Source organism: Lonchura striata, chromosome 6 (assembly GCF_050655825.1).
Source record: "Lonchura striata isolate lonStrDom1 chromosome 6, ASM5065582v1, whole genome shotgun sequence".
Lineage (NCBI taxonomy): Eukaryota > Metazoa > Chordata > Aves > Passeriformes > Estrildidae > Lonchura > Lonchura striata.
The window spans coordinates 29,524,026-30,100,741 of NC_140708.1; the positions used below are offsets into that span (position 1 = coordinate 29,524,026).

Below are 576,716 nucleotides of genomic sequence, written 5' to 3' on the forward strand. Positions count from 1 at the left end.
GGTTCATGGATTTCATGGTAACTGAGACACTGGGAGTCTTGGAGCTTTTCTGGAGGAAAAGTAGACTGATCTTTTTCCTGTAACATGTTCTGCTCTGGCACAGTAACTCTGAGGTGGTGCATGCTTGTATAACTTTAAGTAGGAAAGAGATTTGATGAGAAAAAAACAATGGGCAGGAGCTTGGTCTGTCAGCCTGTGGCTATTGGAGGGGCTTCTTTATGCTCTTACTAGCTTTAGATCAAACTATGCAGCTTTTCCCCTCCTGTTTATCTTTGTGACTTTTAAATACATCTGGCACTACTTAGAAAAATAATAATTATGCTGCTGTTCCTTCCAGAATATTGTAGTTTTTAAAAAAATTTCCAGTTGGGATGTGATGCTACACATGTTTCGTAGATTGTCAGAGGACCCAGAGGAAGCCAAGATCTGTGAAATGTTGTCAGGATGTGGATCTGGGCCCCTTCATTAGATGAAAGCAGGGTTTGAGCTTTATAAAACCAATGTCTCTGAAGTAATGTTGGTGGGATCTAAGTGGCAAACTTCCAAGAATTAACTGCAGAACATTTTGGTTTTATTAGCAGCTCTGCTTTGTGCAGGGCTTGTTAAAAGCTGTTAGGATAGTGCTAGAAATATATTACAGTTTGCTCCGACTGTAGTGGGAGATTTGACATTAGGGAGACCCAGTAATAGGTTAAGAGCAGAGATCAAAATCCAAAAACTGAACTGGTTCCAGCCAGACCACAGTAACCCAGAGACTGTGTTATCTGAACAGAAAGAAGTGCTCTCCCCATCTTTATTTAGTGACTGTAGTGTACCATTATAAATGTGCTATTTCAGCAAAAAAAAAGTAAAATGAAATATTCTGCCTTATAATTTACTATTAAATATCTGTGTTCTAAATCCCCAAGCAGACAGCTGGGGTCTTGAACTCATTACAGCACAGCAAGAAATGCAGGCCTCAGGCAAAGTGTTTTTAATGTGGTAATGAATATGCAATACTGGCCCAGTCTTGAAAGGAAAAAAACAAGTTATGTGGAATGGACTGGCTCTCTCCTTTCAGGGTGGATGGGTGTAAAGAAGACATTTGCATTTTCAGCCTTGGTCAGCAGAAGAGAAGGATGGAAGTTGGTAAGGAAAGGATCAAGTTGAGCAGCTCTCCCCTGTGGTCAGAGCTCTCCTTAAAACCTGTGGATCAGGTAGTACAGTAAGGAGGTTTTGCCTTCTGCTCCATGTTTTGCCCTTGAAAATTGTTAGTGTTCTTGCTTTGAAAAAGAGGGTGCTTATGTGTTTGTTTTCTGGTTTTGTGCCACCAAATATAACTGCTACTGCTACTATGTTAAAAAAGATAGATTCAGTGTCAAGCAAACAAGGACAGAGTCTGTCTTACAAGAAAAGATGAGTTTGGTAGCATAATAGATACTTTGGATAGCAAGGCACTGGGCCTTGTTCTGTCCTGCATATGTAGCATGTGCCTGTATCTTTATTGACATCCTTGAGATGGTTGCTACCCTTATACAAGATATTGTCTAGTGTTTGTTCATTATAATTTTAGGATCCCTTATATTGGAGCTAAGAGAAAGGTTGAGGGGAGCCAAGACAGGAGGAAGGAATGGGAATCCCGGGTTCTCACATCTGGGAAGTTTTGCTGAGTTTTGAGTACGTTGAGTGGGAACCTGGGTGAATAGGACTGCAGCTATAACAGAAGGCCCTTGCTTGGGGAAATTGTTGAGAAGTTTCTGTCTAGGGAGGTAGTAAAAGGGCCAGTGTTTCTTGCACTGAAAGTGGTTGTAACTGGATGTATTGGTTTGAAAAGTTTCAAAAATAATGTACTACAGACACATGGAACACTTGTTTCAACTCCACGCAGATGCCTATGGATTTGTTGTTTTTCCTACTCAATCAAAAAGGAAGAGAAAAGGCAATCTGAACTTTTTGCTGCTTCACTTAATCTCAGATTCTTGCTTCATTTAGCAGCTTTCTGTCCTGCTCACCAGACAGGCATGGCTGTGAGTGCATGTGTTGGCCATGTGGTGTTGGCACAATGTTACATGTCCTGGCACTGCTCTGCCCTGTTTTCCACTGTCATGGCATCTGTAATGTTCCCCTGCATTAGCAGGGTTTGAGAACTGGCTGTGTTATCCTTTCTCCTGTCTTTACTAGTAGCCTGATTATTTCACCATGGTTCCTTGGACACAGATTTCACTTGGGAATGACTTGTGAAAATGCAGTCTCTCTAAAGTTGTGAGGTCAGGGGCAATTTTGTTAAATCACTTCATTTTCTGTAAGATAGAAACAGTCTTTTCTACTGCTGGTCCAAAGCCAACAGGGATGGCAGTTGCTGATTCATCTGAGTTGAATCAGCAAAGTGAAGATGCCACATGATGTCATTAGTATTTTTCCCCTTCTACAACACTTGAATTTACTAAAACAGGAGTTACAAAACTCGTCAGTGAGATGCAACTGTGCTTGGGGTGGAGTGTGACAGCTGTTTAGCAGTCTGCAATAACACTGTATCTGAGTCTAGGAGGGAGTGAGAATGCAGCTGGCATGAAGGGGCTGATGCATGGAGCCTGTACTGTGCCTCTCAGTGTGTTCTGGTGAGCAGGAAACAGTTTGTGAGAACTGCAGCACGTGCTGCAGGTTTGTGTCTTAGAACCACCACCCTTGGCAGAGCTGATGGAAAAAGCCATGTCTCCAGGGGAAAGGGAGCCAGGAATAGGGGCACTGAACAGCCACAAGCTGGGTAGGGAACAGTGTTTCCTGTAAGCTGCAAACCATTTGCATGAGTCACCTATGTGACTGCACAGCAAAAGCATAGGAGGGCTGAGAAAAAAGGAGGAAAACTGTCAGCTTCAGACTGTCTGAAGAATGAATGAGGATCAATGGAGACATTATGAATTAATACTGTCCTTCCTGCAGCTCTCTGCAGCATTCCTGCTACCCCAAAGGATGTGTTTGTGCCTTTCCTTCTGTCACTCAAACCATCCTCAGAAGGGAGCTCTCAACAAGAATCTGCTTTGGGCCAAGCCACAGGTTGGAGTGTGAATGTTTTTTTCCCCTATGCATTCATCACAGAGCACTTTTCTGTGCCTGTTGAGGCTTGGAAGCAGAGTTTGTCTCTTCTTACTTGTAGTAATTAAGGCATGGTGATTAATCAGCTGTTTGTCTTTGAGGGAAGGCAGCTCTGATATAATCTGTGCATTCAAGCCCACAGTTTAGGTGCCTCAATTCCTCTCCATATGCTTTATGTGTCTTGGCTGTTCTCTGCTGGTCTATCTCTGCTCTGGATCAAACCTTTCACTTCCAAAGCTTTGCCAGGTGTGGCTCTGGCAGGGGAGTCAGTGTGAGGCTATGGTAGACAGCTGCATGTGGACAAGCCTTGCTTTTATCTAGTTTTGCATGAGGTTTGTAACACTGACGTGATGCGACAGCCCTGAAGGTGAACTGAACTAGCAGGAATATCCTGTTGAGAGTGCAGAACACCTCTGTTCTCTGGGAACACCCAGGTGATGGAGGCCAGGAGGGGCTGCTCTGGATCATCTGTGCTTACAGGAACTGCCTTACAGGCACAGGGCTGCCCTGCCTGGTGAGAGCAGGCAGGGATGAGATCTGGAACATGTTCATAAGCTACATACCATCTCCCTGAGCATTTGGGAAATCCCTCTGTGCTGTCTGATTCCCAGTAGAGGACTATGAGAGCAAGACTGAAGGTTGGGAGCCGGGGAATGGATTCTTGTTGCACCTGGGGAGGTGAAGTGACTGATAAGTCAGGCTATGCACTGTGTTACTGATGCCAGACCTGCCTAGCTCTGCCCCATGGGCCTGTATTGCACTGTGTTGGATCCTGAATGTTAGATGGTCTGCACAAAGGTGCCTAATTGGACTTCCAATGGCATAATAAGTGCATGGCTCCTCTGCAAAGTAGGACAATACAGACAGAAACTTAATCTTGTCTCCTTACATGATTAAATCTTTGAGTTGAGACTGTTAATGGCTGTGGCCACACCAATGGGTTTGAAGATAGTTTCACATCTAAAATAGACTCCTTTTCCTGCTGAGTGCCTTAGACACCCTTAGAACTTCAATTGTTTTATTTTTATTTTTGGGCACAATTTTTAACATAGTGCCACAGTCAGAGGTTTTACAGGCACTCAAATATCTGAACAGGCTGTATTTAAATGTTTCACCTCAGCACTTTCTGTGCTTCCCCCTCAGAGCAGATCAATAAAGCTAATACCTTTTTTTTTTCTCCCTCCTCTAACATTCTGGGTGAGCTCTGGTTTTAGCTAGACAGATTTATAATTACTTCTAAACTCAGAGCCTTTATTTGCAGAGTTGCTGCCTTTGAATAATGACTGAGAAGCTTTGTTCTCTGCCTCTGCAGCCAGAGATTTTACTGCCAGCACTAGAGGAGTCTCAGATGACACTCTTAAATGTAACATAACTGGAAAATGAAGTTTCTTTTGAAAAACATTGTAACATTAATTGATCCACAGCAGGGGCTTGCTCAGATTTCCGTTTTGATACCAGAGTAGTCCAATAGATATGATGGGAATAACTGCTTGCATTCATCTTCCCTCAAGGCTCTGCTGCATAGTTGGGTGGATCATTTTGAGAGCGGCAGAAGCAGGAACACAATTTTGCTTTTTCTCACAGCTTAGTTCTTCAGGTCAAAGACGACATGAGTACCTACTGCCTTCTACTGCACTGGGAACATTTAAGATACCTCTTTTGTGCTTTTGAAGCATTATGAGAGTCTTTGTCTCCTGTCCATTTGCCTGCTTGCTTAAAGATTATCAGAGGTTTTTCTGAGCTCTGTCAAATTGACTGTGAGTTGTTTGATGGATTCAGAAGCTACTTGGAAGGAGATGAAAGCACAGGCCTTCTTTCCCCCTGGCCCAGATGTGTGAACACACCGACTGCTAAAAATAACATAGTTTATGTTGCCATAAGGAATTTATTATTCCAGAAAAAGACAGGACTGCCTGGAACTTTACTTGGAAGGGATGCAACAGCTCACATGTTTGTTTGAACCCCATGACCCAACACCTTGAGACATCCTTTTCCCAAACAAATAGAATCCAGTTAAATACAAGTCAAAATCTGATCCTGTGCCAGTGGCACTTGGGGACAGACCTGTGTTAGCTTCTTGTCCTGCATGCAACAAACCATGATGCAGAGTTGAACAGACTGGATGGAACCTGTTCAGTATGTGGGCAATTCCTGAGCAGCATCCCATTCTGAGAACAGTGTTGCCAGTTTGACCCCTACTGGCTGGCACTTTACTGAATTCATGTTAGCATGCTTGTGAGTTGCCATATCTTCTGAGGTTGCTTTGCTAGATTTTCTTTTTTTTTATAGCACAGGTATTTCTGCCTGCTTGAAATAAAGAAGATTGTGTCTTTGCTTACAGCTACCCCATGAGTGGTAAAAAGTCATTAGATAATTTTTTAAGCTAAAAAACAATCTCTAGTGGGTGACTTTCTCTTTCTGCTCTGCTTACTCTATGAGAGATAATACTGCAATAATGGTCATGGCATGGTTCAAAAATCTGCCAATTGCCGTTCTGAAAAAGGATTATTTTAGGGATGTTACCCTTTATATTCCACAGCAACACTGAAACAGTAAATTGAGGCAAAGAAAAAAAAGTCTTCTAGAAAATCAGGAGTTCAATGGAGAAAATGTTGCTGAGCTAGTCAGATAGCTTTGAAGCAGGATGGGTTTATTTTCACTTGGGTTTTGTTTTGTTTTGTTTTTTTGCCATAACAAAGCTGCACCAAACCAAAACTGCTGATGATCCTGGAGTAGAGACTTCCCTTTCCAGCAGCGTGTGGTTGACCCTGGGAAATTCTAACTTCTGGCTAAGTAGATTCGAAGCAGCTCTTAAGCCAGCTGCTTCTCAGACCTACACAGTGCTGATTCAGCCCCAGTGAGCCCTGGTAGGCAGAGTTATTAAAGGTGTGCAGGGCATTCTGTGGGGCTGGAAGACATTTTACCAAGGAAACAGTAGTGCTCTTATTATATGAATTAATAACTAGCTCTGGGTATACTTCCAGAGCCAGAGTATATTAGAATATTAACAAAGAGGTGCCATTCCCTTAAACCAGGCAAAGGAGTTAAGCAGGGGGTGGGTGGTTACTGAACTTGGCTGTGGATACCCATAAAATAAGCAGGTAAAGAGGTGAAATGGAAATTCAGGAGATTTCTTGTTCAGCCCATAAGGGCAAAATCTATCACCATTATTTAGAGCTTGCCACAAAAGTGTGTTTTTGAGCAGACACATTCAGAATAACTACTTTGATTTCCTGTGGATTTATATTCTCAAGAAGAATGACATCCCTTGGCATTATTCTGGGATAGCTATCCCACTTTATGTTCGTGTTGCAGTCTCCTTCCTTCTACTGTCTTAGGAATATTTTGCAGGGGAACTAGAAACAAAACAGACTTCATGTTCATTTAGATTTTGTACAAGACTTCCTTTATTATAAATAAAGCTGCATGAGAAGATCTATACAAATAGAACAGTGTCCTGCTATAGAAGCAGCAATTTAAATACAGCATTGTCAATCAAGGAAGACCTTAGTCTGGAGAGTTCTGGTGTTACTGCCCATCTTGGCTGCATTGCCAAGATCATCTCTGTACTACAGTTTTGCTTCTGAGCTAACATGTTACACAGAGCCCCCCCACCCAGTTCTAAAAAAAAGACAAGTAATAAATAAAGCTGTTTACCAGGTAGGGTCCTATGAGAGACAATTCCTCACTAAGCAGCAGCAAAGCTGTTACAGGTGCCTAAAGTCTCACTTCTTCACCACAGAGAAAACACTGCAAAGACTTTGAATCAAAAATGGCTGGTGAACAAAAACCAAATCCTGCTGCTTGAATACTGGATAATACTTTAGATCATTTTGCTAAACTACATTTTTATACCCCTGTATATACCTGTATACAGAGCAACTTGGAAAGAGAGAAACTCTTTTCTGTGCCTGCTTAACAGTGAACACCCAACACCTCCCCTCAGAAGACATTTAGCTCCTGTACAGCAGTAATAACCTTAGACCAAGACATTTTCTAAAGGCAAATGGCTCCTGAGGCTATGCTGTAGATCAGTGGCTGCTATCAACTCACCACTAATTCCATTGCTTTGACAGAGCCTCTAATAAAATATTAAAACCACAAGCTGAGGGCTCAGGGAGTGGCTGGAAACCAGTGGAAGGCACTTGGAGTTCATCTGTTGAATTCGCCTGGTTAACAAATGGCAAGAACAGCATTGAGAGTCCAGGACAGGCTGTTTACTTTTCTTTAGGATGTCTCACAGAGATCCAGGCATTGCCAAAGAGATTTTTGTTACTCAGGTGCCATATGCAGTATGGTTTTAAAAGAACATTTTTTACTTTAAACCACAAAATCTCACTTCTAATCCCATCCTTTAAAGCTGCTTCATATGATTACCCACTCAGATTTCAATCAAGGCAGAACTGCTCATGGGCAACACTAAAATGTCTTAAGACATTTTTTTTTTACTGGCTGGCAGCTGATGGAGCTGAATTGTCTTATAACCCTTATTTTGTGAAATGTGAGCATGGGATTTTACTAATAGGCTAGTATTTGGTGGGCAAAGATTTGATCCAGGAGAGACAAGGGAGTCCAAGGAATGATGTGCTTCACATCATGGTCTCCTTGTACCATGGCAGAGGTGTGGTCCAAGGAAACAGTGTGTCACACCAGCATCTCCTCTGATGGGACATGTCTGTACCTTTGTTTGCAAGGAGGATCTCCACTCTGAGGCTGACTGGAGCACAGCTTATAATCACAGATAACATTTCCCCCAACAGGTTTAAGTGGGTCTCCTCACAGATCATTTTAAAGGTGCTCAGGGCAAAATGAGCATATTGCATGTAGGAAAACCAAGCCAAATAATTTGCTTTCAGTAGAATTAAATCCATAAATTACTTGATTCAGCTCCAGCTTCTGTTCAGCTAAACCCCATGGGAATACTTCAGGGTCAGTTTGGGCAAAGAGAGAACAGGCATACAAGTACAAAAAACAAAGAACAAAAGACTCGATCCACTTATCAGTTCAGGTTCCCTTTGAGCAGCAGTGCTTGGGGCTGTGTAAAGACTAGTTTGGGCACGTTTACAAGCCTGTTGCAACTGGTGTTGCAAAGCTTTGTTCTGACATTTTAATAGGGGAGTTACCTTATTCTATTCAACAGCCTTTTCTTCTCATGCTCCTCCTGCTCAACCTTATATAAAAGTTATTTTTCAACTCTGAATGTCATTTCCTGAGAGACCTGGGTCACAAATTTTTTTCTGTTCTTTGGACAGTCTAAATTTAGACTCCTGACAGGAAATGGCAGTGAAATTCTAATTTATCTCTGGCTGGGCTGGGAGCACATTTAGAAGCAACTTCAACCATAACTGCTCCAGTGTGACCTGTTTGCCAGCAGTCCATGTAAAGCTGGGTCTGCTATGGGCACTTTGCAGTAAATCTGGGCAGGTAAAAATGGCAAATCACCTGGGTTTGCAAATGACTTACACAGCTTCTGAGGCAGCCTCCAGGCTGCAGTACTGACCCACCCTCCCTATACCTCTGCTTGTCACTACCTGCTTGCCATGGCCCTTGAGATTGCTCCTGCTCTTTCCTACTGGGGAAAGCCTTCTTGGCTGTACTAAGGAAAGCCAGGGATTTACAGCACTCGTTAGCGTCAGCAATTAGTCCTGCCCTGTTGCTCTCCTGGCAATCTCCCAGGCACTTATCACCAAGGATGCTGAAGCAAGCACTGATGATCCAAGACTCTTTCTTACTGGCATTACCCACCAGCCTCTTCTCCCCCATTCCTACCTACCCTTACTTTCTGTTCAGAGATCCTACTTAACTACCTGTGGTAATAAAAGCCAAGGGAGGCAGCACTTTGGGCATAGCTCTGTCACCATCTGTGCCTTCTTATAAACCAGATGTGGAGACAGCAGTTACAGCTTTCTCTGCCTCTGTGTGTGATGTGTCCCTCAGTGGTGGCAGGACAGAGAAGAGCAGACACCAATGAGGTGGTAAAACAGTTTTTACCTGGAAAAGGGAAGAGAGGACATGTCTATGGAGAGTTTGCTGATAACTGTTGATAACTGGCTAAGGCTGGATAACAAGCTTCATGCTGTATGTTGTCTCCAGCAGTGATACAGGATTGAATTGTCTCTCGGATGTGAGAGGATTGATAAAAAGGGACATATGGAGTGATGGTAAAAACATCCCTGACGGGTCTTACCTCACAGAACAACCACCCTCTTGTAAACAGGATTAAGTGAAGCCCTAGTGTAAAACTTTGCAGGAAATTTTAGTGTGAGAAAATGGTAGGAAAGGCCCCCTAGCACTGGAGGCCAGGCTTCTGGGACTAGCATAAAGGAATTATGCACTGGGGCCCTGGCCTGGACCCTGCACTCAGGAGGGTGAGGATCTCCTGAGTCCTCTCCTTCAGCAAAGACACCTTGCTGGGGCTGGGCAGCCCACTGGCACAGCACTAACATGCTTCCTGTGGGATTTCAGGCATTTCCATTTCTGCAATGTTTTGGTTTTGTTTTATCACATGCCTCAAGATTCTCCCCTGGCCTGAAAGCCTGCAGCAGCTCTCCTCCTTTGCACTCCCAGCTCAGCAGATTACAGTCTACTAGTACAGCTCCTCAGAGCAGCAGTCTTTAAAAAGACTGAGGAGAATGTAAAAAGTAGCTTTTGCCTGCATATGTGGAGCAGAAGGGATGCAACACGGATCATAAGGCAGCTCCAAGCAGCACTGCCCAGATCTACTACATCTGCATCTTTTTCATCCCTTCCTTCTCCCTGCTGGCCTTGGCCTAATTAAAACCTCTCATTTGGAGGGTATTGTTCACTCCTGCTACCAGACTGCTGAGATTGGCTTCATTACAGGATAATTTTGGAGAACTGCTTCTTTTAGGAAAGCAAAACTTACAGCAGTCATAAAATCATAATAGTTTAGGCTGGAACTGAAAACAGACAACCCAAAATGTCAGAACAGAGCAGTGGTGTTTCTGTTATCTAAGATAATAAATAAAGGTTCCTGTTCATTGATCCATACAAAATGGACAGGAATATAAACCACTAGCCATGTTACCATGGAAGACTTGAATGAAATAATCTGATGACACAGACCCTGCTCTGCTACATCCTCCCACAGGAGAAAAATTGTGCAGGGGTATTTCTGAAGGACAGGACAAGTCATTTAAGTGACTGTTGCAAGTCCAATTCAGAAAGCTTTTTCTTCTGCTTTTTTTTTGTTTTTTTTTTTTTCTTTTTTTTCCTTTTTTTGTTTTAACTACAGTTCCCTTTTGAAGCTGTGCTTTATTTAAGGATCTCCATCCAGTCCAGATCTTTTGCATGACCCTCCTCCTCCCCACACCAGCATGTAGACTTATGCTGCACTTCCCATTGGTGAAAGAGCTCCTGCTGTCTACAAGCAGACAGGCTCCTTTGATCCAAAGATCCTGTCTCTGATTCCTCCACCCTGTTCTTATCTCCCCCTTCTGAAGGAAATGAAGTATTTGGCCACCATCACACCCCCATCCCCATTTGCATTGCAGGCATCTGAATAAATTACTTATATTTGTTGCTCACCACTGCTGTAGCATGAGGCACAATAGAAAAAATATATTCTTAGCTGCATAAAACCAAGCACAGCAGTGGAAGAGAAACCTAGTTCAACAGCACATCTTCCAGTTTCTCCCTATTCTCCCCCCATAGCCTCTTCCTTTCAGCAGGAACCACGGCCCAGAACTGGTTCAGCTCCAGACAAGAAGCTCTATTGGCAAAATCAGTTGTCTCTAGAAGGCTTCAGAGAGTTGGCCTCTGGACCTGTGCTTAGATTTTGGCTTTGGCTAAAGGGGTTCCTTACGGATCCCATTGGTGTGTGCAAGGGGAATGTGCACTGTGTACTCATTTATCAGTGCAGACATGTTCTTGAGCATCTCGTGGAACGTGTCCACCATCTTCCTGTAAATGTCCCTGCGTAGCACAAAGGGACGGAAAAGGTTGAGAGGCTCCGCCCTCTGAAATATGATGGGGAAACCCAGCTCTGCTGGTACCTTCCCATTGCCGATAAAGAAGTGATAAAGCTTCTTTTCATGCAAACATTTTTCCAGGAATTTCAGCATGTCCTGTAGGCGGGCCTCCAGATTTTCTGGGGCCCAGTCCTGACTGGGACGTGCCTGCAGGAGATGCAGCAGCACTGTTTTCAGGTGGTAGTTGGTGAGCCCGCTGGGACCTGTGAGGCTGCACTGCTTCCCATGGAGGAAGGAGAGGATCTGAAGGCAGCTGACGTGGCAGGCATTGGCAGGCAGTGTTTTGGAGACCAGCTGGATGAACCTCCTCTCATACACTGCGAAGGTGAGAAACCAATGGGTGCTGGAGGGGACGTCTGCTGCCAGACTGCTCCGAGGGAAGTGGGAGATGAAGTAAACGTCAGAGTTCTCATACTGCACCACAGGGGTGAGGTTGAAGGCAATCGATTTCCCCGATTTAAATTTTATCTTCAGGGCTCCTGGTGAATCCAGGAGGCTGAAGGAAAGGTCAAATTCATATTTGTGGGAGATTCTGTTCCAGGCCTTGGTGACGGCAATCTGGAACCACTTCATGACTTGGTCGGCATCCAGATACTGAGTATTTTTGAAACACAGGAGGTCTTCCATCTCACTGCTGGGCCTGGTACTACTGACCTGGCTATGGAGGAGGCACAGCATATCTTCCCCTAGTTTAGTCTTGTCACAGATGCAGCCCGTCGCATCCTCATCTGCCCTGCACACCTTGATAGTGCCATAACCTTGTTCATCTGGGGGAAAAGAGTCACCAGAGCACCAGGTCTGGCAGCGAAAGCAGTAAGGCTCTGGGGGAGCAAAAGGCACTATCAGATCACAGACAAAGGGTTTACGCACTCTCCAGTTCTCATACATGCTCCCCACACCCACGCAATCTTCCACTTCCATGTCAGCATCCCGGTTACAAACACTCCTCAAGGCCTCCAGCAGGTCATCTGCAAAGCCTTCCACCATCTCCCGCATCCTGGCCATGTCTCCAGTGGTACCCAGGATACGCTTCTCATAGAAGCTGGCCAGGACAGCCTTGTTGGGCAAGGCCACTCCTTTAAATGCTTTCCCCAGGACTGCCATGTCATCCTCTTCTCCTCCTATGTCCTGCCAATTCCCTTCCTGGAAATCCTGCCTCCAGAGCTCGATCAGCAGGAAGATGACCATGGAGAGGGCAGTCCACATATCCCATCGGACCTTTTCCTCTTTGCCTTCCTCCACTGCCACTGCAGCCTTTTCCAGAGCCTTCTGTGTGGCTTCCTGGTCTGCGATTTCCTGCTCCAAGCGCAACTGCTCCAGCCGCAGGCTCTCCTCCCGCTCCTTCATCTTCTGGATGATTTCTTCTGTGTTCTCGGGGACAGTGCCATTCTCCTTGGGGAAGAAGAGCGGGTGGTTGACAATAGCTGTAATCACCAGTAGGCACACCCGGAAGAGTCCCACGGGCATGGCAGTTCCTTCCCTGGAAGAGAAAGAAAGGTGAAATGACCCATGATTTGGAATATATTCCCTCAGGTGCAAAAATGAGAGAAACTCCCCACTGCAATAAGAACCTTGACATCCTTTCCAGCCCTGGAAAAAAATGCTTGAACCCAGAAACCACTAAGTGCACACCCATCTCTGCAAGTTATCAACCAACTTCCCAAAGAGGCTTTATCAGTTGACGGTGAGGATGAAAGTGGCTCTTATCAAATGAACTTTGAAAAACAGAACTCTGAAGGCACTTTCTGCTGTCAACCCACTATGATGCTCTTGGGCAGTATGGGAGGGCATGTCCTTCCTTTGCCTCTCCTTTAAAATTCCCTGGACAGAAAAGGAAAGAAAGATTAGGCAGAACCTCCCCAGCCGTATAAAAGCAGGACTGGAGATGAGAAGTGCTTTTCAACATAAAGTTAGTATTTCAGAAGTGGCAGTGGCATGGGCAGGTCTGTCCTGGCTACATTTCATGTTAAGCATGTCTGGGAACCCACACAGCCTGCCTGGATCAGGGCAACCTTTACTGCCCTGCTGGTGAGCTGCACCAGGGAACAAGCCTGCACAGTTTTGTGCTTCTAAGCAGGCATTACAGGCAAAGCTCTTCCTGCCTTTCAGCACCATCAGGATCAGGCTGTGGCAAACCCTCCTGGCCCCCAGGATGGCTCATGATTGCAGTTCCCAGAAAAAGGGCACGGACAGAGACTCTGCTAAAATGGAAAGGGTTTCCTTTAGCCCAGTGGTTCTAAAGGCATCAGACTGCTTATTTTTGGTGCTTACTGCACTACTGACCTGTAGTAGCACATTAGTATCTCATTTATGGCTTTGATCTAATCCATCTCCTCCAAGCACCCCCTTAACAGCTGTGCTTGCAGCCAGCTCACTCCTATTTGCAGTGACCTCAACGAGGCTGTGAGCCACATCCCAGCCATGTGCCAGCAGCAGTCCTGTGTGTCAGCCCTTGCACAGGCCCTTGGCATGACTGAGACCACTATGGTGTTTTGGAGTGGCTTTGTGTGGTCCAACCCCACATTCAATAAAGCTTTCTGTGCCATGGGGCTCACAATGAAAGGATTGAATTCCCCATCTTCTGGGACATGGTCCCATTGCCAGGGTCTCTGCCTGGTGGTGACAAGACGTGCTAGAGGGCTGGGCCAAATGGTGCTCAGCTAAAGCCTGGGCTGTCTCCTCCCGGCTGGCATTTCTCCCAGTCCCACTCTGGAGGGCTGGCATCACTGTCAAGAACCCGCTCAGGGCAGTACAGTCTGAAGTTGTCACCCATTGCTGTGATGTCAGCAGCTCACCAGTCCCCCTTTCTAGCAAAATCACCTGAGTCCTAGCACAGAAAGATCAGGAGGACAAGATGGACAAGCAGGGATATTTCTTCTTCCAGCCGGGAAATTTTAGGACAGCTGCTTTAATGTCCCAAATGTGCTTGCAAGAGAAGGGTTTCTGTTACAGAAATGAAGTCTACCAATAACATACTTCATCAATCAGACCAGAAATAGCAATTTCATTCCTAAATAATTCTGCTGTGGGAATGAAGCTGTTTCACAGAGAGCCAAGAGATGGTGAGGCACTCTGTGTGCTCCAGGGGCTCAGGGCTGTAATTCCCACCCCCCTGGAATAGCTCCTTCCTGGCTTGAACCCAGCATGTTCTGGTGCCACTGCAATCCTGCTGTCCCAGCATCTGGGCTGAAGGAAAATATCTCTGGCAATCTCATTTATGCCTCTACAGGGCACACAATAAAGATAGATCCACCCCAGTGGACCTTGTTATTGTAACTGCACAACAAACTGCTAGTTTTGATTGCAGGAACCTGGATTTCCTCAATGTGAGCATTTACTGTACATGGGAACTGTATCCTTCAGCACACAATTATCTTTGCTTATGAGAGGGCTGGGACTGGAATAACAAGGGAAGGGAACAAGATTGAGATGCATTGTCCAAGCACCAAGAAAATTCACACGGTGCTCAGGATAATGCTCCATGCCCCTCCCTGTGTAACATTTACCAGCTACCTTTTTATAGATCCCATGCACATGCATAGATGAATGTTCTTATGCAGACATTGCTCTGGAATATAGTTAGTTTGTGGCCCTATCTTGTCCTTTTTTACATTTACATTAATTCTTTAGTTCATCAGGCAATGAATTAAAGCTGAATTAATGCCCAAATCTGGATGTTCCACTTATTTTGTGAGTTCCATGCCTGGCAACATTTTCAAAATAAACTGGGGTCACCCTGCATTGCAAAGGGCTTTATCAGTTTTCTGGGGCAGGGCAGGAAGTGCTGGTGAGTTCCTTTCCTTAGTGCTACCCTCTTGCAGACCACGTGTGCCTTCCAAGCTTAAAAATAACATGGCTGGGGGCCAGCTGCCTCCTTCTTGCAGTCTTGACCAGGAAGACATCACTGCTCTGCTCTGCTAGACCACTGTCCCTGCAGATGAAATGTTTTACTGTTACCACATTACTTCTGAGGTGTGCAAGGATAAAACAATCAGCCTCCTTAGGATGTTATTTCTCATGCCCAGCTGCCCATGGGCACACTGCTGCCACAGGTTACCTGCCCCAAAACTCTGACAGCAGCAGGGGTTAGGCCAGACCTCCCCAGGTCCATCAGTGGCTGGCTCAGGTGAATTCACTCTGGGTCACACTGACATTCTAGGACACCCCAGCTCATTTTGCAGCAACCTCTTCCCTCAGCTACAGGCATCATCCTCTGGAAACTGGAAGTGACAATCTTCAGGTAACAGATTTGCAAGAGGCATGTCTGTTTTCAGCCCAGAGCAAGTTCTGCTGGTCAAAACTGCCCTTTTGCTACCCCAGAAAATGAAGCCAAACATTAACCTCAGTTAAGGCTAATGCTGCCCAGTGGCCAAAGTCAGTGGAGCCTGCCCTGGGCAGCAGCCACGGTGGTATGGGCAGAGCATCCCCACATCTCTCAGACACAGCTTTCCTGCCTAATATGAAAGACTCAATAATACAGGTGAAACCAGTAGCACTGCCTGCTACTGCATTCCCCATAACAAAGGCTGCTCTTTTCCCTTGCTTTTAACTTCAGCCCAAGCTATTTAAGTCTGATAAAAATATTTATGCCTGCTCAGGCTGAGACAGCTTTTGTGTGGGGAGGAGGGAGAGAGTCCAAACCTTTCCAAACTTGAGACTAAGAAAGAGAAATGGCAATTCTTCAATCTACGCATCAAATTTAGCAATGTTTCAAATATAGGGGGGAAAAAAATAAAAGGTATTTGTAAGTTTTAAAATAGCAAGTTCTCAAAGCAATCTGCAACCTTTTCTGAATTTCTCACCCTTACAGTTTTTTCTCATTTAGAGTATAAACAGCATCTGGATTCAGTAATAGGCTTACATCCTACCTACCTTCTGCAGACCTTCTTGTGTCAGTCTTGGGACTCCAAAGATCCCCAGAATGTGCTGTGGTCACAGGTAGGTCACTCCAGCCAGCAGCCAAAGCAGCCCTTGCTCTGCTCTCTGGGCCAGGTGAGAATGCAGAGACCCCTCTTTTCTCCCGTGAGCACAAAGCAGGGAAAGGTGCAGGAAGACCAAAGAAAGCTGCTTGGGAAATGACTTGGAAAAACTGTCTTGATGTGAAGCTGTCTCTGCTCACTGCCCAGCATGTGATGTACTTGTTCAAACCTGCCTCTGATACTAGAATTTTCTTCTGAGCTTTTCTGTGGTACTCACTGCTGTAGTGACTAGGGGCTTCACCAAGTTTAAGGTTAATGACCACTCTGTACAACCCTGGGAAGTGAGGGGGCAGGCACCATCCACCCTGTAGCTGGGAGTGAGGTTTCAGAGAGATAAAAACAGCTGATCACTCTGTTGCCTGATTACAAACAATCAGCTGCATCCTGCAGCACTTGGTATGTTCAAAGGGTCCACCAAGAGCACCCACAGCTCTCCACCCTCAGCTCCCAGGCAGGTTAGGTCTCATCCTTTCAAACCTGAAGCTGCCTCCCCAGCTGGAGGATCCTGACCAGCTCAAAAGCAGGTCCTGGATGATGCAAGAAACCCCAAGAGAGGAAGGGGAATGATAATGCTGCTGTCATGCAGTTCAGGTTGGTGCCTTGAAGCCACAAGCAGAAGGAGGCCAGGTCTCTCTCTAGCTGATCTGAGAGCCCTTTGCTGCACAATTTACTAATGTCTGGCTTGCCTGGAGCACAGTTCCAGGTAGCACAGCATATGGAAAGGGAAGCAGCACAGAAGAAGCCTTCACAGAGCCAGGCAGCAGCAGCTCCACCTTCAGCTTCTTCTCCTCCTCACCTGGGAGCATCACAGAGCTCATACAGGGTTTGTGTGGACCAGCCTGAAGCAGCTGCTGCCCTGGGGCAAGGTGTGCTGCTTCCCAAGCCACCCTGTCACAGGGGATTTCCCTGAGGGGCAGCAAAGTCCTTCATGGAGATGATGATGCCCAATGTCCTGTCCCTTCCAGCTACATGTGCTTCATTTCTGATGCCGCTTAGCCTTCCTCACACCCTTTTCCATCGCAGCTGCAGAACCTTTTGCCTCTGCTCAGCCTGGCAGAGGAAAGAAAGAGGTGACAGCTTGCAGCTTGCCTCTCCAGGCTGCTCATGTGCTCTGAGCCCAGATAACCCTCCACCTCCTCTGATGACAAGGGAAAGTATTTCCCTTTCATTAAAAGTGCCTTTCTTTACTCAGGAGTTCCTGATAAAGCTTTATTTTTTCATCGATTTTATTCCTCTAGAATTTGAATCACAGTAAGCAAAACATGGTCTGGCTGGTGGTCAGCAATAAACCAGGCAGGAGTGAGCTGAAGCTTTGATTCTTGAATTGGGAAAACCTAAATCAAGCCATTGAGTGCAGTTCAGTATTACACTGGAACATGTCAAGACATCACTTACAACATGCTCGATTGCTTCCTGCAGTCTGGCTGACACAAAAGGCAATGAATAGGTGACTGCTACATTGTGTTTTGCTTTGGTAGACTGCAAGAAAAAAGGTTATTTCAAGTAGATGATAGAAAATTCAGCTGGTTGGGGAGGCTTTTTTCATGGAAAGCTGCCAAAGTTTTGAAACTAGAACTTTCATGGGAACCAATATGATTTCTAACTCTCTTGTTGGGAAGGTCCTTGAGGTTTGGAAAGGACTGTGCTACTTGTTTTGACTGCAGAGATTAACAGGTCAAACCAGGCACTAAGCTGCAACTGGGACTTTCTTACTGGGAAGATGTGAACCCCATTTTGAGGGGTTTCAGGCCCAGCCCAGCTGTGCTTCCTCATGGCTGAGCTTGTGAGAGCTCTGTGATTCCTTCTCTTGCTGTACAACAGTGACCAAATTACCTTTTGGCCTTTGAGTGTTTAGTCTGAAAAAAGCTTCTGCTGCATATATGAAGATCTAGTAAAAGAATAGAAGTTTGCTGAAAGCCCTTAGTTATGCACCATATCCTTCTCCAATTTGCAAGTATCACTGCCACCTCTGCAGGTATTCACAGATATGATCCAGCTACCACTGACAGAAATCATAGTTTCTCATAGTGGGGACTACAAGCTCTGATTTGTAAGAAATGCACAATGACAGAGAAATGGGAATTACAGAGATGCATGCCAGTATTATTGTTAATGCCAAAACCTGAACAGATGCAGTTTCTTAGACAACCCCACACCCAAACAGCACAGTGCACCCAGGACAGGCTCTTGCTCTCCCACCTCCTGAGCAGTCAGCTGCAGCACACAGAGCCCAGACAGGAAAATTAAGGGATAAAAATCCAATTCAGAGCCTGAGTAGCACCGACTTGTGGTGTTCTTTCAGCCCCTATGAATTAAGCTGTGTGCAGGACACCAGTGGGATGAGATGTTGACTGGGACAGAACAGTGTGAGCTACAGCAGCTCTAACTCATGTTCTGACTTGTTTTTCAGCATTAAATAGTGTTACAGACAAAGTATGGAATTCCAGATGCCAGCACAATCACAGTTGGTTCAGCACAGACAGGTGGGATTGGGCTCTGTCTACCAAAGCCTCAAGTGGGGAAGGACCAAATGCACCAATACATGAGGTGCAGGGGCCTGGATGTTGAAAGTGGTAACACAACCACGTTTAAAACCAGAACAAGCCAACTGGCCTGCACAGGACTATGGCAGTCAGGTATGGCAGAGCAACTGCCTTCCCAACCATGCCTGGAAGCCACACCCCAGATTAGCTGCTTGGCCACAGCACAGCAGTTGGACAAGGCCACTTGCCTGCTAGCTATTGTTCTGCTGTGAGACTGGAACATGAGCCTTTCGTGGACATCCTGTCCCAGGCCTGCTGCAGTGCCAGCAGGGTCAGTCGCGCGGCCCGAGTCGGACATCCTGCCCAACAGGTCTGCTGTGCGCTTTCGGAAACAATTTTCCTCCTGGGGGTCACCAGATCAGGTATTTCCAAGGAAATGCTGATGCTCATCCTGTGTACAGGACTAGATAGCCGTCCCTTCCCATGGGCAGGCGGGTTTGGGGGGAATAAGCACGGGAAGGGCACTGAGGGTGCTCTGGAAGCAGAAACTGCTGTGTAGCCCCAGGTCCAAATGAGAGACTTTGTCAGCTTCTCTCCAAGCAGAGGAGTGCTTGACTGGCCCTAGGAAACACAGGTAGTTCTCTCTCCTGTCTTCAGTCATGTACTGCCTTTGCCATCAGGAAGCTTTTTTTTAGGCCTTGTTAAAACTCCCTTGCTGCAGTTTGGACCTCCTAACATTCCAGTGCCCATTGTGGGTACAAGTAGGATGAATTCTTTATTTTCTTTTTGCAGTAGCACTCAGGATGTTCAGAGGTACTCCTGTCCTGCCTCAGCTTTCACTGTACACAGGTGCATTTACAAACTATTACCATAAAATCCCACATTCCCCCTTTCCCAAAGACTAGACAGTACAAAGTATTCTTCCTGGCTCAAAGGTAGCTATTTGCTTTCTAGGGCTCTTTTCCAAAACCCAAACACATGTGGCACGTGTTAGATTTTCAGTTTCATCAGCAAGTGGGGATTTATTGGGCCCATTTCTAAGTCATTGTTTCTCAGTGCACACAGGTATCATGCCACTAATCAAAACATGCCACTAATCCAAACACTAATCAAAACATGATCCTCTTCCTGCCCCAGGAGCCAGTAGCCACCATTAAAAGCAGATTTAACAGCTAATGAATAACGCAGAGACACATCATGTCCCCAAGGCACTCACTGTTTACTCCGTGCAAGGCTGGACCCAAGAGAGGGTGCCTGTGGAGACCAGGAGACAGCCAACAGCAAGAGGAGTGTGTTACTCAGCATCCTGCTCATTGCCTGAATGTGTTTTTATTGCTTTTTGACTATGCAAGTGCTGCGCGGGGCAAGCCTGCTCAGCTCTTGTCAGCAAGTAGGACATATGCAGTCTGTGGAGTGCCTCAGGTTCCCTCTGCTATAGCCAAGAAGGGGCTTTATAAATTGGAACATAGTGTTGGCTTCAGGAGAGGCAGGAGGGCAAAGGTAGGAAGTGTGTATGTGACTCCCACCCACGGATTGAGCTGCTGTAGTAGGACCACAGCCAGGAACAGCTTTGTGTTTTTAAGCCAAATAAATTTTGTTTGGTTTTGTCTGTTAATAGTGAGGAAAACTGGAGTAGACCAAACTTCTGTGGGTTTTGTTGGTTTTGGGTTCTTTTTGTTTTTTTTTTTTTTTTTTTTTTCAAGAGAAGAAAAGACACAGGCAAAGAAAAAAACCCTTAGCTTACCACCCTTACCATCACCCTTCTCCTCCAACCCAACATGATGGGAGCCTGGGTAATACTTTGGTCATTCCCTTGCACAATCCTTCATCAGCACAGATGGGCAAACCCCTCTGCTGCTCCACCAAAAGCCTGATAGTGTCAACCACAATGGATGGAGCACTGTCACTGCACAGATCCTCTGTGGCCTCCACCTGGTGCTGGCCTTGCTCTGGCTGTCGTTCCCTCAGCCACACAACAGCTCCTTGCACGTGAGGCAGCCATGGCCCATGGATCCCACCTGGCAGCCACCTCAGGGAGAGGTGGTGAGCAGAGAAAAAGATCAATGGCCAAGATGTTTGTTTAAAGCTGCCCTCCTTTTCCCTGCTTAATTCTCAGCAAGGTGGAAAAACCCCACACCAGTGTTGTTAAATCAGGCAGTGGTTACTCTGGCTCTCCTCATCCTGTGGTAAACATAGGCATCCTTGTGCATTCAAGTTGATCGTGCACCCATTGGAACAAATGCTTTAGTATTAAAATAATTTGTGGAAGCATTATTAGAAAGTTGATTTCCCAGCAGGGATACAGCACTCCAGCACATCTCAGGAGAGCACATGTGGATGTTGGCAGGGCTCAGACATGACTTGCAGAATGATTACATTTTATATGTGAAACTACAAAGTTCCATTTCAGTCATGAATGATGAGCACTTACATATTACAGACAGTAGAAAGCACAGGAGTCACCAGACACTTCCACACTGAGACACTGAACAAAAGCATAGCAAAAAGAAATTATTGTCTTGGGTTGGGAGTTTGGCTTATTTGAGACCTTCTACTCCATCACAGTCTTGAGTCAGAGACAAAGCCACAGTCATAGGTCAGGAAACCTGCAGGCCCAAGTATCTGCTTAAACAGGACCCAAAACCACTGGACGGGATTGAAGGTTTGTGTGATATTGGACCATTGTTTTGCTAACTAGTCACTGCTGTTTGTATTCAAACAATAGGGAAAGAACTGTATTTAAATGCTGGCTGTTGTTGCCAAAACGTCACCACAGAAATCAAAAGCAATACTTTATTCCATTGCCTGCAATTCCAGCTTCTTTTTTTTATTAACACAATATAGTTCTTTAAATAAAGTAAAAAACAAAACACAACCCAAACGACTGTGAAAGCCCCTGCAGGAATGGGTAGAGGGTGTGGAAGGAAGAGAGAACAAGAATACTTTTACTGCATTGCCCCATTTCCTTGCCCCTCACCAGGATGACTCCCTGATCTAAGCAGAATGTGTATTGCACACAGCCTCTGAGGAAGAATCAAACCCTCTTACTTCATTACCTAGTGACTCTAGAAAAGATCAGGAGAAACAACACAAATGCTTTGGGAAGCAGAAATCCCAGTCTTGGCTCACTTACCATAAACCTAAAAACTGCCAAGGCAGATGCATGCACAAAAATATGTTGGCTGCAGAGTACTTCTGGCTAATCCTGCCCTTCAAAATGAGTTTGAATAAATAAAAAGCAGCAGAAGAAAGCAAAGTCATACAAGAAAACAAACTGCCCCACTTCCGTACAATATTTCCATGAAGCTCATCCTTTCAGCACCCATGGCCACCAATCCAGAGCCATTTTCACCCAAGGGAATGACTCAGAGACAGGCTATTGCTACATGCACTCATATTTAATCATTTTCATGTGCTCTCTGCTCAGTCCCCTCTTCTTACCAAGAAAATGAAACATCTCTAAGCTCTTTGTTTTGCTGAAGAATTTGTAAACTGAATGCTGGGAAGAATAACTCTAAAAAGACTCAAGGGGAAAGGAGCGCTGTAACTTGCAGTGCTGCAGCAGAAATATCAAACACACATATATGAAGGTTGTGAAGCCACGTGGTTTTCATTTGGGATGTGTGGGGTGGGCACATAGGGTTGCTTTCTTTATACCCTAAGCACAACAAAGGAAGGCTTTGTTTGAAAGCCAAGGGACAACCTCGGCTCACTTAAGTTACAACGTACAGGGAGCTGTGAGTCAGGGCTGTGGGGCCCCTGCCCACAGGCACCAAACCCCCACTGCTGCAGCAGGCAAGGAGCTCAGCAAGGACCAAAGCCTCCAGCTCCACATGGGAGACCCAAAGCATCCAGGACAAGCAGCAAATACAAGGCTGAGCTGAGAGCTCATGTTGTGGATGACTTAGCACACAAACACATCCCTTTCAATCATCATTTCTGCTGTAACTCTGTCAGAGCATGAGATCATAACCCTGCACCAATTCCAAGAGCATGATGCAGCTATGACTAACAGGAAGGTGGGATAAACATAATCCAAGCACCTTCAGACCATCTTTTGATTTTGGCTGCAGAAGAGCATGGCCATGATTCTTAGACTGAGCATAACCAGCTCATTAGGTGGGACCACACTAGAGCTCCGTTCCTAAGTCACCTACTGTGGCAGATAATTTGTGTTATTGTGTGTTACAGGAGGGGAGGGTCAACTGATGGACTCCAGCTACCCAAAATAAAGACATCCATTCTTGCCCCTGCGAGACTGGAAGATAAGTGTAAGCTTTAGTTACCACGAATGAGTTGCAAACTGCAGTGCAGAGATCTCTGTGTGCTGCTGAAACTTCAAGAATTTTCCCTCACATTTCCAATAGTCCCAATGTATTTGGTTGCTAAATCCCCAGAGGGCTTTGGAAATCAAATTCTCCTCTGAAACCAGAGGCAGTAAGGCACCTGAACATCCAGAAGGAAATAGATTAGGATCAAAGCATTCTGGGCACAGATACAGAAGACCCTCTGAGAAGCATTATAGTGTGAATATCAAGTGTGACATTTTAAGCTTAAGAACATCTCCTTAGCTCTGCCTCTGGTACGTGTTAACAATCTACAAGAGCTTAAAAAATAGGAGGAAAAAGAGGTCTGAAAAAGCAATAGAGTTTCTTCCCTCTGCCTGCATGCATGGCTTACACTGTGCCTGGATGATTTCTGGCAAGTCTCTGTTTACTTTGTTCTGAAAAGCTTCCAGCAAATCTCTGCCTCCCAAGGCAGTCTAGACTACTGCTTAGCTGCCCCTACCTGCAGGAAAGTCTCCTTATCACTGCATGTGCTTTCTCCAAAACAAGCTGTTTGGATCCCTGCTGGGATCCTGCCACAGGCAGGTGGTATCTTGTCTTAGGGAGCTACTTCACCTCCTTGTAGACAGCGTGGGAACCATTTCCTCCCACTCCTCATCAGGTGCTCACCACTCAGCACCAAACCCTTGAAATTTGGAAGAACTGAAAGCAAGGCACTCTCAAGCTGATTTGCACCATTTTTTTCTGGGTTTTACCAAAAAACTCTGCCTTTTCAACTGAAGGCATCCACCATCCCCAGAGGCCAGGGAAAGGTAAGTTGGTTACACAGGTGGCTCAGCTGACACCTTATAATTCATGTCTGTTTTCCAGCTCAGGCCCAAGAACCTTCTCTACGTGCTCTTCCCCTTGTTTCAAAAGTGAAGGAACAGCAATAGTTTTCCTTTGCCAGGCAACCAGAATAACCCAATGAGTTGGAGACTGTGCCTAGCAGGGCCTAAATTCTTCAACAGCTGGCTGCAATGGTCCTCATTCTTGCCAAGATCATGCTTGGTTTTTCTGAGCCACATACATGGCAGTGGGATGCATCAGATGTTTTCCGTATAACTGCTGAAAAAGCATTTCTGCCTTGAGGCAACTGTTGCTGATACAAAATAATGTGCCAGATCAGCCAGAAAAACCTGCCTCTGGAGGAGGGACAATAATGAAACATGGTGAATGGAAAGGAAAAAGAGAAAGAGCTTCATTTACACACAGGAGAATGGCAGTGGGCCAGCTCTCACAGCTTTGATCGGGACTGGCTGGAGGAGCATGCCAGGGAACTCTCTGAGCTGAGCTCTGCTAGAGCAGAGCAGCTGTTTGAACTCTGTGATGGGAAAAAGGTGGCAGACACCACCCAACACAGATCCAGAATAAATAAGTTAAAAAAAAACATCATGTGGAGTGCATGAACTAACAGGTACACAGAGCTGTAGCTGTGGCAGCCAGGACTCCTGCTCTGGCAGCTCCCTCTGTCATCAGCTCCAGTTCTTGCCCTCCCACCACTGCTACCCGTAGAACCTCCTGCCACACACTCACACAGCACCACTGCCAGACATCTTGGTTTCACCCAGTTCTCCTTTCAGTTTATTTTCAGGGGTTTTCATACAAACATGAAAACTCTACACGTCGCTGGCTTGTGAAAGCACTATCTCCCTTTGTCTGCCTCTGCTGTCACCCTTGATCACCTGGAAGTTGTCCAGGCACTTCCAGACATCTGCTCTCCCTCTAACACTTAGAAGAGGGGAATTCCAGTACTGGAATTCCAGTACTGCTTTCTCAGTCTGGGTAAGGTCCTTCTGGCAAGTTCTCCTCCACAGCAGAAAATGCATCAGTGGCTGATGTCAGCTAAGCTTTGGACCCAGTGGTTCCCTTCTGCCATCACTCTCTGACTAGATCCTAACTGTACCAAGCAGTCAGATAAGACCAATTTTATATTGAAACTCCAACAGCAAGAAGCTTTTAACACTTTTTCCACACTGAAGCCATTTTCAAATTAAACCTTCACAACATTGCTACTTTTGCTTTGCAAGAAGCTGTCTGTACCTCACAGCTGGGAACATTTCTAAAGAATGAGCCACACCAATTTCCTTTCAGCATTTCTGCTGCAAGGCTCAAGATCTCCTAGTGCGAGCCCATCAAGAAGCTTTTTAAATCACATCAAATCTGGAAGAAAGAATAACACCTGGAGCACTTACCTGCTACACAGCTTTGCAGGTGCTCATTAAACTTCACATTACTACTATCACCGTGGTGCAGAGAGGTCTAAATTCAGTCACCCGCCACTGAAGCACAGCCAGGAAGTCTGCAAAACACAAAGAGCATGAATGAGGAAGTACAGGCAGAAGATGGGTATATAATGCAGTTATCTAAATTACAGATTGATTAAAAAAAATATTAACTCACCCCCTTATCTAATAAAATGATCATAAAAGCTCAAGAGACCAGGAATAATCAGTTTGAAGTGATCAGGGAAGAGTTAAAATGCTTCTCCCATGGGTGTCGGCAAGCAAGGACTTCCCTCCTCTGACTCCATCCTCACCCACCAGCACTTTCCTTTTAAAAAGGATTAGGGTCAAATGAGCAGCTGCATAAGTGCAAGGGCTGGGACAGTTTTGTCTGGGATTGGTTTGTCTAGAAAAGGCAGCTAGCTGCTGTAAGCAGCTTGTAAGGTAGAAATACTTGCTCGGGGAGTTGGGTTTACAGAGCTAATGGAAGAAACAGAAAACAGAAGAGGCAGGAAGCAAGGGTAAGAGCACAGGAAGATGCGAAACACAGAACCACAAAAGATAAACTACAATATTTTAGGATAGAGAAGTGAAGAAATTTTATATGCAACAGGAAACAACGAGAAGGAGAAAACCCAACAAGCTGGTTGCAGGCAGACAACAGAGACATTCCTCCTCCCCAGCTGCACACAAATGGGCTGGGGAGGAGGAATGCACCACCCTCATTTCCAGCTACCACCACTTCAGACCTTCCCACTGTCTTCATCCAAAGCCTGATGAAACTATCAGTGTGGGCTGAGCTGAGCTTGAAGCCCATTTTAAGGGCTCAGCATTAGGGTGACGCCTCCTTGCTCTCCTGAACTCCTTCAATTCACCTTCCTCCTCCCACGTACCTGCTTTGACCAGACAGTATGTACAGTTTCACTTCTCTGTTTCCATCTTCCACTGTGAGGCCAAATTGGGCAAATGGGCTCTGCAAAGCCCTCCCATCTTGCAGGGCTGCTGGTGCCTCTGCTCAACCAGTGCCACAACAGCACCAGCAGCAGCACAGACTGCTGAACACAGGAGAAAGACACCCCACGCCCCAGAGGTCTGGATCTGCACTGTAATATCCCAGTGGATATTTGTAAACCCTCAGGGCCTGCAATGCCTGGTCTCACGGTGGCTCAGAGCCAGTGAGGTAGAGCAGGTGTGTCTGCTTGGAGGAAAGGAGCTATTAAATGCTGGGCAGGAACTGCTGCTGTGGGACATACAATCCACTTGTTAAGATAATTTTTAAATCTCAAAAGAGAGTGTTTAAGTTAGGGTCTTCCTCCATATTTGTTCACAGATGTTGGAGAGACCTTGACTAAGCTTTATGGGTACTGGAAGTCCAAAATGATGTCTCTCCAGAACCTCCAGGCTGAACAATTCTTTCAGCCTCTTTTGATAGGAGAGGTGCTGCAGCCCTCTGATCATCCTCGTGGCCTCTGTTGTACTTGCTCCGAGAGTTCCACATCCTTCCTGTGCTGAGAGCCCCAGAGATGGATGCAGCACTGTGGGTACAGTCTCAGCAGAGTGGAGTAGAGGACAGAATCCCCTCCCTCGACCCGCTTGCCAATGCTGCTTTGGATGCAGCCCAGGACACATTTGGCTTCCTGGCCTATGGGGATACATTGCTGCGTTGGTCCAGTTTTTCATTCAGAGAGACCCCAAGACATTCTTCACAGGGCTGCTCTCAATGAGTTCTCCCAGTCTGTCCTCATATCTGGGGTTGCCCCAAATCAGGTGCAACATCTTACACTTGGCCTTGTTGAACTTCCTGAGACCCTTATGGGCCCAGCCTCTCAAGCTTGTCCAGGTCTCTGTGGATGCCATCCCTTCCCTCTGTTGTGTCAACAGCACCACTCAGGTGCGTGTCACCTGCAAAGCTGCTGAGGGTGCACTTGATGTCACTGTGCCACTGACACAGGTATTAAAGACACCAGTCCCTGAGGGACACAACTGGCTCTCACCTGGACAGAGCTGATGACCACAACTCTCTGGATGCGTCCATCCAGCCAAATCCTTACCCACTGAACAGTCAGCTCCTCCAAATAATTTATTTCCAACTTGGAAATGAGGATATCATTTCAAAGGTCTTACAGAAGTCTAGGTATATTACATTAATCTGTCTCTCCTTGCCAAACATTGCAGTCACTCCATCATAGAAGGCCACCAGATTGGTCAGGTGTGATTTGCCCTCAATCAAGCCATGCTGGCTACCTAAAATCATCTCTTTTTCTTGCATAAACCTTCTTAACACTGTTTCCATAAGGAAGTCTGAGCAGCCTAGCACAATGTTTGTTTGAGCCCGCCCTATATGAGAGCCTCCTCTCCTTGACAGAAATGAAAGCTGTCCCTGCTCCAGCAAAGCTCAGCAGCTGATCTGGCCTTCAGGTGATGGCATTAAAAGCTGTTTGTTTTGCTGCTGGTCAAGGTTGGCTCAGCCAACTTTGCATGGCCCACGTGTGCATGTAAGAATAAACAAGCCAAAAAAAGAGTCCTGCTGCAGCTACACCCCAGGCCAGCTCTCCATCCCTCAAGCTGCTTGGAGGTTGGCCACCTGCCTCCCTGCCCGCCCCAAGGAGTGAGCAGGAAGAAGGTTTTGCTTACACAGCTGAGCCCACATCCCTGCAAAACCTGGAATTCATGGTTGGGCACATGACAGTGCTGCCCAGTGCACACCCTGGCCATGCTCTCTCCCTCCAGCCTGGAAACCAGAGTCTCTACCTCTCTCCACCACCCAACAATTACAAGTGTCAATGGAAAATATGCTGCCTGGCAGCAAACCTGCTTTTTCCCTAGTATAAATGGATTGTAATAACACTTGGGAGAGAAAAAGCTGGCCCACCCAACAGTCCATTTTAAAGGGGATCTAAAGGAACAAGCCAGAAGCTTTTTTCAGCTTCCTTTTCCATTGCACCATTGCTACAGATTGCAATTGCAATTCTGCAGAGCAGAGCGAGCAGGACAGGACAGCACAGGACCGCAGGGAGACTCATGCAGGCTCTTCATGGAGCTCATATACTGTGTTAATTCATTTGCAGGCAAGTCCAAAAGATATTGAAACCACAGTCAAGAGGTAGACAGTTGTAAAAGCCAAACTAAAATTGTCCTTTGGAAAACCATACAGTTTTACTTAAAAAAACAAAGAAATTAGTGAGATCAGTTTGTGAAACACCAGTGTTAGGTTTCTGTGGATCAGGTTCCTTTCCCATGTTAGTCATTGCCATGCGAAAAGAATCACAAGCATTGGCATCCCTCTCTGACATCATGCAGAGACACACCAGAGTCCTTATTGCCATGGATAGCACCAACAAAAAAACAAAACGGGAGCAGGACATACAGCTTTTGGCTGTCCTAGTCATCAGCTGGCCCAAAACAATTACTCAGGAAAACCAAATTCCTCGGTCCCTGACCAGGGCTATTTAGTCTGACTTGACGGGTGGGGGGGGGGGAGAAAGAAGTGTTAAAAAAAAAAAAAAATTAAAAAAAGGTGCTCTTAGTATATAGTAATGCTCCAAGCAACAAAAATAGGAAAATAGGTGAGGGGCCACTACCTGAGCCCTTGATAAACAAATTCAGTGCCTTTGGTGTGCACAGGACACTTTGTAGATGCCACTGTTGTGAACACAGATCACTGAGTCCTGGACACACAAGTCATGCAAGCAAAAAATAGTGTCACCAACAGCTAGGAGCCAAGAAACCCTCAGGATTGGTCCCAGTACTCACACTGGTTCTCTAAATTTGGGAAATCAATTCAACTCTCTTTACATCTGTGGCAATCACACTTAATATGTACAATTCCCATGTGAGAGCAGCATGAAGCATCTATTGTGCTGAAAACAAAGTTGAAGAGAAGGCTTGAAGATTTTATTCCTAATTTCTATGCTCTACTTTTGTTTGAGGACTGAGAGAACTCCTTTCAGTTATACTACGGAAAATCTGATTTTAAAAGCAGATGGCTATGAAGGTGGCCAGAATCACTTTAGTCAGAGCTGCAGAAGAACATCACCATCATCACCAAACCAAACAAAAAAACCTCACACAACATGATATGCTGCACCACAGCGGCTTTCCTGTCCAAGTGCTGCTTTCATGGTAGCTCAAGTTCTTCCCTGGCATCACGGCAAACACTTGTGCCTGAAGGACATGCACAAGGTATGGGTGAGGCCTACAGCCCTCACTCATTAAAACATATGAATAGTAATGTTCACTTAGAGACACTGCTCATCTTGCCTGACCACGTAAAGATGCCAATAGCAACATGTCCTATTTTCCTGAAGGATTTTAGCATGGCAGTTCCCAAGAGAACTGCTTCAGTGGGAGACTGCCAAGCTGACGATGCAAAGGCCAGTAAGGCTCATGTTCTGCACATCAGTTTTACAGCCCATTGACTTCCAGTGTCACAGTCCTGGCTCACTCTGCTTTGAGCTACAAATACCTGCTGGCCACATTGAGAAACATGCCTACGCGCATGAAGAGCAGCTCTACTGAAAGTATCTCTCGAGCTCCACTGAAAGCTTCACTCCTTCTCTTGGTGCTCTTTAGTAAGATGTTGTGTATCTCAGAAGGAAGAAGTTTTAAACCCGTGCCGCCTAACACTGAACACGCAGCGAGGCTCAGTGATGCGTTTTGCACGGACGGTGCATGTCCGAGGTCAGCGCTGCCCCAGGACACCCGGGCTGTGTCACCAGCGAAGGGCGATGGCCGAGAGGTCTCTGCTCGCCCGGCTCGGTCCCGCCGAGCCCCCGAGGGGCTGCGCCGCTCTCCCGCCGCGTCCGGCCCCCGCCTGGGCTGCAGGGAGAGGGATGCCCAAAGCCCTGCAGGAACTTTGGTGGGCACCGCACCCCCTCCCAGGGGCCCGACCCTGCCTGTGCCCCGGTACCCACCGAGACGGAGAACAGGCGCAGAAACAAAAGTTACCCCGCGAGGAGAAGGCGGGGACAGCCACACCAAGGCGGGCAGCCCGCACGGCCGCTCCGACCCGACCCGCATCTCCCGCATCGCCCGCAGCCCGGCTCCCCGCGGCCCCGGACAGACTCACCGGGCCGGGCCGGGCCGGGCCGGGCCCCGCTCCGCGCTCCGGCGCTGTCGGCGCGGCCGCGGCTCCGCGCGGCTCGGGGCAGGAGCCCGCCCCGCCCGGGCCGCCGCCGCTCGCCGGTTTGCTGCTTCTCCCCTCCTTCAGGCCACCCCCGCCAGCCCTAGGGGCCGGGCCGTGCCCCGGCGGGCGGCAGCGAGCTGGCTGATCTGCCCCTCGGCTCCCCCGTTGGCTTCCCAGATGGTGCGGGACCGAGGGCACGGCGGACGGGGAGGAAATGCGCTCATCTTGCTTCTCGGATGTGTTCTGACCTCCTGGTGGTCGTGCCTGAAAGTCAGGAAAGCAGATGTAACACGGAACCTCGGGTACGGTTCTTATCAAAGCAAAGGAGTAGATCTCGGAACTGCTGACCCATTTTCGTGCTCCAAGCTGGCACAAGTAAAAAGCTGTGGAGCTGCTAACATCCCTCCTCAAAAGTGGCACATAAGTGGTACTAGTTTCTCTAGAATCATTATGTATCCTGAGTTGGAGGGGACCCACAGGATCAACTCGTGGCCCTGCACAGGACAGCCCCACCATGTGCTGACAGTTTGTCCGAACGCTTTTTGAATTCTGACAGGCTTGGTCCTAGTAGGGATGAGGGAACTGAGACACAGCAAGTTTAGCTAATGATCGAGGCCACAGTAAAGGATTTTTGACAGTGTTTTCGAACATTACCCTCATTCTAGAGTTAAAAGCCATGTTCTTGTATTTGTCACAGAAATAAGTTTTCTCCACAACCGTCAGTTTCACAAGGAGCTTAAGGACATGAGCATAGTAACACCTGTGTGACTCAGGGAACTGTATTGTACCTCTCTTTCCACAGCATTGTAACAACTGGTTTGTATTACTACTGCTCTGGCACGTTGCATGTTCTCCATCAACACTGCTTTGATTTTTTTTTTAAGCTCAGATGGTGGACATGTGTGGTGGTGGGTGGCAGTCTGTGTTTTATGTTGCACTAAGACTTTGTGCTATCATGAAGGCACCAGGCAAATGTGGTGGCACAGATTTATTCTGAAGCTGGCTAGCTCATGAGCGATAACTGGGACTGTTAAGTCATCCTGTTCTTTGTATTTCCTGAAGTACTTATTGAATTAAGTAAAAGTTTTAGTGTTGTTCCAAGGGTTTGTGTTTGTAATTGTGTATACAGGCATTATTTCCTCAGTGTCCAAATCAAGTTTATTCAGTTTTATTAGCAACCTGGGTGTTATTAGTACGTTCCTTCCTCATATGTCCTAATCTATGGAAATATCTTTAGTGAGAGCAGTACTGGAATCTCCCTGTTTCCCTGCTGCAGGACCCAGCCTGTCTAATGCATTGTTTATTTCCCTTGGGAACTTCAGAGCAGCAGGAGGAGAGAAAGCAGCTCCTTTGCCTGGATCACAGCTATTCATCACCTAACCCAGAGGAAAACATGTATTAAATATCACTCACATAAAGCCCAATAAGGTAGAAATTACTGATTCTGAATGTGTATCTGTATGGATATACATATTGGACAATACAAATCACTATAGGTTACAGTGGCTATAATTTATATGTATCTGCAAAATTTCTCAGGATACAGGGAAAAGACTTGAACATTTTTCACAGGAAGGCTCACATCTCAACAGATTATAGTACATACCCACCATCCTAGATTCAGGATCTACTTTCTGTGTCACCTAAGATGGTATAAAATTATTATAACAATACAATACATGTAAATGGAAAACTCAAACCAAGACACATTCATTTGATTTGTGTTAGGGGGTTTTTGATGCAGTTCAGCAGTCTGAAAGAGGGAAAGTTAGAAGCAACTGACAACTCTAGGACATGATTCATTGTTTGAATATTGCTGCACTGCAGAAGGCTTGAGATCATTATCTTGCTAAAGGTAGTAATTTATTTGATAATAAGCCAAGCTCCGCTAACCTTACTCACATGCTGGGCAGGACCTGAAGCTGCAAGCAGTGAAGTAACAGTGCCATAGTTCTTCACACACTGGGACTTCACTCTGGCTCTATGACATGGCTACTACTGCAGCAGAAATTAGATATAATAATAATATTTCTAAAGTGGACTTTAAGATGCCATCAGCAGGTGCAGGACAAGAGTAGGATTTGGACTGAGACTCAAACTTTTGGTACCTGTCCCAGCTGCTTTCAGATACATTAGATGATTGAGAACTTATTATTTCCAGTAGTATTTCTAATTCATTACAAAACCATCAATAGTTCCTTAACCTATTAGAAACAATAAATAAAAAATCAAAGAATACTGGAGACAACTTCCAGCCTGGAGTACACAGAGGGATTATATTAACACCACACAGAGAAAGCAGGAGTGATAGTCTTGCACTTGTCAGGCTTTGCTGGGGCTCACCCTTGTGTAAGCCTGAAGGAGACTGCAGCAGGACAGTGCTTTAGCAGGCATAGCAGGAGCGGATCCAGGGGAGAAGGAAGTGGGGGACTCCCATCCATGGACATTTCACACCTCCTGCATATCTTGCAAGGATGTGCAGGGAGATGGGATCACCTCCTCACAGCTCACCATATGGTGTCCTCATCTACCCCCTACACCTGACCTTATAAACATCTTAAATCTCTGTGATTTCTCCACCCTTCTCTGGGTATTAAGATTTTTTCTAATAGCCTCTTCCTTCTAGAGGAGTCAGGTGCCAAATAGTGACAGGTGGCTGACAGATTTTTCATCTAGGGAAAGACTTGGTGGCTGAGCATTAAAAGGCTGAGGAATGTGAGTGGAACAGGAATACAATATTAGGGCCTGGATTCTGCTGCTGGAACAAAAATGCTGTTGGAAAGCTAATGAGCACACAATGACTCTATATATATTTGAAACTCATTTTTAAATAGACCCAAATGTTCCTGATTGGGAAGACAGCCATGGATCAGAACTGGTAAGAAGGTAATGGAAATCACTGTATGAAAAACCTAAGAGCTCTGCAGGGCCAAGTGTATTTGTGTTACCTTGTAGGCTTTCCTTTATAGCCTCTCCAGTGATTAATGATGCTGGGCAACAGGATGGGAGGGGTTACTTCTATCAGACCATTCCTTCACATATATTGGAAGAAAAGTCCCCCCATCTCACTCTTTAAAGCTGAAGGCCAGACTTGTAGCATAAACCATAACACTGGTGATGGTAGGAGCCCACAGTGGGCAGTGATGGTGATGGGGATCTGCAGAGCATTGCTTGTATCCAGCAGTCTTGGAGAATTCCTGTGTTTAGTTTGGAGGAGGGTAGAAGAGAGGAATTTTCTGAGAAGCATGGCATCCCATAGTAATCCCAGTTCCAGAAATGGGAGGAAAAACTGGGATGGAAAACTGTTCTGCAGTTTCAAACCATACTGGGGAACAGCAAGTTCAACTTCATTTCAGGATTATTGAATTAATTTTAGTTATTTTCCATAATTCTCATCTATTTTATTTTTTCTGTAGAACATGTAATTGTACATTATACACAGACCACTTGTCAACTTTAGCTTCTCAGAACTAACCAAGGTCTTTATTTGGGTGTTTCTATTAATTGAAACATTGCTATGATTTAACTTCTTATGAAAAAGGTAATGTTTCCTCTCTTGAGATCATTAGCTCAACTCTAGTGCCAAACATGATCAAAGGTTAACTGTTATTTGAGATCTGTTGCATCATCTTTATGAACAAAGTAGAAAGTCTCAATCCAATTTTAACTGAACAACCATTCTTGTTATAAAACTATCATTAACTTTGAAAATAACAGGTGGAGAGGACATTAAAAAAGGATATAGTAAAAATATCAGTTAGATAATTAAGTAATTGAGAACTATACAGCATTTCCTTGTCACTGGAGAAAAAGGAGCATTTTCAGTAAACTTTTGTTCCTTTTAATACTGCAAGACTGATGTAACTCTGAGAAGGCAATCTGGTTTGCAGGATCCATCCCAGGATGTCAGCCCACTGACAGTGCCTGAAGCATCTCTTCTCTTCGGTGCCATGAGGCTCCGCTGGATTTCCATCCTGCTGGGAAAACTACAAGACTTGCAGTTAGATTTAGTAATATTTACGTAACATATTTGTAATGAACGTCAAAAAGTAAGTTAATATTACCAAACCGGTAGATAAATTTTGCCTTCCTTAGCGGTAATTTTCCATTGATGATGTTATCTGAGCAAACGGAGCAAAACCGCAGCGAAGTGCAGAGGCTCGTGCAGAGCTGCTGGCGCAGGACCCCGCGCTCCACGCCGGCTGTTTGCGGTGTTGGTGCCCCGGGGCCGGCGGCGCGCTGCGGGCGAGCCCGGCGGACGCGGCCGGGGCGGTGCTGCCGCCTCCCGATGCCTCCCGACAGCAGCGGCGCCGGGAGGAACCACCTCAGCCCCGCTTTCCTTCCGCACTTCATCCTCTCCTCACAAGGTTCTTTTACATTTTTCAGAGCACACGCACTGTCATGGTCCCTGCCCCAAATGGCATACATACTCCTGGGTCATCTTATGATGAGATTTTACTTTATTATTTATATCTCTCCAGCAGCCCATAAATCCTTACATTCAGGAAGTAATAGCTTATCATTTTCATGCTACTACAGTTTAAAACATGTTGTGACCTCAAATAAATCAGTGAGCAAACATTTTTTCTCTAGTAACCCTTTCTGCATGCACATCAACACACCTCACTGATGTAAAACTCTTTTATGCAGCTGGTGAGACAAGTGATTCTTCTTATTTACCATGAAGTGCATGTGTCTCTTGAACAGAGACATTAAGGGAAATAAATAACAATTTTTTCAATGAACTGAAACTTTCTAGGTCTGGCTTGTCCTTGCTATTAATGGAGATTTATTTATTTTTATTTAAGGTATTTTTTTTCTTCTGTGGAAATTGGAGTTTTTTTCTGTTATTAGTAGAAAGATTTTTGCAGAGCTGGGGAAATGTGCTCATCTTAAAAAGGAGAGTTAAAAAGTGATCCCACTGGAAGAGCTCCAGCTTGTCCAGAGGTTCTCTCTATGACATGAGTGCATAATTTATAGCCATGACAGTCACAGCATCATTGCAGGAGGGCATGTGGTTGTTTACACTTCACTGATGAATCTCAAGCACACAGAATTTTAAGTGGCTGGTCCTGTGCTAAAGTAAATTCTTGCTAAGTTCAGAAACCCGGGTGTCCTCTTGAGTGTCAGTGTAGCTCCGTGTTTATGAAGCTGTTGAGGCATTATCTTGTTGTTAATATAATTTGTTGCAGAATTAATTCAATGTGAATTAATTCCATTTCAGTCCTCACAGGCACACAGATTTGTGTCCTGGTTGCATTTATGTGCCACGAGTTGTAATGTTTTAAGGCTTTTTAAAAAATGGGCTTTTGCATGATTTATCATGGACTCCTAACACTTACCCCCCCTAAGTCTGCACTGCAGTGGCTGCCATGAGAGTGAACTTGCAGAATTTGGGTGAATTTAGCTCAAATGGAAGTTGTCATGAAGACCAGTCTATAGAGACACACTTACACAGTCTCAGAGGACACAGATCATGAGGGGTTTGAAAAACATAAGAGTAGAATCATAGAATAGTTTGAGTTGGGAGGGGCCTTTAAAGGTCTTCTAGTCCAAGCCCATACAGTGAACAGGGACATTTTCAACCAGACCAGGAAGCTCGTGGGAATGACTTAATAAATGGGTCTAATTTGTAGTCACATTTATGCGATTTCCTTCAAGCACAAACATGAACCTGAAGCCCAAAGGTGACTATCTCCCTTCCACTCCTGTTTTGTTTCTAAAGACATAAGAAACAGTATTAAAAATTATCAAAGTTATATACCTAAGATGTAACTTGGAGGGTCTTTTTTTGTTCATCATATAATATTTGTTTTTTGAATTCTGAGCATATCCCTTCCTCCAGCAGTATTTTGCTCACAAAGTTTAAATTGTACTATTTGGTATTTCATTACATGTGCAGTGGTTTTGTGTTAAAGGTCCAGAAGTTTGATCCTCTTGAGAACTGAAATCCTAGAATCAAGGAATTTATCATAATCATCTTCCTTGTAATCTTATTATGTAAGAAACATCAGTACAAAAGAAAATGAGGAAAAAGGGGAGTACAAAACTTAGAAAAGGAGCTTTATTGATTTTTTTTATTAGAAGTGTGCATTGAAATGATTGAATGTTTCAGTGTATTGAGTATTTTGTAAATTAAGTCATACATAAAAAGAATACATTATAAAATGTGTATTATTTTCCAGTTCTAATGGTAAAATTAGACCATTTGAAAGCATCCATTTGAAACTGCCTATTTTGCCACGTAATCAGTAAAATGAAGTGCTACAATTCAGGCTTCATTAAACCAGCAAGAGAGAAAGTTTTCCGTCATCATTATTTGTTTCAAGTGGTACTTTAAGGTCCTAACCAACATCCATACTGCTAGGGAGTGTATACATGGTACAGTACATTCCCTGCCCTAAAAACCTATCAGATGGAACAATTTGTGTGCTTAGAGGGATAAACCTCACCATTTCAGGAGTTAGCTGGGACTGGAGAGAACAGCAGTGGCTGATCCTTGAGCCGCTGTCCTGCCTCCCCTTTTCCTGCACCATGAATTGTGCCAAAGCATCCACATGCACAGACAGGCTACCGTGGATAGTTGGGTACAATGATATTCTGCCAGCCTGGCAGGCTCCAAATGCCATCTGGCATGTAGCGACAGGACAAGGAGAAAGGGCCTTAAGCTGAAGGAGTGTAGGTTTAGATCAGATTTTAGGAATAAATTGTTTACTGTGAGAGTGATGAGGCACTGAAACAGGTTGCCCAGAGAAGCTGTGGATGCCCCATCCCTGGAAGTGTTCCAGTCCAGGCTGGATGGAACTCTGAGCAACATGGGATAATGGAAGGTGTCCTCACCCATGGCAATGGGGTTGACATGAGATGATCTTTAAGGTCCCTTCCTACCCAATCTATTCTGTGTTTCCATGACTTGTGCCCCCAAACGGCACAAATCCCTGTTTATTGCCTTCCACAGGACCCTGCCTTGGGTGGACTCAGTATAAGAAAGACAAGGAGCTACTGGAAAGGGTCCAGTGGAGGGCATGAAGATGATGATGGGTGTGGAGCATCTCTTGTATCATGAGAGAGCTGGGCCTGTTCAGTCTGAGAGAAGAGAGAAAACCGAGAGGGGATCTCATCAGATGAATCCATTTAAATGTCTCAAAGGCAGGTGCCAAGAGGATGGTCCCAGGCTTTTTTCAGTGGTGCCCAGCGACAGGATGAGGAGCAATGGCCATAAACTAAACCACAAGAAGCTCCACTTCAACATGAGGAAGAAATTCTTTCCACAGAGGATGGCAGTGCACTGGACCAGGCTGCCCAGGGAGTTCGTGCAAACATTCAAACCCCACCTGGAGACATTCCTGTGCCACCGGCTCTGGGTGGCCTTGCCCTGGCAGGGTTGGACTGGATCATCACCAGAGGTCCGTCCAAGCCTAACAATTCTGTGACTGAGCTGGCCCAGCCTGCCGGCCGCGCTCAGCTGCTCTGCTCCGGGAGCCTTTTGGGCCAGAGGGGAAACACTCCTCAGTGCCCTTGCTTAAAACCCCCGACGGCCGACCTTCAGGAGCAAGACGGACACACAGGTTTTGGAGGACAAGTCGGCCTTGGGCAGCGCGGTGACCGGGCCAGCCCTGTGCGCGGCCGCCGCTGAGGCTGAGGGCGGCCCGGGCCCAGCGCGGCCCCGCCCGCGGCCGCCGCCGTTGCTGCGATACCGCGGCGGCTGCGAGAGCGGCGGCTGCGAGAGCGGCGGCTGCGAGAGCGGCCTCGGCAGCGCCGCGGGCCCGGGCCGGCCCCGGCACCGGCACCGGCACCGCCCCGGCACCGGCACCGCCCCGGCACCGCCCCGGCACCGGCACCGGCACCGGCACCGGCACCGGCACCGGCACCGGCACCGCCCCGGCACCGGCACCGCCCCGGCACCGCCCCGGCACCGCCCCGGCACCGGCGCCGCCCCGGCACCGCCCCGGCACCGCCCCGGCACCGGCACCGGCACCGGCACCGGCACCGGCACCGGCACCGGCACCGGCACCGCCCCGGCACCGGCACCGCCCCGGCACCGCCCCGGCACCGGCGCCGGCACCGGCACCGCCCCGGCACCGGCACCGCCCCGGCACCGCCCCGGCACCGGCGCCGGCACCGGCACCGCCCCGGCACCGCCCCGGCACCGGCGCCGGCACCGCCCCGGCACCGCACCGCCCCGGCACCGGCACCGCCCCGGCACCGGCACCGGCACCGGCACCGCCCCGGCACCGGCACCGCCCCGGCACCGGCACCGGCACCGGCACCGCCCCGGCACCGGCACCGCACCGACTCTGCACCGAGCCCGCCGCCTCACCCGACGGCAGCATGGCTGAGGTAACTCAACCTGCCCTTCCCTTCCTGTCCCTGGACAGGAGGAAGGCTGCACCTGAGGAAAAGCCCAGCATCACCCGTGCATGTTTATGTGTCGCCTGTTTGACCTCAGGTCCTGTGTTGAAAATAGGAGCAATCAGGCTACTTGTACCCCGGCAGTAGTAACCCTTCAATTTTAGGAGCAACTACATGTAAGATCGTGGGTGTGATTCCCGCCCTGCCTCCCCCCTCATTACTGCTCATCTTTTAACTCTATTCACAATCACAAACACGATCAAGACTGAAGTAGCTGAAGGGAGCCTACAAGAGAGCTGGAGAGGGGCTTTTCACAAGAGCGTGTAGTGGTGACTGCACAGAGGGGAGCAGGTTCAAACTGGGAGTAGATTTAGATTAGATATTTGAAGAAAAATTCTTTACTGTGAGGGTGCTGAGGAACTGGCACAGGTTGCCTAGAGAAGTTGCAGATGGCCCATCCCTGGAAGGATGGCTGAATGGAGCTCTGGGCAACATGGTCTAGTGGAAAGTCCATGGCAGGGAGTTGGAATGAGCTGATCTTTAAGGCCCCTTCCAACCCAAACCATTTTGTGAGTCTGTGGTTTGTAGAGGAGGATGAAATGAGAAGAGAGCGGTGAGTCCCAGAGCAAGTTTGAAGGAAGGACACACTAAGCTTCAGCTCACAGCTCAGATCATTCTTTGATGGTGGCCGGAGCATGGGCTGCAGTGTTAAAGTTGCCCTTGAGGTTCTTCCCTATCCTAGTGAGACCACCTCAGAGGTGAATTTGCAAGGATTTGGCATCAGAACTGAGCTAGATGAAAAATGTCTTCTTGTGTAAGGTTTAACAGTCGCATTTCCCACAGAGGAAGAACTGGATTCTGTTGGCATTACTGGAGCTTTGAGACATGCTTGTCTGCATGTCTCTGGTACTATCTGAACAGAAATCATAAACTAATCAGACTTTAGAGTGTAGAGAACTGGGCAGAATTAGGGCTAAAATACTAGGTTTCCTTAGTGGTTGATGCATTATTCAAACACTATCACAATTATGGTATTTTATAGACTTGTCTTTAAAGCAGTTGTGGGACTCAATTATAAGAACTCTGGCTGCTAAAGCACAAGTTATTTCAGTAAAATTGGAGGAGATGTGTTTGAAAAATATCCTAGAACATGCATATTGTATGCTAGCAGAAGAACCGTTAGTACAGAAAATTTTGTCATGATTTCTTAGTAGCTGTGATACACTCAGTATATTACTTTTTTGTATTCTGGGGTCATAAGTGAGATGTTCAATTCTTCCTGTTTGTTGATTATTTCACTCAGGAAGAGACTGGCAATCCATATATAGAAGAAAGTGCCTTTGAAGCACTGGAAAAAGACTCCCAAGAATTCATCAGTATACTGAACAGAGATGAAGCTCTGGAAAAATTCCGTGTTGAATATGAGAAGCTCCTTGCTGTTATGAAGAAGTCTCGTGAAAATGAAAAGCACCTCATGGAGAAATGCAGGAAGCTGAGTGCTGAGCTTGTGGAGAAGTCATCTAAAGTAGCTGTGCTCACCAAACTCACTCATGATGATGGGGAAACTATATCATCATTGAAGTCGGTAAAGTTCTGAGTAGAATGAAGTATGATCTGAAATTGTTAATGGAAAACATGGTAATAAGAAAAGCACCTGTAAGAACACTTGATTTTGTGTAGAGAACTAGCTGGATGACTTAAGCATAGAGCTGGCATCTCCAGTTTAACTTCTGCTTTGCTTTGTTTGCTCAGCCTGGTATATTTACAAGTTTCAATCCATTTCTGTGTTTATTTGCACTAAACCAACTCTGTCAGCTTTCAAGAACTTACTAACAGTTTTTGTTTAGGCTTTCCCTCTGTAAAATGGCACATTTTCAAATTAATGTACTGTTTTTGATTCATTAGTACTTTTGAAGGACTGCTTGGATGTTAACTATTGCCAGAACATTAAAAAAATCTACTTTTTCTTGAAGTATGGATTTTAGGCTAGGGAAGTGACAACTTATGTAAATACATGTTTCACAGTGCTTTTGAAATGGAATCCTATATAGCATTTCAGTGTGATTTCACCAATTTACTCTGATGTGTTGTTTGTTATTATTGATTTAAACTCTGTCAAATCAAAGTGCTTGGCTCACTAAAAAAAGTTGATGTTTTTAGGCTTACAGTGAATTTCACTGTCAGAAAACTAAAGCTGCCAAGTGATCATAAGTGGAACTTCTTCATTCTGGTGGTTCAAAAACTTAGCTTTGTGATACCTAGATAGGCTTTAATTTAGCACTTATTTGGGAAACCTCCATGCCTTACAGTAAAGTGTTTTGTTCCAGTAAAATAAAGTCAGTGTAGCAAGCCAGAGTGATTTTTGAGCACTGCAGAAATAGAAGTTCTTTGAAATGAAGTTTCTTGTCCTTAGAATTATGAAGAAAATACTTTAAGAGTAAATATAAATAGCAGCACTGTCATCCTATGGCTGCAGCTTGCAAACCCGTGGTACTGCCCAAAGCCTCTTCAAGGAGGAGGAAAAGCATGGAAAATCATGTTGATTTTCACTGCTGCTAATCAAAACCTGGTAGATGAACATCAGGAACCACAATGATCCTTACAATTTCCTTTTTGCTATTACATGCCAGTACTCTGTGTGTGAACAGTAGGAGAGCTGATCCTTCAAGACGTTCCCTAACTGAGGAGATGTCTTGGTAACATCATAAAACTGAGGAGCAGAAATGTTGGGAAAATAAGAGCCTTTCCAATTTCAGCAGCTAATTTTAAGCTCAAGCAGGATATGACTGAACCATATCGCCTACTATTGAACCCATTATGAGATTTTCTAGTGAAAAAGCTGCTTTACAATATGATCCTGCTAGAAATGATGAGCAATGCACAACATGGGACATTTCATTTCTAGTGGTATGCTGTGAGCCAAGTATAGAGCTGATACTTTTTCAGTTTGGTTGTGAGGATTAGTCCTTCTCTTAAAAGTTCAAGAATTATTTGGATATTGTTTAAATTGCTCATGGCTTGTTTGAAATTTTGCTTGGTAAATCCTTTATATTCCATGTTATTCTTCTTCCTGAAGGAAAGTTCTATTAGAGTTGTAATATTTCACTACAATTTTGTTAACATTCAAAGTTTGTCCCATGTATCCAAGCTAAGTGTTGAAGGAAGTTCAAGTGCTAAAGTAGCCAAGATTATGTTCTTCAGTGCTAAATTAAACAAACAATCTAGCCCACAATTTAATTATTTATAAACCATAAAAGAATCCTGATGGGTCTGTTCTTACAGTTGCTGTAAAAATGGAATAGTTGCTCCAAATTAAGACCCTACATCTTGGTGACTTGATGGGTCATTAGGGTAAGAAATAAAAGCTGCAGAAGAAAAATTTTTCTCCATGTGAAGCCGGTTTGTAATCAGTAGGGTTTGGGGCAGGGGTTAAGCACACAGATCAGTGGCTGGTAGGACATGGGTCAGTGATAATCAACAGCTGTTAACTGTCAGGTGGCAGTTAAAGATCTGTTTTGTAGTTTTAATAAACTGGACATAACAATCTGCTTTTTACAGTCGTATCAAAGGAACAAAGGGCCAAGCTAATAATGAAGGGAATTCAATTCTATTTTTCATGGCTAGGGACACTGATCCATGAGTCTGCACTGGAAGAATGCTAGAAGAGGAATTTATAGGCACTTGTGCTGCCCTGATTGAAATTACCAAATTTTCAATTTCCAGGCATATAAATCCAATATAATAAGAAAATTCAATATAATAAAAAATCTAATTAATTCTCAGTTTCAGAGCAATGAAACTGATGTGATCTTTTGGGGTATTTGATGAACCAGTCACACTTCATAAGTTCCGCTTCACAAGTTTCAGGGTTCAGTACTTCTCCAAAGATTTTTGAATTATTCTAGCAGCAAACATCCAGTGTACTTCCTTTAATTATGCAGCAGACTGCCATGCATTACCTACCTGTCTTGTACTGCAATTACCCCGTGTTGCTGACCTACTGCAGCATTTCACACTGAATAACAATGTGAATATTTCTTCTATGAAGACTTCCATCATCAAAATATTTTGCTCCTTTTTACTTCTGAAAATAACAGATCTATTGATCTGCTCTTACAGCAGAAGACACAACCAAGGAGCAACTACAGTGAAGCTCAGTTTTGCTGATGCTGGTCTGTAGAAAATTCTTGTTTAGATTTTGCTTGTTAGAGTGGCCATCGCCTGTGTCTTCTTACTTTATTGATAAAAATTAGTATTATCAATACAAATTCAATACAATATCTTTTACATGCCAAAGATAAAGTTCAAAAAGCTCAGCTTTGGGTGACGTGAAATCAGTGCTTATCTGAATGGTCTCATTGACTTCAAGAGATCACTTTTGCAAATACTCATCAGCATAAAAGACTCTGAAGCCACGAAAGCCTTTCAGAGGCTTATTGATTTTATTCAACAGCCCCATTCCCCAAAACTTGAATTGTAATGATTTAATTCACCAATTTTAATCACAGTCTAATCAGCTAGAAGGAAGCTCTGATGTAAGTAATCAGCTTTAATCTTATTTTCAATTTGCATTTTTCTAGAGAAAGGATGGTTGCCTCTTACAGGTTGACAAATCTGAAACACATTTATTTAGTTATATTTTATGCTTTTCTGCTAGTCAACACGCATTTATTTAAATTCCAGAATTTAGCATTTTTGTGTAAGGTATTAATAAATTAAGAACTTGTAACTTATTAGATAATACTTAATGCTTTATGTATGATAATTTCTGCATTGAATGGAAATTAGAACTCAAAATGCATGACAAAAAATTCATTTTATATATAAAACTGTTTAAAAATGTTTGATACATAAAAGAAAAAGCAAATTTTTCAGGCTAAATTTTGAACTACATAATTTATTAAGTAATGAAAATACTGTTTGTAGGTAGTGAGTTTAATTGACTGTAATTTCAGAATTTCTGAGCAAGGAGAGTCCATTGTTTACCTCTTTATTGGTATGTGTGGGGAAAAAAGGAAGAGCAAAAATTCCTGATCTTATGTTCCAGATGGTTTCTCAAATTTGGATATGCTGAGTTAGTTGAATAAATAAAATGGGAATGTATTCCCTCTGCAGTTTGAAGAGGCTACAGATGTCGTACTTTGTGTTATCTTTCAGCAAAATCTGGTAGCCTATTACTTCTGCTAGTTCTATAATTTGAGCTTTTAATTTTTAAGGGTTCCATAAGTATATTAACAATATAACATAGCTGTCATAATTTATAATTTAACATTAAATAGGGCCTTTTTTTTTTTTAAGAAACAGAGATGTCAATTACAATAAAGAATTTCTGTAAACAATTTGATATAAATTAAATTTTTTTTTCTTCCTTGTGGAGATGGTTTCTAAAGTATTTTATTCCTGCCCTAATTTCATATGATGCAAGTAGGAGTTGAAAGGGATATTATGGCCTAATATAATGATGCTTCTATTTGGCTTTCCTTGGGGAGACCCTAGAGCTAATGTAGAACAGCACAGCTACACTTGGGGTCTGAATCTGTACAAGTTCATGAAGTCCTCTGCTAGGAGCCAGCTGAGAAAAGAGCATCATGCTGTGATTTGAAGCTCAGGGACTTCTAGTGTAAAAGTAGTATCTTCATGATTTACTGAAACTTCAGGAACTTTCCTTCCAGTCCAGTCACTTGCTGAATTTCTGCATTTTTTTTTAGCACAGGAATGGTAGGAGCTTCATAGCTTCATTTGAACCTCGCAAGGAATAAGCCCTTTTTTTTTTTTTTTTTTTTTTTTTGATTCATAAGGGTCTGATTCAAGGGAGGGAGATGCAGAGGAAGTTATAAAATTAAGTGAATCCTCCTCTCCTGTCCCTAGGCTTGTGAGAGGCACACAAATATGTCATTTAAGTAACACCATGTGCTAAAATTTGGCATAAGAATTGTGCCTTGTCTAAAAAACTTGTTAAAATCAAATTACACTAAGTCCTCACAGATGAAAATGCACCAAGAGGAAGAAAAATTGAGTAACACCTTTTTCTCATCTAAATCAAATTGGATGTTCATTGTACTAACAGCTAATAGGAATTTTACAGACATGAGTTATTTAAGTAGATGATACCTTTGTGGGCACTGAATTGTTAGTAAATTTTTACTGATATTGGTGGTACTCATGTGATCATAGCCTCACAGAGTCTGTGCCCTCAGCTAAAACAAAAGATACGAAGTGAAGGGGAATGTTGTGAACCTAATAATGAAAAGGCACAAAATCTATTTTCTCAAATAAGCAGAGTATGAGGCAATTAATTTCTTAATTTGTGGTTATTTTAAAACACAATTTAATTTATGTAATTATTTCCCATTTCATTTATAGGAGCTTGAAAAGGCCTGGAAAATGGTGGATAAAGCCTATGAAAGGGAACAGAAAACTAAGGAAACAATTAACTCACTGAAAAAAGAAATTTCACACTTAAATAATTTAATGAAGGAAAGAGCTGGACATGAGTACAAGTAAGTTTTTCCTCAGGGAGAGGGAAAGCCTGATCTGATTTTCTATCATTGTACCTTGTTTAGCCATGTAGACACAGTGGAAAACATAGATATTTTCTGTCTTTTACTTTTCTCATGAATACACGTTTATTTGTCTGTGTGTTTATGCAGTGAACACATACAGAATCAGGCTCTGACTGAGTTCATTCAGTGTTGGATTAATCTGAAAGATCAAATAAAATGAATACTATGCACTTTCTCAGTATGTGTCATATTGTTTTATCTGACAAACTCTTCAGCATACTTTGAGAATAGGATCCTGTCAACATTTTTACATTTCACAGCAGCAAGGTCAAGTATATAAATCAGGAGGGCAGGAGACTTGATTTCTCTTCTGTTCCTAGCTTTGTTGTAGGGCTTTAACACTGTCTGTGTTCTTGTTTGTATTCTATACACTTTCAAGATTATGTTTTGCTTTTTTCAACCAAACACACATAGAGGGACCTAGTCTGAGATGGAGCCTCTAAGCCATTGTATTGTGCACATAATAATTATCCTCTGGAGCTGCTCAGAAGCTCTCCAGAACCTACTGTTTGTAGTATCAGGTCCTCAGAGACTGCTTATGTTGTAACATGAAGTTAAACTCAAAGATAAGATAAAGTGTTTTGACCCTATGGCCTCTGCACTTTCTACTGAAATTGCAGGTGGTTGGCTTGCCTGATTATGACTTAAAATTTTCACACTGTTTAAGGTATTTATTTACAATATGCATGTGGGATATGTATAGGACATACTTGTCCCTGCCCTCTTTGGGTATCCAGGCTGCAAAAACAGGAGGTCTTCAGTGTGCTCAGACACCTCCCTCCCCAAGGAGTGTGCCAGCACATAAACCACCTGGGTCCATGACAAATCTTCTCCTTCACCTTTTGTCCCTGACACCTTCTGGACCTGTTTAACAGCTTTCCTTGGATCTAAATCTTTGGTAATTCAACCTCCCCTAGTATAACTCTTCTTGAAGTCTTCTCTCTCTAGTTGCTTTCTGCATTTTCCTGCAAGAGCCAGGAGCTGTTACTTTGCCAACACCTCACTTCTGTTTCCTACTCTGCCCAGGCTGCTGAGACCTGCCAGTGTACAATTTCTTCTTGAAGTTCCCTCTGTATTGCCCTCCAGTTCCATGCTTAAATACCCTATCCCGTGACAACACCATGAGACTAAGTAACTCCTTTGCAGATTTCATCCTTGAAAACCCAATAATCTTTTACAACAATTAGACTGCTTTTAAAGACTGAGCTTAAACCCACAGCTTGGACTACCTTTCATATTGCAAATGTGTCAAAACAGAGTCAGTTTTTATTTTTACATTATGACAGACATAACCTAGTTAAGTGTCCAGTCAGGTGAGGTGCAGAGAGACAGGTTACAACACTGTAGCATTTTTGGTCTCTGTCTTGTTTTGCAGAGGGTATAGAAGAGGGAATTTTCCCCCTGTTACCTTTCTGGGAAATGGAAGGTTTATTCAGACCCATGAGGATGTGATACAACATGAAAGAGTTTTGACTTGGCTGATGGTCACTCTATACACAGTAGATAAAGCATATAATTCAGTTGACCATCAGTCTTCATACAGAGGAGTTTAAAATGAAAAAAACCCAAAAACCTCCTCTTTCTGGCATAGGAGGAAGAAGAGAAATGGCCTGTGACACTGCTTGACTATTATTTCCTTTCTTCTAGTGTTGAGGATTTGCTAAGACTTCAAGAAGAGGTAACAGAAGAGCGAGACCAACTGTTATCAGAAGTTGTGAAGTTACGTCAAAGTCTCACTGAGGTCACAGAGCAGCAACAGGAAACAGAAAAGGCAAAAAATGAAGCAGAACAATCCGTTTTGCAGGTCTGTACTGATCACCAGATGGTGGCTTTAGGCTTTGTCCTGAGCCTATCTCACACTTGCAATTCATCTCCAGTGACTAGGAGGCTACCACCTGTTCTTTTGCATCTTAAACATTTTCAGGAGTGCTCTGAGCGGACTCTGCTGTGAATGACTTTTATATTTTTCTGTAGTTCCAGGCTATGTACTATGTATTGTTACATTGTACAGCATTTGCTGGTTCCACAGCTTCTCAATACCCCAATGAGGCTAGGGTTGTTTCTTGTGAATTGTAATCTTCTTCAATGATGAAGAAATGGGATGTTTTCTATATTGTTAATCCTTATGTCTCTAAAGAGACACTTAGAACATCAGCCTGGAATGGAGATTCTTGGTCCCTTGCTGTTGGCAGTGGTTGCCATATTATGAGATACCATCATTTTAAAGAATGTATCAAAATCTGACTTAAAAATAATGAAGTTATTTTGTCCCTTCTTCTTTATGGGAAGCTTTTCCCAGATTCTTACTTTTTCATGGTTAGGTACCTCCTACTTTCTTATTTACTCTGATTCTGGATTACTGCTTTTCCACTTAAATTTTTCACCACACAATTGTCTGTAGAGAGCAGTCATACTCCATCTCTGCTTTACATGAAGTCAGGCTTTCTATTTTTCTGACCATCTGAGTAAACAGTTGTTCTTTGTGATCAATATATATGGCTTTCTTGAAATGTGTACAGCAGCTAGAGATAGAGAAGGCTGAGGATCAGTGGGATAGCCACTGAATGGAAAGTAGAAAAATATGGAAGAGGGGACACAGAACTCTGATATATCAAATATATATGCATAATAATGAGAAATGAAAGAATTAAAGCAGAATATAAATAGGGACTGGAGCAAGACACCAGGAGAAAGGAAGAGTAGAAAAACACACTTAAACAAAGAACAGAGAAGATGTAGAAGGAGCATTTGGCTTTCAGTTTTTTATAAATCACAAATAGAAAAGTAATGATCAGTCTAGGTTTCATGCACAGAAATTGTTTCTATTTATAAAGCACAGGACTGGTAAAGTATAAGAAGAGAATATAAAATCTTTGTTTTTCTGACAGCATTGTGGGAATGAGAGGAAAGAGTCAAAACTTGTTGAATCTTGGCAGCCTTAATCTTCTGATACTCACTTCATCAGCCCTTAAATTTACAGAATTGTTACAGCATTTGTAATCACCTCCCATTCTCCCAGTATGAAATTATTCTTCACTTCAGAGTGCTTAAATGACAATGTCTCTCTGAAGATCCTGTTGAAGACCCTGTTAGTTCTGGAAACTTTTCATCTGTGGGCTCAGAGGGGAAGGAATCCTTAAGCAAAGAACATCTTTCAATTGCTGGTCCCTGGCTGAACTGAATATTTCCATATGGATCAGCCCCCTGTGTCTCCTCTCTGCTGATTCTGCTCCATCAAATTTTTGTGGAGAGGCAGAGCAGGAGTCACAAGACAATCTATTAAATATGACAAAATTTTCCTCTTTCAGAGTTCCCACATAGGAACTTTGAGAGTAGAAAGATTGAGACCAGTTGTGAAAATGAACATCTCTCTCCTTTAATATCTGTGTAATAAGTGTTTCTGCTAGTCAGAGAGAATAATAAAAAGAAGAAAAGTCCTTACAATACAAAATCAAGCCCCAATTAATTTTAATGCTGCATTCAGAAAGTACTATTTTGCAAGTAACTTATAACACTAAAGGCATTTATGCCACTGTATCTCCAGAAGAATGCTTTTATGTTTGGGCTGTATCAGGCCCTTCTGTCTGGGTGAACTGACTGGTGTTAAACAAATTTTTGTAATCAATAAATAGGGCCCTCATGCAGAATATTTTGTTCAACCATTAGAAAACATAATTACTTCTGAGAAGATCTGGCATACAGTGGTGGTTGCAGTAATATAGAAGCTCTTGTTTTTAAAATCAAGCATAATCAGAGAGGTGAGAGGACTTGTTTTCCTGAGTAAAAGGCAGCAGAATTTAAAATTGTTTTCTTCTCTATTATTATAGCTTCAGCAAGACATCCAGCTGCGTCAAAGCGAGGAATTACGAGAGGCACGAAAGAAGGAAAAAATGGAGACTGAGCTGAAAAATCTTCTAGCTGAAATGGATAACAAGCAAGCTGAGGTCCAGAAGTTACAGCAACAAATAGAGAATGACAAAGAGGAGCAACTGAAAATAGAAAATAACCTTAGAGAGCAGAAGGTAGGGTACATGGCACACTGTATTCATCAGGTCTAAGATTAAAGTAAAATTTGTAATTAAGAAGAAAATGGATTTTCCTGAAAGGAGAGGGAGAAAGATTAAGGTAATATATTTTAATAAAAATATTAATTTACTAATAAGTAAGTATGTAAAGCTTGCTGAAAGATTTCAGGTAGATTTCTCACAGAAGCTGGTAGTGGATCGCAATGATATTGTTCATTTTGAAAAATCACAGCAAATGAGACACAGTCTATGAAGAACATGGATGATCTATAGGAGCGGGAGACTGCCAGTTGGACTTCTGACTATATTGCCAGCTTTGCTATTGATTGTGTCTAGTGAGATTTGGTAAAATAATTTTACCTCCATCCCCTTCTTTCTTCTTTTTCACAATAATTTTTATATGCCTCTCAAGCCTGTGAAAGGGCAAGGAAATGTCTTCATAAACCTTTTTGATTGATTTTCTTCATTCTGTTTCTAAAAACTTTATCTGGCCATGTCCTAACATAGTGTTCTGCAAGTGTGTGAATTTTCAGGTTTTCAGTCCATTTCCCCTGACTTTGAGATACTCTCAGAGAAGCAATTTCAGTAAATGGCAGGGGAGATCTCATCACTGTAAACCAGTCCTACCTCAAGGGAAACTTCCTTGTAAGTTGTGTGTATCTTGCAAATTTATAACTTTTATGGCTTTTTCTTCCCTTCTGGTCCTTGAATTTGAGAAGGTAGAGGTCTCTGCCAATTTTCAACACAAAATCTTAATAAAATACTCAAAAAAGGGATCAAGAGAATACTTGATTAATTATCTGAATATCACTGATTTAATGCAGCTTTTGAGGGCAGCTCCATCATCTGCCATGACAATCACATTGTATACACAATTCCTCATTCTTTCCATTCTTCCTCCTTTTTATAGTCTCTTTCAGCCTTTCAAAGTGTAGATTTTAGGGACATTCAATTATCCAAATTGTCCTGGAAACCAAGGGTTCACATAAAGTACTGTGTGTGGGCTAATTAACCAGACTTTTGCGTTTTCTTCCTTGCCTGTGCTGGCTTGAAGGTGTCTGTGAATGCCCTAAATGGTCTTTTGCTTGAAGTCTGTCCAAAATACAGGCTATCCAACTCTGCAAGGGTCAGGGTAGAAATCTTCAAAAGAAGGTAAGGCAGCTATTGCAATTTCATCAGGTTATTGTCTCAATTCAATTGTAGTTGTTGTGATGCCTACTAATCTTTTATTCTTATTCTTATTTTATAAGAAATTTCTAATGAATGACCCTTTCTCACATGACATTGATAATGGTTTGATACACTAGCTGTAAGCTTTATGCCACCCCTGTCCAAGACTCAATAAAGGGTTGCCTGAAACAGTGTTATCCTGACATTTGCAATACAAAAAGGAATATTCCTTGTTTTTACACTAGATTTTATTTCTTGTCCTTTAATGTTTTTAAAGGTGCAATGTATACTGACTTCATCAGGAGTGAAAAATATGATGGTTTTTCTTTCCTTATTTTTATATGTAGTATCTGCAAGGAAATTTCCATCAAGCAGAAGATAAATCTGGTAGCTCCAGTATTGAAATGTATGTTCTGTATAGAAACCACAAAACCACACAAAACCATATGTTTAACTGAAGACAAATTAAAGAGCAGAATGCTTTGTCCTAGTCTCAGCAAGCCATGTACCCAGAGAAATGTTATCAGCACATTTATGTAGGATGCTTACTCATAAAACAGAGCTCCCCTGCCCTCTGCTGATTGAAGTGATTTGAATCTCATACTCATTTTCAGTAATTATATGTAGCAAGCTCTATTATGTGATGGTTGCCAAATGCCTCACAAGAAGTAAAATATCTATTTACCACCTGCAATAAACACCTGCTAAGCTTCCAGAAAAAAAACAAAACAAACTGGATCTACTGTTCATTAGAAATTATGATTTCTCCATGTCATTATGATAATGTATCATATTTAGTAATATTAGTAATTTCATTGACAGTGAAGGCTGGTTGTTAAGCAGACAACATTCTGCAGCAGCTTTTGTCTCCTGGGTAGCAGGAAGGTTCAGTCTTCAGGTGTATGTAGGTATTGTAATGAAATTTAGAAGAATTAATAGGATTGTTCTTTAATCTAACAGACCTTGAATGAAAAAGCTGGTAAGGAACTTGAGCAATTGAAGATGAAATATCAAAAGCTCACACAAGAGAGTGAGCAGCAGAGTGCAATGCTTGATGATGTGATGAAGGACATTGGTCAGAAGACCACACAACTGAAAGTAAGTTCCAGAAGGTTCATTCTACCAGCTGTATCATTCCAATGAAATCTTACCACCTGGGACAGGGATGACTTCAGTTCTTGTCCTGATAGTTCCCCATGGGTAGTTTTGGAGGAAATGTGAGTAGTATTTAGGAATAGATCTGGCTGATGCTGGATGCCATTCTTTCTATGGCTGGTAGTCTCCAACCCTCTCATCTGATAATGTAGTACCTGTTCTCCAGGAGGACTTGTTTCATAAAACACATGAACCAAAATGTTCAACACCCTGTTCATGAAGGATGGGTGGTCACAAACATGGGGTCTCTTTTAAATCCTGAGATTTTCAAATAAGAGGAATGATTTTCTTACAATAATTAACATAATTTGAATTTTGCCAAAATCCATTGAAAAATGGTTATAAATTATAACAATGGTGTCCTGGATAATTTCCACTGAAGGCAGTTGCTTTCAACACTAAAATTTCTTCCCCCTCATTATCAGTTGAGAAAGTTAAATATAAGTAACCAAGATGGTTTACTTTCAGATCAAAAGGTTTTTGTTGCCTGACTTCACATTACTTAACAGTCATTTCATACAACTCAGAAGCAGATGAGTTGCTATTAAGGAAGAATTAAAGGATTCATGCATATTCTTTTTAGGGTATTTTGAGAGCACTTGACAAAGGTTAATGTATAGATGTTGGATGCTATTATGTTATTTTCCATGTCTTGCATTTTGTGTCACCATTGGGGTTAAAACATTAAACATTAGAAAATTCAGGTAGAAAATAATTATCTTCTTGAGTTTTATTGAGTATAACTAATTCACCTGAATAAAAAGCTTGTTTGCTTGTTAGTCTGATAGAAACTAACCCCTGACAGATTAAAAGCTCAGTTCACAACTAATACAACATAGATAATTCTAATTTGCTTAATGGAGGATGATAGGAGCTTTCTTTCTGTTAGTCAAACTGAAGGCTCTTTTTCTTACTTATTTGAAAAACAAATTACTGTCTTTTCCAGGTTATCCAGTTTTATCATTTTCAATGCCATCATTGTTTAAAACTTTACAAATATGACTTACATCTGGGAGTGTCAGAGGATTTTGAATATATGTTCTTATCCTGATTTCAGGAAAAGTTGATGGAACTTTCAGAGTCATGCTCAAGGACTTCTGGGAACAAAAATATAGAAGATACTGCCCAGTTAGTAGTTAACCCAGCTGCTAAAGATTAAGAGCTGTAGTCATTATCTGGGGTGCAGTTTTTGTAGGGCTTGTGCCTGCAATACCATCCTGCAGTGTGCTGGGCAATGTGAATTGTCAAACTACTCTTAAACCGCTTGAAGCTTTTTGTCAGTAAGAACTGAGGAGATTCCCATTCTCCCAGAGGATGCTTCATAGCAGGATTCCCCTTCTCACAGAATCAGTATCTGAGGCTGTAAGTGGAACACTGTAGTCTGTGATGGCTGTAAAACCTAGCAGTGGCACTGAATTATACAAAGTTATGCTTGCTTCTTAAAAGGAAAAAAACTGATTGCTGTTGAGATTTATTGGCTATGTTTCCCAGTAACCAATTATGCAGTATTTTGATTGATTATTTTTTCCTCTATTGTATAGCAAATGAGACAGACTCTGTATTTTGCTATTTCTTTAAAGCCAGAGGTTATAAAAGGGATAGGGATAACACATACCTGCTATTTAGGGACATGTAATCAGACCACACTATGGGTATCTTTCTCATCACATTCACTGTGCCTAATGCTTCAAATAAAATAGAGCTGCCTGTTTTTAATCTACAGGACTAATTGGGTAGTGCTGTGTGAGGTTTGCAGCTTGAGGTTCTTTGTTGATCATCTTCAGCCCAGAAGTGTAAGATTTGATTATAATTTTCTTCTCCCAAGCTGGCTTTCTTTAAATTATTTTAAATATTTTTCAATTAGCTAATTATTTTTCTGCAGCTGACCCACAGCACTTACATGTTTTCTTTCTGAGTTACATGGAGTAAGTGAACACCAAATAAAAAAGCATTTTCTTCTTTCTTTCCGTGGATGCTTTCTCTCCCGTTTCCTTGTTGCTATTCTGTAGGAGTTACAGGATGAAACAGCTCAGATGAGCCTTGAAATTTCAAAGCTGAGCAAAATGAGAGATGTTCTCCAGAGTAAGCTGCGTACTGCAGAGGAACACAAAGTTGATGCAGAACATGAAAAAAGCATGCTAAAAAATCAAATAGTCAGACTGGAGAAAGGTAGGTGCCTAAGAGATAGGTGGATCTGTTTTCTGAATTCTTTTAAGTTATTCTAGGTACCCAAATAAGCATTAGCATCAGCTAATGCATTCAGTTGTAAAACCTGTTCAAAACTACTTGAACTGGTTATGTAATGTCAAGGCTTTAAAAAAAGTCCACTAAATTGTTTCTGCTTTTTTAACAGCTGTACAATTTGAACCCAGAATTCACTGTCTTTCCTCTTTTTCTCTAGAGTTGGAGACAGGCAAAAAGCAGGCAGAGACTGATAAGAGAGCCATAGATGGGCTTGTGAGGGAAAGGGATATGCTAAACCAGGTGAGTTTGCATTGGTCATATTGATAAGCCTCACAGCTTGAGAATGAAATGCCTGTAGCTTAAACATTCACAGCAACACAGAAATGTAGAATACATAAAGTTAAGTTAAAGGCTTCAGATTTCCTTAAGCAGATGTACAAACTACTTCTTTTCTGTGCACTGAAATAGTGTTAGTATCCATAAACACACAGAAGATTTCCAAGTTTTAAGTATAAACCATCAGGGAGTTCAAACTGCAGACCCATTATTTGGTATCCGAAGAGTTTGCTATATCTGTGTTTTTACACTCTGTATCTTATGAAGTTTAGTACTAATCTAGGCAAACTGTTTGCTAATAGAAGAACAAACAGAGTGTTGATACACTGTGTACCAGCTTGGCAGGCTGTTTGAGTAGTAATCCTTGCTTTTAGATCTGTTTCTCATACTGATTATTTCCCATCAGCCCAAGGTTCTTTTACTGCAGTATAGAATCTCATGTTTATTGGCAGTTCTGAAGTGTTATTTACTAAATTCAGTGCTAAAAGATGATTTCTGACATGCCTTATTTGGTGTAGAATCACTGTCCTGTGATCTAGCAGAGGCTCTGATTTGACAGGTAACAAATACTTGTTTTTTATAGGGAAGGAAATTTTAAAGTGGGACTAGGAGGCTGATTTTGTAAAGATGATACGTTGATGTTTTCTGTTTAATCTTTATGCAAAATGTTAAAGTAAGCTTGGTTAATTTCAAGCTTGAACTTTCTATTGAAGACATGAGAAAGAAATTTATTTGGTTTTATTATTAATGTTACTGACTATTGGCAAGCTTTGCAATCAAAATCTGTGAAAGCTGGTAAGGATTTTCCAGTCATTACTTATATCCACTTGTAAACAATCCTGTCAATTTTATTTTTTGTAATGCAGACACTAGTGTTTTAGCTTGAAATCAGAAAAAGCTCTATTTGGCACCTGTGCTAGAGATTTTGTTTTTTAAATCCTATTTAAGGTTCAAGTATTTCAACGGAACAATTAGATAATGAATAATAACATTGAAAAGTCCATAATCCACTTTGACAGTGGCATGCTTTTGTCATAGTGGTGACAGTGTTGCATTTTCAGCTCAAGACTCATTATTTTTTGTTCCCATTAGAACTTGATCAAGGCTGCAAATACTACTCAGAAGCAGATAGATTTGATGAAGCTCCATGAACAATCAAAACAGAACTTGGAGTCAGAAATCCAAAATTATAAGATAGAAGCTCAGAAACAAAGGAAGATTATTTACCAATTGGAGAAGGAGAGAGAGAGTTTCATCAAGGAAATGAGTGAGCTCAAGGAGAAGGTAGGAACAGCTCTTTGTGCAAGGGGTTCTTTCCTATCTTACTCTTAGAACTGCGAAGACTATACATTAATTTTCCTAACATGCCAGTGGGAGAAAGCTTGGATTGGTGATCTTCATACAGTGTACAAATATTTCTTGCTGTCAATGCATGTTGACTGCTACTGCTTCAGTTCACTCTAGGGAAAGCTTATCAATTGGAGAGACTTGTTTTTTTTCTGTGAGAGACTTGGGCTCTAGCCATGTATTGCTCTTATTCAGCAATCAGTTGTGAAATGAAGCTAGGGCTGGAATTCAAACCAAGGCCTCTTGACTTCTTATACATGAATCCCACAGCTGAAACTCTCATATGCAGTTGGAAGTTATGCTTTGATTGTCCTGTCTTAACTGCAAAGGACTTTTTCTTGCATATGACCACTGTCCTAAAATTGAAGCCAGTGAGACCTAACAGTGCTCAACATCTTTGTAAGGTACTTAACATTTTGAAGGTTTACTTCAGTATGTAACATCTCAGCATGTTCAAGATCATTGGCAGGACAAGTTTTTCAGGAGCAGCTGCAGAGAAATACTGCATAAAATTTGTGTTGCCTGCTGCCCATCATTATATATAACTTTATTCCTGATGAATTAAAATCAGGATCATGTTTTTAATATGTTCCATTAACTGCTGAGTATCACATTGGAGAGCCCTCCAAGGAGCTCATTGATTTACTGGGATTTGCTTCCAAGCAGTTTGACCTCAAAAGTTATTTGCTATCTTTTCACAGTAAAATTATCCTTCCAACTTCATTTGACCAAGGGCTTTTAAATCATTTTGGAATGGTGTATGCTCCATTGCCTGGAATACCTCTTGTCATTTCCTTGTAAATAATATTCCACAAAAGTGAGATTTGTCTTTGTTGCTAAGTCATATTTTGCTTCTTTCCCTCAGTGCATTTCTAACAGTGTAGATATGAGTTAAGAACATTGTAAACTAGGGCCAGAGAGTAATTCATAACATTCAGAGCTACGATGCTCTTTCTTTTAATTCTATTTGGGGTTGCCCATAGTATTTTGAGGGTGAGAATGACAAATGTTTGTTTGCTTACTTTTTCTTCTTTTCCACTGCTACTTTGGATGTAAATTTTCTATCAGTTCTTATAAGGCAGAGAGTTGGTAAATTACTTATGACACTTGAGCTGTTTGTATAGTCATGCCTGCATTGTGACTGCAACTTTCCAAAGGACTGGCAGGTTTCCTTGGCTCACCAAAGGGGCAGTTCTTGACTCTGCTTACAGGTGAAGAGCAGTAAGAACAGTTTTGAGCACAGGAGTATGTGAGACAGCAGTCTTGTCCTTAAAGTCCAAATGCAGGGTAGGAGGATAGAGGATCAGGATTATTATGTAAATAGGTAATATTTAGGTTCACTGTTTGACCTATTCAGACTTGGGAAGCTGTTTCAAAACTACAGAAGTCATTTCACAGCTGGTGGGGAATGAGCTACTGATGGCAGTAAGGCTATGGCTAGTCAGTGCTCCTGTGTCACCTTTTGCCAGGAACCTAGTTTTGCAGGAGGTTGCACCCCACATTTAGAATTGCATAAGAGCTGGAAAAGAGCCAAACCCATCTAAGCCCAGAGATGTAGCTATTCTGGCTCTGAAAGCTGTCTGGCTATTTATAGCAGCACATACTCTACAGAGCTGCAGAATGCATCTTTCAGAATCATCATTTGTAGGCACACAGTTTGTGGTGATTGGGAGTGGGGCTGTGGCTGAGCCCCATCCCCAATGGGCACAGCTGTGAACAGCACTGACAGCAATGAGCCAGGGAGTGCCCAGGGGCACTGAGCACCCACCAAAGGGACAGAGGGCACACAGGAGCAAGGCATGAACATGAGGGGTATATAGAAGTTTGGGCTGAAGAGCAAGAGGAGCAGCCCTCTGAAGTGACATGATGTTCCTCTGTATGGGTGGGTGCCTGAAGCCTTCTAATGTAGTATGGTGTTACTCTGGGCAAATGCTTAAAGCTTTCTGAAATTGTATGGTGCTACTCTGTGCATCATGCCCATCCTGACTGTGACAATTGTTTGCTATTAACTGATGAACAGTGTCAGCAAAATTATATACACAACAGTAAAATATTTTTAGGGTGAGAGTTCATGCATGGCTTCCTCTTCTAATGATTTCCTTGGCTGACTGCTTATTTTCAAGTCACTGCCACTTGTTGGAAAGTCTTACTTCTAGATTAACCAGTACAAGTAAGAAAAAACATCTGTTCCTTGTTCTTTGTTATGTAGCCTGAATTACTGATACAACTTTTAGCAGATTTTTTCCTTTTTAAATTGAAATTCTTAAATTTTGAAAATTTGGTTTCTCTGTGTAAGGTTTAGGCTGTTGAAAAGGAGGCAGTGGAGTATATCTTTCAGTTCCATCTGAACTGTTCCCTGGCTGTGTTTTCTGAGGAGTCACAAAACCAGTCTTTAATATGTTGTTTTTGTTTTTTGGTTTTTTTTTTCAAATAAACCCTTTTAAAATATTGAGTTTGCAGTTAACAACCTATCTAGGAAAATGAAAAGATACATTTCCTTTTTTTTAAGTTCACGTAATCTTTTGGAAAACACATTCCTCAATAGGCAGATCATTAAGGCCATGGCAGCACTTCCTGGAGTGGTTAAAAATGGATAAGCAAATATGGACAGCACCATTACTGACATATTGAGTAGGTTTATAGAACTACACAAGTAACCAGTAGTAGATGACAGTGTAGTGTACAAATAAAAAAGCTATTAGGATAGAGGAAAAACTATGAATACCAAATCCTTTTTTCTTAGCTTTGGTTCCTCATTTCCAAATCTGAGAGGTGTAGTGTGCCTATTGACTAAACAGGAATTGAGCATGCTCAGCCTCCCATGGGGCTGTGTTGGGAAACACTACATGTATCTTTTCTGTATTTATAAGAGAGAATTATTTGGGTTTAATAATTCCTGAAAAAGCAAAATCAGCATCTAGCCTGTGAGCACAACTCAGAAAACTTTGTCCACAATCTTACTGCACTTATATTGTATGAGAAACAAATAAAACACTTACAAATGCAGTGACCTACTTTCAAAACTTGCTCCAGCCTATAATCACCATAGTCCAGATAGAAAACATGCCTTATTGATTTCTTCTCTGTGCTATTACTATTGGCAGGTTAAACAGCAAAGGAAAAGGCAGAAGTAGGTTATAAACTGTGACTGTATTTTTGTATTGCATTGTAAGCAGTTCCTGGGATCACCTGAAGTCAGCTACAATGTGCTGGAATTGTATTCCTGCTTCTGTAATAAAATTTTTGATATTTAGCTCTCCCCTATCTTCAAAGTTGGTTGGAGGTACCTGGTGGAATACTTAATTATTTAAACTCCTGTCCCCTAGTTATGCCTCCTCAAGGCTTTACTGCTGAGGAAGGGACAATGCTGTAAACTGCAAACTTTGCAGTTATTGACTGTTTGACGTAAACACTTGTTTTCTTCTTCTGCTTTGACATACAAGCATGTATTTTAGCCCAAAACTCTACTTTCAAAAGTGGATTCAGGAGAACAGGACATGAACTGCATTTGGACATTGACTTCTCTCTTGGATTTTGTCTGTGTGATTCCTCAGCTTTTTTTTTAATGCCTAATTTTTTTTCCTGGCTTTATGGCATTGTTTTCTCCTCCTGGGTAGGGAACATGGTAAACTGTGTTTTTGATGTGTGTGCTCCTTAGTATTGTTTTATTTATTTATTTATTTTTGTAATGCTGAATTCTATATGAATCCTGCTTCCTTGAGCTCCTCAGTTTTCAGCTTTGTATAGCAGGAGAAAAATAAAAAATAAATTTTTGAAAAATATTTTAAAATAAAAAAAATAGAATCTCCTCATAATGATTAGCAACTATTTGTATTTTTCTAACATAGCAATCATTATGTGTTGTTATGATAGTAACTGCTTAAGAAAGGTGTCTGCAAAATTTTTTGATTTTGTTAGTTGATACTACATGTGATCATCTTCTTTCTATAGTCCACAATGCTCTATTCTCCTTATGTAATCTTCACATAATTATTTCTAATCTTTCATAGAAGCAACTAATGGTGATTACCTACTTATTCAGACCAAGTGTAAGTTACATTAACTGATTTTCTATTATAGTAATTCTATCTGAACAGTTTGTAATCATCAACTCTGTGGTCATGTTTTCATTTAAAAAATTGGGTAGTTAGAATGAAGAGCACATGCAGTGCTTCTGGAAAAACATGTATGTTAATTCATCTTATCATACAGCTGACATCCAAAACAACATCCAAAATCTAGATTTGCTTCATAAATAAACAGTTTCTTGATGGAAACTGTTTATGTTGATTTTATTGCATCCACTCTGTGGTAATATTTTCTTTCAGTAGCTTGTTGTTAAATATATGCACCTCTATAAGTTTTAGTCTTGAATGAAACCTAGGTATGAGATTAAAATACAATTTTGTCCCACCTAAGCAAGTCAGAAAGGTTAAACTTGTATTTGGACTGGGGCAATTTTCAACTGTAGTTAGAACTGCTTATCACAGGGTTTTGAACTTCTCATTTTCAAATCACAAACTTTGTCCCATCCTTCTAATCTTGTGATGATGGTTTAATCATGTTAATTTCTTTCCTTTCCTTTTGCTCCAGGTACTCAATCACATGAAAGATCTTGAAATGCATCAAATTCAGATCTGCAACTATGAGAAGGAAATAGAAATGCAAGTAATTAAATTGAAACAGCAACAAAACCTTTGTGAAACTCTGAGAACAGAGAGGACCCTGTACAGTAAAAATCTGATTGAAGCTAAGGTAGAAGGATACATTTTTCCTTGTGCTTGCTCTTGTTTTATTTTTCCTGATTTAATTTTAATTTGTTAAAGGGAAGCTCAGTGGATCAATGGCAGAAGTGGTTTCTTCATTCCTGTGGGTTTTGGGGAAAGGAGTATTTTATGTCTCTGAAGTTTTATCTACACCATTTGTATTTGGACTGGAGTCCTCAGTTATCATATGGATATATCCCTGCTTCAAACCATGCATAAAATCATGGTACACTGGAGCCACAGAATCATAAAGCCATCCTGCCTCCAGTCTTTTTTATCCCTTTAGGAGTTGTATGCATGTATGTGAAATAGGGTATAAGGGGAATAAGATTGCCTTCTTAGCCCTGAATGAGTATGCCCATTACTGTGAATAATGATTTAGAAAGCAGAGAAACACTTTCCCAGCTGAAGTGGAATTTTCTGTCAAGAACCAAATGCTTCTGCCTTGCTTGTTTCTTTCACAGAGTGTCATTTTCCTCAGGAGATGATTCTTTCCATTCATATCTCCTCCTTCAGTATGTCACTAACAAAACTAGAAGAAGAGAACAGAGCACTTAAAGATATATTCTGTTATTCTGATGTAAAGATCTAAAATACTACACAAATCCTATTGTAATTGGCAGATATTGGGACCCTGGATAGCTGTCATTTTAAGCCTTGGGTTATTTCTAAATAAGTATTTATGACATAAGCATGTATAATAAATTACAAATTTATACTTAGGTTTCAATAGGTAGGTATTTTGTTTGAGAAGCACATGGAAATGAACTGTCAAAGTCCCTAACAAGCTGTGAGCTGAATTCTATGAGGAATGCACCATTTTGCCATTTATGTGGGATGCTTTACTTGACTGTAGTCAGCCTCTCATCTGGTGGATTCAGTGTTGGGATTCTTGCTGCTCCCAAACAATCTGTCAGGAGAAATATGGCTGAAAAATCACAATGCTGATTTTTTCCTAGTTATTTTTATTTTAAAACACATGAAATAAATTTTGTTATTTATAAAGAATGGTGAGTTAGAAAATAGAGCAGCCTTTTGGTCTTTGGGTTTTGAATATTATGGTGGTAACACTATGCTGTTCACAGTTCCAGTTGTTGGAGACCAATATTTAGACTTTAATAGTTTACTTGTCATATTACTAAACTCTTTTAGCAAGTCCTGTGTGAGAAAATAGCTGGCCCCAAAAGATGTTTTGGCCAAGGCAGTGTTATGTTTAGCAATGAGAAAAATAGCTATTCAATGTTCAGTAACAGGTCAGTCAGTCATGAAAGAAAAAGAAAACATAAAAGATGGTTGTTTTAAACATTATGACAAATTCTTTCTTGTTTTGGGAAGTAAAATTTGCATAAGCTTGTTTAGATAAAGCTGGATGTAAATATTTTCAGATTGCTTAGTGTGAGATGATCTTATGCCCACCTTGCCAGTGGTCTCCAGAGTACCATAATATTCAAGTAATTAAAATGGAAAAGACATCCTGGCAGGCTGTTAGTATTATATAAATATCTGATGCTTTCATCCTGAGGCTTTCTTTTGCTGTTAGGAGTTCATTTATTTAAGCAAGTTAGTTACGCGACCAGTTTGCAAAATTGTCTGTTCTGACTATTTGGCATTAAGTAAAGAATTGAGAATGTATTTGGGTGTGTCTGAGCTCTATATGCTAAATCTGTCATCTTTTACAAGACCAAAGAGATTTATAGCCTGTGTACCAAAGACAGCCTTTTATAACTTTTGCTTGGAAGTGGCTGAATGTGCAAACAGCTGAGCTTAGTGATATAATACTACTAATCAGTCCTTTCTCTGTACTGCTTGGGTGAAAATTGCCATGACTCAAGATCTTGCTTAGCTACATTAAGCACTTCATGCAGGTAAAAATCCCTCATTTGTTGAGTAAATCCACACCTATGGTGGATAGTGCTGAAGGAGCTTTAAGCTACCCTGGTTTAGCACTAGAAGAAGAGAGAGATTGATGTCTTCTCTGTGAGGTGGAAGGTTCCAGTAGAGGAGTAATAGCCTCTAAAGCTGCTTTTATTACATCCAGAAGAACAGATCTGTCTAATCATTGACTCTGTTAGCTTCCATTTCAAGGCAAAACATATGCTGTCACTGTGCTGAGCTGAAATGCTGATTCTGTACTCACACCTTTGTGCTGTGAGTAAAAGTACTCCTACTGACCTGATCTCTCTTCAGTGCTAGCGACCTTTTTGCTCTGTGTTCGAGCTTAAAGTATGTCTAAATATTTTCACAGAGCCTTCTCAAGCACTGAGCCCTCTTTTGAACTTTGCACCTCTGTGCAAACTAGCATATATTGATATCTTACTGAAGGCTATGTTTGTTTGCACAAAATGAGCTTCTCTCCAAAGGCTTGTGCTCAACTGTGCATGACCTTATTGGAAGAGCATGTTATTAGAAGCATGAAAACTGATGGATATGATCAGAATCTTAGTGATTTGGATTGACTGCTAGTTCTTATAGTGTGTTCAGTACTTTAAATTAAATGTCTTATTAAACTAATGATTGATGGTCATTATTTTGTCAGTGTATCTTTTAAAGCTTTTTTTTTATTGCAATGTCATGCTAGCTTGAAAAATTGTTGTTTAATGAAACTTCTTTTTTCTGTTGGATTAAAAAGCGATGTCTTATAGTAGGTACAACAGATCTACTTTCATGCACCATAGCTACATTTTCCAACATCTAAACAGCCTGGACCCCACATCAAAAACACCCTCTTGCTTTAACCCTCTCTGTGATCACCCTTCCTATTCTATTAGGATGAGATAGCAGAAATGATGATGAAACTGAAAGCTTCCACACGTCAGGTGGATCAGCTGAAAGAGGAGATCAAAGAAAAGGATATAGCCCTTGAGAAAGCACAAGTGGAATTCCAGCAGTCAGAGGATGAGAGAAAGTCGATGAAAGTAAGACCCTTGGCATAGATACTTTCTTGCAAAGGGTGAACTCCCTGATTTCCCAGACTGCATTTTGTTCTGACCTTTGGTAGTTGTTTTGCTGTATTTTAATAAACTATCCTGTACTTGAAGCACCAGATCTCAGCACCCTTTAGAGATACTAGTTGCAGAAATCTTTGTATCTGACAAATTTAATCTTTGCCTAAAATTGTAATTGTAATAAGAGTCCTGAATTGTCTGTTGGAAGCTTTAAATCTCTTGGTGACTGAACATTTCTTAGTAAAAAGTTCCATTTTGCTTGCAAAAGTGTTGATTTTGTGAAGAAACTGGTTCTAGCAAACTTTTTTATGCAGACCCTTATAACTCAACTTTTTATTTTTAAGAACTTTTTTCTTTCTACTGTTTTTAAGTGCAAACCACATTACACTGCACAATGTTGTATTTCTATGTAACTAGCAAGCATTAGTCTTTTGGGAGTTAGGCATTGCCTTTTAGTAGGTCCCTCTGCAGAGAAAGTTATTTTAATACTGTGGTATACAGCAGCAAGATTTTGTCTTAAATCAAAGGAATTCCAAGCTTGATCCTTGGGTCCTTCTTCACAAAGCTGCAGCAGCCCATCCTTATATAAGGTATTAGATTTGTGGTGATATCTCAAGACAATTTGCTGTACTCTGAAAAGATTTATAGAGCTGTGTTCACAGGAGTTTATTTTTAATCTTCACTAAGCACTAAGGAAAAAAACCCAGTAAAAAATGCAAACAATACCCCCAAAAACCAGAAGTTCCCTGTCACTTTTCCCAGTGTTTTCTTTTGTCAGTTTATTGCTTTGCTGCAATGACTTTTTGAATTTTCAGCCTCTCTCAGCACATAGTTATGACAAGATGTCAATAGGGCTTTGTAAAAGGGTGATGAATTTGTATTCTTGTACCTGATCTGTTTCAGAGATGTTTTATCAGTGATGGAGAAGTCAAACAGCATCTCATTCCCTGTGTGCAGCTTTCTGCCTTAACTAGTCCTCAATTCTGTCTCATCACCTCAGAATTCTCTGCCATTTATTTGACAAACATATGACTGCTGCATGGTTTTCCCACTCAATTATTCACCAGCAGGTTTGTCCATACACTGACATGACATTACTGACTTGCTTCAGGTCATTGTGGTCTTCTATCTGAGTGTCACTGCTGAGTACTAAACCAGAAGAGAATTCAGAGGTAGCTGATTGTCACAGGCACAAAAGAACCCAATTATTTGTGTTGCAAGCCAGCATCAATGTATCCTGTTTGCACTGATGTGAAGAAGTAAGAAAGCTGTTCCTGGGAAATAAATTTAAAGAATGTGCTGAATCATGGAGGACTGGGATTCATAGGAACGAGGTTATGCAGACATGCTCACCTCAGAGCATAAGGCCTTAAAAATGTGTAATCTTGGTAAATGCAAGCTGACTAAAGCCAATACAATGCCATCTTTTGGCTTCAGTTTGCCTTCATGCAGGGCTGCAGGTTAGAGTTGTTAGACAAAGGATCTGAATATTGAAAAAAATATCTATGGCCCTGGAGATTGCAGCTACTGGCCAGTCAAGTGATTTGTATAATTTTGTAGATGTTTATGCATATTTTTTTCTGGAAATCTGAATATAAAATCTGACTTGTTATTTCAGCATTCTGTGTTCAGTCCCAGTTACAACTTTTGTAAAACTCCTGCTTTTCCTCTAGTATAGAATATCAATAAAAGTAACACTTGCACTAGTATTTCAGAATCTAAACAAGATTTTAGTTTGAGTTTGGTTTGAGATATTGATATAGGTCCCATATATGTTATTTTTTCTTGCTGACTGTTCTTCAGTTCTTACAAATTCTCTGAACTGACTTCAGGTGAGCTGTGCTGATTTACAGCAATTTCAAATATGACCATTTTTCTGCATGCACAGTGACTGTGTATATTAATTTCCTTTCTCTTACCTGATGTACACAGACCCTCATACTGTGGTTCTAGTCATATTTAATCTGACTGAATATCCTTGTGTGGCTTTAAGTATTTATGTTCCTTACTATACAAGGCAGTTCAGATTTATTTTAACTGAGCGTGTTCCAGTGAGATTTGTTTATATGAATGTTTGCTGACCACATCTAATGCCACTTCTTGTTTACAATTCATATTTTTCTAACATAAGGAGACCATAGAATTGTGATCTATAAAAAAAAATATTATCCAGCAATGCTGAACACAAGAGCAGTTTTACATTTGTGGGCAGCTTTTTGTACCGTGTTTATTGCATTTCAGGATGAAGTGCCTTGCATTTTTATTCAGCTGATGAATTCTGTTGAATATCTGACACTGACTAAGAGAGCTATGTCTTACATGTGTAGGAAAATGAGAATTTTATTAAAGAAAATAAGAATGGAACAAGCTATTTCATTATGATGATGGAACTGTTTGCCTTAAATCGATGTTTTTGCAGGTGCACCCTTCATCACAGCCTCATTCTTTCAGCACTGGATGATGCTTATTTTGAACATCATTCTTTATAAGGGTCAGAGCTGTGGCAAAGTCTTTGAGTTGAGGCTTGAAAATTTTCATAGCTATGAAAATGAACTGTTGTCAGCTAGTTCCACCTTGGCTCTAATTGCCTGGCAGTGATAAAAACTTCTAATAATCCAGGAAGACCCTATTAGTTTTTATCTACATATATGACTTAAACTGAAGATTTTGTGACAATGGGATAGAATGACTGGGCAGATTCCAGTGTTAGTTTGTGTTGGTGCTATGCAATTCCTGTAGCAGTGCATTTCTTGTTCTTGCTTAGGGACAGCCCCTCTTTTCACAGTCTTCCTCATTTACACATTCACTAAACAAAGTGCTGTGGCTCTTAAATCTTGATCTTCCCTTCCTGGTTGCCACCAATTTTTTTATTCCAGTCTGAAGCCTTTCTTGACTTGATGCTGCTTTGTATTATACAGCAGAGATTGTTGCCCTTGTCAGGAAGGTGAACTGTTCTTTCTCACATCCCAGACTGACTGTGAATAACAACTCAATTGAAAAGCTTTCTAAATATGTGCTATATAATTAAAAAAAGAGACATCCCCAAATTACAACCTGAACCATTGTCATAGATAAAAATACTTCCAAATTTCTATTGTGTATAAGACAATTATATTAAAATAGTATTTACTGTATTTCTCTATGGGTCTTCATGCTTGCTTATCTTGGTGATTAGTTCTCAAAAACTAACAAAATGTGTACCTCTCAGGTAGGTAAAATAATGTATGAAATATTTATAAGTAACTCTTAATTGTAGGTTTCTGTAATGGGAAGTTATTAATTAACAGTTGCTCACCTATATTTTTTATCTCCATCAGGCTGAACTGCTAAAGATGACAACACAGGCTCAGGAAGCCAAAGCCTATATTAAAAATCAGGAGGCAGAAGAGAAAAAACTCCTAAAAATCATTGCTGAAGCTGATGCAGAGAGACTGAAGCAGAAGAAGGAATTTGACAAGGTTGGAATCCCTAATTTGAGTTTTCAAATACCCTGCATTCTGTTCTCCCATTTGTCCAGTGTATTTTTAAGATGAAGATTCTTAGCTATTGTGAATGTGGTAGTACTAAAGCTTTATAATGCCATTAAAACCAAAATTTTAAGATACTGAAGTGAATGAAATCTGTAGTTTGTACTATTCAGGTGACCGAACCCTTATAGGGGAAATTATTAGGTTCTTGCCATATTTCTTTAATTAATAACAATGAAACCTCTTGACGCCCATGATTTGGACTGATCAAGTATTAATCACGTTACTCTGGGGTTGTGTGAAGGAAGTGTAAGTGAGTTTGTGGCTCTGCCCCGTGCCCACAGGTGCTCTGTGAGAGACATGCCCTGGGCACGCGGCTGATTCACCGCAATGACGAGGTGGCGCTGCTCTATGAGAAGATCAAGATCCAGCAGGCCATCCTAAACAGGGGCGAGAGCGACTACCGGCAGCGGGTGGAAGACATGCGGCTTCTCAAGCTGGAGATCAAAAAACTTCGGCGTGAGAAGGGAATACTTGGCAAGAGTGTGGCTAATGTGCAGGAGCTCAGGTAGGAACCCCAGTGGAATACATTTCCATAGTGACTGTTGCCATGATTTTGTGTTTGAGGCAGAAAATATGGTCTATATGTAGTAAAGACTTGTATCAACCTTGGAGAAGGGGTTTGTATTGTTTGACCTCAAACACAGACAGGATTAAATTCAATTAGGAAAACTGAAATATAGTAATGAGGAAAGAAGAGATCTTGGCCAAAGTTGAAATAGTTTCCATATTTCTCCTTGTACTGTGAGTTGCTGCCTAAAGAATAAACCTGACAATGGCAGAAAAGATGTTCACAGTCCAGTGAGCTACTAAGTGGTACAAGGCCTAGGTTAGTGGAACTCCTTTTGGTTAAGTGATTCAAAGAGTATGGGAGACACAACATATTCATAACAAAATCCTGTTTTCAGACCTCTCTCCTTCCAGATTTTTATGCAGATCTTATGATCGCTGAGAAAGTTCTAGTTAAATTTTCATTGAAGGTTTTGTTTCTTTAAAACAGCAATTTAATAGCCCAATCTGATTTATCTCCTCCTTCTCTAGCTTAATGCTTTCCTTTATTGTTTACCCCTCCTGTATTTGAGGTGTATTCTCTCCTGTGGACTTTTTCTAAGAATCAGTCTTGATTTGTAAGGAGAGGCAGTTATGTTTTTAGCAGATAACCATTGTACCAATGGTTACACAGTTTTGGGTGAGATCTTTACTATCACAGTTTTGGGTGAGATCTTTACTTTATCAGTGTGATTCTGTGACTTTCAGCAGAACAAATTAACTTCAGTCCATGGTCAGTCCCATTGATTCCAGTGGAATTATGCCAGTTTGATTTGGTGAAACAGAAAGGAGAACTGGGCACACTGCATTAGCAATTGCAGTTTTCATTGAATGACTGCAGATAGGAATGGGATTTGAAGTAGCTGCCCAAATGAATTCAGCTGAAAGTCTGTTACTGTATTGAAACTCAGTGATGGTATTGAATTGCAGTGTGCTGCATGCCATGATGGGTGGATCAATTCTTGCTAACTGCAGCAGCAATCTCATACTTTAATGAAGTCCAAAACCATAATGAAAACTGCCTGTCGAAAAGATTCCATTTATCACTTGTGCTGCTAATTAGCTTTCCCGATTTGCCAATTGGAAATGTGAGTTTTTTTCCCCCTGTTCCATAACCTCACAGTTAAAAAAAGGCCTTTTTCTCTCTAGTGAGCTAAGTGCAATTCTAAGCCTAGTAGGAAAAGATTCAGTGGTGGAGGAGGCACATCGCAATCTTTCACCCCCTTTTGACATTGGAGAATTTAAAGGATCCCATCACTAAAGTGATAAGGGTCAGATAATTACAAAATGTGCCTTTTTTCCTGCCCTTAAACCCCCTATCCCCACCATAAAAGCCTAGTTGTCAAAGAATCTTGGTAGTGCGCAATTAATTTTAAATTCAGCAACAAGTCACTTCTGGAATTCCTTGAGGAGATGTAATAAAAGAAATCAAAGTTCAGTTCTCTTAGGAACAGTGTCCATCATACTTATGTCCTAGAGTGTGTTTTATTTAATGGATTGTGTGGGCTGTGTAGATTTAAAACCTTTCAAACACAAGCTGTTAGATTCAACACGGGGTAACTGGATATGACCCATAACTGATTTGTAGGTTTATGAACTAAGTGCCCTTCTGGACTTAATGTACATGGGAAGATGTGAAGAGTAGTCTGTGGAGTAGATTCCCTGGGAGACTGTTTTCTGAGTCATTCTTAATGAAGCAAGTAAAGAGATCCAAGTGTGTTGTTTTATGGCTATTTATTTTACCACCTGTTTAGTGGTATCATGTTGTTATATTTTGCCACCACAGTATTGCTGCAGTGGCAAAGTGCTTCTTTGTGCTTTCCATATAGTGCTTCCCATGCACCATAGTGCATGGGAGAATGATTTGTTAATGCTCACATTAGTGACTTGGTCTCATTGAAGTATTTTTGGTGTGTTTTTTCTTTTTATTTTATGCTGGTCTTCAGATGGGAGTTTAATCACATGCAAAAGGAGCTGTTAAGGGAACAGACTCGGTGCAAAATTTTGGAAGAAGAACTGCAGAAACCCTTGCAAGTTCACAGATGGAGAAAATTAGAGGTGATGTGTGAGGATTTTGTGTTTCCAAAGCCCCTATTATCACATCAGTGACCCAGCAAAAGCCTATTTCATTTACTGTTGTGCAAATGATGTGGAGGGACTGGGCAGACTGAAATTTCCATAGTACCAATGGAATCCTTACCTGCTGAATGCTTTCCTTGCACAATGCAATCAGTGTTATTTTTCTGTCACTTTCTCAATGAAAAATTGTAAAGAGACAGTGAAGTGCTAAAGGGAATAAGAATGCATTAGAAGAATTCAGAAGGAGGTGATTCCTTAACATGGATGGTGAGAAATAAGATGATAAGGGAAAGATGCAATCCTACCCTCCCCGAGCAGGGAGATGTATATAGGAAGAAAGGCTAATAGAATAGGTAGACTGGAGAATGGACATTACATCTGAGAAAAAACAAAATGAATCCTTCACATAAACAGTGCTGGACTCATAAAGACTCATAAAGTCATTCCAGGTAATGTGAGTTCAACTGCTTTACATAAAAAGCAAATCTAAGTTTTCACATGATTTGAACCTGCCAAGTTGAACCTGCCAAGTGAAGGGGGAAAATAAAAAATCCATCAAGCATAGACCAAATACATGAACATCAGTTGTCATCACTGGATATTTTTGATGTAAGTCAGTGCCATCTGAGATTCCTCAGTTGCATGGATCTCTGATCTGATGCCAGCCTGGGTTACTTAGCTTCTCTAATATTGAGTGATAATGTGCTCTGTCCCTGCAGAAGCAGAGCTGAATATTTTGACTGTGCTTACTAGCATGATAGTGAATTTCTGATCTTTCCATGCTGAGCTTAAAGTTGGATGGTGTGATTAGCTTTTCTCAAGGAAGGGAGATATAATGCAGGATGCTGAATCACACATCTAGGTACAAACTCTATCAGCACCTTGTAACAAAGTAAAATCAGGCCAGTCAAAACATCCAGTGGTGGGAAAATGAATCTATGAAGAGACTGATAATGGGAAATCATGTCTTTGCATTCTAGGTAACTGGTTTGTATTTGGAACACAGAAAGGCCAGCAGATGGCAAGATACATATGAAATAATCCTGACAGGGTTTTGGTTCAATTCCTAATGAACAAACACTTTCATATCACTTCAGTAGTCACAAATTGGCACCATGCTTGGGCAGTGCTATAAAAAAAAATCAAGGACTGAGTGGATCATGAGGACTGGTCTACTTTTTAGCCTGGTTTCTCAGGAAATGATGTTGTGTTGTGAGCACTGCTTGTGTATCTGTGTCAGTGTCCTAGTTATGCTTGAATTGATTAGTCAATTTAGATAAAACTAGACAAAATACTAAGAACAATGAGATACCAAGTTCATTATAAGCTCAAGCAAATATAAGAGGGACAGACTTTATTGGAGCCTTTAGTGCAGTGTGAGTTTAATCCTTATGAGACACCCCATGAGAAAGGAAAAGCCAGATTTGAAAGAGGTGTTATGAGTCCCTGAGTGAGGAAAAGTTTCAGTCAGAGTTTGCCCTTCATTGAAAGATCCAAGAAGAAGACACAAAGTACTGGGAAAATAAGCTGTACTGGCTCCTCCTCACACAATTATTTCTTTGCTCCTTAGAGCTTTCTCCAGATTCAATCTAAGCCAAAAGAATGAAAAGGAAGGGATGGAGAGACAGACATCTACTAGCTCCTGGTTTTATGGGCTGTGTAGGTAGAGAGCAACAGTACAGTATTCTGTCAGTATTTTAAATGTTTAATTCCATTGAAGAATAGGATTTCACATGTATGGACATTTTAGAACCCCATAATAATTCATCAGTGTACCCCCCAAGTTTGTTCCTCTTAAGTTCTCCACCTGTCTCAAGATTAAATTGTAGTTAGTATTTTTTTTCTTGATAGAAAAGTCTTCCCCTTAGAAACTAAGTTGTCACTGTGTGAAGTTCTTGGACAGCAGGAGGTACTTGCACTGCTCTTAATTTGTCAGTGGACAGTTTCAGTTGCTGCTAAAGTGATATATTAAGTTCCAAGACTGCTTGTATAAATGCAAAAAAAAAAAAAAAAAAAAAAAAAACTAAAAAAATACCTGAATGTGTCTTCCCCTAGTGCCCCTTTTGTACTTGTTACTCTTGAACACTGAGATATTGTGGTTTTCATTTGCAAAAAAGAATAGTAACTTGTTATGTATAATTTTTGGGACTCCTTTGCTCTTTCCTAGGCCAGTGACCCCACTACCTATGAGCTGGTTCTGAAAGTGCAGAGACTACAGAAGCGACTTATCAGCAAGACAGGTGAAGTGATAGAGAAAGAATTTCTCCTTCAGGTACAGCAGCATCATTATTTTGTTGCATCTCATTAATATATTTGACTTTGCAATCTCTGTCTCCTGACATGTGCTTCCTGGATGTTCCTATTTTATTTAGATGCAGACTTTGGATTTCTTTTGCATGCCCTTTAGGTAGCTTTAGATGGCAGCACTTACTCACTGGAAGAGAACAAAAAGCATCAGATGAGTTGATTTTTATATTCTGGTTACTGATTCCTGGTCAGCTCTGTAAAATACAATTAAAGGTTGGCTTTAGTTTATTCATGTAATAGATTAGTCTTCAGGTCAGTCTTGGACTATTTGAAAGGTTTTTCTGTGTCATTTTAAACAAGTATGCTATGACCAGAACATGAAGGAAAATTCCTCATTGGTTCCATTTGTGCTTAGCTTGGCTTTTGGCAGGAGGAATCTTAAAGAGTTTGTGTGATTTAGATATGCTGCTGTCTGGAGCATGTTTGATTTCAAGGTTTTTGTGCTGAACTTTGAAAAAAAAAATTGTGATAGCTTATCTTTTTTTAAACTGTATCAGATGTCCCTTAACCCCAGTGATAACAGTAAGATTTATGCTGTAGAATGAAGGAAAGACTGTATTCCTATAGTGAAAATGTTGCTATCAAATATGACAGAGGACTCCAGAGAGTCCTGGCTTTAACCAGAGGTGTTAATCTGGTCTATCTGGTGACTATAGGGCTAGCTACAGATTACCAGCTCTAGGTGTGATTTTAACATCTTAAATACCCTAATAGTCTTGATGCCTGTGTTGGGTATCACTCACTGGAGAGTAAAATGTGACCTGAATCTCCCTCTGTCTTGAGAAGAAGCTCTGCAGATCTTATCAAAACAGGGTTTGTCTCTATTTATTGTTTCATGGGAAAACATGAAAATTGATCTGAAAATTAATTTGAATGTAATTTATGGTGTATTATTCCTCTGCTTGGAAAAAATGTGATTTTTGTTGCATAGCACTAAAATGCTGTCAGTGAAATAGTTATCTTAAAATGTAGCAAAAATAGCTCCAAATTTACTGTGCTTTACACATGCACAAAACAAATTCTGTTAGATTTTAGATAGTCTCTATTGCATATCTGGCCTTATCCTTAGTATGCTTCCATTTTGCTATTATTTTCAGCTGAAGAACTGAGATATACAAGTATTAAGTTGCCTGCACAAGAAAATCTTTGAAATAGTAGGTATTTGAGCTTACATTACTGTACTAGCCATTGGTATAATCTTTCTGTCTCTGCAATGGTCCTTCTATGGCATCTTTATGACGTTTTTATTATTTTTCTAGATTTAAGACAGGGTTTGGCTATATAAAATCTAATTATTATAGCTAGAATTGCTAATGAGTTCCTTTGTGTTCTTAATTCAGGCACCAATTTCCTCTGTAACAATGCTGAAATGAAGGTTTCCCTTGGAGAAATAATAGTGAAGGCCAAAAATACTATGCTCCACATTATGTTCAGGGATTTAACATCAATGTTTCTGAGCACTTTTCTGTTTTTCCACAGTGTTTTGAGTCCTCCACAATGACTGAAAAAGGGCTCTTTCAGAGCAGGGTGTGAGTATGAGGAGGTAGCCAGAGATGGAGGACAACCCTCAGCTCGTTCTCTTGAAGGGCTCTAAGTGCTGCTGGATGGCTCAGTGGCACAATGATCACAAATTAAGGGTACCAGCAGAGCTGCTTCTGCTGAGTGTCTGGATAACCTGGTACAAGGCATTTCATTATTCTTTGGACTGGTTGTCCATGGCATGATGATCTCTTTTGTAAAATCATACCCTGCTACTCAGCAAAACAAATCCCTCTCTAATAACTTACTAAGCTGATATTACCAAATTCCAAACTGCTGTGGTGAAGGGGTGAGCCTAAGGAACACTTCCAGCAGAAGGAAATAAACAGAACAGTAACATCAGCCTTCTGGAGAGGCCTGAGTTTTACACACCAGGAGGGTGGCTTCACTAGACCACCTTCTGGGCAGTTTGAAAGATTTGAAGTAAAGTATTTGAAAGGATTGGATCCTGACTGAAGTTTAGAATTATGGGAAATAGCAGTAATTTAGCTCCAATTTCAAGATTTTTTTTTCCTCCATATAATTTGTATGTTGAAAGAGTTCTTCTCCCTTTCTTTTTTCTTTTATTTTTAAATCCTGCTAAACCCTTCACGCTTGAAGGCATTCAGTATCTTTTTAATATGGGTCTCTCCTGAAGTCAGCTCAGTTCAGTCACTGCTCATTTTCAGGATTGGGGGAATTGCTGATCACTGGTCTGTGCCTACTTGGCAGAACATCCCCCATACTCAGAGTTGGAGCCTGCAGACTGAGGGATAAAAACTTATTAGGTCAGAGAATCACTGCTATCCCTGTGTTATATTTGCTTGGATAAGTCACAGTTCTTCACTCCCAGTCATCTTCATTCACATCTTGCCCTGTAACAAGGGCATAGCCATTGGGTGTACCAGCCTTAAAATTAATCTCTTGCTTGCCATATGTAATTTTTTTCATGTGTGTGGCCATCATGCTAGCAAATAGGATATTTGTCTAAGATGAACTTGTGTCTGTATCTAATGTGCATATTATGTAACATAAATTTCCTCACATCAAAGTGTGTTAATAAAATAGAATACAAAAATCCTTGTGTGTTGAATACTGAGTATTAAAATTACCTTTGGAGTTTAGAAACAACCCATGTGAGGAAATGGTGGAGCCCAGTGTCAGCAACCTGCAGTTTGATTTGTAGGGTATTCACCCTGCTGCATACTCATGCAGAGCTGTAATGTTTTTATAAGGGAAAACAATTCCATTTGTATTTTATGCACTGTAACTCTGTCTTCTTTTTTTTACTTTTTGGTAAATGGTCTTTTAAATAAAAGTGTGGGGAAACAAGATTTCAGCTGGATATATAAATGGAAATTTTCTCTAAGCAAGGATCGCAGTATATAGATTCATGTAGAAAAGCATCTGCTTGCTTTACCTGCTCCTGATGTGCATTTGATCATATCCTTTTTATTAGCTTTTTCATTGTTTCTAACCTGTCATTTCTTTAAAACTGAGGCAGATGTAGAAGCAAGCTACAATCCATGCAAGGTGATTAAAAGAATGATTTGCTGTGTTTCAGTCTGAAAATTTAGATTGCTGACAGTACAGGAGAAACTCAGCTTGACTCTAAAATCTCATACAAAAATTCATCTTACTCTCTCTTAACCAGTCATCAGGGCAAATATTTTGGATCAGACATATGCTGAGAGAGAGTGAATATGCAGCATGCTGAATGTTTGGTTTCACTAGAACAGTTTTTCAGAGTTGAACATTTTAATAAAGGTGTAAAAAGATTTCCTATGCTAGAGAAATTACTGAAGTCTTTTCTTGTTTCTGATTTATCTGTGCCCTGTCACCACAGCATCTATGTTATAAGGTATCAGCTCTCATATACCAAATAAATGTGGTCATCCTGGTGTGCAACTTTGAAGAATAGCTGCAAAGCAGGTGGTCATACTTTCACTTTTAATTCAGGTATTCTCACAGTTATGAGCTGCTGCACTGATGAAAAATGTGGTCTTAAAAATCAGATCCAAACCCAAGGTCTTGAATGCTTTTGGTCAATATAAATCCAATGGTATTTTTTCCAAACATAGGAAATGTTATTTGAGAGATAGCCAGTTTTCCTGTTTGAATTGTTACCTTCTTTCTGAATTCGTGCAGTCAAGATGGAGCACATTTTTGGTTCTTTTCTAAACTGTTGAGTAATATTGCAGGGCTTTGTGGAGCAATACTTTGTGTGTTATCCAGATCTCATGGATGGGTGAAGGTATTTGTGAACACATGTGGAATGAATGACATGTTGTAAGGTCACAAGGAATAATTATTAATAAACAGGAGTGCTCTGCAAATCCTGACTGCAAAAATACAGTTGCTCGCTTTGCATGTGGGGCAAATCCCTCATGTGACTGAAGCTGTGCTCTGCTGTGTGCTGAGCAGTGATGTGGTAAACTCGCAGTGCAAAGTATTACCTTGTTAGCATTATGATTAGTGTGGTTTTAGGAACTTATCCCATTAAAAGTGAATTATGCACTGCTTTATTTGTTTCAAATTTAGTTCTTTCTCTTCAGAGCAAACTCCTCTAATTTGATTTTATGTCTGACTGAGCAGAATTTTATTCAGCTGCATGTCTTGGAATGGGTAAGAACATAAAGATTCACATTATATGTCAGTTACCTCTTTTGTCAGTCATCTCAGAAGATTGCTCATAAATGTAAAATGTAAATGTAAAAGAAAGACTATTTGTTCAGGGAAGCAAAGGCAATTGTCTTATTTAAGCCTTGCATTTAGTAGTGAAAGCATTGTTTTTCTGTACATAGATATTTGAAGCTGTCAGCAATGAAAGCCCAGGACTGGGCAGCCAAGATATGATGCTGTGCTGGCTGTGTCTTGAGCTCACAGGTCAAAGAGTGCAAGGGCAAAAGGCATGATTAGCTCATGTATCTGACTCAGAGATTACAGCCAGATAGCACCCACATGTCCTTGCATTGAGCCAAGTTTTGAGCTAAGTTTCAATCCCTCCAGAGAACTGACTGTCCCAGTGAGAGGGAGTAGGAGGAATTGAAGGGATGCTGCTGTCTCCATTTCAGGTATTGTGAGATACAGGGAGGGGAGAGCGAGAGACTTTCTCTGTGACCTTGGGCGGGCTATTTAGCTTTTGCATGCCTCACATCAAGTAAAAAGGGAATAAAATAATCTCCATTCTTGTACTGCTGTGTGAATGAATATATTAGCGACATGACTCAATTCAGTAGCGAAACACTCAAAATAGGCAGATGTTTTATTTTATTTGTGCTAACTTGGTAGTAGAGCTGTTCTATCCAGTTTGAGGTGCTCGTTGCTATAGTGTCTGAACATATACATAACCATCTTTATTTCTAAGAGCTGGTACTATAGTTTCATAAAGAAATCTGCTTTAGAATAGTGCGTTACCATGTGGGTTTATGCAGGTTGGCAGCTATTGGAATCAAAGTTTTCTCCCAAAAAATGATGGAGCTTGGGGATTTGCTTCCCTGTATTTGTTATGCATTTCCCCCCATTCATTATATAATTTTTTTTTTTTAAATCTCGTGGGCTTTTTTTCAGCCCACTTTATGGGAGCCTAGTCCTTTTGAAAATAATTTCTTTCCCTAGCTTGGGAGTTTCATGAGGCAAGGTTCTGCTAAGTTCTTCACTCCTCTCACAGTGCTCAAGTAGCTTCCACATAAGAGAAATGTGTGCTTAAATGCTGAGTAAGATATTTTCTTATCAGACAACCTGCTAGGAAAAAGAAGAGAATTCTCTCCTATCCCCTACCTTTATTTTGGTATTAATAAGGCCCACATGAGTTTTATCTTAGATGTTATCTTTGAGTCTTCAAAATGGCTGAGATTTATTTTACCCTCTCAAATTTGGCGTTTATTTGTTTTTAGTGCCCTGTGTAGATTCTACTTGGATTTGAGAGCATAAACTACTTGTGTGTTACAGGTAGAGTACAGAGTCCAAGCTGAGGAATTTTGGCAGAACTGTCTATTTTCATAAAAAATAAACTGCAATTCACTTCAGGGAACTAATGACTGTGGAATCCCTAAAAGTCTCTTTTGACCTGCCCATTATTGTTCCTCTGTCATCTTGTCTTTAGAGAGATTTAGGCAGAGGTAGCTTGGGATAGTGCTTTGTATGCACTGAAACTTACAGGTGAACTGCAAAATCCACTGCCAAAATGCAATCCTTTCTTTACTGCTCCTTTTTCATGTATATATGAAGTCAGTCTTTTGAAGGGATTTTCCATCCAAAAATGAAAAGGGAAATTTTCTTTTTAGCTTTTTATAGTGTAGTAGGACTTGGTGCTTTTCTATCTCTGTTTCCTGGAGGATTTGACTTCTTCTGGAAGCTCTGGATTAATACCCTATCTTGCAGCTCAAGCTAGCAGTTCTCTCAGCCCTCAATTAAAAGGGTGAGCTCTAGGCCTTTTCTATGCTTAAAAGCCCCATTTCTACCAGCAAAAAAGTCACTTTTCTGATTTAGCTTATAGCAGCTCTTGAATGGCAGAAGAATTGCCTGCCAGTAAAATTGCATCAAATTGCATAGGCTGTAGCTGGCATAAACAGATCAGCACAAAGGAATTGCACCACTAACTGAACTGAAATTGGTTAGAGTAGTAAAAACCCACAAGAAAAAGCTCTTCAGGTATGTAAACCACAAGCAGAAACAGAAAATATTGGCCCACTGTTAAACAGGAGAAGTGAAATAGCAACAATGTTTTAAAAGACTGAAGTTCAGCAAGGACAAATGTAAGGTCTTAAAGCTGGGAAGTTCAATCCAGGAGTGCAGGCCAGGCTGGGATCTACATGGTTGGGGAGCAGCTCTCTGGAAAGGGACCTGAGCATCCTGGTGGACAACAAGCTCAATATGAGTGAACATTCTGCTGCTGCAGCAAAGAAGGACAACAGGCTTATGTCACAAAGGCATCAGTAGCAGAGGTTATTCAGCACTTGTCACGCCACACATACAATGCTGTGCTCAGTTTGGTCCCTGCTATATAGAAAAGATAGACAGACTGGAGTGGGCCCAAAAGAGGGCCACAATGGTAAAGGATTGGGAAGCTTGCCATAGGAGGAAAGTCCGAAACTACTGGGTTTGTTTGGCTTTGGGAAAACAAGGCTGAGGAGAGAACTTATAACCATGTTCCAGTATTTAAATGGTGGTTAAAAAGAAGGTGGAGATTTTTTTTTTTTTACAAGGAATCACATGGCAAAGATGGAGGTAATAGGTTCAGGTTACTCCTGTGGAATTCTGATTGGACACAAGAGGAAGGTTGTTAACAACGAGAACATTTGGAAGGCATGGCAATAATCCCCCTGGGCAAGTGGTGCATTTCCTAACACTGGACATTCTTAAGATCTATTTGGACAGGATACCGGGCCATCTTGTCAAGATGGTGCTTTTGCTGAGAAAGGCTGGACAAGATGATCCTTGAGGTCCCCTTACAACCTTCTATTATATGATTCAGAGATTTAAAAGGTGTCATTCTAAAATCTAATCCCAAAGCCCTTGCAGGAGTGGTCCCATTAAAGGAACAGCAAATTTACTGTTTGCTCTCATATGTGGTCACCAATATAAGCAAATGGGAATGAAAGAAAGGATGGACCATAAAAATCTTGAGGTTTACTTCCAACATGGTATTCTCTGATCCTGACTGAGAAAGCTAAGCTGCCAAAACTTCTAGCCATTGATCAAATGGTTCCTGGGCAGGGGGGGAGGAGAAAGGCAGAAAGATGCTTTCCTGTCCTTATAAATAACTTAAATGTTCCTATGTACCTTAAGGAAACAAGAGAAAAAACAGTACTGGGTGGTATGTGAGATTTGAGGTTATGGCTCCAGTTCTAAGTTGGTGACTGGACTTTCAAGGGATTTGCACTGAGATAAAGAAATGGGAAATACCATAAGGACTCAGGCCTAACATTTACTTTTTGGCTTTCAGCTGGATATGAATCATAAAGAAAAAGTTTACTTCCCCAGTGTCATGCAGAATTAGGCGGATGTGTCAAAGGCACACAGTAAGAATAGCCTTGATTTAGACTCCAAAGACAAGCTCTGTTCTATTTTCAAATTAAAAAATGTGTGCCCATGAACTCTGACTGCAACCCAGTTCTAACTTGTGATAGATAAAAAATATCTCATTATCAGCTCAATATTATGATACATAACAGTCTACGGAATTAGTGCCATCAAAATAATTTCAGTTCAATACCTTGAAACTTATTTGAATTGGAATCTCCAATGCAGTATGAAGTGACATATGGAGGTACCTAATGCATCAAGTCACCCTTTAGGACTACTTTAGATTCTTTCTTTCTTGTGCCATTCTTTCGTTTTCCTTTTGTTGTACTTGAAAGGTTCATTGCTAAACTAGGACTTTGAGTGGGGATTTTAGCTTTGATTCTAAGTGGAGATGGCTTGTATTTAATATTGGTTTTAAATTGAAGGATTAATATCTTTCAGTGATTCTATGCCTGGCATAATGATTTTTCCATGCAATTAGAATATCTCTAGTGTCTTTTGTTTTGACATTGATATTTTTTCCCAATTAATTTAATTATTTAATTTTTAAAAAATTAATTGTTTAGCCAGCAGGGTTCAGTGAGTAGGGCAGAACCATTTACACTAAGCTAATTGTATGATAATTGTGTTAAATCTTGGTGCAATTTACCAGGGCTCATATGCAATCCTGTGATGATGTAGTAAGGAATCATATCTCAAAAACATGCAAGGTATGACTCACCTGTGTGTAGGTCTCTTGAGGGTCTACATGTCTACTTGAAAGTTTTGTGTAAGCTTTAATAATTCAATAGATATCTGAGGAATGTTCAGTTCTTGCCCTGGCTCTTCTCAGAAAGGAGTTGATTTTGTATTTCTGCATATTTTCAATACACTTCTAGGTGCATTAGTTTATTTTAGACCTTCTAATCTCAGTCCATCTAGAATTAGAAGATATCTATGCTATAGAAATTTGCAGCATGATAAACTGCTCTTAAAAACACACTGACATTTAGATTCTTTCCCTCCTCCCACATATGTTGCAATTCAAGTGTAAGAGAATAAAGTCTTCCCAGAAAAATAGCCTCTTTTTTTGGTATGTTTGTTTAAACATGGTTTTGAAAAAAATGGGTAGGAAGTATGCTGATCACTTTAATGTCACCAGGTGGAGATAATTGGCTGTTCTTTAGGGTGAGAAAATAATTTTCCAATAAAAATACTGCCAATATATCTGGCACTGAGAAATGGGGAGCAAAGCAGATTACCTAGTGAGCAAACAAAATTCTTTTGGTGAACAGTTTTCTTAGTGGAAGAGTTAATTTTTATTGACTCTTTGTGAAACTACCCCGCCCTCATAAATAAAACAGTTTTCCCATGATAAATGGTTCTGGACAGAAGCAAGGTACAAGTTTATTTGAGAAAATAACTTCTGGGGATCTGCACCATTTTTAGCTCATCTAATGATGTTTTGGTCAGAAATATTCAGTTGTTATTTACAAAGCTGAGGAAGTTGCAGGCAGAGTAAAAATCCCTTAGGGTTTTTAGGTGGTAAGTATACATGAATGCAGAATCTGTCTTACAGGTTTTTAAAAATAATTTATATATTTACTTGAGTTTGAGCTTGAAAGATAACTCTGGTGGGTCATCAGATGTCATCCCTCCTCATCATGCAAGATTGTTTAAACTGCACAAATACTATCCTTCATGGATGAGTTTCAAGCATAGTTTTGTGTCCTGCATTTTAATACATGTACTCCCAGTCCACGAAGTTTAGCATGCCTGAAGAGGTTGTTGTCTTCAAGTACAGGCTTATTGTGAGCTTTCTCCTACATTTGTAACCTCCTGCTATAGTGCAGGCCTGCTATTTCTGAAATGCAAGGAGCAGGAATATTGACACAGCCACCAGCATGGTGGTTTTGGGGGACTGGGAGACTGAGTTTCATTCATGTGTGTCTTCAAGGCGTTTTAATGAACTTTGGCAATTCACATAATAACTCTTTGTGTCCAGAACTCTTGTAGGATGAGAAGAGGATCACTGCCCTGGCTAGAAGCAGTTCTTCAGCATGTGTCCAATAAAGATTTAATACCATTCAAATGGTATTAAATAATGCCATATAAGAACCTAAGACATATCACTGTCATCTGTAATTTGCATCAGCAAAACAGAAACAGTGATCACCAAAGTGTTTTATTCAAATGCATTTTATTTGGTTTGAGCCCAGAATCCTGAGCATGGATACCTTGTATCATTAGACTGAAAATATTTTGTAAAATGCCCCAATCCTAAAGTTCTTAGTCAAAATTGCCCTTAACTTCAACATTAGTTTGCTAGAAAAAAGCTGGGACAAAAAGTTCAGGAATTGTTCCAGTAAATAATGACTGAAAACAACCTTGTTTACTCCTCATTCCTGTGTTCAGCATGTATCTGAGAAGGAAATAAATCTGCTGTGCACCCCAGGGTAAAGTATATTAATCAACCAGTTATCTTGTTAAGGGAAAATAAATGACTTGCTGTGCTGACTGAATACATTGCAGCGCACAGACTTTGCAGTGCTGTAGCAATCCGATACTGACTGTCAGCCATCCAGAATCTGCCAGAGAAGCTGAAATACTGCAGGAGTGCAGCAGCAGTGTGGCAATACATTCACAAGCCCATATTCTATAGGGTGGCCCAGAGCTAGGGGGACATCCTTAGTACTCATTCTTTGGCAGGTGTTCTTGTGCTAAGATAAGGCTGTTCTGCTCTTCCCTCAGCAGCAAGATATGGACAATCTACAGCATCACAGTCAGTGATGGATTATGATCTTGTATGACAGTTGTAACAACAGCAACCCCCCCCACAAAAAAAAAAAAAAAGTAATTCCATAAGAACAGACTAATTTTGTTTCATTCCAGATCTCTTATTTTCATTACTATGAATGGTGCTGTTGTTGAGGGAATACAGGCAGAAAGATGCTGCAGCTGTTAGAGAAAGGCAAGCAGAGTCACTGTGGCTGGTTGGGTTTTTTAGAAGGCTGGCTTAAAATGGTACATAGGAGGACACAATCAGGTGTAGAAAGAACCTCATTTCTCCACTTTTCTCTTGAGACATCCAGAAATGTGCTACTGAGTGCACAGGAGCCATGAACCTCAGTAGAGAGAGTCTCTACCAAGTGGGGTCCATCAGTCAGCCGAGTGCTGCACCTCTTGGAGGCTCAGAGCTCAAGGCTTCCCATGCCTGTCTAAGCAGATACAGCTGTAATCTTAAACAGGGGATGGGACACTTGAGCACAGCAGTTGTCTTTACATGGACATTAGGATTCACTGTCTTTCCCCTTCCTTTAGTCCTGTTTCTGTTTCTTTGAATTCTAAGAAGCAGGCAAGGGGAGCTGAAACAGAACTCCTTGAAGAATAGCAGAGACTCAGCTCTAATTACAGTGAGTTTGAAGGAAGCCATGCATTAAAACATTCATGATTTCAGAATTGCTATGTGTGTTTCTCAGATGTACTGTTATTTCTTAATAGGTTCCAAAGTGGAACAGGAGAACAGTCTTTCTTCCCTGAGGTATTTGACATATGCAGGGGAACTCTGCTGTCCTGTCAAAAAGATGTATGTAGGCTTTACTGCCTTGTTAGACAGGTATTGTAGATTTAAGTGGTGGCTTGACTTTGAGACAGCTGTTCAGAGGTGGCAATTCCAGAACACCAAAGGACTTGAAGCAAAGTGCTTTCATCTTTCAGAGAAATCTAAAGATCTAAGTCAAGCAGGTGACTAAAGAGATGTAGGTACCTAACTTAAAAATAGATATTTCTAGAAGGAGCTCTGCAATCTCTCTGACCCTTTGAGGTCATCTCTCAGATCAGTGTGAAGTGGAACAGGAGCTAGGTCTACTGGGAATCCTCACCCCAAGCTATCACCTGCAGTTAATTATCAACAGAGCTGTGATAATTCTTTGATTCATCTAAAATTTTAAAAATCTAAATGGCTATTGAATAGCTGAAATACATGCTGTTATACTGACATTAAAATACAGAGGTTTTTAAGTCAAATAGTCTAGAGATCTGAAGAAGAGACTTTGGGTTTTTTTTTTCTTAGAATCCTGCATAATGCAATTATTATACAGTAAAAGGTTCCTCATGATTTGCTTTGTAGACTTATTCACTTAGAATATTTAGAAACCTTGTTGATAAGATTTGTATCAACATCTGATCTCCTCCAGGTCACTTGAAGACAAACTGCTACTAGAATACAAAACAAAAGTCTGCTTAGAGCTCTCTTCATCCCAGATGTCAAGCTGCACGTACTGTGAAAATAGTTGGAATAATTACATCAACCCACGTCATGTCAGGGGTAATTCTCACCTTCAAGGAACAGCTCTCTTTCATGTGTGTATGTGTGTGTATTTCTGCTCACACATATAGAATAAGAGATAATTGATTTATAATCTTCTGCAATGTAAAGTAGAAATACTGTGATTAAATGAGCTACTCTGATTAATGATTTTATAAACTCTTGTGTAATGTCAATAGTAAAAAGGGTACTGTAGCTGTTACTTCAGCAAGACACATCCATGCCATTTTCTTTGGATAGATTCTTAACCTTGTGTCTCAGAGTTCAGAAGCTGAAAGGAGTATATGTATTTATTTGTCATTGGAAAAAATACTGTTTTCCTACACCCTTAATAGGGAAGATCTGATAGTAACAGTTTCTAGCAATAATAATAAAAATAAGTTGCAGCTGCACTCCAGGTGGAAATGTTCATACTTTGTTGTTTGTGGAAGATGGTGATACTGCAGCATTCAGCTCTTGCTGTTTCAAAAAGCCAAGGGTGAAGACCTTACAAGGTGTTCCAAGGTTTCTTTCCTCTCTCATTAAGCTGTTTTGAAAATGCCAGTCAATTTGGTGTAGTTTGCTCTGTGCCAAGGAAACGGAACTGCTCTTGAGAAGCATTATTATCAACTGGAGAAATAAGTCACAAGACAAGTGTGAGTAGTGCAGATTTCACCAAAGATGAGACTATCCCAGCCTTCCCTTCAAGCAGATGGTTTTCACAGGAAAACCCAAAACATCTAACACAGTGTTAGTGTTGCCTCAATGTCATCCTCTTTCAAACATAATTTATCCAATAACAAACCTCACACTGGTGAGAGATTAAGAAGTGTCTAGGTGATAATGAATACAGGAGCTGTTCTAGGGAACTGCATCCTTGCAAGGGTGTTTGCTGATGGATGTGGAATAGACAGGAAAGAGCAGGAGAAAGTGTTTACAGAGAAAGTTTATACTGCACATTTCTCATAGTGCTGGAAGCAACTTTCTTCTGTTATTATAAAATATCTGAAGGTCACCATATGCTAATTCTTTTCTTTACCTCATAAAACTTTTTAAGATAGATGTCTTGAGCCAACAGCTACTTCTAGGTGTACACAACAACACATAGCTTATACAGCTAAAATGACTGACTAGATATGTATGTCTATGTATGTGTATAATCCAGATTTCTGTGTCCTGTTTAACACTTATGAAGAGGAATCACCATCCCTAAGGATGCTCTGCTGCTGCCTGACATTGTAAACAAAATGCCTTTGGAGTCCAGCACAGCCCTGACATTTTGGTTATAGTGCCAATAAACAAGAAATCCCCCATGGCACGTTGACTGCCTTGTTATCCCCACCAAAGCCATGAAGAGCTATGGAGTGTTTGTATGGTTAGTGTATTGCCTTCTCCACCTCACTAATTAAAATAAGATTTTTTAATTTAGGTTGAATGTTTTAGGGACTGCTGCCATACACTTTTGTGCTACATCTTTATCTTCTTGAGTTTTTTCTTTAGCTCAGTTGCTGGAGACAGGAACTGGCATTAGTTAAATTTACTGTGATGCAAAATAATTTACTGTGATAATTTACCAAAATCTTTTGGTCATTTTTGTGTGTGGTTTTTTTTTTTTTTTTTTTTTTCTGTGGGTTTTTTTTTCTGTGGTTTTCTGTTTGTACTGTTTTTATGTTTTTTCTTTAGTAATTCATGTGATAGAAAGCTTTTGGTGCATGATAGGATTTTTGTGGGTCTGGTGGAGAAGGCTCTTGTGGTGCTGATATGCCATGTAAATTTGTTGAATTATTTATTTGGAAAGAACTGATAAAAATGAAGACTCTGCGACTGCAGGGCCTATTTCTGCTGTTAAATCATCTTCATTGAATGTATGGTCATCCATTATCTCTGGTTCAGGATAAAACCCTAACAAGATGTGCTATTTCCTGGTGTCATGGTGAGGAACAGGATGACACAAAATGGGGTCACATCTTTAGAGCTCTATTCCAGCCTGGGACTGGTGAATGCTTCCCACTCCCTGTCAATAGCTGTGAATGACTTGCTGTCACTTTGGGAATGTGTTTGATGGAACTGATGGTCCTTCTCACATGGAAAAGCAAATGGTGCTGTGCTGGTCAGCAGCCATATCTTCTTTTGAAGTGGGATTTGGCTGGCAGAAGTGATTCTTCTTGCTGAAGATGGAGCCAACTCATGACCACCTGTTCCTGGACAATCAACTGAAGTTTGCCAAATGCTAGCCAGTCTTCTGCAGAAGAAAATATTTTTTTCTCAATTTCCTATAGAGCAAGCAGGCAGGAGATCTACAGAATATGTCAGAGACAGCACCTAGTTAAATTTAGGGGAAAGAACCACTTACTTCCCCACCCTCCCTCTCCAAATTAATGGGTGAGAGATTTAGGGATGAAGAAAATTACTGTCATGGCTGGGCCTACAGACCAATCTGTGAGCTCCTCAGAGATCCCCTGGGAAACAAGTCCAAGGCAGGAAGGGCTATTCTAAAAATAATATGCCATTTTCTTAGCAGAATTTTTATAGCAGGTATTCACAGAGGTCCTGAAATTCTCTTTGGAATGCCTGAAATTTAACTGTAGTCCTCAGTCTGAGTGTCCCAGCATGCCCTACATACACAAAATGAATGTGCCATCATCTCTCCACCATCATCTTGGCTTAGTTTGTGTCATAGACCAGTGAAGCTTGTTGATGTTATGGGCTCAGTCCTACAGTCACACATCTGCTGAATTGGTGGAGGGATCCAGTAAAAAGCTTTGGCCTAGACATGATCTGATCACAGGTACATTACTCTTACAAGTGGAGGCTTAACAGCATGGATTTACAGAGATTTGATGGCTCTCCCTTCACCTCAGGAAGAAGAGTTGTGCCTCACTCTTTGTGACTCTAAGTTCCTTGATCTCAAAACCTCACAACTATAGTAAAATTTGTGGTTTTTTGGAAGCCTTATGTGAGGATGAAGGAAAATGTGAGGGGAGGAAGTTTGGGACGAACCAAAGAAACCCAGTTATAATGGATTGACCTAATCTATTACAGAAAACAAAGTTTTTCTTTATGAATTTGTGCTGATATTTTTTTCTTGGTAATTTCTGATTTCTTATGTGTAGAGATGGAAGAACCTGCCAATGTACCTTGTGACTCACATAGATTTACTCTTGTGGTTGGTGTTTTTAAATTAATTGAAATTAATTAATTTATTTTAAATTTATTTTTTGGAACCAGGGGTAAAATTTCAGAAATTAAAAAAATGCCAGCCTGTGAATACAAACTTCTGCTGAGGAGGAAAGAAGTATCCAGGGTTTTTTTTTAATATTTTGCTGACATACAGTGCTTCTAACCCAGTGACAAATTAATTGATGTAAAAGAGATGGACAGTGCTCAGCAAGGAAGGACAAGATATGCATGATAAGACATCGGTTCTGCCTCTGTTGGATTATGGATACAATATATATTGGACACCTAACGAGTCTCTGCTGCATAAAATAGATTCTCCTTACAATAGAATTGCATGCTTTGTCTCTAAATGAGGTTATTATACACACCATTGCACAGTGTTTGAAGCGCTTGGTTGGCTGTTCTAGAGGGTAGGGAGAGAAAAAAATGGGAAAAACAATTGCACTTAAGACCTTAAATCCATCAGTTACCCCATATTTATCCAAATTACCATTACACTATTACAAAATACAAATATATGATACATTCAGGGTTGAAATGCTAATATTGACTGGCCAGATTTTAACAAGGTGGATTTTTTCTTTTGCAGTTGTTTTTACCTTGCAGTAAAATCTTACTTCTTCAGAAAGAAAAGCTGGTAATGGGAATACCACCATGAAGTGGAATAATAACTCTTTTTTCAGACTGAATTATCAATTTAGTCTTTGCTGCATGCAAACCTCAGTCAGAGTCTCAGGAGGTTTTGATTCTTCCAGAGATAAATTGTGAGCAATTTAATTTATAAGGAATTCTTCCTCAGTAATCTGCAGAGTTTAAGGACAAGGCTTGCAAAAGTAAGGCATGATTTGAAATGATTCCATTTTGAGGTCCCAGCTTGTGACCATTGTAGTGCATAGTTTTCAGAAAATGATGAGGTCTAAAAACTCCAGACTCCTGCTCTTGAACACTGGACACCTAAAATTTTGCATCTTCAAAATAGCAAACCACTTCTGAAAACCCTGACTCAACCACTGAGAAAGACCAAATGTAGCAGTTTTAGATGATGTGATGGCACCATTTTCCACATCAATAGATGGATTCTGTGGTAAGAGTTGTAAAGAGACTTTATAAAAAATACAGTTAAAAGGGGCTTTGCCAAATGCAGTGTAAATAATCACCTATCCTACCTTCTTCTTGGGGTTTTTTTCTTTCTCAGTTAAATCTTTTGTCTGCTAGTCTCATTTTAAATTCCAGTTTTCAATGTACCTGAAAAGGAACTGATCTTACTAAATAATACTATTTAATGATCTTAGTTTTCCAGGGTAGATAGTAAAACTATTGTAATGTGCAAAAATATAAAGGTGGCTTTTTTCAGAGCTTTATTCGTCAGACTAAAAACAGGTATATTCTCAAAACACAGCTGAAAGCAGCATTTCAGTACAGAAAGCTGTAAGTGGGTCCATGGTGTGGTTTCTTTTCAGGCATGGCAATATCCAACTCCCACAAGTATTACTGTTCCAACATAAAGGACAAGGACACACATGACAAAAATTACTTGGTAATTGTGCTAGTTATAATTGTTGCTGTTTATAATTTCTTTCCCTTTCCCAGAGCCCCTGCAGTTAAACCAAAAGGTTATATATATATAAATATCTGTGTGTGTGTACATGTGCTTTGCAGGATTTTCTTTGAAGGAAGTAACTCTTTTGTACAGTCCTTTGCTGACATTTCTATAGCCATCTCACATCCTGTTGGGTGAAGCTGTGATCCTTAATGTAAGGCAATGTGACTCATAAGAAGAAAGATTGCAATATGCACAGTTTCTAGTGATTAATTTCCCAGCCCTGGATACTCTTCCAGTAAGTGCTGAGGCAGTGAGTGCTTGCTGGTGATGGTGTTTAAGAGCATTTCATTCATGGTTTGAAGTAGCTGGATATTTATCTTAATGAGCTCTCTCATTGCTATCACAACAACTTTAAATACCTTATGGCTAGTGAGGAAAGCCTGACACCCAGGCAGATTTGTTTCTCCAAATACCTTCCTGACTGAGTTGCAATTTTCAGTGAGGTTGATTTCCTCTCAGGCTGTGCTGCTGTATTAGTAATTTAATGAGAGCTGCACCTCTTGTCCCTTCCTTAGGAAAAGGAGAAGCTGTATGTGGAGCTGAGGCACGTGCTGGCCCGGCAGCCTGGGCCCGAGGCCACGGAGCAGCTGCAGCAGTACCGGAACATCCTCCGCGAGAAGACGAAGCAGATCAAAGTAAGAGGTGTAGTGCATTAGACCAGGAAAGCAGGGTTATCACTGCTGTCCTCAAGGGAAAACACAGAGCAGTAAATTAACTTTTTTTTTTTTTTTTTTTTTGCACATTATGCTACTTTGTTTAATTAAAATAGAGGAAAAGTCTTATTATAATATGAGTTATCAGAACAATGCTGTAAATATGTTTTTTGCATGGGTATTCTGGAATACTGCCAGCTTTTCATTCAGCTTATTCTCCTTCCCTTTATCTTAAACTGTTAATATCTTTAAGAAGCAAATCAAAGCAATTTTGTTTTCTTTTTAACACACTAGTGGGAATATACTGAGAATCCAGTCTTAAGTTACTGATACTTCTCTTGCCATGTGTATGTGTATATTTAGATTTGCAGATTTTGTGGAGATAACAAGAGGAACCTGTTCTAACCCCTTGTCAGTTGGAGGGAGGAGTTCCTGCTTCCAAAAGAATATTTTAGAAAATTTTAAAAGCATAATATTAAAAAGTGATTCTTTGATAGAATTCTATGGTATTCTATGAATAAGCTGATCTTCTATTCTTGCCTGCATGAGAGATCAGTCTCCCCAGGAGTTCATCTACTTCTGCAGCTCCTCTCTCTGTTGAAGTCATCATCTCCTGCTCACTGCATCATAATCACGTCTATACTAACCACGAGGAAAAAAATGCAGGAGCAGATGGGCCCTTAGGAAACAAAGAGGCTGTTATGCAAATCTTAGCTTTCCATGGAGAAGAAAAACAATGTAGAAAATGTAAAATAGAAGCCAGAGTTTAGCTAAACTGAATGTGATTTGAAGTTCTCCACACGGTCCTTATTTGTCCTTAATGCCGTCAATTGCTGCTTTGTATTTCAGGCACAGCATGATGGCATGCATGCCATTTTGGGGTGCCAGGTCAAGCTATTACCCTTTTGAAAGAAAGAAGGTGCACTATGCATGCTTCTCTGTTTTTTAAATTTTACTGATTCACATATAAGTGGCTTTGTATTCATATTTGCAGTGCCTTGTACTACTTTTCTGTGTGGACTGAATTACTCCACTTAGCAGTGCATCCCTGTGAATAAACCCCATTATTATAAAATAATTCCCTGATTTATTAAGACCTTAACTTTGGATTTTTGCCCAGCTTTATGTCCCAGAAATTAAGAGCTAATGTATCTATTACTGCCATTCCCGTAAAGCTTGGAGCATTGTATTATGGTTAAATGGCATAACCTTTATTTTGTAAGATGTTTTTAGGTGAACAGAGGTGAGATCAAATGAAACATCAAGTGGAAAAAGAATTGTGGTAGAAAATGATCAAGTCTTACATCATCAAATATAAAAGGAGAAAGTGCTTGTAAAAGTACTCAATTATGTGTAAGTGAAGCAACATCTCCTGTTTCTGCTGTTTGTGTTTTGTTTATTAGGCTTTGTCCTCAGAACTGAGCATGTGTGAAATGCAGAGCAAAGAATACAAAAATGAAATTGAAAGACTTAACAATGAGCTTCTGGAAGTGAAAAAGAAATATCTGTCTCAGAAACGCAAGGAGCAACAGAAGAAGTATGGGAAAACAGTTTTGTCTACACAACTTTCTGCATAAGCTAGATTTTTGGTTTAGACCCTTTGGATCAGAATGTGGCCAAATTTGACTGAGGTGATACAGTTTTGTTGCCTAATTTTCCTGAATGTTATCCTCCATGTTCCTTCAGTCTGGTCTATGGCCAGGACAAGAACATCCATCAGAGATGTTGCTGAACACGTTCTGCAGTCCAGTTAAATTATTCATCCCAATGAGATGGTGCCCAGAGAACACAGATTAGTGTCTTGTCTCTGACATCAAAGCATAGATTTATAGAGCAGTTTGGGTTGGAAGGGACATTTAAAGGCCATCTAGTCCAACCCCCCTGCAATGAGCAGGGACATCTCCATCCTGATGAGGTGCTCAGAGCCCCAGTCTGACCTTGAATGTTTCTGGGATGGGGTATCTCTCACCTCTTTGGGCAACTTGGGCCAGTCTTTCACCACCCTCATAACAGAAAATTTCCTTCTTATATCTAGTCTAAATCTACCTTCCTTTAATTAAAACCCCTTATCCCTTATCCTGTTGCAGCAGGATTTCTGGGGTGTGAGTGCACATGGCTGGCTCATGTCACCCACAGCACCCCCAGGTCCTTCTGGGCAGGGCTGCTCTCCATCTGCTAATCCCTCAGCCTGGATTGATGCCATGGCTTGCCCTGACTCAGGTGCAGCAACTCACACTTGGTCTCATGGACTCTCAAGAGATTCCCATGGGCCCACTTCTTGAGCTTATCCAGGTACCTCTGGATAGTATTCCATCCCTCAGGTGAGTCAGCTGCCCCATTCAGCTCATCATCTGAAAACTTGCTGAGGGTGGGCATTACTTTTAACGAGAGATTTCTTAGATTTCTGCTGTGAGATGATGTGATCTGTTACCAAGTTTTCTGTATGCACAGAATGAGTCTTTCCACTCATTTCCATCCTCAGCCTGTGCCTTCCTCACACACTAAAGCCAATGGTTCTCTTCTACAGCTGAATATAATTCAGAGTTGCCTTTATCAATTCTTTAATTTCAGACAACAAATTATTTGATGACTAAATTAGCAAAATAATCAGTGATAAACAGTGACTTTTGTCCATCTGCAAATTGCATAATGTTACCTTAATGTTTGGAATTACCAACAATTTTGCAATGCTAATGGCCTTTCTTGAGCTTTAGGATCAATATGTGTGTTTACCATAATGCCTGATAATCCATTTCCAGCAGCTAAGTGTCTCCTTCACAGTAGATTTGATATTTCTATTTTGGATTCTGGCATCATGTCTCTTTCTGTTCATAAAATGAGGAGAAGTTCACCCACATTTTATTGTTATATCTTACCTAGAATTAATTTCTGTCATAAAAACTCCACTTGTTAAGGACATAATTGCTTTAAAATAAAAAATACTGAGTAAGTTGATGGTGGCTGAATGGGGGCATGCTATGCAGTAAAAGGAATTTCATATTGAAAGTCATTTAGTGCTGTTTATAGGACCAGGATAGATACCTGCCACTGATGCCACTGTAGTCTGTTGAGTATTGGTGTCTTTGTGACATCTGTGTTTTGGAAGCACATTCAGGTGCTGTTAGTGGTGCTTCTGCAGGCTGGCATCATCTTGTGGCCCCCACCACAGCCTCAGCAGGCAGCAGCCCTGTGCTTTCAGCCCTGGCTTGCACCTCTCTCATTTTGTGGCAACCAAGGGGTGCTGCTGGGCTTTGCTCTCCCCTGCCCCTTATTGCTTTGTACCCCAGTCAAGCTTGTTGGGATGCATCCTGCTTTGAAGCACCCAGAGGCATAACTGAGCATGTCAGCCCTGGGTAACTGCAACTTCTGCTGTTTTTAGGCTGTGCTTTGTGTTGGCAAGGGAAAACAACCTTGTGCAGCCCTCCTTCTCCAGCTTCCCAGGTGTGCAATGCACATTGCTGGCTTTCTGCACAGAGAGAACCTGTTGTGTAGTCAGATTCTTCCCCAAAGAGTCCTCTTCCCTGCCATCCAGCCATCCCACACCCCTGCTGCTTCAGGCAGGGCTGGACAGGCAGTGCCTGCTGTGTGGATGCTGGCCAAAGAGCCAGAGCCATTTGATTCATACAATCTCAGATATCTCTAAATCCCAACTGACAGAAAACCACTGGCTTGATTCTCTATCTTGCTGGCTAATGTTAACATCATGTCTGAAATAAATGTAGCTGGTTTTGCTAATAAAAAGAGGATCCTCTCAGGACAATAGCATTAACACCATTATTGACTACCCTAGTATGAAAGAGAATTAATACTCCCAGATAACCTTACACAAAGTTATCATCTAAAGTGTTTATTGATTTGCACAAGATAGCTTTGAGTTGTGATTTAACACTGTGGTACTGAATAAATGCAGCTTTGTATGTGATACTGAAGGAATATAGTGGCAGCAGGAATTTAGTTTTGTTTTGTGTTAAAAATGAAAATTCAGTGTTTAAGATTTTGGTTGTGAATTTGAATTCTTTTTCAGCTCTCTGATTCTGAATGTTTCTTTTCCCAGTTGTCTTAGCTATTCTCTTCCTATTTTAACTTCAGCTTCTTGAACCCTTTCTGCATCACTATTTTCCTAGTTGCTTCTAGCACCAGGATCCCATTTTGATCTTGATAAGGATTTGTGAGAAAATATGAAGCTTAAATCCACACCAGAGACCTAATCCAGCATATATGTAAATAACTGCACTGAGTGATGTCAATAGTATCTGGGAGCTTTTGCACGTGGCTGGTTGCACATTAATTCTGCATAATATATTATAGTATTTAGTTGCATGGAATTTTCCATACTGATGAGCACATCTGTTTGTTGTCTCCATGGGAGCATGAGGAAAAAATGAACATGGATTGTGGATCATTTTCTCTCCCCAGACTCGGAAGCCCAATAGTGAGATGAGATAAGCCATCTAAATACTGAACATCAGTTGCTGGTGCTGTCAGCTGGCATATCCACTAGGGCTACATTGATACAACTAAAACCAGTTATAAATGGTTTTTGTTGTTAAATTCATCTGTGCCATCTTTTGGCTATTCTCCTACCTCTGTATGGGTCAAATTTGGAAAAGGATGCATAACTAGACATCTGACACACTTTCTCTGAACTTCTTCCCATCCTGACAGTTATTTAGGGGCAAACAGAAAAGTAGTAATTACAGAAGTGTTTTCTTTTCCCATAATGGGGACTCAGCAAAGATACTCATGTGACAAAGGCTGGATTTTGTGTCTCAGTGACTGTGAAAGAAACTAATGGTACTGACCTTCTTTGTAAAGCCTTGAGACTTCTGCTGTTATGATGAACCAGAAGTTCATAAATCTCCACTTGGTTAATCTTAAGTATCTCAGGACCTCTCTCTGAAGCATCCAGGAATATCGCAGTGAGGTTGGAGTATTGCCAACTAGTATCTTTGTAGTGCTCTGCTTACCTCCCCAGCTTTGTGAGAGTGGAACCAGCTAACACTCGTTCCCTCATCTTGAGGCCTTCTGGATTCTCAGATGGAGCAACTCCCTGGGGCTGTCAGTGCACCTACAGCACACTGCTAGTTTTCTGCAAATGTCACAGACAGGGCAATTATCACTGGAACTTTGTTAAAATGTGAAGACAGATAGCACTATATATTCATTAAAATTCAACAAAGGACCAAAACCTCCCCATTGTGCCTTTGATGAATATAGCTGTTTGTTTGAAAACAGGCATATTCCAGCTAGAACAGGATGGTGATTAGAAATCTGAAGTCATGGAGCTCATGTATGTACTTGCTCTAATGAGGTGCTCTGACCGTTTTAGGTAGTAGCACAAAGAGAGCTCATTTAGTTCTAATATTTAATAATTCCAAACCCCATCAGTAATTTTGTAATTAGATCCAAACAGACACCTAGTCTTGGAAGTTCAGCTTAACAGACTTTAATCAATGCTTTTAAAATGATCTCTTGATACATGGTTGCATCAAAGAAACTCTGGAGGACACAGATTTCCTTAGTTTGTAAACATCTCTGGGCTGCAGAATGAAATATGAATTTTCTATTTCTTTGTTTCTATTTAAAGGGAGAAGGAGCAATCCAGCATTGATATGAGGACAAGATTACCACCCCTCAGGACTGATGTACCTCACTTCAACACAGGAGACTTTCCTTCAAGCAAATCCATTCCCAAAATTGCAGTCTAGGAATGCACTCATCTAGTTGCATTTCTGTTCCCAGTTTCTTGTTTGAGAAACTGTAATTTTAAGAGTTTGAGAATCTACTGAAATCACTATATCACCTTCAGGAAAAAAAATTATATTGTATATAATAAAACACATTTTTACATTGGAATTACATTTCATATTGCATTTACATATTTTACATTTTATATTGGAATTAACATAGTTCTTTTTACAAACTGTGTACTAAATCTGCCCATTTGATGCCAGCAGACGCCTGCACGGATGTAAATGGATAGTGGAGATAGTTCTTCTTCAATATTGTGTCTCTATTTAGCACTGTAACACCACAAAATGCCTTAATATGTAGTTATTTCTCTTTTATCTACCTCAGTTGTAAGCACACACTCCATTTATCTTCTGACTCAAAGCACCTGAAAGAAATGAGAATACAGAAAAGAAGAAAAATTAATAGGCTGATGTTTCAAGCCCTGCTGAGCAAATGCAAAATTAACAAGTTTTTACTTGGATGTACATATGTAGCAGTTCTCTGTGTAGGTAGTGTATAATAGGGTTTATGCAGTGTTTGCTACAGTTGTTAGGAAGATCAAGGCAGTTTGTGGCCACAATGTACATTATTAAGAGCATCATTGTGTTTACTCTGGTAGATATAAAGTGACATAATTATGTCTGTTCAATTTGGGGGGACTGTGCACACTTGCTGGGACATGCTGTTCTGCCACACAAATCCTTCCGAGTGATTAAAACTTGGACTCAAAACATGGCAAACTTTATGCTTTAATTTCTAGACACTTGGGCATTTTTGTAACTTTTAGAAATTGTTTTTGTAATACAGCAGGAGCCCTCCAACCTTTTCAGCCAAAAGAGATTTAATTACCATTCATTAACAAGTGAAATAACAAAGTCACGGCATGAGGTGCTGAAGTATATAAAACTTTCAAGCTGTAAAATAAAATGTTTTGAAACCGATTTGAACGTGGAAGTTTTTTTCCCTGCCTGGGGGATAAAAATACTTGTCCAAAGAGATATGCTGATAAATATTTCACATCCAGAAAAAAAAAACCAAAAAACCCTTTGCAAAGATTTTGTTCTTTTCTTTGGTGGAATACATAATTAAATATTAAAGCTACTGTGGGAAACTTTAATGGAAGTGTTTAATTCAAAAGAATCAAGTTAAATACGACAGGGATCTACTTTGCTTTTACATTGGGGACCAGAACACTTAGTCATCAGATCCATTGTATTTTTCTTTTGTCCCCAAAATAGCTATTATTGCTTTTCTCATTGTCAAGTGCATTATGCTAAAGTTATCATTTTAGGGCAGTCATGCTGTCAGAATAGTGTCTTTTGTGTATCTGAAATGTCCTTATAGGTGGAATAATTGACAATAATTGACATGGGCACTTGAGTCTGATGGAATCCCAAGTAGGTTTTATTGAAGCTCTTAAAAGTTAGTATTTGCTAAGGTCCTGAGTATCCTGCCTGGAGCTGGATTCTGCTGTGCTTACACTGGCAAGTAATTTGTATTGAAATAAATCATCAAAGATGCATTTATTAATTCACATGAACTAGAGGCACAGTTGGACTCCAAGAACCCCGTCACTCTGTAGAGAAACTGCTGATGAATTACACTCCAAAATGTACAGTGTACCCCCTAACTCATCCAGAGATAATCCAAGTCTGTGTACATCTCCCACAGAATCACAGAATCATTTAGGTTGGACAAAACCTCCAGGATCATCCAGTTCCACCTTTGGCTGAATACCAGCATGTCAGCTAAACCAGGGCACTACGTGTAACGTCCTGTGGTTTCTTGAACAACTCTTGAGCAGGTGGTGGCTCCACCACCTCCCTGGGCAGCCTGTTCAGTGCTTAACCACCCTTTCCATAAAGAAATTCTTCCTGGTGTCCAACCTGAGCCTCCCATGGCACAGCTTGAGGCTGTATCCTCTTGTCCTGTCACTTGTTACCTGGGAGAAGAGGCTGAGCCCCAGCCTCTCTCAGGTACAACTCCTTTAAGGTAGTTGGAGAATGATAAGGTCATCCTGAGCCTTCTTTTCTCCAGGCTTAGCTCCCCCAGCTCCTTCAGCAGCTCATTACAGAACTCTCTAGACCCTTCCCCAGCTCCATTACCCTTCTCTGAACACACTCCAGCTCCTCAATGTCTTTCTTGGGGTGAGGGACCCAGAACTGGACACAGCACTTGAGGAGTGGCCTTACTAGTGTGATCTCACTTTATTTATGTTTGTTACCAGGGTTTAGGAGACAAATTATCTCAGTGGTCTGGGAAAAGGAGGGGAAGCCAAGCAGATGGAATTTGTTCCCTACTTTCATATATTTTTATGAGTACAGTAGTAAAACAGATAATTTTCTGTCTTTACCTCTATTTAATAGTAGCTTGTACTGCATGAGTAAGAAGCTTTTCTGTAAATTATTCTTGACCTAAGTTTTTCCTGTCTTTAAAATGCTTGGGATGGTATTTATCTAAAGACTTGCAAAGATAAATTTACTTACATTGAAAAGATGGCTAGTTATCTAGATTAAACAAAAAATGTAGGGGACTGCAAAATAATGTGATTTTTAATACAACATGTTATTCCAGCTTAAAGAGCTAGGAATTGAATACAGTAACTTTCACCTACAAAGTAAAGAAGCTTTTACTTGTTCATCAACAATTTCAGGCATCAAGATATGAATGTGTTGGCTACTATCTTCAGTTTTATTGCATTATTTACTTATTACCACGGAAACCAAATTCACAGGTTAATTTGGAAAAGAAGAAAAAAAATGACAAGAAAATATAGTCATCGAATTATTGCCAGTAAGTTTCAGCATAATCAGGAATAGAATAACTGCAGCCAGTTTAATTTATAGTGCTAGAGAGTGAAAACCATTTCTGAGTTCATATAATAGAACGGATTAAAGCACACCAAATCCCTTCCCCCCTGGTCTATAAAAGTCAGGGAGCTTGAAAAATTGCTCTGGATGTCTGTGAACCCAGCTGATGCTGAGGTGCTTTTAGTGCTCAAGGATTTGGCTTGCGCAGCAGGGAAAGGCAGAGCGCTAATGAGAATATCATTTGTTCAGTTGCTTCTGCATTGTGAGCAGCAGCTCTGAAGTGCTTCTCTAAGTTTTGTTGCAGAAAAATGTTAATTGAATTCCAGTCTGTGCAAGATGTAGCAAGTATATCTTTAACTTCTTGTTCCTGTAAAGATATGTGAAAAGATGGAGGTGAAGGGCTATGATCCATGGCACTTAAGTTAGAGGAAATCTTTCTTCACTGTAATTGCTTTGGACTGGAGCTTGCATAGTAAATCTATCCTGGATCCTTTCTTAGTGAGCAAAGTATGTAATATTGTTCACTTTCAGAGCTCTTGCAGTATGTAGATAATATTTTAAGTAATTTCACATCATACTTAAGCTCTGTCCGATCTTGTTTGACAGGTCTGTGTTCAGTGTATTGCATGAGCAGAACACAAAAAAGACACTGTACACTGAACTATCAAGTTAAAATGTGAGACCATGACCCTTATGGGATCACCTGTCAGCTATGAAAGACAGAGCACAAGAATCCAGTCCTTAATTTACCCTTGCTTTGTGAATCTGGAGCAGCAGATTCACACAGCCAGTAACATGTCCTGCTGCTGTAAATCTGGGAACCTTTGAGTCAACAGCAGTGAAAACCAGGTCACAGCTCAGACCCTGTTGTGCTGAGATCTACAAAGCCCAGGACAGGCTGGGGAGGCAGGAGAAGGGCTGAGAACTTGGCACATGCACTTTTACCAGCAGCACGGAGCAGAGGCTTTGCAGTGAGGGGAGCAGCAGGTGCTGGGCCCTGGGGCACTGATGGGTCTGGAGGAGCCTGATCAGCTCCCCCTGGGCACGTTTAACAAGCCCAGCCCTGCTCAGCCCTCAGCTGAGCTCCCTGTGCTGTCCTGTCCTCCAGGGAGCCACTGGCGCCTGCTGTGCCCCGACAGGAACAACTTCACTGCTGTCTCCCGTGTGCTCTCCAAGACCAAGCTGCCCACAGGAGGAAGAGGGATGGATTGCACTGCCAGAAAAGGGATCTGTGGGTGTAGAAAGCTCAGGTGAGGAAGGTGAAAGGTGTTTCTCCCGGAGCCTTCAAACAAGGAGCTGCTCCAGAGGCACCCAGCAGCGTGGCCCAGGGCACTGCCTGCGGGTGGGCTGGCACTTATGCTGTGAGTCCACAGTGCCAGGTCTCAGGCTGCTGCTTTGTACCTTTGTTTAGTGGGACACTGTTGTGTCCTAAAGAAGCTGCAAGACAGAGTAGAGAGAGAGATCCCCTTGCCATATTCCCTGTTGCCCATGTGAGGTTAACAGAGGGCAGAAGTAGCAAAAAGTAGTGCCTGCCATCTCTGAAATGTTAATGATTCTTCCTGAAAATTGGCCCATCCCAACTATCTTTACCCAAATTAGAGTCTCTAAATCATGTATATTTGTATTTAGGCACTTTAGCAATTGAGTATTATTTTCCTAGCTGGTGGTTTAGCTGTTGTGCCATCTCCCCCAGCAGAGTGTATTTTTAGTGTGTTTAGTGCGTTTCTAAAAGCAGACACTTGATTTTGATGCTCTTTCTCTTCCCTACTTGAGTGCTTTGTAAGCAGCCTCACACAGATCAGTAATTTGTGCTGTTCAGCATACAGAAAGATGTCAGGATCTCATCCCCTGGGCTTGTTTGAGAACCCTGTTCTCCAGAGGGGAGCTGAAACCCTGCCTGTAGCACCTGAGGGTGTGAGGGAGCAGGGCAGGACCTGTAGGACATGCTCTGAGTGACTGAGGTCAAAGCAGCTGCCTGCCCCTCTAAGCCTTACCCTTCAGCTTGCTTTCTCCCTGAAGTGCAGCAGCTCTGAAGATTTACTGAAACTTTTAGTCCCTCTGCAGACCTCAGTAGGTTTAGGAACCTATAGACCTCATCATAGGTATATAGAGTCACTTAGATAAGTTGGCTTCGTGGTGGTGGTGTTTATGTTTTTCATTTGTAGGGGTTTTGTTGTTGTGGGTTGAGTTTTTATTTTGCTGGTTTTTTTTTTTGTTTTGTTTTTGTTTTGGGTTTTTTTTTAGATCTTCTGCTTACCCAAGACCCAGAAAGGAAAAAAAAGAAGTGCAAAACTTGTTTTGAAGGATATTTGCAAAATGGATCTCGACAGATCTGAGTTTCCTTCCACGGTGGCCAGGAGCTTCCCTTTCTGGTGGTGGGCACTTTAATATGCCCAGGTGTGAAGTGGATATAAAAACTACGATTTCAGCTAGTCTAAACTGATTTAAACTTCACAGTACTTCACAGCAAGAGCCATTTCTCAGGGCTCTTTCTTGGCAGACAACTAAGCAGTAATTTAAAGCCATTTTAATCTGAAATGAGAATCTCTACATGGGGTTTGAATGCACTTCAAGTGAAGTATGTATTTGCAACTTTTGTTGATCCCTCTTAATTTTCCAAGTGTTCCTGTAGAAACAAAGCATGTTTGTGTAGTGACAAAATGCAATGATAGCTCAGACTTCTTGAGAGCCATAGGATAATAAAAGCAAAAGTACTAAGGGAGAGGTATATTTGGCATCACCCTGGGATGTAGCTGATTAACCTTTCTTTCCTACGAAAAATATAGACACTGATCAACATAACCTCCTGTCTTCCCTCCCCACAAACAGCCTGAAATTCTACCCTAAGAACAGTGTTTCTGGCGGAAAGATGAAGATGATTTATTTTTGTTGAAAAAATAAATAAAAAATTTAGAACACTGTGCCCAGCTTCTGCCAAAAGCAGTTTTGTAGGATTGCTTTGACATTCATGTGGTCACGCTAAAAGCTATTCTGTGGCAGATGAGCTGCAGGAACTGACCACAGGTACTTAGCTGTCCCCAGTTGTAGAGTAAAATGTGTTTGCTTAAACCATCTTTCTCACTTCAAACGAAAAGGTGCCCAAAGCAGCAGTTTAAGTAAGCTTGTTTTACTTTGCAGTCAGGGCCGGCTATGAGCAAAAACATGAGGGATGTTATCCAAAGGATGGTAACTCAAAATTTGGTAAAATCCCCAGAAGGGTTTGGTTTTGATCTGTAAAGGCTGTGCCTCTCTGCAGCTCCCTTTGATGAAGGATGTTCAGAACCTCATGATGTTGTTGAATGACAGGGCAAACTCTGGGACTTACCTGGGAGATAAGTATTCCTACTTCTGAGCCCCTAGCTGAGTTACGTCCTCCCGTGCAATTTCTGTGCTATTGTTCAGAGATATTCCCTCTTGGCCAGTTAGGAAAGCTCATCACTGGAGTTTAACTGAGTGTACACAAGTCTTCAGAAATTGCTAAGTCCCTTGCTGATTCAGGTGCTGTAGAGGAAAAAGACAAGCAGACCTGAAATGTCTTGGACCAGACTTTTTTAACAGCCCTGCATTGATTTATTTGCTCAGTGGTGAGCTATTTTCTAACTCTTGATGCTTGCAGCACTCCTGAATTTGCAGCAGCTTTGCTAGTCAGCTTCTCTTGCCAAAGTTACCTTCAAAATTCCTTAGAGCAAATCTGTTGTGGCTTGGTTTTAGAGTGGATTCTGTTGTCCTTGTTGCAGAAAAGCTGTTTCAATTGGTATGCAGCACAGAAGAGGAGTGATGTGCGTTAACTGGAAGAAGTGAGCAATTCCATGAACTTTGGTTACAGAACTCTACAGATTTCTGCCTGGGTACATGAGTGAGGGTTTAGCCATTCCATTCCAAGTGGATCCAATTTCTACTTTGCTTTTAAAATGGTGAGGGCTTAGTGAACAAAAGTCTCATTTTATTTTGTTTGTTTTCTGAATTTCACCATTTATATTGAATGTTGATGACATGTAAACCATTCCTAGGCCAGAGAGACCCTGACATATCAGAGAGATGGGCAATCATCACCTGTATGATTTTTAACAAGGGCCAGATTTTGCACTTGGGATGGGGTTGTGTGTACAGATGGGGGAATGAAAATCTGGGGAGCAGCACTGTGGAAAGGGATCTGGGGCTCTGGCTGATGGCAAGTTGAACACGAGTCAGCAGTGCCCTGGCAGCCAGGAGGCCAAGTGTGTCCTGGGGCATCAGGCACAGCCAGGCAGGAGAGGGGATTGTCCTGCTCTGCTCTGCACTGGGGCAGCCTCTCCTCCAGTGCTGGGGGCAGGTTTGGGTGACACAATATAGAAAAGACATTAAACTGTTAGAGAGCATCTGAAGGAAGCCACAAGGATGGGAAATGGTCTGGAGGGGAAGCCATGAGAGGAACAGCAGGGGTCACCTGGGCTGTTCAGCCTGGAGAAGAGGAGACAGGGGAGATCTCACTGCAGTTACAACTTCCCTGTGAGGGGAAGAGCAGGGGCAGACACTGCTCTCTTCTTTCTCATTGACAGGGCTCAAGGAAAGGGCATGAAGCTGAGGCAGGGAATGTTTAGAAAAAGGTTTTTCACTCAGAAAATGTTTGGGCACTGGAATGGGCTCCCCAGGGAAGTGATCACAGCACCAAGCCTGACAGGGTTTAAGAAGTGTTTGGACAATGCTCTCAAGGCATGTGGTGTGACTCCTGAGGTGTTCTGTGCAGGGCCTGGAGCTGGAGTGGAGGATGCTGATGGGTCCCTTCCAACTCAATGAATTCTATGGATAGCTGCCTCTTGGTCAGTAACTCAGGATAAGCAGCCTGACACTCTGGTTGGATACACTGAGGGCCATCCTCAGCAATGAAGGGTTTCTGTCTCACAAGGCTCTGCGGGCTCTGGGGGTGGTGATGTTTCTGGTGGGTTTTGCTGTTGGTAGACCCCATGGTTGATCCTGCTGTGGGGAGGTGTGAAGGGAGAATGAATGCCCAAAAGACTATTTTGGTACTGGTCTGGTGTTGGAATATACTCTCCCCTCTACTTCTGCAGCTCCCACCCAGCTCTCATGGGTAGGTGGATAGCTCATGTGGGTAGGTGTCAGAAGAATGGGATCCATAACCCTGGGACATCTTATCCTTTCTGTGGCTAACTTAAAGTTTTGTGTAATATGAGGCAAATGCCCATGTTCAGAAGGCACCAACAGGCCCAGCTCTGGGCTGGATGGAGCAAGGGATGAGCTCTGTCCTCCTTCCCCAGATGTGCTGCCTTTCCCTGCAGCTCCAGCCAGCAGCAGAGCTGGCATGGGGATGCTCGTGCCCAGGGCTGTGTGCTCTGCTCCTGCATGGGAACAGATGCCTGCAGTTTCCAGAGCTGTCAGTCATCCACCCTTCATAAGCACTAAAATTCAAATCAGCTGATATCAAGGGGAATTATATGCCAGCATCACTTGTCTGATCAAGAGCTTCACCTGGTGCTCTTGAGGGATGTGTCTTGTAATTTACTTCAGGCTGAGGGATAACTGATTTTTTTTCTTTCCTATCTTCTTTAGTGCAAGCTGGCAGCCAACTCCAGAGCCCTCTGTCCCCCACTGCCTCTCCCCTGCCTGTTCCCTTTACTGGCAGCCTGCAGATTTCTGCTGAGCTTTGATCAAGTTTTGCAGCTGGGACTTTCCTTTCTTCATTTTCTTTTATTCCATGTGCTGCCAGTTCTGGTTTCCTCAGCACCATCCTGTGTCCCTGGGCCGCACCCACTTTGCCCCTGGCTGCCTCTTGTCCCTAAGCTGATGCATCCAAACAGCCCCAGGTTTGCCTGGGGAAAGAGTGATGGTGCTCACTGCTATACCCCAGGATTGGCCCCTGTCATCTGCCCTGCCTGGGTTGGAGCTGAATTTTAGAGAAGAAGCAAAGCATGATGTAGCACCCATCTTAGGTGTTCTGTGAGCACCATGGGCAAGACAGGTCATTGAGATTTTTTTTCTGGAGTTGAGGATCGAAACTTGAGATTTTTTGTGTCATAAATTCAGCTAAAATTCAGCTGAGCACAGTGCAAAGGAGTTTTGGGGTCTGTGATACAACCCTGCCTCCTGTTATCAGATAAATCAGCTTTCTCCTGTAACCTGCCCAGTTCCCTCCTGTCACCCCTGCCCCCAGCCTGGTGCATGCATGGACAAATTCCCCCAGGTGAACTGGGCAGGGTTGCTGGGCCCCTTTGCAGAGTGTTCCTCTCCTGTCCTCTTCCCCAGCTGACCAGGACAGGCCAGCTTTGCTGAAGCCAGTGGAGTTTACTTAAGCCTACCATGAAGAGGAGTGTGAGGAAAGCCTTCCCTTAGGGCTGGGATAGTGCAGGGCAGCCTTGGGAAACTCCCTTTGGCAGATGCCTGGTGGGAGAGCCAGCAGTCAGCAATCCCAGGGGGAAAATCAACCCTTTGGTGCCTTTTATTTGAGTCTAGGAAAACCAGTAAGGCTGGGACTGCTGCACAGTGCTTCCATGAGGAAATGCCCACATTTAAAGCACAGTCCACACAGGAATGTGCTGCAGGCAGAATGTTGCTCAGGGAACAGACAAGCACTGGGAGCAGAGACCCTCAGGGTGGATGAGAGGCTGAAGTGTTGTCTCCAACTCGACTGTGTGCTACCTTCATCCCTCTCCTCAGCACCTGTGAGGAAGAGAAAGGCAACAAAGCTTTCACACCATGGCTCATATCTTCCTTGTTTTTGTGTTGGACTCAAGCTGAGGGAGAAGGGAATTTGGAATAAAGGTGCTGTGTAAATTGCCTGCTGGGAGAAAGGCTCTTGCCTAGGACCAGACATGGTGAGGTCTGTAACATTATTTCACCCTTCTTTAGCACAGACCAGATGAAGACTACAAGGAAAGGGGCCAACACCAACCACATCTAAACAACCCTACTCAGACCCTGCATCACATCTTGGACAGGCAGCTGGAAGCACAAGGTATTTCTTCCCTATGGCAGAGTCCCTCAGAGAAGTGTTTCAGGTGTGCAGGATCCAACCATCATCCCAGTTATCTCCCAGCTGGCCCAGCAGTGATGAGGACAGACCCCCCCCAGCCCTGCTGCACAGACAGGGCTGGGGAGTGAAGCTGGGGAGGGCAGATGGGAGATGCTTTGCAGACAGAACCTGAGCCAGGTCCCCCATACTAAACATCCTGGTTCTGGGCATTTTTGCTCTTTGATTTGTCTAGAAAAGAACCCAGTTTCAATGTCAAGCCTTGGGCAATCCCTTGCTGGATTAGAATATTACAAGCATAGCTGCAACTACCAAGAAGATTTTCAAGTCTCTGCTTTCCCTCTGGAATCAGCCCAGCAAAAGCCACGTCTAGGTGAAATGCTTCATTCCTTTTCTAAATTTTTTTTCATCTAATACCCTTGTCAAATACTTGCAGGCAGCTGCAGCTCAAAGCATCCTGTGCTTTTCTTGTGATTGCTTTGCCTGATATCATGGTGAGCATTCATTTCAAGTGAGTGCATGATAGATGGTTAGATTTATGCTTTATGTTGTGATCTGGGGGTATAAATGTATTTAAGTGACTTATTCAGCTTTAAAACCAGCACTGTTTGCTGCACTCTCATCAGCATTACAGGCAGAGAGAGCTAAAATAGCAGTGGTAATTGTGGCAATGAAGTGTCATTGACAAACAATATGAGCACAAACCCCACTTTCAGAGACAGATGGAGTACAACTCTGTAATTGCTCTTGAATTATTTTTAAAGTGGGACAGACTGAAAGCCCCTTGGGGAGAAGGGCACCATGGAAGGTGAGAAGGGTTGGGACCATAAGAAAACATCAGGACTTTGATAAGTCTATTGCTTATTTAAAGAAAAGAAACAAAAAAGGGCTCGAGAGAGAGAAGAAACAAAAAAAATAAAGACCTGGCAATCCTAGAAACATGAACTATTTCCCAGGGAAACTGCTCCCAGAACTAGAGCAGAGTTTAGTGGGTGCAGTGGTGATTAGTGGAGCCGTCTGGATCACGGGATTGTAACCACAGCTCAGGGCCATGCATCAATCACTGTGGGGCATTTATGGCCCTTTTATGCTACCAACCTCCTTTAAACCTAATTTACTGTGCAGATCAGTTGCCACAGCCCCTTTGGCCCCACCTTGCTGGGCTTTCCTGCTTTGCTTGCAGAGTTTAGGGGTGGCAGAAGCTGCCTTTCCTCTGCAAGGACTTGTTTCCAGGTTGGTGTGGCTGCCAGAGGGGTCTGGGCTGTCTTCTCATGACTGCCTTTAGCAGCTCTGCTGCTTCTTCTTTATAGCTGGTGCTCCCTCCAGGGCCAGGTGAGCTCTGCTGCCTGCGAAAACTGGGGAAGGTGTCCCTTGCTGCAGTGGGTGTGAAGCTGCCCTGCTCCAGTGTGATGGAAGATCCCTGGGGTAGGTGGGTGCATGTCTTGCTCCACAGAGGCACTAAAACACAACCCATGGGTTTGTGCTGATCCAGGACCAGACCTCTGTACTGAAGGGTTTGAATTATTTCTTGGTGAGTTTAGGATGTTGTTCTCCAAGCCAAGCCTGTTTCCTTGGATGGTCTTCCTTACATATGGGAGAAGTTTCTAGGGATGGGTGGGGAGTTTTTCTGAAGGCTCAGTGTGTTTCCAGGTGCTGAGAGGTGGAGAGAATGCATGGAGCCAGGGTGGGCAGAAGCTGCAATCCCCCCTCCAAATGGTGCCAGGTGGGGAAATTAAAATAAGGAATGAGAAGGAAAGGTGCAATGAGTCTTTCTGGCACAGAGGTTGAGCATGAGGGAGCAAATATTTTTGCACTGTATATGTACTAGCTTTTGACAACTGGATGACATTTTGGTTTGCTTGGTGAGCAGGGGATAGAGAGAGACTAATGAAGAACTGGAATAATTTGGGATGCAAAGTTAGAGACACCTGGGAGACAAAAGAGGAGCATATGCATAATCTTAACATCTTCCTTTGTCCCAAATGCCCAAGTCTCCTTTCTGGGAACTTCACAAACTCTTCCTCTGAATGCTCCTGTAACAACACCCTCCTCTCCCCTCCCCTCTTTGTGCTTCTGTAGTGCAGCTTTGGGTTTTTGTAAGGGGCTCTGCTCCTCTGCTTCCTTACTGCTTGTCCAGGTCTGCTGGAGAGGAGGCAGGACTGTGTCTGTGACACAGCCTGGTGCCTGCTGTTTATTTAGCTGTGTGGAGTCAGGGTCAGCTCTGCCTTGGCCTGTGGGGTCTGCTGTGGTCTGCTGGGGTGCTCGTGGCTGCTCCTGCTCCTTTCTGGAGCCACTTGTGGTGGTGCTGGAAGGGTTCTGCCTGTGATGGATGCCCTGGTCACCATTCCACCAGGTCCTGAGCAGCTCAGCTGGAACCACGAGGGCTGACCTTTGCTGCTGGAGGTTATTGCCATTGCTGGGTGGGCACCTGGGGCAGTATGATTGCTCCTGATTTATCCCCAAGCTTATGTAAAGCTTTGCTTGGTGAAGCCACCCTTATCTCAGGAGATCTCTGTGCCTGTACCTGTGCAATGGCTGGATCTGATGGCAGTGTTGGCAGAAGATATTATAGGGACAGGTATGGCACTGAAATGCCTCACATGTCTTAGGCTGATGCCTACAAGCACAGAGCCCTGCTCAGGCACTGCCAGAGTCTTCCCATCTCTGCTTAGCCCCCTCTGCTCTTTTGTCAGAGCTTTTATGGGACTTTATTAATAAAGATTGGGTGCAAGATGCCACTGCCTGACAATTTGGTGAAGAGTGTTTCCAGTACAAAACTGTGTTCCTTATTTACAGTGCAATGTGAGAGTGTAATGATTGCATTCCACGTGGGAAAATTAAACAGGGGATCTTTGCTGGGGGAGAAGGAGAAGGGGTAATGAGGTGCACAGCAGGTTTAGTGCAGTGTGGAGCATTGGAGGATCTTTCTTCTGTGCTGGGGCTGCAAAGTCTTATCCCATGTGTGAGGTACTGGCCAAATGTTCAGCCAAGAGCAGCCTGACGTTCAAGGACCTCATAGTGTCAAAGATTTAAAATGATGCTGAGGAAAGCATGTGCTATGGAGAGTGAACAAAGGATCACGGGCAGTGACTGAGCCACCAGGACAGACCTTCTCTGGGCTCAAGCAAGTCTGAAGTGCCCAGATGAGCTCTAAAGACTCTGCTTTTAGAGCTGGATGAGAAGAGGATCATTGCCCTTCCCTGTGAGAGCACCAGGTGCTGGTGAGGGCTCTGGCTTACAGAATTTCTGTGAACAGCTCCTCTATCCACATGGCCTCAGTGCCAGGAGTCCCCTCTGCTCCTGTGAAGGAGCTGTGTGGGTGATGGGACTGAACACTGGAGCATCCTCCTGGATCTGCTCTGTCATTTTGGGGTAAGTTCACTGCTTTGGAGGCCTCTGCAGGTAGGATTGAGTTTGCTTTTCTGCACCACTTGTCTTTATTACTGTTACACAAATGCTGTGATCCTCTTCTAGAGTGTCCTCTCTCCATCCTTCATTGAAAATGGCACTACACATAGCCAGATATTATGGTATGGGGAAATAACAGAGGAGTTGATTCTTGAAGTGAACAGCATCACTTTTTTATCATTAGAGAAAGGACAGTAGTGAGTCCTAAACTCTTTCACATGAGAGCTGTGCCAGGGCAGGTTCTTCCCTGGTTCTGGAGTGCATATTTCCCTGATTCTTGCCTGGGATCAGTGATGACTACAGGAGACTTCAAGGCATTCAGGACCACATTACTCTTGGGTGAGAAATGACTGCACCATGTTGCTGCTGACTGGTTTTCTCCTCCCTGACTGCTCAGGCAGGGGCACAACTTGCTTTTATTCTGAATATAATTTTTCTTAATTTAACCAAAAGTGTGTTAAGAATGCAAGAAAAACAGTGCAGCTATGCTAACATGCTGCTCTCAGCACTGCTGTGTGTTTAGGATGGGAAAGCTCTGATTTACAGAGCTGAAAATATATTTTACCATCCTCTGCCTAATTTTTATTTTATTTTGTTGCATTTTTACAATTATCCCCTCTGGGGATATTATTTTTCTTTAATATCTAAATAATTTTTAAAGGCAAAGTCATCACTGTTTTGGAACTATGAGTAGTTCTTATTTTTATTATTTTTTTTTAATACAGCAGTCATAAGCAATTTTAAAGCACTGCTTTTCTGTATAAAATGATCTTCCCTTATGGTTTGATGTTGATGCAGCAGTCTGATTTATTGAGGAGGGCTGTAACAAATGACATAAATACTTAGAAGATGATTGTGTTGGTGATGAACCCATGCACAGCACATATTTAAAAGACAGGATGCCTCACATTGCCTGCTGCCAAGATTCCCTGGAGTATCCAGGGTACAGGGATAATTGCATCAGCCTGTAGGGCTTGTGACCTTCCAGCCTGGATTTGGGTGCTCGACACAAGCTCAGCCTGGCAGCAGTTTTAAAGCAGATGGCAACAGTATTTGGATCCTGTCTACTGAGACAGATCCCAATGGGCTGTGTGGGCTCTGTAAGGGTGGCTCAGGCCCAGATGTGGAGGGTTTAGTGAAAGAGAGGGGAAGGGCAGAGCTGTGGGAGCCTGGAGGGGCAGCAGTAGAATGCCAGGGCAGCTGGACCAGCTCTGCATGTACAGAGGGGTCCTGGGCTTGGGCCCCCACCTCCTCCTCTATTGCCTTCTGCTGCCTCCCATGCAGACACCACCCCAGCAAACGTTTTGGTGGGCAGAGCTGCTGCATCATCATTAACATCTGATTTGTGGGGAGATAAACATGGCTGGCAGCAGTTTTCATCTGTGCTAAAAGTAAACACAGATTTTTAGCCAATAATGTAATTATACCTTCATGCAGTGTAAGTTGTTGTGGAAGCCCTGCTGCCAGTGGCTGCATGCACCCCTCTGCTCTTACTGTAAGGGTGGGGAGGCTGGTTTTATTTCTTCCTTTTGGAGCAGGACTCACACCCTTGTTGTCTTGTTCTTTTATCCTTAATATCCAGCAAAATATACTGTGTGGAAGCTGCAGGTTTGAGGGGAAGAGAGAAAACAAGATGGGGGAGGAGAGGGCAGGGGGTAAGAGAGCAGGGAGGAGCAGCAGGGAAGGAGAAGTGATGAAGAGGTATTTAAGCAGTAGGAAGGTGGCTTTGTGCCTTTGTGGTGTGACTGGAGAGACTGTACTGTGGCTACAGGGTACTGCTGTAAGGGGCTGAATTCCACTGGTCCTTGCAAGGTAGGATTGTCTCAGCTCCGTGGCTGGGGGCTGGCTGTGCACCAGTCTTAAGGATTTCAGGTCCATCCCATTGGAGGTCCATCCCTACTGGAGTTGTTTTTTGATTTCTGGAAGCCTTTCTCAAGTTGAAAGTTATTTTATTTTTTTTTTCCCTACTGGTGGATGAAATGCAGACTGGTGGTAGACGTGATGGTGATGTCTTTGTTTGAAGTTTGCATTAAACCTCATTGGTCTGGAAATCAAAACTGCAGGCTCCTCTCTGGCCTCTCTCCCCTTCCAAGCTCAACAGCTCCAAGTAGGGCAAACTACACTGAGGTAAATTAGAAAAGTTTGAGTGATTGCACTCAGCATCTCCAATCTCAGATTCCTGCTGCTCCAGCATCCCCAGAGAGCCCCAGTGCAGGGAAGGAGCTGACCTCCTCCAAGAACTGCAGTCCTGCAGCTTTGCTGGCTCTCCCCTCCCATAAGCAAGATGAACATCCAGGCACTGCACTGAATATCCTTGGAGCTTTGTCTGTCTCAGCTTCTCTGGTGTGATGAATTTAGCAGAGTTAACCTCCCTTGCCTCTGCCCAACCCTGTGCATTCCTTGAATGGAGTATTTGTGAAAGGAATTGCTGTTGACATAACCCTGGGAAAAATCTGTTTTATAGCAAAAGGTCATATTAAAAAAAATATGAGAATATTGAGGGCTTCTCCACTGGAAACACTGAATTTGCATAGGGCTGTAATGGACACTTTTACTGTCTTTGTAGAGGATTTTTGTTGTAGTTTTTCAGACTCCTACTCTATGATGAGGGGCAGGACTATTAGAACAGAAGGATGAATTCTTGGCTGTCTCCCTGTGAGGTACTTCAGGTTCAGTACAAACTGTCTAAGTAATGGGATACCTCACACAGCTGCTTCATTTTCCTGACTCCCAATGAGTTGAGACAGCAAATACCTCACCAGCCGTGGAGGCTGTGGCAGTCTCATGCAACATATCTAAGGGTGATTAATCCTGAGAAATAGCTTGGCCATTTATCTAGCTCAGGTTCCTGTTGCTGTATTGGGTTGTCTGGGCTGTGCAAAATGTCGAGCAAAGGAACTGCAGGAGGGCAGGATGCTGGTGCTGGTGTCAGCTCCTCTCTGCAATTTGCACTGCTGTGACCTCCAGAGCAGAAGGTGCTGGCCAAAGAGCAGGGAATGAGGGTGTTGCAGTGTAAGGGGTGGACATCCTGCCCAGCGTCTTCTTGAGACAGAAAATGTCCTGGAGCTGGGACAAATGGTGGGGAGCAGCCTTGTACCACCCATGGGGGAGCTCCTCTCCATCCATCCATCCTCTAACACACAATGCCAAGGTGTGTCAGCACATCACTGTTCAGCTCCTTCAAATGTCTGATTCAGCTCAAGGGGATTATTTAGCCTCTGTCAGACTGAAGTGAAACCTGTAGTGCTCTGTTCTGTTTTCTTCCTCTCCTGATTTGGTCTGTCCTTTCCCATGTCCCACCCTGCATGTCCACTTGGAAGCATGATTTGGACAGAAGTGATGGATAGTGCTTTCTAAGCAAAGCACCCTGAGCCCAGGAAGATCATGAGCTTTATCCTGAGGCTGCTGTGCACAGGTTGGGTGAACTGGTCACTGCAGCCATGGCAGGATCCTTCTTTGCCCAGCATGGTAAAAAGGTTGCAACACAGGAGGTGCTCAGTCCCTTGCTGAGGCTGCTGTGGAGATGGCACATTGTGGAGAATGGCTCATGGAAGTTTGCAGGAGCGCCCTGAAATCCAGGGCTGCAGCAGGAGTGAGAGACACGCAGGCATAACTTGTGCTGTCCCCAGATTCTCCAGGCTTCTTCCCCCTCTGGTTACACCGTGCACAAGCAGAGGAGACCGATGCCAGGGCAGATCTGCCTTTCTCCAGACTCAGGGCTCAGCAGGGTCGGTGCCTGTGCTGCTCCGTTTGGTGCTAAAGATGAGGCAGGGCTCATCACGGGCAGCCCGAGCGCTGCCATCGTGGCAGGCTGGGGCAGGGCTGCGTGCTGCAGAGAAAATCGCTGCCTCCTGTGCAGCAGCTGCTCTTCCCCTCGCTGCCGGCTCCGAGGCTGCTCCCCGCTGCCGGGCAGTGCCGGGGATGTGCTCTCAGTCCTCGCCCCGTGCTCAGCCCTACTGCGCGGGGGATGCGACTCTGAGCGCCCTGCTGGGGGGAGAGCACAGCCCGGGAGGGACCCAGCTCTTCTGCCTTCCTTCTCTTCTCCAGCGCCTTGCCCTTTACTTTGATTTGCTCCACCCGAAAAGTCTGTATGGGTAGAGGCTACTCAGGCTCCTGTTTTGACCTATTGTGCCAATTCCTCTGCTGATAATTGCTGTTTCTGTGATACGAGTGCAGAGAGAAAGCAGAACCACTCCTCTGCTTCCTTCTGCAACCAACTGAAAGCAGCAAAATGCGTCCATCTAATTGCTGGAGATTAGTTTATTCTGGGTACTTGTGGGAGGCTTGTAGGCTTCTGAAGAGCCCCACAAATGTTTGTGTGCTCTTAGAGACAGGAAAGGTTTACAGGGGAATAGGAGCTACAGAAAACAGGCATGAAACAGAGCAACCTCAAAGGGGGGAAAATTCTACAGATGAGGCTCAGCCACTGGCTACGTGCTGGAGTATGAAGAAGGACAAAGCTACTTTCTTCACAGACTGACACTGTTACTTGAAGATCCCACAGAAATAATTTGAGTGTTGACAGGAACTAATTGTGCTCTTTTTCTCACTAGTCCACCTAATCTTCTCCATTGAGGTTTCTGCAGCCTTTCCCCTTCCCTTTTAAAATTAAGGTTATTGTTTTTCCTGTTGGGGAGCTGCTGCTAAAGGAAGCAATGTTGGAGGCATATAAACTTTTCTCAGTCACTTTCTAACTTAAAAATACTGTCAGTCTTTATGAATGAAAAAGAAAATTCAAAGAAATTTTGAACGCTATCACAGCTGGTTGGGAGTTTTCTAGCTAAATGCATTTTGGCAGGATGTGTCAGCATCTTGAAACTGAAACTCCTCAAGTGCTTATTTTAACAAGACTTGCAACAGCAAGGTGCTCTCACTCCATGACAAATTTTCTGGCTAGAAGTGGGGGAAAGGAGTAGGAGAGCTAATGCCTTGGTGCTGGAGTGTTTGTTCTTATGGGGGATGTCCTGGCCAGACCAAGCTTTGTAACACTGGGTGCTTTGAAGCTGTTTTACAACATGCCAGATCTGTGAAAGAAATATTTAAATTTATTTTTTTTTTAAGGCCAAACTACTTTCCCTCATGAAAGAGAAATGAAAAGGAGGCAGGGGGCAGCTACAGAGAGAATGCACCAGAAAGGCTGTTCTTTCATTTGGGGTTAAAAGCAGATTTCTGTGCATTTCAGGCTATAAGCCCTGGTAAGTGCAGCTCAAGGCAGTCTGGAGCTCTGTGACAAGCACTAATTTTGAGAGATTGTTCCTTGCTGATGGACAATTACACACCAATCACAGCAGGAATCTGAGCATGGCTAATGTAAATGGCCTGGCATTTTGCTATTTGGGAAGTAATGCTTTTTGATTTGTTAATGTTATATAGCTTTTACTAAGTACAATAGAAGTTGAAATGTTCTCCACATGTTTCATTATTTCTCAGATTTACTCAGTAAAGACAGGAATGAAATACATAGGCACCGACCTTGTTTACAGTAAAGAAAATTGCCATTTTACTGCAGGTTACCACTCCTGTGCATGCCACCTGTAGGACTTGGAAGAAGGTAGGCACTTGTCTGGGGCTTTTTCCTGATGGGTCTTTAATGGTTAAATCCTTGTGCTACTGAGTCCCACAAACCAACAGGACCTGCTGATGGCTTACAGCCCAGGGGACCTGCATCTCAAGCAGCTCTTCATGAACATGGTGTCCTTGGGCCCGTGAATGTGTCATCATCAGATGGAAGCTGTAGGGTAGGTGGTAGAAAGACAGAATAATATGTCTGAGACACATTATTTTCCCTGCTAATGTACTGTAGCAATGAGAGGTTCTGGACAAAGGTCGAACTGAGCTGTTTGGTGTCTGTCTGTCAGAGTTGAGAGCAGTTTTGACATTCAGATGTTGCTCTGAGTGTGCATAGCACCACTTCTCTCTGAGCAGCACTGCCCAAAGGTCAGTGCCATCTGCCACAAGTGCAAAACCCCACACAGCTTATGATGCCATGGCTCGGTGCTGTGAATGCCACTAGAAAGATCTCATTGATATCTGGGAGGTATTTAACTTGAAAATCTGTCTGGAAATTGGCTCCCTTCTCTCCCTCTCTCAGGGATTTTGTATTTGGATCGAATATCTGAAAGTTTGGTTTGAGTGCTCCAGGGTCTGCTCAAGGAAATGATGATACTCAGAGGTGTCTCACTGCAGAATTGTGTCTCAGACACCCCTGATGACAAGTGCAGCAGAAATGCTGAAGGTGCCTGGGCGTAGCTGCAGTTGCACTTTGCAATAAACTGGGATCCAGCATCACCATGAATGATTAAGTGGTCTGGTCAATAAATCCTTGACTAGTATGAAGCATCTAACATCAAGGGAATTTCACTTCCTTGTGCCAAAGAATCCACTCATGAGCATCCAAATTAGTCTGAGAGCAGCTTGTTAGTAGCACCTAGATACTACAGTAATTGGTGAGCTATAAATACCAAAGGCAGACATAATATTAAACAGGCTGTGTCATCAATTAGCTAATGACAGAAGCATAGAAACATTGGGTAAAAATAACCTGTAATAGCACAATACTTTCTTCTTACCCTCCTCCTACTCTTCCTCCTCCAGAAATGAGCAGCTCTGGGACACCTCATTTTTTAATATTAATAATTTAAGAGCTGTAACATTCTGCAACAAACAGTGTCTGATCTGCAAAACATTCACTTTGTCAGATTGCTTTACACTTCCAATCATTTGTAAGAAGTAAAACTGGTAAAAGCAATGGGATTTGATGCATGGGATTGTTTCAGGTCATGTAGTGGAGCCTGGCACAGCTTCTGAATGGAATTTGTTTAGTTCAGTGGCACTTAGGTGATGGCACCAGCTGCCCATTGTTTCTCAGTGTGACAAAACAAAGAGTACTCACAGACACAAGGCATGGAGAAGGACCCCAAAAACTTCTGGGCTTGGATTTACAGCTGTTGATCAACCCCCACCAATGCATCTCAGCTCAATAAAACCTGGACTTACCCTGATGGGGACAATGTGGTGTCAGGGTCTGTCTTGTGCTTTTATTGCACAGCAGAGCCCAGATCCTACCTGGTGCTACAAGTTGGTAAATGGATGGGGAATTCTGGCTCCCTGTGGAGCGCTGACAGTAGCTCCTTTGTTCTCCCCTGGGCAGAGGACAAGACTGTGTTCCCCATATCAGCCTTGAGCAGCCTTGTGGCATTTTCTTGGCCCATAGAAATGCAGAGGGATTGAGATGACTGACCTGCCCATCCCTAAGGAGCAAAGCCCCTTTCCCTCTGGGTATGTATGTTGTAGATGAGCACAAGCTTAGTGAGTCAGGGATCTCTGCAGCCACAATTGCACGGCTCTGGTAAGGGCAGAGAGCAGATTTCCTTCAGCACTCTTTTCAAAAGTGCTGAACTTAAAAGGTTGTGGAGGAGGACACAAACAGACTGGCCCACAGTGTGAGTTTGTAGACCCTGTCCTTGAAGTTTATCAGCCCAAGAGATCCCCTTAGCAAATTTCCAGGAAATAAAACAGAAACACAGAGAGCTCTCCTGAGTCCCTGTCCCAGCTATTAATATCCTTATCAAGCTTTTTCCTTTTGGCAAGGAGATATTCTGGATGTGTGAGGTTGTTCTGAGAGGTGGAGTCTGGGAACCTTTTTTTCCCTTCTAAGTTTGTCTCTATGATTTAATAATTGCTCAAGATCCTTTTTATAAAGCAGCAAGGGAAGTGATCCATGACTTTGTGTGGATTTTCAGGCTGTGGGCTGTGGGGTCACTCCCTGCCTCTGGAAGCCTCAGTGCTGCTGCATGTCTGGGTCATGGCCAAGCTTGTCCTTGAGTTTCAAATGGTCCCTGCTACATTGCTCTCGAGCTATGCTTTTTCCCTTTCCAGGGACCCCCTATGACTGGGATCTGAGAAGTATAATCCCCTCCTTCCTGCCCCAATGGGTTGGTGGAGGGGCAGAAAGCCCTCCCTGTGCAGAGACTAGATAAGGCCCTCTGTTCTCTGTTTTTCCCCTTCATCTCATGGAATAAACAGCTTGGACAGCCACATCGGGGAATTGAAGCCTCTTTGGAATCTTTGCCCAACTCCTGACCTGCCTTCCCTCAAGGCCCCATATCTCTGGGCCAGCCTGGTGATTTGGGGCTGCGAGGGATGGGCGCGTCAGGTCCCCAGGCAGGGAACATGGGTGGCTTTTGGGGTGAATTTTGATGATATTTTATCTGGGATGGTGTGTAGCACAAGCAAAAGTGGTTCCTGCTACATTGCTCTGTCCCAGCTATTTTTGTTCTCTTTGCTTGGTAGGACTTGCAGTGACAATTTAAGGCTGTGTGGGTTAAGCCCTGAAGCAGACTTTGTGAGACACTGGGCGTGAGGATTCACGGAGGAAAGCTTTCTGCTAATCTTTCCAGTAGCAGCCATCTCTGCAGGGTGATTCAGAGAGGCTAAATTAAGCATTTTCTGTGACCCAGCCTCTGGGGCAGTCGCCCTGCAGTTGCCATCCCAGAGCAGCCCCAGGGCGCAGCCGGCCGGGCAGAGCCCGCAGCGCTCCCGGGAGGAGCCGGCTCCGGGAGCCGCTGCATCCTTAGTGCTGGTGACCGGGAGAGCCTGGGATTCCCCAGAAGAACTGTGAGTTAGGAACCTCCCGACAATCCTGCTTCATGTCAGGGAGAAGTCAGGAGAGCTCTGCCTAGCCAGCTGCTCTGTCTGCATAGCCCTGAGCTGAGTGACTCGAGAGCCAGAGATGGCAAGAAGGAGAAATGCTGAGCCTGAGCTTGAGCAGAGAAACAGCCATGATACAGCTTTTGTCTCCACTGAATTTTTCTGCTGTGTTTAAACAAAGTTAAATCCAGTTCGTTGCTATCTAAAAAAGAAAATTGCATTGTGCAGGTTGATATTCAAATATTTTCACTTTTACAACTTTTTCAGGTTCATTTCCTGTCTTTTTCATCACCTAATTTTCTGTCTTGCAAGTTGTGGAGATTAGGATAGGGTTTAATGGGAATATCTTGAAATACCTCAGTGTTTGAAAATGGAAAAGAAAATCGGTTTATTTTTGTTTGCTTGCTTCTTTGGGAACTTCTTTAGGAAAAAAACAGCCGACTCAAAGCAACTTTCCAATATTGCACACCAAATCCTCTGTTTCTTCTTTTCCCCTGGCTAAAACACCTACCTGTGTGCAAGAAGCAATGCCTGTATCCCATTGTGGGCAGCTTGAGCCTCACTGATGGGCAGCTGGAGAAGCTTCTAAAGGGAGACTCTGGCCACCTTGTGCTGCTGGAACACCCAGGCTTACAGGAAATCAAACCAGGACAGGGGAGATAAGGGTGGGTAGGTGTGAGAAAAGAGCAGTGGTGGGCACAGAGAGTGAGGGTGAAGGGATGAGCTGGGCTGGAAGGAGGGCTGGGAAGAGAGAGTGGGTGTGAGGTCCTGCCAGGACTGCTGTGAGCAGAGGGAGCTGCAGCCTGTTCCCAGGAGAGCAGGCGGGGACTCCTCTCACTGCTCCTTCTTCCCACTTCTGGCTTTTGTGAAGCTCTAGAAATTGCAAGCGGGGGTGATTTAGCATGTCACTGCTGAACACAGGAGGGTTTGTGGTAATTATCTTGCTGCTAATTAGGAATATCTTTGGGTATTTCTTTGCGAGAAAGCACTGATCCATTTATAACAAGTCATCACTTGTGAAGCAATTATCTGAAATATGTTTCCCCCTTTTTATAGAAAGAATTATCTTCCTTTTTTTCTTTAATTTTTATATCAAAACATGTTGAATATCCCTGTCAAGGATGATAGGTCTTTGTAATTTAAATGTTGCGAACATATCTTGTGAAATGTCTCAATAAGTAATTTTATTAGTTAAAACCAAACAAAACCCCAAACCCAGAAAAAACCCACAACATAAAAGCAAGCATGACTAACTCCTCAGAGCAGAAAAGAGACATTTATTTTTCTAAAACTGTGAGAAACTTTTGAAATTCAAAGACCTCTGTGTGCACACATTTCCATGAAAAATGCCACAACATCTGTGGTGTTTTGCTCATGCTCTTTCACTGTTGACTTCCATGGTTGGCTTCTTGTACAGGTGCTGGAGGTGACACTGGTCTCTTCCTTGCTTGTGTATGAGGACTTGCTCTGGAGAGAAACCTGTGACCTTTAGGTGCCCAGCTTGTTTCATGCTATGAATGTACTGTTAAACTGCAGATGCTTTATAGATTGAAATCAAACTGGTCTCAAAGCTATTTCACACAGAGTGAGTAAAAATTACTTAAGTGAACTCTTACAGTGAAGCAAAAAGCAATGGTTGAACCAGAACAGATTTTAAGCAACAGCCTCATGGTAGTGCAGAAAACTGATCTGAGATGTGTGAAGAGTGCCTGTGTTTTTCATTCCCAGATCCATTAGGTGCAGGGCTGATGTCCTGCTTGCAGAGGTGTCTGCTCTGCAGGGCAGCGTGGTGTGCAGGCTCTGCTGCCCCCGTTCCTGGTGTGCTTCTCCAACCCCACTGCTCAGTCCAGAGGGTTCCTCTCTCTCTGTTTGCTTGTGGGCTGCAGAGCACAACTCCCACCCTCTCCAGGCTGCAGGAGGGAATGGGGTTTGATGACTGGAAGGGAGGAAGCTACTTGCCATCTTGTTCTCCAAACCTTTGTAACAGTGATGATGGCAAGTTTGGCTGAATAATTAAAAGAAGTAAGAGCTCAAAGTGGAGGAAATACTGTGTTTATTTTGAAAAATACATACCACTTGTTACAAATGTTTTCATGTTGCATTAATTTATCTTGAATTTCCTTCCTAGACACTGTGTGATGTGCTACTCACTGCTCAAACTCAAAATGGGATTTTTATCATTGGCGCTATCTGTTTAAAACTTGTTTGTCAGTAAATTCCTCTTATTTCCTCTTTTCTGCCCACCCCTGGGCTAAAATAGCTCATAAACAACAATGAAATCAACAAAAATTGTTTTGTTATTCAAATGAGACTTCTTTTTTCCACTGCAAATTCCTTTCTCCCCACAAACTGTGTTTTTCAACAATAACAACTGCCTAAAGCTCTCTGATTTTTCTTCATGGGCAATCTTTCTGGTCAAAACCAAACAAAATAGGGAGCTTATTAAGCTAGAGCCTCTTTTGCATACACCTGCAATAATTATTTAGTTATGCATATCAAAATGAATAAGCTGTTGCACAACATAATTGTTTAATTTTAATTATGCAGGAGCTCATCTTGCTGCTTTGATACAGGAAGGTCTTGCTTGTAGTCTGTGCAGTGATTATAAATGGATAAGATACTTCTCAAATACGGGACAGGTACCTGTGAGGCTGGGGAGGCTTTGCCATCTGTCCACAGATAACCTTTGGTAGTCTCCTACTTGCTAACCACATGCCTGTTGCTAGAGACCCTGAGATGCACTCAGTCAAGGGCTGGCACTCATGGAATATGCAGCTTGCCTATGTGTGTGCATATAACAAATATCTAATCTTCATGTACATTAAAATAATTAACTAAGCCTTACTCTTCTGTGCACAGAATCAGTTAGTGAGATGTTATCAACATCATTTGACAGATCATTGAAGGAGACAAGGAAAGTTGAAGTGATTTGACCAACAATGACTTGCTCTTGCACCAGACCTGTGCAATCAGCTGTGAGAGGAGGGATCCTTGCAGGCAGCGCTGAGGGGAGCAGGCAGAAGGACTGGCTGCTCTGCAATGGTGCTTTTTGGGATGGGACATAGCACCGAGCTGGTGCTCCCAAAGGGAAGAACCTACTGATGCTCTTCAACCTGCTTGGGCCCATGGTTGTCCTCAGAAGTTGGGGTGTGGCAGCAGGTGACATAAGAGGCATCCTCAGGTGGAGGTGGGGAATGCACATCCTCCATGGGGATGTGGCCATGGGGAGGTTTTGTGCCTCAGTCACAGCCAGGGGAGAGAGAATTGGTTTCACAGCAGCCAGTAACCCAAACAGGGCGTGAGTCATTATTTTCCAAAAGTTCTGAGAGCTTGAAGTGCTCTGTGGATGAGGAAATGCTTTCCTTTCCTTTCCTTTCCTATGTGGCTGACAGATGCTCCTCACCCCAGGGCCTGCTCTTTGGAGAGATGTGGCTGCCCCAGCCCTGATGGAAGGGCTCCCCTGAGCTCCCTGTGACCTGCCTCATGGAAAGTTCACCAATCTGAGCAAATGCAGCCACAAAATGGGCTCCAAACTCCTCAAGATGAATTTCTATGAACTGGACTCAGGAAAACTGTAAAAAATCTTCCTTTGGGACTATGGTACAGACAGGAGTTCTGGCAGGTGGAAGCACAACCACAGGATGGGAACTTTTTAAATCAGTGTGTCTGCCTGCGTCTTTCTCCTCTGTATCTCCTGCAACCACTGTAACTGATTTCTTTGCAGTGGAAATCCTTTTGAGCTCAAGTTCTTAACAAGCCAAAGGAGAGCACAGAATCAGATTAGTGCTCTTAATTGACCAAACTCTCGTTGGGGTTGTTCTATCCAGCAATGATTCAGATCTGGCCATAAAAGCAGCACTAGTATCAAGGTGTGGGGTGGGGGAGCCTGACCCCAGGCAGAGCGGAGGCAGCTGATGGAAAGGGAACAACACTAAAGCAGACAGTGAAGTTGGTGCCTCTAGCTCGCTGTGTTTGGCAGGTGAATAGAGTTTCCCCTCCCAGACGTGCTTTCCTGGGACAGAGCTGTGTGATGCTGTTAACTGCTGGCTGCCCCAAGAGTGTTGTGCTGAGGCCAATCTTCAGGCAAGAGTTTGGCTGCTGATGGACACAGGAGCAGGCGACTCCTTTGTACCTGTGTGGGAAGGTTGGAGGCTTGGATTGAACAGATGCTGAGCAGGGAGAGATAAGTGGCTCACTTTTCCATGCATTTAAACCCTTTTCTCTTCCCTTGTTCTGTTGGGGTTATTTTTGTTGCTTTTTTCTTTGTTTGTTCCAGAAGAAGGCGGCTCTCCCTTGCTCTGTGGACAAATGACTTCAGCTGCACACAAACCCAGAGGCTTTTAGGTGTCCTTTGCCAAGTCCTGGCAGAACTGTGTGATGTGGGGACAGGCACATTCCAACAGAACACTGATTTCCCCAGTATAGTGACATTACTTCTGTCTTTACATCCCCAGCCTCAATGCATGTTATGAACTGGGACACATGGAAATCCTTTCCCCTGGACCCAAAGAGCATTTTCTAATTAGAAAGAACATGATGGCATTGCTGAAAGAATAGAGAAAGGGAAATCTCTCCTTGACTTGCCATATGTTTTGTTTCAGCTGTGGGAAACAGGAGGCAGTTCTTTTAGTGTGGGTTAATCAGTAAGAAGAAAGCCATGCTGTGGTTGTCAGTGGCACGAAGGAGGGGCCTGGTTAATGAGAGAGGAGGATTTTTGATGACAACTCAGAAGGAAACAGCCAAGTCTTTTGTGTGCTGGTTATTAAAGCCACAGGCAGGATGGGGCAGGTTGTGAGGAGGGTGAACAAAGTTCCAATCAGATGTTGTTGCATCAGCTGCTCTTGAATGTGCGCTGCAGAATTTAGGAAGCAAGAACTGGGAGAGGAAACTGAAATTCCCAGTGTGCATGCTGACCTCAGAGCAAAAGCATCTCTCCACAGTGCTTTGAGATTTCTCCATGGATGTTTAGCACAGGCCTGGACCTTGTTATGACTCTCTTTGAGCTATTCTATATAAAGTACCTTGATCTATTTAAGAGATAGGTATTACTATGATGTGGGGTTTTTTTTAATGTCCTCTAATCTTCTGATTCTGAAGTGGGAGATTTGAAATGTAACATGAGAAGTGGTGCTGCAGGAATTACTCTCATCCTCTATGAATTTACAGAAGTGAATATATCTGGATAACTGAACTCTGTGGGTCTCACCAAGGGGAACTTTTAGGTTATCTAAGGTTTTCCCACTGCTCATGGGAAACTTCTTGTTATAACTTCATGTTCACCACATGGATAATGCAGTGAAAGGTAATGAAGTGAAACTTGTAATTTTGATTGATATGCTTGCCTGTAAGGTTTGGCCTTGTTTTTTTTTTGTGGTTGTTTTTTTTTTTTTTTTTTTGTTTTTTTTTTTTTTTTTGGTGGGGCTGGGGTGGGGTGTTTAAGACTCCAAAAATCTGTTGTAAAGGAGTGTGACAGGAGACAGGCTCTGTCCTGGGAAAGCAGAGTGGGCCATGAGGGATCACAAACAAATGATCCTTGGGCTTTGCTCCTGGGAGTTAGATGGGTTTTGCAGTTTGCCATGGAGATATGGTTGTTTTCCCTCTACCTCAGCTGGCCCTACCACTGCTACTGTTCCAGGAGTTGTCCTTATGTTTTCTTGGAGGGGCTGGCTGGTCTTGCTGGTTGTCACAGAAGGGAAATGGCACAGCCCATGACTGCTGAAAGAAAAGGTCTCAGCCCGGGCAGTGGAGTTGAGTGGCCTGGGAAATGGAACTCCTCAGCTTTATCCCTGCCAGCTGGCATCTTTTCCATGCTCCTTTTCCCATCAATGCCACAAATCCATAAAGCACACCAGCCTGTCCATTGTCCCATAGCCTCTAATGCCTGGCACGAACCCTCAAGCTGTGACCATTGCCTGGAGGGGCTGGAGGGTGTGAAACCACCTGGGCACTGAAGGACTTTGATGGAGCTCTGAGTCCCAATGCCAAATTCTTGTCCACTGCTTGGTGGCCCCCTAGATTGATGGTAGCATTCAAGAAGAGGTGGTGAAAGGATAAACAAGCCCAGTGTTTATTCCAGAACTGCCCAGAATAGGGCTGGAAGGGACCATGGGGGCCATCTAACATTAGGTTTGGCCTAAAGAACCAGCTATATTTGATCTGAAACCTAGTCATGTTTGCATAGCAAGAAGCTTGATGAGAGCCAGAATTTAATTGTCTGAAAGTAGGCAGAGACCCAGACCTGCTTTGCTGAAAAAGACAAACTATTTTAAAAGACGTTTTTGGAAATCTAGGCAATCTTCTCAGTGCTGTGTAATGTCTCAGTGTAAATTCAAAAATCAATTACTTTCTTTTACACTAAACAATGATTAAGCTGTTCAAACCACTTGGCAAACAAACAGCTGCAGCATCTACAGAATGAAAACTTCTGGAAAGGACCATAGTGATTGCTTGGATACTTGTTTTTGATTCAATTAGAATACACATATATTTTCCCCTCCTCCTTTCTTTCAGTGCTGAGATGGGCTATGCAGGAAGCTCTGAACTTGTATTTTATATTCTTGTGCATACATCTGAACCCATCAAATATAAATATTTGAAAATTTGACTTCAACTGCTCTGAGTAGTTTCTAGATTCCCAGATGAAATGCTAAACTGCCTAAGAGTCTGAAGATGAAACAAACTCATCAGTAGCAAAGCAGACCTGAAGATTACATATTTTGGTAATTGATAAAAGCACCACATTTTCAGACCCTTCATAAAAGAAAGAATCTGTGTATTAAAGCCCCGGATTATCTGGCCAGACTCTGTATCCATAGAAATCAAAGGCAAACTGTCAGTTCTCTATCTGTTTTCTTTTCTTCTCCAGGTGGCAAACTTCTCTTCAAAAAAAAAATTTTTTTCCTATGTTTTTATTCCTATGGGAACCTAGAAGAAAATATTGGAAAGCAGATAGAGCTTGATATTCTTGATTTGCAACATAAAAAGCAGGGCCAGAAATAAAGGTATTTAGCCCATGTAAGGCTGAATAATCTGCAGGCTGCAAGGTGTTAGCTTGCCAAGACATTGGGAAAGTAGTTCTTAATTCCTCACTGTTTGGCTTGTGCCTCTTTTCCTTGTGCAAGAACCCTGCATCCCTTCATAAATCAACTCCATCCTCTTTGTAGGGGATTGTTTTTGTGAGTGCCATAGTTATATTGATTTTTAACATGCAATATGTTCTCACCAACAGGCTGAATCCATGCTAAGAGGTGCTTTAGTCAGGGTATTTTGAAAGCCCTGCTGCTGCACATGATCTCCCTATGGAAGTGTTTGGAAGGAGTTTCCTGTTGTTTCTGTGATCTTGCTGGGCTGTGGCTGCATGGGATGTCATTATGGGTCACATAAAGCTCTGCATCCAAAGGGGTGGCATCCCTGTGGGCCTGGCTGCCTGGGACTGCACACACAACGTGCCTCACTCACAGCTCCTGCTCCTGAGAATTTTCAGGATACCTTTGTGCCTTCTCTGCTCTGGGTCTGGCTGGAGAGCTGCCTGCCTTCCTGTGCAGCTCAGAGCAGCCTTTCCAGCTGAGCACAGCTGTGGCAGAGGACAGGGCCACTGTGGGAGACAGCTCAGCACAGCAGTGCCTGATGCCTGCAAAAGGCAAATATTGTCTGGTTGTGTGTTATGTGATGGTGCATAGCCCCCAAAAGCTTATTCATTTTGTCAGCTCTTTTTTCCCTTTTGGATTTTAACTTTCTGCTGCTACTTAACTTTGTAAAATAATGAATGACAAAAAATATGTTCTTAGAAATTCATGCCTGAGGCTGGGGCTTTTTCTAAGTAGTTTTGGCTCTTTAGAGGGAGTTACTACTAAGCAAAAATTATCATAATTAACTATAGTAAACTGCCTGCCATTTGATGTCTGAGACTTAAAAGCTTCTGTTGGGATCCAGACGGCTTCTAAAAACAAGGCCTCAGTGGCCTAATTAAAAAAGAAAGGGGAGAGAGAGAGAGAGGGGAGTAGGAAAGACTGGTGATAAATCTAAATAAATCACAATGGGCTGACAAGAGGAAAGGTAAGTTCAGCCTGACTTCTTGGTCCAAAAAGACAGCCTGGGAAGCCTTGCCCCATCATGCTTTTATTCTGAAGCAAAAAGTCCCCTGTTGCTCTGGATCCACTTCAGTGGAAAGAAATTTTGGATCAGTGTTTCTCAGAGCGTTAAAATACAGACATCCCCTTGAAGACTTCCAGTCTTGGGAAAACATATCAGATTTTGAGTAAGTTCACCCGGAGGCAGCAGCAGCCCTTGTGATGAATGTGGGCAGTACAAATATTTGTACAGCAATTAACGGCACAGTGCAGTGATAATAACACAAATATGTTTTTAGTGATAGTGCTTATAGCAGTTTAAATTGGGGCTGTAAATACATTGATTTCCTGGGGAATGGGTATTCACACCAGCAGAAGTCTCTTTCTGAGCTTGCAAATTGTTATGCTGCTACTGCCTCAGTGGGGTCAAGCAGGTTTCAAGGAGTCAGAGGATGTGACAGAAGGTGCATTGCTGGTCACACTATCATGCTGGTCAGGCATATTGCACCAGGGAAAGCTCTTCCCTTGCTCTTCTGCATGCTCAGACTGCTTCTCTGCCCAGTGAAAGGGGAGGTGTGAGCCTGCTTCTTACTGTCTTGTGCTGGAAGAAGCCTGACAAAGGAGTTAATGTGGTTATGTTCATGCAGAGTGACCTCTAGAAGTGACAGTGGTGGGCTCCTGTTGCTTTCTAGATGCTTTCCAAGGGCTCTGGGTGATGCAATCAGTCAGTGTCCTGGTGTTGGAGGGTGTTTTCCTGTAAATGCAGAAGCTTGTGGGTCATATCCTGGCTCAAAGCAAATACCAGCCTCACCCTGGTGCTGTCTGTGCCTGCTGGGAGGGATCCCTTGGGGCCATGAATTGCGGTGTCACTACAGCAACGTCTTGCACCGTCCCTGAGGTTGTGGCCAGCTTTGCAGCATGGTGCCACTGGACAAATTTTGCTGCTGGGTATTTGGTGCAGAGGTCTGGCAGTGCTGCACAGCTGGAGTATGGATGCCTGGCTGGCTGTTTTGCAGGCCAAGTGAATCACAGTGGGAATTGCTACCAAAACCAAGGGTGTTCCAAGACTGAGGACCTGGTGGTACCTGCTCATACTGCAGGTGTGAGGGAGGGAACACAGGTACAGGCTCTGGCCTCAGGCTGTGTTCAGGCTGTGTCTGGCCCAGGCTGAGGGTGGTGACCTCTCATGGATGAATGGAGAGCTCTTAGGGGGGATAGCACTACCCAAAGGGGCAGTCAGGACACAGCTGCCCTTCTCAGCTTCTGCACCCTGCACCTGCAGGGCTTGTGGGACTCTGCTATGTCACACTTGTGAAAGGGAAGCTGACACAAGTGAGGTCTGGCTTCCAGGCTGAGCTCTACCTTAAACTCCTCTCACAACCTCCTTCAGTGCGGATGGAAGAAGAGATTGAGAACCCCACAACATTTAGAACCTCACAACTTCTGGCTGAAACAAAATAAGGAGCAAAGAAAACTGCTTGAAGGAGTTTGCACTTCTGAAAGAATAATTAAACTTTGCCCTTTAGGAGAAAGGGCAGTGAGTTGCAGTGATGAAGGTTAGTTATTTCCCTATGCCTTTTATTAAAAGGGATTGAGCACAAGTTTTTCAAAGCCCTGATGCAATGGTGTTTTTCCTAACTGTCCCTTTTGGCATTTTGGGTGGTGGGAGAAGCAATTTATTTTCCTTCTGATGTTGACTCATCCCCAGTTGTATCTCTCTGATGTTCAAGCGAGCTTTTGAGCTTGGCTCCATGAATCCTGCTGTTCTCCCCAAGTCCACAAATAAGGCTGTAACCATGGCAATTCTGTGCTGCTCAGACAAGCCATCAATGTTGAGAACTCTTGGCCTAATATTCCTAAAGGGAAAAGCAAAGCTTTCCTTGCTCTGAGAGCTCAAAGCAGAGAAGAAGGAAGGAGCCAAGAAGGGCTACTGGCCACTGTTGGGTTGTGCCTGCAGGGTCTAGGCCAGACCTGATGGCAGCCCTGGTGGCTCAGAGCAGAGGTCTGTGACAACACTGTGCTGTCACAGCACAAGCACCTGAACAAGAACAGGATGAGCAAAGAGAGATCTATCTCTTCACTGCTATGCTGTGCTTGTGGTGATCTCAGAGACTTCCAGAACCATTGTGTCTCCTCCATTAATCTGTGTGCTAAAAGTCCTGGGTCATGTGATGGCTTCTTTAAGGTTGCATAAGTGTAGTGTGATTCCATTGACTAAAACAGGATCACCTTGGCAGTCCTTTCCCATGCTGTTACCATTACAGATGTCATAGCTGCATCCTGCCAAACTTCCTCAAGGCTAACTCTGAGCACAAATGAGAAAAAGCTACTCTTTTGGCCAGTAGAGCCAAGATATCCATCACCTAGAATAAACTAGACCAGTGAAAATATGATTTCTTTTACCCTGTGGACTTTAGGAGAGAAATCACCTGTTTATCTAATATAAAGAAGTGTAAAATTAGATGTGCCATGTTTAATGGAGGGTGTAGTTCAGTAGTGCAGCTGAGCTGATCCAATGTCTTCTGGATCCTGGATTTTTTCACTTTCCATTTATGTATCTTTAGTGGCAGAGCTATTGTCAGCTTTGATTTTGGTTTTGCTAGTCAGCTCCTGCTGAGACAATTTAACTCACTAAGTTGGCACAAAAACAAACTTGGCTAAAAGTTTTCCCCCAGGATAGAATAAAGGAAGCATATTCTGTCAGATTAGTGAGCTGAACTGGCTCTGTGGAGGGCCTGACACAAGGACACTGGGGGACAAGGACAGGTTGGGACAATCATCAGGTTGGGGGAAGAAAGGAGGAGGGGTAGGAAACTAGGATTAACTTGGTGTGCAAAAAACCTTTTAAAATTACTCTTGAACACAGCTGAAAGGTGCCACTAGCTGTGATACCTGGCATTGTGGGAGATTAATCCTGTCCACAGATTTTCAGCCACAGTGGCTGGGTCACACAGACTGTGTTAGACCCAGTGCCAAAGCCCAGCATGAGGACAGCGTAGTTTCTTTCTGGGAAAGGAATGGGCTTGGAGTTAGGAATGTTTTTGTCTTTCTCCCAGAAAGTCTCTACAAGATTGTTTACACTATTTTGCCTTGAATCTAATTATTCAGCAGAAGCTCCACATGGAGCTGCAGTGTATCCTAGCAGAAGCAGAGGCACGGCTGGGTAGACCTATTTTACCTCCCTAAACAGCATTAGATGTGGCAAAGAAAGCAGCTGCCTAAACTACAGTTGTTACAAGCTGTTTTCCCACCTCCTACCTACCCTTTGAGATGATAATGTCTGCAAAACACAGCGGTATATGTACAGTATTTATGTGCTATAAATTACAGCACTTACTGTGAAGTGCACTGTGGAGATGGAGCTCCCTTTTCTTGTTCTCTGTCTATTTGGAACATGGATTGCCTGTCTTGGTGGAAAGGCAGGGCAGCAGCTTACACCTGCAGAAGCAATTTCTCCCAGGAACTCAGACACAGGTCTAGATCCAGTTGCAAGTGACTTGGTAGCTGGAGGAATTACAGTGGGGTAGTGGTGGCAGCTACTGGAGGTTCGTGATGGTCCTGGATCCTGGAGATGCAGGGAGGTGTAGAGGCAGAAGAGATTCACTGTACTTGCTGGTAATCCTAGCGTGATTTCCCTGAGTGTTTTCCCCTAATGGACTCGTTGTTGGGGGGAATTGGATATGGGGAAGGCCATGGTTCTTGCTTTCTCCTACCACCTGCTGGGGACTGAACACATTTCTGTGGCTTTAAGTCTTGCAACAGTCTCAGGGTGCCTAGCATGTCAGGGGCAGTGTCATGAGCCCTGACAGATGAGACCTTCTATGGCCAATCCATCAGACCCAACCAGTGCACCCAGAGGTGGAAATGTGGTTACCACAGGCTCCAGGCACAGGCAATGCTGGCAAAGGTCTGTACCTTCAGCACCTCCAGATTGGGCATCTGGACCTGAATAACCCTCATGTGGCTGCTCAGTAGAGCACATGCAGTGCTTGCCCTGTGCCTTACTGCTATGTCCTGCCCGTGTGCCTTGCCTTGGAAGAAGATCTGCCTTGTGCTTCGTGCTGGAAAATGCCCAATTGCAGCACTACCACAACATAAACTGCAGGTTATTGATGTCAACTGGCTGAAATTTCACCAAATCTGAAACTTCAGCAGCCAGGTGCTGGGTTGCCCTCTCCCCAACACTCTGCCAAAGCACCTGCTCCTGAGCACCATTCCTTCCCTTCCTGAGCATCTTGTGCCAGAGGCCATGCTGTCTGCAGTTCTGCAGCAGTTCCCTAAGGCACACACAGTGTATGGACGTGTCCTGACAGCTCCTCTTCCTCCTCTTCCAGATATATGCATGTCCCTTCTCTCATCTTTTCTCACACTTTTTCCTTTCAGCAGCAGAGAGGCATTTGAACCCTGGCTGAACTGATGGGATATTTTCATAATACTCCACATTTCCGCAATTAGTTGTGAGAGTTCTTTAAATCTAATTCTATTTATTTTTAACAGGCACTACTCCTAAATTTACTGAGTGGAATGCAATTGCTTAGCTTCGTTATTCTGTTGCAATAGGTCTGCTGCAATTTTATGAAGCAATAAGGGATGAAAGGCAGCAACTTTCTAGATGGTTAATAGTGTGTGTTTGTAGTGTTGATAAGGCACAAGGTCAAAGGCTCATAATTTTAATCACTAGAAGAAAACACCCTGGAGAGACAAGATCTTATTGGTATAATGACATGGAAGTGAGTCATGAAAAAGAAACTGCTATCAAAACTACCCATTCCTTTTTGCCTGGAGAAGCTGATGCTTGGGAGAGATCATTTGTAGAACTGCTCTAATGTCACATCTTCCCTTCACAGGTTATAAGCCAAGTGTTAACTTATAATGGGAATCCCCCAAGCCAGCTCTTTTCTATATCTGCTAGCCAAAGAGAGATCCAGTTTTGTTCATGAAATTCATGCTGAGAGGTTTCCTGTGCCTGCAGAAACCCTGGAGCTTTCTGTACATGCAGGGGACAGGTCAGATCTTGTGGAATCTGGCACGCTGCTGGTGGTGGCCCTGCCAGTGTAGCTGTGGCTTCATCCTGTGCTGCTGCTCTTCCCCCCTGCCAAGATCCCACTGGTGTCCTACATGATTGTAAAGAAACATCATCATCCCTGGGCCTGGCTGTAGCTGCAGCCTTACATTGTGCATGGGGACTCTGCTTTCCCTAAGCAAGCAGGTCATGGAATGCTGCCTCTCATTCTTCCTTATCCTTATGTGCTGATGTGAAAGCAAAGTTTCAGGTTTTTGCTCCTGTGTCTGCTTTGCCACTGTAGATGATGATGATCATCACTACTATGATGTTTGGCAAGTCATGTCACTGGTACCAGTTTCCCATCCTTATACACCCTCTGTATATCTGGGCTAATAGTACATCATAGCATAATCCAGGAATTCCAGGATGGAATAACAAATTTTGAAGGATTAGAGAGGTATCCTTTAGAAATGCTAAGTGATAATATTGTCTCCCTGTGGAGGCTGTTAGGAATTGTAACATGACATCTGAGGGAAAACTACCATTATAGCAACACAGAGAAGCCAGATGGGCAAGTGATCCACACAGTTTATGTCAAGAAAACAGGAAGCATCTGTCTCTGTGGGTAATGGAAGAAATAATTAATGGATCCATGTACAGGCTGGGAGATTGATATCTGTAATTTAGCAGTGGCTGTTCAGCACTTCTATCAGCAATGACGAAGTGGCTTGCAGTGTTACCTGTTTCTTAATCAATCTCTTGATCACAGTGTGGAAGGGGGCTGGGGTTACCCCTCTGAGGAGAGAGATCTTATAAAACCAAGGAGCAGTGAAATACAGCCATATGGGATACCATATGTGAGGACAACATCTGCAGAGGGCTTCATCTTTTCTTTCTCATCTTTTTCCACTTCTCATCTTATTGAATTGTAAAGGGTTATTATATTAATATGTAGATCAGCTTCACAGCCATAGCTGAAAAGCCTGCTACTGTGAATCAAACTCCTGTGGCAGGGAAACCCGAGCAGCAGAGTACCATGGTGATGTCAGAGAAGCAGAGGATTGCTGATTTAATGCTTCAGTATGCAGAGTCTGGCCTTGTTGCAGGGGATGGAGACTGGTGGGGAGCTGTGCATTATGTGGGGCCACCAAGGTTGGTATAAATTTCTGGCATTACAGGGCACTGTAAAGTCAAAGCACTCACCCTCATTTTGTAGTTCTCCATCCGTTGACTGAAATAGTCTGAGCCTCTTGTAGGTGGAGGGATGTGACAAGGGTTAAAGTGCTCAAAAGCTTGTCTGTTACCCAGCCTTACATCCTAAAAATTTAATGTGAAAGATCACCTCTGACTGCTGGTGTTGCCAGGTCTATCCAACTCCCTGCAGTGTATCAAGCCACCTGCAGCATGCTGCTTGCTCAGAAAACAGAGCTCTCAGGAGTTTTCCCCACCTGGGCTGTGAGAGGAAGCAGGATATGGCAGAGCTGGGCATCAAAAATAAGGAGCTGCAGGTCTGTTCCTGATCATGGCTCCCTGTGGCAGAGACCTCAGGGAGTTTCCAGTGAAAAGAGGAAGAACAGGAAGATGAGAGGGCACCTCCAGGGGGGAAAAACCCAATATCATGGGTACCAGTACCTGGTCCTCAGCTCAGGATATTTTATGCATAGGTATTCATTGGTAAAAGTGCAAGGTAGTCCTGAAGGCTGACTGATTCAGACACAACTTCAAAGCCTTGCTGAGGAGTAACTGTAGTAGAAGCAAGCGTGGAGTCTCAGTCTCCAAAATCCAACACCTGTGCTGCAATCAGTAGAGTTGGCTTTGCATCTGGAGAAAATATTTAAACCATGTTCTCAGGTGATTGAGGGGCATCTGGGCCTGTCCATCTATGAGCTCTGCTTCCTGATGTGGCAAGTGAGTTATACCTGACAGGTGTCATCAGGTTATATCCTTTTTTGTGTGTATAAGTCAGCAAGTGGAGGGCCTTGCCTTTCACCTGACATGGCCCCAGTTTTGAAATCTAGTGTTGGGGAGAGACTTATTTTAAGGACAGAAAATTGTAGTTTACTGTTTTATAAGTCTGATTCTGTTTATAGCCCTTTTCTTGTTCTGTTCAACTTAGTGAAACAGATTTTCATCCAGAGTAAATAATGTAACTGTTCCCTCCAGTGGAACTGCGATGATTCACACCAGCTTGAGTTTGGTTCCACTAACCTTAACTCCTCAATGCAATCAACTCTAACATAATTGCACTCTCATACCCATGTTTCACATCTTTGAGACTACTGCGGCAATTTTATATAACCTGGGATAAGTTCAAACCTGATAAAACTTCTTTAAGGTCACCCAGCTTCTGCTGGGGATGGAGACGATTGGGATTTGATAAATCTTCCTTTCAACATGATTCCAGCTTCCTGAATGTGTAGGATTTTTGGTGGCACAGTGGGAGGCTCTTTGCTCAGGAGCCCTGGTGGCACTGGTGGCTTAGTGGGTGCCCAGGTGCTGGCACCACTACTCCAGGGAGGAACTCCTTGGGAGGGCTGTGGTGCTGCTCTCTGGCTGAGCTGCACTGGTGAGAGTTTGGAAACAGCCCAGCACCTGCATCTTTTCCTTTGGTCTAATGCTTTGGTGCTGTGGTTAACCTGCAGGGATTTCTGGACAGGGGTTGTGCAGAGCTATGGAAATTCACCCTGTGCTGAGCAGAGTAGGACAGCTGGAAGTGACAGGGGGTAGTGGGGAACCACAGGGTTTTCTGGGCATGGGTTGGACTGCATTGATCAGTTCCTTGTAATTGAAAGCTCTGAGTCATTAGACAAGAAGGGATATGAAAGAAGGAGGAAATAAACTGACATTAAGGTAGTGGATATTTCCTTGCCTTATCATCTGGCTCCTTCATTCACCTCAAGGACCAGCTGTTCATCACACAGCCCTTTAACTGAATGCTTTCTCTTGCCACATTCTTTTCTGGATGGCTTTATTGTACAGTGAGGATGTACAATGAATCTTTCCATGGCTGCTGCAGTGAGTCTGGCCAAGAACCCATGCCATGGCCCTCTCAGGAAGGATTGGAGTGAGCAAGAAAGAGGCAATGAGCTACAGTAAATTGAGATTGTGATGTACTACAGAGCTCTCTTCTCTAAATGTCCTCCCTTAGCTGAGGAAGGCAAAGTGGTGTGGTGATGGATTTCATGGAAGGGGACACCTGAGAGCAGCAGCTATTTGAGAAGAGAGGTGTGCTTTATGGAGAGATTACATTTTTGTTTAAGCTTGCTTGGATGTCAAGATGACAGCTGTGTAGAGATTGTGTGGACAAATGAAGTGAGAGCTAATGCTTGGCTAGAGCAATGCAAGCTTCCCAGGGGGTATGGGTTTGCAGAACTACATGAAATCAGATTTCAGAGATCAGCCATGCTGAAAAGGTATTGACTGAAGATAAAATACAAGTACTTACCTCCTTGTTTTCTGCAGTGCTTTATTGCTCACTTCTGTTTGGTTTTGCACTAAGTAAAAGGATCTTTGTATTCTCTCTCAGTCAGGTCTACCCTTTGCAGGCCTACAGAGGTCATCACTCTTTCCTGGTACAGGAAAGGCTGAATACAGGAGAAAGCAAGGCTTCATATTCTGCGTGTGCCAACAAACAACATTTTTCATGGTTTGGCCATATCTGCTGTGGACTGATGTGAGTCCCTTCACCTCCTGAAGGATTTTTTTCCACATTTTCTATTATGGTATGAGAGAAGAAGTGAGGACAAAGAAATTATGTGACCAAATATTACCTGCTGTATTATGTGACCAAATATTCCCCTGGCAGTGTAGGGGAATCATTTGGTTCCTCATCTACATTCCTGACCATGGACAGATGCTGCAAAGGGAGCTTTTTCTGTAGGGGGCAGACTCTTCTATGCCATGGAGCTTCTGAAGGTTTAAGTTGGTTTAAATGAAAATCCAAAAGTCAGGAATTTTCCAGAGGACCCCAGGGTGATCTTCTGAGGAACCTTTCCTGTGTGGTTAATGACTACAGGCATGTGGAGAGCTGCTAGCCATGGACCACTTAGCTGGCAGAGGCTTAGAATGTGAGATCTGCTGGTATCATTCCCATCTGGGAGAAGGCAAAGTGGTAACTTGGAGTGGTACCAGCCAAATCCTGCAATTGGTGGCAAAGCTGGGGGGTGGATCGAGGTCTTTTCACCCTCTTCCCTGTGCTACTTGGCTCTCCTCACCCTGGGACCTAAAAGTGGTTATGAGGACTGCACCACAGGCCAGAGTCTTGCTTTGTGTGTGGAGGAAGAGGGGAAGTCTGGACCATGAGACTTCTCACAGGGTTGCTTCACACTAAGAGCTCCAGGGTGTTATGGGTATCCTATTAGACTGCTAATCCTTGACATGCTCATCTGGGAAGTGCAAAATCCAACCTATGTTTCTGGATACCCTCTCAATCCCCTCAGAGCTGAGAAGAAGAGGGTCATGACTCCACTTCCCTTGAAGGAACGCTCCTGCTGATCCAGTATTTACAGATCAGGTACTTCTTCATTCTGTCCCTGCAATCAGGCGTTCCATCTGTTTCTTTATAAAAAGCATCAACTACCTCAGAAAATCCTATCCCCACTCTTGGCAGCTGGGGTCATGCAGGACTCATTGAAGAAAGTAAATATAGGATGTGGGCATGCCTGGCAGTGACAGCTTTCTTGTGGTGCCAGCAGGCCCTCTGCCAGGTAATGCTGAACTCCTGGTGAGAGCTTCTCAGAGCACCTTTGGGATGAGTGCAGAAGAGCTCTGTGGTGAGATGAAATATTTAAAACCACTTTGGGTTGAAGCGAGGTGGGAGAGCAGCAGCCTCTTTAATCTGTGCACAGCTTTAAGACTGCATGTGAATCATTGATGAGGAGGGAAGAGTGTTTCTAAAGCTCTGGCAGGTCATTAAACCTGGTGATGGACTCATTAAACAGGGAGCTGCATGGAAAGCCCTGGACAAAAGTACCGGAGTATTTCACATCTATTGCCCTGTGGAGTGCCAGCACTTTTTACCTGTGACTTTCAGGGTATTGTTGCAGGGTATTTTATTAATAAAGGCAAATGTCTTAGGGCAGTGGATCGTGTTATGTAACAGAAAATGTGCAAAAAGCTTTTTGATCTGTCAGGCAAAAACATAAGAAGACTCAATGGTTGGAATTCTGGACTTGTGGTGTTTCTAAACATCTCATTGCGCTGCATAGGGGGATTGGGTAAATCACCATGGCCAAATCTTTTATCTGGGACTTAATTGGGCTAGGTAAGGTGGGGGAGTGTTGCAGTGTTAGTGTTCCCATGGCTTCAGTGGAAGAGAAGTAAAAATGACACTTTGCCAAGCAGCATCCTCAAATCCATGTGTGTTCACAGTTTCTGCTGGCCACAGTGCCCACACCACAGAGCTGTTTGACCTGTACTGTACCTGCTGATCTGTGCCTCAGGCTTTCACTGACCCACCTGCAAAGACTGCATGTGCTGTTTGATGGGTTGGATAATTTTCTGGCCATGGCAATGACACATGCAGTGTCACATGATCTCTTCAAATGGTTTGAATTATGTTCTCTTTGGAGAGAATTTTGCTTTTCAGCAAAATTTGCTGTTGTGATGTGTTGGCCATAGAGCTGAGTAAACCTGGACTTGCTTACAGGCCCTGTACTTCATTTCTGATTGTTAAATACACAGACCTAGATACTTGAATGTATTGCCCTCTTGGCTCTGGATGGGTTTGCAGGCTTTGAACAATATCCCTGATTGCTGTAGATTCACATAGCTGCGTTCCAAAGCACTGTGCAAATGTCACGCAGAGGGGATGATATCTGCCTTCCCCAGGGGGATGGACATTGTCCCTCACCTGGAAAGCAATCAGCAAGTGACCTTTTCTGCAGAAAGCTGCAGCTGTCTGCCCTTGCTTCTGTGGCCCTCAGGAGAGACTGGGAACAGCTGCAGAGGAAAAGAACCTTCAAATTAGCAATGGGCAGGAGGAGCAAGAGGTTAGCAATGTGCAAGATGCTTCTGGATTGAGAATTCTGAGTTCCTCTTCCCTCTGTCTCTTGGTCTGGAGGGGAATGAAAGGAGCTGGAGGCAACGTAGAGGAAGGACTTGTGGCAGAGGTGTGGGGATTTCTCACTTAGATGAGGCCTTGAGGCTCAGGTAAGTCCATGGATTGCTTGAAGCCATAGATGGTGGCAGGGTGGTGAAAGAGCTCCATTCCCCTTGCTGGGTGTGGTAGCTGCATCTTGTGTTTATAGCTTCTTCTTAGAGTTATGCTGGGACATCTTTCTTCTAAATGCAATGACGTCTGGCAGTGTGGAGAGCTGATGCTACTTAATATTGCTTAGGAATGCAGAAGAGGAAGTGGAAAATAATTAAATATGAAGTTTTGCTGCTGCTGCACATAAAGTTATCAAAGCTGCTCTGATTTTGTCCTAAACTAAACAGTAATTGAGTTGTTCCTTTTGCTTTTTGTTTTTTGTTCATTGCTTGAAACAAATAAGCTGTCCCTTAAATGAGCTATTTCCAGCAATCCTGTAAACAGTGTGCTCATTGGAGGTGGGAAGAGGGGTATGTGTGAGGGTTTGGGAATGCACAATTGGGTATGAGGAGTGCAGTGGGAAAGAACAAATGAATTCTGTCACTGTAAGTGAAGATTAAGCAGTGAAGAGAGTGCAGCTTCAGCTGGCAGTCATTGCAGAACAGCTTGGATATTTCAATAATCAGTTTAAAGTTGAGTTTATCAGACTCTTCAAGGTGTGTGGTTGTAGCTCAAAGCCATTGAAAGTCAAGAGAGATTATGACAGTGTGTAGTAAAAATGCATTAATGAGATCTCCATCCATGTGAGGAGGCGACAGAGCTGGGGTTGTCAGGAGCACTTTTCTGTTGCTTATGATCCTCAGCTCCCGTTCTCAGCTAGGAGCAGAGAATGTTGTTTATCTGTTGAAAGTTCAGACACTACCTGAAGCTGAACCACCTCTGGACTCTCCTAGCAGTCTGTGGCTCTCCAGTCCCATGAAAGCATCTATTTTCTTTCCCTTCCAGTTGAACAAAGTGGCCTGCAGTGGACAGGCACAGACAAGAGCTCATCCTTGCCCAGGTGTGTTCTGGCTGGTGAATGCCACTCCCTCTTAAGTCAGTGGGGCTGCAGGGAATTGCCCATGTGGCTGTGGTGTCCTGGCCATTAGATAGAAATCTGCCCAAGCTTCTTGCTTCAGTGGGGCTGGACTACTGTGTAGTGTGTTTTGCAGTATTTCTACTTGGGCAAGTCCATAGGCAATTACCTTGAATACCTGGGAATCTCAGCCTGGGGATACCCAGAGGCTGTGCTGTCTGTGGCACTCCTCTACCTGTAATTACAGGCACCAACTCTGTTCGATGCTGCACTAAGAAATTAATCTTTATTTCCTGCTTAATCAAAAACATCTTGTTAGAATGGTTTGTTCCATTTTGGAGCTCTGTGGTGTGTGACCCCTTTCTGATTTCCAGCCCTCAGACTGGAGGGGATTCTGTCCCTTCTGGTTTCTCCAATGTGTAGCCAGTCTTGAGCTGAGATTTTTGGCATCTAGCAAAGGGCAGCCTTGACCTTGAGTACAGTCAGCTGCCCCACAAGCAATTTCTGCAGCTGCTCTCCTTTTCAGCCCATGGGGAGGCTGAGACTTGACCTAGAGGGAGGTGTGGTGCTTTGAGATCCAAATCTTTGCCATGGCTGGATGTAATGGTGTCCGTAGGGAACGTGCTTGCCTGGGAGTGTTTTTTGTGTTCTTGCTTGCCTTTTCACTCTGTACCAGAGGTTGGCCTGATCCTTCTGCTAGGCAGGTAAATGTGCATTTGCATAACACCTCTTACTGAGAGAGGAGTGAACAGCCAGCCAATCTTCCATCCCATTGGCTCATGAAAGATGAAAATTGTCTGTGTTATATTTTCCCCCTGGAACGACTTTGCTGCACTTGATATTATTGTATAATCATCTGTGTCTTTTTGTCTTACTACTTTCAGCAAATAAATGTAGCAGGTTTTTGTTTTTTTTTTTTTCAAATCTGGCAGGACAGTAGAACACAGAGACAGGTGGAAGGGAATTTAAGGGGGAAAAATATGCCAAAAGAAGTTACCACTTTTTCCTGAATCTAAAGGACTGGAAGAAAATGCATTTGAAAAGGATTAAATTACTCAATATAGTTTATGTGGCTAGAGGATAAGGAAGGATGCGTGTGCACTTGCTGAATGTGTGCTGGAGAATGGCCTATAAAAGGTTGCTGAGAGCAGCAAGATAAAATTTAGAAAAAGGGAAACTGTAAGCTGGAAAGAATATAAATTGTCCTGATGAGAGATATGTAGCAAGATGTGGGTGATTTCCTTGAGGGAATGGATAAGCTCTCCATTGCTGGGACTTTTTTAAAGTAAACTGGACAAAACAGTGAGAAATATACTCTAAGAACTAATCTTCTGTCAATTTGATGGATTAATGACCTAATTGGTTCTTTGGTTTCCTTCCATCTCTCATGCCTACTGTTTCGTGAGCAGCAGCTTCTAGTCATTAGGAATAAACTAGGTGAAAGGAATATGTTACTGGAAGTACTCATTTACTTTCAACAATTTGGTCTTTTTCCAGACCTCTTGGTCTTGATAAAGCTTTGGTGCTGTAGGAGATAGAATGGATCTGGGGCTCAGAGGTTGCCAAACCAAAACTTGCTTTTTGCTTTCCCTACAGGGCCTTGAGTTGTTTCTGTCTCTTGGATAGAATATTTTTCAAAGACTGGGCTATTCTTTCAAAACTATGGCAATTCATAGTCTCTTCTACATCTGTGGGCTGGTCTGTGCCACTTGCCCTCTCTGCAGGCTCCTTGGGGCTTCTCCAGAGCACAAATGGGCAGACAGATGGTTTTTGCACCACATTTCATGGGTCTGGGCTCTCTGGAGAGGCAAACCAGATGGCAAGTTTTGAAAACAACCTTTTCCCTTCCTCATGTGTTTTCCACCTTCCAAGTTTCCTGTGCTGCCTAACTTCCCAAATGTCCCACAAAGAAATCCCATACATGATCAGGGAAAGAGGGAGGGCATGATGGCTGTACTTTGATATTGTTGGTTCCTGGATATTACTTCCTGTGCATTGGAGGAACCTTCAGGATTGTTTAGATGCTTGAAAAACCAGAACCTGCTGCTTCATGGAGAGAACATCAAGGTGGTTTGGGCTAAACACAACAAGACACAGAGCTGTGACTTCTACCTAACCCATTTCATCCCAGTAACAATGAAGATTTTTTTCCTTCCCATTCTCCTTGACTGTTTACTCTTTCCTTTGTCTTTTTCTGCACCATTTAGGATATGTGGACCATGGCTATATCTACTGTGCTGCTACAGTCAGGATTCCAAGTACTGAGAAAACTGTCTTGTTTCTAGCTTCCTTGTCATCTCTTTCCCTTTGTACTGCTGGTAAAACAACCTGGCAATAGATGAAACTTTAAATACATTAGGCATTCATTTACATTTGAAGAGGGAAATAAAATATGCATGACTCACCATAATTCAGATTCATAGACTGTTTCCAGATTACATTTCTGCAATCAAAATTTGACTTTTTAAAGCAATTTTAATGACTGTAGGTGGTGGTAATTTTTTTTTTTAGGTTTAAATGGTTTAAATGGTGGAGTTCTTAGGGCATTCAATGAACACTTCCTCATTTGATAGAGGTGATCTCTGGATTTCATTATTTCTTTTCAGAGTCTTCAGGTCTGGTAAACTGTGAGCATCATCAGTCCCTCTAACATTGGGTGGGGTTGCACAGACTGAGCCTTGATTGGGATTGGTCCCAGTGTTTTTTATGTTCCTGAACTCAAATCAGTCATAACCTTTCTCTTATTTCATTTTCAATGGCTTCTTTTCTCAAATTGCTTACAGGTGTCTCTTCCCTTGGAATGCAGAGTGCATTTACTGACTTTAAATTGGCTAAAACAACCTTGGTAAATACCACTTGAAGCTGCAGCTCCGATAACCCCCTTATGTTTTATCTTTCATTATTTTGGTGTTCACATTATTTAGCATTGTTCCATATTACCCAATTGTAAATTACCAGAAAGGAATGGCAATGGAGTGGAACCACTGATCCTCTGTCTATAGATCAGACTAATCTTAAAATCATTGAGCACAAACTTCATGCTGAAAGGAGATTTCTGCAGACTGTATCCTTATCTTTCTCAGTGCAATGCAGGATTTCTGCATGTATGGGAAGGGTTGTGATTGCACATGTGCAAACTAGTGCAGATCTTGGAGTCCTTTGAGAGAAGCAGTAGTGAAGTTTCTAGGTAGTGAAAACTTGTGCTGGAGGGAGATGAAACTGCCTGTGAAGGAGTGATCTGTTAATATCAAATTCCAGAAGATTAGAAAAATAAGTATCTTCTGAAAACACTTGAAGGGGAATGGCCACTGTGCAGTGTCTGTTTCCTTTGGCCACTTGCACTCAGTGAATGCCCTTGGAATAGCAGCTCTCCCCCTGAACTGAGCTGTGTACCATGCTGGTTAATTTTGTGTGCCCTGTGGATAGAGAATGAAAATTTTAATGCATGATTTCTGTGTCAGGCCAGCACAGCCACACGACCTGGCTGAGCTGCACAGTGCACCTGTGCAATAGAGACTGCATCTCTGCAGGGTACAGTGCTTCTCACCCTGACTCCTCTGCTTTATTGAGATGGTTCCAGCTGCTTCTCCAGCATCTTGTGTGCTGCTTTGGTGATGCTAGAAAAGAGGGAGAAAAAACTCCCTGGGCTCAACTGCTGACCAAAACTAGGATGCAGCATTATTAGTCATGGGTGTCCCTGAGCTGAATGTACCTGCTGAACTGGGAATCCAGGAAGGTCACTGAGAGTCTCTCAAGGCAGTTTTATAGCAATTATTTCCTCAATCGTGTGCATATGGCAATTTTGGAGTTCATATTTTCTTTTAGAAGCTTATACCATATTTGTGGTTTCCCTTCTGAATTATGCTAAGGCCTGCCTGAACAGGGATGGGGAAGGGGACACGTAAAGATGCTAAATCAGAAGTGTGAGCCCAAGAGATGTGGGACAGTTTGACTTGGAAATCAGACTATTTTTCTTTTCCTGGTTTTTGTGTTCTGCTGTTCTCAGCAGCCACCAAAGGCTGATCTTTCATGCTGGAGCTGGACTCTATTCTGAGTTTATCTACAGATTTGAGGTCTGTGTGTGGGTGCTGCCTCTTGGAAATGCTTCTGGGACATGGCCAGCTGTGGGCTGAGTCTTCAAGCTGTGTAGGTTTGTGGTACAGGGGCAATAGTACATGACATACAAGCAAATGGTGTGAGTACCATATGGATAATGGCTATTTATTAATATTCTCTATTCTCTGGATGACATTTGGCAAACACAACAGCTGGACTGCCCTATAAAGAAATTCAAATGACTTCTTGGAATGGAGACATTCACTTGTTCTGTGAAGATTTTATAGATGGCACATTACCTGCAAGGGTGTGCTGTTTTCTACAGATCCTGATCTCCTGGAGTTTTATTTCTGTTGTGGATTCATGTGTGGCTTAGGAAAGCCATGTATAACCCAGCAGGTGGTTGTAAACTTTATCATGCTGGAGAGGTGTGGCAGCAGGATGAAAGTCAAGAATTATCTTCCTTATTGATTTAATGTAAACTCTATTCAGCAGAGAGCACAGTTGAATGAAGATACACAGCTCTTCCTGGCTGTGTGGTCCTTCTATTCCCTAGCATGGGTGATAGTGAATAGGAATATAAATCCTAACTGCCAGGGTGTGTCCTCTTCTGAACCTGTGCCATTGTGTCATGTTCTTAAAAGTTCCTTTGTGTCTCAGTTAGAAATCCAGCTGTGGGAGTTCAGTTCACCTGTAAATGAAGAGATTGCAGGAGATGGGAATAGCTACAAAATGTCCTTTTTTTGTCCTGAGATGTTTTCTGCTATGCTCACTCACCAGCCAGGGTTAAGTGGTAGACTTGCTCCCAGCTGAGCTGAAATGTAACAGCATTGCACAGAGCTTTTTAATCAAACAGCTGATCTTGGTATCAGTGTTGGGATGTTATGTTTTGAAGCTCCTCAGTTTTATTTCCTAATGCCCTTATGATGTCTGTCCTTGCAAAAGCTCTGTGGTGTGTTTGGAAGTGGCACAGTGCTTTTCATGATCTTAAGCGTGCCTATTAAAACAAAAAAAAAGGCCATATTGAAAATCCATTTTCTCCTTGCAGGTCTTGAGCAATTTTGTAAGATATAATAAGATGAGCAATCTGGTTCTGGCAGTGAAAAGAACAGATGCCAAGCTATAATTTCCCTTACCAGAAAATGCTGTGGAGTCACTTTGTGTTGTAGAAAGAAGAATCTGTGTTATTAATAGAGGACAGTTAAAACTTGGAGTCCTGAGAGCACACACTTCATCTGGTCTGTGCCATATGGAAGGTGGTAGGCAGGGAGACATCCTGGCCAGCCAGGAGAGATTCCAACATCTTGGAGTGTAAGAGTTGTCTGTACCTTGACTTAGCAGCAGAAACTCCTGGGTGGCACATATGATAACACCAAGAAGTTGTGATTTCTGACTATAGGAACTGTTTCTATATTTTTTTGAAGGCTGGCCTCCATGGAAAATGGCAGAGCAAAGCTGGAATTACTCAATGGCACTGAACTGGTAACTAAGGGGCCCTTTTCACACTTCTCAGATGAACAGATTCAAGGAATTGATAAAAAAAAGTATCTCCAGAATGCTGAAATTTGCCTTTGAGAAAATATACTTTCTGTTATCTCCAGAAATATTCTGGGTGCTTCGTTATCCCCACCTCCTTGCCAAGGTCAGACACCGATAAGCTTCTGGAGCAATACATTTGCCCACTTATTCTGTGGATACAGATGTGCAGCACTGGTGGTTGGTGCTGAGTCACAGGGGTAAATTCACACCTGAATTTACTATATTTGAATATCCCTGGGCTAGCAAGCCCTAACTTGTTTAAGCAGTTTGCAACTTATTCCCTATTCTGTCCACCTCTCTTCTTATTATGATTGTGTTAAGTGTTGGGTCACAAGTAACTTGTTTTTCTGCAGGCTGTTGCAGAGATAACATTGCACTCTCAGCATCATCAGATTTGTTCATCTCCATTAACTGATGGGCTTATACTTTCCTTTCCTGTCTTCTTTTAATGTATTTATAGAGCCTCCTTTGTTGTCTTTATGTCCTTGTTAGTTGTAATTCAACTTGTGCCTTAGCCTTTCTGATTTATCCCTGCTTGCTTATGCTAGTCCTTTATACTTTGAGATGCTTGTCCTTGTTCCCACTTTCTATACAGTTGCTTTTTGATTGTTCAGCCTTTAAAGTGCTCCTAATGTAACCATATTGGTTTCAAGCTATGTTCAATAGCTTTGCTCTGTACCAGGATAGGCTGCTATTGTGCTTTTTGTACAGTCCCTTTCAGCACTACCAGATCCTCTGCATTCCTCCCTACCTTAGGTTATCTTCCCAAGAGACCATCCCTCACAGTTCTGAATGTCTGACACTTTTTTTTTTTTTAAGTCCACTGTCCTCATTCTCCTGGACTCTTTCCCTTCCTCTGCTGTCTTATGATCACTTTCATCTGCACTGCTTTCCACCTTTCAGTTCTTAACAGTTTCTCCTTATTGGAATCAAATCTGAATTCCCACAACTTACTATAGTTTGCCTCAGCTTTTAAAACAAAGACTTATCACCATCACAAAGAACCTAGACTTTGTTTCATGCTGCACTGTTTTCAGTAACCAATATCCTCCAGAGAAGGTGATACTTCTGCTATTTACCCAGAAAAGACTCATCCACTTCTTCTCTCTGTAAAATTCTCTTCTTGCCACTTTTTCCTGAGCAAGAGATCTGGAACAGGACCTGACATTTCTGAGTCTGAGCTTCAGGCAAGCATTGCTGCCATGAAGTGCAGCACCCCTTCTCTTTTTTTTATTGTTATTCCCCCAAATAGATGTGTTTATAGCTTCCCTTTTTTTTCTGAGTTCTTATTTCTTAGAACATCATTTGAAGTAGGGAAAAATTCCAATGTTAGACACCAAGTAAGTAAAATCAGAATAGGAACCTTTTTAATCTCAACCAGAAATTGATTTTTCCTTCACAGTGGGCTTTGAGCTGCAGTGAAACATCTCTGCTCATTATTGGAATCCAATACAAAAGCTGATAAACTAAAGCTGGTCTGTTATAGCTTTGCTTTCAATGATGTCTGCCCCTCTCCTTAACAGGCTGTATCAGAGAATGTATTTCCTGTGCCATTTGAGGCTTCTCCTCTGATACTACTTATAAATTATAGGATGAGAAGAAGTGGCCTTATGTTGCACAGGTGAAACCTAGATTGGATATTAGGAAAAGTTTCTTCACTGAAAGGGTATGGAGCACTGGAAAAGGTTGCCCAGGAAAGTGGTTCACCAGCTTTGAGATATTTGGAAGATGTGGTTTGGTGGTGGTCTGAACTGTGTTAGTTTTACAGGGGAATTTGATCTTAAAAGTCTTTCCAACCTAAATGATTCTGTGTTTCTTCAGAGCAGAGTTACCTGGCCAGCTAAATCTGGGAATCAAGAGACCACATCATTCTCATTTGACTGTCCCTCACAGAATCTCCAGTCTGGCCTCTTATGGCTTTCTGTTAAAATAGTCATTTCCCAAAGAAGCTGTATTTGCAAGCTTGGCTGGTCTCAGTGACATGGATGCCACTGATTTAATAGTGGGAACAGGTAAATGTGCATGTGAACAGGGACAAGCATTGTCAGTAGAACTGATGCATAGTTAAATGAAGAAAGGGTACGGATGCAGAACAATAGTTTTTATTGGACTTACAACCCTCTGCAGTATTTGATATATCCATAAGTACAATCCACCATCACTGGACCTATCAGCTTGATCCCATTACTTGTGAAAGCCACTTTAAAAATTTTCTTTCTTTTTAAATTTTTGTCTGAATTCCCAGGCTGGAAGTATTAACTCACATCAGATGCTGCTTCAGTCTTGCTGACTTAGCATGGTTTCCAAGAAAATGTTTACCTAAGGTGAGAAAGAGAAATGATTCTATTATTAGAAGCTTAAGATATCATTTGCCTACAATGTAAGCTGATTGATTCAGCTAGTGCAGATCACAGATGGGCAAATGATTTGACTACCTGCTGAGCTGGGATAGGATTGGTAGGTTCAAGTTTCTGCTCTGCTCGAGAGTTAATCCATTGCCAAAATCAGAGGTGTTCAGAAGCCTGACTCTGAAGAGGGGTGAGAGATACAAGAGTTTGATTTGGATATCACAATCTCTGAAGTCCCCTCTTGTCTGAAGGCATATGTAAATACCTTTTTATTGTGTCTGGTGCCTGGAAATTTTAAAGGTTCCTTAGTAATAAATAAAACTGGGACACAGTTTGTCTAGAGAAGAAAACTCATGCAAGGTACAGGTTATCAATTATTGGAATAAATTAGCCTCCAAACTTATGTGAATGCCCTCTTTCATACATAAAGTGGCCTTACGTTAGAGGAAGGAGTGGCAGAGCTTTAAAACTTCCAGGACAATGATATCCATTTGGGAATGTAAGGAACCCTAATTCATGTGTGCTGCCTCCCTGCCACTAGCTAATCTACCTCATTTTTCTGAGCATTCTCATGATGAAACGACCCACGTTAAGTCTCCTAGGCAATTACTGGAGCATAATCCTCACAAATGCTGATGGTAACAAATGCAAACCCTGTTCTCCACAACTGTAACTACTGTCAATATTTCCTATCTCTGGCAGCAATCCTACCTGAAGTCTCATTCCCTCCAGCTGTGCTATTCAGCCATCTTCTGCCATCAACTGCCAAGTTTCAAAGCATTCTTTGCATCCTGCTGTATCTGTTTGTCTTTTCTACGTAGATATATTTTGAGGCTAAGACCCTGTCTCGCTGGGACATTCCAGCAGGGTTGCATACCAAGGCAGGCAACTGCAGCAGTGGGTTGTGTAGATGTTGAGCTGAAGAGCAAGGCCTGTATTGGCCTCCCAGGGAAAAATGAACAGTGAATTGGTCTCCATATTACCTTTTGCACCTCAGTAATTTTTCACCTACATGTGAACAGACAGATCAACCCTGAGCTCTGAAGCAAATAATTTGTTGCATTAACACATAATTATTGGGGAACCCTGTATCATCACATGAAGTATAAGCCTGCTTCTGTGTGCAACTGGATAGCCATCTGTCCTGGGGTATTTAACCTCTAGACCTAACAGCACAAGGACAAAAACAGAAAAACCTTCATATTGGAGCACAGGGATCAGAGGAGGCCTGTGTAATTACTAGCCATTAAATAAAGTATGCCCCTAAGTCTTCAAATGCCAAGGCACATGTGTAATTAGCTGATAAATTGCACATGAATAATTAGCCAGCAGCAAAATACAGAGGAGCAGAGGGATGCTATTCACCTTCCCTTTCTTCTTGAGGGAAGAGCACTATGTACATTGCTTACTTTAATGAAATGTTGGTCATTGGGTTAAATGGCACGAGGACTATCAGAATTGGGACACTGCACTTCACAGGATGTCTGGACCCAGGATTTGCTGCCTTATGAACCAGTGGTGATATTTATACAGTTTGGAGATGAATGGTGGCTATACCCTCTGTTATTTCATGTGGGTTGTGTTTGCACACAGTTTGAGGGATGTGGAACAGAAGCTGCTGCTGAAGTACCTGGCAGTCATTCCACCCATGGAAATGATCAGCCTTGGGGTGTTTGTAGGACTGGATTTTTGGTTCCAGATCTGTGGGATTGAGGCTAGATTTCCAGCTGCCTGGTGCTGGTACAATGCTGATGATACAGGGATTACTCCGACATCCTGATTTACAGCCCTTGTGATGAGGGCAAGGAATGGACCCTTATTCAGGTCACTGTGCTGAGCTACAGCACATTAGCTGAGTTGCATGAGTGTCCTTGACTGCTGGGTTAAAAAACAAGCAAACAAAAAAAAGCAATTAATTTTGATTTCATTTCTTTAGATAATCTGACCCATTTTATGATGAGATTCCATGGACATTTACAGTACTTCAGAAATGTCATCAATCTGCCTGTATGAGCTTCTTCTATTTTAATAATTACTAAATCTTTAAACATAATTTCCCTTTAGACACATCAATATTTCTAGATTTGACAAAAGTTGGAGTGAAACAAATAGAATCAGACTTAAGAGCTGAAATCAGATTTCTTTCAACTAACCCCCCCAAATTGTGAATTTTCATATCAAAGGATGTATTGAAAGGTATATTGATTGTTCCGAGTGCCTGAAAACCTCATCATGTTTAGTAATGTAACTCTGGGTCTAACAATCTGAAGCAGATTCATTGCAGTGTCCAAGAAATGGGTTGTTGAATGGAATTGTTTGCTTGCAGTGTGTTACTCAGCCTTTAGATGTCTCCTGCTGCTGAAATCAGCTTGGAAAGGGCACTCCGTGGTTATCAAGGAAGAGGGAACCTAAGTTTTGCTGACGCCTCTTTCTGTTACCTTTAATAGGTGACTTTATATGTGACTTTTTTTTTTGACAAAATATCTAATTCCATACACCATTGGTAGATAACAAGGGTGGGTAGTGATGCTCCTAGCTCCCAAATCAGTTGAAGCATTTCTTCCCAAAGCAGCTTTTTGGAACTCTGAGGCTTATGATTATGTCTAAATGATTATGTCTAAATATAGCATTTTCCGCAAAGTATATATGTATTTCTAAAGTTTGAGCACATAGAAATTAATTCATGATCATAGAACAGCAAAGATTTTTTTTAAACATTAGATTAATATAAGAAGAAATAGAATTGGCATGCTGGAAGTGACTTTAGAAATACCCTTTTATAAGTACATACATAAAAATTATTTCATATGCATAAGCTTTTCCTCTCAAATAATCCCACAGCATTTTGCAGATGGATGTACTAACTATAGCCAATGAAACTGAACATTAAAATGCAACCTGAGAAGTGCTAGATTCAGAAAAATTTGCAGATTTTGGGAAAATTGAAGGCTTGCTTGCTCCAGAAATTGTTTTTAAATGCTGAGTTTTATTTTCCTCTCTCTGGTTTGTATAAAACTGTCCCTGCTAAAGATGCAATTTTTTTCTCACTAAATTTTTTTTATAAGCTTTTGTGTTTTGCATGATTTTTCCTTTCCCCTTCCCCAAAACACACTCAACATGAGCTGATGTCAATCTGATTGTGTTGGCAGTGACTCCACCATACAGCTTTAAATTTTGGAGTTGAGGGTATGAAATAGCAAATCAGAACCAGGAAATTTACAGTTCAGAGGGTTAAAATCTGTTTGGGAGAAGAAGGCTTATACCCTGCTTCTTTCCATTAGTGCACCACTGTTTTGATTATCAGGATTAATGATCTTGACTTTTGGCTCTCAATGAACTATGTCTCCAGTGCAATTCATTTCTCCCTCCTACTGAATAGCTGGTTTAGAAGCCATTAAATAACCTCCAGAATCTCCAATGTTGCTAGAGGCAGCTAAGATTGAAGCTGCACGCTGTTTCTGGTTGGATTTGATTAGGTAGTTTATTTATCCTACTGCACTTCTGGAAAATTCTAAAGCTTTCTGTGTAGAGAACTCTCTGGATATATTTGTGTTGGAATGACCAGTGGAACCTGGTGGAAGAAGATGTGTAAAATAGGCAGAAATCACAACTGCAGAGTGTTTAACCAGAGCCTATAAGGCTGAAGAAAACTTGTTTTAAGATGCCAGCCTTCACCAAAAGTATAAAAAGTTGGAGATCTTACAGGAGGAACAGTTCTTTAAAGAACTCTGACCTAACTTTTCACTCCAAAAGCTTTGGAAATGGATGTGTTTCTAAACAATTTGAAAGACATGACTTATATCACTCTTAAGAGAAACTAAGATCTATCTGGAATGGTTTAGATCAAAGGAGAGTGGTCATTCCTGAGGGTATAGAAGTAGATTAGACAAGGTCATTTGCTAACTGTATCTTCTGTAAATCTTTGATTATATCTCATTTTATACTCTATCCTGGAAAGCATTGGAATATTTGGAACTTCTCCTCAATGATTTTTTGCTCACTTGTGTGATGGGAAGGTTTGTGCCAAGAGGCTGGACCATATTATGTTGGGATGTTAAAGAACTGACCTCTACAGAAGACATGATATATGGTACATTGCACTGTTGAACTTATGCCTAACTTTTAATTTGTATGATTTATTAGGGCTTAATTTTAGACCACTGTAAAGATGCTAAATCTAAGTGCTAATTTTTAATTGCATAGGCAGAGATGAAAATGCTTACATATTTAAAGAGTAGCTGAGTTAACTCATCATACTTCTCAAGGCAGTTTGATCTTTTCTGTCAGCTAATATTGTCCTCCTAGTAGCTTTGACTGTGCTGGAAAACTATTATTGTTTCATTACCTGAGAAGAACTTTACACATTATGTGTGGACAGAGGGAAGAATTCATGCCAAAAAAACCCCCCTTTGTTTGAAAAAGTCAGTTTTATTTACTCTTAAGGATTTCCAGGCCAGCATTCTCAGCCCAAGGCTCCTGCGATCATGGAGTATATGAGATTTTCTGATACTCATGGTCATGAAAATTCAGGGTGTTAAAAGTGAAATTGGGACTGTGTTATTCTCTGAAATCATAAAAATGAAAAGCACAAGGGGTATTTTTATGATTTCACTCTGAGATCATGCCACCAAATGGTTGCATAAATTAAGTGACAGGACAACCAGCTGTTTGATGGATGAGCTCCATCAGGACAGCAGGATTGTCTCTTCTTTTGTGGAATGCAGGAGTGAGAATGAGTGTAAATGTTTTTTTCACTGATTTTCTTGACCAATCACTTAAAAGTTCTTTCTGTAGTCTCCTGACATGTTGAGAATTGAAATAATTCTTGGTGTCTCAGATCTTTGGATAGAAATTAGAGGTTTAGGCTCTGATCTTGACCACAGCCATAAATATTCTATGCTGCTTCCTTGGAGCAAAATCTGCTGTTGGTAGATTACTGTCCTCCTTCAAACTAGTGGTGAGAAATTGCCACAGAGCAAGCTCTGTCAGTTCTGGTCTCTTCAGGATCAAATTTCATTCAGGACAGGAAGAAACTTGTGTTGCTTTCAACTAGAGAGTCATAATCTATCTGAATTTTAGCAAGCAATAGGATTGCCTGAGAAACAAAGAAAAAGGATGTGGAAATGTTGGTGTTACTGGTGTGCATTGAGTAATGCATTGATTCTGTCCTTAAAAGGAAGCACTTCAGGGTCTGACATGTGGGAAGCTGTAGAGGATTTGGTTCCTCCTGAGCTGATTCAAGAGTGCCTGGCACCCACAGGCACTTTGAATGGAAGTACAAGCAGCTCATAGACAAGGGTCAGGCCCTAAGGAGTGTTGTGTGTGCAGATATGCCAACAACAGACTCTAGAATTTGATGGGAGCAGAGTCTCTTCTTTTGCTGGTAATGCTCTACAGTTTGAAGATCAAATAAAACTTATACCAGTAGTGAAGGTAGGACTGAGGTCTAAACATCCTCCTATAGACCCCAAATTCTGAAGCATGGGAGAAAGTTTTCATCTTGTTCTTATCTTGCTCCAGTTTTGTGCCACAGCTAGTGGCACAAATGGTTTCCATAATGTATCTGGATTTGGTCATACACAACTGCACACGCTTCAGGTCTCTTAATCTCATTTTCTGACTGGCAGTAAATCACATATTATAATTTATATCTATCTAGCTGTAGGGATAGACAGCCATGCCTTAATTGAGCTCAGTCTATGGCTGCTGTAACTTGTTTTATGTCTACTTTCCCTTTCCATCCAAGCTTGAGGATCTCAGAGATGGCAGTAAACAAAAGATAAGGATGAAAGTCCTTGGGAGGCTGAAATGGCTTCTTGTCAGGCCACACTAGATTGCCTTTAAGAGTTAGATTTCATGAGGAAAGCAGGCTGAGGCCTCTAAAGTATTAATCTAAGCCATGTGTAGGGAATATGAATCTCTGCAAATGGTTCTACTGGGGGATGAGAAAGCAGATGCAGATCCCACAGTGCATCATAGATTTTCTCTGCTGTTTGCCACCACAGCAGTTCACAGGGATAGCCCTTCATGGCCTGACCTCCAGGGAGACACAAACAGGGCAGAAAAGCACTGCACCAAGAGCTGCTAGACAGAACCCAAAGTTCCTGCAGCCAGAAAGGGGAGGTTGCTCATTGTTGCATTGCAGTGAATCTCTCTGCAGAGGTTCACATTATAAAAAAATCTCTGGGAAAGGATAAATCTCAGTGGCTTCAAAAGCCAGACTTCCATAGAGCTCCTTACAGTGCTTTGAAAGCAAGCTGTCTTAGGCTATTTCATGGGTGCTCATCAGCCCAGAGGAAGCTTCTGGAGAAAGGTTTCTGCTGAAATTGCTGTCTTTGTTAGACTCTTGGCTATAAAAGTATTGTAACAATGTCCTTGGAAGGCCTTTCTGGAGACAAAGGATTTCAAATATCCAAAAACATGTAAATATTTGTCAGTGAAAAAATTACCAAAGATTTCAGACAGCTCATGTGATTGGGCCCTACAAATACACTTTATATCAAGCCTCTGTTATGGCAACACATTTCCCTTCATGGATTTCTGAGGCTGTTCTGGAGCTTGGTGGGAGCCCATCTGGCATTTGGATCCCATTGTAGAGACTGCAGTGACTTTGTTTTGTGTTTGCAGACTTCTGACTGTCACTAATGGCCAAACAGCAGGGAGCTGGGAGCAGAATGGTGAGGAGGGTGCAGAGGAAAGGTCTTTCACCCCATGTTCCTGAGGTTGTCTTAATTAAGGCATAAAGGGCAAGCAGGGCTTTTTTTCTCTTATGCACATTGAAAACAATTGCTTGTATGTGTCAAAAACATTTCATTCCCTTCATGGCTTTCTCTGTGTATTGATTTACTCAATTAGTAGTACATGGCATGCTTTTCTTTTTAACAAAATGGTCTGGGACTTTTGACATTCAAAGGATTGGACAATGCAAAGGAAACACACAAGCTGTTGGAAATGGTCTTTGGTACAGAGATCTCTGGGTCTCTTTTCACCCAATACTTACAGCTTCTACAAAGCACAAAGTACTCCACTTTTCCTGTCTTTGCAAAGTATTTATGGCAATAGAGACATACTTTGTTACCTGTAATTGTTGAGACCCTTACAATGCCACCGACTACAAGACAAAAATGTGAATTCTGTAAAGAAAGAAACCAAATTCAAACAACTTTAGTTGTTTTGTTTCTGAAGTGTTGACATCAAATACCAGACATCAAATGGAGTGAAACAAAGTCCCTAATGTCTTGTTTTTTTGAAAAGATATAATGATCTCTCCCTCTCTGACAGACAGTTTATTTTTGGTCACATTCAAAGCTCTGTTTCCTTTGCTTCTGGTAATGGGAGGATGTGGCCCTGAAACGTGTCTGTATGGAACAAGGTTGGAGTTTGAACTGAATGTTTTAAGAAGGATAATCAAACATTTGCACTGCTGTGTTCTTCCCACTCTGCCAGATGAGAGCCAGAGACACTGCTTGATCAGAGCACAGAGGCTGAGGTCTGGCCTCCTTGGTGACTTCCTGATGGCACAGACATACTGACTCTCCTGTACTGTCACTGTCTTCCTCTCTTTTATCTTGCAGTGTTGGACTGCAATTGAACAGTTCTTCAGCCAGATTCCAGAGGAGCTTTCTGGGCTCCTCTGTTTCATTTTCACTGCTCAGAGGTTTTATAGAATTAATGTGACTTCTAACTGGAACGGGCAAAACATTTAAAGAAGCTTTAAAGATGCTGGTAACTCATTTCCTCTCTTTGCTATGTTTTCCTGCTGTATAGATTGTTCAGATGGAACTCATGTTAGTGGAGGAATGGAACCTGGATATTTCTGCTTGGAACTGGAGGGGTCTCTGTCAGACTAAAGCAAACCTGAAAGAAGCCCTTGGCAGTATGAGGGTTGCAGTATATGAGGGTTACTGCTGGCTTTAGGAAGCTGTGCTGACACTTGTCAGCTTGGCATAACTCAATAAGGCTGGCCATGTGCAGCTAAAGTCTTTGTAACTCACTAAGCAAATTTTGCCTCAAGGTTAGTGCCAAATTCCAGAAGAATTTAAATATATCTTCATTAGCATCTCAGAAAATCCCACCATCAGTGACCTGCTGGGTAACTTCCTTTTACTGTATGTTGTTTTACCTGCCCTTTTGCTTTAAGTTTTTGAAATGAACTGGCCTGATGTTTATCAGGAATTAAATATCTTATTTCTTGGTAAAGACATTGAGATCAGTGATTTAAACATTTTCTCTGAAAGAGGTGGGGGGAAATTACATTCTAAAATTTCATTAAACCAAAAATACATGTATTACAGGGGTTTAGCTAAGCCAACATGAGTCCTGTAAGTCTCATAAGATGCTTACTTATTTCAGTTGGTCTGTACGTGGATTGCTAGTTCCTGATTTTAGGAAACACTGACTAGTCAGTATCTGAGGCCTTAAGAATTGTTTAGCTTAGATGAAAAAATAGCTGGTGCAACTAAACTTTCCTGATATAATTGCATTCATCCAGTGAATGTAGGCCAGTCTTTCTTTCAGTTAGTCTGCCCCAAAAGTCCCTTTTTTTTTGAACTGTGTACTCACTTGAAGAACCTCCCATGCATGGGTAAACAGTCAGCCTAGTTTGGGAATTATGATTTCCTTATCTTTCACTAAAAGGGAAGTTTCATTTTCCCCTCCTTCTACCCAAAGGCTATTAAACCAGTCCCCTGTAAAGTGGTATGAGCACTTACAAACCAGAACAAGGCAGCAGTGAGACAGAAGATCTCAAATACAGCCCTATTTGGACTTTGGGAAGTAGAAATGAATTTATTTCGAAGGCTTTTTGTTTAGGCAGCATATAACCAACATTTTTTCTTTTCACACTCAAAATACTGTCTCATCCATTTTTTTCTGTACCCTTGCTTTTTGTCTCAGTGTGCTGAATACTGTGGTCCCCAGAAAAACGTGGGACAGACATCTATTGTCATATGAGCTGTGAAGGACCCTAGAGATAAAATTATACAGTTAGAGCTGTTACTGACAGCTCATTGAATTCTGACAGCTTTGCTCAGGAGAGGAATAAATTTATTGAGATGTATTAAACTCTTCATCCCTACCTTGGAAAGGGAGTCCTCTTATGGCTGCAGAAGGACAGCGCTGAAAAGAGCATCTACAGTGTCTGAGAGAGACTGGGCCCCAGCTGCCCATCTGACAGCAGAGTTGCCTGCCTGGGCTTCCCTTGTTCTGCTCAAGGGAATTCCCTTCTGGAATTGAGTGCCAGAAGCCATCAGTTTGAAGAGCTGAAATCCTCTACCTGCTCCTGCTGGGGTGCTCATAGCAGGACCCTGGTCTGTGTGCAGATTAAGGTGGCCTTGGGCAGCTTACAAGGGGCATATCCCAAGCAGCTGTATCTCTGTGAGTCTCTGGGTCTATCTGATGTATATGACATGAGGATACAGCTGTCCTGGTTTGAAAAGCAAAACCAGTGAGAGGCTCTTTGTTAGAAATACAATTTATTAGGGAAAAGGGAACAAAGAACCAAATACGTACAATAGAACAAAAGAAGAACCACTGACAGAGTTAGAGACACAACCTGACACTTGCTGGCTAGGGCGGTGGTAGCAGATGTGATTCTGTCTAAGCAGTGCTCCTGTAGACTGATGTAGTTTCCCTCTAGAGGTCCAGTGCAGAGAAGGTCTCAGCTGTTCCTCTTCGAAGAGGGGATCCCTGATATCCTTGATGGCATCGCTTGGCTCCTCCCTCTGGGCGGAGCATCTCACAACAGAATGCTGTGATCTTATCACTCATGTGGCTAAAAGAGCAGGTCCTCCTGGAGGGACTTATCTCTGAGTACGAGATAAGGAAAAAAAAAGGGATTGCAGCTCGAGGTGGTAATGGAATACACCCCAATATTATAACCTAAGACAACAGCCCACCGATCTGAGGGCATTTCTAGCTTGATGAATATTCCAAACATGGAAATTTCATACAGAGCCCTGTGAACCTCTTCACCAGAGCAAGTTTGCTCTAAAAACAAAACTGTCCCAACTTTAATGGGCAGATCTGGTATAACACAATGACCTTGGGAAGCTTCACTCAATCTTCTGCTAAAGGCGACTATTCATTCACTCTGCATCATAATTGCCCTATTTCAAGGCTAGAGCCACCTTCCCTTGGGACAGGTTTCACCTTTGCTCAGCTGAGCATGTGTAGGAGTGATCCACAGGAACACATGGAAAGCAATTTAAAGCAGCAAATTCCCTGCTGCTTTCAGAAGCTGTTAAATCAGGCAGCTCTGGAGTGAAGAGGGGGTACAATGCAAGAAATTCTCCCATTCTAAATAGTTTCTTCTGTTGTGAGCTGACATGGTTATTTTCCTCCAGTGCTCAATTCTTCCAGTATAAATTTTTCAACAAGGATTTTCTTTTTTCTTAACAGCGGTGGAAGAAAAAAAAAAACAAGATAAAGGTGGGAATTTTCATAAATATGCTATGTATTTGTAGTCTGGCATTTCCCCTAACTCAATAGATCTATAATAAAAGGATGTTTGGATACAGACAAGTAATATTTTTACCACTTGTTTGGCACTGATTGATGGAAAGACTATGTCTGGCTGTTCTGTATTGAATGACAGAAACAGGTCATGAGGCTGAGTGAACTTAATAAATGATAAAGGGTACTGATCCAGATTCTGCCTGCCTCCTACACAGCAAGGGTTTTAATTCAGGCAGTAAACAGTAAACATCTCCCTCTGATTTGCAGTGGGCTCTGCTGATGTGTGACCCACAGAAAGAGGCAGCTCATGCTATAGAAATGAAGGTCTTTGTTCTGGTGTCTCCAGGAATGACCAGTGGAAGTGGTCCTTAGACGCTGCTATGGTGCACTCTTTCCATCACTTCCAAGTGATTAAAAGTTTCTTTGTTAGTTGAAGGCTTCAGCATCTGTCAGTTTTGGATGGTTTGGTTGAGATTCTGCTTGCCCTTAATCCTTCATGACGTCAAGTTAACCAGACCTGGCTAAGACCCTTCAGGTAAAACACTTGGCTTCCTCAGCTTTGTTTTGCTGCTTACCACACACACAGTGAAGCCACAGAGCTGATTTTATGCATGACCTGGTGGGTTTGATTGGTTTGATTTTTTTCTGGGGACCTTGAAATACTTTCACCAATATGAGTTATCTCCTTCTGATATGCACAAACATTTGTGTTGTGTTTAGGAGAAATATCCCAAATAGATTGAGAACAGCCATGCATGGAGGACCAGTTTGGACTGGTTTTTATTGTTAATTTGTGATTAATGGATAGACACAATCTGCAAGAGAGTACACCCCATGCCACTTCTAGAAGTCTGTAGAAATAATCTGCTGGATTTATTGTTTGACCTATTTTACATAAAATTCCTGGGCAGTGTAACAGATACTAAATCAATAACAATATGTGCAAATAGAATACCATAAATTTCTCCCAACTCTAATGAAAAAGAGAATACTCTTTCAGATTTTTAATTTTCTGTTTTGCTAGCTGATAGCACTTATTACAGAGGTATCTCTGCTCTAAAATTGAACAGAAAGATTTCAATTGAGTAATGCTTAAAGTTTCCATTTGTAAACAGCTCATTAACAATTTCTTTTAACTAAATGGTTGTTAAAATATTATCTTCCTCTCCATCAGATCAATAGGACCTTCTCCAGAGGTGTGTGTAGCCAGCTGTAACTGTGATCATATTTCTACTGGGCCTGTGCTGCTCATGGCTCATATATGGTTTGCTAGTGGTTAATTTCCACAGCAAAGACATAAAATAAAATGTGGCTCCTCTCTTGTGCCCGACCAGTCTGTTGGTGTCCTGTTGTGGGGACTCCACTGAACAATCCACTATATCCAAGGGTGGCTGACTGACTTGATCAGGGGCATGTACCATGTGTAAGAGAGTTGAATCCTTTATTACAATTTAGGAAGAGACCTCTGCCCTCCTAGATATCCCTGCTTTCAGCTGATCATGTCATCTGCTGCTGGCAGCTGCATTTAAGCTGAATTTAAAGTAATGCACAGCCATGCTCAAGTCACCAATGAAAGCTGCTCAAATTCAGCATTCACTGAATGGGATTCTTACCCAACAGCAGTCTTTATGGGGACAGGGCAGTTTCAGCCCACTGACTATCCTAGAAGTTACAGTGAAGTCTTCCCTGACTTGTCCCCATCCTTAATTCACCATTAAATAAATTTCTTACCTTTTAGGTAGAGCCTGAGTGACTCTGGTCATACCTACCTTTGTTTCTGATTGGTGTAAAAGTCCCTTTCTTTGCTCTTAAAATTATAGTCAGTGAAGTATAGGGCACATGCTGAGTGAGGAGTGGTTGTACCTTGGAGGCAGGTAGCAGGTAGCTTTGGGGTGTGGGTGAACCAAGCTCATCTGCAGAGAGCTGTTTTGCCACAGTTGCTGTTTCAGCAGCAAGACGTCTATCTCCTTTGGCTGACAGCTGCTGTGTGATTTATCAGCTATGTGGTATCATCCTCTTCCATCCCTGCAAGGATTACAGCAGAGCCTGGCTGCCATGGCTCCAGCTGCTCTCACCCTCATCTCTTCCCTCTTAGGCTGTACACAAGGTTGCAGGCTGTGTTGTGAGGGGAATCATTGTGGAATACATTTTGTACATGTCAATTGCATTCCATCCTATAATTTCTGTACTAACATCTACTGGAATGTGAATAATATAACTTCCTAGTTTTCTCTAATTTTGCCCACAGTCATCATCCCACACAGGGATAATTGTGCTAATTGCCCTTTTTAATATAAAGGAAACATTAGTTGAGAACTAAGGATTGTTATAATAAATTTCCTGGAACATTAAGTAATTTGTTTCTCGCAGAGTTGTTTCTCTCTGTTCTCCTAGTTTCAATTGCTATATACTCACGTCCATCAGTATCTTGCAATATAGCAGAGGGATTATCTTGAAAACTCCTACCTACCTGCCAGTGGAAAGACAGGGACAATATTTAATTTAAGCCCTTCAGTAGCTTATCATTCATCATTGTTTTGATTTTCGATGCCACACTACAGCTCCAAGATTGTTTTTCAATGCTGGAGGGAGTACTATGAACCAGGCCCATGGGAGTTGTTTACAGGAAGCCAGTGTTACAGCAAGGAGGAGAAACTTGATCTCTCAAGTCCTTGACTGGGCTAATGACTGGAACCCTGCCCCCATTTGTGTCAGCAAACAGCTTTGGTTCCTGTTTTCTGTCATATGGATAAGAAAGAGAGATTGACTAAAAAGTAAAGCCTCCAAACCCTTGAGAGATCAATGGCAGAGCTGGCACCAGCTGTAAACCACAGAGAACTGATACAAGATGTTGCCTTGCTGTTTTTAAATATGTTCAATTAAAACTGTCCGAGTTCTGTGTACATTTCTTTTTTGTCTAAATTATGTGCAGCTTTCCTCTGTTACCTGCTGCATAAATTGCCAACCTGGCCTCCCCCAGAAGCTGCTTTCTCTGAAGGATGAAGCTTTTAGAACAAAGCAATGACCATCACCACATCATCTACAACAAACCCAACACCCTAACCCCAAGTGCAAAACAAGCCAAAACCCCAAACTGTAAATTCATGTCTGCAATGCCCTTGGAAGCAAAACTGTAATGATAGCTGTCCACTTGCCTTCTGGACTCTAAACCAAGTAGGTTTCATTGAGAAGCCCAAGTGTGTTCTTGTGTGTCCTCATTCCTTTCTGTAACCAAACCTCAGGCTGAGGTTGCACCTTTGAGGTCACTATCTCAGAAGTTGTCTTAACTTTCAACAAGTTGTACCAGGAACATCAAAATATGAGAAGACTTCTTTCTAGCATGGCTGTTGACTCTTTTTGTCTCTTCCATCTGTAAGACTGGGAGGGAGAGAAAGGGCTGAATTTTCTGACGTCTAACACAAAAAGATTTCCCAGTAAGAGACCCCAGAGCCCCCATTAATTTGGGGGTATCTTTTCTATCCAATTGCTTGTACAGAAACTCTTTTGAGGAAGTTCATGTCTCTGAATCCTCCCCTGGTTCATGAAACTGGTTTGAGAATAATCAGTTAATTAAAAGAAAAAATAGGATGAGTGGAAGGGGCAGGCACTCCTGAAGGGATTTCCAAATTGTAATGAACATGTCAGAGGGCATATAGATCTGTGAATTAATACCATTAAACTGTACTGCCTGGAGTAAGATTTGCTGCAGAGATTACTTTCAGAAATAGGAAATTTTCTTCTCCAGATATATAGATATTGGCTGCGCAATGAGAGTGGAGATACTGTGGTTTACTGTAGCTGCCTTTGCTTGATGTTTGGGTTGCTGCACTGCCTTTTCTGCAGAGGTGTTAGAATAAATTAAACTGAATTCCTCAGGGGTTGTGCTTGCTGGGATGACATGAAAGTCAACCCTGCCTGTTGTCCCAGGAGATGTATGTGGGAGCAGATTTGTCTGTACGATTTTACTGGTTTACTTTGAATTAATCATTCAAACTCAGTTCACTTTGCTAAAAGCAAAATATGTTGCAGCACTGTTTTTAACTTGAGAGTTAAAAAAAAGGTGAGCTCTCACTACTGATTGATTGAGAGGTTCTTTCTCTTCCAGAGGGGTCCTAACTGGACTGTTGGACTGACCTTCTACCCTCATAGTAATGCCCCAGACAGTATGGACTTTGCTACTGAAATCAGTCTTGCTCGAAATGGTGGAAGGCAAGGAGATGGAACTGACCTAGTGGAAATATGCTACTTGTATTGCGTACATCATTGGTCCCTTCCCTTAAAGACACGCCCTTGTTATGGTCTAAGGGGTTTGTTAATTCAACGGAGGCACTGGGTACAAGAGCACTGGTGTTGGTCTATTTATAGACTGCTCCCAATGTTTGGTGGATCTAATGAAAGTGAGAGCCAGCATCCACCAAAAATTTGGCCCTGATAGTCTTTTAAGAAGTGCTTGTGCTTTAGCACCTGATGTCATTATGGGAATTTAATGAATACTTATATGTTTACTTTACAGCTGACACCCAAGTTGGAACAGGTATGCACATAATCCACTCATGGGTTTTGAACAGTTGTTGGGAAAAAAAAGTCTGTGTTTGGTTCTTGGGGTTCTTGTGTAGGAGAAGGAAGGGACTTCACACTTGTCTTATTCTGAGAACTCTTTCTCCAAATTCTCAGTATTTTTCCATTCCCTGCTCACCCAGCTGGGAAATGAGTTAAGCTTGTGTTAACTACTCATCATTTTCAAAGATTTTTTTTTCTCCTCATCTGTGTTATTTTAATTAGGAGACTCAATTGTTTCATCATTGCTTTGTAGTGACACAACTGTTAATCAGGTGTTAACCAGGGGAACTAGCTCATCACTTGCCTCACATATCTTTATCTTCAGGAGAAGCAGCCAGATTTGTTCTCTGATTGCTCAAAATTTCCAATTGCAGATTTTTCCCCCAGCCAATTATTTCTGGTTTTACCTTTGTGACTGTTTTCTTTCTTTATTATACATTGTGTTTAATGGGAGTTGTTTTATTAGGGCTGCTTTACCCTAGGGTTAGGGACAGAATTCAATAAAAATTAAAAAAAAATTAAAAGATTATCCAAGCAGAAGAAAAGCAACATGTTCACACTCAAAGAGCAGAGACAGTTGGCTAACTGGTTTTGCTTGGCACATGGAGTTCTTCTGCCTGCCACCAGTCTGTACTCTGCCTAGAAATAACATTCTCACTCATGTTGCACCCTGATTTGGCTCTGTGGCTCTATTTGGTAAAGAAACTGCTGGAATATCTGACACTACTCTTCAGCCTGGGACATAACATTCCTGTGTGAATTGGCTCTTATTCCCGACTCTTGCTGGGCCTGGTCTTTGCTGCCAGGCTACACGCTTCTGTTGCAACTTGCCACTAACATCTGGTAAAAAATATAGAACTTTCTGCTTGTTGCCCTTGATATCTAATTATATTCTGAACTGTTTTTCTTCAATGTGCCTCATAATGTCAAGCTATAAAAGATGAGGAAGACAAGTTTTAACAATTCCCTGCTTAAAAGATGACAGTCACAGTGTTGAACAATCCTGTTATGTTATTCCTATTACACTTCCTGGTGTGTACTCAGTGGGTAATAAGGACCACTGCTCAACGGCCCAAAGATGAATTTTTTATGATTATACCCTAGAGATTTGATAATTTTCAGTTTCCCATAAAGAATGATACGGTTTTAAGCACATGTAGCCCCTGATGCTTTCAGAGCAGAGGCAGTGGAAGCAGGAGACACTGTAGCAGTGGGTTTTGGTGGAGTTGGGGACAAAATATGGAGGGCAATGGTACTTTAGATAAAGAGTAGAAACTTGGGATGAAAAAGCATCCTGCAGACTGGCAAGCAATGAGGTGAGTGCACCTGTAACCACTGCAGCATGGATGGATCTGCCAGGAAGGTCATTAAAGAAATCAATGTGACCTTGACAAGCACATGGACTAAAGAAATCAATGTGACCTTGACAAGCACATGGCCTGGTCAGACACTATTGATTCACTAATGACATCCTGTTGCATAATCCTCTCCTATTTGGGTCTGATGGTTTCTAGACATGATTGATTTCAATGTTTGCAAGGAAGCACATAAGAAACAGATAACATAAATTATTCTGTGAAAGTTGGTTCTTGAAAATAAAAAATTTTTGGACAGCAGAGGAGAATTCTGTAGCAGGCTGACAGACTTATGTTTTTTGTTCATCATATTTTGAATCTTAGTGCTAACTTCTTATAGAGTCAAAGAAATGTCTGGGTTAGAAAGGACCTTAAAGCCTTCTCTTCTGCAGGCTGAACAGTTTGCAGCTCTGTGTCTTCACAAGGGAGGTGCTCCAGCCCTCTGATTTTTGTGGTCCTTCTCTGGACTTGCTCCAACATGTCTGTGCTGAGTGCTTCAGAGCTGGACACAGAGACCAGAAATAAAGAGGCAGAAACACCCTTCTCTTGTGCTCTTCAAGGATGATGAAAGATCTACTCTTCCTTCCCACCACACATCAACAAAGAGTCCAGTTCATTGTCCTAGACTTTGGTATTAAATACCCAATTTATTTGTATGGAAAAGTACTAGAAATCACAGAAGGCCTCAAGGTCTTTGCTAAAATTCTGTATCCATTCAAAAATTGAATGTGCTCAAAGAGCTTCAGAATGAAGACGACATCTTTAGAGGGGATTCTTTCTGGCAAGGAGCTGAGGAAAGAGTAGAAAACTAAGAGTTGAAGACTCTAAACCTCAAAGACTTCCTTTTTGTCTACTTCAGCATCTCTAAGAAGTTTCTACCTGGGTTATTTTGAACATTTTGTGGAGTGTGACCTAATGTAGCAGTTCTACTGCTTTGTTGCCTTGTACAGTTTGAGGAACTTCAGCTCGATCCATTTTCTAGGGTATATTTTTCATTCTATAACTATGTGTCAATTTGTTAGTTTTGGATTGTGTTTTCAAGGAAACTCCTAATTCAAACTTGTGCAGCCATTCATCAGGAAAAGGACATGGATGAAAAATCTATACAGAAAGTAGTTTAATGTCTTCTAGCTGGCTCCTTCCTTTCAGGCACTGCATGAAGGCTCCAGTTGTCATTCTGATATGGTTTGCACCAATGCATAGCTCAGGTTTGTCTCAGGATATCCTGAGAATTTTGGGGAGCTGGAAAGTGAATAGTAAGGGAATATAAAATGGAATTATGTTTATAATTTAGTGTCTTGAGTTTAACCAAAAGTTCAAAAGTCATCCCATGCATTCAATGCAGAATTAGTCTGTACCTGTATAAACTGAAGAGCCATTGGTTTCTCAGTTCAAGTCCCAGCTGGGGCATTCTTTAACTGTATGAAACTCCTCAAATCAAATAGGAATAGAAATGTTACATCTTGGCTTAAAAAATTCATTCAAAATGTTTTTCTATTTGTAAAATATTTAGATATTTGCCTGCAGTCTCAGGAATACAAGCAAAATTGTGCTACTACATGAAAATCTTATGAACTAGCTCAGAAATGGAAGTCTTGATGCAACTGTAGTTTAGTAGATGACTTGTGTGCATAACTGTAAATTATTCTGCAGAATTACTTATTGAGAAATGCTTTTTTAAATGACCATTCCATAATGGGCATTTAGGAAAGAAATACATATCTCCAAACACACACATATATATACATATATATAATTTTATCATATGAAATATTCTAAGCAGATATTTGAATCTGCCAAAAGCAGTCCAGGGCTCTGCTTTCACTGAACCTCTGTGCCTTTCCATCCTCCTGGGTGTCTCTTCATCCTTCCTTCTGTCTCTGCTCCTTTGACCAGGACTGTAGTTTGCTACAGACTGTACTTTTGCAATGCATAAAACTGAGTGTCTCTGTGCTGTCAGCCAGTGAAGACAGTTTGTGTTCAGGAAATTGTTCTCTAAGTACTGCCTGCCTGAACCTCTTTGCAAAAGTTTTTGACTTGACTGGATTTTTCCAGCTTCTTGTTTGTTTGCTACCTAAATATGAACACATGGGAGCACCAGAGGGTTATTTTTTAATGTTTGTTTTGTTTTCTTTTTGTAGAAAAAAGAAATAAATGAGTGGGTTAGTTCAGGTGTGATCTGGATGGGAGCTGTGGCTGAAATAGACAGCCAAAGACTATTCTTCATTTTTCTCTTCAGAGAACCTGGGCTGTATTACTTCCCCACCCAATGGCCACAACAGCCCCTGAGGGACATCTCCAGCTGCCACCACCTCCCATGCTGGTCACATGTGGTTTAGCAGTGGCCCAGGACACATGTAGGGAGTTGTGAGGTTGTTGTGCTGTGTCTGTGCACAGCTGCAGGTGTGGGGGCAGAGCAGGAGCCCTTCCCATGGAGTTGTGTGCTCACCTTTGCAGCCGGGAGCAGAGCCTGCTCTGGAGCTCTGCAGGGCACAGAGCAGGGTGCATTAACAAATATATGTTGTTCTACAGCCCAAAGAAGCAAAACTATGATGTGTTAAAGCTACTTATCTATTGCTCATGACTACTGCACAGCTTCTGTGTAATCAGCCAGAAAGCTATCCCTGTTTTCTTTCTTTGATGTCAAGTAGAAAAATCCCATTTACAGCAGTGGTACAGAAACAGGAAGGAGCAGATGCTGGAAAAAATTCATTTGAAAATAATCTCAAGGAGGGAGAGAATGGAGGGACTATAGTATAAATTTAGCACATTTGATTAGGTATTTGACACAAAAAGACCAGAAAATGAAGAAGCTTTTTAAAAAGGGTTGTTATAGGGCTGTAAACATTGAAGACTAATTTCTGAGGGCTGGGGGTGACATTAAGCAGAAATTTGAAATGTAATGAATCTTTGTCCTCTAGCAGGTGCTGCTGAAAATCTGGTGACTCTTCAGTAATTCTTGTCCACGTGAAGGCACCACAGGGCTCAGTGTCATCTTCCCCCAACACATGCAGGATTCCTGTGTGTTAAGGGGCCAGCAGCTTCACCAAGCATTATTGCAGGGTTTGAACTCATCTGCTGCAGCCTTGGAGAGAGGCAGCACAGCGCACAGCTCCTGGGGGTGAGCATGCAGTTATGTATTTGTCTCACAGCAAACTCAGAGACTTCAGTTGGATGCTCTGGTTTGGTTGGGATGGTGTAAGGCTGGGAACCCTCTGTGTCCCTCTCCTGCCATGCAATCTCCCATGCAGCCTGCAAGCTGGCACCCCCAGCCAACTGCCCCCAGCTCTATTGTTCAGCACGATGCCATATGAGCTGGAATATTTCTCTCCAGCTGGGGTCAGCTGTCTTGGCTGTGCCCCCTCCAGGCTCCTTGTGAACCCCCAGCCTTGTCGCTGGCCAGGCAGCAAAGAATGTGAAAAGTCCTTGACTTGGTGTAAGTGCTGCTGAGCAACAGCTAAAACATCAGCGTGTTGTCAACATTATTCTCATCCTAAATCCAAAACACAGCACTGTACCAGCTAATAGGAAGAAAATTAACTCTATCCCAGCTGAAAAAAGGATAAGCGGTGCCAAAGGCACTGATAAGTGCAGAATAAAGTGCCTACTCTTAGCCAGTTTAGAGCAGCTTGCACAGCGTGCTGGGTTCACAGTAACACTCTGGCCTGCTGCAAGCTTGAGAGATGCATTAACTTTGCAGATCTCTTTTTACTATGTGTGCTCTTTCCTTGTCTGCCTGCTCCTGGGAACAAGGGGCAGCCCAACTGCATTTCTTTCCCTGTCTATATTGACTTACTGTTAGCATTTCCCAAAGATTTTTAAATACAAATAAAAAACTCCTGGCCCCTTTGGGAAGACATCTGATTTTTCAGGTTTTATCTTTATCATTGATCCCTTTCCAGTTACTTCAGCCAAGGGTGAGGAAGTGATGTGTGAATGATGGATCACTTCTTTTTGTAACTAGTCTGTGTGTAAGGGTCAGCTGTTAAGCTGAGATTCTTACAGAAGCCCTAGAAATAGGTACTTTCTACTTTTGTGCAGCCAAGACAATTACACCAGGGAGAACACTCTACAATGCACTGAAGTCTCATTTTTGCTCTTACAGTTTTTTTCTATTCTCCTTGTGCCCCCCAGAGAGTAAACTGGACAAAGACTGCATCAGGGATGTATCCTGTGAGGTCAAACCCATTGTAGACATTTAGTGTGGCCTCCACAGGAAAAATTGCTCAACTCCAGTTGCAAGAAAGTATGGATAAATGATTCCTGTACAGAGTTTACTTTTAAAAGCATTTTAAATTGCTCCTGAGCTGACTTGAAGTAGAACATAGAAGAGGAGAATAACTGACCTGTAGTTCCATCTGATAGGGGTCTTCAGGTCATCATGATATAGCAAGTGGGCCTATATTTAAGGGGAGAACATTAAGAGAACAGACAAAGCATGCTGTCCTTACTTGTCAGCGATGCTCTAGCATTGCTTGTAGTTATTCTGTTTCTCTATTAGTTGTAAATTGGTCTGATAAAAGGTCCAATATTTTGGTGGACCAACTGGTGAAAGAAAATGCATCTTTCATGGTGCAGGCCAAAAAGGAAAGGAAAGTTTTTCCAGAAGTTTGCAACAATATTTCCAGGACATTGTAATGCCACCTGGCATAATGCACTTCCTAATTCAGAGAAAGGAGGCACAAATAAAATGTGCAAGAGGGTTATGATTTTGTGGTCAGTTCCAGGTTCATTTCCTTGGCTAACCAGGTGTCACACTGGACAATGTTTTGCATAAAACCATTCTTTCAAAGCTAGGAAACACAACTGCCAGGCTTTTGAGCATTAGAGAGAGAAGAGGATGTATGTAGCTGATCTGCCATCCTGCTGAGGCCAAACTTCTTGAACAAATTTATTCCTTGGGGTAAGGATGTAAATAAGCTGTTTTTCTGGATGTTCAGCACCACGAGTTCAGCTTCTCTCTCATATACGAGGGGTGGGGGTTCGGCCTTCAAGGACTCAAGGCAAAATTGTGTACTTGGGATTACGTGATGTCACCTGTTTGGAACAAGTTTTTTCCCACCTACCCATCAAAGTCCAGCTTAGGCTGAACAGTCTGATTTTTCGGTGCTTTTCCATTGCCCTTTAGGCAGTAGTTATTACTGTGGGTGCTGTATGCTCATCTGCCTTGTAAAACATTCTCTGACATGGCTATGAGGGCATAGTCAAACAGAATAAGATTTGGGAATTTTAGGTAATCTGTGGTGCTGGTCCATTGCCTTCAACAGCAAAGCTGGATGAAGGGATTTCTGGCCCTTTTTCCTCTGACAAAAGGGATGTTTTAAATTTGGATAGTTTACTTTTCCAGTTTCCAGGAGAACCCCACAAATAGCCTTACTAGCAGGCCTGAGAAGAAGGTGAACCTCCTCATGAACTAGAAGACACAGAATTGGTGGGAGAAAGAGAGAAACATTTTAAGCTGTCATCAAAGCCAAAGATGTGAGGCTAGATCCCAGTATCTCCACAAAGTCTGTGGAGAGACATAGATGCTTCAAGAGATGCTTTAGTTCAGAGCCTTCAGTAAATATCAGCCAAATGTCAGCCCAAAGGAGTCTCTGAGTCATTCCTGGTCCTTCAGTCTGTGCCTGGTTCTCTACATGCCCTTTAGCTTGACTGTGCTTGAAGATGTAACTTGATTGCCAGGGCCACCTCCAATCCCTTCTTTCTCCTTTGTGTGTGTGGAGTTCTTCCAGGCTGATTTGTTCCTCCCACCCAGCCTTTGTATAGAGCAACCTCCAACACAAAGTGCCCAAAAAAGGACTGTGCAGTTGTGTCACTATTACACCTCGTCACAGCAGGGAGGTGACTCAGCTGCCACCCTACATGGCTGGGATGTGTCACCAAGTGAATGATGACATTTTCAAATGCAGCAAAGTTTGGAAGTGGAGTAGAGGAAGGGGAAAGGAATTAGGCTACAAGAGGACATTGGGGAACATCAATATTTCCAATCATCTGAAGCTTTTTAGTTTAAGAAATATGCAGTTTAGAGAAGTATGATATTGTCACCTGAGCACATTGTGATCTCTTATATATTTTTTTTTAATGGTAAAGGAAAGATTGGTATAGTGCTTAGAAGTTTTGCATGCAAATGGAGTAATTTAAATTCAATGCCTCGCTCTGCAGCAAATTTCTTCGATTTCTTTTACCCCAGCTCTAAAACAAGGTTGAAAATAGCGCTCCACTTGTGGGACCATGGGGAGAGCTCAGTCACAGTCTATATGCATTGTTGTCATGAAGTAGATCTGTTGATGGACCCCCGTGGTGCATCAGTTTGTGCATCATAGGGAGCTCATTTGATGGGTAAAACCATGGAAGTGCAAAACTTTATTTTGGCTGTTATGGAAGACAAATGTATTCACTACTTTTGGTGGCAGAGCTTGGACTAAAAATAAATCTACTGTTTTCAAGTGGTGCATAGACAAATGGGTGTCATGGAAATTAACATATGGAGGCAGCTTTTCATGAAAGGACAGGGTACCTGCATCCTTCAGATTCTAGAAATTGTGAAATAGGGGTTGTTGAAACCTAAGAAATTAGTCTGGATTTTGGGGAGATACGTTTTTTAAGCATGGGAGTTTTTAATTTTCATAAATAAACCTCATATTTATTCTTTGCAGCAATGGATGGCTTCAAGAACAGCTAAAGGAAGAACAACTGGGGTATAAACTGGGGTTCAATCCACCACAGACTTCTTTTGCTACTGTGTAGAAATTACTTAGGTGCAGTGAGCCTTGGTTTACCCTTTGTAAATTAGGAAAAATATCATTATCCTGCCTCACAGTGATCCTTGGTCCTAATGCTAATTTATCAATTTTTTTAATAGACCACTTATGTGCCATCCTGACATCTGCAACTCAAGAGCCTCATTTGGATATAGCCTAAAACAAACTTCCCTGTTGCTTCAGAGATATTGTGGGACCATTTGGAGGTGTTAGACATGAAGTCCTGGCTAGAGTCCAAGTTTAGTGTAGTTCCAGTTTCCCAGAGAATCTCCTCTGTGTGTTCAGGAGGACATGCTCTTGTCTGTTCTGTGTGTCTGCTGTGGGCTGTTAAAGCAGCTGACACGTATCACCCAGAGGAGCTGCATGCTATAATTGGTAAATCTCTGTGTACAGTAAACCAGTGCATGGCATTTAAGTGTTTTGAGATTCCTTTGGGGAGAAGGAAACTTACATAACAGGATGAAAGAGCATTCTTTTTAGATGGGAAGAGCCTAGATATATTCTTTCTTTGGTAGAGCTGTAATTCCATATCCCGTCCTTAATGAGCAGGCGACAATGATAAATGTTGGAAGAATATTGTTGTTGAACAAATGTTTCAACCCAGCAGATGGAAACATGGATTCATTTAGTCTTTAGGAGTTAGAAACATGAAAGAAAATTTGTGGAACAAATCTTCTGTGTCAAGAAGTCCAGGTCTGTGCTGTCAAAAACATTAACTGTTTTATTAACTGATTAAATTCATTTTAGAATAAGCTAGGAATCGCTGTTACCTAAAAGCTGTTTGATAGTCCAACACTTGTGATTAGAAATCATTGTATATTCCCCAGCTAAAATATTAGTGCATATTAATTCTTTCCTTAGTGATAATTACTGAAGATTTATATAGAGAATGATCACATTTGGTTTTGCTTTTGTTTTTGGGTTTTTTTCTCTTCCTGATTGTACTGTTAGCCCTGTTTCACACCGCTTATGATCTTAGTAACTCTTTGTGGCTGTAGGTGACAGAACTGTCTGCTTTACCTCAGCAGAGTTCTTGTCTAACAGCTCTCTCTTATTGGAAAGAAGGCACCTCATGTATTGCAAAGCTGTTTTTCACCCTCTATTCCTGTATTTTACTGCTGTCATCTGCTGAACAATTAATACAACATGCTCTGTCTTTTCTTTTGATTAGATCCTACCTTAAAACACAATTCTTATTGGTCTTTAACTGCATGCTTTGACTGTGATCCTTCAGTGCACTCACTATGATTCTTTCATTCTTGCCCTTGGCCAATTTCTGTCACTTTTTAAGTTTAATTTTTTAAGTGGAAAGGCAGAGTAAGACTTATGGGAATTTACTAGTAAATTCCCATGGCTCCCTTTATTATTCAGTAGGAAAAGAAATCAGTCTCAGTTTTGGGGAGAAACAAAAGCATTGTTGAGGAAGATTGACATTGAGGTGCAATGATATATAGCCCCTTGTAAAATCAAAAAACTTCTTAAGGGTGAGCATGTGTTGTCAAATTGCCTCAACATCAATCCTGAGTTTCTAGTTATGTATAGTAATAAAAATGTGACTAGGGAAGAAACTTGAGTGCTTTTGAGTTAATACAGATCCAAGTCCACACAGCATCCTGTCAGACTTCAGGGGCTGGTAGTTGAAGTTCTCTGAAGGAAAACTTTTTGCTGAATGGTTATGGACTTCAAATTTGCTTGTGAAAATTTTTAGTTGCTTCTAAAAAGCATAAACACAATGATGCTTTTCATAAAAGCTTTTTAAGAAAGTCCTTATTATCTTATGAAAAATACATTCTTTCAAACCCTCTGACAGGGCTGTGAGGAATGAGCAACTTGCATACTTTTTCAAGTCTCTGCATAAATAGGAGCAGACAGCAAGAAGTGGGGGGCAAAATGGAAGTGCTTAGAAAAGATTGTAAAATAATTGCCATTATTAAACATGCATAATTTAGTTTTGAATCTTCTTTATGGGAAAAACTGAATGCCTGCTGATTTTTACAAATTTGAAGTGAAAATATGATTTTATTTAAAATTTTGAAAATACTTTCTCCCCAGACTAGCTCTATTTTTAACCAAAATTTCATATAAGAAGGTGAAAATGTGGCAATCTAGCTTCTGCAAGTAACAACACAGTGTGAGTTAGTAGGAAGCATGAAATGCTGGGAGCCCAGAGCAGCAGCTACCAGAGCCTGCTTGGGAAGATGGGAAGCCACAATAGAGCCTGAAATCTGAGTAGTCTCCCAGATGGGGAAAAGAAAATGGTGCTTGTAGAGTCTCCTGCCTTCTGCTGCTGTCCCAGCTCCGTCTGGCTGTGGCTTTGTGGCAGCTGTGATGGAGAGAGATGCTTTCAGCATGGGAATCTTTGGAGCTGGGGAAGGCTGGTTGGCACAGAGGAGATTGTGTGCATTTATCCTTGATTTGATCCACAACCAGTTTTAAATTGTATGACAATTGTCAGCAAAATCTAATAGAAACATTAATTAAAATCATTAACAATTATATAATTAATTTCCTCTTTTGGACGTTTCAGCAGACTGTAATGCTGGTCCTTACCCTGGAAAAGGGAGGGAAGTGACATAAATGCTGGTCCTTGAGTCTCTGCTTTCTTTGTAGATCTACCATCTCTCCAGCCTTTGGTGATGCCTGACAGCAAGCCACAGAGGTGCATGCTTGTAGCAGATGCTTGCTAACTTCTGGCAAGGGAAGACAGCTGGAGGCTTGGAGTTACCATTTCGTAACAGAGCTATAGACTGTAATTCTCTGTCTTTGAACATGTGAGTGGGCTTACTTGGTTCTTGTCATATTCCCTTTCCCTCCTTACTAGGGAGGCTGTAACATCCTCCTAAAATGCAGTTTCTGAAAATGCTGTTACAGAAATAGTTCTTATGGTGGAAAGCCAGGCCAGCATCCCCATCCTGCTGCTGCTGGAATCTGCCTTCCCTGCTACCACAAGCACTGGGAGCTGCTGACTTAGACCTGATATGGAGATTCAAAGCTAATCACATACCCTGCCTTTACAATGTGTGCTCCACATTTTGCCTGATTGCTCTGATTGTGCTCCAGGGATCACTGCCAAGGGGTCAAACTGAGGAGTGTGATCCTCCCACCACAATCCTGACAGTATCGAAGTCAGATCAGAAATCAGTCTGTAAGAGCTGAGCATTTAAAACTGGAGTGCTGTGTTTGGGAATTCATCTCTCTTTCTGGTCTGAGGAATGAGTTTGACTCTTGTTCTGTGCTGTCTTTTGGCACAGAACAGACAGATGGACTAATGGAAAGGAGCGTGTTTGGCTCAGTGTTGGGCAATGTTATGGAGCAGTGACATCACACAGCACATACGGGACAAGCAGGGAATCAGTCCCAGCCAGTGTGGCCTGGGACACACAGGTCCTGCTTGACCAACCTGTTCTGTTTCTTGACCTGCCTAGTGGAAGATGGAAAGGCTGCAGATGTGTCTGCCTGCACTTTAGTAAAGCATTTAACCCCGTCTCCCCCAGCATTCTCCTGGAGAAGCCATCTGCAGGTGGATGGGTGGGAACACACCTCCCTGGGGAGCAGCCTGCCCGCGTGCCTGGGCCCAGGGGTGCTGAATGCTGCTGCAGCCAGGCACGGCTGGTGCTCTGCAGGGCTCAGGGCTGGGGCCAGGCCTCTTTCACATCCTTCCCAATGATCTGGAGGAGGGGATTGAGGCCAGTCTTACCAAGCGTACAGACAACACTGACTTGGGCAGGAATGTTGATCTGCTGGGGAGTAGGAAGGCCAAGGGATCTGGGCATGGTGGATTGCAATGCCAGTTGTATGAGGTTCAGTGAGGTGAACTGCCAGGTCCTGTGCTTCAGTCACAACAGCCCCACATTCAAAACCCTGTGAAGACTTTAATGTGTAATGTTTATTCTTAACTTGGTGTGCCGGTTCATGTGCTATGCTGGTATGAGCTCTTTAAGCATGGATGCATGAGACAGGCTCTCAGGTAGTTTGCACTGTGTCTGATACCTGCTGCTCCTTCATGCACAATATGAAATCTGCATTTGCTCTCCAGCTCTTTTAAGGCAGTGCTGGTTTGATGGCTACAGATTATTAATTTATCTTCCTATTCTTTATACAGTCTGCTTAGTATGAAAACAGTTCTTGGCAGTGACAGTCTCTGCATCACATCCAATATCACAGAGTCCCAGGTGTGATGTGATCTTTAAGTGCATTTTCAGTACCTCTGTAAGGAGTTCTTGCCAGAGTACTAAACCAAATCCTGTTGATGTGGGTGCATTTGTATTACAATGAAGTTCTCCCTCTTCTCTCTCAATTTGGTTTCCTATTTCCCAAACCCAGTGCTGACATCAGGTACATGTATCTCGTCACATGGACAATGGCTCCTTCTCTAAACTGAACTATTTCTGTCTCAAAAGAATGGAGAATTTTGTGACTTACCCTAGGGCACTGCGGTGTAGCTGGCAGCGATAAAAAAAGCTACAGCAGGGAATGAAGGAAGGTCTTTTCTAGATGATTTTAAGTTCAGGATGTACTCACAATTGAGCTTTTGTTTGCTGTTGTTCTTTTTAAATAACTAAAAATTCAGGGAGTGTATTGGGGGAAGCCACTTCGGTATGTTGGGTGCTCATCTGTCCCGGAGGATGTGGTGTGAACAGGGTGGACAGTTTCCTTCTCTGTGCAGAACAGAGCAAGGATTGTCTGGCTATGAGAAAGGCAAAGCAGTGATCCTTCAGACCATGGCCTTGTTACTCTGTGCTTTTATGTTTGAAATCAGGAGATTCTTTAGCTCAGCAATTTGTACTGTGCTGTAAGACAAAATGAATGAAAAGTGCAGTCTAGGGAAAAGACTGAGGCTTTCTTGAGTTTGCACTGAGCTTGCCCCCTTGATTTTGCTTTTTTTGTTTGGTTTGTTTGTTTGTTTTTTTCCTGAGATTTGCCATTTCTGTCAAAATATGAAGGGAGGTCTGGGACTTTGTTTTTAGTACTTGGGAGAGACTGGGATTTGAAAGAATCCATGGATCACCCTTAATGTATATATACATTATGTATAATACAAAGCTGAATTTTTCACCTTTTGGCATAATGTATGGTTTGATTGTAACCACCGTGACATTATTCTTCTACTTCAGAATGATGCACAGCTTTGGAGCTTTGGTGGAGGAGGGAATGTGTTTTCCAAAGATGTTGTTGAGGGTTACACTGCACTGCTGCTGTGGGGAGGTCCCATATCTCCACAAGCTGTCCACCTCTGCAGCATCTCTCCTCAGGTTTGTGTTCCTGAGATGTGCTCCTGGCTGGTAGCTCTGCCTCAGGCCTTTCTTGTATTCAGTTCAAATGAGACAAGAAAGGACAGTGGAATTATTCCAGCCTCTTCCTGATTCTACAGGGATTTTTAAAATTGTAGTTTTACTTTTTTCTTCTAGAAGATAATATGCTAGTTTTTCCTGTTTGCAGGGTTTTGGATTTGCTAAGCCTGTCCCCTTGCTGATGGGCACACCTTTTCCTGTTTGAAACACAACTGCAGGGTACATATTCTATTTGTTTCAGCACCTTTGTAAACCTCATTTCAGGAAGATGAGCTGTGGAGCTGGTGCTGGATGAGGAGTAAATGTGATGAATGGCTGTTCCTACCCTCATGTTCAGGCAAGCATTCAGGTTTGTTTCATTTGCATGGAAGTAGAAGGGTATGAACAACAACTTGAGTGCTGCTTTCTCTTCATTATTCACCTTTTTAAGTCCCTATTTTGCTGTGTTTGCCTTTCCTATAATTATATATGTTCTTAACTCCACATGCTTTGGATGTACCTTGATAGATTCAGCTCCTGGTGTAAATTTTGAGTAATGCCTTGAGTTTAGTGGAGCTTTTATTTACAACTCTCTCACAGGTCATGGAGGTAGGGCAATATAAGCCATAAATGAGTCAGGACCAGTGTTCTGGTAGCTGTTGACCTCCCAGGGACAGATGCTGGTCCCAATGCCTTTCCTGTGTTATTGGCTTTGAGTTGCTCTATTTTACCCTCAGTACAACCTGACTGCTGCCTCTTGCCCAGGGCTGTTCCAGTGCCAAAGGAGGGTAAAAGGAGGAAAGAGAGGCATGCCCTGGAAAACCACTGCAATTCTTCCCAGCATTAAACTCTGAGCTTTTATCCATCTTTCTCATGTGACTTTTAAATTGGCCACAGCCAGTTACATTGAATGTGAGGCCATGCCCTGCATATTTCACACGTGAGTTCAAAAGTGACAGATCTTTCTGGGGAGCTTCCAGCAACAGCAAACACAGAGCAATGAGTAGATGAATGTTTTACTGTCAGGCTGTGTAATGCTATTATTGTGGTGTGAACAGGAGCATTTGATGTTGTGCTGGTCACTAATTCATACGTGAAGTCTCAAGCATTGATCTGTGTGGATTAAATGCATGCTGGAGATGTTTTCTGTGCTGTGCCACTTCAAATTCTCTCTTATGATTCAACACATTCAAAGCAAATAATTTTCTGTTTCCCATTTGCCAGTGAATGTGTGCCATTTAGTTTGTAATTGGAACACAGTATGCTGTGTGTGTCTCTGCTAAATCATGAAAAGTGGTCCATTTTCTAAATTGCACAAGTATTTGTCACCTTTGTTTTAAAATGAAGGCCATAAATTTTATGGGGCATGTGAATATATGTATTAGTTTTCCCACACAGGTGAATAAGTCTTGCTGTGATCTGACATGGATGTTATGATCCTGTTTAGGTTATGTTCTGTGCTAAATTTTGTCTGTTGCTTCTATATTTAGAATTGATCTTTGATTTTTTTTTTTTTTTGAGGAAATAAAAATATGGAAAAAGTAGGCATATCAAAGGGGCTGTGCTTCTACGTGTCTTTCATAAGCCAGGAGATGCAATGAGCTGTGGCAATTTGGCATGCTGGAGGTGCTTGACAGTCCATTGCGTATTAAATATGGTACATATAAAAACTTTGATTTTACACAACTGTGGGTCCATTTGATAAATGTGCTTTCTAGGGAGTTTTTAAATACTTGTATTGGCTGAGCAAAGTCCTCTAATGCTTAATGGGGCATGACAGTGGCCTCAGCCTAGCTGTGATGTGGAATGTCAGCTGACAGGGGAGACAGAAAGGGTTCTGTTCCTAATCTTATGGGGGATGAAATGTAAATGAATTAATGGAATAGAATTCCATCACACTTCTGGAAATACAGTATTTTTTTCAGGTCAGCAAACATTATGAAAGCCTTATCATCTCTGCCTCTGAAGAAACACGTGCCCTTTAAAAAGTGAGAATGAAACTTCTCAGTTTTTTTCCTTTATTGATACTACCATTTTTCCTTGAATATGTGGGATGTTCTTGGGGTTTTTTGGTGGAGAGGCTGAGGGAGGGAAGTGGAGGCAATTTGCAAACAACGTGACTTAACATGATAGGAGTTAATCAGAGTTCCTGTGCCAAGCCAGCATTAGTCAATAAAAGCACTACTGCTCTTTCTGGGAAAATAAATATCTTTGTGCTCTTCAGCTGTCTCTGTATTTTTTAGGGGGAGGGGGGAGAAAAAGGGCTCAAAGAAATGGTGTAGGATTTCAGTCTGCCTATTATTTGTAATATACATGGCATTTGTAGAGCAAAGAAGATGGCAAAGTGCAGTACAGCGAAAAGTGCCAATACTGTTGGAGCTGGAGTGGGGTTATCTGATATGCCTAAAAGAGCTTTTGGTAAAATTTTGTCCCAGTTGCTCAAAGAAATTTAATTTAAGCCACTGCCAAGAACTGTTGAAAACCTCATTTTGGGCTAGGATCCTTTTTCTGAGATTAACTCAACAGGAGCTTTGTGAATTTGTGATGCAGGATTCAAACCAATGTGGAAAAAAGAAATAAGAGGAAAGCTGGAAATGCTTAGAGTAGTTACTGGAGGCAGTGTGGTTGGGAGAGTGACTGCAGAGGGATGAACCTCTCTTTTCAGTGCATTGGTCTGAGGGGTGCTAAACTGAGGTGTGGGCTGGTTTAAAGGAGCAATGTGAAAGCTGGCTGGACTAAGCACGAGGATTGCAGACAGATTGACCCTGATCTTATTTAACTTCTGTTGTCAAGGACTGAGCACATGGGTAGTGGGTCTTGTCCTCAAGTGGAACTGTTGGTCTATTTAAAGCATGATCTGTGATTACTGCTCTGGGCTTCACTGGTCTTACCTCAATATTCTTATTTATCAGTAAGAAACCAACTTGACCAGAAATATGGATACAAGATGTACTGTAACACTGACCACCTTTAGATCAGGATTTTATTATGTGAAAGCAAGGTTTACTTTACACTTCAATAAAATGTTGTCAACATCTTGTTCTGCCCACACCAGAGACAATTTTTGTCCTGTTCTATGTCTTCTTGTCATCAATAGCCAGATTTTCACAAGAGATAGTCACTCAGCAGGTCTTATTTTCACACAGACCAGTTTCCTGTTTGTTGCTTAGGGAGTCATAGGGTGATTGTAATTTGTGTCCATACTAAGGAGGCTTTACAGGGGATTTAAGCAGATTTAGCATTGATAGGACCAGACAAAGCAATAATTTGGCTTCCAGTTTTGCAATTATGAGAAGAGTTTTTCTGAGCCAGGTGGCCAAGCAGTGGTGAAACCTACTCTCCTCCTTTATAAACTGAGGACTTAGAGCAAAAAGGTCTCATTAGATCTGAAAGTTCAATGCCTTGGTCTATCACAAATGTTTTAAGATTAATATAGAGGAGGCTAGATTTCTTTTAGTATTTCACAATTTTATTTTAGCCTAGATATTATTTCCCAATGAAGGAAGAATTTTTTTACTTTGAAATATCACAAGTGGTAGAATATTGAGAATTGAGCAATCATTTTTTGATGCTTACACACAGACATCACCAAGATGCAGGGATGCTTACAAAACACAATGTTCAGGTGGAGTGTCCAAGAGTTGTTTGATTAAACCTCAGTAACCAAAGGAAGGTGAGTGCATACCTAGCAGTTACCATGAATGCCTAATGAGGGAGGCATCCTAACTTTTGTCTTTGAAATGTATTGTATGATTCAGAGATACTGGAGTGTATAAATGATACCACCTTCGTTAACTTAAAAACTATATCTTCTGGATTCAACTCTGTGTTTCCAGTGCTAATTAAAAGCACATCCTTTATCTCCTGGCGAGTTTCTTTGAAGTGGTGCAGCTTAGAACAGGCTGTGGTTCTGAATTTCTTTCATTCTCATTTGCTTATATTGACAACCAGTATAAATCTGAAGGCAAAAAGTAAATTTGTTCTCTCTTTAATAGGACCACTCATGCAAGGGCACTGGGATTAGATTTTAAATTGGCATGTTTTAAAACCTTTGATACCGTTACAGACTCAGTGAGCCATGCTCACCTTTCTTACAGCTAGACCTAGCTGGAAATTAGTTTTCTCCTTTGTCAAAATATTTTCTAATAAACATTTAGCCTTTCTGCTAAGAACAATGCAAAACACTCAATAACTAATATAGTTTAGCTGAAAATATACAGCTTTATTTCCTCTTCTAGAGAAACGTAGAAAAGTAGCTAGGAAAAAGTAGATGACCTCTGTGAATTCTGTTTAAAAAAAAATCTTGGGGAAGGAAAAGAAGAGGAAAGAAGCACCAAAATGAGCAGTTTCATGCTTCTGATCACCAGTAAAGACATACCTCCTCTTTGCACCTCCTTCTTCACCTTCCTCAGGTTCCCTTGCATTCTCTTCTCTGTAAGACAGAAAAGAGTTGAAGTGAGGTGGCAGATACATCCCTTCCCTTGTGACTCTCGTGGTGACAATCAGGGAGGCCAGGGCAGGTGCCCTGAGCATTCTGCAAGGAAGCAAAGTGCATCAGTCTCTGCTGGGCTTGTCAGGGGTTTGCGTGTCTGGATGTGTTGTCTCTGGAAGAGATAAGTGAACTTCTCTCTGCAAACAGGGGTGAGCAGAGGCTGGAGGTGGTTTTGTGTGGCAGGGAACTGTGTAGTCATGAAATAGCTTGATTTTCACACTTTATCCTGGGTGTTTGAGTCTTCAGGACTGGATTAGGACTGGAGCTTGTATTTAAATAGCAGTGCCCACATATTTTAAGAAGATATTTCCAGTATGAAACCCTTTTGTTAGTGAGAGTATTGTAAAAATCTAGGCTTTAATATTGCTTCTCTTGGGAAATATTGGCAAGGAATTGCTGATTGGACTTTATAATCATTGCTATGCAAACCAGCATAAATGCTACTCCTGCAGGCACCTGTGTCCTTCAGTCTCAGCAAGAATAGATCAATGTACCATGCAAGATGAGGAGGGTTGTGGAAAGCCAATATGCAAGTCTGGGACAGAATGAGACTTCTGAGGCAGTAGAATAGGGAAAGGGAGCATACAAATAAGGGGAAACTTCCCTTAGAGGTGAAATGCAGTCCCTGTCACAAGTTTCAGACTTTTGCTCAGAACAGTGAGCGAAATGAATTTAAGGTGCAGAAGACATGACCAGAAGGCAGAACAGCATCAAGGTTTCTGGGTTCTTTGGCTAAGTTTGCCATTGACACTATCATAGTTGCCCAGCTGAGCCTGTTCTAACTTTACATCCTTTGAATACTTAAAAAAAAATCAATATATAACCTGCATTCCCATTTAAGACTTATGCAGTTTGCAAAGCCCTCTGGGATCTGCTGGAAGAAGGGGACAGGAATGCCATACACATTCTGTTGGTTCCTCTGGTGGCAGGGTATATTCAGAGCAGATGGGGTTGCCAACACACTGGTTCATTGTGGAGGTATTTGCTCAGTAATGAATGAGGCAGAGGAACAGACTGAGAATTCTGCACTCCAATACCCCACTGAGTGTGCTCAGATGGTAATGTGGAATGTCTGTTCTCTTCAGGGATGTAAAGTACACCATCTCAATGCAGAAAAACAGACCTTTTCTAAAACTGGGCCTCTAGATACAAGGGAAATGGAGAAATGGAAAATTAAATCAAGCCAGTTTTTCCCCCTTCAAATGAAGAGTGATCTCGCCTTGCAAATTATGAGAAGTCTGAAAGATAATGCAGCAGCTGGGGACTTCTCTATGGGTTTAACTGGGAAAAGGACAACTAGCAGCAGCCAGTGCATCTCACCAAAAAGGCTGCTAATAATCACATCCCTGCATCAATCATGAGCAGCAGAAATTAGGGAAATAAGGAAGAAGATAAACGTCAATAATCTTCCTTATAACTAATGAAGTCCTCCTGGACATGTGATTTCTGTTGGGATCTTCTAATACATCCAGGTTCATTCTTGGTGCTGGAACTGTTACAGATCACTATTGCTTTGGTGTGTAAAGGTAATGCCTAAGCTAGGTTTTGTAGTGTGAGGACTGCACAGAAATACAGTAAATAATCACATCCTCCAAAACCTCTTTTGAAAAAGGTAGAACAAAACTATCTTTGTCTCCAGAACTTACCTGACACTGTTCATGTTAGAGAAAGAAGGAAAACCTAGAATAATAGGCCACACTGTCAGTGCCTATTCTATTCTTTATAGAAATATGTGCCAAAATAAAAATTTTTTGGTCATGTTCTGGCAAATGAGCAAACACTTAATCTTGGTGTCTGCTTACAGTTGATTTACTTTGAGATTATTTGATCCAAATCTTCATTTAATGATGTCAGCTGCCTCCAGGGCTCCCTGACCTTGTGTGTGTGATGTGGAAACAGGTGACAGTAGCTGCTGGGGGCAATGGCTGCAGGTTCTCCCTTTAATGAATTAATTTTAGGTGCCTGTAAGAATTTATTTTGGATTCTCATGCACTGCTTCATTTTTAATGAGGATTATGAACTTGGGTTAAAGAGGTGCTTTCAAATATTTTTATTTTGGTGCTGAAGAACTGGACATAAGATGATAATGTGTGCTTGCAGCTCAGAAATCCAACCTGCATCAAAAGGAACATGGCAGCAGGTTGAGAGAGGTTCCCCTGCCCATTTGTTTCTGCTCTCTGAGACCTTTCCTGGAGTATGGTGCCCAGCTCTGGAGCACCCAGCCCAGGAAAGGAAAGGACCTGTTGGAGCAAGTCCAGAGAATGGCCACAAAAGTGATCAGGGGCTGGAGCACCTCTCCTGTCAGGAAAGGCTGAAACTTTTTGTTTTATTCATCCTGGAGAAGGGAAAGCTCCAGGAAGGCCTCACTGCAGCCTTTCAGTACATGAAGGGAATTTATAGGACAGGAATGACTCATGACCATCTGTAATGACAGGACAAAGGGAATCAGTTTTAAACTAAAAAGGGATATTTTATATTGAGCATAAAGAATATTTTTTTAATGATGAAAGGGGTGAGACACTGGTAAAGTTCCCCAGGGAAGCTGTGGATACCTCATAACTGGAAGTGTTCGAGGCCAGGTTGGATGGAACTCTGAGCAACCTGGTCTAATGAAAAGTGTCCCTCTCCATGGCAGGCAGGATGGAATCAGATGACCTTCAAAGGTCTCTTTCCATCCAAACCATTTCATGATTCCATGAAATACTCCTATTAAGGGCAATGGAAAAGGGAGACAAAATAAGGGGTATGAAATCTGTTGTAGAAAGGAATAGAAAGGGTAAATGAGCATTACTTACAAGAGCTTTGCCTTGGTGGCTGGACAAATACAAAAATCCTCTGACGAGAAGGAAGTCCTGCTCCCTGTTCCCCAGGAGATGCCTGCACCCATGGACTTCCATTTTAGGCATAATAGGAGGAGGCTAAAGAAGAGAAATTCCTAGGGTTTTCTTTGTGACGTCTAGCAAGGAGAAAAAGTAGACAAGCAAGAGCAAATAGAAAAGGCAGTGAGGGTTCAGCCAGCAGTACTAAGAGCAGTGTTACACTGCAGGTGTGTGTGCAGCCAAATCTGCAGCTGCCAAATCTGGTGAACAAAGATTTCATCCCTCTGCTCTCAGCTCAGCCAACTCTGCTACAGATTTTTATTTTTCTGGTATGGAGGGAACACATATCAGTTGTTTTGCTAGCTAAAAAGGGAGACTTCTATTCTGGCAGGTGTGGAAATTGAAGCCCAAGACCTAAAGGAACCCTGATTTGAGAATTAGAGGTATTAAATCACTTCAGCTGCTGCAGGAAGACATGTAACCTCAGTGTGAATGGGGTTGCTTGAGCTCCCTCCTGTGTCTACTTGTGTGATGAAGGTGAGCCTCAATGAGAGACCTAAGCAGGAAAAACTCTTCAGTTGCGAGCTTAAAGCTTCTGAATCTCTTGTGCTGGTAATGCAGTGATGAAGGGACTAGGGAGGGAAGTCTAGCAGGAAGAATAAGAAATATTTTGTTCAGTCTGGAAGGGGAAAAGTTAATTGCAACATAAAAATGCTATTATGGTAGTAATGAGAAATCCACTTGTGGAAAGCAAAGTGTCAGGCTAAACCTGCTGTTTCTAAAATTTACTCAATAATTCAGGGTTTCATTTAATAAAAAACATTGTTTAAAAATTCTTTTAAGAAAAATTTAAACATTTAAAGAGAATATTACCTATCTTAGGGTATTTGTGATTTTTTTTTATCTCTCTTTTCCGTGATTTTCATTGAGACCAGAAATCTCAATATTTCAGAATTTCAGAGCAGTGATTTTTGAAGATGATATGTTAACTCTGCTTTGTCCCTTTTTCCCTTCAGTATATTATAGAATACTGGAATGAATAACTTCCAGCTGATTTCTTTTTTTCTGTTTCTATGTTACTTCATTGTTTCTTTTACCACATTGTCAAGCTTCCCAAGCTGAAAAAGTACTGAAGAGGTGCAGTGTGAGGGAAGGGAAAACATACACCCTCTACAATGGAAAATGAACAAAGTGACCTAAAATCTTTAGTTTCTCTGGGTTAAATTGCAAAATGTAGAAAGGAGGAAGGAGAAAGAGATCCTTTCCTTCTCTCAAAATAAGAAAACTGAACTTGAGATGCTGTGTGGCCAAGTGAAGGCCTTGTCTGCCTTTAAGTATCTCTTTTTCCTCGAGGTACCTTGCAAGCCCTATGAGAAGCTGTCATTCCTTTCCAACAAACCTTGCTTTCAAGACTCAACTACTTGTAACTTTGAAATTATTTTTGAAAAGGGGAGGGAAAAAGCCTACCCAATAAGGCAACCCTGTGAATGGAGAGCATTCACAGAGAGGGCTAAATCTGGGTCCAGATGCTCCCAACCTCTTTTTGTTTTTTTTTAACCCAGGTCTCATCTGGTGTGGTCCTGTTGCCAGCCAGTGGGCAACTAAGTGGGGTCAATAACAAGGTGTGGTCACCAGTCTCTTAACTGGCTTAAGAACAGAAATTCCTTGGTACCAAACTTACTGTTCTCAGTTCCTTCAAAAGGACACTATAGTTTCAGCACAGCCACTGTGGTGAGTAGGAGAGTGGACACTTCCTGTGGAATTTCTATCTGTATAAAGGGGTAGGAGGTGTGGGATGGCCAAAACCCGGTTCAGAACTTTGCCTTTGATATGGTGAGGCAATTTCAGATCTATGTTACAAATGGAAAACTGGGAAAGAGGTTTTAAATTCCAGGAGAAGGGAAATCAGTGCTGTTTTGACCACTAGAACTGCCACCTTTCTCTGTTTGAACTACAGTCAACCCCTTCCAGATTAATAATCATAATAGAGCCTTTGAGCTTTTATCAGACCATCTGATCTGATCTAACCTGTGGATGTGAAGATGAAAGGTTAATCCTCAGGGCCATCTGCTTTCCTTTAACTTTTCTGCCTGAATGCATTGTTTCTTTGTCTTGCCTGACTACTTTTGGCATGTCTTTTGCTGTTTTGTAGCACTAATCCTGGTTTACATCTGACTCTGTGCAGAGGATGCAGCCTCTTTGAGCAGCAGCTGCCTATTCAGAGATGCTTGCAAGTTTCCTCTAGTATTTTCTCTCCTCTCCTGGCAACTCCTCTCAGTATGATTTATGAATTGCAAGCATAGCTGGGGGTGATGTGAAGTATCAACACCTCTGAATTCCAGTGAACAGGAGCTGGGTAATTAATAATGACAAACCAGGAGTGTTAGCTTTGCATGGAGATCACGTAGCGGAGAAGGGTTGTTCTGTATTCTTTGGGAATGGGGGAAGCGAGTGCCTAACCCTTCCCTGTGCTGTTAAATCTGCATGTCATTTTCCTTGGATAATTAAGTAATTGCAGCCTTTCAAGGAGACAGACTCCCTCCATTTCCCCTGGCAGCTTGCAGATGTGGCACACGCACCTTGCGGCAAATCAATGCTAACGACATCGCCGTGCGGCAGCGCAGCCACCGAGAGGAGGAAGCCCAAAGAAAAATGTCCAGCCCTTGCAGATTGCATTATGAGCATCAGGATCTTTTACGCAGCAGACTTATTAATTGCATTTTCATTTGGGTCCCTGAATTTTAACCCTTTTGAGGTTGCTCCTCTGCTTGTGAGTGCCTCTGAAATTGCCAAGTGTTGGGCAGATTCAGAAAAGGGAGAAAAGACAAGGGTGGTCTCTGCAGTGCTGCACTGGAATGTGGACATCTGCAACAAAGCTAAGGAATAGATTCAAACAACCAACAAAAGAAGGAAACTGTTAAATCACTTGGTAGAACATAGAATAAATACACTCTGTGTTGGAGTAACAAATGTGGTCAGGTGGCCTTTCAAGGGAAGAGGTTCCCTTGAACCTTCCCAAACCTTTCAGGTTTTTTTGCCTCTCCACCCTTTGCCTGTGACAGGTTTTGTATTGCAATAAATCCCTGTGCAGGTTTTTCCTCCTCCTTTCCCAGATGAACTCCCTGATTTGCCCCAGTACATTTTTATTTTGTGAAGATCAATCTCCTTAACTGTTCTCATTTTCACTCTGTCTTGAAAACAACACGCAAGTTCCCTTCAAGTCATAACCCAAACTTCAGAGAAAGAATTGTTGCTTTGCTGCATTTGCAGGCCTTTATCTGGAGCCTGACAGAAACTCTAGGCATTGCTAAAGTTTAAATTATTATTAATTTAGTAATTGGCAATTTTATCATGGAAATACATACAGATGTGATGTCTGGCCTTTGCCAACCAGAATTCATCACACTGTCTGCATTATTTTCTTTGTGGCGATGGTGTTATCTTTCCTAATTTCCTTTGGTGGTGAAACTTCAGTTGGTCCCCTGCGAGTTGAAGCTATTGGCCAAGACATTCTTGCAAAGACTGTAAAAGCTGCCACTTAATTCTCTCCTACTTCCTGTCTTAGAGGTGCTGGGAGCACACATTTGCCTGAGACTCTCTCCTTCAGAATATTTCAATCTCTGTTTACATGATACTTGATTTAACCTGACTTCTTTTAGGAGTTATTTATTGCTGATTCAGTGCACAGGATATCTGGGGACTGCCAGGACTGGCTTGGGAAGAAACACCTGCCTACAGACAGCTACCTACTGCTGTAGTTTTGTGTTATTTTTCTTAATTTTCTTCTTGAATTGTTTATTCTGTGCTAAGTATACAACCTTTGCTTCATGTTGACTAGTATGAAGTTTTTCCTCAGTACTGTAGTTCAATTCCTCTCTTGTTTGGGGCTCTTAAAAGAAGGGAAGGAAATAGCCATAGGTGAGAATCTTAAAAGGTGGTGTTTGTTGTGGAAGAGAAAAGAGCACCAAGCTGTTGCAGGTTCAACATCCTCCTGTGAAGTCCCACCATCAAAGCTGGGGTTGCTGCCAGACTTGTTTCTCTCTAGCTTGCTAAGAAAATTCTGCCTCTGTGCACTCACACACAGAGAAATCACTTTGCATTTAGCTTGGAGAGAGGAGAAACAATACCAGCTCCTTCCCCTTCTACATCTATCTCAAAGAAGGGAAGAGGAAGAGTGGAAGAAGGAAAGATTTGTCTGGAAGAAGAAAAAAAAAATGGAAAAAGGTAACTGGGGAGGGATGAGTCTTGGAGAGAGAGAGAACTGTTGCTGTGTCACTGACCACATCAGCCTCATTCTCCCAGTGTGTGCTCTGTGGGATGGGAAAAGGCACTTTGTCATTTTTTGGTCTTGTTTCTGCAGGAATGGAACAAGCATAGGGGAGGCTTCATTTTCACAAAGACTGTCTTTGCACAGCAAGATAGTATTTGAACTCTGCCTTTTGGTGGCTGTAAAGCCAATCCTAAACCCTCTTAGGAATGAGGCTTCATTTACAACCAGAAATGAAAATCTGATGACAGGTGCAAAAAATTTCTAACAATAAGGAAGATTTCTTTTCTTCGGGAAACCTGCAAGACTGAGACATACCCTGGGATGGGAAGGAAGATGAGGGTCATTTAGTCTCTCTGAATCAATGATCTAATGAACAGTAGCCACATTTCTGGTTTTAATTAGCTTTTCTCCAAATGGGTATCAGTACTCATAGAGTATTCTTAGATATTGTAACATCTTAAGCCATCATTTGTCCTCTCTTCATAATGTGTGGCATAGTTGGACCCAGCTTTTAGGTGAGCTCATTGAATTCAGAAGACAAAGAGGGGCTGAAGGTTCAAATGTCCTGATCCAGAGCTCTCTAAGTAATGCTAAGGAGCATATTTTCAAAAACTTGGCAAATGCTTCTGAAAGTCTAGTATCTCACTGTGGTCCTAAATGATTTGAAATCTGGGAGATGAGGGATTCTGTATTTCTGATTGGAATCTCTAAGATAAAAATATATGGAACCTTCAACATGCAGTGAATTCGACACTGTGAACTTGTGTGCTGCACAATTTATCTTTGTATATGCTGCAAATCTGTGAACTCATTCCATTCTGATAAGCTCTTTGGCATTCCTGATGATGCTGATTATCAGCAGAAAGGGATTTTCTTATCTTAGCTTTAAGATGAACAACAAAACTCAACATTAACTAGAAACATGACTTAAAACCTGCTGAATTTCCCCAGAAAATTGAAAACACCCCTGCCTGTTCTGTGTCTCGCCAAGCCTCTTACCTGCACTGTGCAGGTTGGGCACCTTTTGGGCAGCCTTATCAGTGGGTGAAGAGAGTGCAGCTTTCTGAGCATCCCTGAATGAAAGGGGCTCTTCTGTCCCCCACAGATACAGTGTTCAGATAGATAAAGTCCAAAGGAGGAATGCAGTCAAGTTGGTCACCAAACCTGACGTGACATCTGCTCATGCTGGTGAGCCTGAGGTGAGATCCTGAGGAGTTCTTCACTTGGCTAAGCCTCCACCTGCTGCAGTCCCAGCGTGGCCTGTGGCTCCCTCTCCTGCCCTGGGGCACTGTGTCAGTGGTGTTGATCAGAGAGACCATGGTGCTGTGATGCAGTGAGGGGATCCACTTTGGGAGGACCCTGTTCCAAGACCAGCTGAGACCGAGTGTCCTGCCGCAGTCCCTAGATCCAGGCTGTGTAAAACACCTCCTCTGGTGTGCTGCGATGTGGTTCCTGTGTTTCTGCTGCCGTGTTGGGCTGCTGGACTCCCACTTCATCGTTCAGTGCAGAAACCAGACTCGCTCTTGCAGCATCTGCAGTTTTCTGCAGCCCCTGTTCAGGAGCTTTGCAGCAAGTCTGCTGGTGCCACGGGCCTGCTGTGTTTCAGACTGCTGCACACCCTGGCTGTGCTCAGAGAAAATCTGCCCATAAGGGGGCTGGTACTGCACCAGCAAAAATGTTGGAGGCCCTGCCTGCAGGTGACGTTTTGTCTGAGGGTACAGGGATACTTCAGCTTTTAATGATTTTTGTTTAGGTAGATTCAGGCTCTTGGTAAACAAGACAGCATTATCACAGAGCTGCTTTGTTTTCCAGTGACTGGTCTCACACGTAATAAATAGGTTAAAGTTAACTGGAGCAAGCATTGATTTTTCTTTTAGTATGTGTGGGATTTCCTCCCTTGGGAGGGCTTGAGTAGTTCAGGAGACTTTCAGGGGAGGATACGAGTGTGTGAAAAGACTGCAGTGTAGCTGGGACATTAATTTTTTTCCCCTTCTCTAAATTTTCCTCTTATGATCTCTTACCTAACTCTTCCTTTCTTTCATGTTCCAGCTCTCACTTAGAAATTTCCTGGGGATAGTGACTGGGAGACACACTGTGGGCCTCCAGGGAGTTCTGGGTGTGTGCAATCCTGCAGGAGGAGAGGAACATGGAGCAATGAGAGGCAGAGCTGGGCAAAACAGAAGGGTTGAGGTACTGGGGAGCAGGTCTACAATCTACAGCGGAGGCGGTGATGATGAAGTTATTGATATGTGTGATAGAATTTGACATTTAACAATTATTTTTTTCCCACATGAAAGTCACAGAATAGGAATGGAGAAAAAAAAAAAGAAAACCCCAAATAATCAATGCTGCTTTTGAAGGCTTTGGCAATTGCCAGGCTCTATTTGTTTCTTTCTTTAGATAGTGTCATTTGTCTTCTTCCATCCAAATCACCCCCTCCAAACAAACATAACTCCCCCAATTGCTTTTCTCTCCTTAACTGAACTCAGCTCCCCCCGGTTATAGGCATGTTCTGCTACTTTGTATTTGTGCCACAATTTGCCTTCCAGAACATTTACTTACTTATTTAGAAATCCTCTGCATTGCCTGGTGTTAGGGCATATGGTTTTCTCTACATCAATTAAAAATCAACATGGTCCAACAGAATATAATACCAACCCCTGCTTCTTTTAATGGATGTTTGCAGCTGGGTGGGGATTAAAGCAGATCATAATGGATTAGATCAGGGCTTAAAACAGCCTGTAATGGATACTGTGTTGAACTGTTCAATTTCTATTCTTGGATATAGACTGTGCAAATCTAGGGTTGTCAGATGACATCCTCACTGTCACCCTGTCATGCAAGAGGCTAGGTTTTGAACTAAATCTGTTATTCCTGCAACAGGGATGGTACAAGCTGGAAAAGCCCCTTTTCCTGTGTGCTGGCGATGGGCACGCAGTTCGCGAATCGTGCAGGAGATGGGGGTGTTGCTCACATTACCTTTGTTTTCTAGGGAAGGAAAGATATTCGAGAGCTCGGCTGCTGCTCTCTTCGGCACTGCTGAGGCGGAGCGGGGAGATTTTATTTCGCAGTCCCACATCATCGGTGGGACTCCCCCAGCTGTGCATCCTATCATTTAACAGCAATAAGCAAGCACTTATGAAGGCAGTTTAGAATTTGTTTCAGAAAGACCAGAGCTTCCTGTGGCTGGCTGTCTTGAGAAATTAGGGATTGGGGAATCTCACTGACATAGTCGGCACTGAATGTCTGGGACTATCCCCGAGTGTGGCAGGTGAGGATGACACTCACAGAGGCGATTGCAAGTAATGGCTCTTCAGTCTGCAGGGTAGAAAACACCTGCTATTGGAACGGTGGAAGTATTGTCCTAAATAAAATGTTAGGCTTCATTCAAGTGTTCACCTTCACATTCTGTGCCATGTCCAGCACAGCTGGGCTCTTGTGGTGACAAAGAGGGATGTGGTGGACACAAAGAAACACTTTGTGCTGGCAGGATTTGCAAAATAAGATGTGCCCACAAGTCCTGTCTTGGTCAGGGTGGCCATGAAGTCAAGGATGCTGCTGCACAAAGGAGTGACTGATCAGGATCTGGACATAGACTAGGTCCTAAGCAGTGTCCAGCAAGGCTGAGAAGATAAATAGGACTGGGTGGACTGCACTGCAGGGTACTGGCTAATAGGTGCAATTGCCAACACCACAGTAGTTTTACTATGTGGTGCCTGGGATTCTGGATGTGCAGAGACCTTCAGGAGCAGCCGTGCGCTGCTTCTGAGTCCAGCGGGACTGCAGAAACTTTGATTATAACTTAAGAACAAGTTCTACCTGTCACAGCTGCAGCCTCACTGCTAGAGGATGGCATTAGGTGGGCAGTGCCTCTCCTCACGCTGCACAGCAATGGCAAGACACTGGGGTGGCATATGTGCTGCTAATGCCACATACCTGGGAACTCTGTTCCTGCAGCAGTGGAATTTGGGGGACAGTAGGGTCCTTCCTGTTCCCCACACCCTGCTGTTTGCTTACAAGCAGCAGCAGTGTGCAGCCTTGGGCTGGCGTGTCCCTGTGCATACAGGGTAGCGCCTGGCACGAGTGTGCCATTTGTGAAATCCCCTCGCCTGAGGTTTTGTGGAGCAGCTCTGGCTCAGGCCCACGTCACTGCTCCCACACAAATAAAATGTCATCTAAACATTTTGGCAGCACAACACAAAAGGAGCCGATTCCAAGCCAGGAATACCATCCGTTGCGTTGGGAGTGGGCGCGTTTCCCCTACCCCCACCTCCCACTCTCCCTCTCTGCGTTGGGAATTGAGGCTAATAAAGGGCCGCGTTTGTGGGTAGGGCCCCCGCCTCCTTCCCGAGGCTGTCAGCGCTGTTGTGAGCGCACCGGCTGCCGCCCCGGCCGCTCTTCCCACTCCTGCAGGACAGCTCTTGAGCGACCGCTCCCCCGTTTGCAACAGGCAGCGCTGTGTGCAGCCCCGCTTTCCTCCTCCGGCTCTCCTCGGCCGCTGCGGCAGCCGGGCTGCGCGGAGCCCCCAGCCCGAGCCGGGCGCTCTGCAGCGGGCGCTGACCAAGCGCTGGCCAGAAACCTCCCCGCTGCCCAGTGCGGGCAGTGCCAGCTCCGGTCCTGCCTCTGTGCCTGCCGGGCTGGGAGACCCGCGGTAGGCGGGAGAAAGTGTTGAGCCACCCCCGCACAGGGCCTGGCGATGGGGAGGGGGGGGACCGTGGGGGGAGCCGTGTAGTTGGTGGATCCGTCTTTGGACGGCAAAGAATGGCTGATGCGGGGAGTAGGAGGGTGGGACGATAAAAAAAAAAAAAAATATCGCTAATTATCGACACTTTTCAAAGGGAGGAGGAGAACGGGAGAAGGTCGACCGTGGGTTTGATCCGAAGAGAAAGTGCCGACGTGTTGCTGCAATGAATCGGTCCGGAGGGACGCGGCACTGGCACAGATGGCGATGACAAGGGTGACCCCACAGGGACGCCCCGCAGCCGCGGGAGGCGGCAGCAGCCCCCCTCTCCCATTCACAGCCTGCCATTACTCACACCTTGTCCGAGGGCTGAAGCAGCAAAGGCTTCTTGAGCTTTGCCAGCAGAAAACAGGTGTCCTGGCCAGGGGGAACGCATCCGTGCGATGGGAGCGGGAGCGCTGCGCTGCCGTGACCTAAAGAAATACATCCCCCTCGCTCCTTCTCCCGACACAGTCCCGAGATGCTGCTGCAGGGAGCTGCCTGCAGATACTGCCCTTTCTTCGTTATTGGCCCCACACAAATCCTGCTAGTCTCCCCTGCTGGACGGTGGCAAGGTTGCTGGGATTCCCACGCACACGCGTGAGTTCCCGCGGCCGGGAGGCTGCGCTTGGGACGGGCGCATCCACACGCACGGAGCCGGCTCTGGAGGGATGGCCGGCTCCGTGGGTACGCTGTTACACACGGGAGGCACCCAAGAGCCGCTCATCCCAGCTGCGTTCCCTCGTGCCCCGGTACCCGTGGCTGACATCCAGCCTTTGTGCGTGTGTGTGCACGCACACACACAGGGCGAGGAGCACCCACGTCGCTGTAAACGCGAGTCTATGTACATATACATGAGGAGAAGCGGGGAATGACGGCTGCTTTCTCTCGGCCAGGAGCACACATACCAAATCAGGAGAAAAGGCTGGGTGATGCTCCAGCTGATTCGGTGCAGCGCGGTGTCCCGCTCCCGCCCCCGGCCCCGCTCCCGGCCCCCGGCGGCGCGGCGCGGCGCGGCGGGTGACTCGGCGGTGTATTTCAGCGGCGGCGGCGGCTTGGCAAGGCTCGGGGCTCCTCCCCCCGTGTGGTGGTACCCTCTCACTTGATCAAATCCTTGAACGTGAACAGTTTCACTGAAAAGCACTTTTGAAAAAAAAAAAAAAATATCCAGCAACAGTAAGGAACAGAATCCAACTACCGGGGAGAGTTTTTTTCCTTTTTCCCCCCACTTCTTTCCTTTTTTTTTTTTTTTTTTTTTCCTCCTGGTCATCGTCTCAGAGGCTGAGAAAGAGTCAAGAGAAAACCGAAGAAGAGAAAGAAGAAGAGCGAGAGAAAGAGGCGCCTTTTGCAAATAATAAATATTATAATTAGAATCCGGCCCCTTTCTTCCTAAAAAAAAAAAAAAAAAGCCCTAAACGCAGCGCCTCATCCCCCCTCCCTCTGCAAGCCCCCCGACTCGCTTCGCAAAGGCATGGAGAAGGGGACCAACAGCTTTCCGACCTGCCACACCATTTTTCTCGCCTGGACATGGTTCTTACTTCTCTCTTGGTGTTGCACCGGCGCCGAAATAACTTGCAGATCCTGCTCATCTCCGTCGCCCTCCTGGCCGTCCTCCTCGTCTCGCCTTAGGCAGGAGCAGCGACAGCCGCCGCCGCCGCGAGGATTACGGAGCTGGCCGGGCGGCCGAGCGCGGGGCTCGGTCGGGGCGGCGGCCGCCGCGGAGCCGGTGCCGGGCGCGGAGCCGGTGCCGGGCGCGGAGCCGGGGGGCCAAGCGGGGCCGCGGGGAGCGGCGCTCCGCGCGGCGGGGGCGGGAGGCGGCGCGCCCGGGAGCCGGGGCCCGGCGGCGCCGCGGACCCGCCGGAGCACCGAGGGGCGCCGGGCGCTGCCGGCCGGCGGCGGCCGGGGGGTGCCCGCGGCCGAGGGGCAGCGCGGCGGCCGCGCTCAGCCCCGCGGGCCCCCGGAGGACGCGAGAGCGGCGCGGCCGCGAGGGGCCGAGGAGCCGAGGCTGAGCAGCACCACCTTCGCGCTCACCGGGGATGCGGCGCACAACCAAGCCATGGTGCACTGGTCCGGACACAACAGCAGCGTGAGTACCGCCCCGCAGAGCCGAGCCGAGCCGGTCCGGCGGCGCTTGGCGGGGAGGGAGCCGGGACAGCGGCGGGACGGGGGTGCGGGGAGGAGGGGGGCGCTGGGCGGGCACCGTGCCCTTGTCGCCAGCGGGTGTGGGAGATGGAGCGATGGCCGCGGGAGAAAAGTTTTCCTGGGGAAAGGTGAAGGCGAGTTGGGAACACGGTTTTGCCCCGGCCTCGGGGGCAGAGCCGCGGTCCCCGGGCAGCGCGGCGGCAGCGCCCCGCAGGGCCGGGCTGGCCCCAGCGCTCTCCTCTGCGCTCCAGCGTGTCCCGTGTGCCGCTCCCCTGCGCACCCCCTCTCGGTCTCTCCGTATGTAATGAACACCGTGGCACCCTTCGCTGCCTCCCTGCCTGGGGTGTGTGATGCACAGGGCTGGTGGAAAAGCCCTCCAGTGCCCCACTGTGAGTGCTGGAAGCAAGAGAGATCCCATTAATTCATTAAGGGATGGAAAACCGCACAGCACGTCAAGGAGCTTTGAGGGGAGGCACGTAGTGCAAGCAGAGTGGAAAGTTTGTAAAAAAATCCATGGCATCTGACGCCTTTTCCCGAAGTGAATAATAACGAGCCACTGAGGTGTCCCTGGAAGCCTGTGGGACTGTGTGTGTGTGCGTGTGTGGAGGGCATGTCCCAAAGCCCACACGCTGTGCCGTGACAGTGCAGGACCCTCCCTCACACCCGCTCTGCAACGCCCGGCAGGTGGCCGTGGACGAAACTTGAAGTTTCTTTTGACTTGGTATCAGAAATACCATTTCTACTCTCATGTAGTCTGGGAACAGATGTAATCTAAAGGACTCTGGGAAACCTTTATGTCTGATGGCGATATTCCCATTATTCTGATTATTATATCTTGTCACTGCCTTGAAAATTACTCTTTTATTGTTTTGCCACTATTGGAAATGAATAGAAAGCAATTAACAGCATAAAACAGATTGGCTGCATTTTCAGATGCATTCTTCATGGAACTTACTAGGCATGAAAAAGCAAATTGTCCACCAGCTTATCTATATGTGTCTCTATCTGTGCATCAGCTATAGGCTGTAATGTGCAATTCAACTTTTTTTTTTTTGACTGATTTTTTTGTCTATTTATTGCTACTTAGGCAATAATTCTGACAACAATGTAGATGTTACTTTGATTTTACCAATTTTTAAAGGCAGTTGTGTTTGCCAGACATGAATTTCACTCTCATTAAAGATGAAAGCAAACATTGAAGAGAATACAGCTGTATGGTATATTTCAGCACTACACTTGTTTCTAGGACTACTTATTTTTAACATAACATGCCATGTAATGAAGAAAACAACCTATATACGCCCTCTCTTTTGTTTCATTTTGATGATGAATCAAAGGGTGTTGAGTAAAATAAGCTTAAATGCCTCCCCCATGCCTTTCCAGCATGGATTTCCAATAATATTGAGTATTTCTGCTTAAAGTAGCAATGAAAACTCATTCTATAGGCATTTGCAGGGGAAAGGTTGTTTTTTTTTTTCTAAAGCACAGCTCAGAAAGTGATTTTCACAAAATTCTCTCTCCTTGGTTTCTTTTACAGAAACATGCTATTTAAATAACTAGATTCCTTATTCTTTAAGTGACTGAGAAGGGTAATGAAAGAAAATATCTTGATTGTTCATGGCATGGCATTAGGATTTTGCACCTCAGGATATCATGCATTGAAAGCTTCCAACTCAAAAGCACAAGCTAAAGCAAAAGACTGGTGTTTATTGCCAGTGTGGTGTTTGTAGGAGGGAGAAGCGAGCGTGATAATAAATTTGAATGTTATCTTTTTGTGATTTTCCTAATATGAGGTCTAGCATTCTGAGAATTTTTCTCTCTTGTCTTTTGGAAAAAAACATACAGCATTTAGTAATTAATTGGATTTTTTTTTTAGCTGTGTAGAGGGAAAGTTATATGCTTGAACCTGGGTTCTTTCATTAATTAACAGATGAGGCTGAATCCAATGCCTGTTTTTCTGCTGCAGCTCAGTTTTTGCCTAATTCTACTGTTGGTGTGCCCATGGCACAGGAACATGAAGCAATTTGTCCAAGGTCACTTGGGCAAACAGTGTGGCTTCTTTTGCCAGCCACGTTGGTCCCCAGCCCCACATCACAAAGCATACATTTTCTTAGGTTACAGGAGGTGCAAAGCAGAAGGATGGTGTGTTGGAAATGGACAATATGTATTATCTCAGGTCATGATTATGCCAGTTGACCGAGTAGAGTGGGTAGGATGTGTCTGTATGTTATATTGTATTCAGGCTCCCAAAGCAGTAAAGGGGCAAACAGCTTGCTTTTACCAATTCTGTTACTTGAGCAGGCTTCAAAACCTCAGTTTTTGTCACTTGTGTGTTATTAAAAACATGATCAATCAAGTTTTGTGCATTAGTAGTGGGGTACTCCTAAAAACTGGATGGTTTTGCAAAGATCTGCAGACACTCCACAAAAGGGAGGTCTTTGCAGATGCTGAACCTGTTGTTACCTAGAATGTTAAAACCCTCTGCTTTTTAAAGTATTGTTATTTTAAAAGCAAATGTCTGTGAATCTCCTATCCCCTTTTTTTCACACATCCCTGTATCACAGGAAATTACTAAACCATAATCCCTTCCAGGCAAAAAAACTTTTGTTTTCTGTATTTGCAGATAGTGAGGTCAGGATTATGATAGAGGCAAAAAGCTGGTGAGATCAGGGAATTTGGGTTCTCTGCTTTGTCCTGCCCAGAGGCTTTTTCTGTGACCTTAGGAAAGACAATTAACCTCTCTGGATCTCCTCTTCCATATTAAACGAGGATAGTACTACTTAGCTACCACAAAGTGGTGGTGTGGAGCAGAATTCATTTCTGCTTTGTACAATACCTGAGGATCTTGAAGTGAAAATCGTTAGGAAAATACAAAAATGCTAGCCTGTGTAGAAGTGAGGTTTGTGTTCTCTATGTTCTTATGGAGGGCACTTGGCTTAATTCAGCCAGTCTGATATTGGAAAACACAGACTTCTATTTGGGCTTCAAGTATCAATCTGCCCTAATAGAAGCATTTATTGAGCAAGGTCATGAAGCTCTTGAGGGACCTTGGAGAGATCAGATAACATATTTTCTTGCCAAGGCTTTTATAAAGAAAGGAGGATTTTTAGTGAAAAATACTGTTATTCCCAAAAGATCTACAAGCCATTCTTTTTCCAAAACCATTCCTCTCTGAACACACATGCTGTGTACAGATGTGCCATTCAGTGAGCAGTTGTACCCTCTACAATTGTTTTTCCTCTCTAAATGTTTATGTTAGTGCATGAAATTTTTCCTTGTTCTGCTCATCAGATGCTCTCTTCGGCATTCTTGTGAAGATTATTTGATTCCTCATGTGATCTTTTCCTCCTTCCTCTCTCTCTGATTTATAGGATAAGGACCTGCAAAAAAAGGTAGCAGCACCTTTAATACTCTCACAGTTTTAAACCTCACTATCTCATTTCTTGATAGATTTTCCAAGAGATTCTGAGAAACTACAGTGAATAAAACACACTTACTAGGATTGCTCTCCTGTTATGGTCACTGGTGGAATGGGAAATGGAACTGTTTTTGTTAGGTTAGAGTCGTCCCTCTGATGAAAGTAGCTGTTTATAGGAAGTACTTAATTTTGTCCATGGCTTTTCCGTGATGGAATTACCACAAATTCTGTGTCATTGTGGCTGGCATTGTTTTTTTCAATATCAGAAGAAAAGATGCACATTTCTAGCTTTCTCTGGAAGACATTTTTAATCCACTAGCTATGGAGATGCTGCAGCTATGATCACTGCATGCTTTAGCTATCCCATGTATATATGTCTTTGCTTTTTTTAGCAACCAGATGCAAACTCCACAGAATCATTGAATATTAAGAGTTGGAAGGAGTCTTAAATAAGATCTAGTCCAAATCCCTACTGTCATGGGCAGGGACATCTCCCAAATTCTAGCATAAATTCTCCCAAACTTCTGGAATAAAGATGAGAAATGCACTACTATGCCCCAGTAAGAGCAGATGAGGGCTAAGGCATGTGTATCTTGCAGGTTGCCACAGCAGACCAAGTTCCTCTATGATACTCAGGGTTGGATTTTTCATACTATATGAAAAATGTCAGCAGGGCAATTTTTTAAATCTCATTGTAGTAGGACAGTGCAGAAGATAAACCAGTGGAAGTCTGGTGTGCTTCAATGGTGCAGCTGCTGCTTGTGCAAACCATGCAATTGCATTGATGCTTACAGCATGATCCAGGCTCCAAAAGCTGGGGAAGGCAGGATGAGAGCTGGTGAGACACTGGGCTGAGGCCTGGTTTGTCTTGGCAGCTTGTTGCACTGTTTGGTCCAGTCAGCCTGTGACTGTCATTTCTAGAGTTAATGTGGTTTCAAGATTCATGCCAAGACTTGGAACATGAGATGTTTTTGGGAAAAGATAATAAAGAGGAGGCTAATAATGCTGCAGTAGCTTACAGACATTGGAAGTAGAGTTAGAAGATGCAGCATATCTTTTTGGTTGAAGAGGGATCAATATGTGTTAACAGCCCCAACGTTTGTCTTACTGGACATTAGGAAAAGTTTCTTCTGAAAGGAAGTGCTGCAACAAGGTACCAGAAGGTCTCTGGGGGTTTTCAAAACTCATGTAAAGATGGTGATCTGATGGGAACCACTCTGCTCTGAATGGGTTTTCTTTACCTCCTGCTACCACCGATCCTGTTTCTTTGTCCTGTGCAAGCTCTGGGGGCTGGCAGTGACAAGCAGGTTGTGCAAGTTCTCCCAGTGAAGCCTGTCTCTTCCGGGAATGATTCCTCTGAATGCTTTTGGCAGGGTTCTGGTGTGATCTGCTAATGTACTGGTGGTTGGATGCTGAGACATTACTCACTCCCATGGAGCATTACAAGCTGGGGAGGCCAGTGGGATCACTGTGCCAGGTAGTTTTTCATTAAGATGCCTTGCAATGCGGTGTGTGATGGGCAATATTTGCAATTCCAAATAGACTGCTATGCTTGGAAGGGAGGAAGGGAAATCTTTAGGCAGGCAAAGCTGCATTTAGTTGTCAGCACTGGGTAACTGCTCCAAAAGCCCAGCTGGATTTCAGTCTAAAATGTTTACTCCTAGAAATAGAAGATTGGAAATAAAAATGAAACACACATAACAACTTCAGTTGTGGTTGTGTTGAGTTAGTAGACCAGGGAAAAGGCATCTGGAAAATATTTTTTGTGCTATTTCTCTCCAGACTGGTTTCATTGCAAAGTCAGTTTGATGTTTGGACCTGGGTACTGTTAGTGGATCTCAGGAAACTGGCAGGTTCCCTGGGCCGTTTCCCTGCCTGGCACAGCAAACTGTTGATGTTCTTGTAGTTCCAAGCTCAGTACCAGAACTGCTCCTATCTGAGGAGCCAATCAGCAGTTTCTCTTCAGACCTCGGTACTCATACTTTGCCATGATCAGGGATGATGCCCTAGGACTTGTGGCTAAGTTTTTGAAGTGGATTAAATGCAAATAGAATCAGCTATGTGATTCTTTAATTATTTTTTCCATAATGGAAAACACTCATCCAATTAGATGATGAAGTCTTTTGAAAAGGGGTTTGAGCAGATAATTTATGTTAGGCAGGAGAGATTTTTTTCAAAAGGGAGGTGAGACAAAACAAATATTTTCTTGAAGGCGAGGCTGTAGGAAGATGAAACTTTCTGAGAGTTTCCAAATTTACAGCTGTGTAGAAATTTAGAAAACATAGGAGACCAATGTTGTCTAATGGGAAAAGCACACATTAAGGGCAAAGATCTTTAGTGTTACTTGCACTGAAGAATACTGGAAACCAGTCTTGCAAACAGTCAAGAGTTGACTCAAGTCATACTGGAGTATCATGCTCCTTGAGCTCCCTGGATGTCTGTGGGTAGAACAGAGAGCAGCATTCTTGTGTCAATCAGCACTCGTACACAATTCCAAATTCATACCAGAATTGAGGGCCAGGCCTCATGGCTGGGGCTGCTTTGAGGATGTTGCAGGAGATCTGTCAACTCCAACTCTGTATGGAGTTAATGTTTAGGTTTGGCTGGGCTCTGGTCAAGTTTATCTTCCATTGAGAATCTGTGTTTGAAGGTGTTGAATCCAACCTGCCTCAGTCAAGACAGTAAATTAAATGACATGTTCCTTATGAAGCACTGAATTCTATAATTGCAGAAATTCCTCAAAACAGCAAAACATTTGTTTGGATCCTCAGTTTAAATTGATGTAGGCTTAATCTAGGCTATTTGACTCTAGTGGAGAATTCAACCCAGAGGATCCTAAAGCATTGGAAAATAAGACTGAGAAATGAATAAGGGGTGAGGAAACATGGAGCAGTGTAGCAAAGAGACCTGTGGGCCCTTCATGCCGTCTGAATTACAGCCACAGGACTGTGATCATATGAGTTTTTTCCTCTCTTGTGCACAGCCTTTCACTGTCTCATGTTTGGCTCTGAGAGTTTGTTGCTCTCTGGGAGTTTGACCCACACTGTGAGCCATGTTGGAGACTGCTCTGGTGACATAGTTGGAGAAGCCCAATAGGAATTTTAAGCTGAAATATCCCTTTGCTGGAATATACTGTGTTGCAGTCACACTTTTGCATGCAAGTTTCCTGGTTTGTTTAAACTCCATGTAGGAATCCAAAGTAAACAATATCCCAAATCCTAACTTTTTCTAATGTTCAGAGAGAACTGCATCATTGTTGTTAATATTTCCTCCATGCAAAAAGGTGAGCATGGAAATGTTTCCTTTCCTGCCTTTATGGAAAGGAAAGAGGGAACTGAAGAAAATTTGCTGCATGTTTGTAGAACGTGTCTGTGTGGGTGTAAACATACTTGATAAATAATCTGCCATGGAAACTTTAGGGTCAATTTCCAGCCTTCATAACCAGTGGAGTCGCAGCATGCAGTAAAAGTAAGAAAAGATGGATGGTGAGTGATCAAATCTCACTTTTGTTCCTCCCTCTCCGAGCTGAAGGAGACCTGATTGCTCTCCCACAGAAACGAGCGGCACAGCCCTGACGCTGAGGCTGGCACGGGGTTTTTTCCCTTTCATGCGCCGCAATCTCCGGGCAGGCAGCTCCGCAGGGCGCTGCAGGGCCCGCGTGCCCCAGCAGCATCCGCTCAGCAGCACCAGTTCAGCAGCATCAGCTCAGCAGCATCAGTTCAGTTCAGCAGCATCAGCTCAGCAGCATCAGTTCAGCAGCATCAGTTCAGTTCAGCAGCATCAGCTCAGCAGCATCAGCTCAGCAGCATCAGTTCAGCAGCATCAGTTCAGTTCAGCAGCATCAGTTCAGTTCAGCAGCATCAGTTCAGTTCAGCAGCATCAGCTCAGCAGCATCAGCTCAGCAGCATCAGTTCAGCTCAGCAGCATCAGTTCAGCAGCATCGCTTCAATCATCCCGCGGTCCCCGCGGCCGGGCCGAGGAGGGGCGCGGGCAGCCGGCGTCAGGGAAGCGGAGCCGGGCGCTAGAGGGAGCGTGGGCATCTGGGAAAGGGAGGGAGGGAATGCTGCTGGAGAGGCAGAGGCTACAGAAATATTGATGTGGAAACCCGCTCGGAGTCACAGAGTCCGGGAAACTCCCGCGGGAGTTTCCCTCTGCGAGGGACCAGAAGAGTCCTAGCAGACGCCCGGCCGTGGTAAAGCGTTTCGCCATCCCGCGCGGCTGATGCTGTCGCCCTTCGTGCTGTCTCTAATCGCTGCCAGGCCTTTTCCTGAACGCAGCTCTCGCTGTGCCGGGTCTCTCACCCCCTCCAGCCGGACTGGTGCCTGCACAGGCGGTGCCGCTCTCTGGGCGAGGCTGTGTGCGGGAGCAGCGGAGCCTCTCCTGGCTGCCCGGCCCCGTTGTTGTCCCCCCGGGGCGCTGCTGACAGAGCCACCGCGCTGCCCATCTGCTCCCTGTCCTCGCAGGGACAGCGGCAGGGGAGGGCAGAGCTGGGCTCCGTCACTCCTCTCCCTGTGCCCGATCCGCAGCGGATGCGCTTGCCCTGTGACAGCTCCCTGCCACTTGGCACCCTTAACTTCTTGACCAAGCTGAAGGTGTTGCACAAATCTCAGGGTTTGTGTTCCTCCGTTCTTTTCTCGTGGATGTACAGGAATAGAAAGAATTGGAATTCTTTCCAGCCACTGCATTGTGGGACAAAGAAACATTTCCTGGGAAACATAGTTGCACTAGCTGAACACTTTGGGACTAAAATGTAGGTTTGGGATTTAAAAAAAAAACACTAGGACTGAGCAGCTGCAAATCACTTAGGTCAGTGATGGGCTGGAGAACTGGGATGCTGGAAGCAACTGCTTTGACACTGCATCAGTCTGTAACATGGGTACTGCTGGTATTATCTTCAAGGGTGTTACTGGGGTGCTCCTGAAATGGGTTGAGCCTCTCCTGGGGATTTAGTGGAGGACCCCAGTGAGGGGTTGATGGATCAGAAAACTCAGCACAGAGCTCCTGCTGACTTTCAGGGCAGAGAGAAATGTATGGGTTGAGTTCAGATGTGCATCCTTGGGCACCAGAGGAAAATAGGCTGTGCATGCCTGTTGTCTTTGTGATTTGTGGTCTTGCCATTGTGCCTAAAATGTCTTGGATTCCCTATCCACAAGTAGGAGTTGACTCGCATGAAGGGCTGTCATGGAGACTCTCACTGGATGGACATTTGCAAAAGCTGTTGCATGGAAGAGAACATATAAAACATGATTCTTTTGCCAAAATGCTTTAGGACCGTTAGGACCACAATACAGTAGGTGAAGAGGGGGCGGAGTGGAAGCTTTAATTGGTTGTTAGCCTTTCCCTGCAGTTGGTGCCTGTTTGAAAAATCCCTCTCAGGTGTGATCAATACCATGAGATGCAGGCAGGTTTGGCTGGTCTGTGGCATTATTTGCATGTTAAAGAAATGGGAGGTGAATTATTGCTGCGCAGGGCAGTGGGGTATATGTCTGTGTATATGGAGACATTTCTCTGTTCCAGTCTTTCTGTCCTTTACTACCAAATCCTACCAATTTTGTATTTGCAGAATGGCAGGCATGACTGTACATAAAAGCATCTTTTGCTGTCTCCTTCAGCTGTGTAATCCGAAGGTCATTAAAAGGAAGGTCAGTAGTATAACCTTTTTTTCCCCCTTTTTTGGAGAAAACTGAGGCATGCAAGAGAGGAGGGATATACTCTGGGCAATGATCAATATTGATGTGCTACTAAATAACATGGGACTTAACTTCATTGCTACAACTTAGATGCTGTATATATATTTTTTAATAAGGGATGGCATAAAAGGAAAAGTAGGTGAGGAGTTAAGAGGGGAAATAACAGGGCTCTCAATAGTAGAAAAGTAGAACATGGTCAGCTAAAATCACTAACAGATTGATCAAGCTAAAGCATTGCAAAATTCTGTCTCAAAGGTTTTTAAGATCATCACTGTCTGCTGTTCCAATCCCTTTACCTGCTTGGCCTGGCAGATCAAGCCATTTCAAATTGCAGCTCCTTTTGAGCTGGATTAGAACCAGCATGATGAGACTGTGGGAGCCATGAATTTGAGCTTTCATTGGAAATGCAGACAGGAGAGGAATCACATCTGTCTGATCAGGGGAGTGGGAGTTGACTCTGAGCTATGTGGATTGTTTGGAATACTCTAGGATGATAGCACATGTAGGTTTGTGTGCCTGTTTGTGCAATCTTACATGGAATAATGTAGAAGCATGCAAAGTTCAAGGGTCTTGTAGGCTTCTTTGGTCATTAAGGTGGCCTTCCCCTTCCCCACTTCACAGCCAAAGGGAAAGTCTTTGCCTAACACCAGGTGCAGGTGAAGTACTCCTGCGAGAGGGCAAATGAATTTTCCTTCTTCCCTCTTGGTGGGGTCTGGTTGGGTTGCCTCATGGCAGTCTTCTGCCAGGTGAGAACATGGATGGGAGTGCAGATGGGGGTCTGGGCTGGGGCCTGGCACTTGTGGGCAGACACACTGGCTCTCTGAACTTGCATCAACCTTGTGTTTGCAGTGGGGCAGGTTTTTGCTTCTGTCTGGCCAAAAGCCCCAGTGCAAGGCACAAGACTGATGAACCTACAAGTGAAGAAGCACTGTCAGCTTGTGCTCACGGTGTGTGGTGGGGGAGGCAGACGTGCACACCTGCCTCTGAAAAAGACATTTGTACCTGGCCTGAAAAGAGGTTTGCCTGTGAGACAGTGAGATTGCAAACCTGTGTGATAGCCATGCTACTTGAGACAACTGGTATTTCAGAAGAAAGACTCTTTGTTCAGGTGTATTTTGGCAACTGTTGGATAAAGCAACACCAGGATAAAGCCCCATCCAGTCACAGTGTCCATATCAGGTGTCACAGAGGTATAATAGAGATTGTTCAGCTGTCTATGGTCAGACTTTATGGGTAGCTGAGCCTTTAACTGAGGGCTTTCAGAAAAATGTGGGATATGGAATACAGCAGAACAAGATCTGGCCAGGACAGGCTACCAAATTATGATTTCTGCTGAATGTTTTGAGGCCCTGGCCCAGTAGCCATACTGAGCACTTTATCTGGTCTGTGAGAGCTGTCTGCTCTCCGAAGGATGGGAAATGAGCAAAATGCCTGGTTATTTTGTTCAGCAGCAGAAGTTTGCAAGCACTTAACTGTGTGCCCTCCCAGGACTCTCTTCTCTGTTTGCTATCATCTCTGTCATGATCCCTCATTCTGCTGCCTGTTTGGAGGGGTGAAAAGTGGCACAAGGTGTACCTGGCTGAGCATTACAGATGTGCTGGAGAGCTCACTGTGATTGATGCATCAATCAGCTGGAGCCCTGCCAGCTCTGAAAGTGGATACTGGGTGTCTTATGGTTCAGGCCAGATATTATTTTGGGGCCTGCTTCTTCACTCAGCTCAACTTAGAAGAATTCTGCACCTCTGTGACCTTTTATCCCCTGTTGAGTTCAGTTCAAATTGGTCCAAAGATTCCAAATTTGTCTCTCCAGTGCTAACTCACACATAGCATGGTCTGTTGATCCAAAGCAGAAAGTTTCTTTTTCAAGGCACCTAAACCACAGCTACAGTGTCAGCACTGAGGAGTCTTTAATTTTCTTAATTAAGTGTTCATGTTGTTTTTCACTATCCTGCCTGGAAACTCTGTTCCTTTAATCAGAAGGCACCACTGCTGGTAGTGTAGCTTTTACAGCACCTCTTTGTGGCAGGTTCAATGTACCCACCTTTCCCTTTAATTAATTTCAGATTATCCGCATTACTTGTTCCACTTCACATACTGCAAGCAACAAAGCCTGCCTTTCTGAGTTGCACTGAGGTTTTGTTCTTATGCCTCTCAGTTTTCTGTGGCTTTAAAAAAAAATATTTATTTGTGCTTCCTGTAGTGCTCCTGGAAAAATGCAATAAACTGGTTTGGGGAGATGGAAAAGTGACTCACAGAAAGGGGAAATAGGCAGGTCTAACTCTGCAGAATGAGATCAAATATTAGACAATAAAATATTGAGTCATTTGAGAATGCTATGTCTTCTGTAGAAGAGAAGATTCTCATTTTCTTTCCCAAAGACAAAGTTTAACAGCCATGAAAGTCACTGACTAGTGGATGCTGTTCTCAGACAGGATGGAATGAGCCAGAGTTCTCCTCATGTGCTCATCCTGGAGGAGACAGGGGTGAGAAGCCAGAGCTGATCCGTGTCAGGACACAGGAGTGAGTCAATATATGTGTGAGTGTTCTGTTTCATGTCTCATGGGGACACGTGTATTCTAATGCTGCACATTCTTACCTAAGAGAGTTGGCTGTAACATTTATTGCCTTTGGTACCTAATGGGTTTAATAAAACAAAGCCTGCTATTAACCGTGTCAAAATCAGCTACATGGGAACACCTCAAAGGTGAATGGGAGGGGACAGAGTGGATCTTCCTGGGTTTTTTTACATATTTTAAAGTCCCATTTTAATCACTATGTTGTTTAAAAAAACCGCTGTTTTTTGAAATGTAGGGGATATTGTGCCTATGTTTATATGTGTGTAAGGATATGTGACTTGATAACTACAGAACTAGGTATATAAGCATATAATTAGAAAACCTAAGTACAATGTAGCCAGGGATGATTTGGGGCCATAGTCTGATTTTTCCTGCTTTTCCTCTGTTCTGTCTCTACATCCCCCACTGTAACTTGGGGGCTCTGGTGCCATTATATGGTACTTGCAGGTCCCTTTCCTTTGCACAGTGGCAGTGACTTGGACAGGCTTTGGTATGAGTCAGAGTGAAGGTTTTCCTATGCCTGTCACAGCTGGATTTGGCAACCCTGAGTTACACACAAGATTCCTTAGGCTGAATTTGGTGTGCTGAATTTGGAGCTCTCCTACAGCACATGTCCTTTCTGGGTTCAGTTCTGCTCTGCTCTCATCTAGAGATCTTGCTGATCAGGAGATGGGAGGAAATGGTAGTAAGGTGGAAAAGAGCTGGCAATTAGTCCTTTCAATCTTTTCTGTCTTGAGCTGAAAGCTTTTTTTTTTTTTTTGGAAAAAAATGACTGTGGAGTTTTATGGTTTTAAGAGAAGTAGAAAACTGTGTTTAATGACAAACATTTGGAACAGGGGAGGCTTTGTGCCCACCCAGCTGTATGTACAGCACCTTGCACAAATGTTGTGTCTTTAGAGGTTGATGTCTTTCAAGGATGATACAGAAGGCAGAACCTTGCCATTTGTTTTTACCTGCATATATGGAATTTGAATTCCCTAAAGAGAAGGCAGCATGGGCATTCCCTGGCAGCTTGTTTCTACAGAACATAGATGATCAGTTGTGATGGGGCAGATGTGGCCTTTTCTGTTCTTTCAGACTTTTTGACACAAGCCTCTGCCAGTCCCTGGGGTGGCACACTGGTCGGTTTTGTGCTTCCTTTCTCTCTCCTGAATGTGGGGCCAGAAGGTGTTTTGCTCCTGTGGTGACTTTTTCTTAACAGTGCTGGCTACAGGGAAGCTGGTAACTTTTTCAGGTTCATTCTTTATTTAAATTCTCTGCCTCCAGAGGCATGCTTTTGCCTGTCCTGATGCATTTTCCTTGGGCATCTTTCTGCTATGGCAGCTCCTGCCCAGGGCACGGACAGAAAATGAACCTAAGAGATGGAATTAGCACCAGAAGAAAAAAAAAAAAAAATCAGTCCCCTGAGCAAGGCATGCACAGCCACTGGGAACTTAAATAGCGTTTGGATGATGTACTGCTTTGTGCCTAAGTCCTGCTGGGGAAGAAGGGAGGAAAGTGATTATTCGAAGGCAGATGATCTGACTCCCAGGAGTCTGGGACATGGTCAGTTCAGGTTAGACATGCCATGGCTGAATGATGCTTGGAGTTGTCTCAGACAAGAACTGGGCAGAGAAATGCTGTCAGGAGGCTTTTCTCCTTCTGTTTTAGACTGAATGGGTCATTCTCACTGCCAGGGTGTATAAATTGCTGTCTTGCAAACTAAAGCTTTAGACCACTGACTAAATGGTCTGGCCTGCCTTAACTGAAGGGAGAGAAAGGATGTCAGTAAATGCATATTAGCCTTTCAAGGGTACTGTTCAGCCCATATTAGTGTTCTAAAATCCACTCTGTTTATGGTGATTTTATGCTGATGTTGCTTCAGTAGAGCTTTATTTCTGCTAGTGTGGGAAGGACCCTAATGTTAATATTTCTATGTGCAGCCTTAGTTTTGCCAGTGTGGCTCTTTAAGTGTCTTTATGTATCTCCTTTAATTTGTGGCTGTGACTTTTTTTCCCCCATTTGTCTTGTATTTTCTTTTCTACTGTCCTGAACTCGGGACATTGGAGGGAACATGACTAAGTCTGTGACTTAAGGAAGGAAGACTCAAGTATTGCCTTAGTATGGGCAAGTATCTTTCTCTGTTTCTTGCATTGATGAGAAACTTGGATGTTCATGAGCACTAGCATGTGCTTTAGCAATAAAAACAGTGATTTGGACAATTGAAGGTAAGAATTGCCAAGCTGGAACTTACCAAGTCTCTGTTCTTTTGGAATATTTAGAATAAAAATCTCAGTGTTACACTGTATCCTAAATGCTGTTGGGCTTGTTCTGGGAGAAGACAGGGATCCCTTCCTAGTGCACGTAGCATCTCTCAAAGGCTCTCAGTCCACTGCTTAGCTAAATATCTTTACTGATTCTGGGGGTAAATGTTTTGAGAGGTCACAAACACCTCCTGAATGGAAGTTGGAGGGAGGAAACAGTTTGTAATAAACTAGCAAGCCGGGCTTTTAAACATTGTGCTATGCTGTAGCCATGAGCTGGGGTTGCCAGTCTCTTCTGTGCTTGTTGTAGAAACAGCTGCTATGAGGAAATTTTTTTTTTTGGCTGGGTAGATAAAGAGTACACAGAGTTGGCCAGACAGACCAAGTGCTGTGAGTGATCTCTGCCAGACTGGAAATGGTGTTCTGGATCTCTCACTTCTGCTTGGAGTAACTTGTCACTAGAACCCTTTGGTTTGTCTTTTGTTCTCTCTCTTTAATAAAACTGCTGTGCTTGGTTTAAATCCTTGCCATTGCAATAAAATCTTGATAAGGACCTTAGCTTGATGAAGCAGGATCTCCTGTCAGAGCAGCATGTTTTATTTCAAGGGCGTATTTTTCATCTTCGATGCTGAGTAGGGCAACAGTAATACCTTCAAAGTCAATGCTGATACACTGATGAAATGTCAGTGAGATGAAAATTAGACCCACGTGCCTTTCTCTTCTCTGGCAGCTGGCAGGCTTGCACATGATGGAATTTGAAAGCCTCTTCCATCTGCAAGGCTGTGCTTCTACCTGTGTTTCATAACAGACAGCAAGCAGGAGAGCATTAGCACAGTGATAAATTACCAAGAGTCAGAAGCCATCAAGCTGCCTGGTGAAGCAGAGGTGTCTCTTGGAGGGGTTGAGCAATCCAGGAATGCAGTCCTTTAGAAGTAGCTTTGAGTGGTGATGAGGGCTTCACTTGCGAAGTTCCACCAAGAAGTGTTCAAACAACACATCAAACAAAAAGGAGCTTCTTTATTGCCTTGGTAGAGACCATCCTGGCTTGTGCTGTGGGGTGTTCTCTTGCTGCTTTGCTTATTGCCCCAGCTCTGAGTCACTTTCATGAATTCCATTGCTGGCTGTGACCTCTCTATCCCTGCTGTGCTGGTCCTTCACTGCTCCTGGGTTTGGGTTCCCCTCTAGCTCAGGTCCTGCTGGCTTGTCTGACTGGGGCTTTACAGGGCCTTGATGAATGCTGAGAGAAATAATCTGGGTTTTGGCTCAGGAGTTAAGGCTTCTTAGCCCTTGAGGATGAATGACTTAAAGCACAAGCAGGCAGTGCAGTAGAGGTGGTATATTTATTAGAGCAAGTTCCCATTAACTCTTCTCCTTGACAGGTTAAATATCTCTAGCTGTTCTTGTCCACTGTCATATAAGGTCTGACTCAAAGCCAGTGAATTCTTTGCATTTCTATTGACTTTAATGGGGTTTGGACATGTGCCCAGGATCATAAGATCAGATGTGCTGGACGAGAGCAAAAGTCCATCTATTGCCAATGTCACACTGCTCAGTAGCACAGCTGTATCTGGTAGTGAATTGTATCTGGCACCTCTCTGGAATCAAGAATATGTAGTACAGAGAGCTCTGTAAATAACTGACTGCTTGCCTTGGTGTTTTTGAGAGTGTGTGGGCTGGTTGGCAGAAGGGAAATAATTTGGGTTTAATCCCTAACCCCCATCACCACCCTGACAGGTCTCCCCCGGTTTTGACTTGGACCAAGCATGGATTTGCATTCTGGTTTGAAAAAGACAAGCAAATACAACCACAACCAACCAACAAAATAAAATCACATCTCCCTAAATTTTAAGAAATTGTTTAAAGAATTTTTTAATGGAAAGTTGATACTTTTATTTTAAAAGTTTAAAACAAAATTAATTATTTTTAATTTAAACAAAATTTAAAATATTTATTATGTAGTTATGAAAGCAAACTCAGCACAGTTTAGAAGATACAAAATATGCTGGCCTTATTACATTGTTGTTTTAGTGTAGAAAGTCATACTTGAAGATACTGCTCCTGTGATTCTTTGTGCTATGCTGTCTTGGTATAAAGTCAGTGAAAAGAAGGTTGCAGGTTTATGTGCTCTTGTTGGAGGAAAGCAGTGAGCTCCACGGGTAAAAACAGAGATTATGGTGTCTGATGCAGGGCTTGATTGTAAGGTCATGTTGTTTTGTGTTAATTACAGGAATTACGTTGCTGACGTCAGTTTGTAAGTCAGCAGGGTGGATACACACACACTGTTCTGGAGGTGGCCAGAAAATGACAGGTAGTTTAGAGAGTGTTTTTTGGTTGTGTTTGTTAGTTTGTTGGGGTTTTTTTGTTTTGTTTTGTTTTTTTAAGATGTTTGTAAACTGAAAACTTTAAACTGAAATGCACGTATGATTTTTTTTTTTATTTGTCTGAGTTTTTCCAGTTTTGGCTGTCATGTATTTAATTTTTAATGTGGGTTTCTTAACATTTTTTTTGTTAATGATACCAGTTGATAGAAACTAAAATCAAACTCCCTTTTCTTCATCCTGATTTAGAAATTCACCAGTTTATGGCTGGGTAGGTTGAGTGTGTTTGAGAATGGAGGGGGAGTAACACTTGAGATCTAAATTACTTGGTCTCATTCCTGAGATACAAGAAAAAAACTATAGGGTAAAAAAATATACCATTTGAAAGTTGTAACTGGAAGGGAGTCATGAGTGCCTTAGGGGCAATGGGATGGAGCTTTCATGTGCACCACTCCTGCAGGATGGACAAATATGTGGGAACTCAACCTTTAGGCCTTACATCAAGCAGGGACAGGTTGTTTCCCTCTGTGCCTCAGTTTCCCCACCTGTGAGAGGCAAAGCCCTGGGAGAGTGGTGGGAAGCACTGGCTGAGCACTGTCATCTGTAGCTATTGGCAGCTGAGGTCTGGACCAATGTGCCTTTTTTGTCTCCTTCCCTCAGGGAATCAGATGTTGGCCACTGTTCAAGGCAGGCAATAAATGCAAACAGTTCTACTGTATTTTTTCAATCTTAATTTTCTTGGGTGGCAAAAACATCATAACAAAGTTATGAGACCTGTGGCTTGTTTGAATGTGATCCATCTGTCTGCAGTGGGTTGTAGTCTAAGAGCTGCTGCATAGATGTTCCAGTTGAATTCAATTTGTGGTTTGCTTTTTGAAACATAATTTCATTCTAAGTGTAGAAAGTGTACAGAGCTGAGATTTGTCCTGGTGCTGGGAGGAGAGTCCTAGTCTGATTATTTAAAATGAATTAGTTCTGATGAAATATTTAGCCTTTAAACAACACATTTAATGCAGTGAATTGCATTTTATTTATTAATGGCTGTTGCAATGAGATTTGGAGAGAAATTCTGCTAAAATGCACTGTTGTGATACTGCCAAATATAGTAATGACTATAATATTTTGTTGAATTATTAATATCCACTGTGCCTACAGAGCTATATAAGCATGAGATTTCAAAATTGCTTTTATCTAAAGACTGATATTTCACTGTTGTTTTGGGTTTTTTCTGGTTTTTTTTTAAACAATTTCTAAAAAAAAATATTAATTAAAATTATAAAAAGAAAGCAGGAAGTCCAGTCAGGTGTTGCCACTGCTTAACTATTTTTCATTATCAAAGCACCTCCAGGAAATGTGTCAAAGATTATTTCTTTCTGCCAGCACCAGGTCTGTTTGCAAAGAGAGATTCCTTGTACGGAAAGCCTGCAGTGGAAAGGAAAGGTGTGTGTGGAAGGCAGGCAGGGGGCTGAGGGACATCACTGCTGCTTCAGCAAAACAGCCTCGTCCACTGCCACCTCCCCTGCTGCCAGGGCTGCTCTGTGCATGTCATCCATCCCTGAGCTTATTGACAAAGAAGGATAGGCAGAGCACTTTCATCTCTGTGGACCAGATTTTCTGCCTCTAGGACAGACACTAATCTGTCAGAGGTTAGGCTTCCAGCCAGTGACTTTTCTCCAATAAATTCCTGGGTGCTGGCCCCAGGAATGATGACAAATTCTGTCTGTGGAACCCCAGCCCCCCACCTCAGGGGGAATGTGCCTTGCCTGTTTCATTTCACATGTCCAGGATGTTCCTGGATGCTCCCTGCTCCTGGATGCTTGGCCTGATGTGAGAAAGTGATGGTTTAGCCATTGATGTCCCCCAGCATTGTTGTGTCCCATGCCAGGGAACATTTTCAGACAAACTCAGACCTGGTTTAGGGGGTTGGGTAGCTCAAGAATGTTTGCTTTTGCCACCTTGTCTTGGGGAGAAAGGAAATTAATCCAGATGGAGGCAGACCCTGATGTTCCAAGAGGTCTCTGGACCAATAAACAGGCCCTAACTTATTTTACTTTCTAATATGGGCATAACAAATGAAGAACAAAAGTGACATGAAGGTAAAGGTCTCTTTTGATCTAAGCTCTTGTTTTTCCTCTCTTTACTTTGAATTGAATACAAATAGTCTGAAGTCTTCCTGGAATTTATCTGGGGTCTGTAATACCAGTACAGGATGGTGAAGATGTGGGAATGTACCAAAGATTTCCCTTATCCACCTAAAGCTATTGCTCTGGAAGCATCCTGTTTAACCACTTGTCCAATTGCCCCTTGCTCTCTTGTGTGACTTTTTTGGTTGCCAAGGGGCTGGGGAAAGCTTGCAACACATGCTTGTTTATTATCAGCAACCAGTGTGTTTTCCTCCTCTCCCCAGCATCTTTCCCAGTTTATTTAATTTTCCAATTGAAGCTGTCTATCAGAATAGACAGTAATCTAATATCAAATATCAATATCTAATAATAAAATATTGAGAAGGTCTTATTTTGAGAAGACTTTCTGAGTATTTGGGTGTATCCTGAGGTACATTAAAGGGTCTAATTTGTGAGTCTGCAGCCAGAGATTTTGTATTGGGTCTGGCTGGGATGGAGTTAACTTTTCCCAAGGCAGCACTCCTGGTGCTGTGCAGGGGAATTTGTAGCTGGAAATGTGTTGGTAATAACACACAGCTCTGGCTATTGCTGAGTCACCCCCACCCCCCAAAGGCCAATAGGCTGGGGCAGTGGCATCCTTAATCCTGCCATCCACATCTGCTTTTTAATGCAGGCTCCTACTCTGTCCCTGCTGTGCTGTCTGTAGCTGTGGCCTGGGGAGCTAGTGTGAGGGAAAATTGCAGGCTTTACTCCAAGGATGGCTCCTGGGAGCTTCTCCAGGGCTTTCTTGTGTCCCATTAGTGGATCAGCCTCAAAACAGTATCTAGGGAACAATCAATGCATTCAGCTGAGCTCCCTAGCTGCTGGTGAGAGGGTGCCCTGCATCGCTGGGGGATTTGAGTGGGGCTGGCAGAATGCTGAAGGGGTGAGAGGAGGCAAGTTCTTTAGAGGGTTAGCTGATGATTCAGACAGCTTAGAACAGGCCTAGCTCAGAGCCATGCACAGGGGAGGAAAGCACTGGAGGGCTAGAGATGGCTTCAGGCTCCTTTGGGTATTTTGCCCAGAAGGAAAGTACAATTCCCTGCCTGTCCTAATGATTTCTGGCAATTATCTGCTACCTTCTGGTGAGACAAGGGGAGGTGTAATGGGAGAAGGGAAGAAGAGGAAGCTGGAGTCCTAGTAGTGGTTGGGTGGTTCAGGGAGATGAAACACTTGGGAGCCAAGCTGGAAGGTGACAGTGAGGACTGAGTCAAGCACTGCTACAGAAAGTAGTGCCCAGATCCGGACTCCCCATGTCAGCAATTGTTGGGCCAATATCTTTCTCAAAGAGTTTTCATGTCTGGGGGAGGGATGTGGTCCTGTGACATGCCTTTGGTCTGCATGGGTAAATGTTCCTCCACGCTGAGGCCATGGTCCTCTCAGCTTGCTGGGTCCCGTGCTCCCCTTAACTACATTGGCAGTGAGGCATCAAAATCCACTACAGAGCATTGAACTTTCACTGCACATTATCATGGGAGAAATATTGAAAGTCATGCCCTGTTTAACCTCAGAGAAGCTTCTCTGATGGTATCAGACATACACCACAGTGTCTGCACAGAGAAAGGACACAGATACTTGGATTTGTCTCATTGGCTTTGTAGAGTGTAATAATCTAGTGTAAGGAAGAAAACCACTTCAGTTCAAACAGGCAAAACTTTGTAGTAAACAAACTTTCACTTCTGTGCAGGGGGTTGTCAGAGAGAAGTGATGGCAATAAATAGATTAATTAGGTTTCATAGAAACATAGTAATTGTATGTAATCTATCTTGAATATAAATCGAGGGATCTAAGCTGAGTGAACATACCATCCTTGACTCCTATAACTGCTCCAGAGAGCAAAAGCTTCCTTCTTGCTTATTTGCATGCTTGTTTCTGCTTTTTGTTGCTTACCTTTTGCTACCAGAAATTGGCAGCCTGCTTCCACATGCTAGAAGGCAGGTTTTGCTTACCACTGCAAGATACTGTGATGTATTTGTGACCACCCAAGGCTTGGTCTGAAGCCCTGCTGCCTGAAAAAATAAACATGAGCTGATTTATCTTTCTTTAGCTGTCACTTACATTGTAGTCTTAGGCTGTGAAATGCATTTATGTGGTGATTGTCTCAGTAAAGATATCATCCATTTTTTCTGAATTTCCAGACAATGTCTTGTTTGTTTTATATGTTGATATGCACATTATTGTGAATGTGACTGAAACAAAGCGATTCTTGCTCTCTAGTTTTCCCTGCTTAGACTGTGAAGAGAAAATGGTCTGTGTGCAGGCAATGTTTTCTTGGGAAGAGGGGAAAGCACCAGGCAGTTCTTTGTGTGTATCCAGCACTGGATCAGTGCTGGGGGATGGCTCTGTCCCTGTGCAGCAAGCCCTTGCAGCAAGCAGCAAGCATGCAGGGTATGAAGTGCCAGAGGACTGCAGTGTGACCCGTACTGCTACTCCCCTCTGAGTTCAGCATTCTCTTTCAGTAGCATTATCCTACTCCTAAATAAATCCTAATGGACTCTAGTCTGTAGAAAATTTGAAGAATACAAACTCCTGTCTCTGTTTTGTTCCAGGCAAGAGAGCCCTGAGTGAACTTGAGCTTCCTTGGTCATGTTCTAATGATTACTGCTGTTGATGCTCATAGGAAGTCAACTGCAATAATGAGTGTTAATATTTTGTCAGGAAACTATGTATTAAAAATCTATACCAAAATATTTTTCCCAAAATCACTTGTACTCTATTTGCAGCTGGAAGAAGAAAGAAAATATAGAGGAAAATAGAATGAAAATATTTCAAAATGCTTTATTAATATATTATCTAAAGTGACTTTGATTTCAAAAGAAGATTTCTTTCATGTTTAAGTAATGTAATTGAAAAATACTTTTTAGCCCTGCTAAAAATTAAAGAAAAACTTAATATATTGCTCTTTACTGGTTTTATGAAAAGTGTTGAGTAAGAATTTTTACTTAAAGATTTCAACTGCATGTACTTCTACTTTTAAAGTGAAAATAAAATCAATATCATGAGTCTGTATAAGACTCATGGGAGAGGAGAGTGATTAAAGAATTGCTATTGACATAATTTTCAATCAATTCTCCAAGAAAATCGAAAATTTCTTGAAAAGTTTCAGCTTTAATCAAAGGACTTTATGACAAAGTACTCAAAAAATGTTAGGGAATTGCTTTGATTAGGAAATTGCTTTGATTGTTTTTGTTCAGAGCTAGAAAAATATTTTAAATATTTTGAGCAACTTTAAAAATTGAGTGATAAATATTTACAAAAATAGGGAAAAGGCTGAAACTTGAAATAGGAGGACAGATACTTTCCAGTCAACTGCAGTCATAGATAAATCTGTCAACATTTATAATCTGAAATAGGAAGTTTAAATATCAAGTATCATGTGCTGAATTCTTATATTGAACTGCCTACAATCAATCCATAGGGTCAACTTTTAAAATGTCAGAGGTTTAAATGTACGTGTTGACAGGAAGCTGAGATTTGCTCAGAACACTCTTGTGCAGCCCAAGATGCCATTTTCCCAAACATGGTGAATGCTTGTGACCAGTTAGTTTTGCTGGCAACATTTCTGAAGTAATTGGCATTGTTTTTAAAGACTCTTAGTGTGGTTGCATTTTGGGGCACTGGAGCTGATTCTGTGTTGTGAGTGTTGTGAGCTGATTCTTCATCTATGTTTCATCTGGAGCTTTGCCCCTGGTAGTTTTGCCCTTACTGGATTTTTTTTTTTTTATTAAATGCTGCTACAAGAGAGGAAATTACTTGCAGAATCAGGTGAATTAATGATTATTTCAAAGGAAGATCTGTCTGTTCTTGAAAGTCAAGAAAGAATTTAGCATCTGCTTTCAGAGCAAGGCTGCACAAATGGATGAGGAGAGACCAAGGATGATCAGGGTTTGTGCTACACAGAGCCTACACCCATGCAAACACATCACCTCTGCAGTGCTGGGCTTTGCAAATAGCCCCTCTTAAATAAACAGCCATCTGATAAAGACCTTTAGAGGAGCTGGGAGTGCACCTCACTGATTAGTGAGCTGTCTTCTGGCTTCAGGATTTGGTGCCATCTCCTTGTTCCTGGGTGTCTTGTTGCCATAAATCTCAGGGACTCCTTGGAAGGACTGAGGCATCCTGATCTTTTTGGAATTATCTCCACACGTTAATGTCTACTGTGAGACTGAGATTAGGCATTTTTGGGTCTGGCAATGATGATTCATTGAAAGTGAAAACTGAAACCTTTACAGTGAAAGCAGATAAAAAGGAGAGGAGAAAATGATGCAATAAAATAGTTTGCCCAGCTTTTCAGGTTATTTTCAGTATTATTTACTGTGCCAGTAGTTTAAAGTTCTGACTTTGGATCCAGTCTTCTCTACTTGACTTCTTGTAGTGCTAATGATCTCTGCTCAAAGAACCTTCAGTTCAAGCTCAGCATCTTGTGAATGAGAAGAGATCCCCCAGGCCTTGACCACCAGCTCTCCCAAGTGCTCTACAAGACATAAAAGAAGAAAAGAAAAATTCTTTTCTCCTGGGTGATGGGAAAAGAGCTGCCACTCAGATATTACTCAGTGTGTTGTGGGCTGTGCACTGGAGGAGTTGAACTGCTCTTCTCAGAGTCTCTCAATGTTTAAGAACACACTGATTAGGAGCAGGTAAAAATAGCAGTGTAGGAGGTTGCTCACTAAAAGACTCCCTTAAGTAGGAGGAGAAAATAGAAACTTTGCTGATTATCTACATATATGTATATATATACACACACACACACAGCCCCTGCTAGGAAACTCTCCAGAGAGTTGGATGTGCAGCAGTTTCTTGTGATCTGGAAGTAGCTGGTTGGATTATCCATGAAATGTGCTTAATTACTTCAGTCATCAGCTCCAATGTGTTTGTTGCTGTCTTTGGGATTTTTACCTCATTTCCCTACTCTCCCAGAACCCTTTTCCCATCCCTAAACATTTACTTCAGGAAACTGTCTTCCCAGAAGGTCTTCCTTGTTTAGTCTGTGCAAGAAGCATGTCCTGTGCCAGCCTAATCCCAGTCCTTGCCTATATGTGAGTCTTGTGTGCTCGCATTAGCAAGTGTGGTGGCTTTTTCAAGAAGTGCTGAATGATGCCATGGGGTAGAAAAAGTCCAGAAGTTTAAAGATGTGTGCTCTTGGGGGAGGGATCTGTCTGGGCTTCTTAAGACTTCAGCACACTTCTAGCTTTTCAGAACCATGGATGTATTAAATTTTATGGTGATGCCCCTACTTTTTGTCTGGGGTAACTCATTCTCTGCATGGATCTCTGAGAGTTACTTTTGCTCCCTGGTGTGTGAGAGATCAAAGTATTAAACTACAAAGACAGCAGAGATTGTGTGCTGCAAAGCATGTTCCTTTCTCCTTGTCCAGCTCCCTGGTTTTTAATGTGGGGCAACTACTCTGCCTTGGTGGACTTTGGTTGGACTTTGAGTCTTCATGGGAGCTCTTGGATATTTAAAATAATTCTCTTAGAAGGGGTATGAATGAATTTGGCTGCCCAGGGAGCTGTTCAGACAGAGGCAGATTAAGAGTTAACTGTGCTCTGTGCAGTTGTGCTGTTTCCATGTATCTCCTTCAAGCCTTTAACTCCATAGCAACCACATGTGCATGTCTGCCTCCTCCCCGGCTCTCCTCTCAGCCTGATTAATGTGCACCAAGGGCGGGATGTTACCGAGTGATAAATTCTCTAGAGTTGGTTCTTCTCATGTTTTGCTGTGACCCATTTACCCTCCTGGGATTAGAGCTGACCCTCAAATTATGCGACTCCTGTATTTCTGAGGATGTTTCCACCCACTCCTATCTCATCTTGTAGCCAAGTCTACTGTTGTTGTTTTGTAGTAATTTTCCTCAATAACGTGATTTTTTTCCAGGTAATTTACTACAAGCAAGAGAAGATATAAGTCTATTTTGACATAAAACTAAAGTTATTCATATGCTCAATTGCTGTGTTTTTGAAAGAAAACAGTTTAAAATATGCTTCTGAATTAATTACTTAGAGGAGGAACAAGTAGCAAGTAAATCTCTTTTTTCTCTCTGTTTTTACTTAAATAGCAATTTGCTTCTGTTTCAAATGAAACTGGTTTTGTTTGTGTAGTGTGAGTTGTTTGCTGAGATGGAGCTGAGTAACACTGACAATCTCTAAAGGTTTCACCATGGGAATGAACAGGTTACTTGTGTGTACCTTCTTAAAACACAGACAAAAGCTGATACTTTGAGCTGTGCTAGCTGATTATGACTGTTCTTTTACTCCCTTGCAAACAGGTAGCAAAATGTGTTACAACAAAATACAAGTTAAATCAATTTTCTTGGCCATTGGGACTAGGCTGTGAGTTTGCCTATGGCCAATTACCTCGGCTCATCTGAGAAACAGTAATTTCTTATGTGTGGTAACTTAATTGTTCATAATTGGCCTGTCTGTACCCTGTGATTTCAAAGCACCAGGTAGATGGAAAAGCTCAAATAGATCTTTAAACAGATGTGATCCAGACAGCCAGCAGTGCTTTTTGCAGATAGATGGCATGCCAGATCTATGCAGATGTACAGTGTTTTTTCATTATCTGCTTTGGACAGGATGGGGACAGAGAACACCAACTCCTGCAAGACTGCAAGACTCCACTTTGCTTGCTGGAGACAATGTAGTAAGCCATCTGTCCTTTAGGGATTGCAAAAGAGCCAAAGAAACCTCATGGCATTTGTGGTCTTGAAAATAAAGCCACTGCAGGGTGAAACTCTGTGATTTTTTTCTCACCTATAGTAACTTATCAGGCTGGTCTTTTGTAGACTCAGTCATGAGAAAAAACGCAAAGACTCTCTTTAGATGAAAAATGACCACATATTGTGAGAATATTAGGGTTAATGGTATATATACTTACCTTGACTTTGTTCTGCATTAGGTGTTGGAAGTGATCACTGTGGCAAAGCAGAACTGTGGGTTAAATGGACCCTTGTTCTGACTTAGAGTGGCCTTCCCTATGTTTCTGTGGTGCTGTCACCAAAACTGGGAAAAACAAAAACTCCCCAACAGCAGTTTATTGTTAGAGAATCAAGGCATTACTTTATTCTGGCCAGGATGTGCAACAGAAATAATTTCATCCACACATTGCCCAGGTTGTGCAGATAAAATCATTCCATCGCACATGATTTTTACTAGATTTTTCAGATAATTATGCAGTCAAAACCTATAGGAATTCATTGGTTCAATATTCACTGGTCCCACATTGCAGAGACCTCAGTATTTGGTTTCCTCTTGTTATGAATCCCTTCACCTTCAATGTTAATTAGGTTCTCATTCTCTTATCTCTTTTCCCAGACCAGGTGTCAGGGGTGAGGTTTGGAGTTGATGTTCATTGATGGTCATTATAATTTGTGCTTCTTCTGAGCTACTCCCAGTTTGTTGAGATGTTAAGTTTATCAGGCCTCAAGTGGTGAAATAATCCTTTGAGGAAAAACTTCAATTCCCCTCCCCCTGGGCAAAGGTGAGCAAAACCTCCGACTAAACTTATAGAAACAATTTTAAACTTGGTATCATTTCTGACAGGACTAGGGAGATATTTTTAAAACAGTTGACATCCAGTGAATCAAATTCTTTCCTTTAAACAGCCATCCTTAGGAGAGGCTCATGATCCATCCTCAACCCAGTCTTTTGCCTTAGTGGAATTCTTGCTCTGAGGAGAATCTGGACTTTTATATCATTGGATCTGAACAGGGCAGTGTTCCAAGAGCAAGACACAGTGGAGGCACGCTGGAGAGTAACACCTGCATGTTGGTGGCTTGCTGGCTGGCCTGGCTGCTGTGCTTGGTGGGAGAGTGCTGGAATGCCAGGGAAGGTCGTTCTGGGAACAGGATTTCTTAAAAGAGGATGCAGACAGGTTGGAGAAATCTCCTACCTGATGGCTGTTGTCTTCTGGATATTGGGACAGCATTAAGATCTGACAGTTGGAGCAAAAATTCCCAGTCAACTTTTGGTTCAAAACTAACTTTAGCTAAGAAAGGTTGTTGTGTGGAGCAGAGTAGAGCCTGTATTCAGTGTGCTGTTGGTGCCACTTCAGCCTGTGGCATGAAGTGCCTTATCTCCCTTGAGAAGCCATAACCAAGTGCAGAATTTCCTAAAAATTCGAAGGCCAGCACAGGGGGAGTGGGGAGGTGCCACAGGAGATGTTGAGACCTGGACATACAGAAAGAAAAAAAAAAAAAATCTCAAACATGTCAAATTTTAGGAAGTATTGAACACTCTCTTAATTTTTTGCTAGTAGCAGGGGGTTTATGACATTAATGCTGTCCCAAATTGGTGACTGCCTACAACTGTCTTGCATTTCTCTGTGGCTGTTTGGCTTTTACTGTACCCACAGGGAATCAAAGAGCTGAAAGAAGAGAAGATACTTAGCATGAAAGAGTCTCAGAGATGCTAATTTAAACAGTTGTGCTTTCCTCTGCTCTAGAAGCTTGTGGTAGAGTTATGTCCTTGCTGATTCATTATACTGTTTCCTCAGAGAAAGACAATTTCCCCAATCTTTGATTCAGCAAGGGGTTTAGTTATTGTGCACTGAGACTTCCAGTGTTATGTGATCTTACAATGAGATTTGAGTGACTTAGAGTTACTGTTCCTTTAGCAGAGTCAAGGTAAAGGATTTTTGCTGGAGAAACCTTGCCTTAACTCAGCGTGAAGTCAAACAGGTTCTTGTGCTGGCTAATTAACACCTGTGTAATGTTTAGCCAACTTTCCTTTGCGTTTTCCAAACTGATCTGCCAAACACTGTCAGTCTCCAAAGTACAGTAATCTGCTTGTAGATTCCTGCTGATCATTTAAATGAGTTTGTCAGTTTGATGAGGCTGCTTCTTGGTAACTCAGGGTGGTAAAGCTGAGAATGTTCCTTTGACTTCAAGTTTGGAAAGTGGTTTATTCACTGAAAATTAGGTGTGGGGGGAAGAAGTTTCCTCTGGAATGTGACAGCTGGTGCAGGAGTGTCCTGTACTGCCTCTTCCTAAGGACTACAGCCTAAAACATGTTTGCAGTAAAATAAGAAAAGAAGAAATTTGTTTTGTTTGGGGAGTTTGGTGACTGGGAATCCTAAATGCTGGATTTTATTGTCTACTTTTATTACTGTTAAACTAACTGATGCTTTGAGGGAAGTTAGAAAACCTTAGTGTTTTAGGAAGCATTCTGTTGCCATCTTGGGAGTGTTTGATATTTCATCTTCTCTTTATTTTTGGCTGTGAAGATGTCTGCATGAGAATGAGATACTTTGCTTATGAGTCTATCTACTTGCTCCAACTGTGGCCAGCCTAATCTCAGGTGTAAACAGCATGAAGTTCTTGTTTCTTCAGGCTTTGTGAGAATAAACATGATTAAAAAGGGGGGGATAAACATGAGATTAAAAGAGCTTTCCAGGGAATGCACTGATATCCTTTATGGTGCTGTTAATAAGAATTTTGCAAAAGAGTTATTTCTGCATTACTGTGTGAAAGTCTGAGCTCTGGGGAAACCCTGCTTTTAAGCTGCATGAGGACTTGCAGTACCTTCATTTCCCAGGTGGCACAGGGTTAGAGGTTGCACAGAGTTGATGTGACTCTCTCATGGTTTGAACATGCTTGGGTTTTGCAAAGTTCATGGAGATCCTGCCTGGAGAGCTGTGCATGTTGGAAGCCTGAGTAGCTCAAGCTCTGAAGACTCAGCTGCATGATGCACTTTGCATTGTACCATATGAGAGTGGATTTCTCCTGGCAGCTGGCTGAGCACCGGGAGCTTACGTTTCAGCAGAAGGCTCACTGAATGAATGTGCTTCTGCAAAACACATTCAGTTGGTGTCTTTTCTGGGGGAAATCTGTCAGAAACTTCTGAGCAGCTGTAGTTGCAGCTTGCACGTGGGGTAGGGATTGCCTGGTGGTAGGAGTGGGTGAAAAAGAGACAATCACATCTTATCTCTTGCATGCTTCGATAACAGTGGTGGTTGAATCTCTAAGTATTGAATTCCTCTGTACCAAACCACTGATATTGACAGAAGCCTTGTTAACCTTGACACTTGGTGGAGTGAATGATTTGTAGAAACTTAATCAGATGATTATTTGATGATAATTCAGTCCCGTAGAGTGCTTGAGATTGCAGTGATTCTACTGACTGCTACAGCCAGCAGGTCCCCACTTGGCTGTTGTGTCCAAGCACATCTGATTCCCCTTTGCTTGTACCAGTGCATTTAGGAGTGAGTGACACTTACATGTGCTTTACTCAGCATTATGTGCTAAGACTGTCACCCTATGGTGACCCATCTTGTCCTATTCCCTAAGGTTGACACTCATCCCAGCTGTAATAAACTACAGATGTTTTATTCTGATGAGCTCTCAATAAGAGGCATCACTGACATAAAGATGGTTAATAGCAGCAAGAGATGGAAAATACAGATGAAAATGTTTTCAGGGAGCTTTTAGCAATTCTCTTGTGATCCTAAGTGTTGATCTTGACTGCACAGAAATGATAGCATGTACTGAGACACCTTTTGCTACATGGGGAGAAGTAGAAATGACCTCTCTGCAGGGTGAATCAGGGAGCAAGGCCCAAATCCTGGAGGCTAACATGAGATTCTTGTTTTCAGAATCAGAAGGTGCTGGATGAATTGGCTGTTGAAAGCTTGGCTGCTGTTTAAGCAACAGATCTGCACAGAGTTCTTTAGAGACATATAAAAATCCTTCCTAAAGAGAGGTGGACAAAATCAGAATGACTGAAACAGTTGTTTATATTGCTTTTGGAGGTTGTTTGTTTGGTTTGTTATTGTGGGTTTGTTTTTTTTTTAGCCTGGTACAAGACACTCATGAATGCGCACATGCACACATATATGGAGTCCTTGAAACCCAGAGCCCTCTGCTTGGAGCGATGGTGCAAAAGCAAAGTGAAATTGTAGATTAAACCCATTGGTCACCACCTAATCCATACCTTGTGCTTTATTGATTCTCTCCTTTGGTGGTGGTTGAGGGGAGGGGATTTTATGGAAGATCTAAGAGCTCCCTGAAGCAGCTGGGCATGGGGGCATATTCCTGGACACATGCTGGCTGGAGGCTTGAACTGGTGATCCTTGCTTGCCTGGCTCTTAATTCACCCAGCCGGGTTACATTCTTTAGGGTGGGGATAGGGCAGTGGGGCTGTGTCATTCCTGTCTGCTGGAGTAATGAATGGCAGAAAATGAGATCCCTGTACTGTTGGTGAGCTCCTTTTTGAGGAGGTGATGACTCCCTTCCCTGTCCCATTCTCCCACAGCCCTTTATGCACACTCCAGTCCTTAGGAAGATGGTAAGGCATGAGGGAAAGTGATTAATTTCCTGCCAGATGGGAAGGTTGTTTTTCCCAGAAAACCTTGTAAAGTCTTCCAGCCTCCGACTCTCCACATGGTATCCAAAGCTTTGAGGGAATGGATGCTTCCATTGGTGTGGATAGCATTGTATGATGCTTTGTGCTCTGAACCCAGAATGGGAGCAGCCAGGGACCCACACTAGCTCATGAATGTTTGTGAGCAATTGTTTCTCGTGCTGTTGTGCAGTCATGAGCAGGTCTTGCCTCCTACTCAGCTTCCTCCTTTGGAAAAAGAATAAATGCAGATGCATTTTGTCTCCTTGCTGCTCAGGGAAGTTGAGTGTTTTGGTGATGAGACATCAGCCATGTATGATCTTGGGATTTCTGATTTTTAAGCTGTATTATTTCAAAAAAAGAAAGACACCTGTGGGAAATGTTATGGTTTGTAATCCTTCTTACTGTGAAGAGGTTATAACTTTTTTCCTCTTTGTATTGTCCTGCAGTTGATTTTTGAGCCAGGTAGGGAGAATTTTCTGTGAGTTTTTCTTTTTTTACTTCTAACTTTTTTCTTCTCATTGAAAAGAAGGTCATCTTCTACAAGGCAGGAGAGACTTTAAAAGACTGGATTGGTAAATATAAACCACTTTCACCAACCATTCATTATTCTTATGTGTTTATTTGCTGCTTCTTACATCTTTTTCTTAAATTCTTTGTCCAATTCTACTAAAATTATTTTGGGCAAGAAAGTGTGAAGTAAGTTTCTTTGAAATGCTGTAGCTTTTCTAGTGTTTTTTTTTTTTTTTTTTTTTTGGTGTGATTTCTTGTTTTTCTTTTCGTGTGTGCTTTATTTATGGTTGTTTTCTTAAAAATAATATTTAACAAAGATGTTCTTTTGTATTCAGTTGTGGGAAACCACTTTAGTTTTTCAGGTCTGGAATAAGAACAAAATGTTTAGATCAAAAGGGCAGAGAAATGTTTGCTTTTGGTCAAAGAAATATGCTATTAGAAAGATGTTTGGAAGAAAAATTATTGACAAGGCTCTAATATTTAGGTACTGAAAAGTTTAAGTGCTTCTTGTGCTTTATAACTCCTCCCATTTATTGATAACTTGAACTTTCTCTAACCTTAGCTCTTCCAGCAGCTTGTCTGTCTGTACATTCCATGTTGAATTCCTTTTAGAAATCCTTCGGATATAACTTAGGTTTGGGCAAATACATTTGTAATGCATCACAGCAAAGAACCTGAAAGCAGAATGAATAGTGCTGTCCCATTTTCACTCCATTATATTTGGCAGTGTCTCCAAGCCATGTATTTACTAAGCTTCAGCAAAACTTGGATTATTTGAATCCAGTGTTTATCTGGGAGGTTTTTTTTTGTCATGGGCTGGATGTTAGTTCTGTTGGTTACAACGTGGTAACACGACAGTAATAGCATTTCCATCCTGCAGAACAGTGCATTCAGGAATATTACAATCAATTTCGTAGAAGGCTCCATGACAGGAACATTTCTTAAATGGAGGAGTTAAAAGATTGTAGCCACACTGTGATTCCATCTGACTGTTTGTGTGCTGCCAGCTGAGGCTGTGGTGTTTGGCTGTGCTGCAGCCTGTTCCCTGGGCCAACACAGCCAAGGAGCTGATCCATCAGGTGGGGGACTCAGACTCCAGGCTTGTCTCTGCAGTTTTCAGCTATCTTTTCCTCCCCCAGAATTCATCACCCATTTTATCAGGGTTGGCACAAGGTTTGCTGTGGGAATGAGCAGCTGGGGGTGGTCAAGTGGCATATGACTACTGTTTCTGGCAGCAGCTTGGGTCTGTGCTGCATCAGAGGGGTTGCATAACCAGCCCTTGGTTTATTTCTGCACTGTCCAGCCATTTAGACTGTCTAGTTATGGTGTACTTATATTTCAAAACTTATTCTCCCTGTCTACCTTTATAGATCTATATAATAGCCTATAGATGCAATGCTTTTTCAACCACAGCATCTCTGGATGAGATTGCCCTGGTGTTTCCCCTGATGCATGCTATGTCTCAAAAGGTAGCATTCTCCTAGTGCTAGGTAATCAAGAGCTGATGGCAATGGAGAAATGAGAAAAAGGAAATCATTGCTCACACTTCAGGTCTCATTGGAGGCTGGAAGGATTGGAGTCTTTCAGGCCAAAATGCTGCTGCATTGTGTTCTGTGCTAATTTGAAGTTTGGAGCACTTATGAAAATAGTTGACAAGTAATTTTGAGGTCATTACTTGAATTTCTGGTCACCACAGGTAGTTTTTTTACATTATTCAGCCTGTCTGTCATGTTCCAGCACAGACTTTATGGAAAACTAGTAAAACACTCCGGAGTTTGAGGGTAACAGTTTAGCAGCTGTGCTGGTCTGAGCTGCTTAAGTGCAGATCATCTCTTCAGATTTCACTAAGTGTTGTTCTGGGTTTATATGACTGCTTTGTGTCTGTGGATTTGCTTCTGCTTCTACTTTTTTAACATGTTTGATGGGGCTGACAAGTTTCCTTTTGGTTTTTTATGCCTTTTCAGGTATTTTTCAGGTATTTTTTGGCTTTCCCAGCCTCCTGAGGATTTACTTCCCAGGAGGCTTTCTTGGGCAGGAGGTTTATATTACTGCTGTTATTTTAGCTGGACTTGGAACCAAGTTATAGTCCTATTTAGAGCTGTCAGGTGGGAAAATTTGGTCTGAAAAGGTGTAAATACCCTTCCCTTCTGTGCGTCAATAACTATAGAGTCCTTTCCAGACTGACTAAATGTTCTGTATTTCAAGCAGTGCTGTGGAAAGAGATCCATTTGGCATTATGCATTAGTTGGTCTATTAACAGACGTGGGCTATTGAATGCTGACTACATTTCCTACCAGTGAATCATGGGGGTCTTTAGCTCACTGCTTTGTTACTCATTTGGGATTTAAGGGTTGGTTATAAATATGGGATCCAATATTGGTGGGTCTCCTAGGAGATGGGTGCCAGTGCTGGCACGCAGAGAGAAATTACTTGAAAAGCTTTATTTTACTTTCATTCTGCAGGGAGATGTTGCCCTCACTGTGATGTGGCTGCAGGTAGTCAGAAAATGGAGGTGCTTTATCCTGAGACAGGTAATATTCTTGGCAGAACTGGGGTCAGTGACTGGAAGCTTTAGGAAGTTAGTTAATTAAAACACTTCTTTTACAAGCTGTTTGACAGCAGACTGACTAACAATGAATGAACTGCATTGCACTAAACATGACTAAAAATTAAAGAAAAAATAGTACCTTCCTGTACACATATCCATCCTTATATGTACAGGTTGATAAAAACCATACAAGAAAATAAAGGTTGTAAGGGCACATTTGGAAGTCAGGTTTAATTTTGTTCAGCTGTGTTAACAAAACTAATTGTAATAATCTACTTCATGATTTAGGTTTGTGTTTCTTTTAAGAAGAATTCGTTTCCTTTTAAGAAGACTTGGTTTAGGAAGGGTTAGATATAAAAGGCTCAGAAACATGGAATAGAGAGTATGATGTTGAAATGCTTTGAGTGGAAAAGCTGTTTTAGGAGATTCCTGTGCTTTTTGAAATCCCCATCTCTGAGTGTTGTTCCTCTCCATTGTGTTAATGTCACTGTTTGTGGGACTCTAGTTGTCATGACTTAGTGACAATCAAAAGATCAAAGGCAAAACTTAAAAGGAGGGGAGGGTGAGTGGAACCTAAATCTGAACTTGACCCCAGGAATGTCTGTGGGGATGGTAAGTTACCTTGAAGTGGGTGGGTGTGAACGCAGTGGGAATCTCTTGAGTGGGATTTGCAGCCAGGGAGATTTCAAGGTGTAATTGTGCCCTTATGCATCCCCAAATCATTAGTGCTGAGAGAAGTTGTGCTTCTGTCAAGGGTCAGTTTTATTGTATGATCTGAAAGAGAGAAATAGCAAATGTGTACTAAATTGTAGAAGTTGCCTGTCTTTGTTGAACCTTCTGAAATACTACTCCATGCTCTGAGGGAGGTGCTTGGGGAAGTTTTGGGTTCAGGTAGGCAGGAGGCTTGCAGGTTTGCTATAAGGGCTGCAGGAGCCTCTGCCTTTTCTGTGCTGCTGGGTCTGTCCTGGTATTTGCCTCTGGTGAGGCAGATGGAGGGATGTGATCTTAAGGAACAGAAGTGGTGGTGTGACTTGCTGGCTGAGCAAAGTGTATGAACAAAGGATTTTCTTAAATGGGCAGGAGATGAGTTGTTTTTCAGTTTTTTTTTCCCTGTGGAAAGGTGTTGGGGGTGATTTCCTGTAATCATTAAGGATGGACTGGGGACATGGGGTGTTTCAGCAGCTGCAGGAGCAAAGGAAGGACTGGCCATGTTCTCTGAGCTGACCAAGTCCTTAGGCTTTCCCATCTCCTCTCTTAATTAATTGTGAGTTTGAGGACACTAGACAATAGGAATCAGTAATTTTGTTTTTCCAATGGTGTGGAGCCCTGGGAGGGATATGGATCAGTGTGAGTTTTCCTTGAGAGGCCTGCAGTGGGGCTGGAACCTAGGAGTGCTCAGTAAAGCATCCTCTGTTGCTGAAGCTAAGGCAGTTTCATTCTGGTGGCACCAGATTTCTTTCTGGTATTGTCTTTCTGTATACCTCCAGAGTGTGTTGTTGATATACATTGCAGTAACTCTTGTTAAAGTCAGAGACACCTTTAATAGAGATTCAAATTGCTCAGCAGTGACATATAAAATGCAACAGCAGCCCACAATAGATATGTTTATGTGACTACAGCCATCTGACTAATTCATAGCAATTAACTTATTTTGTAAATTGAACATATTTTTCTACTTGCATATTGTTCATTGGCAATTTGGGATTTTTTCAGGTTTACTCATTCTTCAAAATTATCTCCTATGTATCTCCTATGACTCATTCTTTGTCCATGGCTGACTCATGAACTCCTTCATACAAGCATTTAATGTGCCAGTTAATTTGAATTAGCTTCATAGGTCATTTGGCATTGGTTTGGTGTCCAGTTGGAAAAGTCCAAATGTTGGGTTTGAGGTCCTGGAGCAGAGGTCAGATCAATAGGACAGAACTGTACTCCAATATTTGTATAAATTTTCTCTTTCTGTGAATCTTTAGACAGAAGAATGCTCATTGAAAGTGTTTTAAGAAACAGCTCCAAAAGATGCTGGAGTAAGACCAGGGCCAGATTGTAGGTTGTCTGGGGAGATAGGATAATGCTGCTGAAGTAAATCTTTAGCAGTCTGTTCTGGTAGTTTTTCTGATGGCTCATCAAGATTGGCAAAAACTGTTCTTCAGCAACAGCTTATTCAACCTTCCCTTTTGCTGCCTGGGCAGGTTTGACTGTAGGCACAGGCATGGGATGGGATGCTGTCAGGTTATGCCCCTATTTTTACTTACACATCTGAGTGTTCAGTGCTGAATGATGTACATCCTCCCTCTGTGCTGCTGCTGAACTCAGAAGAGACAAGCACCAGTGGTAGCCAGAGCCAGGAGTTTCTCTGTCATCCTTCAGGGTGGGGTTATGCCTGTAGAGAGAGCAGGATGTGTGAGATCTTCTCACTTGCTCTTCAGTCAGCCTGGCAGTCTGCTCTGAAGGAGATGTGGCAGGTATGCTGTCATCTGCAAGTCCAGCACTGGTTGGGTTTCACATCTGGGCACATTACTTTGAAAATTATTTCAGTCTGTGGATGTATCTGTGGTTCTCAGGAACACCCTTTATTTTTGCTGTAATGAGCCTGTCCTCTGGCAGAGGGGCAGAACAAGCAGCTCAGAGGAGGGAATGTGTAAGAGCTGCAGAAATTGTTCCAGCTCTTCTCTCAGTGCCTGTTTAACTGAAACATAAACTTACAATGGGACAGGTCACCCACACCTTAGCAATTACAGCACCCCAGGTAACAAGTCTTCAGTCAATACACTTGATTCTATTTGTGTCTGGTATTGGCAAAAACCTTTCTTGGCCTCTGACCCTGCTGAAGATTCCTGCTGGTCTCACTGGGGTTGTGCCTTGTCATGGCCCTGCCTGGCAGAGCCTTGCTGATGGATGTTTGGAAGAAATTGTGTCTTGTGACGAGGGAGGTGGCTGATAGTGGCTAAACCAATTGTGTTAGTGAAAACGAAATCCTCCCTGCTTGCAAACAATTCTGAAATACTTTATCAGTGTACTCTGAAATTGTAAGACTGAGCCTATTTCCAAAATGACAGGCAGTGGAGATGGTTTAGCATGGAGAAAAGGTTCATCCTTACCCTATGTTACAGGCTGAGCTTGCCTGGATCTGCAAGTTGCTGCTGGTGGCTTACATGTTTTCCCCTTCATCAGTCTCCTCTGTCATGGACTCCTAATGCTGTGGGGGCAGTCTGGCAGGCAGAGGTTGGTTAAGCTGTGTCAGAGCTTTTTATTATTGAAAGCACGTTCAGTCTGTGGATGTTAGTCAAAGGTAAATTAGAATGCAATTGATATATGCATATAACATGCATATTAATTTTAAATGTGTTTATTGCAATTAGTACTATTAAAATGAATGCCAGAGGAAACAGGGAATGATTAACCTCATATAAGCTTTGTTGTAATTTGTTTAAAAAGTTCAAATTTAAAATGAGACAATCAAAATGTTTCTGGTTGATAAGGGGGGAAGACAGGGGGATGTGTTTGAGCGTGGTTTTCCAGTGAGTTCATACAGAGCCTTTGCCACTCTCCTCTGGCTTGCCTGTGTGACTCCTCCTCCTCTGCTGTCTCTCTTGTTTCTGATTAAGGCTTTAGGTTTGGATCTGAAAGATTTGTGGTGCAGCAGCTCTTCTCCTTCCTTGTGATACTCTCTGCCTCTGTTACTTGCTCAATCAGTTGTCTTTGTTTCACAGGGTCTTTGTGGCGCTGCTGGGAGAAGCATCAGGGGTGTCCCACCAAGCCAAGCAGGGCCTTGTGTTCAGAACCCCAGAGGATGAAGTCCTTCCCAGTCATATATGAATTTAGGGTCTCTGCTGGCAATACATGGCTGTGATCTCATGTAGCAGGATGAGAAGAGGCTGAAATGTTTGAAGCTTAGACTGTTCTATTGGAACTGTTGATTGGAGTATTCTGCTGCAAGTGAGAGAGTCACCTCTGGTATCCCAGTAATTACATACCCAGACTTTGTGTTGATTGTGTTAAAAAATTTGTTTTCTCTCATGCAACTGCTGCTCCCCAGTGGGTGCTGTTGCAGGAAAATAGATATGTCAGGCTTCCAGAGACTTGCTGAACAGAGCTAGGGCTTAGCCAGTGGGTGAATCCTGGGAGAGGACTAGGAAACACTGATGTGGTTTCTGTCCCTGGGAATCTGTTTAGACTGTGATGTTAACTATGTCTTCTGTAAGTGCCAAAATGGGTTGTTTCATCCCTTCTGTAGACTGTGTGGTCTCACTTAACCCTAGGGATTAGGAAAAGAAAAGCCAAAGAGCTGATGCAGAGATCTAGCAGAAACTTGCTTCAGACAAGTGCTGCAGGTGACTCACTGCATCCCTCCTCCTCTCTGCCAGCCTCTGCTGCCTACATAGTTTCAGTTCTGCTGATGTATTCTCATCCTGGTAAACTAAATTGATAGTGGAGATTGTTCTAGTCCACCTGGTTAATAATAAATACACCAATAAAGCTTGTCACTACTTCAGCATTATTATATAAATCTGTAAGTAGATCAGGCTTTGTTCCATGAACAAAGAACAGATATGGGAGTACCAATGAAAGATACTGCGTATTAGAGCCCTGGTGCTGTGCAAAAGTAGGGTTGCAGTACAGCTTTGGTCTCTACTAATCAAGTGACATAACTTTCATGTTTCCTCCTTCTTTCATCAAGAACTTCTGGTTTCTGTGAAGACTGATTCTGTGTTTCTGGGTGTGCATGTCCTGTGCAGAGACCTGGTTATGGGAGAACTTGGAGCTGCTTGTCTGTGTTGATGCTGTTGTAGAGAGATCATAGTGGAGTGACACAGAAAAGATTTCTCTTTCACAGATACACACCTGACCTATTGCAGACATAGTGCATTTGGTACATGAGCTTGTGCCTCTGCAAAGTGCTCTGCACAAGTGTGGATTGAGCCAGCTGTAGGGCTTTCTCTGCTGTACCCTTTCAGACTATGCAGCCACACCCCAAATATAATGACCAGGCCTGTCCTCTTTCTGCTTCTCACCTCTGTAAAAGCTGTGCCAATCTTTGCAGCTCTAAAGAAATGATGGGTAATCATGCACGTTTTTTTTTCTGCTTAATTCTTCAGTCTGAAGGATGACTGGAAGACAGCTTGGAAGAAGAGTTTATTTTCTTTCATTTGTCTGTTTGTTTACATAAACAGAACACAGCCCTTCAGAAGCAAGGGCAAAGTAAAGAACATATTGAGAGAAGCCCTAAGAAACCATCCATGGACTCTGTCTTGGGTAAAAGGCCTTGGAATCCCATCCTACAGTTTAATTAATCCAAGATCTTGGTGTTTGGTATTAGTTGGAGCTTCGGAAATGCTCTTTGTCCTCTCTACAGCCTGTTGAACGGAAAGGTTGATTCATGTTTGGAGAAGAAATGTTTCAACTGTGTCTCTACAGATTTCAAAGCTAGACATGTTCTTCAGTGTTTGCCAACCTGATATCCCTGTGGCAGAGGCCAGAGGTTTACTCTGATTTCTGCCTCTGCTGCAGAATGGTTAAGCTTTATTTTAGTCTAAAAGGAGCGACAGCATGTGGCTTCATTAGAGCCTGCTGTTCCTGATTACATGACGGCGTGTCCCTGTCTCTGTTTTGGTCACAAGCTGTGATACCTTTGGTTTTGCTGGGGGCAGCTTGTTGGGAATACATTTTGCTTCCCAGACAGTGTAAATAGTTTTTTGGGCAGCACTGTAGCTGTATGAACTTAATGGCTGTCCTAGTTTTGGGAGACATTCATGTATAATGGCCAGCCTTCCAGACATCAGCCACTAATAATAACAAGTCTTGTAGGAAAAAACAATGTGCAGGAAATCCATTTGATAATGACTGCATGATGCTGTTGCAAAACATCACTTTCCCAAATAACATTTGTCTGCTTCTTATCCATCATTTTCCTTCAGCATCCCAGGAGATCTGCTTTCTTCATCCTGGGGCTTCCTTGGCATATTCATTTTCCAGGGAAAACCAGAGGTCATTCAATACAAGACCCTTGAACCAATTTTTCTGAATCTGCTGAGGATACTGGCTGTGAGTCATGGATAAGCAGTTGTAAATCTGCTGGCTTTTTGAGATTTTTGGGGAAGAGGCAGTTGGGAGAGGCAATTGTAGGTGTGAGCTGTTCCTTTGCTGCATTAAGCTGCCTCAGCAGCTGTGGCACTTACACCTGTGTAAATAGATGCATGTGTCCAGTTCTGAGACCTGTCCTCTGGTGCTTGAGGTTTAGGCTCTGAGAGAGGCTCGACTGATTTGACTGGCAGGGTAACCTTCTGTGAGCTTCAAAATGCTCCATGGCTGGGGCTGGGCATGAACTGTTCTCCACAGACACCAAGTTCTACTCAGAAGCCAGGGAAGGATCTCTTTTTTTTTTGAACATCAGCCTGTGTCTGGCACTTTCCCAGGGAGATAACTTATTTTTATGCTTATAGGATACATTAATCCTTTTTTTTTTCTTTTTCAAAATTTGTCTGAAGACACCTAAGTTGATTTCAGCCATGCTTGACAAAAAGGTAGAGGCCTTGATGTTAGAAAGCCTTTTAAGTTTCAGTTTCTAAGGTGTCCAGAGAAGGGAGAGACACCTTTGGATTGGGATGGCAGCTCCTGTCATGCTGAGGGAATCCACACGGGGACCTCAGTGACTGGGGAGCCACTCTGCCCTGGGCAGCTGAGAAACAGTGGGCAGCAGGGAGCAGAGGTTTGCCCTGCCCTTGGCTTCTCTCTTTGCACCTTGGGGTCAGTTCTCCTCTCTTACAACTGGATGGTGGAGGGCTGGTTGTGTTGGGAGCCTGAAGCTTGAAGATCTCTGTCTCGTTCACAGGAGTATTTTACAAGTCTGGATAGAGAAGAGCCCAAGGCTGTGGGTGGAAAGCTGGCAAAACAGAGCTTTGTGCTCAGGGAGTGGCTGGCACAGGGCAGAAGGTGGGTGGAGGGAATGCCAAAGAAAGGATCTTCCAAGGGCAGGCAGTGATGGCCCTGACACATTTGCTGTGTGTCCTGGGTTAAACCTGTGATGGAGGTGTTGGAACTGGGGTGTCTGCAGTGAAAGAATTCCTGCTCTTTAGGAGCCAGAGTGGCACAGCAGAGGGTGGAAGTGTTGGCTGCAGCCCCAGGAAGTGTCTGTTGCTGGATAGCTTGGAATAGAGGACAAGGTGGTGAAGTGGGAGCTCTCTGCACCTTGAAGAACAGCACACATCAACTTCCAGCCAGCTGTGGGCTTTATCTCACTGATGACTCACTGTGCTGCCAAAGAGGAGCTTGTAGTTTTAATCTTGGAAACAGTAACATGTGTTGTGTGATTCCTAATGACCAGTGCTGAACCTGGAAGAAAATCCTGAGATCTGCTTTGGCCAGATTCTTCTACTGGCATGGCTTGTAATTAGCTCAGAAATTACTTTTGGGGTGGCAGGAAAGGGAGAAGGATAATGATGTGAGATCTAGATTCACAAATATTGTCTGGTTTTGTAGCCATCCAGACAACACAACAATTGTTAATGTTCACTTTGGACATACAAACCCTGTTTTTTGCAGTTTAAAAGGGGTATTGTCAGCTATTTATTTATTGCTTTTAATTTCTTTCTAGCTCTTTGCAATATACCCTAGAGGTTCTTGAATTACATTTCTTTCCCCACCAATTTTTTGTCCTATTCTATTTCATGAAAGACAACAGGAATTTTTCTTCCTTATTTTTATCTTCTTTCTTTTTTTTTCTTTCCCCCTTTCTGTCAGGTCTCATGTATAGTTTCTATTGGCAATTTGACCACTTCATTGTGCTACCCCTGAGGTAGCTGCATAGGAAATAAATTTTGACTAACTGAAAGGAACTATAAGAGAATATAATATTTTCCTTTCAAAATGAAAATGTACCGGAAATTTCTGGATCCTTGAAAGTTGCAGAGCATCAAGTCCTGTATATCTTTAATAACCTGGACTATAGACAAAAGAAAAATACCCCACAATTTGGTCTGAAATTGTGTATTTAGCAAACAAAGCCTTATATGATCTAAATAAGAAAGTGCTCTGCAGTGGACTTAAAAATGCAGACTCTCCCTTGCTTTGTGATTTTCATCAGTTATCAAAAGCATCAGTCCACATTGTGAGCTTGCTGCTGGGTTCTTGTAATGAGAGCTGAGTATGAGCTATAGAAATGTAAATGGAGCAATCTGAACCTGCATCTTTGCTTTTCCTACTTCTGCAACTTCTGTAATGGGACTGAAGGGAAATAAATTAGCTTAAAAAAACCTCCACCAAACTTCCTATTTCATTGCTTTTCTGAAAGCTTGTATGCTTGGTTTTGGTAAAAGGTAGTTTTTCCACCAAATTTTGAACCCTTGGCAAGGATGAAGATGAGGCCTTGCAGTGGGGACAGGAGTAAGGGATCTTTATCTGTGACAGCACTGATGGATGTTATTATCAGTCTAGATGGTGAGTGCTGCCAGGGTAAGCAAATGATACACTGATTTTAATACTTTTGCCCAGTAGTCCAAACAATAATACTTCATTCAGGAGGGAAAGGAGAGGAGACCCAGACTGAAATGCAAATGTGTTCATTGAAGGAAAGAAAAAAATGTGTTCCACTCTGAACAGCCTTTATGGATTTGCTTCTCTAGGCCTGGGTTTGGACATGCAGACAGAACATGGCAGGAGAAGCTGAGTTTGTTAAATGGAGGTACTTGGTGGTAGCTGGACTCCAGGGCTGTCAGTCCTTTAGCTTTTTTGTTAGTCATTGTGTTTCTTTGGAAAAGGGGGGAAGAGATCCAGAGATCCTTGTACAACACTAAGGCTTCTTGTTGCAAGCAGGGTACACTGGAGGGCAGAGAGGTGGCTGTGGTGGCAGTATCTCCTTCCTCTTTATCTGGGCAAAGATGCAGATTGATACCCTGCTCCTTAGCATGCAAAGGTGAGACTGAAACCAGCCTGGTGAGCACATCTTCTAATTGAATAAGGGTGGTGTGTAACAAACCTTGCTCCTTATTGATAGGAAAAAGGTTTCACTCTCTTTAAACTTCATTAAACTCTCTGTAGTAATTAACCACTGTGCAAATCAGCGTTCTCTGCAGTGCTGTTAGCACTGCCTGGCCATACCTTATTGATTAATCCAGCCCCAAAGTCAGCCTGCTGGAGAGAAACCACTTGGAGAGAACATGCTTCTACTTTATCTTGTTGGGAGGGGACCAGGTAATTTGTTTTAAGGGAGCAGTGTCTGGTTGTTAGAGTTTCTTCCATGTTTTGCTTCTTGTCATGCCAGGAGACTGAAGCCAAGGAGTTTTTCCCACTGCCACGAGTGACCAGGACAGAATGTGACAATGGCTGTTTGGGACCAGCCTAGATGCTATCTAGTTTAGATTATTGCTGCAGAGGTGATGGATAAGCAAGAGAAAAATGAAAGGAATGGGGAAAATTGCATTCTTTAGTTGGCTTTTGGACATCTTTGTACTACTTTTTTTTTTTTTTTTTTTTTTTTGGAATCAATTTCTGTTCCAAAGACCTGAATAGTAAAAAATTAGCACAATCTAGGGAAGCAAAGGGTAATATATGGACAGGAAAGGTAATGATGGGGCCAAAAGGTATTTATCCCAAACACCTTGGTTCCTAGATGCCTTTTCCATTGATTTATGCTAAATTTTGCTTTTCATCTACCCTTTAGCATAGCCTGTCTACATCCAAACATTAAAGTGAGCGCAGCACCCTCTAATTCTGCAGATCCAGTCGTGCCTTTGAGCCTCTCCTTTTAGACGTGGCAGCGTGTGCTGCTTGCTGCTGTGAGCCCTGCAGAGCTAACACGGCTGCAGGAGGAGGATGGGTTCTGCTCCTCTCCTCTGTCACCGCAGCGCTGGGACCCGGACCCGCCGCCGGTGCCCTCTCCTGGAGCTCTGCGAGCCCCTGGGAGAGCATCCCCCGCCTCCTCTTGGCGATTCACGGCTTGGAAACTGAGGCAGCACCATGACTGTGCTTGGATATCAGGAGAATGAAGTGTGCAGTCCCATACCTTGTGACAAATACCAGATGCTTCAGAAAAATGCTTTGGCATCAGCGTGGTAATACACGCTGCAGGGAAGTTTCTTCTTTACCCTGCGTTGTTTACCGGCTCAGGAATGGGATGCTTTAAGTTTGTATGTCATGCTGTAACCTGCCAGTGGCAGGTTATTGCAATGGTTGTCGCCTTGATTCTTAAGATTTTCTAAAGCCTTCTGAGTTTACATTCTGTAAGAGAACTTTTTCACACAACCTATTGTTTTACATTCCTTCATAGAGGTGGAGAAACTTGATATACTAGTATATATTGATATACTAGTCCAATGTCATTGGAGAAGTAGCACCTTCACCCTGCAATCCACTGTCACCTGTAAAAAAGTATAAATGCTAGAGTCAAAAAATAAACACACTTTTTTCCACCTTTACAATAGCAGCAGCTCACGTCATACTTTCACATATCCTATAGCAACAAATGGTAAAGTTTGTGTGGCTTTCTGGGGCGGTGCTGTGCCAGGAGATAGCCTGTGTAGGGTGTGAGCTACACTTAGTGCTCTGCTTTGGGGGTCAGGAGCTTGGAGCCTGTAAAGCTGAAATGTTATTTGCTTTTTTGTGTTCTCAGCAGCCAGAAAGATGGTGGGAACTTGGCTGCCAAAAATTCTCAAAGTCAGAAGAAAGGTGAACCTGAGGGTTAGTTTCCCCCCTTAGGAGCACACACTGAGGAAATGCAACCCATGCGTGGAAGTTGTTACCTTAGACCCCAGGTCTGTGTTCTGGTTTTTGTGGCTCCCTTTAAAAGGTCCCTTTTGCACTATCTGTGAAGTCTTTACAAACCAAGGACATTCAGCTCAGGGCAGTACATGCTGCCACACACTGCCTCCTTGGCAGATAAATGCAGTGCATATGTTTGTGAAGAGGGTATGGCAGCGTTTCCAGGCTTCTCTGGTGCTATGGAAAAGGCTGTGAGAGAGGCAGGTAAGGTTGTACTGAGTGTTAAGCAAGAGCCAGTGGTGCATTCTGGAAAACAAACTAATGGCAGGGAAGCCATCAGCTACCTGGCAAGGCCTATATTCATTTAGTCAATTGGGATGCTGAATTTTTAAAACTTAGCACTCTCCAATAATACTGAGTCTTTGTACTGCCAGCCAGCTGGCTGCAGTGGCTGTGATATTCCCCTTATTTGCAAGAAAACTGAGTTTCCAGGATTTGCTGAATTTTGAAACATCAGCAGAGGCCAAAAAAGTTCTGCTAGAGTGGGCTTTGTGGTAGCCCTGGGGCAATTTGACAATTGCACTTCAGATTCTGCAGGTCCCTTGTCAAATACTTAATTTTGTTAAGAAATTAGCTCCTTTCCCCCTTTGTTTTATTTTTTTTCCTTATTTCTCCTAATTATTTTAAATCCCCTTTTATCTCATCTAGGATTAGAACCTTTAATTTTAGCCAAGATTTTGCGTGTATATTTGTAAGGGAATATTTTATACATCTTGGATATTTTCTGTTTCAGAATAAGTTTTATTCTCATCCTTTTGCTTTCAGGAGTGTCTGGAAAAGGAGAGTAAGTGGGAGGGATGGGACTTTGAGGCATATTTTGTTTTAAATCGCTGATTTCTAGAGAGATTTCCTATCTTAAACTATGTTGGTGGAAAGTCATAGCAATCATTTACTCTCAGAGAAGTCTGACTCTTGGGACAAATCTCTGGAGTACATCTGAACTTCCTATATATATTGAATTCTCCTTGCAGAATATTGATCCCATTTTCTGGGTTACAAAAGAGAGATTTGGGCTTACATGCTACATTTGTCCTTTATTAAATCTTCTTAGTTAGTGCTGTATTTCATTTGTTCCAGAAGGAGCTGAGGAACCTTAATTTGAGTTGTAAAGCCATGGGAGCACCCAGAGAAACAGGTTTTTCTCTCATTAGGACCAGGTTGTTGGAACCAGAGTGTACAAGGTGGGAAGCAAACACTGTCTATTTAGTGGTTTTAGTTTATTTAATTTTTTATTTTTAGTTTATTTAGTTTTCCTTTTTAGTAGTCTGTAGCACACAAATACAAACTTTTATGGCTTGGCCAGTCCTGTGCTGCTGTCAGTGTCTTTCCAGCCTCATTCAAGCATCCTTCTGGCACCATGTAATCCCCAGCACAGGTAGGGACATATCTTCACTGCTGTTGAATGCTTGAGCAAGTCTGTTCCCTTTTGCAAAACTAACCCCTGTCAATAATTTATAAGCACTAGGAAGATCTCATCTAGAAAATGATGTATAATTCTTGTCAGCCATGTTCAAGGAAGAAGAATTGAAAATGAAACAAGACAGGCAGAGATGGGCTAGTAAGATGACTGGGGAAAAGAGATTCCCTCTCACAAGTGGAGACTAAAAGCTTGTAAAACTTGTGGAAATGATGACAGAGATGGGAAGTGCCTGTTCTCTAAATACATTAAGGTCACAAATAGGGAGGAGGAAGGGCTAATGAAAACAGAGGGCAGTGTTGGTTCAGGAACAATCAGCTGTTAACTCAGTGAATGAGCTGAAGGTAAAATGGAGAAAAAAAAAAGGCTTCTGTGCAGAGAAATGGGGCTGGGTAATGGCCTTCTCAGAGGTACCAGGAAGGAAATGGAGCATTTTATTAATGGCAGGCTGTTGCTGATGGAAGGCTTTGACACACAGGAGTCCTTGCCATTTGTGTGTTTCTAGACAAAAGATTGTCTAGAAAGTGAGACACTTTGTTGCTTTCTGGGCACCATATTTTTTTAGGATAAATTCACCTGGCAGTAGTCCAGTCCTCCAACAGTTTTCAGCTGATCATGCTGCTGCTGTGTGTAAACAGCAGCTTCATTCCACTCTAGAACAGGTTGTATTTTAAGCTGTGGAAGGTGTAAGTGATGCTTTTGGATATTTCTGTATGTCAGCTTTGAAGGTAGTTTTGGGTCAACAATATTCCTGGAAATTTAAGGAACAGGTGCTTGCTTCAGAAGATGGTGATGAAGATTGAAATAGCACTACTTGTGGCAGAAAACTATCTCCCCTTCAGAAGAGAATGATAATTGTAAAAACTTTCTTGGACATCCAGAAGGTGATCTGGGACATTTGCCTCTTTAGCTAGAAGAACCTTCAATTCATCTTTCAATGAATAGGGCAGCATGTTTGCTTTGGATGGGAGTGCAGGAGTGCAGGTACTCTTTTCTTCTTTCCTTTGCAAAGAGCAGGTGGAAGATGACAAGTAAATGATGACATTATTGCGCTTGCACTTTAATAGTTTCCAAGGAACTTGCAAGTAAGCAAAGGCAACACATGAAATATTAACGATTTCTCTTTGCTCTTATACAAAAGGTTGAAAGCTTCCAGAGCTGGAGTTCAGGGTACATGAAGCATATGGAAATAACACCTGCAGCTTTGCCTGAAGAGCTAACACTGACCTTTTTTTGAATGATAAATAAGGTTGTTTTGTTTTGTTTTTTTTTTCTTTTATCTCAATTGGAAAAAAGAGATCTGGTTTCCACACATAAGATTCAGTCCCTTTATCTGTAGAAGAATTCCTTCTAGATTCCTAACTTCTTTATGTCTGCCCCCTTGTTTGAGGGCAAAATTAGTTTTTGAAGCAAAATATTTCCCTTGTGCATACTTTCTCCCTGCCCCACTTTATAGAAGGATGACAAATAAAAACAGTTTTCTATGAATGAATGAAAGAAAAATAAACATTAGAACAACTATACTTCTACAACAGGTCATTTCCAAAAGGAAGCTACCTTTTAGTATAATGTAGATCTTTAAGCAGGAGGAATGCTCAGTTTGCTCCACATATGCCTGTATTTTGGCACTGCAGCCCCAGAGCTGTCAGTGGTGAGTTAAGCCAAGGAGCACTTTGTCCTGGCTTCTTGCTGCTCTCTTTGCCTGGAATACAACAAAGCCAGAGAGAATTACTGGATTGTAGTGCTACTTTCTCACCAGGTAACTACAAAACTACTCAAAACTTTACCTGAGCGCTGGCAACAGGTGACCTTTAGTAGAAGGGTTCAGTGAAAGGTTTTTTGAGCTCACTAGAGGGCCTAGAACTGAGAGGTGACATTTACTGTCTCATTTGCCCAAGTTCAGGTATGTACTGGGTATCACATGAGATAGGTTGCTGCTGTTGCTTCATCTATCCATTCCATCCATCCTTTGTAGTCCTGGGATGGGATGTCCCAAGGGTTGTAATCAGGGCTTGCTGACTCCCTGCCTGCTGACTCCCTCCCTCCTTGTCCAAGTGCAGTGGGAGATCCTTTGGTACTTAAAGCTGCCCTGATACTGAAATTTCTGGTTAAATGTGGGTGTGAGGTCCCAGGAGGTGAGTGGCTCCAGCCACAATGTGCTGGCTGGCTCTAGCAGCCAGTTCTCTGTGTGAGTAGATTTCCTCTGTGGGCTGAAATTCCCTGCCCAGAGAAGCAGCACTTCAAACACTCACACCTGTGGAAGGGGACAGACAGTATTGGAGTATCTGCACTTACTGCTGAAGTCTGGGTTTCTCCCACATAATTTTATTTGTACACACTGGGTGCACATTGTTTGTTCCTTTTTATCTTTGAATTTAACACCAAGCTTTGTTTTCTGAATAATGTGTTATCCACATAATAATATACCCAGCTCTGATAGTGACATATTCACAGAGTTAAAGCTGCCTGTTCACTTCTTGGTACCACCATCTCTTGACATTGGTAATGCTCTCTTGGGGATTCAACCACCCACCTACCCCCATGCTCTGGTGGGTTGAGGGAGATAATTGTGAAAATGTAACATTTGGAGGTGTAGGTAAGGGTTAATCAGAATAGAATGAAGAGGAGGTGGTCAGACAGTAAGTACATTCAGTCAGTGCAGTATAGGAGAGAAGCAATGACACAGAAACATCCTGAATCTGTGCAACTTTGCTTTGTGTGGCTTGTGCTTTTCCTGTATTCCTTCATAAGCATTTGATGTGAACAATATCAGGCTCAATGCATCAGAATACTTGAGTGTGCTGAAGGATGAGGAAGTGCTGTGCAAATCCCAGCTGCCATTCTCCTTGGTGACAGGCAGCAGGAGGAATGGATGCTGAGGGACATCTAGCAAGCTGCAGTGCATGGCACAAGAGGGAGCACAGTAATAACCAGATGGATGGTAGCTCTAGCTATGAAGTAGGAGAACAAGCTGGTGAACTTTTCCCATCCAAAGTTGCTGAACTGAATTTTTCCACTTTTTTTTTTTTTTTTTTACTTTGAATGATCTTAAGAAACTCATTGAAATATGTGGGACAGGAGATAAGGAGCTGTAGGAGGAAGTGCTCCAAGCTGTGCTCTACCAGATCAGAGAAGGACTCTTGAACTCCATCTTATCCCAGACTTGTGAATGGTGAAGAGTGAGTGAGCTGGCTCCTGCTGTTCCTTGATGTCCTGCCTTCTTGCCACCCCTTCTTGAATTCTCATGGAAAGTCACAGAGGGATTTGCTTCCTGCCCTCCTGCTGTATTGCTGGGTGGTGGATGGAGAGGAGTGACCTGTTCCCTTCATCCCTTATGGTCTATAGTTTTACTGTATATGTGTCACAGGCTGAGGTGGGGCAGTGGCACTTTGGTGGATGAGGGAACTGTTCAGCATCTGAAAGATGCCTGTGCATCAGGAAGCACAAGGAGTCCTTTCAATTAGCTCTGCTGAGTTTTAAGGTTTTTGTAAGCTGAGCATTTGTAGTTGCAGGTATAGTTCACTGCCTTGCTGTTCAGAGCCTTTATCACAGGGAGATATTAGAACTGGACTCTAAGTTCAGGACAGTCTGGTCTTTCATGATAAGAGGGGTTACTTGCAGAGATTTCTGGTATGAGAACAGCTGGTCCTTCCAGGAAAATAAGTCTTTTGTGTCTAATCCTCCTGGTTGATTCAGTTTTGGTCTGTGTAAAAGGCAAGCTGCTGGTGGTTTTGAGAGATTTTCCACTTGCTCATTACTATCTACATTTTCTTACCACCAAAGGCAAGTGCTCCAAGAAAGCCCTGTGACTGCTGTATGTGTGTCTGCTGAGCTAATATGGCAGATCCATCATTCCCTCCTTCCATCCCTTTTTGTTTGCATCTAAATATTTTTCTGGGGGCAGAATGAATTTGTCATTGTTATTAAGCAATGGATATAATCTTAATTCAGATTCATACCCTGAGGTGTTTGTTTTTGCATAATTGGAAGTTCTCTGAGCTATGAATGCATGGCTGTTTCTCTGTGGATATTAGCAGGCTGTGTGTGGTAAAGATTGGATGTTGGAGGAGGTTGTGCAATGAGTGAGTCTGGTTATCTTGATGGCAGTGGGAAAATAGAATCAGGATGTCTTAGAATGTCTCTATTAAGGTGAGAATAACTTCATACTGCTGTTTTTTGTAGTCTGTCATGCTAGCTGATTTAACTGTATCATTTTTCTCTCCTCTCCACCTTTTCAAGCTTCATTTTCTCATACTGTTAGCAGGGAAATGAGCAGCACAAGCCCCCATGTGCCCCAGCAGCCTGGTCATGGTGAAGGGATGACATTATTCCCCTTGTGAGCTAGAAGCTTCTTGATTAGGACCTGTCCATGTGCTAAGGCTGGCTTAGACTGGGGCATGCGTTTGCTTTTATCTTGGCTGCAATGTGTTACCCAAAGTGTTTTTCTGGGTTTGTGTTTGCACACTCCTGTGGTCATCTCAAAATGGGCTTTCACCCTTCCACTGTACCCGTGGGTCAAGAATGGACATCTCTGTTTTACCAGGAACCAGGTCATGTGTAGTGACTGTTTGGGCTCAGACTGAGAGTTTGGTCTGGAACTGAAAACTGGTCTCTCAAAAAGAATGGGCTGGGAGTTATTCATTATTTTTCTCATATTCCTGTCTAAACTTGCTTGAAAATGCTTTTCAATGTCTCTATTTCCCTAGAAGCACTAAAAGTATTGTAGCCTGACTTCTGCCTTAAGCCTCCTATCTCTCTGCAGGTGTCCAAAACCAGCTGTTATGTGTCATGATCACTGGGTTATAGATGACGAGACTCTGTGACAAAAATATTTTGTGTCATACTGGTATTTGCCCAGATCACTGAAAAATCACAAGTGGGGTGGGCTGCCAGGATTCCTGATCTAAAAGCTTTGGAAAAGAGCATCTAGGGAGCTGAGGTAGGGCAAATTTTCTTGAAACTCCCCAGGTAAAGATCTCTAGCATTCTCTTAGTTTCTCCTAAAAGCATGTATTTTGTTGCAGGGAGAATTGTGGCAGTAATACACCAGCTCTTTGCATGAGGACATTTCCATGATGCCTGACTTAAGGGGTTTGGCACTGACCATTTTACATTGGTTGCTGCTTTAAGCCTGAGGAAACAGCAAAGTGTGTCCTTGGGCTTGTTCTCTTGTTCTCTCAGCTGTGTTGCAGCTTGTCCTCTGCCTTTTCTGCAGCTGGAAGCAGACTTTCCTCAGCTGTACATTTGTCACTAATTAACATGATACCAGGACAGCACGGGGTCCCCTCATCGAGGAAAACCAGCTGATTATATATGACAGCTGCCTAATGTAGCCTCAGCAGATTTTGTGCCCATGAAGAAGGGGTTTATTGAGTTGTTTGACTCCCTTGCTGCAGTGTGCAAGCACTCCACAAATGAGCAATCCTTAGGAACCTTGCGAGGCAGGGCAAGTATTTCAAAGTTTACCAATATCTTGGCAAATTAAACTAGGAAAACTGTGCCAGGTTGTATCTCTTTCACAGGTACATGAGAGAGGGATATGTGCAGTCTTGGCTGAACTGTGCTGGAGCTCAAGGCTGGCAATGAGTGAGGACAGAACTGAGCTGTGCCAGGAGCTGACCCAGAGAACAGCAGAGGGCAACACACAGCTTCAGGAGCGAGGGGATGCTTCTTCTGATGTGCCTGTCTTTTGACTACTGTAATGTACTAAATTATTTACTCAACTACTTTTTTTTTTCCTCTTTACATTTTTTTTTAAGAATAAATTAATTGCTTAATTTCCCTTTGCCTAGGTCTTCTGTTGCATTGGGGCACAGCAGGGAAGCTGGAAATACTTTTCTATTGGCTTTTCCTAGGGAATTAAGGACCTGAACAGCAGCTAATCAGTGTTTTAGCTGTAGTTTTCAATATTCTCTCAGTGTTAATGTTGATAATAGATAGTTGGCCCAATTAAAACAAAAAATTATCAAAGCGTGTTTGAAGTGCCCTTAGGTAATTCTGCATGTGTTTATTGGAGAGCAGCTAGGAAAACAAAATTTGACCTTCTGCGGAACAAAATCATGTTACAGAGAAGGATGGAGACAGTGGGAGAGTAGCAAGTAAAAGTTGATGTTAATAAATTGTGGCAGAGATTTGGCTGTACTGGATCATTTTACCTGTTAAATACACTCTCCTGCTTATGGCACTGAGCAATAAATGGGTGTTATGTTTGAGTCGTATAATCCTCTGTGGTAGTTCTTCAGTGATACCCAGAGGCAAAGAAGTTGGTATCTTTTTGACCCTGAAGGTAGTTGCATTCTGAGGCATGGGATTTGATCACTGTTACCTTAGCTGCTACAATTATTGACAGTACAATTAACCAGCTCTTTTTAAAGCCTGGACTTGTTCTGAATAGACTAACCATTTAATGGGGTCAGTTTTCACTGATGTGTGAGGTATGTTTGCTGCAGTTACATGCACAGAACTGGCTGGTTACATATTACACAAGACAGATATTACATCAGATGACAGTACATCAGATGAGAACATTTGCTCAAAACCATTTGCTTGTGCACTTGGCGTGGTGTGTGATGTGATACTGACTTGCCTATGGGTAGCAAAGTTGCTTTGTAAAATCAAGCCCTCCCAATTTAGCATAGAAGTGCTATCAAAGTTGAGAAGTTCCTGCTTTGATTTTGTGTGTTAAACTGGGTTAAGACTAATTATTTTCTAAGATGGTGCAGAGGAACTGCTAGATTAAAACAGGAGAAAGTGGTGGCAATTAGGAGAGGGTGGTTTCCATTCTGAAGCCAATAGTGACTTTGAATGCTGAAGATTTCCTCTTTTGGATCCATTTTCTAGACTGTGATTTAGAGCATGTGTCTTTGCTGTGGTCTTAACACACAAACATCTATCTGAAATCCTGTGTATTAGGATGTGCCCTGTGCTTACTGTGTGCATCTTGTGACACTTATGTCCCATTTGTTACTCTTTCCCACTCAAGTGAAGGAGAAACAAGAGACAAAGAGATTCCTGATCTTAAAGTCGGTGGGTAAGGTTAAATATAGTATCAAATTGTCTACAGAGTGGGTCAATTTGAATTTGCTGAAGTCTGTGAAGTTTGCTGAGGACTGTGAAGTCTGTGTTGTTGGGGTGCTTTTGGAGTGTAACACTAGTACCAAGTATCAGAAAAACCTGCTTGTCTGCTCAGAATAGTTATAAATAGTAAGAGCTCCTCAGTCTGAGTGCCTTATTTGGAGAGGAACTGCAATACAAGTAATAAAGAGGAGAGATCAACTTTTTATTGGGTTTCAGGACTGGTTTCATTAAGGGGAGATAAAGAAGATTTTCCTCTAAAACCTGGTTTTGCCAATACTTCCTCTGTGCCACAGAGCAAGACACTAGGCTCACACCTTCAAGGGGAAGATTTAGGTGCCTGATGCCAGCTTAATTTCAGTGGCTGCCAAGTGCTTGAATAGGAGTTGGGATGTGTGAACCTGGTGTCTCGGGCCTCAGGAAAGTTGCTTAGGGTAAAGCAGAGGTGTCTTGAAAAGAAGCTGCAATTATTTGTGAAAACACCTTTGTTGAACACAATTATTCCAGAATAAGTTTTGTCCTTTGAGGTGCTGCCACACTTATTTAAGATTGAATTTTGTGCACTGGCTTTCCCTTGCAGAGTCTGGGGTCTCTTATGAGCTTAGTTCTCAACTTGTAAAATAGAGATTGTCCATATTGTTTTTCAGGTTGTAGGATCTTCTGGGGGTAGCGTTTGGCAACGATCTTAACAAAAGACCTGACAATCCAGAGGTATTATCTTATCTGGGTCTCGAAGTGCTATTTTTGTGTGAGTAATTGCTCACCAAGATACAGCTCAGAATCCATGCTCCTGTGCTGAGGTACTTAGCTTTGATCACACAAGGGGAGCCAGTTGCTGCAAAGCACTTTCCTCCACTCCCTCTTGCTGTGCTCTGGAGCATCAGGCTGTAAGCTTGGCATAGGCAAATCCAGCACTCAGAAGAAATAAATGAAATGGCCTAGATATCGCGAGAGTCTTGAAACTTAATATCCAAAAGGGAGTTGAAAGTCAGAGTCTCTGAAAACCCTTTGTAGCTAACTTTCTAGATCATCTGCTCCTTAGCAAAAATGCTGCAGATTGAACTGCCAAGACCAGCAAGTATTTTTCCTTGCATTAGCTTCTCTGGGGAGAATGGCTTGCTGGACTCTGTTAAAGCTGGAGACTCAAAAGCAGCTGAGGTTTGCAAGTCTTAGATTCTGAACTGTCTTCTCTCTTTAGAGGTAGCATTATTGTTTAGGGTATAGAACATTAAAATGCATAGTGAAGATGTAATGCTGCTGGACAATTCCGAGCTGCAGCTGATGTATTGGCTGTTAGTAGATGCTTGCTCTGCTGGCACAGTGCTTGAGGCCATATTTGTGGCACTGCAACAAAAGCCTGTGAGCATTATTGATGGGCAAAGTTTCTGGGGAGGGGAGTGAGCAAATGCCTTCTGCAGAGAACTGGGAAACACAGCACCTACTTGGCAGCTTGCAGAGTTGGGTCCTGGATTCAGAGGGTGCTCTGCTCAGAAAATATTCTCCCTCTTAATAAACAAAAAGGATGATTTGACAATTCATAGCACAGAAATACATCGTTCACCTCAATCAGGAGACCTGGCACAGCCTGTGCTGGTGGCTGGCACCAGCAAGTGTTGGTCGAATTAACTACAATGGATTTATCTGGGAAGCTGAATGGCTTGATGATTTGAAGATATGTGTTAATGAGGTACTGAGGAATGTGGAGTGAAACCCACTGAGTACAAAGCCCTGGCAACTGTATTGGAGAAGAATTCAAAAGTTATTCCGTGGGATGCAAGATATGTGAGTTCAGGTCCTGGCTTGGCTGCTGACTTCCCATGTGGTTTCAGGGCAGGAATTAAAAAGGGATTTGGCATTGACAGAAAAGTAGCAGGAAGCAATTTCAGTCCTCTCAGGCTCTATCTATCTTGTGGGTTTCTGAATTCTTCACTTCTTCACTCTAAACCAGGAAGGAACATACTTTTTAGGATACAGGGAAAAGTTGAGAACAAGTGTATTTATATATAGGAGGAATCCAGATACAATGATGATGAAAAGTCATGAAATGCCCAAATCTCAGACAGATCAGGCATTTCTCCTTCAGTCAGAGTAGGAATAACTGGTGTTTCAGGTATTGGATACTAACTTTGCAGATAGCAGATGTGAGGTGTGCATACACATGCGTGAACAGACCAAGCTTAAGCAGTTACTTATCAGCACAAGTAAGTCTAATTTTGCACTAATAAACTTCAGAGAAGGCAACTAAAGAAGGCAACTTCCAGTTATCATTCTTCTGGGCTTTAAATGTTTATTACATTATCTGGAATGGATAAGGTTTGTAGGACATTCTGTTAGCATTTGGTGTTTTTCATGTTGTCATCTCTTTCATTTTAGTGGTCTGAAACCACTTAAAAACCCTTTGAAAATATTTTCCTTTTTTCAACTCCACGTTTTGTCTCACATTTTGCCTACTAGCACCCCACCTCTGCCCCTCTGTTGACAAACCTGTGTAGAATCATCTGTGTTGAGACATGCCATGAGGTACTTTACATGGATGGCTCCATGGCATAATGACTCTGGGCTGGAAGAACTCTTTAGGTCAGCTCTTAAAATTATGTATTAGAGCAAAAACCCCAAACCAGTTCAAGCCCCAAACCCACTCTTGCAATATGACCTGTTTAATTTATTGGTGGCTCCACATTTGAGAAAGTTATTGTTCACCTTGGTGGTACAGAAATAATGGCCTGAAGATCTGTTAACCTTGAATGATGCAGATATTAGAGTTTCTTTTGGGAGCTGGTGACTTAGAGAAGAGCTCCTATCACAACAAGCACAAAAAAAGACAGATGTTTCTTCTGTTATCTTTCTACTGAACCTAAGGACAAATTTAGTCTGGGATAATAGATTTAGTTCTGAATTTTGTCTGCTTTGTATAATCTGCTCTCCTTGTGCCTGATGGTGTTTAAAGTATTCCTTTGGCTCATCCCAGATCTGATTATTATAATATTTAATTATTGATGAAGTAATTATTAGCATAGAATTATTTACTTTGTTCTTTTTTGTAGCCCATCTCTTCAAGGTAGCTGAGTTTGTGTTTCTTCTGTGTTGTAAGAAGTAAAAACTTATTTCATCCAGCTGCATAAACAGCTGTCTCTGTGTTGGAAAACAGTGAGTGTTATGTACCCCCACCACTGAACAGTCATCCATAGGGTCTGGAGAACCCAGAAAAAGTTTTATCTCTTTGCATTTTGTTTAGACCTAGTCAAACTTGCCATTTTGAGGATGGGAACCCTATCTACAGAGTCAAGCAGCCTCATCTATGATCTTTGACTACAGACTTCCAGGGACTTTGTGATTCAGTTCTCCTCCATTGACTAGAAGGGCAAAGGTATCTAAAGACTGTGCTGAGGCTCTCTTGAGAATAGCTGGTATCTTTGTTCTGACAGGATTTATCGTTCCAGTAAATGAGATGAAGCTGATTTTGTAGAGCAACAAAAGCGTGCTTACTGCAGGCTGTGGTTGTCCGGGATTTTTTGAGAGGGGTCGTGCAAAGAGTGTAGTTTCCAGAGGTGTTCTGTCTCACCCCTGCTGACCTGCTGCCACATGGAATCAGTGCTGCTGTTCCGTGAGCACGACACTTTGCTTTATGGCCATCACTGGAAGGCAAAAATGTAAACAATCATAAGCCCTATGCAATCATAACCCATGTATTAAAACCATGCTGAAGACCACTTTATAGTTTTCATCACAGCAGAATCAAGGCCCCTAATTCTCCCTTGGAGCAGAAGTAAACAACTTTAGGCCTCATGAGCATTAAACGTCTTTAGGACAGATGAGCTAATTTTTGTTGTGGCAGAGCAGTGCGTGACCCAGTTTCAAGGGATGTAAATTGTTCATGTCTCCTGACACTAGTGAATAATGCAGAGTTGGACCTCTTCTTGGGCTGGCTTTCTGATATTAATGAGACCCATTTGTTTTTTCCCAAGTGGAAGTGGAATGAGAACACATGCCTTAATTGTGTCTAGGTATGAAAGATGCTACCTTGTTCTTTTAAGAGCATGAAAGAAGTAAACCCCTTCCACTCCTCTTGCTGAAGACACCAAGCAGGATCCAGAATGGAAGCTTCTTGAGTTCTGGAAGTCAGTTTTGGACAAGTGACTCCTATGGCACAGAACTTCCACAGCAATTTTTCCTCTGGAACTGGGTGCCTAGATGGTTTTACCAGAGATATGTGGGTGGAAAAAATGGCTGTGGCAGTGTCTCCTGCTCATTGTGGGGAAAAAAGGATATGGGTCTACATAAGAGCACCTAGTTTAGGATGTTGAAGTGTGGTGTGGCACAGCATTGATAAGAGGAATCTTGCCCAGAGCTTAGAGACTTTCTTAGGGTTAACCTTTTGTTCACTGGGTCTTTTAGGGAAAATAAGCCTCTGTTTTGCTTAATATTAGCCCCTCTTCTTGTTACCAGCAGTGAGGGCTGTGAACTCAGGAGAGAGCACTGTCCATTCTGGCTGTGCATTTTATACATTTTTATGCATTTTGTAGTAAAGGCAAATTGAACAGTCTGCTGCCCCAGGCCCTGTTTTTGGATTGCAGAGAAATGTGTCACTTCCATGGTCACAGTCAGCTTGGGTTTGCAATTCTGTTGGTAATGTGGGATTACCAATTGCTTGTTCCTTCAGATCAGCAAACTTTAGAAGATTGGCTGGCACAGGGCTTTGGTAACCACCTGTAAGTCTCTTTGGTTTTATTTTGCTGAAGTAACACTGGTTTATATGAGTTGACAGGTGGCTGTATATGGGATGACAGGCTTGCTGCAGCAGCTGTTGTGTTTACGTGTGTGTGAAACACCAGTATTGCCATCCTTGAGGAACAAAATAGTAGAGAGTCCTAACCTCACCCCCTTGTGAGTGGGTCTTGCATTTGCATAGCTCTTCTTGCACTGAAATATTTACTGGGAAATTCTACATTCTTCTACCTCTTCCTTGGGCGCAAACACACCCACGCATGACCTAGACAAGAGCATGTTCAGGAACAGCAAGTTCCTTCCACGAAAGGGAAAAATGAATAGTGCAATAAGTGAGTCACCTTATTGTTTGGATACAGAATTATTTAACTCCATGCATATCATTAACATACCATTGACCACAGCAGAGTTTGACGTGCATATTAACTTCACTCTGTTTGCATGTAAGAGAACAGATGGGGGCTGGTCAACCTCATATGTCAGGATAAAAGGCCTAAGAAACTGAATAAGATATGAAACATTAAGGAGAATTGGACATTAAGGTAGAGTTCAGGCTGAGTTTTCTTACAGTAGAAGTAATAAAATATACTTTTATTATTTTAATGACCATGGCATGGCTTGAATTGCAAAGGTCACTCTGAGATCTAGAGGAAGAAAGAAAAGAGTATGATCAAGGGAACAACCCTTTTTATCATCTTTGCCATTATCTACTACCAAGGTTACATTCTTCTTGTGCCAAATAGTTATAGCACCAGGCAGATCTGCAGAGTAATTTAGTGTGTTACTTTGTATGTACCTATGGTTTTGTTTGTGAGACAGTTAAGTGTCTGGTTTTCAGGGTGGTGAGTGTGCACAATTCCAGCTGGCAACAACGGAGAGCAGCTAACAGATCTGGCGTGGACTCTTCCATGCACAGAGACTTTTGTGCTCTGGTTCAGGGTAGCATCTCTCCTTGCTGTTGTGCAGGAGGATTGCATCCTATTTTGGTGTCAGGAATACCTACAACTAGCCATGGTGTCCTGCTTTAGAACCGCTCAGAGCTCTTTTCTGACCATTGTATCATGGTGTTTGGGTTCCTTGACACACAGGATGGCATTTCACCTACCTTTCACAGGATGAAGTACAAGAAAAAGGAAGGGGGGTGACACCTAGTGCTGCAGGTAGATCCAGGTCTCTGGGATATTCTGTGGGATCTGAGATATATCTTTAAAGTCATCCTTGGAAATGTGGTTGAAGAACAGCTGGAAATTTGACTTTTCTGTTTTTTCACCAGCTCCCATGGCCCTTTGTGTGCTAATAGCTGGAGCAATCCTCTTTTGGCATAGGGGGTTGAAATGTTGTCATTAGAGCAGGTTAGGAATTTGGTGGTGAGCTTTGTGTTGAATGCTGTTTCCAGTGCCTGGTCTGTTCATTCCTTTAGGGTTACCTGCCAGCTCCTTATTCATTATTTGTAGCATTCTGTTCTCCAAATGTTGACCTTTTCTAAAAGAAAAGTGTAGGAAGAGAGCTGGCTTTCCTAAGAAGCGAGTTCTACAAAAAGAAGCAAAATACAGTAATGAAGGAAGGAAGAGAGAGAAAGAAAGAAAGGGTGCAGGGTGGTGGGGAAGAGCAGAAATCCATTTTTTGATCATGGTAGTGGGAGAAGTCAGGAAGCAGTGCTGCAAGCCTGGATTAAGTGAGAGACCTGCCCATATTGTGTTTACAGAAGGCAAATACTAAGGTTATTACATTAGTTAAACTGGCAAGAGATTATTAATCTTGTTATTAATCTAATATTGCGGTGGCTGGAATTCAGGTTATTGTCCCTGTGGCAGACACTTCTAAAAGTTCATGCTTGACTTATATTTCTGGGGGACAAAACCTGACAAGAAATTAATTACCTTAGATACAACATTCACTTCATAGTCAAGGTCCTCTACATCCATCATTTGACACAAAGCTCCTGCTCCTGAATCTGAGTATGTGCTTGAGCTCTTTCTCATTTTATGTGCATTTTTATTCACTTGCCCACATACACAAACACACATCTTCCTAGCCTTTGTGATTATACAGAAAATGTCAGAATGGGAAATGAAGCATTAGCTGTCTCCCCAGGACTTCAGGCAGCCAGAATGAAGAACTTTCAGAGGTTTGAACAAGCTTGTTCATTAAGCGAGGTGTTAACCCTGAAAATTGCAGATGACCAATTAAGCACCCATAATGACTCACAAGTGACAGTTTTAGTGAAAACACCCAGATAATTTGTAGAGTCATGAACTCATCCTGTTGGAAGCTCTGTGTAGCACAGGGTAGAAATATCTGGGTACTTCTTGCTCATCTATACATGTAGCTTTAGTAAAGCAAATGCAGAATAGTTAGGGAAAATAAAGCCCATACAGAACAATCTGTGAATGCAAATAATGATGATCATTCATGGTCTCAATTTGTCTAGTTAGATGGGATATGGATTAACTGGAAAATATGTGACAGAATACAGGACCTTTTTTCCACAGTGTTGGTCTACCTTGCTCTAGAATGTGAAATAATGTATTGCATGGAAACCTGTGCTCTGAATTGTTCATCTGTGGATAGACTTGCCTTGATTACATGTGTATGGTTGTTTGAGGGTGAATAAGCATGGGCCCAGTCCCTGTACCCCACCTCTGTGGTAATTAACACTGGAGCAGAACAATGAAAGCCTAACTCAAGCTTGGCTGTGCTAGAAGGATTTGCTGTCATGTGGTCTGTTGATTGAAGGTTTTGTGGCTTCATACACAAAGTGAAATATTAATGGGTGAGTACCACCTCATATGGTGGGGGTTAACTCTTTCCTGGGGTATGACAACCTCACAGTACCATCCAAGACCGGTCAGAGATACCCTCCTGATGCCACTCATGCCCACATTAGGGCAAGAGCTGGAAAATTCCACTTTTGTGGGACTGGAAAGTGTAACCAAACACTGAGAATGGAAGGGGCAGCAAGATTGTTTTAACTGCCAGAGGAACGTATAGCTCTGAATCTGTAATGAAACTGAAAGTCTGGTGCAGATCATGTGAGTCAGGGAAGGTAGAACCAACCATGAACTTGGGTGGCTGTAAGTCAAATTTACTTATTCTAGGCATGCTTTTAAACAGCTGACCCAAGACATCAGCTATCTTGGACACAGCTGATCATTTTAGCCAAGGAAGTAACCCTCTAACTCTGTTATGGTGGTATATGTTTATCCTTTTGTAGAGGGATGGAGAGGATTTACTCTGGTGGAGTGCTGTAAGTAGCAATTTGAAAGAGGAGTTTTCTTTTTCCTCTCTGTTTGTAGGCAAAAGGAAATGGCACAATTAAATGAAGGCTGACAACCCATTAGCCTAGAACTGGTAGTCCATTATATCAAAAAGGTAGGACAAAGCAGTCCAGGAGAAAATGCTGAATCTAGGCTTAATGTCAAAGCTTTGAACAGAGATAAAAAGTAAGATAATCAGAAGGCTGGAAAGATCCAGTTTATCTCATCTACTGGAAACACATCTGGTGGAGCAAGGGTGGCCAAAGACACTGTCACCTTGCATTCCTGGCCCCTGGTAGGCAGAGGTTTGTCCTGGCAGTCAGTAGGACAGGATGACACCAAGTCATGGTGTGGAAGGTTAAGGAACTTGTTTTCACCCCAACAGTAGCCAACTAAGCAATATTTGTTATTTAATTGCTGATAGAAACCTGACTGGTGAAGCTGATGTATTAAATATATCGCAGACCAGACTCGGCTTTGGCCAAGGAGGACCCATTTTCAGCTGAAATAATTTAATTTTACCTTGATTGTAATTAATTAATCTGGGAGCAGTCAGAGCAATTAGTTCAGCAGCTCATGCTTTCTTTGGCGTGCTGGAAGGCGCAGGTTGTGCATGTGTGTGTGAAATGGGTTCATGGAACACCTGACCCTGCTGTGCTGCAGGAGATGGACTTTTCCCTTACTCCCTTGCTTACAACAAACTGTGGGTCACACCTGCACCTTCTTTTCAGCTGTAATTGCACAGCCACAGCCACTCACAGTGCCAGGGCCTGGGAAGAAAATGGTTATAAAGCAGCAGCCAAATAAAGTTATAAAGCTATGGCCAAGTAAAGGAGGGCTAAGTAGCTTAGTGTGCCCACAGGGAATCTGCAGGATTTCCCACAGGCTGGCACTGCTGTTGCAAAGTACCTGTTGTGCTTGTGCCTGTTGCCCATCAGCCTGTTGCTGTTCTAAAAACTTCCTCTTGCTCTCAGCAGCTTTTGGGGAACTCACACAGCTAAATGTGGTACTATTTATCCCTTTCCATAATTTTAAAAAAATGTCTATAAAGATACAGTTTCAGACGAACTCTCTCTATTATAAGCCATTTCTTAACAGCCAGGACACCAAATAAATGCCACATATACACTGAATTTAATGCACGTGTGCAGTCACTGACCTCAGGGCTTTGAGCAGCCTGATCTATTAGCAAATCTGTTGTGCATGCTCCATGCAGAGTCAGCGATTAAAAATGAGAACTTCAGTAACTGTTTTGTGTCCCCTATTTACTGTGGCCTTTTGCTGCTCAGAGATTGCAATTTCCTTTTGCTTGAAGCTACATATAGTGAAAATTGGAGTTTATCCCCAATGCTTTCAGATGTGATTGCCTTCTTTGTAGGTTAAATTTCGGCCCGCTGGTAAAGCAGGGGCTTTTGCTAAACCATCAGCTATGCTATTACATACCTTTGGGAAAGTTGCAGCACAGGCCAAAAGAGGAGAATGCAAGAAGTGTCCTATGGAATTGTGCTCTTAAATATGTATTGAGAATCAGTTACAATGATACCATTTTCCAGGCTTGTCACCTTTACAAGATTTATGGGATGCCATCTTCTAGTTTCATTATATATTTTGTCATAAGAAAAAGCCCAGCCAATAAACTGAGAACAGATTTCCTCCCAAAAAACCCATCAAACCAATCCACATGCCACCAAAACCTGCACTGGAACTTTAACTTCATAAAAACTGGAAAAATGTAGATATGAATTGTTCCTTCAGATTCCTCTCTTATATTGCTTTCCTTTTTCATCCTTTTTAAGTCTACTAATAGGGATTTTTTGTTTTCTTCTGAACAGCCTTGTTTGGGAGATAAATAAATATGTATTCAAAACAACAATAAATACTGTTAGGCAGTTGTATATGCCCTAGGATCTTCCACCAGATTGGTATACATTTGTAAAGCAATAACAGAAATATTCATATATAATCCAATACTTTAAAGAGCCTCAAAATGTACATGGAAAATCAAAGCAGAAGTTAAGAATTCTTGTCTACCTCTCCTGTTGAAAGATTTCATCTTCTTTCTGTATGTCTATCTTGTGTGCCCTGGGCGACAGCAGCCTGGGGGGTGAAAGAATGGGTCAAGTATCCATGTGGAAAGGGAAAACAAACAAACAAACAAACCAGCTTCAGCTGTTTGCTGGTGAAAACAAAGTTCCTGTGGAAATGGAAGTAAGGGAATGTCTCAGATCAGCTGATATGCATAGTCTGGGTTTCCCAGTGGACAGACATCCATGTGGCAGAACCTAAACCACACCAGCACAGCTGCTGAAAGTGTGTGGTGTCAGCAGAGAGGCTGACCCTGAATGGTTATGCAAAATTGATTTGTGCTCTTACTTGTGGAGATGGGAACCCCTGAGCCAAGACTGATGCACACTGGCAGGGAGTGATGCATAGGCAACTTGTTCTGTGCTGCATATCTGTTGTGACAGAAAATAAGCGACTTGTTCTCTACTCTTGTCAGGCTAATGCTTTCCGTGGGCACTAGAGAGAAGGGAAAAAAAAAAAAGATGAACCACAATTAAAAAAATGTGGCCAGATATGTGTCATTTCTGACACTGTCACAATAAGGTTAGTGTCTGAGTAGCTTAAGCTGCCTAGAAATGAAAAGTCAGGTACAGAAACTTGGGCTAAATTTATCACCCTGAGTGATGGTGAGAACCAGAACCTCTCTAGCAAGTTACACTGTCTCCTTCCCTTATGGGTATAAATTAACTGCATTATAGGCCACATAAATTGCATTTATACCATGCAGATTTGTAGGGGCTGTATATCAGGAAGGACCATCTTTTCTGCTAATGACTAAGTTGCTTTGGTCTATTCAGTGCTTGACATATTGAAGCATAATCCAGCTATTTCTTTGTTCTTTCTCCAGCATTGTCATCTTGTCCTTGATTATTTTGTTTGCCCAGTGACCGTGTTTTCCTCTTGCCATCCTGTCTTCTTGCTTCCTTTCTAAGTGAGGACAGAATGACAGTGAGTCTGGATGTGTGGCATATTTGACAGGGGCTCTTTTAATCCCATTGCTGAAATATTTGTACAACTATGTAGCACTGAATTTGTTCACTAAAATATTCCCTGAGGACTGGAAGAGAGTCAGGTTGGTCTGGAGGAGGGAGAAAAGAAAGGTAAGACTAGGTTGGGTTCTCATTTGCTTGCATGTGGACCTGTAAACTTCTCTGCTGTGTCTGCTGCATTTTCTTTGGGCCACTTAGACCAGCAGACTTTATTGTATTATCTTTTACTTCTGAAACAAAGATCAGACACTAATCCAGCCTCACTGTACTTGAAAGGGGTATCAGAACCCTATTTAATACCCTGAATGCTAAGAAGTGGGCTTCCTGCTTTGAGGCTTGTGGGTCAGGCCCTTTTGTACTGTGTGTGCAGTGTACTAAACTGGTTTTCCTTAGGGCACACTCTCATGATAAGCAATACTGAAATACTTGTTCCTGCCATGTTCTTAGGGCACAAACTCAGACTGGATTTGATTCTCACTCATGCTCACTACTTTTGTCTTACTTCATGCTCTCAGCTTGTACCAAGCTGGTTCTATTCTTTGTCCCATCCCACAGGTGAGTTAATCTTTCCTTCTGCACAGCAGTCCTGACAACATTACCTTCTCTGATCTGGCTGAAAATACACACACATTTACTCCAACTTTCCCCCTGTCCTAACTTGTTCTCACTCCTGTCAATCTCTCCTTCAGTAACTCATCTCCACAGTGCACTGAGGATGGGTCTTGCAGAGTGTTTCCAGAAAGAAAATCCTCTGCTGCTTCAATGAGCAGGATTATATGTAGCCTGCAAAATGCACAAAGTAATCCTTGCAGTGCACTCAGTGCAAGTAATACCTCAGCAGAAGCTCTGTGGCCAGTCTCAGTTCACTTAAAGAAAGATAAAGATCATTTGAAGAGACTCTCTCAGAGAAAAATGGAGATACTCAAACACCCAGCTTACAAGGAAAACTTGAATGAATGGGAATTGTTCAGCTAAAGAAGAGGAAACTGGAGAGGGATGATAAAATGAATGGAAAACACAGCTGTTTAAGGTAAATAGGTTTGTTTGGTTTTTTTTTTTAACTTTTATCTGTGAGGCATTGGATGAGCAATCATATGTTTAAAATACAGCAAAACAGAGAAAGTTTATATGAAAAATTTTATAGTGAGTAAAGCCATATATAGCTCCCTGGAGTTGCTCCTTCTTGTATTAGAGATCATTAAAAACAGACCAGGTAAATACCTCTTGGGAATGATTCAGAGGAATTATACATCCTGCCTGGGGGAATGGAGGTTGGTTAGACAACATCTCCAGAGCTCACTAATTTAGTTGTTCTACACTTCCAAACCTTAATGATCCTCCAGGTTTGTCACTTGTTGCAGCAGTGGCAGCAGGTTTTAGTTCTGGTTTAGTTCTGTGTCAATAAAATCTTGATTTGCAAGAATCATTGTGTAGCTTGACCTCTCCTTCAGTCCTGTTAATAACAAAAACTGATACAACTGCATTCAGGCTTTTGAGACAGAAATACCATATAATTCTGTCAGATAAGGCCTGGCATCATTTTCATGGGTTTTCTTTAGGGAAAGGTACGAGTATTTTCTGATTGCTATACATATAGGTGCAAGTTTTCAGTCTTTTTCTGGAAAATAGGAAGCACTTCAAAACTGGGTTCCTCTAAGCCACTGTATCTAAAGGAAGTAATTGTATTTTTGCACTGTGGGATAACACTGCAGTAAGTAAGCAAGTAATTGTATTTTTGCACTTTTTCTGTGGGATAACACTGCAACTGTGGTGATTACATCTTTGCTTCAGACTGTGGGAAGAATGATAAGATAAACAAGTGTAAGCAGGCCGTGCAGGAGAAGCTGCAGTGAGGGTTGGCTATGTTCTGTTTGGCAGGGGGAGAAATGGGGACTTGTGTGGGGGGCAGAGGCAAGAGTGAATTTCCAGCTGGGGAGGAGAGCTGAGCTGTGTCAGCACAGAAAAAGGGGTGGGAGAGCAGTGAGGGAGGTCAGCCTGACTAGAGATGGAGTCAGATGGGGCTCTGATTTCTGTCTTCCCAGTGTTTTTTTCTTCTGTGTAGCATAGGGTAGTTCCTAGATGTCCACTGGATCTCCTGGTATTTCCACTTTGTTGGGAGAGTAGTATCCTAGTCCAGGCTTGAAGGTCAACTCATGTCACCAACTTGTAGCTGGGGCGAGTGAAAGGTACTTAACTTGTGTGAGCTGTGGCAACTTGTGCTGTTGCAGGTAGCTCTCCAAGCTGCTTAACTCAGTTCTGCTCAGGTGTGTTGCCAAAGCTTGCTCCTGACGTCCAAATGTAATGAAGCTGGAACAGTGACAGTACACTGTGAGATTCTCCCTTGTCTGTCAGTTCTGCTTGTTTTTGGCAAACTCTCCTCCATCAAAAGCTGTAGTTCCACAATGTCCACGCTATGTTATTGCTCTCTGATGTTCCTGTGAAGTCAGCCAGTCCCTGCAGCCCAAATGGGCTGGCACCCAACAGCTTTGTGCAGGATGGCAGCAGACTGGGGCTGCACCTCAGGTGTTCATTAAAAGATGACTGGAAACAACTGTAAGAAATCAGATATGGGTAAGACAGAGGGGACTTCACATTGCCCATCTAGTAACAGCTTTTAGAAACTGCATTCAATTGTCAATGCGCCGTATTTTCTTTATACTTAGTCTGATGTGTCAAACTCTGCATCTTTAGGTACTATACTCCTTAGGGGGAGCCCCAGAATAATCTCAAATTGTGTACATCTTGATGATTTTTAAGTGCACAGTGGCAAAGAAAGCCTGATCTGACTTTAAAGCAAGCACACTTTTTCAGTCTGAGCACAGAGCTCTCTCCTGACATGGTGCCTACATCAGGCAGTCACTTCTTGGGCTCTGTAAATGCCAGACACACAGACAATCTGTGTGTTCTCCAGATTGCAGGACTTCATAGAGGAGGCAGAGTTGCAATACAGGGAATGTGAAACCACTTTTATGTTTTAAATAGGCAGTTTGTTGTATCCAATATGTTTTGACAGGTAAGTGCTATCTCAGCCAGTCCTGGATGTTGCCAGGAGACACTTCAGGTATAATTAGAGGTGCAGGCTGCAGTTCAAAGCTGGCTATTGTTCATTTGTTCTGCTGCTGTGGCAGATGGGCTTTGAGTCACAAAGGCATTGCCAAGGTCTGTACTGTCCGTCCATAGATCTCCATAAGACATTGCTTATATGACCATGAAACTTGCAATGGTTGGACATCCATCTAGCTACCTCCAAGGCTGGCTCTTGCCACATGATCCATGACTATTGCTCAGTTGATAGAGAAGAATATTTTGCCCTTTTAATGAACAAGATGGTTGTATTTAAGAATGCCCTGAGGTGATAGATCTTTTCCACACCTTAATCAAGCAGCAGGTGATCTTTACTTTCTAGGCATGATGCAAAAACCACTTGAGTAGCAGTAAAAGAATGATGGTCCTGTGGGTGGAAAGATTTTTGATTCACAGTCTGGCAAAGTTTGTTGTCTGGTGGCTTGGCTGCCAATAAACTGGTGAAAATGTGGCCTTGAAATAGGTAAGGATTAGCCTTTTGTCTTCCACACATCTCTCAGTGAATCATCCCTGTGCACAGATGTCCAGATACTCCTGCTTACTCAACAAATGAATGCTGCAAAGCCTCATTTATTACACACCTTTAGCAGACTGAATTCCAGGAGCCTTTGAAATCTGTAGGATTAAATGTGATACGGGCCAGCAGGTAGAGAGAGGCACCTACAATATGTGATAAGAGATAGTGTTTCCAAGGGTTTCTTTTCCCCTGCTTTTTAGCAATTTGCTTGTTTACAGGAAAGCAAATTGAGTGATCTGAAATTAAATTTACATCTGCTTGATGGAATGAGGAAACTGCTTTATTTATGTTTTCCAGATTAAATTAAGTGAATGGGGTTTTTTTTTCACTTTGCTTTTATTTTTCAAAGACATGTTCCTGCTTAAATTTGAGTGAACTTGGTTCTGAAATAAAATTCTAAAATAGAAAATTCAAGCTTCATAAGAAAACACTGTGGAGGCCAGATAGTCTTATCAGCTACTCTTTAGCATGGACCTTATCAAACATTTTGAAGCAGTTTTGCTTTCAGTCTTTTCAATAGGAAAGTTTATTAGGTTGGGCTGAAAAAAAGGACTATTTCTGTACCAGACCTGAGAAGAATATCAGAATCTGGGGGTTTGGGGTACAGTGCAGAATTTCTGCTGCATCTAACTTTGCAGAGGAAGTGCTCCCTCCCAGCCTGACCTTGGCTGCTGTGGGTGGTACTGCTGGGATGGTGCTGCTCTGCCCTGTGGGGTTGCCATGTGGAGAAGATGTGTAGAGGTGGCTCCACATGGAGCTCTCTGCATTCTGACAGTTCATTTGCATCTGCCCCAAGCTGTGTTATGACCTATTAGACTCCCGCCAGAAGGGGGTTTTCATAAACAGACTCTACATTTTGATTTACTGTGAGTTCTCTTTTTTTTTTTTTCCCTTTTCTTTTTATATGAGGAATAGGGACAGAAGGTTTTTTTATTGTGATGAACTATCCTGTAACTAGGAAGGTTACAGGATAGACACAGGGTCCTCTGGCTTTACTGTTGTGTGTGCTTCTCATGTTGCTCAATGGTGTTTCCATCTGCTGTAGTCATCTGGACTGGGTTTGCAGGGGGAGGCTCTGCAGATCTCTTGGTCCAGCTCCTGCTCAGATCAGCTTCAGAGGATGAAGAAGTGATGTTAGATGAAGCTGCTCAGAGCCTCATCCAGTCAAGTTCTGAATTCCTCCAAGTACAGCAATATCACAACCTCCCCGGGCCCTTGATTTAGTGGTGAATCAGCTTAATTGTGAAGGACTTTTTCTTCTCCTTTATACCTTGCTGGAAATTCTTGGTGCCACTGCCTGCCAAGAAGGTTGGTCCTTATTTGAAAGAGTTGATATTTTTTGTGATGATGACTCAGAAGTCTGGGGAGATCATAGATAAGGAAAGTAAAATAATGGATTCCTGAGCTATTACTGTTCCTGAACAGGGCCAGCAGCTTTCAGTTTGAAGGCTGCACAGTGAAAGTAAGATTAATTTTCTGCTCATCTCCCTGTTTCATTAAATTCCTGGTCTCAGCAACAGATTCATTTTGGACTATTTTCTGTTCTTGTTGCCATCTTTGTCATTGGAATGGGATATCAGCATGTTAATGCCTCATATAACCTGTGAATGATGGTAGAGCACAGTCGCTCTTTGACATTTTCAATGCCCTGTAATTTCATTATCTGGTCATTCTTCCCTTCCCCTGCAGTGTAGTGTGTCTGACATGGTGATTGCCACTTCTAATGTCTTTTTCTGGTACTACTTCCAAAGATTTTCCTCTGTCATTATGGGTGCTTTGCCTTTCTTAAAAGCAAGGTAATTCTTTGGGTGAAAAAGAACTTTATCTTGCATCCTCAAACTATATTATTTTTCTTGTGGAAGAAATAATAAATTGCTGCTTCTTGGCAATTTTCATCCCGAAGGATTTTATAGAACCATGTCAGATACATAAGCATCACTCTTCACTGTAACGTGGTCACTTTTCTGAGTAGAATAGGGAAAGTCTATGTTTAAAAAGTGTCTCCTCATTGAGCTGTGGAGGAGAGGGGTGTTGTGTGTCTGACATGCTCTCAGTGTTCCATTTCAGACAATCATCTTGGCATTTCTCAGATCCCTCATTATTGCAAGGCTGGAGGACAGTGGCAGTGCCCTTGATTTTTCTTTTCCTGTCTTTCTATGGTATGTTAAAATATTTTTTTTTTATGGGATATTGCTTTGTTTTGACTTCTGTGGTTAAAGTCTGTCTGAAGTTTGTTCAGAGGAATTGAGAAGTGTCTTGGGACTTGCACGATTTGGGACTTGAACATAAGGTGCTGTGGATTGTTCCAGACAAGGTGTCCCTTCCACCTTCTTATGTAATGAGCCCATGTAGTGAGTGTGTATGCAGGTGACTGGTTGAAATCCTGCTTGTAAATGTCTCTATGTAGCAAAGACGGTAGAGGTTAGGGCTTGTTTTAGGAAAAAGGTTAGGGCACTCCTTAGATGCTTGTACTAAGCAGGAAGAATGTGACCACATTAGCAATGCCTCAGTTAACAGCAGGGAATTTTGTAGTGTCTAAGAGTGGGTCTCAATCATGGATATGTTATTTTTTACTAGAGGTTTTGGAAGAGTGATAGAAGGGAGTTCAGAAGAAACCTCTCAGGGAAATAAAGTTGGAGGTGCAAAACCCAAGTAGTTTGATTTGTGCATGTTCTTGTCCATTGTCCTTGGCATGGAAATCTTAAAGCCTTTATGAAGAGTCATTACCCATTCACTAATAATTGTTATTTACAGTTTGCAAAGGCTTTTCTTGGAATGTTTGGGTGTTAATAGGCACCTTCTCCTGAGTTCCAAGTCTGTTTTGTTGGAAAATTTCATGTGGAAAATTTCACCTTTTTACTGCATCTCTTTAAAAATTGTTTGTTAATAATAATCAGATGACCTAATGTGTGCAGGCTGAAGACTTTTGGTTTCATCACTGGGGATCCATTGATGTTTTAATTAGTGCTAAATGCTGTTGTTTCCACCTTTTCACACAAATTCCTCATGGTGACATTACTGACTCTCTTGGGCTCAAAGCAAGATGCTGTTGTGTTTGTTGCTAATATGCTTTGGATTTAGTCTGGATTGTGGTAGACTTTCTATGATTCTTGTGTCTGAAAATCTTGTAATTCCCTTCTTCCCTCCCTCCCAGGTACATCTGAGCTCTTCTGATACACATATTAATTCTTTGTTAATTCTGGACTTTCCATGGGACTGAAGCACTGCATGAAGACTTTCTGAGAGTGGAAATACAGCCTATTTACAGTATTTAGAGCAAGGACTGACACTGCAACAAGGACATTTACCTAGACTCAGCCTTGTGTCAGAGCCCCTGCTCTAGTATAGGACACAGTGAGGTTCTGCATTTTGCACTAGAACTGCCACAGAGGAGCTGGGTAGAAGGAGAGCTCTTTGTGAAGGCTGTTGGCCAGGGAAGGTCAGTCTCCCAACTCTCCCCTCTCTTTATTGACTAGAAGGGAATCCAAAGGAGACCAAGCTCCTTGGAGTAGCTTTAAACCCTTTTTAAAGAGGAAACATTTAAATTTAACATCTAGAAGAAGCTTTATGGAACTGACTTTTCAGCCATGCCGAGTAATCTTGCTAAAGAGGCTACCTTGTTTTACAGCTTTAAATCTACTTTGGACAGAATATTAGCAATTATCCCATGGGGAACAATCCTGTTTATTCTGGATGAGCTAATAGGCTTCTTGCATCTCTAATTTCTATTGTGCTGTGAAGATATGGATGATTGTTATTAAAGACTGTGAGAAGCAACTGGTCAGCTCATTGCCAAACTGCTGTAATTCATGGGTATTGCACATGGGCTGCAGTTTGCTTTACATTGCAATCCATGTCTTCTAAATTGTTTTCATAGAGCTTGGCCAATAAAATTACAGGTTTATTATGTTCATGTGGATCTCTTGTTTAATCAAGAATGCCACACATGCTGCGAATGCAAAGCTGCTCTTGGGAAGTATGTGAATCAAATTGGCTTTATTTTCCTTTATGTTTGAATGTAAATACAGTATTCTTGAATGGAAAGAGCTCATGGCATCTGCAAGTGCTTGCAATAACTGTTCAAGAGTGCTCTGTGCTATTCTGACTCTGGCATTGGTAATCTGAGGCATCTAAAACAGCCTGAGATAATTTATTGTCTTCTTTCTTGGTAGGGAGAAGAGGGAAAATAATGCAATAGAAATAATTCAAAATCATTATGTATATCTACATATATTACATATAATGTATGCATATATGCATGTGTGTACAGAAAAAGTAAAAATAAGAGAATATGAGATTTTGTTGTTTTGTTTTAAGGCATTGCTGGCCTCCAAGAGCTAGGGCTTGTGGAAAAACAAAATGCAACAGTCCATGAGAGATAACTTGAGCTCTGTGATGCAGTGGAGGATGCTGGTGCTCTGACAGCTTGGGTTAAAGCTGAGCCCCTAGTGCCTGTTTTTGTGCATCAATTTTGTAATGAGAGCTTCTCTGGCTGCAGGAGTGTTGTGAGGAACTTGGAGCTGTTGGAATCAGTCTTGTGCTGGTGCAGTTACTAAAGAGATCTGTATCAATTGCCACTTGAAAGACTGGACTGGGGAATATCTTTATTCTTCTGCATTCTACATGTGAATTTACAACAGGTTACACTTTTCCAATAACTAGGTTTACTGAAGATTGTCTTTGGAGCTCTTGCTGTCAGTCCTGATGTAAGAAGGTCACAGAGAAATATTTCTGTTTTGGGAGGTGTTTTATAAGAAGTAGTTTGTAGATGATCATATTAGTGAAAATACAGTCATAAAACATCAGAGGCAAAAATGGGCCTTTGGATTTGTTTAATCTGTCACAGGTACTAAAAGATGTGCTCACCTTTTCCTATGTGTCCATCCTGCAGGGTAAGATGAAGAATCTGTGTTGAGTTGATAGACTGACACCCCTACTTGAATCAGCCATGTGATCCCCACTGTGCTTCAGCCTCTGGTGATGTTCAGAGCTCTTAGCTTTTGCCAGCTCAACACTTTCTCATGACAAGTGTATTGCTCCTGTAACTTCATGGTACTGATAAAGACAAGACCTTGTGGTGTGACTGGTGAGTGAGAGGAGATTATTCTGATGGTAAGCCAGGGCTCTTGAGGCAGTAAAGAGGAGAAGAAGACTCTCACAGCCCTTGCAGAATGGCCATTACAGATTTTGTTTAGTCAAGTTGCATTTTTACTTTGTTGCACTGCAGTCATTCCCTCTTATGTTCCTCAAGGGGCAGAATGATTTTTGGAAACTTTGAGAAATTTCTGGTGCACCACATAAAACATTCCAATGCAGGAATAGTCAGTGGGACTATCAATGCTCTTTAGAGCCCTTCTGTGGTGAAAGGTGGTTTTGATATCTCAATGCAAGGTGCAAATAACCCTATGGCCCATGTATGTGAAATTCCCTGAAGGTCATCTGGAGACCCTGCAGAGCTGCAAAGGATTTTCAGAGAACATGAGAACCTGTCTCTTCTCCCTTTTCTACTTCCAGGTTTTGGGTCCTAGTCTTCTAGTACCTGCATCACCATCACCTTCTGATAGTGATGCAGGTACTAGAAGAGCAAAGCACTGACTCTTCCTTTGTTACCCAGAAGTAAAAAAGATCTGTCTTTTAGAATTTAGCATCCTAAATCGTGATCTTAAAAGCAGCCCCAGTTTAAATGTCAGTCGGCAGTCTCACTTGTCATAGCCATGATTCTTATGAGAGATTCTTGATATCATATAATATCATATCAGTGGCTTGATATGAAGAATGTGCTTTGATTTCTCTGGCTCCTGGACAGCAATACTCTTTCAGGACCTTAGAACTAACATTTTAGATCCCTAAGTAAGAAAAGGAGAGAGATCACAATGTCAAACCTTCTGAAAGTTTCCTATTGAAGTGAGAGTTGCAGAACGGTGTCAGTAGGTGTCTGATCAACTGTCCCTGGGCCTCAACCAACTGTAAAAAGATTCCAAAAGTTAATAGAGCTTTGGATTTCTGCAATGGTGATTTGCCTCTTTTCTCTTATACAATCCATGTACATCATGTAGAGTCTGAACTTCTGAGTCTCCTGCTTTTACAGCCTGAAATTCTTAAACATAATGTAGCATTAAAGAAGATTGGAATTCAAGTTCCTCTATTTTTCTCAGCTTCTTTTTTTTTTCTTTTTTTATAAGTAACAGAACACTTAAGTCTGTAAGAAAAATTGCCCTTGACAGCTTCAGCTGTGCTGTTCCGTATCTTCCCATGTAGGCATTAGCACAAGGTATTTCTAAAGTGGGAAAAAAACATTTTCTTTCTTTCTTACTAAGGTCAAAACCAGATGAAAGGATTTTTTTCTTAAACACATTCCCCCCCCCCCCCCCCCCCTTTGAGTTATTGGACTGACACTAAAAATTACAATTGTATTGTGGATCCTCAAAGATTCCTTTGATTTCTTCTACCCCACCATGAGCTGGTGCCAGTCTTTCACAGGACAATTTTTTGAGAGCCGGAGGGGGGTGGGGGAATATATTAAAAGTTTTACTGCTGAGATGAGGATGATATCTGCTGGCTCAGTGTGGTGGATATACACAGAGGAATAATTCCCAGCTCACATTCTGAAAATACCTAGTGAGAGAGATTTCATGTAAGTCTGCTTGGTTAGGCCCTCCAAAGGAGATAACATCCTGGCTCCAAGGGTGCTTGGCATGAGCAAGAGCTGCTCTGCACAGGAGCAAAGAAAGGAAATTGCCCAGACAGTGTGTTTTCACAGCAACATATGAAAATTCACAGATGAAAATAATTTGGCTTTACTATTTAATGATACAAGACAAATAATAATAGTAAAAAGCTACTTATGGTGCAAGTAGTTCAGCCATTGTAATGATGATGAAATGTGTGCACGTGAAAAATTCAGAATAAAAATAAAAACAATAAAGGTGTTTAAAATAATGAGTAAAGGTTATTTCAAAGGAATATGAGTAGGAAAAGGAGCTGCTAGAGCAGAGTCTGACCTTGCCATAGTTGAGCCACTAAGTTTTAAAGTCACTTTTGTCACCTGCAGATGAGAACTGCATAAACAGAAGTTCAAGGTCAGGAGAGTGCTGTTAATTGGACAGACCACGTTTTTATTACCTTAATATATAAGATAATCAGATCATTTAATTTTTTTAAAATCTATAATAATGTAAAAATATGTTAATTGGCTATTTAGCACTCAGACTCTTGCTTCTGACCTTTTGTCTGTCAAGAGCCCTGACTTGTGCTTGTCTCTTCCCTCAGGCACTTTCCTATTCTGTGTCCCACTCAGTCTGAGTGACCCAAGTTGCTTGTGATACTTACTCATATAATCTAAATGATCACTTTTATTTTTATCTTGTTCTTCCTGTGATGATTCTCATATTTCACCTTCCCTACTGTTTAATTATAAGTACTCTATGTCTATGTATGCATATTCAAGACATTGTGATTGCATAATGAATTTGTACAATGATGTTACAGTTTAAACTGGGTTCTCATATGTGGTGGAAAATCCAATTATTGGATGTTGATAGTTGCAGAACCATAACTCGAACAATTTGTGCATTTTGCTCTTCTTCCCTCTGTGCTACACTTGACATTTGGCAAAGTGCAATAATCCTTATTTCTCTGGCTGCTGTGAGGAAGGGAATGAGCCAAAGTCTAAGGTGCTTGAATTTGCAGTTGATAAGGATCCAGGAGTGGAAGGTCTTTTAACTGGCCACTAAAAACAGATGTGAGGGTTTATCTCCCAGCAGGTAGATTGTTTTCTTCCATGGTAACATCTGTAATAATTCAACTTTTGGACTGGTTCTCCAGTGCTAGCAGTGATACATTTTCACATGAAGTAAGCCTTTGTAGCCATGAGGCTGGAGTGGATTTCAAGAGGATATCTACTCCATCTTCCGTCCCTGGGGGAGAGAGAATCTCTTGCCCATGCACTGATCAATAACAATGGTGTTTGAGTTGCTAATTGGAATCTGAAGAAGATAATTAATATTTATCTATGTATATGTATATATGCAGGGGAGTGGTGAGAGGGCATATGTGTCAGAGGAGTGAGAGTTCCTGAGTAGAACCTGGAGTCCAAAGTGGAATAACTATAGCCACCCTGAATTTTCTTGAAAAATCACCTTTATAGGAACTTTTTTTCCCACTCATCCTTTCAGAATGCCTCAGACACAAAATTTCCCACATAGTTTAGTTTAGCTTCTTTTATAGAACCAGATACTCTTGCCTCCAAGAAAAACCCTTTCCAGTCCTGGCAGTTGAAAGGATCTCAAAGGGCTATGCTCCCTTACCTTTTTTTTTATTATTTTATTTTATTTTTTTATTTTTTTTAAATGAAATTGAGAGCTGTCCTGTGAAGGTAGTGTACCCATACTTGGAGTTCAAGTCATTCCTTCTTTTCAGGTCTCCCCATGTCAGAAGCTTTAAATGGCCCTTCAGCAGAAATGATGTGACTGACCCCACAGAGATAAATTGCTGCACAAAATCTGCTGCTTCGCAGATGGTATCAGGAGATAATTGGAATAAGAACTGAGACAGCAAAGTATCTGGGGCTTTTTTCATTTTCTTCTTGAACTTGGAGGTGTGCACACATCAGCTTTAAAAAGAAGATGGAGAAGGGAAAAAAAATAAAATTAAAGTTTTCAAGGCTTTAGAGAGGGGCTTCTTAGAAAGGGGGAAGAACTGGGATATGTGATCTAGTGTGGGATTCTGGATCAATAGAAATAAATAATGAGTTCTTTGTGATTACCTCTTATAAGCACCCTTAAATCATATCACTACCTGACAAGAGAGATTGTATTTATGTTAAACTGAGTTACACAGAGATAAAGCTCAGGCTTCTGTTATTTTAAGCAATCTAGATGTCTTTTCTGGTGGGAATGTGTATTTATGTGCAGAAAACCATTCTGAAAAGCTGGGAAAAATTCTGTGGGGCAAAACTGTGCCTTGTCAGGGGGGTGGATCAGATAATCTGGGGAGTATTTTCTATCTCTGACTTCTCTGACTAATGCTAATCACAAACTGCTGACAGTGTTGGTGGGTCCACCCTCCCTTCCAGTGTGTTTATTCCTAATTACCACACCTTTTCCAGCCACTCTCTCCTAATTTTGTGTGGCTGATAATTACTTTTATATTACATAGACACAGATGCACATGAGTGTGTGCATTCTCCTGCAGCCTCTGGGACAGGATCCAGCTGCTCTTTAAGGACTGCTGTAGGCATCTCATTTATTTCCTTATTGAGGAAGCTTTGCACAATTGCAATTAGAGTTACAATTTTTGTGCTTGTGTGCATGCACTAAAGGTGAGCATGCGGGTGTGCAGGAGATATTCTTGCTGAAACTGAGGCAGGATTTACCAATTTTATTTCTTATTTTCTTGGAAAAAATGTTGCATGAGAGATATTGCCCAATTTTTAATGTGTAGTGGAGACGAAAGAGCCTCGTGGCTGACTTGCAGCCACTCTACAGCTCGCGGCTGTGAATACCCTCCCTTTGGTTGATAATTGGAATGTCTGCCTTGGGAGTAGGAAAACCAGACTTCTTTTCCTACATTGTTGTAAAACATTATAGTCCAATTCCTTTCCTGAGTCCTGGAGTCATTAGTCATTGCCTTGCTGGTGGGGATATTCAGCTGCACTCACTGCCACAGCAAGGATTTGTATGCGCGATGCATCTGAACATATCCTAAATTACAGTCCCTGCACCAAAATGCCTAAAACTGAAAGCATGGAAGACCCTGTCAGATTCAATTAAAAATGCTTTCTAGATTTGTGAGAGGCCAGTAAGGTAAATCCGTGACTGGAAGAGGTGTCTCTCTCAGTGCTGATGCTGATGGCAACTGTTTGTTTGACAGGCTGGGCTTGCCCTTGAATTGCCAAGGCATCCAAAAGAACCAGCACACAAAATTCCTGCCCTGCTTTTGCTCCTAAAGGCACAGGAGGAGAAAGCTGGGCTTTCCAGATCTGCCTCTTTCTGCAAGGCACTGTAGCTGTTTTGGTTCTGTGTGGTGTTTTTTTTTTTTTTTTTTTCATCCTCAGATTCTGTTCATTCAATGCAAGTCCTGTAAATGGGAATTTCAAACTGCTGCTTACATCTGGAAGGTGCTTTTCTGAAAACAATGCGATCTGTATCCAGCTGTGTCAGTGGGAAGACTTCTGCTCTGGCTCCAGTCCATTGTGGTGCCTGATTTATATTGAAAGGAAGGAGGGCAGGGGACAGAAGGAACCTGCTGTGGCAGTTTTCCCACTGGAAAGTGATAAGCAACACAGGCAAAGAAGGATTAAAGGCGAATATCCTCTTTTTAGTTACTGGTTCTTGTTTTGAGCACAAATTTGAGAGTCTCAGCTGTTTGGAGATCACAAGTTCACTGGAACATGTTTTGCTTCTGTGTGTGATCTTGGGACTTGTCTCTTTCAATTTCAGAGGGCTCTTTTGTCTGCAGTGCCTGAAGCCTCCCACAGATCATTTTTGTCTCTCCAGAGATTAAAAAAAGAAAAAAAAAGAAGGAAAAAGTCCTTTGCTGCAAGTTAAATTGGCAAAGCTTTACTCTTACACAAGTGCTACTCTGATTTCCAGGGGCAAGATTTGGCCTGTGTTTGTTGTCAGTACCTCTGCTGTTTTCTTATTGTCAAAAGACAATATTCTCATTTCTTAGGATGTGCTATTCATTAATTCCTATTATCTGGAGATAAGTTTTCTTCAGCTATGCTCACCAGAGTGGGGAAAAAAAGGGAGATTGGTATTTAAGGTGTATGTGTTCCTTTTTAGCTAATCCTTCTCTTACTCTGCGTGGACTCAGATTGGTGTTTTATCTTCCAGATGATGCCTCTTACCTCAAATTATTGAAATGTGCTGAGTTGGATTCTTTCAACTATGCTGAATTCCTCAATGGAGGCTTTTTCAGAATAGTCTGATTTTTCATATGTATTCACAAAGTGGATTGAACCAAACTCTTAAAAGTTGATTTGGAGTCTTCTTTCTGTGTGTTCCCATGTAGAGAAACACTTAAAATTTCACTTAACCTCTCTTTGCCTCCTCATCAGTAAAACAAAGATGCCATTATGTGCCTTGTTTCACAGTGGTGATGCTTGCAGAATCTGTTAAGACCTGTGGAATTTAAATTCCTCTCCTGGGAGCTTTGTAATAGTTCTATGTGCTTCTCACAACTGGAGATGGCACTCTTGGGTATTGGCAACTGCACTCAGACCTCCAGTGGAAGTGAGGATGGTGATGTTGCAATAGTGTGATCACTCACATGCACACATATATTTTTGAGGCTGTATTTGTGTGAAGAGATTTTGATGAGATCAGGATTATATAGTGATTGTTTTTGAGACTCATGCTACCTTGACCTAGGAAAACACTTGTACTGGAATAATTTTCCTCAGAGCAGCCTGTGCTGTGTTCTGAATTCCAAGTTAAAACACTGATGATAGCACATCAGTGTTTTAGGTGTAGTTGAACAGAACTTCACAGTGTTTTCTGTTTCTCACTCTGCCCACTGAAAGAGGAGGTCAGAAAAGTGTTTTGTTCTATACATCATCCTCAGCAGCAGTAACTGTTCTAAGGCTGATTTTGCATTGGTCTGCTGAGGAGGAGAGTCAATGACTGCCCTTATATCACTTGTTTGTTTATAGTTTCTTCCCTTTCCTTAACTAATGACAATGTCTTGGTCAGGAATGACAAGTTTTTTCCACTTTTGCTTTTCTGGTTTTCTCCTCCACCAACTTGGGGTGGGACAGAGTCAGTGTCTGGGTTTGTGCTTAGTTCCTCCTTGGGGTCAGCCTACCACACACTTAAGCACAAATATAGATTGAGCATCTAAATGGTCCTTTCCCCTTCTTTTGAATGTTTGTTTGGGAAAAATTAGGCTACTGGTGGCTTTTGACAGACTTAGCTTTGAGTGAAGAGATTGCATGAAAGAGTGCCTTAGAAATTCATGATTTTGAATGTACATGTCCATGTGCTTGCCAATCAGTCCATCTTTAGTTAATAATCTTGTGCCTTGAAAACCACCCACCACCACCACAAAAAGAAACCCAAACCAGCCAAACAAAACCCCAAAAAGATCCCAAATTAGAAAACATCAGGGACCTAGATAGATCAGTGCTGCTGGTGTTTAAGCCCCAGAGCAGTTTAAGCCAATTTTTCTTTGGCTGTGATCATTTTTCCTGACACTGGTTCCCAGTATCCTGTGGTTGCTCACATTTGAAATTTACTTCTTGGGTGCTGTTGCTCTCATACGGATTGGGGAATGGCAGATGGAAATTGCAGACAAGCTTCCTGTGGTTGGCTTGGAGGGTAGAAAATGTTGCAAGCATCATGGAAATATGTCTGTGGGCAGGAGACAGAGACCCCAGCATGCCAGAGCAAGTGAGTGGAGAGCTCTCATTTTTCACATGTAAATTTGCCTGTCCTCTTTCTGCTGTGCTCTGTGCTGCCTAGTGCTCATCCCTGTACTCTTTATTAATTACACTTGGCAAATATGTGCACAGGGCTACTGATGAGTTGCGTTAATCTCTGTGCTGATACAGCAGGATCACTCAGAGAAGAGATATCTCCTGAAGTGAATCAGAGCTGGCCTTTCTGATTTCTGATTTCTGTCTGACTTCTACTTTGGCTGCTGTGCTCTTCCCTCTCGTGTCCCTAATATCTCCCTTAAGCAGGAGTGTAGGGTCTCCACACAGCCTTTGGTGTGGTGCTTTTCACTTGTTCTGAAGTTCACTGTCAGCCTGCTGAAGGAACTGCACTGCCTTTGCACTTTTAATTTGTGGGAAACAGGCATTATATATTCCACTCTGGGGTATATGCAAAGCACTTTGCCAGTTTGGAATTGGCAAGATCTGAAGCTGGGTTTAATGAACTGAAGTAATTTTCCTTCGTAGTAAAATTTTATTGGCATGGAGGATTGTTACACCACCAAACATTCTGAAAAGCTTCTGAGTACTTTTGTGATTTGTGGGCTTGGATATTCCTGATAATTGCCTGAACAATAGAGATCCCTTCAGGGATGTGCTTTTGAGATGGAATGAAATGTGGGCTAATGTTCCTGGTTGTATTTTTTCTGCTTTCATGCCAGCCAAGTTGTGTTAAGACTCAAGGCTGCTGAATTGGACAGTTTTGGACACTTGCTGGCTTTATTTTAGACACATGGTCCATCATATTAAATCTGGATTTAGTGGTTTAGTATGCTATAGAGCATTGTGTCAGGATTTCTCAGTGCCAGAGGCTCTTAATCTGTACTGATGTATAGACCATTGAAGGTAAATGATTGACAGGTGCTGGCTTTTTTAATATAAGCCTTAAAGCAGGGTATTTAGTAGACAGTGAAAACAACTCCAACCTACATGCAATGTGGAGATGCATGTGTGAAAAATAAAGCACATAAGAAAATTCTTGTAGAACTGGAACGTTTCTTTCCGAAGAAAATATATCTTTTCTGATTATTCTTTCTCTATTCCCACTTCTGTCTCCAAAACCAAAACAATTTGTTAAATTATTCAGGTCATTAAGTTTTGTGTAAGCTCAGCTTGAAATTGCATTTTCTGGAGGGATTATATTGCCTTAAGGGAGATGTAATTCAGACTCCTTATTTCCACATTCTGTCCTGGAGACTCTTTCCCTTTTTTTCATTCTCAACCAGCTGAGCTGCTTGGTGTCCCAAGGGACACCTGCCCTGGGGTGTCCTGGGAAGCACAGGGTAGTGTGTGGAGCCTAGCCTGCAGGAGATGAGGAAATTTCATATCTGAGCTGTATTTCCTAAAATGAGAAGTATGATCCCATAGCAAAATGCAGTTTAACATTGAGCTGACTTGGAATTAATTTTGCAAAGATTGGTTTGATGAATAGAAACAGTTTAATTTGGCACTATGAAGGTGTTTTCTTTATTTTGATTAAATAATGCTCAAGTGTAAGTTTTTGCTGTTTCTGAATTTCTTGGAACTTAATAAATTTTTATTTCTTTTCCCCAGAGCAAAATGTTTTCATTTATGTTGCAGAGTGGGCATTTTCTATGGGGTGGCAATTCCAGATTTCTCTCAGTTCAGGGAAAGAAAATGTTTTTGAAGTAGTGCCTTAATTGTAAAATCTCCAGTTTTCAGTAGAATTCAGCTTTTAAAATGAAACCTATCAAGATTTTAATGCAAAATTACACTGGCATGGAAAAAAAAGTAATTTGTTAGTGTTCACAAAAACAAGCTGAGCTTCTTCAACTACAAAGCAGAAATTGGAATCAAATGTCTCAGACTGAGTCAAGGAAGGATTTTCCCATTTTAATTTTTCCTTTTCCTGTCAGAATTCAGTTCTGGAAAATGTGTCCTATTTTCCTTCTCTTTTGTTCCATCCTCTTCCAATTAAAGCACTGAAACAACATGATGCTAGAAAACCTGGTACTTTCCCACATCTGCCCCTGCCTCATGTTTCTTCTTAGCATGGTTGGGCAGCCTGTTGGTGCTCAGAATATCCTCTTGGAAGGGTTTGGTGTTTCCTCTGCAGAGCTGTGTCAAACACAGCCCATGGGACAGCTCAGCATCCAGCTCTGCCTCTCAGGCTCTGCCTCAACCCCACGGTGCTCCCTGGGCAGCTGAGTTTGCTCTGTGCTCTCACAGGGCAGCCTGTAGGGGGAAGATGCTTTTGCAGCTTTTCTTGGGAAGGTTGTGTGTTCAGACTCTCAGATCCTCTCTGGTTTTCAGACTCCCAAACCATTGCAAGAGTTGCCTTTATTGAATTTGGGTTTTTTTTTTTTTCTCGAAAGCAAGCAGGAGCAGAGTGGAAGCTGCCTGGGTTACTGGTGTGGGAATGCTGCCTGTTCTGGCCTCATGTGGTGAGTGATTTTAAGGACAGGTTGCTGTAGGTGTTACCACTGCCTCAGGAAATTCCTGCTATTTCCTTGGGCTGTGTGTAAGATATGCTCAAGGGACGCTTGTGCTTTCCATGCATCACCAAGTAGAGATGGATGTTAGTCAGTCATTCCAGGCAAAAATCCAGAAAAGTCATTCTAAACAACATGCTTTTACTATGAATTTATATCCAGGAGCTGAGTAGCATTCAGCCCACTTCTGTAAAGCTGTTGTTATCCTGGGATTTGCAGGGTGTAATACAGAAGTGACGTCTTCAAAAATATAGGGCATAGGAGATCTGGGGAGAGACACACCAAGAGCTGGGAGGGTATGGATGCTGCCTTTAATTGTAATTGCAGTTTAGGGTAGAAATAAGGTAGAATCTGTTGAAATTTGATCAAGACACAGAGATTTTATTTACAATATTTAGGAATGAATCCAGGATCCACTGAACTCAGCTGTCTTCAATGTGCTTAGACTTTGAAACTCAAAAATTTTGTGAAACCTCACCAGAGTTGTGAGCAATATGAGGGGTGTAATTTCAGGCAGGGCAGGGCTTGTGCCATAGTGCATGGCTTCCTAGAGAGTCTTGAGAGGAGTGGTGGCTGAGTGCCTGTGGGATTATAGGGAACGTCCTGAAAATGTCATTCTCATTGGATTTTAGCTGGGAGAAGCTGCCCTGCTTGGGTGTAAGGGGTGGAGGCAGACAAACCATGCAGACCTTGGTTGCTGCAGCTTGCAGCAACCTCCTTTGTATAGGCTGCATTAAAAATGATGTTAGCCTTATTTCCCCATAGCATAGTGTTGGTTTCAGCTGACATGAGCTTGCATATGCTGACTCAAATTTGCCTGGCAGGTTTCTTTTCACACCCTGCTGGAAGCAGCTTGGCTATTATCTTCTTCCTAAAGGTCTCTGCATGGGGAAATAAAGGGTAAAATGCAATAGGGGATGGTAAAAGTGAATCCAGGAGAGGGAGGAGTGCTCAGAGCATCTATTCTAAAGTCATTAAGATGGGCACTGACTGTATAGTCACGTACCAAGGTCCCTTACAATTTGAACAGGTTTTTTCCTGGTATTATGCTGACAGTAAATGAGTGCTGCAGCAGCTGTGATATTGATTAATCCTTTGGCATTTTTCTGCACAGCTTTAAACTTTGCTCTCTCTCACAGCTGGAGCAGATGTGAGGGAAACTAGCCTGTGCTTGAATCCTGCAAGGAGGAAATGATGCTGAAATGTTAAAACTATGCAAAACAAGAATGAAGAGGTGCCCTGGAGCTCTTCCTTGAGGCTGGTCCTGTAGAATCCAAGGGAATGAACTGTATGACATTAGTAATGCTAAAAAGGCAGGGAGCAGATACTCAAATGCTCTTACCTTCCCTCTGTTCCCTCTGCACAAGTTCCCATCCCACGTGAGCCTGGGAGCCTGCACATGGGCTCCCAAGCTATCAAAATGCATAACTGCCTTTCTGGAGAGGAGGACATTGGGCAATGTAGCTTGTGGCTAGGAGGATTGCATTTATCTGTGAAATCTGAGGTCACAGCACCAGGTAGATCAGAGGGAAAGCATATTCCTCTGTGAACCCCCATGTGCTGCTTAACTCCCTCTCCCCTAACCTCAGTTTTGCAGGGGCATAACTCAGGAGTCTTTTCTCCAGAAAGTCAGTGATTCCTGGGGCCTCTGACTGTCTGTGAGCACTAAAGATCCAAGTGAAGGTTTGTCTTGCTCAGTGCATAAGCAAAATGTCATGCTCTGTGTCCCTCTTACCACTGTGGGAAGGTGATGGCATGTTGGAATTCCCGGGCTCTGGAGTCAGTGACAGCAGGTGGAGAAAACAAAGCTGACTCTAGGCAAGATGGATTGTTTTGGTGGATGGGGATCTACATAAAAACAAATTTGCCAGTTTGTTCTGTGGAGACTGAATAATTAATGATAGAATGTTGAGAGACAAAAGAAATTGACTGTAATTTTAGATTGAGCTATTGAATTAACAAGGGTGCATTTGATTCCATCCCTGACTTTGAATAATCATAGTTGCAGAGAGGTCAGCTCACAAAGTCTGATTAATTCCTGGTGGCATGTTTTACTTCAAATGCAAAACATTTTGGGATTAAAATACGTGCTACTGGTTATACAATGTGCTAAGCTAATGATTTTCCATTTTATTTTTAAACCTACTTTATCCTATAATACTGCAAATTTAATGGATAAATGCTCAGCTTTCCTTTAGGTGGTTTCATATGCCCTGTGTATTGTTATAAAATCTAACATCAAACTTTTTTTTTTCCTCCTCTTTTCCCTTTCTCTCTTTATCCCTCCCTCCCTCTCTAGGTGATTCTCATTCTGACAAAGCTCTATGACTTCAACCTGGGGAGTGTCACAGAGAGCTCACTGTGGAGGTATGTGGAAATTGGAAATCACAGCAATGGGCATGGAGGGCTGTGCTGTGTCTGGGGGCTGGCCTGGGATGTGGGCATGGGGCAATATCTGAGTTCTTCAGACAAGGAGCTGGGAAGGAATCTGAGACAAATGGAGCTGCTCTTTGGGAAAGGGATGCAAGATTACGACACATTCCTTTAATGAAGTGGGGTCTGCAAACAAGTGGGTTTCATCATGTAATGGCACTTCCCTGACACACAGAGGAGCTTGGTTTCCTTCTCAGCTTTGAGTGTCCTTCCTTTCTCTACTGTGAGGCTGGCAGTGAGAACAGGCTCTATAGATGGGTACACACTTGCTGGAACTGTGTCTGAGAAGGAATAAAACACAGTGTAAGATATAATCTTAGCTGATGCTGGCCTTGTTCCTCACACCTGTGAGCTAAGAGGGTCATCTTGGTAGTGACTGTGTGTTGGGCTGTAAGGAGAGTAGCTCCAGAAGAACTGGAGATGCCACAGTGTCCTCTCCACTGTGGATGTACTTGTATGGTGCCACATAGCTGCCATGTTCCTAGTCTAGCATGAGAGATAGGCTGTCCTGCCCTGGGGAAGCATGCTTCTGGACTGTGTGTTTGGAAGTGTGTGTGTGTGTGCATTTAAAATAAAGAAATAACTTAAAATCCCCTCAGTCCCCAAACTCAGCCCTATAAACAGGTCAGTTCCTTGGTATTTGAAATCACCAAATTGTTTCATCCTACCTGTGGAGTAGTATGCCTTTAACAGAATTGCCATCAGGTGTTTTTTACCCTGGTACATTAAAAAAAAAGAAGAAAGAAAAGGCAGCCAGGACTGAAGAGACCAAGTGCCTTGTTTCAGATTTACCTGGTTTATTATAGCTATTGTGAACCCTGCTCAAAATGCAGCTGGTGGAACCCTCAGTGATTGTAGCCATTGCTTGGGTGTCAGCCCTTCGTGGCAGATGGTCTCTTCTGCTTCTTTCTTCACACGTGATTTAAAAGCCCCTGTCTGGAGCAGGCTTTGGCCATTTGCTGGAGGTTTATTCCTGTAAATGCATTTAAGAGTTAATTATTCAGTAGAGCTCTTGAAACTTCTCAATTTGAACAGTACTTAAGAAGCCTAATTGCACTGCACTATGGTAATCTGCAAAAGTATAAATAACCATGCTGCTAATAAGAGAGAACAGTCATTTCCACTTACCCTGGTACTTTTCAAGGTATTAATGCCTTAAAAAACTTTTGCCTCTTTACGTAGCAAGTACAAATGGCACAGTAATTGTACTTTAAATGTAATTGCCAAACAATCTGCCCTGCATAACTAATGTAACAAAAAGGCAAACCTTGTCTTAATCCTGAGCTTGCAGCATCACCTGAGCTCTGCAGAAAGGTAATAGCAGCACCCCTTTTGGAGGCTTCCCAAAGCGATAGAAATGTAATTAATCATCAATACAATTGAAAACATCCAGCACTTGGTCAGCTGGGAAAACTCACTGCTTTGTGGGAATGTGTTCTGGAACACTTCTGTGTCTGGTCTCCAGTGAAATAGGGGCCAGTGGGGGCCTGGAGATAGAGAGAAGTTGAGAAATTAGAACTTCTCAGGTTCTTTCCTAGGTTGGTGAGGAAAGCTCAGGGTAAGAGCTAGTAGGTAGATCTCCTGGGCTCTAAACCTTATTTTCCACTTGGAAAATTCAGGAATAAGCCATGTTTTACTCGACAGGGGAGCATGGAATCTTGGAGAGCATCTATGAGTTTCTCTGCTAAGGACATTTTAGAAATGCAAATAGATACTAGGTGTAAGAAATAAGCCAGAGAAATACTCCTTTTCTTGGGATTTCCTGTTCTATTTGCACATTCAGGCCCCTGAATCTTTCCATTATTTAAATTGGTGTTTTTCAATATTTCCTTTTCGTTTTTGAGACCTTGAAAATTTTAAAAAGAGGATTTGTCTTTGCAGAATGATTGTAAGCCTCTTGGCAAGAGGTTTGCTTTCTTTAGTTACTTTTTGTAGACTCTTTGAGCCCCCATACAGATCAGAAACTGAATGCAACTTTAACTATGTATCAAAAGATGATCTGTACATTTCCAAGGGCTTTTTTTTTTTTTTTCCCTGTGTTTTGGAAATACAACAAATCCTTTCTGCTAGCCAGGAGTCCTGCCCATCTGAGCCATGCTGCTGTATGATATCTATCCTGACCACTTGGCAAATACAGTTGCCTTCACAAGGGAGGAATGTGGCTTTTGTGGCAGAGAGAAATGAATTACACGGCAGAGGATGCTGAGATAGAGCAGAGTGCAATGCAATCTCCAAATACCATCTTACATCAAAATCTCCTCCTCAGTTCCCCCTGGGTTTATAGCATGAGAGGCTTCTTTTAATGGAAAACTGAATTGCCATAGAAAAAGAATTTCTAATCACTGCATCTAAATACAAAAACAAGTAAATCAATAAGAAAACATCCTGAATGTAATTAAAAAAGGGAGTGAGAGCAACAGAGGAAGAGAGGAAAATTAGAAGTTACATTTGAAAACTGCTCCTATATCAGGCTGGTACGAGCTTAGACAGAGGAATTCTCGTCAGCATTTGCTTGCAGGGAAACAGACATTTCTCTAATATCCAAATTCATGCTTCTGGGGCTCAAACAATCACAAAAATGGTCTTTATTGCTACTGAAGCAGCCAGCCTTGAAGCAGCCAGCTTCAAGGAAAAAACACACACCCACACCACCCCCCCCTTGCTTGTGAATGCCACTTCTCTTCTTCGTCACAGGAGATACCTGTCAGTTGTGGTTTAGATTTTTGTTTTTCCCACTGATTTGAGTGGAGGTGATAATTTTCCTCCTATGAAAGGAAGCTACTTTATTGCTACTTTACTCTGTGTGATGGTGTGAGTAGCTCATGAATTTATAGAGAGATGTCTTTTACATAGGTCAACAAATATAACTGTAAAAATTATTTAAGTTTTTAGACATGCAAACCCTTTATCAGTTCTCATTGCCTAGTGAATTATCTAACTGTGTAGTTAAGAATCCTTCCTGCTCTAAATAAAAAAAATAATGAAGGGATGGCCATATGCTTTCTGTAGAGTTTTTTTCACCCCACTAACACCTCCACCAACAAAAGTAAAACAATTTTCCCTTCAAATCTGTAAACTTATATGATTTTGATTTGAAGTGCTGTTGGAGCACCTCTGCTTCCCAGACTGTCTGTAGGCCAGGATCTCTGTATCAAGCTTCATTGTCCATGAGGAACTGTAAGCATACAGGAGTGATCTGCATGAAATATGAACTGTCTCTGAAGAGTAGGTGCCAGGCTCTTCACAGGAGTTGTTTAAAATGTACAGTATTGAGATAGAGTTGTGGGAACATTCTGGATAAGTATTTAAAGTTGATATTGTAATATTTAAAATGTTTTCAACTGTTTCAGCCAAAGTGTATTGAACAGTTTCTTTCTGCTAAGATAACTGGAATAAAAGGTTTTCCATTGTTGCCTGCTTTAGTACTCAGGAATGTATTCATTTATTTTATTTGTTTGGATTGCAGTAGCTAAAAAGACAGTTTCCCTCTCAAGGGAGCTCTCAATCTCAGGTGAAGACAGAGAGACAAAACATGGTGATCCAGAAGACAGGAGAGGCACAAGTGAGCAAGGAGCTATTTATGATCAATGCCACAGCCATGGCTGCAAGACATCAGCTAATTGGGCAGTGGGGAGCAGTTTAGATTTTCTTCCAAAGTGCAAGCACTTGCATGTGTCAGCTCTGAGTCCCTGCTACCATTTTACCACCTCAGATGGGTCTCCTGGAGTTCCTCTCCTCTGGCTGTTTTCCTGGCTAAATTATCTGATTGCACATAATGCTGGCCCATGCATTAACCCAAAATTGTGACTAACTCTTTCTGTTTAAGAAGCTAAAATGCTGATAAAGAAATATATATATATATATATATATATATATATATATATTTTCTTTCTTATTAACCCAGAAATTATGTGTCCATGGTAGCAGTCAAAAATCCCCAAGCTTTTTTTTTTACTCTTGTGGCTGCTGTGCCTCTGCTGTGCTGAAAGAGGTTAGTCTGTTGTCTCAGTCTCTTTGTTGAGTTAAAAAAAAACAACCTTTCAGCTTTTTAATAGAGGCAGCTGCAAAATGCAGCAGCTGCAGCCCTAGTTTGAAGCAGAGAGGAGTCAAACCCCCAGCTTGGTTACAGGCTGCCTCATGTCGTGCATCACTGTTTCATCCAGTTCTGTTTGAGCTACCAGAGGGCTTCACGTTGTTTCCTCCCATGGAATCGCCTCTTAAGCCTGCCACAGTCCCCAGAGGCCCTCAGCAGGTGACAGTGCACCTCTAGCATTACAAAAATGTCCCAGCTCAGGCTGATTTCTGTGTCCTAGGTTTGTGTGTGGCACACAGAGCTGGCTTCATAGGGCTGCTCTATGGGAAAGGTGAATGTGGTGTCAAGTGCCCTTAACTGAGGCTTAGTCTGGTTGCTCCAAGTGTAGCAGCTCCTAAGACTGGTGATCAGGAGATTGAAAAATGATTCAAATTTCCATATCATCCTCTGTGAAACAAGCTAAACCTGAAATAAGTCATGACAGAGCTTTCTTAAGAGTGTTTCTCTCTCAGTATCAACACATTATTTAGACTGCATTATGAATGGCAAATTCTGGTTTGTGCCATAACCTCTTGTTTAGTACTGGTTTGGCTCCACTGGGCCCTTGCAGTTTTCCTGGAGTTTGCTGTATTGAAATGCAGTCTCCATGACCAGCAGCTGACATCTCCTCTCAGTATTGTCAAATTTGATTACATTTATAATTTTCCACTTTTATGCTGATGACATGCATCTTTGATATGTGCTATTTTCTGGATGATTGTATTCAGGCGTAAAATTAATGGAGCTGATTTTCAAAGTAGTAATGCTTCCCATTATTGCATCTTCTTTGGCACTTTTTAATAATGCTGCAAAGTGCAGAAATCCTGTGCTGGTGAGGAGAAGGGTTTCTTGCATCTGCAGTGAGACACCATCAAGGTGTTAAGGCAAGGAGTCAGCTGTGTGTGTAAGCACCCTGATCTCTCTTGGATTTGGAAACTAGGGTGACCAAAAGTTTGGCATCTCTAGTGTTGCTTTTGGCTAGAACGTATAAATAACTTAGCCTCAAAAAACTCCATCATTAAGCTATGGGAGCCAGCTATAAAAATCTTTGTGGCTGAGAGCTGTTGGTTGCAGATTGTGTTTGCTGAAGAGCCAAGGGAATGGGGAACTACAGCAGATGACCACAGTGTGAGAAAAGAGCTGTTCCTTGAGGCTCCCAGCTCCCTGAGTTGCAATCAGTGCAAAATGCACACCTTCAGCAAACTCTCAGAATTATGCAGTTCTTAACTTCCAGTACTCTTGATGATTAGTTGTTTCCCCACAGTGGGAGGTCCAGTTCAGCCTGGCTGGCAGTCATTGATGCCATACATAGATGTCATTTTGGCATGGGTGCCACACTGGAACCCTTTGGGACATGCAGAGTAGCTGCATATTGGCTCACTCCTCAGCTAGCTGCTGGCAAATGAAGATGGTGGCCCTCATAGTGTGATCTAAACAAATATTTAATTATGGACGTTGGGAAATATACTGAAGGGATTGTTCAGATTTGCTTGGGCTGTGTGTAGCTGAATGGTATGATTCATGTAGTGTCCAGAACATTCATTCTTTGCAGTTCAAACTAGAAGGAGATGCTGTCATTATAACAAAGGGTTAGTGTGAGTTAAAACTATTTTAAATGTCTGTTTTGGGAACCAATAATAAAAATTATTAGGCTTATCTTAAATTCAGGGCTATGCTTTAGGATTAGGCAAAATCAGTAATGGTAATAAAGATAAGACTTCATTTTTTAATACTTTATTTTTTGTATAAGACTAACTTCTGTAGAGAAGTTTCATTTGTCTCCTTCCCAATGTTTCCCTAGCCCTGTTATATCCCACAGGATTTTCCAAAAAGAAGTAGCAATGTTCACACATTTGCTCTCTGTTGGTTCCTTGCTGTAATTGTGTTAAGGTTGCCTCAGAGGTGGTGGAGACCAAGAAGGCCACTGCAAAATCATGTGAAAAATATTATCCTAGAAAATGAATCTAAAAGCCTTTGCATGTGTCTTGGGTGGTGTGTGGATTGAAGTTCCAACTTTGCTTATTAAGATGTCTTAGTCCTCTTGTTTCATGAAGCTCATTTGTCTTTTGTGAGCCAGCCTGCTGACTGGTCCATTTGTTGTGTCTCTTAATTGCTTCATTAGTGACCCTTCTGTGGGGGTGGGGATGTCATCAGACAGGGGGCCTTTTGGATTTATTAATTATTTTTTTGGCAAGAAAACTCTGAGACTAATTGCCAAGACTTCCCCGAAGATACTAGTTTACAAATTTTAACGACACTTTTGATTTATTAATGTGCTACTCCCCACATCTGCTCACCTCTATTCTTGGTGAAATTCCTACTGAATTGGAGAGAATTAGTAAGAGCAGAACTGCAGATTGTAATGGTGTTTTAGATAGTCTGCTGCTTTAAAAATAAATGCCCATGCTTTATTTTTACCTGTGAATCTCTGAAGACAGAGGTTAATCCTGGCTTTGGCTGTGTTCTGCCCCAGAACCTCATTTTGGTGTTGCATGGTGGGAGCACAGGTGTTCACATTTTCATGTGCAGGTAACTCCTGTCCCACCCGAGTGTACATCCCCACTCTGTGGCTCTGTCACAAAGCTTTTGAAACTTGAAAGTGGGGCTGAACTTGGTGATGTTCAAACGTGTGGCTGTGAGGGGACTGGGCTGACATTGGATGCTGCAGATACGTTTGGGTGGGGAATGTGCACTTTGAATATACCTGGAGAGGTTATGTGTTTGTACATATGTGTTGATGTCATAGGTAAAATTGGGCTACTGGGATGCTCCTTTTAATAAGTAGACCTGGGAACTTTTGGATACCTTTTGTTTTCTGGCTGAATACACAGAAGCAAAACGAAAAGGTGATTTATCAAATTTCTAACTTTTTGAGGAAATGTTCTTGGGATGAAAGTAGAATTCCAAACAAAATGTACAGAGAAAAAAAACATGCTGTATTTTTTCTTTAATTTTCTATGATTCAGGTAAGAATCATAGCCATCTCTCTTGAATTATTTATATTCTACAAAAGAGCTGCAACAGGAGAGACTGAGGATCTCTCCAGGGAGAGACTCATTCTAATCTTATGTGTGGAAGACCCAAGATCAAGCCCTTGCTCTGAATAAGTATAAAGGGAAGTGCTTTTTTATTCCTCAAGTAATTACATTGTGTAACTCATTGCTACAGGATGCTGTGAGGCAGAAATAATGAAAGCATAAATGGATTTCAAAAGGGGACTCAGTGAATTAATGGAAGATATTTCTGCTGGTGGCTGAATAACATAATAGTGTTTTATAACAATGAAGAAACAGACAAGTCTATAGGTGTTGGATCAGAGTTGCAGAAACATCTTTTTTGTTATCTGTTTGTCAGCAATGAGCTAGTCATGCTTTAAGTATTCTAATGGAATTGCTGGGATTGTGCTGAAGGTATGGTATTCCACAGTGTTTTAGTGGTTTTGGGCTCTGGAGAGCTCTAAGTCCAGAGAACTGGAGGACAGACCGTGGGAAGAAATCATGCTGTCTTTTATTTCTTTCATATACTTTCCCAAGAATATTCTGTGGCAGGTTAACAGGCAACACAAGTATTTGTAATTTGATGTTTGTACTGTAGCCATCTTGTTCAAACAAGGCATTTGAGTCTTCTGCATCATAGGTGAGATCTCCATCAGTTGGTTTCTCTTGGATGCTACCACATTTTGTAACTAAAGGTGTTTCATTGGCCTGGAAGTGCTCTTTGAAATTATAGTTTGAAAAAAAACCCCAAAAAACCCCAACCCAAAATCAAAACAAACCAAACAAAAGTATCTTTGGCATAATTTAATTTGCGATAGTCCTTTTAGGCACTCATCTGGGTCAATGGAAACTTAGACCTATTCACATCTCTAGTCATTCCATTCAAGAAAGCTGGATAATAAAACGGGAAATTTAGCTAATTTAAGGCCAAAAGATATTTCCAGTATAGATTTATTAGCACTAGGAGCTCAGTGTGAACTAATGAAATTTGTTGTGGAAAAAAAATGAAGTGTTCTAGGAAGCTGGAAGAATATGCTTTTCCCTGTGTTTCCAACTAATATATGCTATATTTATTATAGCTTTTCTGTCCTTATTGGTGAATTTCTTTGATTATGGCTCCTGAAGAAAGGAAACATCCTATCTCATCAGCAATGAATTTCAAGCTCTGGTCATGTTCCCAGGCATTTAGTTCTGGGGCTTTGGTGGAGCAGGTCAGAGGAAGCTTTGCCAAGACTAAATGTCCTTTTGAAGCCTCACTGTATCTGTGAAGTCATCTTGTCAGGGCTGGCAGGTAAAGTGTGTTTGTAGAGCTTTGCCCACTTGTTTAGAAGCAGCAAGGCAGCACTCAGGAGGGAGTCTGTAGCCAAGAACCTGCTCTTGCAGATCCTGAGGGTGTTGTGACTGTTGCTGCATCAGCAGAGGCGCACCTGTTAACAGGAATTGGCTACTCCATCGCTTCTTTTGTCGCTTGGAGCAGCAATTCCATTGCTCTCGTTAACGAGAGCTCCTTTTATTGTTACCTAATCTTACATTCTAATGAGATTTGGATGTCGACTGCAAAACTTTTTGCAGGAAGCCACACGTAAAGATGAATTTGTTTTGACCTTACTAATGTCTTTTTCTGATCACTCTTTGCTGTGCAGAGGAGTTTCGTTGGCACAGATTAGTAGCAAATGCGTTCAATGGGAATCTGTGCCAGTAGTAATGAAAACCACATATTGAATTTGCTTATGAATATGCAAATAGATAAGTGAAAAATAAAACTTTCTTAATAAATTACATTAGAGTTTCCATGCTAAGTCTTTTCTACTAGGACTGGGAAGTAGGTGGCCAGAAAAGAGTATGTTAAAAATCAATGTTATGTGGTATGGACAGAGTCTTGCTAAAGACAGTGGGTAGCACATCTCTCATATGAGGAAAGGCTGAGAGAGCTCTTCAGTCTGGAGAAAGGAAGGCTGGAGTGGGACTGGTGGATTGCATCAATGTGTGCAAATTCTTCAAAGCAGGGGGAAAAGAAGATGGAGCCACGCTCTTTTAAATGTTTGCCCAGTGACAGAAAAGAGAAAATGCATGGGCACAAACTGAAACTCAGAATGTTCCCTCTGAATGTGATGGAAAACATTTTTTACTGTGTAAGTGACTGAACACTGGCTGAGGTTGTCCAAGGAGGTTGTGATATGTCCATCTTCGGAGATATTCAAAAGCCATCTGGACTGATCCTGGGCAAATGTCTTCTAGGTGTCCTGTTTGAGCAGGAGGTTGGATTAGATAAGCTCCAAAGATTCCTTCCAGCCTCAGCAATTCTTTGGTTCCAAGAAGAATAAAGAAGCATTGACCTAAGGTTCAGACCCAGTAGAAGAACGTGGTTCTCAGGACAATCTGTGCATCGCCTTGCCTGTTTTTTACCCATGTTTTAGGTGGGTTCCTAGAATCAGGAATCCTAGAATCCTAGAATCAGGTTCCTAGAATCTTAGACACAAAATCTTTCAAGGACTGTAGTACATGCAAAGACTTCATCTGTGGCTCAGAAAGTTCCCTGGCCTCTGATCAGTCAGAGATAAATACTGCCACGTACTCTCCAGGCAGTCAGGCTGCATAAGGAGCCACCAGGGTCTTGCACAGAACATTTTCTGTGTTGGTACCACCTCGTGATTGCTGCAGTTCTGCAGGGCAGCTCCCCTATCCACACTGAAGGTAGGCTTTGCATCAGCTTACAGGATTTCTCTTGAACCAAGCTGTTCTTTTCCTTCCTCTTCCCATCTCCTTTCTCCCTTGGCTTTTCTGTTCTTTCCAATTAGGCTTCAGATCTAGCCATAAATCTTGGATGCTTTGTACAGCAGCTTGTAGAATTTAGTACTTTAGTACTGTAACATGGTTGTGTCTGTTTATATTGATGTTTTATTATGTTGTGGTGGTTTCTTTCTTTTTTTTTTTTTCCCACAAATGCACTGCCATTTTATAATGGCTATAAATAATCAGAAGTATGAAGAAAAGCTGTTAAAAAACTTGCAAGAAATACTTCCATCTTTCTTTTAGTCTGGTTTGTCTCTCTCATTATACCCATGGTAGATTCATTAGGCTTCATTAGGCATTAGACTTCATTTTAATGAAGTTAAAAGTGCCCATATGAAGTGGTCACTTCTCCAAATAATATTTACAAAGGGCTACATTTCCCCAGCCTGGATGACAGCCTTTGATTTATTTACTTACCACTTGTGCTTCGTCTGTGAAATCTGTCAGCCAGTTCTTTTACAGTATATGTCTGACCAAGTGAAAATGAAAGCTCTTGTAAACTACTAGATGATGGGAAGCTAGTGCATTTTTTACATATAGGATTTCTTCCTCCGAATAAAAACTATAGAAGATTAGTGAGGCCTTGCTGTAATCATATTGCTAAGCCTTGTTTCTGAGTCTTTGAAGGCCAGCTACTTTGTAAAATTGCCCCCATAAATATTAGCTGTCAGTTATATCCAGTTTTCTTTGAAGGTTGCTGTCCAGATGCCTGAATCTAGAAGCAGACTAGCAGCTGGGCATTCAGCATCCTGCAGGTCAGGTCAGGCATGCAGAAATCTGGTGGTGCATTGGAAAAGTTGGGTTGATGATAAATCCAGTAATATCCTTTGGCATCTCTAACAGGACTGTTACATGTTGTTTTCCAGATTTTGTATCTAGCTCAGGGTATCTGTGAGGAAGATGATAATAGGAGACAGGAAGATGGCTGGGCTGTTAATACAGTTACTGCCAAGCCTTACCCCAAAATCAGGTATTTTGTCCAGGGTTGAGAGATGCACTGTGAACTGACCTGGGTGAGCTCTGGTGCATTCAAAATGCAGCAATCTGCAGCTATCTGTAACTACTGCCAGGAGTGCAGGGCACTCTTTTTACAAAAGGTCCTGGAAGTTCCAAAGGTGCCTGGGGACAAGTATGCAGAAAGAAAGAGCAACACACACTGGGACCTGGGTTCTGGCCTTTGGGAATCTGAGCTCTCAAAGAGTAATCACCCGCATGGAAAGAGAAATGCATGTTGGTCCTCTTGCATCTCTTTCTCTGAAATGTTAGGAATTGTAGGAATAATTTGTTTTAAGAAGGAAGCCTGGTTGCTGATTTTTGGTCCTGGTGAGGAGGGGGTGATTAAAAAGCAGTAGGTTCAGAGCAGAAGTCAGGAGGAGCTTGGAAAAGAGTAGTTCACACACAGGTAATATGTCCCAGGTCTTGGTGTGGAAACAGGAGGATCACACAACATCCATCAGCACAAAGGGGTGTATGAGTTTCCATGGAAAATCATGAAGTATGATCCCTCTTGTGTAATTACTGCAGGGATCACAGTAAAGCTTGACCATGAGGTGCCCCAACACAAGTCTCTGTAAAGCCATTCTGTGGGAAACCTTGTCCTTTCTTTGGATTACTTGCAGCTGTGAGGGTGGCTGAGGAAAACCAAGGGAGTAAGATCATCTGTTCAAATGTCAGGTTTCAGATATAATGTTATACTGCCATGGAGTAGTTAAGCTACAGAGTAAGCAGTAGACCATGGTACATCATTCAGCATGCCTTTAGCAAAGTAAAGAGTAAATGTCCCCTGGAAGATTAAAATCCCATTGGTTCTATTATGTGTAACCAATAAAGATAAAAGGGATGTCTATGAGGAATACAGAGTTGCCACAGAACATTTAGCTTTTTACCCTCAAGTGTGCATTTTTTATTTTGTACAAGGCATGGGGAACAAAGGAAGAAGAGCTTTGGGGTTACTCTTCTGTTATGGTGGGGGCACTGGTGGACCATTTGCCTTGCTGAGGATTGGAGAGTGGTTTGCACCAACACTGTCTAATTGTAGGGGCTGAGGGGTTTAGTCACACCACCTGCAAAGTTTGTATGTGTTTGTTGTCCTGTGGCCTTTTAACAGTGATGGGCACAAGAACATGGCCCATCTGTGGTGGGAGACTTACAAGAAGCCCAAATTTCCTTTTTGAAATTGTTCCTTTTAGTGACAATGCACATGCTTTGTTTAGGGGACAGGTGAGGGTGAAGTTAAGAAGGCTGTGATCTAAATTAGTTGTGTAGCTAAATCTGATCCAAGCAGGGTGCATGATGTGGTTTGTCATTAAATGTCCTCTCTCACATAACATATCAGAAGAATCAGTTTTGTGCCTGTGCAGATATGTGAAAGGTGCTTTTCCTCAGTAATGCAATAGCAAACTTGTTCTTATGTCTGTCTGGTTCCAGAGCACCACTGGACATGGCACTTTAACATGTCCCTCTGGCACATTTGAAACTGGATCTGGAATTTTCTGCTAGGAAGCTTTTGAAGCATGCTTGGCAGTGGTGTTGTTGTGGAGCTCAGATCTTGTGGAAAAGTGAGTTCTTGAACTCCTTAGCACAGATATTCCAGTTTTCTATTGTTAAAGTCCCTGTATCACTTGCAGAAAGCCAAGGCAGAATCCTTTGTTCTTAGGGCTCCTTTCTTGTGTTTTATCTCGGCTTCATTGGTCATTGTGCTGTGCTCCTTCTCATCCCATGTGACAAAAACCATTACAAATGCTGCAGTAAGCTGTGTTGCAAACTGCTATCTTCAAAAATGACATTCATAAAGGTTAATAATTGGAATGAGCTCTGGCAGTTACTAATTAGCACCATTACACAATCAGCTCACATTCTGGCAGCATTAGGCATACTTAATCAGTCAATTATCATTGATCTTGGAAAGTGGTGCTCTAAAGTTAGCATAAGGTGCCTTTGTAAGTGGAAAGAAGGAATTTGACACTGCCACAGTGGTCAGGCTGCTGGGAACATGTGGTTTGAGGGACCAGTGTGGTGTACCTGATTATGATGATTGGAATTAAAAATCAGATAGTATAGACTCACCTTCAAACAGGCATAAATAGGTCCTATCACTGTCTCTCTTTGCCATTTCAAACAGTAGAGGGTGTTCAGGGAGAGAGCTGGCTTTGGGGAAAAATGGACTTAATGACTTCAATGAATTTCAGTTAACATGTAATGACTTACAAGCTTTTCAAAGAACAGCTGGAGCATAAAGTACTATTTTCCTTGGTTTTATTTTTCTTCATGTGAATTATGGTTCTCAGGGTAAGGAAGTTGTAAACAAGATGGGGAGGCACCAAAGGATTCTAAATTCTAAAGGATTTCCCTTTAGAAGTATTTCATAAAGTGACCTTAATCTTATGAATCTAAATGTTATGATTGCTCTGTGCTCTCTCAGACACTCAGAGGCGCAGAGCCTTTGCTGCTTGTGCTGGCTCAGAGTGCAGAGGGAGCAGGGCCAGTGCTGCACACAATGGCTCTGGTTTTCTAGCCAGTGTTTGGCTGTTCTCAACGTGAGTGTCTCAACATGCATCTCTTGTAAAGCCATCTGTTATTGTGCCTGGTCAGGAAGGTGTGCACACATGCGTGGCCCAAACAAGCAAGGATGGTGGCTACAGCCCAGTGTGTGAAGGCGATTTTCCAGATCTCTGTATACAAAATGAATGGGTGGAGTGGTGAGGGTTGACATGCTGGTTTCTGCACTTTCTTCCCTTTTATAATTCTGTGTTTTGACTGTTTAAGATACAGTCTGCAATGTGTGCAAATTCACAAGGGATAGAATGGGCAAGTTGTCAACAACACGTTGGAATGTAAGGGGAATCCAGGATACTGTGAAAGTAAAAGCAACTTTTGTAGGCGAAAGGGCCAGGAAAAACATGAGTTGTGCTTGACTCCCCTTTGAAGTTTGGACCAGGGCCTCTGCCTGTTCTGTTGTTGTTATTTTGGAATTGTTGCTATTATTTTGGAATGTGTTTGTAATCTATCTCTCTCTCCTGCTGCTTATTCTCTGAGAGTTTTCATTGTGGGCAAATGATCCAGAAAAAAATCTGGTTAGAATCTTACAGACTGGATGTTTCCTCTAAACCACTTTGTGCAGCAGAAATCTGAGAATACACTTCAGGGCTGACTGAAGTCAGAACAACATTGATTATTTTTCTGTACATCTGAACATTCGCCTTTGCTCTTGTAAAAATCTGCAAGGGGTCTTGGGAGTAGGGACAAGGAGAAAACATGTCAGAAATTCAACTCTGGTTCCAGCTTTTGTGACAAGTTAGACCAATGTGAAGAGAATTGTTTAAAAAGTACTTGGTCATACATCTGATTCTAGACGCAGTAGAAAGTGAATGCAAGAGCAAATAGTCCAGACCTCCAGAATTTCCTTGACTGCTATCTGAGATGCAGATTCTTCTCAGAAGCTTCTAGGTAACTCAGTTGTAGAAATTTTAAAAATCTGAGCATGGCTATGGATCGTACAATGATTATTTAATCTGGAGAGGGGAAATATGTACAGGAAACCTCTTTTAGATGTAGGTCACTAATGTAGTATCCAAATTTGGAGGAGATTTGACTAGATGACCTTTAAAGGTCACTTCCAACACTAACTATTCTATTATTCTAAGGAAGTCAGAAAGTTTCCAGGCATTTTTCCAGAGACTTTGGGTCAGGTATTGTAAAAATTATGAAGAGAAACATGTCTTCATGTATCAGGTACTTAGCCTGAGAAAATTCCCTGGGCCAGCCCTGTGGGAATCAGGTACCTCAGGAGAGCTGGCAAGAGCTGCTGCCTGGGCTGGGTATTGTGGCAGGGCTCTGGCTCCTGGGTGCAGATGCTGCATTTCAGATCTCAGGCAGGATTTCCCCTCAAAACCTCCAATATTTCATAGCCTGTGTAGGTAATTCTGGAGGTGACAGATGTGCTTTAAGAAATGAGCAAGGCTCAGAGCTGGTAAACAGCTCTGGCATTCTGCTGTATGACAAATGACATCACCTATAAAGTGTGCCTTGGTATGGCAACAAATACTATGGCAACATCTGTAAGTGGAGCTAATTTTAGAAAAGAGGTGCCAGGCTACAGTAGCTCAGTTAAGGAAAACAGTTGGACACTTTGTTCTTACAGCAGTCCTGTAAGTATGCAAATATATACAGCATAATCATTCCCTCCCCCGCCTGGCCTCCCAATACCTGTTCTCCAGTTACTGGGTATTTTGCAGCAGTGCAGAGGCAGGTTTTAGGAAAAACACCCTTAAAGCAGAGTGTGGATTTCTTGGGAAGGTAAGAAGTGTCCATTTTAAAGGACTTAAGGTACATGTTAGCCTTTGAGGTAGATGTCTGCTTTTGGTTAGTCATGCCTTTGGGAGGGAGGGCAGACACTGATGGATTTTTGTTAAGCCTATGTCAGTATTCCAGTGATAGGAGGGTCTCTCACCCATATTCCTTGGGAAAAGCAGGCTTTATATTAGAAGCTGACTATGGAAGGAGATGAGAGGCTGAATTTTTCCCTGAGTGCATTCAGCACACTTTTGGCCTGTCAGCATCTTGTGACCTATCCTACCTTGTCTTGAAATGTCCCCATTAGAATATTATGTAAATGGGGTAGTGAAGCCAGCATGGAAATTGGACAATATGCAATGAAAAGTGTTAACTTGATACTGAGACCGTGCTCTCTGCAGAGCATCTGTTCCAATTTCAATCCCATCAACAAACAAAATATTGCAGTGCAGATGTGCAGTTTGATAGGATCTTGGGTCTGGTGGGTTGAGAACGTGAAAAATTCTCATCTCACCTCTCTGATGCCCTCTCCAAATGATTACACATGGAGACCACAGAGTGCAAAAATCAGCTGGCTGATGTTGGAGCAATGCTGGAAACATGTGAGTGCTGCCAAAGCAGCTGTGCTCAAGCCAGCAGTGCTGGCTGAATGGCTGGTGGAAGAGCAGAAGGATGAGTTTGAAATGTGAGGGATCCTGAGCAGCTCAGCATCTCACTTCTTTTTCTTAAACAGTCATGAAGCTGTGGCAAATGCTGTTGTGTTTGTACAGTGAGGCAGTGGATGATTTTTTAGATACAGTACTAGGGAAATTGGTGAATATAGGCAAGGACTCCTTGATAGTGATTTTTTTTTTTTTTTAGCTCATGGTGGTTGGGTAGGAGAGATCACAATATAAAGGGAGTCTTAGGACTTGTTCACTGGAACAGACTGTTGCTATGCTTTTCAAGAGTCACCCTCCATGGAGCAAAATTACTAAGTCATTAGTTACTTGTACATAGAGTGAGATTTTATCATGGCAAGGTACATTTTAGAGAAGGAATCTTGACACTCCAGTCTTCCTCAGAGCAGATACCTTCCAGAAATACTGGGTGTAATCCTAAATAAAATGAAAAAAATGTCTAGAAGCAAATATGGGGATAAGCTGTGATGTATTAACTGTGTCACTGGTGACTCATGGACGTGGAGCTATTAAAGAAATTCCTAGGTTATAAAGGCAGAAGGAGCATTGTACTCAGACACTGTGCAAGATCATGCAGGAGAAGAAAATCAGTCACAGATATTACTCAGAGATTAATACCTCATCTAACATCTGCTTGACCAAGAGCAAAACCCTTGGGACAACATCCTATTTTGATTGTAAAATTAGCAGTAATGAAGAATTTACCTTATCCATTAGTACAGTCTGCTGGAACAGTCTCTCTCCCTGTTTTTTAAAAAAACCCACCCAGAATTGAACAAAATATCTTCTTATCCATGCTTGTCTAGCCTGAGTTAATCAGATTTTAGCTCTTTGTGCTTTTGTGGACAGAATGGAAAGGCCCTCTGCTTCCCCAAGTAGAGGGGGGAAGACAATAAATTTCCAGTTTATAATGTGGGAAGAGAATTCTCGGAAAGGTGCTCTCTGTAGAAGTGCAGCTCTGTACATCCTCAGATTCATAGATTTAAAGTACAGAGAAGTAATTGTAATAATCTAATTGTATAGTGCAGTCCAGAGAATCTTACTCAATGATTTCTACATTGAGTCCCCAGTGTAGTTTGAAGTATTGCTTCTTGGCTGGAAACATACTCAGTCTTCACTAATACTTATAGTCTGTCAATTATGCTATCTGATTTGCATTGCTGCTAGAACTGCATTTCATTTCTGATGCTGCAGCAAATGGACTCTGGGCTGAGTTGGCCAAATTCCGTGATGCTGAAAGACAGGGTGGTTTGCTATATATCTGAGAGTCTCAGCACCTGTGACATTTCAAATTGCAGCCATGATTCCTGGATGATGAAACCCAAGCATTGGAGCTCTTTGTTCCTCACTTTCCCTTTCATGGCGTTAAAATTATTTGCAAAAAGAGCTGAGGGGAAAAAAAAAAATCATGGGGATGAAATAGAGTACTAGCTCATTCATGTAGATCACTTTTTTTTTTTCTAAGTTTTTTTTTTTTAATCTTTAAAAGACCCTTGAAAGAGGGATTTTTTCTTCTTGAGACTGAGGATTGAGAAGGTGTTCTTTTCAACTCTGCCAAAGGCTTCATGGCTGATGAGTATATCCCTGGAGGGGGGCAGACAGACTGTTCTCTGTGGATCTTGGATATGGCTGGTGCCTGAGGGAAAGGAGAAGCTTTACTTGATCTTGGTGCTGCTGTAAGATACATTATTAAGACTCCATGTTGGAGGCATCTTGGATGCAGCCAGCCCCAAGGCTGGACAGAGGGGACAGGGATGACCCACCAGCAGAGGTGCATCCCTCTGTTGGATGCCTTGTTGGGTCCATTACTGCTCTGGTGTCCGCTGGCTCCTGTGCTCTGTGGGTGCCTCTGCAGCCTGGGTGCAGCCTCCATCAGGTGTTGCACCACCTGGGAGCTGTCACCAAACAGCAAACAGTGGCCCCAGCTCCCCAGCAGCAGCTGGGATACAGGTGCTCAGTACACTGAATAGCAGTGCAGTCAGGAGACCCCTGCAGATGAAGGTCCTGTGTGCCTTGGCTGCAATGAGGGCAGCTGTAGGGCTAAAGGCACGCATGAAAAGATTCTCATGAAAACTGGGTAAGGTGTCCAGCTGCTTCTTGATTGTTTCCCCTGCAAAAATTCCTCTTGGCCCAAAAGAAAAAGAATCGTAATTACATGACTTTGTTCTTCTGAAATAGGTGAACAGCAGAATAACGTTGGATTTTATTTGCTGTGGCTATAAGATCAGGAAAGTACAGACAAAGGATGCAGCTTTTCTACTGCAGGAACTGATTCAGTATTTTCTAAAGATACAATCTTGGCTAGTCTGACTGTTCTGGCACAAAAGCATGGCTCCACATTTTGGAACAACTGGCTTGTCTTTCTTCATCTTATTAGTTATGTGAAAATAGCTCTTTTAAAAAATTTATTATATATATATATATATATATATATATTTTTTTTTTTTTTTACGTGCATGGGTTTTAGTTTATCTTCCTAGACTGGACTATTTCTTTTTTAGCCTTGCAACTGTAGTATTTACTTCTCTCATGTATTTTCAGGTGCAGTGGGAAGATGCTCACTACACAAAATAAAGCACAGTTTTCTATTTGTATTAGATTGTAGATCCCCCTGCATTAAGGAGAAAAAGCTGTCTTTGATTCTCTGCCATTAAATACTTGTTATGTTGTTTATAGTGTTTTAAATTTAAAACCTCATCTGGTCATTTCAGCATTTGTCACCTTCTACTTTTCTGCCTCTCAATAGACCATTTACAAGTGTTTCTATTGGCTTTTTCTGCCTAGCAACATTTGTTGCAAGTAGTTTAGGAAAATAAATGGTTTTCCATCATAAATCCAAAGCTGCAGCAGGACTTAACAACCTTTGGTTATCTTTCCTCAGAGTTCTCTTTAGAAAGAAAAAACTATCTGATGTGATAAAAATGAAGACTTGGTGCTATGAAATTTCTGTTTACATTCTGCAAACATGAAGATTTTCCATTAGAGTCCATTTTTTATGAAGGAAATTGTGAAATGTCCCTCAATTCCATTCTCTTTGCTGAAATAACACAATGGGGCTGGGGTGTTTGTGGCTGATTGCTGTGGCTTGGAAGAGAATTCTGGGACTGGTGTCTCTGGTACTGCATGCAGAGGGAGGCCCCATATGAGAGGCCAGCTTGACAAATTGCTCTGCAGAGAACAATCTCTTCCCTGCAAGTTTGTGCTCTCTTTCTGCTGCACAGGTCTAACATGACCAATTACATTTTTGTTGTCTTTAAGCAATGACATTTCTGGCACATTTTTTGGCAGCCAATTGCATATTTTAAGTGCCAGAGCTGTCCCAAACTTGAATTTTCTATTTAAAAAGGCAGAGATGCTTCCATTTCTTAGTCCATCTAGACATTTTGATGAAGTATCTCCAATGGGCACAGCTGATGATTCTGCAAGTTACAGGATTTTAGTGACATTTGGCCTAATATTTTGGGTTTTTTTTAGTTTCATCCATTTTGAAGAGGTAAATAGGATTATTTTTTTCAGGCTGAATCCAACAGGAATTGGATCAAGCTTCTAGACCTTTCACATTCTGATGATTACTAATAGCTATCCATCCTTTCTTTGCCAAATTGCATGTCTAATTATTTTAATCTCTCCCACAAAGAGCAGGCTTCATCATGGAACACTTAATTCTATTTACTCTATGAATTTTGCCCAAATTCTTGTTATTAATTTCACTATATGATTAAAACCTGTTTTTTATTTGAGAATAAATCTGCTGGTTTCACTGGAGGACCCTAGCATAGCATAGCTAAGATTTGACTTAGATTTGTTTGTCTAAGTATAGTTTTCCCAGTGCTATGGAATTTAGGAAGAAATTATTTTAATAGTTTCTTCCTTAAAAGCCATTGGTTATACAACAGTCAGGGTGATGGTGGTTTTTATTAATTAGAAGCTTGCTTTCAATGGTTTTGGATTTCTTTGTGTTGAAGTACCAACAGTGTAGAAAAAGGAATGTATCATAGTGTAGAGATAGTTTCAAATGCATTTTGCAGACAAAATGTAGACAGTGTTCTTCACACAATGTCATTAAACCAGAGCACATGTAGGAAAGAAAGTGAGTCCAATGGAGCGTTTATTAAATTGTGCTAATGCTTTTCTTTCTGCCCAAATCTAATATTGCAAATATGCTTTTTTTTTTCTTCTTTCGTGGTACCAATCTTTTGTAACAGACTTGAGCCATGTTTGAATGTTAAGACCTTGTGACTTTTCTTCTGCCTTCTGGTTGAATTGAAAGGTCAATTCTTCTTTGGGGTACAGCAGATCAGAACTCTTTACAGGTGCGTTCAAAGTCCTCCATGAGGGAGATTTGGAAGCTTTCTCCAAGCTGAAGATCTACCATTATCATGGAAAGCTTTACATTTCAGTGCACATCTATTTGCCCTGGTTATTCAAGTTCAAAGCAAGTTCACTGGAAATGCTGTCTGAATGCCTCATCTCTGGACTCTTGCAGTTGGTATAAAATGATGAAACTCAAGGTGGGAGCAAAGTTCAGGAATGAAACTGAGGTTTCTGTATTTTTCACATTGGCAATATGGAGATGGTCATGCTCATTCACTCGAGGAATATGTAAGTTATTGAATTAAGATATTGTGGAAATGGAAAGTGTTGCATTATTAGTATAAATCTCATAGGAATCTTAAAGGACCAAGCTTATCTGCACCTGTATTTTTTTCTATATGAAGTTAAATGTGGACTTCTCAAAAGAATTTGTTGTACACAGCCCCCAGAGCCTCACCTCTGTATCCAAACCTCAGGCTGGATGCATGAAAACCCTATTTTTCAGATATTGTCTGCAAGAATTCAATGCTGTCACACTGTGTAGATTGACAGTTTTCAAAGGACAGCCTCTGCTTCTTTTAATGGCTGTCAGCAGTAAAAACTTTTTGCATGTTTGTTCAGTGTTTATTGCTCAAGTTGGTTAGTTGGTTGGGGGTTCACATGCAAGATCAGAAGGTTCTTGGGAAGGTGCTGCTGAGAAAATTAATCTCTCAGGGACAAAGTAAAATGGATTTTAAGAAGGAAGATGTTTCAGAAGATAGATGTAGGAAAATTTAGTCTGTTTTGATTAGGTCATCAATGCTGCATACTTAAGCTGAAGATCAACTCTCATTAAGTTTAATTGGACCTTTTTTTTTTTTTTCAGTAAGGGAGAAGTTAGATGAATATTTTATTTATGGGATGAAGTAGAAATTTGTCCTGTTCAGCTACTAATAGTATTTATATAAATAAAGTTTTCCACGGAGAGAAGAGCTGGGGCATAACTAGCTTTGGATGACACGTGTCAAGGGAAGAGCTTGGTGCTGTGCTTTGGGAGCTGGGCTGACAGGGCTTTATGGTGGCTGGCACATGATGGGGGGCACTTGTCAGTTGTCCCCTGGCTGAGTGGATAGAAGAAGGTTGGGGCCATGTGGGAACTGTTGGGATGTGGTGACTGGTTGCCTTTGTTGCTTTTCTCCAGTCCACAGACCCTGCAGAGAGCATCTTGAGAAAGCCCTACCTGGCAGTGTGCCTCTTTTGCTTTTGCATCTGAAACAATTTTTTTTTTTGGACCAAGTGTAAGCTGACATCAAAGATGTTTTCACTTCTCTCAAAGGTTATTATTTTAAAGGGCAAATAATGCCCAGAGCAGGATTTTACTGTTCCCTCTGTATTTTTTTTCCTGGTGACAAGTTGATTACTTTTCCTGCTGTTTTATTTTCCTGGTTTTGCTTTTCTCCAAACTTCCAACTGCCATGAAAACTCCCAAGTGGTTTTTGCCCAAATGCATGCAGGTGAGCTTTTAAATGTGAATTGCTTGGTAGATAAATGAGGATCAGTTGCTATATTTAATTATGCACTCTTCTGTGATGTGTCTCCAGCAAGCATTCATCTTATGGATAGTAATTATTCTGAGCATGCCCATCTGAGCAAGATTATGCTTTGGTAATTGGTTTTGAATCCTATATCCATTTTATTTTAAACAGCACTCACTTTAATCCTTTCTATCAATGTTTGGGGATTGAAAGTGAGGTGAGCATGTGGAAGGAGCGAGGGAAGGATTTTCTTTTCTTTGCCAAGCTGACATGGTAGAAGTGGAGAGTGGTTGGTGGTGGTTGATGATGACAACCAGGCTGCTGGCTTGTTTGTGCTCACACTGATATTCTGCACAATGAGGATGCCCAGGCAGCTTGTGCAGACCTTCCTGCTGTGGCAGGTCCTGGACCTGCAATGAAAGTGTGAGACGCTTCTCTGTCTGGGGATGCAGGGCCACACTGATGATACCACTGTTCATCACCTGCAGTACAAGTGTGATGATTTCTCTTTGTGGCTTATGTATAGACCAATGTCCTGGAAACATTGGGCAGCAGATGGTCAAACAGCTCTTTTTATGCTTTTGAAATGGAAGTTATGATTCTTCAGCTGAGTACCTGTATCAGACAGATCTGAATGTAACCTAGGGATGTGGTTGTTTTGTGGCTTTATTTTCTCTTTCTATGCTTATTTGGTATTGCTGGTCACACTGGCTATTTTGTTTATGAAAATAAGCTCAGACAATGCTTTCTGCAAAGATGAACTGGATATCTCCATGTTCATCTCTTAATATCTTCAGTGGGAAACTGAAGCAGAGGAGATGACATGATGCTTTCATTATCCTATTGCATGTTTCCAGCCAGAGGTAGTAACTCTTAATACAGAGGAAAAATAAAAAAGGAGGAAATGCTCATGGCTGTGCTTATGGCTGCTGACAAAAGCACTTGTGGAAGATCTTTGTATTGCCCTGATGTTTCAATAGATGCCCTCAAACTCAGCATGGTGTAGCACTTTGCCGTGGATTGTCTCAAATATTTCTGGTGTCTCTAGACACCTCTGTTTGAAAGCCTGTCTGGTAACCTGTTTATTCTTCCCCACTCAGCACAATCTATCTGCAGAGCTGTGTGGAAAGACAGGGAGCAGAGAGTTTTTCATTTTCCCAAACTCCCTGCCCTCTGGCCTGTGCAGCATTTATGTGGCACTAGGCTTGCAGGATTCTTGTACCAGGGAAACATGGCATCCTCTGGTAGGTCATTCCCTCGAGCAAAGGCCATTGTGTTTACACAGCACAGCCTATAAACACAGCTCTTGGGAGAAACTGAAATCTCTGTTCAAAGGCTGGTTGCTAAAACCCTCAACTCTGCATGAAAAAAAGAGTCTGGTATACCAGAATAACCCCTTAATTCTCTGGAGGCAGAAGAGCTGCTTGCTGAGTACCCACACCCACAATTTACTACTTCCCTTTGCTCATGCCTGCTACCAGTAACCAGGAAGTGTTTAGTCCAAGCCAGGTGTACCCTGAACTTGTTTTGTCAAACCAGACAGATCCAAGTGACTAGTTTGAGTTCCCTAGTTCCATTTGGGGTTTTAAAAAATGGCAGCTGTCACATGTTATTACAGATGAGTGTTAAGGTGGTGTTAATTTTGAGTGGCATGATGCATCTAGCTCTTGGTGGGAAAAAGAGCATTCATTGTGACAGTAAGCTTTGCCATCCATGAAAGGATATTCTTACAAGGATTGATATTCCATCTGCAGGAAGGAATTTATAATTGTTTTTCCTCATGCATAAGCAACAACAATATCCTACAAAGGGAGTGAAAAGGGAGATTAAGAATTCATGTTCTCTGCTCAGGAGAGACAAGATAGATACATACTTGAGAACATGGGTTTAGCTGTCTGTCCACTGTAAGAAATTATGTCAGGAAGCCAAACTTTCATCCTGGGATTCTTTGTGACTTGGCAAAAGTTGGATGCTCTTAGGGAGTTATTTCTTAATGAGGTCTGCCCTCCATCTAACTTAAAAAACAAAAAAAAGAACATCCTTCCATTGTTTTATTCTTGTTCTTTGGGGTCAAAACAAACTCCACAAGACAGAAGATGAGTTTGAGATGTTGCTAACAAGCAGGAGGGTAACTGTCTCATGTAAGTTTATCTCCACTGAGGGCTGAACACTTCATGAATGTAGATGCTAGGATTAGGATAATTATTAACATCCTGGGGAGGTAAGGATGGGCAAACCAGCATGCACTGCCTTGTCAAACCAGCATGTCATCGGCACTAGAGCCAGACAATCTTTCATTTTTATTATATTTGTGACATCTCTAATTTCCTTGGCATAATGCACTTAATCCATAATTATAAAATATTAAACTAGTCCCTGGCTTTGCTCTGTTCTCGTAACATGAGAGTGATTCTGTGTTTTTATTAATTTAACTTTCTATAAGCTAACAGATTGCCATAAAAACCCACAGAATTTCTCAACCAGTACAGCTAATAGCTGTATTTCAAAAAAAGTCCCATGGTACATGTTGAACAATAACTACCACTTCTGTGCCACTTGCAGTTTTTAATTGAATTTCTATCCCATGGATATCATGTCAGAGCCATTCATCTGCTCCAATAAGTCTTCTGATATTAAACAAGTTCTTCCAAGTTATTATTGTAATACAAATACTGCTTGAAGGTTGATTTGCATTGCATATACACTGGTCTGGGGAAGGTAATGCAGTGCAGAAAATCTTAGCTTGTATATGCACAAAGCAATTATTTTTGCTGAAATTATCTTATTGTACTTTTCCACTTCTTTTCATGTTGGAATGATAAGATCTGCTCTTTCTGTCCTGCTTAGAGTGAGACACTGACATTGGAAAAAAAATTAACAACTCTCAGCTTGGAGCAAATCACTCCTTGTTTCTGAGATGGTGCTCTTGCTTAGAGGCTCTGACTCTTGGAGCTGACTGCACTGGTATGAATTTGGACCAGTCTGTCATGTGGTGGGGTCTGAACAGCTCCAGAATAATAAACTTTGACACTGCTGAAACTGTGCTTTTGGGTTCAGTGAGTGGAACTGAGGGGATCCATGTGTAGACTTTGCTGTCACCTTAACTTGGCCTTTTTCTTTAATTTTTTAACCTTCTTCAAAAGGTGAACCAAATCACTGTGTTTCGTAGAAAGAAAAAAATTTAAACTCCAATTTCCCTCTGTCAGGTTGAGAGACTTCTTATGTCTGACAGTGTACTTATGATACTGAAGCACTGCAGTCTATGACTAATGACTCATTTTTAGTCTCTTCTTACTGAATGGTGCATTTGGCTGATGGCATAGAGTAAACAAAAGCAGGGTAAGGTTTTTAACCAAACTGGTACTAGACTGTTCTGGAGGGAAGGCCTGAACTGTGTTTGCTGGCCAGCAGTAAGAAAAAGCAGAGGGAATGTCTTCATTGCTGAAATAGAAATGAAACACTGTCTGGCAAAGCTCTTGATTGGAGTTTTCTCAGGGGTTGCAACAAGAAGTGCAAGCATGCCATACCAAGTATTAAGTACATGGAGATCCCAATGTGCAAAATTAATGGCAATTTTCCAGCATGATTTTCCCTCTCCTCTGTTTCCTATTGATTAGAATACTAAAATCTACTTGGGAATTAATGATTCAGTCACTCCCAGCTGAAGTTCAGTCTGACAGCTGTAATCCTGTCACCCTCTCTGCTCAGGTCTGAAGAACATGCTTGGATGAGTGTAGGAGATTCACTCAAATAACTGGCCTGTTCTTGGTTTGATGTGCCAATACATTATGGTTGTCAGTGCCTGCCCTTCAGCATCTTCACAAGAAACTGCTCCTCTGCAGATTAGTGGTATGGGGCAGGTCTGTGTGAGATGCAGGCTGTGTCAAGACCTCCTGGCTGCCCAGATGTGAACAGGCATTGCTCAGCTCACTAGCCAGAGGTTTCAACTAGGAGGCATTCAATTTTTTATTTTTTTAAAGCATCTTGGAGAATAAATTCTCTTAATGGTGTGCCTATTTTGATGACAAGGTCTTACCTGCACTGTGGCACAGGGACCAAAGGACATCTGGGTACTGCTGAATGGGCATCACTGGAATCTGTTTCATGCACGAAGAAGAATCTGCCTGAGGGTATCCTGGTGTCCAAAGGTGTAAGCCTGGCTGTAAGGACAGCATTTGCTGTATTTATTTACATCCTGCTCTCTGGATCCATCATCATTCTGGATGTTTATGGGACAGCCCTAGGTTTAGTACTCCTTTGTCTGGACTCAAGCTGTTTTCAGTTCCCACTGAGCTGTCCAGGAGGCATTTCAAAGCATGCAGCAAAATCCCATTTAGAGCCTGTCTAGAAACCTTGGTGTGAAAAACCCTGCCTCTTTATCTTCCTTGTAAGGTTGCAACTATGATATTAGCTTGTGACAGCAATTATTGATGGTGTCATTAAGGATGAGATAGAATTCCTGGAAATGCATTTAATATTTTCTCCTTTTTTGCTGCAGGGACACTGATAAGTGGTGACAAAATGAGATGTAGAAAAATAAAGAGGCAGAGAAAAGGTGGGGGTTAAAGAAACCCATGTTTATTGTTTGCCCTCATCCATGAGCAAGGGAAAATAATTAATGAAAAACTTTGTGTACTAGAGCTATTAAAGTACAATCTTTGCAAAATAATGACTTGTAGCAAAACACCATTATTATTTATTTTCTCAATTTTCAGCATCAGTTGTGTAAAGTATGGACAAAGAAAGCACTCCCAATGTGGTGTTACAGTTGGCTTGAAAAGACAGTTGCTATTTCACCACACTGCTTTGATTATTACCCATTGTTTTGAAGCTTGGCAGCTGTGTAATAGTACATGATGCATATGTACACGGTGTTGTATCTCTTTCAGTAATCACAGCACTTAAAGCTCAGTATGAACTTTATTGATCCATGATTGTAGCTCGTTAACACAGACCTATTCTCTTGCATCTGAGTCAAGGACAAATAAATATTTGTGTCTAAAATGGACTCTGGGGGAAGGTTTTTTTGTCTGCATGGACTGTGATTAATATGGGCACACACTAGAGTGGTTTAAGAAGTATTGGGAGAGGGAGGGATGGAGTGAAATGAACTGGGGGAAACTTAGTTAAGATTAGCAGATTTCCTGTGGTGGGAGATCCTCTCACCAGTTTCTATTTTCAACTGCCTGAGTGATGCAGGTTCACTGTGGTGCTCATTTAAAAGTGGATGATGCAGGATGTTCTGAGAAACACTCTGTACTGTATTGAGGCTTGCAGTTTTGGATGGGATGAATAGTTGCTTTTGGACATATAATAGCTGAGGGCCTGATGTTAGAACATGAGCAATCTGCAGCATACTCATGGCAGTGGTGTGAATCCAGCAGGCTTCTTGTCCAGAGGCCCTCACAGGGACCCCTTGAAGGGACAAAGGTGGGGGAAGAAAATTCATCTGTTCATCTGCTCACTCTTGACTGTGATTCTTTGGAATAAACTGCAGAGATGAACCACTTTTCCTGCATGTTCTTATGCTCAGGGTACCCATGCACTGCTCACTGACCTATCAGCCATGACTAAATGCTTATGCTAGAAATCATGGCAACATGTGGATCTCCCTCTTTTGTATCCATATTTTATTTTCTCCACTGTCCCATGAGTAAAACCTGCAGAGGTGTGCACAGACAAGTCTGCAGAACTGCCTCTGCACCTGGTGGTTGATAGGACCCCTGTTTACTGCAGGGGGTTTATTACCAGAACATTCCTGCTCAGCCTGCAGAAAGATTCATTTCCAGAGTGTTAAAGCTGATGTTAAAACAAACCACGTGCCTTCTGGTAAGACAGCTAAAAGGGATAAGGAAATGGCCAATGATGAGTTGCCACTATTTCCTAATTAATCACAGGCTATTGCAATTTGCCTGCTAAAACACAGGCAACCCTTTATACTGACATTTTCCATGGGGAACTTAATGGTACCTTCCAGGAGTGTAATATCATGTTTCATTTTGTCATTGGCTTTTAAAGTACCAGGTTGAGAAGAATGAAGAAAAGAAAAGCCCTTCCTTTCCTGGTCTAAATAATATCACTGGAAGAATTTAAGTGCCACTGCTTTAAAACCTTCCAGGAGCTCTAATCCTGCTGTGTTAGAGCACAATTAAAGATATGCTTTACAATTTATTGAATTTGGGTCTAATTTTTTTTGTTTTTTAGGTGTAGATCCATGGACAGTGCTGTCAGTAACATGAACAGTTGGTTGATCACTAGGCTGATACCCTGAGTTAGACTGGAACCCAAGTTCAAGGGGAAATCATGGCTAAAAGCCCAAAATATACAGTCATAGACTTGAATGCTTGGATAGACAACTACATGGATGGACTCCGAGCTCTGTCATGGCACAGGGCACAGGACTTCACACAGCCCAATCCATCTGCCATGGACAGGAAAATGTGGATCTCAGTTTACAGTCTGAAATGTCTTTCTCTGTGTGAACCTTTGGGAGGTGCCATATTCCAACCTTGGTGGTTGGAACAGCAACAAAATGTGCCCTCCTGTGCAAAAACCACATAGGAAGCCTGTGGCAAAGTAGGAATCCTGCAGGTCTCCCAAGATACCTTCCAATGCCTTTAGTACAGCAAAATTATTTCTTCAGCGAACCTTGGAGACTGCAGGTTGATTGTTTGTGTTTGAGCCTTTCTGTGATTAAATCCAAAGATATAAAGTAAATCCATGGTGTGTTTAGGAAAAGGATTGAGTCATGGACAGCTTTCTCCTTTCATTTGCTTTGATAACATGCAGGGTACTTAGTCCTTCATAAAATTCATTTAGACAAAAGTCAAACCTTTATGAATAAAAATGTTCTTAGCACACTACTTAGGAGTAAGGGCATAGGGATATTTATCATTGTGCTTTGGGTTCTAAACAAAAGTATTTCTCCTCCACCACCTAGAAGAAATATCTGCAATGTAGTACTGGAGCCAATTCTCAGTTTGAACAATTTTAAGTTGGATCTTTCTCACTATTTCTTGAGTCAACCTATCAAACTGGAGAGGTGACTGGTCTCTTCCTTTTCTGTCCTTGTGTCTCAGCCTGAGATACTTTCCCTTGACATTTGGAAGGGAATGTGCATTTTCTTGTGCTTCTGTTTACTATCCCTTTGTTAGAAAGATAATCACTCATCTATCACCTGGGGGACTTGCTGATGCTGATTGACTTTTCAAGCTGCTCCCACTTTATTGATCTTCTGTCTGAAAAGATTCCAACAGGTTTATTCTCCCAGAGGCAAAGTGTTTTGTGTTAGATGAGCTTCTGTGGGCTGAGTGCAAAAGATGACAAGAAAAGGAGGCTTTTCTGGGGTGAAATTATGCCTGTGTGGTGGTTTGAAAGATATTAGGCAGTGATGGTCTTAGGGCATTGGTAGAGTGGGAGTGATCAGCTGTGTGCTGTCTGAGCTGCCCACAATTGGCAAACATTTGGTGGGGAAGAGGGGGACCCCTGCCCTGTGGTTTACAGGAATTTATTAAACTTGGTGATAAACTGCAAGCTTGCCTTTTTGGAGAGCCTGTATTGATGCAAGCTTAGACCCTGGTGTCTGTGTTTTGAAAACAGTAACTGGAGTCAAGGCTGCTAATCCTCATGCTCAGGGAATGAATAAAACTCACACTCAACCAGTGCTGCTGTGAGATACTTGCCTGCAGTGCAGCACTGGATTTAGGAGAGGTGTAATGCAGCTGCTGATCTGACTATTGCACAAACCAAGAAACTGGGTGACAGCTGTCTTTCACTTTTGCACTCATATCCCTGTCCCTATATTTCTCATCCAAAATTCTTCACTCTGAGGAACTAGGAGAGAATATAATGTCATATAATTGTCTGGATGAGAATGATCAGAGTAATTTGGGAGCATTCAGAGCAACCCTAACTTCTTGCCCGGGGAGCCAGTTGTATAACCAGGTCACCCTGCAAAGCAAGTGGTGCAGCCTACAGAAGAGCACTGTCAGCTGTATAATGTGGCCTGGAAGCTCCTTCTGTCTGGTGAATTATGATGTCTCTGCTATGCAGTGCTCAAAAATGTTATTCCAAAAGGCTGTGGGGGTTTGCAGACCCTGTCATGGATATTTCAATGGTAATTGGAATTGATAAGCTTTGAAAAATTCAGGAATGTGCTGATTTTATATATTAATTTCTTATATTTAAAGACAACTTGTGCTGAAGTCTGTTCTGGTGGGAATATGAACACCACAAAATGCCTGTTTAGAGTAATATTAGCCTGAGACATGTGTTCTTTTATGGCTCCAGATCCTGTTTTCTTCTTTAGAAAAATAAATTTGTGCTATTGCTTTGTCTTGTATACACAAGTTTAAACTTTGAAGATTCTCAGAAATGCAAAATTCTCACAACTGCAAAATTGTGAAATGCTTGCAAAATGGATTGCATCATCTTGTTAATGTTGTTATGAGTCTTTATGTTTATAGACATACACAGATATAATGGATCCTGACCTTTATTGTGTAAATTTATGTAAATCTGCCAATATTACCCATTCACTTGTATGTGATAGGGCCATATTGATTTTAACTAATTGGAGCTATGGTGCTGTCCTATTAGCTCTGGAAAAGTAGCACATAGAAGCTCTCAGTCATGTTGTGACTGGAGGTAAAGATGTGCTCCTAAGTCCTTTCATTGCCAGTCCCCAGTTGTCTCAGGTGGCTGCATCTTATGAGTTTCAGATTTTTTATTTTTGGGAGCAGTAAGAGTCAGTTTTTCCCCAGGAAGCTCAGTTAATGTGAAACTGAGTGCTGAGGAGCCTTGCCTCAGGTCAGGCAGGATTCTGTGGTATTTATGTTCAGATAGTGTGGGTGTGCTGCTGGGGACAGTAGCCTTTGTGGGTCACAAGTAGGGGTAGGCATAAGGGATGTGGGAGAGGGGTCAGCTGAGGTAGGGACTGGAAGGAGCTGCAGGCTGACTGTAAAAGTTGGTTTGGGAATTGTCTGCAATTTTTAATATCTGCGTCTAAGGAACTTGACTAAACTATCTTTATCACTGTCCTCTTTTTTAATTACATCAGTTTTGCAAAGATTTGCTGATGGTTTGAAAAAATTAACATGCCTTGTGTTATTTTAGAGATGACTCAGGTTCATCTAAATGTCCCCACAGTACTGCCTACCACTGATGCCAAAACAGGCAGACAGTGTCAGAAGCAAGTTTTGGGTAAATCATCTTCCCAGGGGGCATGAATTGACACATGTGTGCATCCCCAAAGGAGAAACTGAGATTTGAGTCACTCATCCCCCTCTTTTAGAAGGGTATGGTGAGCTTCTCTCAGGGTAGTTTGTATAACCCAGAGTGTGCTTATTCTGGGTGGTTGGAAGGAATTCTTTGTCATCCACATCTACCACATAAATATAGAGTTGAGAGACGGGGCAGTTGCATAGTCTCCCCTTGACATTTTGTTCAGGACACATTTAAGAGAGAAGCTCCAGTTTAAATATGCACAGAATAGTGTAGATGTTAAATGGAACTTCTAGAACTGCTTCACAAAATCCTACATTCAAAGCACTTCCTTTTGCTATAAAATAATGCAAATTAAAATGATTAGCTACTTCAGAGAAACGTTAGAGAAGCATTTTTAGCTATATTAATAAAAGTAGAAAAGAGCCTGGGAAGGGCCTTGTTTCTAATTAATTGTCTAATTAATATCTGATTAATTAATGAGGCTTTGTCATCAAAGCTGTCTTTTATCTTTGAGGCTATTAAAGTGTCCTCTAGACCAAATTTCTTGAATATGTGTTGATAAGGCCATCTTTGCTGAGTCAGTCTAGTGCTTGGAATCAAATCAATATGCTGCCTTATCAGGGATGCATAAAACACCTCTCTGGAAAATTAGAGTACATCAGAATCAAGAACATGATAAATATGTCAGATCTTTTAGACAGTACAAATGGAAAATGAGTAAGGATGAAGTGTAGTTCTTCAGAGTTTTAAAGTAGTAATGTTTTTACACAGACTTTACAGTAATGAAAGAGCAGGAAAAGTAGAGGCCCTCTCTAAGCTCCAGGCTGCCCCTGATTCAAGGTGGCTGAACTCTGTCTTGGGTTGTGCCTGCAGGGTTGTGTCTGCATCTCATCTGATGAGGTTCTGTGAGGTACCATTTCTACCAGCAGGCATCAGCTGTCCTGGCCACAGAAGGATTGCCAGTTCATGTGTAAGGGGACCAGCATCAATGAAGGGAAGGGCTTATCCCAGCTTTTGAGGAGAAGCCATTTCACATTTTATCAGGTCTCTGTTTATATTCTTTATGCTGCCAGCAACTGTTGGGAAATCCATATCATACTTCTCTGCTTATCTCTGCTCTCTTCATTTTGTAATGCGATAAATTGTGTAAGTCACAGTGGAGTCCTGATACCATTTAGCACCTGCTTCTGGCAGTTATTCTCATGCAGATCCAGAATAATAACATTTAAAATGTAGAGCACTAGAACATTATAATAAATCATGAACTTGTGATCTTAGGATGGCTGAGGTCCTTCCCTGTCATCTGTACTGCCAGCTCAGTGCACGCAATTTTCTAACCCATTTGTGGTGAGATACATTTTGCTTTGTGCTAGTTGTGTTGCTCTGGTCTCTTTTACACTGCAGGGTGGAAGGCACCTTAAGAGGGCAATATATCCACATCTATTTTAGGAAGAATAAAGCATCCTCTTAGTTTACAGTTTTTGTCTATAGGTACAAAAAAAAAAAAAAAAAAAAAAATGGACAGGCTTGTGAACTAGAGCTACCTAGTTCGTAGGTGGCTAAATTTAAGATTAAATAAATGGCCATGGTACAGAGAAGATGGAATCTTACAAATGGAGTAGAGTTATTTCAGTTTCACAGTAGGAGGCACCAACCTTTGTTGCTTTTGTGCCTGCTTAATGTGGGCTATTTAGCAGCAGAGTGTAAAACAAAGCTGAGTAACCACTACACCTGCAGCCTGCTTGCTCTGATCACATTCCCAGCTTCTCTGAAAGGATTCTTTGCCTACAGGCTTTGGCAGTACAGGCTCTAGCCTACCATCACGTTTAGAATCCATCAGTTTAGCTGGGTTTATTTCTGCTTCAGAGCAGAGTTTGCCATTCTTTGGTAGAAGCAAAATATTGAGACAGCTTCAGAGCTGCCTTTAGGCAAATCTGTGTCCAAAAGTGGCTGATGTATCATGCCTCTAAATGTCCGAGAGCAGGGAATGCCACTCTGGTGCTCCTAGTTCTGCTTTGCCAAGCATCCCTTGCTTTTTCTGCAGTTCTACCCATTTCCTGCAATCCCTTTGCCCTCCCTCTTTGTGTCTCAAAAGAGGATCTTGCTTCTTCAAGTGGTTCTGCAGAATATTTTGGATCTGAAACTAGTCCTGCTTTTCTACTGAAACAGTGCAACTGAAGGTAAGGGTGTAGAGAAGAGCAGGGACTGGGGAAGGACACCCTGTTTTCTGATGGTGAATGTTATTTAGGCACTCTGTATCATGATCTGGGTGGTCAGTGATTGCTGGGGATACCTAAAGCATCACTTCCTACAGGACAGGTGCATGCACCATGCAAATACATGGCTTTCAAGTTAGTCCCCACCATCCCTGTAGGGTTAATACACAAAAACTGCATCTCCATAGACTGTTCATGCCCATCTGTGAATCATCTCCACCAGGACATGACTGGTGTGAACAGCCCTCCTGCCCTGTGTGATGATGATCACAATGCTGATGAGCAATCAGCCAGTAGAAATGTGACTGGTGTTTGCAGCTCCTGTGTTTTATTGGCCATAAATCCAGAGGTGGAATATTCTGTATCCTTTTGTTAAACCTCAGAGACATCCAGTGTCCTCCCAAAGGCTCATATGGAATAAACAAAAGAGGATATAGTTCCTGTAAAAAAAAAAAAATAAAGAGAATAATCTGAAAAAAAGGAGAAAAACAAAAGAGGAACCCAGTGTTCCTAGTTATCTCTTCTCACCTTCATTTTGAACTGTGAATCACAATGCCTACTGCATCATGGCAACTCATTTTCCTTGCCAGTCTTCACTCTATGTTGTAGATGGAAATTTATCAACAAAGGTCATCTTCAAGTCTTTGGGATGTTTGGTGATGGGAATCACCATTAATCAAAAAAGAAAGGGGGTGGAGGGAGGGTGTTGAGATCATAATAGTAAATGAGGTGGATATTCTGCTGTTTAGATGACATGCAAACTAAAAGTTAAAAAAAGGATTTTTTTCAAGAGACATTACCACAACTATGATCTGCTTGAACTCCTTTTTCCGCAGTGGGATCTCTGGTTTTAGATACTTTTCAAACTTCATGGAACTGAAAGTCCACTAGAACTGATGGGTCATGGTTCCAGAAGCATTGAGAATGTAAAACCTTGTTTATGATGGTTTTATTTAGACTGTGTTAAATACTCTGGGTCAGTGCTGATATACTTGGATAGTTGGGTTTTTAATACAGGAAGATCTTCCTGTTAAAGATCAGTCCCTGAGGCATCCATGACAAAAGATGTAATTGGACTAGTAAAGCTAGTCACAGAATGATCATGAATAGCTTGTGCAAGGAGTGGCAGAATAAACAGGGTGTCTGGAGACTGGGAAATAAAAAATCTGTGCAGAATATGACAACCATCATTGAAATCACAAATGGCAGCATGGGGCTCCATGGTTTTGTACTTGTTAAGTGTTAGCAGTTAAAACAAAGGGAGCCTCTCTCCATGCAGCACAGAGCTGTGGTGTTTACTACCATGTGATGGAGAAGTTGCCAGAAACTTCCCTGGGGGATTAGACAGATTTATGGAACTAAAAGCCCACTGACAGCTCTTGCATGCAAAGATATCATCTTCAATTTAGGAAGTCTGTGATATTGCTGTAGGCTGGGACATTACAGCAGGAAGCAGCACCACGTGCTTGCTTGATTTCTCTTCACTTTCCCAGATTTTCATTGTGGTCTTTAGTTTCCTTTAGTAGGATGGAGACAAAGGGAAGCAGTTCTTTCTGCTTGCAATTGTAAAATTTTCTGATTTTACATTTATTGCAGTCACTAAACTCATGGTTGGATAAAGACAAGCTCTCAGCAAATTATTTGCTCTTTTAACTGCCTGATTCAGACTGCACACATTGGAACTTCCTTGGTTAGTGAGTAGATTTAACTCCACAGGGCTTCTGTGGATATTCTGGATACTTCTGTTGTAAAATGTCCACATCCAGACTTATGTCAGCTCCAGACAGGGAAGGACTAAGAATTAGATTTTGTTACCTCCACTGATATAATTTTTGATGCTATAAGATAACTGTACCTGTGGTGTCCTGGCTGTGGGGTTAAAATGTCCTTTGCCATAATCTAGTTAAATGTTTTTGGTTTGTTTATTTTTCCAGTTTTTTTTTTTGTCTGTTGTTTTTTGTTTTGTTTAGGCTTTTTTATTTGTGGGGTGTTTTGTTTGTTTGTGGTTTTGTTGTTTGCTGTTGTTTTGTTTTGATTTTTATTTTATTTTGTCAGCAAAAGTCTCTGTGTGTGAGACCAGGTCAACCAGAGAGCCTTGCAGTGGTAATAGTGGATCTTTCTGGGCACTGCCTCGCTGGACTGACTCAGAAGGGTCTTTTTCTCTGTATGTCACAGCTTCAGAAGGGCCTTTATCTCAGGGAGGGGAGGAAGAGGAAGGGAAAGAAGAAGACATGGTTCACAAGTGATGGAAAACTGGCTGCCTGAGTTCCTGTGTTGTGCAGTTGAGTTCTTTGCAGTCTATTAATATATGAGCTGTGTTTGAATGTTTTCCTGCAGCTGGATGTCCAGAGAGATGTGTCTCCTCTCATGTTTCATGGGATTTATTTTTATGCTGCAGCTCTTCTCAGAGCTCTCATAATTGCTCTCCTTTTGCTGGCTCTTGATTTTTATGAAACTTGTAGAAACTTTGTTCATCTTGGGTTTTTGTTTTTCTGCCAAACTGGGAGAAAATTGGCCAATGAGTAAAAGCAAGAGGTTGTTTGGGGGGTATGGAGAGACAAGCATGCTGCAGGCAGACAGTGAGTGTTCACTACAGCATCAGAAGTGAAGCAAATATTCATCTGGCACATTCCTGTTGCTCTCTGAAGTGCACAGAGAGTTGGGATATACTTCTGCTCATGGAAGCAGAGCTGTGCCTCCACACAATTTTCAGTGTGGGGCTGCAGGTATGTGTAGTGGGACTCTGGGCTGGAGATGAATGCATCAGCTTTAGAAAAATCTTAGAAAATGCCTGAAAATCTAAAATCTAAATGATGGCAGATTCTCCACAAAGAGAGAGAAAATCACAGCACAGAGGAGAAACCCTCTGACAGGAGGGCTGGTGGAAGAGGTTGACTTTTTCATCCCAGTCATTCAGTATCAGCATTTGCAGCTCTTTTTCTTCTGAGAGACTGATACATATTTTATAGCCTATATCCATAGCTGAATAGCTGAGACTTCAAACAAACAAACCTGCCTTTCCCTGTATAACAGAGCCCTGGCATGGACAGTGTCACAGAGGAGGAGAACTCCAAAAGCCATTCACATGGCATTGTTTCTGCCTCTCCACACCTTTACTTCATATTTCTGTGACTGAGCAAGTCTTACCACAATATGAAGTCTGCTGGCTCAGGCCAGTTTGTTGGATTCACAGAGAAGCTCAGGTTCAGATTCAGAGGAACAAGATGGATTTTGTTAACTTGTGGTGCTCTGACTTATGACCAGGTTTTTACAGAGAAGCTTCTTTTCCTGGGTGTATCCCTTGCACCTTGCTCTGCCAGACTGGGGGAGGTTGCAGTGGTGGTTTAAACACATCATAACCTGTCACAGGAGGGCAATGGAATCAAGCAGATGGTTTTTCCCCTGCACTGTTTAAAACAGAATATAATTATGGGAGAATTTGCAGTAGCCCAATTATACGCTTTACAAACCTTGCTTTTCCAAATGGAATATACAGAATTTGGTGAGGAGCAAAAGTCTGATGCAGCCTAGACCTGCAAGGTCATCATCAGAAACAGGGCCAAACCCATATTATTACAGAAACGTGGGACTAAACACAAGGACTGAGTTTATACAGGATTGTTATATCTGACAAGGGTCCATTCCACATCACTGAATCACTTAGATTGGAACAGGCCTTTGAGATCATCGAGTCCAACCTACGACCCAACACCACCTTGCCAAGTACACCCTGACACAGAGAGCCGTGTCCAGTCGCTTTTGGAGCACCTCCAGGGATGCTGACTCCAACATCCCCCTAGGTAGTCTGTTCCAATGTATAATCAGCCTTTCTGTGAAGAAATTCCTCCTGATGTCCAGCCTGAATGTCCCATGACACAGCATGAGGCCATGTCCTCTTGTCCTGTCACTTGGGAGAAGAGGCTGACTCCCAGTTCACTACACCCTCCTTTTTCAGGTAGTTGTAGAGGTCACCCTGATTCTCCTTTTCTCCAGGCTGAATAACCCCAGCTCCCTCAGCTTGTGTTCCAGACCCTTCCCAGCTCCACTGCCCTTCTCTGGACTCACTCCAGCACCTCCATGACTTTCTCGAGTGAGAGGCCCAGAACTGGACACAGCACTCGAGGCGTGGCCGCAGCAGTGCCCAGTGCAGGAGAACAGTCACTGTAGCATTGCTAGTCCAGTATTGAAAGAGTTTCTGTGCTACCAGCAGAGCATTGAAGAGCATTTTATGAAAACATTGTTAAAAACACTTTCACATATACACGTGTGTGTGGTTAGAAGCAATGTACAAATATCAGCTGAGACAGTAACAACATTCCAAGATGATGAGATTCCAGGCATGACTTCAGTGGAGCAACCCAGAGGAGAGCCAGGTAGGCAGGATCAGTTTGCCATTAAAGGCCTAAACAAATTTAAGGCAGGCTTTTTGAGTATGACTTATGGAAACTGCATTTTATATCACTGAGTCTTTTGTCATTTTGATATAACTACAACGTTTCTTCCCCTCCACTCCTTTAGAAATGTTCTTGGATGGGGGATCATATTGTGACGAGAGGAGTGGAGAGAATATGGTATCCAGTCTGCTTGTAGTGTCAAACAACTATAAGGATGTATGGCTAGTTAATTTGGAATTAGAAGAAATGAGTAAAGGAGAAGGGTTCAAGTTAAGATTAAAAGCTGATTAAAAACTTTTCTGTTCTACCTGTGGGTCACATCTCTTTTAAATGTTCAGGCTTGGGTAAGTAAAATTAGCAGCCAACTCTTTTTTTTATTATTTTTTAATACTTGTTTTCTAATTAGGCAATTTGGTGGTAGAATTGAGCCCCAGACTATATGATTGCAGAAGCTGAAATTACTAACTGTAGATGCCTGCTTTTGAAAAATTGAACCATTACCAATGCAAGCTTTCAGTTTCTTCATCTCTAGAATAGAGATAGTACTTCCCAGTATGGCTTTTGAGACTTTGTTAGTTTGAATGTATTAGCACAAGACAAAAGCTTTAGATTTTCTGGCCAGAAAAAGTGCCATGGAAATACAGTATATTATTGTGATATCCTTTGAGATGTTTCTCTGAAGCCAGTGGCGACTGTCAGGATAATAAAGAAAGCCTCAGAGAAGCTAACGAAATAATGATCCTACTTCCTTTCCAGCTATTCTTTGAAAGGGCAAATGCAATGAGTGAAAATGGTTTAATGAGAAAGAGTCATTAGGGCACCCAGCCTGCATCTTTAGAAGTGTGAAAGCATTTTGGGAGATCTTAAAATTACTCAGAGAACAAACGCAAAGTAGCTCTGTCAGAATATTAAACTGTTATTTGTATTCTCTTTTAAGGCTGATTGAAACCAGTGATCTCTTTCACTGCCTAGTGGCTGGTACATGTGTAGTCACAAAAGTGGCTTGTTCATAGCTGCAGTGCTGTTGGAAGGGCAGGATCAAGGAAGTACCTCTGCTTGCCCTCTGTCTGTTATCCTCTGCTTAGAGCTTGCTGTTACCTGAGGATTCCTGACCTGGTGAATTTGCATTTATAGGAGGTCTTGTGTACTGCAATTAATTGTCCTGGATTATTCAGCGTCATTAATAAAGCTGCTTCAGTTTCGAGATTGGCTGGAGAGGGAAGGCTGCTATTATTTATTTGTTTGTTTGTTTGATATTGATACCTAGTGAGACAAGAGCTTCAGATACTTTGGGTGGGAAAATTCAATGAAAATACAGTACATTGTTGTCATATTCTTTGGGGTGCCTATGTGAAAGCCAGCGGGTGATGCTACTATGCATTAGTACACAGGAGTGGTAAGTGCATATGGAGCTAGTATTAGCTCTATTTTTGTATGAAAGTTAAACACAAAGAAGTTGTTTGAGACTTGAAGCACCTTGACTGGGTGACTGTTCAAAGGAGAAGGTCTGGTTCAAGACATTTAAGGAAAGAAGGACTTTACAAAGTATTTAGTAATTGTCCTTAAAAATGCACTGAAGGAAATGTGTTGGAGCCACATCAGTAACAAAGCAAGCTTTTGACTTCATGATTCCAACTACTTGGAAGCCTGAAACCAGCTGGCTGGTCCTGGTCACCCTTGTGTCACCTTGGTGTCACTCCGGACTCCACAAGCAGCAAGGAAAGCAGCAGAGCTGGGTGCAGACTCTGGCATTGCTCTGTTTCTCCAGCCACTGCTCATTGTGGTGCCAGAAGTGGCTTGGGCCATTTCACAGAAAAGGAGCAGAGGATTGCTCTCAAGCAGAACCATAAAGCTGCAAATTTTAGATGTTTGTTGAACTGATGAAACTAAATTACTGGAGCTCAGCACTGGGAAAGGCACAGAATTGCTGCATGTTCTCTGATCATCTGTCCAGTAAAAAGCATGATTAGAGAGGAGCACAGGGGCCATGGATTCGCATCCTAATGAAGTTGTAGATATGTCCAAGTATGCTTTTTATGAGGACCTTTCCTTGTTCATCTGCTGAGGGTTGTGTTTGCTCTGTCCCTGTGACAGAAGCTGAGCTGGGTTGGGAGCCAGGCTCTCCCCACTGGGGTGGGGGTGCTTTTCTGGCAGGGTCTGACACCCTTCCCTCCTAAAGTCAGCTGGTGCTGAGCACTCTTCAGGTGTGGGATCCTGTAGCTGTTGGGTTGTTCTGGTAGGAAAAAAATCTTGTTTGTTAGGAAAACAAAGTATGAAAACAGTAGAGAAGCAAGCAGGGCAGTGAGGTGTCAAACATGCCCACAAATGAGGAGGAGGACACTACAGAAAACCCTCTGTGACGAAGCAGCCCTTTTCCCCAGTCACGATGGGTAATACCACCCCCAGATCATCTGCTCCTCTGGGTGGGATTTGCTGGTGTAGGGGCCTGAATCTGTCTCTGTTACTCAGAAAAAATAAATGCCTGGCACAAAGTAGGATGGGGGTGACTGAGGACTCAGGATGCCAGTTTAGGCACATTTTTATCTAGACATGAGTTCAGCTGTTACAATTCTGAGCCGCATTTGGATCCCTATCTTTAAGTCAAAAATCAACCTACCTAAATAAAACTGTTATTGTTGGGTTTAATTTGGATTCTTATGTTGACTTTGTCTGAAAAGAGAATTTGTACTAAGGGTGCTGCTGATATCAGAGTCCTCTTAAGTGTAGATACAATGTGCAATGCCACACTGGCACATGAGGGCAGAGCCTACCCCCAAAATCCACCTGCATGGGAACACCAGACCTACCCAGATGTGCATGATTAATGAATGCAGAGACAGACACTGCCCCTAAGGACCCAAGTTTTCTTCTCTTTTCTGCTGGCCACCCTTAATGAAACATAAAATCTTGTGTTTTAAGCATAATAATGCTCAAACTGTAACTTGGAGCATCTGTTCACACAGTCATTTCCATCCCCTAAGCGCTAATAATCACATAAACTCTTTTTGTCTCCTCTGTTCTCCAGGTCAACAGACTATGGCACTACCTATGAAAAGCTAAATGACAAAGTAGGCCTGAAGACTGTGCTGAGCTACCTATATGTCAGTCCCACTAACAAGAGGAAGGTAAGGGAGAGCCATTGCACTGGTAGCTATAGAAACAAAGTGACAGCATTCTGAGAGGAATTATGATCCTAAAGTGAAATCTGTTGGCAACTCACAAGAGCTTGAATTTGCTGTGGTGCAAGTCTGTGGAATCCCATAGAACTGACCCTCCTTTACTTGTGATGGTGATGAAGGACATAATTCCCTTGTGAATTTTCTAGAGAAGTAAAAAGGTTGCTTTTATTTGCTTCTGACTGTTGCAACTTTAAAGAACTCACTCAAATATTTCTGGGTTTCTTGCTTACGCTGGCTTTGGCTATTACACATCTCCTTATTATTAGAAATACTGAGTAAAAGGCATTTATTTCTGCATTTGACTCTTTTCCCCCACATTTGGAGGTAAAGATGTAAATGACATTTTCGTTGGTTGCATCATGTAAGGGGGCTGAAAGCAGAATATGCCTGTGAGAGTGGGTGGAAGACCTACAATTTGATTTGGCTGTGTAGGAGAAAAGATGAGGTCACAGCTTTCCAGCCCCCTGCTCATTCTTCTCATGTGATGCAATTAGGGCTGCAGCTGGCTCAAACAAGCACAGCCCAGGAACTGCTACTCAGGGCCTTTTTACTTTAAAATTATTGCCTGTGTTGATTCAGGGGAGCTAGTGGGACAAAGATGCTTTCAACTACCCACAGAAATCAGTGTGGGAGGGCTGCAGCATGAAGATAATTGCTGACAGTGAAGTTGTGCCTGGCCACTGTAGAGGCCCAGTGCAACATATTTGGCTTGAACACTTCCAAACTGGCCATATCTTGTCTCCATCAAAAGAATTTCAAACTAATAACTTGCTACTTGTACTCTTCTTATTATGGCTGTTGTGCTTGCTATCCCTGGTTAGTCTACAGATGTTTTGGGACTGATGTTTATTCCAGTGTATGCAACCATCAGGCAGATGTAGCTCTGGTTACTAAGTGTGTTTGGATGCACAGAGAAGAGGAAGAATGCAGTGGCCAGAGTTTGGCTTATATTTTTCCTGATGCAGGAGCTGAATTATTGTGACAACTACCTTGACCTCCCCCATTGCCCCCTCTCTGAGCAAAACAGGTTAAGATGTTCTGTAGTGAATTTTCCTTCACTAATATGGCCTTCACACCCATCCTATATCTAATATGGGGGGCACTGAAGAGTTAATTTTTCTTCATTCTGTTTCCAAAGCAACTCTGCCCACCCAAAACCACAGGCAATATGCTCAGTTACAAATCCTACGTCATTGGTGTAAAGACTCCCTCACAAATCAGAGTACAAGGATATATTATTATCTACTAGCAATTTCTCAGGCTACTGAGCTTGACAGATTAGCAGTATTTTTTTTTTTTTAATTAAAACCACCTACATTTCATCATATAGTGGCATATAGGCCTATCTTTACCTGCTGTTTATTTATTTGAGATTAAAAATTTAAAAGAAATTTTTGGTTTTCTGTCTCAAGGAAATGGTTTTTGGACATATCTGTGCCCTTATCCCTTCTGAAAAATCTTATGAAATGTAGAGACAAGCTGTAAGGAAAGCTGACAGGAAGCCAGCTTCAGTGCTGGTTGCTGCGGGGACAACTTGCTTCCATTCTTTCTACCTCTGCTAAGTATATGAGCATTGTTACTGTGCATGCTTAAACAGCTGGTCTGTCTGAACTTTGCTTTGTTAACCATCAAAGCAATTCCAGACATTTGTGTAGCACTTGAGAAATGTCTGAACAAGGTGTCACTGGACCAGAACATCTGAAATTTGTCAAATTCAGGTCTGGGTTTATTGTCCACTCACTCCTCTTACAGATTCTTGAAGTTATGCACTGCAAAAAATGCACTAGGGTTGTAGTCTTCTCCCAGTCTCTCTGGGTGAATATTATTCCTGTGGCATGGGGAGCAAGCAGAATGATTTGGCTGAGCTCCTGAGGACAGCTGCCAATACTGAATCAAAGAGCAATGGGTGGCTCCCAGCAGAAAAAGCCCAGGTCCCTTGTGGAAGTGCTGCCTGTGGGACATGATGCAGGGGTCTCCTGTGAGCTGCAGATCTTTGCTTGAGCAGTGAGTGGGGAGGGAGGGACCAGCTCTGTGTCACACATGAGCCACCTCTCCAGGCAAGGTGTTTTCTCCTGGCACTCCCTCCCAGGCACTGACTGGAGCCTGGTGTCCATTTCTGATGGGTTTGCACATTGCTGCTGGCCCTGTCTACTCATTAGTGCTTAGAGGATTAGCGCTTACTTGGAGGAGGAGAAAAGCTTTCCATACATTCATTCCTAATTGATTTACTAGTGAGAAGGATAATTACTTCTCAGCTACCCTGCAGAACTACAGTGGGAATTACCTGTCAGATTTCTTTGAAGACCCAAAATGCCTATTTTCAGCTGTTAAATAGGAATTGTGTTCAGCCAAATGCTAGTTATATAAACATAATTTACCTGAATTGTGGCATAACCCTGGAGTCAATTATGAGGTACGGGAATTTAAAAGCTGGCATCTTGCTTTCTTCTTCTAAAAGAAAAGCCTTTTGTTTCTGATTTTTTTTTTTTTAACATTGGTGGGAGTATTTTAATTTTTTGGCAACCTGTGCTTTATTTCTTGGAGGTCAGTTTTAGTCTATAGCTGTTTCTGGCTTTTTACATGTTGCTGCTGGGTGATATCCACCCCACCCTCCTCATGCACAGAGTTAACCAAGGCACAGAGCAAAATCTGAGCTGAATTGGCTTTGGCTGTGGTGCAGATCTGGGTCCCAGAGCTCCTGCCTGCTCCAGGTGCCCCCCAGCCTGCTGATGGCTGCTCTTGGAGCTGAGATGGGGTGTGTCCGTTTCCTAGAAATCAGAGAAGGTACTGTGAAAATGCACTTTGCCCTTGTGTAATATGACATTTGCAGCTATATTAAATCAATATAACAGCATGCAGATACCAAAGGAAGCTGCTGGGAATTTTTTCCCAGCTGTGATACATGAGAGGTATCATTCCTCATGTCAGGGCCAGCTTGGTGATGTGAGACCACCTTGGGTTCCCACAGGGGAACAGCCACACGTTCTGCAGCCCACTGTGGATCTGCAGGCTCTGGCTGCACGGTAGCCAAAACATTCCCTGCTGTGAGCCAGGACTGCTTCATCTTCCCGAGGAGCTGTCACACTGCCAGCTCCCTTCCCCTAGGAACCAACAAGTTCAGGGTTTCACAAGGCTTTGCAAGTGTATGGAAAGCCTCTGCTGCTGGGGTTCAGACTGCCAGACTTGGATCTGCTCTCCTGCGGGTGGCTGGGCTGTTTCTCCTCTCGCCAGCACTTGTGTTTGCATCAGGAAAACCTGCCCTGAGCTCCCCTTACTGCTGGGAAACTCTAGCTGATCTTCAGACAGCTCTGAAGTCCTGGGGAATGGATTTTTTGAGCTCTGTTTCGGGCTCTGGTGAGAAGCCAAGTGCCTGCAGTTTGACACTTCCAAAGCCATGAAGATGCTCCGGTAGGCAGAGTATTCCAGGGCACATCTTCCCCTTCAGCGCAGGGTGCTGGCCCGAGGGAAAGGCCACGCGTGCAGCATCTGCTTCGTCCAGTTGCCAGACAGGTTGCAACAAGCAGGCAACTTGTGGTAAACTTCCGACTGGGGAAATTGTCATATTTGTTTAGCAGCACCCCTTCCTTAAGGATGAATGGGATTTAACAGCAGATGTTTGAGTGTTCTGAAAAGCTGAAATTAACAAAATGCTTAGCTTTGGCTTTTCTGCCCTGTAGCCCGTTGGCTGTTTTTGGGGATATGACAAAAAGCTGCTTACTCCCTGCTGGGCAGAGATCTCAGTTCCCTGCTGACCTTTAATTTAAAGCTGTGTTTTGGGCGTTAGTTACATTTTACTAGATGCAGATTTTCACAGTGGTCTGGGAATTAAAAGTGTTTATTTCTTCCAAAACACTAAGGGAAAAATCTCTTCTATTTTAATGGGAACATTTCTCTTGACTTTAAATTCCCAGTTTCTTTTTATCCCAATTCTCTTCTTTCTTTATGGTTGCTGAAAAAATTCTGTTAGGAAATGGAATAATTTCCACAAAAAGTTAAGCTTGTGATTCTTTGCTTAACTGGCTGCACTTCAAAATGTCACTGCTTGGAGATTAAGTGCTGTGATTCCGTATTTTCTAGCATGAGTTGGTCTGCTGGGTAAGATTCCCTATTGTGAGAACATTTGCTTTATTCTTGGTTGTCAATAACAGGGCTCATTTTACAATTGATGCCTCACAGAGGGATGTAAAGCCCTTCCAAAGGGGTGCAGAATGAAGATGGGAATTGAAGTCCCACATATCTGAAGCACTGCTCCTTTCAGGCACAGAGGTGCCACTTGGAATCTCAAGGAATTCTTGAACCGTAGATTTTAGGTATTACTTTTTCCTGTGAAATACTCTGTAAAGAGTGCTTTTTCTTGGTGAAGATGTTGTTTAGTTGAAAACCCAGTTCTCACTAAGAAACTTTTATCTCTACCCTTGGGAATACGGTGGAGGTGGAGATGATGGAGTTAAAAAGAACGCAAAAGAAAGAGAGGAAAAAGGAAGAGAATAACAACTCTGACAAACCAACCCCATTTTCCTGTATAGAGTATTGCTCAGATAAGATGTGGATAAACTGGAGGCCCTGATTGTGTTTAAGATCTGAGGTGACAGTTCTGATGTCTTAGAAATACCTTGCTTTGCAATTCAGTTGGCTCCAGTTGTTTTTAGTTTTTCCCCTGAGTTATTACAATCATTGTTGCAGGTGATGACTTGAAGAATTAAAAGGTCTGTAGCCTTTTATGCTGACTGTCTGAACAGAAGCATCACCCAGGTGCAGTGAATCAAATGAGGACTCCCCCCATTTATTTTCTTATATCAGAATTGAAGCATTTGAGGTTTTATTTAAAGGTAGACCTCCCAGCTAAGCTATTTGAACAGCAGTTGCAAACAGAATAAAGCAGAAATAGTTATGGTGCTCAGTTAAAGAGCTTTGGGAAAATGGTTTTTCAGAGTAGTTTCTTAGTTGTCACAGAATCAAAATGGAGAGGCAGTACAAATCACTGAAGCTGTAAAAAACCAAAGTCATGCTACACCTCTCATACCTCACCATGCCTCTGAACTTGGTCCATCAGAAGAAATGTTCAGAGGTATTTAGAGAGTAAGAATTTCTGAAAGATAAATCTAATTAGATTTGTTTGTGTCTGAGAAGTTTCTTGGGAGAGAAGTGCAGCAACTGTTTATGAGCTGGCAGAGAGCAATATTGTGTTGCTGTTCATTCTCTTGCTCACTTGGAGAGTAACTGAGAGCAAAACTTGTCCTGGCCTTCTGTATCTCCAAGGGGAATTCATCAGCTGTGACTGGAGCCTCAGGGCAGAACTATGATTCAAACTTATTTTGGTTTTGCTTTCATTTCTTAGTTCACATGCTCCCAAAGGGAATTCTATAGCATTTTGTTTTCTCCTTACTCCTCAAATGTGTGATAGGTTGATGAGGCAGAGATTCCAGCACGTACCTGAGGCTTGCTAGCCCAGCCTGAGCTGAGCTGCTATGCTTAGCCACAGCTCCCATTAATCATCTGCTGCTTTTTCCTTAGACTGCATCCCAAGCTATTGGTGAGAAACTGAGCTCTGGAATATCCTAAAGCCATTTGGGCTTTAGGAAGATGGAAGGTTTCCTTGGACCTTTTTTCCTCATTGTGCTGACACTGTGATCAAGGGGCTTTGCTGAACACTGGTGATGTGCTCAGTGATGTGATCTCAAGTGTATTTATAGCTGAAAGGCAGTGGGGCTGAGTTGGAGCCACAGGGCAGGAGTGATGGAACAAGCTTTCCCTTCTGTCTTATCCCTAATCTTTCCCTTCAGCCTAATGGAATATAGTCACTAAATAGCCCTTGGTTTTGCAGCTGCCATTTACAGGGACTAAATTACCTGACCTGCAAATGCTGCTGTAAAATTCCCTGTCTGCACCCCTTCTCTGGACCTGTTGGGGTGTATATGATGTTCCTGTGTTTCTCAGAGCTCCAAAATCCATGTCACCCAGTCCAGGGTTGATGTGGGCAGATAGGAAAGCTGTGAAACTGTGCCTGGCTTAGCTGAGCTCAGGTTTGCTTGCTCTGGTTGTACCAGTGGATTGTGCAAATGTGGCTGCAATGGGGGTAACGTCTCAGTGTATCCATCTCATAAATACACTTCACTCATAAATACACTCTGTCTCCAGAACTGCAAATTTAAATAGAGAAATAAAATGTGAATGAAGAAGTAATGTTTGTCTTTGCTTACTGGTGTTGCAAAGATGATTTCCTCAAGGTCCCCCACAACATCTATGGAAGAGTGAGAGGATGTGTGACATGATGTGTTTTATCTGCAAGATGCAGTCTTGTGAGCTGTTGTACATGGGATTCTCTCTACTTGTCCAATTAATTCAGCTTGAATTTGGTATCTGAGAAAAGAGACCATTTTTGTAAATGTTTGTGGAACTGTGACCTACAACTGTGTGAAAGAAATCCTGAATTACAGACATTTTGTAGTGCTTCAAGAAGTGGACTTTCTTGTTCTGAAGGGTTTTCTGTTTTCTATTTGGAATTCAGCAAAGTCAGAGTGGTTCAGTAAGTTCAGCCATTTTCAGAGTAGGTTTCTCTGACCTTTCCTACCTAAGATATACAGTTTCCTGATGCTGGATGACTTGGTTTATTAGTGTTTTGAACATGGTTCAAGATCAATGCCAGGAAAACATTGAGATATAAAGGCATAAATACTCTTAAATATTTTTAAGTATGTCCAAGATGGTGTTTTAGTAATTGTTTGGTTTTTTTTTTCTTGTGTCTTTTGTGTGTGTTTTTTTTTTTTTAAATATTATTACTAATGTATTTGGAGGTTGTGCCTCCTTGTGACTATAGTCAAGATGCTCCTGTGATAGTTTTCTGCCCTCCTGCAGTCAGGAGACTGTGGGGCCTGGCATGGCAGATGCCCCATGGAACCTGACCTCACCTGTAGGATCCTGTCCCTAAAGAAAGAACAAAGTCTGTTTGCTTGCAGCTTTTAACTTTAGCATTTCTGGCTTCACATAAATCATAGAGAAAAACAGAGATTGTGCAACATCTCTGGTCTGGGAGATGGCCATTTTCCAGTACAGACAACACAGAATTGGAACTCAAAATTATGAGAGACCCCCAGTGAAAAGTTTCCATTTTCTTAAACAGAGGCAACATGATTGTTGCTCTCTAGGGAAGGCTGTCTCTTGGAATTAATGAATGTGAAAACTGGGGATTCCTGGTGCTTTTTTTCAGTTAGTGCTCTGAAGAAGCAGATATATTTAAAGACAAAAAGAAAAAAAAAAACCCAGACCTACTGAACCACACACACTCCTCATCAGCTGTTTCTAAAAATAAACGCAATTGAGATAATTAACAAAATACTCCCATATGGCATTATTTAATGGGGCTGAAGGGAAGAGGGTTAGAAAATAGATATAAATAGAAACTGCCATTTACAATGAAGGCCATCCTTTCAGTGCTTGTGAAGGAGAAGTTCATGTATCACAAAACTTGAATTAGGGTTGCCTTTGTACCATTATGCATTTGTATTTTGTGCCTTTGTACCTCTATATTCCAAATTGCAAACAATTTTTGGAGTAAAAGGGCAGTTACCATGTAAGAGTGATAAGCTTGGGGATACTGGTGCAAGTCTGTGACAGGGCTGCTTTGTCTGGCTTCCTAAAATTCACTCCCTCTCTCCTGTTGCACTCTCTGCCTGCTTCACCTTGTATTTCTCTAGTTGAAGCCTTATGGTGACTTAGAGATGTTAGAAGGTCATAAAGACAAGAAATGGGGTAAAACTGCAGTTTGCTCCAGTTTAGACAGTAGATGTTAAGGACAGATTGGGAGTTACTAAAATAAATACCAACTAAAATAAAGCTGCAGTTTTGTCTCCTAGCATGAGCATTGCTTTTATGAAGTGGGCAGAGTGGACCTGTGTGAGCTTTCAGAGTGCCTTGCCTTGGTTAGAGGGAGGGGAGTCTCTGTCAGGAGGCAGCACCTTGTACAGGGCTGCCTGTATTAACCTGTCAGCAGGGTGAACACAGCTGCAGTTCCTGGTCTAGGGCAATTTTATGAGACTTTTTTTCCTTTCTCCATTCTCCTTACCACACTCTGAAACATGACCATCTCATTTACTGCTGCAGCTCCACTAATATATTAATTTATGGAGTATGAAAAATAAGGTAGTTTTGAATTAATGAGGAGGGGCATGGTGCTTCACAGACAGCAGGATAATCAATCAATAATAGTGAGTCATTATTTCCTGTCATTAAAAAGGAGGAAAAAATTATGGAATGGGTGGAGAGCAGCTCTCAGAAAAGGGGCAGGTGGGTCCTTTTGAAGACCATATAATGATCTGACCTTGATCTTTAGTGATAAGAGCAGGTTCACCAAGAATTATTTATTTCTCTTTGAGGAAAATCCTCCCATCAACCCCTGCCAACCCCAAACCCAATAATAAGTGGCAAAATATCTTTTTTATTTCATTTTTTTATAAAGTGAAGAATAGAGAAACTCAGCATTACTGAGTGAATTCTCATTTTGATTAGCAGAGTCTGCAGGGCATGTGCTGGCCACAGTCTCAGTTTGTGGTGCATACACACATCTGCCTCTTACAGTGTAACTGTAATGTCAGCTCTGGTGTTATCAATTCTGTGTAAAATATTTTATCTCAAGCAGCACTGGGAAGCCTTGAAACACTTCTGTGACTGTGTTAAAATCAGTTTTCTTCAGCATAGAGCTTGGCTTCAGCATGGAGCTAACTTAGAGAGTTATTTCCCCATGCTGTGGAGTGCTTGAGGCTTCCATGTTCATTAGTGGGAGCTCACTGCCCTTTTCCCTCTCGGTTCTAAAATGCCTTTTTTTCATTGTATACAGACAGATGTTGCTGGACTCCAAAAGTAATGACAGGGGTTTTCTAAGTGATGCACAGATGCAGTTTGGGAAAACTCAGTCTGCTGTTTTCTTATAAATCTAGGCAATCAACTCTTAGACCAGTCCTTCTGTCTCTGAGGAGAGATTGGTTCTGCTGTTTACAGTGAGCCCTCTAATATTTTAATTCTCTGTCACTGACAAAACAAGCTCATCTGACAACTTTTTTCTCCCCTGGACCCTTTGCATGGCAGACCAACACGATCCTTAAAAATGCCTGCACAAAGCAACAGAACTCCTGAAGCAGCTGTGCTCAGAGATTCAGGAGCAGTGGAGTGCATGCAAGGAATGCAGTGCTCAGGGAAAATGGAGTAAGCTTGGTAATTTCCTAATGTTTGCCAGTTGATTCTAAACCCAAAGTGTCAGGGTTGTGTTGGAGATAAAACTCATAACCCCTCTTCCAATTCTCTTTCCTCCTGCACTGGTTCTTCAGAGCCCTGCAGTGACCACATATGTGCAGGAAGGGAGACAGAAAGGAAAGCACATGATTTTCCCCAGGCTGTAAAGTACTGGTGACCCTGTTGGAATAGGATGTAGCAGCTGTGGTTCAGTCACTGGGGCAGCCACTCCCCTGCTCAGACAAGGCTATTGCCATAAACCTGCAAGGACTGCTTCATTGGGAGCTAATTATTAAATGTAATGTAAAATGTCAAAGCCAGTGTGGTGCTGGTTGGGAATCCTCTACCTAGGTGCAGACCGTTCCCATGTCTGGCACCTGAATCTTTGGCACCCAGGTGAGCATGCAGAGCTTGCAGCCTCAGTGGATAGCTCAGAGCTGAGTGCTACCATGCAGAGTGCTGCAATGCCATCATGTTTTGTAACTTGGGCCTCAGCCTTGAATTCAGGAATTGGTTAGACTTTATCCTATCATCTTAGCTTCCTCCAGTGGGGGGATATTAGGAAGAGTGAGGGACATGAGTAATAGATGTCAGGTAAGTAAATTGAGATAGATTATAAGCATCTGGATGTGAACAGTTATAAAGCTGACTGTTGTCTATGTTCACTCTGCAATCTGACTAAAAAAGCAGAAAAATAAAGTGGGTAAGCAAAGGAGAAGCAATGATGCATTTAAAATTGTATTCCGATTTAATGGCCTCGAGGGAGATACATAACATGATTTTTATTTTTCTATAGAGTCATGAAACACTCTAGTGTCCTCAAATGAAATAGATTGCTGAATACAGGCTGCAAAAGTTTACCCCCATGAGTAACTATCCATGCACATCTTTTTTGTTTTCTGTAATGGGGCAACTACTGTGAGTAAACTCATACCCACATGTAAAGTGTTCTCCCAAGTGAGACCTATAATCAGAGGAGTGTTTTTATATAAATGGTGTTCTCAGTTCCAGCAGCTGTGGTGCACATAGCCTCTCCTTACTGATAACATTATTTTCTGTAACTATTTCTGCTTACATGGGAAGTTCCATAATAGTGAAAATTACTTTGTAGTTCTATGGAGAATAGCACAACCATGCATTTACTCAAATAACATATAATTATAACAGTGAATGCTGCTTTTCTCTTTCTGTGAAGACAGTTTGGGATTACAGCTGTTCCCTGTCACTAGGAAAAAGCTGGTGACCACAAAACAGTGTGTCAGATATTGTAACAACTGGGGATTTCCTTTGCAGAGTCCAGAAGAATAAAAAGGCATAGTGCAGAGCTATGCTATGCAGAAATACCAGACTCTGGAGCAATATAATAATATAGATCAGAAGCTTTGTATTTGTGTGGAAGCACTGGTTGGTGCCTAAGATCACCAGTGGAGGTTTCGTCTACTTCTGGTTCAGACCCATTTGTAGAAGTGCTGGTCAAACTGGATGTACAAATCCAGTGGTGATGGATGTAACCCATTTGGCAGTTTGTGGAGCAGAACTCTGCATGGACATGCTGTGACACAGAAAAGCCTTTGGCAGGTTAGCTGGACAGCACTGAGGTGGCCTCAGGCAGGTGGGAATACCGTGGCAGAGGGCTGTGCTCCAGTGATCTGTGGGGAGCTAGAGAATGTACAGCTGTAACAAGAATATAATGGGCTGGAGTAACCTTGTATAAAGGCTGCCTTGCTGTGACAATGAAAAGGTTTTGCAACCAAGCATGTGGCTCTTGCCAGTCAGTCACTCTTTGCCAGGTCAAGCACATGCTTTTTGGATGGCTTCCATCCCCACTGGCACCTGAAATTTAACAAGCAAATGCTTGCTGTGCCTTCTAATTAAAAGTGAAAAGTACATGTGTCCAGTGCCAAAAAGGCGAGAGAAAGAGGGGAGACATGTTGTTCTGACCTGCTCAGCAGCAAAACAAAGATAAGATGTTCTGCTTTGTTTGGTCTGTTATCATGGCTTATTTCACTCCTGTGCATGCAAATTAGATGCAGCCTGGGATTTGGCATTGTGGGCAGGTTCAGATGGCAGCCTTGGAGTATATGTGTTCTTTTCCCAGCTCTGAGTTTTGTCTAAATCTTACAGCCATGATACATTTTCATTTCCCACCTGCCAGTGAAGATGGTAGAGTGGTTTTCCTTGAAGAGCTCTTACTTTATATGTAATTTAACCTTAATTTGCTCCTGATCCTCAGGGCTTCTTGCATGGTGCATCTGCGCTCTTGCGCAGGTGCTGGAGGTGGTGATTAAAATGGAGTGCCCTCTCCATAGGGAAGGGAGTGTGCCAGCTTGGAACTCTCTTAAGTGTTTTGTTTTGGTATTGCAATTTATGGCAGGTATGGCTGAAGTGCCAAAAGCCTCTTGCAATTTTGTACAAATCTGAACAGTTAATCGTAATTTTAGTCTGGGTGTAATTGCATATAAGAGACAATAGAAGACGACAAAAGATTAACCAGGATTATTGCCTGTAAACAAGTGTGGTAGGATGATGTGCATCTCCTCAGATAAGGCAAGGACCACAAATGCCCACTTTTGTTACAAAAACCCTGCTGTTTTTTGTTAAAGATTTTTTTCATTTTACAGCTTATTACTTTATTTCTGATAATGATTTTCTTCTTTTATTTTCCCTCTATGAAAGACAAAACATTCTGCAGAGACAATGAACCTGTATATCACCTGAACAACATGTACTCTGATCATTCTGTCTCAGTGCTGCAAAGATGGGGAACCCACACATGGGTTTCCTATGACTGCTGTCTTCTCAAACCAGTTTGGAGGATTAGAGAGATGTCAGTTTTTGGCACAGCTGCAGGAGTTTATCGAACAGGTCCTCCAGAGGAGTTGAATCTTTACAGAAACAGCTGTTGATGTCTGAAAAGTTCAGTGGCAAGACTAGTCATTCTGCAGACTAGAATTTGTTTTGTAATTGCAAAGAATTCCTGATGGGAAGAAAGTTCTGGAGGGAGGTTAGTGTGAAGTGTCTGAAATGTCTGGAGAGAGCCATTGGGCTCTTTGGTCACGGTCCATATAATGCAGACCCAATTCAAAAGTCTCAGGAAACTCTTATTTCATTGCTGAGTTTCTATGGGTGTCTGAGTCATTTTTCATTATCCAACAATAAATACAGTAGTGAAAGTCACCTTTAACACTTAAAGATTGCTTGGGTTTTATGGGATTGTATTGAAGTGAGTGCCAAGGTATAAAAGCCTTATGGTTGAGGTACTTTTATAACACATGCTTCATAAACCCTTATAAAGTCAGTGCAGTGCACTTCATCCTTTAAGATTACAGCACTATGGTTCTGAGAGCTGGTGATCTGGTGCTATATTCATTAATTAGATCTGCCATTAATGTTAAATTTCAGGCAATAAGAAGTGAAGTTACAAGAAGCTGAAATGGGGTAGGTCCAGACAATTTGTCTCTTATGAAAGCTCAGTGCCCCTTTACTGCTTGATTGATGCCCACAGGTTATCCTTAACATTAAGGAAGTTTTTGAGCCGTGTGAAGGAGGAAGGAGTCCCAAATCTGGGCTACTCTGTAACACAAAAGTTTGCAATGAGCATTTTCCTTTTGGCACACAAAATAAGTAATTATATAAAAGCTATTGCCCTCTTCTTGGATGTCTTTTTTGGTTTCCCAGAGAGCTGATGTCCCTCTTGTTACAGCTGCTGATCCCTAAATGATGGAGTGAATTTCTTTGCTTGTATGCAAATACATAGGATTTCTCTCTAGAGCAGATTTTTATCAGTGACATGTCCCATTTTTTTCCTCGCTGATATATTTGGTGACTAGAAAACAGAGTTTGCTTTCATTTCCCCCTGATTATTGTAAGATCAGTATATCTATAGGGCAGTGAGCAGGTATTTAGCCATCTCTGAACATCTGTGGAAGTTTGTATAAAGTTAAGTTGTGGCTTTTAGAAACCCTCTTTCTAAACTAGAGCAAATAATTCAAAGACTTCTTTAGCTGAGCTGATTTATATGGGTGTTACTTTTGCTGTTAAGTAGTTACTTGTGGCACCAGCACTTTTTAGTCTCAGAGGGAATTGGACTGATTTAATTAAAATGAACTTTTTAAAGTTTAAATAGCTTATAGTAACAAAAGAAGGGCAAAAATGGATGAGATTTTCTTTGCAATGAGTTGCACCTGTCCTCCATGGGAATGGCAGGGTAGGTCTTCAGATATGCTGTGTAGCTGTGTTCTAGGAGATTTGGGTTGTGATCAGATCTCTGAGGGCATCTTTTAGCTTGCAGGGCAAGTAATTGAAGTAATGGTGCTGGAGGGAGAAAAAATGAGGGGGGAATGAATAACCAAGTATTTGCCAGTGAGAAATTTCAGATGGTCAAACATGTAATCCAAATTGCTTTGGTGTGTAAAATTACTTTTCGCATAAGAGAGTTCCAAACTGTTCATATTTACCTTGTGATGGACTGTTTTGAAGGAAGAAAACAACTTCTGCATCTTTAAGCCTTTAAATGTCACTGGATTTTGATTTCTCAGTTTTGAAAGGAGGAAAGGACATCAAAAGTCCAAACAAAGCAAAAATCCTCCACTTGCATTGACATTTCAGTATAAATTGTTGAAACTTTTTGGCTTTTTATACTCAAAGCTACTGTGAAGCTTTGTGGGAAGGAAACACGAGACAGTACAACCCATCAAATGTTTTCAATCCAATTGGAAAAGAAAAAGATTTTTCTTTTATAAAATCTGATTTGTTGTGTCATTGATGATGTAGATGTGGCCAGGCTTTAAGAAGGATCTAAAGTGTTTCTGAGTTGAGAGCCTAGTGGAAGGAGGCTGAAAAAACCCAAAAAAGCCTTTTCACTTTTAAGCCAAGTACATTCAATATGGAAATCCCCATGGACCTGTAAACATGAAACCTCAACTTTCTGCCTTTGCAGCAATTTTTGTGGGAAAACTGCCTTTTCAGTTGTAGGAGAGGATAACGTGGTGCTACAGAGTAAAGTCTAATACTTTACTAAGGAACTGGTTTCTTTTGAAGCTGTGGAGGCTTGCATGGTTTGTAGGTGTTCTGTTGTTTTTGTTTATTTTTAAACTGCTTTAAGTTTTTTTTTTAGAATAGCCTTTTACATAGGTGAATGTGACTAGGACCTCTGAAAAGAACAGCTTATGAAAAGTGCACTAAAGTGGAGAATCAGGAGGCAATACACAATGGTTTAATGCTGCCTATCTATTTCTCAGAACTAAAGGCATTTATCTGAACCTGTCTTTATTCATTTGACAGCTCTCTGGTGCTCCTTTGCTAATGTAGCTCAGTGGTACTATTGCTACAGATTATTGCACCTATAAAACTGGTCTGTGCTGATTTAGGGAGATGTGCTTTGGTAATTTACAGTGAAAATTTATGTTAGTTGAGAAAAATAAAAGGCTTCATTGAAAGCTAATATTAATAAAAATGCCATTTATGTGGCATGTTGTTTTGTTTTTTTTTTTGGTCCAGTGGTTGTTTATTAACTAATTCAGCTGCGTACAAATCACATTCCATTGTGGTCTCTGTGCTCAGGCTACCTGAATTTCCATGCCTGTCTGGGCATGTTGTAGCATTGTGCCTGTGAGAGGTGTGCAGCCTCATTACTGTACAGTTCAGTGTTCCACATCACAGCTCTCTTTGTGCCTGGCTACCCTGGCACAGAAAAAGAGGAACGTGGCACTATTTTAACTCATCTACCTGCACATAAGCCATGTGAAAGTAATACCATGGAAGGTGTGTGCACTAGCCCAGTGACTGGAATTTTGATCTAGCAGAAACTCAGGTTCTCATTTACAAATCCTACCCTAGTTTTTATTATATTGGCCCCATCAGAGGGCATGAATTTTTAGTGGATTTGTGCTGCAATATGGTGCCACTTTACTTCCTACTTACTTCTGCATTTGAGCTCCTTTAAGGGTCTTACACGCTCTCCAAGAAATCTGAGTAACTCTCAACAACTGCTGGGGTTTGTGTACCAAATACATTATGGCAGGCACACGTATGACATCTCCCCTCCTTGTTCTTCCTGCTGCAGCTTGTGCTATTTATTCCCTGGGGTAAATCCCCTTGAAGTGTTCAGAGCTGGATATGTTTCCTGCTAATGTACTGAAGATCTCAGTCCATATATTGTAGTAAATGTTCTTGCAAGGTGACCTCTCCATACCATCATCTTTCCATGTGCTGCCTCATTGGTGTCTGGTGTGCTGCCCACCTGGAGTTCATTCAGAACAGCTTTCTGTGTCCTCACTGTCCCCAAAGCTCCTGCTTTAAAGGACATGCACCATGTCCCAGCCAGCTCTCTTCCTCTGCATCCATTCCTAAGGAACTATCTGAAGTTTAGTCTGATTTTCAGCCTATTTTGGTTAGTCTGGGGATTGTCATTCATTGTCAGTGGATTTGGAAGGTCAGAAAAGGTATGTAGCATAAACTAACTTATCTCAAGGATGTTTTCAAGGATTTATCCTTGGCAATAACCAGTCCTGCCCTTCCCCTTTTCACTTAAACCAGAGAAAAAAAAGCAACATTTTATACATGCATGTATATAAATAATCTAGAATTTAGAAAGACCAAATGCAATTTCCTTTTAAACAAAGGCTGCCATTTAATTTAATATTTTAGAAAACGATTAGATCTTAAGCCCTTATAAATTACATTTGACAACTCTCTGGTGCTCCTTTGCTATTCCTTATGGCAATTATAAATGGCAACACAGGATGCTGGCAGAAATCCTCATTCTGACTGGAGTTTGTTTATTGTCTCTTAATGAAAAGTGATTAATCTAAATCACTAGTGGGGTAGATGCTTCATCCTGGTCCCATAATGAGAAGTGGTAGTTTCAGGCCAAAAGTTCCCTCCCCCTATAGCTTCCAGGAGAAAAAGTAGAAAACAATAAAAAAAGCCCAGAGGCTGTCACTTTGCTTTTCCTGTGTGCCATGTAACAAACATGTGTGCCAGTCCGAGCTGTGTGGCTGGTGGTGGAATTTTATTTTTCACTCTGATTGAGCCTCCTGTTTTTTCCATCCTGCTCTCTGTTGGACCAGCCTTTCCTGGGAGGATGGATGACAGCAGAGATGTTTGGTGTTCATTTCCCCATTTGAAAAATGAAGACTGCATGTGCAAATTGGGTGAATGGGGCATGATTTATGTGATGTCATCTCTAGATACGACTGTTGTTAGGTTCTTCCACATTTCCTAACTTAGGGGTTTTATTATCTGATCTTGTTCTTCTTCTGTTATACCTCCAGAAGGACAATTTGGCAGATTTTTCAACCATCTGATGGAAATACTACTTTTGTCTCATATGGCCATTTCTTGAATTATCCACTGAAGTGCTGAAGATCATGTGTGAAAGGGCAGAGAGGATGTTTTGTATGTGTGCCACTTCAGGTCCATGCCACTGTTAGCTGTCTTGCACTCCTTATTTGAGGACAGAACTTCAGCAGTAACCTTGTAATATACAGCATTATTAACTTTGTAGTCCTCTATTACATGAGTGGAAAATATTTTTATTCCTGAAGTATCCTTTATTTTAAATATAAGATCTCTCTGGATTGTCTTCTTAAACGGCCAGGCTTACATCCTTTTTCCATTCCATATAAGCAAGTGATTTTTACTGAACTATGTTATAGTTCTCTGGCACAGGCAATATGCTTTAGGTGAACAAGGGTATAAAATGTCTTTGCGATCTAAGTCAAAAGTGACAGAGAAGATCTTCAAATACTTGTGAAATCATTATTGTTTGGGGCATAATGAAATTGATATTTTGATCAGATTAGAAAGAAGAAATGTACCAAAGCATCCTTTAGAGTGGAGAACTTGGAGGTCTCTTCTCAAGCTAATTCCCAGGATATCACTTCCATGTGGGAATGTTTCTCATTCCCCAGCCCATGCACCAGAGCACAGTGCAAGTGCACTGCTTCAGGACTTGGCTTCCCATGGGAATGGCTAGAGATTGATTTTGGGGCTGGGTGTATGTGGGGAATGTTGAAGGCACTTTGACATCAAGCTGGATTCATACAGATGGCTTCACTCTGGGAAAATGTTCACTTCTACTTCAGTTTTTCATTTCTTAATGGAAAGGATCAGAAGCCATTTACATTATACTCCCTTTCCCTTGGTGACTTCATGGAGTTAATGAGGTACTTAAGATAAAACAAGCACTGAAATTTTTTGCTTGATGAAGGCCTAACATACCATTCCTTGTAACTGATATTTGCTGTCAAAATTATATGTATTTCCCTATTGTAGTCTTGAAGCTGGAGATCTATGAAGCTGGATAAGAGAAGTCAGTGTGGACAAAACCCAAAATTCAGTGGATCTCAGCTAGCTGATCATTCATTCTGCAGTGGGCTAAAAAAGGCCATTCCTAGATGTGTTTTCCTGCTAAAAGACAGTTTCTATATTTGATTCAGCTGCTGTATCAACAACCTGCTGTGTTTAGAACAGCTCTAATTTATTTCCCACTGTTTGCCTTTATTTTATGGTACTGGTATTTGCTTTAATGTGAAGTAGTTTTCTCCAGATGTTAATAAGATGGTGTTAATGTTTCCACAACATTTTTCTTGATAGCGTTTATGTAAAGCTTGCCATCTGATAGTGTGGAATCAACCAGTTTTAAAATATTGGTAATAATTTTCTAATTAAAATTAGAGGCTCGGAAGTGTTTTCCTCCCTGTAAAAATTGAGGTCATGCACTTTCCTGTGCTTGGAGAAAATTATGTTTTCACTGACTGAATGAATGTCTCTTACTGTACAAATTGGGAGTGTGACATATGAAATCGTGTCAGTGTTTGCACATGTGCATGTGAACTATACCCAGACGCCAGCAGCTGGTCCAGGAAGGCATTCTGTGTTTCCAGGGAGGTGATGCTCTCATTCATAGCACTGCAAGCTGCCAAGCAATGAACCTTAAATCTCAGGAATACTCTGTTTACTTTTGGAGAGAGGATTTCACATGGGGTGAGAGAGGTAGTAGACAGAAAATACTCCAGGAAAGCCTGGTATGGCTGCCTGAAGTTCCTATACCCAGCCAAATTCAACTTTGATACATGGAATTTTTCTTTCTTGCTGGGTTTTCTGAATTTATCCAGATAAAATGAAAAAAAAAAAAAAATTGAATAGCTCAAATCAGCAAATGAGTTGCCAAAGAAAAGTAAACTGAAATACTAAAACCCCATTCTAATTCTATGGGATGCTATACTCTTGAGTGATGTTCTGAATACATCTGATAGGAGTCAGTGCTGTATGACCTTGCTCTTAATGATGTTCACTTTCACTTTTCCATTAACACTTTCCCTCCATTTTTCTATTTAGATCATGCTTCTTAGTGATCCAGAGATTGAGAGCAGTATCCTCATCAGCTCTGATGAAGGAGCTACCTATCAGAAGTACCGTTTGAATTTCTATATCCAGAGCTTGCTCTTCCACCCCAAGCAGGAGGAGTGGATCTTGGCCTACAGTCTGGATCAAAAGGTAAGCAATTGATTTAATGTTTCAATGATTTTGAGCCAGGAGTTGAAGGGGATATTGTCTAGAACTGCTCCTTCTCAGAGATGAGGAAGAATTTATAGTATGCTTTGCTGTTCTCACTTTGCAGGTTTAAAAGTGCTCAAAAACCACGCAGTGACTCCAAAGCCAGTTTGTTAAAAGGAGCTGAGTATTAGTGTGATCATGATGGGTGTGGAAACTTCAGTAGTGGTGATACTATGAAAGATGAAAAGAATTAGAGATTTGACATGACATATGGAGCTGCTCTAAGAATCTATTGATTCGTAGGCGCTGATTTCTGTGCTGTCTCTGAGGATGGAGCACTCAGGCTGAGCTGGTCTGTAGCAGCTGGCATTGAGGGTGCTCATTCTGCTTGCAAACTGGAAGTTAGGGAGCAGCAACTGGTGACAAGCTCCTCTGTGCCACTGCTAAGCCTCTTTGCAATGCCTTCTGTGAGTGACAGATCTCCAGTCTGTTACTTTGTCCTCAGCAGGTTTTCTCTTACAGCACTCACCTGTCTGAAAGGTGCTGAGCAGAGCAGGAGCAGTGTGCTACTGAAGTGCTGTGGTCAGGAGATGTGTGCTTCAGTTCTGAAGCAGCAGCCCCCACTACAGCCCAAAGCTGAGGCACAGACAGGATGATCAAGTTACACATTATACAGAGTTTAAAACTTGCTAGGCTTTTATCTTTCCTAAGTTTCTGTCATCCCTAGACTCTGGAAAACAAAAACATGCTGAATAACCACTAAGTTTTCCTCACTGTGGTGGGTTGACCCTGGCTAGATGCCAGGTGTCCATCAAGGCTACTTGGTCACTCCCCTCCTCAGCTGGACAGGGGCAGAAAATACAATGAAAGGTCTGTGGGTTGAAATAAAGGCAGGGAGAGATCACTCAGCAGTTATCATGGGAAAATCACACTCAGCTGGAGAAATTAATTGAATTTATTACCTATCAATACTCTACTTTACTTTATCCTACCCTACTGTATCAAATAAGAATAGAGTAATGAGAAGTAAAAACTAAATCTTAAAATACCTTTCTATCACTTCTCCCTTCTTCCCAGGCTCAATTTTGCTCACAATTTTCTCTTTTTTTCTGCATCCCAGCAGCAAAGCGGGACACAACATGGGGGCTGTGGTCAATTCATCACATGTTGTCTGCCTCTTCTTCCTCAGGGAAGCACTCCTCACACCCTTTCCCTGCTCCAGCATGGTGCCCCTCCCACTGGAGTCAGCTCTTCACAAACTTTTCCAATGTGAGTCCTTTCCACAGGCTGCAGTTCTTCATGAATTGTCCCACCGTGGATCTCTTCATAGCATGAAGACTTCAGGAACAGACTTCCAGTATGGGTCCCCTGTGGGCTCACCTTCCCCTGTCCTGCCATGGGGAAAGGGCTCAGCCTGCCTCAGCGTGGCCTTCCCTGTGAGCTGCAATCTCTGCTCCAGCAGCTGCAGCACCTCCTCCTCTTCCTTCCCTGACCTTGGTGTCTGCAGTGCTGTTTCTCTCACGTATTCTCACTCCTCTCTGGCTGGAGCTGTCAATCTGTTTCTGCCCCTCACTCCATGAATAATTTATCCCCGAGGTGCTGCCACTGCCGCTGATGGGTTTGAGCTGGGCCAGCAGTGGGTCCATCCCAGAGCTGGCTGCTCTTGGCTTTCTTGGACAGCTTCTTGCAGCTTTTCTTGGAAGCCACCCCTGTAGCCTCCTCCCTGCTATGAAAACCTTTCCACACAAACCAAACACATGTGTTTACCTGTCAGATGCAAGGGTGTGATTTTCAATTTCTGCAGTTATTCTTGAAGATTTCTAAACTAGAAAGTCTCTCATCCCAGCTATAGGAACGATATAGCTAAAATGCTGTGCCTCTCTATTTGAGAATTTCTTTTGGAAGGCTAGTGCAAGTTGTTGCCAAACTAGTTACTGAGAATATAACCAAATAATTTCCTGTTACTCTGCTTCCCACTTGCTAAAAGAATGCTGTGGCAGGCACCAGGTGTTTTGTTGCTGTACTACTGATGATTCTTGAGTGACATTTGCAAGAGCAAAGCTATTGTAAACACACTCCTTTCATAGTATCAAGTCTTTAGTGTATGAAGGAGTTAGTCAAATGTCAAATAGTTTTCTACACTCAGAGGATCAGTGTAACAGGGATTTTGAAGTAGGCTGAAAAGACCAATCTATTTATTTGATGTTACAAAATGTCTTGATGCTCCTTTTAAACTGGAGGTAATGATTTTGCATGATCCTGGTGTTTATACAGACAGGCTTGGAAGAAACAGGCATCTGATGAGGTGGTCATGTATGTGAGAAGCCAGATGAGACATCCTGAGTGTGCCTTTTTGAAGAGATCCATCTGCAGTGAGTGCAGAGCATCTGCTCTTGGGTTGAAGCACTGTACTTCTACTTGTAGAGCTTTGCAATCTTTTTTTGATGTTAGTCATTGGAAAGAGAGAAATCAAAAGGAGGCACATGTGATTGTGCAGTGGTACTGATGCTCCCCTGATCCACTACAGCAATAGCAGGCCAGGAGTATTTTTGCTTCTGCTCCTTCAGACAAATGCATCTTTGTGCATACCTCAGCTGCTGTCTTCTGCCATTGAGAAAGACAAGAAAAATGAATTGAGCTAGAAGCACCCTGAAACTGCTTGCATTTTATCCCAGAAACCAAATAAAATTGTTCAAAGTGTAAGAGTAAAGATGAATTGGTCTATAGCTTGTTGGTCAAGTGGAAATGGAGCAATGCCAAGTTCAGGCTTTTCCTTTATGTCTGCATTTGCATTCAAAGCCATGCTTTCCTCCTCTGCTCAGAAGGATGGCCTGAAGTGCTGGGTCAGTGTGGGTCCTGGAATGGAACAATGGAGCAGTGCTTTCCCCAGCTGAAATGTTTGCTTAACACAACTGAGGTATAGATTGTGCTGAGCCATGTCTTGGGTTAGGAAGAGTTCTGAAAGAGCTGTCACTGACTCAGCATCACCAGCTTCACTGCAGTCACAGCTGATACTGAGATATGGGCAGTGCTCTGAGTGTGACAGCAATGCCATGGGAATCCCCAGCTGAAGCCTTCTGAGAGGCCAGTGTAATGCATGTCTGGAAACAAGGGCACTGCCACAGCTGAGTGGGAACCAGAGGACAGCCTTGTCCTTCTCTCAGGCCAATGCAAGAATAAAGTATTTTTAGGCTTTAAGTCCCATATACTTAAGAATATTCATCATGTCTTTTGCATCTTTGTAAGATTGTTGTGGTTGTTCTCTCTCTTTTTCTCTAGAAGCCAGATCTGGATCTCACAGCTTCCCACTCTACTGTGCCATGCCTTCTCTCCTAGATGTGGTTATGGAAATGGCAATGACCATTTCATCTCTCTGCTGCTCACCTGAAAAGAGAGAGCAAGAGCTTCTGAAATAAGTGTCTAGAGAGGCTGCAGTGGTGCTCACAGTCATGAGGTGGTTATCCAAAGGGATGCCACGCTGGCAGGGGTTCATTGTCCAGCTGCAGCCTAGTTCTGCTCACGCTCCTCTGTCCTTGGTTTTTGTGCCCATTTTCCTGCAAAGCAGCATGAAGTTGCCTGGTGAAAAACAGGAGGAGCTGCATCAAATAGTGCTTGCTTTCTCAATTCCTATGTCCATTTTTTGGGGATAAAGCTGCTCTGAAGTACTTCTGATTTGATGTATGAGAGGGCAATAAAATAGAAAGTTTATCATTAGCCTGCAACCTGTGGCTAATATTCATCCACTGATACTATGACAAGGAAGGTGACTTGCTGTATGCTCTGCAGTGCAGCCACTGCTACAGTAGGACACCATATTCTTCTACCTCTCTAAGTTTTAGAAGTGTGTTTGACCCTTAAATTCTATTTTAATGACTCCTTTAGGGACAGATTTAAAAATGCAAATGTAACTCTGAAAACAAATCAAGTACATACAATTTGACTCCCAGCAGCAGAAACTATTAAGGGAAGATCTAATCCATCCTCTTATAACTGTAAATGTGTAAGCAAATTGGAAAAAATAATTTAATATCTTAGATTAAAATACATATTTCAGATTAATATTTTTCTTATTAGTTTTCTTTCAATTAAAAATAATAATGTGGTGTTTTAAGCAAGCTGTGGTCAACTTGGCAATCAATGAGAATGATGAACCTGGAAACCCATTTTGCTTAGTATGTTCCACACAGTAAAATGAAATCAAATAGGGACAGTTCATATCCCAGCAAGTAATGGCTTCAGTAACTGCCTAGATAAAAATATTTTTAAATTGTTTTGTTTATAAAAATTGAAAACAATATCAAAGTTTTGGAATGAAATACAAATAGTCAGTACTTTGGATTAAATAGTTTTCCTCTAAGGTCTTCTGACTTACTGTTCCATGGCTGTGATTCAAGCCTTTTTTATAATGATTGTTTTATCTTAAACATCCCTCCTTGTTTTTAGCTAATTTCTGCACAGTTGACAACAATGTTAAGGTATTTATCCAGTTGGTTAAAGACATGAACAACCAACTAAAAAATCCCAACACATTTTGAATGTTCTCTTAACAGAATTATTTTCTCTTCCAAGCTGATGTTTTAGAAAGTCTATTCCATATTCTGTGACCTTCTTTGAGAGGAGGAGCCCATGTCTTCCCCACAGAACTGCTCCTTGAAATATGACTTTATGTTGAGAAAGCCAAAGACATTGTGGTATTACCACTTCTATGAAGTGAAATAATATAAAAACAGTTCAGTCGCAAATGCTTTTATTACCACTCCCACATAGGTATTGTCCTGCTTTTTCCTGGTTAAGGCAATTCCCAGAAGACTGAGAGAGATGGAGTTCAGCAGGCTTTCTGAAAGATATATCACTGTGTGGCTGCTGGTTACTTTGTTGATTTAAGGCTAAATCACAGTTACCACCGTTTGTTTTCTCTCTGTAGTATCCAAGGAGTTATTGAGGATACTTCCTCGGTATGAGCCAACGCAGCATATCTGTTCCTGTTCTTAATTTTTATGGCCAATTAGGACCCTCCTCTGCTTTGCTAACTCTCCTATATCACCACATAAATGCAGCAGGGCTGAGCCAAGAAATCTGTGTGTGGGCATGAACATGTAGCAGGTTCATAGACCCTGATGTCTTCTCACAGTGTATAAAGCACAGGCTGGAGGAATTTTTACAGGGCTTTAAGCAAACCTGTGTGGGTTTACTATTGCCCCCTGTGACATTGCCATGTAACATTTTATAACTATCAGGTCCTGGGAAATTAAATGCATCTTGTGAGTTGAAAATCCTGGATCTCTTCGCAGTAGCTTTGTGTGTTTGTGTCTACTTTATTGGTAAAATAGTGCAATCTGATGTATGTACGTGTTGATTCTGTTAATGGCCCCCTTAAGTGGCCTTTAGCAGAAGGTGGACACTATGTAAATGTTACAGACAATTTGCTGCAGGTCAGACTGGCTCTCACAGGGAGTGTCCATGTTAACACTTGGATAAATCACCCAGCACAAAGTGGAAATGAGCCTGCAGACTCCAGTTTTTGTGGGTATTTGCAGAAAATATGTAAGATGCAATTTTAAACAATCCTTGGATCAAAATGTGGTGGGAAGGGGAAGATATGAAAGAGGTGCAATATTGCCTGTTGGAAAGTGTGGGGAGCTGCTCTTTGGAATGCTGAGAAAGCTTAAAATCTCCCAACACAAGCTTAAGGTACAGATGTCATTGCTGCCATTCACAGTGACTGGGGAGGAATATCTTGAGTTGGTTTTACATTTCTGATGCTAATATGCTGAGTGTCTGATTATTTGTCTCATTTATTCAAGAAACCAACTAATTCTCAATAGGCAAAACTTCCCACACTCTGATACCTCTGTGGGGAATGGATGAGTCTGGAGGTAGAAATGGAAGGGATTTTGCAGCTCCATGAAGTTTCTCTCAGAATGACATTGAAACTTTCAGAACAACATGCAAAACTCTCTTGCATAAATATATTTTTAAAAAAGATAATTTAAAAAATACAATTTGTTTAAAAGAGAAAATATCAGTTAATAGGAGAGAGATATTTAAATTATTTCAAATCACTATTGTTAAGAGAAAAAACCCAGGTATGCAACATGGTAGAATTCCACTTCTTCCTTACAAACTAAACTGTGATTTGGAGCCTGCTGGGAATAGGTAAAAGGCAGAATAATCCAGTAATACACCAATTTAAATTCCCCAGCTACACCATTACAAATTTGAAAACACTGGATAAACAAGAAGTTTGGCAATCAGTGGCTTCTCCCTCCACAGAGCTTAATCTTCAGCAGAAAGTGAACAAAAGAAAGTGGGTGTCTCATTATCTCTTCGAATGAGGTGATAAATAAGAGGTGAAAGATAACATTTTGCTGTATCACCAAGTTGCACAGGGCAGACAGTATCAGGTCTGACTGGGGAGTTTCCTTTGGTGTGGGAGATGTGGCATGTTATCATCTGAAAATTGGATGCAGTGCATGTCACGGCCTTGACTATCTTGACTAGACACTGCTGAATTTATCAAAAAAAAAAAAATCACAGATAAGACTGGGACTATGTGAGAAGGTTTGTTAGGTTTTATTTTTAAATTTTTTTCTAATTTTTTCGAATATGCTAGACACAAACCAGAGCCATGAAGACAGTGTCTCTGCTCCAGGTAAAATACTCCCATGAATTTGGGCCCAGTCTGCCAGTATGACATGGGGCAGTAAGGCAGCTAAGGCTGGGGTTTTTTGGTTGGAGCTTTTTTTGACAGTGTGCAGTTGGGCAGGGTGCTGCCAGAGAAATCCAGGGGGAGTTTCTTCAGGAATATAGGCACCTTATTCCAAGCAGTCATTCATCTTTGGGATTCTTTGTGGTGAGCTCTTTTCACAGACACTTGAACAATCCAATTTGAAAGGGATCTCAACAGATCATCTGGTCCAGCCTTTCATGGGAAAGGGAGCCTAGATGTGATTATCTAGCACCAGTCCAGTCCTGTCTTGAATGCCTCCAGTAAGGGCTCCTTGGTCTCAGACTTTTGTGCCCTTGAAGGCACATGGGGGGTTCAGGGCTGTGTTTGGGTGAGGCTATGGAACTTTGAGTTAACTCCTAATGTTGGAAATGTGACTCCAGGATAGCAGCTGCTACTGCAGACGTGCTGAAATTAAGCAGTGAGAGTTGCTGCATGTCTGCAGTGAGATGTGACTCTGGCCCAGGCCTGTGGGTTTTCTTTCCTTAGGAACTGAGGTATGGGGCTGATGAGGAGAGGCAGGTTGGTGTCTGCCTCACATCTCATTTTGATATAAATCAGCAGGCACCCAGACCTGTTACCTGCTCCTCAGCAGCACTTCTGCTCCTGGAATTTAAATGTAATTGTAGTTGTCAGAAGTTGTTAAAAGTGTGAGTAACTACTCCTTTCATCAACAACAGCTCAGGACTGCACCTCTTAGGTAAAACACAGCTTTTCTTAGCAAGATGTGAACATTACTTTTAATGAGGAAAGTAAGTTCTTTCTGCTCCTGCATGGATCCTTGTGGTAGAATCACCATTTCATTGCATGATGTGAGAGAACACACCAGGGCTAGTTTCTCATCATGGTTCATTGATATCTGAAGAGCACAATGCCTGTGATTCCAGTCCTATGGATACAATGCTCAGCTTTCAGATTTATCTTGCATCAATCATGACATTTTAGCAACCCACAGAGCGAAGCTGGAGGCATGCCTACTGCATTCTTTTCTTCATCCCAAAGGGAAAGAGACTGAGGAATCTGCCATAATAACAGTTAGTCCTACAGGCCTACCATACTGAGGAAGGAAATAACGTGAGCATGTTGCCCACCTGTAAAGGAGCACATAGTGTTTCATGTTTAATACAAGCCATATTATAGTAATTGCTCATAGAAATCTCTACCATACTGACTGGTCCATTGTATTGCACATTCATATTAAGAAGCAATCCCTGCCTGAGAGTGCTTGCAATTAAACATGAGGCTGACCAAGTGGTGTCCCCTGAGTATCTCTAGTGTATTCAGGCAGAGGTCATTAAAGTGTTTCACTGCCTAACTACCACTGAGGCTGATAACAAAATCAGAAACTGAGCACAGATAGAGTCCTGTTCCCATGACTTAGCCACAAATAAGCCTTTCATCTCCTTGCCTTTTGAATACTCTTCTGAGAACATCAGGTTCTACAAACATATCATGTGTCTGTGTTGCTGGACAAGCCACCTGCCAGCAGCTCTCCCAAGCAGGCAGGACTCCATCAAACATATAAATTGAAATGTCAGTAAAGTTAGAAAAACACAAACCAAACATAAAGAACCAAACCCCAGACCAAACCCTTGAAATTGGGAATACTTAAAAGCAATTTACAGAAGTCTCTTCTTCAATATGATAATGAACTGAAGAATTGAAATCACTTAACTTCATTTACAAATCATGAATATGTATCAGTGCCTTTAAATGAAAGGACAACTAAAACAGATATAGTGTTTGTTCAATTCATTAAAAGGAAGACAATTTATCAGGAGGTTTTTTCCACTCCTAAACTAAAGCTATATGCAAATGTCAGTAAATCAAGACCTTGCGCTAATTCTGCAGCATGATGAATATTTTTATGATCCTAATTAGAACCAGTCATTTAGTTCAGCAATTTCCCCCAATCTAGCCAATTTGAAATTAAAATAGATGCCTTGATTACAAAACTCATTAGCAAAGAAGCACCCTTTTTGCTAACCAGTTCATTTGGAATGCACAAGCTGAATGAAGTGAGGAGCACTTGTGTTGTCAATTGCCGTAAGTGAAGTGAGCCTTAATTGTTGGCATTGTTGGTATTTGTATTGCTGCATGTTTCATTGCAGTATAATATATCATTCATTAAACGTAACAAAAGCATTTTTAAAATTTAATTAAGTGGTGTTGGTGCACCAGGTAATTTTTATAAAGTCAGATGTCACAATTGTTTGCATTTGAAGTATTGATGGGCATTACCGTCAGAAAGAAGACGTATGACTCTACATTTATCATTCTGATTATGGTAGGCCTGGCAGTTTTAATAGGAGATGGGAAATTAAATTATGCAACCTTGGCTCTACTTCAGAAATGCCCAATGAATTTTGTCCTGGCAAAATACTGAACTTTGGGCTTGTGATGATTTGTGGTGGCAAAGAGAAAGTAACGGCTTGTGAAACTTGATTTAGCCAGAACAGACTTTCCTATTGCTTGTTATTTATGTTATAGACACTTCATGAGCAGGTTTTACTTTGAAAAGGAAAATATAGAGATAAATGGAGCGAGACACATTTGATGCTTAAATGTGCTCTTCTGCTGGAGCAACCTAGTTTATTGTGTAACAGAGCAAGGATCCTGTGGCTTGTTCCTGGGCCATGCTAAATCATGGCTGTATATTGATTTTATCTGGAGCCTAAGTGGGGTGAAGAGTGGTTATAAATATAGCAGATGGGAATAAAAATGAAGGAGTGAAGAAGGCTGAAGAACACCAGGGGCATGATTTATTTTGCCTGACTGTGGAGATCTAAAATGTAGCAATGTAAGCCTGCATTGGGTGTCTTGGCTCCACATTGTAGCTGATGGTGATCTACTGAATGGTGTTGATTGATTTCTGGAAGCAAATGGAGGTGACTCTTTTGGGATGAGGTAAATTGTACCTTGGACTCATTTGTATTGACGAGGCCTCTGCTGAGTGTCAAGGAAGTAATTTCCTTTGCTGAGATGTAACAATTTGCTATATTACCTGAGATTAGGGGACTTGAAACCAACCCTGCTGTCTGGATGTGTGCAAAACAGATTACATGGGGTACAATTCCAATATGATCAAAACAGCAAAAAGAATTAAGTTTCCTAGTTCCTGTTATCATGCCTACAGATTCTAATGATGACCCTCACCCTGGAGAAGAGAGCAAACATGATGTGCAAGCAAAGAAGGAGTTTGCAACCTTTGTTTTTCTTTTCCTTGAGGCAGCCAGCCGGATGGATGATGGTGAGGGGTGAAGGTACAGTCAGTACAAACATGTTGGTTTGTTAAGCAGCAGCACCCAGGAAGAGGGGCAGCCTGTGAGGGTGCTTCCAGAGAGCTGCATTTCTGTGTGCTGGACTTGAGCTTGCACTCAGGAGCAGGAATGGCAGGTCTGGAAATGGCAGGCTGGCCCTTGCTCTCTGTTCTACCCCTAAGGCAGGGGCGTTTCAGCTTCCTGAAATCAGAGTCCTTTTATTCGGTTGAGAGATGGATATCTGAGGGACAAAGAAAGAGAAACTCCAGAAGGCAGCAGGCAGGAGCTGATATTTCCTGGCAGAACTTCCAGTGTGGTTGGGGTGGGTACCCTGTGTGAGAATTTCTCATCAGCAGGTGCTGTAAATGGGCCACAAGGCAGAGAGGATCCTTCTTTTATGTCGTGGCACAGCCATCTATTAAAAAGTTCATGCATTTAATTTTGAATCACTTTGTATCTATTATGTGAAACAGGTTTATGTAGTGCTAGAAGTTTGTATGTTTTTTCATGGATTGCTCTTTGCAAACAGGCTTCTCTCTGTTATTCTTGCCTCTCCTTTTTGAATCACATCAAACCATCCCTGTCTCCCCTGCTTGTTTTCAGTGGGGAAATGGACCATGTGCTGATCTGATGGCATACCTGAGGTGCTTTACAAAAGATGTGTGCAGTCACAGATGTAGCAGCTGATATTCAGTGTGAGTCCATTGATTTTAGCAGGGAAATGATGATTAACATCACTGGAAGATCTGCCCTGAAAACATGTATGGTATTCTTTTCTCACATAAAACAAGGTAGATGTAGTTTATGCCTCTCAGTGCACAGGGTTTTTTCCCCCCTAAAATGTGCCTGCTGAGACATGCAGAATCCCTGGGCAGAGAGCCTGTGTGGAAGCTCTTACTCATGTTAAGGCAACTACTTAATTCTTTTGTTTGACCTTGACATATGAAAATTCACTTATATATATATATTTTTAATTTTCTCTTTTTTTCTACCTTTTTTTTTTTTTTCCTTCTGATGGAAACTTCATGTAATCAGTTTTTCTCCAGAATAAAAGTGCCAGAGGAGCAGCTGCAATTCCTCTGTCCCCTCAGTAGGCATGGATGATTCAAAAGTCCCATATGCTTAATGGTAATCCAGTGAATGTTTCAGCTTTTCATGCCTATTGTGTCAGCAGTGAAAGAGAAGGCCAGTTCCTGGATTTTTGGTTTAGCACCTCAGGAACTTCAATCCCAAGTGTTTAGAAATAATGAATTTGTTCTTTCAAAGTAATGAGATTGGTAGAGAAAAAAAATCAGAGAGCTGTGTGAATAATTTCAGTTGTCCTCTCTTGATGCTTCTGGGATTGAGGAAGTGTTGAAAACCACATTTTTCAAATGCCTCCTCACAGTTAATAGCATTAGAAATTTTACCATTAATAAAAAAAAAAGGAACAAAATCCCCAAGATTTTCATAATGTCCTGATTTCAGCACTGTTCTTCTGCAGGTCATTTTTGTTTCTAAGACATGTATCTTTATTCATGGTTGCAAATGCTGCAGATCTTCAGTTGTGTTTTGGTGCATATTTCAGCTGTCTGTACATATTGGTTGTCTGGGGGAAGAATGGTGACCTGTTTGTGTAGGGTGTGCACACACCTGTGTGCAGGTTTGAATTTTTGCACTAGAAACCCCACAGTAGTTTTGTGACAGTTACAAGAGTTTCTTCCAGAGTAATAAAATAATTTAGTTTTGTGTTCAGTTGATTTTTATAGGACTATGATGGCTGTAAAATGAAAGTTAGAGCATGATGAAGTAAAATTTTGGTTCATTGGGAGTATTGTGGGTATGATAAAAGGAGGAGCTGAGGCATGAAAATGAAGGGTGATATTTTTAAGAGGAGGACAATTGATCAAAGAAACAACAAAACTTAAAGCTTTATAAAAATCCTTGTGATTCTGTAGTGCAAAAGAAGGAAAATGGGATCCTTCCCACTTTGGTCAACTCATTTCTGCCAGAGGTTCAGCTATCATAAACTGTCTGAATATAGATTTTGTAGCCTTTTATACTTGCAGTGTTCAAAATTAAAAGCACGTACAAATAACATGTTAGCAGAATATACTGGACTCAAGGGGACTTTCCTGCCATATATTAAGAGAACAACACTGTCATCAAAAGTTCTGCTGCCAAAACAGGACTCTAGTTTTGTCCTCTAACATAGCACTTGCTTCAGGCCAGTTGATTTTCTCAGATCTCAGTGCAAATCCATGAGTTATGCACACATACACAGAGGCACAAATGTCATGAGTCTGAAAGTTCTGCTGCAAAATTGAGTTTGATATTCCCTAGCTAGATGACTTGTACTTTTTCTCTAGTGACAGAATGGAAAAAACTGCTTTATTTTTCCTGGCCAGCCTTCCACTATGAGTTATACTGTACCATCATGGTGAACCTAGATTAATATCAGAAATTAAAATGATATTAAAACAAGTTTTGTGAGTTGTTGTTGACTATAGCTGTTGCCTTGAATTGAGTTTGTGTAGTTCTGGGGCTTTGTAGAGGCTTTTTTCTTTACCCTACTTCATAAGATGGGTTGAAGGTACCTAGAATTTCAATTAAATGGGATAAATGACTTAAATATAGACACCATAGAATATTTACAAACCTAGAGAGCTGCTGAGAGAGGCTAGATAAGAGCTTTCTTTTTTTCACATGATCTGCAGTTGTCGATTCATTTATTCCAAAGGTACACAGTTTGATTGCAGGAGCTGGGTGATGGATGAATCAAAGATGACAGTGTAAATGGTGTCTGCCCAGCAGCCTGGAGGGATCCCTGGAACATGTGGATTTCTCATTTGGTGATTTTTCTGGCAGTGATGCCTCAGTGCAGTGACAGCTTCTCCTCCAGCTGTCAAGCTAAATTGTTCCTGATGGTGGCTGGTATTTACAATGATGCTGTTCATTTGGGTTCCTCCAGTAAACAGTCTCCTGTGCACATTTGGATTGGGATGAACTGAATCTCTGTGAGGTGCAGGGTGGAATTTCTCATTTTCCATGAGACCTCTTACTCTTCTGTTCCTGCGTGTGATCTCTGGCTTGGCTGGGTGTGTGTGGATATGGAAGCCTGCATAATCAGGCTCTGCTTTTCCCTTCAGTTGTTGCCTATTGTCAATGCATGGATTGCCAAGGAATCTGGTCAAAAAGAAATTTGGCTGGCTAGAAGTGAACTGAATTACTCCACTGGATTTCAAGTGTTATAGTAAGAGCAGTACTGGAGAATATCTTCAAGATAGCAGAGCCCCTTGTGGAGCCCAGAGCAAGCTGCTGAGCAGGAGAGTGAGGCTGAAAGGAATTAAACTTTCTTTATTATATGTTCAAGCTTGCAGAAGCCTCTTGATTCATTACAGGACAGGATATGAAAAGTGCATAGTAAGGGAGAGGGCCTAAAAGAATGAATTGTACAAGAGCTGGGGTATTTGAGCTGGAGATAATATTTGCTGAGGCTGCATCTTCAATGCTATCTGGAATTAAAGTGTTCTACCTTGTTTTTATAAACTTTTTGCTCATAGAATTTATTTCACAGCAAGAGTTGTCCTATGACCAGCTTCTGTGTTCTCTTTTGGGGGACATAATACTCCCATGAATTAAGGAGGGCTTTTCTCTGGGCTGGTTTGTTCCAGTGTTTGCCCTTTGTCCCAGGCAGCAGAGAGCATGGGCTATATGTGTGGACTAGAGAAGGATTTCTCCAAGTGCAGAATGTGTGCATGTCCTAAGCAGTATCTGTTCATCTACTGTAGTTTCCCAGAAGACTTTCAGGATGGCACTGGGGGCATATCCATGACCAAAAGAAATGGAGGTAGGTGTGTAGTGGCAGCCTATAAATGCTTGTTCTGCCCCAAAAACCCCGACAGAGGCCATGGCCTCAGGCTGAGGGGCACAGTGCCCTCATGGGGGAATGGAGCAGAAGAGTAAGGACAGTCTGAGAGACAGCTCTGGCTTTGTGGAGAAATACAACACTGAGAAGTGGGGGCAGCTCCTGAGGACCTGTGAGGTTTGCTGCTCTTCAGCAGGTGAGATGAGAACTGAATGGAATGGGCAGCTGCACCCCGGGTGAGATGAGTTCAGGTGTGTGTCTGCTCAGTGTCTGAGGGTGCTGGGTCACAAAAACTGGGGAACTATTTCGAGTGCCCACCCCTGTCTGTGAAAATGCTGATGAATGGCAAACTGCATGGGTGGCAGGTGTGTGTTAAATAACATACAGATTAAACTGGGGCAGAATACATTGCTTTAATTTTGCCTAAATGACACATACTGCTTGAAACCAGACTAATATTTCTTTCAAGATGTGTGAAGTTTTTTTGCATCTCAGGAAAAAAATGCTGTTCTAAATGCAGTTTCAAAACCTATTCATTAATGACCATGTACACACTTTCAGAAATGTTTTTTTCCACATGAAGAAATAAATCAGAAAAATCTTATTTAGAAGGTGGTTTGGTGGTGTGAAATCTATTTCTTCCACTAATCTGAAAAAATCCCTCTGCCATTAAATCCTGGTCAGTATAATATAGAGGTTAACCTACAAATAGTGCCACAGGGTTTGTAAAGGAAGGAGGAGAAGAACAGCCAAGCATGTGATTGTGGCTTTATGTCCCACTTTGGCTAATGCCTCAGCCTCTCCTGCTTTGTCCCTTGTAGTCTTATGCTCAATAAACATAAAAGATTGGTCTGTAATAGCAATGAATGTACCCAGATGCTTGCACTGTAATTAAAGGCATATATCACACAATAAAGCACATTTGAATGAAAAATCTTCCCATTAGACGTGTGCTTCACATTTATTTCCCCTTATTGTTAAACTTCTGGAGTATAACCATTGATGGAGTGTAAGGAGGGACTTCTAAAGGGCTGCAGTGTGAAGCCCCCAGGAGCACAGAAAATTTTCCTGTTGGGCTGGGAGGGCACAGAGCTCCTCAGTGCAGGCTGACCTGCACAGCAGCACTGGCTCCATCCACATGGCTGGTGAGTCCAATTAGCACAGACCTCAGACCCAACAATGCCTAATGATTTTTAAGCTGAAGAAACTGGACTAAGGGATCAGCCTGGCTTTGGGACAGAGAAAATCAGCAGCCATTAGAGGTGATTCAGTCTTTTGTGAATGTTAAAGAGCTGATCTGAGGGAAAAAGGACTGAAGCAGCCTCTGTGGGCAACAGGAGCAAGCTGAAACCTCCACCTCTGGCTGAGCCTATTGGATGCCAGTGGAAGAAATTCTGGTAAAGATAACTCCTGGTGCACCTTGTAGCCTCTGGTAGCAGGAGGCAGCTCTGCCATCTCCATCCCCTTCTGATCTCTTCATGGCCCCAGTATTGTTCCCTTGTTTCTGTTCTCTACTTTAGTCCTCCCTCAAAATCTGTAGCTGATTTTGAAATAGTTAAAAGTTCATGGAGAAAGGAATAAATAAGCAATCAGAAAAGTTAGCCTTCCCTTAAAATGGCATTTCTATTTATAGTACCTTCTGTGAAATGCTAAAGCTAAATTCTTTAGAAATCTGTGAATTGCTAAAGCTAAATTCTTTAGAAATGATTGAAATGTGTTTTGATTGACCAAATTGAACATATTTTTTCTCCAGATTTTCAGTTTAAGAAAAAAAAATGGAAATAATATTTTTCATCTTCCTTCTGCACCACTCTAGCATTTCTGGAGGTGAGGAAAAACACAAAAAAAGAGCCTGTTTTTCACCCAGGGCTAAAATATACCTTAAGCTCTTTGTGATCCTATTTGTGACACTGCTCCTGTTGCAGCTGTATCTGGATTTGCTGTTCCACTAGAAACCAGTCATGGGGTAGAAAAGCAAAAGATGCTCTGCTCTTGGCAGAAATGCCAAATTTTTGGCTGAGTGTGTTTGGTGCTAATAAGGCTTAAGAAAAATTGAATTGTGAATTGTGAAGCTTTTTAAATGGACTTTTTTTTCACCAGTTTAATCTACTTTTGTCCTTTTCTTGGAGATGTAGTGGCAAAGCAGGGACCCAAGTCTTTCTTTCAGCAAATGGACCCATTAAAGTGGACCCATTGAATGAAAGCATTTTTTGAACTATGAAACCATGAAATATGACATCAGTGCATTATGTTAACTTGTCTGGCTTCATTAGAAACCAGGCTGGAATTGAGCTGTACAATTACATCCTGAAGTCAGACATTTCCAAAGCATTTGGTCTTTGTGCAGAAAATCCCTGACCAGTGTCTTACTGTGGTGGGATGGAGACTGAGTTTCTTTTGCCTGAAGACCTAGTCTTACTGAAAAGTTAGTGAAATATTTGTCTTAAAATGCAAAAACAAACAAACAAACAAACAAACAAACAAAAAAAACCAAACAAAAAACCCCACAAAACCCAAAACTTCCCAGCTTCAAAAACCTTTACTATTTTTTTTCTCTCTGTATGAGACAGATGATGGAAATGTATTTAGTATTTAATTTCTGTCTTGTCTGGTTTTCAAAATAGCCTGTTTCTAGTTTTCCATTTATTGTACAACATCTGTAGGGAACTGAGCAGCTCTGGTGAGTCTCAGACATGCATCAGCCTGGGAATATTCTCTTTTTATACCTAAGACAATCTGGCTGTGCAATGCTAGAGAAGAACCTTCGGCTGCAATGAGGTCTCTTGACTCAGCTTTTAATCACCTGGAAAGGAAATCAAAGTAAAGAGATAAACTGGTCCATTTGTTTTCATTACAATTACTAGTTCTTACTACTCTGTGTAAACAAAGACCATAAATTTGGTGCTGGTAGACTTCTTTCTACTAAGTTCAGCCCCTCAAGCTGTTGCACAAATCTTTTGGCTTGAGACATAGGATTTATTTTTAGCTTGTTTGGTGTGGAGCTGTCAAGGATGCCTTACCTGAATTGTGGTTTCCAGGCAGCTTGTGACAAGAGAAGAAAAGGATAAGTTCTTTTTTTCCATTATTTAGGGGTACAGAAGCACTTCCAAGTTTCAGATCTTGGTACCACTGGAGCAAGGATAGGCTACTCCCTCGGGGGAACTGGAAAGAGCAAGCACAGACAGTCCTTGAGTTGCTTATCAGCTTGAAAGTGATGTTAGTCTTTGTGTCTCTAATGGCATCTCTTGACGCTCCAGGGGCGTTTCATTGAGGCCCAGACTGGGGGGAATAGTGGAATAGAAGAGAGGAATACCCCAAATTTTTCTTGAATGCAGCCGTTTCTGTTGTTGGTAGTAAAGCCACTTCCATGGCAAGGGTTGCTCCTGACCTGGTTTCAGCCACACAACTGAAGTATTTTAGACCTGAGTCCTGTACCTGAGTGCTGCAAGAAACGTGTCCTGCCTCCCAGGAGAACCTGAGAAAGGGGTTTCCATAGAGCCCACAGTTTGTGCCGTGAAAGGGAGAGGTATCCATCTGTCCTTCAAAAAGCAGGGATGAAAGAAGTGATAAAGAAGTAGGGCGTGTTTCTGGGGTACCAATAACTGTCTTCATGGCTGAATCTATCCTGTGTTCAACTGGCCACTGTCAGGCATGGCTTGTCTGTTCTGTACTCCAGAGACTGAAAAGTATTGTGAGTTTTTCCATTCTAGGAATGACCTTTCTTAAATATTAATGATGACACCCTTCTACTTTTGCAATTTTATCTGTAACACAGAAGTGTAGAGAAAAGATACACTGTGGAATTTTCTGAGAATTTGCAACTTTTTCTGAGCCTTTAATTTTTTCTAGTGCTTATGTTTTTTTTCCTTCTATGAAGGAAAAATTTAAGACCCTGCAACAGACTTTCTTTTCTGAGTTATCCTTTGCATGCAGTCCAATTTCCTACGGAAATGTTGACCTAATTTTATTTTTCTTCTGCCCCGGTTTGAGTTTTTGGCAGGAACCCTGCACACATCTTGTAGATTTTTCCCACCAGCTCTGGCTGAGAAGGTGCTAGTTTGCTTTGTACTTTTCTGGGATCAGAGCCATCTTTTCATGTAAGCAATCTGAGCTACTGCTTGGGATCCTGCTCTTCTGAGGCCAAGCAGACCAGGCAAATCTGACCCTCCTCTTCCATAATGTGTCAGCTGCTGCCAGGTTATTACCACTAGACCCACTCTCACCCTGATGCATTTATTTTGAATGCATCTTTCCATCATCAGCTGTATGTATTGTCTAGAGGAAGTATAGTTTTTTGTGTAATAAATGCACACAAAATTAAATTCCTCTAAATGCATGTAGTTCAGCTGATCTTCCTCACTTTATCTGACATAATTTGCATACTTGGATGACTGGCAGGCAGAAAACTATGGAGTGTCTCACCAGATGTTTTCTCAGGTCAATAGACCTGATTTCATAGCAAGAAATAATATTTTATTTTATTTGCTTATAGACTTTTTTGTATGTTCCTGGTGCCTCCTTCTCACATGTGTATACATAAAAGTCTATAAATATCAAAGCTCTGTGAATTTCTTTAGCCTGTTTTCTATTGCTTTTCAGTTGATAAGTGAAACCTATACATGCTTCTTGCAGTGATGGAGTGTACCCAGGATATTGTATTCTTGGTCTTGCCTTCAAACTTCATTCTTCTGTGTGCTTCCCCCATGAAGAGCAAGCAGGTCAGCCTGGGGACAGATCATGAAATCCATCTCAACCAGAACATGTGTCTCTGGTGGGGTCATCTCCTTCTGCACTAGTCACTTGTGAGCTTTTTTAGTGTCTGTCAGGAGAGGTGGAAGATTCTAAGGCTTGAAAAATGAGCAATTTTAGAAGTGTCTTGCCTGTCTAAAAATGAGCCTTGGTGACTAGCTTGGACATGAATAACTAACACCAGGGGATTGAGTCTCTTCCTGTGTTTCCTTCATTGCTTGATCTTCTCTACTCTCTCCATAACTGGAATTAAAGCAGACCAATTTCCTATGCTGTTCCAGTTCTGAGAAGCTTTATTTTTTTTTTGTTTTCTTTATTTTTTTGCTAGCTCTCTTAGCTAAAATAAACAAAACACCCAAACCAAATTACCCACAGCCCTGAACAAGGTCTTCCAGGCCAGCCAACATTATGTGCCACCCTGAGAGTTTGTACTGGAGAATTCCAACATTTTTCACATGCAACATTGTGTATCTATAGCTCCTTTCTTTAAAATTCTGTAGCTCTGAATGTGTTTCTGGCATGTTGCTTGTGTTTGTGGCACAGAATCTGACACCAGGGATAAAGCTCCTTCTTTAAGGGGCTTGCCAATTTACTTGGAAAAAATGCTGGTGTGAAATAAAATGTTGCCACTGTTCTTAGAGTTTGAAGACTAAGCATTCTGCCTGTGGTACATAAAATCCTTATGACTCAGCTTTGTGCTGAGCAAAACAAGCAGGAGCTGAGGTCTGGCCTTTAGTGAAACAAAGTTGGGTATCACTGGGGCTGCCAGAATCTTTCCTTGCACAGATTGTGTTCTTGGTGAGCCGCAGGGCTGGGTTGGTGGATGTGATATGTTGGGTGCTACAGCCCTTGAGTGGGGAGTATTGTGATGCTGTTTGGATAAATATTTGCCATTTACCTTTTTGATGGTACAGCCTTTCCTGTTGTGATAGTCTGACTAGACTCCTGAGTAGAGGCAGAGTCAGGGCCACTGCATGGCACTCTTCAGCTGCATCAGGAGACAAAACCAGCCCAGACAAACATAAAGACCAATGATGGTCTTAATTTTTCAGTCATCAGGGTAAGTCAAATGACAGAAGGAGGTTCCAGAAGGACCATACCCTCACAATACCACCCCCATGGTACACTGGAGTCCACCCCTCTTGAAGCACTGTGTTGGAGTGCTCTGGGAGGTGGAAATCCCAGAGATTACTTGTCACTGAAGGGCCAGAACAGAGCTTTAAAATGGAAAAATCTTGGCACCATACCTACATAATTTTTTTTCCTTTGATTAGTTCCCAGCCTTAGGAAAAAATAATTTATATTGAATTCTGCTGTACTTGCCACTAAAGTTGTTGTCTTTTCTAAAGCTTGTTTTGTCCATGAAGGGAGATAAACAAAAATATATGTATATATTTAATTTTCATGCATACTAGAAATCACTTTATTGTATGTTTTATTTATTTATTCAACACTAATCTTTGCATTTGCATCTGTAAATAATACTATACAACTGAACTGGGCTAGAGAGGCCTTTTAGGGATTTGTTCTGTCATACAGCTTTACGACTCAGTCATCTGGTTAAAGTTTGAAGTGAATGCCCAGAATAAGGAGGTGAATAATAAATAAAAATTATTGATATGAATAATATCCTCTTTATCTCTTTATCTGAAATCACATAAAGGCTGCAAGTTCAGTTTAATCCTTCTGACATCAGTCAGTCTGAGCTTTAAAAGAGAAAAGAAAGAAAAAACCCAGACCAATAGCTAGTCTCTGTTTTTTAACTTGATGCAGAATGGGATGCTCCCTGAAAGAGACACTGGGAGACATGAGTGGTTGAAAGAGATTGTGCTTCATGTCGCTGAGCTTTCTATAGCTACTGCTGTTATGCTGCTGCTGCTGCAATAAAAGGAAATACCAGGGGCAAAAGATAAAAGAGAATCGAAGGAGATGGCTGTATGTTGTTAATCCTTTCCTCTCATGGTGAGAATGGTTAATCCATTGCAGAATACAATCAGGAAGCTAGACCCACTTGGACTTGCTTGTGAGCCTGACTTAATTGGGACTAAGTTTCCTGAAGTCTGGCTGAGTTGCACCTGTAGTCAGGACACACAAAGGATAACCAAGTTGTTTGATGCAGCTGGTGCAACTCGGTCTGTGCTGAGGTCCTTGTATGTGTAAACAATATCCAGTGACTCAGGGAATATTCCTGGCAGGAACTGTGCTAAAGTCTGGGCAGAGTCATAGCACTGTAGAATTTTGTCTTTGGAGTGTGGATTCTCAGTTATTGCTTCTAAAAACCTGTATTTTCTGAGAATTAGTTATCTTAATTTTGATGCTGACTTCATAAGCTTAATCTTGAATTTAGAATTCCCTTCTCCTGGCTCCTTTAAATAAAAAAGACAAGTGATGCTTTGTTGCTTTGTTTTGTATCTACACAGAATTCCTTATGAGGCAGGCAACTCTATCATATTTTTTTAGGCAATCACCTGAAAAGTAGAGGAAGTCTGGCTGTTTTGGACTTTAAATGCAGTATTTCACCTTATCTATAGACAGTGCTAAAGAAATATGGCCAAATTAGAATATTCAGATAATATCTGATCTCCTGAAGAACATGGGGCAGAAAATCTTTCTTACAACAAGCTCAGTGATGTTGGCTGAAGTTTACAAAATTGGAGTCCTTTCTGACATGAAGATTGAGGGATGCACTTCATATCTTTCCTCTGTATGTGTTTTACTGGCAGCTTGAGCTCTTTCTGGCCAGACTGGCATTCCTGATGGCATAAATGCAAAGGCCTGATTCTTTTGTCTCTACACATATCAGTTGCATTAGATACTTGATGGAGTCTGAATATCAGTTTCTGACTTTCTTTTGCTGACTATACAGTGATTTGGTTGTGTAGTTGAGTACAAACATAGCAAGAATTAATTAACTGCCTCAGGCTTTGGACACTGCTCAAACAGCCCTTTCCAATCATCTTTCTAAATTGATCTATGGTCCAGCTCTGATGTGGCTGCTGCATCTCTGTGGTCAAAGATTCTGCCTGTTCAATATTCAGTGTGAGCGCATGTGGTTTATCTTCCCAGTCACTCTTAGCCATCCATCACAGCGGTGCCACAGGACACATCACTAGGTTGTGAACTCTTCCAATCTGAACATGGACCTGCCTACAATTTGCAAATTCAGTTACTTAAATCAAATGCAATTCAGAATCTCATGCTCAAATGATAGCATTTTCCCATTAGGGACTTACATTTGGCTATTACAAACATTGAAGTTTTTTTGGTTCTCTTATCTACCTCCTTAACTGGCAATCAACCCTTGTTTTGTTAAGCCAGAATATATATCAGATGAAATTTATTTGAAATACTGATCAAAATGCTGCCTGATAGTTAGTTCTCTGTGATCTAGTGGTAAAGCATAGTAGTTATTTTTCAAAGCATATTTTTTCTCTGAAAAACCAAATTTGCTCATAGTTGGAGAAAAGGAGCTTATATATGTTTTGATTGTGAGAGGATGCTTTGTGGATAAGAAAATAATTACATGGAGAATGGTGTTTGTGGTATTAAGCAGACTATATATGAAGCAAACATATGTCTGAAACTCAGTGTGGAGCTGCATGGAAATTTGGTTACATTACAGCTGTGTCATTTCTTAACCAGAAAGACTCAAAAAAATCATTATATTGAAAATCTGGCTTCCAAAAAGAGTCATGTCACTATTTTTGATGTTTAACTAGTGAGCAGGTTGATTTCTAACTTACCTGAAAATATAGACCTCGTTCTCAATATTAGAAAATATAAATTAGGAGCAATTTACTTTTCAATACAAAAGAGAACTGATTCATTCCATAAAAACAAATCATGGCATGACCTTGAGTATGGAGTCACTACCTCATCAGAGTCATGTTGATTTGTTTACATTCTATTTGATACTAGGAACTCGCATGTCACCTGCTTCCTATTAAGCAAAAAAAGCCAGGGGAATGGCCAGCTTTGTTATATGGCAGTAAAAGTTAATGTGTTGACAGCTGAAATTTGGAAGCACAAAGTTGTTTGACAAGTTTGGGAAGAGACAACCTGCTTTTGATTCTCAGGAGCCCAGTCTGGTTTAAGAGTAAAGGGAAGATATTGCCTTGTTAGCCTCCCCTGGCAGTGAGGGTGATCAATAATTGTGTATAATTATTGTGAATGACCCATTAATGTTCTTTAATCTTAGCTGATTTTGACACTTTATCTAGCAACAGTCTTCCTTCTTTTTCCTCAAAATTTGTTCTTTCTCTCTCTGTCTTCCAGCTGTACAGCTCCATGGACTTTGGAAGAAAATGGCAGCTCATGCATGAGCGGGTCACCCCAAACAGGTTTTACTGGTGAGTTAGGGCCACTGGCTTGGCTTGTTTTGGGCAGGTCATGGAGGGGAGAAGGGCATCTAACTTGAAGGGATTGGTTGCTTTACTTGAGCATGAAGTATACCCTTGGTTTTTTTCATCATTAATGCTATAAATTCAGTCCATAGAACATACCTTACAGTGCAATACTCCCTGTGTTTGTACTTCTTGTCTGATAAAATGTGGTGTCTTTTACAGAGAAATACAAGTCGTTTGATAATTGCAAAACTCCTGCTTCTTCACTGTACACCTGCTTAGAGTAACAGAGAAGCTGCCCAGTGCCTCAGTGACAAACCTGTAACCATTAGACTTCCTATTTTTCAGCCCTTCAGAGAGTTACTTTAGCCTAGAACACAGTCTTTGTGCAGAGCCAGCCACTCTGACCAGTCTCCTTATGTAATCTTGGTGAGAAGGGATGATTCACTCTGCTTTAAATCTCTCTCTGAGGAGTCAGTTTTATTATAGTGACTAGTGAAAGCCCAAGATCTGCAGTTTGCTAAAAATCTGCTTTGTGACTCAATTCCTTCTCATTTCCAAAGTGTCAACCCTTCAAATTGGAAGGGTGTCTTAAAAATCAGATGATGAAACAAATTTAGTTCCTATCTCCAGGCTCAGCCATCTCAGATACCTCTTTTCCAAACTTCCCTGCACCATGTGAAGGTTCCAGAATTGACTTTTAGAGAGAAAAAGAAAAGTCTAGTTTTTCTGTAGTTGAATTTAGGATTTGGGGCTTGAATCAGATTCTTAATGCTGTACTTACTATGTGCCAGATGATGGGGTGTGTGTGAATGTGTAGAATTTACAGAATCTGTGCATAGCTAAAAAAAGTGTCTGGTCCTTAAGACCCAAAAAGATTGTAATAAGAAATTAGAGGGTCACATTTTGGAATGTTAAAAATAAAAAAGGACTTGAAAAACTTAAAAATTTACTCCCAGTTACAAAGCATGATACATATCTATGTCTATATATCTTAGAATCAAATTCTCATAGAAATTTTTGCACCTCATTGAAAGCCCATGGTATCAGGCATAAAATACCTATAGATTGTATTTTCAGTATTTCCACACCTTGCAGTGGAGGTAGACTCCTCATTTCAAATTATCTACATGCTTCTGGAAATCTCTCTAAACATCTTTAGACTCCAACATTTAAAACATTGACTTTTTGGCCCCAGGTCTAGAGATTTCCCTTAGTGTCCCTGGGGAATCTGGAGAGTGTGAGAAGATTTTGAACACTGAGGAAAGAAAGTTTTAAGGTTCCTAAGTCACACAGACCTGCAAAATATATCAATGGTCTAGAACCTTGTCTGTCCATGCTACAGACAGACTGGCTTAATTCTTTAAAATACAGAGATTCTCAAGGGGACCTGTGTTTTCTGTCCAATCAGCTAAACAGCTGTGAATATCCCCTGCCCATCTGTCTTTGGAGTCCCTGCCTATGTTTGTTGAGCAGACACGAGGATCACTATCCTGAGCAGAGGACAGAGGACAATTCCATAATGTAGGAAAGGAATTTGTTTTTCTCTCCTGGTTCTGGTGGCAGGTGGATGATTAACCTAACTATCAAAAATCCTTTGATCTCACTATTCATGCTGGGTGCACATGACAAAGTCCAGTGTGGATCCTCTCCAGGTGTATCCTTCTGTAGAGCAGAATAGCTGGTCCTTGGAATAATTTTACCCTATCCTTCAAATCACACAAGTGGGCTTAGGGGAGAGGTTTTCTTAGGGGATAAAGTGCAAGGGCTAAACTGACTTGGGAAGAAAAGCAGAACCTCTTTTTAAAGGACAAGTTGTGATGTTGTGCCTTATTTTCTACTTCCAAATAATAATGATTAATGGAAATTGCCTGTTTGTCTATTTGACACCCTAATGTGTATTATTTTCCACGGTCTACCTCTTTTTTCATTGTCTTTTGCTGCATGACTTGAACGCTGTTTTTTAGCAGTGCATTACATAATGTCTGTGTTTCAGGTGTCTTTTTCTCTTAGGAAATGTACAAGTCTTCTGTAGTTAAAACTCATAAGACATAGACTTAGAAATCTTTATTCCACTCAGAAACAGCAGAGTCCCACAGAGAATAAGCTTCCCAAGAGAGTGAATCAGGTTTTTCCTACAGTGGGAGGGATTTGAAACAATCCATAGTGCAGGGATAAGAGGTATTGAAATTGTGGAACATAACTCTCAGCTGATTGATTTCTCTTTTTCCTTTCTTTCCTTTTAAAGCTGCAAACTGTGATGGCTTGCAAGCTCTGGCTTGTACGATCTGTACAGAAAAAAATGAAAAAAAACATTTTAGCCTCCGAAATTTGTTGATTTCTTTTTAGTGCACTAAAAAAGAGAAAGTGGGTATAGCTGCAAGTTTCAGAGGGATGTAAGCCACTACTCTGTGGCTTACATTCACAGAGTAGAAGCTCAGAGAACCAAAAAATAGTATAGGTTGGAAAGGACCCTAAAAATTATCTAATTCCAACTTTCCTACCAGGGCCAAGGGCACCTTCCACTAGACCATCTTGCTCAAAGCTCAATCCAGCCTGGCCTTGAACACTTCCAGGAATGGGACATCTGCAACACCTCTGGCCAACCTGTTCAATTATCATGTCAGCTTCACAATAAAGAACTTCCTCCCATTATCTATTCTGAACCTACCATCTTTAAGTTGAAAGGCACTACTCATGTCCTATTACTACATGTTTTTGTAAAAGCTCCCTCTCTTTAGCTACTGAAGGGTGCTGTAAGTTCTCCTGGAGCCATGAGGGTCGCACAGACGCACGTCTCGAGTCTGTCAGTCTCTGTCTGGATGCCCTCCCTTCCCTCAGGTGTGTCTACTGCAGCTTCTACTGCAGCTCTCAGCTTGCCTGTGCTGTGGCAAGCTTGCCTTTCCATGTCACCAGCCTATCTCTGTCCCTGTCATCAATACATCAAATTACTACATTATTGAACCTCTGAATTAAAACTTCCATGAAATAGTAATGATAGGGAGATGCCAAAATGAGACAAGCTGCTCTGCATTGTTCATTAGCAGAGGCTCAGGTAAGCATCCTTCATGAAATAGGATGGTCTCCATTTGATTGGAATGCAGCTGGCTTTATCTGGGGCAGGCTTTGCTGAATGTGTTTGCCTTCAAAACATGACTTTCATCTCTCAGGCTGCTTTGAATGGTCTTGTGAAGACTCTAAACTTCACCTGGTTTGTGTAATCAGTCAACCTGAGAAGAAGAGGCCTTATTTTTCTCTCTTTCTGAATAATTATACCTTCCCTGAGAGACCTCACACATAGAGACCTTAAGGCCAGGAGAGAATCATGATTGCTTCAGAGCTTGTGAGACTGTGATGTGAATTTTCCCTCAGCAGAGTAAGCACAGCCTCTCTGTTAGTCATGGAATACAAGTCACTCTGCATTTTTTGGTGCAGCTCTAGCAGGCAGCATCTGTGATGGCTTTCCTCTGGTCAAAACCAAAGCCCTAAGCTCCAATCCCAACTTGTGGCATTGTATCCTGGCTCTTGCTTTCAGCTGCTTTCCTCAGTCATAGTTGTTGGTGCTACTCACTGGTTTGTAGTTTTGTGTTCTCATTCATTATGGATGTCACGTGTCCAGCTGTTCATGGGACATCTCTCATCAGCTCCTGAGCCTGTTCAAAGTTTGTGCATGAGCTGAGAGTCACCCCTGAGCCACTCACAGTTATAAAAAACCCTAGGATTTGAGTTCTCTACTTTGGTAGTAGTGATTCATTTGTTAACTACACCCACTGATGACAGTGGCAGAGCTTGAACAGAATGTGTTACTTGATGTGTGTACAGGCATCCAGATTTGGCTCCCACGTGCCTTGGCCTCAGATTTTAATAACTTAGGATCCTGTAAGACTGGAAATAGGGAGCTTACGCTAATGTGATACAGAAATTCCAAGATCAATCAAGATAACTGGAACCAGCATGGGTGTAAAGTTTCTTAAAATCCTACTCAATGTTCTGTTCTTTCAGAACACATTTCTGCAGCTCCCTCTGGGCCCTGTTCATTTTGTATCACTGTAACTTAGACACCTGTGCTACCATGTGGAGGATATAAAAAAAATAAAGCAATTTTGTACCGTAGAAATGCTGGGGAACTTCCTTGCCTGTAGAACACATGGTCTTTTCTGCTGACTAAATACTGTTGCTCTCCTGATAAAGATTTTTAGGACTTGAATTGTCCTTAAGTATTTTTTTTTACTACCTCTGCCTTTCTCTGCACGGCACAATGGGGGTGAGCAGGTGGGCAGGATGGTTTAGTTACCAAGCATTCACCAAGCATTTGCTGGCCCACAGCTTTTCCCTGTCACCTTGGGTGGCTCCACCTGGCTTTGCCTTGTTATCCTGTAGGTGAGACTGGGAGAGGAGAGCACCTTGATGACTGTAGTGGGTGAAGTACTCAAATAGAGTAATATGAAGTGCTACAGGAGTAGATTAAGAGCACTAGAGAGTACAAGATAAAGATGCTTTAGTGGCATATGAAATCCTTTTATCATTTTATAGTTTAATTCTTTAAAATACAGAGATTCTCAAGGGGACCGGTGTTTTCTGTCCAATCAGCTAAACAATTGTGAATATCCCCTGCCCATCTGTCTTTGGAGGCCCTGCCTATGTTTTCTGAGCAGGCACGAGGGTCACCATCCTGAGCAGAAGACAGGAATATATTCCTTTTTGCCACCAACACCCTTTCTTAGGGTCTTCCCAGGCTTTTCTTTTTTGGAGAACACATTCCTGTTCTAGCTTACATCATCACTGAGGAATATGAATTGGTGGATATGGAACCATTTTCTTTGGTCTGGGCTTTTATTGTTGTTTTGTTTGGTTTTTTTTTTGTTTTTGGGGGTTTCTACCTTCACACAGATATTTGTGTCTGTTTCTATTTGTTAATTGTTGTGAAAGCACTGGTATTTCCTAATTCCAGTGCCAATTTTGGTCCAGGCAGACTGTTTCAACAGAAGTTCCAGTAGTGACCTTTGGATACAGATGACATTACCTTTACTTGCCTAGTTTGTCAGCAAAGAGATGGTTAGTCAAATATGTGCTTGCCTCTCTAAATCCCACTAATCATTAACTGCCAGATGGTGTCATTGCACAGTGCTGGGGAAACATCGCCTGATTTTTTTACAGCCAAGTTTAGTGTTAGGTAAACATAGTCTTGTAAATGTCAAATTGACTCCTAAATAATCCTACATTATAGATTTTCAGAATTAAAACCATTCCATACATGGAGCTATGGATAGAAGGAATGACTCTAGTTTGGATCTATGGATGACACCTACGAGCATCACCAAGGCATGTACCCGGTGCCTATTACTGCAGCCTCCCTTGGGCTAATGACTCATTTGGCTCTGGGGGGGACTTGCTTCCCATGCCCCGTGGGCAAGAACACCCAGGGAAGGTTTATCTTCTGGAATGTGTTACTCAGGCCACCATGACCATGAATTGTACTAAGCTGAGGACAACATTTTCAAACTCTAGCCTCAAGCTCTGTAATAAGAGTTCAGGAGAGATGAGACTTTCTCATAAATTCTTGGCATATGTTGGAAGATTTCCTTGCAAGGTCACTTTAGTTAATTAAAGACCACAACACCATGGTGATAATAAGCCTAATTTTTTTTTCTTTTTCACTTAAAAAGGGCAAAATGAGACTATGAGGCTAGGTATTTTATTTAATTCTGTGTGCCTAAAATTAATGCAATTGACACTATAGATATTTAGTGTTTCCAAATGTTAGGTTGTGGGTGACTAACTTGTGATTACACAGTAACTCAGTGGCATAGAGATAAATGGAACCTGGATATAGAGGTGGCTACTTTGCATTGACTGAAATAGTCTTTATTTATGTTGAAACAGTTTCCAGACAATAAAGGTATTTTATAATTAATGGCAATATTATCAAAATATTTCTCTCAAAAATTAAAGGAAGGAATATTGTGAGATATTTGACAGGTTTTGGATGGTCTTTTTAAGTAATCTTAAAATTTGACTAAAACTTCATTTTTTAATATATGATTAAAAAAATTAAAGCAGGGAGACAAAGTGTGTGATATTTCATCTTAAACATAATCCTATCCTGGTTTTGAACTATAGATTGGTAAGTGCTCTTCCAGGGACATTGTGATAGATTTTATGGATATCTAAGAGAATAAAAACCTAAATGACCCTAAAAACAGGAAAATCCTTAACTTTCTGTCTCTAGGGAAACGCTGCAGAACTGTTTTATAGAGACTGCACAGACCCCACGACTTCCATTAGTCAGTGTAATGTTCAAACTACTGTTCCCCTTTCTGAGCACAGTCCATGTTCTTTTTTGAACAAATTTGTGAGAGATTGGCAGAAATAGCTGGATGTGGGAAAGCATCTTTGTAGAAGGTGGAAAAAACCCATAGTATAATACTGGAGAAGTATTACAGACCATTTTCTAGTTTACCTGGGACTAAGATACGTGGAGGGTTGGTGTATGTTTTTGCTGACTGATGACTTTATCTTACAAAGGAAGTTTGTTAGAACCAATCTCTTGTACTATGAATGTAAGCTCTAAGTTATAACTGATGGATGCTTTAGCATTGTGTGGTGGTCTTCTCCTTACTGCCTGCTTTCCTGGGAAAATAAGCGTTTGACATTTTTACGAAGTCCCGTGGATGTCATGCTAATCAGGCTGCCTAGGCTCAAAGCTCTTTTAACGCAGAGAAAAAAAAGGAAAAACCTACTAAAAGCATTCTGGCTAGAAGGATTGTGTGTGATTGTGTGATTATGAAGGGAAATAATTTTAAGTACTTTAAATTCTCCTTTAAAACCCATGAACTACATAATAAGTGAACCTTAAGTAAAGTGCCACATGATAAAGTGTCACATTATGTATACACCTCTGTAATTCTGGCTGCTATCACAGCAAGAATGAATTCTTTCGATGAAAGATATGTCCTTTGGAAGGGCAATTTTGGAATAAGTTGTCTTTGAAAGACTTTCTAACTACCCTCTTTTTCTGTCTAACCTCTTTTTGCTTGAGAAATGCAACATATCTTGCAGAAGAAAGGATTATCCCTCTCCACTAATGTAACTATGGATGTCCTTCCATAAATACCATCAGGCTTTAAGAATTTGTGATTTTAGTACAATTTGCAACGTTTACTACATTTATGTCTTTTTTACCTTAAGGCCTCAAAAAATAAGGGCTGAAATATTTCTGCTCATTTGGCTTAAATCTAATGCCTACCACTGTCTTCTGTCACCTGTTGCACTGCAGTTAGTGTTTTCAGCCATCAAAAAGCCTTTGGCTTTGGTCTCTCATCTGTCAGGTTTCTTTATCTCCCAGGAGCCAGCCTCTTCTCTTTCCTCTCCCCTTGCTGACCTTGGATAATTTTATAACCCCATCTCCCCCACACTCTGTTTGACTGAATGAGACTGAAGCAGACTAGATGAACCACTAGCAAGAAAGACCAGGAATGCTTTAAGGAAGAATTTGTTGAATATTTCTCCCAGTTTGTATCAATCCCTGGAGTGGGTCCCAGTGCTGTGTCTGTCTGAAGAGTGCATAGTGGGAGTATCTGTCTTCTTCTCACGCAACAAGGTAACAAATAAGATCAAAACCCATCAAAACAAATAAGTCCAAACCCCATCACTGTGTTCCAAAGGCCATGTTGGAAGCTGAAATGCTGTACTGCTGACTCATGTAGTCTGCCTGGCCTGACTTCATCCTGGCTCTCCTGATGCACGTGAACTCAGACAGAAATTAATTCCGGCCTGTCAGGAACAGTCCCAGAGTAATTCTTTGTGACACTTTGTAGGAAGCATTGATGAAAGCCAGCCCTCTAATTAATATATTGAATAATGCATCCCTCTGAGGTATATGGGGATCTCCCATACTGTCATAGTCTGGCAAAGCTAATCAAAAGCCAGGCTGCCAGGCTGAACGTAGCATCATATTTTGTACATTCTGGCTAGCAAGAAATAGCCTCCCACTTTTTATTTTTTTTTTTCCTTTTGGAAATTCAGGTTAGGTTTTGGCCTTTGTTCTATATCTTACTAATCTCTCAATTTCTGGGAAAATAGGTGAATTTCCAGTGTGGGGGAGAATCCCTCTTGTTTTCAGATGACTGAAAGATAAATATTTGGGAATTCTTTTAAAATCACTACTGTTCTGAGGTGTTTAGGAATTACCTTTTCGCATACTCTGATTACGGACATAATTTTTTTTACTATTTCATTCAATGGCAAAACAGCTACAGGCATCAGGAGTGGATATCTTTTCTGGATCCATCCTCCCTTTGCCCCAGACCTCATCCCTGTTGGCCCATTTGATTTTGAGAAATGCACCTTTAGAGCTCTCATTTCTTTACAGCAACTGGACTGGAAGCATCCTTGCAGTGGAGGAAGTTGCAATCTAATAGAGGATTTATCCTCAGCAAGTACATCAGCACTGTCAGGAACCATTTGTATTTGAAACTAGATACCTCAAAATTCTTCAGAGAGATTTTCTCAAAAAGAATCAGGCAGGACCCAGGTAAATTCAAGTTTATTTCCCTGAATGGACTTCAGCTGCTGAACCTTTGGAAATTTGCCTGGCATTAAACTGAACAAAACCAGTTGTTTTATTTAACAGAAGAAGTTGAGCCCATGCTGTGCAAAAAGAACAGTCTTATCATGGCAAAACAGACAAGATGTTTTTGCATTAATTTAAATGTGAACCATTTGTGTTGCTCAATAACATCCATTAAAGATAAGGAGGTCCGTTTTTATGCCTTCTGCTTGTTGTAAATTAACAAACTCTCTTAAAACGACAATTCATCAGCAGTTATATGAGGCAGAATTCATTCTCGGCAAGAGAGGAAAATGAAACTCCCATTCTTTCATTCCCTGGCATTCCCCTGAGTCTCCTCTGTAGAATGAGATGAGTTTAATTTTGCTATTGTTAAGCAGAGTGAGCATGAAGCTACATCAGAATGTAAAAGCAGGAAGGAGCATCTTATTAGCTGCACTAGAGGTTCTTTTAAATAATGTTGATTCAGTAAGTTGTGTCTTGCTGATCATATAGAGAACAATGATGAAAAGCCAGTGAGTGATGCTGTTTCACTTGCATATTTATAGTAAGTTAATTGGAATAGGACATAGAAGTGGTTATCATAGCTCTGTAATTATCTTGCAAGATAATTGTTCTCCATTGGGCAGAAGGAAATAAAAATGAGAGGTAAACATTTCCATGTTTAGTGGAATATCAGAAGTTTTGTAGCTGAGTTTGAGAGAGAAGCATACTCACCTGTGTCTGCCAGCAAGTACTTAAGAAATAATAAACAATACCTGTAGACTTCAGAGCTGATTTCAGTAGATCTGTGTTTTCTCACATAGGAGAAAATCCTGCTTTTTATTGAAAAAAAATAAAGAAAACTAAACTCTGTCACATTTTTGGCCAGAGGGTACAGACAGATTCTTAGTTTTTGCTCACAGTATTTTTGGTTTTCAGGTCTTGACTGAAAATCTTTGAGTGAAGGATACATGTTCCATTACAATATTGATTTTAGGGGCAATCTGTAATAGTGACTCCCTAAAGCCATTTCTAGGTCTGCAGTAGTTTCTCCAGAATTCTTTTTTTTATTCTGGCACTTTGGAATTCGCCTTGAGGATAGAAATCAGCAGAGTATTACTTTTCATTTGGCCTTGTACTTCTCTTTCCTTTTATTGCTTCTCTGTAGCAACAGATTAAGAACCCAACAAAGAGAAGCTCTTGATTTACCTACATCTTGACCATACACCTTTGCTTCTTGACATGACTCCCACTGCAGCATTGTGCCCTGAGCATTCTCAGTTGATCAGGGTAATGCTTTTGGGATGGGGATGCTTTGGGATGCTGCTGTGGTGAAGAGCTGTGTGTGTGTCTAGTGCTCAGCCCCCTGGGCAGCCTCCTGTCACTGTTTGTTCACTTGCCTACATTAGTGCCAAGCACCCACCAAAGATCTCTCTGGTTTCTCTGCTCTCTCCTGCTGCAGTGTTGCTCTTTCACTGACACAGACCTGCATGTGACTGTGTCTGTTTTATTCATCTCCATTCTGCCTGTGAGGATGCTCCTGTCTTGGATGCAAACTTGTGGTGAACTGTTGACCTCATGACACTGTTGCTTTTACAAATCATAGCCACACAGACTTGCTGGTTCTACAGACAGAGCCTGTCTTTAGTTATCTGACTGCCACCAGAATCTTTTCTGTTTCCTGCTTCTTTGTCTTTTCCTCCTGTGGTATTGAGACAAATGAGCATCTCCCTCTCAGCAGCTAATTGAGTGTGATTTTTTTGGGGGCAAGGAGACACATTGATGCATTTATGCTTGCTGGTCCAGAACAGAGTTGTTCATTCTACTCTCTATTTCTTCTCCTTACCTTTCTTCTTCATTCCTTTCTTTCCCTATTCCTTTTCTGGCTGATGGCTAAAAGTCAAAGAAGGAAATAAGCCATTTGTTTTCTTCAGGTTAGTGTCTGAAATGCAGAGAAACAGCTGTCACAAAAGGTTTTTGAAACAAATCTATTTTTTCATATTTCATAAACACCATTTTCATATGGTGTTTTTCTCCAAAATGCATTAAATTAACCACAAATTCATTTCCAGAATGTTAGATGTTATCCCAGGGTGATTCTTCACAATATCCTGCAACAGGGAATGTAGAGACTCATTCTTCCTTAATTAATACAATGTACAATGCTCATAGGCATGTGGGGCTTATCAGCAAATCCTATACATTTGTCTGTGCCAAGTTTCATAATGGTATCCCCTCTTTGGACAATTTAAGCTTCATTTTTATCCATCTACTGCTGCATTCATTTATTAAATGGTGTTCTTGCTCAGAAGCTTTTTGGAGGCACTTTATTGTGCCTAGGCCTCTGTTAATAGCTGAATCACTGAACCTTAGCATTTCAGGCATGTCATATTCACAATTGGAAAATATTTGTGCAAATGAGGGCAATTAAACACACAGCAACTGATAATCCTTATTTTGGTGTAAAACATTTCTTGAATGGGTCATGTTTAAGATACTTCTGCTAGGAAACAAACTTGAAAGAATATTACAAGTCTTACAAACATTTCCTTTGAATGAGAGGAGTAACCCCAGTGAAATCTTTGGTTACAGGACTGCCAGGCTGACGGGTCTTTGAGCATGTACTTTGCTTTTCTAAAGTGATCTAAAACAGGGCTGATTCATGTTTCATGAAAAAGCAAAGCAATCATCTACAGCAATTCCCTATGTACATGACTTTCAAAGGAGGGTAGCCAAGCATTGGGAAAAATTAATTAACTGGGCTTTATAATATAGTAGGCACTAAACTAACTTCAAGCAAATGCAAAAATAATTAAAAAAACCCCCTCTTATTCTTGTTTCCTAAAGGGAATTGAAGTCTAGAATAGCAAAAGTGAAATTGTCCTGCAAAAAAGTATCCCTTCCAGAAGAAGCAAAACAGAATCAAACCATTGTTTTGGAACGTGCTTTAAAACTTGCAGACCTCTAAACCCCAGAAAAATCCCCTCTCTCCTCTCTAGAAATGCCCTCTCTGAAGCAGCACTGTTGGTGTTAGATGCATATGGGATGGGGAGCTGTGGGGTGTCCTGCACTCAGGCTTTGAGAGCCCTTCAGGACAGTGATGTCTTAACTTGATGGGCTGATGCTTCATCACTTCCACATATCCTGATGCTGGTACTGCTAGGACTTGGCAAAAAAAAAAACAAAAAAAAGAAAGAAAAAAAGAAAATAAAAAGGCTTCTTATCTAATTAGCATAAGGGATAAACCCTCAGGACTGCCTTTGCAGAGCCTGGATCAGCTGCACCCCAATGAAACAGGAGAAGCACATTCATCACCAAGACTGGAGCTGCACCTGGGAGCAACCAGGGCTGGCTTGGCATAGCTGGCACACTCCCTGCATGAGCCTCAGCCCCATAAGGAGCTATTTCAAGGGCATTACTGGGAAATTATGATGCCACCTGGAGCACATGCCCTGCCTGTGTTGCTGGTCATTTCAATCCTTGACCAGGCTGTGAAGGATCTTTGGCCTTCTACTCACAAAATTTTTCAAATATATTTCATGAGAATGTGGTTATATTCATTGGGATTTATGGTATAGGTGTGGGACAAATGCCATAGGACTTCAAAGGACTAAGATGAGAACTAGACACAGCCTTATTTGTGCATAGGTTTTGGTGTTAGCATAAAGGGAATAGAAAAAATATTAAGCAACAGCAGTTTTGCTGTTGCTAAATATACTTTAAAGGTATTCCCTATTAATTTATGTGATAAAAAGAGTACCTTATTTTATGTACTTAGAAGAGCAAGAAATTATTTTCTGTGCAGCAGAGCCTGCTGCCTTGAATAGATTCTCTGGTGGTTGTTGACATGGTTGAGCCTAAATGCCAGTTTACCCCTCAAGGAAAGGATTGATTTGGACCTCTTTCCTCTTGGTCTGGTGTATGCATGAAAGAGCTGTGTGTAGCAACTTTGTGGTTCAGGGGCCTGTGGTCCACTGAGTTTACAGGGAAGGCAAAGGTTTAGACATTTGGTATTAGTGGGGATAAGGTGCAGGGAGGTAGATGCATGTATGCACATACAGAAACACATGCAGATACCATGAACACCTTGAGTTTTGGGTTTTTTTGAGATACCATGCAGAAAACCTCCTTAAAATTCAATGGGACTATTTTAAAAAAGATTGGCTTTGCTGAAAAGAAATTAGCTGAGAATAAACACTTGGCATTTTTTTTCCCTTATCTTGCAAGCTAAGTCTCACAACAATTACTTCTGCCTATGTCCAGAACTACAGCATCACAGAAATTAGCACTGGAAAAGATGTAGAAAGCTCCAGGGACCTAGCTAAGACAGTTCCTTACAGTATCTTCCTGCCCAGCTTTTTTCCCAAGCTTCGTTTGAAATATGCTGTGCAAGCAGGTTTTGCCCATAACTCTTCAGAGACCTCATCACATCCTAACACATCCAGCAGTATCTCCCCTGGCTCAGCCACAGAGAATGATCCTGTATTTATGTGTTTAATAAACACATTCTTTGCCCCAGCTCTTCAACATTTGTATAGTTCTTAACTCTGGTGGTTTATGGTGGTTGGCCCGGGGCTGTGTGCAGGTTGGGTGTACGTGGACTGTTACGTGCCCAGAGTTCCCATTTGTTGGAGGTGATTTCAGACCAATTCATACATGAATCACCTTGACCAGATGAAGCCAACTGCAGTTACTGATACCCAGACAGATGTGATGCACTATCAGATAGAGGAGAAACCTGTTGGAAAGGTTATGTGTCATTTAGCAATGGTGCCACGTGGAAAACTCCAGGGCAGTTGAGTGGGAATTGAATGAATTAGTTCCTGCTGCCATATAGCCACATGGGCATGGCCCTTGTGTTGCTTGGATGAGTTAGAAATGTGCACTGCTTGCCTGGTACAACACAAAAGTATTTATTCACTTCTGGAGCAGGATAGAATTAAAATTACATCAGACTAATTGGCAACATCCGCTAATTTAACTGCAGTTGTCTGCAGCAAGAGGATGAGTTTTTCCCCCTTTACATATTATTGTACAATAAACGTGCCATTTTCCTTGATGTTTCTAGTCCTTACTGCACAACATCCTGCTAGTATTCAGCTATTTCCTCTGTCTTTTTACATGGACACTGGCAAGCCTTCAGTCTGACATCTTAACCTACAAAAATGAGTTTTCAAGTCAGCATCTTGGGAGTCTCAATTTGTTGTAAAAGTTTGATCTTGTTTTTGAAGCTGGGGAATGCCACTTTGACTGGTCAGAAACCAGACACACCTCTGGATAAAATCTCAGTCCAGCAGGTTCCAGATGAAGTTTGAAAGCCTGACTCCTACAACCTGAATTTTTGCTTTTACCTTGTTGTAAATCCCAAACACAAATGTTGCTCACATTCAGTGATACTAATTCAAATTTCCCAAACTCTTTGGACCAGGGGATAGAGGAATAGAGCATCTCTTACTCTCAGTTGATATTTTAGGGAGAAAGAATCAACAGAGGCAGTTGGAATTGATCAGCTGTTTACATTTAAGATGCTAGAGGAGACATATTTCAATTCTCCTTTTCATCTGTAAATGTCTGGTGTCTACAAAATGGTTAGGAAAAAAATGCAAAAATTGTTTATTCCATGGAAAGGCATTAGAAAAAGTGGTATAAAAAGTGAGCTGGAGTGTGCAGTAGGCAGGTAACCTGAAGAGTCTCTGTTTTTCTTTTTCCTTTCTTTGAATGTGTTGGCATTTTTTATTTTGAAGTATGCAGCATCTTATAGGGAAACATTTCAGGAATAGTTAAAGTGCGGAATATTGCACAGAATATTGTGCAGAATTTTCCTTGCTCTTATCGGCTGCTCTCCCTCCCAGTCAGGGATGAAATAGTAGCAGAGTGGCCTAGTAAATGTGCATCCATGCACAATGCTCTTCCCTCAGGATAGAGATAAGGATCTTGCCAGGATCATGTCCATCCTTCAAGAGCGCACAATTTTCTTCTGAAAAGAAGGGAGGAAGGATATTGTGAAAATCAAGAGCTACCATGAAAACAGAAAGGAAAAGCTGCAGGAGAATATACTAAAAAAAGGGGTAACAATTATTCCTTTTAATGGAATTCAGAGGTAGTTTGAATTCTTAATTAGAAAATTATCCTGTGCCTGCTGCAATTCTGGCTTCAGGCTCTGCATTTTGAAAACTGCTTTTGCAGCAGTTGGGGAAAGTTTCAGCAGGAAAAGCTGACCTTTCCTGTCACTACTGCCTGCATCCTCTCAGCATTTTGTATGCGAGAGGTGATTAATGAATAGGGATGGTGGAGGATGTTGATTTAGCTCAGTTCCTCACAGTGAGGGTGCTTTGTTTTACTTCCTATGACCATCCGAGACAGGAGCACATACAGATGCATTTTGTGAACCTTGGTTTAAATTTTGCTGTCTGGAGTTTGTATGCACAGAGCTGTGTGACCATGGGTCAGGACCTCAGGCTCCTGAGTGTTAAATACTCTTGTCTTTGTAGGCCTCTGGACAGGGCTGTTAGCTAGAGCACCATGAAAGCCTTTCCCAGCCACCACACTCTGTGGGCTACACTTTGTTGTATAAGTCAGGGGATGCTGACATCTCAACATGCTTTAGTTGCTTAAATAATATTGAGCAGTGCATCCTCCAAATATTCTTCAGAGTGTAAGAAAATACAAGGCTGTGAAAGTGTCTCTTCTTGTTTTGTTGCTGCTCCTCTATTGCCAGACCTGTGAGGTTGTTGTAGTGAATTCTCAAGGCAAGAGAATTACAACAGGATAAAGGAATAACTTTAGAGTCTGTGTGTGTTTTTGCAGCTGTGCTTCAGGATCTGGATTTACATTTTGCTCTTTCCACTGCTGACTTTTTGCATTCCTCATGTAAAGCTCCTCCAGACAAATGATGAGAGACCATTTACTAAAAATTCCTGAATTCAAGAGTCAGAGCAATGGAAACCTCTGTTCCTTGCCAGTGGGAAGAGATGTGAGGTGAGGCATGAAGAAAGAGCATTGATTGGGGATCTGTTTTGCAGTCAGTCATTGGTATAAGAGAGCAACTTGGTTTGAGTGAAGGAAGGATGACCAATGCATTACTTTTCAGCCTTGTTATCTGCCTGTCTTGCTTTTGGGTTGCAGAACACTTTGTGAGCTTTTCTACTTGTAGTGCACTATTTGGTGAACAGAGGAGTACTAGGGGTGTTCTGTGAGCTAATCCTTTTTTGTCATCATTGTTATTCTGAAATGAACCATTAGGCTTGTCAAAACTAATTAAGGGAATAAGTAGATGGCACTGGAAAGGAACTTCAAGCTAGAATGACATGTTTCAGGAGATCCCTCTCATTCCCTGGTGCACACTTGAAAGGCATTATGAGTAGATCCACAGAGCTTGTGCATGCAAATGCACAATGGTAATGAGTATTCTGGATTTTGTTAGGATATATTTAGGTTCTTCTAATCGCAGCCCATTTTAAAACGAATAGTACTATGGCAGATTGTCTCTTATTACCTGGGCTGAACAGTTTTGCCCCATTGCTGCAGGGGGAGATACAGTGCCCTCTCCATCTGGAGGGGAGGGACCCAGAGGACATCAGGGCCCAGGTGAAGCCATCTGACATTGTCAGATGTGTGTCAGGACACAGCAAATGGCTCTCAGTAAGAGCCTGGTGTCTGGCTTTTGGAAGGATGGATGCCAGAAGAGTGCGTTTAAAGCTGAATTTAAGTAGGAAACCTGTTGGTAAGGGCTGCAGGGCAAGCCCTAAAGTGTTCCCAGCCTTTTCCTCCAAGTTCTGGAATTACCACTCCAGTTCATTAAGTTGTGATGAATAGATATGATGGTAAGCATGTACATCTTTCTCTATTGGCATGTCATAGATGAGGGTCATGGTTACTGAATGACTGAAATTACAGCAGTTAGGGCTACTCATTTGAAAAAGGCAGAAAACTTCTGCTATGGACTAGAAAGATTGCTTTCTATATTCATTGGGGACTAATACTGCAGCACACTGTAATGTTTTCCACTGATATTTAAAGGAATTTCTGTGTATCCTCCTGTCACTTTTAACCGTGTCCATATATTGGGGAGCTTTGATCCCAATAATTGTGTGATCACAAGAAGTCAGACTCATTCTGGCATCCTTACCAATAACAGACTGTCCTTCTTCCTGGTGGGATCACCCTGAAACTGATGGCAGCGATTAAAGAGCAGACTGTTTCTCACTGTGAGTGGGGTGATGAAAGCCCTGCCTGTGCTGCTTTGTTTTGTTGTGTTGGTATCTTTTGGCCACAATTCAGAGTGTTGTGAATGGACTTGATATCGATGTGGTGCTCTCGTTAACAAGCAGTGCCAGGTTCAGTTACCTGCACAGTGGGTCATAATGTAGTATTTTGACATTTGCAGCATTGGCTGATCTTAGCTGAACTTCAGATCATTTATATGCTTGTCATTGCTTCAGTTGCTGTGTTTTTTGTGGGATTCACAGAAATGTATCAGAGCATCTGTATTTTTAAAATTATTATTATTATTTTACTGTTTTTGCTGTTGATGCCTCAAGGATGAAAATGGCAAAAGAATGTGATAAAAATGTTTTCAGAACATTAGGGAGTTCTGAATGTTGGCTGGCTCAGAGGGAATCTATTATTTACAATCTACTGTATCAAATTCAACTCCCACCAAATTAGAAACTGATTTTTGTCATTGTCCCTTTTTAATCTAACCCTTTGGTTAACTTGGGAGAAGCAGCATCATAAATCACGTGGACATCTATGGATTTTTTTTCCCCTGCCAGCCATTGCTAGGACTAAATGTTCATCTCCCAGAGATTCTATCAGCCAGGACACTAATAATAACATTTCTGTTCTGGGCTTGACTTTTCCTCTTCCAGGAGGAAAAGTATCTTTTTAATGTGCTTTGAAAAATATTTTTAGGGAGTAAATAACAATGCATGGGAAGATTTGACTTGGGGTGGTTGAGTTCCAGCTAGTGAGATTAAAGAAACTCCTTGTGCCTCTTTTCATAATTGTCAAGGACCATGGATAGCATGGGATCATGGTGTGAATAATGAATACTTTCTCACCTTTTAAAAATCAGAAATTCACCATATGTGCAACACTGTTTTTCTTCTAAAGATGGGGGAAAGGAGGTAAAGAATAGCAAGATTGCCCAGCAAACCAGGAAAAAATCAGGAAATTTAGTCTTTCATGTCTCTAATCAGCCAAATAAAACCTCCTTTTAATTTGCTTTCTGAAGGCATGAAGCTGCTGTGCCTTTGTTTTTCCTTCAGCGTTAAAACAGAACTCTGATTTTACTGGGTCTTGGTCGCAGCTCTCTTTGCCATCACTGGAACTGTCATAGTAGCCTTGATCAAAGACAAAGGACAGTCAGGATCACTCTCTCGTGCCTGGGAAGGTTGGTGTAGGGGCCCTGAGTGTGGAAATACAAAGGAGATGAGTTGTTAAAAGGTGGAGACCTACATACCAGGTGTCCCAAGGTAGGTTTAAACTGGATTTACGTTCCTTCACCATCTCTGTCTAATTGCAGCCTTTCAGCTGACTGACTGTCTTCTCTCTCTCTCTCTGTGTCTCTCTCTCTCCTCTCCCAGGTCAGTGACTGGTTTGGATAAAGAACCTGACCTTGTGCACATGGAAGCCCGGACAGCTGATGGACGTGAGTGCCTGCAGCCAGTGCTACATTCTTGTGCTTTGAGCCAAGAATGGAGTGGGAATGAGAATCCACTTTACTCATTTTACCTCCACATTTACTTTTAATTGGAGATGTGGGTCATGGGGTTTGATGTGATGTTCTTATCCTGAGCCTGTAGGGGAAAGTCATGGGCTGCAGGGCTTGTGTCGGTGGAGGGGGTGGACAGAAGCACAGTCTGTGGGCTAAGAACACATCTATTCTGTTCCCTGTTTAGCTGTTTCAGTATCACGTAATTTACATCCATCATGAAGAGCTGGGCTACCAGCACTGTACCATGGAACCTCTGTGCATTTCCAGAGGTGCTCAGAACAGCTAGGTGGTGGTACTTGAGAATTTGAGAAATTACCTGCAGTCAGACTTGCCCTCTAGCCAGAATGTCCCTATGCCCCTTTGTCTTGTATTGAAAGTATTTTTTAGTTTTGCTCATAATGTATAAATAGGTGTTCCATACCAACATATTACAGGCTTGAAAAGGTGCCTAGATCTGAAGCAGGAGATAGGAAAAAAAAAATAATTCTTAACTCCTCACTGAAATGAATCTAGTCACATTTGCAGTGGAATGGATTCCTATGTAGTCAATCTCCACATGGTATTAGAAGTAAGTTGACTTACTCTCTCTGAAGTGTTGTAGGTATTTCTCACAGGAACTGCAGCATAGTAACACATCTGCTCCTTGTGTGGAACTTTACTCCAGTGTGAGGAAAAGGGAGTAATGGAACAAGTGTCCCATTTCAGTGTAGGGACAGTATAGGAACACAACATAGGATTGAGAAGTTAGAAGATTTCTGGGAGAAAAAAAAGCCTAATTTTTTGTTAGTTGCAAACTTTTTTCTGTTTTAGTCAAGCGCTGTGTAGGCCAGATGTGTGAACAAGCTCCTGTCTGTCAAGATGGCTTTCTCTGAGGTTGTGGATGTTCTAATATCACTCTCTGGCCTCCCACTGCTATTTAGTGATGGCAGCTGAATAAATAACCAGGCAATAACAGCTCAGGGGTGACAGCTGTTTGTTGAATATGTGGAAAAAGCAAAACAGGCCGACAGGTGGGTGGACAAGGTAGGGAGGCATCTTCAGTGCCTTTGCTGCTGTGTGTACTGTTGCAGGTATGATGGGAGAAGTGGTCAAAAGCAAATAAAAAATACCCAAGCAAGCAAGCAAGCAAAGTGCTGATGGAATCTGTTTTCAAACTAAGTTTAAACTTGCTCACCCAGCTATTTGAATATTGGATATGTCAAGGATGTAAATGTTTGAAAGATGTATCCCCAGCTTAAAGACAGCTCTATTCCTTCAGGTCTTGTTTGCTCAGGGGTTTGCTCTTTGTTCTTGTTTTAATATAGAAATTCAGCATTTTGAAATTGGCAGCTGGTGGTGTTGAGGGTTTCACTGGAAGCCAGGCTTGGCCAGTAGTGTCAGCAAATCAGCCCCTCTGCAGCTGCCATCCCAGATCTGCTGGGCTGTGCTGGCCCTGCTGGACTGTAAAAGGACTCCTCTCCCAGCCCAGCACAAAAGAACAGTGCTGCTCCAATTACAGGTTCTAAGCCCTAAAACAATATTAGTTTGTGTAACAAAGCAACACAGCCTCACAGCTGTAGACTTCCCCAGTGTGATATTGTTCAGCTCTGGGTGCTCAGCAGTGGGGCACTGAACTTTTCTCACAGTTAGCTCTGCAACCAAATTGGGCCTTCATGTGCTCAGTGAAATAGCTGAGGCACTTACACCTGCTGGAAAATGGAGCCCTGCAGTTACTTCCTCTTGATCAGAAAGCTTCTGATGAAAGTTTTCCTCAGTATTATGCAGAAGGAAGCAAAGGCTTCTCTTATGCCTTTTAGGTCAGTCTGGTGTCTCAGTCACTTATCTGATGTATTAACAGATATAGATTTAAGTAGTGCCATTGCTTAGTTTAATTCAGATAGATAAATCTGTGCCTTCAATGTCACTGGCTACTTGAAAAATATTATTCTTTTAGGTTGGGCATTTTTATGTCCTCTTCTGTTTGCCTCTATATTTTAAGTTAAAACAAAAAATAGGTAGAGAGTAAAAGCACTGGAGAAGGGAGGGGAAGGAATGGAAGTGCTATTTAGGACTAGACTCCTAAATTTGATTATTTAAAATTTTTTAAAATTGTATTTTATTTTTCTTTCTTCTGACATTAATGGGACTCAAGAACCTATCTAATACCAATTCAGACTGGAGCCTAAAAGGTGCCCTGGAGCTGGGAACAGGTGTTGGGGCATGCTGGAATCTCATTCATCCATAAATGAGTCAGGGCTATCAATAAGCTTATGGATCTGGGAGCTGGCAGTCCTGTTCACCTCTCTGGTGACTGTCCTTCAAGATATTTTGCCACATGGTTTTGTCTGTCCAGTCATGAGAAATGGTTGTGTCACTGAAAAACCCATCTGCCCTTGTGTCTAGTCTCCTTAAATACTGCAAGATGCTGATAATTCCAGTGCCTATCTTATCTCGAGCTGTTCCCATCTTTTGTAGCAGATGAAGTTTTTCACATTTTTTCGACATCTTGGCAGAATCATTGTAGCAGAATAATAATTGAGACTTGCATTTTTAAATTGTAAAAACATGTAGGAGCCTTGGGCATTGTGCCTCCTGCCAGAGTGCAATAGGCAACAGCCAGGACAGGGCTGGATGCAAGGGAGCTGTTGTGATCACGCTGACACAAGCACCCACCAGCATTCCTGGGAAGGATATATTGAACTTTCTGATGTTCAGTGTGTTAATCTTCACCCCACTCAGAGATACACTGCAATAAACAGGATTTGAATTATAGGGAGAAGAGGGTGAGAAAAGCTAACCAAAAGGATAAAACAGGGTAACTAATTCCTGGAGAGTCTACACATCTCTTTCTTTGGGGGAAAAATTATTGAGGCCAGTGAGTTTTTTTCTCCCTCTCATGGACACCTCCACAATGTTACGATTTTAAATCTTGCCTGAACATCAGGGCCTGATTTAAGCTGAGCCAATCTGCCAATGCAACTTGTCTCTATCAGCTGCCCTTTTCCCTATTAGCCATGCTGGCCAGCCATCCCAGAAGGGAGGCAGGACTTGCTTTCCTGTGTCTAAGTCCCAGTCACCCGCACACAAGTTGCCCTTTGCAGCCTTCAGCACAGTGACACAGCAGCTTTGACTGTTTCACTGCCTCCCTTCAGGGACTCACATCTTGTGCTCCTGCTTCCTGCCAAAGCTGGCATGGCTGGCAGGAAAAGATGAGACGTGGTAGCTTGGCTTATTTCACCAGTTTGTCCCTTCCAATTTCAAGAAATTGTTTCCGTTTTGTCACTTCAAAAAGGACAAAAATACACCCCGGAATCTCAAGATGGAAGACTGTGTTAAATAGCAATGAGGAGGCGGCTCAGGCTCCTCAGCTGGAAAATGGCTGTACATCTGTGAAAGCCATTCCCTGATCCTGGGTGAGGTGGGAAGGGTTTGTGCATGGCTGTACATCTGTGAAAGCCATTCCCTGATCCTGGGTGAGGTGGGAAGGGTTTGTGCATGGCTGTACATCTGTGAAAGCCATTCCCTGATCCTGGGTGAGGTGGGAAGGGTTTGTGTGGAGGCATGGGCGCTGGGATCTGAGCTGCAGCAAGCCCTCCAGGCTGCTTGATGTCCATATTGCCACATTCACAGATGGGCTGAGGAAGTGGCTGAGGTTGCTTATAAGCATGGCAAGTTTTTAATGTTGCCTGGGAAGTAGGGAGCCCTTCTCAACTCCTTTTGCAGTGGAATATTATAAAAATCCCAAAAGTAACAAAAAATCCAACCCGCTAAAAGAACCCTGAAAACCAAAACACCCAAAGCCTTTAATTCTGGTGTTGTATAGGACAATATATAAATTGGAAGTAGAGCCCAGATAGAAACAACCTCCCTTAGGCAATACACCTCCCAGTGAAAGGTAAGCAAGGCTTTGCAGGCATGTCTCATGTCACCTGCCTCTCTGGGTGAATGTCCTTTCACCTTGTGGCTGCCCAGAAGGTGCAAAATTACCTCATTCTGGAGGAGAGGGCAATAATAGCCTGGAAGTTAGGATAGGCTCTTCTCTCTTAATGGAGGCTTTTGTTGTTCTCACATAGAAGATGTGCTCTGTGAATGGCACCCTTTTAGAAGCTTGAGCAGGGACTTGAGATTGTTTCTCGCTTGGAGTTGCACACAAATTGGAATGGAACTGGTTGCTGCTACATTTTTTACCTGATTTTTAATGTATTTTAAAGGGATTTTAAATTTTGTTCTTTGGGGAAGCCAGAAAAAAAAGCAAGACTTAACTTTATCTGGTATCCTAAAGCAGACAGGTTTAAAGATATTTTATTTGTGTCTATTTTTGTTTTTTTTTACATAGGCTTGTATTGTAAAATATATGACAATAAATAAAACAAGAGACTAAATGGAAAATGGGTAGTGAGCTATCCCCCTTCTCCACCACCATCTCCTTGTGAATATTAATCAGGTGCCATTCTTTGAGTATATTTGATTGCTGGTGTAACACACTCGAAATGACACATTTCCCAATAGGCAGGAAGCTCGTTGTCATGTCAACACTTGTGATTTATCTGCATTTATTTGTGACAGGTTTTTATTCCTCTTCCCATTCTGTCACTCAGCAGCAGCAAATTATCTCCTTTTTGGAAGGATAAGAATATCCAGGCGACTGTGTGGGAGAACGTACTGGAGGGAATGAGCTTCTAAAAATACAACTCCTGACCTCTCCTCCTTGTTCTACCTAATTTTAGAGCTACCTCAAAGAGCAAGTTACTGCTGTTGATCTCTTTGGATAGCATGGCAGCTCATAAGATCCTCTTGTTTTCTTTGCTTTTATCCATTGTGAGGTTGTCTTAGGTTCCACACTGAGGATCTAAATAGCAGCTCTGGGCCAAGTGTGTCTATATCAGTTGATGAAGAATTTTAATTTATGCCAGTTGAAAGTCTGACCTCTTTGCTGTTGCTGCTGGAATTTTTTGCTGGGAGAAAGCACAGCTCTGATACTCTGGTTGTTGGCACTGTCTCTAGGTCAGGTGTTTTTCACCATACACTTTAATCACTGCCCAGTACTCTGAGCTGGCACCAGCAACATTTTCTGCTTCTTTAGCATCCTCAGTGGGACTACGATTTCATTACTGCACCAGACCTGTGTGACTGCTCTGACTCAGCCCTTATTAACCTGGAATCCCTGGTGCATCAACCCAGAACCAGGTCTGCAGCCTTTAAACAGGGCTGGGCCTTCAGTCACTGGGTGGTTGGGCATGGACCTTTCGTAGATTAAAGCTTGGCTGTAGTTTGTGACTCCTTTAGACAAAATATTTTAGAAATTATTAGTCTAATTATTAATGCCTCTGACTTGCATTATTTTTGCATTTTTAAGATTGTTTCTGGGACAAGACTATAAAAGAGGAAACTACAAGTCTATGAATCTTGTTTTAGAATTTGGGCAGGCAGTTGGCTGAATCTCAGAGGATTTCAATCGTGCCCCCCAGAGTTTTCCACTGCCCCATATATTGCTGTCACTGAAAGGACACAGACCAAGGACAAGGCAGGTTTTTTGTGATGATGGAGAATCCTGTAAGCAGCTTTGTTGGGCTACTGACTGTAATTTTAAACTTCTCTTATCATTTTGGGCTCAGTTTGACAAGGTCCATGTCAGAAGGCTCTGTTGTGAGCTAAAATCGCTGCACCAGGCTCACCCCAGCCCTTACAAACTTGCTGTTTACTTCATTGATGTTCTGTCACCCTTTGTAGAAAAGCAAAGAAGCATTTGAATCTAGGAGGTCTGTAAAAGTGCCAGAGTGCAAAAGATATGACCCTTTTATCATTCTAGCTGTCATCTTAGTAGTATTTTTATTTTCTTCCTAATTTGCAGCTTTCAGAAGAGCAGTTGAAAAGCAGAGATGGCATATTTAGATTACACACATCCAGAAACAAAGTGCATTCATTGTTCTGTTTCATGAGGTCTTTTCTTAGCCTGAGTGAAATAATGCTTAATCCCCTATAACCTCTCTCAATTTACTGGAGGTGAGCACATCTCTTCTTGTTCTAACTTTCTGTATATCTGCCTTTTCCTTCTGTTGTCTTCACATTCTTCCCCCAATCCTGTTCCTCCTCTCAAGCAATGTCAAGGCCTGACAGGACCCCATTAGTGTGATGATCTTCTGTTCTTCTCTCTAGACAGAAACATTTGATGCTTCATGCAGTGCATATAACTACTCTTAGGAATCTTCAGCTACTCATGCTATTTCATGGCTGTGGATTTTCATTCCTAGCCTATGTTTGCTATAAAAACTTAATTTTGGCAGATGCTTGTGATTTTCACAGAAAAATAAGTTCAGTTTAATAATGTTGATTTGTGTTTTACTACAACAATTAAAACCAGTAAACAAGGCTAGGGGGTTTCAGAGGGAAGACAGGGGTATGATTTCCAGAAGGATATAGGAATTGGTGAATTCTACCTGGATGACTTCTGCTCTTTATGGTCTCATCAGCAGCTTTTTCATGCATTTATGGTTGGTAGCCTCCATTTATGGTTTGAACTTCAGTCTCCTGAGGGATGTCTGCACAACAGGGAAGGGAATGGCCAATGCTGAAGTATGGTGAATTTCTAGCTTCAGAGAGCAGTTACAGTGTCAAAGACTGGAGGCAGATCCTGGAATAGCATCTCCCTAGCTGGAGATAAGACCTTCTTTGGAGCTGCTGATGGTGTTTACAGACAAGTGGCTGCTACCTGGGCATTTCTGATGTGTCCCTGTGCTCCCATTGCAGACACCCACTATTTGACCTGTCGGATCCAGGAGTGCTCCGAGACCAAGAGGAGCGGGCCCTTTCCGCGCTCCATCGACGTCAGCTCCCTGGTTGTTCAGGATGAATACATCTTCATCCAGGTACGTTGCCTTCATACAAACAGCACATGAATTCTGCCTGCACAAGATACTTTTTCTTAGGATATTTTAGAATATTCTTAGGATAAGCACATGGGACAGCAGTTCTTAAGAGGTGGGAGTTCATCCTGTTGGCTCTGCAGTCTAGGGTAGAGCACTTGATCTCTCTGCTCATCGCTTGTCTCAAATCATATATTTTTCAAGTTTGTTCATTAAGGGTCCATGGATTTCACAACTTGCTATTTGTGTGGCTAATTGTAAAATACAAAGGGACTACAAATGATTTGGGGAGAACAGAGATGAACAAAAGAAACATGTGAACGATTATTTTAGCAACTGGAAAGGTTTATGCTGATTTGACAGTCAAGTAATACTAATAGAGTGAACCAAAATTTGTAGTAGGAGGTAAAATAGTAGAAAAATTGAGAAAGGATGTTGCAGGGCAACTTCAAAGTGAAAGGTGTCTGTAAATTTGTCAGTTGGTAATGATTGTGTAGATGAGGAGAAAGTGTTAAAAATCGACTGAGAAACTATGTGGTTTTGAGATTTTTTAAGAATACATGGGCTGGATGGAACAGGGCCATCTCTCTAAATTTCGTGTCTGTAGAAGCCTGAGAATGAATAGTACAGTCTGGAAGATCACTTCCTGAAGATGTACCATTTGGTTGAAAACTGAGAGCCAGGCTGCAGTGATTCCAGATCGTAGGAAGCTCAGGAGACACAGTAATTACAGACATGGTGATGTTAACTGCTTGTCACCAGGGCTGAAGCAGGGGGAACAAAGTGAGATGAAGACTGCATTCAGGTGGTACAAAAATGACACATGCTCCCCTTTTTGAGTAAGACTGGGTTACTCCTATTTTATTTCCATGAGTGAGAATTTTTCTTGATTGCATCAAAATTATGAGAAAGATTTGCTGTGTTTATTGTCAGACTTTCTTATAAGAGGCAAGAATGATAAGTCTGTGCTGGGATTATGTAGAAGACTGGATCCCTGTGGCCTGGGTGGACTGCAGTAATAAAACTGCATGCATTTGAGCAAGACTTGGCAGATTTCTGGAAGCAGGGGAGTCTGCTGCTCTGGAGATGACCTACTGCAATGGAGCCACAGCTCCCCTCAATCCCCATGAAACCCAGTCTGCTACTGCTTCTTTTGGCCTCACTGGAGAGGCCATTGCTAGAAAACACTGTGAATTCAGTTTTTGCAACTTAGTAAGTCATGATTTGACTAAAAGCAATGGCTTTCCAATAGATAAATGCTCTGCTCTCCAAGGAGTATTTTAGGGAGACTGTCTTAATGTGGGGGTTTATGTCTGTGGCTAAGGGTGTTGTGGAACATCCAACTCTTTAAGCATGAGGCCTTAGAGATGTTTCTCACTTCCCAGCTTTTATCTGTGTTAAAACAAGGCCACTCTGTTTAGAATCTTGATCTCACAGTGAAGACACAGGCCTGGTGTGTGTGTTCCTCTGCCTCAAATGAGCAGTGAGAAGCTCGGGCTATTAGCTGCTAAAAACTTCAAGTTAAAAAACGTGTGCGTGTGTGTGTGTACAAACACATGCATGTATCTACATGTAAGACTCAATTGTCTTGACAATTCTTAGCAAGGTTTCATTATAGCTTAATAGGTGTTTGAATTGAAAATCATATCCCCACACTGGAAAAATCTGTTGCATATACACACAGAACATTGCTGCTGCTTTGTGCAGGAGGCTCTCCATTCCCAGGCTGTCTATCCCTTTCCCTGTGTTTTGTATCACCCTGGCAGGGTTTTTTGCTTGTCCAGCAGCCTGCTGTGAGTGAGTGGCTGCAGATGCTGGGCAGGGATTGAGCCCATGCAGAGCTTGAGTGACATACAGGGACTTCAGATTCCCAGAACACTCTGAGCTGAAGGTGTGATAAATCCAGGACACGGTCAATGGACTATGCAGACTGTTTGCTTGGTACATATGTAGGAGTGCTGGTGTGTCCTGGATGTATTAGTCTCACAAACCATGTGGTATTGCTGCCTATTATGGGATGTGTCAGACTGACTGCTTGCAATGTCTCACGTGTATTGTTCAGTCTGGATAATCTTGGACAGAAGTGTAGGAGCCAGGTCTTTAGAATTTAAAATATTAGACAGAGATGAATAAATAAATATCAAATTAAGTTTTAAGAACCTGGTGAGGTTTAATAGCTGCATAAAGCATTGGTGCATGAGTTCTGATATGTCTGTTCTGGAACAAATTAGAATTAATGTCTTGGAGTGGAGAGAGGAACTTGTTTTTTTAAACTTTTGTCATTAAACCAGTAGATTTTTAGTCTAAATCTGTAGACAGTGCTTCTCTTAAGTTAGAGAGATAAAAACCTTCAGGGGCAATATATTTCTTATTTCACCTATTTCAACATGAGATAAGTCTCTCTTTGAGTATGCCTTTCTCATTAATATTAGAAGGAACCTAAGTAGAACTTAGTGAAAATGACGAAATTTTTGACAGTTAAAATTTGGGAAGATGAATTCCAGATATTGATATCAATGTCTTAGATTATCTGCATAGAGTTATTTACTAGTGAATATCCATTATAACCAAGTTGATAACCAGGCCTGTGCTGTAAGATTCCTGGGGAGCATTAACTTGTGTAATTGCACTCAAAGCAAACATGATACTATGAGCCATAATGGATAGAGGAAAGAAGAACCCAGAAGATATTATAATGCCATTATAAATCAACAATTGCTGTTATGCAGCACTTCTGAAAGGATCTTTCACAATTACAGTACAAAGGAGGAAAATGAGAATGATCTTATGCTTGAAAATTTTATTTGTTGAAGAGAGTTTGAAGACTGGCACTTGTTACCAGGCAAAAGAGAAAAATAATATAGCTCAGGAGGAAAGATATAAAAGGTAATGTGGAGGGAAGAAAGAAATAGCTACTAAGAGAGAGTAGGAAGAATTATTATGAAGAAAGCAGTAGGTGATCACTCTAAATTTATTGACTGACTTTCTATTTGATTGATCAATAGTTATTTAATGATGCCTATCATGTCACTAGGATTGGATTGGATCATTCTGCATAAATTGATACATTAAGAGAAAATCTTACCATATCTTGTATGTATAAATTTTCATTCATTTCACAGTATTGGTCTGATGTAACCAGGAGCCAATATCATAATCTTTTTTCATGATTAATGCTTAAAAATCATCCAACTTGCAAAACAAGTCATGTATTTGTGAGAAAACCTTGGAATGTCTGGACTTGTGTACTATAGCAGGAGGAGCTAATCTGATGATCAACTTTGCCATTTAATGTCCATGTTCAATTACATAGCTGTGCTCCAGTGAGTACTTGTTACTGAAACAATATCACTTTTCAAACTTAGGTGCAAACATAACCTACAACAGCCTAAAATATGTGATTTCCCGACAATTACCTGAACTGCTTTGGTATTCTTATCTGCAGAGCTTACATTATAAGACACAGGGATCAAAGGTAGTAATTTGGGATGAGTCTAGAGTACTGATACTTTGGAGAATTTATATGTTAAAAAATAAATTACAGAGGGAATTCTGGGAATGGTATTTTTCAAGCAAGTCTTCTGTCAGGGTTTCTAATGCAATTGCTCAGGTTGCTGAAAAGTGCTGAAAATTAAATAGGCTTTAATGAAAATAGCAATTATTTTTCTGGAAATTCTATTTTGAGTGAGAGCATTGTTTGGAGAAAACCCTTTTATCTTCTTACAAGTAAACAAATAATATAAATGCTACTTGGTTCTTTAAAGAGAAGATTAGGAATGATCTGTGTATATTTCTTTGTCAACAGATCAAAAATTTCCACTGAAAATGAAGGAAAACCTGAACAAATGTCACTGCTTATTCCAGGCAGTGAGGAAAGTCTGGGCCACAGAAGTCCCAGTACAGTGTTGCTCATTTGGGGGGTCTGAGGGGCAGGCACAGGGCATTCCCTGGGAATCAGCTTTGCTCTGGGATGGGGCTTTTTGCAGAGAGCAGCATTCCTGTGGGCAGACCCATAGCTGCCATGGAGAGCTGAGAACTGCGAAATTAAAGGAGCTGTTCCTGGTTATGTGCAAGCACCTCAGTGGCTCACTGGTGCCTCTGGGAGTCTGGGCTCCCACTGTGGATGAGCCTGGCTGCTGGTGGAGGGGGATGACATTCCCAGTGCTGACCTGTTTGAGGACTGTGTCTTCCCACAGGAGCCTAGGTATCAGGAGATGGACAGAAATAGTGATGGAACTCTTCAGAATGTGTGACATGATGGCTGCTGGCACTGCTGTTATGGTGCTGGTGACCTAAGGATGCCAGTGAGACAAAATTTACAGGGAGACAGTATTTTTTCTGAGCTGGAACTGATAGAGTTAAAGGACAGATAAGATTTTGGGCATATTCACAAGATCCTGAGGGACGTGAGAAAGGATTTGGTTTCTCAAAATTGTTTTTTCTCTTTTTTCCCCCATTTGTGGATCCAGGTCTCATAAATATGTTTCCGTCCCCCTATTAATTTTGTTGTGTTGTGTAAACCCTTCTATGTGTGGCTTTTCCCTTAGAGATTGTACCAGTCTAGTGTGGCATGCAGTTATTGCTGTGCCCATTCCTCTCTGTCTCTGTCAGCACTGGGAGACCCTCAGGGTTACTTCGCCCTTTTTGATTTGAGCTGGCTGTAAGTGCAGAGGTGTGTGAATGGGTGATCAATACATGTCTTGGTTGTTTTTTATGTCTTTATTTTTCTCCAGGAGGCTGCAGACTCTGCTATCCCAGTGGAAAGGAGCTGAAGTTGATCTGAGTTGTAGCTCAGATGTTCAGCACTTTCCATAGCAGTGACAATGCCACTGGGTATAGAAGACTCCTCAGACTTAGCAGCTGGTACCTGGTTTGGTCTGGGGGTGATAGAGGCCAAACAAATGCCTTTGGAGATGACCCCTCTCAGATCTCTGCATGACTGGTGGTGTCATAAGGACAAAGAGTGATTTCTGTAAAGTATGATGGAAAAGAATTGGCATTTTGCTTCGGATCCTGGTCTATTTCCACTTTAAAAGGGAAGTGCTTTGCACCACTAATCAGAGACATGCTGAGGCAGTGGCTTATCTCTCTCCAAGGCCTTTAAAGAATGGAAGCACAGGTACCACTTCCCCTTTCCATCCCATGGCATAATTTACCAAGGTGTTTAGCTGCAGGCTGAAACTCAAGTGTCTTGTCTCTCACTGTTTCTACTTCTCCTTCTGGAAAGCTTTCTTGTCTTCTTTCTATGCCATTTCATTTGTGATCCAGTCTCCTAGGAACCCTGGGAACTGCACATCTTTCTCTTGAGTCCATATTCCTTCAGGTTGTCCTGGGACATATGATATTCAATAAAGTTGCTCTCCTGATGGCCTTTTGTTTTGAGGTTGATGTGATGAAGGAAGAAAAGAGTGTGAGGGCAGCTGGGAAGAGAGACAGGGTCTTGACTGTGCTTGACTGTCTTGTCCTCCTGAATGTGATGGGGTCTGTGGTGTTGCCATTTAGGAGCAAAGGATGGTGGCTACTCACACCTTGTGCATGCAGCAGTGTAGAAGCAGCTGCAGGTCTTGTAGGAATTGTAGGAATTACATATGGAAACTGAAAAGTTCAAGTGAAAATGCTCTTCTGTGATACTGATCTTTTATCTGACTCTTCTTAACCTTCTGAAGTTTGAACTTGGAAGACCTTTGCTGAATTCAGGGAGTTGCACAGCAGGGCAGCATCTCAGCCTGCTCACTGGCAGGAGTGAGAAGGAGCAAATCCAGAATTTCTTCCGAGGTTGTTGTGTGGTGCAGCTGAGTGGGAGTCTTACAGTGCACATCTGAATAACTCCTCTGGCTCAGAGGAACAAATGCTTCTGCCAAAATCTGCTCAACCATTTCAGTCTTCTTTTGCATCAGAAAAGTTTCCTTAAAACATATGCAGATGTCAGTATTCACCCACAATCATTGATAATGTCTTACAAAACCTATGGATAATATTTCCTTTTTTGGACACCTGCTGTCTCATCAGAGTGTGGCCAAAATTTTCTGAAGTAATTTGATGCAAAATGGCATTTATATACTTTCTTTTTATTTGTATCAAATTCTGTTTTTTTCATGGTGGATATATTTATTATAACCCTTTTTTTTTCCCAGCCTCAATAGAAGTAAAAATACTTATTATTAATAATATTAGATTTCAGGTTGGGGGACATTTCTCTTTGAGGCATTATAGAGGAGGAAAAAATTTCCTGATTCTAGAAGCTATATATATCTAAGCCCAGCTCAGATAAGTAGTTTAATATTATTACTGGTTGTAACTACGCTTGTTTAGGAGCACTTGAAAGTACTTATGTTTAGTAGGACATGAGTGTATGTTTCAAGTTTATTGAGTATTTAAGAATAGGCTAAATGAGCATATTTGCTGAATTGAAGTAATTTATCAGGTGGATAGAATTCAAACAGCAACCACAGCTGAGTTGATGCTAATTCATAGGGATTCCTGACCTCAGTTGTCAAGTTATCAATTTAAAAACTTAAATAAGTGGCAAATTTCCCCAGCAATAAAGAAATTTTTTTTTTTGTTGTTGGTTGTTTTTTTAATTAATGTGAGACTTCTCAGCAGTGAAACAGGATAGAGGGGAGAAATTAAATGTTCTTTTCCCAGCATAGAACCTTTTCTTTATTTTCATAGAAACTAAATACACCACGTTCAAATATAAATTTCTTTCCTCCATTTTTCCTTCATTAAATAGGAGCCAAAGGTCTTAACAGAAATCAATCCATGCAATTTATTTTTAACTTCACCCTGCTTAGCTACGATTGATTTTTATCTTTGCGATCGATGGTAGAGAAAACGGTTTGGCGGGACAATGGAGCACTCTCCAGCTTGTAGGGGCTGGTCTCTGAGTCTTTTATTGAAGGAATCATTAAAAGCTTATTATGAAACTAATAGGATGAAGACGTTTAAATGATGAACACGATTACACCTGTTTTACTGGTGAATAATGTCTGCCAGAGCTGATCTCCTCTCACTCCTATTTAAAATGCTGGACAGCACTCCAGTGGGGGAAATTAATCCATACAGATGAAAGAAAGTGCATCCCACGTGCTAGTTAAAAGCCCTTCTTAAAGCAAGACAGGCAGTAAGTAGTCAGCTACTTTCCTATTCACTGCTGGGTGCTTTTCATCCATTTCTAGCACAGTTTCATATTTTCTGTGCCAAATATTACATTTGGAACTTGAGCCTAAACATCTCTTGATAAAAAAAAAAATATTAACATTTTCCTTAATTTATTTATTTTTTATTGATTTTCTTTCTAGGGCTTTTTGTGATGTACTTTCTTTTATCACTCTCTCCCCTCCCATCACGTTGTCTGATTGATCAGCTGAAGATATAAAGTATTGCCTTGGCAAACTCATATGTTTCCTCTGAAATCAAAGGGAGGTTTAATGTGTACAATTATGCTCTTCTCATAAGTGGTTTCTGTGTGGGTGATGTGCACCTGCAGCTCTGATGTGGCTTGTGTTTTGGTGTAACTGCACATTTTTTGCAGGAGTTGCTTTTAAAACAAATGCAATACTTTTATTCAACATTACTTTTGTCCTTTAGCTGTGTCATCTTTTCTCTGAGGGGAGAGGGAGCTGAACAGGGACTGGGCCAGTATAATAAATGCTCCTTTGTCACAGCAAATTTTCTCTGATGGTTGTGATGCTCTAAAGAGTATCATGTTTTCTAAGCCTGCTGAATTTACCAGGCAACTTGAGGGTGCTTCATGCACAGAAACTCCACAGCACACTCTGGTAATTGCATATTGTTCAATGACTGTGCAGAAGGCACGATGTTAATGAAAACCACCGGGAGATAATTCAGACTGGATGGTACCTGTCATGCTGGGATTTATGCTGGGGCAGTGCAGAACCTCACTGCACGGAAATATCTGGAAGATTGCTTTTCCTGGTTGTGGTGGGTAATCAAGAAGGAAGAAATTACACTAGGTTCATGTTCTTCCTCATCTTCTGAATCTCTTGTGACCGGAATTGTGGTTAGGCTTGGGAGAGGAGGCACAACTTTTCAATCCTCATACTCACAAACCTGTTCAAGGCCTAGGCAGGGCTGTCTCTGAAGAACCCCAAAATCCCTTGGTAAGTGTGTCAGTGGAGCAGCTGTCCTGCCAAACTTGCCATGATTCTTCTGTGCTTTAATCCACAACTTGATTTGGGGGATTTTATGCTCACAAGAAGGAGAAAGGGAACCTAAAGTTAAAGCAATGGGAATGGGATGTCATGGCTCCCTATGGAGGTGGAGAACACAGATTCAGGATGCTGCTGCAACACTAATAGTGTTCCTAAACTTTTAACTCCTACCAGCTCATTTGATGTTACTGGAAAGGAAGGAAACTACAAGCAGAGGAATCACCTTGGAAAACAAGTGAGGTGTTTATTGAAAATAACATCAACTATATACTATTAAGAACTTACTATCAACAAGAAGTGTAAAATTTGGTTCTGTGAACTTTTTGCTCACTTTCCTGCAAATTCTTTAAGCAGCAGGAGGCAAATGGGGTCCTCTTTAGCCCAGGGGTCTTTCTGAGATTTAGTAATTTCATGTTTGTTCCATCAATATCTGCCTTACATTGGAAATTATGAGTCCCAGCATAAGCCAGCCAGGAAGATGATAAACAAGACTGCATACACCGTGATCTACAATTCCTCACATCATCTAGGGCTTTTTTACAGTCTGAGACCTCTTAACTTATTCTACTTGCCTTCCAAACTTTTTTAGATAAACAGATGTTTCTCCCTCAGATGAACTTAAGTCTAAAGAAAAAAAAAAAAAAAAAAAAAGGAAGCAAGCTGCAAAACTTGCTCTTAAATAATCATATTCAATCATTAACATGAGAAATGGCTTTATGTGTTCCTGGACATGTCACAGAAATTACTGAGATAAATACATTCCATGACAAATTTTGTGTAATTTTATGCAGTCTTGTGAATGTATTTGTTTTCTTCTTGATGCACTCTGTCTCATTACAGGTCAGGAGGGGGAATGAGCTAACATATCCAGACTTTCAGGGCTTTTAAAGAGAAATGTCTCATGTTTCTCTTCTTAAGTGCCAGCTGATATAAATTAGATGAGACTTTTCTCTTGAATGTGGAAGTATTAAAGAAAAGTAGTAGCTCATGAGTGGAGGGAAGAAGAAAGAACACAGGTTAGGAGAGACAGATGTGTTTAATGACAAACACATTTGTCCATAGGAATAATTTCTACTGGCCAGAAGCCCAATTAAACACATAAAATAGAAATCCAGAAAAACAGTTTAATGATCCAGTCATTAGCAATGGAGGAAGAAAAAGAGAAACCCAGCTAATTCTGTACTGAGCATGACAGATGAGCTCACAGCAAATAATTGGGTGGCATTCATCAAATGTGAACTGAAAGGAGGCATTGGAGGGCAAAACACTGCCATAATCTCTGGGATTTACAATGTTGGAGCATTTGCTCATAGGAAAAGGAAAAGTTCATCAAAATAAATTAAGTAGGGCCTTCCAAAATTCATTCTGTACCACAGTGCTTGCCAAAACTTTATTGGAGGCTTGATCATTTTTTTGGAACTGTTATAACTGTGCATGTAAATCATGCGAAGATGAGACCCTGGCTGGGAAAAGCTTACACAACTCCTGCCAACAGAATTGTGGGTGGCTTCATATTAACTGGCTCAGGAAGACCACAAACTTCAAATATTTCTATTTCTAAACCCTTGTCAAGGTGACCTAGTCCAGGTGGAAGCCTAAAAGGGAGTTTAACTATTGCATACTGAACTTTAACAATGTTTTAATCCTGACTTTCTGCATTTAAAGACCAGACAAACAAACAAGAAATTCAAAAAAGCCAAAAAAATGTTGTAAAAGTTTTGAGTGTGACAGACTTGTAGTAGAGCCTGTTGTTGCACAGAAAGTGGAAGTTCATCACCCCCGGATATTTTTGCCACTCTATGTTCACTGGATTAACTGGAAGATTGTTGGACTGTTTTCAATCTGAATTGGGCATCACACCATTGACAAAGTATGTAAGCGTTAATTTCCTTATCTACAAGTTGAAGACCAGTCTCAGCCCATCAGAAGATGTGGCTATTGAATGCAGGGTTCTTAGCCTGTAGTCACTGGACATACTCAGTTCATGTGAGAATTGAGAATTTGGGTTTTCCAATGGAGGCCATAAATATTAAAAGAGAAGAGAGGATATTTAAATATTCCCTGTGATATTTAAACAATATCTAGAAGTGTGGGAATCCTTTGAGCAGTGCTTGTAGAGCTGAGAGAGATAAAATTACTGCAAACATGAATTTTTGCCTTATAGGTGGACTCAGTATGAATCAACTGAACAGTCTGTTCTCTCCTGTGAAAATTTTATTTTGATGTAGAAATATTAAATGGAAATATATCTTTCCAAAGTAGCACTCAATGACCTTACTGAGCCTGCAGAAGAGAAGGCTTCAGGGAGACATTAGGGCACCTTCCAGTACCTAAAGTGGCTATAAGAGAGCTGGAGAGGGACTTTGGACAAGGACATGGAGTGTCAGGACAAGGAGGAATGGCTTTGAATTGAAAGAGGGTAGAATTAGTTTAGATACAAGGAAGAACTGGATGATCTTTAAGGTCCCAACCCAGACCATTGTGTGATTCTGTGATCCTTACAGCTCAGAGCTGAAATGCTCATTGCTATGCCAGTCCACAGTGCTCTTTCCATGAAGTGAGAGTCCAGTGACTGCTGTTTCCTCCCTGTCTCTTCTACTGACTTGTTCTGGGTCTGTAGACAAGTTGCTCTACATTTTCCTGTTTGTGTTTACCCTTGGCTTGAGCTAAATGTTATCTGTATAGAGTTTATTTTCTGTCATATAAGTCATTCTCATGGCCTTATGCCATGTGTGCTATAATAGTGGCTGTTTCTGTTTTTTCTCTGGAGGTTGCTAAATACAGTTATGATGACATTACAAGTAAAAATGGGGAAAAATCTGAAGGGGAAGTCTTAGTGGAGAAGCTAGTGCTACTTTTAAACCTCCCTTTCTTTACAGTGTTTCAAACTGTCAATGGAAAAGAGTTGATTAGATATCAAATTTCATGACCAATAATAGTGTGTCCTTTGAATGACAGCTTCTCTAGGGAAGAAAGCCACTATCTAGAGGTGATAGCATTACTGAGAATACAATTTATGCTGTAACTGTATTCTATGTAAGCTCATTCTCAAATACACTGTCAGATAAAGGAAGTATATCTAGGAGAGAATCTAGGACCTTTCTCTTAGCTTTATTGGAAACTTAAGAAGCCAACAAGTGATATTCCATACAATAGACAAGTGCTTTGTGCATTGTTTTATCTCAAGACCTGCAAGACTGCCAAGCCAGCAGAATATAGGAAATTCACTGATGTAAGCCTTGTTTTAGCCAGGTCTGAGATGGTGCCAGAAAGAACACCTACAGCAAGAGTAAGTGACTCTTGACAGGTTTTACATCCCGTATTTTACAAATTATCTGTGTTGGATCTCATTGATGCATGGCATTTTTGCATAGGCTTTAGTTAATTCAGTCCATAAAGCTGCAGATTTGGATGTCTATCAGTTCCCCCCACGCACATCCGTTTTCAGAGAGTCTAATTTCAGAGGAACCAGTTTCATAGTGACAAAGGGCATCTAAGAGCTTAGCTCCAGCTTTCCAAGAGCACATTTACAGTAGCAGTAAATGGTGCTAGTGTGGATCTCTGCTGTTAGTCACTGTAAAAGGTTGTTGGAAGACAATCCTGGCCTCAAGGGACTTACAGTGCAGACAAGGCTGAGAAGCAGCAAAGAGGGATTATCTCCTACTTACAGGGGAAGAACAGAAGCACAGAGACTTTAAATTACTTGCCCAAGGTAATTGAGCTGGACCATGTGATGAAACCAGGTCTTCCCTTTCCTCCCACTCAGCACTTTTTTTCCTGAGATGTTAAAATCACACTGGATTTCAATCATAGGAGACAAAATGGAAAGTTCAGTAGCACAGCTTAAATAAATAATTCTCCATCCCTCTCAGGTTTGTGATTTCTTTGGAGTTACCCAGATGCCTTTAGAGACAGCTGTGCCTGTTATAGAAAAGGTACCTGAAAGAAAGTTTGTAAAGCACTGTTAGAGGTGTCATCACAGAGTGTCTCAGAAGGGTCACCACTCACTTTCTTTGGTGTTTCCATAGGTGACAACTGGTGGAAGAGCAACTTACTACGTGTCATACAGACGGGAGCCTTTTGCACAGATCAAATTACCCAAATACTCCCTTCCTAAGGTGAGTCCACCATTTGGGAACATAGACATGTAATACCTTGGGAAGCTAAACATGTGAAGTTCTATAAATTGAAGTGCTGGGTCCTTCACTTGGATCACAACAACCACACACACTGCTACAGGCTGGGGACAGAGTGGTTAGAAAGTGGCTCAGTGGAAAAGGACCTGGGGGTGTTGCTTGGCAGCAGCTGAACATGAGCCAGCAACTCCTGAAGTGGCTAAGAAGGCAAATAGCATCTTCATATCAAAAATAGTGTTGCCACCAGGACTAGGAAAATGACCTGTTATAATACAGATTTGTTGGTGGCCCTGATTTAGAATTGGTGCATGCTATAAAATCAGGGGTACTTCTGTAATTTAAAAATCAGAAGTACTTTAAGGCTAGGTGTCATGAAAAAGTCTTTGAGCCATGTAAAAGAGGATTGTTTATGCTGCCCTTAGTTACTAGAATATTTTTGCTGTACAGTAATAACTATCTGTCATGTGCAGATTAATGAACTCTGCTGGAGTTGTATGTATGCGAGCTTGGCACCAGGGTAATGCAATATTTCCACTGCAACTGGTAAAAACAGACTGAAGTCATTGGGCATTTTGCTTTATTTTCACACTGTTGGAATAGATTGGATACCTCCTTAATCTTTAAGGAATTACAGCTACTGGGCAAGAGCAAACCTCCTGATTTAGTCTTCCTTTGTTGAGGGAAATGGCAAATCTCCCAGTGATTGTACTCACTGGGATAGAATTAGGCCCTCAAATGGTTTTTCTCCCCATCTCATGCTGATAGGATGTGTTAGGTCTATTAGAAATAGTCCCATTTAATCAATCCCAACTTTTCATCTAGATACCTCACACAAAAGATTAAGATGGCTCCTAGTCAGGATGAGGATATTGAGCTGGTGTTCCTCCAGATATTCTTTCCTGAAATCAGGTCACTCCATCCTTTGGGAGACTTCAAGAATTATGATTTCTTGATGCAGAAACAGTAAAAGGAATTAATCAAGGCCTCTTGGCACTCTAGAAAAAGTTTAAATATTTACACATAGATAAATGGAGTCTCATATAACCAGTCATTTTGCTTCTAGCTGAACCTGTGTCAGCTTGTTCAACAGTGGTAGCAAGGATGAAGTGCTTAAATACTCATCACCACCCTGAAAGTAATTTCCATGAACCTGGTTTAAAATAATACCAGGAAAATGCACTTTAAATCTCTTTGATATTAAAACTAAATGGAGAAAACATTGTTAGACTTTTTGGATCTTGGTCAGCAGCAGAAATCAAGCAGTGGTTAGTGAGTGGATTATTTGATAGCCCATATATTGTGGGGTAATTGATCTCAAATAAACACTTAATAGCAAAGTGTGTTTTTAAAAATCACTATCAGCAGCAGCTCAAACTGTTACCTATACCTCACAGTCAAATAAATGTGAAATCCAAGGTTTTTTGAAACCATCCCTTGCCAGTTGGAAGCACAAGCCCATTATTTCAGCATGTGAATGAAAATTATCACTGCTTTTAGCCTGGTGCCATATGATGCTTTGTGACTGTGAAGACTTCAGGCTCCAAGGCTGTGAATCTTCCATGAGTAATAAAACCGACTTACAAATTTATAAATAAAAAATGGAACTGGATGAAATTCTTTGAAGGTACCAAAAATGAAGAAAGAGAAAACCCTTCACCCAGCTGGTGATTATTTAAAAAGTGAAATGCAGAAGAGTCACAGTGTTGGTAATTTATTGGCTTGCTCTAACAGAAAGTTGTTAAACATACCTATAATTCATGCTCCATCTCCATTCTTTCATAATTCATGGTAATTACTACATGTCCCGAAGGGCAAAGAAATACAGAGATCCTCAGTAACAGGCCTTTTGTCTTCTTTTAACAGGACATGCATATTATTAGCACAGATGAGAATCAGGTGTTTGCAGCTGTTCAGGAGTGGAACCAGAATGACACCTATAACCTGTACATCTCAGACACCCGCGGGGTCTACTTCACCCTGGCCTTGGAAAATGTGAAAAGCAGCCGAGGACTGGAGGGGAATATTGTCATTGACCTTTATGAGGTATGTAGTAAAGGTCACCCTACAAAGAGCAGCAATGGCCTGCTAGTTTAAGCAAGTGTAAATCTCTTACCAACCTCCCAGGATTTTCATTTATATTAGGGTCAGCCCTGAGGTATTTCCTGGATTTGATGCTGAGTTGACTCAGGTGGGAATAGATGCAGTTATTCTGCTATAGGTGCAACAACTGTTTGGGTTCAAGTCAAGGACTGGTTAGATATGTGTCATTTCCAAAAGGGAAGATCATATCCTTCTCATCATAGTATGGATATCCATAGAAAGACTAAACATACTGTTTTTTTCCCCTTGGGCATCTAGAGACACCTGCTCACAGGCAGGGAATCTGGACTGCACCCTCATGAGCTCTGAACAGTTTGTGAACTATAAACAAAAATCTGTAGGTGCCACTTGCCCAGAGATGACAGATGGATAACTTCTACCCCAAACCATCTTCCATTCTCATGCTTCTTCCAAGCCTGTCATCCTTGGCCAGCAGCAGTGCATTCAGAGCAGTTCCAGTTCATGGTTTCTTCAGAGCATTGTGGTTTTTGTGTGTCATTATTTGTTGGATGGAAGATCTGCTGAGATGCAGGGCTCAGTGCTTTGCCAGCATCAAACAACTAATCAGCATTATTAATAGAAATGGGTGCAGGCTGATTACTACTATTACACAGAGAAATATTCTTGCAGCTGCATGCAGAGGTTACAACTATACATTTTTTTTTTATTTCAGTCAGAATAAAGCTCATTTAATAACATAATCAATTTGTTTATAAAAATCCAGGTAGTTTAAGTCAATGAGAAAAAAAATCACAAATAACATATTGATTAGTATGAAGGACAGGATTTATGTTTTTTCTTCACCTGGTTAAATATATTTTCCTGCCTCTGAAAAAGTATATTTCTTTGTTATGATGAACCAGCTAAAATGAACATGCATTGTCTCACATTCATGGGCAAACCTGTGTACTCCCCAGTGGTGTATCATAGACTTTTCACTGTTAAATGCTAATAAATTTTTACAGAGTCATTTAAAGAGTAGTATCACTCTAGGGGCTTCAGAGTAGAAGGATTTGCATCCTGACAGTTGCCAGGAAGTTGCAGATTTGCAGAAAATTTCTTCTTCCTGTCTCACTTTCACAGCTGTGAAACAAGACCAGACTCAACACGAAATTTTCTTGGGGATGTTTTGACAGGCCCATATTCTGCTGGAATGGGTTCTGCTGACAAAAATCAAAACATTTGAAACAACTGGCTTGATTTGTCAGAATTTGGATGTGGAAAGAAAGCGAAGAAATCAAGTTTGCAAAACATCAGTGTCACAGCATGTTCAGAATTCCTATCTTTTATATTGATTTTTTTTTTTCCTGGTACACAAAAGGACCCCACACTGCTTCTGATGTGATCTTCTGTCTCCCCTGTTTTGGCAGTTTGTGGAGGCAGTGGGGCTGACCCCATCCTCAAGTTCACAGAGCTCAAGTGTGAAGGTGCAGCCTGCACCTTCAAGCCCATCATTACCCTCTCTGCAAGAACTCAATGAAATCCAAAAGTGGGCTGTTTCCTAGGGATTTGCTCTGTGACCATCCTTGTCTTTTTCTTCCAAAGAGAGAAACCACACAAGACCTTTCAGCTTTGCAAGATATACCTTTAGTGCCATTTGGTGTTCTAAGATTGGATTGAGATGCCTTCATTGCTTTTACAGAGACCTGCCACTCCCGAGAGTGCTCAGCTGGACATTGCTTTTGCTCTGTTCTTCCAATGTATTTTTTTCACCTCTCTCCCTTTTTCCTAGGTAGCAGGGATCAAAGGCATATTCCTGGCTAACAGGAAGGTGGATGACCAGATCAAGACTTTCATTACCTACAACAAGGGCAGAGACTGGCGTTTGCTACAGGCACCGGACACTGATCTTAGAGGGGATCCTGTACTTTGCCAGCTGGTGAGTGGCTGCTGATCTTTTCCAAGGCATCACTGACTCCTTCAGAGCTTCTTATTGTGGCCACTAGGTGAACAAAACTCTCCCTGTGTTTTTTCTCTTGACTTTCTGTGGTTAAATGAATTCAGTAAATTTCTATATCTATAGTTTCGTAGGTTTTAAGGGAAAATTTTGACCATCTTTCTTGAAGTATTTAATAGAATTCAAGGCAGAATAAGAAAGTTGCTGGGGAAAGTGCTCTAAGTCAGATTGTTGTTAAAACAAGGGCAGATATGCTTGTAGTGCAGAGTTCCTGCTTACCCATCAAAGGAACATATGAGCTATGTGTGTTAAAAGCAGAGGGATCAGAGCATCTATGTGCAGTCACCAAGGGTTCCTCTGATATTTAATTTGATGAATATTAAAGCTTCTGCTTCTTGTTTGTTTTCTGCCAACAGCCCTTTTGCTCATTGCACTTGCGCCTGCAGCTCTCGGAGAATCCATATACTTCAGGGAGCATTTCCAGCAAAGACACAGCTCCTGGGCTGCTGGTGGCCACAGGTAAGAACATAAATGCTTCTCACTGCCCACCCATACCTCCCTGGGAGCCTGAGAGTGTATGAGGTATTTCCCATTGGTGTAAAACCTTTCAGCTCTGTTTCAGCAAATACTGAGCTAATTCACATTGACACCCATTTGCTTTGGGCTAGAAGAAGGCATACTGCTCCAAGTTCAAAAAAGATGTCAGGTGTTTGTTGCTCTACAATAACCCACTTGCAGATGTAAGCCCACACTTGCAAGGTACCTTTACCCAGTGGCATTACTAAGTCCTCTCATGTTGTTACAGCCACTGAGGGACATGTCTACCTGTTTGCTGCAGGTACCATGAAGGAGAATAGTACCCAAGGGTTACACTCCTGGGAGGTGTCAATATGTCCCACCTTTTGAGCAGCAAGCACAGAGCTGTCACAAAGTCTGTCAGGTGAAGCCTGGGCTTCCTGGGTGCCTGTCTTGTGCATGGCTCCTGCTTTTAACTCTGTACTGCTGCAAGACTAGCAGCATTTAATCAACACTGCATGGGCCAGTGGTGTTGTGGGCTGTTCTGCAAAACAGTGCTTTGGCAGGTGGTGTTGTTTAAATGACAGCCTGCTACAATACTTCATGGTGGCAGCAGCTGAGCCACTGTAATTAATCCACAGGATGGATGGGGCTACCAGCAGTCACCCTCAGCTCTGTGGGAGCTCATGGGCTGAGAAAGTGCTTCCTGAATGGCTGGTGCTCTTAAAAGCTGGCCTCTGAGCCATGGAGGCTGTTCTGCCTTTTCAAATGGAGGGTCTTACCTACACTCAAATATGTCTGAATAGCTTAACTGTTCTTTCTAAGGCTCAGTTTATCTCCTTGGTTCTCTTCAGCGTAGCAGTGGCCTGCAAGTGTGGGCAGTTAGCATATTGTCTGCATGAATTTACCCATTTTCATTCTCATATCCTTCTGTGCTTCAGTGTGTTTGCCAGACTAAGGCAGAACCTGAGACGGGTTCCCTTCATGACATTTATATCTCAACAAGGGAGATGCCGTGTGATTTCCAGTTCACTGATCCAGGCCAAATGAAGTGAGATAATTTGGTTCAAACCTCCAGATATCCCCATGCATAGCCAAGTGGAGTCATCACTCCTGGCAGGTTGCACTTGCTAGATGGATGCTTAGGAACAAGCCCTACTCATGATGCTGTAATTACAAAAGCTTTTTTTTTTTTTTTAACCTTTTAGGAAGTAAATAGAGGCAGCAGGACTGTGAGATTCTAGGCATTGATCTAAATTGTTAGTAAATTAGGTTCTTTTCAAACTGCCAGTGCATGGGATGAATGCTTTCCCAGTTTAACAATTAACCTTTAAAAGGCAGAATATAATTTCTGCCTTACTGCTTTGTAGATGAAAAAACCTTACCTGTTGGGAATATACACATCTGTTTCCACTAACCAGTTTCACAACAGTAGGAGCATCTCACCATGTTGCTGAATGCATTCAAGGATAATCTTTGCAATTTTTTCTCACAAATGTTGGCTGATCAAACACTTCATTTACAGTGGGACATTTCCAGCAATGATTGGATACTTGGACACTTGGTACAGGACAGAGGTTAGATTCCTGAAAATGGCAGAAATATGTTTTATTATCTAATTTTACAGATGCTAAATCCTCTTGACTTGTTTGGGAGTTACATTTTGTAAGGTTTAAATGCATGCAGGTGAATTGGAGGAAGAGAATTAAGGAAATAATGGAACAGCTTTGCACAGAAAGACAGAAAAAAGTGATAACAACTAAATTCTTGCCTTTTTACTCCCTTTCCTCCATCTGTAAATCCCTGTTTGAAAATTTGGAGTTTACATTTTGGTGTTTAAAATATGATACAAAACTTACACTGCTACCTTTAAGTCAGTGTCCAATTCTTGAGGGCTTCCACTCATTATAAGATAGTGTGCTAAGAAGATCTTTGAACTGAAACAGTAGATTGATCCTCTTGAACCTGGATGTCCCTTGAGGCTGACCTTCAGTATGGTTGCCCACATCAGGTTTTCCTTACAGCCTCACCTAAAAAAGTTGGTGACTCTTGATGGTATCAGGGAAGAAAATTAGGTAGATGAACAGTATGACATTTCCTATATCCTGAGCACTGATGAAAACACCCTTCTTGAACTGCTCTGCCTCCTGGAACCAGAACTTTTTTGAAATAGCATTGACACAATAATGTGGTGAGTTGAATTCTGTGATGGTAACAGGAGAGTGTCAATCTATTTTAATTTCTAATTTTCAAGCATTAAATGTCAGAAATTTAATTAGCATTTTCATTAGCGTGTTCATCCACAGAAGAATGTCTGACACTTATATTGCAGGCAATATTGGCTCTGAACTTTCCTACACGGATGTTGGCGTGTTCATCTCTTCTGATGGTGGCAATTCCTGGAGACAGGTATGTTTTGTGCAGCAAAAGAAAGCACAGAGCCTTTTGCTATTCTTCTGACTCTTCACTTCCCAGCAGAGTGGAGCACTCATGCAGTACTCCTTTGCTTGCAGATCTTTGAGGAGGAATACAACGTTTGGTTTCTGGACTGGGGAGGGGCACTAGTGGCCATGAAACACACGTCAGTGCCCATCCGGCACATGTGGTAAGGAAACTTGTTACTTTGATAGGGTGCCAGTCTCTATAAAATGAACAGATGAAGCCATTCTTAACTATGTTTTACCACCATTTTGGTTTTATTGGTGAATATAATAATTATTGCACCATTTTATAAATATAATGCCTCCATACATAATCACCTATGTGTATGAAATTACTCTTTGCACTGATAATGTACTATGAGCCTCCAGGTGGGGCTTCTTTCCTACAGACAGACATATACTAAATCATCCTTTGGGCTTCAGGTATTTCTGAGAGGATGTGTTTCTCGTTTCTACATTTTGTTTACAGAATTTAACATTAATCTGGTAAGATAGATAAAGGGAGGGAGAGGGCAGTAGTTGTAGATAAGGACAACCGAGATATGTTGCCAACCCCTCTAGTATTTTACTATCAATTTCCAGAGATACTGTGGTGGCGACTGATTAGAGTTGGAGGTGAAATAGGGCAAAATGATTTCTCAGCTGAAGACAATGTTTTGCTATAAATGGGTTGTAACAGCCTAAGCACTAAAGATACTGCTCAAAATTATCCTCTTCTTAGCTGTTGCCCCTCTGACTCCTGCCCCAGTTACACATTCTGAAATTCATAACTAACACTGTTTACAGAAAATGGCTGTGTTAGTACCACCTGCAATGGACTGACCCACCCAGCTTCTAATGTTGTTTAGAAGTGAATTAGTTAGAAATAGATTTCAGAAACAAGATGTGTTCCTATGTACAATACTGCATTGTCTCTCAGAGTGATGGTGCTAAGCACATGTCTATTACTTTGCATGCAGAACAGAAAATGTGGTCTTCAGTCAAATAGAGAATGCAATGGTGTTTGGCAGCAGTGATGAGGTGTTAAGGTTTCCTCTACCTGAGTCATTATTGTACAAAATCCTCCAGTGAAATTCCAGTCATTCCAAATCTGGGCACCTCAAGACAGGTTGACTTCACCCATTTACGAGCTCATGTTCTGGAGATGCACTTTGAAAACATTAACAGCTACTTTTTCAATAGTAAAAGATTCTGGACTTTATATTTCTGATCTGACAGATAACTCTAGGATGACTGCAGCATAGATTTCTATAAAAATTTGAATAGATTGCATTTGAGCCCATTTCTTTGCCACCTAAGCAAAGAAATGACTGCTTTAGTCACGGTGTGACAGTGGGCTGTTAACCATGGGATGTATTGGCTCCATCACTGGACATACAGAGGACAGCAGTAACAGAGCAGACTCCTAATGATGAGCTGCAGTCTCCAGTCTGTGGTGTGAATGTGCTGGGGTGTGACTGGAAGCCTCTGATGGTAACTCAGTTCTCATGGCTATAATGAAAGTGCTCTCAGGAAAGAGGTCATCAGGACCATGTCCCAGTCTTTAGACCAAAGCAAGAATGAGTCAAGGAAGGAGAAGTTTGTGCTAGCCAAGGGTGGGTGTCACTAGCAGTGGGTGCATCAGACTGCAGCAAGTTGAGCTCTGGAAGAGTGAAAGGTGAGCCCCTTATGGAAAAAGCTGGAAGTCATGTATTAACCATTTGTTACTGCATTATTCAAGCCAGGTGTAGCTGTTTTAATAGTGTCTTTAATTGTGGAGGCTATTTAGACATAAAAAGCACGTTACTACAAGTGCCTGTACTAGCATACTGGGAAAGAATTGGTCACAGGTTGACTTTTCATAGGAGCCGACAGCTCAGTTCACCTTTGTTTGCAGAGGTTCATTTCAGATGCTCTCCTTTAACAATGAAATGGTGTGTGCAGTTCCCACCCACTCTATTAAACGAGTAGTGATTTAGATTTGTTATCAATAAGATCCAACAGGTTTCCTTCAAAATGGTACCCTTAGGGGCTTTGGAATTTGCTTCATATTGCTTCAGTAGGCACCTGTTTTATGGGCAGGAGTGGAATAGATTAAAGGGTACATGTAAATCTATTAGTTCTCAGGCTGAGACATTGTACAATAAGTTTCATGCTGGAGAAAAGAGGGGCGGATAATTGAAAAGCTGAGAGAACTTTAGCTAGGCTAATGAAGCATGCTGTTCCCCAGAAGTTGAAACGCTATTTGGAGAGATAAGCAAGCAAGCAGAACGCATACAAATGCACAGGTGTATGGGAAGACACATACATTTAAATAAATAGATTTAGGGCAGATAATCTTTCTGTGTGCTGTTGTGCTCCCAGAGTTCTGTTTTAAATGTAAATTTAACTTCCTATTCTTGCATTCTGAGCTGAAGGTGTTGCTAAGTGACATGAGGGGCAGAGAGTTAGGGAATGGTGACTGCCAGTCTTGGCGTTCCACACCACAGGTCTGAAGTTGGTGTAACCCGTGGCTTATAATACACACTACAGTGGTCTCCTGGTCCTTTGGTGGTGTATCAGGGGTTGTCCCACCTACTTGGAGCAGGGGGGATTCAGTGACCACCAAGAGCCTCCCAGACAGATCCAGCTGCTCAGATGCCTGTGTGTGCACACACACATTAAACACTCCTCATTCCCACAAATAAGCCAAATTTCCCTTTAAGTACTCAGAGGGCTAGAGAGATTGTAGCTAATGCCATATGGCATTGATACATGGATGGGTCAAAATGTCCTGTGGTGGTGAAAGCAATTTTCATGCATTCAGGCCAGGGTTGCTTATGCTCTGAGTGGTGCTCATGCCAGGTGCTATTCCAGACCCAGAAACAGGTCTTGGCAAAAACTCCTCATCTCTTGAGGTCTGATGTACAGCTGCATAAAGTATATCCATGTCCTTATTGAAGTGTTTTTGCTTTCTAAAGCTTTGATCTTTCAAAATATATCAAGACCATGAATTTAGTGGGCTGGGAAGTGGCAAAGATTGGTGCTTGTCTGTAAATTCAGCTGCTGGAGCTTGTGGACCTTAGCCAACATTTAATTGCTGCATTTGCTCTAGAGTAAGTCTTTTTATGTGTATAAATGTTGTCTGCTTCTATCCCAGGGTGAGTTTTGATGAGGGAAGATCCTGGACTAAATACAGTTTCACATCAACACCACTTTTTGTGGATGGATCCCTTGTAGACCCTGGCATAGAGACCCAGATAATGACGTAAGTATAGCAGCTCCAATTTTAAATTAAAAACTTCCCTTTCCAGGAAAGAAAGGTGATGGCAGAAGGGGTGCATGGAGATCCCCAAGTTCATGGTAACCTCATGATGTGCAGTGCAGCATTGTGTAGCTGCACATGTAGTGTTTCATGAAGACATGGTGCTGTTTTGTTGGTTTTGCTGGTGGCCACATGCCTGGCTGGTATGTTCTTGCATCATGTGGCAAATAGATGATGGAGCCAAGCTCTTTCCAGCAGTGATGGGGGCAAGGAAAGCTGGTCCCAAGCTGTAGCTTGGGAGTTCACATAGAATAGTAGGTAGATCTACTTCTCTGGAGAGTGGTGTACCCTTGGTTAGGTTACATCTAGTGACAACCAGAGGTCCTTTCTCATAATTACTGCTGAGATCGCATTCCTTGGATCTGAAGGCCAAGGGACTGCAGTGCTCTTCAGAAGTCAGAGATCTGTATGATTGTACCTCATGCCAGTTCTCTCCTTGCTCCAGTTGTGCAACATGACTGTCTTTTGAGATTTCTGGTGGGTATGAATATCCCTCAGACTTGTTGCTTGCATTGTGGGCTGTGCATCCAGTTTTAGCTCAAAAGTGTGTATATGCAAAGCTGAGCTCAGAATAACCTTCCTGTTCTGGGGTGTAGTATGCTATGGCTCACCCATCCCATGGAAGCAAGAGCCTGGGCTGGCACTGATGGTGCTGGGACCTTCCTCCTCCCAGTGGGTAAGGCTGATGGAACTACTGGAGTGATGCTGGCCCAAGAACAGGACAGGATTTCAGTTTAACAACCAGGAAAGGGAAGTTTTAGTTCAAAGGCATGTTTAAGTAGTCATCTGACCTCTTGCACAAAGCAGATCAGAGCACTGTGCTCTGGGGTTCTGAACAAAGCAAGGACAGGATGCACTGCCTTCATTGGTTTCAGAAATGTGTTCTTACCTGTGTGTCTTTGAACTGGCTGAAACAGCTTTCTGAAAAACATCAGAAAGCAAGGTGGCTAAGATACCTTAGACTGAGGCACACCTGTGAAGCACACCTGCAGTGGCATGAAGAGATGCCTTTGGTTAATCACTGTTGCACCACTCCAGTTCAGGGGCAGGACACTGATAAATTTCATCTTGCAGTCAGTCTGCTTCTCTTCATCTTCATTTGAAGTTCCTGCACATTTTCACTGCTTGCAAGAGAGAAGAGATTCAGGTCAAGTTTATTTTCTTCTAGGCTTCAGTCCATCTGCATACTTATATGGCATAAACACGTAGGTGGAGCTCATTGCTGGTGTCACAGGTAGTGAGAAACCGAGTGTCATCAGTTTCTGAGGAAGTTTGAACAGAATAATAGATGTGTGTCTTAGACATTTCTGCTAATTATTTGAATGTATTCCAACTATGTTGCATGACTTGTGTTGTTATGCCTTTCAAAACCAGCTCTAAGTCAGCTTTACACAAACAGAAGTGACCATGTGCCTATACTTGAAGTTGTGCTCAGCTTCAAGAGAGGAGCTGGGGGAAAATAATATTTTACTCTTCTTTCAAATGGTCATTTGAATGGGCTTCTGTGCCATCTATGCCATGGCAGAAGAAATGTTTGGTGCTGTAGCCTTGGAAGGCTCAGGAAAGTGTAGCTGACTCCTGTATAGCACATCCATATCCTGTGATAAACTGTCTTAGGAAGGACAGGCTAAGTAATTATTGTTATGCTTTACACAGCATCACTCCTGTGCTTTATTCCCAAACAGTGCTGCAGCAAAACAAGGCAGCCTCTGTGTCTGTCACAGACAGCTACTGAGATTTTATCAGAGCAGAGGTGGTGTCAGTTCTGGTGGCATTGCTCTCTTTTCCTTTATTCCAAAACAATGCCTTGGCTTTGTCTCTTTTTTTTTTTTTTTTTTTTTTTTTTCAAAAAAGCAAGGTCCTGGTTTTGTAGAAGAATATATCTGTACATCTCTTGCCTTGCTATCTGCAAACATTGCCCTGTTTTTGCAAAGAGCAAAATTGAACAGCATATGATATACCTGTGACTTTTCAGAAGACTGCTGTGAGCATCCTCTTGGGAAAACACATATGCCAATTCCCAGCTAAAGATTAGAACCTGTGATTCTCTTCATTCTGTGCATTTTTTCTGCAAATGCAATGATAACGTGTAACTTTCTGTGTTTAATATGGTGTTTTTCTGTGAAATTCTTTGTGCAATATGTGCCACTTTCCTGCTGCACACATGTGCAGACATATGCACACATGTTCAGAGAGACCTGAACTCACATAAATCTGCATGTCAGCACCTTCATTGAAAACAATGGAGCTAATCAGTTGCAACTAGCTGTGGATTTAAGCCATTTACTTTATAAATTAATGCATTTTGAGATGAAAAGTGCATTATAAATCTAAGATTATGGTTATTTATCTCTGTAGTCTTCTGGTGGAGAATGTAGGAAGTGAGTTATCTTCCTGGATATTGTGTATTGGGTGTGTTGAGAACTTTTTCTTTTGAAATTTTGCAGGCATATTACCATTATTATTGCCATTGCTATTGTTATTGTTATTGTCTTTATTATTACTGTCATCATTAGCAATTTTAAAAACCATTCTTAATAGTCTGTAAAAGCCATACAAAGAAATTTCACATGACACTTGCAATGATTGTTTAGAGAAACTTCTATCCACAGTATGAAAGGAACTGAGGAGGAAATAGCCCATTTATAAAGCTGTATGCAAACCATTTCTATACAGAACACTTAGGTGTTTCTCCCAATGCAAATTTTAGTGAGTTCATCTATAAGGGCAGTGTAGGATAATGCTGAGCTTATGTAAGCTTTGAGAAGAAATCAATGTATTTCTATTGTTACTTGCCACCCCCTGAACAAAGATTACACATGGTGGTTTGGAGGTACATAGAATTTGTGTTTGTGGGTAGAAACCCCAATGATTTCAAGAAGCTGATGAGAGGGATCAAGGCTGTGGTCATATTTATGTGCTGCCAAACTGGGTAGGTTATTTGCTTTTAAAAGTTTATCTCTCATCCTGGAAAATCCTGTTATAGTTCATCTAGTGGTCTCAGCTGATTACTGTTAGAAAAGATTTCTTCCATAGATTTGCATCAAAGTGGTCTGTGCTCTCCCATTTAAAAAAATAATATTGTGGGGAGAATGTGTACACATAGTCATTATACTCAAGCTATTATAAAAATATTGCATTATTAACAATATTTTCATAATACTATTTTATTAAAATCAATATATCAGTAGAATGACTTTCCCAACCTTCATTTCATGCCACATGCTGTGAGAGGCTTTCTGGGCTGTTGAAAAGAGCAACCCTTTTAGCACACAATTTTGTAACACTTCATAGCTATTAAGTGAGCTTTTTCCATATCTGTCTTTATTGTATGAGTATCCTAGGCTTTTTGAATCCTCTGTGCTTTGTGCTGTGTATGCTTGTCCTAAACAGTCCTAAAAATCTTGTCAGTATGGTAACATCAGTAATTTGCTTCATGAAGGGGCTTTATATGATTCTGAATATCTAAGAGTACTCTGAATTGGGAGCTGCTTTTAGTGGGGTGTTTGACAAGATGTCTTGCAGAGGTCTGTTCCAACCTAAATTATTCCATAATTTTGTAATTTTGTATGGCTATAATGCTGCAAGGATTATTTGTTTACAAGCTGGGGGGGGCTCAGTTAAGATCATAGTTTTGTGATGCACAGGGAAGTATCATGAGATTATGTGAGCTGGTCTGCCTCGAACTGCTGCCTAACCAAAGTAAAGCCACAGTCCTTCCTCCAGCCCTGGCTGATCATCTTCTGCAGTTCCTTTTGTTGTTGCTTTGACACTTTCTCATCTGACAAGAGAGTCAGTTCAGCTCCTTTAGCACAGAGCTTTGTACCAAAGCACATTGTGGTGCTTGGTGCAGGTGTGGGGAAAAAGGCTGTGGGACACACAGAGTCCTCCAGGAAAATAAATGCATAAGGGTGGTGGCTTAGACATTTCTCAGAAGAATACCTAGGATGCACTAGCCTTTTTGAAATCTACAGGTTTCTAGGTTCTGTGCTGTACCCTCACTGTTAACTAGTATATCTTTTAATGATGTCATGTTCTGATGGGTCAGATCTTTATTTTCTGGATTGACAAGCCATAGTGCAGCATGTTACTTATCTGAGGTTGTCCAACAGAGGAAAGGAATCACACTTTATTCCCCTTCTAGTCAGTTGTGATTTATCCAAACTAGTTTGTACCGTTCAAATCAGAGACAAGATGTTGTCATGGGTCCAGAGAAGGGCTTTATGTTGTTCCAGCTCTGACTCATACTTATTACCCCTGCCACTTCATCTCCTATGCTAAGCATCTCTCCAAACCTATATTAAGAGGAACAATCTTTTTGCTTCACAGCCCTGCATCATTTTAGTAGACTCATTATGTGTGTGTGTGTGCAGACACTCATTTACAGATGGGGATCATTAAGTTTCTCTGTACTGATAAATAAATATTTATGGAGACACACCCACGTGTGTATATAAATTTCTATGTAGTTCTATGCATGTGAACTTAATGATCTCTATATATGTGTGTATGCATAATTGAGCATTAATATTTTCAGTGAGCTGAAAGTTGGTCTGTCAACACTGCTGTGACTGCTGCCCTTGGCTATGTGTGTTAGAAAATGTTCCTGGTTGAAAATGAATATGGTATGAGTCCTGACCCTTTGCAACACCTTCTTGTTTATGTGGCCATGAAGCTTTACCAGAGATGAAGTGGGAATAATTCTTTCTTTCCAAGAAACCCATAAAATTACTGGCAATCCATCACTGGGTGGCAGAAGAGTGAGAAAGAATGAATAAGTAATTGAGAGAGATGTTGGAAAAATTGAGATGAGTGCCAGGGGAGGTTTGAGGTGAGAAAGGAAGTATTAAGAGCACAGGCCATACTGTGTCAGACCAGACGTCCCTCTATTTCAGATCCGTGTTCCAACAGTGGCAAGTACAGGATGCTAAAATGATATATGTTATACTAAATTATACTAAAAATATTACTTTATATACTTCTCACATTTATAGATATTTACAAATAAGGAATTTTCTTGGCCAAACATGGTATTGTTTATATTTCTAAGATATTAGTGAGTTGAGAGTTTTCTCTCTAAATACTTTGTAAAGGTTTTTAGCAGTCACCTTATCCCGTGGCCAGGAGTTCCATGAGTTACTTTTATTCTGAAGAACTGACTGACCTGTGGAAGACATCAGCAAAGTAGATACAGGCATGAAGGCAATGTGGACAGATTCTGATTCACAGTCAGCAGAGATTCAGCAAACTGAGTGTGAGAAAAGGACAACAGCTCCCAGATTCAAGCTCCCACTGAGTTCAAAGTTACATGGGGGCCAGGATAATTTTCCTGTCTTTTTCTGATAAGGTGATTAACATCCTTTCTCTTCAAGCAAGGCAACATCCGCTGCCTTTTGCTCAAGTCTTGCTGTTACACTAAAAGCTAATCCAGGAAAGAAAATTACAAGCTGACACAGTGTCCTTGAAGCATTCTGCCTCTTTGCCTAGGGGTAGGGAGACATGGGTCTGCCACCTCTGAGTGGCTGTACTGAGAAAAATTAAGGTGAAATCAGTGACAGAAAACAGTGCCTTTGCTGGGATGAGGTCAGAGGAGCTTGTGTTCTCCCTCTGGTGCCAGGCTTTGCCCTCCACAGCCAGCACCTCTTCTTAGCAACTTCAGCAAATGAGAGGCAGTGTGAGTGGTGGCAAAACACCTGAGGCTGTTTTCCCTAGAAGGAATTGAGGCTCTTTTACAATGTGCATGAAGTCAGTGTTCCTCAATTCCCATGGACCACAGTGCCTTTAAACTTTCCTGACATCAGTCTGGCCTCTTTTCACTTCACTATGTGAGAAAAGAAGAAGAAACTGTCTGAAAAAAACCATAGATCTTCTGCAACTTTGACTGCTGCTGAACCACATAGAAATTTGGCAAAGAGGGAATCTGGAAGAAAGATTTCACCAGAGTTCTCTAGAAAGCTAAATCCTACTTGCAGCTCCCAGTGTAGAAGATGAGATGGGGAGCTGTCATACTGAAAGATTCTGAACTTTGTCCCTATTTACCTTCACTTCCTCTCGGAACCAAGGCTGTCCACCCAGCCTGCACATTCTCTCAGGGCTACCAGATCTGTGGACTTTTTTAAAGATCAGAGAGAAGATTTTCAAGCCTAGTTTATCCAAATTGCATAAGTACATTAGATACTAGAAAAGACTGTTAGGTTTTAATTGTTGTCCCTACTGTGGTTTTATCTCACTTTTCAGTTTTCCATTTTTCTTCTGTTCAGTGCAATATTTGTTTGTGGTGCAACTGGCAGTGTTGTTAGTTATGGATTTTCCTGAAAGGCTCTGATGTGTCCTTGTGAGTTCAGTTTCTCTGTCCTCACTCAGGGGACTGTGCAGACTGCAGTGCACAAACCTATATAAGGACTCTTCATAATAGAATCTATGAAATTAAAATGAATCTGTGAAAATAATGACTGCACACAGAAAAAAATTAAAATTTGGAACTTGATCTGAGAACAGAAATTCTAAGTACAATTATTAAGTAAGGAAACCAAAATGATTGAGGGGATGTTGGCATTTGCCATAGTGAGCTGCATTCGTGTATCATCTGATGTAATTTCAAAACCTTCTGGAAGTAATGAATAGCTTGGACTTTGCGAGAAAATGATCAATCTGCTAATGGCATCAAGTGACTTTAAAATGGACAAGAAAATGTGTGTTATAGGAATTCCCATTTTATCCCAGCAGATGATCAGTTTGTACCCTGGAGTAAGAGAGCTGGTTACCCATATCTTTGTTTGCAAGACTAAAAAACATTATTAACGACCCCAAGAATAATCAGTGTCACTTCCTCCTCCCATCTCCCTCTCTGCCAGAGTAGTCTGTTTTTTAGCCTTTGGATCTCTGCATGAATTCACCTAAACAGTCCACAAGAAGCACAATATTGATTGTGCTGTTAATAACTGCAGTGTGAGCTGAGGTCTTTCTGTGGCACCTGAAAGACAAATCAGGTGATGAGAACATCTGCTTAGAGTAATCTTTCTCAGACAGCACCGTGTGATTTATTTGGCTTTAGGAAAAGGATGTCTGTGACCCAAGACCAGTTCCCAGCAGTAGCACCATGTACTTGGAAGATTCCTGGCAGAAGCCATAAGACATGGAAAAGGCACTGTGCTCTGTGGCACGTATTGTCCATATTTGACTTTCTGGGGCAAACATTATTGTCACTGGAGTCAAGTGATATTTATGGACAGTAGATCAAATATCATGCTTAATAGTCAACATTATCAGTTGTATTTTGCCAGGAGGGAAGCTGAGGGAGAACAAAGGACCTGCCCATGGTCAGGCACTCAGCAGGCTGTCATTGGGAGAACTTGGCAGTAACTCAGGTCTCTGGAGTCCCAGATGGGTATCCCACTGTGCAGACTTTCCCCATTTCTTCGGGGGAGGGAGATGCTCAGTCATGTTTATAATGCTCAGACAAGGGGGATGGAGAGGTGAGCATATGCAGGGAGGAGGACTAGAGAGAGGTGTGTTCACTTGAGACTGGAATTTGCTGAAGTGAACAAAAGAAAGAAGCCCTTGCAGAAGGAGCCGGAATGAGCAGCTGGCTGATAGATGATTTCTTTTCCCTAGATAAAAGGGAAAGTTTTGCCTGATGGCAATACAATCCAGGTATTCTCATCTAGAACTCATGTGCTTTGTTTCCTGTGCTGCTGAGTAAGGACAGATGGATCTTGGCCCTGTGCTCTTCTGCCTGCAGATGGGCTGGACTGTATGAAGCACTCAGGACTGATGGAGGGTGCACAGGAAGAGGCAGGATGCTGTGCACACAGACATTCCTGAGTCATTCACCATTTTGTGAGAGCAAGATGTGAAATATTCTGGTGCTCTGATCACACCAACCCTCAGGGGACTGAGAAACTACATTGCCTTGGTATTTTTCCAGCTTAATCTCTCCCTGATCCTGCACAAGGAAGAGGGTGGCACAGCACACCAGCTTTTCTGGCAGCTTGAAGGCTCAGTGTTGGGTTGGCTGCAGAGTTCACTCTGACAGATTTTTGATCACTGAACTGAGTGTTGGAAAGCAGCTCTCCAGAACTTCCTCTTCTGAGCCTTCTTCTCGGTCACTGTGCTTCACCTACCACATGCATTTGGAGCTTTCATTTTCTAAGGAATGGCTTCCACATTTGTATTGGACATTTCTGGTTGGAAATCTACTGATTCATAGGATGAAAGATTGAAATGACTGCATGTGTTGTGTTATCTGGCTTCTGGCAAAGCAGCAGCACCTGCCTCTACTGAGACCACAGACCCACGAGGGGGTGAAATACTCACATTGCTGATACCTGCCAGTGTCTTTTCTAGAAGAGAGTGGCAGCATGTTCAGTTTTCAAGGCTGCCAGAAACTGGTTGTCTTTCATGAGTGTTCGAAGAAGAGAAAGAATTCTTCTGAAAAACAGCATTAAAAATTAATATGCTTTCCCATCCCCCTTCCTAGGTGTCTCAAACTCTCTTTCATGTTGCTGGGATTTCTTTTGAAGCAATTGTCATGTAAAGTGGTTTGAGAACATTGGTAATAAATTTTTTAGAGACTAAATTTCAAAAGGTTTGATTTGTCATTCAGGAAGTTCTTATTTTGATAGCACTTCCTATTTGAAAAAATAATAACAAAAATCCCTGACTCCCCCATTGCCTTATGCAGTGTTTGTGCAGCTAAAGGGGAAATTGAGTCCAAACTGTAGGGCTGCTTTGTGATTACACATTCTGCAGATTACTTACTAATTGCACTTGGCATTACTTGCCAACTGAAAGATCACGTTGTACCATGTCATTTGCAGTGGTTTTCCTCTTCTGCTAGCACTAAAGGAAGTGCCTGATGAATAATACCAGGACTGTTTTCCAAAGCTGAGGGAAAGGAACTGTCATGATTGTATTGTGGGTTTTTTATTGCAAGGTTTTGATTTTGATCTGTAATTCACAGAAACTCTTTGCCTGCCCCATCTCTTCTCTCTCTCTCCTGACCTGAGATCTGGCAGTGGTGCAGCTTTTCATGACCAGTTCAATATGGATTGCTGGTGGCCAACACTTTGACTTTCTTTCTTGCAGGCAACTTTGATGTCATGACATTCAGTTTAACTGGAGATGAACCACATCCCTCAGATTTAATCTGCAGGAAAAATTCTGTGAAATTCTTGTGCAACCCTTCTCTTTGGGAAATAGCATACAGACCAAGATATTCTTGAACAAATTTGTCCTCATGCATGCTGCTGTCTGGTGTTGGTACATTCTTGATAGTTTCACTGCTGTTGTTTTTTCTCCTTCTGAATAGTATCAGTGGAAGGCCTTATACCTGAGAGGGTCTATTTAGATGGTCTAAATTAAACTAATTTACACTCACTGAAAATCTAGATCCAAATGGATAGTGTATTTTCTTTGGAAGAAAATGCACCTCTTCTTTTTAGAGAAAAAAAAGCAGCTGCTTTTCTTACTTTCTTTTGGTCCTCAGACAGATGTACAGCAGCCCTGAGTCATCACCCATTGCCCTCAGGCTACTGTTCCTAGCTGACAGGTCAGCCAAAAGCAACTGAATTAAAAGCTCCAAAGAGGCTCTTAGAAACCATATTTATTGTTTAGAAAAAAAATTAGACAGTGTTTTTTTTTGGCAATTGCCTGCCTTTCCAGTGTCATCTTTCATTTTTTATGTTTCCTTTGTTTCCAGACTCTTACTCCCTGCATCGTCCTGCCAGGCAGGAGACAGTTTAACTCTCCCTCTCCTGCTCTCCCTAATTGCTGATTTGTGCTTTCAATTACGTTCTACTTCCTTGTATCAGTCCCTTTCTATCCAATTTCCTTGTAACTAGTGACCTCCTTTAATGCTAATTCCATCTAAATCCTAATTAAAAAAATGGGAGATTACACAGCCCATTTGGTTTTCTCTAAAGTCATGATTTATGTTTAATTCATGGAGTAATAGTTCATCTATTCATAAAATCTGGTTGCACCGGCACGACTTGCAACTGTTCTATTGCTGCTCATGTGGTTTTGGCCAAGATAACTCAGCCTGCACACAGGAGTTTGTCTCACTTTACTGCTACTTCCTTACACAGAGATGGATTCAGATCCAGATTTCATAACAGGCCCTCTTCTTTGTGTGAAATTGTCAGCATTTTCTTTCATTGACTCACAAGCTATAAATATCAACAAGTTAAGGAGGTACATCTATGTACCAAGGCATTCTGTAAGTGTTCACTGAGCCAGCAGCTCTAGCATAAACTCACAATTTCCCAGGAAATGGGGGACAAAGACAGCCTGGCTTGTGGGGGGAAAAAAATCCCAAATGAATCAAGGCAATTATGAGTGAGAAGATATCTGATAAGATTGCAGCAGTAGCAACATGTGCTCCTCTGCTGGACATCAGAATGAGAATGAGCACCTTCAGTTGTGGTGAATTATCTGCTCACTGCTCCAGATCTGACACTCCCTTTGGTTTCAGTGAGAGAAGAGCTTCCTCTCCACAGACTAGAAAAATAAAAAAACATTAAAAACAAAGCAAAACCCGGACCAACACATGCTTGTTTTCCTGCCAGGAGGTGATTCTTCCAGACTGTGCTTCATAGCACTTCTTGGGTTTGCCCCTTAAATATCTACTTCTGGCATTGCCTTTTAGATACACAGATGTGAATGAAGAGGGATTTTAACTGAAATCAGATAATGATCTTACTTGACTTTATTCCTTTCTGCATTCTCAAAAGCAAAGCACAGATTTAGGTCAGCAGAAGTATTCACTAATTTGGGTGCTTTTACTATTGGGGATTTTTTGCTTGCTAAGACACTACCTCTGCAAGCATTTTTCTTTTACAATAAACGGAAATAAAAATCAAGGTTGGTTTCAGGCTTTTATAAATGAAACAGTCTATTTATGATGACACTGCAATTAACTTTTCTCTCAGTATTATCAATTAAAGTATATGTTTGGCTCTCTTTCTGTAGTTCTGGCTTTACTTTTCTGTTGATCCATCCATCTGCTTCTGTAGTTCATCTCAAAAGATACTGTCTACTGAATATATTATATTATTTTGCTTTTATTTTATTTTTAGTTATTAAAAATACTTACAGTATATTCTGAGGGGCTTAATCTTGTTAAAAATCTGGCTTCAGAGGGCCCTAAGGTACATTAAGAGAAGCAAAAAGAGCACCCAAACTTTTCATATCTCTCACCTTGTTGATGTCCAGTGAAGGAAAACTGCGTCAGATAGGAGGGTACTTTTGATGTTAGGTGTAGTGAAGATTACCTTATCAGCTTCTTCCTTCCCTGGCATCTCCAGTCCTCTGTCTCAGTGCTGGGCACATCTGAGGTCAGCAGGTGTTGCACACAAAGTTGCTGGGAGGGCTGGTGAAGGAAAAAATCTTCCATCTTTGTCCAGACCAGAACAGCCAAGTACAAGCAGCTTCAGTGCTTGCTTGCTCTGTATGATCTCCTACCAATCTACTTCAGAAATGATAGAAGAGGACTTGATTTAGGCATGAGAATTTACATTTTAATACCTGGCTGGGCAGCTCATCTGAAACTGCCAGCAGGGATAGATCCACATGGATGCAGTTGATGCCTTTCCTGTGGGAGCTGTTATCTGAGGAGGTCTGTTTCTCATGCCATGAGCAGGGACAGGGATTGAATCTATGGACCAGAGGCAGGTGAGTTGTTATCTTGTGACCCTCAATTCATTCTGTTGACCTGGCAGGAATGAGGAGTATTGAATTACATAAAAAGCACAGCTATCAACAATACAAGGAATGATAAGGCAAAAGCAATGCAATTTGAGAAGAGAGCACTGTATAAATGTAAAAAGCCTTTTAAAGTACTCCTGCACAAGGTTATCCAGGCAGTGTACACTGCATTTGTAAGTTACTGTGTATTTAAAAAATTAATGAAAGATATAATTATAGCAGCATTTCCAATGATAATTGCTAAAATGACTCCATCATGAAACTGTAAGCATTTTAGGATTTATTTCCATGTTTCTAATAGTTTTCTGCAAATTAATGACATCCAGCCCTGGCAATAAAAGCCTTGCCTTGTTTCTCCAAGGAAAGAATTGGGAAGCATTTTCTGTTTTCTTAACAAGATTTCATTGTAAGCTATGCATAGAGCCAGTTAAGAAGATGCTGTCCTATCAGCTAAGATTTTATGTGGAGCTGTAACTGCTTACTCAGAGGGATAGAACAAAATCTATGCAGTCTAAAGCCAGTAAATTACCATTCTATGTCTTAGATTGGAGAACCTTTGTTAAATTGAGCTTAGTCAGAAAACTGACTCCATCTAAATACCATCTGGGCTCTTGTATTTATTGTTTCTCAAGGACTTCCACATCAGACTGCTTATATGGAAAAATCAAAATATACCTTTTCTGTTGGCTTCTCAAAGCTGGACCTTGAAAACCCAGCTCTCTTGTTTTCTATGCTTGCAACAAGCAATTAATAGCCTTCAGTTAGACCACAGTAGGCAAAGTTATTGAGGCAAAATTTATAGTGCCTCATTTCCTTTCTCCCTGTATTATCTTGATAGTTTAGCTATGTTTATTTAAAAAAATCCACCTCCCTTATTTAGTGACCAAAGTAAATGGGAAATGAAGGCACATGGGAATCAGATAAGTTGAATGAGATGCTATCTTCAAAGTGATGTGAGGACTTACCAGTTGAGTAGGGAAAAATAAGGCCCCACCAATCTGTTTTTGCATCTCCTTCCTTGGAACTTGTTTCTTTGCACTTGATATAGAAACTGATATGTAGGAACTGGAACATTTAGTGCCAAGCACTTGTTGATAGCTGGACACTGTAAGTTTTAAAATGTAGCTCTTTGCTGTCTGCCCAAGCCTCTATTGGACCTCAAAACAGATATGGTGGAAGAGGTCATGTGCATGCACCTCGGCCACTATGGAAAAACATCCAGCTATGTCATCATAAAACTGAGAAAGTGGAGCTCAGCTGCAACACCTGCCTTTGTTCAGTTGGGGTTTGTGCCCTGTTATTGTTTATTTATCTTTCTTAAAATTTCACAATGAAGACTTTCATCACTTTCCAAGGAAAGCTGCTTGACAGAACCTTGGAACCCCACAGATCCCATAGTACTGTCCTCCATTCCTTGTATTTGTTTATAGGAAGTGACAGAAGTTTCAAATGCACCACAAAGTCATCTTGAGCTGTCACACCACCTTGATGGCGTTGGCCAGTGAAGCCATGCTCTGGGTTGGCATTGGTGAGAAGTGCTCACAGGGTGCAGGGGCTTGGTGGATTCTCTGCTGCTTTTGTCTCGGAAGTCTCTTCCACGGTGATTGATTAGCCTTAAGGAGTTTTTATTAGGAAGGGGAGGGTGGAGTAGGAATCAGCTGACCCAGAACCATCCCTGCAGCACAGAGGAAAACCTCTCTCTGTTAACACTCCTCTAATTACATTTACTGTAGTATTGTTTCAATCTAAATTGTAGAAATTACACACAAAGGTCTTCTTTGAAATATTTAATTGAAGAGTATCTGATGTTCTGTGCTTTTGGAGTGCTAATATGTTGCCTTCCTTTCAGAAAACCTTGGGTTTTTACATTAGTAATTATGGAAGAATTTCCATGTCAGAAGGAATTGTTTAAAAGCTTGTTAAAATAGATTTAAAAATCAAGTAATTCTGGTGATTTTTGTAAACCACAAAGAAACCTTTGCTCTCCTGATGGACAGTTAGCTAAGAGACAATCTGAGGAGCAAGATCTTCCTTTTAGAAGCATTGATTTGCAAAGTGTTGGATTTGTCCAGCCCTGTCCTCTTCTGGGTTTATGCCAATGTTTCTCTTTAGTCATATTCTCTCTTCCTTTTTTTTGTGTTTTTCCATGTGATAAGCACCAAATCCTATACTGGAGTAAACCTGCTGGACTCAATGATTTCTGCCTGCTGCATTGCTGTTTTGCAGGGACTGATATTTCAGTCATGCAGCACAACCAAGGCTGTATGTGCTGAAAGCAGTTGTAATGTAACAGCTGATGGGACGTACCCAGTGCCAAGGAAAAGTGGGGAGGAGAACTGCAGTTAGAATTCCTACTGAGTACAGTTTCGGAGGCTTTCTGCATCCCCCCACCGTGCTCCTTCCCATTCCTCCCTTCTCCCTGCTGCTCCCAGTGCTCTGGCACCCCATACTGCTTTGGTTTCTGTGGGTTTATCTTGGTCCAGGGTGTGCCTCCTGTGCTGAGGAACAGCAATTGCAGCTTCTCCTGCAGCGTGGCCTGAATGCTGTGGTGTTTTCTATCACTGATACCCTGCAATTAGGACTACACTAAGAATGGTTCTGGACAGCCAGCAACAATCTGCCCAACTAATCCATTCTATCAGACAAGTCCTTCCCTACTTGCTCACTCCTAACCTGAGCCACTTGTGTGACAGCACACAGGTTCTTTCTGTATCATACCCTTCCCACTTGTCAGCTCAGTGGAGCTTCTCTGTGGGGCAGAACTTGGATAGAGACACGTGTCCACAGCAAGCCCACCACTTCATACTCTCAGATATTGGCCACCCACCACTGTCTCCCTGATCCCCATGAGCTGAGACAGGTCTCCAGGGGAGAACATGATTGATTCCTGGGTGATTGTTGTTTCATGGAGAACAGCACAATGCAGAGCAATTTTGGCCCAGACTATAGAGGAGTGAGGAGAGAGCAAAGCCAACAATTCTGAATGACTACAGTGTAAACCAAGATTAATAAATAATGGCAGCACACTGGAGACACAGCAGGATCTGAATTACAGTCAGTGTGGGGAAGTCTTGTCTTCTGCTTCTCTTTTGATTTCACAGGAAAATTTGTAAATCTTGCCTTTCTCACTCTTTCTTTGTTAGTCTGGAACAATTAGAACAACAAAATTTTAATCTTGTAAGTGGCCTGGGTAGAAATCTAGATTAATGAAAGACCTGGAATAATAAAGTAACATTTACTGTCCTCTAGACATCACAATAAGGGTGATTAGACTTGGATTCAATTTTGCTGGATTCTAGGGTTAGGGGAAGACCTTCCAACACAGGCTGTGTATGAGGTGTCAGGAAAAAGCTAAACACTCCTGGGATGTTTTAAGAACTGGAAAATATTATTCATGACCAAATACCATTTTCTGGCATTAAGCTCCAAGACTCTGTATCAGTTTCTGCAGCTGAGATTCATGAGATGTTATTTGCTGAATGGAAGTATGAGTCTGGCTGACTCCAGCTCTTTCTTTTCCTTTGTTTCCCATGCTCAGAGTTTTTGGGCACTTCAGTCTCCGTTCTGAGTGGCAGCTGGTCAAGGTGGACTACAAGTCTCTCTTCAGCCACAGGTGTACCAAGGATGACTACCAAACCTGGCATCTGCACAATCAGGTATCCACACTCGCCAGGGGTCCTTGCTGGGGATTCCTTTTCCCTTGCTCTGAGTTACCAGGTGGGAATGCAGTTGTTCTTTACAGCGAAGCATATGGCTCTTCGTTGCATCCCTTGACGAATGTGAATGGAAAAAACATGGGGCCAGGCATCTATGGGCAAGTTCAGGATTACATTCTATTTTATGAAAATAATCATTGCACCAGCTGGATATTTTTGGCCTTAATTCTTAGGGCAGTGTAAAACTACACCTTATGATTGAATTGTAGATGACACTGAATTCTTTGTAGCTCTGTCAACTCTGTCATGCAAATAGTATTGTTTCAGTTTGTCTCTTATTTCCTTTGATCAAAAATGAAAAATAAAAACATTTATTCATCCTGCAGGTCCTGCAGGTATCTGTAAAACTCTTGAATATCTATAAAACCCTTGAATCTGAAAAGTTATTGAATAAAAGACACCAGAGAAAACCACATTATTTCATTCTACTCAAGGATATATGCTTTGTTTTTCATACACTGGCTTATTTTCATGCTGGATATATTTAGGTCCTGAAGCAACTGTAACTGAGAGGTCAATAACCTCTGCAGATTACTTATGGGTTACTGGTTTACCAGTATGATGTCCCACACCCTGCAGGGTAACATAACTAGAGCCAGAACCATTGGCACTAGTGACATTGCTGAATGAAATCAATGAATGAGAAATGAACATTAATTTGGCAAGGGTAAGATAATTGAAGTCGTAGAACTGAATAAATTAAAATCACTTAAATGAAAGAAAAGGGAAGACATATGTATAACCATGCAGCAATCTTGGAAATCACTGTTCATAGGGAAGAGAAGTACTTCAATTAGGTATTGTCTTTTATCTAACTTCTATGCAGACAAATTACTTCTACAAAATAGAAATTTCTGTTTATAGCAACTCTCCTAGATATCAAATGTTTGTTTTAGATTAGCTATTCCCAGTAGTGTTCTTGGAAACCTTTGCATTCAAAAAGCCCAGTGAAACACACATTAAAATTGTCTATAACAAAGCCAGCTCTGTAGCAGAAAGAGCAAGGGAGTTGAGGGAGTTGAGCTCTGTGTTCCACACCTGGGCTTTGTCCCCTGCCCTGAGATTTAGTCCTGGTCTTGCTTCTGCAGTAGACTTTATCTGACATATGGGAAAAGCCCTGGCGTACACCCACCTTGTCTCTTCAGGATGATTCGTAGCACTAGATATTGATGGATGCCTTCTGAAAGGTGACATAAGTGGGTGTGATGACTTGGGCATCCAGGAATTTTGGGCACATTGCCATTGGCATCCCAGCTCAACGCTGGGCACACTATGCTCATGAGTCCTCCTAAGGAGACTTGAGTTTGCAAAGCCACGGAAGAGCAGGACTGTAACTCCACACTCTCCCAGTGATAAATGCTCATTTTCATTGCCTTTTGTGTCCTTTGAAAAAGTGCTCCATTTAAGACCCAGCTGCCACTACAACTGTGTTTCTCCTCTCGTTTCTTGGCCAACGAAGGGGGAGCCTTGTGTCATGGGGGAGAGGAAGATCTATAAAAAACGCAAACCTGGAGCCCAGTGTTCCCTAAGTCGGGACTATTCCCAAACTGTGGTGTCTGAACCATGTGTCTGTGGCCAAGGAGACTTTGAGTGGTGAGTATGTGACTCTGGGAACTTGTGCAGCAGCTGTATTTTTGTCCTGAAATACTACCTAGACAGAAAACCTTGCAGAAGAAGTGGGTTTCATGCAGCTTTGTAGCTGTGATTATACTGTATAGCAGAACTGCAGCCCCCAAACCTGCTGAGTGAGGGAGTCTTCCCCTTCATCTGCAGGAAATATTTGTTCATCTCCATAATAAATCCAAGCCTGGGATTCAAAAGCAAAATAATTGCAAGTACTGATGGACATTTTATGTCTGTCATTCCAGAATAGTGACAGCCAAGACTTCTCTGGTGCAAAATATATTCCTTTCAGAAGAGGGAGGGTATTTCTCTCCCAAGGTCATTGACTTCCTAGGGGGCAAGTCAGCAAAACATGCACATTTTTATCATTATTCCTTTGAATAGCTGGGAACAGTTTATTGCTTCTTAACAGTGTTTTATTGAGAAATTTCTGAAAGGGTTTCAGTGACATGACTGTACAGCCCACCCTCGACGGATATAACTACTTGTTTTGCATAAATATTGGTGTTTCTAACTTGATGGGACCATAATTTTCAAATTGCATTAAGGTCACTTTGAAAGCAGCTTAAAAATAAAGCAGGGGGAAAATGAGACACTGCTTGCTATTGCTTGACAGTCAGAGATAGGAAATGGGAGAATGCATGTCAAGATCTCAGCCCAAGGAATTCCTACATGGCACCTGTAATAGGAAATATTTCTAAGATTTCAGACTGTCAATATCTGTGACGTTTGAGCTTAAATGATCAGAATGTCATTTAAATGGAATTCCAAATACCCTGAGAGCTGATCAGCTAGGAAAACATTTTAATCTTTATAGTAGGTTATTCAGGATCAGTGTCTGACTCGGTGTTATTCCTGAACATTTCCCTACCTTCAAACACTTTCTGAAGAGGTGTGAGGCATGAGATCTGTAGATTTATCTGGACTTAGGCTCACAGTTCTCTTTTAGAGCATAGGCATAGTGAAATGTAGCAAAATTAAGAAAAAATATCAACCAGAGTATTTTCTTGGAGATTATAGTAGCTTGTCCTTAAGAGAGAGTCAGGGATATAGAACAGAGATTTTCATCTGATCTGGATGGATATTTAATTTGTTCTAATGTCAAGATTACATCTGGGACTCCATATCTTGACTCATGAGATCTTTCGCCTTTGTTCTCATGATGGGAACTTGCAGGATGTTCTTTCCTTGCAGTATCTGCCCTTGGCATTGGCACAGGCCTCTGGGGTGAATCAGCACCAATCTCCAGAGATGCTTATGAATTTGTTTTGTTTTTTTGGTTTTTTTTTTTTCCTTACACTGCTTTCCTCACCTGCTTTATATTTTCACAGTGATGTTTGTCTTTTCCAAGCTGTAAGTGGAAAACTGTGGTAGCTGAATTAGCCTTAAATGCTGCCTTGAAAAGTGTCTGCATCAGAATGCACCTTTTCAATCACTTGACAGGTTCCTTGCATGCATTCCGTATCATTTTTCCTTAACTTTCCCCCTAATATGAGAGGGTATTGCTATTAAACTTGTCAGTCCTGCAGAGGAAATGCAATTAGAGGACAACAAGCTGGCTTTTGTTTCAGACCCTGCACTGCCAATGGAATTGTTAACTGGCTTCTAGCTGCAAAAATTAAAGCTGGTGATGAAGAATCAGTAGAAACTTTATGTTGAATTTTAATGCTACTCAGCAGGGATGACTGGAATAATGTGTGAGACAATCCATTTGAGGAAAACACTGGCAGTGCTGGAAGTGGGGCACTGAGCTTGATAGTTTTAAAAGTGATTTTTTAGAGAGGAAAGGTGGACTTGTGTTTGGATTTGTGACTGCTAAAGGATGAGACACTTGCTTAGTCAGTGTGAGACACAGGTTATTCCAGAATATATTCTAGATTCATCTGCCTTCCTTGGGATGTCAGTATGAGAAGGGGAGATGCTGACAAGTGTCTTTTCTCTGCTCACTAAAAGGTGGACAGGACAGGTGAAAGGAAGCTCCTACTTTCACTTGATGCTCTTTCAACTTGTTCCTTTTCAAGGAAAAATGTCCTCTCAGCCTTTTCTGCCTGGGCTCACAGTTGCCAGTTCTTGAAAGCACTGACTGCTCTGTCCCTTGTGTTGAAGTGAGCAGGTCCTGTGGGTGCCAGGGAAAGGGGGATGCCAGCAGCCAGGACTGTGTGGGTACCGTGACCAGCAAGTCCTGCCAGATGGGCCCTCTGCTTCCTCAGTAAGCAGGTTTAGAGCTGGTTCTGGGATTGGAGCACCCTGTGCCACTTGCTGTTGTGGCACCTGTCTTTGAGAGCTGTGGGGACAGGACAAATAACCACAGGAGCCCTCCAGCACACGCTGGGAGGGTTGTGCTCCCTCCCACTTCCTCACAGTGCCCTTGCCCCTGTTCCCTGCAGTTCGGTATAAGGCTGATCTAAAATTCAGGGGCATAAATCACAATTATGCCCCAGTTCAACAAATCTTTATGAGTCAGGATCAGGGGTAGCTCCTGCCAACCCTTGCAGTCATTTCCAGAAGTAAATCCTGGCCTTTCTCTAACAGGGAGAATGGCAGAAGGATCTCGTAAGTGGTATTAAAGTGCTCGCTGAGCTTTCTTTTCCCTCCTCCTGCTTCTTTATTTACTCTGTCAAGATAGCTTTCCTGAGAAAGACAGCACAGCAGCTGGACTTGATTATTTCCTTAACTTATGCAAACCCTGGGGCTTATGAGAGGGAAGGTGGGCAGCATGTGAGGTTTTAATATACATTTACCAGAAGTTAATGAACAAGCACAGAACCTTGAGGGCACACAGCAATGTTGTCTTTAATTTTATTAAATATTTATGCAGCTCTTTTCTTCTTTGGGGCAAAGTACAGCTCCTCCTGAATATTTTTAATTACAAAGTCCCTGCCAGGCATTTTCGGCTGTGCAGGTCGGACCCACTGAGAATGATTAAATTGAATGTTGAGAGAAAGAGCATTAGGGAATCTCCAAACCATTTAAAGTAGCTCACAGAATTTTTGCCCTCCAAAAACAGAACGGTAGCAGTCTGGGCCACTGGGGACATAGCACAATTTTGTCTCACCAAAGCTCTTTCTGTTGGCAGCTCAGGCTCTGAACAGGGGAAGGATAAAACTCAGAGTGTCCTAAAGGGCACAGAATGCTTTCAAGACAGTGGCTTCTGTAGAGTCTGTGTTTTTACAGAGGTTTAGCATTTCGGCATTTGTTAAGTTGCTGCAGGCAAAAATCCAGAATCTCTTTATTTGTCCTTTGAATCCAGTCCGTCAGTAAAGGCTACACATAGAAACCTGATCCAGACCTGATTAAAACTTATGGAAAGCTTTGGATTAATCCTATTGCTTCATCATTGTATTGGCACACAAAGGCAGCTGTAAAAAGAAATTTTGGATGTGATTGTGTACACTTCCACTCTTAGGTGGTCCAAAGAAGAATCAATACCCTGGATTGCCTTCCCTGTGTGACACAATACCATGTAATCCTTAGACCACTAAGCTGGTTGTGTTTTAGTTTAGTGTTGGAAAAACATCAGCTGTTTTTTTCTCTTGGGCAAGTCACAGCTTAGCCAGGGAGCACATTAACATATATAAATATACATACTGTGGCTAGTTGCTTAGGAAGTGCTCCTAGTGTTTTATATTCCTAGCCACTGTTGTGAAAAAATTACTTTAGATCTTAGAATTAGCCTAGTTTATTCTAAAAGCAAAGGCTGCAAAAAACAAACAAACCAAAAGAAACAAAAAAATTAAATATAAGTTAGAGATTAATAGGAAAAGAAATGAACGATACAATATTCTTTCTGAATCTCTGTCACGTTTTGTTGCCAAATGAAGCACAAATCCTCCAGTGCTCTGCAAATTTGGTAGTTCTGCTGTTGTGGAGATCAAATGCCTTCAGTGAATTGTGTTCCTGCCTCTGAAACTAGTTCAGCACTTTGTCTCTGGATGTGCCCAATCCATGATGTTGTGCCATCCCAGCAGAGAACCACCAATATACACTTGCTTTGGGGACATCCCCTAAAACTCTGAGCTGACTCTAGTGGAGGATACAGTGATGGATTCATGACTTCTCTCCACAGTGACTATGGATATGAGAGGCACAGCAACAACCAGTGCATTCCAGCCTTCTGGTTCAGCCCGTCCTCCCTGTCCAAGGATTGCAACGTTGGTCAGAACTACTGGAACAGCACTGGGTAAGTGCATCTTGCAATCTGTCAGGTTTTGGTGACTGCAGTAGACAAGAAAACCTGGATAGATTTTTTTCCTCTGCATCACATTATGCTCTTTTTTAGTCTTATCCATGAGGTGAAGTTTGCAACAGCATCTGTATGGAAAATTGCCTTGTTCCTCAGAGAGAGGGAGAAGCACGTTAACATAAGTGACACATAGATATTGCATTGCCATCAAGTGATGTGTGATCCCTGGAGCCTAGGCTTGGAGCTCCCCTTTGTTGCAAAATTAAAACACAAATCAAAAGGTCTGCCTGAGAGACAGCTGAACATTTAAAAGGAAAGGTTTGAGGTATTTCACATTGTATTTTATTGAACCTATTACTATCTTACAGCTCCTATTTATATCAGCTTCTAGGAAGACTCAAATGAGCAATTTTTAGTCTCTTTTATGTTTTCTTCCTCTGCCATTTTCACTTTGTACCTACAATGCCTTGCATTTCAGACAGGCTTCATGTGCTGATTTCTCCTGGTCTAACCCAGAACAGATGGCAAGTGTTGCTTTATTATGGCACCATCACTTTGCAAATGTTCTACTATCATGCAGGAAATGCTGTGAGACTTGAGTTTCACTGGCTGGTGCAAAATTGCTCTGTTCCTTCTACAACAGGGCAAATCCTGCAAATTTTGGGGATGATTCTGGGACATGTGTCCTGACTGCTCAATGGTTATGGTAGGAACCAGCTCTGTTCCTGGCTGGTTGGTGCAGGTGGCTGATGAAGCGTGGCTGCTGGGAGTCTGGAGGCATTTGGCCTCAGAGACCCCCTTTCAGCTGAAAAATTGCTTTGAATATGGGATGTAATTACAGAACCCTGGCCAGTATGACTGCTTGTAGCCTTCTTGACAGAGTGCAACAAGAAAATAGTTGGGGCTGGAATGAAATTAATAGAAAGGCTTCCCCCGCTTTAAAGCCCCAGGAATAGCCAAGTGTCTTGCTGTTTAGCCAACAACTTCCAACAAGAGCCAAGAGGAAAACCCCATACCTCAAATCATTTTAAAACTGAATTGGGCAAAGCCCTTGACATATTTTTTCAAGGGCCCTCTAGCCCTATAGAGGCAGACAAAACCCTAATAAATGGTATAAGCAAAAAGCTGGGATGCAGGATGCAATCCTGTAGGCATTGGGTTGGAGTAATTCTCTGCCTTTTAGTAAGGCAGAGTAATTCACCTCCACAATGTGTCTCTTCTCAGGGATGCTGCTGAGAATCTCTGGAGAAGGTTGAATTGTGATTGGTTTGTCTTTCTCCTACTTAATAAAGTGTTAGGTTTCTTTGAGTCTTCCTTTCAGTGAGGGGATTGCGCAGGCAGTTAGCCTTTGAAAACACATGCATTAATGTGGAGGAACAAAATAAAAACCAAACAAAGGAACTTTTCCGCCCACTCCCTGAGCCCAGTGTCCTTTGTTACTGTTCCCCAGGTACCGCAGGATTGTGTCCAACAACTGCACAGATGGCTTGAGAGAGAAGTACATGGCCAAGATGGAGAAATGCCCTGGAAAAGCACCTCGGGGATTGCACATCCTCACCTCCAATGGGAAGCTGGTCATGGAGCAGGGGCACAACGCCACCTTCATCATCCTCATGGAAGAGGTGTGTTAGTGGTCTCAGTAAACCTTTCTCTGTGTGGCAGCACTGGCATTCTTTTCCTTTGCTTTTCAGGTTGCTGAGAGGAAAATAGCAATCAAGGGGGAATCATAGTCCTGAGATTTATGAGACTTAAGGAATTTAAGCGAATTGGAGGCTATAGTGGCACATACAAGCAGGTCATATTGGGTCACACCAAAGGTGTTTGGTTATCTTGTCTATCAGTTATGATGTTAATGCTGAATAAAAATAGATGTTGTCAAAAAATTTATTTCCCCACTCACTTCTTGCTGCTTCCAGTAAACTGCAGTTTATGGAGTTTATGAGGTAGAAGTGGTGTTTCTGTGATCAACAATTCTGAATCTGAGATGCAAAGCTTTAACTTCAGTTTTTCTGGGAAAGGTTAAGAAAAGTGGGGAACATGTTCACACTCAAGGGGAGCAATGAAGGACATTGCTATTTTGCAGCAAAATTGAGTCTCCTCAAAGGACCTCTAGCCTCCAGCCCTTATCTATTTTATTTATCTATTGGTACAGTCCCCTCTGTAGCCAACAGTAGCATAAGTGACACCAGGCCAAGCTGCTGACAAAAGCATCAAAATGTTGAGGCTCTTCTGGCCAGAGACTGAGGTGGTGCTGGAGAAGAACAGCTGGTTTTTGTCACATTTTCTGTCCTGTGTATGTTATTTTGGAGCAGTACCTGGAGACAGCTGAGGCAGACCACCCACAGACAGACACATTCAATTCTAAATTAAATCCTTATATAGTAGCTAAGTGTTTCACTGGGACCACACTAATCTGACAGGGCCTCTTTACTACTTCCTCAGAGGTTCATGCATGCTCTGCTTTTATACAAGGGGGATTTCTTGTCTACTCACTGCTTCTTTTCTGTTTTGCAGACTTGACATGGTAAGACAATTTGTGTAGAAGCTATGAGTGGGAGTTCAGAAAAGAACAGATATAATCTAAAAATTAAGAATCAACTAGTAATTTATTAAGGAACTCAAGCGTAACTGCTGTGTACGAAGAATGATAAACAGATGGAGAATAAGGCAGCAGTCAAGGTAGCTGAAGAGTGAAATCTCTGCAAGGATTTAGGGATTGAAGAGGCAGCTGAATAAATGTGTGAGGGCGTTCACTCTTATGTCTGTTGTTGAAAAATAATGGTAGTTAGAAAAACATTTCATTGAAACAGCCTTTTTTTTTTCTAAGGGAAGAGGATCTTTGGAACACATCTCTGTAGGTGAACAGCTTATTCCACAGAAAGTTGTGTGTTGAGTTTGTTTCTTAAAATAATACAATTTCAAGAAGAAAAGAAAAGGAACACTGAGATTTTGGACAAGGGCATTCCTGTCTTTTAGTGTGAACCTGAGAAGAATTGTGGCCAAAGATTTCCTTATGACTTTGAAGAAATCATTTCTGTAGAGGTCTTAATTACTACTTGCCTTGCTGCCATACAGATTCATTCCTGGCTTCCTCCACCTTCTCTGGTCAGTCTGTTTACTGGTGGTAGTTTTGTACCAAAGTTCACACTCCTTCCTGAGCCTAAGAGCAGCCTGACCAGCCCTCCTATGGATATATCTGTGCAGTGTCCATTCACCTGTGTCAGACTTGCCCTGATGAGCCAGCAGCTCTTTCCTGCTTCTAGTGCACACCCTCAATATATGGAGGTGACTGACCTTTGGGCTTTCAGTGGTAAATGAAGACTTCATCACAGTTAATCAAAACCTAAATTTCTCAGGATTTATATAATTAAATTTAGTAGGATTTTTCACAGTGGCATTCAGAATACATGTGTGACAATGACTGGCAAATAAATGCAGAATGACTGATGGTTTTTCTGAGTTTTCAGGAATATGGGGCTGGACTGTGATTTGGACTGTATATATGCAAGGGAACATGAAGAGATAGACTTTTTTATTTTTAGACTTCTTTATTTTAATCTGAGTTTGGTTTTGATCACAAAGAAATACTAGACTGCCAAATAGCTGTTTTGGAGTTGTGTACTTGACAATGTCTGTTCACTGATTTTCATACTCAGAGCCAATATTTGTGACAGCCCATACCTTGTTTCCTTTCAGTTATTTATGGGGCTTAAAACAACAAAACATGCCTCTTGAGTAAATGGATAGCAATGATTTATTTTTTCCTTTTGAAATGCTTCCCTTCTATTTTCATTTATATTTATAAACTTCAGAATATCTTTGTGTGGGACTAGCTTGTGATGGGCAGCCTTTGCATCAAAGATCCAGCTCATAATTGGGTGAGAGGATCATCTACCACTGTTTAGTCAAAAAAAATCTCTTCCTGTTTCTCTGTGTGAAACCGTCCCATTTCAGAGAGAATCATATTGGAGAGGCAAGAAGGAAATAGAAAAGAGAATTGTGAGGCAAGGGAGATGAGCTGCCATGATTGGTGCAAGAGATTTCAGCCTGAGATCATCAGTGATGAATCCAGCCCAGATCAAATTTTTATCCTGTGTTCAGTGTCTTCCATATAAGATGGACTTGGGGGTCTTAGTGCATTCCCTTGAGAAGTGGCTTTGAAAGGTTTAACAAGCTGTGGGAGTCTTTCTATCAAATAACTGAATATCTCAGGAGTGTAATTTTGCTCCAGCTAGAGACTTTTTTTGAGTGAATTTAAAAACTCTCTGTCTAAAGGATGTTATTGACTACTCAGTATAATAGGTATGTTTTAGTGTCACTACCACTTTAGTCCTTTCTGATTGCTCTTTGGTTTATACCGAAGATTTAATGTCCAAGTAGGGCAGAGGTGAAAATGGTGCCCTGATCAAGTCAATAGCCAAAACTCCCCTGGCTCCCATGGACTGGGAATGATGGAGCAACAAAGAAGAGTGGTCTAACATATATAATCAAATACCCATATTTCAAAAACTACATGCAATAATCCTGACTACATAATGGTCTGAAGACCCCAAGTATATAATCAAAGCTGGAAAATACCCTTCCTGCACTCTGCTTTCTTCATGCAGATAAGGTCTATGAGGAGGATAAACTCTGTGGGGGCTGCTAAGGTCCTGATTTTCTACACAGGGGAGCTGCTTCATTGTGATCTGGCTTCTTGTCTGTTCTCCCACTGCATTTACAGCTATAATGGGGTTTATGAGATGACTATAAAATATTTCTGAATTTACCATTAAAAAAGGGTAAATTTAAGAGCAGAGATTTTAAATTTTCCTTTTAAACTTTCAGATAACATCCTCAATATATCTAGGGATTGACTTCAGTTTGGGGCAAGGGATATCTCCAAAGTGTAGTGATATCTTCTTCACCCCCAGTGAATACACTGCAGATCTTTCATGAAAGGAAATTACTTGGCACAACACATTTTATATATATGCAGAAAGCTAAAGCTACAGAGATTTAATCTGAGTTGTAGTTTTATTTTAGTTTAGTGAAATCACTGCAGTGGGCTTTAGCTTTGTTGAAATTAGCCTTTTTCTGTGTTACATTAGTCAGCTGGGGGCAAGTATAAAATAAGGCTCCGAGAAACCAAAATAACAGACACTTCTACAGTTCAACTACAGTGATTTAAAGCATGATTTAAACTGAAATAGTGCAACTTCTGTCTCCAGACAATACCTGTGGTGCTAGAATTTCTTGTCTGTTTTTCCCTCCTTCATTTAATACCTGTCATTGACAGTAATCCTAGAAGAGATTTTCTCATCATCTGCTTCATTCTCCTGTGTATCCAGGCCCTGTCTCTGTGTTGACTGACATTAGACAAAGAAAATCTGTCAGTCCTCAATGTGGGACCCAACCTGTATAAATTCAGCCATCCTAAAGCGCATGTCTAGCTGAAACTGGTTTTCTAAACTCTGTATAATCAGGGTTGGATATTTGCAAGAGATGGTTTATGTCACCTGTTTCAGCTAAGTTAGGATGAGGTGTTGGTCTTTTGCTGTCTGTGTCTGGCCACCTTGGGGAATGGCAGCACAAAGCCTAGCTTTTTTTGAAAAGTTACTACTTTCTGTCCATGCTAATGAAATGGAACTAAGTGGGATGGAGGGTAATATATATTTATAAATATAAATATCAGTCCAGTTTCCTACTCCAGCCTTCTCTGTTGCAGGGTGATCTCCAAAGGACAAACATCCAGCTTGATTTTGGAGATGGCATTGCAGTGTCCTATGCCAATTTCAGCCCTGTGGAGGATGGCATCCGGCACGTGTATAAGAGTGCTGGAATCTTCCAGGTGACGGCGTATGCAGAGAACAGCCTGGGCTCAGACACTGCTGTCCTGTTCCTGCATGTGGTCTGTGAGTATTTCCACCTGCCAGGTTCCTTGAGCCAAAATCAGACCTCACTTAAAGTCCCTGCAGCTTCAGTGGGGCCCAGGAATACACGCAAGCCCACATACCCGTGCAGCTCATGCTCTTCCAAAGGCCTGGGCTTCTAGGCACTCCTCTAACTTGTTAAACAGACTTTATTGAATGAAGGGAAAGGGTTTTTTAAACACAAGTATATCTCAGCAGTTCTCAGACTTCCAGAGAAAAGTTTGAAAATGTCTCTTGGGCTTCCTGAAAGGGTCAGAGACCAAGCAGCATATGAAACAAAGTCCAAATGTGTATTTTCAGTACATGTCTCATTCCAATTAGATTAGAGGATTAGATTAAACTACTAAATTTTGAGTCACTTATTCAGAATTACAGCATTTACAGTGCTAATTTAATGAAATAGAAGCATTATGCTGAGCGTGCTTCCTGAGATATGAATGTACTGAGGGCTAATGTGCTGCTTTTCACATTTCGCGTGTCTGGCATGCATCCCTGATGGTTCTGTCCTGTTTGGTAGATCAATGCAATTTCTCTCCAGCTGACACATGAGCAAACTCAAATACAGAGCTCTGAGTTAACTTCCCAAGGCCACAGGAGAGAGCAGAGAGTGTGTAATGCAGGATGAGACCAAAAAGAGCCCAGTTCTTTGATCTACTCTTAGCCTATTAGATCTTCGGTGTTCAGATACATCCCATCAATTTTGCCCCTAATAGTGATCACAGCCTTCCCTCTTTACCTGTCAGAATGTCTTACATCCTGCCTTTTGCTTGAGCTTTTCTGCTGAAAGGAAGCACATTAGAAATTTCCAAAACTCAAGAACTTTTCCTCCATTTTAATTTCCAGCTCCCTGTATGCAGGAATAAATGTTCCTTGAAGCTTTTATTATGCTCATAATTCCCTCAAAGTCAATCATGGCTGCACTTAACAACCTGTTATTAGAGCATTAACTGTTTTTTCCTTCACCTTGGGCCATTAGCTGACAAAAGTGATGGTTACCTGGTAATAACAAGCAGATTTGTATGGATTATCTGATTTTTCTCAAAGGAACTACTTTTTCATGGTGAAAATTTTACAGCACAATGCAACAAGGGTCAGTTCTTTGGCCTGGTTTTGCTGCTCCATCTTTTTTTACCTCAACCTTCCAGGTCTCTCCTTTGACTTTTATAGCATTCTTAGGTGGAGAATTTATTATCATTATCTCTAGGGAAATATTTTGCAAGCACATTCATGCTAATGATGAAATAAGATGACACCTCAGTACTAAACTTTTAATATATTTGGAAGTACTGGTCAATATAGGAGGTTTGACCTTGAAGTTCAAATGTACAGGCAAATATGCCTGAGAATCATTCTTACTGTACAGTCACTCTGGTACTGGGATCCTGTACTAAAAAACAAAAGAGACAAAAAGGCTCCTTGGCCTCAAGCAATATTAATTTTCTACCCTGCAGCTTTGTTAGCAGCCAGTTAATTTTTCAGCTTTCTGGAATCTGCTGACAAGCTGCTTAACTTGATATTTAAAGAAAGCAAAGATATTAGTGTTTTTCCTCTTATATGTACTGTCACAAAACATTTAGGTTCTTGCTGTTCTTGCAAACCCAGAGTACTTCTGTGGTCAGAGTTCAGGAGTGACTTGCTGGTATAAACCTCTTGGGGAAAAGGGGAAAAAAAACCCCCAAGTTTTAAGGTGTCAAAAGCAAGAATAGGGTCCTTTTGTGCTTGGAGCTCTATGTTCCAGTGGTAGAGGAACAGCTCTTGCTTTCCACAATCTTTGTAATCCAAGTAGATGGAGAACTGATTAATGTCCCCATTTCATGCTGAGAGGTAACACAAGAGGATTGTTTCTGTTAAAATCACCAAATTTCCTGCTTCCCAGAATGAATGTGTTACCAAAAAAAAAAAAAAAAATTCTGACTCTTCTCGTTTTGTCCTTCCCATCTCACAGAGATAGTCTGTCAGTTTGCTGTGTTTTAAAGGTACTACTCAGAAAGTAACACTGTCTGATGGGCAGCAGTTATCAGCTGAAATTCAGCTAAACCAAAGATAAACAAGAAGAAAAACAATGGAAATAGTAGAAGCTTTAAACAAACTACCAAACAAAACCTCAGTATTTTTTGCACCTTTTTTTTTTTTTCCCTAGAGAGGATCTGCCTTCTGAATTCAGGGTTTCATGCCCTGGATTTATTCTGGGCATTTGCATTTATTACATACAACTTTGTACTGGTACTTTGTTATTTTTTAAGTCTTTCAGAATCAAGTGCTTCTGACAGTAACATGCTTTGTTATGCCAATGAACACATCCTTCAAGTGGTTCCTGATGTTTTGCTAGGGGCAACTGACTCCCCAAAGACTTCCTGAGGTCAGGCCCAAGTCAAAAACATACCAAGGATTTCCAAAATCATGAGTCTTTATTTTGGAGACCTTTTAAAAAATTGTTTGGGGTATTTAATCAAGTCATAAATGACTCTTATATAACCAGATTTAAGCCATCTTGGCTAAAATTATTTTCTCACAAATCTTAGTAGCTCAGTGGCAATATTTTCAAGGAAAAAACCCTTCTTTCTCACTAGTGTCCTATCCTTATGGCTTTCAATAGCAACTTCACTATATAATGCAGAGACAGTTCATTGTTTTTCTTTAAAATGCATTTAAAAATTCCTCTCAATGCATTGCTGTCCCTGTCTGGAAATTAGCACTATGGAAAATGTGCATAATGGGGGGAAGAAAGTATTTTCAAATCTGATAATCTTTTTCTGTTCTTCATTGATTGCTGAAATTCTCTTTTATTTCTAAAATATAAATAGACTGTCACTAGACTGTCACTGCTGACATAGGACTTTGATTTATTTAAAGGAAAGATCCTTGCTGTTCACAACTGTGCAGGGAGGATTTAACTCAAAGCCTTTAATAATGAATTCTCTTCCCACAGGTCCAGTGGAGCACGTCCATCTGAGTGTCCCCTTTGTTGCCATCAGAAACAAGGATGTCAACATTACTGCAGTGGTTTGGCCCAGCCAGGCAGGCACACTTACCTACTTCTGGTGGTTTGGCAACAGCACCAAGGTACAGACAGCCTTTGGTTCATTTTTCCTTCCTAAGCTTCTCACAACAGTCAAGGAACTCTCTCAGCCGTAATAAAAACTTCTTGCCTTTGCCTGTTTTGTGTTTTAGATTTTAACTTGGCTGAAGAGGGTTGTCATTATCTGAACTTCAGCCTTTGTGAATTTATTTCCTTCTGACTTGTGTTGTTCTTAAGAACCATTACTTCCTTCATCTGGTTGTTATCAGCCCTACTGAGATTTGAAGACCACTGTTATTACCAGTGCTCACTTGCAACTTAACTGAACTATATGTGGAATAATGCTGGCTTTCAACACAGTGTTTAAAAGCTGCTGGTGTTCAAATAACTGAGGGGGTTTCCATTATGTGCCAGTGTGCAGTACATAATGCTGGATTCCAACACGGTACTTTAAAGCTCTTGGTGTTCAGATAAACAGCTGTATCTAGAATTTCAAGCTGAAGAGTCTGGCTATGTTAGAGAGGGGGATGAGACTTCTTTGTAGTGAATTTTCAAATGATGTGTATTGTAACTGTATGTATTATAAAGAGCTTTTTTAGCAATAGTTAAAATAAGTGAAAATACAAGTTGTCATCATGCTTTCAAATGGAGAGAGCAGGATTGCCTATTAGCTACAGTTTTTACTGTAGACTTTAGGAATGAGACAGGCATTGTTATCCATTCTTACAGTTGTGAAATGTACAGCTGTTAATTTCACAATGTAGTTTCTGCTGTTACTTACAAAAGCAGCTTAAGTCATGTCACTTTTCTACATTTGCAGTTGAAGGTGTGCTCTGAGGTGAGATTGCAGCAGAAAGAAATGGGGATTTTACATGAAATATGGAACTTGAGATAAAAAATAGGCACACAAGTATTTTGTTTTCCCTTTGAAAAGCTGCTTAGTTTTAACCTCTTACCCTAGCTACCAACAACATCAGTAGAGGTGAAATAAAAACAGTAAGTGCTTCTTCTACTGGGATTTTACATCCAATTAGGAAGCTCACTGTAAGAACTTGCTGATTTTTTTGGAAGCATAGTTGAGGCAGTGGAAGAACTTGGGAGCAAAAGCCATTTAGTGTAACTTGGCAAGTAGCTGTGCTGTTGCTGAACTATGGCAATCACCCACATATGCACATCCAGTCCATTGCAAGTACCAGGTAATTCCACATAGTTTATACTGCAGTGAAATACAGGGATGCAAATTAATGTTACAGTTCAGATATTTTTGGCTCAGTGCTCACACGTGGAGAGCCATTGAAGTGCATCAGAGATAATTTAGGTAACTTGATCGTCTGCTTAAGTCCTCCAGTGTAGAGTTTTCCTGCCATTGTTTTTGTCCTTACTGTAGAGGTTGATTGTGAAGAGGACCTTGAAAAAGATTTTTTGAAATAGAAAGCAATCTAGAAAAGGTAGTGCAAAGCAGTGGTGTTTGCTGAAGATTTCCATGCAGTTCTCACAGTGCTTGCTTCTGGGTTGGACGTATGATCTGTTTTATCTTCTAGCTAAAATTTCAGACACATAGGCAGCAAAACGCAAGCAGATGTGCATGTGTTTGGGGTGAGTACTTTGGGTGTAGCTGCACATGGAGTAGCTGATCCTTTGACACCTTGGCATGACTGTACTCATTGCTGAAATATGGAAGAGTAAACGTGGTGTCTGAATCTCAGACCCAGAGCACTCTTCGGTCTTTGCGAAGCTTATCTCCAACTACTTCATGGAATGCTCTGTAACTCTGACAGAAGTATGGCAAGGGATACAGACATAACTGTAACAGCCACCATTTTTCAGAACAGCTGTCTGTATCACATCAAAATTCCTCCTGGGATGTTTAACGTGTATGTCAGATTCTTCACTGAGCCCACTCATGGTGTTCTGAGTAGAGGTGAAAGATAGGGACACTAAATTAAAGGATGAGGTGTGTAATATTGTGACTGGTATTATTAGATGATATGTTTTAGTTCCATGCTGAGGGATTGCAACTTCTTTTCCTGTTCAGCCTGTAGCCATCTGAGGCAGAACCAGATGTGTCTGATGTCACTGTGCAGTTTCACTCTCTGTGCTGCTGCACAGGAGAATATTGTCTTAGATACAAATGACCTGGCTGAGACTCCTCTACTGCTCTCCCCACCCTGCTGAAACTCCTGTACTGAATTTCTACTGTACTGATTTTTGCAGTATGCCCAAAGGCCAATTTGCTTGGATTAACACAGGTCCAGTTTAATAGATGTATCCAGCTGTCTAATAGGTTTGAGCAAATGAACCTTAAACTACTTGATTTAATTTAGAGTTAGTTTCCAGGTCCTGGTTCTTGAATTAAAATTAAGGAGTTGGCTGAATGTTAAAATTCCATGATGGAGGTGAAATCATCCATGATAATGGAATGTCCAGCATACACATATACAAAAAGAAAAACTTGTAATTTCAAAGGCCAGACTGCATCCTCTTATCTGCTTTTGCACAGAACCACAACCTGTAACCTCCAGGAGGATTGCTGATATCACTGAAGTTTGACAGAGGCCCATTCAGCTTCTCCAGGGTCTGTGTGTATCTCAGTAAATGTTAGCTGGGCCTCCAGGGCTGGCACGAGCTGGTGCCCTTGCACTGTGTGTGCCATGTGATAAGACTCTTTGTTTTTTACTGCTTTTTCAGCTCAGGGATGAGGGGGTCAAAGGAAGGTGGTGTTCTAGAGAGAGAGAAATGTGTTTGCCAGTCTGTCCTGTGCAGGTGGAAATTTTGATTTGGCTGTGAAAATGGCATTTGTGACCACTGTTGTGCAGTCAGGCTGGCAGCATGATGAGATAAACTGTTAGAGCTGGAAGGTGAAAATTTAGAAGTTTTCCTCTGAAAACCAACTGGCAGTGTAGGGAAGGGACAACAGCAAGGGTACAATGGCTTTATCTGTTCTCTTAGACTTCTGTGTGCTTTCGCAATGAAGATTAGTATCACTACTTCCATTTTTGTAGTTTCTCTAAACAAAGAGTTATTTCTGTAGACCAGCTGTCAGATCAGTGGCACTGTGGAGGCTGGACCTTTGATTTTCAGTTGTGGTGGGTTGACCCTCTTTAGACACCAGCTGCCTACTAAAGGCAGTCTATCACTCCCCTCCTCACATTGGCAGGATACATAAAATATAACAAAATCAGGCCACAGTAATGACAGAGAGGTACCACCAATTACTTTTAAAAACAGAACAGCCTTGACTTTATGATATTAGTGTAATTTATTTTCAATCAAATCAGAGTAGTATAATGAGAAATAAACCCAAATCTTAAGACATCGTCCCACATCTCTCCTTTCTCCACAGGCTCAATTTCACTCCTGAATTCTCTTTCTCCTCCTTTGCCCGCAGTGCAGGGAGACAGGGAATGGGGGCTGTGATCAGTTAATCTCATGTTGTCTCTTCCAATGCTTCCTCCTCAGGGGGAAGACACTTCCCACTCTTCCCCTGCTTATGGGAGGGGGTCCCTCCCATGGGAGACACTTTTCCATTGATTTCTTCAATGTGGGCCATTCCCATGGGCTGCTCCAGCGTGGATCCCTTCCACAGCCACATGCAGTCAGCACTGTCAGCAGGAATTATGCCATGCTTTCAGCCTGGTTAGCATAGCTTGCCAGCTTGTGGCTGCAGCTTGCTCACAGACTCACAGCATGGACAGGGCAATGCTGGATGTCCTCCCTCTGACCTGAGCAGTGTTGCTCTGTGAGAGATAAATGGATTTGTGCTCATAAAAGCAAAGGCTGGCCCTGAATCTGAACAATATGGATTGTTTGAAGAAGCATCTGCATCTTTGGTTTATTTTCAATTTGAGGTTGGGTTTTGTACAACAAATAAAGCAGCAGAGCTGGCTGTGTGTGTACAGCCCTGCATTCTACTGCACTAATTCTGCAGTTGCTGGCTATGATCTGCTGAGGAGTCCATACAACAATAGGTTGCAGTTCAGTGGAAGAATATTTCAGGAAACATTTACTGAGAGAAACCTCTGTGGGTGGGACACTGCTCACAGGAGAATATTGTCTTAGACACAAATGACCTGGCTGAGACTCCTCAGTGTTTGGGCCTTAGCAGGACAAGCAAACTGGCAGCACCACACCTGTATCAAGGTCACCACACCTGTATCAAGGAGCAAGGCCGCTGTTGTCTGGTGGATAAATCAGAGCATGTTGTGATCCTAAGTTAATCTCACCCTGATTTTGTCATTTGTGTTTGCCTCCTACAGCCCCTCATCACCTTGGAGAGCAGCATCTCGTACATGTTCACTGTGGAGGGGATGAACACTGTCACCGTGCAGGTTGCTGGGGGCAACACCCTCATCCAGGACACCAAGGAGGTCGCAGTGCATGGTACCCTCAGCCTTTTGCTGTCACATCTCGGGGGGTGAAGGGCAGACAGTCACTGCTGATCCAGAATGAACTCTAGGAACTTGATAATGCCTGGAGGAACCTCTAAAGACAAACCTCTGATGACAGAGTAGCTCAGATGTGTCATGATGGCAAAATATAGAAGTGAACAGAATGAGGCAGCTAATGAAAATTATAATCTCAGCATTAATAAGGTGGCTGGTGTCTCCTGTGTCTGTTGATCTTTCTGTGCACCCAGAGAGGGAACTCCCAGAAATAAAAAAGGCTTGAACCAGTCTGCCTTCCTTCATCTTCCCAGCTGTGGAAAGAAATAGTCACAGTGCATGTTTAAGGTGGTCTGAATGCAACTGGTGTCTCTATCAGCGACTGTACGAATGACAGGGTCAGGAGGGGTCTGGAAAAGAGGACAGAAATTACTCTATTGTTGGTATCACTGCCCATCTTTCATGTCACAGCTGGAGGTCTGAGTGTGCCCACTGGACTTGCCCATGAATAATGGTTTTGGTATGTTCTTGCCATAGCTGCATGTCATGGGCTTCAAAAAGCACCCTTTGGCAAACAACAGAGCTTGTCCTGTTTGGGGCTTGATAAATCCTGGGTGAAAGGGCTCTCTCAGCAGCTTTGACCAGGACTTCTAGAATAATTTCTGCTCTGGGCCAGTCTTTATTTTTCTTATCCAGTTTTTGGCATTCAGCATTTGAGAACAAGCTTTTCTTTGGACTTCAAGTTTTATTGAGAAGACTGGGTTTCAAATAACTTGGGCTACTTTGAAGCCCAGCACTCTGTGTGTCTTATTTCAGTAATTAAAAACACATTGATGTCCCACTGTATACTCAGATTTAACAACATATATAGCTATATAGGTATTTATTGATTGTCTGACCATGAAATGCAATAGTGTTTAATAATTTGTTAATGTGATTTAGTAATAACTGGACTTGCTATTATCAAATATTAGGAACCTTCTACTTCATAATTTTGAGCACTGTAAAATGCAGTGTTTACTTCTTGGAAATTTCCATGCTTTCACTGGTTTCTGGGATAAACCTGAATCAAATATGTTTGAGTGATACCCACAGGTGATCTTGATCTTTAGCCCCAGTAGGTCCCACAGAGAGCTCCTCACTCTGTTTTTAAACACCTTGGAAGAAATTTTGCCATTCTGTTTAGAAGAGCCAAAGTTTTGGGTTCTATCACAAAGAGAAATCAACCTATTTGGATCCAATCCAAATAGTTCTATCCAGTGCTGTGCTGCAGACTGACCTGGTCTAGGACAGGAGTCCTTCCAGCCCCTCAGTCTGGTGATGAGTTCAAGTCTGAGTACATAAACAAGTGATGCCTTTAGTAAACATGTCTTCTGATAAACTTGTATCCTAATCTGTGTCCTGAGCCAGGTGATTATGGGTCTAGGCATGGATTTCTGATGTTATCAGTGGAGGAGATGTAATCAGGTATATTCTTAATTTGAGATTAACAGAAAAGAATTTGCTCAAAAAATAAATTGGACACGGTACTAAGGGGTCAAAAGTCAAAGACTTTATATATCTGACTCTGGGTGAAACCTTCAGAACCTGAGAGACTTTCCTTGTGATCTTTGATACTTGTTTTATTTAAAAAATATATTGCACCATCTAAAAAGAAATAACAGTTCTTACAAAAGATGCCATATAAATGGTATGCTGGCACATCCCTGCTTTTCTGTAGATTTCCTCATTTATACTCTGGCAGGTTTATCTTGATCTAAAACTAGTGCCTTCTAACAAATGATTAATGGTACTTATTTGAAGTGTCTGGAGTTGCTTCAAGGTGAAGCACAGAGCATCTCCAAAATCAGAAAGGAGAATCTTTTACACTGAGAACTTTCATAAGAGTGTGGTTCCCATCCTGAATCTTTGCCTCCCACTGGCCCAAATCCATTGTGCACAGCTGCCATAAGGACTCCAGACTTGGTCTTTGGTCAGATAAACAGGGAGAGCTGGAATTGTAGAAAAATTAAAATAGTTCTGTATTTTAAGTCTAGGAAGCCTTTCTTCCTCCCAGAAATCATTCAGTCAGGACAGAACTTCCAAGTGTTTTGTCAATAGCCATTCCTTGATGAGCCAGTCATTAGCACCACTGGGTTCTGGTTTGCTGGGGAATTAACCATTCCTGGTTTCCCTCCAGGAGGATAAACAAAAAACATAAGTTACAGCAATTGTTTGCTCTGCAATTGTACAGACAGGCCTGCCAAATTTCAGCAAGGTGCTGCCTTATTTCCTGGTCAACCTTCTTGTGAGCAAAATCTGAAGTTGAGTGGCAAAATTACAAAGCCCAAAGGCATCAGGAAGGCATCTTCTCACCTCTCTCATTCTTGGTCTGTTTCTCTGGGGAAAGCCAGAAATTGCCAATAGGTCAAAAGGTTCTTTATAGGTACCATTATAAGCATTCTTTCCTTGCAAGCTCTCTGTCCTGCTTAGTGTTAGCCAGCCTTTTTCTTCCTTCAGCCTTTTCTCACTCACTTGCTGAAGATAGCTATGGTCCTACTGTTGTCTTCTGCACCCTTGTCTGTACCCTAAACAATGTGTCAATTGCACATTTGATCTTCTCATAAATACTTTTTCTATTCCAGAGTATTTCCAATCTCAGCTCCTGTCATTTTCTCCCAACTTGGACTACCATAACCCTGACATCCCTGAATGGAGACAAGATGTTGGCAAAGTCATCAAGAGAGCACTGGCACAGGTGAGCATCTGTTTCCTTGTCTATATTAACATTGACTAGGCTGTTAAAACATGGACTTTTTTGACATGCTAGTTTAAAAGAATGGGTAAGTACAGCAGTGATGACACTGTCATTAAAAATCAATAAAAAGCTTCTTAATATGCTGGATCTTTTTACAAAGCCAATCTGCATTGCTGATTTTGTGGAAATATTACAATTACTTTTATTAATATTTCTGTGTGCTTTTCAGATTTTAATATCCCTGAGGATTTTGCAAATTCTAGATTGTAATACTATCATCATTATCCTTATTTTTCCAAGTTGATATGACAGTATGTACTATTTTCTAGTCCAAATATTTGGCTAGTGTTAGTGTGTGTTGTTAAACAGCTGATCCACTTCATCCCAGAATACAGACATTGTAGTATTCTGAATGCACGAGGAAGATATTTTTATCTCTTCCTGATAATCAGGAGTTTCACATGCAGCTAAGTGTAGCAACTGGTGAACATTTTGAAGCTCTACTCCCTTTCCAACTGGGGCAAAAAATGAGGATTCAGAAGGAGAGTAAACTTACCTTTAAAATACAGTATAAAGAGAAACTTCTGTAGTTGGAAGATACTGAATCTTCCTTTGGGATTAATTAGAATATGTAAACTAGTACTCATATTCTTTCAGGAAAGGGGACAGAATAACTTAGGATATCAAATAGTCAGGGACTTTAGTTTTGTGTGAAATTAGGAGCTAGATTTAGACAAGCTTTTGTGGGTTTGTCATTTTGCCAAAAATGTATCTCGTTGGGTTTTTTTTTGCTTTAGCTACAGCTGTTCTTAGAAATGGAGGCTGATTATTTTAACTGGGAAAGTACATTCCTGCTCAGCTTTCCTCATCTGCAGCCCACTCAAAATTCACAGGTTGTAAGAGTTTCCTTTGTTGTTTTTCCATCCTGAAAAACTGCTAAGTTTATTTTTTGAAACTCTTTTTCCCTTTTACTATAGTAAAAGAGTCAAGCTTGCAAGCCAAAATGAATTAATTAGCTTGTAACTGTGAATAGCTACAGAACAGTAGAAATCTGGTAGAAGTGCTCCCACCAGGAATGGGCTGCCCCATTGGTACATTTCAGCTCTGGAGTGAGGTGGGATGGGACCAGAGGGATAATGGAGCTAAGGAACCTCATGGAGCAGAGCATTTCTGAGGCAGGGGAGGCTTCCTGCCCTGCTGAACACGCATGGCTTGGGTTTGGGAAGAGAGGGAGGCAGCCTCAGTGGGCAGGTCTTGCTGTGAGAGCCTTGGTTCAGCAAACTGAGCAGCTCCTAGCACAGCCCTCCTGGTTAGCCCCAGCAGTAAAGTCTCCCCCTGGGGACATTGCTATTCATGTATGACCAATGTAACCTGATAGTAGAAGGGGATTGCAGGCACTTTTCTTCATAGTGTCCCTGGTAGTTGCACATTTACCAGTGGTCGCCCTGACACAAACTCTCTGGATCTGACTTTGGTCAGTTAATCTTTGTAGCAAGGAGGACTTACTTGGAACATCCAGACCTGGAGACATGCTAGGTTTGGACTTTGAGCTGAGATCTTTGGGTGCAGGGGTATTGTCAAGTCTACATTCACTTCTAGAAAGGAAGTAGAGTGCATCTTTAGCAGAAGCTCAGTTTCTGACCCACCACATCGGCAGAACAGCTCGTTAGGACCACAACACCTACAGTGAAACAAATAACAATTTGATGGGAACACCATTTTTGAAAGTCAATGGAAACATAAGTAACAAAATAGCAGCTACAGACCTCTTTTTACTTTTATTCTAGGTGACTGGTATTCCTGATGAACAGATCCTGGTGGCTGTGTTCCCTGGGCTGCCTACTTCTGCTGAACTCTTCATACTGCCCCACAAAAACACAACTGAGAGGAGGAAAAGCAGTGAGGCTGATCTGGAGCAAGTAAGGAAAGAAGGATTCATGGAACATTTATTCTTGTCATATTCTTTGCAGATGGGCTCCTGAAGCTGCACAGCGTTGGAAGTACTTACAATAAGTGTGGTGGAAATGGATGCATCTGGGATTGTGGCAGTATAGTTTATGGCATTAAAGAAAATGATTTTCAGAGGAAAACCAGGATTTTCTAATACCTCACTGAGATATGTCACAGTCTACTACTAGCAGAGATTCTTCCTAAATCAGTGGAGTGTCCTTTTTACAGTAGTTATGGCCAAAGGAACCTTGAATATGTACTCCCTCTACTCTCAGGAGGAATGCTAATAAAGGGAGGCCAAAACAGCAAGATAATATACTGAGGTTTACTAAAAATAAATCAGACTCTTCAGCTCATAGATCACCACAACAAGACCTGTGGTTTTTTTTTTTTTTTTCCTGCAGCAGTGAACGGCCTGTGCAAACTATATTTGGAAGTTACAATATCCATCCATTTAGATAAATAGGTAATTACAGTGATGTATAGCAACAGTGATATGCAGGCAAGGAAAGAACAACAGCACTAGGCTGCTGGAGCTTTCATGTTAGAATTACCAAGTGATTAAATCAGGTCTATAAAAGCAAAGGAGTGAAGTACTGCTGGAAAGGCTGCTTGGCACTAGCTAATATTCTTGTATGCAATATTTTTACAGCATGCAAACTATGTGTGAGCCCATTGCCAAATAAATCTTCTAAGTTTGGATCAAATATTAAATTATTCAGAGGACTGTGAATTCAGTGGAAATTCTTGTCACCCACTGAGTAAAGTCAGTCCCTACAGAGTAGTTCCTTTGTCCTAGGAAGTTATCAAAGCTGGTCTCTTAAATTGATGGTGGTCGGTATGTAGGAAAGATTAACTGAGGTGGGAAGGTTTGAAAGGGTTTTTGGAGGAATGGTCTTGGAGTAATTTCTGAACTGTACAGTAGGATCTACAAGTATTAAAACTCCTTCTGGCCAAGCTGTTGTGTCAATATTTCATGTATCAGTGTTATGCTGACATCTCAATTAGATTTCTGACTAATTGACTATAAGGCCCAAAGCTCTAGTGCTCTAATTTTAGTTGACAGTCTACTCAGTTGTACTTTGGCACTTGTTGTTGCCTTCTGCTTGAGGAGCTCTGCCTGGAGAGTAGGTCATTAGAACTCCTCATTAGCTGAGCCCTGTCCATCAGAACTGCTCTGTGGAGATCAGGCATTAACAAACTGAGGCTCTGGGGTGATGTGCTGAGTATGTGCTCTGGGGCAACCAAATAACACATCAGAGCTGGCTTGCTGATCTCCCAGCTTAGCAATTCCAGTATATCCACTCCAAGGCCCCTTTTCTAAGTGAAGGACACATATGGCAAATTTTCCATTGACCTAAACTGGATTATTTCCTCCCCAACAGCCTATTTAAATAGAAGCTACATGACAGGATCATTGGGAAGAAAGAAATCTAGGTCTGGACTGCCTAATTTAGTTTCATTATCCACCAATGAAAAGCCAATATGTCAGTGATTTACAAACACATTTGATTGAACTCAAAGGATATTATGGAAGGTGGAAAGGTCCTTAGTTATTTTCCCTCTTCCCATAGCCTCCAAAAAAGAACAAAATTGCAAACCTTCTAGGTTTCCTTCCCAGGAGAGATATAATAACATACAATGAGAATCTCATAAGTTCTGTAAGGGAGACTTGCACGCAATGACAGCTCCTCCTAAAGCACATGTGCATTTCTCTCCAATTCCTCAGGCCCTGCTGAAGCCAGTAAGAGATGTCAGTCACTATTAATGGGCTTTTTGTATTCCCAAATGTTCTCCAGACTTTGCAATCTTCTGTAGTTTAACTGTGGTATCTCTTCTTATTTAATCAGGTGGTAGAAATCCTTTTTAATGCTCTCAACCAGAACCTGGTCCAGTTTGAACTGAAGCCTGGAGTTGAAGTGGTTGTGTATGTCACTCAGTTAACATTAGGTGAGTGTGGAGTCAAAGGCACAGCTGTGGTTCTCCTGAGGTTTCAGGCAGCTCCAGGAGAATCAGTCTACATCAGAGCACTCACAGTTTGGCATGTGGCACGGGGCTATGTGACAACTGAGACATTTTGGTAGAAGCAGGAAGTGTTAAAACAAACCCATGAGGGGCATCTTCATGCTCCAGTTTGTACAAGTATAAAAAGTACCTTGTAAGAGTTCCCTGTGGCTTAATTAACAAGTGGATTGGTGTTTTTCAAGTGTTTTAGAAAACCAGGTGAATGGTGTTCTATTAAGTCCTTATTGAGCACCTGTGGAATGCAGTGGGATATTACTAAATTCCATGGATGTTGGATCAAATCCTTATAGCAAAGGCTTGTTACTATTATGACTAGCTAGGAAGCTTTAAAGGGGCAAAGCAATCAGGAAAAGATTGAGACCTCTTACAGGGAAGATGTGCCTGAATATTGACTTCCAAAAATTAGAACTTAAATTTCAACACTACCTATCTATCTCCATTTTTGTACAAAGTAACAAAGAGTCCACTTTAGCTTTGTCAATCCCTTTAAACCAGTCTAGTGTGAAGGTCTCAGCTATTGATGAAACAGTGATGGTTACAAAGAAGGTGATGGATTTATTTTTGCCCTTACTTTTTATGACTATCCTTGCAATTGTCTGAAATGTGGAATCTTGTGCAAGTGCCCTTGCTGATAGCCTCTCTGAAAGATTGGAATTCATACCCCACAATAATGCACTTCAGCTGCTTCTCAGAGAGCCAAGAGCTGGGCTAAATCATGGCTCATGACCTTTCCTACAGGTAATGCCTTTTTACCTTCACTCTCTGACTGCTCCTTTGGAATGTGAGTCAGATGCTAAATTGATAAATTTGCAAAACTGGAATGTGATACAATGTCTGAGGTCTCCAGGTGGCTGGAATTCTCAAGAATCTGGCTTGGTTCCAGCAATGCCCTGCATTTAAATTATGTTTTGCAGCTATTCTTGCCCCCTCTCCAGTGCAGGTGCTGCATTTGTTTCATGACCATTTCCACAGTGTTTTGACTTGGGTGAAATGACAGTCTTTCCCACAGAAGAGTCAGAAGTATTAGCAGCAGAATATTGGCAGGACCAGACTGTTAGGTGTGGAAATTTGACAGTGAATTCAGAACTGACTCTATTTACATGACTTTGTCCCTATCTTCAGGGTGATGGAAAAAAAAATAGAGAATAGTAAAACACCAAAGCCAAATATTTATGCAAAATGAGAAACACTCAGCTGCTACTTATAATCATTTGTGCATCATTAGAGAATTCTCATCAGACACTTGATCTCAGCACAGTCCTCAGGCCATTAAGATGGTGTGCTGTGATGAGCTCTTGGAATAGCTGCATAAACAAGGTATAGGAATATACTGTATTTAGCCAGCCAAAAAGTCGAGGATAAAAATCTCCAAAATATTATAATGTATTGTGTGATTGAATCCAGGATTATTGCTTTGGCTCCTCCACATTATGAAACTGACTCAATTTAAAAGTCTCTAAGGTCCTGTACAAGGATGGACCTTGAGGCTTGTCACAAGAGTAGATCCCTGTCACATATGAGATAGATGAATATCCTTGGAAGATGGGAGTCGTGCTGTTCATTGATGCTCTAAGGTATCTTCTCTGAAGGGGAATGATATTTATTAAGCCATGCTTCATAAAATTAATTTCCACTCTAGTACCTGGAAAAACCTGAAAAGTAATAGCCCTGAGTGTTAATACAGGAGGGATTGGGCATTCAGCTGAGCATGGCTTGCTGTGCCTTTCCTCTCAGGGATGTTAGGCTGCACTGTCTCAAAAAAGATTGACTTTTGAAGGACAAGAGAACCAATTTGTTTCCTACTGATTGGTCTTGCCAAAACCAGCATGAACCATACAGTAGTGATAAAGCAGATGTGACAAAGACAGAGTTGAGCTCAACTCTTGGTACTTAGTGTGTTTCTGTGTAATATCCCTCAAGTGTAATGCTTTGCCTTTGCCTTTCCTCCTGCAGCACCCCTTGTGGATTCCAGCTCGGGTCACAGCAGTTCAGCGATGCTGATGTTGTTGTCAGTGGTGTTTGTGGGCTTGGCTGTTTTTTTAATCTACAAATTCAAGAGGTAAGTTGAAAAACTTTGGGTTGGGAGGAAGAGACTCTGAGTGGTTTGCAGGAAACCTAGGCAGAGTTGTGTCTGAATTGCAAATGAAGACTGATCTGTGCTGGGCATCCGGCTTCGATGAATGTAGCTCCCTACAGAGGAAACCATCTACTGCTGTTTCACCACAAAGCTGGTGCTCCAAAACTTCAGAAATCACCTTCTGCTTCAGCAGATGTATTTAAACCACAGACCAGAAATAGGAACCTTTGTGCTCACTGAGTACTGAGATACACAAAGCAAGCTTAGTCAAAAACCACACGATGGATGGCTTCACACAGTCTCTACCACCTGCCCAGCTGCCTTAGTGCAGCAGCATCTCATTTGTATCTTGTAAAGTGAATAGGTTAATCTTGCAGAAGAACAGGTGTGTTTATGTTAAAGGTGGGAGACTCAAAGCCAGAAAAATTTGTGTAAAGCACCAAAATGCCTTTGGGAATATGTGCTGAGATTTACCTTGACAGATGTTAATATAAACCTTTTGCTTCCAGACAGCAGGCAGGACCAGGTCTGGCCTGTGGCACTTGACTGCTGCAAGCTGTGAAAAAAAATATGTGATAAGAATGGCTTGTTTGCTGAAGGTCTGCTTTATGAAGATATATTTTAGTCAGACAGAGCTCCTTAGGAGAAACTTTGCATTCAGTACAGTGCTTAGAGTATAAAATGGTCTGTGTGCCTAGATCTTGACCAGTGGCCAAATATTGTGTTGGAAACATAAGACGAGTCTGAGTTAAAATTAAATAAATAAAACTTTCTGGATATAGTAGTTCCTCTAAATGAAAAACTAGAGCTTTTCCTGTCCAGATTCCAGCTAACTGTTACCTTCTCCAGCTTTTCTGCTTCCCCAAGATAAGGCTAGTATTCTCTAAGGATGTTAGTGGGATACAAACAATATTCAAAATTAAATTATATGATTAGACATCTATCCTAGTCTCCAGGTTTAAAGTTTCCCTCCTTGCTAGCATCTTGCATTAACCATTGTCCTAGTCAGTGAGTGGCATTCCTTGTGCTTGATCCTGTGCACACTGCTTACTGTTATCAAGCTCCCACTGACTTCAGTGGCCCAGGACAATTTCCAGGGCAAGCATTTGTGTGACTCTGCTCAGATGCAGACTTCAAAGCCTTCAGCACGACCTCCTTGCAGTAGCCTGAAATCCCCTCTCTGTTTCTGTGAGGTGACTGCAGCTTCCCAGGGGAATGGGATTTGTTTAAGGCATTGATTTAACAGTGTGCTGGGGAGACAGATGATGATTCCTCTCACACCCAGATGAAGGATGGCGAAGGCAAAGAAATCTTCCTGGGAGGTGTGACAAGCTGTAGGTACAGCCCTGCATAAGACATGCTTTCCCTTGTGTCTTGGTGGGATGGATTCCTAGGTTTGGGCTGATCCCCTTGGCCCCATGGTCAGCAGTCAGTGGTTACCACTAGCAGTTAAAGAAGGGTCTTTATGTTCCAGAGAATAGTGAGGAGCTCATTAATGCACTTTGCTCTGGCACTTTCTAGGTCATTTTCTGCTACTACAGCTCATAAAACTGACTCTTGTACTACTTAAGCACCCTGAGCTTTGAATATAGCTGCCATCAGCCTTCTATTATGCTCTAGGGCTATGGAGACCCTGCCTTGTTAAAATCTGTCTGAAAGTTGATTGTATGACAAATTGGGAGTGATGAGGAAGGTGGTCAAAACATCAGTTTTGCTTAGTCCAAAAGCTTATTAACTGGCTGTCCCCTCTTATCTCTCTGTCCCAAAGGGGAAAAACCCAGATCAAAATGACAAAGTTTAGGATAAGTCATATACGCAGTGTTCTCAACTTGATTTTTTCAGAACAGAAAGCAACTTTTCAGCTCTGTCTAAAACCCCTGTCTCAGTGGAGCAGAAGTGAGAGCATTCAATGATTCTTAATGGAAAAAGGGGAGCAAACCCAAAAGCTTTCCTGTGGCTCTGAGTGATGCAGAGGTCCATTAGCCACGTGTACTTCTCTGATTAGTGGTGATCCCAGCCTGAATACAGAACTTCTGCTTACAGGGAAAGGTTATGGGAGACCATAGGCTGACATGATTTTTTAATTCTACAGATTCATAGATTTGGTGCTTTGCTGGTTTGCACACAGACTCCTTATTACGAGTCCATCAATTTATAGACTCAGCAGGCATGTTAAACACTGCTGCCAGAGAGATGCTTATTGAGGAGGTCCCAGTGGAAATGAAAGGAAGAGGGAAAAAATATGGAAATAATCTGTAAAAAAGTTGTGTCTTTTCTGGAAGACTGAGCATGTATCAGTCAATACTGTGTGTGCATGAGTACTGAGCAGTGGTGGGGCTGTGGGGAAGTCCATGTGTGTGTCCTGGGGCAGCAGTGCAGGACTGTGTGCTTGAGTGTGCTCAGAATGATGTGGTTGTGGCCACCTGTGTCTGTGCTGGGAGGCACAGCAGGATTAGATGTTTGGGTATGCATTCACATATGTACAGCCATCTCAGTTTCTTTTTTCCCTAACTCTCTGAAGTGCCTTGGCTCTCTGCCTCCTGATTCTAAACAGCTTTTCTCACTTTTCCACATGAAGTTCGGAGATGATCACTGTTCTGCTGTTGCATTGTTTGGAAGCAGAACTAAGTTTTCCACTATCTCCAGGCATGTTCTCATGTCTCTATACATCTCTAGACAAATTCTGGGCACTTAAATTCTATGGGAATGCATTAGGTCTCACTAATTTCCTGTGTAGTTCCTATATCTTCTGGTGGCATTTATGGCATATTTAAACATTAGAAGGTAGGAGAAAGGGAGAAGATAATGAGATTTGCTGTTTGCTGCTAAACATACCAAATGTGTCCTGGCTTGATGCTGGTTAAGAACAGAATGCTAAATCAAGTCAATAGCACAAGCTGGTTGAGGCCAGAATTTCACTGGAGTAAAATCAGCATAGACCTATTGAATTCATGAGAGCTGAGGCAATTTCCACTGCTTTCAGTCTCTGACGTATCCAACAGCAGATATATCAGCATAAAGATATGGCATTTTATATTACTTTTTTTGAACACATCTTTCTCTTTCACTCCTGTGCACTTTAAGGAACTCAAAATATTCTCCAAATTTTCCATATTGGAGCAGTGTCAACTTCCTGCATGGCAGGAAGACTTTCTAAGAGCATTAGGAAAAACAGTCAACTTCCAACAGGCAATGCAGATAATCCCGACAACCCCCATGATGATTAACACATTCCTGTTCAGGTCTCTCATTTAACCTTGCATTCCTCCAGGAATTACTACCTGTCTGTCTAGGCCTGTATAATCTGTCTACCTGACTGACTCTCAAGGATATCATTCTAGCAGGCCAAGGTAACTTTGCTTGGGAGGAGGAAGAAATAATCCATTCACTTCCTTGGCTTCCTGAGCAGCAAGGAAAAATAAGTCCCTGCAAACTTGCATGATCCATAGCATGACAATCTGGTTTTGCACTGGAATGGTAACAAATAGACTTTGGATGGGTGTTATGAGGTCCAAATCCTTTCTGACTCTGAGGCAGGAGCAATTCTTTATAACTCTTTCAGATGTGGCAATTTCTTCTGAGTCAGTGTGGGCCTGTCAGCAGCAACAAGCCCAGCAATTTTTTTGTTCAGTTGATACTAGTGCCAAATTGATTTTTACTTTTTGTTTCCAATGCAATGCTGATCATATAATAAATGCTGAGAGAGTTGACAATTGCAGCTGATTGTACTTAGTTAATTGCTGGTCTCTGAGCTGAGTGCAGTGTCCACTGTGTGCACGATTTCTCATTTAAAAGGGCAGAATGCTGAAGTTTGCAGCTGAGGGACCCTTGGTGCACATGATATGAAAACAATGGCCTGAGATTTGGAGTACCTTTGGCTGTTCCTGGAATTAGTGGATGCTAAAGGCGCTTTCAGAGATGAACATCTATGTGGTACTTTCACCATTCTGAGAGATCATACTTTGCATCACTGCCAGTGCTGCATTTCTGGGATTAGTCTCAGCTTAGTTTGTCTCATTAATAAATGACATGCTGAGGATCCCTGTGTTACAAACCACAACCTCTCATTTTCCTTTCCTGTGCAGGAAAATCCCTTGGATTAACATCTATGCCCAAGTTCAACATGACAAGGAGCAGGAAATGATTGGCTCTGTCAGCCAAAGTGAAAATGCCCCCAAAATCACCCTGAGTGAGTTCACAGACCCTGAGGAGCTGATGGACAAAGAGCTGGACACACGAGTGATGGGTGAGAGACAACCCTCAGCTGAGTTCTGTTCCACGGTCTGGGTGAAGATTTTGGTCTTTTGGGTATTAGGAGAGGCAGTGACTCTGGGTGAAAGCAGAGCCCTGAGGCACTGGGATAGGGACTAAATCTCTCTCAGCAGCAGGACAATGGAGTTTCTCTTACAGCTTTTCAGCTTTTCCCAGGGTAGGAACCTGGCTGCAGCAATAGGTTAAAGAAGTTAGTAATAGCTGTGGCTCACACCTACTCCTGCTCATGACCCTGCCTCTCTTGTGGAGGAGTGCCAAATTCCCTGCACTCTCAGAAGAATCAGCTGAGCCAGCCTCACACTGTTGGTTTGCTGTGATTACAAGCAAATATGTCCCTAATAGTTTAATGAGTCTACTGCTGGTCAGCTGAGCTGTAGTAATTGAGTTTTCTGCATGGTCCCTGCTTATTGCAAATACACAAAAGAATGTGTTGTGTTTAAGCATCTTTTCTGTCTTTACACTTACACTACCACATCCTAAAGAGTAAGAAGCAATATAGACCAAACTGTTGAAGCCACTGCACTGATTCTCTTCTCCATTCTCTCCCCCACAGGAAGCATCTCAACAATTGCCAACAGTGAAAGCACAAAGGAAATCCCCAACTGCACTAGTGTTTAATACTGAGAATCCACTTGGTCTACAGCATTTCTGAATTTTTATTTGTAATTATTATTGTTATAATTATTATTATTATTATTATTATTATGAAAAAAAGAAAGAGTTATATGTCATTATTATCATTTGGGAGGGAATGGGGTGGGCTTTTTGTGTTTATCAGGGCTGCATTCATAAATAGCAGAGGTTCTTCATATTTAGGGAATACACATCAGATTAGAAATAAAAAGCAAAGAATAAGTCAAGCGTGCAAAGAGATTTGAATGCCAGATTCCTGTTACATACAGAATGGGAATTAATATTCAAATCCAATAGATAGGTGTCATACCTTAGGCAAGATGATGTAAGTAAATTGTCCCTTTTCAGCCCTTTTCAGAATAAGTCATGAATCAGCTGCATCATCCAGCCAGAGGGTTCAGACTGGGTTGTTGGACCAGGCTCTGCAACATGCCAACATCCCTCGCTTTCCAATGACATGCATGTCTCAGCTTTTTGCAGGATCTTGCCTCTTTTAATTGCTTTTAATTTCAGTCACCCTCTGGCACTGCTGACTGCTGAGAAAGGGAAAAAACCAAAATCAGAGCAAGCACACATGTCAGTGTTCCTTGGACTCCAGACTGGCTGGAGGGGACAGCACCACAAGCAGTGCAGGACAAGCCTGAGTTTATGAATGCAGCCCGAACCCTGTGCATGTGAATAGCGAGGATGCCGAAGGCGTACTGTAGATAATTACAATGTACATAGCTTTTTATTTCTTGGGAAATAATTTAATGTTTAGTAAAAGAAGATATGTTTAAAAGAAAACCTGAACCACACACACACATGCACGCCCACGTGCACACACACACACACACACACACACACACACACACACACACATGTACACGCCAGCCAAACAGGGACCCTGGTGGGCATTGAGTCACACTTAGGTTCCAAGCGTGTTCCAGTTGTCTGTCATATTTCAATCTGACACTGCTCTCTATAAAGAGAGTAGTTTATTTCTCTATGTATAACTGCAAGCCTTTTTTTACATATATATATATATATATGGTGTCATTTCCTGTGATGGAGCAGAAAAAGATATTAGTAGGCCAGACTATGAGCCTGTCATGAATATTTTAATGATGTTTATCATCTATTCATCTCTTGTCACTGTTGCCCACTTCTGAGAATGATCTTAGTGGCATCTGTCAGTGAAAATGAGGAGAAGAATCCTGAAATTATCACCATCTCTGTGTGGGTAAATATCAGCAGCCTTGCCATACCCAGCACAACCTCAGCTCAACAGTGGAACAGGTTGCAGTAACTTTATTCCCAGGGGGAAGTCATGCTTTTTGCAGCTCAGCTGATGCAGTGAAGTGCTATTTAGGATGTGTAAGAGTAGTAAATTTTGGCTGAACATGATGTATGTGATTAGGGACTGCTCTTTGGAGAGGGCAGTGGAGGGTCAGACCTGCATTCATGGGCTATGAAAGGTTCTTTCTTGTGAGTGCTGCAGAATGGCAGCTCCCAATTCAGAGTAGAGATTTCTGCATGGAGGGCTGGTGTTTTCTGATTAGAACAGGGAGGTTAATGAAGAAAAAGTATTGAAAAAGCTCTTTAGAATTTTTTTACTACACTGAACTGAGGATATCCTTATGAAGAGATGGAGTTTTGGAGCAAGAGGTTGACTTAGTGGTGAGTTACTTCTTATCTATTTTTTTTGAGTTGATGATGTCAAAAATGAACCTTATTCTGCAGAATATGGATTTGTATGACCCAGCAGGAGGGAAAGGAAGATTTGGGGCATGTCTGGGAAGATGTTCTAGTCTTTGTGTGCTAAAAGGAGGCAGAAATGACAGCAGATTACAAGGTTTGTTATAATTTCTTAGGATCTGAGTACAGGACTTGAATCACCTTTAATATTCCTGGGCTGAAATGAGGAGATGGCTGGAATTTAGGTGTTACTTGCTATCTCTCTGCATTGCAACAGGCCACTGGGCTACAAACCAGCCTCAGCCACATGTGTTCACTCTGTTAGTGGGCTGGAATGTCTTTCAAAGGTTAAAATCCTGATGGCTCTGCAGGTGGAGAGAAAAGTGGTTAAACACAACTTTGCAGAACTCAGGAGGTTATTTCAAGATTAATATTGTAAACCTAAAAAATAAGGAAAAACTCTTTCTTGAGAAGTACTAAAACTAAATATTCTCAGTTCTTTTCAATCAGATTTGTGGATTTTTTTTTCTGTTAATTTAAAAATATTTCTCTGCTGTTTTTCCCCTCACTTTCCTGCTGTGGTTTATAATACAAGGTGAAGAACGATGGCTGTGTTATTCTATTTAACCTTGGTTTCCATCTATCACAAATGCATAAACTGTTCCATTACTGTCTCTGTTCTACTGAAACACCACAGTAGTTTACAGTAATGGCCCAGTCTGGTGATAAGATTGTTAGCACAAGGCCATAGCTTCCCATTTAGGCATAAGTGGGAGGGATGGACATAAACAATGGTCCCATAGGCTTTGAGCTAAATTGTGGGCTGATCTCAGTCTTTGCTGATCATTAGGATTTGAGGTACTGCTGTGGTGAGCTGCTGCAGAGGACTGAATGTAAAATACTCAGTATTTTCTGTATTAACCTTTTCTTTTATAAACCATGGGACAAAGTGATGATTTTAATTGTTGTTTGGAATTTTGTAGGTTTTTCATGGGCTTCATCTCATGTTGTTTTAATAAGAAAAGCAGATGATAACAGTTTTCCCTTTTTTTTTTCCTTAATTTATTTTCACATTTTTTTTACATTATATTCCTTTACACTTTTAAAAATTACTGTTAAATGTCCCAAATGGGAGAAAGTAAGTAGGAAAAATTGGGAGTAAGCTGTTGAAAAAAATGGAAAAAATTTCACTTCTCAAAAAGAAATTTAATCTCAGTGAAGCTGAGAAATTTCTGAATGACACTTTTGCAGAAACATCTGTCTAGAAAGTCATTTTGCATCCAAAATGATCCTAAAGTATCCTGCAAAGCAAACAAGAAAAATCCGTGAAGCCAAAACTGCATGTCAGAAAAACCTGACTGATTCTTATGTTTGCTCAAATTTCCTCTTCCGTGAGACTTGGTGGGTGTCACTGTGTAGTTGCCTCTCAGTGTAGTTTGTCACCCGCTGTCAGGACCAGGGTGTGGGCTCCAGGCACGTCCCCAAGGTCTGCATGGGATCACATTTACCAGGTCATTCCTGCTTCTTTAGGGCACAGTCATGGCTGATGGAGGCTGAAAAAAGCTTGGGGTCATCGCCGAACTCTGCTCCTTTAGAATGCAAGAAGGGTGATTACTGCATTCCTGTCTATCCGTGGCACCTCTGTCAGGTTTGGACTGGGCAGCCAGCCCTCCTCACCATTTTGAAAGCACTGAGCTGCAGTGTTAGCACAGAATGGAGTCTTGGCCACTTTTATTTGTCTTGCTGGGAAATACCAACTTGGGGTCATCATTACGGTTTTTTCCCCTGCAAACTTTACCCCCAAGGGAAATGTAGCAGAAATCCTTGAAGCTGTAGATTATTATTTACCTGAATAACAAGGGAAATAGGCAATGTCATCAATGGAACATAAATAGCTCCCACACTGTAATTATGTAAAAAGAGGAAATGAAAGAGAGGGAGAACAGAGAGCAAGAGACTGGGTCAGTGCCCTCTATCACTGCCAGCCTTTCCCCTAGGATGGATTAGCTGTAATTTAGGAATAATGCATGAGATCTGGAGACTAGATGCAGCTTTTGGTTCTGTGTAGCTGATAGTCTGACATAAACCATGAATAGATCCTTAGTTTAGTTTAACCAGTACTCAAGAACCCAACAACTAAACCTGGAAGGATCAGAGGTGAGAGCAGAGTGGCAGGGGGCTGCAGAATGTTTCAGACACAGTTGTCATCAATGAGAACATATGTAGGAAGTGTGCATTTTCTTCTGGACTAAACTTTGGTTTCACAAATGTACAAAGATGTCCTGATGTCCTGATCTCCTCCCTTTCCCTTCAATCAGATCCCACACATATTCCAGGTCTAATGAACCAAACCGGAATCCTCACATTCTTTCTGATGATGTTGGACAGTGCATTAAACCCAAACCACCATTGTGGTTTCAAAGGATTAAATGAGACAGACAATTGCAATACCTGTATTGAACACAGTAATACAACTGCATGAGTCATATATATACATATATATATACTGTTCTTGGTTTTATTGTTCCATTTGAATATTTCTACTGTAAAAAAAGGCAGTGGTTTTGAAATTGTTGAAAATAAATGTATTTTTGTACATCAGAGTTACCCCTGGCTGCTTTTTCAATCCTTTTTCTTTTTAGATTTCATTTTGGCAAAGACTTCTTTATTTTCTGAATTTCCCTTGCTATATCTATCCCTCCAACTCTGTTGTTCAGGGTCATGCATGCACATGGAGTATCAACAGAGAATTGTTCTAAGGCAAGACTTTTAAGATAAAACAGAAAACAACTATCTCTCCTTCCTTCTTAGTGCTCCTCTCCAAAAATAATTATCTTATTACCTTTCTGTTCTACAGGCTGATTCTCTTTGGAGCCTTGGAAGTGAATAGCAGGGGAGAACACTCTGCTTGTACAAGCACAACCCCATAGATTCTATGCTCTCACCTATCTGATTTTGTCTTGTAAGAAACTGTAAAGTGCCAATGTAGGAAAAAACAGGAAAGAAAGAAAAAGTTTATTCACTCCTTGGCACAAGAGACTGTTGAAAAACAGAAAAGAGAGCATGAAAATATGTCTCTGGATATGTATCAGCCATCTCCACCCATGTAGATGCATGCATACCTCACTCTCCCTCCTTTCCTTTAGGGATGAGGTCCATAAAGTGCAGTTGTTTCTGCTTTTCCTTCATGTCAGAAAGCTGAGAAAGTCAGCAATGAAGGAGTGGGTTGGCCATCCCTGAGTGTGATGTATGAGATGCTTTCAGCATCGCAGAAGGCCTCTCAGCTTTTGAAATATTTGTGTCTGCCCCTCTTTACAGCAATGATAGTGTAACACTCGTGTGTTCATGGGATCCTGAACTACAAGTTATGGACAGACAAGCACAAAGGATGAAATTGCCATGGCTTAACAAGCTACCACTGAGACCCAGTGCTCAACTGTTCAGAAACCCAGCTAAGTGCAGCTGTGAAGTCAAGTGCAGGCACTTAAACTTCATAGCCTAGAAACATGAGCAGTAGCTCAATCTTTGTCTGAATCCAGCTGTTTTTTCTGTGATGGATGGACCTCTTGTTCTCTTTGTTAAGGGCAGTGTAAGCATTGTTTACTACATTATGAAATTGTCATGGTTGTGCCAAATGCCCCTCTAGCAGGGAAGATGGTGCTGCTCAGGACAATGCATCATAACTACCCCTGCAGTCAGCTCTTCACTCCCTTGTTTCCCTCGTGGCACCCCACACTTGAACAGGCTGAGGCTGTGCTCAGCTGACTTTGTCTTCTCTGCCTGGGTCTTCCCTTTCCCTTGGCCCTCTCCCCAGTGAAGTACTCTGATTATTAAGGACTATCAAAGCACCATTGCAGTACTGACATATTACTGTAATACATCACTTGAGTGCTGGTCTGCTCTTGTATATCATGGTGCTACATGGGAGAAATGGCAGGTGACAGGAACCCCAGACCCAGATCACTTTTCTCAGCTTTATGGCCTGCTTTTATTTCACCAAAGACAGCAAATAAAGGCAAGGAAAGCACTGTTGGACTTCTGCCATGAAGCTTTCAAAACCTTTAAATATATTTATCTATACATTTTTCCCTTGACCCCGAAACATTAATTAAAAAAATTTGCTGATGTTTCTATATGAGACCATTGAGATTAGTTTATTTTGGGTCATGGAGGAAAGACCAATTCCTATCTAGGAACTGCTTTTCTGTGAGAGAGCAGAAAAGCAAGATTTGTCCTTGCAAAACAAAAAAATAGTTTGTTCCTAAATTTTAAAAAAATTATTATTAGTAGATCGGTTGACTGTATATTAGATGTAGTTGTGCAGGTACAGATAGGACAGAAGGCAATTGTGCTGTTGGGATTTTACCCTTGATAAATATAAAAAAAATTTGTTTTACAATTGCTTTATGTTGGCTCTACCTGCTCAGGCCCCCTGATATCAGTGAATTTAGTCTTGATTTACACCAGTCTGACTCTCACATTAAGAGGAGTTACATGCATACTTCAAGGATGGAATAAATCCTTTTTAATGCCTTATTGTGAATATCAAGCAGTTTTCAGACCAAAATTTAGGGGAGATTGTAATACTATTAATAATAAAGGGACATAGCTGGAAGGAAGGGGTAACAAGTTTATTAAATTAACCAGAAATGTTATGAGGATGTATGTGTTCAAAATCTTGTGTTGGCTACATGAAGCTAGAAGGCAAAAAGGAGAGAAAACCTGGAAGCCAGATGTGAAGCAGAGTGAGGAAGAAGAGAGGAGGACCAGGCTGGCTGGGATCCTGTGGCTGAGCAGAAGGCACAGTGAGAGGCACGTGGTTGGTTAATAATTTAATGACTTTGGCACAGGAAGTTTCTAAAGTCTCAGGTTGGATCAACTAAATCAATAGCAGATGTAGCACATTCAGGCCATATAAGCTGGAGTCATCTCTGCTTCCACATCCTGATGCTCAGTATCGAGATTCAAATTTTAAGCAAGGGATTGGATTCCCTACTGAAGTCCCAGTGTTGAGCGTTGAGGGTCCTGATAGAGCAGTGTTGGGTGAGTGAGGGCTCAGGAAGGATTTGCTGGTTGATTTCAAAGCTCAACACAGGGTTGCATGTGATTTTATTCATTGGGCTGGGCAGTTGCTGTGAAAAAAAAAAGCTCCTGATGCAGGTTGTAAGGAAAATGGACCTGAAGAGGTCAGTGGGGAAAAAGAAGGAGGATGGATGACGAAACACTGCAATATTTCTCAGTTCCTGGGACACAATCCTCCAGGAATATTAATTTATCTGTATGCTGGGTGAAGCAAAGAGTTAAAATCCTTGTCTGGGAGGGGAGACAAGGATAAACCTTACAGGGAGCTGTTTGAATGGGCCATCAAGAACTGACTAAGGCAATTCACACAGAGCCTGGGCTAGGACAAGGGGTGCAGCTACCTATCCTTGTCTTTTTGAAATGAGCATTCCCTGAAGAGACCCTCAGAGAAACCAGGGATGCTAGAGAAATTTTAATGAGTACAAGGAGTGGTGAAAATAAATGTGAGATGACCTGACAACCAAGATAAATCAAAGTCAGCCTGGGGAGCATCTGCTGCTGCTGCACCTGGAAATATTTGGGGGCACTTACAGAGCCCCAACAAGTACACACCCTCATTTCAGAGTGGTTCTGGGTCTCATGAGAGTCCACAGGGATGGAGAAAGACTGAGACCCAAAACATGCCACACAGAAAGGTTTCTCTTCTCTCAGGAGCCTTCCACAGCATGCACGTGCTGAAGGGTGTGAGGCTTATTGCAGGCAAGTTTGAAAATCTAAATCCGTTTGTGGCTTTGGACCTTACTGCCTAATAATATCAGCTACACTTGGAATACTCTAAGATACTGTCAGGAAAACCTGTGAGACTATGGTTTTAATTTTTTTTTAATCTTTATGTGTTCCTGTCAGTTCCAGTCTACAGGCTATTAGAGATCTGAACTGAGCTATGAGACGTTGAGGGACTTTCCTCTTTTTTTTCTTTTTTTTTTTTTTTTTTTTTTTTTTTTTTTTTTTTTGGTGTAAAACTTCCCTTCCTTTTGTAGGTTATGCAGAAGTCTCAGCATAAGCTTCAACACACTTCAACTCCACTTTCACCACTTTTGGGACTATGAATAATTTACAATATGGATAATATTTACTGTGTGAACAATTTGTCCATTTCTAAAATGAAAAGTCACAGAAAGGGCAAGCTCATGCAATCCTGTGGCTTTGGTGCAGGAGAGCCTGGAGATGCTGTTGGCATCAGTGGGCACTTTTCCTCTGGATCTGTCATTAACTCCTGCAGACCTTGGGGCACACCCTCACTGTGCACAAACACTCATAAACATGCCACAGTCCCTATAATTTACCAGCAGAGGATGGGGATGTAAGAACAGCTGCAAATTACTTATCAATTCAAAATACTTTCATCAGCCTTGAAACATAAAGTGATCCTGGGTAGTAGGAGGGACTTGATCAGACTTATTTATTTATCTGCTCCACTGATAAATTTTTGACAAAGTTATTTGGAGAACAAGATGTGAAGATGATGCAAGTCTAAGCAAATTAGGGCAGACTATGCCAGGCTGAGAACTGAATTCCTGCACATCATTCTGGTGGAAGTTTCTGGGCTTAGGAACTCCTGAGCCAGTCCAGGGCTGCTCCATGGGGACGGAGAGCAAGAGGGAACTGAAGAAAAGGTTTAGTTCCTTACCTAGTGGCTATTTGGACTTAAACCACTAACCTAAGGTCATGCATTAGTTTCTATTTTGGGCTAAGGTGGGTCTCTGCATGCAGTTAAATTCCATCATGTCTGAATCTTAATTTCCATTTGTTGCTGCTGCACACCAACAATCTGCAAACTGGGCTGGACCTTCCCCACGGACCATCTGGCTTGCATTAGGAATTCTGGCTGAGCCTAAAAGGGACACCTAGACTGGAAGGTGTGCTAGGGTTTTGGTTTGTTGATTTTCTTAGATGGTAAAACCCTGCCTCTAGTTTTTAAATAATAATTAATAGCTCATCAGGAATGTTGGCTTCAGAAGTTATTACTATGTTTCAACAGATGTTCAACCAGTCAGGTTATTTAATTAGCTTCATGCTCTTTAACCTCATAAATCTGTGAAAGCTGTGACAAGGCAAAGGAAAATGAATTCATGAAAATAAATCAATACTCTAGACCTTAATATAGCCTGAAAAAATTTGATCCAAGCACCACTGAAAAGTTTGGGGAGCAAATTGAATGCTTGTCTTTGGGCTATAAATCACACGTGAGCACACTTTTAGAGGAAAATGCCCTAGATTCTCAGCACAGCATTCTTGAAAAGTGGGAAAGGTTTTACACACAAAAAGCCTTTGTGCGTAGGGACTGGTTTGGTATTGGAGAAAACTTGCATGTGGTCCCTACCTCTAACACTGACTTAAGTTGTGACTTTCAGAAACTCTGTTTTTTCCTGTCTTCCTTAAACAGTGGAAATGTTGTCTCAGGCACAGCCCAACCCTAAAGTTATTTCTTGAAATTTCTCCAAAGAAGAGGGTCGTCATTTCAGACACAATTTGGAAGAAAACCTTCTCTGCTTCCTGTTCAGCAGGATGCCTTGGGAGACTGAATCCCTGATTTCCTCAGCTCTGTTACTTAGCTTGGGTAATAGCAGTATCACTCCTTCTGTTATACTAAAAGCATTTTTATGTTGTTTTGAAGAGGGTGATAGCCTAGGAACCTGCCAACATATCTGCAGAGCTCCAAGGCCACCCTAGCCAGTGAAGATGGAACACTAAGTGACAATTTGGTTGCTTCACTCACCATGGATCATCTGTGGTACTTGGAGCTGCTGCAGACAATAAGGTTAGAGGTCAATGTGTGTGAATCTGACTTGGAAAATAATCCTCCTTTGTTCAGTTTCAGGCCATTCAGTGAGCAAATCTTTCTATTGCATGGCAAGAACCAGCCACTACCAAGATCCTGAACCAGCAAGTAGACTGGTGCTTCTGCATTTACTGCACTTATACATTGTGTGATTACAGGGGACACAAGCTGGTGAATCAAAGCATACAGTGACCCACTTCATCCTCAACATGCTTGGAAATAAAGGGTTTTATTCCCATGTGTGGTATTTTAAAATGTGTTTCCCTCATCTTCATTTCAAAAAAATACTTTGTTAACAGAGTTTTGCCCTCCAGAGACCAACTTCAAACAGATATCATAGAGGAAAAGCTCCATTCAGTAAGGGCTTTTTAGTACCTTTGTTTGCTCCAGAAAACCATTTTTTTCGTTAATTTTTCCTTCCAGCAATTGCATATAATGTGTTTCACAATATGCCTGACTTCCATAAACCAGAGGGGATGGAAACCTGCACATGGCAGCAATGGATTTGCTCCAGAAACTTCCAAAGGTCAGTTTTGATTTTGCTCTGAGCTCTGTGGAGTGGGATTGAGGTCAAGCATGGACAATACAGTCCATATATTTCCTTGAAGCCTGCAATTAAATGGGTTTTTTTGCATGAACCAGGTAACAATTTCTACACAGCATGCACCAGTCATTGCTTGGGACTGTGTTTTCCTGACTGCAGCACTGCAGTGGGACTGATCTTCCTGTTGCTATCGCCGTGGTAGGAACTAACCTCACCAATTGCATTTGTCTATTTTTTATAGTCAGATACTTTCCTATGGCTGTGTTATGGTTTGGTTTTCTGGTTAGCTGCTTTCTTTCACCTCCTGCACCACCACCTGCTTCTCTGCCTTTCTTACTTGTTTGAATCCCTGCTCAATAATCTCCACCAATGCAGTCAGTTTAGTGAAGATGTGAAATTCATCCTTGTTAATTCAAAGGTGGGGAAGAAATCTCTTGAGGATGGCCATCTTCATCTTTGTTTCACCACCAAAAAATTTAGCTTCAAAAAGTTTAGGCAATGATGATGAGGGTTAAAAAACATCATCTGCTGTGTCTGCTTGCAGGTTAGGGACACCCTTCTGCTGAAAGCATCTTACTCAGGCAGGCTTTGATGTCACCTGTGAAGAAATGGTAGGACTCTGAGCTAGTGCTCAGTTTATCTCATTTCCCTGTTTCCATCCTGTAGGAAAACAAACAAATGATGTTTACATTTGTCGTCTTTGTTGGCTCTCTGTAGGAAAGATGCTACCTTTATATATGTTGGCCTCATCAATTTTTAGCCATGACAGAACTAAGAATGAAATTGCAAGGGAAGAAAATGCTTGTAACAGTTACATGTTTTTGTTTGATGAAAAATACCTCCCAGGTAAAGGGAGACATTTTTCTCTGATAAATCCCACATTTTGTGCAGGGCATGAGCAAGTAGGGCTGAGGTTTTCATGGTAACCCATCTTTAGTACTGTTATTACTGCCAATACCCAAACAATCTTCTGTTTTCTAGCAGTTAAAAAGAAACCATAAAAATATCTTTCAGTACAATCAGGAGGGCTTCTTTTAGAAGCTCTTCTTTTAGAACTCCAATGCCTTTAAAGACATGGATTTTTTTCCTTCCCCTTTTATTTCTTTAATTTTTTTTTAAATGAAGAATACAACAGGGATTAAAATGAAAAAGGATCTGGAATCATTTTGACTGAGAGGAAAGAAATATTTGTACATTATTCATTGTACTCTCAGTTATTCATCAAAAGTTTCATTCTTCAACTAAAGTCTTTTCCTTATCTTAAAGCCACTGACATGAATATATATCACCAAGTTAAAAAGATTGAATTACACTTCTCCTGCTGCTGCTGAGATTCATGGAAGCTCAAAGCCCAGCCTAGTCCCTAGGTGTACCGAGCCACTGCATTTTATGATTTTTGGAGAACAACGCTAACAGGGTTTGTCTCTTCATTGTGATACAGAGATGATTGAAAATGTGCTGCTGTATTGCTTGATAAAAGACCATTGCCAAAAAGGAGAGCAGTTTTGTCATTTGAGAACATTACCCATGGGGTTTAAGAGACCTACTTGACAGCAAAAGCTCTAGCAGGTTTTTTTTTTTAAAGCAATATGTTCTCCACTGCCACTGTCAACAGCTAGAACAAGAGATAAGAAGGAGCTGAGATGTGATCCATAAAATGTTCCCTGAGTATTGTGTTGCCCCATAAGTACCAGGGGACCAAGTGACATTTTCTTGCTCCGGTTCTTAGTGCTTGTTCAGAGAGAGAATCACTCTTGGTTTGTGCTGCTCCTGGTTCATACAGCAGCTCACAGCTCCTGATGTCTGTTCTGTTGTGGGTGCCCAGGTTCAAAATGAGCAGGGCAGAGCATGATGCTGCAGGCTCAGTGTGGGGGCACTGACTGCCCACCCTGACTCGCTGCTTTTTGGAGTTGCAGGGGAGACTTTTGCTGCCACATTAACACATGAAGTGAAAAGAAAGGTGTTCTAAAGTGAATTTGGCATGTTGGATGTGCACAGGCAGGACATGTCCTCTGCAGGATGTACTGTGATGTCTTGAGGCAAAGATGTAGGGATGTTCTTCTCCCCAGCCATCTCTGTGATGGCAAACATAGCCATTTTTAGGTCCTGCATTGTGGGGTCAGCAATGAGACCAGAGCACTCCTGAGTTGGCAGCATGCAGGATATGGCACAGCCTTGCTCTGAGCAGTCTCAGCTGTCACCCCTTTCCTCACCACTGCAAGGGAGGAAGGGCTGTCCCTGGTGACCCTGCACCAGGGCACAAGCTTGGTGACTTCAAACTCACTGAGATGGGACAGTGAGAAGTGCTTGCGTGTGTCCTGGCCTTCCTAGTGCATCCTGCTCATGTGGGTCTTGGCTTATTTTACCTTTGATGCACAGGGGCTTAATTTTTTCTCAATCTTTTTGAAATACATTGAAAGAGCAAGTTCACACCAAAGGACCTCAAATTCATGACAGACAGGAGCAAAGTGCTGAGATCCTCTCTCATACCTGTGTCACAGGTGCTGATGTGGGTGCAGGGGCAGCTGTTAATGTCCCAGGACCAAGGAGCCACACCAGTCTGCAAAATGCTGCTGTGACCTTTAGCTGGAGGGAACTCAGTGGACAAGAAAATCCCCTTGCTCCTTGTGGCCTAGGAAGTGTGAGTTCAGTTTCATGACAGACTCTTAGACATAGATTAACATTTTCTCCAAGTTTATTGTACATTTCTGGATGCAAGGCCACCAAATAGTGTGTAGGATCACCACAGCACCAACACAATGCAAAAATATCATCTAAGGATGTCAAATGCTGATGCACAGCTATTTTCTTTTCTAGCACTTCAGACCTAGGGATTTCACTGCAGAACTGGTTCTGTACACAGCCACACAGAGCCTTCCAGGCCTCCTCAGCCACCTGCTCCTGTCACGATCCACAAGTGCATTTTCCTGCCTGTCCTGGTCATTGGGCACCCATCAGTCCTTTTTTGCTCTGTAACAAGGAGTGTTTGATGATCTGTACTGAGCCATATGTCATTTTGCAGGAACATGCCTTTGTTGGAAAATGGACCACTGTAATTTGAGAAGGGCAAGTGGAGATAACTTGAACTGAGACGAATTTGAGAGGGAAACCTTATCTAAAATCCTCGTGGAAGTTCAAGAAAACTGGATAAAGTAATGACAAAATGGCCAGGAAAAAAAAAGACTTGGTTATTGACATTTCAGATTAAATGGAACCCAATTCATATAGTGATGGAGAGAAATATATTTTTAGAAAGCATAAAGGGCCTTTACACCTCTCTCCCTTGTCCTTGACAATTCAGCAAAGGTTGTTTACCTGGTTGCCTCACTCAAACTATAACACTTTCAAACTTTTTCCTCTTGCTGCTGTGAAGTTCAGAAAAGAAGACTGAGGTTTAAACTCAGCCCATGTAGCCCTTGACTTACCAATTTGAAGAAACAGATTGTGAGGTCCAATGAAAAATCACATTTCTGTGGATTGAATACTCCTCCTTCTCCCTAAATTATGAAGTGATGCTGGGCAAAAAGTAGCTGAGGCAATGTGGTTTGCTCTCATGCTGCTTGAGCAGCAGGACTGAACCAGGCAGATGACCAATTAGTGAAGGCAAATAGCACAGGAGCAAACTCTTTGGAGCCAGGCTGCTGCTCCAAATGAAATGAAGGTATTTTCAGCCTGTGCCCAAAATTAAATGAGGCTTAAGTTAATCCAGATGTCCTAGCTATGCCCTCAGCATCAGTATTGATGCACTCCATGCTTGTGCTAGGGGGTGTTTTTAATAAGAGGACAGACTCAGGAATTTGGAGAGGTGTCTGCTTTGTTTTGAACTCTTAAACCTCTTAGTTTCCAAGACCTGTGCAAAAGCCTAAGGATGTTTTTAAAGCACAAATAAGAAAATACTGAAACATCCCATTTGTGCCATTCCTGCACCAGAAAATGTGCCAGTAGTAACAGGTTCCTGAGGTAATAAAGAAGGAGGTCACAGCCCATCAGCTCTGAAGCTGCTGGACTGGGAGGATGGTGCAAATCAGTGCAGTGCTCTGATGCCAGTCACACCAACTTCCAGGGAACTGTGCTGGGTTAGTCCAGCCCTGGCTCTGACCCTTTGCAGTGCTGGATTGAGATGCACCAGGCCAAAACGATCTTTTCAGCAGCTGCCCTTATTTCAAGTTAACTTTTTTGCCTGTTTCCCCCTCTTGAACTCTGGATCTCTCTCTTTCCACATGAGCTGAGATTCCTTGAAAACGATTGTTTAATGGGAACATCTGGTACATTAATGGAAGACATAGTACTCCTTTTCCTTCAGTAAATGCTCATTGCATACCTTAAAAGTTAATTTTTAGTTTTCATTCCCTGAGCAGAGAAAAAAATATGGATCATTACTTGACAGAACAGCCTGTGCTCTTTAGTTAGTCAACGTGTGCAGGTGTAAACTGTGAGCCCCGAATTACAGGCTTTCCTCATAATTAAAAGTTCTCTGCTGTAAACTCTTGGTTTCTGATGAACATCTAGCAGTCCTTCTTATTGTTCAATTAGTGCTAATTAGATATTACCTATGTGAATACTCCTTTTCATTCAATAACCACAATCTGGGACATTTCTGTGAGGAAAAATATCTTACAAAAAGAACCCCACAAACATTTCTGAGTTCTTTTTCATGGGTGCTGTTTAGAACTGTAGAAAATTTTAAAATGAAAGATAAGTAGGTATAAAAAAATGTATGATTTGCATCCATATTTTTACTTTCCTTCTCTTCCCTCTTCCTCTTTGCAATGCAGGTGCTACACAGAGATAAATGCTGCATGGGCTTTTATAACAACTGGCTTGGCAAACATCTGGTGCTGTTGGTGAATTAATAGGCTCCATAGAGTTTTGTTCATGAACTCTGATGACTTTTTGGCTTAGCTAGCTTTAGTTGAATTCTTTGCCAGCTGAAAATGATTTATGAGTAACCAATGGGAATTGTATAGGCCACATAGAAAAAGTGGATGTGCAAAGCATTAGGGCAAGATGCTGCATATTAACACAGTTGCTCTAATATTGAATCATGATGACTCACAACAGATTTGTTTTGATTTATCCCTGGCCCTGACATGAACAGTTTTGGCATGAAAAACATTGAGGGTCACTTTCCCGATGGACTCAGGAACACCTTAAATGGGGATCTGGTATCCATGTTTTCTTTAGGACAGGCTCATAAACTCTACAGATGGGAGCAATTTGGCAAATCGCATGGCAAGGAAAATGGATATAGCAGTGGGAAATATCCATCCCTGCTTTGAGTGGTAAAATTCTGCTGTGAATCAGCCTGGTACGGCAGCGGCACTGATTGAACAAATGAAATTATGGGCACTGGTTTACCTAAATGCATTGGAGCCTCCAGAAAAGGCAAAAGAGAATTGCATTGTTGGGATTGAAGCACTAATTATTTTGGCTAAGGGAGAGCAGGGCAGAATTTCACTCTCTACAGCTTCCTCACTCTGTACAATTCCGTGAAAGGTGATTGCAGTCAGGTGGGGCTGGTCTCTTTCTCCAGGCAGCACTGACAGAACCAGAGGACACAGTCTCAAGTTGCACCAAGGGAAATATAGGTTGGATATTAGGGAAAAGGTATTTTATGAAAAGAGTAATAAAGTACTGGTATGGTCTGCCCATGGAGGTGGTGGAGGGTGGTAAACCATCCCTGGATGTGTTTAAAAAAAGACTGGATGTGGCACTGGGTTGCCAAGGTTTACTTGAGGTGTTAGGACTGGGTTGGACTCAATGATTCTGTGATTCTGTGTGACTTATGGCATGAAGCAGCAGCTTGGTCTGAGAATCATGAAATAGAAGTCATTTACCATTCTTTTGGAATGATTCAATGTCAAACAGACAGAAAATGATGCCAAAGTTTAGAAAATGCCATCCTGACCTCCCCGTGTCAGATAGAATTACCCTTCCCTGCTAGCTTGGTTCAAAACTAACAAATAAAATTATTTGCAATGGCATGACTCATCAGCCTGTGTCTCATCCACCTGCCCAGCCAACTGTCTGGGAAGCACTGGCTGCATCCAGCTCTTCAGTTGTTCCAGTTCATCCTCAGTCAAGCCAAAAAAGGTGTACACACCACTTGAAACCGTGTGTACAGTTCTGTTTGAATGACAAGCAGAAAAGGAAACTCCAAATCAGAAACCAGAGCCTCCTTTCCAATGACTGACGTGCTTGGGCACGTGGAGTGCTTGTAAGGATCTCTGACCCTTCACTGCCCTGCAGGCTGCAGTAAGCAGCATCTTGTCTGTCTATTCATGATTTATTTTTTCCCACTCTGCATTGACAAAAAAGTCATCTTTTGAATAAAGATGAGAATTTGTTGCTTTTACAATCTACTTAAACTTGCAATTCCCTGTAGGGGAGCTCTGATCCTCCTATAAAAGACCTCTAGGTCTTTTGGCCTCCAGTTGTCTGAGATATTCAGAAAATCTGTGCCACATCAGCTGGGACTTTCAAATGACCTCATGTACCAGGCACAGTCTACATAGAACTGATTAAAATATATTCACCTGGTAAATGACAGCTTAGCTATCTTGAAAATCAATCTATTTCCTCTATAACTTGGAGGCAATGTGTCCCACTCCCTTCATTTCTGCCTAACCACGTCCTCTGTTGCTGCAACAAGACGCTGTTCTCTGCGTAGGCAGTTTGGTCCCACTGCTCTTCCCCTCTACTGCTCCTCTTTCAAAAATGCAAACACTGTTCATCAGGAGCCTGCTGTTTCCTAGACATTTTATTACCAGCCTTGTGACACTGGCGATTTGGATCATTCTGCTCTAAGCATATTTCATTGTGTAATTACAGTATCAGGACTGCACCAGGTGAGCTGTACAAATGATATTTTGAATGTCTCTTTGGGGCTTTTGCCTGTGTGTGGTGTTGTTTTGGCTCACTTTTATTGAGCTTCAGTCTCAGAAATAATAGACTGTTCATTTATTCTCTGGGTTTTAACAACTACCATGGTAACCATCAGAAATTACAGTTACACAATGTTACACCCCTTTATTTATTATTTCAACACCACTTTCTGAGCTTTATCATGGAAATGGGATAAGTGAGTTAAATGCAGATAAAAGGTAGCCAAAGAAGATTAAAGCCAAGATTCTGACCACTCTCTGCTGTGGTCAGAAACTTATCTTTCAGAATCTATTTTTGATTTACTAACACCTATATTGGAAATAACAGGACTTAATGACAGAGTGGCTGAGTTGCCAAAGGTTTCACTCAGGAAAAGAAGAGGTTAGAAGGAATCTTCTGACCATAAACACAAGAATTAGCACTCCCCCAGACTACCCAAACCAGGATTATTGTTCTAAATTATGTTTAATCAAGAGCTTGAAGCAAAGAGATATAGTTCTTTTTTAGAAAATTCTCTGATGAAAAGGCAAAATGGCCTGTTGGATGGATAACTTCCTTCTTCATCTCTTCTTTCACTTTCCTCATCACTCTGGGCAAACCTTTGTTTATCTTTATAGAAATTAACCTTTAGCTGAGAAAAAAAAAAAAAATTCAACCCCCAAAAACCATACCCAAACCCTAACTTAATGATTTATCTCCCCAAGAGACTTGTGTACTTTTTCTGTGGAGCAGCTCTCTACATACAGGCTTCTGTTTTCTTGTGTCCCTTTAGGGGATATTAACTATGTAAACAACTTCTAAACAAAGAGGCAGGATTATTTCATTAGGGAAAACCATCCCTGCTTCCAAAGATCTCCTGGGAAGCAGGAGAAGTTCATTAAAGGCAGGGTGATGTGAAGGCTTTGTGCGCATGCAGAAATGGAACCACCATGAAACATTAATGATCTCAATGCATTAGGAAATCTTAAACTAGAGTAGAATTAGGCTGCCTCTGGGGACCCAAGTTCACCTCCTTGGATTTGATTTTTTAATGCTAGGGAAGATCTAGCCTTAAATTTTAATTTCAAGAGCAAAAGACTTTGATGGTGTGAAGTGAAGAAGGCAATCAGGCTGGCCCTAGGCCACTGACATGAAGAAAGTGAGCGTCCCAATTGTCAGCTGCTGCCCTTGCTCCAGTCAGTGGTGTTGCCAAGGCAGAGCTACTTAATCCATATTGCCAAACAAAGGCTCACCTGATTTCTTTTCCTTTTGATTCTCCATGAGCAGGGTCCACTGCTGAATCACTTTTCTTGCTTTGATAAGTAACCACATGCTGGCCATTTATAAAGCACTGAAAAGACATTTGGCAGTGCTACGTCAACAGTAGACAACTGTTTCAGGCTGTATTAATCCCAGTGGAAATTACTGTATAGGTCTCTCCTGTGAGTTATGATCTCTATTAAAGTTGGGTGACATTTCTCCAAGGAATACTGTGTTCAGCAATGGCAGAAAAAAGCACAATTTCAGATGCATTGAAACTGTGCAAAACAATTTATGCTGAAATCTACAAACATTATCAATCTGAAGAAAAATATATACCTCTCTCCCCAAGAAATTTAGTTTAGAAATGATGGATCAAGTTTTTTTAAAGTTGTTATTGAAAAAGGAGACCAAGTCTTTGGTGAGAAGTGGTGTCTTCCACAGTTTTTGAGTTCTTTTGTCTTCCCCTCCTTTTCTAGCAAGGGTGGAGGGAGCAGGTCTCACCTGGATGACAAAGCTTTCAAGACTGGAGGATGTGGAGAATCTGGGGAGTGTGCCTGTGATACAAATTGTTTGGGAAGAAGGCATATGGTACAGTCCACTGCTTCTTATCTTGGACAGTGTGTGTGTCCCTGAAACCCTTGACAGGGAAGAAATGATGATGTCTGGCTCCAGATCAGAAGGCTGAAGGATAGCTTTATTAAAACTATACTATATTCCATTAATACACTATTTAAAGAGAGACTATCCTATTCTACAAACATACTTCTTACTTACCTATCAACAACTACTCATAACTTCTCTGCTGAGAGTCTGAGCCACAGCTGGATCCAATTGGTCATTGAACCCAAACACCTCCACCAGAATCCAACCCAGCAATCACTTCAGGTAAACAGTCTCTATACCAAATTCCACATAGGGAAAACAAAGGAGCAGAGATAAAGATTGTTTTCTCTTCTCTCTGTGCTTCTCCTGAGAGACAGAATTCTGTCTCTCTGTCCAGAGAATGTGAATGTCACACATCCTGAGTCCAAGTAGGGCAGCAGCCAGCCCAGGGCCCTTCTTTTGCCAGTGGCTGTATGCAAATCCTTATGGACAAGAAGGAGCAAGGCAAGGTGAGATACTTCTTTCCTTGTGCTCTGCCGACTTCCAGCTATAACTAGGCTTGGGACTTTCTGAGTCTGATGGGAACTGTGTGACTCGTAACCCTGAAAGGATCTTTTCCAAGCACCTCAGCAGTTTCCACTGGACCACAGCATCATTCAGTAAAGGATATTTCTGCCTGTGGTGGTCTGCTCAGTCTGAGAACCACCAGTCTTGAAGAGAAGGAGGCTAACCTTTCTCCTCATTGTTTGTGTTTGCTCTTTTTAGATTCACAGCTGTCTTTTGATCCAAATGACAATGACATTTCTATGGTACAATTGTCCACTGCCTATGGTGCATGAAGCATGTGGGATTTCCTGAACCAAAGAACTAATGATTCAGTGCTATGTCTGATGCTATTTTGCTGATGCCAGATGAGCTGCTATTCTTTATTTCAGCCCTAAAGTTAGCCAAGAACACCAGACCACCACCAACAAGATCCACAAAGCACCCACACTATGAAGTTCCCACTGTGCCATGATGTCTGAATAATACTGATTGGTAAAATCAGGGTGGAGAGGAAAAAGTAGCTGTGCCCACTCACCCTTGCAAGGTGTCAGTAACAGGAAAGGACATTAAATGCTCCTCACTACCACTGAGCAGTCCTAGCAAGCAGCTGTGTGTACTGGGAGGGAATCCAAGGGAGTATCTTCACACTGGCAACCATTCGGAGCTATAATTTTATTTTAATTCTTTGTCCAGACCTATTATTAAGAATTCCCCCTCTTAAAAAAACCTGGAATGGGTGAAATTCAAGTTGATCCCACAGAAAGTGTATTTTTAAGTTTTCAGATACTTTTTTTTATAAAAATAATGAAATATTAAGAGTATGTTTACATTTGTAGACACATGATGTGGTGCATTTGGTGCATTTCCTGTTTGTCTGAAGGATAAGTTCTTATATGAAGCAAAGCTTTTATTCAGGTTTTAAACTTTAATGTTGGTTAAAAAGTAATAACACATCTATGAGGCATGGTTATAGAAGTAAATATTTAAAGGAATTGCATAAATTTACCTTGTATCAGGGGCAAGGTTTTAGGCAGGATGCTTCCAAATTTGGAAAAGGAACATTTTTATCTTTTGTGTAGTGGACCAAATATCAGTTCATCCTCCTCTGCCTTTCCCCAGTCAGTGGAGGACCTGAGTGTCTTTGCCAACAGCACAGTGTCATTTTCTTTGTGATTTGTGCATGCCTGGTGCATTGATTTTTCCATGGCAGAAAGCAGAGCGAGCTCTCTCTTTAGTGGAGAACTCAGAAAGACAATGTGTAAAAGAGAATCATTTTTTTTTAAAAAAACAGCTTTTCACTGTTCTTGATTCTTGCTGAGACAAACATTTCTGGAACCATCCTCAGACTGAGCCTGCCAGCATGTGTGCAATCAACCTCTGGGTAATAGCCTAGATTGGAAGTTGGCTGTGGGGTTGTTTTTGGAAGGCTAATACCACATGCAGCTTGTGTCACTCTTAGTTATTTGCTCCCTTAGAGCAGCAGGGGCACATTGATCCTTGGGTGTCCTGGTGGTGCAAACACATGTTACCTTTTAGCTCTCTCAAACCCTGACTCCATCAGCTGGTGTAGACAGAGCTGTAGTTACACATCCTGGAAGTCCATTTTACAACATTCCCCCAGGAGGAGAGACAGATCTTTAACTGGATGTCACAAGTTTCTCAGGTTTCAAAACTTGTTCTTGACAGCATCCATTTTTTAATTCTAACCAAGGAAATCAAGATCTAATATTTTTTATATTTTTATTAATAATGACAGTCAAGTCTTTTACTGCTAAACTGGAAAGTACCAGAGGGGGAGCTGGGAGGTTTCTCACTAGCTGTGAGTCTGTACCAGTTCCCTGGGCCAGTGTGTTCTATAATAGCCCAAAGATACTATTAAAGAGAGCAAGCAGTTGGTGTCTTGGTTCGACAAGACAGGAGTCTGTGAAAGAGGGCAAAGCCTCCTGTGCAATGGAGAACGGCAAACCCCCCTCCCTCTGAATTACGAGGATCTTTAAATTAAAAGGCTCTCAGGCAAAGATATGGGAGTGGGAGTAACAATTCTTTACTAGGAGAAAACTAGACAACAATTTAAAAAGGCAAATGCAATCGGTACAAACAAAACCAGTGAAAGGAAAAAAAAGGTCCAGAACCTGCGGGGTGCCAGTATCAGTTCTACTGGGACAATTTGCTTCCCTTGCAGTGGCTGGTGAATTGTAGCTGCAGTGGTGATCTCTAGAAGGGTATAGTTTCCCTCTGAAGATCTGGTGGCAGTGGGGCCGGTCTTCCTCTGCGCCGGGGTTGCCTCTGAGCTCCGCTGCCGTCGCCTCTGCGCGCCGGCTGCTTCGCTGCGAGTGCCGCCGAAGAGAGAGCGAGAGAGAGCTGCTTCCCCAGGAATCCCGCGAAGAGAGAGAGAGAGAGCTGCTTCTCTCGGAGTCCCGCGAAGAAGAGGGAGAGAGCTGCTTCTCTCGGAGTCCCGCGAAGAAGAGGGAGAGAGCTGCTTCTCTCGGAGTCCCGCGAAGAAGAGGGAGAGAGCTGCTTCTCCCCTCTGGGTGGGACCCCCTTCATTGAATCAGTCGAAGGTGTATACACAAACCATTGTCTCTGAGAGAGATAACAAAAAACCTGTCCAACCGGTTCGCCTTCGACAGATGGCAAATGGAATACAAGCTTATCTTACAACCCAGGACATTATCCACCCCTTATTCTATTTCCATCTGCACACCATGAAATCTTACACCCAGTTCTCTCTTAAGACCAAGTTTCCCTGTGGTACACAGCGGGTCTCCCCATCTTCCTGCATTACCCACCAAGTGTAACCAGGTCCTTGAGCAAAGACAATCCCACGAATGGGTTGGTCTTTGCCTGAGGTGGGATTAATCCAAACAGTTTTCCCTAAAATACCTTTCATATGTACTACAGGGACCTTATCTCCATCTACTGCGTGTAAGGGTTCTGACTGAGCAGGGCCAGCTCGACTGACAGACCCCCGGGTGTTGACCATCCAGGTTGCTTTTGCCAGGTTAATTTCCCAGTTTCTAAATGTTCCCCCACCAAGTGCCTTCAGGGTAGTCTTAAGGAGTCCGTTGCACCGTTCAACTTTGCCGGCAGCTGGAGCATGATAGGGAATATGATATATCCATTCGATACCATGTTCTCTGGCCCAGGTGTTGATAAGGCTGTTCTTGAAATGGGTGCCGTTGTCAGACTCAATTCTCTCAGGGGTGCCGTGTCTCCACAGGACTTGCTTTTCCAAGCCTAAGATGGTGTTCCGGGCAGTGGCATGAGGTACAGGGAAAGTCTCCAGCCATCCAGTGGTGGCTTCCACCATGGTCAGCACGTAGCGCTTGCCTTGGCGTGTCTGGGGCAGTGTGATATAGTCAATCTGCCAGGCCTCCCCATACTTGTACTTGGACCACCGCCCACCATACCATAGGGGCTTCACTCTCTTGGCCTGTTTGATGGCAGCACACGTCTCACAGTCATGGATAACCTGGGAAACACTGTCCATGGTTAGATGGTGGGGACATAGCTGTGATCTTGTTGATGACCTCAGTGGGAATCTGGCGCCGTCCATCTTGCCATTTCACTCCCAGGAACTGGATCTCTCGGGCAGGTCCCTTGACTTTGCTCTTCTTGATGGCAAAGCCAGCTTCTAGTAGTATCTGGATGATCCTCTCACCTTTCTCAAACACTTCTGCCGCTGTGCTCCCCCACACAATGATGTCATCAATGTATTGCAGGTGTTCTGGAGCCTCACCCTTTTCCAGTGCAGCCTGGATCAGTCCATGGCAGATGGTGGGGCTGTGTTTCCACCCCTGGGGCAGTCGGTTCCAGGTGTACTGCACGCCCCTCCAGGTGAAAGCAAACTGAGGCCTGCATTCTGCTGCCAGAGGAATGGAGAAAAACGCATTAGCAATATCAATGGTGGCATACCACTTTGCTGCCTTGGTCTCCAGCTCGTACTGGAGTTCCAGCATGTCCGGCACAGCAGCGCTCAGCGGTGGAGTCACTTCATTTAAGCCACGATAGTCCACAGTCAATCTCCATTCTTTGTCAGATTTGCGCACAGGCCAGATGGGGCTGTTGAAGGGTGAGTGGGTTTTGCTGACCACCCCTTGGCTCTCCAGCTCCCGAATCATTTTGTGGATGGGGATCACGGCATCTCGATCCGTCCGATACTGCCGGCGGTGCACTGTCGAGGTCGCAATTGGCACGCGTTGTTCTTCCACCCTTAGGAGTCCTACTGCAGAGGGGTTTTCTGACAGTCCAGGCAAGGTGTTCAATTGCTTAATGTCTTCTGCCTCTACAGCGGCTATTCCAAAAGCCCACCTGAGTCCCTTTGGGTCTTTGTAATATCCGTTCCGGAGGAAGTCTATGCCTAGGATACACGGAGCATCTGGGCCAGTCACTATAGGGTGTTTCTTCCACTCCTTCCCAGTCAGGCTCACCTCAGCTTCCACCAGAGTCAATTGTTGTGATCCCCCTGTCACACCAGCAATGGAAACAGGCTCTGCCCCCACATGTCCCGATGGTATCAGAGTACACTGTGCACCAGTATCAACTAAAGCATCATATTTTTGTGGCTCTGATGTGCCAGGCCATCGGATCCACACTGTCCAGAAGATCCGGTTTTCCCGTGCCTCTCCCTGGCTAGAGACAGGGCCCCTCTAACACTGGTTATCATTCCTTTCCTGGGCATACATACTAGAGGTGCCTTCAAGGAGGTCTGACAGATCGTACCCACAAGCTTGGTCACGGGAGGTTGAGGCTACCTTCACTTTGGTGGAACTCCCCCGGTTAGAGTTTCCCTCCTTGAGTTGACGGACCCGTGCTGCCAGGACAGAAGTGGGTTTCCCATCCCACCTCCCCATGTCTTCCCCATGGTCACGCAGGAAGAACCACAGATTAGCCCTTGGGGTGTACCCTCTCTCTCTAGCTGGGGATTGTTGGGTGCTGATTCTGGGGCCTGTGACTCTCACGGGTGCTGTATTAACCTTCCTTATCTCCTCCCTCATCTCCTCTTTAAACTCCTTAATCACAGCTGAGATATGAGCCTGCATTGGGCCATTAATCATACTCTCATAATTCCTAAGTTTGTTGGCAACAGAACCTATTGTCTCCCGGTGGGTGTCAGCATTGATTGTTGCAATGAAGGTGGTGTATTGAGATGGCCCCAGATTTGCTAGACTCCACAGCATTTGTCCCGTACACCTGACCTTGTCAGGATCATTATTGTGTCGTCCATCCCTCCCAAAGAGTACCTCCAATACTGCCACTTCTCTCAGCTGTTGGATCCCTTCCTCGAGGGTCTTCCAGCGCATTCTATGATGGTGCTCTTGCATTCTCTCTCTGTGGATAAACCTCTCCCTGACACTCATTAAGAGCCGCTCCCAGAGAGAAAGGGACCCTGGTTCCCTTACAAAAACCTGATTTATACCTGAGTCCTGGGTCAAGGGTCCCAAGTTCCTTGCCTCACCACCGTCCAGCTGCACGCCTGTACCCATAAGATCCCAAACCCGGAGTAGCCAGGTAGCATAAGCCTCACGCCCTCGTCGCACAATGTCTTTATGCAGATTGCGAAGACTTTCGTACGTCAGGGACTCGGTGATGATAGCAATCTCTGGCTCCCCTGTGGGTTGTGAGGTTCCTCCATTCCTGTCCCTATCTGCAGGGTGCTCTGCTTTCACCTTAGACTTCCTTGTTTCTACCGGGGCCACTGCTGCTGACCGTGACTGCCCTTGTGGTTCAGCTGGAACCTGGACAGTTGTAACATCTGTGGGTTCCACAGCTGTACTATTAGACTGTCCCTCCTCAAGGCAAAGGGCCGGTTTCTCACCAGCTGGGGAAATGCACTCCTTCAGCATCTCTCGTATCTCCTTAACCAGAACCCTCACCCAATCTGGGCGGTTCATTTCTGAGGTGGGCTGTGGGGCAGGGTCAGGCTCTGGAGCAGCAGCATCTCGAGTCTGTGGTGTAGGTGTAAGGGTAGTTATCCAGGTTAATCTTCCCTTATCTCTGAATGCTAAATATAACAGGACTATCAGCAACACCACCCATTGTATGGTATCATTAGCACTTATAAAGGATCTTAACCCTTTGAGAACTGGTGGAGCAGACCCAAAAAGATGGTTAAAAGGTTGAGAGAAAGTTTGCCCAGGTGCTATTTCCTCGCAGTAGGTACCGTTATTAAAGTAACCCCAAAAACATACAGTTAACGTGTGATAGCTATGAATCCATGTACCTGCCTTCCAGAGGAAATTAAAGATCCATGAATTCCTCACCCAATTAACCCAGAAGCCAAACTTGATAACAGACACCGTAGCCTTAGTTATAGGACCCATTTTTAGATAAGGGTCTGCAAATGGGAAAAGTATAGCTACGATCACATGCCACCCAAACCAAGGTAAACTAGACCACATGGTGATGCTGAAGATGTTTTTACACACAACAAAACCAAATTACTTAAGAACTGTTAATCCTTTTTCCCTCTCAATGCCCTCGGGCCCCACGTTGGGCGCCAAATTCTGTCTTGGTTCGACAAGACAGGAGTCTGTGAAAGAGGGCAAAGCCTCCTGTGCAATGGAGAACGGCAAACCCCCCTCCCTCTGAATTACGAGGATCTTTAAATTAAAAGGCTCTCAGGCAAAGATATGGGAGTGGGAGTAACAATTCTTTACTAGGAGAAAACTAGACAACAATTTAAAAAGGCAAATGCAATCGGTACAAACAAAACCAGTGAAAGGAAAAAAAAGGTCCAGAACCTGCGGGGTGCCAGTATCAGTTCTACTGGGACAATTTGCTTCCCTTGCAGTGGCTGGTGAATTGTAGCTGCAGTGGTGATCTCTAGAAGGGTATAGTTTCCCTCTGAAGATCTGGTGGCAGTGGGGCCGGTCTTCCTCTGCGCCGGGGTTGCCTCTGAGCTCCGCTGCCGTCGCCTCTGCGCGCCGGCTGCTTCGCTGCGAGTGCCGCCGAAGAGAGAGCGAGAGAGAGCTGCTTCCCCAGGAATCCCGCGAAGAGAGAGAGAGAGAGCTGCTTCTCTCGGAGTCCCGCGAAGAAGAGGGAGAGAGCTGCTTCTCTCGGAGTCCCGCGAAGAAGAGGGAGAGAGCTGCTTCTCTCGGAGTCCCGCGAAGAAGAGGGAGAGAGCTGCTTCTCCCCTCTGGGTGGGACCCCCTTCATTGAATCAGTCGAAGGTGTATACACAAACCATTGTCTCTGAGAGAGATAACAAAAAACCTGTCCAACCGGTTCGCCTTCGACAGATGGCAAATGGAATACAAGCTTATCTTACAACCCAGGACAGTTGGTATTTTCAAAAAGGATTTAGTCTTGCTGCTTTTGCAAATCCCAGAACAAGTATAACAAAAGCCCAGAGGTGTCAAGCTTGGGTCTCCATGTGCCCCTCTTGACTTTCAGAGCTATCTTAAGTGGTGGACACTACAAAATCACCACATGTAAGAGCTTCTCAGCTTGGCACATTTTGTCAGATAATCTCTTTTTCAGCCATGACCATAAAAAATCAAGTCAGAGAGATTTCCAGTGCTTCCTGGGACAGATTTTTTCAATGAAAATAATCACATAAATGCTGGTTAAAAGGGACTTGTGGAGATCTTTCGTCTTGCCTCCCACTCAAAGAGGGACTTTCACCACTGCTAGAGGAGACCAGCTGTGGCTTCAGGAAGCTGAATCTAGAAAGTTGCCAAAGACAGAGATCCCACACCTTTGGTGTCCTGTTGCTGTTCTGCAGCATCCTACTTGTAAATAAAATTGCCTGTTGTCCCATCTGGACTGTCAAAGCTAAAACCTTGACCATTGCTTCTTGTTTTAGTAACAGAAGAAGCTCTAGGAATCCTCGATATGTTTCCTTTAAGTGTTGTTGTCAAATATGGGTTGTTATTTCTGAAGCAGGTGCATTTTGTTGGATTATAGAGAACAGTAGTCATTCCCAGCTGGATCTGTGAGCACATTATTGACAATCCACCCTCTGCTGTAGACCATAAGTACAGTGAACAATACAGTAGCTGGCACCTTTCCAAAATGGTTTTTGGTAGAGGGAAAGGAAAATCAGAAATGCAAATCAGACAGCTCTCCAGGTTGCTCTGTTGTCAGTCTTGTGGGTTTAGCTTTCCTGCTTTCCTTTCTCTTGCCCACAGTTAATTACATGATCAGGCTGGGAAGATAGCAGGAATATTAAAAAAGCCTGTGTGACAGACTTGTTGCTGCAGCCAGATGCTATTTTTGGCCAGAGTCAAGGGTAGGAAATGAATTAAATTGTCCTGCCTTGCCCATGGAAGAAGATGCTGCTACTGAGCAGAGAAACAATCTCATCAATTCTGGTGGGAGAGGGGAGAGCTGAGGAGGGCAAGGGGGAAAGGTCACTGAATGGCAGCTAGTGGAGTAAGAAAGTAGCATTTCCCTGTTCTAGATTGTAACAGGGTTTGGTTTATGGATATCTCATTCTTGTCACATTTGGCTCTTTCCATATAAAATCCAGAGACCACAGGCAGACAAAAACTAAACATGGCAACCTCTCATCCAAAACTGCTTCTGGATGGCCATGATGCCAGTTCTGACAAATGCAGTCACTCCTCACACTCCCATCCCAATATCCTGCCTTCATTTATTCCAACTAGTTCTTTTTCTTCCTGTTGTGCAGCTTTTCTTACTGTTCAGACTACAGTGTGTGTGTGTGTGCTCATGCACACATACAGCTGGTGGACACGATCAGAACACTGCCAGAGTAGAGGGAGACATTTCTGAAAAATCTGGTGTTCATATTCACATATTTAAAGCCTTTAAAGAATAATGTGGATAGGTATTTGAAGCTGTGGAAACAGAAAAGGAATATCAGCACTGCACACTTTTCACATTTTTTGTGGTAATAGGTAACAGGAACCAAATGGAACAGAGAAGTTCCACCTGAATATGAGGAAGAGCTTTGAGGGTGGCAGAACACTGGAACAGGCTGCTCGGAGACATTGTGGGATATTATTTTTTGGCATCATTCAGCACTGTCCTGGACACAATCCTGTGCAATCTGCTCTGGATAAGTCTGCTTTAGCAGGGAAGTTGGACTAGATGATCTCTAGAGGTCCCTCCCAACCACAACTATTCTGTGATTCTGTGACACCAGAAAATGTCCAGGGGCATATGTATTTCCTCATTCCTGTGGTTCACAGGCAGATCTAAGTCCATGTTTTCAGACCTTTCTAGTTTAACACCAATGGCATTTTCCTTTTTTTTTGCTGTCAAAAATACCCCACAATACTCTGGAGTAGGTGGTTCTGTTCACTGCAAGAATATGAAAAAGCCCTTGTTCAGAATTTCTATTAATTTGTTTTGCTTTCTCTCAAACCCTAATACTAGTTTGTGCATTCATTAGTTCTTATTTAAAAAAAAAACAACAACCCAAAATGTAATTTAATTACTAATAGTACTGTGATTAAATTTGGCCTTTCACTTTCCTTCAGAGTCAACCTCCTCAATTCCATCTCCCCAATGCCTCTCTCTGTAGAATCGATTTGGTTCTGTTAACCTTTCTTTATTACTTGTTTATGTTTCCCCATCAGTTTAAAAACATCAATAAGAGGCTTTTTAGAAAGGACAGAAGCAACAAATAGAGAGACATTGAGGAAAGGTCAGGGATGCAGAAGAAGGCAGTGCCTGCTCTGTGGAAGGAGCAAACGGACAGTACAGAAAGGTTAGTGGTCCTGCTGCTGAGTGAAGGAAAGATTTGTTTATTCTACAGAAATGTCTGCTACTGGTGCAGCTTTAGCAGCAGACACAAACATCTGTTCAGCCCAGTCTGAGCTTTGGAGTACTGGGGAGGGCTGGGCATAGCATCAGGAATGTGGCTGAGGTGGTCTGCAGGATCCTTCCTTTCAGGGATCAGGAAGCTTTAGGTGTGTTTTGTTGATTCCACTTTCTGTTTGAGCATGAACCCAATCTGAGGGCACAGCCTGCTCTGCTCAGGGCTGTGCAGGGTGTAGGTGTGTAGGTGTGGCAAGGAAGCAGAGTGTCTGCATCAGTGTGTGACTGAGGCCATTCAGCCAGCAGCATTTATAGCCTCAGGCCAAGCCCACAAAGGACCCCAAGATGACTTTCTCTGTTTTGGTGTCTGCTGAGCTAGGAAAGCACCCCAGCTCAGAGGAACTGGCCCAGGAACCTCTGCCTCCTCCTCCTCTTCTTCTTGGTCCATAAAGCTGTGCTCGGGGCAACTTGGAGCTCACTCCCAGATCAAATCTTCTCCTGAGTGATCCTCTCCTTTTGCTTTGAAAGGAACAAAGGATCGAGCCATTATAGCAGTAAATTTTTCAGACACTTCAGGGGTAATGTAAATCCTGCTCAAAGGTCTCCAACAGCAGGAGAAGCCCATTAAGGCCTTCCCATTCTTGGCTCCCCAGAGACATCAAGGCAGATGGAGAGTAGAAGGTTAGTGTGGTGGAGGAGGGGAAGAGACACCTTGTCCACCCCCAGCTCTCTGAAGTCTTAAAGATTCCTGGCACCTAATAGCTAAGTGCTTTTCACTGTTTGCTTTGATGTTACCACTGACACTATCAGACCATACTACTCTTCAGTCTTCAAGAATGGTTTCAGATTTTTCTGGTCTCCAGAAACTCTGTCTTATACTAGAGAAGATTTTTGCAATTAAATGGTAAGATAATGCTTCCTATTTTTTTCCCCTTTCATGGTTTAAAAGCTGTAATACCTTTAGCTTCAAGAAAACAATCTCTTGCCCTGAAGAATTTCCTTCTTTTGCAGTCCAGTACAGGCACAGTGCAGGAAATGTTATCCCACATGGAGAAGACCTCCATTCCACACAGTCAGAGTGTTCTCTTAAAAGAAGATACAAAAGTCATCTTAGTTATTAAAGACACACTTCTCATGACCTTTTAAGAACAGATGTAATTTTATATGACATCTCTTTGACTCAGAAAGCTGTAGAAGTAACGTATCTCTCCTATTTTGAGAGGTGACATTCTGGTTAGAGAGGTTCTTGAAGTTTTGCATTGAAACACAAAGGTGATTAGCTAGCAGTCCTCAACAAAATTTGTAGCATTGACAGGGGAAAAAACAAAACCAAACATCAGACTAGAAGGAAAACAGCATTTTAAATCCTTATGGTAGGTACAATGTAGTCAGGATATTGAATCCTTACTGCTTCTGCAAATAGATGATGTATGCAGATGAGTATCATGCATTTTCTCATGTAATGACATTAATTACTTGTAAAATTCACCTTACAGAACAAATTTCACTTAAGCTTCATGAACAGACATTTCTTATCACCTTATTTTTCAGTCTTAAAGAGATTTCTTTACTGAACACAGTGTGGCGATTTGTAGAAGAAGTCTTTTTGTTGGGTTGAGTTTGATTTTTCTGCGATACTTTCTCATCTATAAAAAGTCTGTCCTGGCTTGGGCTATTTGGTTGCTCCATGAAATCGCCGTTCTTGGTATTTATCCCCTTAGGCTTCAATTCCACCCCAAGGAGGAAAGCCTTGGGAGTTTTATTGGTGTTCATTCCTTAATTTCAACTTTCACCAAGTATTATGAAAAGGCAAGGGATAGAATGGATTTCTCCTTTTGAGTGTCCAGTCACCTGAAGACATTTACAGGCAACCAGTAAAAGTATGTTAAACCTTTCATTTTTCTTTTCTTTTGAAGTTCTTTTTTCCATTACATGATGGATATTTTAGCCTTAGGGATATTGCTTTTCTGTTAGTTTACAATAATACTATTCTGTAAACAATAAGTGGCTTATCTGTCACAGAGGCACAGGTGACACCATTTGCTCTTCCTCATGACAAGGTACACTTGCAAATGACACTTCTGGGTGACAGAAAGTGGGAAAGCCAACAGAAAGAGAGCAAACTGTGTGAGTCCATCTCAGTGAAACCACCTGCATTCTTGTCTCCTTAGTGAGGCACCTTTCTTCACTTGGGGAATGTGCAGTTGCAGGGTGAACTCAGTATAATCTCTGCTATGGCATTTGTACTGAGGAACTGTCACTCTGCACTGTGAAGAATGCAGTCACACTTTCAGGGTTGCCAAATGAAAATGAAAAGAAGGAGGGTGTCCCTGGGCCATGTGATAAGGGGGTGACCTTGCAATAAGTCCTTTGATTCAACATAGGGTCTGAATCACAGTCTCTGTCTTTTGTTGTTATGGTGTGATTCCAAGCGTCAGAATGAAGTGAGAGACAAAAAAAAAAAAAAAAAAGTTTTGTTCAAAAAAAATCTGGAGCCAAACTGTATTTCCAATATTATCCCAAGAACATGAGTAAAATCCTTTCTGCGGGAAGTTTTTCTCAGCTAAATCAGGATGTCTATCTCCTGTTTTAGCCTGGTTACTCCTCATCACTATCCTGAAAACATTGAGAAAAGAGTTTTCTGTAGCAGCACAATTCTCTATCTGAGAGCATGGTCTTTGGAAGAGAAAAGAGCTTCTGCCTGAATGGCCTTCCTCCATACTCCTAATTCTCTTCTTTGGAAATGAATTTGTCACCCAATCAGAGAATAAAAAAGAAGTCTAAACCAACAATGAATGATGAGTGGAACATACACATCTCTTACACCCAGGCAGTTACATGACAGTTCCAGTCCTTGGTGACAGTGATTTAAGAGCCAACTGATTATAACAGATAGATAATAAATCTTCATTTACAAAACAAAATGAAACAAAAAAATAATAGCAGAACCTCTCCTTCTTGGTGATTCTGAAGGGCTGAAAAATGTTTAATCTCTAGGAGAAGAGATGGTAGGATAAATGTTTTTTTCAGAGAGATGGTGGAATAAATGGTTAAAGACAGAGGGAGAAAACTCATTTCAGCAGCAGAGAGAAATGACGTCTGAGTCTTTAATGTCAGTGGTTATCAGTGATTTATAGGGATCTAGGTATCTTCCTTTTGAGGTAACTCTTTGCACCAGGGAAGTCAAGACATCAACAATCAAGATGGTTTAACTGAGTGATTAAAAATCACTTTCTTTAAGAGGTTTTTGCCTTTTTTTTTTTTTTACAAATAGTGGCTTTGCCTTTCCCTGGTCCAGGTCATCTTAGATGTATAGGTTCAAACCGAAAACACTTCAGTTGTGCAACTGATACCCCAGCAGAGAGATCCAGGCTATTGGAAGCAAGACATCTCTAGGAGTAGAAGCAATATCAAGAACAATGCTTTTCAGTAATCAAGGAACTCACTCCATAAGAAATCCTCAGAGGGGAAGCTGCAGAATATAGTTTGTAGACTGTTCTAGCAGAAAAGACTGTATTACAAATGAAAGCTAATGCTTGATCTTACCTGCTAGCAATGGATCAAAATTCCAACTTCAAAAATCAATCTGCATAATCTTAAGAATAAGACCAGACAAATGAAAATTTGGAAGAAGAGAAAAGGTAAAAGTACCAGGAGTATGATGGAGTATTAGAGGACCACATTAAGAAGTAACATGTAGATTCACTGTTCTAAATTCCTTCTCATCAAGGATGCCTTTGTAGAAGATATGTTGGTCTAAGCATACATTTTGTGTTGGTTAATTAGCTATCAGTTAGTAATATCATGAAATGTCATAGTTTTTATATTTAAGCCATCCTGAATAGGTCCTTCTGAATCTGGAGAATCAGTCAGGGCATCATTGAGCACAAGGAGCAACATGAAAGTGGAGTTCAGGCTCTTGGCTCTACCTTGAAAAATCCAATGGCTAACCAGCTCTTGGTTTCTTAATGAAGCACTCAGACATATTCTGATGGGGCTCAGTGTAGTCTCTAAACACAGATAGAATTCTTTGTAATCTGGGACTCTACATAGTATTTTCAGGAAAGAATCCAACTGATCCACAATGAAGTAATTTTCTGTAATGATGGTTATTTACTGTTGATAATTAGTCTAACCAAAAGAAAGAAAGTAACCAAGGAATTTTTATGAAATCAGTTAAGTGGAAAGAAAAAAGAGAAGAGGGATAATGAGGTGATCCAAGCATCGTGAGTTTCACATATGTGAACTGTGCTGCAGGATAGATTAAGCACTTAGGGTGAGCAGAGAATAACCTGCCTTGGCAACAATCTACCTCCTTCTTCCCTTTAAAGATCACTGATCTCAGTCAGTAGAGATCAGATTGAAGGTATAAATATTTGAAACATCAGGTCAATTAGGAACTTGGAAGAAAATTTTCTTCTCTATCATTACATCATGTGATGGAGGACACTTGAAAAACATGAAGGCAATTTTTAATGAGAAAACTCAAGTGATGGGCAGTCTTAAATTCTTCTACTGCAAGGTATTTGTGCATATAACTTCTGCAACAACACTGTGAGGGTGGTTAAACATTGGAACAGGCTGTCCTGGGAGGCTGCAGAGGCTCCATCCCTGGTGTTGGGCAGGTCCTGGGTAAGCTGCTCCAGCTGACCCTGCCTTGGGAAGGAGGTTTGGGTAGCCTACCCTGAGAACCCTGGGGAAGTTATGCTATGATACTTGATTCTTAGGTGATTTGCTTAATCACAAATACATGGTCTGAATGACTAAACAAACAGTAATTCTAAGAGAAGGAAAAATTAATAGAAACCTGACAAGGAAATAAACAAATTAACAATAACTTACTCCTAAATTTCAGCTGTACTGACAATGATTAACTGTCCTTTCCTTTGTGTAGACTACTGCTCAGCCATTTCTAAAGTAACCTTTTATCATAGCTTATGATTTAAAGTTTTTCTGAATAACAAGACCTGATTTAAGCTGATCTAAACTGTTGCCTGCTTTAGTTTTTGCTAGCTGTTCCTTGCTTCACCAGACTCAATTAGTCTTAGCTATGCTTTGCTCCATTTCTTGAACTCACTATATTGTCCAGCTGTTTCTGTTTTGCTGACAGATTTTGCTACTTTAGTGCCTGTGAGAGTGGAGAAGAATACACAAGTATCAGCTCAGCTCACAGTAAATTAGGAAGTAGCTTTTTCTGTTCATACAGCTGCAAAATCTCCTGCTTCTCCATGTCCCATCTGTAGCCTTTGAACTACATTGCTAGGAGAGACTGTCTAAAATTAATGGGATGCCCAGACATAGCTAATTAGCTTAAATTTCTGTACACTGCTGTGAACACAAACTTCACCTCCTTTACTATGGAATTTCTAATTTTTCAATTATACCACAAGAATGCAGAGCAGCCATATTTCAGGCAGGTTCTTTCTTTTCCACTTCTTATTCTTATTCTTATTCTTATTCTTATTCTTATTCTTATTCTTCTCTTTTTATCACATGCATAGTCTTCTCTTTGTTGGTGTTTTGGTTTTTTTTTTTTTTTTAACTGGGTTTGCTCCTTCTGAAGTTCATGGAGAAGAATGAGATACAAGAATATTGCCTTCATACAAGTCTTGGTTCCAACTTTTTCTGTTCATGTTTGTCTAGAAGTGACCAGAAACAGCTGATGGGCAGAGTCATTTTTATCAGGACTCTCTGTCTAAGCCATTACCAGTTCCCACAAACAGATTGTACCAGAAAATTGTGACCTCAGTTAAAAAAAATGTAGCTTGAAATAAACTTATTTTCTTTTCAGTATCTTCTTGAGAACGAAGCAATGCCTCATATTCAGCTGTACCATGATTCCTGAAATACTCTGGAGTGCTGTTCCTTTGGGAAGGAATATATAATTGTATGTAATGGTATTAGCTGTTAATCCTTGCTATAATATTTATGTTTTAGAACAACTGGTGTCACTGTACAGTCCCTATGTGTACACATAGTAAAAGGAAATCCCTATCTCAAACACCATACTGTTCAAATTGCCAAGGCAGACAAAGGCACTAAGAGACTCTCATGATCCTCATCTTAGAGCTAAAAATTCAAACCCTGGAGAAATTGGACAAGTATTTTGTTGTCATAAAGTGGTTTGCTGCTGAACAGGGAGATGAATGGAATCTTGGGTTCATATTTAACAATAACTAAATCAGTCTGGAAAAATTATTTGAAGAAACAAAATCCAACAGTGAGTGGTCTCCTGGATTCAACTGGTTCAGTATTTTATGACAAGATGTCAGAAAGAAGAATCATGTGGATATGACACACTGAAAAATATCTGCTATTAGGATGATATGATAATGTTGCAATTTGATTTAGTTCTCAAATTAGAAAGTTAGAAAGGAAGAAAATATAGATAGGAAAACCTGTGATAAACTGCTACAAATATATTTTTGAGAAGTACATCTGAGTGTGTTTGATGAAAGGTTCTTGATAATTCTTTTGTTGGAGTTGCATATCTAACTCTCACCAATCAACCTTTCTGCAGGGAGTGCTTGCCTGTGAAGGCAACTTCCTCTGGAATCTCAGCAATGAAACCCATTCCCACACTCCTGTCTACCACCAGACCTCTCTCACTCCCAGACAAGAACTCTTTCTCCACCAGCAGCTTCCACAGCCTGTGAATCAAATGCCTGTGCTGATTCTTTAAAAAAAAACCACTGGATGCAAGTGTCCAGCTGCACTGCTGGAGAAAACACAGCTATACAGTATCTGGAAGCAGCTCAGGTCTTACCCTCCAAGGCAGAGAACCCAATGTGCTTAAAGACCGGAGCAGGGTCTCTATAAGATTTTGTCAGGAAAATCCACAAACATCAGAGATTTATGTCCAAAAAGGAGGAAGAGAAGTCCTGCAATTTTATCCTAATAAAGGGAGAGAGGCCACTGGGATACACAGGGTTTTGTCACTTGAGGTTTCAGAGGACACAGCCTCCTTTTACCCTAAACTCCCAGCTGCATGTTGCCCTCTTCCTTTCCCCATTGGCCAAGGTATTAGGAAGGTGCAGCCTTCCCAAAGCACCTACCCCATATTCCCCCTTGAACCATTTTACCATGAAGTTCAGAGGCTGAGGTTTGTGCAGACACTTGTCAGGAGCCAAGCTCCCTGGGCTCGGTAACAAACGTGCTGCCCAAAGTTAGCAGAGACATTGAGAGCCATTTCAAAGATGTTCACACCCGTACTCACCCAGCCAATTGTAAAGACTTTAGGATCAGCTTTCCTCTCCATATGATATCACAGTTATCGTGGCTGTTGTCTGAAGAAGCTTGGTGCAAAGGTCTTTCAGCTCCTGGGGACCAAGCACTGGGGAGGGAGGGAGGGAGCACTGCCATCTCCAGCACTGATGCAGATTGTCTCCTGGCTGGGTGCTGTACAGAGGGCACCATCTCGGCTGCAGTGCTGATACACACAGCTGAGGACTGCCCTAAGCTGCTCCTAAGCCCCAGGTTTCAGCTCAAAATGCCTGATATGAGAGGGCCATGCTGAACCCTGCCAAATTGTTGTTTTCCTACTAGGATGATGAGAGTGTGCTCCACATGCCCCGAGGCAGCCTGGATAGTGTCAGAAGACTGTCCTGGGTAGGGGAAAGTGAACTTTTTTCTGGTTTCCCAGTGAAATTTCCTAGCTTCTTTCTAAGTGTACAAAGAAAAGTCTACACTGGATCTAAGATTCTGCAGCTGGAAAAGTGCAAGTATGCAATCTTTCTGCCAGAGCAAAAGTGGAAACAGGGAAAGTAGTGTGAAAGCCAGGGACTCCCATAGAATCAGACAGCATCATGGAAGAAAATCCATCAGAACTGTGAACTACAAAAAGGACACTCTTGCCTTAAGAAGCAGTGGCTTAGTGCAGTCTGGGAGAGTGTATCAAGGAAGTACTGCTACTTGCTTGCCTGCTCTTATATTCTTCCTAGAGGATCTTTTAAATTCTAATGTTGGAGACACTCAGCTGATGGGATGAAACCTTTTGGTGCAGATTTGATGTGGTCCCTTGCTAAGACTCCTGCAGTTTCACTCCTAATTCTCTTTCACAACTAAACAAATAAAGAAATGAATTATCCAGGTAGGAAGAAGAAGCTCATGAAAAGCTAAGGCCTCATTGCAAAAATAATAACAATCATAATAGTAATAAGTGATCAGTCTTGCTCCAAAAAGAGTACAGTCTTTTTAAGAGCTTTGACCTTGAATTTTCCTTAGTATTGGTGTAAGTTACTCAGAAGTGCTGTTGTCTTCCATGACATGTACACTTTAAAATGGAGGGAGGATGTTTTAACAACTGAGAAGTTGCAAAATGTAACATCTATTCATATCCATCTCACCACCAAATCACTGTGTGACATAAATAAGACAGGCAGATGACTTTAAAGCTCCTCAGAAGGAGATGTTTAGGGACAGAAATGGTCATGCTTTGCTTGCCAAGTGCGACACAGTGTTTAGAGTGAGTCTGTGACCTAAGTATCAGACACCCATTGACAAATGCAGAACTGCTTGCAGGATCACCTAATCATTATGCAGAAAATCTGGTGGTCTTTGCTTTTAGCCAACAGATTCCTGTGCTCAATCCTGTATGGGAGCAAAGGGTTCACAGTATAATGAGCCAGAGAGCAAAACAGTGCTTAGATGGGCTTTCAATGTGGAATTATTTACACCTGTGTTGTTGGAGAAGGTGGGCACAGCTGGTGCATGTGGCTATCACTGAGCAGCTTCAGGAAGCCAGGCCTGGCTTCTCTACTGCTTACAGTGCACAGCCCCCCAGAATTAAAACCCCATGCAAACAGATTTAAGTGTTTGTGACTTCTAGCTATGTCTGAATTTTAAGAGTAGCTTGGAGGAATGAATTTAAATCCACATCCCAAAGGCAAACAGTGCCATAAGCTACTGAATTACTCCTGGCCCTTTTCCGTGTATGTATGGCACTGTCTCCACAAGCAAATCCCTTCTGTCCTTTCATTTATGCATCCAGGTGGTGTATTTAACCTGCCTCATCCCAAAACCTGCTCTTCACAGCCTTTAATAATCCACCATATGGGTCAGTTTGAGGTGTGGGAGTTGTTCCCACTAAGCTGTGTGAGTCCTTGAGCTCTGGGCTCCTCTTTCCTCTTTACTCTGTTAGAGATCATGCTTACATGCACAGAACAAGTTCCTTGGGATCAAATCAACATTGCTCTGATATGAATGACATTCACAGCTGCTTATTTGGCTGCAATGGCTTTGGGATGACCACCTTCATAAAGGAGTATTTTTAAGTATGTACACATTAAAATAATTTTAGAAGCAAACTTTAGAAAATTTTTTAAAAGTGGACAGCTTTAGAAAATTTAGAAAATTTAGAAAATTTAGAAAATATGGACAGATAGAGGCACAAGCAAGAGGTTGGACATAGGGTCCATTATCTGTGACCTCAGTATGATAACTCTGGGGATTTCATGAGGTGAATGTTAGTGAATCCCTTGCAATTCTGGCACCTGAAAAGACTTCAGGTCTTTTAGAGTATGAGAAGCTATCCACTTAATCTTCCTGTGCTTCAGCTTCTTCAGCTACAGATAAAATATCTTTGACTTTTTTTTTCCTAGCTGTGAGAGCTGTATCTCTGAAATTATTTTCTACGGGCAATATTCTTCACTTGAGTTATGGTCATCCTTCCAAACTCGTGTTACTTGAGATGCTTTGTGCTGCTGCCAAAAGCAGCATTATACATTGATGCAGCAGAACACACCATCTCTTTAAAACTCACTTACAGAGCCTTAAACATTGCACTCAGGCCACTTCTGACCAGTGTAACACATTTCTGCCACATGGACTAAACAAAACTCTTGCTTAACAGAGACCAGCAGAGCTCCTGAAAGATGAAAAGTCATCTCTGATACATGAGGGCTCACACAGGAACTGATTCTGAATTCTACACTGCAGTAAGGAAGGGCTGCTCAGCTCAGCAGTGGGACATTGCATCTTTCTAGTCCACTGCTGAGGAAAGTTGTCAGGAACCCATTTTAATTGAATCTGATGTAATTTTTTGTCTGTGATGGATTAGTAATCTGGCCAACAGTTGAGTGGTAGCTTTTTTAGATGCTACCTGAATTGCTTTCTAGAGAAATACAATTCCCAGGCATTTCTCTGTGTCCTCCAGTGTTTCTCTGTGCTTTTTATCTGTGCCCTGTAAAGTAAGACAGAGCTGTACTAGTCCCATTAAGGAGATCAGATAATACATCTCCATGATCCCCCATTATCATCGAGAGTTGATCTAGGGTAGAAAAGGGCATTTTTCAGCTCTCTTCCTCCAGTCCCTCAGCTCCTGCAGACTGCACAGCTCAGTCTGAATTTCAAAGGATTATGATCTGGAGTCTGCTTTTGATTATAGTGATATAAAGCTGGAGTCCTCTGGCTTTGAGGGACAGGTCTATTGCATTTGCAAACAGACACGGTTTTCAAAGAGCATTTTTGCTCCCAGTCTGATGTGCTGGTGTGCAAACTTCCCCCACCTTTCTCCCTGGCCTCCAGCTCCTTCCAATCACTCATTCTGAGATTTTATTTATAAATGAGTGATGAACAGGGAGAGAGTAAATGATCTGCTGAGGGAGACTGAGTTGAACCTTATTAATATTCTGTCTTTTCCCTCAAGTCACAGGGTAGGTGACCACAGCTCCATCAGGGATGTCCTGCCTGCTCAGTTCTTTGGAGAAACAATTATAAAATGCAAATATTGACAGAACACATCAGTATCTCACAATCTTCAATATTATTTCCTGGACACGGGTTACATGTAAGAAACAACATCTAATAAGCCTTTTTCTCATTAGACTAGGGTTTCTGTTCAAATAAGATTGGGTAGGGCAGGGAGAAGACTGAAGTGGATGTGTTTTTTCATTAGCCAAAACCTGCTGAACAGGAATCATGTCAGACACATCCCAAAAAATTCTTATTTGCACCCTTACCTGACTTCCAGGTTCACAGCTTTTCTCATGTCAGCTGCATCCTGGGAAAGCCTGTCCTCATTTCACTGGGAAGAGAAAGGCTTAAAGAGCTCAAGTTTGGGGGTGTGGAAACAGGGGGACAATGAGGTGTCCTGGTGTCCAGTCCCTTCTTCTCATTGTGTCCACAAAAAGTCCCCACACAGAGCTCTCCTCTGCCTCAGTTTGTTTCTCAGGAAACTGATGCCAGCCACTCTGCCTTTATTTACTTTCTCAAGGATGGGTTTGAATTAGAGGAGAAATCCTTGTAGACCATGGATTAGGACCAAGACTCTTGAATGAGGTGATGTGTGATAAATTATCACACAGACATCCTGGGGAAAACCTTCTGATTTCACAGACAAAAAAAAAAAAAAAAACAAAAAAAACAAAACACAAAAAAACCCCCAAACAAAAACAAAACAAAACAAAACCAAAAAACCCAAACAAACAAACAAACAAACAAAAACAAAACAAAACAAAACAAAACAAAACAAAACAAAAAAAAAAAAAAAAGGGACAGCACAAGGGATTTCCAGACTCTGGGAGGACCATTTGGTAAAGGATGATATGAAAACAGGGATAATTTAATAAACAAATCAAGCCTGCATTTGTTTGTTTAGCAGCTCTGCCTTTGATGGGTATGGCAAATCAGGTACATTATCAAGCACCAAGAAATCCTCCACCTTAAAAATAGAATAGACTAGAATTTATTGAGAGGTATCAATATATCAGTCCAAACAAAAAAAATTGTTAGGTGTTAGGATGTCTTCTTTTTATGGTTGGATACTTCTAAATGGTTCCTGAGTGGGAAAAATGATGCTAAAATCTCAGAAATGTATCCTGATGATGGGACAGTATTTTTGCCTTGTAAAGCTGTAGCGTGCTAATGCTATTGCTGTCATACTCATAAAGTTTATGATTTCTGCCTGAATTTTCTTGCAGTTCTCTATTTTTAAAAGCCTATTAAAATAACCAGGTTACTTGCAAAAAAATATAGTCTTGCAGAATCACATGGAAATGAGACTCAAGAGATCTGGATTTGACTACTGACAGTCTCTGTGGACTCCTGCATAAGCTTAAGCAGTGGCTCAGGCTGTGGGTATGGAAGTGGGTTAACTTGCATTGCAAGACAAGTTATCTTCATTATAAACAAAACATGCAAAGCCTGCAAATACAAGATATAGGCTTTAACTGTTCTAGTTTTGTCCCAGGAATGATAAACTTACCCCTGGATTAATCGGGGATAAGCATTTCATCATCTAGGACATCCACATCTTCCTAGCTTTTCCTCCTTCATACACAGTTTTGATTGGGTGATTTGTTGGGGTTTATACCCTATATTTTATTTCTTAGCTCAGGCAACTCTTATTCACAGTCCTTCATGATGTTGTATCTTGAGCTGGGAGGAACCTTTCCAAATCTAGAGATGGAATGAATTCAGAAGTTTGGGTGAATAATTTCCATCAAAAAAGCGAAAAGTGAAAATAAGAGAGTCCTGCTGTGCTATGTCAAAGCTTTTGCAGAGGTTCAATTTATTTTTCTGGAAACAGAAATGATAGAATTTTTGCTAATTAATTTTTACAATAATTCCAGAAATCAAACCTCTTTTTTCTAAATTAATAGTTATTATTTAGTGAAGTGATTCCAATTAGAGACACAGAAACACTTTAATCAATCTAAATGGACTGATTTTTTGCTTTGTTTGGTCAGTGGTATAAATGCACAAAAGAAAAATCAATTGTTTCTGCCAGGCCTATGTTTTATGAGGTGAGAAGCTCAACACCTCTTTGTGTCTGCCCCCTCCAGAGGCTGTGGTTACAGCAGCATTTCTTTTGGCAGTAGCTCTGATTTCAGCTGGGCTCCTCCCCATTATCTTGTCACCTTTTTCCACTCTTTGCCATGCGTTTGTGATCCCACATGGTTCTCTTCACCACAGGCCTTTAAAGGGTTATCTAGATCACAGAACTGAGCTAGTTTAAAATAACCATTCCTTAAAATAACCCCTCCCCTTACCCCTTCTAGTAAGGTTTATTTTTAATCTAGATCAGTTCCTCCAGTGAGTGATCAGAGAACAACGTGATTCACCAGGTTGGTTACATCAAGGCAGCTGAACTGGTGTTTTACCAGTTTTTGTGTTTTACACAAATGGGATTTAAGCACTAGGAGGAGGTGGTGCTGGAAGAGGGGACTTGGCGTTGCCACTGATTTAAGCACTGTGATGATGGCCTCCAGTCAGAGCTGAGATTGCAGATTCCTTTGCACTCCACAGGTTTTAATCTACTGCTAATGCTGTGGGTTTGTCAATGCAGATCAGGCTTAGTATGGACTATTAGATAAAGAATTTATCAAGTATTGATTTAACTCCTGCTAAGTTATCCAGCCTACACTCATGCTTCTGCTGCTTCAGTTTCATTGCTATTCATGTCTGAATAACTGTTAGTAAAAATTAGGGTTGGTAATTTGGATTTGTAATTGGATCTGATAACTAAATAAGTGGAGGGGATGGGTAAGAAGAAGGAATAATGTGTTAATTGTGAATAATTACAAGCCCAAATCAACAACTCTATTGCTTCTTCTCCAAAACAAATATGCCCCACTTCAATTGAGTTTCAGAAACTAAAATGTATCTGTTACAGGTTCCCAAGCAAAACCTAGGAAAAGGGGATTATTCTAGCAAGTCCTCAGCACTGAGAATTTTCAGAACTAAACTGCTGGACTGGAAAAAATCCTTGACCCAGGTTCATGGCACAGATGTGGTAGCTTTGGTAAAAGCAGTTTTCAGAGATCAGCAAGAGCTCAGGGACAGAGCACAGGGGCACATTTCTGCAACACCTTTCATTCCCTGCTGTAACAAGCAAGGAAAATAGGACAAATCTGAGGATTTCCTGTGAGAGAGGGAGTTATAAGCAAATGGAAAATCAAACAAAACTTCTCCCTCCCTCACTACAGCCTTCAGTTGCCATCTCAAGGCCCCACCTGTCATGCCCAAGAAGTGATTGTGGAAATAGACCTTACCTTGGCCATTTTTTACATGTCTATCATTTGACATGTGGCCTCCTGACAAATTGCCTTGCACACAATATTAACATGTTGATTGCCTGAGGAGAAGGTTGACCTGTATATGGGGTGGACCAGCCCCCCTAAAACACCTGGGCTTATTTTCCAGCAGACTTTCTATGTCACCATGATTTTATCACCAAGAAGCAGCCTTGTTGCTACAGCCCTGATCAGCATGGCTGGGAAGCTGCTTGTACCCACTGGACAAATGAACAAATAATTTTGTCCTTCTGTTGAATCACAGTTATGGGAATCTCCTTTTACATTGCAGCTCAATCTGTGGTTGATAAAATGGAGACTACTCTTATAACTCCACGTGTCACTTAGGAACAGAGCTATGACCAAAAATGTAGAGTGGAATCCTTGTCCTAAAACTTTTGCACCACTCAATTTGGCCATTGCCTTCTCCTGACAGACAATTGTTATACTGCTTAACTATGAATTTATAGATGAGATCTAAGTCTTTCATGGTGGTTGGCAGCATCAAAATGCTATTCCCAAAGGGAAGATATATTTGGGTAATCTGGGAATTTTTGAACTGCCACAAATAGCAAGGTGGGTTTAGTAGGATACACTTTAAAGATTCAGCAGTATCAGTTCATTTGAAGGGTGACACACAATGGCTTGAGAAAATGCCTCTGCCTCTAACTGATATCCTCACTTTTCTTTCCCCAAAAATCAGCAACAGAGCCCTCTTGACCCACTGTGGTGTCCTATTTTAAGCTTCTGTGTGATATTTCTAATAAAAGCTGTCATACAGTGGTAAGTCTGTCTATTTCCTCAGGAGATTGCAAAAAAGGGTTTACCTAGAACTCATTTTTAAATTACAAGCTATTGGCAAAGAGGCAAGGAATCAATCAATAACTAGATCTTTCAGGACTCTGAGGAGGGATCTAAATTGTGGAGCATTGTTACCCTCTGGGCTTGCACGTAGAGTCCAGAAATACTGCAGCTGTGTGGGCATGAAGATAAAAATCATGATGATAGATGTCCCAGAAGCAGCTTTTCCCTATATCTGGGAAAATTTTTGGGAGGAATAAAAAGCCATTCTGAAATCCTGTATAACCATTATCTGAATATACCAGCTTTCACAGAGTATTCATTTACACTTTTGTTTTGCTCGTTTTTTGCCACTCCCTTCAGGTTCTCCTGTTTGCATCTCCTAATATGCGCTACTAGTTGTCTCAGCTCCTAATTTTGCAAGCCCAAAATTTTTTTGGCTTTTATTTTGTGGTTTTGTGGTTTTGGGCTTTCTGTTTGATCCATCAAAACTCCTCAGCCCCTCCATGTACAGAGAAAACTATTTTACTCTCCCTCTATTGCTACATGCAGTGTCCATCTTGTTGCTGCATCCAGCTAAAAAGTGGGATACAAGAGTTGTGACACCTCATGGCATTCAGCAAAACAGGTCATCTTTGACTCCTGCTTCTTGGAACAGCTTTAGTTTTTAGAAATTTTCAGTCATCTAGTCTCTTCTCTCTTGGGAGCATATTTGGTGTGTTGGTTCAGGATATTGTACATGTAACACACTTACCAGCACTTTGCTACCTTAGCTCTGTATAGCCCTGAGCCCTGTGCAAAGTCCTAGAGAGAATATTAGAAGATGAGACGAAGCTGGGATTCAGGTTCTACAGATGCTCTTCTCTTGTTACCAGATTTGCTGTGCTCCAAGGATACACAGGTCTGGAGTGCTCTGCATCCTTACAGTGAACTGGCAAAAAATGCACCTCTGAGCAGCAGCCCTCCTGTGTCTCTGTCCCCTCTCTGTGTCTGTTTCTCTGTTTACACGTGTCTTCAAAAATGGGAATGTGGGGTTGAAATGTTTTCTCAGTCCTCCCACTCCCGTTTTTTTTTCCTTTTTCTGAAGCCTTTCTTCTCCTCCTTATCCTATTCGTGTCTGTTGCAAAGCACGCTGAAGCAGTCTGCTCCTTGTCACATTTTAGGAGGAAAATGACACTGATATTGGATTAAATGCAAAAAGAGACTTTCCCCTTGTGAAAACTGCCTAATTGATGTCAAATCAAATAACTTTAAAGAGCTGTGATGGCTACAAATCGGATCAGAGAGGGCAATACCAGTTCATTCTACTCCACACAGGGGCTGCGCTTTGCAGTTTAAGCAACAACACTTTGGCATTCAGAGCTTCTTTATAATCCAAGCAAATCAAATCTCAAATCTTTTTGATCTTGATGCCTGACAATAGCTTATGATTAAAACTGCCGCACTGAAACCTGGGAAAGGATTATTATTATAAATAGCTGCAGTCTTGCCATTCCCTACTCTTTTCTGTGGGTATGGAGGCTTGAGGCAAGAAAAGCTGGGGAGAATATAATAGATAATAACTTGAGAGGTCAAGTGGGACCAGGGCAAAACATTTTTTTCTACTAGATTAATTTCAAAGATACTAAGATTCTCTGGCTTTTTACCTCTGTGATTCAGATTTCAACCTATAAGGTAACAAAATATAAAGGTTATTTTAAAAGTTAAAACCTATTTTCCCAGTGGTGATTCTCTGAATTAGAACTAAATTATCTGTTGCTCTGCATTAAAGAAATACAGTTTTAGACTGTCCATTCACTGTTGTAGCACAGAGATGCAAGCTTACTCTTCACAGGTTCCTCATGGCACATGAGTTATCCCAGATTCTTCTCTGGGCCATAGAATAGAGTAAATATTTTAAAGAACAGAAAAAACTCCAAAAATTAAGCTAAGAAGACCTGTGGGCAGAGATGACTAGCAGAAGAAATTAGAAGCATTAGAGGAATTTTTAACCAGGAGGATCATCAATTTACAGATGAGGGAAGTTTTCCTTAGTTGCATTTGGATCCAGAAGTTTAGAGGGCCTCAAGCCTTTTCTAATAAGGATATTAGAGAGAACGGGAAAAAAGGCATTTTAACCCAGAAGCCTCAAGGCACATCATAGCCCCTGACAGTGCCAGCCACTCTGTCTGAGAGAGCAGGTAGTGCACAGGACACTGCCAGCACAGCTGGGAGGCTCTCGGCTGGAGGGAGGCTTGAAATCACTCTCAAATAACATCACTTTATATTTCTGCCAAGAACTGTGAGCTCTATTAATTGTATGATGAAAGTATAGGAATATCTATACCTGTTCAGATCAAGAGCTGTCAGTTTTTCCTCCAACTGTAGCCATCAGCAGATGTCCAGGGAACAGTAAGAATGAGACAAGTGAATTTTCATTTTCCCCTTAATATTGTACCTACCGTATTATTTCATATCAGGAGATTCCTGAACCTGGTTTCCTTTGCCTACCAAGCAGAAGAACCTTTCTGGAAAACAGAAAAGTCTTCAAAATGAAAATTCTTTACATGTTTTTAAGGCAGTGGACTAGATCTTTCACTAGATTAAATAAGCATAGAGAAAATTAGGCTAATTAGTTGGTAAGAATGCAGGCAAAAATATTTTCCTTATTTCCAAAATTTTGAAAATTTTACTTTAAAAAAAACACAGGTTTTTTTTTTTTGTTTCAGATTTACATATGCAATAAAAATATATAAGGAACTTAGATGAAAATCAGTAATTAAAACCTTGGAAAATGTTTCAATTTTTTAGTAAAAGCCTTGCTTAGCAACATTCTCTTACTCTGTTAGGAAGAACAATCCAAGCCATATCAAACCTTATGGATAGGATTGCCCAGATCTGCTCTGTGGCTGTCATTTTATGCCTATTCAGTAAGAAAGTATTGTGTATTTTCAGGAGGAGCACACCAGGTTTTAAAGCTGATTCATTTGGTTTTTTGCAGATAATTTTTTTTTTAAGAATAAAAATGGAAGACAAGATAAGCCATGTGTTCAGGTGAGTTTAATATAAATTAACATCATTCCTTGCAGCGGGGACTTTGCATATTCTAAGGCAGCCAGGCTGTGTGTAATTTTTACTCTCTGCAGAATGATAATTAGTATTGAAGACTGATTCTCAGTCTGATTGCTGGCACACATTTACAATTTATCTCATGGCAAGCTCTAGGTAGAAGACATTTTCAGAACTGATTGGGAGTTAGGCAAAAAAGATTTATGCTAAAAGACAACCCTTATAATTTAGTTAACAGACGGTCTTAAACTTAAAATTTACTTAACAGAGAGTCTTAAACCTAAAATTAGACTTTCAGGTTGTTTTTAGTATTGATCTACTGGAAAATTCCACTCCTGTATAGGTGTGTGGGGGAGGGAAGGGTGAACACTCAGACTAGAGAGACCAAACAAGCTGAACCAGGAGGTGAAAGCTAATGATGAGAAAAGAGCATAGAACAAAAAATGTTTTAGTTTTGTTACTGAGAGAAATACCAGCTTGATTTCTTTGTTGCACCGCAGCACCAATCAGGAACTGACATGGCAGATTACCTTTAATGCTGGAAACCATTTGACTTTTAAATGCAAATGGTGGCCAATTAAATAAAACTGGAGAAGTGTGCCTTTTCTGCTCTTTACATTACAATACAGAGCTGATCTGACATATGAGCAAGAAATCTTATGCTGCAATAGTGGCCAAAGGAGAGGGACAGAAGGGGATTCAAATAATCATTAGTAACATGAAACCAGTAGAATGGCTTATAAGAAGACTTTATTATTCTCTCCAGCAGTCTATAGAGTTGTCAATATGCCCAACGAACTTGGCTTTGAGGAACAAATCACAAAGAATTTAAAGGACAACAGGCTAAATCAACCTCAATATTTTATCACTGGAATTGACCTGGAAGGACCTTCATTACAACTAAGAGTTCCTACAATCTTTAATTTTCCAGTTTTTTCCATTATCTTGGCCCATTCTTTGCCCTCTCTGTTGAGGCTACCCATAAGGAGAATCAATGTCTGTGTGTGATGGTAATTTTTGGGATGTGGAAATACCTTCAGCAAAAAGACCCTAAAGATATCATATTCTTTCAATAAAAAAATTATTCAGCCCAAAGCAAGACAATAGTTACCATATTGCTGTGTCTTGGATGCAAAATAGCAGGCTTTGAAACTCTGAGGCATTGAGCTAACAAGCCTGCCTGGTGGTGTGGTGTGAAGGGGCAGTGATTTAAAGATAATTTTAAACATTTACTCTCTTTTATTGCAGTGAAGACTTTCCCTTCCCCAAAATTTAAAATTTAAAATGTGCCTCCTCTGAGCATAAGGGCAGTGCTTTTTGCTTTCTGAGATGGAACAAAGTATTTCTGTGATGAAAAAAATATGATTTTGATTTTAAGCAGTAGGAACATTTTCCCATTGCATAATTTTTCATGCTGTGGAAACTAACCATCCACCAAATATTTCAAATGTGAACTCTCAAACAGCTCTGCCGAAAGATATTTTCCTCCTCATTTTATATTAAAGCATAGCCCTGAAAGTTGTGATTGCAAATAATACTCTCCCAGCATCCTTCCCCAGATATCATGGTATCATTCCCCAAATTCCCTATGCATAAAGGAAGTTTTCCATCCCTTTTTAGGACCTGAAAAGAAGGATGAAGTTAATGGGCTGGAAAGGAAGTGGGCAAGTAAGGAACCATATAATTTCATTTTCAATCCTCAAAATGGTCAGAGGGGGGAAGACAGAACAAATTTAATCTAAGTACATGGTTCATAGACATGTGTATGAGAAAGTACAATAGCACAGATTCCATCTAGTGAACAACTGTACAGCCTCCCTTGAGCATTGGTGTATAACACTGATTTACACCTTCTAAGAATCTGTCCTGGGAGATTAATGAGGCTAATTCCTCTTAGAAAAAATAAATTGCCTTAATCCATTTAATATTTGGCATCCCATTAACCTAAATTAAAGGCTTTCTTGTAGGTTTTTAATTTAGCACACTGACCCCCAAACTGGAAAGGCCACTCACAATTGCAACCCCCACAGTGCAGCACCACAGGCTCCGATTTGCAAGCATCCTTATCATCCCAGGCGTGTTTGTCATCTTGGCAAGCAGGAATCCTTTCTTCTGTGGTTGGGCTCCAGCAGATTTTCACTGATGTGGTTTTCCATTAAAGTTCATTAATTTCTGTGTCTTTGGTGAACTAATTAGGGGAAGGAAAGGAATGTACATATGGCTGTTATTTTTTTTCCTGAGGTTTCATGGGTTCTATAGAAATTTTCCAAAGGGTGAAAAACCACCTGCAAAATATGCACCATAAGAAACGCCCAGGAAAGCTTCCCCACAGCAGCTGGCAGCTCAGATCTGCCCTGTGCTTTGAAGGTGAGGTCAGAGTTTTTGCAGAAGGCTGCCACTGGAGGGTCAGGCTTAGTTTGCCTTGAAGACTCAACAGAAATCTCCCCAGGCAGCTCTGAGCTCTCCTGTAAAACAAAACATCAGGGTGCTTCTCATCATGGCAAAAGGGCTTTTGGAAGAGACAGGAGCAAATGCTTTCATGCTGGCCATGCTGTGTTTCTGTCAGGTGGAGCAGGCAAGGAAGCTTCAGGTGTGCACATAAGCTACAGAAACAGTCCTGAAGCTCTGGAGATACCAGGAATTTTTTAATGTGGCCTGTTGCTATGCCTTCACTGATGAGGATGTCCTGTATCAGGCTGAAAAGAAAGGCCTAATTTGTTTCAGAGACAGCCCTGTGATAAATTAAGGTAGCTTAATTAACTGGAAGGTGTGTGCAGAGATAAGTTTGTAGGTACCCAAGTTGTCACTGTGTTTTTTCCCCCACTGTCTGTAGAGCAGATGCCTCTGACACACGTTTGTGTGCTGAGCAATGGAAGGCAGCTCTGTGCCCTCACCTGCAGCTGGGGTGAAGAGAATGGTAATTATGGGGTTGTGTTTATCATGAAATGAAACAGCTTTTGGTGAGGCTATTGCTGTGTCTCCCACTCAGGCAAAGTGTCCCACCAAGCTGTCCATCAGAGCAGATCTGCCCTGCTCAGCCTGGCTCTGGAATAGCTGGGGGCTGACCCACACACAGGAGTGACCTACGTCACTCAGTGGTGAGAGTTTCTGTCTGCTCTTGCAAACAAACAGAAATACCAAGCACCTGTTTTCTGACTAAAGACAAAGTCTCATTTTAGGTACCTAAACCAAAAATTGAGTCTATCTCCTTGTTAAGCCAGGAAGAACAAAAATGTTTGGTTTATCTTTCAAGTGGCTTGCACACAGTTATCTAGATGTTTCTCAGTATTTCCAGCACTGGAAACTTGTTGTTGGTCCTAGAACTTAGCCTGAAAAAGGTACTGACGTGTCTTCTCTTATTCAGGCCAGCCAAGTAATTCAGGGTGGGGATAAATCCACAGAGCAAAAATATGTTTATTATTTTTTAGCTCATATAATCTCTGCTCTCCTTTCAAAATAAAAAAGAATTCAATCCACCAAAATCCCAGTGGATCCACCAGCCTCCCAGTCTTCTGCTTTAAGAGGGAATGAAATGAATTTAATTTCCATAGATTCTAGTGAACACTGCATTGCCAGCTGTTTTCTAGCAGGGGCTGCTGTTGCTCAAAGGTCATAGTGCAAATCCCTTGATTAAAAAACAACAATGAACACATTTTAAATGGGTAAAACCGTAAGACACTGCTGTAAAACAGATTATGTGGAGTAGATACTGTTAAAACAGTTTAAATGCCTCTTTCAGGCATCAGTTTAGTTTTCTCAAAGCATATTAGAGAGAACAATAAAATTTAATGGCCAGCAGTAAAGTGTTTGTGCGTGGCCCTGAACACAGCATTGCCCAGCTGGGGAATGTGTTAACTCTGCCACACGGCCAGGCGGACCCAGGAAATGGGATTTGGGCCCCCACTGGAGCTGGCATTGGACCTGCCTGGGGACAGCTCAGCAGAGAGACTCCAGAGAGCCAGAGATGGGCCAGGAGGAAGCCAGGGCTGCTGCAGGGCTGCAGGTCCTGGCTGCATCTCCCAGGGACCTGATTCACTTAGAAACTCCGTGTGTCGTGTGTGTTTGTGTTGGGACACAGCCCCTGAGAGGATAGAATGGAGTTTCAACCTAATAGCTGCTGGTTTCCCAGCATGGCATGGAGACTGGAGTGCTTCCATGCTGCCTCAGTCAGGAGGATCCTGGTTTTCCAAGGTGATTGTAGGGTGCCTTGCCTCTTTCCTTGACTGTGCAGTGGAAAAGCCAGCACTGTGCCATGTCAGAGATGGTGCTGATGGTCGTTGAACATCAGCCACAAACTTCTGATGGAGTAGCCCTGGGAGCCTAGACCTGTCAATGTGCACGGACACAAGGGGAGTCGTATTCCTTTTATAAATTTGTCTTGTCTCCAAAGTGAGCAGAATCATTTCTGGTATTTCAGTACCCCTATTTCCTCTTCTTAAACATGCAAGACTCCCAGAGGTTTTGCTTCAGATAACTTTAGGCAGCAAGCTGGCTGGTTACATCTGTTTGGTGCAGCCTGCTTAGTTGCTTTCAAAGCAACTATGCCTTTTGGGCTTTTTGAAGTCCGAGATCTCATTTCCTATCTAGGGCCTTGTTCCCAATTAGGGAATAAAATTCAACAATGGCTTGTGATACAATTAGTCAAGTGCCTTGTTCCCAAATCTGATTCCTGGACTCTCTTGAGCTGTTCCTTTGTTTTTGCCCATCCCTCAGCTCATTGGGAGCCCTGATTGCAGCGGGGAGAGAACATCTCCCATGGGATGGCTCCTCCTGCTCCCACACAGAAAACAGTGCCTTCCTTTGCCTGCAGCTCTCCAAACCTGGCTGCAATTCACACTTTTGACAGAAAATGAGCTGAAAAAGGAAATCAAGAGAGGGTCAGCTTGAAGTGTCCTCTGCTTATCACTACTGAAATATAAAAGCAGGCAAAAGAGAGGAGAGGAGAGGAGAGGAGAGGAGAGGAGAGGAGAGGAGAGGAGAGGAGAGGAGAGGAGAGGAGAGGAGAGGAGAGGAGAGGAGAGGAGAGGAGAGGAGAGGAGAGGAGAGGAGAGGAGAGGAGAGGAGAGGAGAGGAGAGGAGAGGAGAGGAGAGGAGAGGAGAGGAGAGGAGAGGAGAGGAGCTGGAACACTGCCATAAGTAGCAGGCAGTGATGCATATTCAGGATAACTGGAGCAAACAGAGATATATGCATGGGCACAGATTTTTCTTTTCCTCAGAGCATGTATTATGATATTTCTTAAATAAGTAAAAAATTGTTTCAGTCAGTTACATTTGTTTCCAGCTGGGAGGTGAGGATAGGCAAGGAGGTGAGTGGGAAGGGGACATGCATTTTAATTTGCAAACTGGCTAACTTTTTATGCTATAACCTCTCTCAGCTTGTCTCCCAGGACCATGCCAACCTCTCTTGCAGAATAAAGCATGGAAGGGGCTGTCTCACACAAATAGCATGCTTTTGCCTTCATTTTTTCTGCGCTTATCATTAGCCAGGCTGCACAGCTCTGGCTTTGACACTGGGCTGGACTTGTGCATTGACTCTTTATCGAAATGCTCTATTATTCTCTGAACAGGAGCAGTGATGCCAGCAGCATGTCACTGCTGTGTTTCAGGAGCATTCTGACGTTATCCCTTAACCCCAGAGCTTAGAGCTGCTGGAGTCCTTGGCATTGTTTCAGCTTAGCTCATCTGTGAAACTGAAGTGTTGCCATCCTTGCTTATCGATACATTGGATTGTGCATCAAATGATTATTCCAGCTGTGGCTTAACCTGGTTATTCTCAGCCTTTATGTGACACAGGCAGAGTTTTGCTCATGTACCCAGCAATGGAAGTTGCTGATTATTCAATAGCTGTTAGGTTTGAGTACTTATGAGACTGATCAACCAAGCCAAGAAGTAATAAATTCTCCTTGCACCTTGCTCTCCTCATTTGGATAAGCAATTGACTAAGCAAGAGGCTGCTTTAATTCCTGCTCATAGAGCACAGCTTAGCTGTTGCTCCTCGTATGCTACAAGGGAACATTTCACCTTCTCCCATCAGTTATGCACTGCTTCCCTCTACATCATGCCATGCCTAGCAACAGAAGCAAGAGCCACTTAATTTTTTTTTTTTTTTCCTCTGCAGAAACTTATGTGCCTCTTGGCTTAGGGGGATGAAAAGTCTCCTTAATTCACAAAATCCTTAGGCTCAGGAAGCAGTGGGAATATAAAGCTTTAAGACCACTCATTTTAAAAATAACCTACATGAGATGAATATACTTTTAAAATTTTTTTTCTGAATTTCAGTATTTGGGCTACAGACCACTTTCAGTATTAAGAGGGCTCTATGAGTTCCAAAACTGACTGGAATGAGGTCTATGTTTTTTGGCTGTATAGAAAATATGGATTTCAAAAGCATTGGTTAAATCAGGCATAGATGCCTCCCCATGTACTTTCACCAGCCAGTAAAATGAGCTAAGATTCAAAAAGGCCAAATATTTTTAGATTTAGCCAGAAGTTTCCTTCCACAGCAAGGTATATCTGTTCTATTTCTGCTGCTAGACAACCGAAGACTACTTTTTTCAGTTTCCTTTTTTTTTTTTTTTTTTAACCAGATGAGTCTGTCTGGGAAAACATATTAAACACATTAGAATTTATGAAATTACTATAAAGGAAAGGAGATAAAGTTTTTGTGTCCAACAAAATTGCCTCAGCATTTGGCAAATGGGAGGAAAAGAGAAAGTAGGGAAACAGCATAAAAATGAAAAGCAAAAAAGAAAAAGAATTAGAAATCCATCGTTGTTACATAATGTACACTGCAGGGATTTTAAAGAGAGGAATTACATGTTACTTATTGGTAATCGCTTGCCTAGCAAGGTGTTTGGTATCTGCTGACTTAAGTAGCAAAAGGAAGATGGTGTATTTCCCTTATCACTATTTAAATGTCTCCTGCAATCCCTAATAACTGGGTTTTCACTGTGCTGGGGCTGCCACTCTGCAGGCCTGGCTGCCAGGCCCATAGCAGAAGCAGAGGTGGTGTCCCATGGGTGGCTGCACTCATGCTCAGCTTTGTCCCTCTTCCTCTTTCCTTGTAAGAGAGGTCTGGGACATTCCCACTCTGTGTGCAAGAGTATTTCACAGCTAATGGGCAGATAGAAAAAATGGGGTATTTCTTCTAACAACGAGATGTGAAAACATGTACAAGCTTTTGCTGACTATTCCAGTGACTCACAGTCTATTAGAAAACTTGCAGACATTCTGAAAAACAGTAAAATGGACCATAAGATTATTTTAAAAATCAGTGTAGAGGTTCCTCTCTGCTTGAGGCAGGCTCTGAAGCATTTGAATTCAAATTTATTTAAAATTGAATCTCCAAACCCTTGCATTTTAAAATCAATTAATGATTAATTTATAACCTAACAAGGCTCCAGAGAAAGGAGATATTAAAAAATATAATTACTGTACAGTTCTTAATAGATTAAAAAAATAACATTACTCCCTTCAAGACTAACAGTAGGAGAAAAAAAAATTATTGATTTTGGTTATGAATACATCAACCCATATATTATTAAGGAAGCAGAAACTATTTTCATCTGACTGTAATGAACGGTGCAATCAGATGAGTTCTTCCAAGCCAATGTTAATTAGTTAAAACCAGTCAGCACCAGTTAACTGGTTGTTTATCTGAGATGAGCTTTGGAGGGAGGGGGAAGGATATTTAGTCAGGCTGGTATCTAGATTATTTTTTGAGTTGTGCACATGGTCCTCAAGGATCTGTTCTTCTCAGAAGCACAATTCACTGAGGGAAAATGGGAAAGGCATTTATTAGGACTGGAGAAGAGATAGATCTCATTGTGACTTCACATCACACTCTGTTGCTCTCTGGCACGTGAGCCCATCTCCCTCTGAGTCATTTGAAATACTTGGGCTCCCTTTCAGGTCATAGGAACTACTGTGCTAAACACATGGTGAGCAGCTTTAAAGTGATGGTTTCCTGCTGTGGAAGAGGGTGGTCTTCCTCTTTCTTCCTCCTCCTGTTTCTTTCCCTTTCCCTGTGCCAGTATCCTGTGTGTGATCCTGCTGAACTGGTCCAACTCTCAAAGCAGGCAAAAAGCACTTTACTTTTTGCTGTTTGTGCTTTTCAGATTGTCTCTTTAGCAGAGCAAATTCACCAAAGGTCTGGTGAGCATCAAAGCCCGTGCAGAGGAGCAGCAAGACCACAGAGCAGAACTATTTATTTTGGTGTTACCAACAAGATTAATTCTGCTTTTCTCAACTTCACCTTCAAGAACAGAGAGTAAGGACCACTGGTAGTTGTGGGAGGGCTGAGGGAATAGGTTGGGGGTGTTTGTGAAGGTAAAAAACTTCAGTGAGAACTGTCACACCTTAAGCTTTTGCCTGGTGATGACATGCTCTGTCTAGCTGTGATCATTCTTGTCTACTGCCACACAACATAAATATTGTATGGCTGCATTATGGATTATGAAATTAGCATCATTATCAGATTTAGATAGAGAGAAAGCTGGGCTAGATGTGAGGAAAATAGATTAAAATTTAAAAGAAATGTTCTGTTAGTGAATAGTGCTAGAGGAATAAGTCTGGAGCTGAAACTTCTTTTTATCCAGGTTAGCCAGCCTTTTGTGAAAACTACAGTTCATGCATTGGTAGAGGCAGTTTTTAGCTTAGAGCTATATCAAAGAGAAATTTGATTCCTGCAGGCTGATTTCCCTGTTTTCTTTAATGGATTAGCTGGTGCATTGACAAACAGGAAAGGTGGCAGGATTTCAGATGTAGATAGATGCCCACCAGGAATTTGAATGACTTCATCTAATCCTTCTACAGGGAACTCTACCAATAGCAGAGTAATGACTTCTGAAACTAAATCAGTTCTTGAACAACAGATTCTTGCAGAGGTTCATGACTCCAGTGCAGCTATCCTTATTTACACAGTAGTTCCCAATTCTGCTAACAATTAATCTGGTCTCTCTGTTGACACCAGCACACTTACACAATTTTGTAAGAGCACAGTCAAGTGTCTAGAGAGAAAAATCTCTTTATTTCCTGGAGTCTCTATTCCCCAACTGCTTGTTATTTCCAGCATCTTCTATTTCTCCTGTCATGAAGGTACATTTCTCACTTTAAATTGGCTTCATCCAATCATCTTTTTGTTTTTCTGCATCTTGTAGTACATTTGTTCTTCCAAGAACACACTCACTGCACCCATTACTGTAATGATTTAATGACTTTTAAATTCCTTCAGCCTCCATCAGTGGGCTTTCAGTTTTTGTGCTGCAATATTTAATACAACTGTACTGGAGAAGGGGGTGGAAGAAAGGACAGCCTTTGTTAAAGTCTTCTCCAGAAAAGTGACTTTAAGAGTGGGATCTATGAAGTGGGCTTTTCTACCTTTCCAGCTCACATAGAAAACTGTTAAATCTTTTTCCACACAAGAGAAAAAAATCTTTACAAATACTGTTTTAATTCCATTTAATGATAGAAGTCCTATTTCTCCAGGGAAAAATAAAAGAGCAAAGTGATCTGCCTTCAAGGAACTAATCAAAACTGAAAGTGGGACTGGAGGACATATGGGATGGCAAACAATCCACCTCAGATGTTAATGACCTTTCTCTTGGCACTTATCATGACCATTTGTACTTTGCTTCCTTTCAGAAGGGGATCTTTATGTTTTGAGAAATCAGAAGACTTTTTGTGGAATAAATACTTTCTTGTCCCTATGTATGACTTTGGCTATTTGCACATTCCTCTGCAAAATCCAAACTTTCCCTTTTGCTCGCCCTCCACAGCTGTACTGGGCTGTGGGCTGGGTGGCACAGTGCAGAGGGAAATGTGGGGGTCCTTGGGGAGTCTGGGTTCTACAGGACTGCAGGTGAAAGCTCTCTGCTCACAACTCACTGCACAATGCTGTAAAAGAGATGTACTCCACTAGCTCTTCTAGAAATATCCAATAATCGCTCATCAAGATCCTGGTGCTGCAGCATATTCAAGGAGAAACAGCCTAGAAATGCTTTCCATCTTAGGTATTGGGTCTTGCAAGAGAGATTTTCTCCCGCTGAAATATTTCACAAAGTCCACAAGTGGTTTTTAGAGGTATTGAAGTAAATACTGCAGTGCTAAGAATGATATTCAGAGAGACAGCTGGATGTGCTAAGTAAAGCTGATATCAGGAGATATAACAGGAATTCAGCAATGTACAATGAAACCATGTATTACCTGAGATTTATATCTTTCTACAGTTCCAGTATTGCTGGTTTTGCTAAGGAAAAAAAGGCTCTGAAAATGTGCTTGGTAAGATATACCGGTGAAGGGATCTCACCTGGCAATTCTAAGGATGCTGCAGAAGCTGCTGTATCAAAAAAAATTATAGAGATTCCTTTAGCAGCTCTAAGCATGGGACAAGATGTTATACTGTTGAAGATAGCTTCAGGAAATTGCAGCTGCAATCAAACCTGCAGGCCTTGCAATTTGTGTTGAAAGCAGATTGGAGCTGCAATTCTCCCTACCCAGGGGAAAAGAAAGCTGCAGGGGCAGACAAAAGTTACAGCTCTCCTCTGTGCAGAAGGTGATGTGTTCAGATCTCCCAGCAATAAATCTTTAACTGCTGGAAAGCTCAAATAATTGAAATACATAGTTAATTGAAGGAAAATGTGAATCCCTTTTGTAAAGACTTTTGGCTACTGGAAGGGTTGCTTATTAGCCAAAAGCTGGAGTCTTGATAAAGTAGTTCTATCCTGCATTAGTAACCACAGCTCCACCCCTGCATTGCTGAGCTTCCAAATCCTGGTGGGAATACAGAAACGAACACTTTCAAAAAAGGAGAGCAAGTAAGCAAAGTTTCAGTAGGCTCTCGTCAAGGATAAAAGGGAACATTACTGAGATGAGGGTGGTCGTGTGGCAAATGGATTTTTCTGCCCTCAAGAGGTTTGTGTGAGATCTGGAGACACGGGGTGATGTCCGTGTTGAGAAGTTAAGAGTCCATTTTGTTGGTGTAGGGAACTGACTTGTACAGTGTGCATCTCCCCATATCTATTGATGACATCTCCTTTCAGATGCCTCAGTTTGGTTGGATAACCAATTTATCAGGGTAAAGGAACTCTTCCTGACTTCAGAGGCTTGGTGGGAGTGTGTGTGCTATGGCAGAGATAACTGTTTACCATGATGGTGGGAGAGCCAGACCTCACAGCCCACCTATTCTCAATACCAGAAATAAATTCTCCTTGCCAACAGTTTACACCCATAGAAACATCCAAAAGCACCTTAGGAATGGTACAGCACACACCAGAAGTCAGCAGCAGCTATGTAAAAACAATTATTTGTGGGTTTACTGAATTCATCAGTATAACTGAGCTCTAAACAGAACCAATCACAACTGCAATCTACAGGACTGCCTGTTGTTATATTACAGGGATTTTAGGAAGGGCAGTGAATAGTAACTTCTCCCCTTTAGCTTGCCTCATACATAAACAAACATTTGAGTTTTTTCCGTTTTCTGTGTGACTCAAGAAAGTTGGAGATTACTTTTTACTACTATGTGAAAGCCCAGAGAAGGAGTGAGAAATAGGGGAGCTAAGGTCAATCACTAATTCTAGATCATCCACCTGAGAGCAATAGCATAGACTTCACCTGTTTGAAAAGTAATATCTACAAACTGGGCTCCTGAATCTGAACTAATCACCTTGGGCCCTCTCATCATGAGCAGAGAGGAGGTGTGTGCAATTTATCTCAAGTTAAGATAGGCATTTGGAAGAAGATGAACACGTGTATTTATTTCTCACCACTGACTGTGAAGCAGGTGTGGTAAGCAGCCCAGGGGGAGCTGTTCACACTGTAAACAGCTGGAGTAGCTGGAGGAGGGTGGGGAGAAGCAACAGCCCTGGGGCTGATCCTGTGAGGCATCAGAGTTTACTTATTCCTGACACCTCACCTCTCCCAAGCCCTGCTATTAGCAATGGAAGCTATTCACATGGATTTGCTTGAATTTCTTAGCTATATTCTCTAACCTGCTCTTTTAAGGGGCTTCTGGAGAGACCCCAGCATCTTCTGTTTTATGTGGTGTGAATGCACTTCATGGGGAACTTTGCTCCCTCTTGCCATCCACAACAACTTGCTGTGGTGCTACAAGCCAGCTGGGTCAGTCTCAATTGCTTCATATCAGATTCAGTTGCTTAATTGGAGTCCATGCTGTAGAAACTTTGTGAACTTGCAGCAAAAATAGCCCAATTAAGTACATTTTACCTCTGAAAATGGACACAGTATATGAACCAGCCATCCCCTTTTTCAGCAAAACTCAACAATAGCTAAATGAAGCTAACATTTTCCAACTCAACAATTCTCTAATACACAGCATTTTAAGTAGGAAATAAAAAGATGGTTTACCAGCTGACCCAGAAATTATGACCAGTGCCCAAGAAATAGCCCATTCCTAGCAAAAGGAAAAATGTAAATTGTTCAACTACATAAAAGGGAAAGGTGACTGAAAAAACATTCAAAAGTCTGCTTATATGAAGGGTAACTTTTCACCAGAACTGCTCAGTGACAAAAATCATAATGCACTCATAACTACAGATGAAATTCTATATTTGAATATAGAATAAAAGATCCTTTTCCATCAATCAGTAAGAGCCCAGAGTCTCTGCACTGATTTAAGTGAATCCAGTCAGCAGCTTGGATACTGCATGGCTGAATATTTCACATTGCACTGGGGCTGAATTTAAACTTTGTTACCATAACAGATGGAGAACTCTCACATTTTGGGTGTTTTCTTGACTACCACAAATGAAAGCCTAATCACAAAGTGGGGTTCACACTTGAAAATTAGATGCATAAAGAAGAGGAGGGACCGTGTGGCAGAAAGTTCTAACATGCTGGGTAACAACATGAGTGAAATAAAGCAGATGGTCTGTAGTCTTATTCATAGCATGAAAACTCAAAAGTTTGGACACTGGTGCATTACCATGATATTAAATTAACATACCTCTTATGTGGAACTGAAGCCAGACAGCATCACAAACCCATTTATAATATTAATACTAAACTCTTTTACCCTGCAGAAATAGGATGGCTGTATCCAAAACTGACTATTGCAACAGTCTCTGATCATCTCCTCAGAAACCAAAAATAATTTTGGAGGGTCATAGATCACCTATGTCAACACCAGGCCTGGAAATGTTCCTTAGCCTTGTTGGATCTACTGGTACAACCAAATACTGGGTTAGCAGAGATTAGGGTTAAAACTGTGGCTGGTGTCTTCTGGCTCGTTAAATTTCTGTTAACAAAAGCTTCATGATAAAGCATACATGTGCTGTTATTTGCTTGACTGAGAGGAAGGATTATTGCAGTGTGATAGAGAACCCAAACAAAACAAATTTTTGAGAAATGCAATCTTTCCAGGACGGAGGCTTCAAGTAAGACCTGAGATGTTTCAAAGAAAAAAACCAGCACAACTCTACAGCATCTGAATCCTGCTTGTCTTCTCCCCAGATGACTCTCCCTATTCTTCAGGAAAATTTTAATGTGACAATGGCACTTTAGAATCCTAGAAGAGTTTCACATAGACTGAAACAGTGTTAGGTAAATTAAAACAAGGCTGGCAGCAGTATGTACCCTGAGTGAATTCCTTGATAAACTCCACTTTGTCTTTCTTTCAAATAATTCACTTTAATTAGTGCAATCCTATTCAGCAGATTATTCACTTATAAGCTTCCTCTGAGGAACATATGGAAGTTAATGTCAGCCTCTAGATATAAAGATTCATATTCCTGCTGCTTGTCATCACATACTGAGGTTCTTTCTAATCCTACTCTACATTCAGATGTGTAAAACACCTCCTGCAGGCAAAGCACAGCCATCCCAGATTTACCTGTTATTTGTGGAGCTTCTGTGGCTGCTGACAGTCACCTGTGGTCAAGATGGTGACTTCAATCTTCCACTTTTGTCTTCAGCTGCGAGGCTCAGTGACAGAAAATTTATTTTGGTTCTTTGCTGGGGCTATCTGAAGCCAGAAAAAAAATGATGAGGAATTGGAGATTAGCACCTCAGGACAATGAATAAAGATCAGCAAATGGAGAGTTAAGCACACACAGGGACAGTTTCAAATGCAGGTTCTGCATTTATTTTGATGCTTCTGTCTTCTGATTTTAAAGGGTAGATGTCAGATTTGCTTCTCTAAATAAACTGTGTTCGCATTTCTAGCCAGATGTATTGCATATACATTGTCAGGAATGTATTACAAAGAAAAAATTCTTAAATAAATTATTTAGTTTGTGGGATAGTCAACATTCGGAGACTATATTATATAAGTCTGTATTATATAAACTGAAGGAGGAAAATTATAATAATAATACTAATAAAAATATTAAATAGATTCAACCAATTACATTATTCCTTTCATTGAAAGCAGAATTAATCATCAGTTAACAAAAGCTGACTTTGTGTGACTGTGACATACTCAGTACCAACTCACTGTGAACTATTCTGTGAATGTATTCATGCTATTTGCTGAGTAACACAGTGTTCCCATGTAGGTTTTTGGAACAGGCATACAAGCTGTGGTTGTAATAACTGCATCCATTCACAGATATTTCCTATCTGGCTGAGAAACCACAATGTTCTTCATGTAAGGAAATCACATTTTCTTGCTATCTTGATATTCTGTGTTGAATTATGGTTCTACTAGACCAATTCACAGAAGAGACTTTTCCTCTAAATTCCTTGTTTTAAGTGACAAAGCACACAAAAAAAACTGTCAGAGAAAACAGAGGAAAAAAGGTAAAAAATGCTGAATATCATAGAAACCTTCTCCCAAATTACTGTTTTACTCATTGAGACAGCTCCTAAAAACATCTGTCAGGCCAACAGACAAAACCCCCTCAATCTGTCCAAAAGACAAAATTTATTCTTCTTTCTCCTCCTGCACCTGCATTTCGCCTCTTTTGTCCCGATTTCATCTGATAGTTTAATGGCATATTTTACCTCATACTGATTCTCAACTCTCTATTTCATTTCTCCCTGGCCTGGTAATAAGATTGCAAGGCTCACATTTCAGCTTCACCCTGTGGAGAAGCAATGCTGATTTGCTTTCCTTCCAGATGTGAAGCAACCCGTTTATGTTTAATATTCACTCTTCAGTCACACAGAGGCCTGCAGATTTAACTACATTTTTATGCATTATAAATGCACATACATTTGAAAGAATAAAATTCCTTCTATCCAACATCCCTCTAAATGGAGCTGAGGTGAGCTCTTGTTTCCCTGAGGCAGCCTGACATTTGAAGATCACTTTTAACCATTTTGGTTTTGCAATGTACTTTTTCCCTTCTTAGCTCTCTGTGTTCATGTGTCTCCAAATGCTTCCCCAAAACAGGCAGGGAGTAACCCTCCAGACAATGTGCTAAGGAGGAAAGTAGTTGGAAAAGAGAGCAGGCAACTTTCAGATGTGTCTCCCAGAGTCACTGGAGGGCTCAGGATCCCTTCCCAAGGCTGTGGAAGGAGCACCCATAGCCCTGAACTCCACTGCCACCTTGGCTTTGTTCCCAGCCAAGTGACTTTCAGCTTTCTCAGTTAAGTGACATTCTCATGTCTCTAGCAAGCCTCCACCAAGCCGTGATACACCCACCAAGCTGTGATAATTAATTCATGGCTTGCCCTGGAAGACAGCATCAGCATCCAGGCCCCAAGGCTCTGCAGTGCCAGAAGAGCAGGAGATGCTGGCTTTGTGTTTTGGGTGAGACACATCCCATGGCATGAGCCCAAGCCTTTTGCAGCCCCTGCAGCCCCACAGTGAATGGCACAACACTCCTTTTGTCTTCATGGGGCAGGCAAGGATCACTGATCAAGAGTCATACTGCTACAAAACTCATGCTGAAAGAGATGTCAAAATATTCTAGAGCAAGACACATTTCAATAGCCTTCTTAATGTGTGTATTTGTGGATGGCTTGTTTCTGAATGGTCTTCACAAGCCTCATTTGCAAGTCACAACACATGGTGAATAATTGCAATTACTGAGAGAGACTGAGACTATGATGACTTGTTTTGGACAAAAATCCACACAGAACCTGTCTGTCTCCAGCACCAGCTGGAAAGGAGTTTATGAAGTGGAAGCTACTTATCACATGATATGAAATGTTTTATGGACTGATCTTTTTAGATCTCCAAATCTAAGGACATTTTTTCTTAATCAGAAATCAGTGTAGACCCATTACAGAACATCAGATGGAGTGGTACTGACTATTGTCTTTCAGTTTGTTTAAAGAAGGGTCTAACCATGACGTTGTTGACTCTGATTTTTGAAAACATGCAGAGAATGCACTGACAATACATACTGTAAAATCTTGAAGCAAAGGCTGATTGGAAATTAGCGATGAGGATTTCAACACATAAAGCATGACCTGTCTTGTAACAGTGAAAGGAATCACTGAACAAGGTGACTAAAGATATGGTAGATTTACCAGCATATGAAGCTTTCAAATTAATTTGTTTTCAGCCACAGCAGTTTGTGCAATTTAGTACATGGCCACATCAACCTTTTTCCCCAGCAGAAAAGAGTGGGAGAGACTGCACAGCCAAGGATAAGACTATTCATGTTGGCAGTATGCTTACATCAGCTAAAAGCCTCCTGCACCCTGAGGAAGCCCAGAATATTTTGTAGTATAAATAAGATTATTACTCTTGAGGAGCTTATTCATTGTGTTTGGAATTCATCCCATACAGTTCTGGATGACTGCAACTGAAGTAGTCACCTTAGGCTCCCATGCTAATTACTGAAGATAAAAATAAAGCACAATTCTTACAGTTTGGATGAATCTCATCTTAGAAGTATTTTTTTTTTTTTTCCTATCCACTGACTCTCAGCAAGGTTAGGGTGGCTTGGAGATAACTGCTTTGTGAATCTCATCCCTTGAACTGGCACCAGAGACAGTGAAGTGATACTAAAGAAATTCCATGCCTATTGATGTACTAATCTCTTCTAGGATATCTACGGTTCATAACTATGCAGCCCCTACAAGATATTTACAAAGGTAATTTCCTTTAACACTTCTGCCAGATTATTTTGTTGTGTGACATCAAGGAAGTGAGACAGAGCAGTGTCTTCTGCTGATCTCAGTTTGGCCATGGCTTCAGGCTGGAGGCAACAGCTCAATCCTTTCTGGGAGATGTACAGAGTGACTCCTGTATAGACAGGGCTGGATTGTGTCCACCTTTCTCCTGGGCAGCTGTTTCAGTCTGGAGTAAAGCTCCATGGTCTTAATTCACCAGCTTGAAAGCAAGCCCTGCTCTGGGAAGGGAATCTGGGCTGGATCCCAGCAGCATAGTCCATCTGGATTTCTTAAGATGTCTGAAGGGGTTTCTCTGCAATAGATATAATGCACATATTAAGGACTTTAAGGAATATCTAACCAGAGCATAGAAAATTGTATTTCATAGAAAACAGACTCCAGATACCTTCAGTGACCTTTAAAGAGAGAAGAAGTGTCATCCCTAAACTCATGGAAGAGATGTGAGAAAAAACAAAAGAGTAAATGACATTTAATTTTTAATCTTGCTAAATGTAATTTCAACATGATCTGAAAGACAGCAGCATGAGCAGAGATTGTTACTTCAATAGGATTATTGTCAGAAGCTGGCTGTGTTTGTACTACAGTGTGGATACATTTTCATGTTAGATAAGTTACAAAGACTTCTAAATGATATAAACGACTGATATAATTTTAGATACCAGATTTTCAGAAATCTCTATTTTTCTCATATCTGAAAGATTATATCTGTGAACATCTCACAGAGGGCTGAAATCTGGATTGTAAATTCTAAAGTCAGTCTGTTTAAAGTTCGTCACATGGTGTTGATTTGCTGATATGTCGGGCAGGTGTAACAGGGTGCCTGTCTGTAAGAACCTTCCTTATTTGCCTGGATGGATCCTGAAACTCTGATCATATCTCTGCTTGTGACACTGAATTCACTCAAATCCAGTGTGGGGATGGAGATACAGGCTGTGAGCTAGGCTGGTGAAAAGCTGTAGCTGCATCCTGAGCCTTCCTTTCGTCTTAGGATAGCCCCAAATGCACATTCCATGTGGGACACACACCCTGCTTGGTGGCTGAGCCTCAACATGAAGTCCACAGTGCTTTGCTGTGTTCTGGGGGCAAGCACCAGGAGGAAAAGTCAGATGGACTTTTCTCTCACTGCCATCTGTCACAGGGACTGTAGGAGTTGTGAGGAGTTCAGCTGGTGGGCATCCAATGTGACTACAAGGTGTGCACCTCTACACTGCTCCCAGACTCTTTCACAGGTGCTTTAGCTTTGATATTATTTCTAGTGCTAGATTTCATTTCTCTCAGCTGGCAGACACCCAATTAATTCTTTGAAACCATAGTTAAGCAACAATGATTTACAGTTAAGATGTCTCAGCTAATCACAGCATAATTAATTGCCTGTAATACTTTTATGTCCTGGAGAAGGAAGCCTTTAATAGCAAGGAGTTTTGGCTGCACTACAATAATGGTTTGTAGGACATCTCTTTTTTCAAAAGCTATTGCCTTATTGTTTGGGAAACTGAGAATTCCAAATAGCTTGAATATAAATTTGACATTTTGATATATTGTTCATTACTGCAACATTTTCAGCTCTTAGGTAGGATAAATAAACACAAACCAGTTGAATTTCATTTGCTGATATATTGTGAAATTTCCTACTAAGAATGCAGCAGACATTGTCCAATATCATAATTCAGAACTTTTGTATGTTTACCAGAACATGGGATAAAAATAAACTCTTTGGGCTGGAAATCAAGACTTCTGTCTTTTCCTATTTAATGAGTTGTTGATGTAATCTGGAGGACACTTATGACTCTCAGTGAACAGAGGTGGTTTGGAAAAAGCAAGGAAAGTTGCTTTCAGACAGTCACAAAACCCCTATGAGAGTCAAATCTGAACTTTGGATGGCCGTGGTAGCAGGATGGGATGCAGGAGCTTTCCCTGGCACAGTCCTGTGCAGGGAAACCTTTGGCAGGAGCTCCTATCTGCCAGAGCATCTTTGGGTAGATCAATCATGCCTCTGCTGAAACATTCAGAATCATAAGGCTAAAAGCTGATTATGTCTCTTTTAATCATTCATTTAATCCTGATGTGGAAACCCCCTGTGTCCTGTAGGACCCCTTGCAGCAGCACTGCTCTATCCTCCAAGGCAGCAGGGTTTGGAGAGGATGTAGAGGGAGGCTCTTGCTGGCACAGCTGATCTGATCCTGCTGAGAAAGGGACAGACATCAGGATCAGTTCCTCTGGAACTTCACCATATCCTCCATGTGGATCCTGAGAAGCCTGGCCAGGCTCAGGGCTGGATGTGCCAGCAGAAGACAATTCTATCCAGTGCTCTATGGCCAGGCCAGGAAAATGATTCCTGGCAGGCACTGCTTGAAAATTAAGCTCTGGCCCTTTTCAGCAAGCTTTGATTGGAGAGGCAAGCTTAATTGTCAGGAATGCCTTTTCCTGCTGTTTGATGATCAGCCTTTGCATTTGGCAGTTCTTTTAGACTTCCTACTGCTTCTACTAGAAAATTGTCAGGTGAACTCCCGCTGCCTCATTAAAAAATAATAATGTGATTAAAAATTTCAATTTAAATTCTTTTCTTGAGAGACATGATTGTGAAATGTGCAAATAGTTTTTACATTTCTGTTAAGAGAGAAAATAACCACTTGAATACTTTTAATTTTCATTTCAAATAAAGCATTCTGAGTGATATTTTAAAAAACACCAACAGTAAAAAAATAAAAACAGAAGAGAAATACACAATTGTGTATGCAAAATACACAATAGTTCTCGTACCAAGCCTTTTGAAGAAATTCAAACAGGTTTGCCATAAAAGTTACCTCAAAGCCCCATGAAGAGCTGTGTGAACAGGCTTCTCATTGAAGCTAGCAAAGTGAGTAAGTCATCTCACTTGCAATCTTCTGTCTTTGCATAGAAACCTCTCTTTCAGGTTCTACTGTGAACAACCACTTGACATCATTTGACATACCTGGAGTGTGCCCAGTACAGCAGCATTCTGAAAAATCACTCAATATTATTCAAAACACCATTAAGGATAAGTGAATTTCAATTCCTGGGTCTCTGGGAAGCTGGATTTGCCATCTGGACTATGGATGATTTCATTAGGAGGTAGACTGGCTCAGATGAGTCACACAGGGCCTTGCATCTCTATCTGGGTCAAATTTGGCCATTACAACAGAGAGACAGAGAGAGATAGAGATTACATCCCAAGCCTTTGATTCTCTCTGGCCTGATATGGAAGCAAAAATATTGTTTGTGCTCCTCAAAGAAGTCAGAGAGAAAGGATTTGCTCTCTAAGACTCGAAGGGATTTTCTTTCTACCTGAGTATATTTTCCTGGAGGCCTCAATACTACTTGCAAAAGAAACCCCAAAACCAGAACAACCCTGGTGCACTGCTAACATTTCAGCCAGTCTGTCTTTACTCCACACAAGCATTGGCCAAGGACACACTCCCTGCACAGTCCTGGGTGTTGCCCTTTAGGTGGCCAGGAAGGGACACCCAGCCATGGCACCTGGGCGCGGTTTGTGTCACCATCCCTCTCAAACTGTTCCTCGTTCCCTCTGCTCAACTGACCACACAGGCCTGGTGCTCTGATCCTCAGTTCTCAGCCCTGGCTCAGGATTAAATGGTTTTCTGAATATTTAGTCCATGGAGAGGTGATGGTAATGAAGAGGAGCTCACAGATAACAATGTTAATCACAGCATCTTCTTGTCTGTAAGTAACCCCTGAAATTCATGTCTTTTAAGCTATCAAACCTATATAACAATTAAATTCAGGTAAACCTTTGACTAAAAATATCAATTTCAAAAGGAATATGTTACATTTTTACAGCATAGGTGGCAGAATTACAGATTGTTTCATGAATCCGGCAGAAAAAATTTAATTAAGATCAATTTAATTAATTGCTGCAGACTCAAATTGGTATTCTGCTAGCGCCAGGACATTTAGTTTTTCCTCTGATATTTTTTCAAAACTGTGGAGTTTTCCCTCAAATGCTCAATATATTCCTGGGCATTACTGTTAAATTTAAACACTAAAAAAAGAGAATAGTTAGGCAACAACTGCCAAGGAATATTAACATTTTTTCTTTTCTCAGTTACTGTAGATAATTTTCACTCCCCTCCTTCATTTTGGTATTTTTGCCTTGTGCACCATTTGTCACAGTTCTTGAGCTGCAAGCCCTGACAGCAGCAGGTGGGATACAGCCCTCTCATTTCTTTAGGGCATCAAGAGCAAGTAGGCATCGAACCCACTCTCTGAACCTGCCAGACTTGTTTCTGCTGAGAACCATTTCCTGACAAAATATCTTATCTGATCATAAAAAGTATCTTTTATAACTGAAATAAAAATGAACCATGCTAGTCCTTTCCCACTTTCTGGGGAAGATCACCAACAGAACCTCCTCACTCAGGTCACAGTGCTTTTCTCTTTTTTAGGCTGGAGCACATACCTTAAATTTTGTGGTAGGTCTCATAGTCCAAGTTAAAGAAACCGAAGGGTTTCAAAGGCTACAAAAATATCTCTTTATGTAAATAGCCTTCAGCTATTATCCATACATCTATGCATGGGTAGACATGTCTATCGCTGCAGTTCACAAAATTAATTGATTAATTATTTTAATGATTCATGAAGTAATGATTTTGCTGTCCAAGCCAACACAGGAGAGGGCTGGGATTTTGAAAGGGATCAGGATGTGCCATCCTTCTGCTTCTGTGTCATGGCAGGAGAGAATGATGTGTAAGCACGACAGCATCCTAAATATCCTGTGCACATCTTCTGGAAGTCTAAAACCCATTTCCTCCTGACCTGAGGAATATCTTGGATGAATTTATGCAACTCTGGTACCCACAACAGGATATTACTGCTTAATCAACAATGATCGTTCTGAAAACCTTCAGCTGAGAGATATCTAGTTTTCATGAGTAGGTCCCTGTTCCCTCCTCGTCCGTGTTCTGGAACTGCCACAAGAATCACCTTCCTTTCTCACCCAGGGAACTCCCCTCGACTTTCTGCATCCAGAAACCAGGGCAAAGAGTGGCAGTCTCTTTCCACAACACCACCACATCCTTGCCCTGTATTTACTGTCATTGTTTCAAGGCAAAGCAGGAAAACCAAAAGAAACTTTTGTGCAAGAGACAGATGTGCCAAGAGAAGATGCAGACATAGTTGCTCCCCTTTCACATCTAAAGCAAAAGCATATACCTAGTCTGTTTTGGGGGATCACATCTGGTACTTATTCGCAGTAGCATCACAGGACATGAAAAGAAGATACAGCTCATGTCTCCAGCCATTTAAAACCACCTGTACATATAAATGCTCTTTTACACATACTATATGGTATATAGTATATAATATTTGGTATAGAATGCTTACTATATTGTATAAATTACATAGTATATAAATATGTTTAACTGATTCAATTGAAATGCACCTTGGAAACAGATTTCTCAGCACTTGAACAACTTGGACTTGGCCCGGGGCCAGCATTCCTTCACATTTTAAAAAATGAGAGCTGCTTTAGTCCTTCCAAAAATTCTTCATTTTTAACAAATGACCACATCATTACCTTCCTGTCAGGTACCACACTCATCACATGAAAAAGATGCAGATTACTAGAAAATGTTGCCAAAGGAGTTCCACCCACCCCCTTCACTGAATAAGTAAAGGTCAATGGAATTGTAAGGGGTTTTTCCAGCAACCAGATAACGTGGCTAAAATCCTTTGGGCATGTCCCCTCCTGTACCCTACTGTGTTCCTGGTATCCAGAGGGAAAAGTGTTTTTCTAATCAGCATGCAAGGCAGCTGAGCTGTGGTTGAAAGATGATTGCTTGCAACCCCCCTACAAATCCCCAGTATCAACAGTGTTAAAATAATACAAACATCATTAGTGACAAAGACAGATTCATTGCCTGCAGCCAGACTATGCTTGTTAAAGGAGTTCTGTACAGCTCCATAACTGGATATGAATTCTAATAAAGTTTGTTTAAAAATGTGATTCCAAAAGCAAATGTGCAAAACAGGCAATTCTGATTTTAACAAATCTACTCCTTGTAACTCCTCAGAGACCTGTGGGTTTGATGAGAAAGGCTTTTTTTTCCCTTTTTTTTTTAACACCTCTTACAAATAACACAGAAAGTAGGATTCTTTCCTTATTCCCACTCCCAAACATTTTGGGTCTACTTAAAGGAAGCAATTATTTATGTACATGTGTATGTACTGTGAAGTTGCCCAGATATGCAGCATGCAGAATCACATGCAGAAAACTTATTCACAGTAATGAGGCACGACCATGCTCTAATCCCAGAGGGAGAAGATTCCCTGACTTCCTTCACCAGAAGGTCATGTTCACTCTGAGATTATACTGTTGGAGCTCCCATCAGTGCTAGATTTCATTGAAAGAAACAGAGTGAATCTGAACTGACAGATATCCTGAGAACTCTTCCAGGATATACAGTAACTCTGGAAAAGAAGGGCTATTTAGTTTGTATTTGTGCTCAGATGCAGAAGGAATGAGCATAAATGGCAATTATGAAATTAAAAAAAAAAAAAAGAAAAAGAAAAGAGAAGGACACAACAATGCCAAGCTTAAAGAATTTTCTCTGAGGACAGATGCTCCATCCCTCCTTTTGAAAAATACTCTCAGCTTTTGTCCCAACCATGGATTTTTCAACTCACCTAGAGCTGAAAATGAGTCTCTAGGTTTTGGTGTGGAAGTTTTCATTAGAGGTAACAGGGAAAAAAAAAAAATATATATATATTTACTTAGCAATTTAGCAATGAACAGCCAAGTGGATACTTCACCATGGCACCTTGGGTGCTGCTTGGCAGGAGCTGCAGTTTGGAAGGATAAATCCATGGCTGAGCAAAAGCTCCAAAAGCACCTCAGTGCCATCTACACTTTGCCCAAACTGCAGGACAGTCCTACCATTCCCAGCATGATGGTGGGGAGCAAAGTACAGGACAGGACAGATCAATAGGTTAGCTGAGTAAACTTGTGCACTTGAGAAGCTTCTGAGGAAACAGGAGGTTAAAATTGACCTTAGGGGTTCTCCATACGGGGGTACAGGCTCCCAGCCTTCGAGCTTGGACCAAGCATAGTGAATAACATATAAAATACACAATCACATAAGAAAGATAAAAATATATAAATTCCTACGTCTTTCTTTATACTGTTTTGGAGAGTGTTCTTTAAAGAGAGAAAGATGCATTGCTGCTATTTTGATTTTTTTGTCAGGAGGGTGTGTCTCAGACTTCAGAGATGCTACAGAAACAATTACAGTGGCAAATAAAACTATTATTAAAACCCTGACGTTTTTAACTGCTATTTGCGTGTAATCACTCTTAAATAAATGAAGGAAAAGTAAATGCTAGGAGAATAATTTGCTGTTAATCAAGACTAATAAAGTGAACAGCTTCATTTCCTTTCCAGACTTGTCTGATTTTAATCTCACTGAAGTTTGACAGCAGGAGAAAGCAAAAAACAAGTTATGCTGTGATGGTGCGTGTGCAGTGAGAAATTCTGGAGACTCTCTACTGTGGGTCTTGTTATTTTTCTCTCCCTTACCTTTTCCCAGGTCTAATGCACCTGATCTGTTTAGGTGTGCATTTTTACACACTAGGATTGGTAATAATGTAATGCTGAAGACTCTGAAATTCTGGACATTTCACCTTTATCCTAAAAAAACACCATTTCTTTCCAGAAACCGGGCCCTTCTCCAAGAAAATATCCAAAAGTATTTTGAAAGCAGATGCAAAGAGTCTCACTGATTTTGATGTAGTTCATTTCACCCCTGCTCCCTACCTCTAACCACCTAGACTGCAGACTTTCTCTTAACAGTGGGACCATAATCTATTTATAGATCTCTACAATAGGAAAATTGAGTCAACCTCCTTTTCATAACCTAATTTTAATTGATTTTGCTAACTGAAAGAGTGAGATTTTTCTCCTTAAGAGCCCATATTGGGGCCTGAGCAGAAATCCTCTTCCAAGGCTATAACATTAGTTCAGTATCTGACATGAAAAAGCAGAAGTGGCCACTTGGCCCAATCCTATTGAGTTGCTGTAATGATATCCATGTGTACAGCAGTGATGAAGGCACATGACTGTGTAACTACAGACAAAACATTTATGAATGGCTACTTATTATGCAGTTCTATATCATGCGTCTAATAATTTCTGAACGGAAAAGAAAATTCAATTCACTCCAATCACAATACATAATTGAATATAGCTTCAACAATGACAAGAGAACTGCCAGTAAATTTATACTGGATGTAAGCAAAGGTGGGAGAAATTTCCACAAATGTTACACAGTATTTTAAACAAGCAAAATTTGATTTTGATAATGACTCTACTCGCAAAGCACCTCATTCTTTTAATTTTTCCTGTTATTAGCCCATTCAAGAGGAATGATACTGGCAATAAAATAGGAATCATGAACATCAGATATTCCTTGAAAGCCCTACAGTAACACCTCTGAACTCCCTCCTCCCTGTTTTCCTTTACCATCCCTACACCTCTGCGTGCTCTTTCCAGCCAGGGCTGGGCTGGGCTGGCTCCAGCTCGCTCAGGTAAGGCCACCTAAGTGGGGATGTGCCCTGCAGCATCTGTGACTGATTGGTGTGAGAGCCCAGTCAGTCCTGTGCAGAATGGCTGCTAGACCTCACAACTCCAGTTCCACCTGTGTTGCATACCAAAGGCCAGAAACAGAACAGTCTGGTATCCAAAACCTTCACCTCCATCTGCTCCTTTTGGCACTTGTTCCACACCATCCTAAACACTTATCCTCATAGGCCTGTCCATGAACTTTCCCACGGCTCTGTAGTTCTCCTATTCTTCTCATCTCCTACTCTTTCACCTACCTTTTTGCTGCCTTTGGTGTCTCAGGCGCTTCCAAAATACCTGTCATGTATGCCAGGGCTTGTTCCAGGGCCAGGTACAATAGTGCTGCTGACAGTTTAAAGAAGGGGCAGGAAGGGCTGTGCTGTGACATGACAGCTCTGTCCTTATTCCATCCCACACACCAGTGCAAGGACAGGGAACAGGATGAAAGGTGAGGTGATTTTTCTCTTAGGTTCCTGTGTAAATCCGTTTTATGTCAGCTTTTCTTTCAGAATTTGGAATGGACAGAAAATGAAATAGAGGGTGGAAGATCAGTATGTGGGAACTCTACCTAAACCTATCTCTACTCAAAGCCTAAGCACAAAGCTCTCATCTGCTTCTCCATTTTAATTTCCAGGTTTCCATGAATACATTCACCAAGTAAATTTATGAGAGGGAAGGAATACATTTTTAATCCCTGTTACTGAATACTTCCAGAGAAAGATTTCATATTCATTCTGCTCTAGCCAGACATTTGATGTGGCTCCAGTTGGAACACACACACATGTAACTGTTGCACAAGGGTCTGGCTTTCAATAGTGTGATATTTGCAATGGTTGGCTTGGACTCCACTGGAGGTGGTGAATTATTCATAGAAATCAAATAGGAGACACTTGTAAATACAAAAAAGACATCTCCTTTTTGAAATAGACAGTTCTCTTCTCAAGGAAGAGAACTTAGTTTTAGAGTAATAAGGAACCCAGTGCTTATGTGTGGTTTAGCCCTCACTTTTCCCCAGTATCTCTCCCCAGATTGTTGACAGTAACCTGGAAAGAACAGGAGACAAATTTGAAAACCTACACTGCTGTGATAGGCTTTCTCTGCACTGTCCTTTGCTACATCTCTGGCAGACCTCAGGAAGGAATTTAATCCATACAATAATTGAAATTGCTTTATTCTAAAAAATAAAAAATGTAATCACCTTTTTTTTTTTTTTTTTTTTTAACTATTACCTCTCCTTGCTTTCTGGATTTCTATTTGAAAACTTTAATGGAAAACATTTACCTTAATTAAAAAAACAACCACACAGGCTCCAAATACTACTCTTAGGTTCAGACTGGTTTTGGAGATACACATATTAATTGCTTGCAGGGTTTGGTACTTTCAAAAAATTCTTTGCAAATCTTGGATCAATGAACATTTTCTGTTAAATCCAGATTTGAGAAAAGTAAAAAAACCATAGAGAAGGGAAACTAGAGTGCAAAAAAATGTCTAGGTGATAAAGCTGTGATATCCAGGGTGGTTGTTAGGAGTTTTCCAAAGAGAAAATGGGTCCAGCAACATTGAACTGTACAGTCTTACTGAAAAAAAGTCTTTGTGCCATTCCTATGATGCTGGTATTTAAAATCTCTACACTGGAACAGTTTTTCAGAATGTAATTCCTCTTGCATCTCAGTTTTTGTATTCTCCTTTACCCTATTTCTCAAATTATTAAAGGTTACTCACTTTTTTTCAGCAGCACCCTCCAAGACTGATAATTTATTAGAAATTACCACCTTTGAGAGATACAAAAACTTCTGTGCAGGCATGTAGTGAGTTTCCCAGCCCAGCAATCATTTAAGGAGGCCATTAAAAAACAATCAAAGGTGACAACTCTTCAACAAATTCAACCTTATTTCTGATTTTTGTGACCATAGTACCTCTTCTTCAAATGTTACCATCTTTATCAAAATTATACTTTCAGGTGTTACTCCAGTTTTGAAGCTAAATCTAACTTTTGTGACAAGCCTTTACCAGATGATTCAGAGAGATGTTCAGCTAAGCCAGTGTATATTACTCAGAGAAATATCATAACTAAAATGTCAAACTCCTCTCTTTTTTATGCATGTATTATATTCTTTTTGGTCTAGATAGGCTGTGGACAGTACACAGAATATCTAACATCATCCCCTGTCTAAACAGGCTTTTATCTTGTTATCTTTCCTCTTTCCTTTATGAGCAATGACAAATTCCATGCTTAAATTAATATTTTTACTAAAGGCAACTCCATCTTGGGCAAGCAGGGGTGGTAACATTACCAGTAGTAACATTGATATTCAAACCCAAGCCAAACATAGGGTGAATTTTTAAGTCTGACACAACCATTATGACCTCAAATGCAAATACATGCAAATTATGACCTATGCAAATACATGAATTCTTATATAGGTAGGGTGCAAGAGCAAGGGATGGCTCTTAAGACATATGCATAAGAACCTATAGGAAAAGGCTCTGTATCTGCAAATGGAAACTTGAAGTGCTTGTGAAACAAAATCAGTAGTAATTATATACTTTACAATTGTTCTTTGACCTCTTCTTTTGCTCCTGTAAGTTCTTGCCTCATTGGGTTCCCTGCTGGGGCTGCAAAACTGTATTAATGTACAAATAATCAGTCACTGTAGTTATTTTATTATACGGGGAGAGATCCCTTCATTTAACCCTGTTGCAAATAATGCTGGCCTTCATATTCTCCTGTTGACTGCAAAGGGAAAGCACTTCTATCAGCTTTTTCTGGGAAAAGCAGTCAGAAATGTCCCAAGCTTTTCAACAAACATCCTGGGAGCTGTCCAAGAACTGTGACACTTGAATCATTATATCTACTCAGCTTGCCTGGATTTGGACTCACATTTTTCCTAACTGGGGCTTGTTTGACAGACATTGAGGGCAGAGTGAAGGGTGCAGCCTTCACTTCTGGAGCTGAATCACTGTGTAGCCAAGGGTACACAAAGTAGGCAATCAAGAGCAATAAGCTCTGGGTACTGGAGGCAGTCTGAGTTTGCAGGGTACATTTCAGGCACTGCCAAGCTTGCAGGACTCTGGAAAACAAATAGCATGTTTAAACTTCAAGATTGTTGGGCTACAAAGTGAATAAATATGTATTCTTTCTGCTGTCTTGTATATAGGAGACTGCAGTGGTCCTTCAGGCATTGTGTGCTTCAGCAGTGGTACTCCTTGTCGTGGAAAACTGGATTTTGAGACCAGCTTCAAAAGCAACTGTACAAGCTCTTGTGTAGAAATCCATTGAGAGCTATGAAATAGGGAGATAATCTTTCTGTCTTAGGAAGTGCCTGCACTGTCATCACTAGAAGATAAGACTTTCTGCCAGCAGTATTCTGAGCTCACTGTTCTTATTCATACCTGGATATGGAGATAGAGGGAAAATACCAGGTTATATGTCCCTGTTCTCTGAGTATGGTAATCTTTACATTTTCTAGTACACCAACAATAACTCAGGTGGTATCTAGGAGCACAAAATCAATCCCATAGTAAACTGAGTTAGAGCAGAAGTTGGATCTACAAAAAAGCCCTTGGGACACCTCTGCTCTCTTCCAAAACCCAGTCCCTCTACCAAGCCTGACACAGCACCAGTGCTTTTGGAAAGGGTGTTTCTGGGTTTAACTCACCCAGCTGAGCCCCCTTTAGCCCTGCCCATGAAAGTCAGCTACCACAGGCTCCTGTCTTGCTTTTCAAGGATTTTCCTGCCCCTTGCTGGTTTTCCTTGGCACATGCCTTTCAGCAGAGATGAGGCAAACACCAGACATGTGGCTGCTGTGCTGGCACTGCCAAAAACCACATCAGTGGGAGATGCAGAAGAGGAGATGCAGCCCAGCATGCCTGTTGGACTGCCTGCACAATGCTCATTGTGCTCCAAGCAGTGCCAAGTCCTCAGCCATGGGTAATGGCCCTGTGCCCTCCCACAGATGGACATGAGCACAGACAGACTGACAGCACATCCAGGCATTCCAAAAGCCATAATAAACACCCATCCGAGCCACAGAACTCAGAACAGATGGCCAGACCTGTAGATCTTTGTTTTACACGCCTTAATCACGTACCCTGCTTACTGACCCTGTTGGAAAGGCTCTCTTTTAGGACCTTTTCTGTGTGCACAAAACAAGGTTTTACAAGACCTGTCAAACACATGACAGGGGAACAATTGCCTTGTGGAATGAAGCAGCTAATTTCTCTGTCTTTGGTAGATTATGCTTATATAGGAGGGGAACTGGACTATAATTAATCAGATTAAATCCAGAGCAGGTACACGATGCACACCAGAGAAAAGCTGAAAAGCAGACTGAGTGAAGTGCAGAGAGGAGGAGCCAGCTGTGCAGCTCAGGCTCTGGGGATTTTTGCTGGACACAGGGTGAATGGGAATCAGTAGCACATGGCTGTCAGAAGGGTAGACCACTTTTTGAAAAAGGCTTGTGGCCACCACCAATTTGAAGGTCAGGGAAAATAGCTTCTCTGTACTTAATAACCTTTATTAGACCTTTTTCCCCCTGTTGATGATTTTGCAAGACTTGAGATGTAATTATTCCAAAGCCCTAATGAGGCAATTTGGTAAGGTATAATTTTATACATCCTACACAAACAGACATTTAGAAAAAAATTGAGAAAGTCCAAAGGGAGGCAATGTGGGTAATAAGCGGTTGAGGAAACATGACCTAGAGAGAAAGGCAATTGAAATGAGGCCTACTTAAACTGAGAAAGCAAGAGAGGTCTATAATAATAGTTTTCTATGCTGTCAAATGCTCTTAATGGCACTGGCAGAGCTTAGCTGTTTTTTGAAGGTGATAGGACATGAGGTAATCAACTTAATTTGTTAGTTGGACATTACAATTTAGGACTGAAAAATGAGTAATTTTACATGCAAACTTGGAGGGGGATTTTAAGACATTAAATTTTATGTTAGAGCAGATGAAAACATGACACGATCTAAGGATTGTGATTAACAAGCACTGTCCAGCTCTAATATTACCCCACAGGACAGCACAGATAATTTTATATCACTGCCATGACAAAAGTCATACTGTCTGTGTACAAAATCAGGACAACGTTTTTCAGGAAATTTCAGGAAGTACCTATTTCTGGTGTTTTCAATTTCCTCCCACTTTTTACAAAATCATTTTTGTCATGGAGTCCATAGTTCCCCCTCCATGTCGAGGGGGGATATTAGAATGAGAGGTTTTCAAAGATGAGCAAAGGAAACAGCTTTAGTTCTGACATCTTAGGCCTGAGCTTGCCTGTGGGTTGCTTTTTCGCTTGCTCCAGGGGTTAATGAAGCCACTTTTGCAGAAAAACATGTTTCACAGTTATCAAGGTGCTGGATTTCCACTGTGCATACAATCTGCTGTCAGACAGGATCTTCATGTCTATCTAGTTCCACAACAGGCCAATTTCACAGACCAATTTCTGCTCAATGCACCTATTTTAGTGTTTTGTTTTGTTTTTTCTTTTTTTAATTTCTTCAATGTATTTGGCCTTGGACAGCTGAAACATCTTTTGCTGAACAATAGATCATTTAATTAGAGAAAGAGATTGGGCAGGTGTTCCTGTGCCAATATTGGGTCCATGTTCAAAGTGGCAGATCTTGAAAAGCAACCAATAGACAGAGCAACAAGTGGAGACAAAAACATGGACATCCCTTCCACACACCCTGAGATCATCAAGCAGAGGAAATACTCTCCTCAGTACATTAGCCACAATGCATCCTGGTTCAGACAAATGAAAAATTTAATATTAAATATGTGTTTCTGACTTAAATTAAAAAAAAAAAAAAGGAATAAATGAGCCCCAGATCTAATAAGCCTCCACACATTTATAATATTCTCATTTGGAAGTTACAAGGCAGGCAAGCTGGAGATGTGCTAAATATGAGAACAAATAATCATGAATGAAATGTTAAGAATTTGAAGCTAAACCCATTTGCTAAAAAGCATAAATAGAACATCATTTCGATTGGTTTGATGCCAAATTAAATGTAAAAAAGAGACTAACAAAATAAAACCAGAGCAGAAAATGTTATTAGGAATTAAGCTAAGAAAAAGTATATGCAAGTATTCTCTTACTTCCATGATTAACACAGGCCTATTTGGGGAGGGAGAGGGGCAGGTTTGAAGGGCAGGTGATAGGTTTGCAAATCAAAACAAAGCAGGATGCTGTGGTCAACACCTAATGAAGAGAAAGAAATAATGCAAAAAGTTCTTTTTCTGGTCATGTTTGTAAGAGAACTGAGCTCTCTACCCAAGTGATATTGTGGAGGATTTAAGTGGTGGAGCAGGGGATTAGATGCCTCAATTTCTTTGCCTTCCTTTTCTGTGAGAACATGTCCTAAACAGCATCTTGCTGTGGGTCTGGGTGTCACTGGAGGGGTGGTTCTGGAACATCTGGAGAACATTCTTGAAGCAGCTGGGACCCCTTTCCACCCCAGCACTGAAGTGGCAGGTTTTGGGGTAGGTGGCCACTGACTGCAGGGATCTCTGGGGAGGCAGAGTGAGTGACATCTGCCCATCAAGGAGCCAGAGCTGCTCCTGGACAGCGCTGGCACTCCAAGGAGGGGATGATGCCATGGGGTTTCACACCCCTTCCCTCTCCCTGCTGGCAAAGGAGTGCAGGTGATATGGAAAGGAGCAGTGCCTGGGAGCACCCCCACCTTTTCTGCCACAGCAGGAGCCTCCTTGGGCTGCCCTCCCTTGTACTTCCAGGAATAGAACAATTGCTTTCCAGAATGGGTGAGGCTGTGAGAAAGGGAGAAGATGGCAGAGAGTGGATTATCTGTTTCTGACACAGAAGAGAGAGACCCAAGGCAGATTTCTATAGAAAGGGAGCTCCTCCAGAAAAGAGTTAAGGTGCCGAAGTGCTTTCTAAATCTTTGTCTGGTCAATAGGTAGCAAAGGAGCAGAGGCCAACTCTGCAGTCTCATGTCAAGGAGAAGAAAAAGATTTCCTTGTACTTTTTTTTGCTTTAATACTTCATAATTTAAATGATTCATTTTGCAGTCCTCAGTCCTACTGATCATGGAAGAAACTCCTGAGAAAATCACATCAGAGGCCCCTCTTTTCCTGTCCTGCAGCACGAATTGTTAACACAAGACCTGTGCAGACGTGTATAAAGCTCTTACAGAGTGAGAATATTCACACTTGGTGCTATCCAGAAAGAAGTGGCTGACCTTGAGAGAGTTATTCCAGCACAACTTGATTTTGAGACAAGCTCTTCAGGACACAAAACCTGTCATCAAGGAGACTTAAATACAGATGACTGAGAACTTTTCCCCAACCATTTTCTTGATTAAACAGGCATTTCCATTTTAAATTGGATGGAAATCCAGAATATTAAACATTTAGTTTTCTGACATAAACTTGGCATTTTTTCATCAAAACTGTTTTGATTTCTGCTGATTATAGATCCTTCTTTTCAGTAGAATCAAGGGATCTGTGCCCAGGGTGTGCTGCCTTCACCTCTGTGACAGCCTGTTATCACCTGGGAGGATCCACACAGCAGGCAGGGTGAACCAGGACCCAGGGCTAGCTCAGCTGACAGCAGGGCTGTGGCCAAACAGAGAGAGAAAATGCAGACCTGTAAACAAAGACACAGAAAGGTTTCAGATTTATCCTCTGTGCCCTAGCAGGGAAGCTTGGTTACTATTGAACTGTCTTACTTTTGCCATGTGGCTGGAAGTAATTCATCTTCAGAGCATGGTTTGACTGATGTAGCTTGTCTGTGCAGCTCAGATTAACTGGGAGGAAGGCAAGGTACAGCCAGTGGAGTGGCTGCAGGACTCACAGATGCTCACAGAGCAGTGCAGTAATACCTTGGAAATCTCTGTTTAAGAAGTCTAAGATTTCTGAGGAAGAGCAAGCAAAAATAAACCTCCAAGTCTTATTTTAGACAGATGAGGAAACATTATACAGGACTGCCCATGACATTTTGAATTAGCAAGTTGTTCTCAAACAAGGTGTAATGGGAAATCAACCTTGATGAAAGCAAACAACACCTTGTGTTTCACAGCCTGTCACTTGTCTTGCATACCACCCCAGAGAAAGGCACCGAGAAATTTCTCACAGAAACAAATTTAGTCTCCAATGAAACTTCATACTGACAGAAATACACCCACTACTACCACTTCTCTCCTTCACAGATATATTATCTGTTCCGTTTTCCTTTCAGGATTAACAAGACAAAAACAAAACACTTTCTGTTGCACACACCTTCAATCTATCTGTTGTTGTAAGTCTACACACATGGAGGTGAACTTTAAATTAGGAGTGGGGAAAGTAACAAAGTGAGAGATGTTTGTTTTCCATGAGCAGCAGGAGCAGAGCCAAGAGAAGACCTTTCTGAAGAGATGCTCTTGCTCACACGAGTCAGATGGGTTTGGACAAGCCCCCATTAATGACACTTGATCCAATTTAATTGGGAGCTGCTTCACCCATGGGCAAGTGCTGGCCTTTCCCAGAGCTGCCACATGCCCAGCCATCAGCCCAGATTTCCACAGCACTCATGTTGTCTGAGCAGGTGGTAGCTCCTTTATAATTCTCTGCAGGTTCCTGCTTAAGGCACTTGTTTAGTTTGCTTCACCTTAGACCTGGCCTTAAATTTACTGACAAGTTTATAGAGACTGAACCTGTCAAACCTCTGAATCTCAGAGTAACTCAGTGATTCTCATAGACCTCATCTCCAGGAATCATGTGATTTTGATCTGATTCCCTCTTTTACAAAGTATAGAATTAATAATTACCATGCTTTTGGAAAAAAGCTGCAAAAAAAAAAAATGGTCAATATATCTTACAAACAGAAAACCAAAGTTTTTTTTTTACAAACAGAGCCAAAGTTTTTATGCTCTATTTATAAAATGGGTGCTTTGTACCTGCAGAAAGACAGAGAGGCAGCCTGAGCTGCTTCCCCAGAGCTGTGTGCTCAGCAGAGGCTCAGCAGCATTTGAGCAATTTAGCACTTTCCAGGAAACCAGACAAACTAACACAGCCTGTTTATTTCCTCTTTCTTTCAGTACTCCTACGCTGGTGCCTCTGTAAACGAAAATATTGATGGATCTGAAATATGTACAACATAGACTCAGAGTCCATGGCAGTCACCCCCTAGCAAGCTGTTTCTGAGGCTGTTTTTTGGGTGAGACCATGAATCATTTTATGTCTTTCTCTTACTCCTTCTTTTTTTTTTTTTTTTTTTTTTTTTTTTTGTGTATCTGGATATGCCCTCTGCTAACGTGCCAAATAACTGCAACCAGCTATGCCATGGAGGAAGAAATAGGAATGTTCACTCTACGGTAAGATGCTTGCAGAAGACTTCAAGAGTCAGTAAAGAAACAATTTCCCTACTTAAAAAACAAAACAAACAAAAACAATAAACCAACCAATCAGGAAAACCCCCAAACAAACAAACAAAACAGCAAATTAAAATAGGGCCAGCCTACCAAATTTTCAAAATGTCACTGAAATTTCTGATGATCCATTTAATTTCTAGAGCGTCTGAGCCTTAATTTCAAAGCAACACCTTCCATCAGAAGACTAATTCCAACAGAAGGCTTAAAAACTCACTAGGGAGAGGTTAAAGTGAGAAAAACAAGGAGCCAGGAAATTGCTCATGGAGCCCAAACTGAGTGTATCTTATCCAACCCTTTTGTGCCAATGTTTTCTGTTAGCAAACAGAGAATATTCCCTTTGGAGGACTTGCCTGGCACTGGGCATCATCCAGCAGAGGCCACAGAACAGTCATGCTGTAACTTCCCAGCAGGAAAATGGATTGTAGCAGCTCTATTAGTGCAAGATTCAATAAAACAACAATGAAACTTGTTTTTTTTCAACATATGCAAAAAGATGATTTATTTTAGTTATGACTGGAGTGTTGAAATTTCTCAGTGTTAACCTGGACTCTCCACTGAGCCTTCATTTGGTCAGGAAGAAAGAACACAGCAATGTACATATTGTATATAGACAGAAATTTTCTTTTTCCTTTCAAACATTAACCCCTCTTCACCTTTATGCAAAATTCACAGCAACCAAAATCATTCCAGAGACAGCCTATTCCTGTAATTTCCTTTTCTTTCAGAAAGTACCTTCCTTTGTGAAAATATCTGGTAAAAATAATGGCTTCACCTTCAAGGTGTGTTAAATCACAGCTGGAAGCCAAAGATCAGATACATCCACCTGAAAAACCCTTTGAAACCCAAGCAGAGATACTTTGACATCCAGAAGGGATAGTGATTCATGTGATTACATTTTCTTTTCCTATTGTATCCCCATGTATTCACCTCTTAGGCTTCTCTGTTCCATCTCAACCCTAAGACCCCAATTAATCAAGACCCTGAATTTACTTCCTGGAAAACCTCCCAAAGCAGAGGGCCCTGTGGCTCTGCAAGACCCACATGATTGCTTTAATTTGCAATATTTTCTGTGTTATTAGCAGCAAATTCATACATTTATACCCAGAGAACAATGAATTTTTACAAATGAAATCAAGCCTAGAAAAAAGTTCCATCAGGGGTTTTGTTTTACCTATTTTGACAAACCAATGAACAGAATAATCCTCCCTCCCAAAAACCACAAAAGCCTCAGTACAAAGTAGCACTGTGATTTTGCCCTGCCCTGTTTCACAGTTCATTTCCTGTGCTCACCTCTTGTCCTGCTGCAGACAGGATGATTTTCACAAAGCATTGTTCTGTGTAACAGAACCACTCTTCAAGAGAACAGACCACACCGTGTTGTGGGGAGCACAGAGTCTAACAGAGCACTTTGGGAACAGACTGAATGAGGAGAGGAAGGGAACAATGAATAAAAATTTATATGTGTACAGAATTAGGAACAGGAGGGGAGAGAAAAATGGATCAGAAAGTGTAAAAATGTCAGAAGTAGTAAAAGGGCATTAATGAAACTTCAGGGTGGTTGCAGGGGTGATTTGAGGTAGGAACAAAGAGCTATGAAGGAAAACCTTGTCTTCTCATCCTGCCCTTTGCCTTCTGCTGCAAGAAATAAGTGACATGAAGGAATGTCATCTTTTGGCTTGTCCTGTCCTGTCCCCTGGGGCTATGCACCCACATAAAGGGTCTCCAGCTATTGACCTCATTTTCTGCCCAGGGTTTAGTCTCCTAAGACAGATCAATCTCCTTTAGGGCTTTTGGCAGGCATCTAAGAAGAGATATTATGTGAAAAATTTGAATTGCCACCCTGAGTGATAGGACTGATGGCAGACAGCAGAAAACCTGCTCCCTTCACCTTTCTGTCCTGTGCTTTGGAGACTCAGTAGCAATGAGGAGCTGCTGCTCTGCCCTACACAGAGATCATAAATATTTCCAGAAGGGAAAGGAAAAATCTGCAGACAAATATAATCCTTCTTACTCTGTGGATATACATAAACAAATGAAGAGGAAAATAGGAACATTGCACTCAGCAGGACATACCACCACAAGGGGGTAAGAACAAAATTGCCTTGCGAAGAAATTTAAAAAAAAGAACAAAATCTGAAACTATAAGAAAGTTGGGTTATGCACAGCTCTAGCCCATATCTCAGCAGTATATTACATTCCACTGTCTTGTTTTTCCTTTGGGTGTTTATTTGCATTTAAACCAGCCCAACATCTGGTGGAGGACAGCATTGCATGTTTCAATTCCTCCGCTTGGATAGCATCACTTTAGAATAAATGAGTGCCTGAATGCATTGCATTGGGAGTTCAGTGAATTGTGTAGCTGGGTTTTACACATTCATTTGGAGAGACAAGTGGGATTTGAAGCAGGTGATGAGGGAAGAGCTGCATGTATGGCTAACTCAACATGTACTACATATTCTGAAGAATGAAAAACATGGTGTGTTGCAGGCTAGATAGGAAAACATTTTAAAATCATGTCTCTGTGATAACAGAATAGCTTTGAGGAGAACTGCTGGTAAATCACAAGGAACCACACAAACAAGGAAAAAATGGGTAATGTTTGTTAATACCATGGCAACTCTCTGGACACACAGAATTCTATTTGTGACAATAGAATTCCTAGCTCTGTTTTCTATAAAGGCAAACAATTTGTTCAGCTTCTCTGCCTGTCTTTTGTGTTGGATTTCTAACAAAATGCCCTTAGTCCTGGCAAGTCAAGCAAGATGCATGGTGACATTCCAGCTTCCCTGAAGTGTTTTAGGAACTACCAATTGCACATCTATTCACCTGCTCATAATCCTCTTAGGCTTGTCTGCTGCAGACCACGGCATTCTGTTACCCCTCACATGGTTTCTGCACAGGCTCTGATACCCAGTGCAGAACTAAAGTGTGTCCCATCTTCCCTCCTGATCTTGAACTGTTTCAGAGGCTTAGTCAACATAAAAGATTTGGATTTCCTTAAGTGGAAACAACCTGAAAGATAATTAAAAAGGAATCAGCTCTTAGAATTATTGTGGTGAAGATATGACATCCAAGTGCATGGCATGGAGCATTCTAGACAGAATAAACTACACAGGAAACAATGCATAGGAGTCCCTGAAGAGAGGACAGCTGGCAAGCACGGAGTCAAGAATTTAGGTCACCAATTGCATACCAAAAAAAAAAAAAAAAAAAACCAAAAAAAACCCTCAAACCATTCAAAGGTTTCAATTTTTCTTGCAAACTTACTTACATGTTAAATTGGAGCATTTGCTTTCCTCAAACCTCAGGAAAAGTACTACTTCTTCCATTATAAGCAATTTAATTCTCATTAAAAATTGACATATATCCTTTAATAGGCTTTTGCACACATATTTATATATCTGTGCTTTTTTGAACCACCCTCTGGAATGTCCCATGTCCTCCTTGTGATCTGTATAGCCCAGAACTTTTTAAAGGAAAAGCAGAAAGAGAATATAGTAGCAGGTAGATGTACAGAGCTGTCTAAGCTCATTCTGGGGCTGAAACACATCTAGTTCAACTTCAGTGATATATTGAATATATGGCCAAGCAATGGTCCCCTACTTCTGTTAGAAAAACAAGAGGAAAAAAAAGGGAGAGGAGACTTGGTAAAATGTTCTGGTTCAGGAACCTAACATCTGGCCAGGTAGGAATTTCATCAATTAGAGCAGAGCAAAACAGAAATCTATGTAAAGCCATCTGAGAATTCTGTAACTCTCCCTTTCCCTAAAAATTGCATTGATTCCACGGGGCACAGAGCTGCAGCACAGAACTATACTGACAAAAATCAGGAAAAAAGTTTTTTCAGATAAATTGAGGCTTTTTCTGTGCTCAGGAATTTATGGATTACTTAAAACCAAAAATCACCGAGAAAACATTTTCCACTTGAGTATTTCTGATGAGCAGCAGTAGTTTTGCTTTCACTGTTTAAAAATGACACCTCTTTATATACATTCCATCCAAACAAGGACAACTTGTTGCTTTTTTCCTTATTTTTGCAGAAGCAAGCATCCCTAGAGCTTTCCAGTGCCAAATCTCTTCCCAGTACATAATCAAAACCAAATCAGCATCAAAGAAGTAGCAGTAACAATGATTGCATGATCTCCTGGCTTGGTAGTTACCTTTCTTTCCTTGTGGAAAGAGTATTTTGGGCCTTAGGGCTGTTGCTTTTATTTTACTTCTGTATTTTTGATTTCAGAGAGATTTTGCATGTAATGCATTTCACCAGAGAGGGGCTGTATGGCCTGTGTCTCAAGCAGTTACAATGAAAAAAATGATCAGGTGATGTTAATTCCTTGGTAGATGCTACAGATAAGTGAAAAGCCTTGAGAGTCCACACTGATAAGGGGTCTGTCAAGTCAGGGAATAAGGAAAAGTGTAATATTCCTGGAAGTGCTTTAAATTGCCTTTTTATTCTGACCTACTTTTCTTGCAGTTTTAAAGGTTTTCTTGGTGATGACAAGGGTGAAACGAAGAGTGACTAATAAGAAATCCAGCTTCAGGAAATTAAGTCTAGCTTGTCCTGGTGGCTCTGAGAAATAATGTCTGATTTACTATGGCTCTTCATTCATATTTATTTAGTCCTATTGCTGTAAGTCTTGGTACTCTGAGCATTATCTGCAGGAACCTATCAAAGATTGCAAATTACCCTCTATCCAAAAATCTCATTTATAGTAGAAGGAGTTCTCCAACTTTAACCATGGCAATCACTTAAAATAGGATTATTGGTGGTGCAGGATAGTTTTTTGAGCCTGTATCAGTTATGACTGTGATAACCTATTCTAGGATCTTGTCTGACATGAGTGTCCAGCTGTTCTCTTGTCTTCACAACATTCAGAAGTGCAAGTTTTCAACCATTCCAGCTGCTGACCACAGCTCAAATTCATTCCACAGTACTCCAGATACTTCCACAGGATACTCTACCTCCTCCACTGGAAATCAGTTTCATCCCATATCCCCTTTTCTCTTGAATATAAGAGAAAGAGATCCCTTCCTGAATGTCTTGCAAGTCATGGCCAATTTCTTGAGGTGCCTCCTGACACCTGAAGAAATTAAACACCCAAGTTAGACACTAAAGAGAGGCAGGACAAATTTAGCTCATTGGTTCCAGCTCCACTGCGCTGTGAGCCACCTCTCAGGGCTGCTGCTGACTTCCAGCTCTGGTTTGTGCTGAAGATTAATAGAAAGTGGTTGTGGAAACATGGCACAATTCCAATTTCCTTACTTCCTTATTTTTTGCAAGAAAAATATAAGGAAAATTAATAGGCATCACTAAGTAGCAGTCCCGTGTGCTGGAAAACTGAATGAGTAACAAGTTCCTTGTGCATGGGATAGTCCCAGACAAAACTGTAGGTTCAAGTCTGTAGTTTCCTGAATACTGACAAGATTTCATCAAAGCACAGGAAATGCATCCCAAGGATAAAATATAAACAGAATAAGATTCCTAAGATATTGCATACTAAATCCCAGCAACCAGAAAAAGAAACTATAGGTTCTTTCCATTTCCTTGTCTTCTCCCTGCATAGCTCCCTGCTGGGTTCAGAACTTCCCCTGTGTCTTGAACATCTGTAGGAATTAAGGTTCTCTAGAGCTTTTGATTCACTTTTAAATTCCAATCCCAGGAAGCACAGTTTTGTATATCACTTCCATTAAACAAACTAGGCTACAATTCAGTCAAGACTTCCTGGTTCTAAGTAGCTAAGTTGATGGTTTCAGAGAGTTTACAGACTATAACATGGGGTTATAGAAAAACTCAACACCTGCATTTACATAATTACTTTTTAATTATACTAAAATTTTTGGGAAGAATATTCCAAGTATGCGTATGTCTTTAAGTAGTATTAAAATAAGCCCAGCTAAATGAGCTCTCAGGGATAGACAGAGAAATGAAAAAAAAAAAAAAAACCAACAAAAAAAAAACCTGTTCAATGAGGTTTTTGTATAGTTTGCTTTGATTTTAAACCTTCAGGTAATGCTGTGGATAGAGGTGTTAGTCAAGGAAACAAAACTGTGGCCACAAAGTACTTGTGTACCAGAAAAATGAAAGATATAAATTTGAGCAGACTAACATCCACATTTACATGACTTGAATAGTAGATAGATAAGCCCTATGAAGTTAGAACACTTCCTTAAACAACTGCATTATATGGAAACATTCCTACTGAGGTATAAATTGGCACTGTAAAAAGAGCAGCAGGTGCTAAAGCAAATCCCACACTCATTTATTCAAGATGAAATCTTGCCAAACCACATAGATGTCAAATTTGCTGCTCCCAGTAATACTGGGAGCTGTTCTATTAAGGGCTGACTTCCACAGACAGAGAAACCCTGTGTTGTTTTCCTGCAGTCAGGCACAGCCAATTGGACCTGCAGTAAAATGAGTGCTTTCCAAGCGTGCAAAGCACTGCCTGTTTTTCAGCCCCATGTGGTACCAGGCTCTTCTCCAGAACCAGGGGGTGTAGTAAAGTGATTATGGGATTCTGTGACTGATGGCTCCATCACATGTCTGAGATTCATGGCTCACATAGCCACGCTTCAATGATGGGTACTGGTCTGTCTGCAGAAAATGCAAAGGAATTTGCATTTTAATGTAGCTCCACCAACAGCAGAAAAGGGTTAATGTTAGTCATCTTAATTTGCAGAGTGCAAAATAAGGGCCTAAAGACAATAGCCACAGCTTGATGCTATGTGTGCTGATTTAATATGGCATCTGAGCCTCTTCTGTGGAAAAGTCCTCAGTGGTCTGGTTAAACCACATACCCTCAGGCTCCCTGACTCTTAGGTATCTGTTCACACTGAGTCTCAGCTTTCTGCTCTTCCGTTTCACTGTTTCTTCTGTTGCCTTTGGCTATCAGCTTGCTTTGTGCTTTAAAAAAAGGCAGCATTGCCTCCAAGGATATTTCAGGCTTTTCTTCTTTGCAAGATAGACAACCTCCAGTCTATTCCTTAACTAGAGGAAAAAGGCTACCCTTTTAGACTTTCCATTCTTTTAAGGACTAACATCCCCTTATTCCTCAATTTCTTTTCTCTTATTTACCATGGACATCCGTTTAATACTTTAAGTGCTCTTTTTTCAGAATACAAAGGTTTTAAGACCACTCATTTAGATTATAAAATAAGGTTTCACCCTGCTACCTTATGTGAAAGAACTTGGGTTTTAGTGGCTAGCTTCTCTCCCTTGCCAAAATCCTCCTGCAGCTTTCCTGAAGAAATGGTTCCTCTTCTGTGCTTGTTCATTGGGTTCTGCAGCTTCATTTCAGACAGATGAAATGGGCTGTGCTTTCAGCCCTGCAGTCCAGGTGGCCATGAAAGAGGCACCAGGGGCTTTTGGGGTGAAGCATTTTGTCATAAGCAAGCCATGCTTATGGAAGCCATATTTCTGTTTTCTAAACACAAGTAATAAATTGTGAGAGTACATCTGTCTTTCACGTAAGTCATAACATTTAAAGGTGTATAGATTATAGACACTAGAAATGTCCCTGAAGTTGCCCATGACCCCTTCTTAGGGAGGGGAACATATCTGCTTTTTTTTTCATAGGGTAAGTTCTAACATATGGCAATACATTGCTGACTTGTTCAGTCTTAGTAAAAAAAACAAAAACAAAACAAAACTGGAGATGAGCATGGAACTGGTTATCAGCTCACAATCAAGAATGTGTACTATACATTCTTTTATACATACTATATCCTTTTCCCCTCCACATCTTGAAATCAACAAAAGTTGGTTGGAAAATGTATTAACAGAGACAAGCACTGAGCACAAGAGAAACCATAGAAAAGATTCCAACACCATTCCCCTTCCAGTGTTCAGATGACTAAGAAAAAGATTTTTTAAAGCAGAACATTTTTCCCTTTCAGCTAATTTACACGAGCAAAAATCCCAGACCTTTTTAAACCACACAGAAAAGCTTTACAGCAAATGAGTTGTTACCAGACCAAAGAAGCCTGGTTCCTGCTGTTGCAAGTGGGAAAACTCTGAAAACTGTCTCATTATGTTATCAATATTGATCCTGAACCAGTTAGGATTCTCCCTCTGCTAGTTCTTCTGAGAGGCTTTTCCAGAGCTCTTTTCTGCTGCTTAGCAGTTTTCTCCCATTTATGAGCCTAAATTATTATCTTTATTTTGCCATTGCTTTGCTCCTGCCCGTTTTACTTCTCTGTTTCACAGCTTCTTCCAAATAAAACCACCATCCTGGATCTTTGTCAACTGGCAATTTGAGACAGATTTTATTTCAGGCCTGGTCTAGGGCCCACTTAAGTCCACAGGAGCCTCTGTTGAGTTCAGAACGTTTTCCAAGTGGGCCTTTATAGGCCATCCCTGTAGTCAGAGCTGGTTATTGGTGTTCTAGCTGGATATTGGAGTTCTATGCTGATAAACCACTGTGCCTGACAAAATTCTACTGCAACATATACACTGCAGAATCCTTCGTTTACCAGCTTTTGTTGGCCAGTTGAGGAAGGAAAGACAGGGAGGCAGAATATCCAGCATTTCAATAAGAAGTAGGATCTCACAGACAAAAAGGAAAGGAAGAAAGTGCTATGAAACACTTCCTTATGAAGTCATTATGGCAACATTACCTCTGGAATTATTTTACTGCCATTTGTCTTCATTTCATTCCCCTGGTCACTTGGGCACTGTACAAAACCAACATTCCTGGGAAGAAAAACACATAAATGCTCTTTTTGAGTTAGTTTTTTTTTTTCATATCACCCAACACTTACTTTTTTATCACCTATAAGAGGGAAACTCTCTAATTCTCCCAAGGTCACATTACCATCAATTATAATGAAGTATTTCAAAAATGTAGAGCTATTTGGTTGCTATCAAATACATAAGGGGTCCCTCATTTTAGCTTTTTAGAGTTTTCTCAAGTGTCACTGAACAAAGCTCTATTTTACAGTTATAAAGCAATCATTTGACTTGTAGAGCTAGAACCACTCCACCTTAAGAGGTCAAAGCAATACACTTGTAGTAGTAACAAAGCTGTTGTCAGTGGATTGTTTGGCCAACATCACAGACTGTAGAAACTTAAGGGATGATTCATGGAGATAAAGTAGTCACATGAAGCAGCAATGTTAACTGCAAAACTAACTTGAGACAAAAGTAGCTTGAGACACAAACAAGCTCTAAGGAAAAGACTGGCTCAGTTCAGGATTTAATGTGACCTAAACCCAGCACAACAGAAGGGAAAGTAGAAATGGTGTGAGCTGGAACAGCACAGTGGTAAGTCCCAACAACTCCAAACATATAAAATCCACACTAACCCAAAAATTCCTCGGCACTCTTCCCAGAAGAGTCAGGCTTGTTTGTTGTTTGTTGCTTTCCTCTGTAACTCCATACTCAGTTAAGGAGTTGATTTAACTATTTAAATGTTTGCAATCATTAACCTTTCAATGAAAACACACCTTCAGCTTATTAAGCTCATTAGCCTGTAACAAATGAAGGTTTTGAACATGCCAAGGAGGAAAATATAACTGGATTCAGAAAGCAATTAGATGCATTTGGAGAGGATGATAGGTCTCTTGAGGACTGTTCAGCACAGAGATGTAGCTACAGTCTCTGATTCAGGAGGTCCCCAGGCTGCAGGGTGGCTGGTTACATCAAGGGAACAGCACACTTGTTTTTCTGGCTCTTACCCTCTCTGTTACTCTGTGGCCTCTGGGTCAGGTAGTTCTTTGATCTGCAGCTTTCTCATGAACTATTAATGCATGGCCAAGAGCCACACACAGTGTCAAACTAGCCTAAAGAAAGTAGGAGAAAGCTTTGGTTTTCACCTTACAAACTAAACTGCAGTGATACAAACACTAGAGCTGAAGCTCTCCACAAGTCTCGCTGTTGACCAAATAATGAACGTTACTCAGCATGGAACGTAAAAGCTGACTCAGCAGCAGCTGATACCAGAGTAATTAGCAAACACACAGAACTGTCACAAAGCATCTCAAGCCTTTGATTTTTTTTCCTTGACATTTTTCTTTTTTTTTTTCCATGGAGGCAGGAGCACCTTTGGCACAGATAGATTTGCACAACTACACATCATAGAGGATCAGTTCTGAGTGCCCTGAAAACCTAGGCTCTGTCAGGAAGGAATACGTGGCTGTATCACCGTGCATTTTACAGTTTCAGACCATGTGTTGTTTTCTTGGGGGATCACTCTTCTTATCAAAGCTCTTTATGACATTTTCAGGACATGCCTCTCCTCTTCCCTCCAGGATTTCTCTCAGGAACAAAGCTTCACATGCACAGATTTCAGCTCTGCCACATGTTTTTCAGGTGCCTGCTTCAAATATCAGCAGTACACTTACAGGTGAAGTTTTCAGTTGTCAGATGGCACAGCTGCCTGACAGACTGAAAACAACACCAAAATAATCGGGAGCTATTCAAGCTACTCCTATGATTAGTGAGAGGTAAACAGTATAAATCCACTTCCAGCATAGTTTTTATTCCAGTTTTCATGTTTGCCATGCACTCTAAAAATTTCATATCTTCAATCTTGTGTGCTCTTAATGCCCCAGAGTAATGTTATTGCTGAAGCAAATGCTAAATCTCAAGGAACCACTCAAAATCACCGAGCCAACTGTGCATCTGTTTTATCCCAAAGAAAGCTAAGGAAGAGGAAGAAAAAGAAATGAAACCTTTTGTTCTCAGTCATTCAGCCTGAGCTCTGTGTACTGAACTTCAACCTTGGGCCTAAGAAAAATGTTGCTCTCCTAGTGGCTGGGATTATCTGTACTGTCCACAATAACACATGGATTTAAAACTCAGAAGAAGCATTAGTGTAAGAGACCTCTCTGCTATCAGGCCAAGCACAGTTGGGAGCATGTTGATTCTGACGGGTTTTTATTGGCATACCCAAGCCACTTACATGAAGGAAAAATCTGTGTCCTTCAATCTCCTCTGAGTTGCACATGCCAGCTGTGACCAGAAAAAGAAGTGGGTGCATGTTTGTATTCTGTTTCAAGATCATAATCTTGTGGAAAGTTGTCTGGAAAGCCCAATTTAACTTTCTGAGGTTTCAGATTTTATGCACCACTGCATGAATTTCTGACTGTCCACACCCAACTCACATAATGCAGATGGTCTCAAACATAGTTTGGTTGCTTTTACAAAAGAGTACTCACATCTGGACTGTGACAAAATACTGCACAAGAAAGGCTTAAGACACTAGAGGCTTTAGAGTTCAAGTGTTTTGGGGGGTTTCCCCCCTCATTTCCTGAGACTTCATCTGAGGAGACAATGGTATTGTTGATTTTAAAAATACAGATTTGACAAGCAGAATAACATGCTCCATATGCCTGGTCAGTTTGTTGAAGAGCCCAAAATGTGTCTCTGTTGAATATAATGAACGAAGAATGATAGATGATGTCTCACACTCCCCAGCTTGTAATTGAACAGGAGGGAGAGGCTGCGGGGTAAAGAGTGGGGAAAGCATCCTCCAGGCACAAACCCTTGAGGAAGAGACGCCAGTTGCTCAAAAGGAGTTTTAACATCTCTGACAAGAGGACAGCAAGGGAATGGAGAAGTAAGCAAAACAAAGCACTGGAAGGGCATTTTAACATTGTGTTAGTCAAATGAGTGGATAAATGATGACTGTATATTGGCTGGCAGTGGGAGGGTTATAAACATTAGAGAGACAATTGCCGCTAAATGAGGTGTATCCCAGGCAGCTGTCCTGATGCATTAGGAGGCTGTTTTCAAAAGAAAAGATTATCCCATCAGCATCAAAACAAAACAAAACAAAAAGATCTCTTCCACACAGCTCACATGCCATGAATAACTCAGCAGCAAGTCAAACCCTTCCAGAGGCAAGCTGTGCTCTGTCTGTCTCCTTTTGGCCATTATTTTAGCATTTTAGCATGGATGTGCTCTGTCTGTAAACTTTAATTATCAGAGCAACCATATAAGCACGCTAGCCTGCCTTGTTTACTGGGACTTTGGTCTTTTATGCCTCTGTGATCTATATGTGACAAATCTGAGAGCCTCCATGCTGGCCCAGCCACCAGTGGAGGGGCTTGGTTGATGATTCTCCAACTGTAACTATAACTGCATTGCTCTGATCCCCAAAATGAGCTTTCAAGGTCCCTTCTCTCTTTTTTTTTTTTTTAAACGATTTTTTTTCTTTTTTCTTTTTCATGCCATATAGATATCAGCTTTCTGTATTTCTTTAGTAGAAATTTTTAGCATGCTGATGTATGTGCAGTGCTATTTGAGGAAGAAATACTCACATTAAAACTAGCAGTGCTTGTTTTGTTGCTATTAACAATATATTCAGTTATTTCAAAGCACTTTTCTCCAATATGCTTCTGATTACATTATTTCACAGGCAAGGAAACAGGCAGAGATAAACACAGCATCTGTCCTGGGAAACAGTGTCACAGATAAAATACTATTAAAGATTTCTTAGTTGTAGGTCAGTGACCTGTCCAGAAACCCTGATTCTCTTTGGCATGTGGGGAAATTATGACCTAAAACTACTGTGGTTGCTACTTCAGTGAAATATTCTTACTTCTGAAACCAAGCTCATAACCAATAGTCCTTCATGTCCTTATTATGCTAGAAGCCTCAGTAATGCTGACTTCAGGGAATTGAGACTGGGTCTTCCCATTGCATTAACTGATGGATGCTGGCAGAAGGTTTTCAAGCCACATTTCTTTTCCAGCAGTCAGTAGATCAATAGTGATCCATGGTTCTCCCTCAGGTGCTCCACAGAATGATTGCAAACCCCTTTTAACCACCAAAAAATGTGTCTAGGCATAGCAACACAAAACCAAAATAAAGGAAGAGGCAAAGTCTACAACTAAGTTTTACTGGACTGGAAGCGAAATCTATTCTGGCACAAGATGGTACATGGTGTTTTAGCTAAAACACTTCACTTGCTACAGAGTGAGTTGTCTCAGAGATTTGTATAAGAGTGCTGAAAGGTAGGATGCAGAGATTCTGCCACTATACAGCCCATCACCTTGGAAAGGAATGAGAACTACCTGCTGTTTACTGCTCTGACAAGAGAGAGCAGAGGGAATGTTCATATATCCCTTTGAAATGCCAAGATTGTCTGGAGCAAAAGAGCAGCTCAGTAGGATGGACTGCATAAACACAAACATTTTGCATAAACACAGCACTGCTTTCTATGAGCATTATTGCCACTGTGCTCCAATTGCATCCAGGTCTGCTCCAGGCCATCCTGGCAGCTGCAGCCATCTCTGGAGGAGGAAGCAGCTCTGGCCCCAGGGCACTGGAGCCAGGTGGGCAAAGGCAAGCACAACAGCTGAAACACAAAGAAAACCTGGCCTATGTTTTGGGGAGACACTGACCATTTAGGATAGAGCTCAATTCAGAATAAAAGTAAACCAACTTGTTAAATGTCCCATTTTCTGTCAAAAAAGGTGTCCAACTATATAGAAAGAGCTGGCCCAGCTGCATCTGGAAAGTAAAAAAATGCAGCCTTCTCCAAAGAGCTGGTCAGCAGCAGCTGCAGCAGGAGAGATGAGCTTCCTGAGGGAGCTGGTCTCCACCAGAGTGTTTTATTTCCCCCTCCAGCAGTGTCCTGTGCTGCCCGAAACTCTCTCAGGGCACAGTGGGCACTCAGCAGCCTCATGCCCACCTCCACCTCTGCACTCCCTGGGTGTCCAGACAATCTTTGCTCTGTACTGCCACAAGACTGGGCCCAGCAGAACAGGCTGGAAAGGCTGTGTGTCCCTTCTGAAATAGTGCTAGGGCCTTGACCTCCACTCTGGACTTTCAGAAGTCCCTTTTGGAGTCAGCTGATGTAGGAAAAGCAGCAGAAATGAAATTCTGGCATAGGCTTGGAAAGCGTGATAGTGGCAGTGAAGGAGAAAGTCTTTAAACCTGGTAAAAGGAAGCATTTTCCTTGTGACTGAAAATAACTTGGCTTCTATCTACAGTTCACTATCCCCTACTAAGGGAACTCTGTAGGGGTGTTGCCAAAAGCACCTAATGAAAATCCCTCACCTATCTGGGTAGCAGAACAGCTGCACTGCTTGAGAAAAGGGAGGATCTTGGCCCCAGTATATTCTGCTTTTCCACATAGCTGGGAGGAGGGAATGGGAATTACTTTCTCCATTGCATATCCTTTGAAAATTTTAGTTTTCCTGGGGGATTGTTTCCATCAAAAATTTCACCTGCAATAATTTTCTTTCTCTGTGCCCCTCTGCCCCACTTTCTCTCCCTTTTTTCAGCAGCTGAATATGAAACAACTTCAACATTGGAACAAAACTTTTTATTTCCTTTAATTTTGAGAAATAAAATCCTATAATTAATTTGATGAAAGCTTCTGTTTTACAGGGAAATTAATTCCTCCTTCAACCCTACTTAATTTAATTGCAGACACTAGAAAAATACTCATTCCTTCCAAACCTGACAGGTGACACCGGAAGGTGAGAAGGACCCACTATTACTTTCAATACAATCTTTTTAAAAATATGCTATGTACATGGAAACACTTATTCACCCATCAATTGAAAAGTTAATTTCTTCCTGCTGCCCTTCACCCCACTTTCAGGGCTCCCAAGCCAGCTGTGGCTGTGTAACATAACTGACTTTGCTATAAATAAGAGCTGAGGAAGTGGAAGAAATTAAGAACTCCTCCAGCCCTAAGGCTAAGTATCATTCTCCTATTTGTTTTTGTTGTACACTAGGCTTAATACTTTTTCTCGGCTGGTAACAGAAGCTAATATAGTACATAATCAGAGGGAAAGTATCACCTTACAGAAATCTCATTTCTTATCTCACTTGAAGTTGCAGTGGATACTGAAAATACTTTACTTTTTCATAGTATGTGGGGAGAATAGGGAAGAAACAATTCAAGGGAGGACTAAGGTCTCATTTGTATTAAAGAGTTGAAGCACTGCAAGTGAAAGGAGACTCAATCTTCTTCCCCCCCAACCATGTATGCTACCCTGTTGCTGAAAGCTAAGTAATTTCCATGGAAGACCTCAGCTGATGCACAAAACCCTAAATGCACTCTGTCTCTGGTGTGCATTTAGTGATGGATGCTCACAATCCACCTGCAGTACAGGCTTGCCTGTCACGGCAATGAGGTGAAGCTGTCTCCTTACCTACAGTATGTATTTGACCCTCTCCACAGCGCCCATCCTCTATGTTTGACTCCGCTTCCATCCTTCCTGTGTGATTGCTGGACCTGCAGGACACATCTGTCTGCATGGCCTGCTCTGCAGGAATTCAGCCTGTGAGTAACAACCTGCTCACAGAGAGCCTAGCTCTCCAAAATGGGTCAGGAGTCCAAGAGAGTGCAAGTCCCGGAGCACTCCCTTTTAACCAGATGATTTTCACAATTTATCCACTCATAATTCATCTGTGGTTGAAAAAAAAAAGGAGAAAAATATTCTGATAAAGGCACTCACATTAGGAAAGAAGCTAGTTAATCAATATAGTTCCTATACTTTCAGGAGTCTTTTAAAAAGCTGTAAATATCATAATAGAAAAAGGAAATTTCAAAAAAAAAGAACTAAGCTTGAACCAAACATTCATCAGTTTCAGTAGAAATTGGTAAAACTTAAACCACACAATCTCTGTCCTCCAAGCCAAGCCTCAAGACTCCTTTTCAGTCTCTGCTGTATTGGAGGGCAGACAGAGCTCAGCCAGCCACATCACCTGGCTTGTGAACAAATTTGTGCACTGATTATCTAGTTATCTAAATGAAATGAAAGTCTGAGATGAAAAATGGGGTGTAAGAGGAAAAACAAAAGCAAAGAGAAGTCCTTTTACTTCTTCAGTCAAAATCCTCCCCACTAATTTTTTGGTCTTTGGCACTTTCCATGTTAGACAGTAAAGATCTACAGTAAAGAGCCTCCATGGGGGCATTTTTTGCCTCAGGGTTGCACTCCGGAATCAGGACTGTCCTCCTGTCTCCTGGGGGATTGTCGAGTGTCCTGGGTGACACCAGGGGGTGACACCAGTGTCAGCCACAGGACCAGCCCCCTCCCTAAGGAGACAGAGGAATACCCTTGCTATACTACAACAAACCCCACACAGTGCCACGTACACCTCTTCTCTGAAGGCAGTTAAAGCAGAGGAAAATATCTGCAGAGACTATCCACAACTCTTACATTAGCTATTTCAGTTGCCAAGAAATTCTGAGCATTGCTGCAAGGACAAAGGACAGATGCAATGAGAGAGGCTAAGGGTCATGCTCAGACCAACCACTGCAATGCTGGAAATGAACCTAGCATAGGAAAATTCATGCAGTCTATGGATAATTCATATTCCCCTTATTCAAAATCCTATTCTACAGTGCATAACACTGAACATCGCTCCCTGTACATCCTGCTGATGAGGAAAAGCAGGATTGCAATCTGACATACCCCTACAAGATCCATTGGATTACAACTTCTTTTTTCTCTACGATGTGTGGAGTTGAAATAAAAAGGAATTTATTTTAGTGTTTGAAGTGCCACCATACAGCCCAGAATATGTCTGATTATTTATCTGAGGCAACACAGGAGATGAAGTAAAAGACAGACTTGTACTGACCCCCTTTAAGTAATCAACAATACCCCAACAACTTCCGAACATGATTTGAAGGACAAGAACTTTTTTTTATCTGTTAAGTACCTTTGATCTTTTCTTAAAAATATAAAGATAGTTCTTGTTGCATTCAATGTATATTTTAGCTCTATCTTTTGTATAGATGAGGGAATATTGAATAGTGCTGTCACTTTTGCAATGTAAGATGTTATTTGCAAGCCTTTATTGTCCCCTGAAATCTCAGGACCCTGAAGATATCTGATTTTGCCATATTCTTACATATTCTTCCACACACACTATATCTATATTCCAATATTTCAGGAGCAACTGAAAAATTCCAATCTCCTTTTCCATTCCTTTGTCTTCTCATGGGCAGCAACAGAAAACAAGTCAAAAGATCACAATGTGACTTTTTAAAACCTTCTGACTACTGAGCCAATATCACGAACTGTCTGGCAAGGGTTTGACTTGGGATTTATCCCTGTCTCAGCTTGGCAGTGTACGTGCTGGTCTACTTGTTAAAGCAGACAGATGCATGATCCTCAGAGCACTTTCTGTACTTCTCCCTGAATTGGTCAAGGCTTCACAGAAGCTGGGAGAGAGAAGTCCCTAAGTCTGTGTCTTGTGGAGCAGGATGCTTCTAGCAGTGCATGCTCATGGGAGGGAAGGGAAAAGATGCATATCATCCAGCTTTCAGTGCAATCAGAACCACAAGGCAAGTGCACTTCCTTAAAGGAGATCTTTATAGAAAAAACAAAAAGCCCTGCAGAGTGGCTTACCCTGGAGGTTATGCCATGAGAAGCCAAGGGCTACAAGTCTGATTAACAATAATGGCTCTGAGCCAGAAGCTTTCATTTGCACTGAAGTCCCATTTGTCCCTAGAAGAAGTGACTGAGAGGAAGGGAACGAGGGAAGGAAGGAGGAAGGAAGGAGGAAGGAAGGGAGGGAGGGACTACAGAAACAAATATTCTTTGTCTTGGAATTTCCTTCTCTCATACAGATGATTTTTTTGTTTTCTTTGATCACTTTCTAATTCAGGAGACTGTATCAAAACCAGATCTGTTCATATCTAACTGCCCTTTGAGCTGGGCCTTTGTGAAAGGCTGGGTCCTAGATCATTTCCAAAACAAACACAGCTTGGTGTTTGGAAGTGACTTCTTTATTCCATCACAAGCAATTTACCTTTCCAGCCATGTGGGAACTTGATGTAATCTTAAAGAGGCAGGGAAGAATGGTGTGCAGGAAAACCAGCTTGTGAGCTCTCCTAGGAAATCGTGTCCCTGCCTCCTGCCCACGGCCCCACACTCATCTCTGACCCAAGGCACGAGGCTGCACAGCTGCTCCAGGCACAAAGTCAGGGCTTCATGTGCCATTGTTTCTGCACTCTGGGCTGCACTGTGTCTCAGAGCAGCTCCCAGAGCAGCTTCATCAAGCTGCTAATGCCAACCAAGTAAATAATGCAAATATACATTAGTCTGATAGAGCGTAACAGCCCCCAAGTCTGTTGTGCTAAGCAGTCCTTAGCTGTACATTTGCCGGATCAATGGAGTGCTCAGAGCTTTGACACATAAATCAGTATTTACGTAAGTTCTTAAATAGCTATTAGAAGTAAAAGAGCGTTGCTGTCCATATATAGCAATTATATGGAATGAAACCTTCTCTCTTGTGTTGCTTGGTTTTATTTCTGTAGTCCCCAGAGCCCTGATCAGCAAAGGCCTTTAAACACAACTGAGTGAGATGAAGTCAGTGTCTGAGCTTCACTCATTTTAAGCATGACTTCAGCAGAATATGGAAAGTACTCAAGGATCAAACATATTCCCTTGGTATCCTTCCAGAGCAGTTGACACTACCCAGGACACTTGAATTATGTTTTGTTTTTTTGTACATGAAGGAAAAGAAAACAGTGTGATGCTGGTCTGCTCACTCTGGGGTTTTGGAGTTGGAGGAGGCAGGTGATTTTGACACTCAGGTCATCGATACAGGATAGGAGGTTCCAGTGATTGTAGACATTCTCTGAGAAAGCTCTTAGGAATCTACATGGTGGATGCTGGACTGAAATTCATTACTATTGTGACCACAAGTGATCTGGTTTTGCAGGTGAATCAGCTCATAAGATTTCTTCTTTCAGTCTTTTCTGTTGATAAGTAGGATGGTGGTTATCCACAGCATCTCCTCTCCTCTTTTTCCAAAGAAATCAGATATGCAATTTGGAGTACCAGATATCTGCAGCATTTTGGGTTTAGGCCAGATAAAGCAAAAGCTGTCCCTACATTTCAGGGGATATTGCCTTTTATGAGACAATGATTCCAGCTTGTCCAATTTCTTCATTGGATAGGATCTGGGAAAAGGTGAAATGAGAAGAAACATGCAGTCCAGGTCTGTTTGAGCTTGACTGTCAATGAAATACTCAACATTCCACAATTAACTCTTGGTCTCCAGAGTCCTGACTCTCATTTTCCGTGTCAAAGCATCAGCTGTTTGATGTGTCTTGTTCCAGACCCCAGTTGTGTTGATCGTGGCCTTTCTACACTACTCTGCTACAACCATTTAAATAATTAGTGTCTTATGCAAAGATTAGAACAATCTGCATAAATATATAAGAAATTGTAATAAACAGCATGTATGGCAGCAAAATATTAGTATAAGAATTCCAATAATGATCATGATTTATTAATGCCCTTGTCAGCATCTGCTGCTGAAAGCATTATGTATGCCTCAGTAGGATTTGCTTTTATTTGTTAAATGAAAGTCAGACAGACAACAATCATGTAATGAGAAGTATGTTGGTTTCTGAATCTCATCTTTTTAATGACTAAGGGAGAACTGCCTTATGCCCTCTCTGAATCTGTTCTTTCAGTATAACTTTATTATTAGCAATGAAAAACCTCTCTAAATTAATTTCTCAGTCTGTGTACTGTGTTCTTTCAGCTTCCATGGTTGGGCAAATCCAGCCCAACAAAGCTGATTTGGATATTTCAATGCCTGACTGTGAATTGAAGAGTAACATGCTATTTTTATATAAATCTCTCCAAAGGAGGAATAAGCAGAGGTGGGAGAGCTCAGAAACGGATAAACATCAGTTTTCCTATTCAGCTACCCCTATCACCATTCTGGGGAAACTACTGATGTTAAAAGGGAACTAAAATGAGGAATGGATGCATATTTATGCTGTATATATCATGGTGCTCATTTAAGCAGGCTATTTTACAATCATGACTGATATTTGCATTTTTGTTCACGTTTCTTTATACTTTCAGATGTCCTGTCATCTACCTGGATTTTCTCTCCAGGCATTTACTCCAGGGATCAACAAAGGAAAAAAAAAAACCAAACCCAGAAGAATAATTTATTTTCTCACATGGTGGACAGGAGAAGCTAAATTCTGCAAAATTATTAGAATTATTTATTCTAATTTTAATTGCAAAAGATCCTTAAGAGATTTAGTCCTTTACCTGTTCATTTCTGTATTATGCTGAAGTGCTTTAAGGTAGGGCTGACTGAAAAGCAAATTTTTACAGCTGCTGTGGAAATGACACATAACTTTTGCAGTATCTTCACTGCCCATGAGATGCAGCTTTTTCGGTTATGAAAAGTGCAGTGGCTAAAGTTTTAGAATCTCTGGATTCCCATTCCCCCAAAAACTTGATATTTAATGGTTTAATCATTGAACCTTAAGGCGTGAGAAAGAAATGTCTTGTCCTCTCCTGGGTTTAAATACTCAAATATCTTCACTGGGATGGAGGCCACCTCTCGCCCATCCTGCTACTCTACATTTCCTATCAGCTGTAGAGTATGTTTCCCTATTTGCATGCTGGGTCCTGGCTATCCCATTTGAATTAAACTAGATCCAGTTTCTTGCCAATTAGAAAAAGGAAAACCTTAGCTTTTCCCTCCTGAACCAAGCACAGGCATGGAATTCATAGCACAGCAGTGAACAGTATAATGAGTCTCAGAGAAGGTGGGAGCAAATATTCCTCAGACACTTCTGTGTTGCCTCGAGGCAGAGTTCCCATAGGCTGATGGAAGTAGGATGAGCAAGAAACAGATGGAAGGAGCCCTAATAAAACTGATTTCCAGATGTCCAAGTATCTTTCAAACCTTCAGGATCTCAGCCTAGTGCTTTGAGACCAGGATTAAAAGTTTGCTATCTTTCTGGCCACATCAGCAATGAGCACCTTAGACTAGAAAATGCTGGACAAGGTGATCCATTGATCTGTTAGTCAGAGCCCTACAGCAAATCCAACAGACAGCAGAAGATTTTCCAATGCAGTAGAAGCCTGTTAAACAGATTGCACTGGTGTACAGAAATGTCATTTTCTTAAGAGCCTTATAACACAGATAAATAGTGGTTTAAGGACAGAGGTGGCCTTTGCTGAACCTCATACATTCTTCTGATCTCTGTGAACCCTGCTCTCCAGAGGTTTATTGCAGATATTCATACAGCACTCTTTTTTAGATAAACAATAACAAAAATTGGCCCTTCCTGGAGCACATCATCTCTCGTCACACTTATTTCTCTATATATTTTGAAAGGTCTTTTTCTCAAAGGCATTTTATGAAATACCACTTGGTGTGATATCAGTGACATCTATTTTTTTAAACAGATTTAGTCTTCTAATCTGTATTGTTATTTCTGTACTGTTTTTATCTTTAGATCTCATATCTGTTTAGCCTCCTAACAAGTTTATACCTTCAACAGATATTTTTTTTCTTAAGGAGACATCTTAATTCTAATGGCTAATTATATTATTAACAAAGATCTGTTTCTTTAAGCTGTTGGAAACTTGATTTTTAGTAAGAAGCAGCAGAAAAATTATTAAGAAAAAACAAGACATGAAGAACTGGATATATTGCAGGGAAGCATAATATAAAGAATGGCAAACACTGTCATTGCTATGCTATTTTTCTATTGCTGCTCTTGTTGAGGAGAGTGAGCATGCAATAAAGATATGGGAAGATACAGCTGGTGCTCCAATAAGGGTGATGACTTTTGAGTAGCTCAGGGAAAAGCCACCAGGCACATGGAGCAGAGGGGAAGAGTTGCACTTTCAGTGTCACCAGGACAAATACAGCAACTACGGAAAGGAAAACAAAACCAGCAACAGGCTTTAGCTGCCTTCATTACTGGTTTTTTTTTGTTTGTTTGTTTGTTTTTTAATAAAATCCCCAGCATAGAGATGAAATTGGAAAGATAAAGTAGTAAAGCTTGTTCAGGTAACTTAAGAAAGTTTTAGAAAGATTGGAAGGATTAGAGGACAGAAGTAGGCAATTTTTTTTACATGTCATTTCTACTTGCATTGTGTTGCAACTGTTGCTAAGCAAAGTATGAGATGGTTTATATTGTCAGATTTATGTGGTAAAATTTAATGTTGTGCTTGTCCATTTTAAACACTGGAAATATCAATTAAATGTCAAACTATACTTGACTTCAATCCTAAATGGTTGTAAAAACTCTATACAAATTTAGAATAATTTAACCTTACTTTCCCTTTTCTCCCTGTCCTCCCTTGCTTTTGCAGTAAAACTCATTATAGGACATTGTTTGGGAGGAGCTAATTTGTTTTTTTTTTTTCCTTGAAGTCTGGCGATTCATTGGACTTTACATCACCAGTTAAATATTCTTCCCTTAAAAATCAATGGCTGAGGATAGAAATCTTACTTCAGTCTGAAGAGTCTGAGACTGAAGTTTTAATTATGGCTTGAAGTAATGTAATTGTGGATTTTAATGGCTCATACATCTCTTTGACGGGTCATCTGAGTTTATTGAAAGTTTTGAAAGCAATGAAATCAATTTCTTGGACAGTTAGTTAGAAAAAGAGAACACATTGATGCCAATTGGAACGTAGACATAATATCTCTTATACCTCTGTACCTTTGTGAGATGTTTTGCTTGTTGAGGGTTCTCACCAGAATTCTTCTAGAGAGAGCAAAAGAGGTGCCTGCTGCTCCTTCTAGTCAGTGATAGCTGAAGTTATTGATGCCTCAGTGAGCATAGCAGCATGACTGAGTGATGAATTCAGCATTGCCAGGCCTGGCTATGAAGAGAGTGAGTCTGGAAAGATTTCTGAAGGTTGGGAGACGTTGGCTGACAGTACCTGGTACAGGCACATCACCCTGTTCCAACATTCAGTGCACACTTATTCAATACCTGCAGAAAGGCTGATGTTGGCTGGGGTAATTCTCAGAGACACTAACCAAATCCATTCCACTTACTGTCCACATAACTCTGCCATGCTGTAAGGGAAAGCCTCTGCCTATTAATATTCTTTTCAATAGTGATTTTGTGACTCATGTGAAACACAGAGCAACAGGACAAAACACAACTTGGAAAGGAAGAGATGTGTGTCTTTTACTATGACATTACCAGCATCTGCTGCAGATTTGTTCAGGTTTATTAGTTGTTTCTGTTATCAAAAAACTTGGACTAAACCTGTTCTCAAAAAATAGCACAAAGCAGAAGGATTCAATCCATCCAGGATTATTTTCTTTTAACTAAGGGAAAATCCCAGGAAGTACAATGGAAAAAAGAATTATATGTTACTGAAGATATTAAGCTTTTTTTAAAAAAGAAGAAGCATGTAAAAACCAAAGAAAACAGCAACAACAATAAAATGTTCTTCGTAAAAGACAGAATAACAAGTGTAAGCAATGGATAATGCCAGTCAGAAAAAAGGCTTCTCAAGTGAACCTTTGATCAAGGAACACCATAGATATTTCAAGAGGAAGGTAGTACTCATCTGGAAGTCTAGTAAAATAAATTTCAGCTTTAAAAAGGTCTTCCTAAGATGACAAAAATGGCTTCTTTAAGTGATATAATCCTTCAATATTGATCCTCAAGAACTAAGAAAGGTTTAAGTACCTGAAAAAATTCAAATAAACTCAGAAGAATTCATTGAAGTCACATCACACCTGTAGTTAAGGACCAGCCCTGACTTCCCCAAACAAAGAAAGGGTTGAGAGGGACAGTTAGATGCTACAGTGCTCTTTGTTGCCCTCATTGGGGTAACTTTGCTTGACAAGAGGTTCACTGTCCTTTGGGACAAAATGTTACATGATTGAACAAAGAGAAAGTGTCAGCAAAATTTGCCAGTGTGAAGCTGATTTGACAGCGAAAGCACAGGGAAGTTGTGTGACTATTTCAATGTACCACGGTGTTCAAAAAATGAAGCAAGAAAGAGACCCAAATCTCTTCAATCTTCTGCTTCCCCTGGACACCAAGGTCGCAAGGCAGGGTCTGCCAGCTGTGGCAGACAAAGGAGCTCCTGTCACTTTTGCTGCCCCTCGTTCTGGAAATATCAACTGCTTCTTACATCAGGCAGAATCACCTGACACATGGTCACTGCTGCCAGCGACTTTCTGATGCCAGATCAATAGCTCAGCACTGCTTTGGAGTGATAGCTCAATTAGAGAAGAATTCTGACATGAAATTTAGAGGCAAAACCAAATCCTGCAGTAGAGTGTCACAGGAACGACCCTTTAAAGAATTAAATGGTGTTTGTCAAAGATAAATTCAGATTTTCCCAGGGATTAGGTTTTAGCAGCTGATTTATACAGTGTGCCAGGAAATTGTTACAATCTAGAAACTATTAAAATTTGTTTCCCCTCCCTCATTTGTGAGCTTATAGTTGCATTGGGCAAACTCCATCAGATAACTAGATGCAAAACAATCCCTTTTCTATTTCTGTCAAATAAAAATCTGACTTCTGGTGTGATACTACTTTAGGATGCCTGGCTACATAATTTCTGTTGTAAATGCAGTAATTATTTCTCAACAGGTAATTACACAAATATACACGTGCATATACAATAAAATCTTTTCATGGCTGCATGCCAATTTGATAAACAAATAGGTAGTGATGTTGTTTCTTGGAAATCTTTGCAATAACTGTGCTGGAAAAGCCTGTGCCTCCAGATGTGTAAGTTGGAAGTTAAATGAAGCTTTCAAGCCTTTAGATCCAGCATCATCACTGTGTTCTGATCTTACAGTCTTGGAATGTTCAAGGTTCAAACTTACATCAGCTCCAAACAGATCCACTTATATTTGATATAAAGAGAGAATGGACAGTCACTACAGTCCACTTGAGCAGATACAACTTAAACTTCACTGGATAACGAGATTTCTCAGGTCATTTTTAAACTTGATTGGAAGTCCACATTCTTACAAAGAGGGTGTTTAAATTCACTTGGAACTCGAACTCCTATGTTCATATCTGACTGGTAGTGACAAGGAGACAAGGTGAAGTTTCAGGGGTCTCTAATGAAACACCACACTGTGCTCTCATCCTCCAAAAAAAAAAAAAAAAAAAGACTTCACTTTTCAAAAATAGACATGGAAAACCTAGGTATGATGATTTATCACCTCTGTGATTTTTTTGTCTAAGTTTAGACTACAAGGAATATATGACTTTAATGTTTGAATAAATCCCAGGCACCAAAATTTATTTTTTTCCTGCAGTATCAATTCCTCTTCAGACACCTTTCTGTACTCTCTTTTTTGCCTTGGCTGGCAAAGAGCAAAACCTCTGTCAGGACAGAGACTGGAGAGCAAAAGTAAAGCTGATGAAGAAGCAACTTGCACAGTCAGGTTTTCACTGTTGGTCTGTGCTAACAAAAGTTAGCCCAATCTTATTTTTTTTTTTTTTTACTGAAAAACTGGACATTGAATTGCAAATCATGTTTACAGTGTACAAATAAGATTTGTTAATACTGCATCACCTGGAAGCTGACCCCAAACTTCCTCCTGTGCTGGGCATGGGATGTTAAGAATCCCCACCAGACGCTGCTCATTTTAATGTGCAACTCCAGAGATATCTCTGTAGAGGAAAATGGAATAACACTGCAAAGTGAAGCTCTTTACCCTGATAACCCAGGAAAAGCTCCTGATAACAGCAAACACTTTGGAGAGGACCCTAGGGAAACCTAAGGCCAGTAAATTCTTCTGTCTAGGGACAGGAAACTAATAAAAGAAGGGAAAAGCAGTCACCCTTGTGAATACAGCAGTATTTTTTGATGTCCTGATGAAAAGCCTGTCTGGGAAGATACAAGACATGCTAAGATGGAGCAGAACATGAGTCAGGTCTCGGGGGCTGTGCAGACTCTGCTGTAGATTCCCAGCATGACATTGGACAGGTCTGACTGAGAGTTCTTACAGAAGAAATGGTGCCCAGTGGGAATTGTCCAGGGTACAACACTTTTTCTGTTTAGAAATTACAGTGATCTTGCAGTGCTATACTGTTCTGCAGTCTGGTTTAGAGGACTGGTAGGCTTGTGGCACTACTTGGGGAGCTGTGGCACCTGAACAGAACAAGAAAGCTCTTGGAATAACAAGGAAGACACATCACCTGTGAAACTGTCCTGGTGAATTTGCAGTGTTTGTACAGATGTATGGAAATTTAAATGGAACTGTTTTCTGCAGCCAGAATATGTAGAGGAAGAATAGCTGAGCTGGTAGCTAAGGTTGGTGCAATGTACAAACAAACTTGCCAGTTAGTCACACAAAATTTGTGAAATCCACTTCCTAATAGATTAGAAGTTTCATGTTAAGGGCTCTGTCATTACAATGCTGCATAGCAGACTCCTGAAAGGTTTCAAAGGACAATCAAGAGATGATTAGCTACACTATCAAAGCAGAGGGGTTCATTTAGTCCAATGCTATTGATCTTAAATACAATCTGTTTGAGAGACAGCAACTTCTAAAGGAAAAGTAAAAATAAAAATAAGAAAAAAAACCCTCATTCAAAAGCAAATCACAACACAACAACTGTAAAGAAAACACTGTATTTCTGTTCTTCCAAGAGGCTTTGGAGAAATGCTGCCCATGATTTTGCATCTAAATACACTTTGAATCAAAGTTTTTCATCAGCCAGCCATACAGCATATTTCTAAAAGTCCAGGTGAATAGAAATGCTTAAAGCTTGGTCAGATATAGTAACACTCAGTGCTTCACATAATGATGGTATTTACTAGTTTGAATATTTGAAAAATGCATCTACCTTGACCTTACATCTCCAAAAATCTCAGTCAGATGCATTTGACTCTCCTTTTACTGAGATCAGGTAGAGATGAAACTGAGTCTTTGAAGTTAGAGGATTACTGCCCACATGCTGACCAAATTTCCACTGCTAGGAGAAACTTTCCTTTACAAATTCATCCTCACAGAATAGGCTTTTGAACACTAGGCCCATGTAACTTGAAAGTCATGTGCTTTTTGAATGTATCACAGGCAATGTCTTAGCCATACTTTCACAGTCTGTAATATTAGTATTTTTCTCCATAGAGGAATGTGGCGACACAAGCACCAGGTATACTAATCCACAATAACATACTGATGAGTATGATGAGTACATCATTCCAGTAGAACATTGACTTTATGTATTGATTATGCAGTGGCCATTGCTACTGCTTTAATTATTTTTCCATGAAAAGTGACTGAATTACTGCAGCACACACTAGTGTGAAGAGATATTTGCCTCAGAATGTGGAAATCATACCTGTGCTTAGGCCAGCTGAAAATGCTACATCCACAACAGACACAGAACCCTTTCAAAAGCACCTGACAGAAGCAGGAGGGGATATCAAGAGAGATAGAAAAGACCAAGGAGTCATCCTGAAATAAGCCTGGAAGACTCTTTTGCTTCTGTGCACAACAAAGGAGAGCAGATGGACATATAGAAATAACTCTTCATAAATATTTTCAGTGAAACAATAGCACTGCTTGTCTGATCTCTGCCCACCAATCACAATGAAAAATGCATCTATCTGATGTCTTTTGGGGGTACAGTGTAATCTGCAAGAAAATTTTCAAGGTAAGAATTTTAGAGATTTCCCGGCTTTGCCTGCCTCAGCATCCCTTTTTCTGTTCCAATGTCTGCATTCCCTTTTAGGGTACTGGCCATTTTTGATAAATAACTTGGAGATGATCAGGTAGGACTCACTTCAGAACAACAAAAATTGAGATGTGAGTAGTGCCACACTTTTCCAATGATCTATCTATTCCTCTCCTCTGAAAGATAAACTACTCTAGAGCAAGGCAGATCTGTTAGATTCAATCCTTGCTTGCTCTGGCCATTTTGACAAAAGAGACTGCCACCTAGAGTAAATTATCCACATTTTTGGAAATGTGGATATGAAACTTGTAGCTGTTTGTACGTCTTCCCACTACATTTGAAATATGTAAGCAGAGCTTTCCTGTCTCATCTTTTTCAAGAAGCTCTCAGTGTTTATAATTGTTCTTTTCTGCTCTCACTGAAAATAAAGAAAAAAAAATAAAAAAATTAAATCCAGACTGAAGCTCAAGGTGCAGTTCACATATTCAAGGTTAAAGTGATTAGACATTTCAATATAGCTATCTTTCCCTGGAAACATCTGTGCAACCTCAAGTATGTTCAAACCATGAATGTTCTGCTCAATGCTTACAAACATCTTAAGACGTTTGTAAACTCAAGTACTATTGCAAGACAGAAGCAAAACCATTGTTTTTTTACCAACAAAAGATTAAAAGGAATATTTTGAGTGGCTGAGAACAAAAAAGGACAATTATTCCTTCTCTGTTCTTTTTAACAAGGCTGCTATGTCCAGTACACATATGCACACATAAATACTAATAAACTTACAAGTAAATGTTTTATTCAATATAGTGTCCTTAAATATTATTTTTCAATTCTCCTTGCATTTCCCAGGAACTCTGCCCTTAATATCATTGCATTTATGAAAATTTACAATGAAAATTTATGGGTAAAAATCCCAAGGATCCTGCTAAATAAGGAGATACATTTTAATTAAAGAATTTAAATGGATCTCTGAAAGACTGGTGCCAATCTTTTTTTTTTTTTAAGGTTTTCAATAAAGAAATATTATCCTTCAATAAAAACTGCTTCACTCAGGGCTCATGTTACTCTGTCAGTCATTCTTCAGAGACAAAGCAAAAGCTTCTTACATGATATTTGAAAATGGAAAATAGACATATTTCAATCCAAAGGGAGCCAAAAAATACATGTATTTGTGGAAATCTATGTTACTATAATATGTTTGCTGCAGTTCCAGTAGGAAAGAATACTGTGTGAATAGAATTGTAATGAAGGCAGCTACATGGGAAAAACCCTTTGTGCTGAGGTTTTGATTAAAGGTAAAGAGAAAAAGAATCTAGAAACTATAATAACAATAATAATAGAAAAAACAAAGATACTTTGCTCAAGCAGAGATTCTCGTTTACTTCTCTGATATCAAGGAATAGACCAACCCAATAGTATTACCTAAAACAATAGAGAATTCACATTCTTCTCTAGGTGGGCAGCTGTTATTTGACTAGTTCAAGTTGCAGCTGAATGTAGAATTGCTTCTGGCAAAATAGTCATTAAGACACGTTAGCACCGACAGTTGTACAGATGCCTACAGGCACTCCTGCATTATCAAGCTTACATGGAGATGTTTGTGATATTTGCTGAGTGTTTGCTGCATGAGTTACACACTGAGTCAGGAGAGGAATGAGAGGGTTTTCCATAACCCTAAGGTTCTGTGTTGATGATCTTGCAGTTACAGACTGAAAAAGTGCCTACGACTCAGTTTAACGACCCTCTTGGTTTAATAACGCAGCAAATCATCGTTTGCAGACGTGAAACATCTGTTACAATCACATCCCATAGATTTTGCAGTGGTAAAGGAATAAAGAAGCAGATGGGTTCCCTAATGTCAATGGCGTTAGTGTTTATTTAGAGATCACATATTGAATCTCAGGCAGTCTTTATGTTTTGGTCCCACTTCCAGCAGCAGGGTTTAGCACTGCTAATTCCAACAACATGAAGATTTTTTTGAAAAGCAGGATGACCAGATTATTGGTACAGCCCTGGATTTGTATGTCAACAAAAAAAGCTTATTTTCAGGAAGGAAGTTTTATTTTGGGGAGGTTGAAGCCTGTATTTACTATGAAAATGTTAATTTTACAGCAGTTTAGACATACACATATCCAAGACAGTTGCAGTCTGACTTCCAAGGTACCAGTAGTCCTGCCAGGGCTGCAGGCTTGACCAAATTTTTGACATCAAATTAAAAAGCCCCAGAGGGTTTGTACCATGTCTGCTGGTGGTGCAACAGAACTCCCAAGCTGGATGGAATGGGGAAAGCTCAGGTACACCTGTGTGTGAGGCAAAATTATCTCCAAGATTAAGATCACTGTTCCAGATAGATATTAGTGTTGATCTTTATGATGCTTGTCAGAAAAATGTCTATATTTTTATAGTTAATTTTTACTGAAAAAGTCAGCTTTTCCTTAAATTTTGAGTCTTTCTCTCCCATAAACTCTTCACCTTGTACTTTGCTATCCTCTACCTAAATTTAACACCTGCTTAATAGCTGAAATTATCCTTGCACTCATTTCTTTGCTTGTCAGAAATTTAAGATTTGAAAGTCATGATCACTGAGTCACCACACCAGCTGAGATCAGATCCCTCATAATTTATCAGCTATGCAAATACACTTATTTTACTTCATTATGTGGCAGGAATTTGAAGAGAAAGTGCCTCAAGATGACTGAAATTCTATTGCCACCAAGCAGAGTCACTTGGGATTGTAGGCTGGAGTTGGCGTTTACCTTTGCATCCTCCATCAGCAAAAGCAAAGCTGCATTTACCACCTCCATTTAAAAGCAATCTTATCTCTCACTGTTCTTTTTGGGGTTTTAGCTCCATCAGAATTACTGTTAGTTATCAAATTCTTGGCTGCATCTCACACTTCTAATTAAATTTGAGGCCTCTCTTGTCCAGAAACCAGCAGAGAATAGTTAAATGGGGCTTCTATAGTGACTGATGCAAAACAGTTGTATTCATGATGAAATACAATTAAAATTTTAATATATCTTATCTGCTACAGCCAGTGATCCAGTTGGAACAAACCAGTTGCTGCTGCTGAGTATGTCCTTGTAAATAGGGATTCAGGAGAGTGACTTTGTGTCTGATGAATTGTGTGAATTGTGCTGCTTTTCTTAAAAAAGACAAAAAAAATAGGGAAAGTCTCAAGGTCCAAGATGTATAACTTCATATATTTTAATTCTATGTGCCAGAATTATTTTGGGGATTTTCTTTTCAATCTGTGAAGACAAACTGATTTATGCCACTTGAATTTCTGTCCCACAAAGAGTTGGAACAACAATCAGACATTTGTTTCCAAGTCAGACAAAGGCTGTCGAGTTATGCATACTCATATGCAATATATTTGCCAGGCTTAGAGAAGAGAAACCAACACAAATCAAAGCAGCAGCTACAAAAAATTACAATGTGCTTTTGCAGTCAATGTACAAGAGTCCATTCCTCTCAGCAAACAAGAGAAGATGGTTGATTATAAGGGAGGAATTAATCATAACCACAAGTACGTATCTTTTATAGTCTGTGATATTTGACAGTGGCTAAATAGATTTCTAAGCCTTCACCAAAGGAAGTATGAACAGAAAATCCTATGGGGAGCTTCAAAACTCTAGAAGAAATGATTTAAATGTGTTTGTATTTCCCACTGAATCAATCCACACACTGTCTCTCTCCTGTATCTGTATTTTTTTTAATGGTTACCTTAAGGAGACCTTTAGCCATTCTTGGGAAATGAGGAAGAAATTCTCTTAAAAATGCAGGACTGCTCTTTTCTGTAAATGTGGTGGGAGAGGATAACTGTGAAACTGCTTTGCAATCTCTCTTGGAGCATTTCAAAAAAAATCAATGACATTGAGTTGGAGCCATCTGCCTAAGAGTTTGATATCTAGGCTAAGGAAATCTTGTATATACCACTTATATAGTCAGTAAAGTGTTTGGCATCACGAGCAAGAGATTGATTCCACCCTACGTTAGATACTTAAAGCAAATGGGAAAAATGACCCTCTGGAGATGCCTGCATTTTGCTGTGGATAGCAGTACAGCCTAAGCACCTAACTTTTATCTAAGTGAAATTAAATTCACCCATACTATATAGAAACCACAGTAAAAAAATGCCCTGTTTATGCCTACAGTCCACAATTTCATTATTGCAGCCAAGGGATAGCTATCAAAGACCCATGGGAAATGAAAACCTCTAAGGGAATGGATTTTCAGGACTCAAAATGTCCTAAAATAGGACAAAAGATAAGCACTGGCACTTGGCTGAGCAGTGCTCTTCACCTTTCTCACAGTAGGCACTGGGACAGGCAGTGCTCCTCTGAAGGAAAATCCTTTGCAGTCCACCCAGCTATCCCTGCTCTCCTTACACGAGCTCCCCCCCTTATGGCCAGTGAAGGCAGTTTAGGATTTGAGATGTGAATTCTCAGTTTGGGGCAAATGCTTGGTGCCTCAGCACTCAGACAAGCAAAGGAAAACATTCCCTGGCAGTCCTCTCAGTACAGGCTGATTTTAGTGAGAAACAGCAGCTTTGATTTTAAGCGTCTGTGGTGAAAATAGAATCCTCAACTCGGCTTTTGTAATCCATAACAAAGGCTACAAAATATCTTTTTTTAGTACTAAGGACAGTCCAGCCTATAGTGCATCTTCTGGATTGTGAGTCATGAACTTGAATAAAAGCCAGAGCCCATTTGGCTGCTGTGGCCTTCCACATCCACCTCCTTAGCATTCTGTGCTAAGTGTGGTCCTCACTCTGCCAAAAGGAACAACATTCCCTTTCCCAGACCTTCCCTGTTAAATCCATGCAGATTTGTTAACGCTGTAAAGGAATGGTTTCATTAGGCTCACAACAGTACCTCTAAAAGATAAATGCTTATAAATCCCTATTAAAGCTTTTGTGAGATGTCAGCATGGGGCAGGGGGAGAAGAGAGGGAGGAAAATGAAGTGGGCTACTGGTGGGGCAACCAGGTGATGAGTTGGTGGAAGCTCCCACTGCAATGTTCCCTGAGCTGCTGCCCGGGGTGACAGCCTGGTACCATGGCAGCTCCCACTGTCCTATACCCCAAAACCAGGCTCTGTATTCATCTTCCTTAATATTTCACCCAGACTCAACCTAAAGATGAGTTCCATGTGGCTAATTCTGGTTGCTGTTAAGTCTCTTTACTTTGAACATGAATAAAGTCAGACACTGAGGTTTTTATCAGAAGCTGGTCTTGCAGCTGGCAACACCCTCCCTGTATTTCTATTACTAAAAGCCATCAAGCAGGATTTATATTTCAGCCATACCATTTGTTTCAGTATTCTTACATTTGTTACAGTAGGTTTCAGGCAGAAAGCACATGAATTAGCTGTTTCCAGTGACACTGACAGATGTACAAAATACAGACACCACACATGAAGCACAAACAAATCCAATCATGATTTTTTCACTATTACAATTATTCATAGAGGAATAGGATGGATAGACTCCACAGGACTGAAATAGCATCACTAGGTTTGTTCAAGCCCTGCTCACTGCAATGGCATCACTTTTACAAATGTTCCTTCTCATAGTTCTTGATGAATGTGCTTAAAGCTGGCTTTTATTTTTGAACCCTGACTCAGAAAATAAAGTTTCCAGAAACAGTCTGGCTATAGAAATTGTTCCATTAAAAACCAAATAAAAACCCCCCAAAAAGCAAAACAAAAAAAACCCAAAAAACAAGCACCAAAACACTCCAAGAAAAGCAAAGCAATAGTTAAGTTCTAGATTTAGTTATAGTCAGTACCCAGAAATAGCTTTATAAGATTCATGATTGCATTTTTTTCCCAACCACAATTAATTTTATTCTGAAGGACAAGAGTAGAAAGAGAGAAAAGGCTTTCAAATTTATGTAAGCCAGATGACAATTCATCTATTTTGTTGTGTCCATGGCTGTATCCTGACCTGATAATGGACCCACAAATGTAATTGCCTTTTTTTTTTAAATAAAAAAATTTAAAATATTTCATCCTAATAAAACAATTCCTTCAAAATATTTCAGGGTCTGAAATTGTTTCCATCTTACGGTATTACCAAAATGCAAGTCACTGTCAAAATTAAAACAGATTTGGACAGAAGAATTCTTATAAATTCTTGTTTCTGAAATGTAAGACCAGCAAATTCTGACTCCATAATCTTCCTTTAAAAAACAGTGTCAAATGGCTTTTTGTTTTGAAAAAGATGTTTTTTTACTGGATTTAGATTTTTCAAGAATGGAAAATATTGATTATGTTATTCTTTCTGAGCTCTCAGACAAGATGACAACTTACTTGTTGAGCCCTGGATGAATGATTGTGACTCCTTTCCTATCAGAGCCAAAGAGCCCAGATTTCAGAGCAAGGGATGGGAGGATGTTCTTGTATTCTGCTCTGGTTTTTGGGGCACTTAGGGCAGAACCCATCACTCCCTGGTTGACTGGGAACACTTATATGCATAGAATGCCAAGTTTAATCCATGCAAATTAATCTGCATCAGACAGAGAGGAAGCAGAATACTGCCATCTCCACCTGATAATGCATGATGATTTACACATATCCAGGGAACAAAGGCAAACTTTAGATTATACTGGAGAATCTCCTGATAGTTCTTTGGGTGCTCCAGAGACAATTCAGCAATATCCAAAATGCATTTTCCCAGATATCAAAGCAATGACAAAACATAAATATGGTTATCTCACCAAACAATAGTAACTGAGCATGAATCTTCATAAACCAGTGGTCATGTCTTAGCTATATGTGTAAAAATAAAATAATAATTCCATTGTGAATATATTCTTAAATTGTACTTGTGTTGGTAAAACCATGTAAACATGGAGTTACTTTTCTTATTGGAAATTTATTTACATTTCCTAGTATCTCATGGATGTTTTTAGCTGTGGTCGAGGAACTGGATGGAAATAATATAATGCTACAGGTAAGCTTCTTGATCAAGCCTTAAAATGAATGGATTATTCCTTGAGGAGTAGAGAAAAAAATCACTTGGCATTTTCCTTTGTCCTTAAGGATGCATCACCTTAACAGTAACTCTGTCTCTGTTCCAACAATTATTTCAATTGCAATGAAGGAGAAGAATCAAGCTAAACACATAAAACTAGATGCTTTCAGCCTACATGTATTTTTGTTTCACAGAGATCTGAAGAAATCAGAAGTATTTTGATTATTGAGCTCTAAGTTGATTGGCACTTCCGAGATGCACAGCTATAGCTTGAAGATTCAGAAACAGGAGTTGACTTTTGAGAAGTGAAAGTTAGTGAAAAACAAACTTGCAAACAGCAACCAAAAAAACCCCAAAACCATGCAGAAAAAAAACAAACCCTCCTGTGACAGATAACAGGCTGTGGCTAAACCCTGCTGAGCTCATTTTCAGTTTTGCTTCACAGACCTTGATTCAGATTACAGCACTTCAGGGACCTTAGGAGGTATTGATTGGGGAAGTTTTTGGTAGCCACAAAGTTTGTCTTGCGCTCTTGAGAGGAAGAGAACTGAGTCAATGCAGAATCCTCGCTGGAGGAATGGAATAAAGCACATGGAGTTAGCATGAGCAGCTGTTGCCTTGTTGCAGGCTGTGTGACAAGGAGGGATTTTTAGAAATGAAAAAAGTAAGGGAAGAAAGAACTAATGATGCAGATTATCTAGAGTATTATGCGAAATCTTGGAGGTGACTGTGCCAGTTGCAGTGTGGTGATTTCTCCTAGACTCTGAATGCATCTTTAGATGTGAGCAGAGGCATTCAAACTCCTTGGCATTCTAATGAGAACCTGTTTTCTCTGGAAAACTTTCTTAAGAAAAATGTTTTCCAAACCAGAGAATTTCCTTAACATTTTCCACATCCATTGCAACAGTTAAATCAATTTCCTTTCGTGAAAATCATATTTTTAAACAGAGAACCAGGATATGCAAATTTGATAAAATTTAAGCCATAAACATTTGATTTGGATTCTTTCAAATTTTGCCAGTTGTCAGGTTGGTTTTTAGCTGGTGATAGGTCTTGAATCAGTGCTTGGTGTCTACTGCACTCTTCTGCCTCCCGTATGAAACCTTTGGAAACTTGGGTTGTGGGGTCATATCTGGACTCTGAGGTTTAGGTGTTAGTGATGTAGTTCTCTAGACAGAGACATGATCCTGGAGAAGGGAGCTATGGTAGATTTCCTACCTAACTTGCAGGGTTTTCTACCTCCTTACTACATCTTTGTAGCTTGCCTCAATAAAGCTGCAAAAGCATTAATTTAGCAGCTCACTCTGCCTTCCCACTTGGTGCACACTTGTTGCTCTGACTCTGACTGGACACCTGAAACAGGGGAATGCTCATGTCTGGTGACCCCCAAAAAGGATGCAGGGGATCAAGCGCAGCCCTGGGACTGGGTCTCACGAGTTTGTGTCTGATCTCTTTCTACTTAATGCAACTCACAAATGCAACTGACAAATCAACATGTGTTAATACTTCAAAATTACATTTGGAGATGCCTCTGTGAATTCTAGCAGAAAAAAAAAATGCAAATAAATGTAGATTTCTGTTATTATCAGCTTCATCAAAGCAAACAGCCAGCAGAAGGGCCATTATTAGACTTTGATAAGAGTGCGTATTGAATGATTTCCCTAAGGAATTCAGTAAAACTCATCTCATTCCATTTCCATTTATATAATAATATCAATTGTTTCACACAGAAACACCTGCAAACAGTGTTGTCTGACCTCTTTATTAATTTATTTTATTTCTTGAAGGGGAAAAATGCAAGAACTATTATTTTTAAGTACTATATTGTAATTTCAAAATGTGAGAAAGAGTCTGGAATAAAGGTATTCAGACAGAAGCTGAGGAAAATAGTGTCACAAATGAATAATCCTGAATTAATAAAGTAATGTCTCTGCAAAGAGAATGCTTTTGTGTCACAGATGAAGAAGAGACTGAAAAAAAGAGAAGCAAGAAAAAGAGAATGCCAAATAACAAGAATTTCTTTTCTGAGAACAAATAAAATGAGGAAATTTGGTATGAATAAGTAACTTCCACATCCTATAACATTCCAGCAGCATTTGGCAAGTAATCAAAGTTGATTTTCTTTCCATTCAATGGCATCATCAGAATTATTAGCTTTTGTAATACCTATATATATATAAAGCTGAGACATGTTTATAACTCTATTTCAGTACTGGAAAAACTTCTCTTGCATAATACTGTGCAAGGTCACCTACAAAAAAATCATTCCTAGAAACAATTGCATCTCTGATGTAAAATAAATTCTGCATGCATTTTATAGCTGGTATTAAGCTGATATTATCAGCTTTGTAGCAAATATCCTTGCCAAGGAATCTATTCCTACAGGGAACGTTTGTCTCCATGAAGGGTTTGTGAGGAATTGCAGGGAAGAATTTTCTGTGAGTAACAACAGGGATTCAGTACAGCCCTCTGCTAATGATTTACTTTTCTACTCCTGTGTAACCCTGCCAGACTCCTGGTCTAGTTGGTTGGCAAGACTTTTAGTAAACAGTGCTTGAGCTCTGTTAAAATCATTAAGCATAATTGGTAATATAACCACTAGCAGTTGCATCTAACGAGAAAGGTGCAAAGGTTTGCAAAGCCTTCACTTTATTAGATAGATAAAATTATGGGAGAAACTTGGGCCTGCAGAGCAGAGAGCTGGAAAGACATCACAGATCCTAAGACTCTTCCACATCCTAACCATGAAGTATTTGATTCCCGGTGAGAAATTTATAACTCTATTTTACTTCAAGGTTGATGGATAGTCTTACCTTTTTGTGATTCCAAATCTCCCTGACCAAAATCTGCTCCACAGCACCAGATCATTAACAGACAAAGAATTTCTCTAATTATGAGTTACTCAAGGCAGATTACATTCATCTGTATTTTAATTCAAATACTCCTTTTTTTCTGAGACAGAGGTGATCTGTGTGAATGTTCTTAGTACTGTCAGGGAACAGAACAATGAGAAATGGTCACAAGTCATGTCCAGAGAGGTTCAGGCTGGACATTAGGAAATAATTTCTTGAGTTTGTTGGCAGTGACCACCAGGGAAGGTGTGGCATCTCCATCCTAACAGTTTTATAAGATTTGCTTTTCCAGAGCCATGGTTGACCTGGGGCTGGACAAGAGGATCTCTGGCAATGCCTTCCAACAAGTGAATCTGTGACTGTTCCCAGATGTTTAATTCAGCAAAATTATTGTACCTCCTCTTGGGCTTTCTTCCACCAGATGAAACAAAATTAACTTGTCATTCTCCACTGTCTTTACAACCCCCCATTTCACAGCTACTTCTGAATTTCTCTGCTCAGTTCCATCTCCCTTCTACATTTGTAGTCCAGTGTAAATGATGTTTCCAGGAACCAGCTGGTGAAAGGCTGTTCCTCTTTTTAATGTCTTTTCCAGAGATATTAAATATTTTCTTCTGGAGGAATCTGTATATATCCAAATAAATATTTGCATTTTTCTTGGTTACATCACCCAAGTGGCTCTTCCTCATCCTATTGTTGATTTATTTACCTAATATAACTTTTCCTCTGCCATTTCCTAAAATAAGGAATCAAGAATAAATATTACTTAATTTCTATAAGGATATTGACTATACTTTCTGGGAACAAGTATTTGAACTTTAATCTGATTTAAATTAATACAGACCTTAAAGTCATCTCATTCCTACTAGTAATATTCAGATTTTCTTTAATTTTTTTCAGTTCCTCTAACTCTATGTCATAGCAAATTTTATAAGCACAACCTCTCTATGTTACATTTCTGAAGTAATATCATCCTGATGCCAGTTCTAGGGAATTCCAAAGAAAACTTCCCTTCAGCTAAATATTTCTTATTTTAACACATGCCATTGTTATCCTTTCTCTAATCATGACTTGCCTTGTAGTTATTCTAATAATAATGATTTTCTGCAGTGTAACTACTCTATTCCCATGTTGCACCTTATCAAATGCAGCTGTAGAGTCAGAATAGGTTATTTCCCCTACCTGAAAAAAAAAAAAAAGAATGGTTGCTTATCAACAGAGGAATTAAGCACTAATAAAAGACAGCAGTTTCCCTTATTGAGAATTGAAACTATAGCTATCTAAACATAGGAATATAGTGCCCCTTAAGGTATCCTATGGTATTATGTCTGGTCACCAGCTACTGTTTTAGAATGCCATGCTCTTCTGTGAGTCCTGTGCCACATCTGCCAAACCTGTGTGCCTGCACTGGATAGAGCCCAGAGCACCAGGGCTCTGCTGTGTTCATCCAGGACACCAAACTGAACCATCACTCACCTTGTAAACTGTGTGCCTTTTACAGCACAAATTTGTGGGGGCACATGGTGTTTGTTTGGCTGGCTGCTCAATGATGTCCACAGAATGACAGCTCCTCTTGGGAAAGAGCTGGGATTCAGTTGAAGATTAACAGACTTTATCCTACATACCTGACTGAGAGCTGATCTTCCAGGATAGTCACTAAAGAACCTGCTTTGGAGATTGCAGAGCTGCTCATTCAGCCCACCAGCTGATGTCTGCTTTAGAAGGACTGGAGTCCCCACAGACTGCAGCAACTTTTTAAACACCTTGTCCCAGTGCAGGCATCCACATGTGGCTATCTGTACTTAAATCCTTTTATCTAGCATACATGCCCATCCTAAATTCCTGCTGCCTGCAAATGAAGTGCTGAATGCCTGGATGTCTCCTTCCATTCCTGTGTGTCTGCTCACTCCCCAGCAGAGCATTTGAACAGCTCAGTGCTTCTCTCCAGTGTGGTTTTAAGTGGCTGGTTTGATGAAGCGTCCAGCTCAGGAGGCTGTTGCATCCTCTAATGAATCTCAGTTAGGCCCTTGCTCACAGTACCTAGCTGACATTTTTGCTTTGATCAGTGTCAGTCCATTAAACCCATCTCTCAGAGAGCCCTGTGTTCAGCTTTATGGCTATTGGGAGATTATTAGAATATGATCACAACCAAATAGACATGCTTGCTCCTCTGGGCAATGATGTCATGGTCATTTTCTGGTCTGACACATCTTGCTTGTCAAAGTGATCCAGCAAGAATTTAAAGGAAGGTAAATTAACTGCAGTGTTGTCTTGTGCTGTGAATTCATGCATTTGTGGTGCTTTGGTTGATCATCTGCATTGCTCAGCTGCAGCCAGCTAAACGAGACCTTTTACTGATGCAGCATTCTTAAAGTCATTTGGCCCACTGTTCATTATGTGCTTTTTAAAATTGTCATAGTAGATTAACTGACTAATGGTGGCTGGGCAGGAACATTCATCCTGGGTAGGTTATTGCAGAAGCTGAATTTTTGCTTCTGCTATTGGGAGCAGCTGGTTCTGGTCATGGTTGGTGGGAGAGGACTGGGCCATTGGGCAGATCCAGATTAGGAGTGCCAGTGTGGCAAAGGTTTTGTAAGTGCATAATGCAAATGCAAACATAACGACCTCAAAAAATAAAGTGATTCCTCTATGATATATAATGGCATGAAACATCCCACATCCCTTAAAATTCACGGCATAGGGATTTCTGAACCATAGCTGTCCTGGGAAGTAATCAATAACTTCTTAAATTGATTTAATCACTCGTGTTTGATAGATGATCATGTAAAAAGTTTCTCTGTGTTAGAAATAATTCTAAAGAAAAGTTTTTGAGGTATTTAAGTATCAGAGAATAAACATGGTGCTTTCCTAGTGATATTTTGGAGTATTTTTACCTCTCCTCCCCTTTCACTTCCCTCCCTTCCATCTGCCAAGTAAAGGGAAGTGCAGAAGTAAAAGGAGAAATTTAGAGTAATATTAAAATTTAGTAATATAAAAAGTATCTCAGCTTCAGAAAATTAACTTTTTTCCTCCATAAACTAGAACACAATTTACAGACACAGGAGAAAAAAAAAAAATAAGAAAAGCATACAAAATTAAACCAAGCCAAATCCACAACATTTTAATGAGAAGTCTCTATTAAATGAGGATAAAGACTGAGTCAAGCATCTATATACAATATAAATAATATTGGAGCATGTAAGAAGCATTATAGTTAAGGCTGGTTGCATATTGATTTCCACTAGTATGTAATTTAGATCTAATTTCCCATGGAATCATAATTTTTAGTCCTTTAAATCCAGGGATAAGTGATAAAACACTGAAGGATTAGATGAAAGCATTCATGGAAGAGAGATCTCCTTTTCAAGCTTTTCTCTCCGCCTCTCCTTTTAGACAGAGAGAAATAGTTTCTCATCTGAGCAGATGAAGGTTTTTGAAGCACAGGAGGGAGTATCTTTGCTTCAGCCTTTCTGTCTGTCTGTCTGTCTGTCCGTCCCTCTATAAAAGTCTCTGTCACACTCACACGTGGGTGCCAGCGAGGGGAGGAGGGCTGGCAGGCAGTGAGCACACAGTGACAGCAGACACCACTGCGGTGTCCCATTTGGGGATACTGAAACCCTGGCCACAAGAGGTCACAGGGGCTAATGAAACACGTGGAGTTCACCCACAGCATCCCTGGGGACTGATACTGCCAGCAAAGGGGCAGGCAGGCTCAGGGATCCATTTAAGAATTCAAAATGGAAGCAATCTAAGCTGCATGTGTGGGTTTCTGAATTACACTCTGCCTGGAACACCAGCAGGGTTCAGGACTGTGTGACTTGCACAGTTGTGAGTTTGTCTTTTGGAAGTGGGAAGTCTGCAAAAAGGAAGAAAAGTGTCTCAAAGAAAGGCAAGAATTGTAAGTGTTAATAAAGAAGGTGCATATTTATGAAGCTTGCCTTCTCTCTAGACAGCAAGGAACAAAACTGCATGAAATACAGTGTTTTCCCAGGAGCTAGATCTTGATGATTATTTATAAGGAGTTCC

At 41.7% G+C, this 576,716-nt stretch overlaps 3 protein-coding genes and 2 long non-coding RNA genes across 16 annotated transcripts; 2 read left to right on the forward strand and 3 right to left on the reverse strand.

Moving 5' to 3' along the window:
* Positions 1-10,319: 10,319 nt before the first annotated feature.
* On the reverse strand, positions 10,320-30,241 carry ITPRIP (inositol 1,4,5-trisphosphate receptor interacting protein). 4 transcript variants are annotated; one of them, XM_021536295.4, is made up of 3 exons: positions 30,144-30,241; positions 25,046-25,152; positions 10,320-12,543 (listed from the first exon to the last, which is right to left on the reverse strand). In XM_021536295.4, exon 3 carries the CDS (start codon positions 12,528-12,530, stop codon positions 10,881-10,883), a length of 1,650 nt encoding a protein of 549 aa, XP_021391970.3. In that variant the 5' UTR covers positions 12,531-12,543; positions 25,046-25,152; positions 30,144-30,241; the 3' UTR covers positions 10,320-10,880. The 4 variants fall into 4 exon arrangements, with proteins under 4 accessions (XP_021391970.3, XP_085439805.1, XP_085439803.1 ...); XM_085583679.1 differs by lacking the exon at positions 30,144-30,241 and adding an exon at positions 30,023-30,130 and having other exon boundaries at positions 10,326-12,543; XM_085583677.1 differs by lacking the exon at positions 30,144-30,241 and adding an exon at positions 29,989-30,129 and having other exon boundaries at positions 10,326-12,543.
* Positions 30,242-38,227: 7,986 nt separating this feature from the next.
* CFAP58 (cilia and flagella associated protein 58) lies at positions 38,228-95,445 on the forward strand. 5 transcript variants are annotated; one of them, XM_085582755.1, is made up of 19 exons: positions 38,228-38,306; positions 38,489-38,540; positions 39,856-40,137; positions 44,916-45,052; positions 46,763-46,919; positions 48,943-49,137; positions 51,271-51,408; positions 53,475-53,634; positions 53,867-53,949; positions 55,078-55,269; positions 59,926-60,087; positions 62,867-63,013; positions 66,361-66,501; positions 66,855-67,078; positions 69,066-69,177; positions 71,366-71,470; positions 88,634-88,753; positions 90,175-90,308; positions 94,359-95,445. In XM_085582755.1, exons 2-19 carry the CDS (start codon positions 38,532-38,534, stop codon positions 94,477-94,479), a joined length of 2,619 nt encoding a protein of 872 aa, XP_085438881.1. In that variant the 5' UTR covers positions 38,228-38,306; positions 38,489-38,531; the 3' UTR covers positions 94,480-95,445. The 5 variants fall into 5 exon arrangements, 2 of the variants coding, with proteins under 2 accessions (XP_085438881.1, XP_021391968.3); XR_014956162.1 differs by lacking the exon at positions 38,228-38,306 and adding an exon at positions 90,859-91,092 and having other exon boundaries at positions 38,384-38,540; positions 90,175-90,402; XR_014956163.1 differs by lacking the exon at positions 38,228-38,306 and adding an exon at positions 90,859-91,092 and having other exon boundaries at positions 38,384-38,540.
* A 48,748-nt stretch (positions 95,446-144,193) lies between these two features.
* Positions 144,194-190,025, reverse strand: LOC144246612 (uncharacterized). 3 transcript variants are annotated; one of them, XR_013340267.2, is made up of 3 exons: positions 189,479-190,025; positions 177,238-177,291; positions 144,194-144,429 (listed from the first exon to the last, which is right to left on the reverse strand). It is a non-coding gene; the product is annotated as an uncharacterized LOC144246612 (long non-coding RNA). The 3 variants fall into 3 exon arrangements; XR_014956165.1 differs by lacking the exon at positions 144,194-144,429 and adding an exon at positions 153,915-154,264; XR_014956164.1 differs by lacking the exon at positions 144,194-144,429 and adding an exon at positions 153,915-154,264 and having other exon boundaries at positions 177,238-189,882.
* A 162-nt stretch (positions 190,026-190,187) lies between these two features.
* SORCS3 (sortilin related VPS10 domain containing receptor 3) lies at positions 190,188-457,806 on the forward strand. 3 transcript variants are annotated; one of them, XM_085582753.1, is made up of 28 exons: positions 191,080-191,246; positions 200,284-200,362; positions 275,173-275,240; positions 315,828-315,927; positions 334,549-334,707; positions 357,566-357,639; positions 375,772-375,836; positions 382,629-382,747; positions 394,947-395,036; positions 396,918-397,097; positions 398,887-399,033; positions 399,468-399,570; positions 401,900-401,976; positions 402,081-402,172; positions 405,127-405,234; positions 420,536-420,653; positions 422,173-422,306; positions 426,403-426,516; positions 427,970-428,141; positions 432,227-432,413; positions 435,361-435,494; positions 439,707-439,830; positions 442,457-442,569; positions 444,357-444,488; positions 446,370-446,469; positions 448,498-448,603; positions 452,707-452,867; positions 453,447-457,806. In XM_085582753.1, exons 1-28 carry the CDS (start codon positions 191,197-191,199, stop codon positions 453,509-453,511), a joined length of 3,171 nt encoding a protein of 1,056 aa, XP_085438879.1. In that variant the 5' UTR covers positions 191,080-191,196; the 3' UTR covers positions 453,512-457,806. The 3 variants fall into 3 exon arrangements, with proteins under 3 accessions (XP_021391938.3, XP_085438879.1, XP_085438878.1); XM_021536263.4 differs by lacking the exon at positions 200,284-200,362 and having other exon boundaries at positions 190,188-191,246; XM_085582752.1 differs by lacking the exon at positions 191,080-191,246 and having other exon boundaries at positions 199,150-200,362.
* Positions 457,807-532,826: 75,020 nt separating this feature from the next.
* LOC146767067 (uncharacterized) lies at positions 532,827-550,697 on the reverse strand. Its single transcript, XR_014956166.1, has 3 exons — positions 544,796-550,697; positions 544,109-544,184; positions 532,827-533,727 (listed from the first exon to the last, which is right to left on the reverse strand). It is a non-coding gene; the product is annotated as an uncharacterized LOC146767067 (long non-coding RNA).
* Between the last annotated feature and the right edge of the window lie 26,019 nt (positions 550,698-576,716).

Excerpts from the sequence above, each read along its gene's own strand:
- SORCS3 (XM_021536263.4), top strand. The coding sequence starts at position 190,632 with ATGGAGAAGGGGACCAACAGCTTTCCGACCTGCCACACCATTTTTCTC. Across the intron at positions 315,928-334,548 it reads GTCCCACTAACAAGAGGAAG|ATCATGCTTCTTAGTGATCC; the intron begins GTAAGGGAGAGC and ends TTTTCTATTTAG. Across the intron at positions 435,495-439,706 it reads GGTTTGGCAACAGCACCAAG|CCCCTCATCACCTTGGAGAG; the intron begins GTACAGACAGCC and ends TGCCTCCTACAG.
- ITPRIP (XM_021536295.4), bottom strand. The coding sequence starts at position 12,530 with ATGCCCGTGGGACTCTTCCGGGTGTGCCTACTGGTGATTACAGCTATT.
- CFAP58 (XM_085582755.1), top strand. Across the intron at positions 69,178-71,365 it reads ACAGATGGAGAAAATTAGAG|GCCAGTGACCCCACTACCTA; the intron begins GTGATGTGTGAG and ends GCTCTTTCCTAG. Across the intron at positions 90,309-94,358 it reads CGCAAGGAGCAACAGAAGAA|GGAGAAGGAGCAATCCAGCA; the intron begins GTATGGGAAAAC and ends TTCTATTTAAAG.